Raw genomic sequence first — 576,716 nt, 5'->3', positions numbered from 1 at the left:
CAGGCGGTTCTCTGTTCTAAAGACACTTCATCAGCTATCGGAAGGCAATACATCAATACCTCGGATTGTTGCATCACACTGACTTGGAGGCAAAATCTTGACAGACCCATGCAATAGTATTTTTAAGAAATAATTTGCTACCTGAAACAGTTTCAAATAACATATTTGAGGGCTTTAAAAACAGACAAAAACGATACCATTTTCCCATATTTGACTACAGAACAGGCAATTATACTGATTATTAATTACGAGATGTGAAAGGAAAAATCAGTATACCTCCAGTGATCACCCTGTCCTTGCAATATCCATTTCAGATGAAAAATCTGGTCAGCTGCATTCAGTCTTGCCTGAAGGCAGAACAAATATTAACATAGCCAAAAATCAGCAATTTAAACAAATGTAGTTGTATTTGCCTCCTCATGCAGATGTGCTTACACTGGAATAGAATTTTTCACAAAAGTAAGTTTTCTAGTACCACTATGCTGGAATAACTTGTAAAACTTTCCTAATTCAAATAGACAATCTGTGCAAATCTGTTCAGTAAGAAGATAATTTTATACTGCACATCACTATTTCAGTGGGGGTAGAAAGCAAATGTAAGAGAACATCATCACATGCTTTAGACCACAGTTCTCCAATCTGCTTCAATTTCTTCTCCCTTATGATTTTTTTTTGAGAACTACAGTAAAAGGGTTATTTATCCGTTCGCTCTGCAATTTTGCAAGAGTTAAGTTTGAATTGCCATCTCCATGCGGACACTGCTGGTTATTAAGACGTGCATACCCTACAGGGGTGTAATTAAGGAAGCATTAAGATGTTTTCACCAAAGGACAGTTCATTTGTTGCAGCTGCACTCTTTTTTTCAGCAGGTTAACTACTTGGCAGCCCTTGCATGTCCTAGAGTCAATCTGCCTCTAAAGGATGTAGGTGAGTGGGCAGGACCACACAGTTCATCTTCTTGTCTCTCATTTATTACCACATCACTCAGCAGTGCTGCTGACCTTCCACACCTTGGAAGCAGAGACCACACTCTCCTGGAACCAGAGGGACAAGACCAAAACAAATTCCCTTCAAAATAATCTGCCTAATAAATGATAAAAACGTAAAGGGCACAAAGATACACAAATAGTCCAAATACATTAAAAGCAAGCTGTTATTTTATTTACTCCCCTGTTTGCTGCCTCCTCGCCTCCCACTAAATGGTTAAAGTAACAGTAATTGTGCAGGCAGCTGTGGTTATTGTGTACAAACCAAATTAGTAAGCTTTGTCTTCAGCTTGCAACAGCAGTCACTTCAGAAGGGAGTGCTGGCTCATAAATGAAAAATGTCACACTGTCCTGACACAGGGGCCATCACAATCCAAAATCCTTCTGCATGTCAATCTATAGCTTACAATGGCAATATAAGCATCACACACCATGTCACACTGTTTATATACCTGCCACATTCCTGAAGCAACAACAGGAGGTTGTTAGGAGGAAGCAACAATGAAGGGCAGTTTTCTGTGAAAAGAACGGACTGTAAGAAGTTCAAAGAAAAAAAAAAAAAAAAAAAGAAAGATGGTTTGATCTCCAGTCTCCTGCAATCAGCATATGCCCAGTGTAAGGGTGGTGTCTCCCCTCTTCACCCAGCCCCACTCCCCAACAGCTGGAACTGTGCTCAGCAGGGGAGCAGGAGGGAAGAAAGCCATCAGTAGCAGAAAACACTGTGGCTTATTTTCTCTGGGGACAGGAATCACTGCAGGACATGACTGCAACCATTAAGAAAGTAGAAACCCAGTTAGCTTCACCCACTGCAGAAGTTCCTAAGGGGATTTAAACCCTCTCACATACCTGGAGGGAGAGCATTGTTTCCATCACAGATGGTGGCTGTGCCTACTGCACATCACTGACCGCTGCTGAAACCCAAGGTGACAGCCCAGTCAGCATTAATAAAACTATCATTCACCACCAGCAGCCTCGTAAACTGAAGTGAAGGGGACCAGACAATGTCAAGTCAGGTATGAGGGAGAGCAGCAACAACTCATCTCCAACACTGTAATTCCTCAAGTCTTCTCATTTAGGTTTTGCGACATGGTACTAAAGCAGGATTTGTTTCTCTGCTATGTTTCTTCCTGCTTCCAGATGCACCCAAACTCCTCCTCCTCCATTTTTTTACCAAATAATTGCAATAGCCAACTACTCCCATTACTTTTGAGGGAAGTACAGACCTGTTTTCCTGGCCTCTTCCACACAGCCCAAGCCATCTACAGAGCTTTCTTTCAGAAACAGCTGCACAGTAGCCACAGGAGAGCTTAAAAGATTAATCATGCACAGGATGGAGCTCTATATACAATTTGGTATTTAAAGTGCTTCTGTATTAAGAATCAGATAAATCCTGAGCAGGAGAATGAACTTCTTGAGCAAGTTTAAACGTACTTAGATCTGTGATTGATAGATATAAGTGACTGCTTCCTACTCCAGGGTGACCCTATTCATGCTCTCTCCTCTGACAACAATTCCAGAATAAATTGCCCTGACTGACAAAGACATAATAAAAAACATTATTCTGGAAACCCACTCACTTAACCCATACCTCCATGACTGTGCTGTAGTTAAATTACCAGGCAAGTCAGTCTAGCAGTGATTAATTTTGGCAACTTAATCATTTTTATTTTAGGGAGGCAATGGTTGTGATGCATAATGATGAATCCGTTTTGATTTTGAGGTGTCTATCATCTGAAAAATGACTTTCAAAAGCATCTAAAAAGTAACCCTTCTTTCCTTGTCATTCAATGACTCCTGAAATACTTCCAGGAACACATCATAGATGAGTAGAGATTTTGTTAGGAGCAAACATCTGAGGACATTAAAGCAGGTAATGGCAGAAGGTGATTTTAAACAAAACAAAAAAAGCCATTTCTGAAGTCGCTACATAAGTTCTGGAAGTCAAATTCATTATTGCTTCTTTAGCATTTTTCTTCCCTATATTTCACTCAAATCTGAACCCCATGTGCGAATAAACATACCCCAAAACCAGTTTTATATAGGACAAGTCACAACAACCAAGTTAATACAAATTAAAGCATCAGATAGCAAGGGAACGGATTACAAGTTTGAAGTGTGAGCTGTTCTTTTCAACAAAGAACAGGTATTGTGAGTGAAATTTGCTTCTTCGCAGGAATAAAAGTTATCTTAGTGGAACATTGTTAGCAATTTGGCTGAGGTTTCAGAAAATCAAAAGAGACAGCCTAGTACATCTTTAGCTGTGCTGGCTTCAGAGTATCAAAATACTTTCTAAAGAGAGAGAAATTTGCTTTTATCCCTCAGGTAAGCAGCTATGACCCAATCAGTATTCAGTGAGGAAGCAACTGTACTGAGTATGAAGTCTATCGATATAGTGTTATTACCGTAATAGCACTTTAAAGGAATTGGGCAATCCGAATTTAATATGTAGTGAGGATTGCTTTTAGCACAGTTAGCTGAGGTAGCGATTACTCCTTGCTACTGTTCAAGAAGAAAGCCAAAGAGAGAGGAAGAAATGCAGTGCGCCAAGTAACCAAAAGAGGACTTGGGACTGCAATTGCCCCTGTTTCCCAGTACTTGGAACAACAGTTCCATGACTTTCTCTAAAAATGCCACAGCTGACCACTCTACTGGCTAGAATTAAGCAGCTGTGATTCAACATGTTTTAAGAAAATCATCAGGCATGTTAACCAGAGTAAAAGGTCTGTGAAAGAGTTAAATGCAGGATACACAGACAAACTGCCTGCTGACAAAGCAGTTTATTTCACTTATAAGCAAATGAAGTGGTAAAGCAGAAATCATGGCATTTTCATGTAAATTGAAGACAAGAAGCTAAGGGCTGAAATGCAGACAGTGGACACTGCAGTGTGAAGAAGCACAGCTGGAAATGCAGCTTACAGTACAGGCAGAGGCAGTTCTGCAGAGCTCTGACTAGAGGGTGAGCTCTCGCAGAAAGCCAGCATTAGCAAAGGGGCCTGGAGGAATCATAGAGTGGTTTGGACTGGGAGGGAGCTTTTTGAAGATCACCTAGTCCAATCCCCATGCAATGAGCAAGGACATCAACTAGATCGGATTGCTCAGATGTCCATCCAACCCAACCTTAAACATTTCCAGCAAGGGCAGAGGCAACCAGGGCCACCCCACAAGAAGGTGTCATCTCTGATTGTCTCTTCTGCTCACTTAAAATCTCAGAGCTAGGTAGGAAGGATGCCATACCATCTAGCTACAGTGTGTCAGCTTTTTAGTCCTTGCTTGTGAAATAGTTACAAAAATAGCTGCTAAACAGTAACATTTCTGAATACTTAAATGTATGTCTATTGAGATATTTCCATTACTACATTTCAGAGATAGTATCCAGTCGATTCTCATGCATAACATTCCCCAGATGTATCACCTATGCAGCTTCACTGGCTCTGAACTGTACAAGAAACAGGGTGTCTGGAGGGGGGAAGCATTTTGCCCATATTCAATGCACCAACAAGAAATCAGAAAAAGTGTATTTTCCCCACAGTCCAGTGTACCCACGTGACTACACAATACTATAGCACAGTCTGAAACAGCTGAAGAAGTTCTCACCTTTTGCTGAATTATCTTTAGACATCAGGTTGATATTACGAATAAATATTTACAAAGTTCTCAGTCTGTTATCAAACCATCTGGATAATATAACCATCAATAGGTAAGGAAAAGCTAATGATCATCTCCACCAGTTGTTACTCATTTTCTTCACTTCAAAGCTTTGTGTACGGTTTGCTCCAGCAGCATGAAAGCCTTAAATCAAATGTGCTAATAAGGAACAAGCTTCCCTGTATTTTCCTTAGATTGGTGCCCTAGAAGAGATCCTTACCTAGGTCTAAGCTTATGGCCCTGGCTCCTAGCAAACATCATTCATTTAAGGTATTAACTACACTTCAATCTCTTGGAGAGTGTCCACACTCAAGCTACCAGCTAACTAAATGACTTTCAACAAGAACCTAGTTAAACTGGCACATGTTCAGCATGCAAGGTAAATTGTACACATCACTACACAAGGCTGCAAGTCACTGCCTTTATTATTTACTTCCCTTTCCTTGGTAACCCCTTCTCACCCCTAGAAAAACCATGAACTGCAAGGCGTAAATGTAACTCAGGGCAGAACGACTCTTGCCAGGACTCATCCTGTGGGGTGCTGAGCTCCTGCAGATGTCACTGAAGCCGCTCATGGAAGAGAGACCCATCGAAGCTGTCTCCAGTTACATACTGTGGGCAAACTGGGATGCTGAGATGGGTACAGCATCAGTCCGAGGCTTCCTTCTCACAAACCAAGCTGGACATGCTTCTGGGGTACAGCCAACACTGTGAGAAAAAAGTTGTTTCTACAGTTCTCCTCTACGTACAGATACACTGATGTTTTGGCTTTTTTTTTCTGGCTGTATTACAAATGCTAAATGTGTATAATACAGACTATAAAGCTCAAAGCAGACCACACAAAGGCTGTTTGCCAAATGTTGCTTCTTACGGACAGGCCACATTAGTGCGGCAAGGAAGGAGAGGAGAGTGCTGGAGAGGCATGAATAATAAATGCTGCGTACTTAACTCTGTAATCACACTTAAACCGTTTGTTTTTCCTACTACCAATGGAAATAAGCAACATAAAATTGTAGGGTTTAGTAAGTTCATATTTTGTTTCACACGGAGGAATATGAAGTCACATGTACTATATTAACTAGTCTTGCATTTTCTAGGTGCTGCAAATTCAGGCATAAAAGGTTAACAGTTATCAGCATTGCTACTAAATTGCACTGACGTGAATAGTTCACAACTAGCCAGGCATTTCACCACACTGCGTGCATTTGGCATGTATGAAGAGCAAAGAAAACAGAATTTAAGTACACTCCTTTCTTTATTGGAAAGACTACTGCAGTGAGACACTATGAGAGTGAGAGGCCTTATGGTGCCTCTCATTCTTTCTTCTCTCAGCCTTGCAGCTGAGTGTCCCTTCTTTATCCATAGGGGGCAAGTTTAGCAACCTATGTACACCAAACACTCCTCTGTAACGGGCAACAAAATTTTTTAAAAGTCAACATCAATTTTAGAAACACAAAATTAATATTGCCGGCAAAACTAGTCCAGCCACCACGTGCATTGTGCAACCCTTGCGTGGGATAGATTGTCACTTCAGGAGAGCCAGGCAGGAGAGTCAAAGAGATCATCATCTGCCAAACCCCTGCTGCTTTTGCTGGGAGGACAGCAAGCTCCTCATAAAGGACCGAGAGAATTAAATGAAGAAAACACTGTTGCCTTGCCATGAGAAATGAGAATTGGAGCTTTCATCCTGGCGTTTCCTAGCTGCTCCTGTACCACCCTGACACTTGTGCCCTTTGCATCCAACACCGAGGCTTGTCTCCCCGTCCCCAACGCCTGCAGGGCAGGTAAAGTCTCATAATGGGGATGCCACCACACACTCTGGTAGCCAAGGGAGAGGCAACCCCCTTGATAAGCCTTTCCTCCACTCTCCTCCCCGAGCCTGTGCCAAGAACCCCCAAAAAGAGATTCCCATGGGCAGCTGCAGCACCTAGCCCAGACACACAGCCAGCAGCAGCAAAACCCACATACACAAGGGCAAACCCCCTGCAAAAAGCTTCATCAGATCTGCCCTGAAGGGCTGGGAGGTAAAAGAGGCCAGGTCCCTAAAGAAGAAAGGTCACCAAGATAATTTCCTTAAGAAAAAGCTTTTTTTCTACTTTTTTCCTTCTCCTCAAAAACAACAAACAAAAAAAACCCCTCACACCACTGACATTTCCTCTAAACAAATGGAAAAAAACACAAGAGCTGGAGGCAGTCACCCAGCGTGGAAAATGAGCTGAAATCCTGGAAAGTTATCAAACAGAACAGAAAATAGTCTTATAATGGGAAATGTCAGGCAACCCTAGTAAAATCTTCTAGTCCCACCTGTAATCACCACCACTGCACTCTTAATAGGTTATCTACAATTATACACAGATGGTGAGAGGTAGTGCAATTTTCTGCTGATGCTTGTGGTTATATATTTTGTTTAACAAAATGATCAGGTAAATTAAGGGCACTCCTGGAGATTTCTCCTTTACCTCTTAAAGATCACCTCACACATCAGAGATGAGACTTAGCAGCCATAACAAACAGTGTAGAGACAAACTCTTAAGACAGATAACTTCTGTTTTACGCTAGAATTTTATACTACCTATTGTTCTAGTGTATTCTGAAAGATTACATTAACATGTATTTTATAAAGTCTATTTCACGTAAGTCTCTTTTATTGCAAATGAAAAATAAATCGTTTAAGATCTCTGTTTGGGACAAAACACAAAGGAAAAACAAAATCATCTTATGCACAACCAGGGCATGATGAGATATCATTTGGAGATAAGTTCGGTATGAATATAATTTTATCTCTGAAAAACAAATTTAGTGAGACACTTAAGAAAAGCCCTTTTGTGTTTTTAAAATAGATTACATTGGGCTCAGAATACTTCAAGGAGGTGTTTGGGTTGAAATCCATACTTCAGAGTTGATATTCAAATATTAACTTAAAGTGACTCCATTTTTCAGAGGAAAGCCTTATTTAATTCCCCATAAGATTTGCACAAAAATAATTTCTTTTATAGTCATTCTAAAATATTTCCTTCTTCCAATATCAAAGCAATTACTTGTAGAAGTTATTACTTCTACATTGCTTTTTCTATTTAAACATGAAAACTTTCATTTGCTCCTTAGACATTTAAAGGTGGCTTAATTTCTTGAAGATAAATATTTTTCATCTAAAGAAAGGATTATATACAGCAGACTTGTTATATCAAAACTAGATAAACGCTTGTAGCTGCCTTTACAACAACTTCACAGGAAGTGGCAGCTAAGACTACAACTATGAAAACTAGTTACCTGAAAATACTCAGGCAGCCATTTCACTGATCATAGAAAGTATAAACTACCTGTTCAAATTATTCTGGAAAGAGCTGACATTATTTAGTTACCATTAAATCTTTCAAAACTTACGTTTTATCTAACTTAATTTTTTTTTTCTGTAAGACTATGAATCATTTGAAAAATGTGATCTTCTCTTAAGCCCTGGTGAAACTTCACAAGATAATACAGAACATAAAAAGGAGTTAAACTTTTGTGTTAGAAATGTTCTGATAACATCCTGTCATATGATAAAGTCACTATAATTATGGTGAATTTTGTTGTACACCTACTCACAGATCAACTATTCATGAGAAGAGACAGCTAACAAGGCAAATGCACAAAGACATTCAAGGAAGGAAAGATCAGAGGAGCACATTTTGAACACTTTCAAACCATAACAAAGGTATGGTTTCCTCCTTAGTTAAATATCCAAAAGGGAAAAAAAAAATACAAGTTTTTTCTAGATCGAGCAAGCAAGTGGACCCTTTGCATACCCCTCACCTTATCATCACTTTCTCTGGTCTTTCCACAAGCAAACCACAAATTATCACACTCAGAGAGAAGCAAGAACCACAAACCTGAGCTAAGAAGCAGCTGCTTTTGAATTAAGCACTGTTCTTTCATCATCGCTAGCAAAATGAAGTTAGCTTGATCAGAGACAAGTAATTATACTAATTATGGAAAATAATGAAAAAAAATTTAAAAAAACACATTTAATCAGATATTAAAACATCACCCTTGCAGTTTAAGATAATAACAGCTTCTCCTTCTAAACACCACAATGCTTACACTACATATTCCTGGAAATGAGAATAAACAAACATGAAAACCAGACAAACTTGAAGAAAATTTAAGATGTTTAGTATTAGTTTGTTTACTAGTCTTAAAACTGGCCTTAGAATCTAGTAACTTCCGTAAAGTAACCAACTCTGATTTCATATAACTTGGGTAAGATAAGTCCCATGCATCCACTGGAGTTATGCAATGTATGTAAGAGAATGCCTTTCACTCTCAAAACTATTTTGCCCATTTAGAAACAGTCTAGTTAAGCAGGGTAAGACAAGAAAGTTCACAATCAGTTGCAGACATATTTTGTCCCCTTCAATTGCAGATTCATACTCAAACCAGCCACCTTTGAAGTCCACATACCAGCCATTACTGGGTTTGGTTTTATGGTTTTCACTTAAATAGAAATGCTTGCTTTTCTTCTTCCTCAAGATACAGCAAGACATCCAGGCAACTGGTATCTTGTCTCTTAAGAGACATCATAGCAGCGACATTTGGCTGGTATTTTCTTATGTTTCTACAGACAATACAATTTTTATTATTTTTTTTTTTTATATGGCATTCAATAAATTTTAAACACCTCTTCGCGATCTTCATACCTCACAACCCAAACTTTACTGCAGTAATTACACCACCTAAAGACCAGGAGAGTCAAGTTTGAGGAGCAGTCACAAACAACACTGTGTACAGCCAGAGACAGTCTAATAGGCTGAATATCATGTCTGAGAACAGAGCAGCCACCCATCCACAGCCCTTGGAAAAGACAGGTTTGCAGAAAAGCGCTATCAGGCTCTTAACCTTAGAATAGTTGCTAAATCAAAAGCCTCACTCAGAGCCACAACAGCAGAAATCTGCATATGTTGAAGTTGTGGAAATTCCAGAAGAAAAAGAATGCAAGCAGAAAAACAGGTGCCTCCTCTCAGATCATCAGCTGTATAGTCACATTTCCTTAAAGTACTCAGTTTCCCAGAAAATAACACCTACCCCAAAAATAAGCCCTAGCATGATTTTTCAGGATTTTCAAGGACATTTAAAATATAAGCCCTACTCCAAAAATAAGCCCTAGTTACAGTTCATGAGTCAAATTAAATGGTGTCCAGGCAGTTATACATGTAAAAAAGTAATAAATTTCAGAGCAAGAATTAATATAAGACCCTGTCTTATTTTCAGGGAAACAGGGTAACATCTCAGATCTTTTTGTATCATTTCCATTAGTGGCTTATACCAATCTGTTTGCTGCAGCAAAAAACCTCTTCCTGACCAAAACTTTCTCCCATATCTAAAGGGAAATAGTTTGCTTCACTTAGCTTAAGTTTTAATTGTGTACCTTCTGGGACTTTTTGCGATCTGAAATGCAACGCCTTCTATGCAACCCCAAGTGCACATATACTAAATAGCCCTGTCAGGCAGGAACAGCAGTCAGCCTGAACCATAAGAGTAAACATTGTACAGAAATGTCTAGGCTCAGGCTGGAGAATAATCGACAGAAGAATAATCGACAATCTAAGTGCATAAAGGTGAGGGGAATGCTTGGGCTAATTAGCAAATGAGAGACCTGAATAGGCAGAAGGAAATAAAGGAGCCCTTTCTCCACTCTCCTGGGATTCATGCAGGCCAATGATCAGCCAGACACCAGCAATCTTCATGTCAAATTTCTTCAGATTATCATGCAGAATGGAAGGAACAAAGGAGAGTCAGACCCAAGTTTCAAGAAAAAGAAAAAAATCTGCAAAGATTGCATTGGTAATGCTATTTTGACGGTGGCTATTTGAGACCATTCACTCACTATAGGTCATTTTGATGGCTTAGGCTTAGTTAATCACACTTGTCAGAGAAGACTGAAATAAACAAAAAAGTCAGAAAAGCTTTTAATTCCTTAGTCATCTTTATTATGAAAACTTTGGCTCTAAATTTTGTCTTTGGGGAACTGGGGATCAGAACCATATGCAAGACTTCCTCTTCACTGTTACAAAAGTAGTATTTCTGGGTAAATAAATATGTAGAAAAAAAAAACAAAAAAAAAACCAAAACACACACAAAAAAAAACAACAAGCAAACAAACAAACCAGAGTGAAGTGGTTTTACCTCAGAAGGAAGTTGAAAACATTAAAATTAGAGGAAACCAGCATTATTTGTCCAGCCACGCATCAATTTTCTTTGCCTAGGCTTGTGATAGAACAAGCCTCGTCTTCCTTATGTTTTCATTTTGGGATTCTCCACAAACATTAAATATTACACATGGAAAAAACCCCGTCCTTTCTTTAGCAGTGAAGACAAGGCTCTTCATGGCTACTTTACAAGGATTTAAACAGGACAGCACAAGGTGAAGGAGAGAGTTGTGCAAAACTTGCTGACTGCATTTTGACCTAATTCTCCGAATTCTTCATTTTGAAGGGACTGCACCACTGTTTAAACTCCCAGAGGCACAGATATCAAACTTCAGAAAACAAACCTCATCAAACATTAAATACTTCAGACTGTACAAGATTAAGAAGTGGGATTTCAGTATAAACCCTTCTTATGTTCAGGATCACTAATGCCAGCAGAGGGTTTGCTCTTAGAATTAAGGTTAGATTACTAGGCAAATACAGCACAGCAAACTCATTTTTAATTATTAGTTAGCAACAGCAAGCTTCTAAAGAGCAGCCTTCCTTCTTGCCTACCAGCTCAGAGGAACAGATCTATTTGAGAAGTAGGAAAATAGAGCTGACACTACTTTTCACACACCTCATCAATGCCAAGACCTTTTGTACTTACACAAATTTATATATAGGACTTTTGTTTTTTATTTCTAAGCGTATCTAGCTCACTCATCAAGCTCAATGCATGAGAAGAAACCAAGTGTGTGTAAGAAGAAACAAAGTATGACCCCTTTCTTCCCTGGGCACCTGCTGAACTGAAGACCCTTTCCTCTCAGAGATCGTAGGCACTAGGGCAGCCAGAAAAAGAAGGACATAGCAAAACTATACTGAGTAAAAAGAAGTAAACTTTTCTCTATTTTTCTGGATTTTGTCAGTAGAGATTCCACCCATATGTCACCAGGAATACCCTCTCTAGTGGAGAACTGGTTGCTAGTCTACATTTTGAACTAAGGGTTTGAGCCTACGTCCCATTTAATGTTTGATTTATGGTCCTTTCCTGTAGCTGATTCTTCCAATACAGGAACTCTTCATTGTTACCTTCATTGGAGAAACCTACTTACAGGGCTTCATTTATTTCTCACAAGTCATGCTGAAGGTAAACAGAGCAATGGGCTACTCTAACATCAAGCGAGAAAACTCCTCTACAAGAACAAGCACATTTCCCCTTATTTACTACAATTCCTCCTATCTCATGTGCTACAGTAGCAAATTAGCACATTCCATTCAATGACCTCATAGAAAGACAAAGGGTAAATTAGTTGAATGTACTCTGAATAAAGGAAATAATACAAATAAAGAAAAGTGGACTTACACAGGTTTCATGCAAAATGCCCTAAAATAGATGGAGAGAGTCTCACAGACCTTTGGTCCAGGGCTTCGGCTCTAACTGACAGCATGGGAAAATGAGCTCTGTCATCACCAGTAATTATTTGAAGTTTCATTACAATCAGAAGATGCCTCAGTGATCACTCCCAAGGCAAGCAGCTTATTTCCTATCGCAGCACACATCCAGGGGGTCAGTGCAAAGGCAGCCATGGACAGAGAGGCCCAAAGGGTTTCATAGGCACACAAATCTTCCACAAGTGAGGAATAAAACTGAACCAAGGCTATTCTGAAGCCTCTTCTCCTTTTGGCTCTGGAAACTTCAGCTGTCACATAAGATTTCAAACAACGCTGCTCATGCTAGAGATGCAACTGAGACCCCGAGCACACAATATTTTTTTCCACACGCTGTTGACTGCATCAAACAAATGAGGCAACACTCCCAACCCCCTCAGCACAGCCACTGCAAGCCCGTTCAGACCTCTTCAGGATACAAACAAATCGCTCCCTGCAAAGGACAGTGTCTGCTGTTAGGGTGCATGGCAGAAAAACATTTATAGAGTAATTGCTGAACTTCAGCTTTGAACTCAAAGTGTAGTGGGGAGAAATAAAACAAACAAAAATTCTTCTTCTTACCAAACACCAACAACTATTTGAAGTGATAAGTGTAATCAGTGAATTGTGAAGTCCATAAATACTTCCCAGGGTTCTGGGACTATTGTAATAAACCACAAGAGCAAGATTCATGTGGGCTCTGATGTCACCAGTGCCATGAAATACACTGATGGTCCAGTTCACTGTGTTCTCATATTTACGTTTCTACAATACATGGTTGCAACCACAAATTTTAATGGAAAAACAGTTTCATTTAGCAGAGAGATATAACTTGAAAATCAAGGTCTCTCGCATGGCACTTACAAATTGTGTACCCTGACTTCCACGTTATCCAGAAAGGATTGGCAACAAACTGATACAAGGTGTATTTACACAAGGTCTTGCTGACAGCACGTGAAGCCCTTGATAGTCCTGAAGCACCAACGACAAGATGCCTAGGCCAACATGGTTGAGTTGGTCCTTGTTTGTTCTTCCTTTCTGCCCTAAATTTCCTGTTGAACCTTGCAGAGAGCAGAATCTATCCATACCCCTCAATGTATTCACAGTTTGCTGCAGCAGAACAGCACCTCCTTAACCCGTTTTGCCTCTTTCCAGTTGCTCGTAGTTCCCCAGACTCTTTGTTTTGCCCTTTTTCTTTATTGTGATTGTTGTTACAGTAGTTGATATTCTGGGTCACTGCATCCAGTTTTATTTCCATCACATTTGCAGCATCCCAGGTCACTAGCTATGGGCACTTTAAAACACAATGTTGGGAAACAAGAAAGCTACACTGAGTTTATTTAGGCAATAATTTAGGGGGACTCCCACTTTATAATGCAATACTCAGAGGCATGATCCTTAACAGTGGAGAGGATACAGCTATCACCTTGTACACAAGGAGCACCCTAAGGTCATTGTATTGAAGCATGCTTTGTTTCTACTGAATGTGCTCCATGTCACCTCCATGAGTATTTTTTGGTTTTAATAATCAGTATTTTTATAGCGCTCTCCTCTCTTCCTTTCCTACTCTCTCTGCAAGCAATACTTTCCTTTCTTTTATTAAACTGTTGTAAAAAAACCTGAACAAGGACAGCCAGAGATACTACTGCAAAGTGCTGCATGGAGGGCCCAAGAGCTCTGGCTGAAAGCAGAAATGAGTTAGTACAAATCCTGCTCCTGACTTGCATCTTGTTTCTGTGTTTCTCCCTCAGTCACAGATACTCAAGTCATCACCTTCCATTATTTAGCTGCCACTGCCACATTTGAGAGTCCAGTCTGTTCCTCCTACTGGATCATCGTATAAATACAGATTAAATGCATCAACCTTCCATGCCTCTAGTGAAAGGCAGTGTGAAGGATCAATCCATACCATAACATTAAAAAAGGAAGGTGACACAGAAAGGCAACAAGGAAAAGGTTTGACTCACAGTGGCACAGCTACTCTGTACAAACAAGGTTTTGGTGGGGTATGTGCACTGACAGAAGCATGCAAGCTGCCACAGAGCAGCACACAGGGGTTTTAGTGACAGCGGAGCTCTACCATGCCCTCAAGGTTGAAGGCTACAACAGGGCATATTCTCACCCACTTGATATCTTCTGCACATTGCTGTAACATCTGGTTACAGACATCAAAGGTGGTGTTTCACGGGCCCCTTCTCAACACTCCTGGCAACATTTTGTCACAGAGCCAAATTCTCCCCTGAAATAGCACCAGGACACCACTGACAATGAGAGCAGCAGGAGCTTAGCATCACCCTCGTCGACCTTTTCTCAGCTGGCTTTAAAGCCACAATAGCAGAAACAACTGTTCTTTGGCTACAGAACAGCATCTATGGGAAGCACAACACGACCAGGGTAAGAAAGGGGAGATTTTTTATGAAGGCCACAAAGATGGTCACCACTTACAAGAGCTGCCTCCTTCAACTAAGCCTGGTTCTGTCAGACATGCTTCTGAGGAGTGGTGAGTTTCAGCCACATGCTCAGAAAAATGAATTATATTCACAACTATTGCTTATTGTCTACAGATGTTTTTCCAGCTTCAGACAGACAGAAATTACACATCCCAGGAAACACTAACAAATCTGTTACCCCTTTGACATGTACATCAGCTGTTACCATTTATTCCTATTTTGTAGATCTTTAGTATACTGTTTATCAACAGCAATTGCTTCTACTTATGTTTTAAGGGCTACTCTATCATAATTATTTTTGCACAGTTGTTCCCCAGTAAGCTTTTGTCCAACCTTCTTACTTCCCTGCCATAGCCAATCTTGCATATTATCTAAAAACAGGGTATAACAATTAGATTACACTTAGTTTTCCTAATGACACACTATTGCAAACAAGAGAAGTGAAGATGCTGGTTTCCTCCCTCTCCTCTGTAACCTCAGAGCAGATCATCCCTGATTCATAATTCCTTGTCCTCACCTTTCTCCTCTTTAAACTCCATCTAAGTGTAGCCGATCTCAGCAGTAGAGAGCACTTTTGAGGAAATAAGCATTCTAAAATGGAGTACAGGTTCTTTACAGAGTAAAATTTCCAATTGCTAACAAAGCAATTTAAATTTTTATTTTCTCAGGTACATAATTTGAGGGACAAGTATGCTAGCTGACCCATGAGGTTTTTTGCTTGTTTTGTTTTTTATATCCCTGTGAGTCTAAGGCATTTATCAGCTGTGCAGCTCCCATGCCCAAAGATTGTCTCTTGCTATATACTGAAGATATTGTTTCCATGTTCTCCAGGGGGAGCTGTGTGGTTGGGATAACCATTTTCCATGGAGTACCCTCAGCTCCAGACCTTGGTCCCAAGCAACAGGAGCCAAAATCCTTCCACAAATCACAAAGCCAGGCCCATACAGACATCCAAATCTGTCTGTGATAACTTCTTTTTTTTTCCAACAGCCTGACATTTGATTCTACTATATTAATTTTGATTTGATTTGCATAGCTTGACACATTCTGTGAACATCTCCAGGGTGAAGCATGTTGAATAAAATGGAATGCATGTGTTTCTTTATCATTGTGTTGCAATGAATCCAATTATTCATACAAAAAAAGGCATGTTCACATTGCAAATGGAACTGAGGATATATATTGCAGTTAGAATGTTGCACCCACAAATTACAAGATTTTTATAGCATCATAACTGCAAATTAGTATTTTTTTCCTCTGCTTCTGATCCGTTAATTGAATGGGATATCTATGTATTATAGCAGCATATTATGACTATCATTTGTCTTAACAGCTTCAGTATCCTTGTCTAAAGCTCCATCACTGTAGAGCAGCTGGTCCAGACAGAAGCGTTCATTTAACAAACTGATCACAGAAGTTGCTAACTAGGAAACTGAGTCTTTCAGTGTGAGACCCAGTCCTGCTCTCCAACATTCTTTCTCAACATGCTCATCACTTTTTTTCCTCTCAGACTCTCATTTGTCCCCAAATTTTTCTGATATTCATTTTCCCTCACTTCAACTCATAATTTTACACAGTGACTCTCACTGACAGACTTCCACTGTGTCACAGAAAATTCCTGAAGTTATCATGCCTGTAATAAATACATCTGTAAACAAAAGACAGGCCTAAATTACAGCATCGGGTCTGCATGCTCTCTACTTTTACAGCCAAGTCCAAACGTGCCTGAACTTTACAAATGGTTCTTCTATTGATCAAAATTCCCATTCTACATGTTAAATCTGAAGTGCTCACCAGATGATTACTGAAGTTTACGTACAATCAAAGTTACCATGAATGGTTTTACCTCTGGTAACCAGGTCAGGTTCTGGAGGAAGTCTGGTCAGCAATGTGCTCATGGCTGCACTAAAGCATCCTTTCACCATACAGGAACAGGAAATGTGTTATCCTTAGAGGTGCTTCTCCTAAAAGAAATATGAAGGAGAAGATACAGATAGTTGCAATAAGTATAACCTCAGAACAATTTTCATGTTAATTTAGCCTGTTCAGACTCCACGGCTTCAAAAGTCTTTGTTCTGCTTTACTGGGCTCAATCATTGTTAAGCCCTTGACCTGAGCATCTTGTTCATGTTGCAAGACTCGTCAGGTTGTTTCTTAGCCTGTAAGGTGAAACTGTATGCACTCAAGTACTCTTTGCTGTAACTTCATTTATCTACAGAGACCATTGAAACAATCCCACAAAGAAGATGTCACAGACAAAGCTCTGAGGTGTATGAGACTGCAGTATGCAGATGCAGCTGAAGAGAACCAGTTCCTTCTTCACACTCCTGTCCTGAGTTTGGAACAACTCCCAGAGAAATCCCTCATATATTGTGGGTGAGGTTTTATAACCTCCCTGCTGCTGCAAAGCACAGTGTTATCCACCTGTTTCTTGAGTTGGCCCAATCAGCTTCTCATCAGAAAGTGGAACTTTACCCCTGGACCACCAGCTCTCAGCCTTGTCTGCTCACCCTCAGGCTACAGAGGCACACAGAAGCAGAAACCAGCAGAAGACAGGACCACCCACACACAGTCACGTTAGCTGACCTTTCCATTTATCTTTCTTTTTTCCCACTTTTCTTTAACCTGACCATCAACCTTCACCACCAGCATCCGAGGCACCCTTGCTCCCTGGCCCACTGCCAGGGCACAGCTTGCTGTTCTCCCCTGCTCTGACTGCACAGAGGGATGTCACATCAATTCCTCCACTCTCCTGGAGACAAAGGGGTTCAGGGCTCACATCACCTTCAGCAAAACCTATGACTGCCTGTTGATCAAAGACCCACTCGATGGATTACATCTCCAAATAACTTCATTATTTTATTCACACAGTAGTGCTGCTGTTAAGCAACTAGTGGTTCACCCTGGCAGGAATTGTTTTCTGATGATGGTTTCTGTGGCAGGGTGCTATACAAATAAACATCATTGTCATCTTAGGAAACTCTTCTCAGACAGTGGCAAACATGTTGCCATGGGACAGTCTTTAAAAACTATTTGGCAGACAACACCGATTGTAACCCAGGATACTGAAGGAGGGGAAGGACTTGCACAACCTCTGGCTGTTTTATTCTGTCACCGAAAGCTGAATTTAATCAGTATTATTTCCAGGATTTACCAAGATTTTGCTGCCTCAAGAGAGCTTAGCAATTGAAGGAAAACTTGACAACTTAGAAGAAAATATCCAGTGTATTATGTAAAACTATTCTGACTGCACACGTAATTTATAAGCAGTATAAAATCAGAGTGCATGTTTTAAAGTACTTCATAAGAAAAATGGTAATCAAATAGGAGGTTTCCACCCTGACAATCCAAAGACAGTAAGTTCACATTAAACTGTGCTTGTTCTCAATAGGAATCTGGTGTCCTAAGGGATCAAGGATAGGTCTAGATCTAGCATGCAAAACAAAACCAAAACAAAACAAAACAACAACAACAAAAATCACATAACACGGATATGCTCAGATTGTCATGACCAAGTGCTTTCACTCTTCCAGACAAAGGAGTTATTGCCACTAGGTCAGCAGCATGGTACACTCATCTCCAGGGTGCAGTCCATACTGTTGAAGTGGTGGGACAAATGGGTTAGCAGATGATGGTGCCCCTTCACAGCTTCAGTTGCCATACCTGGCTCAACATTGCAAGACTTTAAGAACAAAACTGAAGAAAAAATATCAGGGATGAACTACCAAGGCAAATGTTACCTTAAAAGTTTAGTACAGACTGACTTCCTTTCATTAACTCCTCCCTTCTTGAATTCTTCTAGTATAGATAGCTAGGTATCTTGTCCATCACAAGAGACTGATAGGTGAGCAGGCACCCATCTGAGAAGACTGCTCATCTGTTCTTATTCCAAAAACCTAAAGCTCTTGGCACCAGTTCATATATGAGGGCTATCAACACCACGTTCATGCTGCTGACAAATGCCTTCTCCTTTGTCCTCTTGGTCCCATATTAATAGGATATTTTTATCTTGAGAGCAGACTCATTTACTGTCATGAAGTCAACACAGCCAGTGGCAAATTGCACCATGTGTCTAGACAGCAAAAGGCAAGGCATCACACTTACTGGACCAGTTACGGAAGATGAATGGGGCACAAATGCCAGAACTAAAGGCAGAGAAGCTATCTGATTAAACAAACCATTAAGGATGAGCCATGGTTTAAAATGCCCCACATACGCACCTTTTTAACTTCTCACTGCAATTACAATTTCTATTTGGAAGCTGGGAAAAGACCAGGCTGTGGCCTGAGGTTGCCACAAGAGGTGTATATTATGGGCAGTATGCTTAGGGTGACAGTTATAAACACACTGTCTGCAGAAAAACACTTCATTTACAAAACAGATTTGACAGCTCAGTTTGTTTGCAATGCAGAGCACTCCTCCCAAACCCCCGCATGGCCCTGTTGAGCCTTGATTACTTCTTTGATGCCAGCTCTTCCATAGAGAACTCTGAAATGGAAGTGATGAATGAGGTCCTGTCAGGCTCCATTCCCTGGGTGGCCTTGAATCCATCCAGTTATCTGTTACACTGCCAGCCCTGACAGTGATGAACACAATGCAAGCAGCTGACAACACCCCTATTCATTACAAAATAAAAAAAAAAGAGATGGATGGAAAGAGGTGTGTTAGCCACCCTTCAATGCTTCACTCATCTACACTACCTTTGGAGGACCTGTCTGGGGAGGAGATGATGAAGCCTGTTTATACAGTTATGTGCAAAAGGAGATCCAGCATCCGTGAGCTCCATCCAGTAAGGCTGAGCATAAAGCAGCCCAAACACCAGCACTTTTTCTTTTATTTCTTCAATAAAGTTGTGTCTGGTCCACATTTATTGCAGACATGCATTCTGACAGGTCTGCCACATGCACGTTGTCTACAGAGCAGCTCCATGACACTCCTCTTGTGTCAGGGACATGGTATCCCTGTTAACCAAAGAAGTATCTAACAAAAGGACAAAGGCTGGAAAGAACTGCCAGCCTGGTGTGCTGCAGTTATGAGAGATTACAGAACAGCCTTGTTTTCACCATAATCCTAACATGGAAGAAAAGGTTCCTGCATGTGAACTTCTCTGAACTTCTCCTCCCATTTTGCCTCCAGCATGTTGTCTGAATCACTAAGTGTCCTGCCTGTTGGCCTGTCATCAGGACTGACCCCTACGACTTCACAAACAAGCTTTGTCATTGATGTAGGCTGACAAGGCAATGCATGTTGCCTTCTAGAGCCACCACACTCTTCTGTAGTTATAGACCAAGTGAGAGAGACTAACAAAATATTCAGATCTACAACACACACGGCTTGCCATCTCTCACCCAGGTGGCTGCTGCCTCACCTCACTCTTTCCTTGCACACTCCTTGAACCAAAAGTCAGTCACACATGCCTGAATTCATATTTTAAAACAAAATGCATGCCACGGCACTAGTATTGCAGAGACACAAGAGTCTCACCCATAAGACAGGATGAAATATTTCTGTCTAAACCACAATGAAAGAAAACTAGGGGTTTTGCTTTTAAACCAGAAGTCTTTCTCCACACCACCTTTTAGTTTTCAATCACCAAAACACATAAGAACCAAAACATAGGATTGTGTCAATTTTCCCTTGCTGCCACATATGCCACTTTAACGTCATATTAAAGAAAAAGAAAAAGAAACGCACATACAAAAAAAACCCACCACACCACACACACGCACCGCTTTATTTCTGCCCACACTATGACCCAGATTCCACAAGTTCTTACTCTCATAGTGTACCACTGAAAGGTTATGTTGCACTGAAAAAGGAGGCATTGCAAAATAATTCCAAAACAAAGGTCATTTCAAACCAATGCTTACACTTTGAATTTGCTCAGAGCTCACAATTCTCTCAGGAAGTTTAAATGAAATGGTTTTGTTTATTTTAGTTTTCCCAGAAGAGAGAACTTTCATAATGTTGGATTTATCCAACTGATACTAACCATTTAAATGTAGGCATTTACTTTTAATCAGCTACCTGAGCTCTGTCTACAGTCACTGGAAAGAAACACCTTCAAAAGCAAATTGCATCTTAGAAACCATTTTATCTTATGGACCAATCTCTTTGGGTGATTCTCTCTTGTCATTTACTATTGAGGGAGTGACAATATGTGTTATAGATAAGACACCTAAGTTTGGTTAATAGTAAGTGAGATATCAAAGTAACAAGTAACATTCTGCGGAGATCTTTGATTTCTCACATCTAGGCACTAAAATTAGGCCTGAATAAAACAAGTGATGCTTTATTTCAGGAAGCAATTGCTTCTTCATTCACAAAGATACTATAGCTCTTGAAAATTCTGTTTTAAAACAGGATATTTCTTACACAGAAAGAAACCACTCTGCTTCTCCTGTTGTTGTAGGACAGCCCTTCAGAGAAATGTAGTGGAAGAAACACAATACAGAAAGTACAGTTGGCAAGAGATTTTTGCAGAAAATGCAAGAGACCTAGTAGCAAGATAATTTGTACACTAGTAATTTTAATTGCATTTCTTTTGATTATTTTGCCAGTTTAAGACACCAACATATACTTTGGATCTGACCATATCACAAATAGGAAACTAACCCACAGAAAGCTGAGCCTATAAATCAGTGGTTACTTGTGTATTTCTTAACACCTTCCTCTGCCAAGCTTCCACAAACCACCCAGTAACACCTCATGACCTTGGTGAAACCTATTCAAACACAAAAAATAACTGCTATTCAAATAGGTTGATGTTGAAACACTTATGAAAAGACAAGTTTTCATAAATCCTGGGGACCTAGAGGTTCAGCCCCACATACCCACACAACTTGCAACACCCCGTTAAGGGTGGGCTATCTTTTCAGTAGGCAGCTCCCAAGCTGTACAAGCCTGGGATAGATTTGTCCTACAAATTGCGTGATCCACTACTGTTCCCACAGCAAGGACTACATTTTCTGCATAGATTTAAAATCCTCTCATCATTTAAGGTGTAGGCCACAGAAGAAAGCAGAAATTTGCAAGAGAACATAGCAGAGAATATGGTCTCCAGTGGGTTAACCTGTGGTAAACGCTGCTCCACTGAAGACACTGAGTAAGTCCTGGTTATGGCACTGGTAAACCTGGTGCTCGGACTATAACCATAAACAGTGGAAATATTAGAAAGACTGACTCTTATCTCAAATCAGAAGATGCAGGAGAAATGGCTTTGCCTGCTGATGAGATACTGTACGAAGCCCAAAGCAGGATTTAGAATGCCAAATTAATCCAGAGTAATTCTGTTCTCTCAGCCTTAAAGATGCAATCAATTGCTATTTACATCTGCATTACTTGAATGTATTACTGAAAAAAGATAATATTGTAAAAAGACTCATCTTTAAAATAACTAAATCTTTAGGTACTGCAGGAAGCATGCTACAAGGAGTTAGAGAGCTTGCCTGGCCAGCAAAAAAACAATAAGCAAACAGCAGAAATGCAGGAAAATGGGAGAACTAGCTAATACAGCTGTTCGGGTTTTTTTTAATACCAGAACAATAAATACATACTAGGTGCTAATGACCTCAAAAAATCATATCCAGTCCTGATGCTGGACATCCTAAAAATGAGTAATAGTTCTTTGGAGGTCTCCCTGTGGAACACACATCTCACAATCTCTTCTGCCCAAATCCTTAACAAAAACCTATCATTTAGCAGATGCTGATAAACATACAGATGGGGAGAGAGCTGCAATTGCATCAGGAGACACAAAATTACACGCCTCACAGACTGTTGGCACAGAGAAGCAGAGGAAGACATTAAAGCCTTTGCCCTGCCCACAAGCCTGCCCACCTTCCCCCATAAACTCATCTCCAATGGGTGGATGCTGTGGTAAGCCTGGACCTACACCAAAACCTGGTGCCATCAGATAAGCACAGAAAAAGAGAGCTGGAAAGGTAGCCAGTGGTGCAGGGCACCCAGTGCGCTCCCCTGACGCACAGCAAGCATTGTTCCTGTACTACTCATGACAGAGTTAACCAGTGAAAGTCGTCTACTGATCTCCCATGGTTTGTCACCCAAAATAATCTGTAAAATGCAGCAAGGAAATGTGTTTATTTTCTGTTCCAATATAAGCACAGCATATGGCACTGCCATTCAGGAGTTCCCAGAAATGCCTGCAGTTATTTTCCTCAGCTTATCACTTTTGAGCAAGAAATCACACTTATCTAATTGTTGATGCCTGGAATTGTACAAATAAACAAAAATATACACCACCTAAATGTTATTTTAAATTATCTTTTCATGAGAGAGCCTAGAGCATTGGATTCAGCTAAAGCTACTAAAACATAATACACATGCGCTACACCACACACTAAGATCAACCGACCTTTTTTGCAGGTAACAAAAATGAAGAACCCAGAATTAAGGCTCTCTTGTATTGGTCCCTTCCTCCTCATCCCACTTAATGCAGGAAATACATACTGTCAACACCCTGAGGCAGACAAGAAGGAACACAAATCAAGCCCCAGCACCTTTTCTCCTTTCTCCTGCTTCAACGAAGGAAGCCTGCACCAGGCTCACTGCTTTGGCACTGCAAGGGTTCCTGTTACTCATGGAGTCACAGGGCTTGAAGGGACCACCTACCCCCATTAATTCCAGCCTCCTGCCCAAAGGAAGGCTCTGCTGTAGCTGTGTTAGCACCCACAGATGTTTCTCAAACCTCTTCCTAAGAGGGCTCCAGCAAGAAAGTGTCTATGACATACTCAAACTATAATTTCCAGTGGTTTACCATCATTACCTTTGGAAAAACTATCCTAATATTTTATTCACATTTACCCCACTCAAGTCCAAAAGTGTCCTTAAATTGCCTCAAATACTTGGTTTCAATGAATTTTTGTCCTCTCTGCCTGTTTGGAAGCTGTTGTATTACACTGTGTGCCCTCAGCCTTCTCTTCCCCAGCTGAATAAGTGCAGTCAGCCCAATCTCAGCCCTTTCCCCTGCACTGTGGAAGGTCCAGGGATCCTCTTTCTTTCCTTGGTTGACCTTTTTCTGAGGGCATAGTGACAGCCTCAGTAACCGTGATGGTGCCAGTTCTGACTTTCAGTTTTGAAACAAAACAAGAATCAAACCTACTCATCTGCTCGTTTTCCTGTCAGATCTCTTATAAGCTTAAGATATTTTACATTGAAATACTGGCAGACTAAGCCTTTATACCTGGGTATTTTTATATTTTCACAACAGAATCTGCATGGTCTGAAGGACCACTAACAAGCAAAATGGAAGAAGCCAAATAAACAGTTTCTAACAAAAAAAATAAGGTACCCTGGGTTTTAGAAGATCTACAAAACCTGGCAACTTCTCCATAGATAACTTATTCTGGGCTCTATAGCAGATTTTTGTGCAACGCCAATCCACTGAGAGCTGCCTCTCCTGAACCAGCAGCTAATTCAATCCCTGGTGTAACTCCTGGAATTACACCAGAGATTAATTTTACTCTAGAAGTTGAAGATGGGTGTCTGGTTCCTTCAGCATCCAAAAAGAAAACACAAAAAAAACCCACACAGATTTCTCACTTCACAGTTCAGAACTGGTTGTTGAACTTCCTGCCTTTTGCTGAAAACAGCCACTGAAGTCTGACTAATCTGGGCCCATTTCCATTGCCTTTCTATCCACTAGTGACAAATAAACTTTTTCATTTGCAAGTTCTCTGTAAAGCATAGCGCTGATGGACAAAAATGAACTGTCAGTGTCACTACTGGAGCAAAAGAAGCCATCAATCCTGCTAAGACTCTTTTATTCGAGTTAATCAAAAGCATGGGAACATCTTAAACTCCAAGAGTCTGACTCAGAAGCTTCCAGAGCTTCCCAAAAATGATTCTGATCAATGGACCAGATTAATCAAAGAATGGAGAAGGATTCACAGCTTGCTGCTCAATTACAAGGGTGATTCACTTCTAAGGATACAAAGCCTTAAAATGGAAATAACCCAAGCAAAGGAAAGGAGTAAATCAAAGCTCTTCCAAGAGCCCTACTGGTGCAGAAGCAGGGTAAAGACAAGAGTTATTTTTACTCACTTCCAGCTCCCACCCCATAAAAATTTAATGAAACTCGCAGGAAGAAGCGTTTAAACGAACACCTAGGATTGTAGCACCTCCCGTCAGAACCAGAAGGTAACTCAAATTACAGCAGTGTCCTGCAGAACCAGCCACCCCACCAGCCCCCATGCCAGGGCACAGACATGCTCCCGCGCCATGCAGCAGAGCCCAGAGAGTACAGCCCATCTGCCTGAGCTGCCAGGAGCTCCTCACGCTTTTTTGGCTTTTTTAAGATTACACATGGGGTTTGAAGGCCTGTTTCACCAGCCAGGCAATGATCTGCCTTTGTTGAGCTCACTGGGCTTTCAAAGTTGAAGAATTCTTAAAAAAAAACTTCTAGAAAGGTAAGATTTGGAGACTGAAAGGAAACTCTAAGCTGATGTCCCGCTTTTCTCTCCTCTCCCATTCCCTGGGGCTCTTCTGGCGAAGACTGCATGTGTCTCCATTTGTCTTCAATCCTGTTTCTATGCTGCTTCTGATTGCCACTTATGCACACAGAGGTCTTTCTTAAGCTAACTAGTGGGGTCCTGCTGACTAAAATCTTTTACTTTAAAAAAGAGAAACAGAGTAAGAACAAAGCACTAGTTTAACTTGAAGCCCAAAGCGTCTTTCTTTTCTCATACTGTATATGCTATTGTTAACTTTTATCAGAGGAACAGATATTTCAGGAATCACTTCAGAGCTACCACCACAATGATTGATGACCGGTCAAAAGAAACATCCAGAAAGCAATAAGCTGTAAAAAGGTGGAATGCACTGAGCCTGGTTGAGGGTTGCCTAGCTGTGCCTTTCAAATTTCTTTCATCACATCTGTGACTCTAAGCACTACAGGGTGAAAACAGGCAAGGACTTTGTGGAATATTTGGAGGTGCTGATAGGTAATCCATATTGCCATTGCTACCAACCTGAGGATAAAAGATTTAAAGAAATAGAAACACAAGGACTTGTGGGGGCTGTGAAAGAAAAAAAAAAAAAAAAAAAAAGAGCAAGAACAGTGAGATTTACGTAAACCCATTGGGAGTTCACTGGAAATCTCTTTGATGAAAGATTGAAATTGCTTTGAAAGAGATGTTATTGAAGAAAAAAGCAAGTGGTGTGTACAGGGAGGGAGGGAGGTTAGCTGGGTCACTTATCAGTCTGTCCTGATTTTTCCTGTTCTTCTCCTGAAATTATGCATATGCTGCATGAGTGTCTCATATCCCAAATCTTGCTCTGAAGTGAAACATCACACATGGAGGAAACTTTCTGGAATTTTATTAACTTGTGCTGCTTCAGTGTCAAACCCAAAGGCAGTTTGTGTATGGCAGGATGTGGAAAAAGGGGAGACCACGGCACAGAAGAGACTGAGTTTACATGGAGGGTATGTACACAAACATGCCTTGCAACAAAAGCCTACCCTGTCAACAAGGTGCTGGCATTTAGCCAAGACTCAGCCCAAATCCAGCTAAGCAATTATGTGCTACCTACATATATATTCCTTCCATTATCTCAATACAGGCGGTTCAGGGTTTGTTTGTTTGTTTCTTCCTGGAGTTTGTCCTGTTCTGGGTACAGAAGGAACCTTTTTCATCCTGAACTAGAAGATACAGAAGTGAGTTCTAACTAGAAATGCCTGCCAGTGAGCAGGGCTGACCAGCTGCTATTTGCCATTAGGTTCCCATTATAGTCAACAGATAGCTGTAAACTAACCCAAGCAACCAGTATCTTTTGGAAGAAAGGACACTTATGCAAACATAAGCTCTCAGCATTACCTCTGTTAAGCTAGCCCACTTTGATTTTGCAGGAAAAGCCTATGAAAGTTTCCTCTAACATGGCCTGTTATGGCTTTAAGAATATGGGCCAAGCTGTTAAAACACCTTAAAAATTATTGAAGTATAGAAAAGCAGAGAAACATGTAACACCAGCTATGAAAGCAATAACAGAACTTTGATACTGTAAGCCAAACATGTCTGAATTTTGATATTTAACTTGTACATCCTCCAAGACTTTAATTCTTGTCTCTTTTTTTGGTTTATGTTTCAAGCAGAAACAGAAAGAACTTAGTGTTTCTTATATTTTCCACTGCAGATCAGTGGACTGTTCATGAGAGGCAGGTACACTTCTTTGCCCTGGTTTTCTCTTCCCTTTTTGCTAGTCATTGTTAGAGGTTTGTGTTGAAAGACAACCTGTGACACTGGCTTTCAGCAGTTTTAAGGGTGTTCTGTCACACACACACACCCCAACTGCCCAAGATTGCAAGCAAGTATCTCAAATCAAACAACATAGAATCTAGAAAAACTTACACTGCTATCAAAACTTAAAGCTGTCTGGCACTTGAAGGGAGTTTGAACCATTTGTTGCGCTACTAATCTTTACAAGGCTCATAAAAAAAAATAGTCAATTAAGTTTCCACCTTGCCTACTCCACTGAAACTCTTCATTAGATTTGTAGAGATGAATTTCAACCTAAATACACTGCAAAAGAGAGCATAAGTCAAAGTCATATCATCCTGTAAAAAGCATGGGAACCTGTTTCTACAAACAGGTTACATGCAGAAGTTTGTAGTGATTTCTGCAGATCCCACTGAGAAATCAGCAGTCTTTCAATCAAACACAATCATTATGCCAACAAAAGAGCAAGTACAGGGACTGATGCTTATGACAAAGCAAGAAGACCCGGCTTCCATAAGGATGGCTGTAGGGATGCAAACTTCACCTGGATTTAGGTTTTACTACTTTAATAGTCAGGCTTGTAGAGCATGCCAACAAAAAGTACAAATCCACTTGCACACAACTCAGCATGAGATAATTTTTTCCCTGTACCGCTAAGGATTTCTTGTCTTCCCCATTACTTGGCCTGTATGCAGTATGCAGTATGTTTATGTTTAAAAAGAAAGAAAACCTTTCTCACCAAGACTGGCAGAAAAGTGCTGATGGGAATTTTGTTTTAGCTTCTATGTATCTGGAAATATCTGTCTACTGACAAATCAGGACACCTCCCCTCTGTTGTTTGCTATTAGCATCCCCATCAATCCATACCTAAGAACTATAGTCTCAATGTAGCAGCAAACTATACAGCACAAAAGAAAACCTTCACAAAGTTCTTCCTTACTGTCAGACTTCTCATTAAGCACAGTAAATTTACATTTTCTTCTGACCCACTGCACTATTAAAATGGATGTGAGAGCCTTCCTGTTCTTAGCAATTTGCCTGATAAACCTGCAACAATGTCAAACATGACGCAACACCACCCTAAAGCAAGCGCCAATTCTGAACGTAATCCTGGGAACACTGAATTCAGTAGAAGCAAGTCTAGTCAAATACTTTCACAACAGCTTCTGTGGACTTGGTCTCTTGCTGCTATGAGGACAACCAGGTTCTGTGACAAGCGTGACCACCAGTACCCCATCCAGGACAGCAGAAGCCCATGGTACAGCAGAGGGAGTGCCAGGTGATGCAGCAAATGAGTCAACAGGATTTAGCCCACTTGTTAATGAGAATCGCTCTCTCTAGTACAAAGATGTTGCAGGTAAGTGCAGGCATCTCTGTGAGGTACCATACCGCACTTCTGAAGCATGCCAAAAGGGATTCATGGCAAAAGGTTGAGCCCATGTGGTAGCCTGATGAGTATCTCTGTAACAGCAAGGCCTGCATCAATTCGGCTGACTACCTTGCTGTCTTTTAACACATGCCTTCTGAGAGGCTTTTTGCCCAGTCTCGGGCAGACTGAGGAAGTTCAGGTATAGTTAAGAAACACATCGGCCATGCTGCTGCTCCTGCACATCTCTGCATAGATCAGCAGCACTGCTTGCCATTGCATGGAGAAGAGCCAGACCCTATCACCTGTTCTCTCAACAAAGAGAAAATAAAACAAACAAAAAAAACCAAACAAAAAACCCCACAATGTGCAAGCTGCAGTAGGGAAGGGACAACCCTCTCCATCCAATGGGTGCAAAGTAACCACCACTCCTGTATAGGAAAGCTGTGTCTTGCAGTGATCCTACCCAGATGAACAGCTGAAGAACAACAACTCTGCCCTCACAGTATTGTGCAAAGGGACACCAAAAGATAGTTTGACCACAGAAACTTATACGTAAAATTAAAATAGTGCCTTAGAGAGCCCCATTTTTGTTTGTAGGTCATAGTTATCTAACGCTACTCATTTTTCACAAGGATGCCTCTCTCTGCCTAACTTACTGGGAGGAGATGAGACTGATTAGCATCAGGATGAAACAGTCTCACTCAAAATCCCAACCACCCTTTGGTGGGGGCCTCTGAGGACTTCAGGCAGGGTTTGGAGATGAGAGTGAGAGAAGCTTAAAAGGACACTCTGAAGACACAGAACAGCATGTGATCAAAACCAAACTTTGTTTAGAAATTCCTCCTGATCCTCAAAAATCTCTCAGTCATCCAAAACAAGAGCTCACAACGCCAAATGATCTGCTTGATGCTCACCAGGATTTTCTAAAAGTTGCAGGCATATAAACAGTATGGTAACTAGCATTCACATCATGCATTTATGCTCCTCGAGTTTGAACGGCCTATTATAACTATGTTAAACTTGTACTCTGAGAGTACACTTCTGAAAACACACACAAAACCCAAGTAACTGGAATTTTAGGTTGTCACTTAAAGATTAGAGAAAAATATGCCTCTGCAAACAAAGGTCCAAGCATGGTAGTTGATTCTCAGCAGCACTGCTGTGCATCCACTTCCACTCTGTACAGCCACGCTCATATCTGCACCAGCTCATTTCAGGTCTTTTATCCAGCTCACACTTGCTTCTCCAAGACCATCCACATCCAGCAGAAGCCACCCCTCTTCACCAGACACATAATCTAGGGGCTTTTTCTGCAGAGCCACACAATTCCTTCACCCCATTCCCATCGTCCCAAACATATTATAAACAATAGAAAGGGCAAAACAGTCCTAGAGACAGTTTTAAAACCAAACAGCTTCAAAATTGTTTGAGCATTAGACCCAGTGTTGAAGATCACCTTTATATTACTTTTAATGCTTGCAAGACAAAAATTAAAAAAGGTTTCAGAGGTATCTAGTGCCTACAACTGTCTATGGTCTGTAATGTGTAACATTTGTGCTCTCTCTCTGAGACTAGAGATGAGCTACCATATATAAGTGAGGCAAGATAATAAATGCATTAGCAACACATCTGCCTTTGAGAGGGCATTGTTCCTTATATTTTCAGCTTGCATTAATACATCTTTCTTGCTCAGTTCACATAGTTCTTTCACTGAGAGATATCATTATCTTTTCAAGAGACAAAATAGAAGAGCATGTCTTTGAACATGGATCAATTCAGTGATATAAGGCATTATCCAGTAATAATCCAGGTTTTTATGGAACCTCAAGGGATTCAACAACTATTACATGCAACTGCTCAGCAGAGAATACTATACAACATTTGCACCTTAACAAATTATTACATCCATTTTCCATATTCTGCACGATTCTTCACTGAGCCACATTCTTTTTCAGAAAATCACAGCTTTCCAGTCATCAGCCAGCACCACTAAAGTAATACCTATAAAGGAAAACACAGACTAGCAGATGCACCTGTTACCAGAGGTCCTGAAGAACAATTCCATGTCATGCCCTGGATTCACACTACTGACTGCTGCCACTGAACTCAGCAACAAGAAAATACAATCCCCCGCTTTTGGATACAAACCACTAACATGCCCTCACCATAAGGGGCTGATGGGTCACCCAAGCAATGACTTAATAGGCACAAGCAAATTTAGGTCAGCTGGATGGGGTGCTTCAGGCTGCTATTACATTTGCTGCAGAGGATTAGCCACTGAAGAAAAAAACAAACCTCCTGGTGTATCTCACAGCAGGCAAATAGCCTTCAGCTGTGGGAGGCATTAACAGACCCCATCGAAGTCAATGGAGCCATGACAATTTACACAGCTCTGCCCACAGGCCTGGGACTTCTTGCAGGGTTATGTCTCAGACCTTTCTTTTTTTTTAAGGTCCGTTACTGCTTAGTAATGAAGAGCAAGGGTAAATGAGTTGCATTAATATAATAACAAAGTGATAACACGTGCCGATAATAAGTGCTGATTTGAATTATAATGCATATAGAAAATGAATTTGTTTTATATAGTGATCAGCACACTTAAAAAATACTGAAATGTGAAATATATTAAGTTTTAAAAGACACATCAGTGGCTGCAATTCCTCAGACCTTCCCCAGGTATGAAGTTTCTAGGTATTTACTTCAACGATCCTTTGTAAGATAAAAAACGAAAGTAGATATTTTGCTTTTCTGAAGTAAAAAGGATTGATCTTGCAGCTTGATTTCTGCTGAAGTAAGCCTGCAAGTTTCTTTAGTAATTTCACTGCCACCGATCAGGAAAAAGTACATTAAGGTTAACAAGTGTTATGCTCACCAATCTTAATCTAAACTAATAATCAACAAGACAGATTCACATATTCTCAGAAGGATTTAGTTGTAAATATGAGCTTCATCGCTAAAACAAATTAGACATTAGTTCAAATGCCTGCAGGATCTCCTTTCTTTACTATTAAGGCTAGAAAAACGCTCATAAAAGACATGAATTTGTACTCACTTTCTCAAAAAGTCCTCTTTTCTGCTTTACAGTCTATGTCCTGATAAAAACCTCCATAACTTGCTGGTTCACTAAAAAAAAAAATATAAATCTTTGACTCAGTTTATGCTATTCCTCCTTTTTCTGATACATTAATTCAAATCAGTGTAAGTTGGTGCTCCTTTTCAAAAAAAGGTATCCCATTAGACTCCAGAAATCTGCGGATAGAATGTACCATCACAAGAACTTAAATTAAAGCACCTCAAAGAAATTACTCTGCTTTCCCTAGAAGCTAAGAGTCTCAGCTGAAAGGCAGCAATTTATAACAGGCATGTTTCCAACATGATTGTAGACTGGAATCATGTTGAGATAAATACTATTTAAAAAAAATGCTGAGAATATCTACCTTTAGTCTTACATGTTTTGTCTCCTTTTTGCAATGAACTAGGAGCACACAAGGTCAGATACTGTTTCTCAGGAGTAAATGGTTTCCGAGCTTGACCTGATCATTTATGGTTGTGACCACACCTGGAAGCTGTTACCCAGATTGGGCTCTGTTCAACTTTTTTCTTCCTTGAAGCAAGTCTTTCTTCTATTTTTCTTTTTTTTTTTTTTTTTTCCCTTTTTTTAACTTATAATCTATATAAATCTTTGAAAAAAAAAAAAAATAAAGCTGTTGGTTTAAAGTACTAAGCTGCATTGATAATACAGAATTGTAGCTTACCTTGAACCACCTACATATTTGAAAATAAGAGTTCCTTGTATTCAAAGAACTTTATTTAAAAAAAAAGAAAGGAAAGTATGAACTTTATAATAGACTAAATTTCATGCTCATTTCTTAATGAAATGCGCTTATTCTGGACTAGAAATTGGTATTCATCTGATCAGATTTAAACATCTGTATCTGACTTGGTTGTCAAGGCTATTTTAATAACCAATGAAAATTAAAGTGGCACCTCTAGGGCACAATTAATCTCATACCAAAGCAGGCATCTAAAGAAAGTTAGGTGAAGAACACATTTCTCTCAGGAAAGCCAAGCTGGCTAACTCAAATGTAGACAATTGCCTTGTACATGCATAAAGCTAATAAAATAAATCCCACCCAGATAAGCATTGCTTATGAAGTGTAATTAAAAACCGCACAGAGTAGAAGAGCTGTTTTATGCTGTTTATCCACCATAGTTATTCAGGCTTATTCTAGATAGAAATGGGAGTCATTGTTTTGTACATTAAATCATCTGTTCTCCATATTCTGGGAAACTTAAAGCTCTTATTGTATTTTAGAAGAGGAGAGATGCCTGGGATGAATAATCCAAAGAGAAGACGACAGACATACAGTGAGACAGCTGACCTCAGGAACCTTGTTTCAAGAAAAACAGCACGTGGCTGGTGCCCAAGAGATGGTCATACTCAGGCACTAGGTGGCTCTTGGCATGCCCAGAACATTTCCCAAGCTTCCAAGAATAAACATAGAGGAAAATATTTTGGTGTGAGGGTGTGAAATTATTATCTCAATGAGGTTACCACCAGCCAGCAGCTGGATGGTATTTCCAAAGGGAACAATGCAGAAGATGAATCACGGGTGTGCTGCTCTATCTGCTGCTCAGAAAAGCTTTTCTCAGTTTGGCACTCCTTTTGTAGTGATAGAAAATATAGACTGAGACAACTATTTTATACTCTTTTTTTTATATGACTCTTATTTGGGAGAGGAAATTATGTGAGATGTGTGCCAAAGATCACACAGCTGCAACATAAAGCCTTGATGTTTGCAGACTCTAGACAGGACAATCCCAAGGGAAGAATTGTGGGACTGACAGCAAGTAGAATGCAGGATAAGAATTTTGGGGGAAATGTGCTTTAGCTGGAAAAATGTGCTGTACAGTTAGTATGGGCTTTAAGGATAAATTGTGGAGCTAAGTAATGTTAATACTGCGTTTGTTCATCTGCAGTATTTCAGACCTTCGTATAAACATGTGTTACTGTTTAGCTTTGGGCTAGCAGCTAAACAGTAGACAGTCACTCTCTCTCTTGCCTTCCCTTCTCCAGGAGGGAGGAAGGAAGGGAAAAGGAAGAAAGACTCATGGGTTAAAAGTGAAACAGATTTAATAGAATAATAATAATAATAAGAGTGAGCAAAAACGTGAACATCATTAAATACACAAATACTCAATTATCCAGAGCAATACTTAGCCACTGAAACATGTGCTCCCAGCAACAAACGCCAGAGGCTGGACACAGAGAGCACAGCGAGTCCAGGAAGACACAGATATCACAGCGGGTGTAGGGAAGTCACTGGGAATGAGGCATCTGGAGCAGGAGCAGAATCCCTCACAGGCGGTGGCCAGCAAACAAGAAGCCCAGCTCCTGGCAACTTCCCACTTACAGATGGAGCGTGACATCCATGCTGTGGAATACTTCATTGATCAACCTGGATGCCAATCTAGGTGCTGTCCCATTATGTCCCCTCCCAGCTGCTACCTTGCACCTATAGCTGGACAGGGTAAAGATTCCTTTGTCCCCCTGACAACAGACTAGATTTCAGTGAGTTTTTACATTCTTTTCATACTGAATTCCAAACACTAGAAAGATGCTGGAAAAAAACATTAAGTCTGTCCCAGGGTGCTATCTCATTAATTATTCTCACACTAAATCCAAAACAAAAGACCATGCTAGCTACTAAGACAATTTTCTAACTGCATGGAAAATTAACTCAATTTCAGCTAACTCAGCACATCACACTGCCACAGTACCCTAGAGAATAAAATTAGTGAGTGTCCTGCATTGCAATGTCTGTGCTTTTTGACAAATTTTTTTTTTTAAGATATTTTACATAGATCCCACTTTTTTCTTCTACTCCTAAAATTATAAGCTTATTCTGCATGTGGGCTCTTTTTGCACTTCCTTACAATGAGGAATATAAATACTAAGGTAGCAAAAATGGAAGCACTATCTTCACACCTTCTCAACAGAGAGAGATCTATTTTGACTGATATCCAAAAAGCTGTGCTACCACGCAACCCAGAATTGAGCCCAAATTACATCTGCATTGCTTCTGTAACGTTATATCTACACATCAATGTCATGTTCCTGCTATGGGGAAAGCGTTTGTTTTTTCCCCCATAATAACAGCAGCATTTTCTTCCTAATTCGTTCTGGATATTGGAGTATTACAGGAAGGGGATGCTGTTCACTGCAGCTGGCTGTGAGACACACAGAGACTCTCCACATAATGCTATGAGGACAAGGGTCACTTGCATTACTTACAGTGTCTGTAGCTTACACTTTTCAATTAGGAGGTAATCAGCATGCTATTATGACTAGAAATTGTTGGAATGACCTTTGGACTGTTTTTTATCTGGTGAATCCCCGGGGGCAGCTTGACTGAAGGAATGACAGGAGAATGAGCTGAGCTAGACTCATGATAAATAAGAACAATTATCACACTTATTATCTGATAAATAATGTATCGTGATTTGTCATTAATCCATCACAAAACACCTACTTCAGGAAAAAGCCTGCGGCCTGACTTGCTTTTATGCATCCCCACTTAGTGTCAGGTATTTGTGTTAAAGGAACATAAAAGGAGTGTTTACTCAGAAGCAGAAAGCCGCCTCTGCATCCTTGATCATTTCAATCAGGGAGGATGAATTATGGCCCTCATAGAAGCAACAAATTGATTCTTCTGACTCACTGCTGCCTGTTTAAGTATCAGAGATCCATCACAGGAAGAGGTACTAAACACTCTACCCTCTAGCTCGGAAAATACTTCAAAGCACTTCACACATTACACAGATTATTCTCCATTTTTTCATGGGTAAGTGCACTGAGAGAGAGGACAGGCAGGCCAATTTTCTCCAAACGCAGCGCCTGAATGGCAGAACCGGAGCCTGCGAGCAGGGCAGCCTGCCCCGGGGTTTCTCCAGGGACTCCCGTCTCCACATGTGTGCTGCTCCCCAGCTTCTGGTTCCTCACCCCAGCCACAGGGCTGGATCGGGACGTTGTATCACACACTAAAATACATTAAGGAAATCAACACTGATTTACATTTTCCACAGGGTACATTAGCTGCAGCCCCTCCATCAGCTGAGCTGTAATTGCTGCAGGGATCAGAGGGACTGGGCTTGAAATATCATCTCTGTTTCTGCCTAATTTTATTCTGTCTGCTTTTGTGAATGAAGATCTTTGCTTTCTAGCATTCTTGTTGGACCCCTACATAAAATGTTCAGTCCTATGAGTTAAGTATTGCCATTCATATTCGTATTAGATACCCAACTTTAATGGAAGTGGCTTGGCTAAAATCACATAAGGAATCTGTACTAAAGCCAGCACAAAATCAGATTGCACACTCCTCTTGTCCCTGTCACAGATACCTGGCACACAGAGGTCTCTCTGAATGAAGTCAGTGTCCAGAGTAAGAACTCACTAGATAAATAATACTGTCCTCTAGCAAAAAATACAATAATGCAGACTAATCATGAATTTACTAATCAGTACCTGGCAAATGCTGAAAATATAAAGAATCCATTAAATAAATTCTAAATGTAGGAGGGAAGGACAAAACACTTTTCTGCTATGGGCTTTCATTACAGCAACTCCAACAGGCAAAAATGCATTCTAGCCCCTGATATTCAGTAAACAACCTGGACTTTTTTGAAAATTCACTACCTTTTCCCAGGATATTTAATTTATTGATTCAATGCCATTTTTAAAGTATGTGGTTTTCTTTTTTTGTTACTATTAATATTTTTTTCCTTTCAACTTATTTCTGCTTTTTCATCCTTCAACCATGGTCCCAGTTATAGTTCTAGAATTGCAAGTTGATATTTAACAGCTGTGAATATTTGCTCAGGCATTTTAAAAGTCTTTCACACAGCTGTTCCTATTTTTTCAGTGTTTTCTTCATATATTTCATAGCGTTTGTCTTCCATCTTCACATTTCCTCTTGTGTGCAGCTGATCCTTCTAAAACTGTGCTTTACCTCCACACCATAAACGATGAAGCCCTAAGTGAATCACTAAGTACTCAAGCTAATGGGGGAAAAAAAAAGGGGGGGGGAATCATATAATATCACTAGTGGGGAGAAAAACTTTTTTCCATTCCAAAACACTGAACCATTTGGCTGCTTCAGCTACTGTATTTTCAAAGTCTAACCCAGAACTCAGCAATATCTCTTTAAAAAGTATTTGAACGTAGACCTTCAGGTAATATACAGTTTCAGGTAATTGACACAAAATCAGAGGCAGAAGGGGATGACAGAGAGAAAGGGAAGACTGAGGAAAAGGCAGCAGGTTACCAGAGGAAAAGACTGGAAAAAAGGAGGCTGCTGGCAGTGAGAGAGTCTTAGGAAATTTTACCTTAAATTTTACTCTTCCATGATCTAGACACAAAACCCCCTCACAGTAGTTAACCTGTAAAGTGGGGCTTTCTGATTAGACACACCCCTGAAAAGCCTCACTTTTATTTCTGAAAATGCAGTATTTAAAAAAAAAATACCAAATGTTTTACAATGACACTGTCACTTTTCATGCAGGCGTTCAGCTGTATCTTCTCAATGGTCAAGTCTAGAAGTCTTCATGGTCAAACATATATCATCTTAAGGATGAAAATTAATTGTTTAGACCTTTCACTCCTTTGTTGAGCTCCTACGAGGATTAGTTTGCTATTAAACATTTTTCACCAATAATCTGGCTCAGATGGAGTTTTTATTTAATGAACTGTATTAATCATCAATCACCAAGTTTCCTAAAGCTCCATTTTACTGGAAGAATGATATCTTTATAGAATATTCTTGTCACATTTTTCATAGACCCATTACGGTTACACCAAACGCGTAAATGCATTTTGGGGAAAAGAGATAATCTCAGCAATAAGTCCAAGATGGCCACTTAAAGGTAAGTACTTTTCCCATTTAAGTACTTTCTTTGCCATGTCTACTTTCATGCTTCTGTGATCAGCACTCTACAGTTTCAGATTATGGGGTTTTTTTCTGGGATTGCCTGTGCTCAAGTATGATATTTCTTGCTTTTAAATTTGAGAGAAGCTTATTCAGCCACTTGAGGAAAATACTTCCGTTATTCCTTTTACAACTGTATCATCAATGCTAAAGGTTGAAAAGAGTAATCTGGCAATAACTGGAAATCTTTGTGAAGAGACCTGAATCTGATCATCCTGTTCAGCAAATACCTTAAAAAACATGCAAAATTATGAGGGTCCCATTATTACATTCGGCTTCTGTTCCCATCAGCCTCCTCCATTTATTGTGTGTCAGCCCTTGCCCTTTGCAGGGAAGGCTCCAGAGAGCACAGCTGCACGGTGGAGGCATTTAACTACCAAACCATGACCAAGGCACTGGTGTATAACACTGTGGTGACAAACAAAGACAACACACCACCATGCATAAGACTGTTGGGAGAATTCTGTTTTCTGAAATTTCCTGGAATAGTCCCACAGTAAAACAGAAATCAAATTCATTTGGGGTCAGGCTGTGAACAATATCTTATATTTGAGTAGAAAGAACAGGTAGAAGTGAGGTAATTTTGTTCATGTATCGGCCCATGAAAGAAGATAATCAGGAATTTGAAGGCAGACAGCACTGCCAAAGCAGATGAGCACACCCTGGCTGAGAAAGTCATTTCTCCTGTTGCTCTTTGCTTGTAGTGCCATTATTCTCACATTAAAATCCAGCAGGGAAAAATACTCAAGCAGAATGAAGCAGACATTGCTAAAAGGCAAAGTGGGGGGAAAAGAAGATTTACTAAGAAAGCATAGTCTGGCAGAGCACTAAAAGCTGAGCAGCTCTTACTCAGGGCACCCTGTGTCTCCAGAGAAGTGCTGTGCATCGCAGGTCCAACTGGCATTTCTGGGGTTCAGCTGCAAAGGGCTCATGGGACCCAACAGTGTGCAACATCTCTCATGGCATTTCCAGCACCCAAATAGTCAAGCTGGAAAGTAAAGTAACAAAGAACACGTACGGCTAATGTTTTCAGTCCAGTCTTACACACACAAATAAGAAATGTGACAACACAGCAAATTAAAGGCTAAAGATGATTTAAATTTAAAAAAATAATGAACCAATAGGGTGCTTGGGAGGGAAAAAAAAAATGTATAAAATCAGGGAACAGGTGCTAGAAGGATTCCACAGTTTTTAAAGATCTAGTAGATGGAACTGATAGTGGCAATGACTTCTTAAAACTCTTTGAGACCTTGCCAAGTCTCAAAGGGTTGAACTGAAGGAAATAAGCTGCCCATCTTTAGGGAGGAAAACTCAACATTTTTAAAAGACCAGAAATTAGAAACCCACATTCTAGTCACTGACAGATGCACAAGAGCAGCAACTTTGAAGTACATTGGGAGAAAACAGACCTAACACCTTGGACAGCAAAAAATGTATAAAATGCTTCTCCAGCATCTGAACAGTTCTGCTGAGCTGTTAGCATCAGGGTCTGAGCCACTCTTGCTAGAGTACTCATACTCACAGGCCTAAGCTGGTAGACAAGGGATTAAACCTGAAGTGATCCTTCTGCTGGATGCTAATTTTCATCAGTTTGCATTTCATTAAATGTCACTCATTTACATTGTGCAGCACCGCACTACTATACTTATCCAGCCATTAATTGCAAAGCTGGTACATGACAGCAGGGCAGCTTGCTGTCCTCTTTGCCTGCCCAGAAAACCCCCGTACCCACACAGGCCAGCAGAGCTGTAACCAGAAACAGCAAAAGCCAGAAGCTGCAGAAGCCTCCAAGTAGCCAGAATCTTGGCACGCAGTGACTCTAAGTGGATTTTTGGATTTAGGAGCACTACAGGTGACAACTCTGCAACCCATTGCTCTTTTGGCCTCACTGCCTTTTTCTTCTCTAGTATTTTGACCTGCCTGTCAGCCAACTTACTCTGCTTTTAGCACAATACTTGAAACAGGAGTGGGTCAGCCCACAAAGTCTGAAAAGCAGCTGCCCAAGCACAACAGCTTTAAAGAAAAAAAAAAAAACACAACAAAAACAACAACAAAAAAAAAAAAAGAGAGAAGCAAAAATTGCAAACAATGTTCAATAACTCTACTATTTTAACCAATACGTAAGGCCAAACAGAATAGATGGCAAGTGTGAGACGCAGAGTACTTGTGGAGCGTTGTTTATAAACTCAGTCACTCTGAGCAGCTCCCGGTTTGCTGCTGTTGCAGCCTTGGGGTTACACGCTGCTGTTTTTCTGTGACAGCTTAACAGATCTGCAAAGCAGCTGAAAGGACAGGGCAGCTCCAGCTCTGCCCCGTGTCCCATCACAGCCCACCTTCGCTCTGCACAGCCTGACTGCACTGGAGGTCGCTGTGGCTGGAGATGAATAAGATGCTCCTCTGAGTATCATCTGTCATTCCTGTTGTCACTAGAGAATTAGGAAGATCAGCTCTGTCAAAGACCCTCTCTGACATCCTGGAAATAGCTCCATGTGCCCCAACAATTCTGCAAGAATCTTGTTTCAAACAAAATTCAAAGACTGAGGAGCACACACAGGTTAAGAAGAAGCCAGAAGCTTTCCACCAGCCAGCAGAGTCCACACACCACACCACCTCCCAGAAGCTAGAGGTAAAGAGATAAGCATGGGACCTGATGCAACTGAATGCACACACACTCCCTGCCAAGACCTGTTCTCATTTCAATATAAATAATTCCCATGCATCACAGCAAAACTCATCTCAGGTATGCAAAGACTGCACTGCTGTCTTCTGCATTGAAAAAGGAATACAGCTGTGCAGGGGCAGGAGGTACCAGGGGACCTTCTCTTCCCCCTGTACCTCACCTATCTGAAGTAAGGGAACGATGTAGACAAAAGCCTGTGATTAACAAGCAAAAAACTCTTGTACCAGCACACTTATGTTCCATTATTTGGCCTCAAGAGGTACATTTCAGGCCTATTTGGTCATCTGCTGAAAGCTATGTTGTATTTGCCCTAATTGCTACTTTTCATAAGCCTTTTACAGACTTTTACTGTTATGCCTGCACTATTACCTGCTTGCATCTCACTTAAAAGTATAGGCCAAATCCTACCATCGCTGGAAACATCAGAGTAAATACACTATTCTTTCCCCATTTTTAATAACACTCTCAACACTGTAAGGATCTATTGCCCTCCAGAAGTACATTAAATGGTGCAACAAACTCATCTCATTTTCACTCCAACTGGAAACTGATGCATGGGATTTTAATTATTGATTCACGGGTGGTTTGTTGGCTTTATTTTTAAAACACACTGCTCTGTGCACGCTTGTTATTGAAAACAAGCGCTGCCTACACAAAGCAGCTGCAGGATCACACACTGTGGGAAATCTCTGTTTGATGTACTGTACCATAAATCTCTTGCACCTTTTAGCACCTTTCTCTGGATTCATACACGTTCCTGTTGGTATTGTTGTGGTTTTTAGGAAATTCAGAAGTAAAACAAAGACTAAAACCTACTCAAAAGAATTTAGAGCAGAAAATTGTTTTGGTTTAGAACACACAGCAATCACAAAAGGAGCTTTAATTAAGAGGAAGTGAAGAAACAAAAGGGTTGATCTTTCAAGACCAGAGATGAGTGGTGAATTTCACGATCAGACATTTCAAAGACTTCAACCACTTTAAAGTCACGTGTCCCAAATTTATGTGACAAAGGCTTCATACCCCCATCACTGCAAACAGCTAGGGTTAGACCCCCAGCTGGTGTCAGCTGACCAATGCACACTGAATTCAGTGCAGACATACTGGTTTACACAAACTAATAGTCTCGTCCTTAGATTCGTATGCTTGTACAAGCTGTAATTCTTCATCCAGGTCAATAGGCTGTACAGTTTACTTCCATTAGGACTAGTTTTCACTTAAAGTTTCAAATGATGAGATGTACATGCTACATCCAAAAGAATGTGCATAGCTGCATGAACAACCTCAATTGTTCCCCTAGGTTTAGAGATAATTTTTGAGGATTTGACCGTATAAGAAAAATGGAAAAAATAAATTTATACCTACAAAATAAGAGAGAGGAAAGTGCTCATAACTCTCACGATAAGCAACAATTAATGATCTTCTAACCAGTCACCTCTGTCTTACTAACACACAGGGGAATTACAACAGTACCTGTCACAACCTCACACCAGAATGTGGAAGCCCAGCTAGCAAGCTGATTCAGCAGATGTAATCATCTACCTTGTCAAAAATTATTCAACCGAAACCCCCTCTAGTTACAGCAGCATGGAGCTCTGCAAGTAAATTAGTCAGCTCAGAGCTCCATATTGCTGCAGCTTAGCCTGTTTCCAGCATCTAAGCTACCCAAGTGTGATGTGTTTATATCACATGGAGGAGTAACCTTGCACTCAGGTGTGCCCTCATGCAGTTTCTCTTTGACTTCAACTTTGTACTAAGGGATAGTAGTTTATTGCTACCTCACACTACCTTCTGTGGCCAGTGTGGAAACAAGTCTTCACTCTCCTCTTTCCTCCGGTGTCCTCTCACATTCTCAACCATCTGCTCAGGAGAAGAAAGGCGCCTAGCATATTTGAATCAATCCCCCATAGCAACTGCTTCCTGCTACAGGTATGTGGTCTGAGGCACAATGTCATCCTTAAAGGTTATGTCCATCCTGTTCAATTTCTTTAAGAAAAAAATAAATTAAAAAAAAAAATGTTTTTCTCCTGAGAGGGAAAATGACCTTTCATTGCAGAAAAACATACTAGCTGCACCATTAATGCTGAAGAATCAAGCCCTCACTGCTTTGATTGAAGAGCTGTGTGAACAGCCGTCCTCCTCTCGCTGCTGTGAAACTGGAATGCAGCTTTCTGTTCTATTTACATCAGGTGCTGTCAGTTGCACTTAATGCAAATGGTACATGTGCCAGTTACTGTACATTGTAAGATTTCCTTTTATTTAATAGAAGGACCCTTTTCCAGCCAAAAGTCACAACATTTAATGTGCCACATCAAGGAACGCCAGACATGGTCTGCTACCAACGGTTTCAATATTACATATGTACCCATAGCTCTAGTAGGTGTATATCTTAGAGAAAACCTTTTAACAATATATGATATGCCATCATAAAAATACCTCATCACCTTGCTTATGACACTCAGTTTAACTGATATAGTTCATTATTACTTAAGTTGCTCTGTGCAGAGATGTTTCTTCCTACTTCAGATAAAAAAGATAAGCATTTGGCCAATTAAGCCATTTCAATAGATAAGTATCCTTGATCACTTTCATTCACATATCCGCAGATCTTCATTCCTAAAAAAAAAGCTCTGACTATATGTGGGTGAGGGGGAATACAGTATTTCTCAATTCTTTCCTTTTTGTGACAGAAAACACAAACTTTAGAATGAATAATCCTTTTTCTTGCAATGCCTAGTTGTAAAGAGAAACTGACGCTGGATTACTGTAGGGATGTGCAGACTGTGCCTCCATTTAGCTTTGGTTTAACTTATTAAACCTCTTGAATGTTACCAAAAGTATACTGACTGCTTTATAAACACTAATACCCAGGATGTTAATGGCAGGCATTAATCATACAACCTACCTGCTTTTTGAAAAGAAAATATGTATCTGGGTATCACAGACAATCCCTGGGGAAACTCAGGCACTCAAGGTGTATCTCAGAACCATAGGTTCCTGCAGACCGGTGTTGCACATTTGCTTCCAGCTTTGCACAGCTGTTGCACACTTGCTTCCAGCTCAGTAACAACAGGGATGAGTACTGCTCTGTACAGAGTAGCACAGACAGAGTAACACCTGTAAGTTATATTTCACGTGCATTACTACTAGCTGCTCTATATGAAGTTATACTCTTCAAAATTGCCAAGGTTATAAACGCCTCTTTGTCTAGTATTTCTTTGCCCTAGTACTATGTAACAGTGGATACTTTCCTCCTTAAAGGGCCTCAAATCCAGCATGTTATTACTTCCTCAAGTGGGGAGGGATTGTACTCAACGATCCTCGTGCGTCCCTTCCAACCCAAGACAAATTTCAAAGTCATTCAAAGTCAAGACTGATTTTTCTGTTGCTTGGTAAGCTCACAAGGTAAGTCTGGGCAAGGGTTGTCCCCCTGGATAATCTGCATCAATAAGCACAGCCTTTGGAACCAATCAGAAACTGAGCAATAAACCCAATGTGAAATGAAGGAACCAATCTTACAGAGAAATATTAAGAAAAAAAAAAAAAAATCAGCCTGAATAATTTCATCTTATTCAACTTTAATAACTTTTAGGATGCTTTTCAGTTAAAGATGGTCAAATGGATAGTTAAGTTGACACTGGAAATTCAGGAGGCAACTTGTGTTCCTCAGGTCTAATATTTGGATGTTTAAAATTATAAGTCAGCTGTGCTTAGTCTCTTATGGAGACGTAGCCCCTCCTGCCCCATTTATGAGACAAGCCAAGTATGGGTCCGTCTGCCTGCAATACTGAGCTGAGCACCCTGGCTCCCACTGCGGCCTCACCTGCTCAAGAATGGCTGTGGCTAGGAATGTTTTAGGGATATTTCAGCTAAAGCTAAAGCACTGGGTTGGGCAGACATGGGATCACAGAATCACTTTGGTTGGAAAAGACCTTTAAGATCATCAAATCCAACTGTTAACCTAACACTGGCAAGTCCACCTCTAAACCATGTCCCTAAGAACCTCATCTACACATCTTTTAAACACCTCCAGGGATGGTAACTCCACCATTTCCCTGAGCAGCCTTTTCCAATGCCCAAAAACCCTTTCCAGGAATAATTTTTTCCTAATATCCAATCTGAACCTCCCCTGGCTCAACTTGAGGCCATTTCTTCTCATCCTATTGCTTGTTACTTGGGAGAAGAGCCCAACACCCTCCATGCTACCACCTCCTTTCAGGTAGTTGTAGACAGCAGTAAGGTCTCCGCTCACTCTCCTTTTTTCCAGGCTAAACAGCCCCAGATCTCTCTGCTGCTCCCCACAAGACTTATTCTCCCCACACGGGGCAGGAGACAATCACGGCAGGTCAGGCCTGGACCAGGGTCATCTGCAAAACACTGCAGTATGGCTCTAACAATGCCAAGTGTGCAGCTGCAACAAATGGCACTTCACAGGCCTCCTGGCAGCTACCTACCCGGGCAGCCTGCTTTTTTAAGGAGCTGTCTGATGTGCTCTCACATGCCAGCCGGGAGTGAGTAGTTAAATTGGACAATTACTGAGTGAGGAGTGGATAATTAACAAACAGTCATCACATACATTTGGAAATCCGCGACCAAAGACAGAAAAGGTGCCTCAACCATTAAATAAATGTCTTGTCCAGCTCATTACCTGATCAGCAATGGTTTGGAGATTCTGGGGTGCCCTATCAGCATTATAGTCAGTGCCACTTACATTACATCTTCTGTAATTAGCATTGTTACAAATGCTAATTTATGCCTAGAAAGTAATAGCTTCATTTCTTACCTGGTGGAGAAGCAGCTGAATGAAAGCATACTTCTGCAGAGCAGAGGAGATTATCTGGGGCTCAATGACTGCTGGCTTTTGCATTTGCCAAAACACATCTCGCAACTCCACTAAGATGCTTTAGGAGAAAACAAGGACATTCAGATCCTAATACAAAGCAGACAAAACAGGCCTGGGAGGGAGAGGGAAGAAGAATCGTATTGAGTATGCAGATCAGCCATCACCACTCACCCTTACAGAGGCATAGGAGTACTGCTACCTAGTTCATCTCAAGCAAAAGGCATTTCAAAGGCAGGAAATAAAAAACAAAATAAACTCGGAGAAATCCCTGCACCCAGCCAGTGTGTGGGGCCTGCTGCCTGCAATTCAACATTCATCCCATGGCAGCCCATGGCGGGAGGAAAGAAAGAGCTGCAGATTCAAATGGACACAGGTCGCACAGGGGTCCTGTCCTGTTCAAAGGGGACCTTGGTCACTGCTGCCACCAGCACAGCTGCGGGGGTATTCAGGAGTTGAGGGGGGGGTGTCAAATCCTGCTCTAACTTTTTCCCCCTCACAGAGGTAGCAAGGGGTTTTGTTTGGGAATAGGGGAAAAGGGCTTCTACTCATCCCAGTGAGTGTTACCCTGATGCAACAGGTGACTATTTGGGGTGGTTACTTTTGTGACTGGTCAGCCATGCTTACCAGAGAGAAAAAAACCATGCATTTTAGGCTGTCAGCAGCAGAGGTTTCATTGGATTTTCTACCAAGAAGGGTCCTGACAGCCCGAGCACTGCTCCAGCTAATCAATGCATTTCTGAAAGCCTTAAATAAAAGGTCTTGCTGGAAATAGCATGGGGAACTCTTACTCCCCAAGTATGTATTTTTTGTAGCAGAATCCCGGTCCCCTGCTAGCAGTCCTGCTAATAAGAAGAAAAAAAAAAAACATGAATAAATTCTTAATTTGAAGCTAGTGACACTCAGAATCTGGTGAAGGGGGAATATTACCCAAATGGAAAACAGAAATGAGCCTTAAGTGGCCTGTATTCTTCCCACCAAGCCAGACAGTGATAGGGCCTGTAGCACAAGCTCCCTTTCCATCAGGAGGTGAGCAGATGCTGTTCTATCCAGACTTATTCAGCAAAAAGGCAAAACTTTTCTCTTTCTAGCTGGTTCTCACATCTCCCAAAGAAATAATAAATGAAGGAAAAAAGGAAAATGGCAGCTGTGATACAGTCCTATCTGTACCCAAGCACAAAACACACAAGAACATCTGGGGCAGAAGAACTTTACCTCACTTCCAGAAAAAAAGACAGTAGAAGACAGCAAAAGCAGGAAAAAGGAGAGCAGTTTTAATAGCAGGGATCAGCACTGGCATCTACTATCCCCACTGTGATAAAGGAGACAACCTTTCCCTGGGAAATTTAAAGTCTGGGCTGTAGACATTTTCATCTGCCACTTAAAAAAAATACTTTTATACTGCATGTCAGTATTTTTTGCTCTCTCCCTGCCATGTACAATTGCAGTGCCAATGGGAAGAGCCCCTGCCTCCATCTTGGATTAATACAAGTGACACTTTACCTCAACTCTTTTTGTATAGCTACTGTCAGTCATATCAACTTTAAAATCTCATTTTAGTCAGAACAGCCTTGAAAATCCTGTCTGACTTCCCTGGAAGTATCTGCAAGTATTTTTACTTATTCTTATTGTCATGATGATTTTATATATATATATATTTATATATATATTTATATATTTATAATTTTTATATATATATGTATGTGTGTGTATATATATATATATATATATGTATATATATATTTATTTATTTTTTTTTTACAATTTTCTCCATTCTGTAATCTGTCTGGTGATCCTATAAAGCAAACAAAGAGCAAAAAAGCAAGCCCGAGAAGCTAAAAAGTACGGAATAATATCTAAATATCTCAATTTTAACAGGTCTTTTCCTCTAAATGTCCTTCAAGCTTCCAATTTACCTTCTGGAGAGCTTGATCTATTTTTAGTTCACAAGGTCAGGAGACCTTTCTTTGCCAATTGCTAAATGGTCAACAGTTCAAAAGTTATTGACCAACTAGGAGAGCAATAGCACAAAACTGTTTTAGGTCTCATGACCCTGTCTCAGCCAAATGGATTGTTTTTGAGAAGCCCTGAGGATAATAAATTATATAGCCAAATAGACACATTAAAACACTGTGGCTGCAGAGAAGACCAGAAAGTGCCGTGGTGATGATATGCCACGTTTTAACTCTATAATGAGCATAGGTCAGATAGTGGCTTTTAATTTACTTGGAATGCAGTTGTCTGCCTGTTAAGACCTCAGTTCCTTCACCAAGCAAGGGAAGCTAAATATATTACTCTGAAATCTCTTCACAGATTAATCCTAATGAACTCCCCTCACACCACTTACCTCCTTTACCATTAATTTTGGGACAATGTCAGGCAAATAAACATGCAAACAAAAACAAAGCAGACCCCACTGCAGCTGTTCTGTGGCCACACAAACCTCTCTCAAAGAAAAAAAAAGGGAAGGGCTATTAAGGGATTAACAAAGTAAGCAACCATAATTTTTTAGAAAATTGCCTATAAATCTTCTATAAAGCCACAAGAAGGAAGCAAGGAGAAACTGATAACAGGGTGCACAATGCAGATTTTCTTGCAGTGTGAAACCAAGGCCTGGGCACCCTGCACAGGCACAGCGGGGTCTGTTATCTCTGGGGGGCCAGGGCATGTCCCCCCTGCTCCAAGGCAGGGGAGCAGGATGGCCGCTGAGGAAATGTACAGGGCAAAGCAGCTTCCCAGAGAGGGTGTAGGACGTGCCACACTGGCCTCGGATGTCAGTTTGCCAGGAAATGCTACAGAATCTCATTTCCTAATCCTTAAAGTAGCCTAATTAACTCTGGAAAGCTTTCTGGACAGGCAGAAGAAAGGCAGAATGCTTTAATGACCCATTAACACATCGATGTGCGTTTATATTTTATCAGAGCTTTAGGCATGTGGACTGAAACAGGGGAGAAGCTTTGTTGTTGGCCCAGTCCAGGCTTTGCCAGAAGAGGTCAGGTTCATTTTTCAGGCTTTGAAGTGTGTCCATTGAGAAGGTCTCAGATAGCATAAAAAGGAATAAAAGAGAAATTAAAAGAGAAGAAAACCCTTCAAGATTCTGATAAGAAAAAGCCGTGGCCTTTTTGGTTTCTCTGAAGTTACAAAGCATCCCTTAATGTTCTTCAGTCCCACTCTTTGTGCAGCTCTGGGTGGCTGTACCTGTGTCACCACTGTAGTGGGACACACCACCTACAACAGGCCACTACTTTTTCTATTTTTTAAAAAAATATTTCTTTCTTTGGACTGGCAGGAGCTCCCTTCAAGAAGCAGAGTCCTACGAACACTTTGAGTTTGCTGACACAAATTCACTCTGCATCTATAATGCCAGGCAGCCGCAATTGATCCTAAAATCCACTTAGTTCACACGTACAAAAAAAAAATTGTGGATTATTAGCTTAAATATAGCTTTCCAGGTAAGGCATATTAAATGCCAGCCTAAAGAGTTTTATATTGACAGTCACAGCAGGATTTTAGTCCCTAGGGCTGGGTGTAGGAGTTTGGCAGCTCAAGACAGTCAGACAGATGTCTTCCCCTTCCCTGCCTTTAGTCATACGCGTACCTCTGCTAGTTTGTTATTCTAGGCAGTTGTCTATTTTACTGGTATGACAAGGCTTGCGTAAGTCAAGCAACTTAGATGCATACTTTATCCATTTTCTCCAGGACTGGTTTTGTTCTAACACATACAAAGACAGGTTATTTTATCAAATCAGAAAAAAAAAATAATCCTAGACATCAGGGAAAATACACACAGGATACGTCCTACAGAACCTGTGCAGCAGAGAGCAAATACTACGTTTCAAGTTTGTATTTTGGTGCAGTGAAATGATAACCAGCAACTCTGAAGCTCAAGGGCACATTTGGATTCCAGCTTCAACATATGGACCTACATAAGGTCACTAAAGCGAGCATCTCAATAGAAAATTCCTCTCCTGCAGCTTTTCTGCATGCAGTTGACATATATTTTTTTGATAGGGTATGTTTTCTCTCATTATTATGAACAGTACCAGAACTATCTGTTACTTGTACAATAGCTGTAACTGAGGTGATTTCAATGGAGACAGAGCACATAAGCCATGGTAACAAGTCCAGAGACGCCTGTTACTTTTATCAACCCTATCCTCTCCATATAGACAGAAGTAGTAATGAATCTGTCATCAGTGTTTACTCATTCCCCCTCATCCTCATGCCTCAACACCTCATAATTTTTAATGCACTTGCCCTCACATTCTCTGAGCCAGTTTTGACGGTTTTGTCTCAGAGGCGAGAACTCGAGGAATGGGATGCACACAGGCTCAATCTCTCTCTCCTTACCCCAAGTTCCCCATTTGTAAGCTAGAGACAAAAATTGCTTCAGAAACCTGCAGCAGATCAGGGAACCAAGCCCACATCCCAGCCTGGGCCAGCAGCCAGGGGTGTCCCCCAGCTCCGCATGCAAACCCCATTGTAGGGGGGCAGCTTCTGCCCCAGCCCCTGGCCAGCATGACCCCCGAGCGTTCCTGTTGCTTGGAGGCCAGCGGGACTCGGGCATGGCAGCACATTTCACCACAGATCCATCTCAGGCAGTAATGTTATTAACTGTTAATTCTCTACAGCACACTTGATGCTGAGCAAAGGGGATGGCTGTTGAAAAGAAGCCAGCTTCACACAGCGAGTTGATCTGGTTTTCATCCCTTACCATCTCCCTCTCTTGCTTCTTTGTCTTTTCAGTCAATCAGAATTCTTTAAAGCTCCACATGAAAAGTAAACAACCAGCCCCAGCTCATTCCACCTCCTAATACAAGCTGTAAATAACATATTCCCTGTCATTCATATTCTGTGACTTGAACTTTATGCTGAAGGAGTTTATGTGTGTTAGCACTGGAAACGTGTCTCTAAAGCAGGCTGTGCTTAGTAGGTAATAGTTATGTGCTGCATACCTGGGCTGAGGAATCATTATACCCTCTGTGAGCAATTCAGTATTTATATATAATGATCTCATTACCTTGCAGCTATTCCAATTTTATCTAGACTTTAATATTTCCTGAAGCAAAAAAAAGCATACAAAGGGGGTTCAAAATGCCAACTCAATCAAACTCCATATTGATGGACAATTACTTAGCTGCAGGTCAGCATAGATAGAAAAAGAAAAAAGAAAGGAAAGATTATCCACCACCTAAACCAAGTTGTCTTACCTTGCTTCACTGTCTCAGTCTGTACCTAGGATTATCATGAGCTGCTGGTACCTAAGTGATTTGGTGAAGTATCCACAGAGCTGTGTAAATGCAGCACTGCTGCTTCAGAGGATGCTGCACAAAGATTCTCCTTCAGCTTCCATCTCTGTGGTTCTCATTTCCCTCTTCTTCTGTCCCCAGAGTTTCACCCTGAGTCCTTGTCTGGATAAACTTAAACTCTTGCCACTACTTCCACATCAGGCAATTGAGCTGGGTGGAGACAGGAGACAAGAGGAAAATATTCAGAGGACGTGTATTCCTCTCCTGTACCCAAAAGTTCCTTTTCAACACACGGAGATCCTGGGCTTTATTCTGCTCTTTGTTAAACAAATTGAATTATTTGGGATTTCCCTCAGATATGCAAAAATACTTGATATTCCCAGAGGATGCCCAGTCAGCCTCGACATGGCCTTCACATTCGCAATCTATCAGCCCAAACTTGTCTCTTACCATGCTAATTAAGTTCACGCTGTGTCACTTGTGTGCTCTACACAAACATCCCATGTGGGAGGAGGTCCTTTTTTTCATTACATTAATATGTCACTCATAAGGACTAGCTGATTCCTTGCAAAATTTGTCACTTTTGTCCTCCTTTAGCTCCCCTTGCTTGTTCTGGAGCCCAGGATTAAGACTGCAACAAGAGCACCTCGTGGTATGAAACAGATTCATTCTAGCACTGAAAATCGTGGTGAGAAGACGGCATGGAATTAATCCTGTCTCGTTATGACAATCTTGAGATTAGAGTCACACAGTCTTCCTCAGACCTGGGCACTGCAGCATCCATCATTCTCACCCCAGCAACACCTGTTGGGCCACAGAGCAAAAACACTTGTGCTGTGCTCCCAGTACATATGACAGTAAAAATAAAATACAACTGGCTGCTGGTTACAAATCCACAAATATTACTTTCTTACCTAAAATATTAAGCAAAACCCATTTATTTTTAAAACTATCTCAGGAAGAAAGAAGGCCCTACTGACCAAAATTTGTTACTGTCCAATCCTGTTACATGAACTGTGGGGCTTCAATTCGCTGAGCCCCAGACGTACACTCTTGCTGTAAGGAAACTCAGTAGATTTTCTTTCAAGTGGTACAATGTGAGTACACCTGAGTATATTTTTCTTAGCTTGTGGGTTCTTGGCTTGTTTATTTGCTTGAGTTTCTTTCAGAGGAAGTTTAATGAGGAAATAGTAAGTATCCCCAACAGATTTTGGTTTCCCCAATCTTCATTTTCTAATTTCTGCTGTGTTTTCAGCAATGCCTGTCTCCCATTTCCACAGCTGCACATAATGGCAATGTGCAACTGCCTCAGCCATGGCAGAGGGCTCTGCCTTCTCCTCGCCCATGCCCACTGCCAGAAGGTGGGTGTCTGCCCAGCACTGCCCATCCTCATGGGTACTGGTTGTGACCAGCCCTCATGAAAAGATTCTATACGTTTCGACTTCTCTTCCTCTTGCAGTCCTGGTAAGCCCTGGTGCCAGGCTTGGTCACAACCTGAACTGGGGGGAAACACTCACCAAGAGGAAGTGATGAAAACATTCATTGTGCATTTATGCATCTGAAAAAAGAAAAGCGGGGGAGGAAAGGTGTGTATATCAATTGGTCCTCATACAAAAACTGACAAACATTAAGGAAAAAAAATGGTAAAATGGCATCCAGGGAAAAACTACATAACCAGAAAACTTTAGCAACTGCAAATACATTCTTGTGTCCTCAGCTCAGAGAAGCAGGCTCTCTTGTCACAGCATCTCTCCTTACATTCAATAACCAAGTAACGTCCCAAATCAAAAGCATTATTCCAGTCCCTACCATTTTACCAGTTTCATTAGGACAGCCGGATCTTTCTGGCAGGGCTGAAAATTCTACATATGATTCAGGAAATCCCAGGAAACTTAATTACAAAATCTCCCCATTCTACCCAAATGTTGTAAAATATAATATATGGTGCCATTCTGAAAGGATGTGAGGAGCTGCCATTGTTCTTGAGACTCAGCAGGTGGTACAGGGCTGCCCCTCAGCTCCACATACTGTCAATGTCAGGGGAAAAAGCACCGTAACAGCATCAAAGGGGAGGCTCAGACCAAGGTCATCTGAAAGCTATTCCTAACTCATAAAGAAAATCCCACGTACAACCATCATCCTAATGGCTGATAAAGTATTCGTCATTAGACTGGAAGTGGTTAAAGTTTGTGTGCCCGTACTGAGCACACCAGGTTTGCATTTTTAGCTCCACTGTACAGTAGTATAATTGTGCTCTCTGACTGTTTGTGTTTTATTATTTGTTCCTATAACAATGGCTTAGTTATTTCCCTGGGAAATAGCGCTGGCCTGACAGACTATACGACCAGATTTCTGCTCATTTCTATTAGGTACTCGTGCACTACAAAAGCATGGTAATCATAGCCTCCCCCTGATGACCATTCTCCAGCATTACACAGAAGAGGGCTGGCCGACCACCAACAAATCTTACAAACTGCACTTACATTCACAGCAATCTCACATTCTGTAACAAGTAGTCATAAATATCAGAGTATTTATTGCAGCCGCAAAATCTTCTACACAAATTGGTGGCAGCTCAGCTATCTGTCTCGTCTTGTATGTTGTTAACCATTAGTTTTAACTCCTAATGACTAAAGTTCTACATTGCACGTCAGATGACTGTGATATATCGTGTGATGCATCAGGCAAAATACTAAATGCAACTTTCTGGCACCACCAGTAACATAAAAGGCATCTAGAATAATGTATTATAATAGTCTGTCCTGTTCACTATAACCCACAATTAATTTTATTCACTTGTGCATTGTTTTTCTTTCAGATATAGATTTATTTTCAGCTAAGTTCAAAGGGTGAAAGAAGAAAATTAAGTGTTTTCATCTTTCATTAGAGATACAGCAATGCAGTCTATAACTTTGCTTTCCTTCTATAGTTCATGCCAGCACAAAATACTGGTTTGATACAAGTAAAGCGATTGCCACAGGTATTGGCCGTCATTAGATAAGAATGCTAATGAAGATGCAGTGGCACCACCTAGCAACCAGAGCATGTGTACAAGGCTGCTGCAGGCCTTATCCTCCCGTTGCACACTGCATATTAAAGCCTGCTCCGCACAATTTCATTAGGGAGGTTATGGCTGGCAGAATTAAATCTACATTATACCTACCTGTACTGTAATCACACCTTGGCTTGCTGCATAAATGTACCTTTCAAATGTGCCTATTTAAAGGCAATAAATATGACTTTTGCAAGGCAATGTAGATTGCCTCCTCCTCCCCATCCTTGCTCGGCTTAAAGATGTCATGCAGCCCTTGCCTCCTTTTGAGAAAATATTTGAAATGTCACCCACTTCTTGCTTTCAGAACAAGAAAGCATTGCTAAGGGCAAAGGCCTTTGCTTTACAGCGTATGAATTTATCTTTTTCTTATTTCCTAATCCTATTATCTATATCTGCTTTATCTGTTAAACCCAAACTCAGCTGTATTCTAGTTCCATTAAAACCATCCAGCAGTGTATCTTCAGCAATCAGAAGCTCACTTCCTAATGCTGCTTTTTGGGTAATGCACTCCAAACTGCCCTTTATGTACTCTTTTCTACAGAAGCTTTTGCTAGTGCTCAGGATCCCTTTATGATATGAGCACTCTTCTTTGAATCTGTCACCTGAAAGCACTTTCTGAGTGCCCGCATTCATTAACTGAGGGAAATAAGTTGTGCTTGCAACGGTGGAGCCTTCTTAAGTGAATCCCTATTTTTCTGAAGGAACAGACTCCTTAAAAATATAAGATCTGGTGCAGAAAATTTATATCCACTAACAATTTATTTAACATTAGTTAAGGCAGGAGTCTGGTGACCCTAGTAAAAATGGGGTTGCACTGTAAATAATATGCATAATAGCACTACACATTAGAGCTGCAATTTCATTTTGCTCTGGGTATCAAACACATTATTAGTCTATGCAGCAGCATCAAGCAATAAGGAAAGCACATGTTACGTGGCAAAACTAGCTCTAAGGCAATCAGCTGCCTCCGTCAGTATTCAATTTCACTGTATTTCTGGAGCATTGCTCTAAAATTGATATTTGGACCTCCTCAGTATATGTATATCCATAGGAGCATACCATAGAATAGAATACTTTTCCCCCTTTTTGCCCTTTCTCACCCTTGGCTTCCCTACTTCACTCAAACCTGTTTACAGAGGATTTTATCCTACAGTCCTACCATTCCTGGGGGCTGTTCCAGCATTGAGTTCATGACAGTTTCACGTGTCCATCATGAAATACATGTTCAAGATGTGGGCAGCTTTAATTGGAATATTTGAAAATAACTTAAGTCAGGAGAATAGTTATGCTCTTTCTGACCTGACTATTCATTGCATCCGTTACAAGATCAAAGTGTGACTTTATGGGGCAGACAGTCGGTCTGTCTCAGGGTAGATTCTGTATCCTTAACTTAAGCCAAAAGCAGTCTTCTCATTATGTCTTGATAGCCCAAAGCCATGGGAAATAGAGAGCAGGCTGGGCATTTCAGTGCTTTGTTAAAGTGAAGGGACAATCAACATCAGGAACATTAGTGGTGGCAGAACACAAGATTGCTCAGCAGTGTATGAAAAGAAAACTAGTCATCTGAATTGAATTTTCAGCTGGGGCCTAAGAGGCCAAATTTAATCATCCACCTAAAATTACCACACAAGTCAATATTCCCCATATCCCTTTGCAAGGGAAAGAAACTGATTCTCTGTTTTTCAGTCAAGCAGGTGGCCTTGAAGCAGCTAACCAGCTGGCTGATAGCTGGATACCTTCGCCAAGACAAAAGCTAGTAGCATGATTGATTATCTTCCTATTGTACTGGAAGCAGACCCTCCTCATCGGTCAGACTCCTGAACTGCTGCCCTGCACACAGCAAAACTCTTCTGAGAGCTGACAGAGGTTTGGTCCCAAACACCAGCTTCTGCCCAGCCTCTGCCTTCGCTCCCTACTCGGTTCAGGTCAATTTACTGATGGAGCAGCAATAAAAATGCTCAAAATTTAACTTTCATTTTAGACGTGCCAAAGGTATAACAGTAATATCAACAGGGCAATGCATACCACACCTTACCCATGGTGGGTATGGCACAGTGATGCTTGGGGCTGGAAAAACATTGAGGGGACATACCTGCCCATGGCTGAACAGCCTCCTGCAGTGCTGCAGCATCACCAGGCTTAGCACAGCTGCTAAAAAAAAAAGAAAAATACAACCAAAAAACCTTCCGACAAGCTGGATAAACTCTTCAGCCACGCGAGCTGCGCTCTGCCATGGCTGCACAGCTAGCAGTGCTCAGGGTAGCGTTCAGTTTACAGACAGCCCAGAGTCTGTCTACACTACCTTGCAGTCACACTTTTGATTACTTCATTCCCTGCAGTGCCTGCTAAGATCAGCTGTAGTTTTACATGCTCCTGGGAGAACGAAAATTCATGAGTCCCATCACAGCTCCTTCTCCTCTTCAGATCACATCCTGACTTCCTTGTGTAAGAGCGAGCCCTCTGGCCAGTCTGCAGTCAGCCTGTCACCAGCTCACCTGACGCGAGGTTTTGCTGGGTGGCACAGCTGTGCTCACACTCACACAGGGAAACTGTGGGGTGGAACAGGACAGTCATGGGTAAAGCCTTGCACTTCCCTGCTGGTCCTTTCATCATTAAATAGGAACACAGCCTGCAAGCCCAATGTGACCTGCTGATCTTGGGGTAGTTATGGCAGTGTGGCACGCAGCCCTGGAGAAACAGAACCATACAGTGATGCTAAATCCTCCGTTTGGCTGCCGTTCTCTTCCACTTCTGGGGCCACAAACTTTGAGGAAAGGATGAGAGCCAGGTCTTGGGGTTCCTATGTCCAGCCCCTCACATAGAGAAGCTTCCTGGCCCCTTTATTCATGCCTCTGTTTTCAAGTGTGTGAAATGGCCATGGCAAAAAATAAGACATGACATAGACATTAAGAGAAGAAATCAAGTGTAAAATGAAGAACTCTAAGGTTGTAAGCTTGTTTTTCATTATCTCCATGTCAATCCCCTCTCCCCATCCCAGCTTGCTTTTAATCGCCCTGTCTACGGAGCCTCACCACTCTTCCCATCCCTTTCCCTCTACAGGCAGGGATGACAGTGCTGTCTGTGTATGAGGATACCATAAAATGTTTCTGAACACTTCTGGAGGCAGGAGAAGTTCTGCAAACTCCACTACAGCTGACACAGGCAAAGGGCATCCATAAATTACAGGAGCATTGTCTGGGCCTGAGGACACGTGGATCTGAGGCAAAACATAGAGAAACAGCCGGAAAGTAGAAAGGAAAAGGAATTACTCTTTCCATAAGAGATTTTCCAGCTGTACTTCAGATGACATTTTGACTGGGAGGCACATGAAGCAAAAATGTTTAAAAAATAGATTGCTTTGGATGTGAGGGAGTTTCCATCCTAGCCAATGCAAATCTTCAGGGGAAAAACACAGGGATTTGTTACAGTTCTGTGTTACAAATGTGCAAGTCCGGAGGTTTACCTCACTGTGTCAATTTATGAAGACTGACTGTTTGCTTGGGAGCTGGGGGAGAACAGGGAGAGACCTGATCCAGCAGCTGTAGATGCATGTCTGATTATGTGTATAATTTCTATTCCAAGCTCAATCATGAGCCTGTTCATGAGCTAATCCATCTCCCACATCACTGCTTGCAGCATCAGGCCCAGTAACAACATAAAAGCCGAAGAATGGACAGGAGTTGAATTGCAAAAACAGCTTCCACGGAGCACAAAATGCCTCAGGTTGATAGCTGAGAATGCACTGAGGTCTCTAGAGACAAATTCTCTCATATCAGCTCTCTTACTGTGTCACAGAAACATTGCTTGCTTGGTTTTAGAAAAATAAATACTTCAGTGAAACTGTGTGCCATTCATGGAAGGAGTTTGCTGTAACTGCCAGGTTATTTTTTGTATTACAAGGGAAACCAGCAAGGTATGTTGGGAATATTGGAAATAGCACAAAGGGAACCAAGCATTTACAGTGTAAATAATTACGTTGTTTCTTGTGCATATCTCTGCACCACAGATGTATGTTTTAGCTTTGCCTGAGGACACACCACAAGCCCGTACCCAGAGGTGCAAGGCTTGATTCTGCACAGTGCAAGGAGTTGTCATCATTGGGATTACTGAGATGTCAAGCAAATGCCTGCAAACTTTGCAGAACAGAGGACAGAAAATTGGATGGCCTGCAAGAGAGAGCCTCTAGTGAATAGGAAGTAGAAAAGTAGCCTACATCTGTCTGGACTCAGACATTCAGAAGTTGTAGACTTTAAACTAGCTGAAGTCTTCCAGTCCCTGTCTGCCCTTCTCTAGATTATACACCCAAGTGTGGCCCTTATATTGGGTGCAGTTCCATGACAAACCAGAGGTGGATATGGGTTCAGTTTAAAAATGGGGGGGGGGTAGGGAATACTGGATTTCAGCTTCCTGAATCCAGTTCACTGTGCAGCTGAAAAAGCAGCTTTGCCACTCAACAGAAGGGACAAAGCAGAAGCAGGGATTCCATATGCTGGTGCTGCCCCCAAAATGCAGACCGAGCAACCTTGGGGTGAATTTGCAGGACTCAGACTCCCAGAGGTGCACTACCCACTGGTAGCAGAAAACAAAATGCAAGCCTTATTTCAAGATAACTTCAGTATTTTCCTCCATTTTGCATAACCAAAGATTGAATAGCTGTCCATGGTAGGAACAAAATTATTCATTGCATCTGTGGTGAAAAATGAATTATTTCCTTCAGCCCCATTTTGACAGTTCAGTACAACTACTGAGAAAACTGAGCTTCTACCTACCCCACAAGGGTAGGTAGACAGATGTATACTGGTGATAACATTGCCATTCCTCAGTAGTTGAAAAGGCATTTAGTAAATACAGTCAGATTCACTAAATTTCACTAAACACTAACTAGGTTGAAATCCCTAAGTGGGTTTAAAGGTAACTGTAAATGTTGAAAGGTCAAAAAGGGTTGACAGGATTTGCCTCAGTTCTGAGCAGGGCTGTGGCAAATATTCACCAAGAAAAAAAATAAAGGCTAATATTCAAGGATTTGCATTTCATCAAAACAATTATTTTTTAGGTTGAAAAAGAACATCCCAAGATCACTTTCATTCACTTGGATTCCTCTTCTGAGCACAAATCCAATTAAATTTCAAATTGCAAAATACATTTCTAATCTCTCTCAGATATTTGACCTCTAACAAAAATCAGGATGTCTGTATGTTTGTGGTGAAACCTGCCATGAAATTCATATTTTCTATGTTTCTCAGTCTTCCTGGGTAGAAAAATAAACACCAAAGGTGTACAGTATTGTGAAAACTAAAATGCACCCCAGTCAAATGGAACCTCAAGGTTTGGTTTTGGTTTTTATTTTTTCTTGGCAGTCAGAGAGCTGTAAAGTGCTTTGTGCTCTCTGTGTGTACAGTTTAGTGAATAACAGCACTGGAATTGCATACCTAAGTACAAAATCAGTGAAACAGGGATCAAGAAAGACACCAACATGCAAGAACGATGCAGTTCTTGGGCAACTGATAATGCTCTATGGCATATACCTCGGGGAGCAGAAGCTACTCAGAGAAGCTATGCCCATCTCACTTTTGCTCGTGTGAAGAGCACCCTGAAACATTACCACCTGAATTTTTCATGATGTATCCCTCCCCAGCTGCCTTTTGCTAGAAGGTCAAACACCTGACCACGGGATTCTGAAAAGGAGCGTTCCCACTCTTCCTTGCTTCCCTCTCAGTTCCAGCACATGGAAAGATTTTCTAAGTGTCTAAAAAGAAGGGAAATTATTTTCCAGAACATCACAAATGGTTTGGGGAAAAACTACATGTCAAGCTCAAAAAGAAAAAGAAAATAATTGTGAAAACTTCTGTCAATCATAATGTCAGGTAGCAGAAAAATAACGTTATACAAGGCTTATTGGCCTGCAGGCAGAGTGGGTAGGTGTTACCTGCAGAGAATAGTACCTCCAATTACAGGAATGGGTAAAAGACACGCTAGGAAGAGAGGGAAAAGAAGGTGAAATCCAAAGGACTCTGAGGTTGACACATCACTTCAGGTTTCTGTCCTCACGTGAGGCTGCAGGAAAAGCTGAACCAGCCAGGCTCCAGTGTGAGACACCTCCAGCATCCCCTGCGCCCCAGCTCCAGCAGCGCCAGCATCCTCCTGCACCCCAGCTCCAGCCCAGCCACCCAAATAGCCAGCAGCTCTGGCCAGGCCAGGGGCTGAGCTTGGGTGACAAAAGAAACACTACAAAAACTCCTGTGAATAATTCTCCAAAGGGAACAGACCATTGGGTCAATATAGCAAAAAAGGTAGCCCCATGGACCTCCTTGGCCCTGCATCAGCATCACAGAAAAGCTAAAGAGGGGCAGAATGGGAGAAGAAAAAAGAAAAGAGGATATAAAGTTTAACTTCTCTCTCTTGCTATCTGTGAATATGACTGTACAAAGTCAAGGTTAAGACTGCCAAGATTATAATTCTAAAGGCAAATTAAGTTATCTCCACATATTTAAGATACAGCATTGTTTGAGAGCAACTGGGGGCAGAACTCGGTCCTACATTCTGCTCATATGCTGTTACAATACAAACACCCTAATAAGATGCACACAGAATTTCAAAACCAGGTAACTCAAACCTCTCCAGGCCATAAGACAGTTCCTACCCCAGAGCTTATCATTAGCCAAAGTCAGCTTAAAAAATAGCATTGGATCTCGAGAAAACATTCAGGAAAGGTGCATCAATAAAATAAGAATCACTCACACATAAATCTCCCTTGAACCTTTTCCTACTAATACTTAAGATGTCTGCATTTTGAGCAAGCCTTGGTAAATTCTCCGTAAAAAAAAAAAAAAAAAAAAAAAAAAGGAAGAGGAAGGGCTCTCTGCAGACATCTCTCATCCACAAAACTCTTCCACAGAAAAGAAACCACCAAGGGTTACAGAAACAAGGAGAAACTCAAAGTACATACACAATGGCAAGGTAGGGAAAATCTCAAGCAGAGAAAAGGGAATAAAACTTAAGCTTCAACATCTCAGCCTCAACATCCCTACTTATAAACTCCAGCCTTCAAAACACTCCAAAATCCTGACAATGCCATTAGACTTTCAACCTAGCTGAAATCAAGAGGTTTGGGTTAATTGAGAGTGGTCCAAATGAGGAGACAACTAGACACCCTCACAGAAAAAGAATGTGTCTCAGTAGTGAGGTTTTTAATTCAGTTTATTCATAGCTAACCGCCCTCCCCCCCAAAAAAAATGCAACTGACAATAACAAATGAGGTAAAAATTTTAATACTGTTGAAGTCACCTTCCAACTCCCAGTGGGGAAAGCACTGGCCCTGCTCCTGCCAAACGCGATGCTTGCACCAAGTGTGTGCCACCAGAAAGATAACTTGGGCCTTGGTCCATGGTCAAATGATCATCTTGCGGAACTGCATCTCAGGCCACTTGCAGCCCCATACCACATCAGGCCTGAGCCTGCCCATGAGGTCAGAGACAACCAAGAACGTCTTACCACAGCCTCTTAGAAGCTCATTGCAGGCAGAACCTGAATGACCACAAGAATAACATGTTAGAGGAACAACAGTCAATCCCGAAGGCTTCTGCAGACACCCAGCTTTCACGCAATGCCAAAAGACAGCAGGCCAGTGAGTCCCAAGGTATCTCCCAAGCTCACAGTGTAGGGGAAAAGAACGCTCCCATACCACAAATCCATTTTTCCCAATAACCCCCCCATCTTCCCTCCTTACCCAAACCCTAGAAGAAACATGTGTCTGGCTTGCATTGGTCAGGGCACAGCCACCCACAGACCCCACGACACCAGCCACTCAGCATCTCAGGGCTGGTTAAAAGCAGACGGCGCGAGGAATGCCATGGAACAGCCTGTTCTGGTGAGATCCCCATCTTTGTATTTCATATCTAAGGCAGCACAAGCTAAAAGCAAGGAATGTTCCTGGGTGGCTGTGCAAGCCAAAGCTTTTCTGGCTTTCTATCATTCCTATTTTCCATTAATACGATTCAAACAGTGACTGCAGGTGTTCCATCACCAACTTCTTCAACAGCATCTCACAAAATCAGCTTAAAGAACCAAAAAAATGCCTCCTGCACTGCAGCTCCCAAATCCCAAATTACAACCAATGCTTTTAGAAAGGCTGTTTTCAAGCAAAGCATGTATAGCATTGTCTTTAGCACCATTCCCCTGTAAAATGAAAGGAGGAAATATCATGAATGGCTTTTCACCTATTTTTCATTACTGTTGCTGAGAAGAACATGCTAAAAGTAATACCAGTAAGAAGAACAGTCTGAAGTGTGGGTGTGTGGCAGATAACTCTGCTTTTCTTCACCTTCATGAACGTCAGTAATTCTTTCCATGTCACATTATTATCCAGGGAAAATAAAATGTCTATGTGGCAGAAAAGAATTTCTGTTTCTCTTCCCATCCATTTCCTACATCCAAGTTCCTTCCTGATAGCTACTGAAGATGACAAAACAAGGCAAAATCAAGTTTCAAATTCCTCCTTAACTATTTTCCCACAACAAAGCAGACCTCTGCAAAAGGCTTTGCTGTGTCTGGCTACTCTGTCTCAAAGCATCAGCATGAATACCTTTTTGACAAGGGTAAGGCTCATTTTCAGGCAAGGAATAACCCTCTATATCCAGTCTGGCAAAACTGTGGTTTATCCCTTTTCACTCCCCTGTACTAGCAACCCTGTGTTTCCCTGCAACCATCACATCGATGTCTTGCTCAGTGAACATTAAAGGCTTAGTTTGCCTGTTTCTTTGAAAGAAAATTAAACAGTAGGAATATGCTAGATGTTAAAAATAAATAGAAAAGAGGAAAGAAAAGGGCCTTCTCTGTTGAAAATGAAACTTTACATCTCAGGGAACAATACAACGTGTACTCTGTAGGATGCATTATGAACCCCTTATTGCATGCGGGATTTATGATCAAGGTCTCCTACAAGGATCCCTAGGGGACAAACAATTTGAGTTAAAGAAATCCTCCCTTGCAAATGCCTTTACTGCCATCTCCTGGCACTTTTGAGAAAGCCAGCACAGCCCTGATGTAGAGCAGGGCTCTGGGACGTGCCACAGCCTCATCAGGCATTCACAGCACCTTTCTAGCACTCTGCCCGGGTGTCCTTCAGCAGCGGAGCCGGGGACACCACAGCTGCTGCAAGGCGATTAACTATCCTCATATTGCTCAGTAATATGCTATTTGCATTAATCCTGGCTTTGCAGCAGTTAAAAAAAAAAAAAGGCACTAACCATAGCTGTATTCATAAAAGGGCTTTGCCCTGAGAACAAACCTCCGTGAGCAGCACAGAGCTGTGCCTCACATGGAGCCCAGGGGAGGCACCCAGTGCCTGGAGCAGCACCTCCTCAGCAGGATGGGGCACCCACCCCTATGGTGACCAGAAGCAAGGCAGCTGATGGAGACAAAAGTGGCTGTGAAGCTGAACTGAACTATGAAGGAACATATGTCAGGACCATCTCCCATGAGCTTCACAGAGGAGGGCGAGAAGCAGGCTGGGGTGAGAGACACCACTCACCCTGGGCTACTTTTGTGCTTCACCCACCCAGAGAAGAGCCATCCAGGCTGAACCCAGCTCTAGACAATGACATCCCCTTCATTCCTCCTTGGCTGGCCCCACAACTCTGCAACCACCTTCTGTTTTGGATTTGTCTGGATAATCAGTCCTCTCTGCTTTTGTTGAACCCCGCACGGGTTAAGAGTAATTTCAGGGTGCCTATCCTGAAAAATTGGTATGGCAGAAAATCTTGAAGCAGGTATCTTCTAAATACAGGTTTCCAAGGTGGGGGGGCAGGGAATAGAATAAAAATAAACATCTATTTCTCCAGCAAGCTACATACAGGCTCAGCTCAAAATGCAAACAGTTATAGAGAAGCGTGCTTACCAAAAGCCATCAACTAGCTAGGAAAGATCTGCGATGCTGGCAAGATTGTGGGGAGCATGACTGCACCCAAGAGCCCTGAATAAGCACATAAATGCTTAAAAAAAAAAAAAAAATAAAATAAAAAGCGTATAGAACATGAAGCCTCGTTTTTGTTCACATCTGTTTTCCTTCCACTTTCAAGATCTGACATGAATAACCCAACCAAACCCAGGGAAAAAAAATGCCATCACTGCCTCCTTAGTATCATCTTGAAATGATCAGGTAGTGACAAATTCTTTTCTCAGGCAAAATCCCATCAATTTGGAGATTCACAGATACAAGGAAGGAAAGGATGTAGCTCAGAACAGTATAATCTTATGAAGGTATGAACATAAATAAGAAACAGGTGTGTTTAAACTATTTCACTTTGAAATTCAAAATCACTAATGGAAGGAGGGTGCTCGCAAATCAGCTCACAGCTGGTATCTGTTTCTGGGGCAGATATGAGTACAATACTTCCTCCTTCCCTTGTCTGTCTGCCACTGTGGTGTTAATTAGTATGTAATTTTGATGTTTCTGTAAAAGGCACATTCACAGCATCTCCTAAGGTATCTCAAAGCCTTTTTCAGGCCTTCTGATATTCTTGGACAGTGAACACCTTGACGTAGCACAGCAGAGAACCCAAATTTCCATTCATATTGCAACATTTAATGATGCTTTTTTCAGTCCAGGAGTTATCTGTGGCTTATATTATCACTCAATGTTTTGGCGAATTAAGATACTTTCTCTTTAATGTATTTATGCCTCTCTGACAAACCAGCCCTCACAAACGGTTTCGCAAGAGAAGCTGTGTTTTAACAAATTGTCATGGAAGTTTCATTTTGTGTTTATCACTGGAATATATTTTGTCTCCCAGTTAAAATACTTTTAGGGCAATTTGTGTTCAATAACCAGATGAAATCTTAGGGCCTATCAGATGAAAGTTGCAGCAGCTCTTGTTAGGATACCTTGTAATACTATATAGATTGCTAACAATACAGCCCAAAACTGCCGTATTTTTTCAGGCCAAATAATTAGAAAAGGAAGGCCTCAGGTAAGCTGCACAAATCAAAGTCATTTAGTTTAGATCACAAACTTACACACACATGTTTCCCAATGTTCTTCTGGGCACTTCCGTTACTGATGGCCACAGGCAGCTACAGAAAAAAGAAGTATATTACATCCTCTTTAAAGAAACAAAGTCAGAGCAAGGACAGAAAAATGAAGGCTTTGGACAAGGAAGGATATGGTACCTTTATGATAAGCTACATAGTATATCAAAACCCAAACCACATTGTTGATGTTGATGTAATTTTCCCAGTTTTCAATAAAGAGTTGCTCTATTTTTTTGAGGGAGCAGGTCAGCCTAACAAAAATGAGGTGTGCTCCTAGAACCACCTATAACAATTCAGTCATTTCTGGATGTACAAACACACACACATGCACGTACCCGCACACATCCTAAATTCTCAGCACAGGAGCTGAGATAAGCATAAATAAATGTGGGTCTAAACACTGGTTATGAACCTGTGGATGTGAAATCTGATGCCAGGATGGGGAATTGCCTTGAGTTGCCTCACTGATAAATGTACTGGAAAGACTAGCAAACCTTTCAAGGACAGCATGCTCTGTGATCAATTGGCTGGATTTTCTTGAAACCTTTAATATACCATGCAGTAAAGGGATAATAAAATAATCCCCCTGTATTTTCAGTACCTAGCAGGAATTTCAGCTGCACACGAATACATCCTGAGTGATCCAAGACAAATGTGCTGTAATGACAGAAGCATTGCTGAGCCTCGCCAGTACAAGCCCCCATAAAAAAGCATTTCCAGTCTGAAAAACAAAAGGCAGAAAAAGAGGAAGAGTTTAAGATTCTTGATCCCAGTTCTTTCAGTACCTAATCTCAGGCTCCAGCCTGTGCTTGCTCTCCTCCAAAAACTGCAGTACAAAATCTCCTTCAGCTCTACATATTTCCTATATTGTACCTATAGGGAAATATGCTCACTTAGCCATACATCTTTCTCAGCTGTTCATACAAGTATTATTTCAATATTCCTTCCCCTCTCAATTCACAGTATCAGCTACAAGGGTTGTCATATAGCGTTTTTCACTGTTATTAATGTTTGAGGAAATTGCTATAGGTACCCTTGAGCCAGCTAATCTTGCTGCTGTTGTTTTTTCAGGGATGCTGTGATTGCCGAGATCCTCCTAGATCTTCTCCACAATGTCCCAATGGACAGCAATGAAGTATTTTCAGATCTTGGACCCTCTCTTTAGAATAATCTACCTAGGCAGCAATAGCTGTATTCACTCTGAGCAAAAATGGATTTTTTTTTAGTAGGTCTTCTATTTAGTTATTGAGTCATAACATGTCTCTCGGCTGTATTTGAATTCAAAACAAGAGGCCTTTAATGTATTTAACAATACTGCTTTAAAATGGCCTAGGAAAATCTTTGCAGTGGAATTTGTTTCCTAAGAAGATAAGAGCAGGGAGAATAATTTCTGATTTTATGGCTGGAGCACCATATTAAGAGGTCTCCTCAGCTATTTTTTAGCAAATAACAATATTCAGCTACTCACCACTTTTTTCCTCCAGAGAATCTGAGAGTCTACCACACTAGTTGCAGCTGAGGAACACGCGAGGAATGTTAGAGACCATCATTTACATTACCCTGCCAATGCTAGGATCATCATTGATGCTGACTGAGGAAGTTCACCAGCCCACACCAGGGCAGGAGGACCACACACTGATTCCTGTCCCCTCTCATTCTGGCTATGGCTTGAAACATCCTCTGTTGCTGGGCAGCACAGGGATTGTTACGCCCTGATGTAATGCCATTTTCCTCTTTAAGTTTTCTAGAGAATAACTTGGTGCTTACAGTATCCCTTCTCCTTATTTGCTGCAACAGACAGCATCTAATTGCCACATGTCATCATCCTGCCTGGCTCCACATTCAAAATCCCAGGTCAAATCTGATTTTTTTATATTTTATCCCAAAGACAAACGTTTCTTTTCCCAGTGAATGCTACGCTTCAACAAGTAAATTCTTATCCCAGGAGAATAATGTGAATTGCAAGACAGAAAAAAAAGAAGCTTCATGAAAAGAAGCCTTATTCAAAAATTAATGCATGAGCTTATGTGGGGAGCTGAAGGAAGGGAAGGAGAGCAGAGAGAGATGCACACTAGCACTCCCTGGCCTGTCAAGTAGGATGCATGCTTCACTAAGTAGTCATATGGCACTTTTCACCTTTCTAAGCAAGGATGCTTTTAAAGCCTCCATATCTGTCAGCCCTTGCTAACTCACGCACCCAAAAGTGACACTGACTCCAGTATCTTCTGCCCATCTGCTGTACAGCGCTGGCCATAACTTCAGCAGCTGAGTGCCTCCTGGTAATAGCCTGCCCGTCGTTTTCCCAGGCAAAAGGATTCTGTTACTAGAAAACACTATAAACAAATTTCCTAGAGAAAAAGACTTCTGTAGAGTTTCTCCGCTCTGATTGCTTTACTTGAAGCTGAGGCTTGTTATTCTTGCTGTTCCTTCAAAGCTCACTGTATTTTGATAAAGGACATCAGTGGCTGCAAACCCTTTCATCAAAGAGGCATTGACTATTTAATTTTACAGTTGTGGCTCTTTTCCACAAGGAATACAGAGAATTCATTAGTAATCACACATCAGAGAGTGCATCCACCTACATGTTCCTCTCCTTTGGCAATTGTATAATTACACAATCATCTCTTATCAAAGAAACTTTTCTATTTAACTTCTACAAAATAATTGCCCGTGGCTTTGCTTCCCTTTATCTCCCATGAAGAGAGGGAAATGCTAAAAAACACTTGTGTCGAGGGTTGTTCTGGTTTCCTTTTAACAGCAAAATACAGGGCATGTGCAGAGAGAAATGTTAATCTACTCCTGAAACTGCAGAAAGTAAAACTCAACAAAAATCTTCCAGTCGGCAAGTGACAACCACGGGACTACGGGAGCAAAGAGGAGCAGGACCCTCAAACAGTCACTGTTCTGTCTCTCTATATCACTTCTCTCTCTTTTTTTAATTCTTCGTTGGCATTTTGTTATTAGTCCCCACACGGTAAACAACGGGTTGCAAATTCTGACAAAATGAACTGCTGAAAGGATTATTCATCCCTCTGCAAGATTGCTCTGTGAGCTGAGAGCTACACGTTCTGCATTCTGTGACTAAGATACAGTCCCATGTGTTTTCCCAGTTCAATCAAGCGTGCGAAGAACTGTCACAATAGTCGTTGACGCCAAGAAAATAAAATTTAGGGTAGAATGGGAAATCTGAGTTGCATTTTAATGGCATTTCGTTTGTACCTGTTTTCTCTACTCTTTGTTTATTTTATTCTTTTTTAATCTTTATTGACAATTCATTAAAGCCTTATCATCCCTCTCAACAGCAAAAGAAAAGGGAGTTGTTATTGTACCTGTCTGGATAATTGTTACTGAAGTGTTGTCAAATTCTTCGAAGTGGCTATATATCTTTCATGTCAGGCCACTGGGACTGATACAAAAACATTTCCAGGCTCCTGCAGGGTTTTGTGGGGTTTTTTTCTTGCCTTTAGAAGAAGACGTAAAAAGAGCAAATAAGTCAGAATGATAAATTATGACAGGAAAAAAAAAAAAATCAACATTTGAATTGCTTGATAATAGCGAGAGCATGGGGCTTGAGGGAAGATTAGAGTAGCGTCAGGCAAGAACAGAACTGAAGATTATTTAAAAGTGATAGAAACCCACTAGGATCTGCAATCCCACCATTGTTTCCCTTTGGAAAAGCAGTTTTCAGAAGCTCCAATTAACCTTAATTGAATTCTGCCTTAGCAATATCTTGAATTTTAATTGACTGGGAAGATGATCATAAATCTCTGTTCAAAATACAGCTTGGCCATTAGCAATTCCCAGAAAGGCATTGCAAAGCATCATAGCAAAGGACTTGCCTATGCTGCAGGTAAAGTCACCTCTAGACCATAAAAACAAACATTCAGAAGGGAAAATCCCAGTAGCCAAAGCCAGTCCATTTCTCCAGGGCTGATGGCTATGAATAAGTGACTCCTGCAACCAACATATCCAAATACCGTCCACACATTCTTAAAGATTACTTATTGCACCTCCTGCTAGCCTTCCTCTGCTCTTACATTTGGCTCTTAATGCTGAGAGCTTCACTTCCACTTTAAACATAATCATATCCTTGCTTCTCCTGTACTGGCCTCCATCACCTACATGCTTGTCTCTCCCATACTCTGCTGGTTTGCCTTTAGGTCGGGTTACTTTCAATCTGGCTGATGTTCAGCAGTTTCAGAGATCCAGTGTTTACAAATAAAACTCTGCAAGGTCGTTGCACTCATGCTCTTGAATTTAAATGGCTTTCAAGTGCCTGATTCCTTTTTAAAACCTGCTCTCAATCACCTCGCATTAGCCTAAACTTCTGGTCTTAGAGAGATCTCACAAACTTCTTATCCTTCAGCCATTAAAAGATGCCTACCAGCCCTGCTGAGCCACTATGACGCGTGTCAGGAGCTATTTGGGCACTGCTACCTACACACACATTGATCCTGAACTGACAGCCCAACCACAGAGAGACAAAAAAGGCAACTGTGCCCACACCACAGACATCTGACAGGACAGTGATTTGGTAAGGGGTGCAGAGGGGTTTGATCCTCGGTGGGTACAGATACAGGCAGTGCAAGGACTCTCATGTCTCTGTATTGGGTTTCCTAAATGAAAATACGACACATGTGGCTTTGTGCCATGTGAGTCTGCTACACGGGAAACGCATCGAACACAATGTATACGCTATTCAGTCAAACTCCGTATGCATAGTGGCCATCTGCAGATGCCTGGGAAAAGATGGAAAACACATTTGTTCCCCATGTGAACACACAGAGGGCACGAGTTATGCTAGGAAAAAATGCCTTGTGTACGTATGTTCGCGGATACACTAGCACGAGAGCATTTTTCCTGATATAAGTTATTTCTCTGTTGCAAGGAGGCAAAGAGCCTGTGTCCCACCACTATAAACTCAGCACGTGCTGAATGTCCCAGAATGGGGGCATGTACAGCCCCTCTCCCTGCACCTCCCCAAGCTCTCCCAGCGCCACACAGAGGCACAGCCAGAGCCCAGCCCAGGCAAGGTGGCTTTAAAGAGGGACAAGAGTTCAGTCTCATTTGAAGACCTACCAAGCAGGCAGGTCTCACGGTGCTCATGATCATCAAAGCACTTCGTAGCATGGCCATTAACCCTCACAACACCCCTGGCCAGCAGGCTATTACTGCTATCTCAATTTTGTAGACGAATGAGCTAATAGAGAAAGCGCCTGTGGAGAAAAAGAGCAAACACAGACACAAACACTTCAGATATTCACATCTCTGCAATAGGATGTGGCAGGTGCTTCTAGTTCCTAGTCAGGTCAGCAGGTGGGAGAAGTCCTCAGAACCTCTGAAAAGTTAAAGGTGCTTGGTTAGAACTGAGAACAGAAGCCTTAATGACCTCCTTAGTGTTACAGTAATCTGCAGGACGAGTAAAAGCTCCTGGGGTCTTTTTCTGCACTGCAGGATATAAATCCCATTTACTTTAATAGGAATTTATGTCATGCAGGAAAAAGATAGGACCTCAGCTTCTAGTTCTGCACACAGGCAGCATCTCCTCTCTCCCTCTCTTCCACCTCTTTTTCCTTTCCTAAAATAGAAGCAGCAAGAATAGTGACTTGATACTGTTTCTGTAGCCACAGATTTGACTTAGACAGGAATGACTGATTAAAAGTTGCAAATTAGGGTGATTTTGCTGACTCTATGAAATGGCTAGTAGAGGAGGCAGAGCAGCTGAGTGACAGAACTGGAGAACACAGAGCCAAGTTCAGCTTGCAAGCAGCTGAATTGAGCAAGGAGGCCAGCAAAGAAAAGGAACAAGATTGTGATCATATTAGGAAGTTTTAACAGACACAGAGAGAGCAAGACACAAAGGGGAAATCAGGCATCAGAACAAAAAATTGCTTCAAGATCGAAAGGGAGCAAGCAAGAGACAGAAGGGAGCTAAGTGAATCAAGTCACCTCACCCCAGCAAGAAGCTGCCCAGCCACCCAGTTCAGACTCAGGCAGGGCTCAGAGAGGTGGAAGCAAATGACAACCGCATGGGGAAAGACAGTTTACAAACCAAAGGACAAAACTTTGTAGGGATGAGCCCAAGGGTGAGCACATGGTCTATGTACAGTACAGGAGCATCAAGACTCAAAGCAAAGTTCATCTTGGGAAAAGCAGAATGGCTACACCTATTAGTGAGCAAGAAACAGGAATAATTTTCATATTCTGTGTTTTTACCTCAGCTTACAGAAGGTTTTTCGACTGGCTCTTGAAGAAGGGAGATTTTGTAAACTGCTGGTGACAGTAACCCTACACATCTCGCAAACGTTTTCCAAATAAAATTTCCAAATAAAATACAGCAGACACCTTCAAAGCATCATGGCTACACACAGAAAGAGGCCTCATTTGGAAATGGCATCATCATGTGCAAACGGACAGGATTCACAAGAGAAATCAGCTATGCAATACAACTTGGATCTTATCTTTAAATAGGAAGGTTAGGGCATGGTCCACCACAGCCAATTTGGAATTTATCACTTGCCTCAGCACAGGATACTTCTTCTACTGACTGCAAAAGAAGCCCAGTCAGTCAGTTTACATCAGACATCTAACTCAGTAAAGACAGCTCCAGAGAAAAGTTCATATATGCCCACATATGCAAATGAAAACCCATTATAAAAGCAGCAGTTCAGTTCAAAACCAAATGGACTTAGAATAAAAATAAGTAATGCTTGTCTCATAGAGTCTCATTATGGTACTGTCATAGTAGCAGACAGTGGAAACTACAGTATTTATCCCAGTTTCTAGGCAAGGAGTGATTTGTCCTGTGCCACCTCCCAGGTCAGTAACCAAGCTGAAATCCGACCCAAGCAATCTCAGTCAGCAGCATGTCAGCCAGGAGACACGCCACCCCCCAGATGCTAAGGGAGATGCTCTGCACTGGATATTTAACCTCACAATTCCACACAGAGCCTTAGCTTTCCCTTTCTGAAAAGACAAGGGAAGACTCAGGGTGGCCATAGAGTGGAAAGCTCCCTCTCTTCAAAAGATTAAATTTGAGAGAAAAGAATCTGGTGTGTGATAGCAAGGTCCTTATGTCAAGGCTGCGTGTAATGGAACCTGGTAGACTGTGGTTGGGAGCGAAGATTTAACAGTCGATACCCAAAGTGGCTGTATAAAACAGGCATTACAGTGAAAGTTGAATGTGCTCTGGAAACTATCAAATGTGTTACAGTCCATAGCTAGAGAATGCTCCAGACTGACAGTTTGGAAAGTGACTTTAATGGTGTCTGTAGAAGTGGAAGGTGACACGACGGGTAGTTTGATGTTACATTGAACACTTGGCCCCAGACCATCTGCAATTTCCCTACATATTGATTTTGTGGTGTTTTTCCACTCGTCTGAAGACCAAGTGCTTTGCAAAGGACTCTGTCTTCTCTCCAGGACTCATCAGTTGCCGGAGAAAAATGTGCCTTTGTCAAGACCACAGGATGGTGCTGCCAGCAGAGACCTGCCTGGGTTATCTGCCACTCTAGCCATCACCATCCCTCCTCGCCCTCAGGACGCCATCACTTGAGTTAGTCAGCCACAGGCAAAGGCAGCAGGCAACCTGCCTCTCCTGCAAGCAGGCTGCGTTGCTGCAGCACGCTGAGGAGCAGGCAAGCCCTTGCAGGGTCAAGTCTTCCCCGAGCTCTGTGCCACCACATCTGCACTGCCTAGTGTCCAAGCTGCTGAGCCTGGAAGGTTTATCAAAGTCCAAAGTGATGGGTGTCTACACCTAGAAGCAACCTGAGGACCAAGAAGTAGTCTGCAGCGGGAACTGTACGCATCAGATACCCACCTGCCTGTATTTCATCCCAAACCTAAGGAAGCTGCTCCTGAGGTCTGCCAGGCAGTTCCACAGCTGATGGCCACTGTCAGCCCACTCATCCCCACACCTGCTGGCTGCCAGCTCAGGTCCCAGTGGGAGCTCCTGCTTCTGAAGAATAACTGAGGCCTTTTCTCATGTTAGCTCAGAGACAGGTTCCCACAGGCAGGGAGAGGACAGTGGGAAAAGCAGGCCATCCCGGTGCCCACCTCCTCCACCGGCACCGGGAGCTGCCGCAGTGGGGACCGGGTGTCACGCAGGGGGCAGCGGGAGGGGGGCGGCAGTGAAACAGGGCAGCCTGGGAGACCTAAGCAGATTTTCTGATTTTAAGGCTCTGCAAAGATGGCCTAGGAAGAAAAAGCAGTTCTCCAGTTGTGTTTCTTTGTGCTGGGTAAAAAGGTGCCAGTGTGTTATCAAGCCTCTTTCAAACCTGCCAATTTCACCCCAGCTTTTCAAGTAATTTTCACCCACCACATTTTTCCTAGAAGGCTTTATGGAAAAGTGGCAGAGGGGAAGCATTATTATTTTATCTACTCTTCCTGAAAAGCAAGTGGTTATCACTAAGAACATTTAGCGTACATTGGGTGTTTTGTGTATTTTCCTCCCCACTTCCCTCACTCCCAGAGCCGAGGAGAAAAGCCGCCTCTGCACGTCCCTTGAGAGCTGAGATATTTCTGTTGCCTCCAGGGAAATCCAGCAAAGAGCAGATTTCATACCCCTGATATTTCTGATTTTACAAAGACAGAAGGACATTTGCAAGCTTTTCCCATGTATCACAAGGAAGCAGAAAGGATTAAAAACATGGACCTGTTTTGTCCTTTTGTTCCTTTTAAGAGTCTCTTAGCCTTTGGACATACTTACATGCAAGACAAGCCAAAAAGCACATGGGCAGCCCTACCTGCCACGCACAAGAGGACATCTTGGAAGTATCACCCTGTGGGATGAGCAATGGGGGAAAATGACCTGACAGTGACAGCCCAGGGGATGTCCTGGGCAAGCATGGGAGGGAAGGACATAAGACCAAAAGGATAACCAGCCGGTCCCACTTTCTCTCCCCATCCCATGGCCCTGCTGGCAGACAGAGCCCAGCCCTCCCCAGCCCCAGCAGCATCACCTTGTGAAACATCTAGATCCCAGCCGAGACAGCCTTCAAATATGACTACACAATGACATATTCTATGGTATGTTTCATAAACTAGATTATTATTTTTCTGGCAACTCACTCATGAGCTACAGAGCAATGGGCAGGTTTTCCTCTTTGAAAGTAACAGCCTTACATTTATGACACAGGCATATTGATTGCAACTCTGTAGCACCCAAATTCAGTTCTTTTAATAGAGGTTTTGTTGTTGTTTTCCCCAGCATACCAAGAACATCTCTTTTAAAATATATCTAGTTTGTTTGGTATCATGGATGGTCTATTTCTCCAGCAGTAAAATATCCACTCTGTCATCAGGTTCCGAGTTGAAATCAATCCAAAAATACAATGTTAGTCCAATAATGACCCACTTCAGCAGAATAAATCATTGCTTACCTCACCACAAGCGCAGCTCATGCTGCACCCAGTCACCTATTTGGAACCCATTACTCCCCACAATCAACAGCGTGGCTGTTCAGGGGGCTGCTCTCTTCCCTTTCTACACAGGTTAAATAAGCATGATCTCACCCTGCTCCCTTTTAAGCACCCGTGGATATTTGATGCTCAGCTACAAGGGTCGCATAATGGAGGCAATGCATCTTCAGTGAAGAAAAATGACAGTCAGAATAAGAAGACTAAACCAATTCATCACTTAATGCAAAGCGTTATTGTGCTGCAACCAGAGCATCACACCAGGATTGATTACAAACAAGATGACACCTCCCTATGGACTGTCTGCTATATTATTATAAATAAATACCCATTCATTTTTGGAGTCTGTATTGCTGCAGAGGATAGATTATACCTCAGGTACACAGTAAATATCCCATTGAGTACAATGTCCCTTCCTCGCCAACAAATGAGTTTTGTCTCGCATAATGCAGTTTCGTAAACAAGATAAGGGAACAGAGAAACACCAAGAGACGGAGAGATCCGCAAAAACCTCAGCTGATACCAGGGAGCTATTTCTGTGAAGGACATGCTAAAAATTCAGTGACTTGCTGTTAGAAGGTAGTCAAGGGAGGACATAGCTGCAGAAAGCTTAACCTTGTTCCTGAAAAGGAGCAAACCCTAAAAACCTTCCCAAGTCCTTCAGACATCACCAAAACAAAAGCAAACCTTTCTGGTTTCAAACACCTAGGGGTTCATGCTAACAAGCTCTAATCAGGCATGCCGCAGCATTTGGAAAAATAAAATCAGAGCAGTTTACAAGGCTGCATACTGAAAAGTGAGCAGCCTGGGAGAAATCTGGTTTCTCTTTATCTCTTTCCCCCCCTCTGCCTCCTGAGCCATCACCTCCGGGTGCCGCCGGAGTGGTCCCTGCCCAGCACAGCCCGGGTGTCTCCTGCTCTCTCCAGCCACTGCCCCGGCAAGATGCAGACGCTCAAGTATCTGTCAGCAGCTTGGCAAGCACAAGAAGAGCTGGTTAAAGGAATGCTGTGCCAAATAAGCATTATTGATTGACCACCTCTCTTATTTACCCTAAGTGTTTTAAGCACTGTGCATCCAGGGGATGGTATTTTAAGCCAAGAGCAAAAGCATCACCATCAGCTCTGCTCTCAGCACCTGTGCTTGGGTCAGAGCAATGCTTGTCCTGCAGTCCCACAGCTGGAGCAGTTCTCTGCTCACATACTTTGGCTGCAAAAAGAAGTACCTTCTTTCCCACTCTGCACCACTTGGTTGGCCTCCAGTGGTTTGTGAGGACAGACTTATTTGTGCAATGCTCTGCCAGCCTCACACAGATCATGACAGCCCCTGAAAGGGCACTCACAAGGGAAAATAAAATAATAATGGCTTTTAAGTCTTCCACACATCAGGGAACGAGTGACACCTATGCTGGGCCATCCTTACATACAGAAATAGGCTGGGGGGAAATGTCATCTCCAAAATTTGCAAGGCGATTGGTAAGATGGGAAGAAGTGCTGCAGGCAATTGCAGTGATTGCATCCCTTCACCTTCCAGGCAACCCAGTGCCAGGGAGATTGGTGTGCAAGGGGGAGCTCACTGCTCACACTTTGGCTACCGAAGCCCAGCTGAGCCTGTAGGTGGGCTTTAAGAATACAAAGGAAGGGACAAAAGGCCACAGAAGGAGCACGGGAGCAGGAGCATGGTGCCATCAGGGCCGCTCACCGCTGCTCAGCAGAGAGCAGCAGGCAGCCTTGTGTGGGTGCGTGGCGAGGGGACACCAACTGACGGATGCTCTCTGTCCATCTGTCCTACTCCACTCTTGTCCTGCTCACAGCCCATCATGCAACATCTACCAGCTCCTTCCAAAAGGCCTCAATAGGTGGGCACCAGAGATGGGGAAATGGTGCCACAAGAAAGAGGCAATAAATAAATAACAAATATATATTTCCACAAATGGTCAAGCTGTGGGGTTGGGGCTTTGGGGGGTTTTCCTCTCATTTTCCTTTTCATTGCCAGACAGATCTACAGAAGCCGACTGAGAAAATATCCTCACCCAGATGTAACATTTTGCACCTTTCCTGATGCTCACACCTTTCATCCCTCCTTCTCCAAGCTGAACAAGTGAAAACCTTTGAGATGCTTTTGAGTTTGGATATGTCAAAAAGAGAAAAATCCTCAACCTTCTCACATCCTCTATAAAACAAATAAGAATTATCTCATTCCACAGATAAGGAGGCTGAAAAAAACAACAAATAGATTGGAGCCAAATAGAACTGAAGAAGTTGCCTAAAAGCAAGGAAATCATCCAGATTTTCTGCTGCTGAAGCGGGTGCCTTGCTGTCATACCCCTGTCCCCAAGGAGGCCTCACACATGCAGGAGAACAGCTCTGAAAAGCAACAGTATTGTTCGCTAATGTCAGTAGTAGAATATAAAGCAGAAACAAAAGCAGTATTTTTCTTCCCATCTCTGTCCTCTCCTTTCTATATTTTCCTTCACTTCACCAGCAAAGAAACACTTCCCTATACAGACCTAGAAAAATATGAAGATAATCAGGCAATTTTCCATCTCCAATCAAAATGGCAAGTTTCTCTTTGATTATAAATTCCGAATAAAATTAATATTGTTCCGTTTCCTTTGAATGTTTTATGAAAAGCAATTGCCATCTTTCATTTGTGTTTGCTGGCTTCCTCCCTGCACATTATTTTCACTCCAGGCCTTTCCAAGCATGCTTTGTAAAAGCATTAACTGATATTCATCCGACACGGAGCTGCTCTTTCCATTTCTCTTTCAGTTTAACAGAACCCTACAGACCGCAGTGAGGACGATTTTGAGCCATCACACTGTTTCATACACCCTCAGTCTCTTTTTCTGTGCGAGAGAACCCTCTTATGGAAAGATGAGGCACAAAACCAGCTTCCCCTTCACAAAGGGCACATCCTTCCAGCCCACAGATGCGGCTCCGTTGTGCCCTTATCAAGATTAAAGAGGAGAAAAGAAGCGAGTTTGGAGCTTGCATGGCTCATGGCGCCACTGCGAAATATCCCCCTGCAGCTCTTTTGTGCTAATGAAGGCATAATAGGAAAATTTTGCTAAGTAGCTAATATGAGAACAGAGACAAATTGTAGTAAGACACAGTTTGAGCACTTTGTGTCCCTACGTTGCATCTCAGAAATACCCACAAAGTTTGCATTAGATAAAGGAACATTGCTTGCATCCTAGTAAATTTAAAAAGTATAATGGAGCCACTGCACTTGATTGCTAGGTCTACAGGTGTCGTACTGAGGGATTCAGTACCTGCCCCCACTCCACCACGAGGGAATAGAGCTGCTGAAGAAATCAGTGATATCAGACACGCAAGGGTAGACCTCTGAGTGTAATTCAAGCTCACGAGTCCCATCCAAGGTGTTTCTGAATAGATAGGACCACTTGTTAGATTTGCTTCCGGGTGGCAGTGTTAACTATTTCCCAATTTCACAGTGTGTGAGTGTCAGGATATCAAAGGGAGCTCAATAAGATCAGCTCACCCCTTTCCTATGGATGTTACCCAGCTCCAAAAACACAAGAAACTAATGAACAACAAACCACAAATGCCCTCTGTTCTGGCCTGCTCTGCACCCAGGGCTGATGTACAGCAAAGGGGGGAGACAGAAACAGCCCATAGCCAGGCAAGGAGAGATGTTGTGAGGGTGAGGATACCTGGGCTTTTGCATTCCATTTGCATGAGGACAGCAGTGCAATGCACAAGGGTGTGCATGTGCCATCCCCTATCAGGGAAAAAAGAAGGCCACATGGTAAAATAAAGGCAGATCCGACACAGCAGTGTGTTTTATGCTCCATTGCCTGCCAAAGTGAAAAGAAGCAATATTCCCAGTATAGTAAAGGCCAGCTCTCAATGTTCTCTTCCACATTAAAATCTTTAAGGAGGCAAATTCTATAATTTTGAAGACATTTGTGATGCTAAACCCATACCAGAATGTAAATAAAAAGTAGCAAAAGCCAGACTTGCCTTGTTATTAACTCTGCCAAAAGCACTGTTTATTAGTTGCATAACTAGCTTGCTGAAGCATCCTCAGAATTAACTAAAACCCTGGAAGAAAAGGAGCAAGAAGAATGGCAATGTGCCATGCAAGAGATGTTTATTCTTTCCAGATAAGACAACAAAAACAGGGATGCTAACGTAGCCAACAAACACTGCCCATCGCATGCGCTTCTATTTCTTTGTAGTCTGTTTATCCTGTCAGCTTAACTAAAGGGTTAATTAAAACTCTCCATAACCCAGAAGGAAATATTTTTGAAAAAGAAACTCAACAAAAATTGTTCCTTCATTGCAGTCAGTGGACTTTTTGTAACATACTATTATTTTCAATCTGTGCCCTGCGAGAAGGAAGATTAAAGCACGCTCAATCCTACCACCTGCACTTTGCAAGGAGGAGAGGTTGACTGGGCTGGGGAGATGTTTTGCAGTCCAGCCCCACACCTGCCAGTGGGGACAGACAAAGGCGAGATGGCCACCAGCCTCCCACACCTTGCTTGGAAAAGGCTCTCAGGGACCTCATTTTCCTGAGCAGCATTGGATGCCTCTTGTAAACTGTAGGAGGATAAAGAAGAGGAAAACATTCCTATTTTGGATGTAATTGAAAATACGTTTTTCAGTCACTTACACACCCTCTCCAAATAGCTTTTTTTTCCTCTCTAATTTAATCATCCTTTCCACTGGCTTCTGAAATTCTCTGTATAGACAGTGACATCTAGTGAAGGAAAACTGAACTCGTGCAAACACAGAGTCGCACCTGCGAGAATCGAGACAGGCGTTTGGAAATGCTGGAATAGAGATCACCAAGGGTCACTTGCAAACAAGGCTGAATTACAACCCAGCAGAAACTCATTTATTCACCTAGCAACAAAAATCGAGTGCTTGCGAGGCTCTGCATTTCACTTGCCTAGGGAGAAAAAAAAAAAAAAAAGAAAAAAATGAAAGCAAGGTTCAGTTCACAGGACATTTCTGATTGCCAAAGGGGCTGCCAGGTGCCAGCTGAACACACCAGCACACGGAAGGAGGCAGCGATGGTGGATTCCATCCTTATCAGGGTACCCGCAACAGCCACGTCTGCAGCGCCAAAACACCCGTGGCAATCCCAGCCTTCACACCTCAGGACACACAACAAAACCTCTGTCTCCGTCATTGCAATTAGTGGAGCTAATTTGGGGGGGAGGATGGCAGGAGCCTGGGAAAACTTGATCGGTTGTTGAGGAGTGATGAGAACCTGAGTGTTTCTCACTGCTGCTATTTAAAAGTCACATCCCTCTCCACTCCACAACCACACAAGGCATGTGGTCTTCCCAAGAGCCCTTGTTGAACCCCAGTGTGCAAACAGCTCTTAATGAGCCCCATGTCTTTTTCCACATTGGAAGAAGCATGTCTTTGACAGCAGAGGTGTTTACATTCAGGGCTAAGCAAAGCAGTCGAGTTGTGATATGGGTAACAAGCAGCAGGTCTCAAGAGGGGCTGTTTCATACACTCAGCACCACAATTAGGCTGAATGTTGAGAACAGCTCTACCTCCTCTGCAAGGATTTACCCCATGAGCCTGACAGGTTAGTGATGGACACGGGAAACAGATCCAACCTCTGCTGTAGGTGCCCCTCATGCTGTGGTAAAGGTCCAGGAGAAGAAATAGCAGGATCCCAAAGCTGGAGGGAAGGTTGGGGCACAGACAGCGTGTTGATTGCCTTCCTGAGAGCCCACTGCCTCCAAACCATGGCAAAGGTAGCTGACACCAAATGGAAAAAAGAAAAAGAAAACAAACACACAACCAACAACACCAAAACACACACCAGCTGGGAAATTCACTTGCAGTGGATTTTAGAATCATAGAATCATTTTGGTCAGAAGAGAGCCTTAAAATTATAGAGTCTAACCATAACCTAACTGTAGCACTAAACCATATCCTTAGGAAACTCATCTAGACATCTTTTAAACACCTCCAGGGATAGTGACTCCACCACTTCCCTAGGCAGCCTGTTCCAATGTCTTTCCATGAATACAATCTAAACCTCCCCTGGTGCAACCTGAGGTCATTTCCCCTCATCCTATCACTTGCTACTTGAGAGAAGAGACCAACACCCTCCATGCTATAACCTCCTTTCAGGTAGTTGCAGAGAGCAATAAGGTCTCCCCTCTACCATCTTTTCTGCAGGCTAAACAGCCCCAGTTCCCTCAGCCGCTCCTCATCAGACTTGTGCTCCAGGCCCCTCACCAGTTTAATTGCCCTTCTCTGCACTATCTACAGTACCTCAATGTCTCTCCTGTAATGAGGGGCCCAAAACTGCACACGGGATTCAAGGATGCCTGGTTTGTCACCAACACAAGGAGGTGCTCTTGCATACGAAGCCAGTGCCTGTCATCCTATAATCTCCTGGCACTCGGGGGAATGAAAGGGGATAATTTTGCAGCCATGGAAGAAAGACAGCAGGAATGGGGGGGTTATTGCAAGGTGAGAAACTCTAAAAAGAACGAGGAAAAAGAGTCAAAAGAGGAAGAAATGAGCTAAGGGACAGGAACAGCAGCACTTCTGAGGACAGGCATTGCTGCTTTTGTGGCAGTGCAAAATAAAGCAGAAGATACAACAGTGATCATGAGGGGATCGCTAAAATGTACCTTGCTGTTTCTAATCTCTGTGCAAACAGCATGGTGAACACCGCTGGAGGGATCACAGGTGCCGGCAGGTGCTGTTTTCCTGCTGGCACATCTCGCTCTGACTCAAGAAGCCCATCCAGTCTCCAGGGTGAGCTCAGGATCCCTGCGCTGGCCGAAGGCAGCCCCACACACACCCAGGAGATGACCTGGGAGCAGCATCGCATGAGTCTAAAAGTAACCTGCCTGTTGGGCAGTAATTGGAAAATGCATAAAATAGAAACTGCAGCAAACACCATTCGAAAAACAAATAGCCCTGGGGTCCCAGCACCCCCAACCTGCAGCTAAGACAAGACCACCTCTCCCTGCAAGCAAACATCAGCAGGGCATTGCAGATACTGAATAAATTATATTTCAAATAAAAAGTGCCATCACCCAAAATGATCATCATCTCATATTTGATTGTTATAAATATATAGCACTTTTTTAAAATTAAATATAAGCTGCTGTGGAGTTCACTGTCTCAGTGGAAGGCACTGAAGGACTCAGACAGAATTTTCTGGAAAATGCACAGTGCTTTTTAACCAAGCTGTTTTGGGAAAGGCCCTGCCCTGCCACAGGCCTACACATGCAGCTGTGCAATGGGCACAGCTGTGCTGAGCTCCCCCAGCACAAGCCAGCTCGGGCCAGACACCACACAATTAAATCAATGCAGGGCTCGCACACGCAAAAAGCATTCATGTTTTGAACCACATACAAAGCTCATCCCATGACCTGAAGCCAGACACATGAGCTTGTGGGGTTTTTTTTCTTTAAAACAGCCTCGGGCTATGTTTATTTCTCAGTCAAATCCCACTGTTTTCCAGGCAAGGAAATATGTGCAGAGCCTGCCTCAAGTTTTTGCAAGTAGAGACAGCTCTGCCCTTTGCCTAACACCTCACCTGGAGATGCAGCAGCATTTATCCTGCTCATCTCAGAAACTAGAAACAGAGCTGGCCTTCAGGTTCACTCTCAGTCATTTAAATTAAGATTATAATATAGGTGGGAAGGTTTTCTTCAATAGGAGAGAGGCCATTGAAACTTAGAGTGGTACAAGCACACTGTTTCATGAGTGCCATAGAACAGTGATTTCCTACATTTACCAGAAAAGTCAGTATTGCAAACTGCAGAAGGTTTGGCGATGATGGTTTGTTGGCTGTGCCCACCAGCAGCAGCTGGATGGGATTTCAGTGGGTGGTGGCAAGTGGGTGTTTCTTTCTGCATGTGTCCGCCCTACCCTGTACAAAGAATAAATGCTGACAGGAGTGCTAAACCCTGACGTCAGGTCAAGATGCTGCCCTTTGACACTGCCCTAAAACCCCCAAGCTGGAATAAAAATCAGACCTTTACTTTGCTAGACTTTGGATCTTGAATGACACTGCGCGGGGGATGCTCAGTTTGGGCACGGATGGCAAAACGGTGGCTCTTCCCCTCCAGGATATGTGTTCAAGCCTCACTGGAGTCACTAATGATCAACCATCCCAGCTTCCCTGTGCTCACAAGCATGTGTTCTGGTCCACAGGTTTGCTCTGCACCAGCCCACTGCAGGAGCAGGTCACCAAGCTGCCTTCAAGCCACCCTCCGGTCCCTCCCCCGCAAGCCTCCTCCCTGCCTGGGGCTTGCTGTCCATCTCACGGGGAATTTGCTGCTGTCCTGGACTCGGCTCAGTGGAGGGGAAACTGAGTCAAACTCAGGGTCCTATTTTCGTGAGGTGAAGGGGTTTTCACTCTGCTCCCATGCAAAGCACAAGTTGTTCAAAACTGCCCCTCATCTGTCCAACATACAGAAATCCTGAAATCACCCCAAAATTCTAGTCCTTTTCTTTTTTTGTGTTTGTTTTTAATACCACATTCTCAGTTCTGTTGCACAATTCTTTCACTGCCCTCGCCTTGTCAACCAGTGAGTGCATCACTACTTCACACTGAGATGCCAAAGCCAAAATGTCACATAAACACACACCTTCAGCAGGACCTCAGGGGCATCTCAGGCAACTCACCAATGTTTTCACCAAGTTGTCAAAAGATAATAAAACCAGTATCATTTACCTGGCTTCAGCCAGCTCCGTAAGTCACTGGCTGCCTGCTCTGTGTCTTACCACCACAAGTGGGAGATGGAGGTGGCATCAGCTCTGGAAGTGAGGTCTGAGCTGTGGTGACACACCAAAACCCAGTGTGGTGAAGCACCAAAACAAGCAGGCTGAAGTTGGGGAGATTCATGCATGGTAATGGAGGGATTCAGTATTCCCTCTAAAGCCAGCTTTGCCAGGCAGAGCGATGCTTTTATACTGCTGGAATCAGAATCCAACTGTGCCTTTCTCTGTAAATTGTCTTCTTGACTTAGAGCTAGGCAAAGTATATTACTGAGAGCCCACATCAATCCTCTAATATCCTTGAGATACAGAGGCAAAATTAGAATTTCCATCAAAGAAAGAAACTAGAATATAATGAATTCAGAAAGCCCAGCTGCTCTCTGTGAAAAACAAGAGCAGTTTCACCCAAACTCCCATGTTTACCTGGAGAGGGACAGTACTTTTCCACATCTCATAAACCTGACCTGGAAGGACAAAATCTATTCATAATTAAATCTATGTTCAATACATTGCAAGCAAGCAATTCAGAGAGAAATTGGCTATCAAATACATCGAACATTTTTGCAAGGTGCAAAATTCATTCTAGGTGGTATTTTCCATGACTTGTTTGCATTTTCTCGGCAGAGCAACCCCTCTGTCACATGGTGGTGAGAGGAGACAGCCCAGCCAAACACTTGGGAAGCTGCCGGTGACCAACCCTCATGTTCATGGCCAGGGATTAGCAAAACATAGGGCTTTGCCAGCTCACCTGTCCATTGACCACTCAGTTATGTGCAACACAGTGCCCAGGACAGCTTCAGAAAGAGCGCAAAGCCCAAAAGCCCCCTTGCCACCCAGCCCCACCAGATGCTCAAGGTGACACCTCTGATTTGGTGTGTCAAGCGGTGAGGTCACCTACCAGCAGAACCAAGTGCTTCCCAGCCCAAATTTGGGGTCCCCCACTCTGCTGAGGCCAGCTGGAGCAAAGCCTCTGTCTTGGGGATAGCCAGAATGTCTGGCAGGGCCAAGGGCAAAGCACCCCAGAGCCCTGCCAGATGGGTTACAAAAGCCATGGGGGGACACACCAGTGCAGGGACACGTGTGTGACCAGTGACCGGGGCAGAGACAGATCTGGGGCACAGACAGATCTTGGGCAGAGGGAGCTGCCTGCAGCCCTGCCTCTGGGCAGCCCAATCACCTCACCACAGCCGAGCACACCCCCGGGGGGAAAGTCCAAGCCTCTGGCTCAGCTGCCAGCTCCACCACTCCAGCCCCTCCTCAATTACAGATTTACTAGCTGGAAACTGCTGACTGGCAAGTTTAGTTACCAAGACACCAAGGTACTGTGAAAGCAGGGTAATAAAGCGTGAAGAACAGAAGTTGTATTTATTTCCTAAGATGAACATTAACACCATTTTACCTGAGGAGTACAGTACTCAGCCAAGGATCCTCAGCATCTCCACATCAAGGACAACAGTTCTCCGTCAGTACCCATCACTTTGCTTTTCAAGAGGAGCCTGGGCAGCAGCAACATAGCTTAGTACATAAATATCCCATCTGTTACTTGCAGAGCAGCTTCCAAAATACAGTTATTTGGATAGGAAAATTCTAGGACTCTGATTTACAACTGTTGAGATCAGAGTAATATTTAAGTATTGAACCCCTACCACCGGAAAAATAGCTAAGTCTGTTCAAACAGGACTTAAGACAGGACACTGGATTATCTCAAGGCCTTTGACAGTCAGGTGCCCAGGTAGACCCTATTACACTTCACCTTCCACATCTCAAGCCTCTTCTGCAGAAGCACCACACATGCCAAACCACTCAGTGCCTGTGTTTACTGCAAGCCACACTGCAGTCAGTAAGTAGATTCTCCACCCCAGACCACAGCTGGGTAGGACCACAGCAAGGTCCTTCACTAACCCTTAACCAATGCCAGAAGATATTTGATAACAACTCAAAGCCATACAAAAACCAAAACGTTAAAGCTCTTTGGCACAGTCCTTCTTCCTCTTCCCCTCTCCTCCTAGCTCACACGTATCATCCTGGCAAGCTGGAACTTCAACCCCTACTTGGAGGTTGTTTTCTTCACGCCAGATTCAAACACATCATTTCGCAATCTGCTAAAAGTGGGAGGAAGAGTGGATCCAAGCCAGACCTCCCTGAGACAGAGAACACAAGGAAAAGAGAGAGTCAAAAGTCCTCTGCACAGCCCATCCCCCAAAACTGTGCTTCCTCTGATGCAACAGAAGACACCAAACCAACCTGGGGTCACAATCCTACTCAGAGAAAACTATTTGTACCCTAAAGGAGAGAGAAGGAGGAAGGGAAGGAAAAAAATTATGCTCACACCAAGAAGAATCTCCTCATCATGGCTTAAGATATTCTCACCCCCAAAGCAGTCACTAGGATGGAGACTGAATCTTCTGTCCCTTGGAACACACTGAAAGAGCAGCATTTGCAGCCTCCAAACGGACAGCAGGGAAAACCCCAGCACCAGCTGCAATGAATGATGCTGATAGGCAGCCCCAGCCCCACTCCTGCCTCTAAATACCTGCAAGCTCCACAGGGTCAGCACCTCCCCCAATTTGGGCTCTGCAGGGAAAAACATTTATCAAAATTAATGCTGCACAAACCGTGGGCTTTTCAAAGTGCTTGCTCTACCTGCCTCGTGTTCCACTCCTACATCACCAATAATTGACACACACCACTGGGTAAGTGCTCCAGTACCCACCAGTGAGTCAGGGGGACATGACAACCCTACCATGCCACACAGAGCCTGACCTAGAGTCCTCCAAAAACCATGACACCATCTGATAGCTCTTTAGAAGCTACTACCAAAACACTAATAGTCACATTAACAACCTAAACAGACAATGTGCCCATTTCTGTGTTCTCTCAGAAGACAGACTAAGTGTTGAATGGAAATATTTTCCCCATGTGCTAAATGGAAATGAATTACCCTCCCCATCCCTCAGATGCTGGTGAGCATGGCAGCACAAGTGGTTGCAGTGGCTATAGGGAGAGCTATTCACACACCAATTCCCTTCAGCGTTGCTCGTATTAAAAAAAGGAAATTAGAATGGATTTGCCCCAATAAGCTAGATACCAGGTCTTTGGAGCATAAATATTTATTCCAATAATTACACTAAAAGTAGGTTCAGTGAGTTACTGAGCAAACCAAGCCAAAGGCTAGCTGCCACATATAGAAGTGTTTGAAATTTTGACCCAACAGGCAGACACCTACTTCCAAATATGAAGTATCACAGAATCACAGAATGTTAGGGATTAGAAGTGACCTCAAAAGATCATCTAGTCCAATCCCCCAGTACTCTATTTAATCATCTGCACTGCAGTGTACATTCATATCTGAGATGAAGTGACATGTGTGTTTATTTAACAAGATGTCAGAAACGTCACTGTCATTCCCTCTCTCCTCTTTAGGTATGTGGAAGACTTTACCATCTGCTGCCCAGACTTATTGCTACTCATTTCTCAGGGTGACAGATATTGGGTTAAAGCAGCAAAACTCCACTTTTCTGAGATGCTTTAGTCACTGAACCACTTGAGAAATCAGAGCTGAGTGCTTTGGAAAGCTATCTCACCCATTTATGGCAACACTGCCTGTTTTAAACATCCATCCTCTGCCCTGCTGCTACCTCAGATGAACCCGTTTAGGAGCAGCCTCCCTCCAACCCACTGACATCCCCACATCTGCCACCAAGTCCTGGCTTGCAGCTGCTGCCCAGGTGCCCAAGACCATGGTGAGGCACGGAGGGGAGAGCAGGCGAGCTTGGCCAGGTGTGCGCCGGCACTCCCAGGCTCACTGCTCAAGGAGGGGGATGCCCACAGCAGGGCATGGTGCGGAGGTGAAGGGCTCCTGGGGATGTGGCAGGGCAAACGGGCATCCCAGGGGTACAAGGGACCGCACAGGAAAGCAGCCAGCAGTGCTGGCAATGGCTTCGGTCACAGGAGAAACAAGAAGGTGCTGGGATGCGTGTGCACCATGAAGTCAGAAACCACTGCCCTCACAGACGCCCGCACTGCGCAGAGACAAACTGCCACAGGTTCTTTTGCTGTTAATCCACAGTTTGTCATATTTCAGTGATTACTGTCCATTCCCCACAGGATCATATGAACAAGAAGTGTTTCCTTTCAGATCATGCTTTTTCAAGATGAAAGCGCTGACAGTGTTAGGACAGCAGCACCAAGCACAGCACAATCTCCTTCCTGACATGCGGGAGGAGCTGCCTGACCAAGGTAGAAGGATCATTATCCTCAGCTCAGTACTAATCCTGAGGAAGTAGAGTTTGTGGAAATCACTGGTTTTACTACACGTTGGAAAAATGTTAGCCGTACATGTATTTTTAATAGATAGCATAGTTCCACTGGGCCCGGGATTTCCACAGCATTGGAAAAGGATTAACAGTCTGTCCACTAACCAGGATGTTTGAAACTTCAGCATCTCTGGGCTAAGAACAAGTCAAAAGGTTAAGAAAAAAAGCATCTCTTACAGTCTATGCAGGCTGTGGCCTGGATACCTTCTCTCCTCTTGCTCACTTTTGCCAGCTAGTGGAAACATCAGCCAGATGTGCATGTGACAGCTGGGGCAGAGAAAAGAGAGAAGTTTCTTTGGAAAGCTGAATCACATGTACCTAAAATTAATTGCACCTTTTGTGTATTTTCAGCAGGATTTTATTTTCCATGGCAGGCTATTAGGACTTTTGAATCATCCCTAGAGACGTCAGCCAAACACTGATTCATATTTTGGAGCTAAATCACCATTTTCCCAAATCCTGAGGACAATGCAGTAGGTGTGGAAAACAGCTTCATGCATCAACAGTAACTTTTATTTCTTTCAAAACCACCTTCATTATTGTCACACTGGCTCAGCCACACACAGCTTAGGAAAGACAACACCCAAACCAGCACAGAAAAGCACATTCAGTACAGCGGGGAGCAGGAAACCTTCTCTTCGTCCTCCTCCTCATTGATCACATGAGGTGGCTTGGCCTACACCCAGCTCCTTGAGTCATTATGGTAATAAACTGAATAATAAACATATCATACCTTCCAGTCATTAGTTACTTAATGACCGCTGAGCTCTCTGGACAGCGAACAGCCAGGAGGCTCTGTGAAACCTGCTGGGGCAGGAGGTGGGAGCAGCAGCAGGAAGGACAAGCAGTCACCTCTGGGGACAAAGGGGTTTCCCATAGGGCAGGAGAAGCAGAATGAAGAGCCACCAGGCTTGGAGGCACCCACATGTCAGTGGCCGCTCAAGAGGAGCTGAGGACACAGAGCTCAGAAGTGGGCCCAGCTGCCTCGCCTCCTGAGGAGGACTGGAAAGTCAGCCAAGCAGCTTCCCTGTCACCAAGTCCATCATTTTGGCATCTGTCAGTGGTATTGTGGCAGATAATGCAACAAAACCCAAGTTACCCCTATTCTTGCCAGATCACAGCAGAAACGGCAGGACTGGTAGGCTAGCTCATGGAGTACTTGGATCACCAACCAGTCTTTCCTTACAGAAGTGTCTGGCCTTCTAGAAAGGGGGAAAAAATAAGCTGGTTACAGAGCATCACGCACGACTGGCATGGAAATAAGCTCTCAGTCACAAGTTTGCCCTTCTGCCAAGGAAGCCCAGGCTCGAGAGTAGACAAGCCCAGTCAGGCAGAGTCTGGTTAGAAAGGAACCAGGGCTCACCGTTCTGTGCGGCAACCAAGCCCCTGTCTCTCCCATGCAGATTTAAAGCAGAGCAGACATGAATCAGAGTTGAGAGATCAGCAAGGGGTGGTCAGTGTGTCGGAAAGCAGAGGAAGCCAAGCTCCAGCCCTTCCCTCCACGGTTCTCCCCTGTGCTGGCAGGTCTCTGTCAAGGGCAGGCAGCATGACTGCTTCATTTCACAGAAAACAAAACTCAAGAAGTTAGCAGGGTACTAACTACTTACCTTAAAACATTGTTTAATTATCTTTCCCATTCTTTAGTTATCTTCATTTAAAATCATTTAATCATTAGAGTATCAAACATTTTGCTTAGGGAGGGGCAGATGAGCCTACACATGGCCGGGTGTAAATTTAAGCACCTAACTCTAGGACCCGCCTTTGAAATTAGCGGCTTTGTACATGTTCCAACATACTCTCTTTTTTTAACAGAAAAGCAGTGTAGAAAGAACAACAGTGTCAGCAGAGGGCCTGTGAGACTACCATCATCTATGCTTTGACAATCAAAAAGAAAATGACGAATGAAGACAAATAGGAAAGACAGACAGAGAGATAAAACTAAAGACAAGAACAACAGAGTAGCACAACCCTTTAGGGATGAAATCAGGGTGGCTCCTAACTGAAATCAATCAGAGCCAAGAGGGTTCAAAGCATCAAAATGGTAGAGGGCACCAAAAATAAGTTATAGAAGTGAGAGGGAGACACGGAAAAATCCAAAATAGGGAAGCAAAGCAAGGAAAGAGACCCCTCCCGAGTTTCACCCTGGGGGCACCCAGAGACCCATCTTGTGTCACCCGGGGTCACCACAAGACCCCCCCTGTTGTCACCGTGGGACCCTCCCACGATCACCCCGAGAACCGCCGAATGTCACCCTGGAGCACTGCAAGGATAACCTGGACACCCCCCGGTGCCACGCCCAGGCATGACATCTCTGAACCCCTGGCAAGCACCTTCCAAAATCCAGGCAAGAAGTGTGGTCCCAGGTGTCGGAAGAAAAATAACATGCCTGCCTTGAAAAGGTGAGGAAAGAGTTACCGTGGGAACCCTTGTGCTATGAAAATCAGAGCCGTTCCAGTAGGGATGCAACACGGAACGATCTAGTGAATACCAGGGTCTGTGACTGGAACAGTGACAGAGCACAGCTGCAAAAGGGACAAGGGCAAATTGGCGGTGGGCTGAGTCACCAGGAAGGCTGCATGCAGGATGCAGCAGAGAAGCACTGCACCGCTCCAGGCTCTGCCAATTCTGCGCCCATCACAGGCACCTCGATTCTGGGCTGGGGCAGGCAGGGAGAAGCTCAAGGAGAGAGCAATAGGAAAAAGAGATTTAGAAGACATGATCTGAAGGAAGTAAGTTTCTTTATTCTGGAGAAAAAAAGAAAAAAAAAAAAAAAGACCAAGAGGCCCATGACAGTCAGTGTTCAAGTAGATTAAAAAGCTGCTAGAACAAGGGCAACGATCAACTGCTCTTGACATCTCCCAGAACCAAGGCAAGACACAATCATCTTCCATTGCTGAGGAAAGCAGGGTAAGCTGTTATGCTTAGAACGGATAAGCATCAACGTTATCCTAGAAAGTCAGAGCTCTCATCACATTGGAGCACTGACCCAATGGAAAAGATTAGTCCTGTCTTTCTGATGACACACAGCATTCGCTCCAGAAGGCCAGTTTAGTCCCCAGAGATGTGATGACTTCCTTTCCCATGTAGCCCAGGTGTGCCTGCCTGTGTGCCCAACAAAAATCTTTCTGGGAGCCCTGAGGGGCTGTGAAATCTTCTTGCAGGCAGCTTAGAGAGGGGTTGCACATCACCCACAAAGGCAGCCTGCAGCTAATTCATCCTGATGGCACAAAGAAAAAAAGCAAGGTTCTGCTCCAAAACTTGACTTCTGCTTGGCAGTGGAGCCCAGCCGGTGTTTGTCCTGCGCTGAAAAACCTCCTCTCTCTTGCCTCTCGTCTCCACAGGCTGTAGCTGCCCTGTGCCGAGCAGGCAGCGAGCTGGAAAAAAACACCCTAGCAGTGGTGCTGAAACACCAAAATTTAGAGAGCAGCTGTTGGGCCTCGCTGCCAGTCCTCCTGGGCAGGGAAAGGCTGCAGACAAGAGGGCTGAGCACACGAGTTTCTAAGCAGACCCGGGTCTAACACCGTTCTGCCTGCCTGGCCTAGCTCCCAGAGCAGCATCTCTCACAGAACTCATCTGCCACCCATGAGCGACCTCTGTTTTGTCAAACGCATAAAATATGCAACGTTTCAGAAAACGTCATGTTTTCAGAAAGAGAGCCCACACCGAGCCTGTTCTGACCAGCTACGGTCCCTGCCTGAATTTACGCAGAGGAAACCCAGCTCCCCTCTGCCCCCCCGCCCCACAGGAGACCCCGGAGCCCCTCGGCTGGCGCAGGAGGAGGCAAGGAGCGGGGATCAGGCGAGGGATCCCCAGACCCCCGCTTCGGGGGCCAGATCTCCATTATAAAGAGTCACTCCCGCACCGCCCCCCACCCAGCGCTTCGCAGGCTCCCACGCAGAATGCTGCTACACGTAGGACAGCCACTCCGGAGGAACGCTCTTCCCTTGCGCGGCGACGGCCGACGTGGAGAGGGGTTCGGGGGCTCCACGCTGGAGGCGCGCAGCCCACGCCACTCCCGCCTTATACAGCGGCGCGCTGAGCGGCCGCCCCACGCGTGGGGGAACCCCACTCCGTGTCCCCCGTGGCTCACATGGCCACGGCTCAGCCACCCAGAACCACCCGGCGGGTGGGTGGCAGGGGGGAGACCACAGGCCCGCCGCCCCCATACTGTGACGTCCGTGGGAACAGAACTCTCCCCTCTCTGACGTCACAGCGGAAAACCTCCGTCGGGCGAGACCACTCCACAGCCGCGGGGGAGGAAGGAGGAGAATGAATTCGCGGTCCCCGGCGCAGCGCCCCCCGCCCACGGCAGCGCCAGGCGCGGAGAGACCGCGGGAGGCGACGCTCCGCCAGTGCCCGCGGCCCAGCTCGGTGCGGGCGGCAGCGGCCACCGTGTATCGTTCCCCCCCGGGTGCGGGTGGTAGGTGCCGGATGTACCGGCCGCGCGGGCCGCCGCCGCGTCTATAAGCGCCGCCGCGGCGCGGGCGTGGGAGCCGCGTATCGATCCGACACGTCCCGTCCTGCTCCGCCCGCCCCGCCGGGAGCATGTACCAGAGCCCCGCTCGCTGCCTGTGCTCGGCGCTGCCCGCCCTCTGCTGCGCCCCCACCTCGGCTTCTCTCCTGCCGCCGCGGTCCCGCGCCGCCCCGCCGCCCCTCGGCCCCGCCGCCCCGCGGGCAGCAGCAGCAGCAGCGGGCGGCCCGCCCGCCCCGGGGCCGCTGCCCCGCACAGGTGGGTACTGGGGGGACTGGGGCACGGGGGTGCTGGGCCGGGTCACAGCCTTGAGGCTCCGGGAGCGCTCGCTCCGGGCCGCAGTCAGGGCGGAAACATCTGGTTTCTCATCCACATCTCCCCGCAGTGCTGCGTGTACCGGGGCTTTTGCTCTCTAAGTGCGAGCAGGTGACATCCAGCGACAAAACGACCCGAAGTACTGGCACTTACGAGAGGCTCTGCCAGACACCCTGCCCATGCTGCCGCAGGGTTTCGGCGAGGGCAGCTTCCCTCCCCTCCCTGCCTGCCCTGGCTGGGCGACAGGGAACGCTCTGCACCCCGGTGCAGGCTGGCTGCTTGGAATAAAACCGCATACTCATGGGGTAACTCTCCAGATGTCTGAACGGGTCAGCGTGTTTTTCCCACTGTCAAAAGTGTAGTGCTGGCTACTTGAACCGTTCTCTTCCAGTATTGTGCTTTGTACAGGATGTACTGGGCACGCAGTGTTTGTTTGGTTTGGTTGGTTTGTTTGTTTGTTTTCTGCTAGAAACAGTGTATGGGAAAAGCCCAGCTTTACCCTCAGGCAGGCAAAGGTGATGATGCAAAACTATCAGGTTCCTCTTTGCCTGTATCGTTGGGTATCAGTGATTATGCCCCATTCTAATTTCCCAAAATGAGACTTGGAAAGCATTTGAGGTCCCACACGTCCTTGGATGCATGCTGTGCCTGGAGTCCATGTGAGGACAACGCCTTGGCACGCACCGCGCTCCCTCCCCTCTGCCCGCTGACCTGTGACGCACCAGCCGGGCCCCTGCAGTTCAGATGCAGCCTTAAGCCATGTCTGTCAACAAGCAGCTTGACTCTGACTGAAAAGGCATACCCAGAGGAGAGGCTCCTGGTCAAAGCTGGGCAGGCTGCTGCTGGTGGGATATATCTGGGGCTGTATTACTTACCTGGCGTGCAGGAAATCCTCCTTTTGGTCCTCAGCCGGGGTAAAGTGTTGGTGCTGCTACAGAAGGGGTCTATGGGTGAGGCTGTGTTAGGGTGCTTAGAACTTCTCCTATTCAAGGAAGGCCAAAATTATTAACTACAGGATTGACTGAAGCTTTATGGAGCTCCAGTGAAGAGGAGCATATGTGTCTGAGAGCCGTCTGCTGGCAGAGTCGAGCTCCTGGTTAGAGCGCTCGTGAGGAAAAGGGTTTCCAAAGCTTGTGTCAAGTATTGATTCTGTGTCTTATTCTGGGCAGGATTTGAGGCTCCCTCTTTCTGGTGTTGCCTGTTGACTAGGCAGCACCTCCTTTGCTGTGACGAGCTCTCTGAAATTTCCTATACGAGGTCCCGACTCCCCTGTGCATAAGGCTGGCCTAGATGCCGAAATCAGGACTCAAACTCTAAGCAGCAACAACTGCCGCTTTGAATGCGGGTGTCCCGGGGCTGTAATCCCGTTGCTGGCCCAAACAAGGCTGTACATGTAGTATGATATCCTGTAGCACAGAATTTGTCACGTGGGCGTGTTCTCTGCTAAGTTTCTCCTAGCACTGGTGTTGCAGGGAGGCCAGCCTCCTCGGCCATGGGGGCTGATGGAACTACAGACCGGGCTGCAGGTGTGGTGGAGCCATTCACCTGGCAGAGAAATCCCCGCGGTGAACAAGGTGCGGGCTTTCAGCCAAAAGCAGTGCTGGGAGGCAGGACATGAAAGGAAGGTGAACCAGAATGCTGTCTACCTTACCCAAAAGGTAAGGGCCATGGCCCTGATACCCCTCTGCAAGCCCCCTGGTCTGCCTGCATGCTGCAGCCCTCGTCTTTGACGCGAAGTCCTTAAAATAAAGTCTGTGACTGCTCGTTGACTGATACACTACAAGTTTGTCTCCTCTGTGCTATGGCTGGATGACAGAAGAAACCTTGAACTTTGCACTGTGTTCTCCTGAAGGTTAGAGAACAGTTTAAATTCCTCCCCTGCCCTTACTGTGCTGAGGCACCACCCTTGCTGAGAGGAAGGTTTTTTTATTTTAAGTACCTTGAATAGTAACTGGTGAGCTGGCGTTCCCTATTGCAACATCACACCAAGTGAATCATGTCCGTGTTCACCATCCGCTGCTGAAGTGCGTGCTCAGGAGACCGCTTGTTCTGCGTACATCAGCACCGCTGTGTCACAGCACTGGCAGCAGATGTTATCCCAGCAAGTCACAGGTCATTTAACTTGGACTGTAAGGATCCTGGAACGGTGACCTTGGACTCGGCTCACTGCCTTATCTTACTGCGCATGTTAAGCACTGCAAAAATACTGAACAGATTTTGTTTGGAGTTTCAATGTTCAGGTCGCTGGGCTGGCCCCTGTTCTACAAAATAATCCAGTCTGTGCTATGATGGTTTCAGCACTTTGGGGGGAAAAAAAATTGTGCAGTTCATCGGTCAACTTAAGCTGGAGTCTTCCTGCAGGAGTCTCCCTTCAGCCAAGGGCTCCCAAGCCACCTTCCACCAGCCTGAAAGCATTTGATTTGCAGCATAGGCTGTCTTTCACCCAGCTTTCCCTGGCTTCTCAAGAGACAGAAGCTCTTCTTCATTCCCGAGACATTTAATGAGTTTAAAAGCTGTCAGACCTGTGCTGCAGCTGAGTTGTAGTACATCCCTTGCAGGTTAGGCTATGCCTGTCTCCCCATAAAGAGCTGGATACCACATCACCCCAGGGGCGAGGAGATTTGGACAATGCTCTGGCTTTTTTTTGCAGCTTGGCAGGTGCATGGCTGAACTTAGACTTTGTCCTGCTGTAGCAGATGTAAGCTGCTCAGAGCTTTAGAGTAGGCTTTTGCTCCCGATGCATTGCACCCAGCTTCTCCCTGGTGCTACCTTGTCCCTTTTGATGCTCTCCCTGACTCAGGTCAAGCAATGAGCAACATAGGCTCTTGCCGGTGGTTTCTTGGAGCAGAATAACTCCCTGTTCATTCATTTGGAGGGCCCTGCATGAGCCATGTTCATTCATGGCATGGCAGGGTCTGTGCAGAAGGCATTGCCTCTGCATGGGCTTCCCACTGCCTGGCTCGTGCTGTGCCAGGAGGGAAAGCATGGGAGGGGGAGTGTATTTTTTTGGGGGCCAGAGCTGTGTAGGGCTTAGGGCTTGCAGCTGCTGACAGCACCCCTAAGGGAGCAGAAAGCACTGTGTACTTCTCCCCAGTTGCAGCACTTAACTGTGAGTTGTACCTACCCCAAAAATAGGTGAGGAGCTCCCTGTGGAGCTTTCATTAAAAGCTCTATTGATTTCTCTGAGTTTCTGCATGGCTGCCTGGCAGCTCTGGTAGTGTGTAACCTGGACCCGTCTGTAACCAGCACAGAGCGTGCTTTCGTTCCTGCTTCGCATACCCTCATGGCCATGTCAGTGTCCTGCTTAGGGACTTGATGTTTGTGCCCATTTCCCTCACTACTGAATGGCATTTCTTTTACTTCAGCTGCACTTGGCTTCTTGACTAAAATTGTAAACCAAGAAAGACTGCAGAAACTGAAACGCATGAAACACAGTTTGCTTAGGAAGACATTCGTGCTTGTGAGCCCAAGCTCACATCTCGGTTCAAGAAACTCCTGGTATTTTAACTAAAAGGATGGATATGGGGGTGGATTTGGGAAGAGATGTCCTATATCCAATTTACATTCCCAATTTGCGACTTAGAACTGTTCAGAGGCAGTATTCCACTGGCTTATGCATCTGAAACTTATGTTAAACCAACTGGTTTTTAGTGTCTTTAAAAGTACCTCTTTTCCTAAAGACAGTGACGTGAGATTCCTGCTGCAGGGTCTTTCTTTTCTCTTTTACTCCTTCTAGGTATGTTTATTGAACTTTTAGGGCATCTATCCTCCTCCGTCCCCTTTAGCCAGGTCTGTCACTATCCTAGGTCTGTCACCAGCTCTTATGATTGGTAATGCTACAGTTCAAGCTAGCAAAGGCTGAACACGCAAGAGTGTTGGGAAGCACCTCGCACCTTCTGCAAGATACGAGCACAAGATGACAAGTCTCTTCCGTTCTTAAGTAACTCAAAGATACAAATAAACTTACTTAAAAACCAGTATGAACCAATGCAATGCCACACGGAAGTTCTTTTGCTCAAGATTCCTTCCCTTCTACTCTGCCCTGGTGAGACCACATCTGCAATATTGTGTCCAGTTCTGGGCCCCTCAGTTCAAGAAGGACAGGGAACTGCTGGAGAGAGTCCAGCGTAGGGCAATGAAAATTATTAAGGGGGTGGAGCATCTCCCTTATGAGGAAAGGCTGAGGGAGCTGGATCTCTTTAGCTTGGAGGAGACTGAGGGGTGACCTCATTAATGTTTATAAATATAAAAAGGTGAGTGTCATGAGAATGGAGCCAGGCTCTTCTCAGTGACAACCAATGATAGGACAAGGGGCAATGGGTACAAACTGAACACAGGAGGTCCCACTTAAATTTGAGAAGAAACTTCTTCTCAGTGAGGGTGACAGAGCACTGGAACAGGCTGCCCAGGGAGGCTGTGGAGTCTCCTTCTCTGGAGACATTCAAAACCTGCCTGGACACCTTCCTGTGTAACCTCATCTGGGTGTTCCTGCTCCAGCAGGGGGATTGGACTGGATGATCTTTTGAGGTCCCTTCCAATCCCTAACATTCTGTGATTCTGTGAAGATTACCTTTGCAAAGTGCCGTAAATTGACACAACAATGAAACTCTTGCACAAGAGGCAGCACTGACAAGTTGCTGTGGTGCAAGCGCTGCTCTTCCTGCCCGTATTTGAAGGGAAGCCGAGCCTCCAGGTACGCTGCCCGGGCAGAGCGCTGGGCCTAGAGAAGTGCTAACACAGCCTCCCTTCAAGTCCTTGCCATGCGTTGTGGCACGGGTGGCACTTCAGAGCAAAACTTTCCCTCCAGAGGAAGTGTTAGTGGTGGTGGAAGAGATCTTGTGGCATGTACAGCCAGGCCAAGGACTTGCTGCAGAGATGTGTAGGAATATTACATGATGAGACTGTGGACAGGACTAACCCTGTCTCTGCATCCTTCTTCTTTTACCTCGGGTTCAGGAACAGGCTCCTGCATAAACCACAAATTGCTGGTGCTGTAGCAAGGTTGTCCATGAGGCACCCAAGCGGTGGGAAGAGTCACAGTGGACATCTCTAATGCCAGCTTTTCCTTTCCAGTGTGTTCCATGGGAAACAGTACCAGCCGGCTCTACAGCGCACTTGCCAAGACGCTGAGCAGCAGCACCGTGCCTCAGCACCAGGACTGCCTGGAGCAGCTGGACTCAGCCCGGCTGGATCCCATCGATCCCAAGGAGTTGCTGGAGGAATGTCAGATTGTTCTGCAGAAACGGCCACCCCGGTTTCAGAGGGACTTTGTGGACCTGAAGAAAAATGCTGCCAGTAACCACCGCCCCATTCGGGTCATGCAGTGGAACATCCTTGCCCAAGGTAGGAGTTGCCTTTAAGCCTGGGGTTTAACCTTGAGATCAAAGGCAGCAACAAAATCCTTCAAATGCAGAATTGTCTGTACAGATGTGTCTACGTAGTTAGGCGTGCCTGGGACTGGCAAAGGGAGGGAGGTGAATTACCTGAAGCACAACTGACTGAGCGCCAGGGAAGGGAGATTTTCAGCACTTGAAAATAAGAAATAGTGGCTTGCCTTCTGTTCTGCAGGAAGGAAGAAAAGGTCTCTCTTTGCAGCTGTGAAGCCAAAGGCAGCTCTGAATGCCTGTCTTACCTGAACACAGTGTAGTCACAAAGCCATGACCCATCAATTTTAGATAGTTGTTAACCTCCAGAAAAGACTCATCCTTCTGTACGTTTTTTCTTTGTAAAGGTTCTCTACAGTTTTCTCATTAGCCTATTGGTGAGCTGTTCAGGGATTCGCATCTGTTACGGGAATTTTTAATTCTTCAAAATAATTTTAACTGATTATTTTCTCATTCTTGAGGTCAAGGCTGGGGTTTGACTTATGCAACAGCCCAATCTTAAAATCTTTAGGGGTGGGAAATCCTCCCCAGAGGGACTGACTTAACACTGCAGTTAAGTCACTCCTATAGCACTGCATTTTTTTCTTAGCCTTAAGCTGTGGCAGCCACATGTGGAAACACCACAGTGTAGTGAGTTGCAGGAAGAGGAGGAAGATGTCTTTAATCTAGCTTGTGCCTGTAAGGGGAACTTAATTTTTTTTTTGAGAGACTTCAGTGTTTTGAGAAGGGGTTCTCAAACCCATTGACAAGCCTGGCACCTTTAAAGTCAGAAGCTACTCCTGCAAAACCCATCACCTGCATGTAAACTGGTGTGCACATGTTTTACAGAGGAAGCAAAGAGTCGCAAAAGCCTTGTCTCACGTTTCATTACAAGTTCTGTTGCTGTGAAAGGCTGCCTGCTCTCACACTGGCTCCCAAGAGCAGAGCCTTGCCTCTGGCCTCTGCAAAACCTGCAGGAAAACAGTCTGTTTTAGCTATTGGTAACTTTTTTTTTCCTCCCCCCTCCCTGCTAATTTCAGCTCTTGGAGAGGGTAAAGACAACTTTGTTCAGTGCCCCATGGAAGCTCTGAAATGGGAAGAGAGGAAGTGCCTCATCCTGGAGGAAATCCTGGCGTACAAGCCTGATATCTTATGCCTGCAAGAAGTTGACCACTACTTCGACACCTTTGAGCCCCTCCTCAGCCGACTGGGCTACCAGTGCACGTTCTTCCCGAAGCCGTGGTCCCCGTGCCTGGATGTGGAGCAGAACAACGGGCCAGATGGCTGCGCCTTGTTTTTCCTCAAGGACCGCTTTGAGCTCATCAACAGCGCCAACATCCGGCTGACCGCCATGAAGCTGAAGACCAACCAGGTGGCCATCGCTCAGACGCTGAAGTGCCATGAAACTGGAAGACTGTTCTGCATTGCTGTCACTCACCTGAAAGCTCGCACTGGCTGGGAGAGGTTTCGGTCCGCTCAAGGCTGTGATCTTCTCCAGAACCTGAAGAACATTACCCAAGGCGCCAAGATCCCTCTGATCATCTGCGGGGACTTCAACGCGGAGCCAACTGAGGAGGTCTACAGGGAATTTTCCAACTCCAGCCTCAACTTAAACAGTGCGTACAAGCTGCTGAGCCCTGACGGGCAGTCAGAGCCCCCGTACACCACCTGGAAGATACGGCCCTCGGGAGAGTGCCGGCACACGCTGGATTATATCTGGTATTCCCAGCACGCCTTGAATGTGAACTCAGCCCTAGGCTTGCTGACTGAGGAGCAAATTGGGCCCAACAGGCTCCCGTCGTTCAATTACCCTTCCGATCACCTCTCTCTGGTGTGTGACTTTAGTTTTAATCCAGACCCCGACAGACTGCTGTAGTGTGTTGGAATGCCACCTGGTATTGCAGTGTCTTAACTCACCACTATGTTGTTTTAGACAAAACTTTTGAAGCTGGAAGCTGTTGAAGGGTGAGGAAGTACTGTTGACTAAACATTATTGTGGGCACTTGTTCAGAATTACACTTGCCATTCAGTGCTTGTTAATCTGGAGCCTCCAAGGGAGGAAGAAAGGCGTCAGTGTTCTCCTCGGAGTGTTCTTGCCATGTCAGGGTTTGCAAACCAGAAGGCAAATGAGCTTTATCCTTTTACTAACTCCCATGTCTAAAGATTAAATCCTCCTATGAATGTGGAGGACTTAGTATTTAAATCAAAACACGTGTGTTTGTAAAACAACTTGCTCTGACAGCATGCTAATTTTATTCATTTCATGTTAAGCTTGTGCAAATACCAAAGGGAAATAGGCTTGACTCCTCAGTGAGATTATCTTAAATGTTTTTCTGTTGCAATACACAGGAAGCATAATGAGTTCAGACATGAACAAATCTAAGCTCATACTAGTGTTGTCTTCTCATTTTTTACAAGACTTGAGATGACAATTTCATTAAAAGTGAATGGATAATAGGACAGTGTGAGGAAGACCTGCTCCAGTAAGAGCAAGTGAGGAAACTGAGACAAACTACTTTACATAGTGTAGGAATATCCTCACTTTCCCAGATGAATGTGCATGTCTGTCACACACAGGACCTGCAGGTATGTACACACAGTGACTGTTAGCTTTGTCTCTTCCCTGCTTCCCTCCAGAGGACACACTGAACCAGGGAGTTTTTCCTCCTCTGCTTCAAGGATTACTTTTCTAAATGGTTTAAATTTGTAGTCTTGTCAATCTTGCTGTTTCAGTAAAGGGCCAGTCTTCATGTTGGAAAACTTTATTTTATTTATCTTCAGAATCTAAAGCTACACTGGAACCTGTTAGAAGATAAAATTTATTTATTGAGAGAAATTGGTGATCCTCCCTCCAACTTGAAATCACACAGCAACAGTGTTAAGGAGCCTTTTTCTGTGGCCCAGGGGAACTCTGGCTAAGCACCTAGGCTACAACAGAGCTGTGTTTGTGTGCATGGTGCTTATTGGTATGGCATAGGTATTGCATATATGGATTATAAATATGCCACTGTGCCAGAACATGAGGTACGGAGGGAGGGAAGGGGGACAACAGTTGGAGTTGGACTGACATTGACGTAGTTGGGAAAGATGAGGCAGAGCAAATAAAGCAGTACTTCCATGTAAAGTAAGGCCCATAGTAACTCTGAAATGTTCCAGGTGTTTATTAATAAAAGTCTTTGGAAAAAAAAGAAGTCTCTGCTGCCATCTTTTTCATCATTTCTCTGCTGCATCATTTTCATAAGTAGATGATCTGTCACAACTAGTGACTGTTCAAGCTTCAAGTTAGTGGTGATGCTACCCATTCCAGACTTCTTTCCTCCAGCCCCACAGTCCTAATCTTACAAATTGGAACAGCTGCTTTGCTTTCACAGCAAGTGCTCTTTCTTAAACTTGAAATGCCCTAATTCTGCAGCAAGTCTGTCGGGAGGTACCTCTAACAATGTTAAGCTGCTCTCCCCCCTAGGTAAAGAAGCAGCCTGGAGTCTACATTACTGTAAGTATTACTCTTCCCAACAGTTCTGTGGAGCTACAGTGCTGGCCAGTACAGTTTCTTGGAAAGCATCATTTGAAGAGCAAGAAATGTCACAGATGTGTGCTTTGCACAGCCCATAAATTATTGTACTTGTGTTGCTGGTAAGTGAAATACTGAGTCTGACAACTGGAAGTCCCAGATTCCCACTCAGCCATGCTCCCTTTCAGGCAGACAAAGGAAGTGCCATGTTGTGTAGCTGTAACATGCTCTGCTTGTGTTCCTGACCCTTGCAGGGTAAGAGTGATGATCTGCTTCCATGCAGAGCCTCTAACCAGCTTGGGATGCAGGACTCCTCTAGCAAATGCACACTGGAAATTCCCCAGGCAGAAAAGATTTTGCAGCCAAAGAGCCTGACTTCCTTGGGATATACTCTACCAAACAGATGGTGACATATCAAACACTACCAGCTGTGCTTTCAAAAAGAGCAAATCTGTGTTGTGTCCCTGGAAGCCAGAAGGGTGGCTGCTTTGGGGGAGGTTCTGGGCCGGAGATCCAGACGCTCCTAACAGCCCACAGAACAGCAGATTTCCCTGAGCATCCCTGCTGTAAGTGTTTCATACCAGTGAGACTGAGACAGCTGGCTTTTTGTGGTGCTGGCTGCAAGCAGTTGCTCTCTGAGGGGATGAGATGCAGTGCTTCTCCTTTAGGGTTGTCTTTTCTCAGGATCTTCCCTCAAATGGGTCTTTGCAAAGAGGAGAAATAATACAATTGTCTGTTAATGGAGGTATCTGGTCATCTGTAGCTAAACACTTCTAAAAGCAACACAACAATGTAGACCTATATGATACCTTTAGTAAGTCAACTCCTTGCTCATCTACCACAGAAAGTCACACCAAAAGCTGGAGTTTCCATTCAAACGCTTTTGGCAGTTTCTGAAAGAAACTACACTTGTGTTAGGATGATGTAACTTGAGAGCAAGGGCAATACTATACTCAGATATATTAAAAAAAACCCAAACCAAACCAAAGAACCACCAACATCAAAGGGCCCTCAACTTCCATTTTATTTTTGCATAAAGAACTCAGTTTTCCTAAGGATAGCTGAGGATGTTGACCCACATGGCACTGCTTCACCACTCCCAGAGCACAGGAGCCACAGCACTGACTATGATATGCTCTGTTTACCAGCAGGAGCCAAACTATAGTAGCTACAACACTCCGCTGTCGCTCTCACAGGGGATGATATTTGGTATCTGTATGATTCTTATGACATTTTACTCAGACCCTCGCTTTCAATGCTAACTCCTCTACAAAAGAAACCAAACTGTGGAGAAACAGCACAATGTATGCGATACTGCCGTCACTGCGGAGCTTTTCTGAATTGGAAAGGGCTGGGATTCTTATTTCACCACAGACATGTAGATGTTCACTGCTTCATGTCCTTAAAGGGCAATTTTGACGGCGAGAGGAGGGTGGGATAACTTTGGAAAGGCTGGAGACTCTCCCCGTTACACAGCAATACTTAATATTATCACACATCCCTGCTACAGCACAACAGCAAGCCCCTTCTGCTGTATTGTAATAAAAAGTAGACAAGACACAGAAATTTAACTGGTTACTTCCCAGTCAGCTTCAGCCTTTTATTTCAGTACTAGCTATAAATTTTGTAGCCAGGCTCTTTTGGAAAACTTAAGAGAAATATTGCTCTTGCTTTGTTTAACTCAGCAAGAGGCAGGCCTGCAGCACTGAAATGCTTTTGCCTGCTATAAATATCAGTACAATAAATATTTTTCACAGGAAGAAGGAAAGTTTTTTTCCTATGTAGCAGTGTGACTCTTACAATAAAAATGTCTTCAAAGCTCTTCTTGTGGCTGTCTGCCTTAAAAGCGCACCAAGGCTAAAGAAAGTCTCAACAGATAATTTGCTCTAATCTTAAATAAAAGCTTCATTAGCTTTAGTAGTGGCAGTTCTCCCTCACCCTCAAGGTAGGTGAAGGAAAAAATGGCCTGCTTATTTAATTTACTGAAAGAAGGAAGCTGCTGCAAGCTTATTAAAACACTCTCTCTCTTAAAGAACAATTAGGTCAGTAGATACTGTCACTTGGATTGTCTTCACTTAATAAGTTTAATACCTGCTATTTGAACTGCCTCTACAAGGCAGAAATTGAATTTAGCTTGTTCTGCCTGTGACGATCTTCACATGCAAAGATCCATGCTGCACCTGTCAGTGAGAACTGAGGCTACAGGCACACCTCCGCTTTCTCATCACCTCCTGACTGCCTCTGGCTCACTGATCCTTCATCAGCTCAGATGTAATTCTCCAAAGCCGATCAATTAGCAGAGGATCCCCAGAGCTCAGCCTTCCCCACAGCACGCTATACCCTGACCGCTTGAGTTGTGCCAAGCCACAGAAACCTTCACCTCAACGCTAAGCAAGATGGGCTTTCTCCAAGAGAGAGCAACAAAACCAGTGGTTTCCAGGATGGGATTTCTCCTTGCAGCTTTTCTTGTCATAACCCAGAAAATTTGAGGCTCAGAACTCTGTTCTGCGTTGCCATTCACAATCAGGTTTCCTCCTGTGGATTATACAGCATTACCCTGTCCCTCCTAAAGCTTAAAATAGTAGTTATTTGAAAAATAAAAGTGATATGTTTGTATTTATATGTGTAAAATCACTTGACACCATGGCTGTATGTGCCTCAATGCGTTCTGTATAAAAGTGTGCTCACTTCACACCAGTTCCATTCCACTCACACATCTAGAAAAGTTATTACTTGCCAAGGATGACATAAGCCTGAACTCTTCTACATAAGCCATAAGCTTCAGATGTAAAAATTAGTGCCACTTTCACACATGGACAAAATAACAGATTTTTCAACAGGATTGCATAAGTCTAGTATAGCTAGATACCACCTTCTTCAACGTTTTAGCGTCCCTTTCTCCATTTCAGATGTTACAAACCTGATCAAAGCTCTCATCCTGAGGTCACCTCCTCCAACACCACCAGTAAAAACATTTCTTTCTTGCCCACACAGTAATTAATTATGTCAGCATAAAGCAGCACGTTGAAGAGCAAGCTTGCACAGACCCAGAGAATTATGTGAATATTCAGTTACAGGTGGGAATCTTGCCACTCCGTGGCAATCTTGACACCTGGCTGTAGAGGGAGAGGCTGCCTCTTGTAAGAACCGTGGCTTATTACCTAGATTACACACCGCTTCTGAAGAACAATCGCACCTCAGAACAACTCAGAGGAACCCCGTGCACACAAAACAATGCTGAAGAGCTGTGCTTTGGCAGATTGGCTGAAATCACTCCCTGACTGTGACAAAAAGCCAGTCTGTATTTACAGCTAACACCTAAATTTTAAAAACCAAGTGAGAGGTACAAAGGCATACCTGGAAAGGTCAACAAAATGCGGCTTTGCTGTTTGAAGCCAGGTTAAGTACCGTTTCCATCTCAGTCACAGCGCATCCTCATGCACCTTCAGACTCTCGCGGCACGTAACTAACTTCTGAAACGTGTCCTCTGGCAGCAGGGACACGTGTCCCTCTTGCCGGGTAGCACGGGGAGAGAGCCAAAGGGCCATCGCCAGTTCGGTGGCAAGGCACAGCGCTGACGACAGCAGCGTCTTGGAGCACGGCTGTGGGCTGCAGAGATGCGCGCCTTCATTCCTTCCATTTTTGCCATTACACGATGAAGTCTTGGCTCTAACTTAAGAGAAGGAGGAGGACATCAGCTGAAGATCCTTTTCTATTTCCAGGAAGATAGTCTGTCCCCATTTGACTTCCAGTGTATCTAAATTAGGTGTCGGAAAGGTCTTAACTAGAAATACTCCGGTGATATACATTTCTGAGAAACAGCATCTCTCTTTCATATACAATCAAACAACAGCCATTTAGAAAAGGATTTCTTACAGAAAATACTTAAAAACATGGCTTTAAAAACACTATTACTTTTCTCTCTTCTTGACAATGTGGTCTCCATGGAAACAGGGTGAGCTACCCTCCACCTATTTTAAGCCAAACTCTTGCACATGGACTGCAGCTATGGAGTAACTGATGTACTGTCTAGTTCTCAGCTAAGCTTCACCCTGTATTAATGTATCATGACACCCGTAATTAAGTGCAATTATAAATGGGAAACCTATTTAGATACTTCATTCAGAAAAAAATGCGAACATCTACCTAAAGTCATGTATTTGTGGCTGAAGCCAAAATATTAACAGTTTGAAATGTCACTGGCAACAACATCAAAAGGACAAGCAGCGTAACTTGGTATTGCTTTTTTCACAGTTTCTACCTACCACTGCTTTCTACTTGCCTCTAGGAGACCGACAGAGAGATCAGCACACTTGAGTAGCCAGCTCTGCTCATTTCTACCTTTCCTTTGCAACGCAGCCCTAGGAAACAAAGGTGTAGGTGGAGGAATAGTCAGGTACTTCACAGAGCTCTAGAAGTTATTGATTCTCAGAATCACTTAAGCGAACCCTGTCTTCTTTGCATTAAAACAGCTGGGAGCGCACACAAAGTTATCACCTGCGGGCAGGAGGGCAGTAACTTCTGAAGCTACGGAGGTTATTCCACCAGCACTAGTGTGATTAGTCACAACACAAGAACACTGGGTACGCTCACCATCCTGAAAAAGCGCCTGAGAACTAGACCCCCGTCAGAAGTTACACCTCACCAACTACCGCAAGCTTCTCAGATACTTCAATGAAAAAAATCTTTCAGTGTACTGTGTGGGAGAGTTGCTCAGCCGCTCGGAGTGCCGGAGTAGTGAGGAGTTCCAAATTTCCACACTATATCAGCTATCTTAGGCTGAATGCCTGGAAGATTTCAAATAAGCAGAAAGAAAGGTTAATAGGTTGAAAGGAAAAAAAATAAAATAAAAAGCAGACCAAACGCCATTAAATTTAGTTTCTATATTTCAGTAAAACCTACTTGAATACACTTTGAAACAAGAGTACAACAAAATAGAATATACTTCAAATGTTGAATATACAAACTATTATAGTTCATTCTGAACACTGGTACTTCCCTCTTAACTTCCAACTAAAAAAAATTTACAGGTTTAGAACTACCTGACAAAAGCTCATGCTGGGTGTGACCTTTCAAGTGGCAGAGTAGAGCTGAAACTGAAATGTATGCACGGATGTCAAGGCTAAGTGAGAGACACAGGCATGGTATGGCAGAAGGCGGAAAGCCTGCTGCTGTTTTGTCCACAATTAAGAAATTTAGACAGACTTTTAACTACCATACAAAATATGTTACATGTAATTCTATAACAATACTGTGCTAGGTACAAGATTTTTAAAAAATTTGTTTTAATAAAAAAGCTTTACACAAACAAGCCATTAGCTTATTTCAAGAAAGATAACTGAAAATCAGTCTAAGGCTTTCATTTTGAATCTGCTTAAGCTGTATAATACAAAAATCCCTCTAGGTCTGTCTTCTTTTAGAAGCTCTTTAATCTTCTCCTTTATTTCACATTCTACAATACCTAGTAGCAGAGTTTTTCACATAGCACCAGTTGAGTACTGTGGGCACACAGTAGTAATTGCTGGTAGGCATACAAAATGCATCAAATTTGACATTTGTAACAATGAGACTTTCCTCTCCCCCTGAAACCTAAAAATCAAGGCAAACCTCTCACAGAACTCTCTTTTAGTGTTCCAGGTCTTAGTGTAAGTCGGTAACGTAGTGAACTGTTTGGTCCCTTTTCAGTCCCTCTGTCTTTCCTTCTCTATAAGTTCAGCTGTTTCCCAACTGGAAGAGGCAGTTTTTGTCAGCGTATCAATGTGGTTCAATTCCCACTGAAACACGGGAAAATAATCTTTTTTTCCAGTAAGTCTTCAACATATCCATGTTTATTAACATTTCAAAACTCTCCTTTTCGACTTGGTGATCGCGTCCACTTCCCTCCCCCAATGTCAGTATATTGAAAACCGTAACAGTCTAGAAGTCCATGCTGGAAGCAACCTATTCTTCATTTCTCACACGTTATGATTCCTTCTGTTTTCATTGTTACAGGAAGGGCAATAGCTGAAGGCGTGCTAACTACTACTACATGGGTCACAGTCTTGCTTCCGTCTGCTGGCTTCTCTTCTTTTACCAGCTGCAGCGTTTTCACCTCGCGTTCCTGTTTTAAAGCTGCTGTGTCTGATTTAACTTCTGGAGTTTTTATAACCGCACTAATCACCCTGGGAGAAGTCTGGCCTGACGCCTGCTGAGCAGGCACCGATAGTCTCATTACTGGTGTCCCATGAGCTATGGACACCGGGGTTAGCGCTCTCACAGCCAGCGGGGTTCCCACGATGTTAATACTTCCTGACCCAGTCAGGCCCGGTTTTGTTTGCAGCTGACACTGCGTGAGCTGCGTGGCAGGGATGGTAATGATTTTGGCAGGCTGCATTGTGATTTTGTCTCCGTTTTCAGCAGAGGTTGGCATCACAGTAGGGATTGTCTGGATTACTACCTTCGGAGTTGTTGCTGTTGTTGGGCTTGTGTTGGTTATTAACGGTGACCCTGCATTTACTGACTGCACTGCCACGGTTGAGATTTTTTGTCCCAGAGAGGTCATTACAACAGGCACTTGCATTGCCACACGTACAGTCCTGCAAAATGAAGACAGATGTGCATGTTTAAGCCAAAACACAGGGCACTGTTAGAGATGAAAAGAGGGATAGACAAACCTAGGTTTCACAGATTTCTAACCGGTTCTTAAAGCAAAACGCAAACAAAAAAAGCCCCACAACAACAACAACAAACCACCACACAAACCTTCTGTACATCTAGCAACAGGAACATGGAAATTCAGCAGTATTCTTTTATCTTTTTCCCCCCTCCCTCTCTCTACACAATTGTAAAATACGTTCGAGGGCGAGCACATTGACAGTTGGCTCTGAACTCACAAACTAGACTTCCATAGTATTCTATTGTTACACCGCTGCTTGCAAATCAGAAACTATTTCCAACATATAAAACATAAACCAAAAAACTAGAAGACAGCTTCCTAACCAAAAACTTCCTTGTCATTAGCAAACAACCAGCCCAAGCCACGTTACTACAAACCTGGGAGCTGTCGTTGCTGGGACAGTAGTAGTGGTAGTTGAGGGACGAGAAGACGACGTGTCATGCACTGGTGAGGCAATATTCACAACCCTGGTGACTGCTTTTTCTGTTCTGGTACAGCTTAACTGTGAGGAATTTTTTCCTCCGCGTGCAGAGGTTGCTGCTTTTAAAAGGTTTTCTGCAGATAAAGACACTCTTTCCAATGACTTTTCATCTGTAGGCATTGACAAATCTTCATTGCAGGACTCACTTTTGTCATCATCTATGACAACTATATTTTTTGGCATCTCCTTAAACTGATACACAAGCCTCTGTCCCTCAACTTTTGCAAGGATTCCTCTTTGATAGTAATATCTGCAAGAAAAGTACAATTAGGTAGTAACCAACACAGTAACAGATTTTAAATAAAACCCTATTCTAGGCTAACAAGAAAACCCCAAGTAACCACAGTAAAACCTACAATGTGAGAAGGTACAGAAAGAAGCTGGTGGAGCATACTGGAAATATATCTGAAGGATCTAGTTGAAAAAAAATCCAACCTTTTAAACAGGAACTAAATTGCAAATTAACTGGTAACATAAAAAGCAATAGCAACTGTAAGCCTCTGATGCTTTTTGAACAGAAAAGTCAGCAAGAGGGCAAAGCTTTTAAAATTTCAGAACTGTTATATTGCTATAGGTAAAATTAAGAATGAGATTTAAAATTATAGTATATAATTTAAGGATATAAGAGTTTTTACCTCAGAGCTCTTCCCATAGTCTCATAGTTCATGTCAGGTTTGTTTTTGTGCTTTCCCCATAGTTTGGAGACAGCTTTCGAGTCCACAAGTTTAAAGATTCCCTTCTCTCGCTGAGTCCATTTAATATATCGAGGACAAGTATTTTTGTCCTGGAGAAGGTCCAGAAGAAACTCCCATAAGTACGTTGTATTTCCTACAATCAGAAAGCAGTTAAATATTAGAAATCCACTTTTAAAGATAACAGAAAGTTCTCCATACATAGTTAACTCTGAATGACCTGCAAATGTTACGCAGCAGATGGTATGTAACCTGCACACATTCATTCATTCTGTTTAGTAAAGCTTCCATAAATGTTTACATTCTGAAAAGAACTAATCCAAGTGACCTGGCTCCATCACACAGGAGCCTCTTCAATCCAGTGCCCATTCTCAGTTCTTGGAAAAAAGTGTGGGAGGGCATTCCAAGTCACTACAACCAGCAGAGACACGATGAGAGCTCAGAATTTTTTTCTTATATTTGCTTAAACAGGGTATGGAAATGCCTGTGCATTTTATGATGCTGACAGACAGAAGGATAAAAATATGTAATTTTTAAATAACAAACCGTCTCAACTGTGTTAAGTTTGTAACATAATCTCCTGTCCAGGACCTGGAGCACTCACACAGATCAGTGACAGCCCCATGTTATGACCCTTCCCAAATATATGTTGCAGAGTGACCAATGTCCTTCTAGGTGTGAAGCCAGCCCAACTTCTTGCTACAAGTCTTCATGTGGCAGAAATCCTATGCACCCTTCTGTAATGAGGGGGATACAGAACAAAGTCAGCCTACAAGAGAAGATTTTAAGGTACTTCTCATCTACTCAAGAAGTGCTCTGTCTCCACTGGAGAAGCCTCAGGATGGGGTTTGTGATGGTGACTATCAGGATGGCATAATACATAACATGGGTGTTGTCTGCACTCCGACTGTACCCTGTGCATCTAGGGAAAGGGGAGGAGCAGTGTAAGATAAAAAACAGATCGCACTCCAATTTGTACAATTGAAGAAGACTGCTCATGTTATCTGAGAAGGAAGAACTAAGAGCTACAAGAATAACAACCTCAGAACATTAATCCTAATTCTTCACTTGATCATGCTTACAGGGGTGTCATGGGCCAAGTAAAAATGTAATAATTTGGGGGGGGGAAAGATAATTTAATTCCTGAGATTTAGTAGCCCAGCATAGTACTTGTTATGCCATGCTGACTGTTAAGACTCCAAGAACTTAGCTATCTTTTAAAAACCTCAAAGGGTAAAAAGAAATACAGTTTCATCTTCTGGAAGACCACTTCGTGGACAGAGAATAAATGTATTTTACCACATGCTCCAATAATTGACTCAAGACCTACCAAAATCCAGCTTCTGCTAGATTTCAGAGACATTTGAATAGGATCCATACAAGGAAAGAATCAACAAGAGAACTCAGGAATCCTGAAATGGTCTTAGATTTTAGGGAATTAATCCTTTTTTTTTTTCCTCTTAGCTCCTCAGAAATAGAATTTCTGGGTCCACCATCGAATGCTACAGGTTTGCAATGGATTATTTGAAAAAATAAGTATTAGGAAGTACACAGGAACTTCAAGAGAAAGCATTCCTGGAAGTGCCTCATTTTTCTGCAGGAACAGTGCTGCAGCCTCCGCATTTTTTTCTTTTCCCTAATACTCTATATTGACTTAAACAAGAACTCTTTTCCCACAGGAGGACTATGCAATACTTATACTACTCAGAAGCCATCTAGTGCCACTAATACCCGGTGATACTTCAGGTAAGCTGCTGTGTCAATAATAGCTGTTACACATTTAACACAAAAGGTTGTTTTAGAAATGTTTAATACCAGTTTGAACCATCTTGTAAACCCTTTGTCCTTAGAACCAGAATTTCCTAATAAAATTAATCCAAGCCTACAGAATCCTGAGGAAGAGGAAGAGAAAGACATGGTGGTAAAATATATGTGAACAGGTTTACATTCTTGCCACACCTAAGCATCCTGAAGTCCAGCCTAGGAGACAAATACATATCGCACCTTGCTCAGAAGACAGAAGCCTTATTTACTAGCAGACAGCTCTCACCTCCACCTCTGGAAGGTCTCACAGCAACTGAGCTACACATGATTATTACCAACCTTAACTTCAACGCAGAGGAGGCTTTGCGCAATGAAAGAAATTTTCATGGCTAGCTGATTATTCCAGCTGCCAGCTGCTTGAGAGCGTTAGCTGTCATCTCCAGCTAGCAGGACTAATGGCCACAAAGCATGTGAACTATACAAGGCATTGTGTCTATCAAGGAACTACTGCATTGGTACCAGCATCTATGTGGAGAGGCTCAAAGCCAGTTTTGCTCCCTACACTTTAAAAGGCTTATTTATGCAAATGAGTAACAAAACATGGAAAGGGAAACCATGCCTAAACTGCCAATCCACTATGTGAGGACAAAAAAACACTCTCTCACTTCAAGAAACAAACTCAAGAAGTCTCGCGTTCCTCCTGTATAATAAACTGAAGGGAACAATCACATCAGCCTTACAGCTGCTTCACTTTGCACCAGAAAGCATGAGGAATGCACAGAGGACTGAGTACCTACATGGCCAACAAGCGATCCCCTCTCCAAATGTGCACAACCAGCTGTCCTCCTCCTCCTCCGTGACTTATCTCTGCTGACAGTACTGAGCTCTAGGAATAATTCCTGGTTTTGCAAAAACATGCTGCATGTAAAATAGCCTATATTTGCAAACACTTCTTAAAAATAAATTTAAAAAATAAATATAGTAACAAAGTATTTTGCAGGACATCAAGTTAGCCTACATAAGAAAAAATAAATTTTAATGCCAGTTATAGTGTAAAATATGGAATAACATACCTTATGAGAACAAGAGATAAAAGGAGACAGGGCCCACAGAAATTAAAAAAAAAAACAAAAACAAAGCAGTACCAACTCCCACTTTATAAAACAAACAGCTATAGAGTTAAATCACCAGTACAGACAAAAACTAGAAGAGACAGAAAATACGGGCCTCCTTTCTCAAAGCTATTTGTGCAGCCAACTAGGAACTGGGACACTTTACAAGTACTGTTCAGGTAACGAAAAGCTGTGACAGTGAAATCAGAATTAGAAAGCAAGCTAAGTGGGCTTTAAGAACACACTAAAAAAAAAAAAAAAATCAAACAAGTGTACTTTTAATGCAAAGGTCTGATCTTCACTGAGGGCCACTGCTACACTCAAATCCGAAGATGTCAGTGGCCAATGCAGAGAAGTTTAATTACTGTTTGCTCTGGTCTTCATGGGCTAACATTTGAGTGACGTCAGCACCGTTCCTCCTGGGTCTACTGACAAATGTGACGACTCAGGAGCTGTACCCAGATAAGGAATTAAACAAAGAGCAGAGACCCTGCTTTCAAACAAATCCCAGAGTAACAGGGGAGCTGCCCCCTGCCCACCCCTCCAGCAGGAGTGCTGCTGCTGCAAGCCACCACACTTTGTTTCTGCCAGCCACAGCAACCTCTACAAACAACTTTTGGTGCAGTAACTGGGGAAGAGATCCACATTTTTCACCCGTAACCAGGGGAAGAGCTGACACACTGTACGCCAACTCCAAGGTAACCTGTGAGCAAACACCCTGGTCTGTCTCCCAGCTGGGTGAAGTGCAGGGCCTTGGAGACCAAGAAAGGACCCACTACTCAGCAGGAGAAACATCAGGAAATTATGACTCTCCCGCACAAAATCCCTCAGACAGGACAGAAATGCATCTTCATTTGTTTTTCCCCTAGGCCAAAGTAAATCTATTAGTCAAGCAACATATTCCCCCTGAAGTTTGTAAATCAATTAAGAAAACATATTTTCAACCACCACCGTTACAAATGCCCATAAGCTCCTTCTACTTGAGAACAAGCCTTTCAGCAGTAGCTTAACAAATTACGTGTCTAGCAATAACTTAACACACATGACAAAAGACAGCATGAGTCAATAAACACAAAGGAAATTAAAAATCAGAAAGCCTATTAACTGCAGAGCATATTACAGGACACTTCCAGAGCAGTTCCACACATCATTATGCTAGATCTTGTACAAATTCAAAGACATTGAATAAAATTAAAACTCTAATGAAGTCAGTACAAAGTAATCCACCACGCTTTTCAAGATCTGTATTTTTCCTGTGACAGACATAATACATACATATGGCGTAATTTTAATGACTCGATAAACGGAAAAATGTACCTTTGCCTTCTCTAGGTTTCTTCTTTATACCTAGGTCTGGAGACCCCTCAGATATAGATTGTTGGGACTTGGGTTTACGGCCAGCTGCACACAAAACACGGGAAAAAAAGCATTAATCCTATGGAGAACAGAAGTATTTTATAGTTTAGCTTTGCCAAAAGAAGCAGTTCATGCATTTTTTTTCTCTCCTGCCACTTCCTTGCTACAGGTATGGATATATTTAAATTCTTAAGAATACTACTACTGCACATCCACTTTAATTAATCCTTTGCTTGCTTATTTCATAGGCAGTTTTAACTCATCTTCAGACGAGTTAACGGCAGGTAAGGTAAGCACCATATTTGCATTCTTTTAGTACAGTGTCTTGTTTTACTCTGAAAACAGGGGGATTAGGAGGAGACTCCTCAGCAGGCAGACGGCTTAGAGCTGCCAGTTTCCCTCCCGTGCCAGGGAAATCCTCTCCCAGCAAGACCTGCGGCTTCTCTGTGCCTTTACACTTGGGTGACCTTTTTACTCAAGGTGAACAGGCCCAGGCAGGGCAGACGATCATACCCCAGGGCAGCGGGTTGTAAACAGTCCGTGCTTCTGCCTTCAGTGAAAGGCAAGCAGCAATGATTAACTCTCCTTCCTCGGGCACAAGAGCGTTAGTTTTGGCTTATGAACAATGTTCTTCATCAAAGGCTGAATTACAACAGGCATTAATTATGAAGATGAAAGTTAATGCTCTGTAACTACAGGTGAATGATCTTACACACTTAAGTGCAGGGATTTGGACTCTGTAGTAGGAAAGAAATATTTACAAAATAACTTTCACAAAATTTCAGAACTTCCTGAAGCACAGTTCTAGAACATAATCTACCCAGTAATGAGCATTCAAACAGACAGTGGAATACAAATAGTTTAAATCCCATGTATGGCTACAGCTGTAGAAAAGCTTTAATCACAGCTTGCTTTCTTATGTAATTTACAGTGGAGTTACAGTTATCTGTTTTGTGCACGTGTTTTTATTAAATCTAAACCTCACAGATTTCAGATTTGTATCACTTTATCACTACATCGCATTTTTTTCCCCTCTACATTATAAGTAAATATTCCACCTTAGCACGTCTGGAAGCTCTAATAAAACAATATTCCTATAGGGATGTGAATTGCATTGGTGCCTGTAAGAAAACTGCCAGACCAGAGAGAAACCTCACCAAGTGTCAACGTCACGTTTGGTAGCTGAATGCTTAGAACTCAAACACTGTTCTGAAGTTTCTTCTCCGAGACATGCCAACCAGACAAGACACTTCTCACAGAATCACAGAATGTCAGGGATTGGAAGGGACCTCAAAAGATCATCTAGTCCAATCCCCCTGTCGGAGCAGGAACACCCAGATGAGGTTACACAGGAACATGTCCAGGCGGGTTTTGAATGTCTCCAGTGTAGGAGACTCCACAATCCCCCTGGGCAGCCTGTTCCAGTGCTCTGTCACCCTCACTGTGAAGGAGTTTCTTCTCAAATTTAAGTGGAACCTCCTGTGTTCCAGTTTGTACCCATTACCCCTTGTCCTATCATTGGTTGTCACCGAGAAGAGCCTGGCTCCATCCTCGTGACACTCACCCTTTACATATTTGTAAACATTAATGAGGTCCCCCCTTAGTCTCCTCTTCTCCAAGCTAAAGAGACCCAGCTCCCTAGCCTTTCCTCATAAGGGAGATGCTCCACTCCCTTGATCATCTTTGTTGCCCTGCGCTGGACCCTCTCCAGCAGTTCCCTGTTCTTCTTGAACTGAGAGGCAAGAAAGATCTTACACTGATTTTGTAAACTGATTTATGGTTTTGTAAGCTAGTGTTTAACCTGCTGTTTCACTGGAAGATCCCTGTGTCTACCTGCTCTCCAAATGTATCTGTATTTCAGACACCAACGGTTACCCACGCAAGTCCTCTGAATCCTTCTCTACCCTTCCTCCACTCTGCAAACAATGCTTTAAAAACATGACAAAGACACGATTTTCCTTTATGGCTTGGAAAAGCCCATTCTCTTGCTATTTTTTTTCTTGTTGCGCATTCATTTTCTAAGAACTCACACTTCAGATTGCAATCAGTCTGATTATATGAGCAGAAAAATCAGACCATCTAACCTATCTCCCCTCACCATTGCAGCACTGCACATCACAAAGTCTGAGATTGCTGCTAAGAGCCATCCATACCTTTTTTCTTTTTCATTGGTTCATGGATGTCAGGGGAAGCTGGAATGGGAGAAGCATCCATTGGTTCAGATTCCTCTGTTGACACCTCCACCACAGTTTCTGTGATCACGTCAGGTCTCATGGCCGCGTGGATAAATTCTGAGGGAAGAAAAAAAAAAGAGTATCTGATTAAGTTTCTGCCTCATTATTGTAGTGTAACTTACATGAAATTATTTTAAAGCATACGCAATACTGTACCAAGATTCTCTTCCAACAGCCTGCCACCTAGAAAATCAGTCCAATCCCCAATAAACATGCACGCTTGTCAGTATTGTTAGGCATAAGACAATTATATCACATCCATATTCTTTAGGACTAAACTCAACTTTAAATGAAACAAATAAAGATCTTGATCTTTGATCCTTATTCCTATCTCCATTTCCTATTTTGTAGCTTTCGGGTTTCAGTTTGACCATTATTTCATCCAACATGCATTAAGTAACTTCAGAAGGAACATCAAGTACGCATCAAGTTTTGGGTTTATTTTTTTAACTGATAACACTTTGCAACACAGTGTATTCAGATATTCTTTCTAAAACAGAAACATAGGTAAAACTACTTTTCCCTTAAAATAACTCTCTTATTTTAGCCATTTAAAATGTCAAATTCACAGAACCACAGAATGGTTGAGAAATGACCTCTGGAGGTCACCTAGACCAAGCCCCTGCTTAAGTGGGGCCACCTAGAGCCAGCTGCCCAGCACCACGTCCAGGTGGCTTTTGAATATCTCCAAGGAAGGAAACTCCACAGCCTCTCTGGGCAACCTGTGCCTGTGCTCAGTCACCCCCCCAGTGAAAAAGTGTTTCCTGATGTTCAGCTGGAGAAGTCCATTTTAAATGTGTAGCTATTCGAGGACCTCTACCCAAAACCTCTCTCAGATAAATTATTTAACCTCTAAATATGCTTGTTACAGCATGGAGAAATCTGTAAAAAACTCCAACAGATCAGTAGTTTTGAAATAAACAAACATTTTAAACAGCATACAGCTCTCCACAGAAGCAGGTTTCCCAATTTGCTTGTTTAATTAGTGGAAGAAGAAACAGCTCACAGGGCAGAAAAGTGTAACTGACATACCAGGACTCCTCGCATCTCTCAGGCAGGTAGGAGACTCCATATGAAGCAAGGCCTCTGCAGCTTCAATTGTCTTATCCGTGCAGTGTACATTACTTCCATGAACCGATGCTTCCACTGTAGGACAAAAAGAAAAAATTAATGAGACGACATTACTTATAAAAGTCCACATTGTATCGCTGTACAACTGCACTACTCAACACAAAGATCCCAACATGGTCTTCACACCTTTTATACCTTCCTGTCAACAGAAACGTTAGGGGAAGACACAAGGCAAGCAGAACCAACACTGTTGCTTTTCAGATTAGCTTTCTGCTTCACAACCAAGGTCCTCATTTCTATGAGATGTTCAAGAGCTAACAGAAACAGACTTCTGGCATTTGTCTTCTGCCTGCAAGTCAAACAGACCAGACCAGACTGTAATGAGGATGGTTACAAACTAACACAGCAGAGGAGGGAAGTAGTACCATCTCCAACTATTATCCCATTAAAATCTAATAGTCATCTCTCTTCTGATTTTCAGTCTATTTGGATAAGTATGTATCTATATAGAAATACATTATTATTTTGCAAAACAGATACATGATTTCATTTTCTGAACATAAAAATACCTCTGAGTTGGGTTTAGCAGGCTTGGTTGTTAAAAAGCAGAACACAAAGCATAATAAACAGTATACAGGGGTTTTTTTTATAAGCAATAGTTAATGGAATAAGTTAACACTTTTTCAAGTTCTGAAAGTTTGTGAAAACTAAGTAATTAATCAAAAATAATTTAGAGTAACTTCAACAGAGCAAATCTAAATTTTGACACAGCGCAGATCACAGCAACTTGCACAGAGCAGTAACACTGAAAAAAGAAACAAAAAACAACAAAAAAAAGCCAAACAAACAAGCAAAAAAAAATTATTAATTGAAACCATAATCCTTATTCAAGGCCAACTGTATTCTCCTCAGCCCTGCGAAGGTTTCTGAAGCAGCGGCTGCAGCAGCACCTGTTGCCCCCATGCCCGCGGTCCCAGCGGAGGTGGGCCAGGGCTCTCCGGCTGCTCTTCCCATGTAAGGCCATCTGCTGGGGCCAAACCTCCCGCCCCACACAGCTATCTTTAGCGTCAGCGGGGTCACCTATCTCCAGCGCCAGAGAACTGAAGAGGATCCGGTAATCGTTCTCTATGAGAACTTCAAGGCGCCTATCCCTGTCACCAAAAATGGCTAAGAAACAACTTGACGTTTGTTTAGGGAAAAAACCTGCTAGTGCTGCTTCTGACTTCAGAGAGCACCAGATACAAACAGATTCATGCGGGCACACGTTGGGGGAGAAAACCTCCCAGCACACTGCACTTTAAACACAAGGAATAAAAACTTGAAAAGCCTACTAGCCAGTAAGCTAAACACATAAACCAGAAGCTGGAAGTGAACAAAATCTGGAAGACGCACAAATGCGAAATTCTAGGTGAAGCGTGAAACGTCTCGCTGAACCAGCCCAGCTGCCCACCACAGCCCTGTCCCGGGATGCTATTTAGGGGGCTTTATCTTTTGGAAGAGTACGCGGCCTGATAAAGCTGACATTCCACCACTGCTTCACCCCATGCTGGGAGCAATGAAAGCCTACCTAAGAGCACAGGAAAACCACGCTAAAGGAAAGGGTCTCTACCACACGTTCTCTCCCTCAGATAATCGATGGCAATCAGCAAGAGTTTTGCACCATGAGCCCTTTCCCAGACACAGGTTCCAGGTGCTCCCTGTGCCCGGGCAGATGCCGTTTCTTCCCCGAGCAGCAGTTTGGGGATGTCTCAAGTCAGAGGCTGAAACTGCACCGAAACTGAGTGGCCCTACTGGAAACCCTCTACATAAACATTATTTCTTTCTAAAGAGAAGCTTCAGTTGCACAGAAATTTATGATGAAGTTTCCCCTCATCTATCAGATAAAACTGTCCACTGTTCATCAAAATACAGGAACAACTATTCAGCTAGTCATTATTAATATATCAATTCTGTGCCAATAGTGAAATTAGAAAGTCCAAGTCAGCATTTAACATATTACTATTCTAAAGCATGAAACAGGATTTAAAGCAGGCCAGCAAAACTTTCCCATCAATCCCTTTGCCTCCCCCACAGCAAAAGCTGCACAATTTTCATTTCTGTTTCTGTTGGTTATCATTTTGGGGATAAACGGTTAGCTTGCTTCTGTGCGGATATCAAATTCAATATATAAAGGATTTCTATAAAGTAACTCAAACAACAGTTGCCAAATTTCAATTGGAAGACAGTACTGCATTAGCTTACTGAAGTCATCTACCCCCAAATGCAGTATTTTCCTACTTTTGTATCCAAAGTATTTCCTTCAGATAACAGTTTAGATGCTGCACCACAAGTAAAAGGTACTTAGCAGAGAACGGGAACAAGGCAAAAAAAGATAACTGAAAGCCATCTTTGTACTTTTTTCAGTATTACGGCATCCTGCTGAGGGGCTAGAGAACAGGGAAAGGAGACACAAACCGCAACATCAGGGATTAGGATGCAATACCATCACAACAGAGCCAAGGAACCACCCCACCTTTGCCCTAAGTAACCCTTCCATTACCAATACAAACAGCACTATCTACTTCTCAAAACCTTCTGATGTTCGAAAATACAAACTTCACAAACATTTTTCCAACATGAGTTACTCAGGACTCCACTAAAGTTGCCACCTAAAAAACATCAAGCAAAAAACCAGTACCATTTCTGGCTTTGGCTGGAACAAAACACATGCTGTCTGTCTACCATGACAGTTAACAAACTAAGCTAACATTGCCAAAGACATCTATGAAAGTAATTACTAAAACAAGTGCTACTGCCAAGCTTGAAGTCTTCTCAGCTAACTGCCTTCTCCTTTAGACAGTCCATGGTTTCTTGGAAAAGTGTGAATTTGTATCTCAATACAGATTTTACATAAAATGTCTTTTTGCCATGCTAGGAAATGTCTCATCAATAGAAGACAGCAAGTCAGAGTGCTCAGTCTGGAGGAATCATACTGATGAAAAAACACAACTAGAAAAGATATCCCAATGACAAACTCGGGCAGGGGGCGGGGGGGGGGAATTCTCTCAAAGAGGGGATGGGAGAAGGGAAAACCAGGCGGCTGTTCTTGCCAATGACTTGATCAAGTGTCATCAGCTAAACTACACTGGTATCGCAACACTTGGTAGCACTTCTCACAATAAAGACTGGAGGGGCAGGGCGAACAAACCAAAGGCGTAGGATTCCACAATAAAAACAAAGCCAGATTCAGCCAAAAGCCATCACCACAGAAAACCACTGGCCATTATTTACTATGCAGCACCTTTCAGGCTCATACAGCTTGTGCTATAGAAACATACGTCATCCCAGCAACCTTCATCTTCTCTCAGTACATCCAAGGCTGTGATGCACAAGTGCAGTATCACAGTGGGCAGAAAAATTTCTAAACAAAGAATAATGTAACCCATTTCTCTAAAAATGCCCGATTCACAAATTGTCTATTCTATTTACACTATGAACTATGGTACCACTGTGCACATATAAAAGACGCCGTAAGCTAAAACACACTGTATTTCTTGAGTAAACAACTTATGATGTAGGCCCATTACCTTATATACTCATTTCGGGAAGAATACCGCTTGCCCAAATCAAGCAAAGTAGTTTACATGGATGTAAGTAAATTTTCCAGACTTGGTAACTGAGTAACATGAGGACTGCCGTTTACAATCTAGAACATGTCAGAGCTAACACTCATCTTTCATTCTTTCAATCTGAATCTCATCTTGCTTTTTTTATTAAGAAATTTTACTCCTTCACACTTTTTAAAATATTTCATTTAAAAAGCCTCTGGTCCGTTGTCATAAAGAAAAAATCCTCTTAGAAAAGAAAACCATTTCAATTTTTAAAATGTAAATGGTTAACTAGGCTAGCTGATGTCTATCCTCACTGTTGACCTAATGTCTTCTAGCTCCACTTTCTAAACTAATAGCATGTACAGTAGATTATTCAAGGATGTCAACAGCTGTTACAAAACACCAAATTTGGTAATTAAGCCTGACAGGGCTGTACTTCGGTTTTACAGAAGAGAATACTGGCAACATATCCATTCTGTAACAAAACCCCCAGTTTTAACATCAAACAAGAGTAGCAAAAGGAACTAAAGCAAGTGATGAAAGGAAAAAATGAAATGACACTTTCAAAATGATACTTTTTGAAACTGTGGTATAGCTCCTCTCTCTTCATCTGAAGAGCTATCAACGTCTGCCTTACAAGGTCAACACTTAACTGTAGTACTTCATTTACAATAGCTTATCCTTTAATACTATCAAGCAACCAGAGCAATACTTTAATGAAGAATTCATGATTCCAAGCATGGAACTCAGTCAAGAGTGACTACATATGTGCTCACAGACCTCATTAAAGTTTACTGCTGTTCACATGCTTGTTTTATCTCAGTATTTAAAAGACCACAGTAAATAGCAATGGAAGGTAGTAACAGTGCTTAAGCCACATTTTAATTAAAAACACCTGAATTGTCCACACAGGTAATACCCAGAAATCTTTCTGTAGGCAACACTTGACTGGAAAAGAGGGCACTCTGAGTTTACTACTTGTTTCATGGCAGACAGTTGTTCAGAAACTGAGGAACAACTCCTTGGGTTTTTTTTGAGTACTTCCGTAAGCCTGGCTTTGTTAGTTCAAAAGACTTTCAGCTGCACACAATTTAAAGATGATACAACACCCACTGCATACTGGCACTCAGTAATGAAGACAAGAGAAATAATCTCAAAACATTTGTTTCCCCATCAGGTCTATGTTAGTAGCCCAATAATGAGAGAAATATGAATTACAAACCCAAAACATATCTTTGTAAAGTCATTTAGGAGTTGTTCTTACAACCAGCAATTATGATAACTTTAAGCAGTAACAATTTTTGTCCAGCTCTCCTCCTAGTCATCCAATGTTCTGCAGTTCTGTCAACACTTGAGGCCAGCTGACACAGGAAAAGGCAAGTTATAATTAACATAATCCCTTAGGATATGGGATTCCTCTCTTAAATTCATGTGATACTATCTACATACATAAATAAGTAAACAGCTATGGTATCCTGATAGTATGATGATGGGAATACTAGATGTGTGTAGGTATCTGTATCCCATACTGCAATGCAAATATAACAAAAAAAAAAAAAGGAGTTGGCTGAGCTAAGGGCATCAGAAAGAGTGATACAAAGGTCATTTGTTATTTATCTAAGGGTTTGCTCACAAGCAATCTAGTTACAGTGACTTAAGAAACTGTTGACACAACAATCCACTACTTAAAACACTCTCTATTCATCAACAATCAAAAGTAAAAAACAACTAACTGAAATCTCCTGTAGTTGTGAGCCCTGCAGAAACTGGAGAGTGTTCTACCAGCAAAGTGAAGCTATCTTCTCCATCGTACACATGAGAGTGTCTAAATGCTTATGACATGCTCTACTTTTTGTGTTCTGCAGCAAAACAGTTCTCTGTTGCAGGGCTTTTCAGTGTGTGTTTGGGGTTTGTACTTCCTCCCTTCAAAAAAACGGGGTGTTTTTCCACATTAAATAAACCATTACGGAAATCAAGTGACTTGCCCCTTTTTTCAAACTAGCATGTTAATACATTGGTAAATGACAGAGCATTTACCTTTGGCACACATTCGTGCTCACACAAACCTACTACCATGTCAACGTAAAACCAATATTAAGGTATACTTTCCATTTGTGAATGTCAAGGTGTTAACTGTACGATTACCTATAGCATCATACACTGTACGGCTGTGCATCGCCTCCAAAGACTACTTTAAATAGTTGAGCTACACATTGTAAAGACAAAAATAAAACCACAGTTGGTAAAGCTTCCATGGAGAACGGAAGGCTTGGCATGGTATTTGTGTTTTTGAGCAGTGTGACTTTGCTCATGTTTTCTTTGGGGATGCACCACACTTAAACACAGCCCATAACCACTGGAGCGCTCTGTTGTCAGAAGTGGCAGACTTAACAAAACCAAGAGGCCAAACCGTGTCCGGTTCTGAACGCGCCACCCACAAGGTGCCAGACTTCGGGTCAACGGCCCGCCCGGAGAGCTCCGATCCAGCGCCTTTCCCGCCTCCGCCGGCCGTGCGTGCCCGGCCGCTCCGCCCCTGCCGGGGTCGGGGCGGGGCGGGATGTCACTCCTGCCGCCCCGCCGGAGCGCCCGCAGGGAGGGGCGGCCACGTGCGGCCCGCCGGCGGCGCCCTCGCTTCCGTGTTTACACTCCGCTTCCCTCCAATTCCGTGCGCGGCCCGTCAGCGCCGCGGGAGCCGCCACTCCGGCGCCCGCCGCGCGCCCATTGGCGGCCGCCGCGCCCCGCCCCGCCCCACCGCCCCGCGACCGCCAACGGCGGTGGTCCCCATTGGCGCGCGGCGGCCGCCACGCCCCCTCCGCGCTCGGGGGACCCCGGGGAAACGCGCCGCTTCCGCTACGCAGCGCGCGTGGGGGAGGGGGCGCCGCCCCCCGCGCCGCACACGTGGGCCGCGGCCCCCGCCCGCGGGCGCCTCCTCCCGCCGCGCCGCCAACGCAGAGTTTAAAAGGGCACCGGGGAGGGGGGGCGAGGAGGGGGAGAAGCACACGGGTGCGCAGCGCCCAGGAAGGCCGGGTCGTGGCCCTGCGCCCGGTAGCGGCAATCGGCCGGCCCGCTCAGACAGCGTGGCGGCGGCAGGAGGAGGGGAGGGCCGGGGGAGGTGGGCGGACGGACGGACAACAATCTCGCACACTTCCTGGTTCTCGCCCCGACAGCGCAAACCCCGCAAAACTCCGCCGCCCGCCCCGCCACAACTTCCGCCGCGGCGGCGGCCGTAGCGGGTCCCCCGCGCCGGGGGCAGGTGCCGCGCACCGGCGGTCGCACGCCGTGCCGGCGGCTACCAAGGTGATCACTTCCTGATTGCCCTCCATTGCTTCCCCGCCCGCCAGAGCGCGGCGTGAGCCGCGGCTCCCCTCCGTCCCTTCCTCCCTGTTCCGGCGCTGCCGCCAGCCCGACACCCCGGACGGCGGCGCGGTGCGGGCGCGCGGGGCAGCTTACCGGCCCGGATGAGGAGGTCGAGCTGGTTCGTGGGCCCCTCATGCAGGGACGTCGCCATGTTTACGCCGCCGGAGCGGCTTCACATTGACCGGCGGGCGGGCGCGCGCCGAGCGCGCGCTCGCGGGAAGAGCGGCGGCGAGGGCGGCGGGGCGCGCTCCCGCGGCGCGAGGCAGCGGGCAGGGCGGGCGGCGCGGGCACCGCCACGGCACGGCGGCGGCGGCGGCGGGAGCGCTTCCTGCGGGGCGGCGCGGCGCACGCGATCCTTCCGCCGCCGGCCTCAGACAGGAAGTGCCGCGCCGGCACTCGCCGCCGCCGCAGCGCGGGGCCGCCCGCGGGCGGGGGAAGCCGCCGGGGCGCAGGTAGGTCGGGGCGCGGCGGCGCCTCCCAGCCCCGCGGTGCTGCCGGCGGCGGGCGGGCTCCTCGCAAGGACGCGCGCAGATCCGAACGCAGCCCCGAGCACGGACCGCTGCCTTTCCCTCGTCTCCCCGCGGCCGCTCGCAGTCGGGCAGCCTGTGTACCGATAAAGCCCTTTCTCAGTTCGGAGTTTCTCTCCGGATAAGCCCAACAGCCCGCACCACGAACACGCGAACGAGGTTTCTCCTTGGGAAATCCCTGCGCTCCCTGCAAAACACTGCCCGAAAACTCCAGCCTTCGGCAGCACCGTGCACCTGTCTCCCGGCAGTAGCGGAGCTGACTCCAAGGGAACCTTAGATGCCTTTTCCAGGTAGCCAGAGGCCACATCCTTCAGCAAGTCTAGCCTCTGAGCAAACCTCTGCGGGGGAAAACTGTTGCATCATTTTCTTAATTTAACAACAAACACAGAACCCACACAAACAAACCCCACTTTTCAGGGGTGCATTCTCTCCATTTGAAGAACAACCTGCTTTAGCAATGACTTTCCTGCCAGGCCTCCGCTGAGCTGCAGCTGGACAGAAGCGACACTCGTGCAAACACCCCTGAGCTTCCCGGCGCTGCGTGCGAAGAGCCGCTACGCCAACAAAAGCAAAGCATATCCCACAAGGAGCTGTGGCACAGGAACTCCTTCATTAACACCACATACCTGACCAGCCCTACACGGCTAAGCCGTTATTAAGAAACAACCACTCATTGCCCAAAGCAACTTGCCCGTGTGCAGCAGCTTCACAGCCCCGTTAGAAAAAGTGAAGGGCACCAGCTGCATCCATCTGACAACAAGGAATCTTTCTCTCCCTTTCCAGTTTTACTAGTCCTAGGATCTAGATTATGAGCACGAATTCAGAAGCATTTTTCCCCACCATGGAAACCACAAAATAATATCCAACATAAATCACCTCCATCTGGTAAATTCAATACCTCAGACTTTTGACAGATCAGGTTCCTACTACAACTCTCAAGGCTTTTTAGGAATACAATTTAATGACCATATTTACATACACACACAGAAAAACGCAGGCGTTTTGTAGACTTCACTCATCTATTCCTGGCTGCACGGCATTGAATTTGTCATCTCATCAGATAACGAACAAGGCCTGCAAGTGAGATGATTGGTTTCAACATTCAAGCCACGGTATCCAAAGGTAGGTCTGTGCTAAAGTTTTGCCAGCCGAGCTCTTTCCAGCCAGGAGCATGGACAAAAAAGGCACTCTAGCCAACCGTGGCAGCAACAAGCGCTCATGCTGACACGGCTCTGCCAACAGCAGAGTGCTCCTGCCAGCTCACATTATTCAGAGAAGTGGAACAGCCCTGTTAACAAGAATTCCTTTCCTCAGCGTATTTCCACTAGGGGACTCTGCTGCATTCTCCAGCAGACATTTTTCTAGCAGAGAGGGGCCCAAGGACAAGTAAAGGCCTTTTAAGTAGGCACACAGTTAAATGTGCAGTAAAACTTCATAGCCCTTCATTAAAAAAAACATCCTCAAACTGAAGCAGAAACCCCATGTGGTATAGCTTGGGGAGAACAGTGCTGTAGATTCAGCTTACATACTGAGTACTGAAGTAACTATGTACTCATGGCACTTTGTCCTGTGTACCTACTGTTGTTAAAAATAATAATTGACCCACATTTCTCTTGAAGCAGTTAGGTTCACAGCACTAAAATACAATTTAAAATATTTTGACAGTTTAGATCCAGATCAAAAGTGCCCCAAGACACTAAATGACTTTGAAAACCCAGTCCTGTGTCTATAAGAGTTCACACTTATATACTTAGGAAAAGATGCATTCATAGTTTGCTGCCTTACTATTTGGTATGCAATTCAGCAAGGATTATTTACTGACTGCACCTTCCAGTCACAAAGTGAAGTGTTTGACTTATATCCAAGTCGATCTCTCTACACCGTACGGGTAGAACGAAGTTTTGCCTAGGATATGTGGACCTGAATAGGCGCATTCAAGTAATCCGCATGTGTAATTTTGACAAACACCATGTGTCTGAAATGAATAGTTAAAAAAAAAAAAAAAGTAAAAAAGGCAAGCACTTGGTTTAATACCAGTTTTCTAAGTGACATTTATTTACTACTGCAAGCATAGACTTAGCACAGTGTTTGCCAATTCACATGAAATGGACTGGAACAGCTGCACACATTCTGATTCTTCACTCTCTCTGATCTCTTTGATAGGGAGAGTATCACTGGATGCCCAAGGGATTCCAGTCAGCTGGAAAACATCCAAGCCTGTGCACTTTCACGATTAAGATGCAAACAACTACAATAAATCTATAAAATTACCATTAAAACCTGTGCCAAACTTACTTATACAAGTATAGTATAAAAGCAAAACATTGTCTTCAAGGAGAAATATTATTTTCTCCAAAAGTTCTGCAGTTCTGTTGTTTAAGCTACCCAATTTCCAGTATTTTGTGCTCGACACTACTTGTCATGCTAATAAAATCTTACTATTTCATGACAAAAAAAGACAGTAAATATGGGAAAAACTTAAGCATGCACTTATCTTTTCAAGCTCTTCTAAAGCCTCCCTTCTAGGCAGAAGTCTAACAAAGAGGGCTACAAAATCTACTCAAAGAGTGGTGGGTGGCCCAATGAGGCAAGAAATATCTACCATAATGTAACAGGACCACATGAAATTCCAGATTAACTGGCATGAACAAAGTAGAAAAAAAATACATAGAAACAGATTCCTGAACAGCATCATTCTCTGTCAGACAGAAATACATTTATTAGCCTACTATTATTTTTTTAATTACTGTTAGAGTGTACAGAAACTAAGTTTTATTGTAATTTTTATTTTACCAGAAGCTCAGATGTCAGGGTGGCCAGGTAGACGTACATGCCCATCACATGTTAAATCTATCAACTCCCAAGAAAAAAAAAAAGTCAACATGTTCTAATATACAGGAAAGGTACTATTTGAAACTATACTTATGACACACACTGATGTACTAAGTGGTCTTAAGTAATTTGAGGACAGTAACAAATAAGTGCATTTTTAGCTCACAGCACCTCCATCCCTGTGCACTTCAGAGTCTCTGGCAGAGAACACAGTTGGGCAACAGAAACACCCAAGTGAATTGTACCTCCCTACTTGAACAAACACAGGAGTAAAATATCAATCCACTCATGCTTTCTTTCTTAAGGGATAGGAACAATGTTGTTTACATTCAAGGAAAAAAGCTTCACTTCTTCTTTGCAATATACACCAGATAAACTTTGTAGTGATTATTCTGAAAAAGTGAAAGACAACCCAAGAGAAAAAACTGGATGTGAATAATTGCATGCAAGACAGCTAATGTTTAAATTAAAAATATGAAAGACGGAAAGGTGTCAGCAGATTTGCAGAAGTGGATGGGAGTGGAATTATCAATTACCTTAAGCACTTCCTTGAACAGACCTCAATACAGCACGCAGTGGCTAGAGAGGAACTGTCAGTCTCCTCTCCCATAGTTGCCCATGCAAAGTTTCCTTTCCCACAATTCTGACAAATATGTTTAAAACATTCTCTGGTAATAGACTGCAGGTTCTCTTGGAACACTGTTTCACAAACTTTGTTACTTGAAATGCTAAATGTACAACGTTCCAATGGCACCTTTTTCTTCCACTGCCCATCACTGACAGCAAACTGTGAACCAGAAAGAAGAAAAAAGGGAAAACGCGTATTTAATTAGCTTTAGCCACATAGGATTCCAGTTGGATCCTAATGCAACAAAGCTACCCTGGGAAAAGGCACTTATCATAAAGCACTTATCATAAGCATCATCATTACCATCCACGGTGGATTCCAAAGTAGAAGACTACAAAAGTAACAGTAACATAACCACAAAGCATCCCTGGAGGAAGCAGGGAAATACTGAGGAAAGGCATCAGTGACCATGCTAACATTATCCTCTTGACTATGCCATATGAAGTCTAATAATACCAAAGCCATGAGTTTGTCACAATCTACACCTTTAAGCAGACTTAGGATCCTGGTGGCCATTACTATTCATATGGCAATTAATAATTCCACATAGAAAAGCAAAGTATTTGATACTACCTCTGACAAACAGAAAAGCAGTTATTCAGAATAACAAGTGTCTAAATTCTAGCATTATTATTTGTGAATGCAGAATGAGAAAAACTTGGCTGTCTTGAGGAGAAATACTGATATAAGCACTTCCCTGCCTTACAGTGAAATTCTTTTATTTCAAGGCAGCCTAGCAGATTATTAGAAATCAGGTATTTGCATAGCACATTACATGATTTTACACATGAACTATGCCACTGTTGAGCAATTTCTCTGTTCAACACCTAACATTTACAATTTCTTAAGACTTTTCTGCTAACAACAAATGTCTGTTCTATAAACTCAGAGAATCTTTGAGGAGAACATTTATAAACACATATGGCTTTATTGTGATGCTAGTATTTGTTGTCAACTACAACCTCCCTTAATATGCAGATCACCTTTACAGATTATTGCTTTCAAGTTTGTCACTATAATTTCGATCAACAAAGACCACTAACTCTTGTGTGCTCATACCATGATGTTTTGGGCAAGTCATATTGCATTCTAATTTCAAGACACAAACCACAAAAATTTTCAGCTTAATTAGTAAAATGCTGTGGCTGAGTCTTCATAGTAACATTCTACAGTTTTTCACTCCCAGTTGGAACTGGAGTTGGGAGTTCAGGGTGTGCATCTGTACATCTGAAGTCCAACCCATAATGCCCATACTAGCTGGCCATTCAACTAGTCTCACATCAACTTCAGAAAACAAAAATTATCCCTGAAAGGTGTAGTCACATTAGACTATTACAAAATACTTAGCCTTGCAGTGTTCTTTCAGTATGGAGCACTGAACGCAACGAGGCAGAAACCTGAAATCTAGAAAGAACTGGACACCACAACCAGGCTGTTGCTGTTATGTAAAAATATTATCAGCCATTGAGCAGCTGCACAGCTGTTTTCATTAATTTCTCAGAAAAGGAAACACCAGCAAAGATGACATACAATTTAAGTTGCGGCTGAATTTTGTTTCGGAATTAAGAATGTTACTGAGAACAGATGCATATGCCTTTGGCGCAACTGCTCCGAGTGCTATGCAACAGCACATGCAACCAGAGGGGGATCATTTTGTTTTGCTGTCATCAATATTTAACCAGCAAAAATGCAATGGATTTCTTGGCAGAGTGAGAACTCACACTGATAGAGCAGCAGCAGGGTGTCAAAAATAAAATTATCTCACATTCAAAGGATAAATTCTTAACCCATGAATGTGTTACAGACATCTAATTCTTCCACTAGAGCAAGTACTGCATGCAAGTTTTATCTTGCTTTTATCTAGCTCATGGCTCCACCTTAGCTCTTTGATGAAGATAGTACCAAGTTAAGCTGAGAGTTTCATCAAGTTTTTAGAATGCCCAAACTCTTGTTTGTAGTCAGCACAGTCTTCTAAAGCAAACTGCTCTCCACTTCAAAAATTCTCATCGAGCCACCAGCGTAAGGAAAAGAAGTTCAATGAACAGGACATGTCAGCACTACTAGAACATACACCAGATGTCCATGTTAACTCATTTAATGTAAGAGGCAGTTTAATCAGAGTGACAGAATGAATGTTAACGTTGTTCTGTTTATCCCTTACATACATTGCCATAATCAAAGGTAAGATTCTAACCAGATCTAATACTGAGTTCTTAGTATACGATAGTTAACAACTGATGAAAACTTATCTCAGATAAGCAAAAGAGTTCACAGGGCCGAGTTCACATAAAAGAAGTCAGAAGGAAGCAGTTTTAATCACAATGGGAGAAGAGAGAAAAAAGCAGAAAGAAGAAAAGATAATAACTAAAGACTTTACGTAGCTATACAAAGCTGGTTCCCACAGTGATAACAATATAAGTAATAACCTGAAATTTACTATGTAAAAGAAGATTCACCTAAAAATGCACATTTTATTCATGCATTTGTTTAAATTAGGGGAGGAGTTAAGTTAAACTCGTTTATTCAACCTCCTCCCTCCTTAAGGATGGCTATCAATTTATATGGCAGTTTCAACTGAACTTCCTGGTGGAAAAAAAAGAATTAAGAGATTATGGACAAACATACCATCATTGTTGTCTTTGTAGATCAACATTTTTCCATCAGATCATAATCCTGGAGGGGCTCATTTTCAGATCCCCATTTTTTCATGCCAATCTTCTACCCCCCTGTGGCAATAACATTTTTAGAATTAAAACAGGCTTTCAACTTGCACCACAGGGAGGATTTCTGATGGAACATCAAATAAAAAAATGTGATAGTTCACAAGTCAAATGGTATCTTAACTTCTCAAAAGCAGCAGTTTTGTTTCCTCTTTAATCTTACAGTTGTGAGGAAAAAAAATGCCAAACCTGTACTTGATGCTTTGATGATTAATAAAAAAATAAGGAAGGGGTGGGAAATACTGTTAATATGAGAAGTTAGATTGACTGAATCAATTAAATCAGGGTCTCCATTGGCAGAATGATTTTGGCGTACTTCTCATAGGGCTGAAGCTTTACTTTTGCAGCAACATTTGCTTAATAGCTGCCTACTGTTCAACAAGATTTGTAAACAACAAGTAACATTGGTTTTGCTAATTCATCATCAGTGAGGTAACACAGAAGAAAAGTAGTACCAGTGCAGGCATGAGGTGAGTATGGAGTTCAGAAAGTACTAACCAATTTTAATGACAACGTTGCAGATAACTTAGCATTTTTAAAGCTGCATTATCCTACTTAAATATTCATCTAATGACTCATTTGACTAGGAGACTAGGCTTCATCCATGTATAAGATGTGCAGATCATGACTGTGGTACCATCAGCACTGCACATATGGTAAATCCAAAAATTAGATTACCCCATTAATACACATACACATCTACTTTACGCATAGGTCCTATGTCATGACAGACAAACAGACCTGTAGTAACTGTTAATTTGAGACTGACTGTTGCTTTAAAAACAGCAGCTTCTACTGTTATGTAAACTATAATACAAAGGTTTTGCTGAATAAATCCTAAAATTGAAGGGCTAATTACTTTAAGGACAGATAAGGAAGCCAACAAAATGTGGATATTATAAAAAAAAAATGTTAAGAAGGATGTATTGTTTAGGATACACTTTCACTGCTGCAGTAACCAAAATTTTCAGACTGTAACTCAGTCCTCAATAGTCTAAAGTTACCGCTTCTAAGAACAATACCATACACATAGGAATAGAAATTGAAACACTATGTCAATCTAAAGCTCATACTTTCCTTCTCAGACATTTTAAAAGGCACTCAGTACTTCCACTGAGAATGTCATATGTCACCCGAAAAGATCAAAATGCTTACATGTTGGGTTTCCTAGAAAACTCCTTTATCAAGATTTTTTTCTATTCCAAGCAGACAGACAGATTTTTCCTGGCAGGGGACGAAAAACTCTAGCTTGAATCATTGAGTCTTTCTGGTTTGTTAAAAGACTCTTGGGTCTTACTTTTACAGTTAATGGATTAATTTTATGGTTAAAGAATTAATTGTAATTAATGATCCTTGATTAACGAATCAAGATAGATTAGCGGGAAACAGATCATAAGGAGTCGGACACGCAAAAAACCCAAATACCACTAGAATTGACTAAAAATTCATCAATATTTATAGATATAGTTATTTATAACGATTCTATGTCTTATGTCCTTCGAATAGTGGTTTCATAAATGTGAGAAGTTTAATACAAAACAACATTATGGGTCCTGATTCTGCCCTTGGATCAGCACTGACAGTCCTTGCAGACCACGCAGCCTCAAAACCAGTCACAGAATACCAAACCACAAATGGAACGACTCCATGCACAGCACAGACCATCTCTTTAGTGTCCTAATTAAATTTTACCACATCAGTTTCCCCACTACATTTATCACAAAGTATCCTTAATTCTGAAGGTTAAAATAATGCTACAGTTTACTAAATTATGCAACTTGAAATTAACTGCAAAGTAGCTTGGGGCTCTTGGAATATATATGTTGTAACACTGAAAAGCACGTAATTCAGCATCCACTGGAATTGCCAATGGACCATCACAAGAAAAAAAAAAAGAAATCAGGCCCACAGCCAACAGTAGAGATACTGACAACCGGGCATGGATTATATTATGTGGGTAGCTATCACTTCAAATACCACCAACGCTTCTTTAAGGTGGGTTTTTTGTATTTACCATGCTGTCTGTATAGTCTAGAACTACAAAAGGTAATAAGTCTACTCATTCTTGATGCAACTACTATACATTTATCAAATAATGTGAATTTTTTGGTAGCAATTCTGACATTTATGAAGTAGAATCAGATTCTAATTTAACAACAATTCATTTTTCTTCCAAGATGCACAGAACTCAAACTGTTGCACCTATTTAAATTAGGATCGTTAGCATAATATGTATGTGCTTAATAAAATCAGCATCTTAAAATGCTCTTTAAATAAACATTTTTATACATTCTTTACTTGTTTCTGCTTTAGTCTGCTTTCTCATTAGCACGGCACCTTTTATCACCTCTCCAATACCAAATTGCTCCCTACCCACAGCCCAGGATCTCTTCCCTTCCACTACAAAAATAAAATATAAAAAACGCACTCAGATTCATGCTCCTGCAACTCACCGCTAATAATGGCACATAACAGAAAGAATGTTTCTTGGGGCCTTCGTACTTTCTCTCCACCCATTTCACCTCCCTGCATAAGCAATGAATTTGGGAAGACTTGGCAGTGCCAAAACCTGTCAGTCAAAATACGTGCCCCACAGGACTGCCTCCCTCAGAACAGGCCAAGCCAAGCACTTCTTCCACCCACACTAGACACAAGTTCTGTGCAGAACTGTCACTTGCTGTCATGCACATTTCCGCCACAAAAACTGCACCGGATTAATGGCACGTACACTATAAAAATACTAATGACAAGTTGGAGTATGAGAAAGGCTGTGCAGAGGGAGATTACCTCTCTCCCCAAAGACCATTTGGAATCACAAACAATAACAATCATTAGTAGCTTTAAAAATTCTCATTAGATTTTTGTTTCTCCTGTATGCTACTGTAAATTGGCTTTTTAGCACACTTTAATTTTAATATCAAAACTATTAAAACAAGGTTTTAAATATTTGAACTGATTTTAATATTTTATTATGTTGTTGCACTACCTTTTTAAAGACATATTAAAGTGAAAGTCATTTTGAAATTAAAAAAACACATGCAAAAACCCCACCAAACTATCTGCAGACAAGACACGTATCTTAACTCACCAAAGCATTATGTAAATTGTCCTATAGATTTTAAGACTGTACTATCAGATATCAAGATTTGGAAGTTACTACATGATTGACTGTTTGAGCTGTAGCTTAAAAAAAAAATTCCACAGAAGAGCTACAAGTTTTAAATCGTAATTTCCACAAATTTATTGTGGTCATAGAATGATACTTAAAAACAGAGTTCATTTGCAGTAGCTCTTTATCCCAAAGGAACTGTTCTGTTAGCCATTGATCTACCAAAATCTTACAAGAAACAGCATACTTAATGTTTAAAAACCAACCAAAAGGCTTCAAAGTACAAGCTCTTAAAGGTTTTCAAACCAAGTTTAATTTACAAATCTCAGCTTCTTGGGAAGAACACCCTCACTTCTCACCTTAACAGTTTTATTACCATAGTCAGAAATTTAAAAGAAAAATACACATTCCATATATTTTATTTACCTGAATTTGCTGAACTTTTAACTAGCTTATTTAATTCTAAGCATATTTGAGTAAACTGCAATTGCAAGTATTCTCACAAAACCCGAACCATTTGTTCACATACATCTTACAAAGTTGATGCACGTGATTTTTGATGCAGTGCTACAGGAGATTAACATCCAGATTCAGAAACATGTATAAGCAATTGCATACACTGTTTAGGGATAAATCTGAACGTAAATCGACCTAATCTGATGGGAATGCAAGTGTATTTCCTGAGTCGAAAAGTTAAGAGAGAGGAGTCTGTCAGCTTCATTTTGCTTGCCTGACATAATGAACCCAAACTCAAACTCTAAATTAGGAAGCCCAAGGATGAAAACATAAGCTACCCATGCTCTAGTTGAGCGGCCTCACCAGTTCAGTATCCAGTGCCAAACACGACCCATCCTCCCTTGGGTTGCAGCTCCAGGTACTTCCCCACCCCAGCACTCATCAGGCCCTTGGCTGAGCCATGTCAGCACACTAATCCAGCAGAAAGTTAATCCAACAAAAATACAGAACAGCTGAGGGTTTCCCTGCTATTTTTTCTTGCAAAATTAGCATACTGAAATGGGAAAAAAAAGTTCAACAAGTATACGTAATAGCACAAGAAAGCAAGCAGGAGGCACAACAGCAACTACAGCACAGCAGCAGCCTGGCGGTCAGATGTCGTTCAGCTCCCATAGGAGCACACCTTTTGTTTCTTCCAACAGTTTAAAGAGACTTGGGCCCCTCTCACAAAGTTCAAAGCTCCTGATGGCATTCTTTGGAGAGGTGTACAGGAAGATACACACTTATGTCTGAATAGGTCAGCTGCTTTAACACCTAAGCTCTACTCCTTTCTTCATTCGTAACTTGTTATTTTACCATATAGCTATGTTAATTTCAATCTGTCAGACACTTCGCTCATAAAAGGACAATCCAACTCCATTCCCCCCAGACACACGCTCCTGCCACTAAACCAGCACTAAACCTGCCACTAAACTGCTCTTGGACCCAAAGGGCAGGATAGCAAGGGACAGAGCTCCCAGGAAGGGGGAAGATTTGGAAAACAGTAAAGAGAGAAACACACTCTATATTGCCTGCTGCCCTGCAGTTAGTTGGCTCAGACACATTGTAAAACTAAATTCTAACCAGCTGCCTGGCTTAGCTGATTTTTAAAAACTCCAAGTGCAGTTGTCTTGTCAACCCCCTGCAGAAGCAGATAACAAAGACGTTAATGAAGATCTGGCTACTCTTGAGAATACATGGCGTTACAGCACAGCACTCTAAACCTAAGGAGACATTTTTACCTGCCAAGCCTCAACTCTGTCAGGCCTCAACTCCCTCACCACTGAAGACTAAGTAAGACTAAGTTTAGAGAGAAGAGATGTGAACCCAGGTCAGGATCTCCATCCTGTGGGTAAATACAAAGTCACGTTCCTCACAGACTTCCAAAAGTAAGAAAATCTCATGGAAAAAAAAAACAAAAAATTAAATAAGTCTACCTGTTTCCACAGTTTCAGTCTCAATTTCTTGTTCCTCTGCTACATCTTGCATCAGGTAAGTCTCGTCATCATAAACCAGGACCTGAGCAGCGTAACCCTGTTCTAGTCTGGCACTAGGAACTGGCTCCACAATCACTGCGGGGAATTCAGACACTGGCTCATTTTCCTACAGAAAGAAAAAAAAAAAAAATCACTCTAAACAGTGCACTGTTGAACTCTACATCGATATTTTCCTCTTATGTTCTTACATATTTTATGGAATAATGATGATAATTTCAAAGACTTTCAAGGGAACTTTCTTCTAAAGCAAGAGATTAAAAACAATAAAAGGTAGCTTATCATCCACCTGAGTGACCTTCCTGAATCTCAAGGACATTTTCCTGATTTCAAGCACTTAAAATTTAAAGCATCAGACAGCTTTAAGATATTGGGAAAACAGCAAGATTTCTAATTATGACATTCAGCTGTGGGAGGTGTTTCTTCTCCCTCTGGTCCATGAAATGTAATCAAGGCTTCGTGTGTGTACTGCAACATACCTATATCTGACCTGTATCTTATGAAGACTCATGTTTTGGATTAAGATCTAAGTTATCACAAAAGAACTGGCTACTTCAAAGCCCATATGCCTATCTCTACTTATTTAAGGATCAAAATGTCTGTAAGAGATTAAATCTGTTAAGAAGTGGAACACTGCCAGTTTCAATTTACTACAAGCTACAAGATAGTAGAATGTTATTGCAAATACATTGCATTGGCTAACTTTGAAAACCATCCTTGTATTGTTCTGCTCATTTCATTCTACACCTCAAGACACACCGGAAATCTTTGCTTTAAAGAGATATTTAGTATAGAATTTAATTTTGTAAACGCAGCCTACAGTTGTACTGCAAACTTCAAAACTTACTGCTTCTACTTCTCTGTGATAGTAAAATCTTCTAATAAAAAATATTTGAAAAATGGGCTGCTCTCTTTCTTCTTACACAAAAATCTCTAGTCCATTTCAGTTGCTTTCACAGCAATTTCACAGTGAATTTTTCTTTCAAATGGTGATAAAAGGTGTAAAGTTTGTTAGTAAATAAACGCTATTTATTTTTCTAACCTCTTGATTTTTTATGCCATTGCTGTCAAACTCCAGGCCAGGGCCTCCAGTGTCAATCACTGCTGATGTCATGGTGCATCCCCTGAAGAGCTTTGAGAGCTGTTATCTATGCCGAAGACAGTAATGTTGATAGCCTGAGGTTATCAAAGGCTTAAATTCACAATCCACTTCAGTTAAACAGCTAGGCAGAGGTGGCTGAAACACAAAATAATTTGAAGTTATTCGCATAGTTTACATTCAAAAGTCTTCCAACACTTATGAAAGCTACTGCATGCTACACACCCCCACAGCAAAAGACAGCATCAGTGAACGCAACAGATGTGACAGAATATGCTGACCTTGGTAAAGTTAACACTGAATACTGCCATACAACACAAGTTTAACACTAATTTTTAATACTAAAATAAAACAATTTCAGTTTGGTTCTTTACAATTTGTTAATTTTCACACAATTTTAAAAACAAATAATATCCTTATATATTTTCTGTCATCCAAAATCATTAGTTTTTCACTGAGTCAAACATCAACTAACTTTCTGAGACATACATAGGTTTAAGTTAATACAGCTTTTCTAAAGTCACTGTTTTCTTATTAAATTAGAAGGGGTTTTTTAAATTACATTTTCTTCTTTGTTCTATTACTTTCATAGTAATTTCACAAAGCTACAGTTTTATACAATTTCATAACTAGTGTCATAAAGCTTTCAAAGACACTGCCTTTTTAAAGCAATGCGCATGTAATACACATCTCACAAATACACACCTGATTTCTAATCTACTGTCTTCTTTGAAACAAAAAGTATTGTAGCAGTTCCCTTTTTTTTTTTTTTCGCTAGAGAATAAATTCTTATGAGTCAAACAAATAGTAGTTCCACATCATAATGCCTTGAACTGCGTATGCCATGGACTCATTGAACTTCTAAAGATATATAACCTCCATCTTTGTGAATTTCTTTAAAACTAGATTAACAGCAGAGCTTTGTTTCTAAACAACTGCTATTTATTTATTCTGAATAAATATTATTACTCACATCCTGTCTTTGGAAGAGACAAATAATCTGTGTTCATAAACCTTGGGCTGTGAGGAGCAGTTTACTACTTCAAGATGCAAACTAAGAAGTTTGGCTTCTTAGTTGTACAACAGAAAGCACATATTCCACGTGAGACCTAAGAACCCAATCTGATATCAATTACCCTTGCGAGTAACTCCACTGAGATCAATCCTTTGTAACAGAACACAGAACTCAGCCCAACATTTTTAATAAAATCCATCAATTTAGTAAGCCAGCACAGAGGTCTGCAAGAAAACAGGATCTTCCAACACACACTGAAGAAAAAACTTTACAGTTACTACTCCAGTGGGTAAACTCCGTAAGCCTGCTTTTCAATAGCAAGCAGTCAGCTTAAACTAAATTAATACTGCGCATACAAGGAAGAGCTAAGTCAGATTCATGCAGAGCAACTGGGTCTCCTATAGACATGGAAATCTCTATATGCATAATAGCTTAGGTATACTAGTAAAAATTAAAATTACTGTTCTCCCTAACTGGATATCAACTAAGCAATAAAGTCAACAACAACAAAAAATGCTATGCAAAAGCTCTTTAAAAAGTATAATATATCAAGGTATTAAGGATCCTTCAGCATGCCATAAAAATATGCTCAGAAAGACATCATTTACGTTGCCATATCAACTTAGAATAAAAAGTCAGCAGCCAAACCCTGAATGGCAGATTACTACAAAAACACACCAAACAAAAATAAATAAATAAATAAATAATCAAATAAACCAACCTGACACAACAGAATAAGATATTCATATTTTTTACCCTTACACACAAAAAGTAGAATGAATTCCAACAGCAGCCTTCTAGGCAACTAATCCTCATGAAATAAAGCTGAAGAATATGAGATCATCTTAAATCACTGTCATAGTAGTGGCAGAATAAGCACAATATACATCCCAAAAGAAAGGAAAAAAAAAACGCAATTTAGAAAAAAAAAATTAACACTTGTTGCTTACACAGGCACTCGACATGAGAAGGCATGACACGTACCTAAAACCATTCCACTTGTAATAGCACAAAAAAAAAAGAATCCACAACGGAACACAGCAATACTTTATTTTCCACTGTTTCATTTGTAAAGCTGGCATCACTTTTTGATTACCAATATTTTCCTGGATAAATAAGAAAGCAAAGACCTCCACTGCTCACCAAACAAGATTCAAGCTGGAAAGCAGTTAACAAGCATCCTTGGAGCCATACACACCTGTCACCTTCTAGGCTTTTAGCACAAAAAGCCTACTCCTTATCTGCCTATCAACTACCATATTATTTCAAAAGTCTTTTTGAATTTAAAAATACATAACGTAGAAAAGCAGCAGTTTATGAATACAATAAACTAATCCATCAGAAAGGGGGTGGGGGGGAAGAAAAATCGCTTTTACTGGAAACAGACTTTTTCCTTTTCTACAGTTTTCCATCTATATCCTTGTTAGTTGGATACTGCTAAGCAACCATGACCCAAAAGAGAAGTCCAAATAATGCAAACTGTATCCAAGTTTGGAAGCACAGCCTCCAACCAATTTCAAAAATCAGCATTATTCCTGCAACTCAGACTTATATCTATGTAAGAACATACAGCGCTTCATGTAGTACCTTTGCATAGCTTAAGAACGTCACAAAGCTAATTTAGCTCTCATGCAGTATATTAATGCAAATAAACAATCATATACTAGACCAGGTGTACTCTATGTTCGTATTTTATGTACTACAACCCCACAGAGGTGGCAAAACAGCTGCCAAAATGTAGCAACTGAAAACACTTAATACTGTGTACTAGATCAGATTATGTCAAAAAAACTATTTCTTCATCTCCTAGGTTACAAGAAGCTCTGATGACTTTTGCGCTGATTTATCTCTATATGAATTACCAATTACCTACACAAGTGAAGACAGGGCAATGCTCGAACATAAATGATAATCCTCATTTTCCAGTTCCTGCAGTAATTCATAGTAAGAACTGTACAAGGGAAAACACACAGAAGAATGAGTAAGATGCTAAATCTTAGCATTCATCAAAAGGACACTATCTTTGAACTGATGTCATGGAACAGTCTAGGCAAGGAATATATGAAAGACTCAGAGTCTTTATATAACAGGATTTGAACTTCATACCAAGAGCCTTGATATTCAGCAACCTCTTCAAAAACCTGACAGAGTGGGGAAAAAAGGCAAACCCGCTGGCCAGCCAGTGGGAACTTAAAAAAGAGTTTCAGTTCATTCTGGTTTAGAAGTTTTAAGTTAAAACAAACACACAAACACACCCAAGCGTATATAAGACTCCAGCAGACGCACGCTTCTAAATGAAGCAGCCAAGTGTTTGCAGTCTTCCCATTCTCCAAGCAGCTTGTCCTCATGGAAGCCTTTTCACTCCTCCTCCTTCAAATTTCAGTAGAATACTGAATCAGTTCCCCACCCCCTCCCTAGCAAGTCACAACCAATCTGACTTCTGTAAAAGGAAGAGACTGCCCAGCCACGTGCAGAAATCAGTTCCAAAATTCACGTTTCCCAAGGCTGAGACAAAAAGGCCAAAAGACAATTCGATTCTTAAAGGAAGAGAGAATTCAGGTTTGTAAGAAACCAAGTTATCCTCAGTGATACAATTAGCCAGCTTAGAAGCAAGTTCAACATACGACCATTTTTGAATTACAGAACAACATGAAGACTTAAGAAAAAATAAAAGAAAGAAAAGCCCGCACGCACACACACAAAAACCCCACTACAAAATTAATTCCCCTCTGGACATGTGCATACAACAAAGCAAGATATGAAACTACATCAGAGCGGAAAAAAAAAACAACTAATATTTCCAAAAGAGATGACCGAGTAATTTTGTTACAGATCTGACATCCACTCCTGTTCTTCCTGCTCATGGAAAATGCAGAAAGTAGTTCTGAAACAGACGGAATATCCCTTATTATAGGGAAAACAGCTTTGCTGTGTCATCCATTAGTTTTATACCTATCTCATGAGAAAATAAAAGTAAGTCTACGTGCTCCCACCCTCAAAAAAAACAAAACTACAAGTCTGAATACTGAAGCCACATTCTTTGCCTCAACAGCAAGAAGTGTCTGTTTACCGCTACAAAAGACACAACAAAGATTCAAGTTTTTGATACAGTTTTCACTGGGCAAGAAGACCAATTACAGTATGTAGGTGTTCAGAGGCTACAGGGCTCTTGTCATAAAGGCTGCAGAATACCACACAGTTTATTAATGTATTTAATATTATCTTTATACGGCCTACATGTATACAAGTGTCTGCCTATAAGAAATCCAAACCGTCCTTTTACGTTTTCAGCAGCGACCGGAGAGGGTTTATCCAAACCCACTGCAAAGCAGAGCTGTGATGAATGCATAGTAGTCACACAAAAACCAGAATCTTAAATCTATCCCCTGTGTATAACTGCCTATTGAATTTATAGAGAAGCAAACATGCAGCTCAACAGAATTAAAAATAATTATTGAAGAAACAGTGTCAAAAAGATGGCAGAGCGTCACCTCTACTAGGCCAGACTCAAAGTGAAGTTACTTAGGACTGGCTTCAAAACAAAATACTAAACATAAATCTGTGGATGGTTTTAGTACACTTTTATTTAAATTATAAAACAAACAAACAAACAAAATCAATGCTTGGAAAAAAAAAAAATACGTAGACACTCATACCCCCACATGAAAACAAGACAAACATGCAGAAGATGGGGCAGCAGTGACAAGAGGCAGCTGCTCCCACAGCACTCAGAAGAAACCTAAGAGTACTCGGAACAATGTCCCTCTTTTATTCAGCTGGCATCCCAAATCCTGAGGAGAGATTTACGCGGATGCCTACACAGATGCAACCACAAGAGTGGGACTGCAGCCAGCAGCAGCATCACACACAACTTTTTTCAAAAAGGCCTTTCTTTGGTTTAATCAAAAAAAAAAAAAAAAAAAGCTACGGAAGTCAGCTTGAAAATTAAATTAGTTATACGTACAGAAATGCACAGATCAAGATCACCGAGGAATCCCAGTGACTCTAACAAGGCTTCCTAAGGGTAGAAAGGTGGTCTTGCATAGGCAGCACCTCAATCATACCAGTGAATGTCACTGTCACTCTGATACATGTAAACTGCTCATAGCACATCCTAGAAAATAAAAATTTTATGCCAACTGAAACTTCCTTTTAAAGACATCTTCCCAGCTACTTTTTACAGCGCTGGCTAACTGATTCACACTGGTATTTGCAGAAGAAATGGTGAATTAACTTTTTTATTTTTGAAACTCAGAATGAGTCTAAATCTGAAAAACCAAGTTACTGCAAAAGCTGACGGAAAATCAAAAAAACCTTGTAAATAGCTAAAGAATCGGGGGTACACTCAAGGTGATAGAGAGCAAACCTTTGCATCCACAACATCAGGGGAACAAAACAGAAAATCCGTGCAGTTTATAGTACCTTATAAATTACATGAATCCCTAAAAATTGTAGAAAAGGAAAACAAGATCAGGAATTGTCAAAATAATTATTCCTGGCCACATCATACTTCAGAAGTTTACATACAACAAGACAATAATTTTATTGCTGAATACACAGAAACTATCACACTGTATCCAATTAATGACGTACCAAATCCAGTATGAAACTAGTAACTCCTTCCATACATATTTAATTTTGTAATCTGACCATCCAGAGTTTGCTCTGAAACTCTGAAATAGCTAAAGCTGATGAGCCCAAAAACATAATAGTTTATAATAACTGAAAAACTATTAACGTTCTGCAAAAAGCTTTGTGGCTCCTGCAGGCTTCTCCTGGACATTCCCGTATTTCATCATATTAACAGGCTCTCTTCCCACTGCTCTCTATTTAAAGATCCCCTGAAGCCTTCTCTTTCCTCTGACAGAAGTCTCAAACCCGTACCCCTGCTTGCATCAGCACTCTTCTTTCCAGTGTGTCAATTGTTGGTCCTTAACATCCACTTCCACTCCCCCACAAGCCACAGTAGAGCGCAATTATTCATCGTTTTACATAATAAAAGAGTAAATACAGACTAAATAACATAGTGAGGGTGCACATTCAAAACAAAACACAAACGAAAGCTGTGTAATTCATTTTATAGGATATTCTTAGAGGTCAAAAGAGTAAGTTGTAATATTTAAGTTAGACAGCTTTATGGAGGAAAAGCCCCTGAATAGCTTACACAACTATTAAACACAAAGATGCAGCTACAGTCCACAGGACCTTCTGAACCAGATATTACTGAATCATGAGAGACAGAAAGAGGATGCCATACAAAGTAACTATGCTGTTCCCAGAAGCCTTCCAAAGCAACTGATCCTGTCCACTATCAGAGATTAAGTGAGGGGAAAGGGAGGAACTACTTTTGTGTCATTTCAAAGTTCTAGCACAAAACATGCAAACATGCTATTTCTAATTCTGGGGTTTTTTTTAGGCCACAGAAACATCTGAATTGCTTTCAAATTTTATCATTAGAGCATCGCTTTTACAAGTCTCGAGAATAATGCTTATACCCGGATATCCCTGGGGTCAACTTTATTTCACCGTGTTTGTCTTGACTAACTAGGAAGCTCTCCAAGTCTGATGCACACCCACTAATCAAAGTGCCAAAAAGCTTTACGATTAAATTGCAAAGGTAAACAATTATCAGCACACTCAGAAGGAAGGCAGCTTCAAAGCCTGACAAGAGACGAACTCAGCAGATGGGGAAATCTTATCACAGATGGACTGTTTTTATACTGTCAGTTGGTAAGCTTTAGCAGTCTTTGCTAAAGAAGTTAAATGGTTAAAAAAAGTCGCAAGGAACATGACAGCGACTAGCCGTAAACGGAGGGAACATGCAGAATGAAGAACTGAATTACTTAAGTGGGAAAAAGAAAATCCATGAGAGAACACATCCAAAAAGGCAACAACAGATAAACACAAACACCAGAGCTAACCCAGTACAACATTCTACAGGCACGGTGAAGTGCAATCAAAAATTTGCCAGACTTAAGCTGTTCAGCAAGGGTGCAGCCGGAGCAAGGCGCAGGGCGCTTTAGGGGCGGAGGGGAGGCTGCAGGCCGGCGGGGCTGCCCCACGCATGACAGCCGGTGACTGCCATGTTCTCCGACGCCCTGTGTAAACAAGGCGCTGCCCCCGCGGCGCTGCCCGGCCCGGGAGGGGCTGCGGGGCCCGGCCCGCCAGGCCGCGGCCGCCTCGGGGCCGTGTTTACCATGACAGCCGCCGGGAACCGCCCGCCGCCCCCAACGCCCGCTCGGCCGGCGGGCGGCAGCGCGGGGCGGGGAGCGGGGGCAGCGGGACGGCCCAACGGCCGCTCCGAGCCCCGCGCGAAACCGAAAGTGCAGCTGGGGAGGGGGGGCCGGGGGTGCCGCCAGAGCAACGCCCGGGCCAGCGCCCCGCGACCGTCACACACTCCCCGGCGGCCGCCTCCGGGCCGGGCGGGTCCCGCGCCCCCCTCGCAGCGCGGCCGCCCGCTCAGCCCCTCTCTCCCTCCCTCCCTCCCTCCCTCCCTCGCAGGGCCGCCTGTCAGCGCCCGTCCCGCCCGCCGCGGCGGCAGGAGCCGGCGCCGCGCCCTTACCGTGTCCGTGCGCCCCGGAGGCCGCGTCCGTCGCCCGCCCGGGCCGGCAGCAGGCGGCGGTGGGCGCCGCCCGGGCAGAGCCAGGGCCGCCCCGCGGCGGGAGGGGCGGGCGCAGCGGCGCAACCTGCCCGGCCCGGCCCCCCCCGCGCCGCCGCCGCCTCTGCACATGCTCGCGCCTCCCGGCGCGCGGGGGCGCTGCGGGCATGCGCGGCCAACCCGCGCCTGCGCACGGGCCCGGCGGAGGCTCCGCGGGAGCGGCGGTGGGAGCGGCCCGGCCGGCGGGGCTGCGCGGCTCCCGCTGCCGGGGGTGCGGGGCTCCGCGCCCAGCGCTGAAGCGAACCAGCCCCTGGCAGACGGGGCCTCGGCGGCGCTCAGCGTCAGGAAAGGGCGAACAGTTACCTCCTTCCAAAAAACCTCTCCCGCCGTTTGCGCGCAGCCCCAGGGAGGTGATTGTTTCCTGCAATTAATTTCGATACCGAAGAGAGTGAGCTGTCCCTGTGCCTGCGGAGCTGCGGAGCCACAGGCGGACAGAACTGGCTGAAACGTCACCTCAAAGTTTTATTCAGCCGCAGCCGCCTCCTGTAGAGGTTTTGAAATCGGCCAAATTCTTAATGCAGCGTTTGTTATCCCCTTGTCAATATGAGATATATCGTTGTCAGAGTCTGCTCACAAAAAAGGACGTATCGAGTACACTGAGAGGTTTAGGACAGAGCTAGTCTCTTCTACAAATACCGGGCTTTAACCACTACACCTGTCCTTTGAACGTCACAGTAATAGACAGAAGAGCTTTAGCTGGACAGGAGGCATTACATTTTCATTACAGACTAAAAAAAAACCGCATTGCAAAGTGGCCACTACTGAGGTGTAAACTTAAACTTAGCAGTCACTTTGTAATAAAGCAGACATCATAGCAAAATTGAGGTCTTACCACACACTAAGCTGCCAGACATTTAATAAGGCATACACTTGGATGTCATTAATTACAGAATTTTCTACTAGTTTACACTAACAATATCAAATTTCAGTTGTCTGCTCTTTAAAAGGTGAGAGTGATCACTTTTTGATCTTTCATATATCTTTAAAAGGAAGTACCAAACTACGTGGGAAAAAATACCATTTATTAACAATATAGCTGACATCCACATTGCTGCTAGAAATTATAGAATAGTGTTCAGTGTTTGCATATTAGAAAACGTAATTATTTTAATGTTTTAACATACAGGAATGCAAATTGTATAGGAAAGGTGTCAAGTTAAGATCTCACAGGCAGTGGATGATGTGAGTTCACATTTTACAGGCCTTGGACTTTGAGATAGCAGTTGACAATATAAAATAAATGAAGACTACCTATAACAAAGAAAAGAACAAATAAAGAAAAGGGTAGGATATTGGGAGGAAAAGATTAAAGGGTTCCTGGTAGAAATTGCCGTGGTTTAGACTGGAAATAAGCCTGGCTGGGTGGGAGTTTTACACCTTGATACCAGTTCCTTTGCAGCCTGACAGATGTAAGTGCTGTCAACTTCATATTTAATGCTTAATTAATCCTGCCTTGACCTGCTCACTCTTTCAGTTATTTTTTTCTTATTATTATTTCCATGGGCCCAAGTTAAAATTCAGAAAAAGAAGACAAATTCTTGCCATGATATTCTTCATGGAGAAGAAGAAGCCATATAAACCAAAGCTGCCTTGGACATCTTGGTAGCTCCTGCATGGAGCCACTGGACATGAGGTCACACAGCTACCACTTAGAGGTGCTCTGGAGAGAGACTTTAAGTAGTCCCTTCTGTAATGCTGACACTTGTTCTCCTGCCACCCGGCCTATGCAGTCCTCTGTTTATTCAGTTTTTCTCCACAATCTGTTTGGATGCCACAGGACAAAAGTTTCTGCCTCCCCTAATCCAGTTTGTTCATGCAGCTCCCACTTCTCGCTTCCAATAATCACAACGGCATCTTCATTTCTTCCTCTGCTGCTGCTGCTTTTCGTTTGTTTTTTGTTTTGTGGAAGTTGTGGTGTTTGTTTGTTTTTTAATGAAACTAGATTAATTCTTCCTATAGAAAACTGTATTTCTCTTAGGAACAGCTCTTTTTGATTTACCTTAAGCTAGTGGGAAAACTTCAAAATGACAAAAAAGCAAGGCCACCAAGGGATTTGGATCATTTCAGCTGAATTATTTTTTTAAAGTTATATAAGTGGTGCAGCTGTTAAAAAAATAAAAAAAAAAAAAAGAAAGAAAACAAAAATGAAAAAAGAAGAAAATGGAAAAAATAAAAAAGAAATAAGGAAAAAATAAATAAATAAATAAAAGAACGGAAGAATGGTGGCCCTTTTCAGCCACTCAAGAGGTAGACCTGCAGTCAATTCAAAACTGCTCTTGCTGGGATATTGCTGTGCAATAGCACGGGGTCAGCAGTTCAACAGATGCTTCTCTGCCCCTTTTGCATATAGAACGCTGCAGTCCACATTGCTTTTTAACGGTTGGCCCTCAAAAAGACTGTAGCCTATCTAATTCTATATGCTGAGCTTACTGCCTTTGGTGTTCACGTGAAAGGGGAAAATTACACTGATTCAGACCCAGAAGAAATGGCCAAGAAATGACCCAGAAGAAATAAGGGAGTTGGGGTCCCATGACCTTTCTGTCAGTCTGTCCATTCTGTAAATCATTATTAATGAAGTAGCAGGGACTCTACAGGTGTAAATAGTTTTTATTTTCCTTGCAGAACATATGGACTATTTGGTCAAAACTCTAGAGATAGAGTAATGATAAAAACTATTGTTAATTTCTAAAATAAAATGTCAATATTTTTGTTTTATTTGTGGGTTTATTTTCTCTTTTACATCAACTCTCAATAGAGTACATGTTGTGCTTATAAAGTCATTAAAAAAAAATCCCATTTTTGCTGTGCCCTATTCCAACAACACTAAATTAAGACACATTTTAGCCTGAGGAAACAAGCTTTATTGAGACATAGTTATCTGTGTGTCTATCCATTTCTCTGTCATTTCTTTCCCTTTGGCATTATTTGCCAATTTCAGCTCAATTTTATAAAAGGGAAGAGATCTCAAAGATAAGTTCCTACAAGTTTTGAGAATGCAAGTATCGGAGCAGGGGAGACCTACACCCATGTGTATCCCCACCAGAAAGCAGCTATTTTTTATGCTGACTCACAGCACACAGTCTATATATTGACATGCATATAGCTGTGTACCATATACAGCAATGCTATTTCTTAACTGTCTTGCTTTCTCCTCCTGAAAAAAAAAAAACAACAACAACCAAACAAACAAACAAAAAAACCCACCACATTTGAGGTGTTTGGAGATATAGTGGGAAACTGGTGGCACTATGGGACTAGAAGACATGAGGGAGGCCTGATGGCACAATAACAAAAGAAACACATGGGCCACAGAGGCTACAGCTGGGATTACAGAGATCAGGATGACAAGGGAACTTCCATATAGACCACAAATCCATCCTAAACCCAGCATTACAGTACAGCTTGCTTTGTATATAGCTATGGGAAATGTGAAGCTGTGGGACATCCATTAAAAGCACTTAACAAGGCATCCTCATGGAAGCCCTGCTTTGTGTCAGATACATACTGTGTTACCATTTAATTGTAAACCAATAAACCCATCATTTTCAAGGAAATTCTAAGCAGAAAGTTATCCAAACCAGAGATACGAAAGGTGTGGCACCCCTGCTCTCAACCCCTGCCACTGCAAGGTGCTGGTCAAATAACCAGTCGATCCTAGAAAGCAGGTGATTACTCAGGGGCAGGCAGCCCAGCTCCCACAGCCCTCCTGACCGCAGACAGGTGCTCAGGTTAACTCGGCACACACAGCCAACACTCACCAGCTTTTGGGGTAATTTTTGTGGGGATACGGGACCTAATTTGAGGTCTATAGATCTGATGCCCATATTTCTATTGCCAAGCATAAATACCAGATAAATAAAGGTTTCATCTGTGAAGAATTCCAGATCTGATAGCTTTAAGGCAAAGTTTCAGACTTCTTGTTGCCTCCAAAAGCAGGGTTTCTGTGCTAGGAAGACACACGACTAGTGTCAGTTTACCTCAAACTTACTTAAACTTCCTATCTACCCCTTGATTTTATTCGTGGTGTAGGCTGCTAAAGCACTTTATATTTTACAGTGAAGTCATTTAAATTGTATGTCTAATCCTTATCTTTTCCAAATTCATTCTATCTCCTTTATAATTTCCCTCTACTGACATACAAGTCAGAAGAAAATAAACAAAAACAAACAAACAAACAAAACCAATCACATGCTCTCCTTTTCTTAAAACTACAATGCTACTTTTCTTATTAAGTGGGTAACCACCAGAAGCTTCTGATCCTCAGCATTTCAGGGGCTGTGGCACCATTAATTGCACGGGAGCTCTGTGATTAGAGCAGGGGAGCGATGCAATGCTGAAACAAGCCTGTCAGGGGCAGGGTTTCACCCTTGAATACATTTGTATTGCTTTTAAGAAACAAGGAATTACACGGATATAAAGGGGGGAAATCCGTAGCAGTTTGTTGCTATATTAGATACATTTTAAAATATAGCAGGTGCAATATTTTAGAAAAAAAGTATCTTAGTTAGAATAAGCGTGAATGAGAGGACTTTATCTCATGTGCACTCAAAAAAACCCTTGGAATGTACACAGCATATTGATTTTCTCATTTTAGACATAAAAGCCAGAATGCTCACAAGGGACCCTCCTGATGCAGGAAAATCCTTTGGAAACTGGTGTTTTGTGAGAAGAAATTTCATAAGAAGACTATCTAGTTTGTTTTCAATGGGTTTGCTTTAGCGAAAAGTGGAAAAAAAAAAAAAAAAGGAATTGTCCTCAAAGGCAAATTTATATTCACAGCATATTATTTCATCATTGGAAATCACTTTTCATTTATGAACATCCAGTCTCTGCAATTAGTAAATGTCTTCATGTGGATGGTGTCTGAGTGAGGACATCTTAGAACTGGTATAGGAGACAAGATTCTGAGGCCAGACATGCTGAAAGCAAAGGGGACAGGTGGGGAAATCAAACCATTAAGGTTTTTCTCATAAAGTAATAACTTAAAACACTTCAAAGTCCTTCTGTCTTTGTTTATAGCCAGGATTCAATAATTAGTGCAGCCTCCTTCTACTGCTGATACGTGTCATAAGTGAAATGGGGCAAGACTGCAGTGATTTTGATTTTACTCAACTTCATTAATCATTTAAATGGAAACAAAGATTCACATCCAGCCTCATTGTGTTCCCACTGGCAAGAACTGTCAAGCCTTCAACAGTTACTCCAGGTTTGGCTCCTCTTGTATTGTAACAGCCTCAGCACCAAATATTTTGCATTGGAAATCAGTCACTTACTGCAACAGTGGAATGAAAAGGATCTGTATGATTTGGATTTTCTCCAAATCACAATTAAGCTTCAAAATAATCAAGCCCATTTTTCTCCAGTGAAGAAAAAAAAAAGCATACATTATTCATTTCTTCCTGTATTGTTCAAGTTTTGGGGATGGGGGATGCTTTCTCTGTTCTACGTTTTAGTAATAATACTGCTTTTGATTTAGTGCCCTCTTCTGCTTGATAATGTGAGTGCATGTTGCCCAATGGTTAATGACTCTCAATTAGCGCTAACTGGAGAATAACATTTTCCAGTGACTACTGAGAAAGGAGATAGCCTTATGCAGGAAGAAAGAAGCCAAAAGAAAATCACATTGTGGGGAGGTGATCTATGAATCTCCACAAACCTCAGTAATTTAATTTAATTATAGAGAGGAAAAGAGAAAGAGGAATGATGATCTTGATACATATTACTGTCTCTCCTTTCCCACTTACTCTCTATATTTTCTGCTATAATTTAATCGGTTTGCATACTGCAGTCAATGCTGAAGTGAGAAGACAAAGTACAAGCAGCCAAGGTTCCCGAGATAAAGCACAGAAATTACAGCAATGCATAATACTTTTCCCAGCGCACAAACAGAGCTCACATGGATATCTTTTGAAAGATCATTAAGTCATGAAGGTTTAAAATACTGAGAAGCATTTATCATTGAACAACCAAGATTTTTAGGTAATTAAGAAACATTGAATCTGCACAGGAAGCTGGTGCATGTAATTAACCAGCTGCATAAAGAAGAGTCTGAACTCCACAGAAGCTTCCTATTTGTTATACACGGGCTGTTCAGCATCAATCATGAACAACCTTTCAGAGCTTCCTAAAGGCATTTTTTGAGTTTGGTGAAACATCAAGAGGAAGACAGAGAACACCAGCTGAGAACTAAACCCCTAAGTAAATCATGCTGCTTCGTCAACCTGTTTAATTACCTGTAGTCCAAGCAAATGGCAGGGAGAACACTAGCACAGAAACCCCCAGTTTTAGCCCTTCTTCCCATCCCAATAAAGCTGGAGGAGGCACCATCTCCCACAGCATCTTGAACGAAGGAGTAAAGACTAGAATGCAGGAGAATCCAATTACCCACAATGATACCTGATGGCTGTCACTCTGGGATGGACTTAACATCATCCGCAACACCTTCCATTTTCTGCAGCAGGTGAGCAGGGCCAGAGCAAAGTGTACAACCGAGAAATACCTTTCCTAAGAGCAAAACCATTTGTGTGGCAATGGGGCCAGTGCTCTGGGGCAATGAGCTAATCCCCTTGCAGAAAATCAAGTAACACAAGCTCCCTCTGCCCATATATGCCTGTGCCCCTAAGCTCTCCTCCTGGGGCACAGCTGGCTCAGTCTTTCACCCGCCAACCACCAGCAGAGAGGAAACAGCATCTGCAGTAGCTGATCGTGGCCACCAAAGCACAACTCAGCTGCATCATCTTATGGGTGTTCTTTCATCTGCAAACACAACAAAATAAGCTACTGATCACCTCAAGTCATCACCCAGATGGTAGGAACTTTGTGTCCCTCCCACCTCTGTGGTAAAACAGAAGTTGGGGTTGGCTACTTGGTTCAAAATTCATGAGGAAGAGGAAAGGAGAGAGACATCAACGGATAGGAAAAAAGCACAGACTCAGTTCTTGGCTTGGTTTGGGACTGTTGGATTTTTATGGGTTGTTTGTTTGTTTGTTTTTTCCCCAGAAAACCAGATAAAAATTAGTACTTTATCACATGGTCAAAGCTTGCCACACAGGTGCAAGAAATCCTGGTTAAAGAATTTCACTCTCAGATTTTTCCAAATTTTGAGTACAAACTTGCAGTTTGAATTATCTTTTTAAGCAATTGCCTTAGGTTTTTAATAAGCAAATGAAAAAATAAAATTGAAATACTATACTGCAATCAGAAGGGGCAAAGAGTAAAACTGAAACTGTTAGATGAACTTCACCTGTCTCCAGCATTTCAGCAGCAGGCTGTCACCCGTCACCCATACCAGTGAAACACTTTGGTAGCTGCTTTCACAGGTACTTGCTGACTGCAGAGGAGCAATTTGCTGTTTGGACGAATGTAAGAATCATGAGTTTTACTCTGAGCTTTGAAGTGTATTGGCAAGAACAAACTTTTTCCCCCATCTCCTTTAGTCTTGCATTATGTTTGCTCTCTGCTGGGATCTTGTTCTCCTCAGTGAGCCACTACTCTTTCACCATTTTCTATGGTTCATCACAGCCTTTGTGCAGCAACTAAAAAATTTGCTTTTCTGGAAGTGAAAAAATATTCATCTATGTGGTAGTTAGACTCCATACTAATATAACTGACAAAAGTGATCAATGCTGGCCAGGGGCGGCCTAAATCAATAAGACAAAGAATTTCTGATTAAGCAGCAAGGCATTCTGCACGTGGTTATTGGCTATTTATCTTGAAGAGCAGCCCTCTAATACTTGCAAAATATCTGTTTTTAATCTAGAATAATCAAGTGTTGTATCAGACCATGCTGTGCTACATGTCATGACAGCTAGAGTTTATAATATATTCCTTCTTCCTTCAATAGTAGTGAAGTTTGTTTAGAAAAAGGAGGCTCTCTAACATGAAGTATATGTATAGGCTACCCCGGGACTATTATATCTTTTGAAATCAGAAAGAAGAAAAGCTTTGGAAAGTGTACCATAGGTTGTGCTTCAATTCTTCAGGCATCTGTTCCCAAGGGCTTATATATTTTGCCATGTACCGGAGCAGGTCCAGAAAAGAAGGGAGAATTGGCAAAGACTACAATTTCAGAAACCCTACTGCCAGCTACAGAAATTAGAAACAGTCTCTTTCACTAGGAATTAGTGAAAATGAGGAAATAGAACGTTTAAGAGTTTGTATCCATCATAGGACATTTAATCTACCAGATAAGTAAAGATAGACTCTGATCCAACAAAATAGCAGTCTAAGACTTTTATTCCAGTAGCTTTGTCAACAAAAATTGCTTTTAATCACAGTGGCTTTATCTTTTAAACAGAAGGCTGTGGTATGGCTTCTTGAAGCTTAGCTTGATTTTGCCTCTGCATTATTCCAGTTATTCCTAAGCAGGTACAGGGTCAATAAGCTGTATTTTTATTAGAACACTATTATGATTTGCTTTACGATAGGGGAAGGAGCATGTGTTGCTTTGTGCCATGGGTAGGAATGTCATAGTGCTGTGATTTCCCTTTCAACATTTTTCCAAAGTTCTGCTTGAAGAGGAAGCAGTCAGATATACCTTATAATTCACACTTTCGATATAAATTGTGTACAATATACCTTGTTTGGCCCTGGTTTAGAATTATCACCATTGTGTGATGGCTGTATTGCTTTTTTGCTGGTGGGGGTCTCAGTAAAAATGTTGCAGCAGATGCACACTCATGCACATAGCACAATGGAGGGTGAGGAGAACAGTGCCATGCAAACCCACCATTCATTATAGATTTTTTTCATTATTAAGGTGATATTAACAACACAAGATTATTTAGCTATTCTGTTCTTTATCAGTCTCTAAGAACCCTCATCCATTTGAACAGCTGTGGCATAGCCTTCCACAGGGATTTTGCTGGACATCTGCAAGCTCTCAGAGAGGAGCTTTGCTGTAGCATAAACTGCATGTGATTTGTACAAGAGCATTCTTGGAAACCTTTGTGTTGTCACATCGCCGCTGCGGGTCACTGCTAAGGCAGAACAACACAGAAAGACTACAAGAACCTGAATGAGGTTTGGTAGGAACAGGGTCCAGCACCCCCAAGTTAAGAGCCACCACGTCAATCAATGATGATAACTTCTGTCGGTGTTATTTTCATTTTCATGCTCTAAATTGCCTATTGCTTCCAGTCGCAAACAGTTTTTGTTCCCAAAGCAGGAGCCTTAAAAACGTTTACTCCTGGATATTATTGCACAAGGAAGGGCAGCATCTAAAATGCTTAACACAGGAGGAAAACTAGATCTTGTACAGCCAAATGTTCTATGCTTACAACAACAAATCCAAAACTAATGAGTAAACAAAGTTGTTATTTTCCCCATGACCGAATTTAAAAATACTAGCTGATAATTTTTATAAGATTTTAACTTCATTAAAACTTTTAACTTACATTTTAGCATGGAATGTTACAATGGTATAATTATGCACCATGGTTTGGACCAAAAGTAAGAAATCATTGTATGTAATGAGACAAAGACCTAAAATGAGTTCACCTGACATGGTTTCTGTTAAGTCTACTGCTTCTCTTAGCATGTGTATTTATTACATGCTGGGTGGTGCTTTGACATTTATTACTGGATGCTACTTTCTAAAGCAGAGATGTTAGTCACAGAAGCATCTCTCTAACCAGCTTAAATCGTATTAGGTTGTCTGTTGCAGCGATGAATACTGGTCCTAATGAGCAGGATGTGCTATGACAAACTGCACATGTCTCCAGGGAAGAGTATGAGGTTTCACACAGGAATCAGCTGGTTGATTGCCACAAATATTTCCAATTAAACTTTTTCAAAGGATTCAGCGCTGTTCACTGGGAAGAAGAAAAAAGAATCTGGTTTAGAGGGAGCAAGAATAAATGACGTTTATCAACAAACTTGATTCACCAGGTCTTCTTCTTTGCAAACATTCAAAGCACGCTGCAAATGTGACTGCAGATTATCAGTAAACTACAGCATATGAACACTACTGCTGTGTAAATCATACTTACCCAATGGCTTGTGAAAACTTGCTCTGCTAACAAGAACAAAGCCCGGTTTCAAGGAGTCTCTCCTCTTTAGCTGTGTTGCTCAGGTATAAATGAATTTCCCTGCATGCTGGACACATAATTCTTAATTCTACAAATAGTTACTTGCTTAACTTTAATCACAAAATAAACCAATAGTGTTTGTGGAGATTACTGATGCAAGTAGCCTCATAGCAGTGTGAATTTGTGGCCAACTGCCACACAAAGAATAATTGCTGTACTCTGAATACAAAGGGGAACAATAACATCTGTTCCCCTTCACACCATTATTCCCAGTAAAACATACAAACTTCGGTAGCAAAACATATCATCTCACACTATTATTTCATATATTATTTTATAATTTTGGGATTAGCTTTGTTTTGATTTTTCTTTTTCTTAATTTTGAATGCTAAAACAACATGGGAAAAGACCCTAGATATTTGGTTTATTTATTGATGCAGTTTAAAACAATATTTACATTTTACAACAAGAAGCAGCATTACCTTATTTTATATTGCAGTGTGTGAAGGAATAAGCAAAGATGCACTTGCGAAGGACTCATACAACCTTATAGTTACGTTCTAGGTGTATTTAGAACACATATTTTTAGGGTACAATGGAGAAAAACTTTCTTTGCTCCATTTAATTCTCCTCTTCTTTTGGTGCTCCAAGAATTAGTGTTTGCTGGGAGCAAAAATAATTTTGGGAATTCCTGACCCATGAGCTTTATTTGCTCAGCTTTCAGTTGTTAACTATAGCTAAATTATTTTCTACGAAGATTCATGTTCACAATTCAGCCAAAATTTTTATTCCCTCAGATTTCTATCACCATCTTACAGTCCACCTTGGAAATGGCAGTCACAGGCAATAGCAAAATAGTAAGAATATTTTGGATATTTTTTTGTTCTCTAATGTAATAAGGCCAATTGAACAAGACACCAGCAAAACAGTAAGAATAATGTATTCAATGTTTTTCTTTAGCACAAACTAGAAGTGCAGAGAGACTAATCTTAAAAATGTCTTAAAAGAAAAAAAACAGGCCAGAAGGTTACGGCTTCACTGTGTTTACACCTAAGATAATAAAAGAGGAGTTCACTTGTGTAAGACAATAATCCAGAAGTCAAATATCTATATAATTTTAAATCAATATACAAAGAACACTTTTTGCCCAGGAGAAAGTTACAACTCTTGGGTCTTAATCTAGTTTGCATGGGACTAAGATCAAGTAAACTGCATGACAATTGATAGAGAAAAGTTTTGCTCCCTAAGCTCTAGAAGCTGCCAGCAATGGTTCCCAAACAGTAATAAATACTTCAGCTAAGTTGTTTTTTGCGGAGTACTTGGTGGGAGCAGAAATACAAATTCACCATCAGAGTGCACGTGCAGACTTACCAGACGCTGCAATTGCCACTAACTAAGAAAAACAGCAAGGTGAGAGTGGGAAACCACATGCTGCAACTGTACCATGTACCTTTAGGGTTCCTTAGCCACTTCTTCAGGTGTCTTGTCCTCCACAGAAACTGAAAATGGAAACAAAACACCAGTAAGAAACATTGGAAACAACTCATTCGACAACAAATAGTTAAGTCAGTTGTTTCCTTTAGCCCAAAGGATCCATTGGACTGATGGGATACAATTTACAAAGTCACATTTGGTATGCAGATATATTTCCTTTTAGCTTTCTAATTCTAAGTGTTAAACAGTTCAGAGGCCAAACTTCTAAACTCCTTTAAAAATCTCTGCAGTGATGATTTTAACACATTTTTCTTTGCATCCAATCATATCATTCAACTTCAATGGCAATATAAGAAAAGGTCACTTACAGCTGCATTGAAACACTGTAAGGTTTACAAATATCACATGCTCTGTATTTTTCTTGACACCAATGTAATTTACAAAAATTCTGTCTTTTAAATTAAGCCACATGTTTTCACAGGGTGTTAAGTCACATGCAGCACAAGGCAGGATTTCTTGTTCTTAATGAACTTCTAGGCCTTCGCAGGGCACTGAGCTCAAAACGTTCCCATGGTCCAACTTAGTAATGCCTATTTCTACTGCACTGCAAATAATTTCAAAATTAAATTTTCTGCTAACACCACAAAGGCAAACACAGTCATCACGAGCAGACACTTTGCATCACTCAAGTTCTGTATGTTCTTGCAGCTCATCCAGGGCAAGCAGCCATTAGTGTTTTTCACACACAAAACATTTCAGACCCAGCTGGACTCCTGCACCTTCTGACGTTCGCCCCGACTCCTCAGCATCAATGTCCTGGTTCCCTGAGGGTGTGTCAGAAATCTCTTGAGCTGCTGAGGCTACTCCTTCCTCGACAGCATCTGAGTTTTCCTCTTGGGCAGAAGCAGCTGTAACATCCAAGACTTCACTCACAGTTTCTATGAATCAAATTAGAGAAATAATTGTCTTGTCTTTCCATTCACCTAGGTAAATGAAGGAGAGAAGTCAGGGCTCTCTCTCAGTGTGAAGTACCTGCCTAACACAGGTGTTTGAATTAACTGAAGGCAACAGAATCTATGAGATGTATAAATCTTATCATGCAAATAAAAGTTTGCAAGTGGAATTCCAGAGAAGTCATGACCAGTGTCTGACTCTCCCCAACCCTAGGGCTGAAAACTATAAGTAAGAGCTATTTTCATTTCTTTAGATAAAGGTACATATTCTCTAAAGTACGTATTATCTTACAGATGCCCTCATTTTGTTTTCTGTTTTCTGTCAAATTATTAATGATGTGCAAGATGGTAATTGTAAAGTTTCCTTGGAAATAATCCTAGTCTGATCAACACCACAGGACATTACACACACTCCCCATAACCTTGCAAAGATGTCATGAGTAGTTTTAATGTAGAAGTGTCCCAACACCAGGCTGAAGTGTCAGGCTGCAATTCCAGGGTAGCATGATTGCCAACCAGCCATTTTTCAATACTCCTTAGGAATAAAACAATCTATCTGTATACAAAGTCCATAATATGGAACATGTCTATATACTAACTGAATTTTGAAGCAGCAACAGGGAAAAAAACCAAACAAGACAGGAATTGCTACGTTTGTCTGTATAGGAAACAGCTACGCTATAAAAATAGTATTTTTAAAATTCATAAAATTAGATATTTTATAGCTAACATCACTTGATGTAATGCAGTATATTTGCTGTGGTAACAAGATGCTGGTTTTGAGTTTGCAACATCAAACATTCAGTTTGAACTTTCTCTCTCACTTATAGTGTTCGATCTTGCTAATTTTTGTTTATTTCTTGTGATGTTTCAGTGTTTAATTTCTTTCACATTAAGAAGAGGAGACCAGTAAGCAAGTAGAGGGAGCAACATGGACTTTCCTGCTTTTTAATAAAACCCCACTTCCTTTGAAAGGGAATTGTGTTTGTCACCTACCTGCTTGAAAACAAATGTTAACACTTATACCACTTGTACTGAATGATTTGTCTCTGGTCCAAAATATTCTTTATAGCTATCAGAAAGGCAAGCTACTACAACAAAATATGGATTCCTCACCATGTATCCATCCAGGTCTCTGCAGAGTAGTTGTCACTCCCTAAAATACAAAGGGCCTTGTTGCAACACGGATCATGTTTCTGAAAAACCTGCGTCTGTAGATATGAGTAGTTGTCCTTGGTTACCACATAAAACTCTAGATGGTAATTTTGCGTGGCTTGCACATCTGTTCCTTGAGGACAGGTGGCTGGAGTTTTGCAGGAGCCACCTTGCAGGTGCCACAGCTGAAGTGGTCTTTCCCAGAAGAGAAAGCTGGAAGTAGCTCGTGGTCTGGACACACAAGCGCAGAGCAACATGTGCTCACAGCAGCTTACACCAGTTCATTATGCATCCCTCAAGGCATCATCTCCAGCAAAGATTCAGACTGGCCCATGAAGATTATTTTGGCACCACTCCTTTACAAAGTGTCTCTTGATGCTTTGAGCACCATGAAGATAAATACCAGTCTATGACCATAAAAGCTACTCTGAGCATTAATCTGACATACCAAAAAAGACTCTGTATTTTCTGTTGGCTTGTATATGGCTTAGTCTTGGAACAAGCACTCAGCATCCCGCTCACAAGGTGAATGTGTTTTTCTCTGTTCTTGGGAGGAGCTGTGATCCCAGGAGAACACCAGATGGACGATTACCTGGCAAGCTGAGAAGGAATTCCCCACCTCTTTCAGAATCGGGACAACCATATCACCCCTTCTCTGCTGGAGCCCCTCACACCCTCTGCTGCTGACCAGCCAGTAGCACAAAGCATTACAAAGTTTAGGAACTTCTTTTTGTTTCTCTGAATGTTAAATTTAATCTCAGTGCTATGCTACTCCCTCTTTTTTTTTTTTTTTCCCTTTTTTTTTTAATCTGCAAGCATTTCATATTTTATCAGTCCAGCTTAATCTCCCACAGTTGTTTCATGTAAAATCCTGCAGTAACATCCTATTTCATACGAGATTTTAATCAATGGCTGGTACAATGATGACTCATTTTCTGTAATCTTTCAAAGAAGGATTTCACTTTACTAACTGTTCAGTTATTGCAAAGTTGTTAATCCTGTCATGAAACTCTACAGAAATCAATAGATGTAATTGAAATAAATTCTAACTTTTGTTAGTTCAAATACTAAAAAATTGAGCTTCCATCTTTTTTCAAGATAGACTTGTAGAGGAGTTACAGCATCTTAACCGGTTCTGTGTTATTTTCTGAATGCAGATCAATTTGAAATTCTGAAGTCCCAGTGTTTCCTTGTGCAGCGATGACTACGACCCATGTTCTCTATTTACACCAGCTTGCTTACAACTTCTACAGGCTTTGGCTGAACAAAATAATCTGCATTGTGCAACTGCTTTTGTGCAATGAAGACAGACAGTATTTAAGTGCTGTTTATATTATGTTTTCCACTGAATGCCCAGCTACTTCATTATAGATATTATACAATATTCCTTCAGCTCCTTAACATCTTTAGCACCCACCTGCAGTGCTCCGGTTAAATTGGTCAGTCAAATGATGATTCACTACAACCCATACAATTTTAAAACTACTAAAAATAGTAATGTTCTTGATTTTTTTTGTTTTTGCTTTTGGTTTCTTCTTATATTCTCAAAAGTGTTTTGTTTGTTCCCCCCCTCCTCCCCCACCCCGCTTCTCCTTAATCTGAGAGGGGCAGGAGGGAACCTCATATCATCCATCAATAGCATTATTTCACTGGGTGTTTTGTTCCATTGCCCCCAAATCTTGATAGAATATATTACTCTGCAGAAGTTATATGCTTCATAGTTTTATACAAACTATTATGTCCAGTAGCAAAATCTCAGCCTCTGCGTATAATCTTACCTATTTTTCCTGAAAGGGTGATATTTATTTTTCTTATGCCAACTTTAAGTTTCCCTCTGAGATAAGTAGCTAAGTCCTAGTATCAGTGGCTACAGTTTTCTTCAGTTTTGCCAGGTATTTGAATATACTATTGCATTGAATTAGGAGCTTAACCTTCTTGTGCATTCAACAAAAGATAACAGAAAAGGAGTTCGAACCTCAGAAAAATCATACTAATCACATTTACTAGCTGTAAACTAATCATGGTTACTAACTGTATGTCAGTGGTTAGGCTTTGCATACTGCATGAACAGCTGTTCTGAAGCATTCAAAGGGATTTTAACATACTGAGGATTTCGAGGACAAAAGTCCTCAGGCTGGTTAGACCCCCGACATATTTCCACGACACAACCATCAGTACTTAACTCAACATCTTTGCAATATCCATTGCTTACATGTAACACTTAACCCTAGTAAAAATATGACCTGTTTCTGCCCTGGACAGTTATATGCACTCTCAAGTGCTCTTTAGCTCCTCTACCTTACAAAATAACCATTTTGAGAAGAAACACATCCTTCCAAATTGCACATGAGGGAAGAGAACATGACGGGGCAGCACCAGGAGCACATTACACATGCACCAAACACAATACCAAACCATTTATGTTATGAAAACACATCTGGTTTGAGTTGAGTAAATACGGGAAAGGAAATTGATTTTACAGACAAAGGGAAATGAAGTTTTTGGGGTTTAATTTTTTTTTTCCAATAAGGCAGTGGCACTAGGAAGCTTCAGTAGCTTATTAGTATGACATCCAACATCTAGTTCCACCTAGAAACATAACTTTTAGGAAGCTATCCCTATCATTTCAGGAGAAAAATTTAAAAAGCTGCCTCGTGTATAGTTATTCCTGTAGTCTTTAAAGACACAATTTTTACTCTTAGAAGTGCTACAGCTGCAGCACTGGGAGCACAGGACTCTACATTTCTGTGCATTCACAGTAGAACAGAAAACATTCCAAATCCAGAGCACTTCTGCATCCTCATGATCTTCAATTGAATTGTCTGAATTTTGGTGAGCTCAGCATTCCCTCAGCAGACCAGAGAAGCATAAGCAGGGACTTGCATGACCTGTATGACTGACTGATCTTTGCTCCAGCTAATAATAAAAAATAACAAACCCCACATGCACAGATTGACTTTCTCCTGATAATAATAATAATTTTTTTAAAACCAAACAAAATAACAAACAGCACAAAACCAGCAAAAAACCCCATGCACCTGGATTGACTTTCAGAACCCAGATCCTACTGCTTGCATAGTCTCTTCCTGCAAAGCTTTCAAGCATTTAAAACAAGCTTTTCAACTTCCCAAGCAAGTTTTCATGCAGAATCAGCCTGGGTTTTTGTCTGGAACACAAAGCTTTAGCCTGAAATTAAACCAGCTCACACTGGCAGTCGTGTCCTGCCGCCTGGGAAACACTATGCTATAGGACAACCTTGAGCGGGCAGGTGTAAGGGAGATACGAAGCAAACTGAGCTGGCACTAATGATGGTAAGTGAAATCTGCCAAGAACTTGGTTCTTGCAAGAATTTTCGTAGAAAATAGTGTTTCTGATGGCATTTCTACAGGGCATATATGGCCAGGCTTTAGCAGTCAGCATTCATACATCTGGATTTTCCAAGTCACTTCATACATCATGTGTGAAAGCCAAGAAAGCAAATGACTCATTGTCCTATATATATGTATTGTTTCATATGTCAGCTTTCATTGACCGGGATTGCTGAAGAGAGCAATAGGATGAGATCAAGAAGAAGAAACAAACAGTTTACTACTTATTCTACTCATCTACAGTCATGTCAGCATTGCACAGAGGAATAAGCAGACAGGCTGAAATTGAGAAGTTCTGTCTAAGCAAGCCTGGACTACTCCTGGAGCAGGATACCTTCCTCTCTTACAACACCAAAGTTTCTTTAGTCCTCATTTAAACAATTGCTTTAAAGCTTAGGGTGGCCCTTAAAAAAAAAAAATCAACCATGTTCACGTGAGAGGTATTCACACTTCCACTGAAGTAACATCTAGTTGGCAACTAATTGTTAAGAAAACAAACAAATCTTATTTTACATGTAGAAAGAAACTATTCGAGAAAGGAAATAACTGCTTTCCTCCTTCCTCAGGCAGGTGAAACACTTTACATACTGAAAGAAATACATCTTTCTCTTAATGTGCAAAAACGAGAGGAAACTGCCTCTCACAGAGCAGCATTAGAAGTCCAAGTTTTTTCAAAAGTGAGGGGACACTCTTGGAATTTAGAATTTTACACCTACAGCAAAATTTTTACCACCTTTGGCCAGTCAACTCAGCACTGCTGCAATACTCTCCTTGTTCAGAGTGCTTTTGTGTTGAAACGTTTGATTACTTTTAGTATCTATTGATACCAACTCACAGAGGACTGATGCAATCAGCCAGTAGGCATAATTTAACAAAATTTTATATTAGACTTTTAAATCTATCCAGCCTTTAAGCTTTTACCTTGTATTTTTAAGTGGCTTCATAAGTATGTTTTTCTTATTTACAATAGATATAGAGAAGAAGAGCTGTTCCAGATTTTATAACGAAAGCTATATTCAGTTTTTTCCTTGCTTGGGAAGAGGTAGGGATTTTTTTTCCTCCCAGGTTGGAAGTTTCATGACAAGATCATGCAAGATAATCACAGCATTCTCAGGAGTACAGCTTATGTTTTTTTCCCCCGTTCTGTATTTCCCTGCTAATATATTTAAAACTATCACATTTTTATTCCAATCCTAATCCTTTGATTAATTTTCAAAGTGATATTTCCAGTTAGAAACAACAACAACAAAATCTGAACAGGCACTGGTTTCCTGCAATTGTAAAGATATTTTAAAATATACTTTTCTAAGTGAAGCATTTTACTTAAAGCAGTAGCCTTCATATCATTATTTTTTTTTAAAAAACAGTCAATAGGAGGCTGGTATCTCTAATGCAGAATGTCAGATTCAATTACTTTTAAAAATATAAATTTGCAGAAGAATTTGGCTTTATAAAGCTAAAATAATACAAGTCAGCCAGCCTAATACAAATGGAATCTGCCTGAAGCACACAAACCAAAGCTGGAGTACAAAAGAAGGCTTTGATATTTCAAGCTGCCTATAACATAACCAATGCCACAGTTATTCCAAAGAAAAAAAACAACAAAACAAAACAAAACACCCAAACACATCAGTTTTAATTGTGAAAACAAAAAATATTTCATTTTCTGTTTTTTTAGAGAACTAATCATACCAGAACCTGATGCTTTTCTTCACCTAATCTCCTCAGGCTGAAAAGCTTCTCTTCAGTAAGCTCCACATAGGATCTCAGGATGTCCCCTGAAATGTTAGGATCAATAGAGCAAAAAATTCCCTCTTCCTTTTCATAGTTTAAAGACACACTAATGGAAAACCGACAGTGGAGTAGAATTCACTTTTAAAAAGTCAAATTCTACCATGTTTAACAAGGAATTAAAGAACATCTTTGTGAGAGACTGCAAAATAGTGTACAAGAGGTGGGGTAACTCGCTCCCCCAGATCTAATCCAGAGGAGAGCACAATGGTAGCTGTAAGAAACTGTGATTCCCTTTAAGGCCAACTTAACACATTTTGGTTCCATCATACCTGCTTCAAGGGAAATGGAAATTAAGTTTGTTTAACAGTGGCTTTTGTTCTAACTCCTGAGATGGTGGTGACAGCAGATGTCCCCTTCTTTCCTCTCATCACAAGCCACCTGCCAGCCCAAGTACAGCTGGCTTGGGTTCAGCACCTCCTCCCTTTGCTCAAACCCCCATCGGCCACCTCAGGAACAGGAAGTGGGGGAAATAATCATCACCATGTCAGTTTGTGACAAAACATGCAAAACTGTGTATACAGCCCTGTGAGGTAAGCAGGTGCTTCAGGCTTCATTGGCCAAGAAGACAGGGGGAGCTCATTACACAAGGCTTGCTGATACCACAGTATCACAGTATGTTTGGGATTGGAAGGGACCTCCAAAGATCATCTAGTCCAATCCCCCTGCTGGAGCAGGAATGCCTAGATGAGGTCGCACAGGAACATGTCCAGGTGGGTTCACCAGGAATATCACAACCACCAGGAACGTCACTCAGGACTATTTGAAATGCTCTCGCTCTGCTCAGTGGCCTTTCATTCAGTGACCATTTGGCATTATAATAACCTAGAGTATGTTATCCATTTCTTTACAAACAAAAAACACCTAACACTTAAACATTGTTCTTTTCAAGCCAAATCTGTAGGATGATTAACCACAAAACCAATGCTGTGAATTCAGCACTTGAGTTTCAGGTGAGAAAAAATAAACCTCTCTGATCTACATGCTAAACTGAATCATGGAACTAACTATTATTTAGAAAAGCACTGGTTATTTTTCAGTCCCATCAGTTCCTCGAATGTGCAGGACAGGAACTAGTGGCTGTCAACTGCTGAAGCTCACATTGCTCTCAAGAAATCGTTTGTGCAACTGCACTGGCCCAGCCACACTCTTGTTTGGACAAAAAAAGAAGGCAGTCACAACTTCCCTACCTCGTAATGCCTCACCACAGCCCATGGGTGTCAGGAGCTTCCTCTCTTTGACATTGCAGCCATTCCATAAGCTAAAGCTGAACCAGAGGTTCAGAGCCCAAGGTCTTTGAGAAACTGACAAACAAAAGTACACAGGGATTCCTAATAATCCTGCCATTATAAAAATATGAGTTTTTTCTCTTTGCAAGTCAGCCATAAGTAATCCAAATAAAAATCCATGATGTTCAGATGAGTGCCTAAATCACGGCGTTACGATGCACGTTTTCAAGAAAATAAAATTTCTTCACTCCATACAGCAAGAAAAGAACAACTTCATTCAACCAAACACTTCACAGGCTGCTTATGCCTAATTTAGGTCACTAGGTCCTAAGAAAATCCTCATTAGTTCATATTAATGACTAAAGACTCACTTGAAGAGAGCTTATTCTGCAATAAATTATTAAAAAAGGATTCAGAGACACCTGCAGTGATCAGAATAAAAGCACAACACAGTGCATACCACATTAATCCAGAATACTTTATAATACTTCATACAATTTCAAATATATTGTTTTTCTATTCTGCAACAAGGATTTGTAGCAATTAGAAGTAATTTACATTGTGTTTGGTTGGTTTTCTTAAACAAACATGTAGCTGCTGATGGGAATGGATCACCAGGAAAGCCAGTGCAAATTAACATAAACAGCATATGTGAAAATGAGATAATAATTTGATTTATTAAATTCTTCAGAAGTTCTAAAAAAACCCTTTTCATTAAAGTTAGGCATTTTTTAACACTCCATAAAAAGTCATGCACCAAGTTTTACTCACATTGTTTTTCAAAAGTGCAAAGTTCAGCATGCTGTTTTTTGAAAAGGGTGTTTATCTCTTCAATGAAAAACACTAACCAAAAATTAATATAAAAATCCCATCATTACCACCATTGTGGTTTGAACTGCCACCACAGGAGTACGGAAAGGAGTCCTTGTTGCCACTAACAGTATTACTCTGCATGCTGTATTTACAGAAAATTTTCATATAACACAGGTACCACTGCTTAAGGTGAAGTAAATGCTAACAGGCTTTGTTGACCAACCTGAGTTCTTGCTTTCCAATTTAAATAAATAAAGTTATTGTTGGATTTTTTTTAATCTTGACAATGAGCTATAGATATTTTACTAGTAAGAATCAGTAAATCCATTTTCTCCTTAATAGTGACAATCATTTAGGCATTATTCACTTCAAGTCATTTTACTAGCCTCAGTATTTTTGAGAGGCTACTTGTCCCCTTGTTCCACAGCAGACAAATGGAAAGACATTTATTTTATGAAGTTCTCCCCCACTTATTTGTTTGCACTCTCAGCTGGGAAGTTCCAAGTTTGTTGCGTTTTTTTCATTTTACCGGAATCTTCCTCCCCAGCCCAGTTAATGCTGTAAAATTATCTTTTCAGCTAAGCTGATCAAAACTGTCTCTCCCTTTACCAGCTTGTGTCTTCAGATATTCATAACTTTTACAGAGGTATTTTCTATAATAAATACTGTTCACATTCTTCCTACAGAGATTTTTCCAGTTATGTTATGACAACTCATCTACAAGCTCAGTTTTATGGAAGAAAAACAGGAGGTAGAGATAAGAGAATAGTGGCCAGGGTATGGCAATCAGAGAGATGTAAGATAAATGCAGCAGCCCAAGGGACAGATAAAGAAAGCGGTAAATGCGAAGCAGAAATACCCCACAGAAGTTCCACAGATATGGATACTTCCACAGTAGCACAAAATTCACATAATTCAACTTTCTAGAGCCTAATCTAGATAGCTTAGTCTACCATAATCAATGAAGAGGAAAAAAAAAATCCTCTAAAAGGAGATTCAGAATAGAAAACCTTTATTACAGTTGGTAATAGAGCACAAATTTTATCAGATGGTATGAATATTTTCCCTGATTCTATTTGTCTTCCATTACAGCAATCTTCACCTAGAGACACATTTAATGCAATGAAGTTCTACACATGACAATAACAAATAATAGGCCTGTTATGAGATGCTTCTGTCCTATACAAGCAAGGTTGAGAAGAGATTAAAAAAAAAGTGTATTTATTTTCATGAGGTCCACCTGTGAACAAGTGGTATAATCATAAGGAGTAAGGTCTGCCGAGCCCTATCCACACTGCACCTCGCCCCAATACCTAAGCTTGTAAAGAGCTGCAGGTTGCACAGCTTTTCCTCCTTTCTCCATCTCACACAAAAAAAGCTGAGCAGGACGTGATTGTTCTACTGAGCAACATCATTCTGAAGAGCTCTGAATAAGCATGAGCCATTGCAAATTGCTGAAAAGTCCTTGAAGTAATCTCCAAAATACTCCCAGTGTCACAGAATAGATGGGAAAGCATTTGAATACACATCCAGAGTTTGGCAACCTACCAAGCAAAACCAACATACACTGATGGTGTCACATGTTTTTGTCTGCTTGGCATTACTGTGCGATTGGGTCAGCAAAAGTCCTGTCCAGAAAGCAGTAACTCCTGTCCAGTGCAGCCTGTATTTGTTTCTCTAGGCTGCAGACAAATGGCATTGTAATGCCCTTCGAAGCTTAATATGGAAATATGGGCACATTCACACACTAATCCCCCCAAAAACTAGTTAGTCAAATAGTGTTTGAAATAATAAACAGAGAATAGACCATATGCTACAATACTGACAAAATTAGAAAATAACCTATGCTGCAGAAGTCCAAGAAAGCACGTTTTCAGACTAATTGCTTTTGCAGTCGATAAGGCCAAATCCTCAAGCCTCAATACTAGAGTTGGAGAAAAGTTTATAGCACCAACCAAAAAACTAGAAGTCAGTAATGCAACAACACTGCCTCATCCAAATAGCACCTTGCCAATCTGTGCATTTTATAGCATTTGTGCTATCTGTAGACAAATTGGTCTTCATTTATAGTGTACACTAAAATGAGAACAGTAGGAATCTTACCAACATCAGGCAGTAACCCAGAGTGACAGTGTGACAGTCCAAGTAACAAAAAAGTACAGAAGATGAAAATGTAAAGGAAGCTAAATCTTGGGAACAGAGTTACATGGCATAATGCCGCCTTCTTTTTTAGCAACAGCATTTCCCAAAATTTCAGATACCAGTAGCAGGTTGAAAACTGCTTAAATTGAGGCAAGGAGATAATTCCAGCCAGATACAATTGTAATTAACCTTCTAAAAATGAAATTAGCCTAATTAAGTATTAAGTACCAACCTCCAAGATCAGGGTTTTTTTTTTGCTTTGTTTTGAGGGTTTTTGCACAGCCATGTATAGTAACACATTTACGTTATTTGTATACGTATGTACATATACATGCTGCAGATGAAAATCTATTGGCTGCATACCTTGCACTTCCAAACATACTACAGAAAGTCTTAGAGATTAAAAGAAACAATTGCATTTGAAAAAGCAGAGTTTCACTGGTAATGATAAAAATTCTTGCACCTTCATCTGCAGAAGTAACATCAAGCTACCAACAAAACTAATAAAAATTATTTAAATAAATATTATTTTTCAAAGAAAGTCTGCTTTTCCCTTGGAAGTTCTGAAAGAAGAATACTTCTCTTCCTCAGTAAAAAACATGGATACACTTTCTTTTTCCCTCTAAATGGAGAGAACACAAATGATGAAGATGGTTAAATGCAAAACTGGAAGGTATTTCCAGAAGGATTTTAATTATAAAATTATTAAAAAAAAAACAAACCCACAGCTGTTTTCTGCACAGAAACACTGAATGAAGTGGTACATACAGAGCGGAGGACTTTTGAATCAAAATACCACCTTATTCTATGTTAAACATCATGTCAGTGGAAATGAGCCTTTACATAGCTCAAAGGAAAGAGACACTCGTTTAAGCTTGCGTGTGCAAGACCATGTGCTGCTCGTTTAAACCTTCACGAGGTCCAGAGACACCCATCATCTCCTCAGAGAACGGAGGGAAGAACCACTTCAGCAGCCTTTCTGTTCTACTGCAGACAGGCTGAGATGAGAGTGAGGAGCAGAGGAACACTAATGTGACCTGGTGGCAGGAGAATCTGCAGACTTTGCAGCCTCCCAGGGCAGGATTCAGGTTACACAGAAGTCACAGAGCCTCACATGAACTGCTTATGAGATTCACAGGGTTCACCCTTCATTTAGGCACACCTGTTAAGAACAATTACTTACACCAGTCTTCACCAGGCACCAGTGGCATGAGAGAACTGTTCTCAGAAGCAAGTTTTAACAACTGAGTAATGCAAAGGAGAACAGGCAACACTACATCAGGGAGAATGCTCCCTTGCTTTAGAAACTAGTAATTACCAAGGTAAAGTACAATGTTTTAGCTAATACACAATATCCTGACTAGAGGGTGGAAGGAAGGTGGCTGAAACAACATGCAGAAGTTTCTCAACAATTTTATATCCCACTGGTTCATTTCCACCAGATTTACCACACAGCAAAGAATAAGCACTGCAGTAAGGTTTGACAGAGGACACCTGAAATGACCCTCAGAATCCCCTATAAATATCAGCATAACAGAACTGCCATTCTAGTGTCATTTTCTTCAGTAAGCATGTTGCCAGAAAAAACAAATCTAAGGAATCAGTAGTTTCTAAATAGCACATCCACTTCCAGTCAACACCAGCAATAATTAACAGTTACAAGACATACTGACTCTTACAAGTGACCACTAACTACGTGAAGTCACCACATCTACAATTAGATCCTCAGACTTAATCCACTTACGCACAATGTTTCTCAGGGAAGATTGTAGCTGCTTCCTCTTCAACAGAGCAACAGGAATATTTACCATATGGAAGATCCTACCCTACCCAACAGATAACAAATACCTCTAGATAAGCAATGTGAAAGGAATACTCAACCACTTCCAGATACAAGCAAGTGCTCACTCCTTAAAATGAAATTTTACAGTTGCTCGGTAAAGCAACAGAGGTAAACACTGCAAGACATGTTAAAACATTATCTCTTAACAGGCCTGATTCACCAACCTTAACATACACCATACTACTTCCTTTCTAAATGAAATGGTCTAAATATTCCACAGAAATGGAAATTTTTAAGGATTTAGGTATTTTAAATATTTTGTATATGTAAACAGTAATATACTTACTTGTACTTTTTATTGCTATATTACCTTCAGTAGGTTGGACCAACTGTTGTTTTAAAATGTCATTTGTAATGGATTGTTTTGCAGACAAGCACAGGAGCTATTCAGACATTAACTAAATCCCAGTCATACCTAGAGCTTTCATAAAAGTCAGACATCTGAAGTGCTGCACCATTTCTCAAGTTCACTTGTTGAAAATGCAATTAAGATGCATCCATTCCTCACTAGAGTCACCAAGGAAAAACGCAAAACCAGTTACAAAATCGGCTAATACTTTTCAAGGTGCTACGATAACCTCCCATGGACTAGTAGTCAAAATACTTTAAATCTCAGTTTGACTTGCATTTTACATATATTCTCTCAAGTAGATGTTTGTTTTCTAAAAGAAAGTGAAACATAGGTGTGCTGTAAAGATTCCATGTTTAAGTCGAGATGAAAACCCAGTGTATGCAATACTTGCTACTGTCACAGTGAAGTCTTCCCTTCCAAAGCAAGAACTGGACTGAAGTTTCCCTTTCATGATAGGCTCACAAGTTTTTGTTGTTGTTTGTGTTTTAACTGAAGACACAAGATGCAAACATTTGCTGCCTTTCCTATCTACTGACAAATTTCAATTTCTTTTTGTGTGTCCCTTCCAACTTTAGCTGAACAAATAAAGATGTAAAAGGATAATTCATTGCTCTATACTTACAAGTTAGCAGTTTAAAAAAAAAAAAAGTGAGCTTGCTAAAAAAAAAAAAAAAGTTAAATTATAACCCTGTGTTTTATGCAACTTATGGACAGGTTTGCATCTCTATTATTGTGATTTTTAAAAAGTATAGTAAACCAGAATATTTCAAAACCCCTGACAGTTCAAAACACTGGATATGTAGCCACTAAATCATGTAAGTGCTTAATACTAATTTGATGCTTTATCAAATTTTGAAACTTTTAGCCTAGTATACCCTTAACACTGAGTTCACAATAACATTTTGTTTGCTATGCAAGATTACATTGACATTACATGGGCAGAACTGCTATAATTTTATAGGGTGAGTATCTTAGGAACAGCCAGGGAAATAAGGTCAGTTTCGATGCCTTGACAAACCCTTAAGGACTAGAACACTGAAACAACTGTTGAACTGATCATATTACACGCTGACCTTCATGTAAGATCTTAAAGAAATAGAACGGGGTAGTAAAATAAACTTCTCATTCTACTAGCTTTAGACAGTAACTCTGGTGCCACAGGCAGCATGCTTTTAGGGACACTGATTTAAAACCTAATTACCTTATACTCATGATATGTCAAGGTGACACCTGAATTAGCTTTCACTGTAGAACAAACTCCATTAGGAATACCGTCATTTTTTCTTAACATTCTGTATCAAGAGGCAGAGTTTTAGAACCCACAACACAGACACGCAAAAACCACAATCGTAAGTTAACCTTGCACTGCAGCAGCTTCTGAATTAGCATCAACTTCCACATTAGCAGCAGGTTCCTGCTGTGCTTCCTCCACAGCAGGGGATGCCTCTGGAGCCGGTAAGTCAGTCTCCTCTCCAGTTTCTGGGGATACCCCAGAACTCTCATCCTGTGCTGCAGGTCCCACAGCAGCCACTGCGTCAGCCTCGTCCGTGGCTGTCTTCCCTTCAGTGACTTCAGCCATCTCTTCTTCGTCACCTTTTAAGGATTTATTTAATACAATAAAGAGAGTAAAGCACATGCATGCAACACAAATGCATCAACTATTTCTTAGCATCGTCATCATTTAAATTTAAAATGGGAAGCTAAGCTTTGGGACCAGAATTTACGAAGTCAATAAATCAATAATTAATCCCCCCATATTGCCTAATCTTGCATCAAAAAGATGTTTACAAGTAGAGGAAACCATATGCTTAATTACTGAGCTTCAAAACTGCTTTAGTGTAATAAGAAAATAAACTGTGGCTTAAAGCAAGTGACTGCAAGAGGTGGGAGTGCAGAGATTGATCAGAAAGGACCACACCAAAGTATTACTCCAAACCCACTCTGCTGAAAGGGCTGGTGATAACGCACTCACGGGCGTCACAGGGAGCAGGATTCTTGTTCACACCCCATAGTGGGGTTACCACACTGGGAATAAGACATTTGCAACCATGCCTAGAAGCTCTTATGAAGTTTATTACCAATCAGGCTCACAACTCGGAATCTCTGCAAGCCCCAGGTGTGCCTCCAGTTTGTGCAGGGCTATTTTCAAGGTGGGCTAGCTTGGCTGGCAATAACTACAATAACACAGAGCACAACAAGTGATTAGTTTTTAGATTTGTTTTACGCCATCTCTTAGCTCTATGATGGCACAAGTACTCTGCTATCCCTATTCACCCTGCTTTCTTTAAAGCTATATTGATTGCAGTGACATCACACTTGAGAGTGCATGAGCCATGGCACTCAAGTGAGAAAGATAAGGTCTGTTGGTGGAATAAATCAGTGGGCCCATATTGAAACTAGGCATAGAAGAAAGAAAACAACTTGCTAATTTTAAGTGGTCAGCATTTACCTTACTAGAGATAGGACCACTCATGACTGATCATTTACTTTTTGCAAGTCCCAGCTGTCTTTCAAAGACTTGTCTAGACTGCTGTGTGTCGCATCCTTTAGAATCTGAAAAACCCAGTGTTTCCCAAGCATGCGTTACTTCAAACTCAGCTGAGACCAGTAATGAATAACTAAGAGCACAAAACCACAAAGATGGACAAACACCATGCAAACATGCACTAAAAATCAAGTTAACAAAATAAAGTTGTATAGCAAGTGTTCATTGCAAGTTTACCACTAGAACCAGCTCACCATGTGAGAAAATAGAACTGGAAATAAAGTTTGCAATCCAGTGTATAATAAGTGAGAAGAGAAAGAAAAGAGCTTAAAGAAACACAGTCAGAATTTATTTTATTATTTTATATCTGTTTAAAAGCTAAACAGATGAATTTTAATTCTTTGTTTTCTTATGCTAGTGCAAGCCTATCTTTTTGTGTTCAGGTTTTAACACAAGTCTATCCATCGCTCAGTAAAAATCAAAGTTTTCTATTATGCAGTCTGACCATGTCCCTTTAAGAGAATGCTATATTTCAAAAAACTAAATTGATTACACAAAGAACAGACTAACAGCCAAGCTCAGCATTCAGTACACTTTATTGGACAGTCAAATATAGAGTGCATTCATTCAGAACAGCCAGCCATCATCTCAGAACTGCCTTCTACAAAGCAGATTCAGTAATAAAATCAATATGGTTTGGCCTTGCAATCATAGGTACTTCTTTTAAAGTCTCACAAGTATGGAGTTTTAGAATAGGAGGTATAAAGTCATCCCAAGGTAGGCTGCAAGGTACGCAATGGTGAACGACTGTCCTTTGTATTTAACTTCCTCAGGTTTGGAAAGAGATTTCCCTTGTATTTTAGTCTGGAAAGTGTAAAAGCAGAGCACAGATTAGAAAGATTGAATCAGCTTGCATCAAGTTAAAAAGAAAAGTCATTGCTAAAAAAAAGGAGGAAATCAGGAATAAGTTTAAAGGAGACATATGCAAATGGAAGACAAAACTCAGCATTCGCTAAATAAGCAAGAAGAATGTTCTGCAAGGAAAGCATCATTTTACAGTTCAAAAGATGTCGCAGATTTCCTGCTGCTACTTCGAGTCAGGCTTCTGCCAGGGGCCTTTTAAAATCCCTCCGTACATTTGAGAATAGCCTTCAGTTAAGAAGAGCTACAGAAAATTATTATTAGAACTTTTAAAAAAATATCTGATATCATTAATTAAAATACCATTAAATATCACTTCGACCCAATAACAAACAAACAAGCCTAGAATAGTATTTGATTGTTTTCCTTGCTTTGACAGCCATGTTTGCTACATGTAGTTCTTCATAATTAATATTTTGGGTTTGAGCACAAGGGGAGAATTTTCGTCAGGATTAGAAACCACTAAAATAATTCAGATCAGGAGACTCTCTCTCTGATCAGTGGCTCCCTAATATTAAATTATTCCAGCTAGAAAGTCCTACTCTTACTATTGACATGCAGCAAATATGCCATGAATGTGCTGTTTGGCATGCTGCTTTTCTATCCACAATTTCATTTTGTTCCTAGCACTGTTCTATAGCTTGATTTTATGTGAACCTAAAAAAATATTAAGAGCAATTAAAAATTATTTTCTTGAAGTAATCTTATCAGCAATGCTTACTGTGAAAAACTGTAAGGACCAACTGAATCTAAAGAATGCACAGGGAAAAAAGCTGCAGTGGCACTTCTGGGAAAAGCAATACTATGGTAACACTCTGTGACAAGATACACACAAAAATATGACTATGCAGGGAACAGGAAAAAGGGGGAGGAAGAGTGATGTTTATTCTTTTGAGAAAGCACACAGAGGATTCCATAGGAAAAGAATAGAAACCTCTTTTGGGAGAATACAGTTGGGAATGAGGAAGGATTTAGAAGAGCTGATTCAATAGTAGTTTTGTATTGTGAATTGGAATTACCTACTCAGAAGTTGAATTAAAAACTCTGGGTTGAGCATTTATTCAGGAGTCCAAAACTGAGAATAATAAAGGAAACAAGTTCCAGTCATGTTCACTGTATGGCCAGATAAATGTTTTGGACTTCTTACTATCAATAATAAAGGAGGTAGCAGTCATCTGCCAATCACAGTATGTTTAGGATTGGAAGGGACCTCAAAAGATCATCTAGTCCAATCCCCCTGCTGGAGCAGGAACGCCTAAGTGAGGTCGCACAGGAACATGTCCAGGCGGGTTTTGAATGTCTCCAGAGAAGGAGACTCCACAACCTTCCTGGGCAGCCTGTTCCAGTGCTCTGTCACCCTCACTGAGAAGTTTCTTCTCAAATTTAAGTGGAGTCTCTTGTGTTCCAGCTTGATCCCATTACCCCTTGTCCTATCATTGTTGGCCACCGAGAAGAGCCTGGCTCCATCCTCATGGCACTCACCCTTTATATATTTATAAACACTAGTAAGGTCACCCCTCAGTCTCCTCCTCTCCAAACTAAAGAGACCCAGCTCCCTCAGCCTTTCTTCATAAGGGAGGTGCTCCACTCTGCCAATGGTTGTGACTTTCATGTAAATCATAAAGCAGCACAAGGCTTCAGATTATGGGATGGCCAGAGAGTACCTTAAGTCAGAATTAAAAAAATTACAGAACACCGAGTACTCCTAACCCAGTCCCAGGCAACACAGGTACAACTTTCAGTGGGCAAACAGCACCCATGGCTATGCTGGTATCCCACACTAACATTTTGGTAGACAGGTTAAAACTCAGTACCTTGCAGAAGTGAACCTTAAGAGAAAAGGGAATATACTGACATCATTTTGAGTGCCCTAGAAGGTTTGCTTAATGCTTTCACACCTGCCATGTTCTTCTGACGACATTAGTCAGAATGTAATGAGTGCAATCCTCACTTGCTCCCTAAACAACAGGTGACTAGAAGGAAATATCTACTTTGGTGCTGTTTAGATTTTTCATTTTAGGGTCAGGGAACGATTGCATTCAAATTCAGGCCAAATTCTCAGCACCAAAAATCAAGTTTAAAAATTATTATTTCCAGCTGCTTAAGAGAAAGGAAATTAAGGTGTTTTGCCATTTTAAATGTTAAAATCTGTGACTTTAAAGTTCTAAAACTGAAGGTCACATTATGGAATTTCGAGAATAACAATTTCAAAATAAATAATTTTAGAGGCAGAGAATTCAAAGCATGTTCTCACATTGAAAACAAAATTTAAATTCAGCATACTATACTCAAATCTGTTCGTTGTGTGGATTCAAATATATTAAATCAATTCTCTAGATGTCAGCATTGGAAAAAATAAGCAGCTTCAAGTGCTATGGCTTCATTAATTTATTTTTTTAAATAACAACTAAATAAAAATATGAAGATCCTTTAAAAAGCCTTTTTTTTTTTAATATAATTGCTTTTCCTAGCAAGGCCATGCTTGCCAATGTTCTCTTTTATATTAGCGCTGCAGTAACACTAATTGATGGAGACAGTGACAACATTCCATTACAAGTATTTGAACTAACATGGTCTAATTATTTAAGCATGAAGAGCTAAGTAAGAATTTGCCATACATTTAGGTGATGTCTGCTTTCCATTTAATCCTAAATTAAAATGGACAAAAATCAAAGTTGTGGAACAAAAAGTGGGTTCTATGTACAATATTTTTTTTTAAAAAACAGTATTTTTCCTAGCTCAACATGGCAAGATTGAACTGGGTTCCCTGATAACATGTGGCCTGAAGCCAAATTGTTGACTGAGGAAAAGATATTATCACCTTACCCCCCAACAAACAAAAGAACAAAACTGTTTTTGACAGCATTATGCCTTTAGTCAAGTTTCATTAAGCTTCCAGTAAATCAAATGCAAATACCCAATATACAATTAATGGTTCACACATTAACTCTTTCTATCCAAATAGACTCCTGCACATTGCTCGCAGGTCAGATTCACTGCCTTAACATTAAGTCCATTCCCCAAATTTGTGCAGATGCTACTTTGTTACAGAACACTGCACAACCACGGTTGTCTTTACTCCCAGTCACAGAGCTCAGAGGAGGACTTGGACAGGGGTAAGGCCTGATTAGACTGTGTAGAAATCTGTTCCACATCCTCGTGTACCTGGGGAACAAGAGAGAAGACCTCAACTCACCCCTGCCTTTCCGTGACTGAGCTCTCTCCTGAAGAATATTCATATGTTCAATATAGTTGCTGCGGGATGAACTGACTACTCTGTAGGCCTGAAAGAAAAACAAAATTAAAAAAAAAAAAATAAATTGCTATATCCCTACAAAGTTACCAAAAAAAAAAAAAAAAAAGAGGGAAAGGGGGAGAAGGGTTTTTAAACCTTTTTTAAACAAGTACTACTGCTCATCTTAAAAGCCATATAAAATTATGCTAAGCAAGGTTAAAAAAAATAAAAATCTATTTCACTATAGTAACATATTTATACATATCATATTTCTCCATTGTTAGAAAGCAAATATAATATACCATGTAGCTTTCAAAGCCCTGCACTGTTTCAAGAATTGAACACAGTATTTTAAAATACAATTACAGTCAGATTACTTAAAAAACAAAACAAAAAAAAACAAACAAAACCCTATGGTAAAAAGGTAACAGCAAGAGAATGTATTATTCTTCCAGATATGCAATCACACAAATTTGACATTTTGACTAAGACGAACCTACTTACCATTCAAGAGGATTATTTTCTGGGAGAGAGAAACATGTACCTCTTTGGGATGTGCTAGTCACTATCTCACCATGCCAAATCTTGGAGGGGGTATAAGGAAGCTACAAAATGGGGGCTTTAGGGACATGAAGCGCAAAGTGTGATATATTTAGGTGTAGGGAAGAGAATGATTACCAAAAGGCTTGACAAAAGTAGATGTATACAAAACTCTAACATGCTTTTACTAAGTAATAAATTTTATTAGCTTTATTTGTGCCCCAATTAACAAGGTTTACATTTTCCCCTTGTGGCTTCAGACATCTTATTTTATATCTGTCTTGCCTGCTTCGACATATTCTTAACATTTGTGGTTGACACAGAGAGGCCATTCCATCTTTGGACGCATCCATTCCACGTAATTTTAAATATGTTTTCCACGACGAATGACAACAGCCCTACACATCAGAGTACGAGTAAAATAGACAAGCAATGGGCATTGAGTTTCACTAGTTTCCTTGAACTGATTTTAAAGTTTGGCTGTGTTTAACTATGTGCTACGACACCCGCATTCTGTTGATGCATCTTATACAAAGCCAACTCAGAAAGCACAAACAGGTCCATTCCCAAACACTTACATAAAATAAACCACCAAAAGCAGCAGCACCAGCAAGGAGATAGTAAATCATGGTCTCTCCAGAAGAGCCAGGAACACTCCCAGATGCCATCTGGCGAAGAGGTGCTACAAAAAACATGATTGAAATTGATGTAAAATACAATTACAAATCAGAATGATGGAATCTGAACTTTGTATGGGAAGGGATGATTTTAAAAGCTGTAACAAAACTGAGGTACAGCTCAGCAATGTTTAGTACAAGAGTAAAACGGGGCATGGTACCTAAGTGAATGAGGTACATAGCTCAGTTCTTCCTAAGAGGGAAAGATTTTCCATGAACTACGCTGTTTATCAGGTTCCAAGTACTGTATGTTATCTGTATAGACTAAGGAACGCAAAGATGTTCCTGCCTAAGGAATGTAAAAGGATTAATCAGTCTTGCTGCAGTCATTATCAGCAGAGAACAAATCGTCTTCACTTTATTAGCAGAGCCCTTCAAGAAAAAGCCTTTTCCTTTGAATTCACGGACTTCCAATCTCAAATTGACTGCTGACATTTAGATACATACCCATAAGCTCAAGTGCTGGCCAACAGGGCAAACAGGCAGGATTACACAATGTAATCACTGATCGAGTGATTACTCACCAAAACAGCAGCTTTACCCGTTTATTTTTGTTCACTGTTTCTATGGGTTTGACGCTTGCCATAGCTTTGGATTCTTCTGTACATCTCAAAAAGAGACTAACGAAAAATACACGTAGTTCTGTTTATCGACAAAGCTTTCAGCTGAATTTCACTACTTCATCCCAGATGAGCACAGATAAGAAATGATTCATTGAAAAGGGTGCTGTTAAACATAAAATGGCTCTGGGCGTTGCAATCAGTAGCTGCAAAAACAGCCTCAATCTCAAAATATTGCCATCGTGTGCCAGATTATGTTTAGCATCATCTGTCTCATGACACACTTTTCAGACTCCTTTTCAAGCGTCATGCATCCTAATGCATCATCTTTATATTTATATACACGTTCTATACTAGTTTTTCATTAATGCCTTCTTCTTAAAGGCTGCCTGTGACAGGTAGGAGAGCACTCACTGAGCCTACACTCATCCTACACGGCCAGAAGACTATTTTTTTTTTTTGCTACTGGTTACACAATCCCTGATGCGCCAAAAGCCATGGCTGACACGCACCGGGCTGATTCACGCTCCCTCCCGGGGCCGAAACAAACCACGGCGTTGAATATCCACCTGGCAAAAAGGGGTTTTCACCCCTTCTTGTTGTCTTTACGAGATGGAAGCGAAGCAAACGGCAGTCCCCCGGCTCCGGGAGGGGGTCACGCCTGACCGGCACCCCGACAGCTCCCACGAGCGTAGGTGCACACGGCCGCACTGCGGACGCTTCTCCCAAGGGCACGGCCCGGCTGCGCGGAGGCAGGCGCTGTCCGCCGGGGGCTCCGGGGCGGGCGGCCAGCCGGTTCCGAGCGGCGGCGGGGAGCGATGACCAAGCAGCCGCACCGGCTGCCGCCTGCCCGTGACGCGGCGGGGACCCGCCGCCGCGCGCTGTAACGGACCGCGCCAACGGCCGCAGCGCGCGCCGACCGCAGCTGCCCCGCGCGCTCCCCGCCGCAACCCCCGGCCCGCGACCTTCACGCGTCCCCCCGGGCGCGCAGAGGCGGAGGCGTCACCACCCGTCCCGCCCCGCCCCGCGCTATCCCCTTGACCTCTACCCGGGCCCCGGGTCGAGCTCCGAGGCGGCCCCCGCGTACCACGCTGCTTGAGGCGGCTCGCAGCAGAGGGGGCCCGGCTCAGGCGAGCAGCCAGCACCTGCGAGGCGGCCCTGCAGAGATACATGGTGGCAGCCACAGCGAGCGGAGACCTCGGGCTGCCGGACACCGCGAGCCTGCGACCGCGGCAGAAGACACCGGCTCCCCGCGCCCTCCTCCCATGCGCAAGGGCGGGACCGCCGAGGGGCGGGGCCATCCCAAGTCCCGCCCCCCAGCACATGCCGGTGCACCTGGGGGTCCCCGCGGCCCGTTCGGTGCGGGGGCGGTGGGGCCGGCGGTGCGGAACGGCGCTTTGCCCCGTGCCCGAGGCAAAGCCCCCGCTGCAGAGCTGGGAAGTGTCTCCCCGGGTCATGGCGCCGTGCACGGAACACGGGTGTAGCGCGTGCCGCCGCGGGAGCGTCTGCTCGGAAATTATACACAGCCGTCAGCACTCAGAACGCGACCGCAAGAACGACTCGAAAAACGCGGAGTCCTAGGAAAGATACAGAGGATTTCATCTACCAAGGAGGCGGGGAAAGAAACACATTGCTGTCTTACTGGAAGTTCTTTAAGAGCATTCCTTTACCAACAATTCCTGAAGAAATCAACTGCATTTACAGCAAATGGCACTGGGGTTCAACACGAAGACAAGAGAGTTTAATGCTGGTGGTGAAAGACCGGCGGAAATAAATCACCACTGTGGGATCACATTGGCTGTTATAGGCCTTTCAGGGTCAGAGCTGCACAGCCACCCTCCACACAGGTGGTTGTCTCCTGCTACTCCTCCTTTTTCTACACACAGCTTTGACCTTCCCACAATGCTTATTTAATGCCATATTCTGCCAATTGTCACAATCTCAGTTTTCTGTCCTTTGTCCTTGACTGACCTTGACATTTGAAGAGAAGGCCAAGGCATGTGCAGAAGGCAGCGCTCACATGAGGGACTGACAGCGCCTGTGCAGTCTCACCACTGAAGTTGTGGACACCTCTCAGACAGGGAGCAATGCCAAAAATGCAGACTGGGAAAGCCAGCCTCCCCTCCATGACACACACGAGCTCTGGGTAAGGGCACTGCACACACTCCCCCTCTACAGCCCTGGAGAAAAACCACTAAACCGTCACTATGCCTCAAGCTGCCGACTATTGCAATTTAAAGGAGCAGCTCCTTGGGGAACAGCGGGATACGGCTCCATGTGTGACAAGTCTCAAAGAGCTGCAAGACAGAAGAGAAGCTGTTCCCGAGAGAACCAATGTAATAGCCATTTATGAAGGGGCAGACTAACAAGCTGTCTCCAAGATTACAGATCGAACTTTCATCCTCACTTTCTGAAAATACAGAATATATTTCAACTTTGCATGGAGTAGTAAAAGCAAAGCAAACTTCTCAGCAAAGAAAAAAACCCACACAGAATTTAAAGGCTGGCCACCTCCAATTTTTGTTTTGGCTCTGAGAAAACTTCATTTCTGCTCTAGGAATTAAAAATAAATAAATAAATAAAAATCAATCAAGATGTCATTGTTTACTGCAGGGCAGCAATAAACCATGGCAGATGCTCTCTGTTAACCCCCCCACCCTCTCCACTAAGGAAAGGTAATAGGAGGAAAAAGGAGAGAGACTTTCATATTGGAAAAGTTTAAAATGTTTTACTAATGCTACTAATAAATAGAGAAAATAATACAAAATATATGAAACCATTCCCAAATTTCCCAGGGCAGCCCAGCGCTCCTGGAAGTCCTGGGCTGGATACTGCAGCAAACCGGAACTGGATTCAGGGATGCAGGGCCTGGAACAAGGCCTCAGACCACAGGGACGACAGGCAGAGTGCTCTTCAGATGCCGGCCATGATCGAAGAGAGCGAGACCTTCCTGATCTCCCACTTTTATAGGATGTATGATGTGTACGGGATGGAATACTCGGTCAATTTCAGTCACCTGTTCTGTCCACTCATCTTTCCACTCCAATTCTTTCCAACTCCAGTTCTTTCCCTGACTACCAGGAGGGCCAGTAATGGGCCACAGCTTGTGACATTCAATGTTGCACTTCAAGAAAGTGCAGTTACTTAGAATAACTTAGCTGGAAGGAAAATTCACTAAAAGAGAAACTGGTCTTGTTTTTAACAAAACTAGGACACCAGATCAAAAAACACTGAAGAACAATAAATCTAGACCAAGCTTGCAAACAGATGCCCAACTGAAATTATGGCAGCTCTTTAAGTCACTAGGTCAAGCTTTGAAAGTCTGTCTGGTCAAGACTGAGCTGAAAGCCTCCTCTTTGATGCTTAAAGTAGCAAATACATATTTTTGGCATTTACAGAGATTACAGTTTTATTAGGTTGCTGGTAAATTCCATTCTTATTTATTTTGTAAATTCAGCAATGAAAACGATGGCAGAACAAGAGTACACTTAACTTCTGGAATATTTGCTGAACTTACTCCGAAGTGATGTCTAATTTTGTAATATACCTTCCTGAGTAAGAATGAGTTTTGAAAGTAACACTGATAAGCGATGAAATAGAAGTGCTACCTTAAAACAATTTCAAGACTAGTTGAATGAAATATAAATGGCAAGAACAGTCTTCATAAGTTTCTCCCAGACTTTATAATTTATTTCATAATTCTGCACATGAAATGTATGAACATATAAGTATTTAGAGACTTTGTACTTCTGCTGTGCTCAATTATCTGCAGGACAACTGGTGATGACGTTGCTTCTTACTGAGCATACTGTCAACCTAAAGAAGGAGAAAAAAGAAACCTTAGCGACAAGGAAATCAGATACAATGAATATTGTTAGAAATATCTCATAACATACTGTATTTTTAGCTGGACAGGAATATTTGGGGGAAAAAAAAAAAACAAGACAACACAGTGCGACACGTTTCTCTATACCTAGTTTAAGAGATTCTTTAATGTGGCATATTAATTGCTCTGAGGCCATAATCTCCAATAGAATTTTTAGTTGGCAGAAACACAGTTATGTTTTTTGCACTGAAAAGGACAACGACTGTATATGGTTTCCACTATAATGCAAGTCTATGGCCATTGACTTTGTACCATTCTTATGTGTAATATACAAGTAAAACTAGAGAAAAATGTTTCCTACTGTAGACCTGTTAAAATAAAAAGAGAGGCAAAAAAAGCATGCTGTTTTTAGTGACCCTGATCTCCTTGCCACTAAAGCACTCATAAGGTATCCTCTTTGCAACCTAAACTTACTATAGACACTATAAGAGATGTGTTATTTTCCGAAAGTTTTCACCTTCAAGACAAAAATCTGGGAATGAAAATGCACACAAACAAATATATGAAAATACAAACCAGCCACCTTATTATTTTAAAACTGGGAATGTGTTAAAAAATAGCAAAAGCCAGGATGTAAAGTGTTAAGGAAAATAACAAGGGAAGAAAAGGAGTGAGTTCAATATCTTGATTGCTAACAGAAGTCAAAGATGTGCAGAGCTTGTGTTTAGCTAAGTCAAAAGCATCTATATGTGCATACTTACTATGAACATTCTGTACACTTATGTTGTCTCTCTTTTTTTCTTCTTTCATATTCCATTATGTCCTCATTATGCTGCTTGAAAAGCTATAAAATAGCAGTATACATTAAACGGCTATCCAAGGCACAGCTGGAATCAGGGAATAAAAAGACTTCTACAGAATATAGAATTACTATTATCAGAATGAAAACTAACATTTAATTGGGGCAATACAAAGTAAGTTATCTGTAAATTATCAATTGTCCACTGAGGCATTTTTTCCACATCTTTCTCCAATATTTTCAGCTGGCCAGCTGGGGGGGAAGGTTCCTACTGTTAACCAATCGACCATCGCCTCAAAAATGGGGAAAACCCCAAAACAAATCCACCCCACCCTGAAAAGTGTTGTCACCATCAGAGTGCTGCTTATCCTGCACATTTCTTAGTGAGAGCTACTACACCCTGCGTGCTTCATCAAGACTGTAAGTTCACTGAAACAAGGAATGTCTTACAATGCATTTTGCTAAGGAAAAAGTGGTCTTAATCAATCTACTACTGCTGAAAAATGAGAAGAGAATGCAGTAATAGTCTGATAAATACAACATTACTTAAGCACATCCCTAAGGTTTTGTTTGTATGTTTTAAGATCTATTGGGGAAAATAATGTTAAAGCCTTAAGCCAACAGGCCTGAAGAATTAATTCTTCTGTGGTGGCTAGTTTGAAGTTTGCAGCGAAGATTAATAAATTCTTCATTTCTATAAAGAAAAGCACAACATAGATTTGGGAAAGCATAACTAATCAACATATCATACTTCAATCTTGACACCTGCTATGACCATCCATTACCCCAATTAAATAAGTAGGTTGTTGTCATTACCTTCAGATTACTACAGTTTGGGAATAGCTAAGTTTAAAAAAAATAAAATGAAAACACTTACAAGAGCCCACAAGGCAGCACTGGTGCTAAAAGCCAAGCCAACTCCAAACCAGTTTGGTTGGGCATAGTTAGGTTTTCTTGCAACAAATGCTGAACGAGTAAAAGCTAAAAAGGCAGATTACAAACACGTTAACGTTTTCCAGGTTGAGACAACCAAGTAAGTCACTGACACCCATACAATCACGAGGAAAAAACAAACAACAACAACCACCACAAAGAAACCCAGTTATCATGCATGAACGGTCCCCATAACGGTGCTACAGCTCGCCCAGCTGTGGACACCCTGCAGCACGGGCTTCCTGACCCGAAGGAAAAGAGCAGGGATGGGGCAGTCCCAGCAGATCAAGGCAGCGCCTCTTCCCCTTTCCTCAGGCCACAAACCCCACAAGCCACTGTACTTTGCTTCCATCGCCTTTTCCCACCCCCTGCAGAAAGCTCCCACCCCCAGGCCTCCCACACCCGCCGCACCGAGGGCACCTGCGGAGGGCCGGCCCCACAGCCGCGGCCAGGAGAAGCGGGGCCTCCCCCAGCCTGGAAGCGGCAGCAGCTTAGTATGTTTGGATTAAAGAAAAACAAGAACAGGAACATCGGCACGGCAGCTTGTTTAAATTCCTCGCTCCTGCGAGGAGCGCTCCAGCTACCGTGGACGGCACCGGCCCACCCGCAAGCAGCAGAGCGGTCAGCGGCGGGGCCCCGGGGCGCTGCCGCGGTCCGCGAATGCACACGGAAGGACGACAACGTCCTGCTCGCCTAAAGCAAAATGAGCTCCACGCCGCCCCGAGTCATGGCGAGCCAGACCCCACTCTGCTTCCGCTCACCGAGGCTCGACGCTCCCGCCACCAACCGCAAGCCCTTCGCCGCCCTCAAGGCCGCCGCCGCCATCTTGCCGGCTCCGCCCCGCCCACAGGGGAGGTGAAGGGACGGGCCGCACTATCGGCCGCCCCCTGCCCCGCCTCCCTCCCGCCGCGCCCGGTCCCAGCGCGTCCCGTCCCGCCCCGCCCCGTCCCGTCCCCGGGGCGCCGCGCGGCCGCGCTGCCCTGCACGAAGCCTGGCGGGCCGGGCGCGTGCTGCGCAACTCCCCGCGCTCCCCGCCCTTAAACCGCCTTTGCTGACGGGGCGGTGCCGCCTCTCCGCCCGCGGAACCGGCTCTGCGAGGCCGGGCCGGCGCTGAGGCCGCGGGCAGAGCGACGCCCGCCCCTTCGGCGCCGCGCAGCGACTGCGCCTGAAGCACAAGCACTAGGGCAGGGGCCCGCGGGGTTTCCTTCCCGGGGCGGGGCGCCCATCCCATCCCATCCCGGCCCGGCACACCTGGCGGGGGGCGCGGGCGGGGCCGGCCGCAGCGGCGGCGCGGGGTCGCGGCGCATGCGCGCGCGCCGCCGTGACCCGGCTGGGGAAGCCCTCCGCGGTGGCCATTTTGGCGGCGCCTCTCTCCGGCCTGCTCATTTACCACGTGAGCCGCCGCCCGGGGCTCTGCGCGGCGCGGCGCGGGCAGCCCGGCGCGCAAACGGCGGCCGGGAGGAGCCGGGCCCGCGGCCGGCTAGAGCGCGACGGTTTGAGGGAGCGGCGAGGGGGTGGGAAGGCGAGGCGGCAGCGGCGGTAGCGGCCAGGTTCCGGCGGGGAGGCTCCCGGCAGCGGCGACCGAGTAGCGGGGACGGGACGCAACTCGCCCGCCCACCTCCTCCCCCCGAAGCCCCTCGGCGGCAGCGGAGCCAGCGGCGGGGAGGATGCCGTCGGTGAGCCTGCCGCCCAAGGAGAACGCGCTCTTCAAGCGCATCCTGGTGAGTGACGGGCCGGGAGGCCCGGGCTGGGCCGCGGGGGGGACGCGGCGGCCCCTGCCCCGGCTCGCTCCCCCGGGCTGTCGGGGAGCGGAGCCCCGGTGCCGCCCCGCGGGTCCGCCGCCTCCGCCCCGGCCCTTGCGGCGCCCCGGCCACCGGCCGCTTCCTGCCGGGGCGGGCGGGCCGAGGGGCGCCTGTCAGCGCGCCTGTCCCGCCCGGGCGCGGGGCCCGCGGGGCGGAGGAGCGCAGGGACAGCCGCGTGTCCCCGCGGCCTCCGCCGGGGCGGGGAGGGCCCTCGGGAGCTCGCCAGCGCTCCGCTGGCTCCGTGGAAACCCCGCCGTGGCCGCTTCATTCGTGGGTTTGCCGTCAGCAGTCGCTCTGCTGAGCCCTCCGCCTTTCCTTTTTTTTTTTTAATCTCAGATTTTTGCCTTAGACAATAACCAGATGTGCTGGTCGGTGGGGAAGATGGCTTTCAAAGGAGGAAGTGGAGAAGGGTGAAGGTTTTGAAGTCTTCCCAAAGTTTAACTTGCCGCTTGCTCTCGTGAAAGTTCAACAATTGATTTTTCTGGATGGCAACTGGCATAAGGGTAGAAAGAAACTGCAGTGGAGCTTAGGCAATAAGCTTGCTTTTTAGAGTGAGGCTAAGATAGCGTGCAGCCCAAATACCAGAATAGTGTGCATAGTTCAGTTAGGCTGAAGAAACTTGTTTCAGCCGGGATGCAGGAACCTTGTGTTTCTAAGGACCTGGGTTGAACTGAAAATGACAGAATTACATTAGCAGCTTCAGTGGATTTATGTAGAAGATTTTGTTATCTATGTCTAGCACCATACTGTTTTCTCATAAAGAAGTTAACTTTGTCTAGAAATCTCATTTCAGAGAGGCTTAGATTACTATTTTTGATCCTTTCAGAGATCAGAAGTAAGATGAGTCCTGTAAACTTCTAGCACTTATGTGGGGGGATGTGTGTAATCTTCTGTCACTTCTTTTTTCAAAATATTTTGTGAAAATGACATAAATCTGTAGAACTAGAGAGGTACAGGTATCTCGTTCTGAGATGCGCAGCTTCAGTTAGGGCTAAAAAGTAGTTAAAATGAACTCCAAAGCTTAATTCTACTTAGAAAGATTTAGTCCTGCTTGGAAGTTGGTATGGACTTGGTGTGTAATTTTTGATGTGTTATGAGCTAGGAAAGCAGTAGCCTTCTGGCTGGCTCACCTGTCTGTGCATTGAGGATGACTTGTGTGGTTACCAGACAGACTGAATCAAGGAGCCTGTCTGTGTTTAAACCTGACTGGTTTGGTGTTCTTTTTTCTGGGCTTGGTGCGTGGCTGTCTGAGTATTTGTGTGGAGGGCGGAAACAAGGGAAGAATAAGAGTTTCTTTGCTGAAAATGCTGGCTCAGCTCATATGAGTTAGATAAAGCTCTACAATTTGGTTCAGGTCAGAAAAGAGAAAGGAGTGCTCCAGCCCTAGCAGATTTCTATAGATTGAAGCAATTTTAATTCTGTTCTCTTTTTAACCGAAAAACTTTAATAAATATACAAGAGTTTCAGGTACTGGGTAAGCTAGAAGCTACTCCAGCATTTTGATATTTTCCTGTACCTTGCAGGGATGAGCCTGTGGCATGTAGCCTAGTATCAAGACTACCCTGTGATTACGTGTCCTTGTAACCCATGATGAATAGAAAAGGCTTGAAGTCAGTTTTCATCACACTCAGAATTTGGCTAATGAACTACTTGTCTGCCTTGTTATGGATAATGACCCTTCTCTCTGATGTTTTGATTACATGTTTGATGTGGATTAGTGAGACACCTTTTCGGAAGTCCCATTCATCAATGCAAGTCCAAAGAAACTTCACTTTCCTACTCTACTCTCTTGTGCCTTCACTCCATCTCACTCTCCCTACAGCCTCTCCTTGGTCTACACCTTCTTTTCAGTGGACTGTAACCCTCTGTTACCTTCTGCTGCCTCTTCCTCTGGCCCATGGGTGGCTGAAGGAGAGGAGGTGGAGTCTGCTGGGGCAGATGGCTCCTGGAGGGAACCTCCAAGCCCCTGCTGGGCTGGTGAGTTGTTCTCTTGAGCGTGCCTGAGTGAGAGCTGTTTTCAGCAGAAGCTTTGGGAAACAGCCCAAGTGGCATTGGAAGGATGTGTTACCCTTCAGATAAATAATTAGCGGTCCACGGACTGTTTACATAAATGTAAAATCATTCACGTTTTCATTTTCGAGGAGGTAGTAAAACAGGAGTTAAGTAGGTAACAGCCTTGTATTTTTGGAAGTGAAGGATAAAATAAAAAAAAAAAAGAACAAAAACCACAAACTGATTTTTTGTGTGTTTTAAGCTCCAGAGAGGCCTCATTGTTTTGCCATTTTTAAGAAGTATGCCTGTAGCACAAATGCTAAGTGTCACGTTCTTGCAAAAACTACACTATGTTGCCCAGCCGGAAGTGGAATTTACCTTTCCGTAGCAAAAGGCAATAATTAGCTTTCAGAGTTTGGTTTTTTGTTTGTTTTGTAGTAAACATCTTACATGATCAGTAAATTTAATTTGTGTACAGATTTGCTTGCAAACCAGCACTTCCACTTAACTAGCAAGTTCTGAGTTCAGGAGTGTGTGCACTTTGCCTTTGCGTGTCGCAACACACTGACTAGACCAGTCACTTTACAGGTATGTGGGGGTTTTAATAGAAACATTTTTCCATTTGAAATGCATTGCACAGTTTGGTGTTCCTGTAGTACGAAGGGAAAAAAACACCTACAGGATTATGGATCGCTGTTCCGCTTAAGCTTGCACTTCCATTAAAAAGGAAGTTTCTAGCTTATATCGTTCTTACAATTTTAACTGTTTACTGTAGGCCTGCAGGTAGATATTCCTCTTCTTCTGCTCAAAGGTTCTGAGAAATTTAGAATGTAAATCTCTACATTTTTCCCCTCTTCGTTTTTGATCCACTTGAGCATTTTAAACAAATTGAGCCTGTGTCATTCTTTTGAACACACACAATCTCTGAGCAGCCCAGAAATTACTCAAGAATTCAGGCAAAGACAGAATAGCAAACATGGGAGTCAAAGGAGGGAAGAAGTTGACTTTTTGGTACCCAGAAGGCAGATGTACTGTGAAATAATGGAAAAAGCATTTTACTTTCTTTCTTCTTTTTTTTCCCCCTTCCTCCTCTCTTACTAGCAAAGATAAAGGAGTATTTCTAGGAAGCAGGATTGACTGTCTTAATTTATTTAAATACACCTGATAAATGTTTCTGGCACTTTGCCAGATATTTCAGCCACTGTATCTGGTCAGATACAAGTCATCACACATGTTCAGTTTATTTCACGTATCCCAAAGACCATATCCAGTTAACTTTTGATTGGATGTAGAAGTTAAATATATTGAAAATGTATTGAAGAACTCTTAAAACAAAGCTATTAAAGATGCCATATGTTACATGGAAAACTCTTTGATCTCCTTTAAGCAGGAGAGGATACAGTTCTTTGAGTCACAATGTTTGGGCAGAGCAAGATGGTGAAAATGCTTCTGACCATAGCTAGGAGGCTTAGTCTCTAGTTGAATTCAGCTTGAGCAGGGAAAAAAAAGTCCAGTTATTTAAGAAGTGAAATGTTTTATTTTTTGTTGCAAACAAACAGCTCAAGTGAGGAACTAACTATGTTCAGGCCTGGTTTGAGTAGGTTTACTGATTTATGCCTCTAGTACGTGCTGTACACATAGCATACTGAAGAAACAAGATGCCATGCTGGTCTGGGCTTGTGTATACCACATTGTATGCAGATCAAGAGTTTCTCAGTTTGTTCAGGGCTGGTGATTGTATAAGGTGTTCATGATGTCTGGAGAGACATGCATCTTTCATCTGTGTATCAGTTACCTATGTGCTAGGCAGGCTTGATGAGGCATGGCCAGAACCTGTGTCCTCCACTGGGGCATTAAAATAACCACAGTGTTTGCTGCAAGAGAAGGGGGGCTTGAATTTCACCTTGAGTTGATAATTTCTATGGTAACACTGCTGTGCTTTGGGGTTGTTCATATTTGAGCTGGTCTTCTTTTCCATGTTGGCTTTGACAAGTTTTCTACTAGAAGACATAGGAACTTCCTAATGATAAAAAAAAGCCTGTTGAACAGCATCTCTTCATTGGCTCTGTTATAAATATGTCAAGTCCGTCCTGCTGGGCCATCTTTCTCTGTCATCATTCCAGAATCTGCTCCCTGTCCCTCCACTTTCAAACTAGACAGACCTGTGCTTCTCCTTCACTAATACTTTCACCAGCACCCATCCTTTAAAAAGAATGTTCTGTCTCATAGAAGTTCAGGTGCTGACTTTAAGGCTGCTGAGGTGGCAGACTTGGAAATCTCCTCTTAAGTCATCTTCATTCAAGATTAAAGACCAATTTCCAGAATTTCACTTTTATCAGTAACTAAATAAATTAGCACATTTTGTATGCAGTCGTCATTGCATTGGCATGACTGTATGGTGATCAATATGCTCACCACTGGAGTATTACCATATACTATCTCATCTGAAACATGGAATTGCTAGCAAGGCTTTTCCAATATCTTGGCTGTTGAGATATCAGTCACTTGAGTATCTCTTGACAAAGGAAAAACCACTTGGCCTTGTCAGAAGTAGTGGAAAACATTATGTCTTGATTGAAACATTGGAGCTGAAGAACAGACCTGCAGCTTTAAGCCAAGTCACTCTTCTTGTTTTTCAGAAATATTTCTCTAACTTGATAAATTAATTACTGTTTGAGACTCTAGGATACCATTAAGGGATCAGTTGAGTAATGCTGCTGTTGCTAAAGCCCATGTTCACCAAATTAGGCCCTTTGTTGTCATTGGGACTGTCAGAAATTGTAGAGGCGGGGTTCCTTGCTGTAAATTTCTGAAGAGCAGCGTAATTTTGTTCCTTACCTGTTTCAGATATGAAAATAAAATACTTATTAATAGAAACACATCCTGATTTCTTCATGGTTGTAGGATCATAGCCAGTCTTATATTGTTGTGGCTATAGATACTCTTAGCTGAACCCAAAGTGGTTTTTGTAATTACCTAAAACTAATCTTATTTGGGGCAATGGTCTTGATCCAGCTTATATGGTATTGCCCTTTATTTTGGTTAGAATTTGATCAAGTTGTGTTTATTCCTGTTTTTCACAGGGGGTTTTAATGAGTTTTTGCTGATTTTTTTTACCTTCTGGGCACCTCAAGTTTAAATCTCTTGTCCACAGCAGCACTGTGTCAATGCAGCAAGACTGGTGATAAGGAGTTACGTCTTTTCTGATTTTGCTGATAAGGGATTTAGCGAAAACAATTATTCATTGCCACCCTTAAGTCAGCAAAATTTGTTACAAGGATTTCTCTTTGCTTCTATGATACCACACGACTGAGTTAGCAAACCTTGCAATGTTGAAGAACAACCTTTCTTATCTTACTAACCACATTTAACTATTTTGCAATGGCTCAGTGCTACAAGACATCATCTTGCATACCTCAGAGCGAAGAGTGCTCTAACCATAATACATGGGTAGAAAATGTCAGTAGCCTTATCACATGTATTGGGCTATGTTGTGAGATACAGCTGAGCTGAAATGTCCATGTAAGTCCACAAGAACCTATTGTATGGGCTCCTTTAGCCCTTTCCATGCCAGGTCTTGGAATTTTAATTGATTTGCTTAGTTGTTTCAGGTTATCATTAAAAACCAAGTTGATTTTATCCATACTGGGAAGTACAGTCAGTTTCACGCTAAATGGTGAAGCCTGAACATAGGGGTTCTGGGGTAAGGGAGAGAAGTCAGCTGATCTTAGCTATTATATGGCCCAATTTCATGGTAATTCTCCCCAAGAAGGAGAGATTAAAGTGAGCAAGTAGTGGCCAGCAGAACTGATGTTGAATGATGGATTTTTCAGCAAGAATCTTGTTTCAGAGAGTGAGGATTCCTAGTTTTACTTCTACAAGAGCTGTAACTGTCAGCAGCTGTTTCCCGCTGGATTTTGTCAAATACAGGAATGAGACCAATTCAAAAGCATAGACATAGCATAGATGTGTTTTCTGCCTCAGTGTTAAATGAAAAGGTACACATATTTCTTCTTCCTAAGTAATTTCATGTTGAACTTGTTCTGTTTGTCTCATTATGTTCTACCAAGCAGTGCTAGTTATGAAGGTATCGATCACTTCCACAAAGAAAGGCAAGATGTGCAGGTAGAGGATTACTCAGTCCCTTAAATTAGGTTGTTGCTGAAGCTGTTTCTTATACAGAACAGTTCTGATCATTAACACTGCAGAGCAATGGAACAGGATGATTTGTTTTGATTTGACAGCAAAAAATATGTAAGTTTGCCCCAGCGTTTTTCAGTGTTAGCGTATCTGTAAGGTTCACGTGTCTTTTTTTTCAGTCCTTGGGTTTATACATCTTGTATTTGTCATGAAACTGAATCAGTGTGGTGGAAGCACTTGCCTAGGGCTGTTGAGCTGTTTGATATGGTTAGTGCTCGAAAGACCCACTAATTCATGGTGAGTAGTTGCTCCTAATGCTTCCAGCTTTCCGAATCGTCTTTACTACATTTAGCTTGACTTATTGCACCTTAGTGACTTGACCTGTTCTAGTCTAGCTATAGAGAGAGTAACTGTGCTGGAAAACAGCCTTGAGCTGCGCAGTGCCTGGACTTACTGTCTTTTAAGTCGCTGCATCTGAACTGTGCTGGAAGAAATAGATAGCATCTGAGTGGCAGACACGTATGTCATGCATTGTAAGTGCACACTTTAGCTAATACCAAGGCCAAGTATGCTATGACTTTCTGCTGCCAAAGGTCTCACGGCATTGCAGCTGCCAACATCGCTATGTGATGCACAAGTGTACGTGTTCTGGCAGAGCAGCGTGTTCTCCATCATACTTTCTTCTGGGGACTTTCAGATGCAATTAAAAATTTACCTGTACCGACGTGTAGATCAGTTGTCCTACTTGGTAACTCTTGTATATGACGGTGAATAGTCTGCAATATGACATTCACAGGCTGTTGTCTGAAGATAAGTTGAATACAGTGGACTAGTGATGAGGAGTTAAGCTTGCATTTCCCCTGTCTCTTGGGTCTGAATCCAATTTTGGTTCTTACTCAGTGAAGAAAATTGTGTTCTTTGGCTAGTCCATCATAACTGACTGAATTAGGATGTTTGCTTTAACGGAGTCACTGTCAGTGTGATTTCCTGTGGGGTTGTTGGTGGGGCTTTTTTGGTGCTTTTTTTTTTTTTTAATGCTCTAATTTGCAGTAGTTTTAATTCAATTAACTTGCAGATATTGGAATTTAAAAAATTGGATAAGTTGGAATTAAGTGTGACCTGGGAAGTCGTCTTAGAAAAGAGCTAAAAGTTCTTCAGACTATTTTTTGCAAAAATCTGTCCTTTTAATAGAAATTTCACACTATTGTTTTATTACTGTTCCAGTTCAAAGGGCATAATGATTGGGAATGTGATCCTATACCTGGGTCTGCTATATTTTTTTTACTCTCGCTGCACTCTTTCTTATAACCAGCTGTGCTGGTCCAAGTAAGAATAAAAATACAGCAGTCGATGACACCCTAGTGCTCCTGTTTGTGTGCTTGGGGAGCAAATGGTACCTTCTTTGCTTTGGTGCTTATTCTTGAGGAAAATCCTAATTTTGCACACTTCCAGGTAAGAACAGAAAAAGCAGCTTCTCTTTTATGTTGTTCTCCTATGCTTATCTCCAGCTTGCTCATGAGATGCTTCTGTGTCATCTTCTCACCTGTTTGATCAACTGCAAAATCCAGCCTAGGTGGACTGGTACAAGACTCTCTCTTTTTTTTTTCAACTATTGCAAAATGGTTTTAAAACACTCTTGAATCAGCTAGGCTGGACATACACATCTTCTTCTCTAGTGCCCCTGCTGGAAAGACGGTTTTCTGCTTTCTGTGTTTTGTTCTAGGTGATTCTTTGCTCAGGTTGAGTCATACCTGTTGACAGTGTAGATTCGCTGTGCTGTGAAGCTTCTAGCAAGACTTGTGGTAACTCCTGGCATTATGCTGAGTTAGTGCTGTTGTTAACTATTGATGTTACTGAACATACAAGACACTTCAATCTGCAGCATAGTGATTATAAAATGTCGTACAATTAGCAAATTTATGTTGGTATGGATATTATTTAGGTATTGAATGCTTGCAGGACATGAAGACTGCTTTGTGGTAGAGAGGATTTGCACTTGTGGAAGTGAATATGTGCAAAATATTTCACGTGTAATGGCAGGATCTGGTCTGCCATGTGCTGTGTATTTCATGCTGAGATACGTAGCTGCATGTCAAAATGCTATACTTGAGTATTATCCTTAGCTGGAAACATATGTGCTGAACCATTAAAGTGCCTATTTGAGAGGGAAGGAATATGTCAAAGGCAAAATGTGCTGCCTGCTTACAGGTAGCAAACAGGGAGCCTAGTTCTGTACATTTCAAACTTAAAGTTGTAAAATTTCTGAAAAGCGATTGCAAAAAAGTTCATACAGTGCATAAAGAAAACAATGTTGAATTAAGTTTGGATAAAAGTAATCTCTGTGCTGTTGTCAGCAGCCCTTAGGAGTGCAACTATAATCAGTAGCATGGCCCTTGTACCTAACCTTGTGGGTAACCGGAGTAGTTGCTTAAGAATCCAAGTCAGTCGTGTTCGCCAGTGCTAGGTTTGATAACAAGCTTTGGAAAGTAGATGCACTAGAGAGTAAAGATTCAAAACTGGAAAACTGGGGCAAGGGGGGAACAAACTCCGTTTAGGAGTTAGCTGTCTACGTGTAGGTAAGCTGTAAATAGCAAAGTCTTTTCACCTTTCTTCATGGCAGGCATCAAGGAAGAAATGCGAAGGAGTTCATTCGCACTTGGCCTGCTGAGCGTGTGTATGTGTAAGGCACCTGATGACCGAAGACAGATTGTGCACAGATGCCCTAATCCAGTTGGGGGATCCAAGCACCAGAGCACAAGCCCTCCTTCCGCCTCAGACTCAGATTCTAGAGAACATGGGCTAACTCTGCTGTTTATAATTTCACTGTCAGTCTGTGGTAGTTGCCATACATTCAAATCCACTGAACAAACACTTAGTGGTGAGAGAGAGGTGTGAATGCAAGTTCTCTCCTAGTTGCTGTGGTCTTGCATGATTTTGAAGGAATCATACTCTGCCTCATTTTATTAATTCTTTGTAGAATTGTATTGAAGCGGGTGGTACTTCCGTTCTATAAATATAGAAAATTAGTTAAAGGATATAAAAAGATTCTTGGTGTGGTTGGAGTAGGCTCTAATTCTGGCCACAGCATGTGTAGAAAAGCTTTTAGGTATTTTTAAACGTATGGTAACTTATTAAAGGAAAAGTTTTGAAGGGCAGCAAATGTGTAATAAGAAATTCAGTGCTGATGGAGAGTACAATTCTTTTCTTTTAAAGCATTAGCCTTAATGTTACTTTTTAGAAGTTTAGCTTTTATGTTTTCTCATTGCATGCTGTCACAAGCCACAGCGCCTGTCTGTCTGCACAAGCAGGCTGTGACTGCTGGCTTTGGAAGTGTGTATGTGCAGGAGTTCAGCTTAGAGGAGGCAACCATAGTCTTTGAGCGGTCTGTGTAACAGAAATATCTCACTGCTGGACAACAGCTGTCCCAAAGTAAGGGTCAGAGCCCTCGGCATGACTACTGCAAGCTATTCATCTGGGACAAAACAAATTACCCAAATGAAGACCATTTCTGCTTCCCACACGCCTGTATCATTATGTGTTAAGATCACTTGAGATGTTCTTGTTCCTGCTTCTGTGATTTTGTTTTTTATTATTATTTTTTAATTGTATTACTGGTTGTTTTTCCTTGTCTCACACATGAACTACTGACTCCCTTAAGGATTTTCTCTCCCAGGCTGTGTATTACTCATTCTTGTTTTCCCTTTTGTTATTCTTTTTGTTCATTATTTCCCTTTTTCAGTATTTACTGTCTCCTTTTTCCTAAAAGATTTTTCTTTCATGTTTCTGTTCCGTGAAGCCACAGGTTCACCAAGGTTTGTACCATCTATGGTGGCATATGCTGCATTCCTGACTTCCTTCTCTCTCATTCACACTTTTATTTAAGCTTGTTAGTTTGTAACCTCTTTGAAGAAGTAGGTAAGTACATGCATGGCTTCAAACAGTGGAATCTCAGAGTCATGCTGTTGGACCCAGTTTAATTAAACAATCTCCTCTTTTCCAAAGGACAAGACATGACCTTGATTTCATTTTTTTCCCTTCCTTTCACTGCTCAAAACATACAATGTGTACATATAATACATACATAGCATAGGAAACTCACAAAATGACACAATTTGAAATGTTTCCACTAACAGATTGAAATAGGCTCGAACTATTAATGTGAACATTTGGAGAAATTGTATATAGGAAATCGCTCAGCCTTGTCTTGATATAGAAACACCCGAAAATGGAGACCTATGATACTTCCCTGGGGTAAATATGCAGCTGTGGCTAGTTCTTCATTCAGTTTTTCAGGTGATAAAAGTACATGATCAGTTCTTGATAATTTATTTGCCCTACCCAGTGTTCTCTGTGTTGATGTGAACCTTTCTGTAGACTTATGTGGATATAAACTCCGAAGTTTTTCCTCCCTGCACCCTAAAGGGAGAATTTGTTACAACATTTCTTATACAGAACTAATGGTGCAGGATATTTTACTACTCAGAAAAATTGATCTGCAAATGTTTCTTGTCTCTAGCATTTATGCCATCTTGGCTGACTTTCCTTAAACTTCAAGGTGAAGGAGTGGTTGTTAGCATATGTAAAATGGAACTGTTTAGAGATAAGTTTTCATGTTCATAGCCAGCATCTGAGCAGCTGTACTTAAAGGCAAATTGCAAAACCCTGAAGTTCAGCTGGTGACAGTGTCTTAGTGCCTTAGTTATGCTGGAGACATGTTCTTAAGTTCCTGTGGCTGCACCACTTTTGTGACAGGTTTTGCTGCTTTCACACCTACCTAGGTGGGAGCAAATGGTGATTCTGCTGTCAGGGAGGAGACCAAGGCGGTAACTTTTATGACTGATGATTTCAATTGCGAAAAAAAAAAAAAAAAAGGCTTGATGCTATTGCGTTGTCATCTGTAAGCTCGCTGTCAGCTCTGACCAGTGGCTCATTAAAGTGATTCAGCCAGCCACTTGAAAGCAGGTCATGACTAAAAGGTGTAAATAATAACCATTTAAGTTTTTTTTTTTTTTTAAAAAAGAAATATACATATATGTATATATCCATACAGATTTCCTCTTACCTAACCCTTAATCTTCCTTTGCTAGGGCGTTCCCCTGCTAACCTTTCCTTGTCCTTGGGGATAGAGGATCTTTTAGAAGTGGAGGTCGGATAGGGCTTTGAGCAACGTGATGTAGTGAAAGATGTCCCTGCCCATGGCAGGGGCATTGGACTAGATGATCTTTGAAAGGTCCCTTCCAACCTAAACGATTTTATGATTCTTCTGTCGGTACATTCCTCTTTGAGCCCTTCTTGCTTTGGATGCTCTCTGAGCATCTTCCTTCTCCTCTTCCCTTCCCATGATTCCTTTTCTCCAAAGGGAGGTGACAGGATAAGGGGAGGAAGATCCTTGGTCTGTGATGCCTCTTGATCTTCAACCTTGATATTTCAGCCGTAAGACCTTGGTACCTAGAGAATAATACATCCACTTAGCGATATACCCATTTTTTACACCTTTGCTTGGAAGAGAAAACTGGACACTAAATAGCACCTTTCATGGTGCAAAAGCAATGTAAAGCTGAAAAATTGAGGTAGAAACAACATTTTTTTAAAAGTATCTCCATAACATTCATGTAACGTTTTAGAAGTTTTATTTTTAGAACTTTCTGCTTGATGTTAAAACCTCTTGGATCTGCCTCGCCTAACTCTTTTTTTGTGGGAGTGCCTAGAGGACAAATGGTGTAATACATGCTTATGAATGCTCTTGCTTAGGGTAATTAAGAGCAGTGTGAGGGAAGGTGGAATCATGAACAACAGCTTCTTTAGAAGTACTTGAAAACTGTTGGCTATTAGCCAGCTTTACACTCCTGTCAGCCATCCTGCCACCAGAACTGGTCTAGTAGAGTCAGTGAGATCTTTATATGAATTACTATTGAGTTTCTGTAGGATTTGGGTCTGCACTCAAGCAATGTGTGTTTCTTTGCTCTTATACTCAAGTCAGGGCATTGGTATTACAGTAAAATGAAATCGAAGACATTCTTAGCATTTGCTTAAGTGACTTAAAGTGTATGAATTGGTGTTTACAACATTACTTCTTCCTCCTGTGGCTTCTGTTTGAAGATTAGCATTGAGAGTGGATTGACAGAAGTAAAAGACTAAAACTGGTTTTAGAAGTTCATGCTGTATGCCACTTTGTGTTGCAGTCACCTTGCACAATGAAATGAGACTCATACACAAGCAAACTGTTAAGAGTTGGATTTAATAAAACCATAGAGGAATGTTTAATTTCCAGTATGGCAAGATAATGTTAATATCTACACATTTTGAAAGTGTGGATGTGTATGAGTTAGATGTGCTGCTCTAATTGATCAGAAGAGGTTGCTTTCGGAGATGGTTTAAGCCAAGTTCCAATGTTTTCCTTGTCTTTCCTGCCTGTATGGTTGTTGGAGATTGTTTCATGGTGTTTCTGTGAAGGGTAATTGTGAGCCAAAGTGAGTTGAACACTTACTAAAATACGTTGTGACATAAGGTTTGCTTTTATGTTAAAGGCAGGTTGAACCTCTGTAGGCATTTATGCTTCCTGTGGTGTCTTATCTGACACATTGCTATATGATAATGTGTCTTCAGTTATAAATGTAAGTTTGCGTTCTGACTAGCATACAGTATTTTTTCTGGTGATGGAGAGAATTTTTAATGACAGGAAGCTCATAAAACAGGGCTCATTAAAATACTAGTACATTCCCTAAAAGCCCTACTTGCACTGATGCTTAACTTCACTGGTGCAGAAATACTTTCTCTGAAGTTTTTGAATAAATGTACTCTGTTCTTCTTCAACAGAGGTGTTACGAACATAAACAGTATAGAAATGGGCTGAAGTTCTGTAAACAGATCCTTTCTAACCCAAAGTTTGCAGAACATGGAGGTAAGTTTTCAAATGGCATGTGTTCTCTTTTTTCCCTATACTTTAGGACGGAGTAGTAATTTGTAGCTTTTATAAACATTTATAGCACTTTATTGTTAAAACACTTACCCTTAAAGCTGATTTTCTTAACATAAAGTCACAAGAGCGTCCAGAAATCTGCACCGTGCTAAGCATTTCTTGTTGGTAAGATTTGTAATTTTAAAGACTGGTTTACCAGTAGTCATAGCTTGCCATTCTTTATGCTGCAATTCTAATATTCATTATAGCATGGTGCAAGTTTCTTAATACAAGTATGTATTCCTTAAATTACTTTTCAGGTGAAATTGTTAATTCACTCCTGTAGAAGTGCAAGTCAAAAAGGAAAAGATAAAATATTGTTCAGCATGATATGTCTGAAGGAATAATCTTATTGTAAAAGAAGAAAAAGCTCTTTATCCCTTGCTGTATTTTCAGGTCAGCTCTTACTACTGAGATGAGAGTAGTAAGAGAGAATTTTTTTCATTTCCAACTAGTTTGACATGAACTGATGTGTGGAAGTCTCAAAGTGTTGTGAATAAGTATTTGAGTGTTACAATGCTCTTTCACAGTAAAAAAAATCCCTCTCTAAAATATTTGTAGAGCAGACAGTTTTTAGTGCCTTTAAAATAAGACACAGTTTTGCTTTGTGGTGAAGGTTATGCATGAAGTTTATTGCCATGTATGATACGCTTAAGTATTTTTCTATGTGAAAAAAAAGAAAGCAAAATCTTGATGTTGATAACTGAGCCTAAATTTGCATTTATACTATATTTAGAGTTGCTATATTAAGCTTAAAAACTTAAGAAAATGAATAACACGTACTTCTTTATTTATTTATTTATTTTTAGAGACTTTGGCAATGAAAGGACTGACATTAAACTGTCTAGGAAAGAAAGAGGAAGCCTATGAACTTGTGCGTAGAGGCCTAAGGAATGACTTGAAGAGTCATGTCTGTATCCTTTTTGAAATAAGGCTTTTGCTTATGAATGGAAAAGGTTCATTTCTACAACTACTGGATTTGTAGAGTTGCAGCAAAAGCTAGTACCATTAGGCTTCAAACTGGAAGTTCAGAATTTTAACTTTTATTTCCAATACATATGAATATTGTAAGCTACCTGAAGGACGGATGCTTTGCAGCTATCCTTGCAGTCACAGCTCAAATATTATTCTGACTTGCATTGTATATGTTTGGTTTTTTTTAATCAATGAGCTACAACTTTTGGTGGGCTGAACTGAGCATTTCAGCATGTGATTTGCTTTGAAAACATTAGTAGTCACCATTACATTGATAAAAACTTGTCATACACTGGGAATGCAGGAAGTACAAGCATTTCAGTTGTCTAACAGATGTCCTACCTCAAAAATGTATTGAAGTAAGCCTGATAGTCTTTTGAGAGCTGCTATTACTTTATTTCCTCCCCCAGTATGCAAAAAGTATAGTTTACAGCACATTATATGCACCCTATACATGTAACTGTTAAACAGTTTTGGATGTTAGGCTTGCAAGCAGTATCTTTGTACTGCTAGGAAAAGAATTGTAATGTTTATAATAACATTATTGTCTGTTCATAAAACAGCTTAAGAGCTTTTTGCCAACTGTTCTGTTACTGCCATGTTGGATCTGTTTTCTCCCTGCTCAGATTCAGTAGAATCCTTAACAGGGTGTTCCAGGTTGGCATGTCTATGGCCTTCTTCAGAGGTCAGACAAGAAGTATGACGAAGCTATCAAATGCTACAGAAATGCACTGAAATGGGACAAAGACAATCTTCAAATCTTGAGAGATCTTTCTCTGCTACAGATTCAAATGAGGGATCTTGAAGGTTACAGGGTAAGTATGTGTACTGCATTTATTATCAGCTTCTAGGGAATTGCAGCAAAGGGGGCGAATTGTTTCATGACACTTCAGAAAAATACATATTTAGATCTAGAGTGTTAGAACCATGTACTGCTCAATGCTTTATGAAAGTAAAAGCAGATGTGCCACTGAGCAATTTCTGTAAGGTATACAGATTTGATAGCATATTAAATGATTCTTTTTCAGCTCGGTGCACAATTGTTTGCTCAGTTTTTTTTAATGGTGCATAATCCAGCTGTAGGCAATCCCCAGTCTTTTTGTTATTTTTTTGGAAGGATTCCCACAGGTAAAAGGCAATGTGGTCAGAAGACGACTTATTCAGGCAAAGGAGTTTGTTTTTTAATAACTTTTTACCATATATCCCTCCTCCTTTAAATCAACGGCCACCAGTTTTCTCTCAGCAGTGGCCAACAATACAAAGCAAGTAGTGTGCTGCATTAAACATCCCATTTGCTTCCCAGCCAGCCTGAGTATTAGTGACAGCTCCTTCTTCTGAGTCCAAATATTTCCTTACACTTCCTGTGAGCTATAAGGCTGTGGATCAGAACTCTTGAATATTCGTCCTCTTTCTTTTATTTAACACTCAAAATTTTAAGATTACTGTCTTTTCTTCTATTTCTTTTGTCGTAAAGCGGAATGCACCTTGGTGACTTAGATTCTGCCTGTTAGCACCCAGTTACTTGCTGCCTTGCATGAGTTGTCTGTATTTGCCATGTGAGATGTTTCGCGCTAACCAACCATTACAAGGTGGCAGTGTCCCGGCTATGATGCTCTGTAAAGAAGAATACGAACTTCATGTTGTCTTCTCTATAAATGCTACTCCCAATGTAGTTAGATTTTTTTCTTTTTTCTCTTGTATTCTTGAATTGTGAGCTGCTGTCTAGCTTGCCAATACCTTTATTTCTTGAAAAGTAGCAGGTTCTGTTCAGTGTGTGTAACCAAGAGTTGAGCGTGGTTCAGGCTAAGTTGTAGTTACTGCCCATGGTCTATGTACGGCTTACTTAGTATTAAACAGAACAATTACTATAGAAGGCTTGTTTGTTTTCTTACTGTGCCATCCAGGGAAAGATGACAATGGTCACCCCAAATGTTTCTAATTCAAACATGAATTAATTGGAAAAAACCCTTTATTTCCTCCTAAATTACATTGCCTGGTTTTCAGCTGATTCAGGCTGATGTAATAAGGTATTGTTTTTCTCTGGAAAAACAAACCAAACCATGAGATTTTTACCTGAGGGACTTTGGATAATATTTTATATCAGGTTTTCATCTTTCCAGGTTTTCCTTGTACCTCTAAAGTTGTGGTTGTTAAAACACATTAGTTGGTCTCTTTGTAGGTTACTTCCTTTTCAAATTAGGGTCATGTTAGCATGCCAAGGACAAGTTTTGTTCTCAGAACCATGTGGAACTATCAGCCACAGCAAACTTACGTCCAAGTTAGGACATTTCTTAATCAGAGGGTTTTTTTCTTAATAGTAATTTAGAAATTTGACTCCTCTCTTGCTGAGACAAGGTAACCAAAACTTAGCATAGATGTCAAAAAAATAATTTGCAAGTATGTTATTTTGGCCTCTAGATAAATGTGCATATAAATGCATAATTACTGAACATACAAGTGATGCATTAAGGATTAAATGTTAACATGCTTAGAAGCCAGTAATTCATTACTGGTCATATGCTAGTTTCTAAAGAATGTAATTTTACTTTCAGAACTGGGAATAAGATTGTGGGTGTTTTGGTGGTTTTTTTTTCCCTTTGCTTAACTTCAACCATCTCCTACTTTAAAGTATTTTGAGTGATCTTCACTCATTCTAATCAAATTGCTCTATGTTACTATTTTTAGTTTTCTGTTAACCCCTGCTTCTGACTGTGCTTTTTAGTAGGTAGTAAATTTTTTCCTTTATTTTAAATTACTTGAAGATGCCTTTCAGGAGTTTGTAACGAAACAAGTAATAACTTTTCCCTCTGATTAAAACAGCACGATACCAAGCAAATCTGTTCCGTCTTCCATCTCTAATTATCTTCTTGGCCAAAGAATAGGAATGCACTTGCATGACCTATTTTGTCTGACAACACTTGTAATGATTTAAAACACGTGTACTTCCAAAGTAAACATGAAACACCAGTATAGAGTAAATGTTCCTGCAGCTCAAACTAAAGTGTCCTGAGTTGCGTTCTGTTCGTTAGTGGTAAGACAGGAAAAGTGTATGCGTCATCCATCAACAAAGTTAAACCAGCTAATCAGTATTCAATTGGACATGATGTGTTAATTTGTGGGGATTGTTTGGTTTTGGTTTGTTTGTTGTTTTTGTTGTTTGTTTTTTAATTCCATCAAGGCCATTGTAGTGCTTTAAAGTTTATTCCTTTTGGCTCAAAAAAACCTCAAAACCCCCACATTTGCATAAAGAAAAATAAGTTTTGATGACATTCCTTAAATATTAGAATACTGAAGACATTCTGTTGTGTAATAGATTCTACAGAGAATCAGAATAAAGTCAGGAAAATTAGTAGCTACTTTTTTTCAGGAAACAAGGTACCAGTTGCTTCAGCTCCGACCTGCACAGAGAGCATCATGGATTGGTTATGCTATTGCTTACCATCTGCTGGAAGACTATGAAATGGCAGCAAAAATTTTAGAGGAATTTAGGAAGACACAGCAGGTAAGAGGAAGACTTGACATTTCTGTTTGGATTGCTGCCTAATGCAAAAATAACACACTGCTTGCTTTTGTGATGTGAAAAGTTTCTCCAGTTTCTTTAGTGAAATGAATTAAATCCCAAATGCATTCTAGAAGGCTGAAATTTCTTCTGTGTCTTGCCTCCCTGTGTAGACATCACCTGATAAAGTGGACTATGAGTACAGTGAACTGCTGCTGTATCAAAATCAAGTCCTCCGGGAGGCAGGACTGTATAAAGAGGCCTTGGAGCATCTTTGTACCTATGAAAAGCAAATCTGTGATAAACTGGCTGTCGAAGAAACTAAAGGTAATTTACTTTTTGAAGGTACATTTAAACGCATAGTATACAATGGAATGGCTGTAGTGTCAGCTTTTCCCATCTTTTGGAATGTCTGATTTGATTTTAGATTAATTTATTCAATTCTGCTGTGGTAAAGGACTGTGTGTCTTGCAGCTGTTCTGTGCCTGTTATCCTCTTCTCCTGGGTCAATAAGACATCAGTAGAGTACAGATGTGCTGTTCTGAAACTCATGAGCTGATGAGCGTTTCAGACCAATGATCCTGAATTAATGTCCTGAAATTCTGTTTGGGCAGTGCACCCAGACTTATGCTGTTGTAGCTCTGAGAGTGATCCTGACCAGGAGATCACTAGCTGGAAGGGCAGGATCATCTTTGGCAAAGTAGGAGTCTTCCAGTTACACTCAGTCACTCTTCCTGTGTGTGGAAAAAGACTCTTTAGCTGGGCAACCCAACGGAGACTTCTGTTATTCACTTATTATAGTTCTAGGTTAGAATACTATAACAGAGCAAAATAATAGTGTATCTTTTATTCCACTGCCGGAATCGCAGAGTGATAGAAATTCATTCTTACAGCTCTGTTAACAGATATACTTTTTCAAAGTGTGCTTTCTTCTTCTCCTCTCTGCTTGTACAGTCCTTCGGTCACCCTTTAAGTGAAACTTTCACTCCATCAGAGGTGCTGTTTGTTCCTGATCCACACTGGAATCTGTTTGAAGCAAAGAGAAGAAATCTTTCTACTTTCTAATACTATGCATGTTGATGGTGTAGTCAGCTCCCTATTCCTGCTGATGGTGATCTCGCTGTCTTTCAAAAAGAACCTAGGAATTGAGTAGTGACAATATTATGGAAGATGTGTGGTACTTCCTCAAAGGAAAATTACTGCAGGCCACTCTCTGCTGTTGCTGAATACATTATTTGCTTTGCATACAAATAGAAATGCATATAGTGATGACACTATTGCAGACCATTTTTCAGACATAGTAGGAGGAGTTTTGATTGTGGGGGTGGAGTTCTTCGATGACTTACCTTTTATCCAAAAGACCTTTTGACATACTGTGTGTTCTTAAGCTTTGGATGAAGGTCTGAGGCTGGTACTGAAATATGATTTTCAAATGGGTATTCACACAAAAAGAAAAATCCCACAAGTTACCAGAAAAAGGAAGGAAATGCTCTTTGCAGTCTGTGCACTTTCAACAGGGTACAACTGATTAATTTCTTTTGGCACAGATCCCCTTGTGTTCTTAGGTCTAGCTTAGCTGCTGTGCTTATTACAGAAAAGCCTGCTAAAAATTGAGTGTTATCTATTAATTTAAAGTGCATGTGCAGAAGCCATTGTGAATGAAATACAACTCAAAACCACTGAAAATAGTACTGGCATTTGCCACCATTAGATAAAAATCGTAACTTTCACCTCAGAGGAAGAAATTCCAGGTTCTGCCATTCTCAGTGAGTGACCAGGTGATGTTTTCCCTGACATGGGATACTGCATGCAGTCCCCAAGTTACCCTTTCTGTGGGAAGCAGCATCTCTCGACAAAATCACGTATTAGTTGTGTCGCATGGGGAAGAAGAGAGGTAACACCAACTTGCATTTTCCTCATGAAACTGGATGAGAAAAATCTTACCTTAATCTGGTATGCCACTGTATCACCTCTGGTGCGTACTGTTTTAGTGCCTAACATCTGCCAATAGCAAAGCATTGTAGAATATTGTTTCCCTTTGTGAAACGGGAAATTGAATTTTGTTCCAGCATCAGCAGAGATGCTCTATACAGTTGTTAAATCTAAACTTTACTTTTAACAGTTTTATCTTGTAATGAATTATCATTAAAAGGAAACTCGCTTGTAAAATATCAAGAATTCATTAATTGCATCAATGGCTTGATTTAAAACATTGAATTTAGTTTTATGACATTGAATTTAGTTTTATGAAATACCAGACTGAAGAACCGTTCTTTTATTTGCAGCTCTGCAATTCAGTTTGGTTTTCATGATGCCATATTCATGAAATACTGTGTACTGCTTTTAATTGCCTTCTGTAATACCAACTGCATTTAAAGTAACCAGTCACTGCAGGAAGTAAGGAAAAAATCACGTGCATCTTGCTTTTAATGTTAAATTTTCAAGTAAGTTTCAGAAGTTACTGGCTGGGTTGTAGAATCTTAATTGTAATTGCACCTAATATGAACGTAAAAGCATATTTGTGAGCTAGTTTGTGATGCCACTGTGATCATTCTTTCTAAGAAATCAGAATCTAAATGGAGTTAAGAATTATCTAACATTTTACTTCAGTGTCTCGTTACCTTAATTTAAAACTTCTTGGATTTCACACAGGAGACCTCCTGCTTCAGCTTGGCAGACTTGAAGAAGCAGTTGAAGTCTACAAAGGACTGCAGGAAAGAAATCCTGAAAACTGGGCCTACTACAAGGGCCTAGAAAAGGCACTTAAACCAGGTAATGATTTGATCTATTGTAGTAAATAAGCTGTTTCTGCACATTTGAAATTTATTTATGTATCAAAAACTTGTATTGCTTTCAATAATAAAACTTATTTAAAAAAATCCTCATTTCAGTTTGCTTTTTAGTCTTAATATCTACATATCGTCATACTGTGTGTGTGTGGTGGTGGTGTTTTCTTTTTTTTAGGGCTGAAAGTATTTTTTTTATTGTTGTTACCCTGTCTTATTTAAAACCAACATAACAAAAAATGCAGTAAACCTTTGTGCATGGTTGAAAGAAGATAATTATTTCTTAGAAGACAGTTTTAATTTACAATTTTTCTTTTACTGTCTCTGTTACTTTAATCTTATGTTGTAGGTAATACTGGTTTTGGGAAAACGGGCATGATTCTCCTGAATGGTTTTCTTTGTTCAATATTCCAGCACAGTGATAAGGCAAGAACTCTTTTTCAAATGAGAGATAAGCAGTTAGTCTTCCACTCTTGGAAGAGGAACTTACAGATACTGAATAATTGAAATCATTAAGTTAATGACAGTTTTAAAAGTAATAAAATGGAAGTTAATGTTCTTGAGGAAGTATATAGCCCATTAGTTGCTCTATATTTTGAGTATTTTTTAACCAGATATAAATCACACCCTTTCTCTTCCCACCAAGAAAGAAGGGAAAAAAATAAACTGTAAAATTCTATTCTAGCTAATATGATGGAGAGGCTAAAGATCTATGAAGAGGCCTGGAATAAATACCCAAGGGGACTAGTTCCGAGAAGATTACCATTAAACTTTTTGTCGGGTAAGTGCATTTTTGCTGAGCAGGTAGTGATCAACACTTGTGTTTCTTAGATGCTAAGGTTTTAACAGCATAAATAGTCTGTATTTGACAAGTAATGTGTGGTAAAACAAAATCAACAGGTCTTTTTCCTCTCAAGGTGAAAAGTTTAAGGAATGCCTGGACAAGTTTCTAAGGATGAATTTCAGCAAAGGTTGTCCACCAGTCTTCAATACCTTGAGGTCGTTATATAAAGACAAGGAGAAGGTAGGTTTTACCTGCAACTTTTTACATTATTTACCTCATGGCTGTGGTGCATTGAAGAGTTGAAGGAAACTTTCTCCAGTGCTTGCTCCATCAACACTGTTGTGTATTATGGTCTAGTATATCTAGGAAAAAAATGAAGTACAAGCATACACACCTTTCTGCCAAGATGTTAAATGTAGCAAACTAAGATTTACTTAGTTATAAGCTGCTTAAGTGTTAACTGGGAGATACTTGGTCTTAATTTGTTAAAGAGAGAGGTGAGATTGAGTGCATTCCTGTGTGTATTGTAATTCAGCATATTGCAAAATTCTCTCACAAAAAATAACGAGTTTGGGTAACACCAGATAGTTCAACTTGAAATAAAATACCGTCCTGCCCACAGATTATTTTTTTTTTTCTTGTCTTGCATCTGTAGGTGGCAATCATAGAAGAGCTCGTGATAGGTTATGAAACCTCTCTAAGAAGCTGCAGGTTATTTAACCCAAATGGTGAGTGTTAAAGCAATCATACTTCATGGAAATAGTGCCTGGTGTAAGAATTATGTGACCATTCAGAAGCAGAGAATCAGTGGGGACCTAAGAAATTGAGATGATGGGGGCTTTTCCCCCCCCTTTTTTTTTCCTTTCCTTTACACAGAACTGAACCGTAGCTATCCTTAGGATGCATTTAAGCTGTCATATATAAAATCTGTACTCACAATCTAGACACTTGTTCTAAAACTTCTGCTGGATCCATAAATTTCATAATCTTTTTGCAGTTCTGTGTTGAAGTATTCTGTTTTCAAGAGCTGGGTTTATCATTGTCTGGGAAATTGGAATTTGAAGGATATGTGAAATATTTAATTAGAGAAATGTCAAACAAAAAAGGATAATGATAGCACGGTCTCCAGAGGAAGGGGGTTATGGAGCTTTTGATGGGGGCTGGGTTTTGTGTTCTTTGGGGTTTTGTTTGAGAGTTGAACCAAAACAATCAACCAACCAACCAAACCACGTTTGATTGACAGCTGTCTTGTTGCGAGGCATTGTTCCACATGTACTGAATCCAGCCTTCATAGTTCCTTCTCTGGTAACTGTGTGCTGATCTTTTTTTTTTTTGATCATTTACCCAATGGCTTCATAACAGAAAATCACCAAGAAAAAACATTTCTGCATTCTGTATTAACAGAACACAGTCTTGAAATCTTGGTAGTTGGATTATAATGGTGAAATAATTAAGATAGCTGAATGACAAAACCCATTAAAACTTTACAGAATTATCCTAATTATTAAAGACATTTTTGCCTGTTATATTTTTCCCTTGAATATAATGCTATAGGCTACAATATAGCCACTCAGCACCTGCTTAAATGTGTTCAGGCCTTTCAAACACATTTATGCTTTTCTGGTTTAAGAAAATGATTTACTGTTAGTTCAGTTCAATTCAATATTTGCTTTGATATTAAATTTCATTCAAATGAACAATTTTATGTTGCCTTAAAATTATATGCATTTGTTAATTTTATAGTTAAGTTATATCATAAACTGACAACCAGAACCTTTTTTTTCTTTGAGACTAGATCCCTTGTCCCCCTTTTCTTCCCCTGCAATGTGCTGTGCTTCATAGTCAAAATTGAGTAATGAACATAACTTTAAAGACTTAAATAGTACTGTGGATTTCAGTGAGAGTTCTCTAACTTTCAGAACTGAATTGTGTATGGGAATATTGTCAAGGATACATTTAGGTGAACAGTGATGATAAATTTGTCAAAGGTAGAGGCAGAAAAGCTTTTTAAAGCTAAGGTTTCAAACAGATACCCTGTTTTGTTTAAAAATATTCAAGTCTGTGGTTTGAAAACGCATAAATGCTGAATGTACTGAAATCCTTTACATTGTAACCGTGAACACTTGTGTTTAGCAGGACTCTTCATAGCAGGACTCTTCATCTAAAAGTTTTAAATAAGAACTCTGCATCATGGACTGCAGTCTTGCACATCTGGCTGCCCAGGTTAAGGGACTAGTTGGAATAAAGTTGAACTCCCTCCTGACACAGTGACTGACTTTTCCTTTCCCTTAATAACCACAGTATGAGAAGAGAACAATTAATGGACTTACCTGGACCCAGGTGTTTGGAAGCACTCCCAGGTCTGCTGTGACAGCCTGACACAGAGGAAGAATTAACTTCTGTGGCTGTATTTATAGAACACCACTGCAGGCATGTTGTTTTTTAAACCAAAAAAAAGACAACCCTCCCTCCATTTGTCTCTTTCCAGATGATGGTAAAGAAGAACCTCCAACCACTTTACTCTGGGTCCAGTATTATTTGGCTCAACATTATGATAAAATTGGACAGCCATCCCTGGCTTTAGAGTATATAAATGCTGCTATAGAAAGTACTCCCACTTTGATAGAACTCTTCCTTGTGAAAGCAAAAATCTATAAGGTAAGTTTGGCTTATTCCTAGTGACCAGAGATTATTTGTTATGAGGGAAGACTTTTAGATACGCTTATACTTCCCTGTAGGGTTTTGATGTGAACACTGAATTGTTAATCTTGTATTATGCAACCTGCCTTGCCATGGTCTGCACGACGGGCTGCAGGGGAACCTGCTCCAGCACCTGGAGCACCTCCTGCCCTCCTTCCCTGGCCTTGGGGTCTGCAGGGCTGTTCATCTCACATATTCTCACTCTTCTCTCCAGCTGCTGTTGTTCAGTGGCTTTTCCCGTTCTTAAATATGTTGTCCCAGAGGTGCTGACAGCATTGGTGATGAGCTCAGCCTAGGCCACAGCTGGGTCACTCTTGGAGCTGGCTGGCACTTGATCTATTGGACATGGGGGCAGCTTCTAGCACCTTCTCACAGAAGCCACCCCGATAGTCCCCCTGCTACCAAAACCTTGCTACTCAAACCCAGTACACAAGTATAGTGCAAAATGTGAATTCCCAGTTTACAATTATGTTTTTGTATTAAAAATCACGCTAATAAATTTAGTTGATGTTTGAAGTATCTTGCACCTGTTCTTATCCCTCTTTTTTTTTTTTTTAACTACTTAAAAATAATTTCTCAACTACACTATGATATTGTATGAGAATGGGATTGTCCAAAGTGTCCTTTAAGCATTTTCAGGAAAAAAAATCTTTAGTACCAAAAGACCATAATGGGGTCAAGTAATTTTTTCTGCTTTTTTTTCTTTACAGATCTATTGCTTTCCTGAAGAAAGCTATTTATTAAAAAATGTCTTCAAATTAACTAAGTATATTAAAGAGTGAGTGGATAAAACATGCATATTTCATAATTGCTGAAGCTAATTTTGATTTCTGTCTCTTTAAGCATGCTGGAAATATTAAAGAAGCTGCAAGGTGGATGGATGAGGCTCAGGCTTTGGACACAGCAGACAGATTTATCAACTCCAAATGTGCAAAATATATGTTGAAAGCAAACTCCATTAAAGAAGCAGAAGAAATGTGTTCTAAGTTTACAAGGGTTTGTTGCATTTAACTGTAGCTTCTTTGAATACCGTGGGTCTTATCCTGTCTGGAATAGCTTTTGGTGTTAACTTTCCACTCACATTTACTATAATCTTCAAGTTCTGTTTTCAAAGCAACTGTGATTGCTTGCTTCACTAACGGTAGTTGGTATCAGGGTTTGAATTAAGCTTGGATAAGCATGATTCCATAGTATTAAGTGAAAACTGTAAAGCTTGAATTTGATCGTTTTTGTCAGGTAGGAAAGATACAGCATGCCCGTTTTAGAGATAACTACCTCGAAAAAATATTTTTCTGCTAAGTCTTTGGCTTTAATGTTGATTCTGTAGGATCCTTGAAAGATCTGATACAGTTGCCTATGTCTTTTTTCTTTTTCTAATGGTAGTAAGTTGGCAATTTTGGACTTCTCTTGGCTACTAGATGAGAGGCTTTCTGAGATGTCTTCCTTTCGTGAACAAACTTTCATCCCTAAGGCCACGTTTTAACAGTGATAAAAGGAATAGCTGCCTGTTGTATTGGGGGGGTTGTGTGTGTATTGTCTTGTTTTCTTTTGGTTTTGTTGGTTTTGATTGTTTTTTTTGTGGCCGCTTACCCATGACTAGTTAGCTGTGAGAAGCAGCTTGCATTGTGCAGATTTCTTCATTCCATATATCAGGTTTTGTCCCTGCAGTAACCTATTCTGATAATTTTGGTCTCACAGGTTAGTTACTTTTTTAATTGACTTCTGTTGCTGTTATTATTTCGTAAGTGAAAGTCAATACAGCTCCATATAGTCTTTCCAGAATATTTGGCAAATTATAGTTTTAGAATACTGGCAGTATCATTTATGAGTTGTCATTGGGAGGCAGGCAACAAGCTGTTGGGACCTACTTGCAGAAGTAAAGCCTTTTTTGTTTGTTGTCCTGTTTCTCTCTTCTCTCTTGAAGAGCTGGAGAAATCTGGAGTAAGGTGGGTTGAACTGAGGAGGAATTGATAAGGGGAAAGCCAAAGGATTTTGCAAAATGGGGGCTTCGTGCAGGCAAAACTGGAGAGAGGGGAAGTCCTGTTGGATATATGCTCAGTAGCTTTATGGGAGTTTTTGATGCCAAACTGCTGTGAATCTAGGTTGATTGACCCTCTCAGTATCTTAAGCAACTTTAAGATGATGTCAAAAAGTAAGCACACCAGTTGCTGAAAACTGAACTTAAAAAATGTAACTTGCTGATGTTGTACTCTCTAATCTTTTTTTGTCTGCTTTTGATTTTATGTCTAGTGCTTAAATACCAGCTTAATTAAAAAGCAATAATTTAAAAGGATCTAAATGAACCATGGTGGAAATGGAACTGACAAGTTTTCTACTTTTTAGCTGCCTTAATCAGACTGGTTTAAAGACTGCCTTTCTCATTTGAGGCATTCTCATTTCCCTTCCATTTGAATATTATCTGTCATGGGCCCAGCTTTGACTCTTGGCTGATTCTTGAATAGCCTTATTTTTGCTAGATCAGAATAAATTCAGAACAACTGTATCCACCCCAAGTAGCTGACTTTGACATTAAGCTTGAAAGTCATAAGTTCCACAGATCTGTGCAAGATACCAGATTTGAAAGACAATTTTAATCTCCTTTTCTGAATCAGGTGTCAAAGCTACCAATGTATTCCTTTTGCTTTGCCACTGCTCTAGTACTGACTGCATGAGAAATAACCTATTTCTGCTCTCAGTTGCTTGTACACTTAGCTTAATCAGCAGCCCCCTGGTAAATAGAGATGGAAGTTTCAGTTTTTTTCTAAATGCTACATACTAGAACTTTCCTGCCATTTTTCTTGCTGCTGTAATGTGTTACACTGGCACACAATGTCTCTCCTGTCCTAAAGGTGAGGAACTGTCACGGTTAAATGGTCACTACCCAGCTATTCATTGTGTGTTTCTGACTCCTCCAAAACCTGGAATTCAGAGGAATATATTTACACACGCATGCACACACACACACACAACTTTGGAGAGTTGCTTAATGAACTAGGCAATTTAATCTAAACTGTGGCATTTATGACTTTCAGGACTCTAGTTTTGAAATCTAGCATTCTTTTAAAACCCTTTTTATTTGTGCTTTTAATTATGGCAAGATAAATGACAACTAACAAATTAAATGAGGCAGGGGTATTTTATAATGCTGTTTTTGCTTTCAGGAAGGAACCTCGGCAGTAGAGAACTTGAATGAAATGCAGTGCATGTGGTTTCAGACAGAATGTGCGCAAGCTTACAAAACAATGAACAAATTTGGAGAAGCACTTAAGAAATGCCATGAAATTGAGAGAGTACGTATCCAGTTAAACTGCCTGGGTTGGAAGCCACTACCTTAAGCTTACTGTGCAAATATGTTTCCTTTCTGAGCAGTAAGAGTTTACCTCATGTAGCTTCAGGAGAGACTTCATTTTATGTTGGCTACTGGTGGGTTGATTAAATTAGATTTCCTCCTAACAATGCCATTGTAAACTGTGTATTATAAAGACTCATAACGTCATTTGGAGATCCAGGAAAGAACAGAAAACTCTCAGAAATAGTCTGATTTTTGTCAGGGTAAATATAAATAGGTATTGGGTACAAGCCAACAATATGTGTACTTTAAGTCCAAAAAGAATGTGGCTGAGCTCACAACCCTAACCTTAAAGTAAAGGAAAGGTGTTGCCACTGTATTTTAGAGGAAGAGAATAAATGTAAAAATCTAATAAATAATATCCTCTCCTTAAAAAAAAAAAAAAAGCTACAGTTTAAAAATTAAAAATGTAAAGCTTTTTGAAGTAGAAGTTGTATCCAAAAAGGAGGGTTACTTGCACATTAAATGCAGATCCATAGTTAGGGGCAACAACAACAACAAAAAATTATGCACAACTTGTGGAAAAAAGTGAAGGTTTTTTTGACAGGGCCTAGAAAAAAGAGCGGACATCTGAGGGTGTAAATGAAGCGCTCAAAGAGGAGGACTTGGTAGGAAGCTCTGCCTTTTTGCAAATAGAGAGGCTGAAGGAGATTTCAACACTGATGCTTTCTGTAGGGGAGACTAGTTCATGGAATAGTCTCACATTAAAACAAATCAACAAAATGATTTTCCAGGACCGTATTACTGCTAGTCTTGTAAATTGTCTTGGGTACCAGAAGAGAAGGTCAGCAAATGAAGAGCAGACTTAGGCCACCCTAAAAGACATTTCTAAGGAATTAAGTCACTGTTTGTTTATTGGATTAACTGATTGAAGGTGTAAGATCAGAAATAAGATAATTATGTTATATGCAGAAACCATCAGCAAAGCTTTTGTAAGAAAAGACAGTGCCTCTTAAATCTTCTAGAGGTGCCGGTTGTGCTTAAGGCAGTCTAGTTGATAAAATGTGTTCTGGATTTCAGAAACACTTTTGATGTCATCCTTCACATTGTAAAGGATCTAAACTGTCTCAGAAAAAGAAAGGAACTTGATCTTATGGAATTAGTAGCTCGTTCATGGCCAGTAAAACAGGGTAGGAGCAAGTAACGAGCTTTTACAATGAAAGAAGTTTTACCATGGAAATTACTAAGACATATCTCTAGGGTCTCCATTGCTTGATATATCAATAAATGATCACAGAAACTGAGCAAATAGCATGAGGGCAACACTTGCTGATGGTGTTAAGTGATTAAAACCTCATTGCAGGAACTTGCAGAGAAGGCTGTCTCAATAGTAAATGATAAAACGGCAGATTAAAAGTAATGCTCAACAGTGTAGGTGGTGGAGGGAGAAGAATTATTTGCCTGTGCTTAAGTAAGAGGTCTTAATGAGAATTATTGCTGCTCAGGAAGGAAATCCTGGAACCATTATAAACAGTGCTGCAAAAACTACTGTGTTGGTGTAGTGCCGCAATGGAAGGAACAGTGTTGGGAATTAAGTGACTAGAGAAGTAGTACTTTTCTTCCATTAGATAAATCTGATGTGCTGTTTACATCTGACTGTCACACGTCCTTGAGAATCTTCTAGTAAAATACATGCCTTAGAGTCACTTCCACGTTGAGAGAGTGCAATTAGTTTGTCGTGCTCACTGTTTTATCCTCAGTTTTGACAAGCAACAGCTGAGTTTAAGATGAATTTGTATGAGATGATAAGCAGGTGGAGGAGTTGAAGAGGGGAATGACTTTTCACTGCTGCTCAAACGAAAACAAGGGGACATCAGATGACAACGAGGAAGCAGATCTTGGGCAAATCGCACCACATGTGATTCAAGTGTGGAATTCATTGCCACAGTATTTAGTGGAAGTCAAAATTTTACTTTTAACTGAAAAGACTAAAGGAGTTAATAGAAGAAAAACTCTTCAAGTGCTCTTTAAATACAACAAATGCAGAACCTTTGTCCCTTAAACTGCAGATTGTCAGAAGGTAGTTGTTAAGAGATTGTGGAATGGGTCAATTTTGGTTCTGACCTAAGAAGCCTTCTTTTCCCCATGACTTTTATTTTTGGAGAGTTTTGTTAACTCAGGTTTCTGACAGTTACGGTGTGTTTGTCAAACAGCAGGCTTTTACTAAATTATTCCTTTGGGGAAAGTGTATTTGAAAAGTGAAGGTCAGTATCTGATTACTAATACTTACTAAATAATGTTATGTTGTGTTAGCATTTTGTAGAAATCACGGATGACCAGTTTGACTTTCACACTTACTGTATGAGGAAGATTACCCTTAGGTCTTACGTGGACTTGTTAAAATTAGAAGATATCCTTCGACAACACCCATTCTACTTCAAAGCAGCACGAATTGCCATAGAGATATATTTGAAACTTCATGATAATCCCTTAACAGATGAAAATAAAGAACACGAGGCTGATACAGGTATTCAACCTTCAGGATTTATTGAATATGCAGTTTCGCTAATTAGTCAATATTTTATGAATATCCAGCATTCTTATGTCAGCTGTAGTAGCCAAGAAGTAAGGGTTTTGTCACAACTCAAAGTAGGCAAATTGTAACTTGGTCTGCATGTAGAAGTAGATGTGTTACTGAAAGTTTGTTTGTTAAAAAACAATGTTTTTTTTTTTTTGCCATTGTAATTCTTAAGTAAAAATATGTTTGTTTTATGAAATTGCTGGGAAAACATGGAATTCTTAAGGTTGTTGGTTTATGTAAAGACATTGAAGCAGGTGTGCTGGGAGGTAGTGTTTTATCAGTATGCAAAAATTTGACTAGGTAGCAAATTAAATTTTCTTATCTCTTGCTTCTGCTGTAAAAATAATATTTAAATGTTGTAAAAATAATATTTAAATCTGTCAATTTATTTTTTTTTTCTCATTTGTGATTGGAGAACAACTTAAATGATTGTGGCTTGAGGCAACTCAAATGGTATAAATAGAGGCTGTTGAATCCTTCAATGGGAATGTCAAATTTTAAGGTTTCTTATCTCAGTTCATTTGTGTGGCTTCAGGTTTAAATTAAGACAAGTAGAATTGTAAAAGAATTTCATGTAGGCACTTTCTGTTGTGTTTTAAATGAATTTTCCATGCTTTAATTGGAGGGAGGAGAGAATCTGAATATGAATCGAATGCAAGTTGTCTGTCAGGCATTAAAAGCAAACCTGGAACTGGCAGTGCCAAAGTGTGACTATTTCACTTTATTTTTGTTAGACCACTTAATTACTACATTAAACATAACTTGTGTAATACCTAAGGAGGAAATCAGCGTGTATTGGTGTGCACTTTTACTCCTGGCACTGGATTTGTGAAGTCACGCAGCAATTACTTTGTCCTGCCTTCAGCATGTGATACTTTTGTTCTAATTAATATTGCCCTGATTTTACAGAGAAATTTTTTGAATAATGAAGCAGCAGCGTAGGCTGTAAAATAATCTGTCTATATTAAATTAGCTTTTACAAACGTAATGGCAGCATTATTAGTAGATACGGTTTAAAAAAAGATTATGGTATCTGGCAGCTGATTGAGGCTGTTAAAATTAGACATCAACACTGTCTGTTTTTGCCCTTTGTGTGTGTGCAGCAAATATGTCTGACAAGGAGCTAAAGAAGCTACGAAATAAGCAGAGAAGAGCGCAAAAGAAAGCACAGCTGGAGGAGGAGAAAAAGAATGCTGAGAAAGAGAAGCAACAGAGGAATCAGAAAAAGAAGAAAGATGATGATGATGAAGAAATTGGAGGACCGAAAGAAGAACTTATCCCTGAGAAACTGGCAAAGGTGCTTACAAATGTAATAATAAACTCATAGAAGTTTCTATGAAAGTTATAGTGAGCACACATATGACTTGAAAGCCACTCAGATAACTTGTTTATTTTTTGTATGGCTTCTCTTCACAGGTGGTATTATTAAAAGAATTATTTTCTAGGGATAGTTTGTTGGATATGCTGTCAGTAATGTGCTGAAATCACAGCTTTTGTGCCTGATTCTCAAAGGCAGTGGTTGAAGTCAGAGACATTTGCTACAGGTGGAATTATCTTCGTGTGTGTATTGCGCTAACTTGTTGATTATGCCCTAATTCTAGTTGATCGGATGGAAGTCTTTCTATTCTGTATGTAAGGTGATTATCGTTCACTCTTTATGTCCTGTAGTATTTCTTTTTGTTTACTCAGCATAGACAACCTTTGAAAGAGGAGGCATTGAATGCTTTAACAGCATTTGTTTGCATTTGTTTTGAATGGGGTGGGACAGGAAAGATAAAGAACCTGTTTGGAAATAGCAGTAGACTAGACTAAGATGGATTTTGAGATCTGGATTAAGAACTGTCGAGATATATCACTGGGAGGTGACCCAGCAGACTATTGTTGTGCTAAAAGTTGTACCTGTAAGGAGCAGGAAAACATTTTAAAAATGTGGGGAAATAAAATGAAAAATATATAGATTGGAAAAATTAATTTGTAGTAGTATAGTATCTAAGTACTGATAGATATGGTATTTGGTATTTTCACATTGCATGTATAATGAATAATATTGGCTGTTGATGGGATGATGTTTGAAAGCTGAGACTGAACTTCATTTTGTAGCCAGGAAGCAAGAGACTTTAAAAACTTGAGTAGTCATTTAAGAATATTGTTGGTATTCCCATTGTTTAGCTCACCCCTTGGAAGAAGCAGCACTCTAAATTGCAGTGCCAGTTAAGATTTAAATGGTCTCAATGGCATATGTTGAAATTGAGTTCTGGAGTAGAAGGACGTGATGGCGTATCCCAGGAAAATCCAGGCAGTCCCTAAGATTATAGCACATGGTTGTGGCTGTATAATGCATTCCTTTGGCAAATCTTCCCTAATTATATTTCAGATTTAATGTCAGAATCATGATGTAGACACTTCAAATTCAGTTGGCTCTCACTGCCAGAAGACCATTTCTGAAATAATTGGTCACTTGCAAATGCTTTTCCCCAGACGGTTGCCCCTAGACTTCTTTGGTAGATACGTAGCTTTGGCGTTAAAGGCTTAGCTTTCAAATCTGTTTCATTATAGGTTCCAAATAGTTTAAGTGGACAGTTATCACTGATGTATGCAAACTCACAACAGCATGTATAAATGATGCATTTTTTTATTTGAAACTGTTGTAGTATGTGCTTAGCAGGAACTTCCTAAGGTGTCCATTGTTGCCTTCAACTCGGTTATTTGCAATGAAGTGTATTGCTTCAAAATTACTAAGTTGTTATTGGCAGACAGGTTTTGTATCTCATTCTTAGTAGCTTATGTTCATAAACCCATTAGCATGAAGGACAACAGTTCTTGTTTGAGTTATCCCTAGCCTCCAGATGCAAGAGATCTGTCTGTAAAGAACTTTGGTACAGAATTAATTTGTGTTAAAGCTGTCCATTGACTGGATTACGCAGCTGAGACTCGGCCACTGCCATCAGTACCCAGTTACTTCAGGCTTGCTGTCAGTATCTTGGCTGGGAGCATTGCCATGACCCAGCAGCTCTCAGGAACCCGTCTGAACCTCTTGTGAACAGACTGTCATGGGCATAAAGTAGTTGTTGACCAACGTGTTGGGCCCGTGTGTGTAGATTGGCATGAAGAGCTCTGCAGCCCATACAGTGCAGGTTCAGCTACAGTTGTGTTTGCTGTTGACGTGTGGTAGAAGGCAAAAATATCTCTGTATCTAGGAAGATGTGATTTGTAACCATCACAGAGCAGTTTTTTGAGACTTAGCCGTCTGTGTTTAGACACTGAGTGAAAGATTCAAAGTTTGTCACATAAGAGGTACTAAGCATCTTATGCGCTGTCTTATGAGAGTAACTCTGTGACTCAGAAATAGTAAATTCTCTTGTTGTAGAGTTATTAGGTTTAAGCTTTGTGACTTAGTTGTGTGTTACTTCCTTGAATCTGTAGGTTGAAGCACCTTTGGAAGAAGCCATTAAATTTTTAACACCCCTGAAGAATTTAGTGAAGAACAAAATAGAGACACATCTTTTTGCCTTTGAGATTTATTTTCGAAAAGGTGAGCGAGAAAACTAATGAAGTAAAGCAATTTGCAGTTCATAAAGAGGTATATTAGAATTTAAGCAAAAATTATTTATGAGATATGCAGAGTCCATGTTGAGACACAACTTGTCATTGGACCAACACCCCAGCTGTGAGCAGTCTGTGAAGAACCAGAGTTTGACCATGTGGCAATTATCCACTTTCTTTGCTGTGGTTAAATCTATAAGCAGTGAGGCTGCAGTTAATTCTCCCAGCTTGCATTTGCCCTAGTTATTTGTGTCTATAGCTGGTAGAACTGCATGTTGTAAAGAAGCAGTGTGCAGTTGCTAATGAGAGCTAGTCTCTTGAAACACATGACTTTTGAATTCTTGTATCAGTTAAATGTTATACTTTAAGAATTTAAGAATGTGTGTTAGAAAAAACGACTGTTGCAGAACACTCAGCTTTCATTTCTTCTGATCATTTTAATTTCAAATACTAAATACTCCTGCAACTTAATGCAGTGAGTTCCAGCCACAGGTTTTTGACCATTTGCCAATGCTTTCTTTTCCAGAGAAGTTCCTTCTGATGCTTCAGTCTGTGAAGAGAGCCTTTGCTATTGATTCTAGCCATCCTTGGCTTCATGAGTGTATGATTCATCTCTTCAGCAGTGGTATGTATCTGTTTGATACGACATCATGCTTCCAGATGATGCCTAACCTGCATACAGTCACTGATTGCTAGCTTACAGACTGTTACTATAATTAATTACAAATATTTAATACATGTATTAGAAAGCTTTTAAACAACTGATTCATGCTAAAATTAAATATGTTTACTATGACTGCAGCTGGATTTCGTAGTTGTTCCAACAAGTATTAGTCAGTCTTTTTAAGACTGTGAGTCGTACGTTGAACCCCTGAAAGAGTCAAGAAATGAAAACTGCAGAGTGAAGAATCTGGCTTTTCTATTGGCAGTCTGTGTCAGTGTGTGTGAGGAGAAGGCTTAGAATTACGTCCTTTTTTTCAGAAGGTTGGAAGGATTCTCTCCTTTTCCTTGCCCCGAAGGTCACCCTTCCTGCTGGTGGCTACAGACTACATATGTTTAAGAACAGACTTCTCTGATCTGAATCTTTGAGCCTAATATATTTTAATTAGTAAGGGGGAGATTGTATTGGAATAGAGGCTTCAGCTTTTTCTAAGCATCAGAAAACCGCCACAGTTAAGCTTTTTCCAACCACATCCAGTTATTTACCTTTTTGAATTTCATGCATGTTTCTTCGAGGTTTTGGGTATGTTCTATTATATTAATAATGTAAATATGACAAACATTAAAATAAATGCATAAAATAGATTTTACTGTGATTACCTGTACTCACTTCTGTTAACTTCTTTTTTTTTTCCAATTCAATAGTATCTGAAAGTAAGGATTTGCCTGATGCGGTTAGAACAGTGTTAAACCAAGAAATGAATCGGCTTTTTGGAGCAACTAATCCAAAGAACTTCAATGAAGCTTTCCTTAAAAAGAACTATGACTCACTACCACATAGGTTATCAGGTATTTTGCCATTATGCTTTTTCTTCCATGCTTCTGTATTTTCTGTGCTTATCTAGCAGGGGCATCTCAGTATCAGCACCAGTGATGTTTACAAAATAAAAAAATCGTCACTCTTCCCATCAGGAATGCTTTTCTTTTCTCATTTTGTGGTGGTGTGACAGCATGACCACCAGGTTATCTGTGGTTTTCTATATTTTTTTCTGTGTGCTGCTAAAATACCCATTTTTGGACCTCTCAGCCCTGTTGTCATTTCTGATGCATGCTGTGTGCTTCCAAGGCCAGGCTGGACGGGGCACTGAGCAACCTGATCTAGTTGCAGATGTCCCTGCTCATTGCAGGGGAATTGTACTTAGATGAGCTTTCAAGGACCTTTCCAACCCAGACTATTCTGTGATTCTATTCTATGAATGTATCATAAGACTAACTGTATTTAATGCATCTGTGAAGCAGTTCATATAAGCTGTGTAGTATGTGAAGTAGTATTTCTGAGTTGCAAAGTGTTGGTTTTTTTTTGTGATGTGTATTTGAAGAGGCTGACTGCCAAGAGAAATGCGTGCTCAGCAAGCCAGGTAACACCCAGAGCTATTGGTACACCTAACAAGAGGAGCTTTGGTTCTGGTTACCTGTCACAAAAGCCTGTCTGTCACTAGTGACCATGTGTTGCAGTGGGCATCACAGCACCATGAGGGGAACGGGACGTAAAGCACCCCGGGGAGTGGCGTTCCTGCCGCGGCTCCGGCTGGGCTCACACCTGGCCACAAAAAGCAGCGTTTGTTCTCCACGTCTTTTCTGGCATCCAGCCCCTTCAGCTGCATTTGTGCTGTGGGACTTGGAGCTGTGCCCTGTCAGCATGTGACAACAAGAGCCCTGTGTGCACATCTCCTCTGTGTGGAGATGTGAGTGGTGGTGCTGGAGGGACCTGTGGTGTATCAGCAGGTCTGATTTGTTACCTTCACTGCATTTTGAACTACGACCTATAGAGTTCGGTATCCCCTCTTAGTCATATTATCTCTGTTTGATGTTTGTATAGAAGATGTTTTTAGTCATCCACTGGGTGATGAAGCTTATTTTTTCTTCTGTAGCTGCCAAAATGATGTACTATTTAGATCCTTCCAGTCAGAAAAGAGCAGTGGAGCTGGCAATGACCCTGGATGAATCCCTCATTAACAGAAATCTTCAGGTAACACACATTTACAAATTGTAACCAACAACTGCTGTATCTGTGGAAGCTTTATGAAAATTATGGAGTTAAAAGGAAGCTGAAATGATTGCTGTGCCTGGACTTAAGAGTGGCTCAGGTTATCCCAGGGCTTTCCATATCCATCCCCCTGCAATCTGTGTAACTTATCTTAGTTTTAATAAAAGGTGCAAATGCACCTTTTGGCCTTCGTATGTACTTAAATAACTAATGAATAAACATGGATAGTTCTTCCTGTGACTGCACACTGTCAGAACCTTACCTGGCAAAGTAGAGCAGAAATAAAGCATCCTTTTTTTTCTTTAGTCTATTTAGAACTATTTCTGTGTCCCAGTCAAACAGTTTCCTCTGGCATCACTGTAAGAGTGTCCAGCATGTTTAATTAAGTATTAGAGAGATTTCTTGGCAGACTGTGCAAGCTTCAGGACGTTTTGTTTCTCTTAGTTCCCCTGGCACTTTATTTCTTTATTGTTCTCTTTATGTCTGGGCATTCAAGGATTTTTTGGATCTATTGCAAGTAGAATTAGTGAACCTTTTGGTAAAATTATTTTTTTGTGGGCAAAAATGGGTATTTTCCGAAAAACACCCCTTTGGAAATATACTGAGTTCAACAGAACTTTAATTGGAAAGGATTTAAGTTCACAGTAGAATTTTTGGTCAAAACAGAGGTGGAAAAAGAGACAACAAAAGACAATTTACCATGATTTATGAACTTGCTTAGGATGTTAAATACTCAGATTGTTTCTCTAGCAGATCTGCTTATGGGACACAAAGTCATGTCTTTTATATATTTAGTATTTTTTATAAACTTTTTTACTGTTTGAACAGTCTCAAAGGGCTTAAGATAGGTTATCAATGGATTTAGAAAACAAAAATTAAATTGCCCTCAACAACATTCTTTTTACCTTGTTAGCTGCATTTTTTTGCTTGAGAGTGGGGGATTCTGGGCATTGGACTGGGGAAAGATTAAAATTTAACCAAAAATATGTAGTTGTTTTAGAGAAGTCTTGTCTTGGTAGGACTGCAAGAAGCGTTTGCTGACTCGGCAGTGTATAAAAATCACATATGAAGCATTGCGATAAAACTGAAAAAGTTCAATTTCAGCTTTCTCGGTGCCAATATAAAGTAAGAGTTGGAGTTCTGCTGAACTTTTAGGTGGGAAATTGAAAGTGCCCTAGAAAGATGAGAATCTGAAGGAGTCTGGGCATTTGTTGAAAGGCATTCTCATGTGCAAAGAGATGAAATTTATCATTACATTTTTAGTAGAGACCAGCTGCCTCAGGGCACATTGCAGGCATAAATCTACATATATTTGACCTTCTGTGGATGCCAGTGTCATAAAGAGCTAATGTGGGGGAAAAGGGTTGTTGAAGAGAACTTCATAACCCCATAGCAGGAGGACAGGGTAGTTAATCTCAATACACAGAATAAATAAAAGCCAAAGTAAATGTCAGAAGAGTGGAAAAAGGCTCGCTTACTGTGCCAATACTGGCATATCCAACGTGGAAGGCTGTTAAATGCTTCTGGCCTTTAGCGAAGCTTAGTGGGTGGATTTCTCATGTTTGGAGTGCAAGTTGAAAAACAAAAAAACCAGGAAATCTCCTTTTTCTCTTCTAAATCATGGGGGGGGGGGAAAAAAGGATATGAAACTGCAGATATACCCGAAGGATGTGATAATATCTGAGTAATTTGGTTCAATTCTCTACTTAGACACACCAGTAAGTCACATATCCTTAAATGTAAAAATGATACTTTTTTCCTACCAGAAATGTTATCACACCTAATTATGGTTATTCAGCTGATGCTATTTTTACATTTTAATTACATTCCGCAGTTCTTCCAATTCTATCTGAAAGCATGTTCACAAAAAACATTATTAAGAAATCATAGCATATATTCTGGATTCATTGTTTTTATTTGTGAACACTAATGTTCAAATGCATGTTATGTGCTGCTGAAATATTCAGTGTGTCCCAAGGCTGGGGGGACAAGGGATGATGAACCACAAACCCAAAAAACATATTTAGTTGCAAGTAAGCCTGATAATTTGTTTTTTTACGAAAATAAGAAACAAGTGGCAAATCAGTATTTGCATCTTCAGTCAAAACTTCTGACTGGTTTTTAACTCTCTTCAAACTGCATCGTTTCAAATCAGACTATGCTGGTATTTCATATTCTGTCTAGTAAGAAAAAAGTCATTTGATATTGATAGAAACCTGAAGACAATACTTGGAGTTTGTTTTCTTTGTAGTGTCGTATTTCTGGTTTGTGAGTGCTCAGATCAGTGTTTAAGAAGCCATAACACCTCTTTATTTTTCTCTTTAATTAGACTTGTATGGAGGTATTGGAAGCTTTATGTGACGGTAGCCTTGGAGACTGTAAAGAAGCATCTGAAACGTACAGAGCAAATTGTCATAAGCTTTTCCCTTATGCTTTGGCTTTCATGCCCCCTGGATATGAAGACGATATGAAGATCACAGTTAATGGAGATAGTTCTGCAGAACCTGAAGAACTGGCCAATGAAATATGAACAACTTTATTGGAAAAAAATGACATTGGACCGTATCTGGTGTATAATATTTTTGTCACGCACCTGCTGAATTGTTCTAACTTGCAGAGAACGGAAGGAAAAAAAAATGTTGCCTTCAAATAGTTTTACATTTTTTTTTTTATCCTGCTGACAAAATATATATATAAAATATCTAACATATTACTGAATATAGGTTGTTCGGTTTCTTAAAAATTAAAAGCTGCTAAAATTGAAGAAGAAAAAACCTTTCTCCTTACCTACCTACCCATGTTTTTAAACTAATTTATATAAAATCTGGAGGCGTATAGCCCTCAGAGCAGGTGTGTGGCAGAAATATTACTTTAAATTTGTCTTGTGAGATTACTGTTATCTCAGACAGCAAAAATGCTGTTTTAGCACTGGATTCTTTCACTGAGCACAAAGAGTTGATGGGGCTTTAGCATCTGACTGATTTTGATGCAGGGATGACTCTGTCCATAGGAAGTATGCAATGTGAATCAGAATATGCAGAGAAACCCGCAGCATACGCGTGATGTTGCGGATGCTGGGACATACGGATATCAAGCAGAATTAAGAAACATAGTGTGTTCAATAAGCTTGTTGTGTCTCTGAAACTCACTGTACACGATCAGTTTGGTGTTCTTGCACCACAGTTTTTAACGGAAGGAACCAGTTAGAACTCGCTCTCTCTTTGAATTAAACTTGGGGGGTGGGGTGGGGAGAATCAACGTTGCTGTTCTTGAGATAAACCTATCCGCGCAGGTTGGCCAAACTCTTTAAAACTGTAATGCAAGAACCAAATAAAATTATGCACTGTGATGTGGCACCAACTAATTAGAAAGATAGCATGCATTTTTCACGTAGAGTGAAAACAAAATGAGAACATACTATGACTTGAAGTTGCAAAGAGGAGAACTCCTGACTACCATTTTGACTGATCAAGAGACTAATAGTTTAAAACCTCAGCAGGCCTTGTTCACGTTATGCAGAAAATAAAAAGTGCTGCAGTTTAGATACCTCTGGAACTTTTCCACAGTGTCACAGGTTTGTAATACTTGAAGCCCTACATTTCTAAGAATATATTTCTTGCTCAGTTGTTTCAGGCAAGCCCAAGACTTTGTAACTTTTAAGGGGCCCAAGATTTTTTTTCAATAACAGACCAGCTTCTTATTCCTGCAGTTACAGATGTAATTTCCTTTGTCAAACATAAGGTACCAAATATAATGCAATAAAACGTTTTGAAAAACAATTGTGTGAATATTGAAACCAATCTCTGTTGTACTTTGAAAATGAATGGGTTCATTAGAGTACAGCTCAGGGTTGGCTTACTGTGTTGTCCGGTTGCGCTAATAATGTCACTGCTGATGGGTGGTGGTTGAGTATAAAGTGCAAATGCTTTGTATGTAAATACTGAATGTCTGGGAAGTCCTATAACACAGAATGCTTTACTACTTGGCTTTTCAGTTCCACCAATGTTATGTTGAACTTTATTTTCCAAGTCAAGCTTCAGTCTACAAGTCTACTGTGTTAATAATATAGATAAGTGCACAAATGTGTTTTTTTAATAGGCTCATCATATAAAACAGAGCAGAAAATAAACTACAGCTTATAAAGTGAGTGCCTTCTTTGCTGCAGGAGTTCAGTTCCAGAGTATCTGTCGTGTGGATACACAGCCTTCCTCTTCCACGTCATGGAATTCAGTGATTGACACATACAGTTAGGAAATCCAGGAAGAATTATCAGGGTTTGTAGTTTTCTAACTGTCAGATGAACAGGTTTTTGTTTCTCGTGTATTCAGCACCACTTTATTTTTCATGGTTGAGCTATCCTTGTGTATGTTTGCGGTGTAGTTCATGTCGGAAATGTAAGTTGTGTTGCTATATTTGTATATTTAATCTGCTGGGCTTTTAGGGACTAGAATACCTATAGAGCCTTTAATTGACTCTGGTATTTATGTCTAGATCTCAGTCTTTTCTGCAGCCTGAGATACTTGGACTGCATGTCTTCTGCAACCACTGAAGATGTTTCAACTTTGCCTACACGAGCTATGAGCTTTTGGCCTTGCCCCTGAGTATTGCTGCCGTTTCCTTGGCTTCTGATGCTTAGCTGGAGGCAGATGAGCGCTCACTCTTTTTAACAGATTGTGAATTGCGTCAAGCAATTTTTTTTCCCCCAAATTCTGGTTTTGGGTGCTTCCTGTAAATGGGATTATTTCCTTTTTCACTGCCTGTTTTTGTGTTGAAATAGATGAACAAAAAGCAAGAAGTCACTTGTTATCTTCCATTATGCAAGTGGGAAAGAATATTTCTGTGGGCCTTCCAGAAGCCTCTGTCTACACATCTGTTGTGATTTCCCCAAAGACACTTCATTGTAACTTTGCTGAAAGGCATCCACAGTGCTTCAGAGATGTTGCTTTTGGATTAAAGCAGTTCCTCATCCCCTTTCAGAAGACTTCAATCCCAGGAAATGAAATGAAAGTCAAGACTTTACCTGAAGAAGAAGGTTCTTCGATCAGCAAAGGAATTGTTATTCTTTCATCTTGGCACCTCTCCTGTTAGATGCAATGCTGACATCTGAGGAGGAGTTTTCAAGAGCTGGAAATGAAGTTCCAGTCCAATGCAATGGGTCTGGTGAAGCGGTGGCACGGAGCGCCGTGCTGCAGGGGAAACTCCTTTGCGTGCCGAGACCCCAAATTGCAATGGCTGGTGGTCGGCTGCCAAAGCAGGTGAGGAGGGATTGCAGTCATGGGCTGAGTGACCCAGAACATCAGCTTACTGGTGACATGATTTGGTGCAATTCTTCATGATTTTTCACCCGAGAAAGATGTTTTCACCATCGGTGGAGCCACTGGTGATGACATATGCCATGGATCTTTCCTGGGAAGAAATGTTCAACCAGTTTTTCCCTAGATAGTGTAGATGGTGCAAATGCACATTGCATAAAGCTAAAGCCAGAGTCAGAAGTGGACTTAAATTGCAAGTAACCAAACGTGGTGGGCTGGCCCAAGACGGTAGGTGAGGTACTCGCCTTTTCCATTTGGAAACCAGAGCATTCACACGTGTGAATAAACAGGTAAAATGGTCTCAGAATAATCTATTCAGTAACTCTCTTTATTTCTTTGCATCTTAAATGCCTTAAAAGCTTCTATATTCTTCTGCAGTTATTGTGTTGGGTTTTTTCCAGTAGAGGTCAATGCTTCCATGTTCATAGGGGAGGAATCGTGCCCTGATGCGTGGTGTGTCAGCCAGAACACAGATTGGAGTTTGTCACCAAGTTTTTCTCCTAGCGTAGGGAAAACATTCCAAGTTTCCCAGAGAGCTCTCTAGGGCCGGGTGAGGTGTGTTTAATTAGCCTGTTACAGCTTCCTTTAGTGTTTGCATTCGTTTGCTTTTCCAGGTCTGGAGGTGCTCCAGCTGTACAGTAGACCCTGGAAGTCAGTGTAACACCTTATTTTTCAGCTAAATAGATCTGTCTTTATAGAAAGAACAGACTGATGAGAGTAGGGTGAGATCAGGCTGAGAAACCAGAGGTGCAGATACCATCACATGAGCAAGTTCACATAAAAAACTCAAGATCTTTGTCCAATGCGATGCCTTTGAGGGCTTGGGCAGCAGTGCCATCGTTCCTGCAGTGCTAGCATCCCATACGCCACAGCTGTGCTTTGAACGTGTGCCACTAACATAACAAAAACACTTGACAGACTAATCCAGCTCAATATACCTGAATTAAAATAGTTTTATTTTTCCTTTTTTTATTTTCACGATTGCTTTAAATGTTTTTTAAGTGTTCTGTACTGGGTCGCTAGCTGGCTTTGAAATGTTTCCCCGTCTTTCCCCCTAATAAAGTTTGCTCTAAAAATGTGGTTCCTACCTAAGCGATAGTGTAAACCAACTCAAACTAAGTGGAAGTAAGAGTTATGCTTGTCTGGTAACATACTGCTCCGGGATTCTGCGGAGGAAAACAATGCAAATGTAGTATGATTAGTAATAGCAGTAAGGAACCGAGCAGTCTGTAAGTTCATTAATGAAAGCTGTTACAGATGGAGGAGAATGGTTGCTCTTGTCTCCAGGAGTGTTCAAGTAATGAACTGTTCTTGGATGTTGTAAGGAGCAAAGGGCGTACGCTTTGACAAAACTCATGGTCATGTCGTCATGATTATATTTTCTGGAAATTCAAGCTGCAGTCTACAAACACCAGTTTTAATGCTTGTCTTGGGCAGAGACTCTTCCCAAGAGCATAGAGCCAGCGGTGAGAATGGCAAGGAGCAATTGGTACAGCAGCTTGGCAAAAGGAGACTGAAGTGAGTTATAAGAAGGTGGCATAATAGAAATTCTGTTTTAGATTAAGTATAAAATAGCTTTTTTATTACTAGAAAGGTTACTGAAGCTGTAAATACTATAAATGCAGTCTTCCTGTGCCAAGGAAGCTGTAAATGTGTATTACTTTGATTGGTACAAGCAAATAGTAGTATGTTCACAAAGATTCTAGCTTTGTATGTTGGTCTTAAGTAAATCAGGGCAGAAAACTTGGAGGGCAAAGACTGTCCAGTTTACAAAGGACCATATCATAAGGGTTTGTAAGAATATTGCAAGAGAAATATTACTAGAAAATCCAAAGCATCTTAGAATAGCTTTCCTAAGGTGTTTGTTGTTTTAATTGAAAATGTCACATCTGCTAACTGTTCATAACAAAAGGCAAAAAGTACTTTAAAGACATTTTATTTCTGCCTGGCACTGCCCATTCAATATCTACCTCTACTAGTCCTAGTCTAGTTCAGCTACTGCATAATTTTAGCCATTTAGCATATAACATGAAAAAGTGTCACTTACCTGGTTGAAGAGCTATATGATGCTGGGTGATGTTTAGTTTTAAACTGTAATGCAATAAACCACAAACTTAGTGAAAGTCCTGTTGTTGGTTCAGTGCAGCGGCATATTTATTGCTTCATTGCGGATCCGTTCAAAAGTCTGAATTATTAACTCCACCAAGTTACTTGCAATTGTACTGGGATTTGCTTTCCCTTCCAGCCTTCCTAACTGGTTAACAATGTTGTACTGTGTTTTTACGCTCTTCTCTGGTGGTAGCAAATATCAAAACTGGCAGGAAGTCAATCCATGAATAAAAATGCTGAGTTCTGTTTGTAAATGAGTACTAGTGTTTCCTTGTAGGGTTCAGCGTCCTCCTCAGATGCCTAACAGCTTCGTAATAAACAATCCCTCGACTAGTTCACTCAATTCCTGATCATCTCCTTCCGCACCGATGGGCTGTAAATTGGGGTGGGGGTCTGGCAAAAGGGAGAACGATCAGTAGGGAAAAGCCGTGGCTCCCTTTGGAGTCAGGCTGGGAAGGAACCGTGTTGGCAGGGAGTTCTCTGTTCTACCCTTGCAAGCTAGTTGTACATACGTATAAAAAGGTCTTTTGCTCTTTCAGGCTACGAAGACCTGAGATGGGGATTTGGAAAACGCTCTTACTGATGGATTGAATAAAAACGGGGTTTGAGAGGCCAGCTGAATGAAGATTGTGTGTTCTCCTTGCCTCAAATCTGGTTTGAGGAGGAAAAAACCAAAATCTCAGTAGCCTTCCGTTCCCCACCCATGAAGCTTTCCTGACCAGGCCTCCCTGGGTGACTTGTGGTTCTAATTGCTCAGCAGACAAAATAATATGGTAACACAGACAAACTGGAGCAGAAGAACAAGCTAGCAGCTGGCACAGCACCTGCAGTGTGTTTGTGACCTTAGCAGTTAAGATTACCTGGAAAAAACTGTTTGTAACTACCGTGAGTAGTGAATATCAGTTCTGATTAACACTGTCTACAGCGAGCACAAAGGGCTCTGGCAATTTGCAGGTTCTGTACTTTGTTAAGGTACCTGGGGTGGGGTTGAGATACTGAAGTGATTGCAGCAATATCGTGAAATTCACCCCTTTAGACGTGAGACGGAAGCTTGTTGCTGTAAGGGTTGCTCTGCACAGATAGTACCCTACTAGAAAATAGCATCCCTTCTCCCCATTAATCTCATTTTTCTTTTGTGAGAGGGGAAGGGTGTTCGCACTGGGTCGCTGCCTGCCTTGAACTTCTTTCAAATTCAACCCTTCCTTTCCTGCGAAGAGCACCTCGGGATAGCCTACGAGAGGGCTTAAAGCACGAGAGGTTTATGAGGAGCCAAGGTAGCCTGGTAGTTCATACATCATTTTGTTTGCAGAAATCTGTCAGGACTGACTTTTCACCCGTACCTCTCCGTTCCATCAGGTATGAAGGATCTCCCCACCTTGTCGTTGCGCTTCTGGAAACCACTTGGAAGGTCTCACACACAGCAGCAGGAAGACAAAACCTCTCTGCAGCTAACGTAAGGGATGTGTAAATGCTCTTTACTTAGGGAAAAATAAAAGGAGAGCAAAGATGGGGCTGTTTGGTGGTTCACACAGCAAGACTGGCCCTTCCATGGTAAGTGCGTGCACACTGTGGGCCTGGGAGAGCTTTTCCAGGACCTTGCAGTGTCTGGCATTTTCTCTTGAACTTCTCAAAACCAAGAGCCATCGCTTCATTCTTCTAAGAGCTCCACAGAGGTATCGTACCAGTTCCAGGGAGCAGGAACAGCTGTTTCACTGGATAGACTTTGTATGATTTTACCATGAATATACAAAACTTAAAACCAAGCACTCCTCATAATATGTTAAACTGCTTTATTAATTATCTGCTAACTCTTCTTTCAGCGTTCTTTTTCATCTAGAAATATTTTTATAACGTTTTAAGAAAATGTTGGCTTCTGGCTGTTTACTTCATGTATTTCGAGTATTTTTCTTTTCTCGTAGGCGTCACCCACTGTTCATAATTCTGCATCTCGCTCCACTTGCAACATCAACAACTGTCTTAATGAAATACAATTGGATCTAGGATCATCTGGTCCAACCTTTCTTGGCCAAAGACCTCAATCAGAATGTAATTTCCCCCCCCCCCCCATTTTGTAGATTATACTGCATAACCTACAGAAGACATACTGGGATTTTAGCCCTTGATTCTTACGCTTGCCACAATTGACCCAATTAACATGTTTTTTTAAGGAAAAATAAGATAATCACCTGTGAAAGTATTTCTTAAAAACTCCCTTTTGCAGGTTCACTTGGTAGGAAAAACATGAAAGAATCACCTTCGGTAATTCAGTCCCTGCCAAGCATACTGTGACAACAAAATATTTTTCACGCAGTCTGGTTTTGCTTCGCCTTTTCCCCTGACTACCTGACCCCAAATCACTTTAAAACTGGGTAAACCCTCTGTGTATCCCTCTTTTTTTGTGTTTGTTTGTTTTCCAGCAGTAGTGCGTGACTGTGTTTCAAAAGCTGATGCCAGCGGGTTAGGTTAGCATGAGTCATAGGGGGAGAGCAGGGTTCTTCACTTCTCTGGTTACCAGTGTCTCTTCTAATAGTTTTATTCTGTCGTTCCCTCAGAGCCACAGAGCAGGAGGGAGATGGGAACACCGGGCAGACCTGTTGTAGCTTGTTGACAGGTACAGCATCACGTGTGTGCTATGTGAGCACCGTACGGTGGCCTCAGCTTACCCGAGTGGAGGAAAAGCCTTGTGCTGCAGGTAGGCTGGAGCCAGGGGAGCGAAGGATGTGAGTGTGGAGCCTGAGTCGTGTCTGGAGGCACGGGCTGCTGCTGGGTTTTGAGAAAGGGCAAAAGAATAACTGACACCACTGGAATAAATACAAGTAGGAGCTCTGAATACAGCAGGAAACTTAAAAATACATTAGCAGAAGGGACATCTTTGCAGACCACCAGGGAAATACAGCTTTTGCCTCATTCCTATGTCAACAACATTATCAGATGCGTGGGCTCCATCTGGGGTTTTTTTGTTCTTGTTTGGTTTGTTGTTTGTTTTTCTATGCACATTATAAATTATTCTTTACGGTGAGATCATAGTATTTTCAGTAGCGTAAATACATTACAGTATTTCCTTCTAATATCCTTTCATGTATAGTCCTCTTAACAAGCAGATTCGTGTGTCTGACACCTTGGAGACAGCTGTTCTTTCGGAGGAGGCGTCCTTGGAGCGGTACTTCAGTGCAGCTGTGCGACCGTGACGCTGGGAAAGAGCCGGGTTAGTCATTACAGCCCGTTGGGTCTTTCCAGTCTGTGCGTGGAAACAAATGACCGATGCTAGTTGCAATGTGCTGGGATTTTGGGGGGCAGGAGGAAGGATTTGCTGTTTATAAAGGTAATGCTAGTTTAACTGGAACCCCTAATCTTACTCTTGCTGAAAACAAAACTGATGTTGATACCAGCGTAAGCAGGATTTTGCCAAAAGGGACTGAAGTGGAGATGGTTCTGTTTTCTTGATAGGTAGGATTTTTTTTATTCAATGTTTTAATTAAAATTAGTGTAGTACTATGCCCTTGATAGCAAATGAGAGCCAGGGAAAAGGAGGAAATCTTATTCTTGCAGAAATAATTAACAAAACCACACTCTGATATCATATGATTTGAAGAAAAACCTGTTGCCAGAAAATAAAATGTATGCCGTATCCTCACATCAAAGCAAGTCCTGGGGATCAGGGTCTTCAACTGGGAGCTTACACATGCAGGCAGATTGTTGGCAGAGCACAGTACAACTGGATTTGTTTGCTGCCCAGGAATGATTTATATCAGAGGCCATGGTGCAGACAGGCAAATATAGAAGCTTCGTGACATTTGACAAACCTTTCTGCGCCGCTGCTGTGAGCCGCAGAAAGCCCTCGAGCACAGCACGTACAATTGCAGGGAGAGAGAACGCGAGGACACGGCTCTGGGTTTAACACAGCGTGGCAGGTCAAAACCCTTTGGAAGAGCTTTGCTGTCTGCTGGTGCCATCTGCACCCCTCTTGTCACGATGCACCTCGCTGCGTTTTCTGGCCTCCTGGGGGTGATCCAGCCCAACACGGCAGAGGGAATGCCCAGCGCCGCAGCGGGGACGCGTGGACAGGGTCTGTGCAGGTTTGGGGTGTGCTGAGAGCCCTGTCTCTGGGCAGCCTTTTGGCATGGAAGTGATTTGGTTATCGACTCAGCTATCTTGATAGGCCAAATGGCTTGTTGTTTCAGTCACTGCCCAAGAGCTGCACGACATTTCCGTCCAGACCCAAATGGCCAAGCAGTGTTTTGAGCACTGCAGACCCAGTCTCGCAGCAATTCCGGTTCCCATGAGTTGGGATGTCAAGTGGGTCCTCCTGTTAATCCACCGCTTGTAAAGCTGCAGGTGCTGCCTTTAGCACTAAAGATCCAGTTTTTCTCTGTCCATGTTTGGCAGATTCTCACGGCAGGGGACAGGCGGTCCCCATCAGACTAAGACGACGATGCTGTGCCCAGTGGATGAAGCCTGTTGTTATCCAGACAAACTAAAACATACACTGATCTGAACATTAAACCCCCAATCCCTCATCAGGCACGCAACGAGAATGAAATCCAAGCACAAGCCAGAAATGGATATACTTTTATTTGTTTAATTTTCATTAAGGCTTTTAGTTTTATAGTTTTGACAAGAACAAGGGGACAGAAGTGAATGAGAAAGTCACATTCCAGTAACTGGCAGCAAAAACAACCATGTCAAAACTTTATTTCAGTGCAAAGACAGATTAAACATTTGACTTTGTGATTTCAGCAGGGTACATCAATACTTGCTTTTTCAGTCTGCTTTAAGAACCCAATGTACAGGGTCCTAAACTGCTACCTTCTAAAAGCTCTCCTTTGTGGCTGCAACATTTCTGCCATTGGTGTTTTGGCATAAATTTAATCTAATGGGAGGTCAAACTCTTCTTAGACTTGCAGAGTCAAGTCTTGCAGTAGTAGAACTTTTCCTTGCAAAACTACAGGACTTTTCCCTGGAAAAAAAATGGAGTATATGAGGCCTCACACAAAAGGACAAAGGTCCCAGAGGAATTCAGAAGGCAGTAGTACAGTATATCTGTAGAAACATTAAAGAATTTTCCAACTGCCTGTCATTAAACTAGCAGGATCAAAGGGATGCACATGGAAAGTTTTCGATCCCTTCAGAGCACAAGCAGCTACATGAGACAGGCTTAGACTTACACTTTTTTTCCTGATTTGTTCCTTAACTTAAAACCCAGCAGACATAACTTTTAGATATTGAACTGTTTGCATTTTCATGGGACTGACAAGTTAAAATGTGTCTTCAAGGGAAGACGGAAATAACTATTCTTGAATTGCTGAGCAAGTTCGGAGACTTGCAACTATTTTCAGAATCCCCTTCCTTAGAGACTTCTACATCTGCTAAAAAAAGCTAACTGTGAACTTGAGCTCTTGCGCATTAATTCACTGAACACATCCAAATAGCATATTAAAAGAACTTGTCCTTGCAAAAGAATAAAAACAAAAGCTTTTTCAAATGCTTGTATAGCAAGAAGCATTTTTAATTTATAATGTTACTATAGATAAATTCAACTGGATTTGCTACTCTCCAATATTAGAAAGTCACATCCAGAAATAGTCCATGCTGGATGAAGTGTAATGATCTAATCAACATCTTTATCACTGCATATATATCAGAAGTGATGAAATTTCCAGTACTACACAGAAATTGCTCATGTAAAAGTGACTTAAGCCCAAAAGATTCTCCTGAGATCACCCTCAACAGGAGTTACTGCATTAGCCGTCATTTTTTAAGCCATATCTAATTAAGAAGATCTGGCCTTGTAGCCTACTGCTTCACTGCTGAGGAACTCCAAGGAATTGTATGATCCTCCTTCTCTTTATGTAGAATTTGCAAAGAGATTTGTGCCAAATCACTGGTTTCTTACTGATTTGTTAAGGCTGATGAGGAATTCTCACGACTAGAGTTAACAGGTGAGCTGGGCGAGGACAGTTAAAACCCACACACGTACTTTCAGCGGCTCAAGCTAAGACGCTGCTGCGAGAGGAGTGGGGCAAGCACCGAGTACCACCCCTTTAAGTGAATGAGGAGCTTTGTTAGCTGCACGTGGGATTTTGTCTTCTCCCCTGGAAGAACCGTGAATTCTTTTGAGTAAAGAGCCCTTGCACTCAGATCCCTGAGCAAAATCTTAGGTAGCCCCTCTGCAACAGGAGTGTCAGCAGACGGGGGCTCTCAGGAGGTGTTCCCTCCAAGTCCATCCTTCCAGGGGCCAGCTGTCTCCAAGTGCATTCCTGTGAAGACAGTTCTGCCCGTCTTAGGGCTAACAAAACAGAAACTGAGGCAGCTGCTGACAGTTTTTAGAGGCAAAGTCACAGGCAGGGTGTTGGGGTTGTCTGTGTAAAATGCAGAGTGTAAAAATCTAGGGACTAAGAACGCGTTTGGCCACTAGATGGTGCGTAGACTCTGCCATTTAAAGAGTCACACAGACTCACAGAATGTTTGGGACTGGAAGGGACCTCGAAAGATCATCCAGTCCAATCCCCCTGTCAGAGCAGGAACACCCAGATGAGGTTACACAGGAATGTGTCCAGCTGGGTTTTGAATGTCTCCAGAGTAGGAGACTCCACAACCTCCCTGGGCAGCCTGTTCCAGTGCTCTGTCACCCTTACTGAGAAGAAGTTTCTTTACATAGATAAGTGGAACCTCTTGTGTTCCACTTTGATCCCATTACCCCTTGCCCTACCATTGGTTGTCACCGAGAAGAGCCTGGCTCCATCCTCATGGCACTCACCCTTTACATATTTATAAACATTAATGAGGTCACCCCTCAGCCTCCTCCAAGCTAAAGCGACCCAGCTCCCTCAGCCTTTCCTCATAAGGGAGATGCTCCACTCCCTTAATCATCTTTGTTTCCCTGCGCTGGACTCTCTCCAGCAGTTCCCTGTCCTTCTTGAACTGAGGGGCCCAGAACTGGACACAATATTTCAGGTGTGGTCCCACCAGGGCAGAGTAGAGGGGCAGGAGAACCTCTCTTGACCTACTGACCACCCCCTTTCCTCATTGAAATAAAAGATATTCGGAGCTGCTGAAGAGCTCAGGTGTAATTATAACTCGCTTTGGCACTCTTGGTGTAACCCAGACCACACTGAGTTACGTGAGCTGCTGGCAGACCCTTCCCAACAGCGGTTTGAACCCTCATTCTAGCATGCTAGCCAGAGCCCAAATCAGAGCACCCCCCACTAGAATTAGGATTTCCCCACCTCTTTAACCATGAGATCTATATATAGAGACACGCTTGTGGTTCTTCTCCTCAGCAAAACACATTTACATGCTGGCTGCAAAAAGGAGCAGTTCTATAGGAGAGACAGCAGGAACCTTCTCGCCTTCCTGTGACCAGAAAAAAATTACTCCTTCTCTTTGACAGAATAATTTGACAGCGAAAATTAAGGCACCTTGTCTCAGGAGGAGGCTACAGGTGCAGACACTCTTCTACAGCCTTGAACAAGGTTGGTCCAAGGGAGGAGGAAAGGGGAATAACAATGGCTAAGACCTAAACACTCTCTGGAGTGTTGTATTGACTGTAGTAAGTGGTTCCTTTCTCGGGGCACAAGGTTTCGATACAGTCTGAATTGTTTCTTTTGCTTGTTTTTTTACATTACACTCTGAGATGGACACTAACTCCTCTGCCCAGGCTATAAGGAAAGTTTCTCTGCACTCAGGGTGATGTGGGTTTGTGTGTTTTTATTGTTGTTTTTCGGATCTAGCCTATTGTTTTTATATTTGAGCAATGAGAGGCTGCTCAAAGCACTATCCTTCAACCACTTGACAGTTGCTCTACAGGGAGCAATGATCCACAGATCATTTCTGATCGGATTTGCGCAGGCAGAAGTCCTAAGCAGCCAGAGGGGCTATGTCACAGGATAAAGAGGGCTCCCAATGGCTATTATTAGGTATCTGATCCAAACCGGAGGAATGCCGGCTCACCCATCAGTTTGCCAACCAGGGACCCACCACTAGGGTAACAGGTCTGTTCTTTACCGCAATTGACATTTGCTTTTTATTGTAGGGGTTAAATTATTTTCCATTTAACTGGCCCGTGCCACTGGCTGACTCACTGCGTTAGTGCAGGATTTCTTACCCGCAATTAAAAACAACCCCTTGTGACTGCAGTCTTCCTCTTCCTGTTTCGGGCGCTCCACTTGGGCCTCTTGTCTTTACCCATCCATGCAAATGCTTCACAAACACCGTCGCCCGGCACAGGTGCCCCTTGGGCACCCGAGGGAAGGACGGGCCATTCCGCTTCCCCCGCGGGGTCTGGCTGGGTGTGCGGGGACACCCCGCTTCCCCACCGCCATTGGTGCCAGAGTCACCGCTGGACAAGCAGGGACACGGTGCCTGTTCGCCCGCCCCGTCTGCAAGGACAGCCCCGGTGCCTCAGCCCTGACACCGGGGCTCTTCAGCCTTATGAGGATAGGCTGAGGGAGCTGGGTCTCTTTAGCTTGGAGGAGACTGAGAGGTGACCTCATTAATGTTTATAAATGTGTAAAGGGTGAGTGTCACGAGGACGGAGCCAGGCTCGTCTCGGTGACAAACAATGACAGGACAAGGGGCAATGGGTTCAAACTGGAACACAGGAGGTTCCACTTATATATGTAAAGAAACTTCTCAGTGAGGGTGACAGACACTGGAACAGGCTGTCCAGGGGGTTGTGGAGTCTCCTACTCTGGAGACATTCAAACCCGCCTGAACACCTTCCTGTGTAACCTCATCTGGGTGTTCCTGCTCCATGGGGGGATTGCACTGGATGACCCTTCGAGGTCCCTTCCAGTCCCTGACATTCTGTGATTGACACCGCGCCACCGGCCGCGCGCGTGTCAGCCGGCGCCCGGTGATTGGCGGAGGAACCGGCAGCGCCGCGCTCCCGCGAGATCTCCGCGTGCCGGCGCCGCCAGCCGGTGGGCGGGACCAAGCGTGACGTGACGTGGCGCGGCGCTGCCGGGAGCGCGCGCGGCGGGTGGCTGTTGGCTTCCGGGCCGCGGCGGTTAACGGGCCCCGGCGGAGGCGGAAGGGGGCGGGCGGTCCCTGCCCGGCCGCAGCCGCGTCCCCGTCCGCCCGGGCCCGCGGAACGATGATGGCCGCGGCGGCCGACCTGGAGTCCTCGCTGGAGCTGAGCCTGACGGGCAGCGGCGCGCTCCCCGGCGGGCTGCCCCCCGCCCGCTCCCGCATCTTCAAGATCATCGTCATCGGGGACTCCAACGTGGGCAAGACGTGCCTCACCTACCGGTTCTGCGCTGGCCGCTTCCCACAGCGCACCGAGGCCACCATCGGCGTGGACTTCCGCGAGCGCGCCGTCACCATCGACGGCGAGCGCATCAAGGTACCGCCGCACCCCGGCCTCGGCCCCGCCAGCCCCGGCCGAGACCGCCCGCTCGGGAGCGCGGCCGCCGCTGGCCTCCGGCCGACCCGCCCGCCGGGCCCCGGGGGCTGGCAGGAGGGAGCAGCCCCGGCCCGGCGCGGGGCTCCGGCACCCTGTAGGCAGCGGCAGCGAGAGGCGGGCGAGACGCGGGTGCGGGCGGGTGACGGGCCCCTGAACAGCGCACCAGCGGGCAGCGCCGCTGTCACAGAGGCACCCCAAAGTCAGCTTTAGGCGAACAACAAGTTCCAAACCCGACTTTATTCTGGCCAGAAAAGCGCAGTCAGTAAACCGACCAGAAACAGGGTGTATACAGCTCGTTAGCACTCAGACAACGTAAAATACAGGTTCGGGTATCAGTTGAGATTATTGGGGTACAGCAACGTAAGAATAATGAAGACCCATAGTGTGCATGCACACACTCACAAGAAACAAACCAAAGCCCTCTGACTCCAGGGTACCCACAAGAAATAATCATACACCTGGGTTGGGCAGAGGCTTATTCAAGGATATATCCAGTAGATTACCACTCACCCAAACGAGGAGGTGAGGTGCTCTCAATCCCGGGAAGTCTCCTTAGACGGTGTCCCAGTCTAAGAAAAGGGTTCCAGTTCACAGACCTGCTGCTCCAAGAAGACCACTCCAAAGGGGGTCTTCGGTGGAGACCCTGTTTTATAGCCTGGTCAGATCTGGCTGTGGGCATGACAACATGGTCCAAAAGCTTTGCAGTTACTCTGGGCACCTCTTCTGTTAACGACCCTGTCAGTTGACTTAGGGTCCCTTTAAGGACCCTGTCAATTGACTGAGGGTCCCACCCCTCCTGCCCCACCAGCTGGTGGAGGTGAAGTCACGCTACCCCGGGGTAGGGGAGGATGTGACTTTCGGCACCTTGGTGCCACCCTAGGTGTGTACTAAAGACAGGCACAATGAGGCACAAAAGGTGCTAAAAGAGCCATCAGCTGCCCCATTGAAGGCTCCACGTCTGGGGGATGTGCAGCTGCCATACCAGCGCATGGCTGGCTGGGGGACCGGACACCCCGGGCTCCCTTGCCGCTGTGCCACTCAGAAGTGTGGTGCTGCATGTTGGGGTGTCAGGCTCTCATGTCACACCTCCGGACCCTGGGAGTTCGGTGTGGTTGTGTCACACAGCCAGGAGCCTCGGCTGTGTCTGCTGTGCAACTTTGTTTAAAACTATTTTGCCTTGGTCCTACTGGAAATGTAATTACTAGGTAGGTTTCAATGATGGCAATGAAAAATTTCTGGCGTAGGCCAAATCTTTGTGCAGCTTTTGGCCCGTGTGAATCAATAATTTCTCATTTAAATGGACTTCTAGGTAGGTGTATTATTTTCAAGTATTTTAGTGTTGCCTGTGCCTGGCATCAGGAGCTTGTTGCCTCCCAGAAGTTCTGCTTCTGTGTTTATCACGGATCATACTTAGTTGGCTTAACCTTCAAATCCACAAAGCTGTGCAGATGCCACTGTTACAAGGCATTTTGCTTTAAAAATGTTAAAATAATTACTATCACAAAAATCTGAAATACTTTTAAAAATAAATTACGTTTGTCATGGAAAAATAAATCTGAAAGACAACTTCAGACAAGCGAAGGTGGAAGAAAAAGACTAAAATTATGTAGGGGATTAGAATCAGTTTCAAAAATCAGATATTTTCAAAGCTAAAGTTTAGAGTGAAGCTATTGAAAATAATGAATTATGTCCCATTGTTCAGGAGTGAATTGATGGCTATGTCTTACAAGTTATCTTTTTTAGGGTTCTCTTAAGATTTCTTCATGTTTAGGGCAATGTGATACAGAACTGGACAGTGACAGATTGGATACCTACTCACATTTGAACACTTTTTTAGTCTGATTATAGGTTTAGCTAAAGCTTAGTCCTCAAAATTAAATTTAGTGAAAAATTGAATGGGAGGAAAAAATGCTCTTTTCCTGTCTTTGCACTGTACAGCAAATTTTTAAAGTATGTAAAATATACCTGGTCTGCCTGGTAGTGCTGGTGAAGATCCTAATAGTCATTTGCAGTTTAGACCACTGGCTGCTTACAAATGCTGTTTGTTTACTAGGAGTAGCATGGTCTTAAGCAGAATCCCCTTCTGCTTCTGTGTTAGGGTTTGTTTCTATAAGCAAGTTTAATACTGTGTAGACAAGTGGAATAACAGTAGTCTTGGAATTGTAGTTTACAGCTTACAGTCATGTAGCTGAAAGCTATAGCTCTTTCTTGCTTACTCATTAAGGAAATTGCATAGGGTATGTAAGTCCATTCTCTTGTGGTTTTTTTTTCACCCCGTTTCCTTCTTTTTAACTAAAAAAGAAAAATGAGTAAGAGTCTCTGTTACTCTTTTCCTTTATAAAACCACTGAATATCTTCTTTGGCTGATAGCTGAGATTCTGCACTCCCTCATGTGTTGCTGTCCATGACTGAGGAGAAAACCTCCTGAGGGGACGTACCTTCTTGTCAGTACTTATCGACTGACATTTTCACCAGCTCTGGGTTATGCCTGGCTTTTGCTGGAGAAAAGTGAAGAAGAATGTAGTCTAATACATGGTTCTGAGATGCTTCACACAAATTATCGTGCCATTTTGTTATGTATGTTGCGGTAGGTTGTTTTGCTGAGAATATTACCTGTTGAATATACAGTTCTGGTTGAAGGAGGTGGAGAACCGAAGGAGGGTCTTCAGAGGCACGTTATTTTCCCAGAAGTTCTGTCTCAGCTTTAGAAGGAATAAACTTTATCATTATGACCAGGACAGTATCTCTTAGGAGGATGCTGTGCGTCATCAGTTTTTGGTTTTTGCCACCCCTCTCACACACCTTTACCTTTCTCGCTCATAGCAGTGAGCTCCAGCAATGCCTGTTGAACCAGGAAAAAGAGAAGCTCGGATGGACTGATTTACTGCTGTTCTTGCTGTGCTCTGAAGGGCTTGCTGAGCAGAGGAATTTTTCCTCTTGCCTTGAAGGAGATTACAAAGTAGTGTCTTCTCTCTTTTCCCTTCCCCCAGCCAGCTGGATGGTCATTATTGTGCTGCCACAGTACTGAGCGTTTCTCTTGCAGCTGGAAAAACGCTGTGTCATTGGCAGGAACACAAGCACAGTTCTTCTCGCCTGGGCTCTCCCAAACAGGAATTCTGCGGGATTCCAGGACATAGGGACACGGGTATTCCTTTGTACCTTGTACAGTGGGCTAACAGCTTCGTATGAAACATGCCTAGATGTGATGAATGTATTGAAATTTTCAACAAATTATTTTTTTTGCATTCTAAATCTTCCTTTTTCTAAATTGATGTAAGCATTGAAAATCAATGAAAACAATGATGTCACTGTTTACTGACCTACATTAAAAGAGCAAAGGATGCAAATGAAATTCAAAGAAGAAAATCCAAACATCATGTTCCAGACCTTGGAGCTCTTCAGGTTGTTTTTATCCCTCATCTTGTAAGGGGAGACGTAGTTTACGATTTTGTCTTTTTTAAAGGCCAGTTATGTTTTTATCAGTGTGTTATAAGCCATGCATGCTAAGGGAGTCCTTGTTTAGAAAACAGCTTTTCTGGATCCACAAAAAGGAGTCAGAAGGTAGGAGGTGATAGCTGAGTTGATATATTTAAGTACTGTTTGTCTTCCATAGGGCATGTGACAAAGTGATTCTGTCCACGGTTTTATTAGCTGGATTATACTGTTAAACCAGATTTTCAAATCACACATTTTAAAGGGCTATTATAAAACTGTGCTCCATTGAAGATGGATAGTATTGAAATAATAATGAAACAATAATCTTAATTTATCGCTGCACATCTGTTAACATGAACATTTTCAGAGCTGTTTTTCAGTAGGGCAAATATCAGGGGGGGGGCAGAAATGGAATGATCTCTTCAAGTTCACCTGGTAAGAGGAAAAAAAGAAACCTCTGGAGTGTGAAACTTTCAGTCTTGGGGAAGGATTTGCCTCTCAGTACAAATGATTCCATGGCAAGAATACAAACATTTTTAATTTGAGATAATACCATTCAAGCTTGAAAGGTGCATATAGATTAAAATTAGGAGGAACTACAGTTTAAGCTAAACTTGGAAGATACATAAATCTTTAATGTAGTTGCCCCTTCTCTACCCAGGGTTGGCAATACACGTGCGGATCTGTGCTTGACTGAAGCATGACTGATTTCTGCTCTCAGAATGAGGTGGGGAGAGAAGTACAAGCTCACATCTGCCTGTGATAATGAGCTTCCTCTTTAAATTAATTTCATATAGCATCTTCCAAGATTATATATAGTGATTCCTTAACATGTTGTTGAAACATAAGGATTACCTCAGGCTGTGCTTCTTTGTTTTCTCTTTAATTTGACAAATTCCAAATTAATGAAAATTTTCCATAAGTTTCCTGACTTTATAATATTTCATAAGTGCATGGATCTAGAAGTATCTATTACCTGGGCAGGTGGATGAATCTTGCTCACACTTAGGTGCCTGTATTTAATCTGATTGTCTAGACTCCCTTAACAGACCACGGAAATGCAGTCCATTGTGTTTGCAGTATAATACAGTTGGCAAAAAGTGAGTATTTGCTCTGAAATGAGGTGGATTGCAACTGCCTACCATTTCCTGCAATCAGGGACTAGGGTGACTTGCCTTGCTTTTCTTAATGATCTTAATAAAGCAGTACTTAATAATCTTTCAGAAGCAGGACGTGGATCTTTATAAGTCTGTTGGTCAGAAGCTGCAGGTAACTGGACTAGACTACAGGAACCAAGCTGTTCTGATGTTCTCATGTAAATTCTCAGTTCCCCTGATGAAACCAGTAACTGCCATTTCTGCCTGCTCCAGTCTGAATTTTTCTTGAGGATGGGTGATCACAGTTGAACATAATCTTGCAGAAAAAGTCACATCATCCTGAAATGTCATTTACCCCTTTTCCTTCTCTATCATGCTGGTGATTCATAATGTCCTATGATTGACTTGTGTATCTGGATCATCATCATCTGTTTTAAGAATTTCCAAGCTGATGAATCCTACAGTTGTAGGAGAAGTGTTTATTGTTAGTCACTGTTATCAAGACTTTGCATCTGCTTGTGTTGAGTTTCACCCTATTTTTACTCTTCCAGCTTTAAAAAAAAAAAAGGATGTGATACTGTAATCTTCCTCTCTATCAGTGATGCATCTTAGCTTCTTGCCATCAAGCAAAGTTCCCTGGCACTTGGGTTTCTTCCCCCACCCCCCCTGCCCAGAGTCACTGGTAAAATGGTAAACGAGGCAACTTTCAAGACACTCGCAATTTCTGAATAAGTTTTACAGAAACATTTGGATCAAAGGAATGCAGAACTATGGTAATGGAGAACAATTTAATCAAGGTATTGGCTGCACCTTTCATGGCAACAGACTGAATTTTAAATGAACCTTCATCATTTACAGAACATTTAATATTCTGTGAATTCTGAATCTGAAAAGAAACTCATTTCGTTCCCAGGGAGGAAACATTTCTTTCTGACGTTTCCTGCTCGAAAGTTAAAAGCTGAAGTATTAATCAAACTGCCTCAGCAGTCAGGGCTCAGCTGTGCAGGATTGGCAGGAAACTGGGACTCAGCTTTGACTCAAGGAATCAAATGTTGTCTTTCAGTGTTATAATAACACCATCGCTAAGGTGTGTGTGACAGAGCCACGCACCAGTGTATTTCCCTGTACAGGTAACCTGGTGTAAAGGTGCATTGGCTCTGACTTCTGTATAGTGCAGTCCCATGTCTTCTGGAGGGCAAGTTTGTGGAAATACCACCATGCCCAGTAAGTGCGCAATTCTGTAGCGTACTCTGCACATCTGAGGACTCCAAGCTTCCATTGTACCAGGATGATTCATGCATTTCAGACTTTTACTATTGTTTACATCTGCTTGTGATTCAAAGCTTGTTTTGTTTTAATCTAGACCTAAGAAGTTTGAAAGCTTTCAGTTCTTCTGAGTTTTTTTTTTATCCATTACGCTGACTAAGCTTCAAGCAAATATGTTCAGTCTCTTTGGGACAAAATGATGCATAGTTGGTAAAACGAGCATTATATTAAGCTAAAAGGAGGTTTATGCATGATTTTTTATGTATGCATTATTTTATTTATTTATTTTCACTTTTGTGCATGCTTTGACACTACAAACACACAGTATGGTCCTAGCTTAAGAGTTAAATAAGCTTAAGTTACAGGTTCGTCACAGGAGAGTTTAATTCCAAGAGATACACTGTGGAGAAAGATTTCTTTGTCCTGTTCTTGTTGATGTTATTGTTACATACGCATGATTTGATTTCTTCCTGTTATAGAGTAACACAATAGGCAGTAAACTTCGCGCTAAGAACAAAAGTTTGAGGAAGATGATGTTATTTTTGGCAATAAAAATCATGTCAGCCAGGAGTTGTGCTGTGGAATACATGTTCTTTCTTCAAATAAAAGGGGTATTGGCAAGACTTCAGTATTTGTGTAAAAAATCTTACAAAATGTGTGCTCCCATAAACTTTCATGAGGTCGTATTTGTGATCAAATTGCATCATAATTTCTTCCTAGCTTCAGTTATGAGCAGCTTAGAAAGCAAAAGTTGCTGATACCGCGTAAAGCAACAGTTTTCTTCAGCACAAACTTTTCAGTGGGATTAATTCAGAGGAGTGGACTTCTGTGATTGTGTGACTTCCTTAGCTACAGGTGATTTGTGTTATTTTCCAACATGAGCAATAACATTTTTTTTTCTCTCGCTGTCTTTCCTTTTTCAGATCCAGCTCTGGGATACAGCAGGCCAGGAGCGCTTCAGAAAGAGCATGGTACAGCACTATTACAGGAATGTACATGCTGTTGTGTTTGTATACGATATGACAAACATTGCCAGTTTTCACAGTCTGCCGTCATGGATAGAGGAGTGCAAACAACACCTTCTTGCCAATGATATACCACGGATTCTTGTTGGAAATAAGTGTGACCTGAGAAGTGCTATTCAGGTACCTACGGACTTGGCGCAGAAGTTTGCTGATACTCACAGTATGCCATTATTTGAAACCTCTGCCAAAAACCCCAATGACAATGACCATGTGGAGGCCATATTTATGACACTGGCTCATAAGCTTAAAAGTCACAAGCCCTTAATGCTTAGTCAACCCCCAGATCGTGATGAAATACATATAAAACCTGAACCAAAACCTGCCGTGACCTGCTGGTGTTAAATCATTCTTTTGTCAGCTGTCACCTTGTCTTGTTTGCAGATGCTTCAAAATTATGATCTTGGCAAAGTTCCAGGTTTTGGTAACAATTATAGCGAATCTCTTTGGCACTTTAATGTGTTTATTTTTTCTGGTGTAGATGTTCTCATCTCATGTTCTTGCACTTTGTAATTGTACTTTCAGAATTACTGAAATTTCACTATAAATATATGGGAAAGTAAACTTTCAAGTGAAGTTTTGACAAAGCAATTCTACATGAGCTCTTGCTGCCTCAGATAGTTCTCATCACTTGTGGTAAGGTTATAAATAGTAAGCCAGTTTACTAACATTTTTGGTTGCTACTTGCATTGGAATAACATAGGAAAAGATGTTTTGCGACAGCCAGATAGGTTGATTTTTGGGTCAGCGAATGGGGAAGTTGTTGATGTTTGAAGGACTATTTGGTGATTGGTAGGAAATTGCTAAGCAAGTACCTTTTTATTTCAATAAACAAACCCTAGGACTGTCAGATAAAGTTTGGGCTGTCAGTGTAGGTGCAAACTGCTTTTGGCCTGCCATTCCACTGTAAACTTTGTCTGGTTCTTCATGGCAACTTGTCCCTGCCTCTAGACAATTATTTGATACTTAAAACTTCATTAATTTTTCATAATTAGCATGTAAAACTAAACTATGCATTCCTTCTTACGGAAAGTACTGTAGCATAGGATTTGGGGTAAATTTGGGACTGTAACTGTCCATAACTTCTCTGACCTGACTAAAACTTCAGTATTCAATGAGGAATTACTTATAAAGATACTGTAATTGAGTTAAGTGTCCCAGGATAAGTAAAAACACCTCAGTAAGTAAAAGATGGAATGAAGCTGGCAAAAGCATACTGGTTTGCAAAGACGGGGATTTCAGAGGATTTTATTGATGATGAATGCTTTTCAAATATCTTGAAAAAGCTTTTTACAGCCAATTTAGTAACATTTTAGGGATTGAAATGCTCAGGACAAAATATTAGGAATATGAGAATTCCTTAAAATACTTCTGAGTACAAAATGAATTAGGTCTTGAAATGTGGAGAAGATCTGCCAAGTACATCATCTGCTACAGATTTTTGAACTAAAACCTGCCTGTGTAATGTCATTGGCTGTAGGTCGGGCATCCTTGGCATTACTGCTGTGCATTGGTAATGCGGTGGGTCAGACGAGGGCAGTTACTCCTCTGGAACCATTTCTGGCCATAATTGCAACCATGTTATTTCAGTTCTGTCTGAAGGTCAAGTTCTGTAATAAAAATGGTGCTAGGTTGCATGTAGTTACATAAAGAGAAATGTAAGCCATAGAATGCAATCTGTGACTTCATTCATATGCCGTGTCAAACAACGTTTTGTGACTTGGTTTTTGAAGGAGTTGAAGTAAGATGAAGACTTTTTTTATTTGCCATGTGTAGTGTGTGGTGCTGACTGGATACTAAATGGAAGGGCAGTTCAGAAGCTGCCATCCTAGTGATCATGTTAACAACAAATTATTGAAACAAGATAGCTAGTATTACTTAAACTACTGCAGTCAATAAGATGTAATTCTTTTGCAAGTTATACTGACAAAAGAAAGATGCATTGACTTTTTTCTAGCTTTAGAAAGAGCAATTTGGTCTAATATGATTAAGATGTTTAAAAATAATCTAAATGATATTTTTTTCCTGTACAAAGCTGCTACAACTGTGACAGTAATTTTATGAAACATTTGTAAAAGGGAGCTTTTGTATTCACTCTGAACCTTACATTACTAGAATTTGGTTTACAGTCCTTTCAGAAACAATCAGCTTTTTCACACTTAGTGTCCTTAATGTTTTTTTAAGAAATGGATTAATCTTAAAAGATTTTTTTCTTTTAAGAATCTCAAATTTATGTGTATACTTTTGTAAATAAATATGGTTTACAGTCCTCTTGGACGATTTGTTTTTCACTCATGTCCTTAATCCGTTTTCTCAAAAGGATCCCTCTTAATTATGTGTATGTCAGCAAATGTTCTATTGTTTTGGTTTGTGGTTAGTTTTGTTTTTTTTTAATAAAAAGAATGAAGAACTCTAAAGTCAGTCAGGTTGGGGGTTGAGGTAAGGACATTATGTAGCTACAATATTACTGTTAAATTTGATATCAAACATCTGAAAATCTGTTAAGGTTTGAGTTATTCGCAACCTGTAAATAAGGGCCCTCATGTCATTAAAATTGTGCAGAAACTATGTTTAAGTATGTAATTTTGTCTTCAGCACAAAGCATGTTGTAATGGTTCTGGCATAAAAGTGATGTGGTCATTAGTGCAGGATTCAGTATGCTTCCTGGCTTTCAGTCGTGATGTTCTGCCTACAAAACTGGTGTCAAAAGTACTGAATACTTTGTATATGTATTTTCACTTTACCAAATTGTCAAGTTGGGTTATTTTGTATGTGTTGGGGGGAGGGCAAGCCACAATCCCAGAAACCTAATAAACTGGCTTTGCCACAAATGGTTATCACTTGTTTTCAGTAGTTATATTAGGAATGATTATATGACTTCTGGTAAAATCTGTAAAAAAACTGTAAGGGAGGAAAAAGAGTTTATAGTTTCTGTATGTGTGGGTGCCAATTTTGTGACAGGCTGTCATAATACTTGGACTACTGTCAGTGCTTTCTTGAGTTGCTTTGAAGCATCTGAAGTGCCCACCTGATGCTTTAGGGCACGTTTGGGACTCATTTCAGATTCCAGAACAATGGGAAGTGATACAACAGTTCTAAACCGAGGAATTACTGACCTTTGAATGTATATAAAGACCCTAGAGGAGTCTTCTCCATTCCCCTTCTCCTAGTCTCACATCATGTTCAGAAAGAAAACCTTTTAACGTCACCTAAGGTGGGACTTCTTTGTTACATCAAAAGACAGCCTTGCAGGTTTGTGTGTGCTCAGGTGCATGTGTGCACACAAGGAGCAAGGATGCAGGTGCAATCAAGTTGGCTTCTTGGTAAATATCATAGCCCTTTCCCCACACAGGAACTCTCAGATAATTTGTGTTACATACTGTTTCACTACTGTCCTGTTTATGCTTCTCTTCTAGTTTTACACTTAATAATGTATTAAAAACAAAAAGGTAAAAACACCTTTTATTTAGACGTGTTTTGTGTCTTTAAATACAATTGCAGCCATCACTGCTTAAACAGGCTGTTGATTCTACAGGATGATTAAAAGAAAATGTTTACTGAATGTCTATACTTTTTGCTTTTGGACACTGGGAATGACCAGAAGAGACCTTGATAGACAACCAACAGTGTGATGCAGTTGTGAGCCCTTGTCCCAGACTGACACCATCTACTTCATTGAACTGCTTAGGAAGGAGGTGACTTCCAATTTAGGAAGGCAAGAGGCTGTCATATAATTTCTAGAAGTGTCTTAGTATTCGTGCAGATACTTGCTGCACATTAGGATTTTCTTGGTTTTGTTTTTTTTATGTCTTCATGATGCTATAGCTAAAAAGCATCAAAAAGACACCTTTCCAGATGTGGTAAGAATAGATGAGGACCACTAGTGAAACTAATGTCTTTCACTTTAATCTTATTTCATCTCTAAAATATGGCTTAATGATCTAAAAGTTAGTTAGGCTGTGACTTTGATGGAAGGGAGCAATGTGGGAGTCTACAAGAATTAAGATCCATTTTCATCTGTTGACACTGCATACCCAAAGCAGGCCTCTTGTTCATCAGGCCTAATGGAGACCTCAGTGGGGCCTGTGACATCGAGAGGGCACGAATGGTGTCCAGTGACCTCCTGGGACCAGCTGGGCCCTGTGCAGCCTCACAGCACGGACTGAAGCACTTACAGAAGGCAGCTCCCTGTCGTTTGGGAATACACTTCCAGAGCCCAAAGGAAGGTGTGTAAAAGCTGCTGGCCATCCAGGGACACTCAATGAGATGGGTAATCCTGCTCCAGGTAGGTGTTATCTAAATGTGTTATTTTTTGCCTTTGCTGAATCACCCCTGATTAATGAGAGTCTTGAATGATAGAGTACTTAGCCAATCATTTAATGAAAAGCAAATTTCCCAGCAATACCGATGACCATTTCAAGAAATTTGTAATCCTCTCCCCAGCTTGCTTTTCTCACCCCTGAAAAAAAAACAGGAATTGATGTAAGGTGACTGGGGCCTGGGGGTGGCGGCACAGTGGTGATCATGGAGCAGAGATGTGGGCTGTAGTTCCAACTAAGAGTTTGACAGCAAGACTGTCAGTCTCAAAGTAAGCGGGCTGAGTAGTCAGCACACCGTTAGACTGTGTCTTAGTGCCAGCAGATGCGGTCTGGACTCAGGCTGTGTTCACCTCAATTGAAAAGGCTGTAAGAAAAAAGGGAGTGGGACACACATTTTGGATTCCTGTCTCTTTGCATCTTATTTTGAAACCTGTTGGGTGCACTTGGGTCTCATGGTCTGTGTTTCCATTAAGTGATGGAGCTTGAAAATGGACTTTGCGCATTTAAAAACAATAACTCCTACCAGAATCTTCAGGTAGTTCCTTTCTTCCAGAGAATCAAGAAAAAGCAACTATATTTGACAACATTGAAGCTCTCAAGGGGCCTCTCTCTTCTTTTATCTGCCCATCGTACTGTATCGTTCTGCACAGTCTATACCTGTCAGGTCCTGGTTTAAAACAAGTAACTCTCCACAGCACTGCAAAGCGCTGACTGCACACTAACAGCAACAGCCCTGCCTCTGCTTGACTATAAAAGCTGTGCAGTAGATGATAGTCACATCTTCATTTTAGAAGATAATGATGGGTTATTTCTTTTTATTTAATACTAATATTTTTCAGTAGGAGGCATACAGAGTGTCATTTTTTTAAAAAAAAAAAAAGACATTGTCTTTTTAACACTTTGTAAGCTCATTTTTAAATTGACTTTCTGTTTCAGATGCCATCAAACACTGAAACCGAAAAACAGAGAAGTGTTGCATAGATATAGCCATCAGCGTGCAAAATTGGTGGTAAGTCACAATAACATGGAGCCTACAGAGTTTGTGTGATTACAGCCTATATCTTTATATACCCACATGTACATGCAGGCATATGCATGCATGTGTGCACAGAGGTGTTAAATAGAAGGGATGAGACAAATAGTGTAAATGTAAGTGTACGAAAAGAGTCATAAGATTGTGATCTTAGCTCAGCACTTCCTTTTTTTAAAAAAAGTAATTTTTTTACTGTTTACATTGCCCCTTTGAGAAGGTCACAGGCAGGAAAAAAGTTCCATGGTGAGGCAATTCAGTAAACTTCCACTTAATGAATATTTTCAGTTATTTACTTTAAGAAACATCATACTGTGCATCTAAATTGTGTCATAAAGCAGAGGCCATGTCTGAAGACCCTTTTTCCTCTCCCATGGCCAAGTGCCCTATCCGAGACATGGTTGTCACTTTTAGTGCAGACCCTTGGAGCTGGAGACACTTTCATTCAGCTCCTGTATTTTCCCCCTCCCTGTGTTGTTGGTGGCTGACATCGGGACGTTGGTGATGTGCAGGCTGCTAAATGCATTTTGAACCCTTCATCTTCAGCCTTTATGAAGGGAAAAAAATAACCACAAGTTAGTGCTGCTGAACAAAGCTGGCAGAAGACAAGTTCAAGTAAAATTGTGTTGTCTTCTACACACAAAGGTTAAACTGGAAGCCCTGGCCATGGGATGATGGGACTGCTAGGATTTTATGAAGGTGTAAGAAAAAAACTGTATACGTTAATTTAATGTGTCTTGTCCTTTGTAGTCCCCCGTTCCCCACTGCTTTGCTTATTCCAGAAAGGGCACGCAATGAGAAAAAGATTAAGCTGACTCTAAAATACATGCAACAGCTTTTCTATTTACTTCACGATATTTTTAGCCTGCTCTCAAATTAGAGGCAATGAAGGGCCCCTGGCTCCAGCAACCAAAGATTCAGCTGCAAATAAAAATTTTTTTGCTAATCAGAAGGAGTTTTCAAGTTCCTGTATGAGATTATTCATCCTCATGACTACCATGAAGTAGTGACTTCAGTGCTGATATCTGAGTCACTGTGATGCTGCTCTTGAAAAGCCCAGTGCTGGCAGCCCTTGTGGTTGGCTTCTAAGGCTTGGGATAATTTTGCTGTTCTCAAACTGCATCTGGAGCTAAATTTTTTCAAAAGTTTCAACTTTGATTAAATAGTTGTATTTCAGTTTTGCGCAAAGTAACAGGTGATGTGTGTGTGTGCATATATATAAAGATTTATATATTTAAAATGATGACCAGAAAATCTGTGTATTCACATCTATATTTTTGGACATGATAGGCATGCACACTTTGGCATTGTAATGCAACCCTTTGCTAGGGCTGGAGGTGTGTACGTGATTGCGATTTTTTGTTGTGGCAGCGAGGTGACTGTGTGGTACGAGACACCCGGGAGCCCAGTGCCAGCATCTGCTTTAAACTCCAGCCCTCGGGCTTTTTTGGTGAAGGGCTGTTCGATGTACAAAGTCTTGGTTCAGACAGGGTTGCCAGGCTGCCTGCACAAGGCAAAGTAAGAGACACAGACGTGACTCCTGCTGCCTTTTCTGCCACACTGCTGTGGGCAGGACACTCATCTTGCGTCTGCATTAATACTCACATTTTGGGTAGGGCTGTGATACAGAGGGCAAAGAACGTGGCAAATGAGAACACCAGCCGTAATCCTGAATCGGTCTCATATTTATTGGGTGGCGGACAAGGGCTTAACAACATTTGCATGTACTGGTTGAATATAAGCACTATATACATGCAGCAACTAATATTGATTTTTTAAAATGTGGTGGGTGTATTTAAAAAGATGAATTGAACAGAGGTCAGAAGATATAACATTAAAATGAAGCTTTGTGGGGATTTTTTGTGGTTTTGTTTGTTTGTTGGTTTGGTTTTTCTTTTGTTTTGTTTTAAATTAAGACCACACATGTTATTCTATGATTCTATGTCAATTAAAGAGAATACAGAATAATTCTGGCAATATTGAAGCTGTAACTACCAAAACCAGACATTACTGCAATAGCTCAGAATGGTATTTAAAAAACCTGCAAGTTTTGCAGTGTGTTTCAGTTAGCTTGGCCTGAAGAGGTGCGGGACAAAGCAGTTGTTCTTTACAGAGAGGCTGATAGGGAGGGCTGGGAAACGCTGCTTGCGTTTATGGGTTTTTCCTCCTCAAGTCCAAAGACTTTTCCTCATACTTCCACACTGTTGGTGCCAGAGAATCACAGAATATCTCAAGTTGGAAGGATCAAGAAATCATGCAGACTGACTGCAAGAAGTGTATGCTGTGCACTGGTTATATATGTATTTGCTACAGGCCAATACCACTTTCTGTTTTCAGCCTATATCCATACTTTGATTATTACTGCTATTCCCCACCTTTCTCAGCTCTTGAAAGGCTCTGTTTTGCATGTGCCACAGGTTGCTGGACTAAAAGAAAGCAGCCAGCTCTGGGATGTTTCAGCTCCAGCCCCTGCCACAGCATCTTTATTTTAGCTCCAGTCCCTGTCCCAGCACCTTGATTTCAGCTCCAGCCCTAAAATCTTGATTTCAGCTCCAGCCCCATGGGGTTTCTCTCAGCTCCACAGCCCCGGTCTTCATTTCAGCTCTGAGATGTTTCAGCTCCAGCTCTGGCATGTTATTTATTTCAGCCCCAGCCCTGCAGTGCTTCTTTCAGTCCCGGCCCATAGATTTTATTTCAGCTCTAGCCCCTGCCATAGAGTATTTCATTTCTAGCTCTGTGTCATGTCAGCTCCGGCCTTAAGGTATTTCAGCTCCAGCCCTACACCACTTCCCCTCCAGCCCCCCCGGCTGTATTTCAGCACTAGCCCTATGTACCTTATGATGATTTCAGCTCTGTGATACCTCAGCTTCAGCTCTAGAACCTCTGTTCTGCCTCGAGCTGCACCTCTTTCTTGCCGCAAGCTGCTCCTGTCTCTCAGTGCAGCGATGGGGGCTGCTGACGAGGTCGTGCATCAATCACTGTCATCGCTATCCCAGTAGTGCCTCTATTGGCTCGTTCTGAATAGCGCCTTGCCCCGCCTCCCCCTCGCAGCCAATCCCATGCGTTGTTAGGTCGCTTCCCGTCCCCAAGAGCAGCGCTAGAGCGGCGCCGCGCGAACAGCCCTGAGCGCGCCGCCTTAGCAGCTTTGCAGGCCCGCAGGCTCAGCCCCGTGGCTCCGCTCCCAAGCTACGAAAACGCAGCATTTAACCCCCAGATTAGGCGGAGTGATTGGAGAAGGGGGAGCGCACCCACCTGTGGCCCCGGGGCCCAGGTGTGGGGGGAGAAGGGGCAGTGCTTGGAAACGGGAGGGGCAGCACCTGTCCCCGTGGAAAACTTTATTTCGTTATTTTTCTACATTATACTTATAAAAAAAATAACAGTAGTTTTGTTCCTAGTTGTATTATTTAGGCCCTGCCCCCCCATCCGCGGCCCCGCGGGGAAGCACTGCCCGCATCTCCCCTCATCCCCCGCCCGCCCCAGCTCCCACTGCGCCTCACCGGCCCTGAGGGCCCCGGGACCCGCTCGGCCCCACACCGACCTCCGCTGCCCGATCCAAGCAGGTAGCAACCGGTGGGACGGGGCCCCGCTTCCCTGCCTCGGGACACTGGCCGTTCCAACTGAATCTCCGCCTCCCGTCCGGGCGGAGCGGCCGCACCACACCTTATCCCGCAGAGCGGCAGCAACCGCCCTACACCGACGCTTGGTGTTGCCAGCGCACGCCTTTTAATGCCTCCGCCCCGCCCATCCAGCCAATCCCGGCCCTAGACTCCTTCTGACCCCGCCAATCCCAGCTCCCCGCCCGTGTCCACTCCACCCAATCGCGGGCCCATTCAGCCCGCGCGCGCCCGTCTGCCGGCCCCTCCTCCCGCGCAGGTGAGGGCGGGTCGTTGCGTGCCCTTGTTTGAAAGTGTGGAAGGAAAGGTGACATAGACCGAGATACCTGCGTGGAAGCTGCATCAGGTTATTACAGGCCAGTGGCAAACAAGACTTTGTCACGAAAAGTTTGTGCCTTTTCATACAAGATAGAGGAGAAGCAACGTCCAGAAGACCCTTCAGATTTCCACTGTGGTAACATAGACCAGCTTGGCAAGAAGGTGAAAGGAAATAAAACCAAGTCCTGCAGCACTTAAGTAAAATTGCTTGCTTACCAGGAGTGTTAATTTTTGCTATTTAACTTCAATACCCAGACAAAAGGGTGAAATGACATGGGCTTTTGGCATCTAAGCCCTTTCCTATAGAACACCTACCCACCACTTTTGTGGCTAAAGCTTTTCAATCTGTTTTCCTCTAGGTATGTTTAGAATTTAACACTTCTAAACTTATTGTGCCAGCATCTCTCCTGGGTCTACATGAGCACATTGTCACACAGTTGTTCTTACTGCAATGAGCACTTGTTACCACTTACACTCCCCGCTTCAGCCATACGCAGACATCCCATCTGATGCCAAAAGGTGGAAAGGAAAGGGGGTCTGTCATTTAGAAATCACTTGCTGTCCACCTTCTACAGCCAGCTCTGCTGAGCACAGCAACAGGGCTGCCAGAAGGTTTGTTACACGGCTGAGCTGCTGTATGAGAATAATGGGAGGTTAGGCAAGGAGGAGAAGTGTAAATACGCTCAAGCAGCTGCAGCTGGGATGTAAAAAAACACACAAATCACAAGTAAAACCTCTGTGTTTAGGCTAACAGGCCTGTGAAAAAGTCATAAAGGCACCTTGTCACGCGTCCTTGAGATTCCTGCAGATCAGAGCAGTGTGGTAAACTGTGCCTCCGTGAATCCCCGTGTACAGGCCAAAATGAGTAGGCTCATTCATCTGCACCGAGCGCTGAATTCTGCAGTGCCCGTGTCTCCTCTTGTGTGACCTCTGCCCAGAGCTTCAGTCCTGCTTCAGAGACCCCCGGTTAAAGAGGTAACAAAAACAGGTTTGCTCTTCTCGTTGCATCTGTGGCCTCTGGTTGTTCCTGCGACCCGCCTGCATCAGCTTACACATTTGATGTGGTCGGCAGTCTCTAAAAACAGCCATGCCATGGTTTGCAAAAAAGTGGGATGGCCCACTTTGAAGTCCTGTGCCTCTGAGGTTGCTTTTCTGGCTTAACTGGCCTTGCTGGAGGGATTGCCTGAGACAGGTGAGTGGGTGGTGGTTACCCTCCAGGCAACTGAAACGGCTGTGTGCATGTTCCCTTGGAAAATGCTGGTGGATTCTTCTCACAAGTTATCAGGAAGATTGGGATGGTTGTTAGTTACTGGTCTTGGAGTGCTTGACTGTGAAGTTGTGGCATTACAGAGAGATTACATAAGAGAATTTGAAAAGGAGGTTGGGTTTTTACAGGATGCAAAGGTGATCATGCAAGGAGTATCACAGTATGTTTGGGATTGGAAGGGACCTCAAAAGATCATCCAGTCCAATCCCCCTGCTGGAGCAGGAACACCTACATGAGGTCACACAGGAACATGTCCAGGCGGGTTTTGAATGTCTCCAGAGAAGGAGACTCCACAACCTCCCTGGGCAGCCTGTTCCAGTGCTCTGTCACCATCACTGAGAAGAAGTTTTTTCTCAAATTTAAGTGGAACCTCTGGTGTTCCAGTTTGATCCCATTACCCCTTGTCCTATCATTGTTGGCCACCGAGAAGAGCCTGGCTCCGTCCTCATGGCACTCACCCTTTATATATTTATAAACATTAATAAGGTCCCCCCTTAGTCTCATCTTCTCCAAACTAAAGAGACCCAGCTCCCTCAGCCTTTCTTCACAAGGGAGATGCTCCACTCCCTTAATCATCTTTGTTGCCCTGCGCTGGACCCTCTCCAGCAGTTCCCTGTCCTTCTGGAACTGAGGGGCCCAGAACTGGACACAATATTCCAGGTGTGGTCTCACCAGGGCGGAGTAGAGGGGAAGGAGGACCTCTCTCGATCTACTAACCACAGTAGCTCCTGTTCAAGCAGAGCGATGCTATGAGCTGCAAGGTAACATAGAGCGGTTGGTAGCACGTGTCACTAATATTAAGAAACAAAGGGATAAATATGTAAAGATAAGTTTTTGAGTTCTCAGGTTCGTGCTCTCACCCCAAAGCAGTCTCGGAAGCCCAAGGAGTGGGATGGAAATCTTTGGAGTGACTCCTCAGACTACGATATTGAGTTTTAATTTGATTCTGACTTGAATAGTAGGGAGGTGGTGGGAGCACAGTCCCCCATACAAATCATGCAGCAGCAGGAGCAAGCAGATCACGGGGGCAGATTGTACGTGCTTATGCTCCGAGAGACTTAAGGGAATGTTTAGAGGTGTCTCAGCAGAAGAGTGGTGAGGGAATACTGCCATGGATTTTGTGAGCTCAGGATAGTGAAGCTGCATCTATCAATGCAAATGAAAATTATTTATTAAGCTCTATAGCCAATGATGATCAGATACAATGAGATATGCTCAGCTGCAAAATGTCAGAGGTCCTGACAGGCAAGATATTATTGAACCTGTGCTATATCAGTGGTTGTGTGCAGCAGTTTCAACAGCATATGCTGAACCTGTTGAATTGGTGTTGTCCCTTGGAAATTGGTGTACAATGGAGGAAACTATTAATTTAGTGCAGCAGATGTGGATGGCTCATGTGTTGATTATGGGATCTGGTCCAGATGGGGTAGCAGTGATGAGAAGTATTGAAATGCAGCTTTTGAGAGGGGCACCTGCCTCACTAAACCCTGTGACTATACCAGCAGTGACAGATGCTATGGGTAATGCAGGCACTCTAGCAAATATCTTGAGAGAAATTTGGGCTGCAATTTTGGAACCCTCTATTTGGATGGTGAATGAAGGAAAGCCATCAAAACGAAAAGGAGTCACAGCACGGGTAATGAGGAAACAAATGTGGAATGATTTTGTACAAGCTAGTATTCTGTGATTATAAATAGGTGGGATCACGCCATTGGAAGAGTTTTGCTGATTGAAAAAGTTAATACTTATGCAAAAAAGCTGACCAGCCCTAGCCCCACCGCCAACACTGCGCGGAACTCCCCATCCTGCCTGCCACCTCAATGCAAGACCAGTTTGCCTTTACCTGGCAACAGCAGCAATATATTAATGCTTTCCAAGCATTGCTTCAGGACTACAAACACAGTCCTTCCATTTGTCATTGAATGCTCTTAGCTAATATAGCACTATGGTTGGGTGCCATTACTGTTTGCCATTATATTGATGATCTATTGACTATGGCAGTGTCACAACAAGAAAATGAAGCAGCTGCCGAATTTTTGAAAGTGCATTAACAGGACCAAGGCCAGGCAAATTACCTGACTAAAACACAGGGCCCTAGTGCTACTGTACTAGTTCTAGAAATAGATTGACATGGACGGATTAAAGAAATGACAGATAAGGTACAGCAAACAACCCAGCAGATTTCTGTGCCAGTCTCAGTAAAACAATTATATGCCTTTTTGGGGATTTTTAGGCATTGGAGCACTTTTATCCCCACTTCTTCTGTGGAGGAGGCTTCCCCTTATGAAGGGTTAATAGAAGAGCACAATGAAGATGATTCACTTGAGTCACAAAGCAATAACAGATAATACGATCTCTGCTGAACTGCACGCTCAAGCTCTAACTGTGCCTGTAGCTTGTGGACACGGATCAGCGTATGCTGCGTGCGCATGGGACATTGCTCACAATCAAGCCCCATTGCTGTTATATACTTGTAAAACGTGCACATCATTGCGCTACTTGTACACAGTTACATTTCAGAGCATTATGCAGGCCATGGGGAAAGATAAAATGGGGCTGGTGGGCCTTGAATACCTGGCAGGTCGATTATATGGGCCCTCTGTCCCCACCTAGGGGGTGGCAATATGTATACACTGCTGTGGGTACAGTTTCAGGACTAACTACAGGGGAAATGGAATTATTCACCCTAATGGATTATGAAATGTGACTGTAGCCTATTGATCTAGATGTAAAAATTCATATAATAACTCCAGAGAATGCTTTGTGGCTCTGTACCCAGAATTCCCCTCTTATTTTACATCCTTTGTTAATCTCAAGTTCTTGAATTTCAGATATCTTCGATAAACACCTGTACCTTATCTAGAGGAGACAGCATTGGAACAGTGTTACTGGTGTCGAGAATGCAACATCATATTGAAGATCGATCTGAAAAAGTGCAAGCCGGAGCTCTCCAACTGTGTGGGTAATTACCTCCCATTGGGTTATCAGACCCAGAGTGATATCAGCTGCAGGAGCTGGAGCAACACGTTGGTATTACCGGCAGGAGACGACACCCCTGTTTTCCATCCCTATCATGGGCTGGCTCATCTCACTTTGCAATCTTGTACTACAAGCATCTGCCCAGGTTATGTTTCCACAAGTCCAGTATGTAAATACTTAGATTTGTTTAGCCTCTACTGTACCCAAATTATTTGCCTTTAATGTTTAGGAGAAATTAGCAGCTGCAGATCTCTCAGCAATGTGTTTCATTAGCATGACAACCCCGGTAGCTGTATTACAGAATTATTCCATGCTAAGATACTTTGACATTAATGTTTCTTGTTCTTTTTTCTTTTTTTTTTTCTTTTTTTTTCTTTTTTTTTTTCTTTTTTTCTTCTGAGTAGGTAGTGGCTGTAAACGCTGCTTTGATTTTGAAGGCGAGTGTTGCTTCAATGTAACTGATGAACTAGCCAGCATGGAAGACAACATTTAACATCTTTGGGACTAATGCAGCAAGTGTAACAATCAACTGATAATGCCTGGCTTTCTTTTACTTGATGTTTAATTCCTTGACAAGATGAATAGGACACCTGATTTAAAGCATTATTGTAGAGGTATGTTTATTTCTTTTTCTATACCTGTTTATTGTGTGACCCTGTAAATTGCTCTGTGATACACTTCACAAGCCCAAGTGAACAACTTCGTCTTTGCCGGCCCCAGCAGAAGCCACCTCTTGAGTGACAGGATGGAATATGTCAGAAAACTGTGGTAAACTGCGCCTGTGTGAACCCCTGTGTACAGTCCAAAAAGAGCAGGCTCATTGATCTTCACCAAGGGCTGAATTCTCTGCTTGTGTGACCTCTGCCCGGGAGCTTAAGTGCTGTTTCGCACATCCCCTGGTAGCAAGGTAACAAAAATAATTTGCTCTTTGCATTGCACCTGTGGCCTCTGGTTGTTCCTGCGACCTGCCTGTGTCGGCTTACACAGTTGTGTATTTCTTTCTTTAAATAACTGCCTATACAGCCTACTTACACTGCAGAATGAAGACATGCACTGGTAATAGTTATTTCCCTTTCTACACAGGGAGAGGTTTGCATACATTATATACACTCTAAACTACCATAAAGTTAGAACTTTCTCGGGTGGTCTTCAATAGTAGGACATAATCAGTGCTTTACATTCTTTATCTTTGGATGCAGTTCTGTATGACAAGCATTATGCAAGAAACTGGAACGCGATCCAAGTCTCGCTCAAGATGCCTGAGCAACAGGAAAATGTCTATCGGCGAGTGCAAAGGAACGTATGCACAATTTAACGATGGTGAAAACAAACAGTAGGGTAAAACAAAAATAATTAAGAGCTTGATAGTTTTAATGATGCTAAGAAAGACAGAATATTCAAAAGACAAGCACACTCAGTTTAAAAAGTCTCACCTAGAGCAATCGATCAAGCACAATCCTTTAATTCACATCAGCATTTACCAAGACCAACATCCTCTTTCACTTCACTGAAAACTGCCCCCAAATCCCTTCATTACCCCAAGAAGCCAACTGCATGGTCCATATCAAAATGGCATTTTTCGGCACAGTTCTGTGATTTTCAGGACTTTCCCAGGCTGGGGCCAGGGGTGACACAGTACCTGAAACTGTTTCCTGATCCTCACCAGGATCAACATCCCTCCTCTTCCCCTCCTCCCTCCCTCAGCAGTGGAGGAAACAGCCTCCGCAAATACTTTGCCCTTAGTTGAATGTTAACTCACAGAGCCAGCTTCTCTGATTAACCTGCTGATTACACCCTTTGATTAACTTTGGGCTGCTACTGATAGTGCATCGCCAAAGGAGAGGCTGGCAGCCTTTGCTTTTATAGCCCGGGGATTTTGTGCGTCATGTTCTGTGCATCAGGGAATAGGGTAACATTTTGCTAAGCTTACTCAAGATAGAAAAACCTTTTCGGATGTAATTTCTTGCCTTTGACTAACACAAATGACCCTAACAGAAGGTGAGCATGAAGCGTTTGATGTCTGCATAATTTTCTCATGCAGGACCACACAACCTGGTTCTGTACGCCACGTCAACAGCGAGGTGCTGCTGCCCTGCTTGCAGCCTCCTCAGGTGGGACACGCAGAGGACAATGTTTCTGATACGCCAAAAGAGCTGGAGGCACAGTTGCCTCCATTCCTCTTAAAAAAAATGCCAAATTATTTGTATTTCCTGGTGGTGTAAGCATAAAGTGCTTATGAATAAGGTGCAGCACCCACGTGTGCAGGGTGTTTGGATGCAGAACGAGTTCTGAGCCCGGGTGGAACTCGGAATTTTTGTTTTTTCCCCGGGCCTTGCTTGCACTCTTCTGCAGGCACTGTGCTGAGGTGTATCCACGGCTACACCCACAACACAAAATGCCACCTGTCATGTGTAGCTGTACTTCCCTCCAGCAGCCATGGGCCTTTCCCAGCACAAAGGGGAAACCCTGCAGTGCTGGGAAGGACCAGGGAAGTTGGCTCGGTTCTTTTTTGCCAGCGAGAAAAACGTCTGCGGGGAACAAATGACGAGGCCATTTCTTCTGGAGGTGACATGGATGTGTGTTTGCATAATAAATGAAAAAAAAAATTAAAAAAAATCCATCTGATTTCCATTAGCAAAAGCTGTGGGTGATGCAAACCATGAAAAGTCCCTGGAGATACTGGCAGGCTCTGGGAAGGCACCGTAACCAGCATGCAGAACAGGATACTAAATATAGCACTGGAAGCTGCAATCACAAATATATTTTCTGCAATGCTAACCAATTAGAGGCAGTGATGTTAAATTGGTATACAGTTTCCATCAATTTCCATATTTCAGCTTCTTTTCTGGTCATCAAGGGCTTTATAGCCGTTGCTGAATCAACTACGTGCATTTTTATTTAGAAGTAGGGCAGAGAATGCTTCTCTTTTCCACACTCATACTTCAATATATGCTGTTAAGGCTATTTGATAACCAAAGAAGTACCTGCCGCGCAGGCAGAGAAGTGCCTGGCACCAAGAGCTGCTGATCCAACCCTTTCCAAGCTGGCCAGGGTGAGTGGGCTGGGTACTTGGCTTATGCATCAGAGCTGTGCCAGCAGAGCCCGACCCGTGTCAGCGGCAGCTGCGTCAGCCCTGCACAGCCCAGCTGCTGGACTCAGACCCTCGGCAGTGCCCCTTGTTTCAGGAGTTGTCTTTCCAGGCCGATGGAAACTGTGCTGCATTCGAACAGGGGCTATGGGCTTTCACTCTGCATGCTCACAATAGAATCTAATTGCTCTCTTCAGCTAGCTGTTGAACACTGTCAAATTACGCTCAGTATATACCTTCCTATACCATAACAACTAGTTACAGAATAGTATTTCTAATGGGACTGTAATTTCCACCCAGAAATAACACAGTGGCTGAGCACTGCATTTTAGCAACAAACTACTTCCAGCAAGTTTCTGCTTTCAAAGGCAAAATCTGTTTTAGACTAAAAGAGAATCAAAGCCACACTACTTCTAGGTATTAGCAATCACAATAACCTCTGAGGGATTCTTACTTTCTTTTAATGTACAAGAAAAGCAGTTTATGTTAATTGGGGGAAAGAAAATCCCCTATGTTTCATCACATTGTTTGGAGTTATGCCAGAAGCATCTGAGGTTGGAGAAAGTGGTCATACTTGGTGCTTTGATGCTTGCTGACAGGCACTATACCAGAGAAAAAGGCACAGCATCACTTTCTGAATTACGATATTATAAATTACCATATTAAAGGCCAATGCTGTAAAAATATAGTCAGGTTTAAGTTGAAAGTGGATTTTGCAGTTAGTGGGTTTGGTGCCACCATTTGTTAATTTCTTAATTAAATATTTTTGCTCCAGCTCATACTGATGCAAGTAGGAAAACCTCAGGAATAGAGACTGAAAACTTCGGGTTGAACTTTAAGCCTACCTGAAAGTGAACCATAAGGTACATATGGGAGCTTTATGCACCTCAGCAGTTGCTGGAAGTTGACTGGAAGGTGTAGCTCCTTGGTCTAAAGGACAAAGAAGTCATCTAGAGAATCTCCAACGTGGGACTTCGGTCCTATGGGCCCCAAAATATGCTCTTTTTTTTGAACTTTCAGTCTCCAAAGTCAAAATAGAAAAACCTGAACTGAATTCAGAGTATCTAAATTACTCTGTAAGAGGAGCTTCTGCAACTCAGTTTCCTACCACACTCCAGGCTTACACTTTAGGACTAAAACTAATTGTACCTTCACACATCCCACAGAATCCACGTTTTGACAGAGGTACCTGGAAGGCATTGGTGAGGCTTCGTATCATAAATTTCACCTGTCCCCATCCCTGCCAAGAGGAAGAGGGGAAGCACTCTGAAGCTCAGTAATGAAGTGAGTCCTTCATTATCCTTCACCCACTATCGTATCGTCCAAATAATTCTGTGGGCGAGGGGGAGAAATCAAGACAGCATTGGAAGGGGGAAATATTCCACAACCAGTTTATTTTAAAAATTAATTGTATTTAATATTTGAATGCCTAAGGCTAGCACTGCTAGACAAATTGCATGGTGAATTCTGGTGGAATAAAACATGATTTAAGTAAAAAAGTTGGAGGAAAAAATGCCCACGCTTTCCAGAGGCAATGAGGTATTTCAACTATACAATGTCTAAATGCCCAAAAACATCAGCAGATCTTCCATTTTGCACTGTCATCTTCCTTGAACGCTGGGCATTCAATAGTTCTCTCTGTCTGTGTGTGCTTTTTTAAAAGGCCAAGGAAAAGTGCATAACCATCCTTAAAGCGGAAGAACTTCTTACATCTGTCTGGCCACATTTTTAGATGAGTAGCTTTAAAATGTTTGACCACTTTTTCAAGCCATTCTGATATATGGTGGAGGCTTGGATGCATCTTCCTCTGTGTCCAAGTCCTGAGCTGGAAACTCATCTGGGAAGTTAAAAATTCTGCCCCCACGACCTGTGTGGGGAGGGAAAGAAGAAACCCTTAAACTTGGTATAGACGCTTGCACAAAATCCTGACTTCCTTTTGGTTCCAAGTATATTGCTTATCAGGATTTTGGCCTGGGATGTAAAACTTATTCAGGATGTTCTTTCCACATCCCTGGAGAACATCCAAATGCACAGATGGAAAGAGTTACTCACTTTGCACAGCACAAACCATTTCCACAGCCTGATTTTGGTCCTCACTGGGTTGCAACCATTCCTATGAAAGAAACAACACCATTGAGAAACTAATGTGTGAGTTTTTTCAATAAGATATACCCAAACTCATTTTTAAAGTCTCTGTAGTCCACTCCTCCTAACAAGTTTTAGCTTTAAAGCAGCGTCACATTACATGTTTGGTATCTTTAGTCAAGAACAGCTGCCTTGTAACCCATACCCATTAATTCCTTATCAAATTAGATGGTCTGATGCATGTGCTTTAATACAGCATCAGAATTACTGTAGTAGAGAAGCAGCTGGTATTTACTGCGCTTTCTCAGCAGAGATGTGCAGAGCGTGCCCTGTAACCCGAGGTAGAGTCCTCATACATGAGCAGTAAAATGTGGCGTGTCTTCTCCCTGACACTGCACACACGGCACCGCGGATATTTTTATTATTGAACTTGTAGTTCTATGGATAAGGCATCTTGATGTGTAAGACTCAGTAAGTCTTTGTACCAGGAGCAATTGTTGATTTAAAGGTAAGAGAAAAAGGAGCAGTTTTTGAGGAGTGCAGGAATTAATGGGAAATGGGACCACAGTAGCTTCAGCACTATACATTTGGAAAATGAAGATGATAACTTATGCTAGGTCTTACACAGAACTGTAAATAAGAGGGAGACAGTAAAAGGAAAAATACAAAAAGTATAAAACCCTCCTAAGATCCACTTAATTTCTTAGAATTAGCCCTGGATGACTAAGGCTAGGTTTATAGAAGAAGAACACAACTTCTCCCCATCTTCTTCCCCTCCCACCCACATTCAGTACAAACACAGGGATGCCCCAACTCACCATCCCAGTTACGCTATCGTAGCACGAGCAGCGTGGAAGGCTGCGGCATCCCAAGTGAGCCATCACCAGCACAACACCAGCACTGCAGAGGGACGCAGCTAACATGGCTATATTAGCACCCTTGACTACTTCATTAAGTACAAACCTCTGCAAGCAGAAAAGGAAAGGTCAAAGCCACAACCAAAAAGTGAAGTTAGCCACCAAAAATATTCTAGTTACTGCAGGAATGCTGCAGTTGCATCGTAGCAGATTGGTTCACAGTCACTGTTATTAAAGGCTTTTCTTCCTGTGCTCCGAAGAGCAAGCCAAGTGCGAACCTCAAATTGGAAAAGAGCAGTATTTGGGGCTTCTGATTAAATGCAAGACAATACGCAGCAGCATGAGGTTCGGAATGAGCAGGAATCCAGAGAAGGTCTGCTCTTCTTCACACTGAATAAGAGAAACGTCTTCTTGCTGTACTGCACCGTAGCAGCCTGCCGTTTCGATTTGTCCTGCAATAAACTAGTAACAGCTTCACCTACCTGGATCTACCTTCAACCTCACAGGGAGCCATTGCTTGTACCAGGTTTGGGGTACCAAAGAGCTAACTCTTTCCTTCTTTTCAGCTTGACTGTGGAGGGGATACACTTGAAATAATATTTGGTTTTAATCAGCTGACCCGTAACTGCTGTAGCTTTATCATCTGATGCGCCCACTGGAAAAGATTCAAGCCCAGCAATTGCTGCCTCAAGCCAGCCCAGGGCTCAGGGCAATAACTCCTCCTTTCCATGGGCAGTACCATCATTTTTCCTGGTCCAAGCCAACCCTTTGGCACCCAGCGACAGCAGTTACCCTGCCTGCAGTGCACTGAGGCGCATTCCCGCTGTGCAGACCTCCAGGGACGAGCTGCTGCTCTCAAACAGCTGCTTCTCAGAGCTCGTCACAGCTCAGACAGAGGTCCAGGGAGGCTGGGCGGTAGTTCACACTGCCACCCATCCTAGCCATGCTGTGGCGGCAGCGAACGGCAGGAGCCAGCTGTAAAATCTCTGTCTAGTCCTGCGTAGGTTTTGTGATTTTCAGCACCTAACTTGATACTTAAGTGTAGACTCACTTATTTAAAAAAAAAAAACAAAAACAAGTGCACTGCTGCAGGCACCACTTCAAACTCTAATTTAGGCACACTGTAAGTCTGGTTCTATTTCCAGGTAATGCCTGGTAATGCGTGCAGAATAAGAAAGTCATGTTTCCCAGTAATAAGCATGATATTGATACTTACTGTATGGATAACATGGACTGGGGTAGAACTCAGCTCCTCCTCTTCACCATAGTTCAGTGTGAAGGAGCTATAAACTATCACGATGAGGATGGCAACACAAGAGATTATGGAAGCAACTATCAGCACGTTCACCTATACAGAGAAATTAAAGGACAAAAAGAAAGGAATTAAAACCGTCCTCTGACAAATCAACACAATTAATTAAAAAAATTGTACTAGCAAGAATTGTAGGTACCAGCCTTTGACCTCCCATAACTGAAAAGCACCCAGTAGCAACAGCCGCTTGGAAGCCAAACACAGACCAGTAAAGGTTTCCATGATACTGAATCACTGAGATATAATTTAGTCCCAAATCTTAACCTAGCTGGGCTGAAAGACTTTGTTCTTAGAGATCTCTTACTTATGAACAATATTCCCCCTTGAAGTTTATGTGGCTGGAGAGACCTGCCTAGGAAATGCAAGTCAATTACCTTGTTTTCCTATTTTAGTGTACACAATTCTTAATAATAAGAAGGGACACTGAAAGAAATGCATTCAAAAGCAAGCGTTGTTATAGCTTTTTGCTTGCTATTACAGCCACCGCTCGTGTGCTGCAGCAGAAAGCAAGGTAACACTGCACCCTCCCTTTTCTTAGGAATGTAGCAGCTTTTATGAAGATAACTCAAGGAAAAAAGCTCTCAATCCTGCAGAAGGACCAGCTAGCTCATTCCCTACCAAAACCACTTTCGATTGCCCTGACAACATTTTACCCCCAACCCGTACACACACAAACCCCCTGCCCAGCTTACGAGAACTGGATTCTTCCTCTGAGAGGAAAACAAAGCCAGGACGCCTGGGACTCCCATCACCTGCAGACCACAAAAGGAGTTCATAACAAGTATCGGATTCAGAAGATAAGCTAATACAGAGCAGATGAAAGGCCCTCATTTTCAAGGCTTGGATCAGAGTAACTGTTGGGTCAGAAATGAAAAGAGAAATGCTGATTTCTTCTGTTTTTCTCAGCAGCATCTCCTGTGGCAGGACACTGCCTGAAATGCATCTTGCCCACTTGCTGCCCTCATGGCAAGACTCTGACTGGCTTTATGGTTCTGGCCAAATAATAAAATTGATTAAATAAGTCTGATTAAAAGTGCTGAAAATGTGCACTGCTTTTCCAAGCCCTTACGCATCTTGCAGATGGAAGGAAGTTATAAAAGAGATGGGCAGCCTCTGGATGAAGGAGCGTGCTCCAGTAAAGCCCCCGTGCGGGTGCGGGCAGTAGCGTCAGGGTCATGAATGCCAGGAAGGGATGGTGCCGCTGCCAGCTGGGGGTAGCGCTGCTCCTCGCTGGGTACAGAGAATTAGTGGCTCTGTACTGGGGGACACTGATCACACCCAGCCCTTCATCTCTCTGATGTGAGGATGAAGTAGTTCTCAACGCCCTGAAGAAGTGTTCCCCTCCTCAACTTCACTAGCCCCTCTGTGGCCACTATGCTTCTGCAAAAGACCCTGTCAACTGCTACCATACCCCCTTTTTTCTATGCACCATTATCCAGTAGAAATATATTTTGTTTAGCACCTTGAGAGGGAAGTTGGCTTGCACTCTCCTGCCTCTACCACAATAAGGCAACTTATTATCTGGATTCAAAGCAGGAAACCAGGGAAGAGCTGGCAAGGAGTCCTGGCCTCCCTCCCACCCCCAATCTGAGTGCTAGTAGGTAGCAGTGGGGAAAAAAAAACAACAAACCACAAAACAAAGCATAAAGAATGTAGTGCAACTTTACCATCCCAGCCCAAATTGGAGCTCTGGTTTCGCCCAGCTGAGTCTCTGTTCTGAAAAAGGCATCAATGACCCCGCTGACAACGCACACTGTGCTGAAGGCTATCTGGAACAGACCCAGCACGACCATATTCCTCTGGTTAAAGATGAAATACCGATAGCGATCCATTCTGATTTGATCCACACATAAATCCCCACACAGGGAGGCTGGAAAGCAGCGCCGTGGCACTCCAGCGACGGGGAAAACAGCCTGTCCTGGGCAGGGAACAGAAGGGACAGGAGCATCAGCACTCAACAAGCACAGGCTGACATCAGCTGGTGTGGTATGACAGGACCACACGCTCACCGGGGAGCAGAGAGTTCATCTGCAGCAGCCAAAGCGAACAAAGGTGAGTGTCCTTGGAGAAACCCCTCATGCTGCTGCCAGGCAGGTGCCCAGGGCACCGTTTCTGACGTTTCCACATAGAGCCATGTGATCTTCACTTCAGACCCCACCGCTAACTGTTTTCCTTCAGGTCTTTTTTTCTACCCAGAAAGGTGCTGGAGTTTGCTTGGATTTTGTTCCTTTTAGGAGACAAACTCGTACCTCCCTAGGAAACACCTGCTCCCCTGTGCGGTCACCCAGGCAAACGGCTGGTACCTCCTGGGGCTGTCGGGGGTCTCGGTACCGAGACCCAGCTCTCCCCCTCGCTGCTGCCCTTCCCCGGGGGAGCTGCCGCAACCTCACAGGCCGAACCCCTCGGAGGCACCGAGGAGACCGGCCCGGGCCCCCGTCCCCGCCGCCGGCGGAACGCAGGAAGCGCCGCGGCAGAAACCCCCGCTGCCGCCGCCGGCTCCTCACCTGCGGCCGGGGCTCCTCTCCTCTCCTCTCCTCTCCTGTCCCGTCCTCTCCTGGCCTGCGGCGGGGGCCCGACCCGGCCGGCACTCACCGGCGCTGCTCCGCGGCGGCTCCGGCCGCGCCACCCGGCCCTGCGGAGGCAGTGCCGCCCGGCGGTGCGGAGCAGGTACGGGGAAAGCTGCGGAGCAGGTACGGGGGAAGCTGCGGAGCAGGTACGGGGGAAGCTGCGGAGCGGGTACGGGGGAAGCTGCGGAGCGGGTACGGGGGAAGCTGCGGAGCAGGTAGGGGGTAGCTGCGGAGCGGGTACGGGGGAAGCTGCGGAGCGGGTACGGGGGAAGCTGCGGAGCGGGTACGGGGGAAGCTGCGGCCCCGCCTCCGAGGGGAAAAGAAAAAGTTCCGCGTTGCTGCGAAAAAAAACCCCAACAAAACAAAACGGCAAAACCGAACCAAAACCTGAAACAAACAAAAAACCCCACAAACACCCCCCCCCCAAAAAAAAAAAACCAAACCAAAACAAACAAACAACAACAAAAAAAAACAACACTCACAAAGATTGGGAACTTTTGTCCTTTTTTTCTTCAGACTTAAGTGCTGCTTTGCACAACAGGTGTGGACAACACCTTACGTTGGGGAAACCCTCTCTGTCCGGACCATTAATGTCTTGTGTGATCAGTTTATTTAGATTGATTGGCAATGGCTCCTCTGGCACATAGGTGTCCTCTCTGCCTTGGAAAGAAAGCACAAGTACCCACAAATCTGGTCCTAACAAGCACTGTAAACTATTTTTTTTTTAAATCAGTTCATAAGTTCTCTATCTTTAAATAAACCCAAAGCTTCTCCATGGTGTGGGCAAAGGATCGCACCACCAGTCTAGGACTGGAACACAACCAGGCTGGGTGAAGCCAGCCCCCTGCAGCATCCACAAACCCAGTGTCACCCTCCACACAGCCTGATGTGGAGATATGGCCAACACACAGCAAGCACTCATGTTTGCAGCTTTAGGGCCATGGAGGTGCAACTGGCAACGCCAAGGCCAGGCGTAACAGGGAGCAAAAAAGTCCCTTCCGCGCCCTTGTGGAGGGAGAGAGCGCAGCCTTTGCCCACCCACCATGGCACAGGGCGCCCTGAGGCACCACAGCAATGGCAGCGATCACAGAGGGCAGGGAAGGCACCCAAGTGCTGCCCCTTTCCTCGCAGCTCACCCAGCAGGAGGGTACAGTGAATTAGGAGAGGAGAAGGTTACCTGCCTGGAAGACACTGCTGCTGCTTGCTGCCGTGCCTGCCTGCTCCCTGAGAGAAAAATACACCCGTGCACACTCATGTTTTAAAGTACAACTGTTAAAGACACTTTGGGACAAACATGCAGGATGTTCTTCCGTATCACAACACAACTAAAGCAAATGTTATAGGCACTGAGAAGAGAGAAGCGAATAGGAAAAGCGGCAAAGTTGCCAGGAAAAAAACAAGGCAGTAGTGTCAGGAGTGTTCTGTTGTTAGTTCACTATTGATACAGTGCGGCCTAAATGTGTGTTAACTGCGCACCAAATCCCACTCCCACACACCAGCAATAAATGGCTGCAAAGCACCCACAGAGTACACAAGCAAGGGGGAGAGATCAAAGGATGACCCACACCAAGACACACAAAAACAAGAACAGGCGATGGTTCTGTTGAATATTTTAATATCTGCATTGCCTTCATAGCGCAATTAAAGCAATCTTTAAAATTCACTTATTACAAATGTTTGTCAAGTCTATTTTTCCCCAGAAACATTTTTCTTACTTCCTTGCACATACACCCAAACACACTATAAAAACCTCATTCATAACATCAAAGGAAGGGCAATCATCATTCATGTAAACATCTTTCTTAGAGTTATCCATTTTTTAAAATTCATGAATAAACCTACAGATGTTCAGTAAGGCTCATAGTTCGAGTACAAATGTCATAAAACACCTATCAAGTACTGTATACAAGTTAAATACTCCGGGGTTAACTGTTAACACACGTGTAAGCTCACCCCAAGGATTATTCTTTAGCACTTAGTTCTTCAGAACAGACACCCAGTAATTATGGGCTAAAGAGTATTAAAACAGCAGAAGGCCCAGCAGAAACTGTTAAGTAATACACAATTTTAGTCTGGATCTGAGCTCAAGAGTTAAATTCAGTACAGTTACAGTAGGAAAAGTTTTCTAGGAGGAAATCTGCAGAAAGGAAGGATGGGTCCGTTTGTACAGTATCATGGAGGGACAAGTTGAGAGGTATGTCCTGAAGATGTGACCGGCCTTGCTACTGCAATTATTTATGACAGTCGTGTGTAATGCTGCATACATACTTTCCCAAATAGCAGAAATGACCATTTGTAATTGTAAAGATCATCTGTTGCATCCCCTCTTCAAAAATAAAATTGATCTACTTATTACATCTTACAAAAAGACATCCTTTCAAATTTGCTTTAGATCTTAGTGGAAGGTTTGTTGGTTTTTTTTTTTTTAATATTCATTCTACCATGAAAATATTTCATACAAACATCATTTTACGTACAAATATGTTAAAACTTGTGAAGAGGGTCTTTCCACACTCATGATTTTATGGCTTCAACATTTAATTGCTTAGAATTTTTGTGTATACATTTGTCCTGGAAAAAAAAAGTAGTTACAGTCAAACTGGTAGAGAAATAGGGCAGGAGCTTCAGTTGCCTGAAGACAGAAGAGCGCCAAGAGGAGGGTCCATTCAACAGATAGCGACCCTAGTGTTCAAAACCTTTGATCTGGGGCAAGTAAACATGCACTCAATCTTGCACCTTTTAAAAAGAAAGAAAAAATCCCTTATAAGACTGCTTAGAAATGCTTTGTCCAAAAAAATATATTTCTCATGTTTCCAGTATACAAAGCAAAAGGAAGAAGTTCTCCCCAGGGTGCAGATGAGCACGAAGCCCACTTACATCCATAGGTAAAGCTGCTCCCACGCCTGCGTTCCTCGCCCAAATGCTCTCAGTGTATGTCAGCGGGTGTAAGTGAGGAAGAGGTGTCCAATGCAGCACCTCAGCATATAAGGAGACACTTCAGCAACATTATTTTCAAAGCAACTGGTTTTTTTTGTTTGTTTTTTTGTTTTTTTTAAGTGCTTGGAGGTGAATTCCTCAGGCACCCACAGCTGCAGCGATTCTGCTGTGCCAGAGGAAAAGAAAGCAGCAGGTCACCAGCTCTGTACAAGTTCTCACCTCACCGCAATGTCAGCGCTTTCCAAAAGACTGTCAAATCGAGCAAAAGGATTAAAAAAAATAAATCGCAGAGGTCTCTGGGACAGAAGCGACACTGTACAGTTCCTGGCACAACCGAAGTGGTGAGCACCGGTTTTGACTGAAGGACAAGGGCACCCACAAACAGCAACAGGGACAGCTCACCCACAGCCGGGGCTCCCCCAGGGCTTGCTGCCGACTGGGAAGGAAACAGCAAAGTGACCATTTCCACCACCTCTCAGGTCCTTCCACCAGGAGACATATGCTGGCTACTCTTCTCCTCCAGTGCCTGGCAGAGAGCAAGAAACCCCTGGCAGCGCTCTGGCTTCCACACCAGCGATGTGCTACAACAGCCCCGGGGAAGAAACCACAGCCGCTGCCAACTGTGTGCAACACGGAAAGGCCGAATTAAGGAGAAGGCCACCTCGTCACCCCTGAAATACACAGCTGAGCAAGGCTGAGCAACAGGCCTCCCAAACACCTCGACACCTGTGCCAGTCACCCAGGAGCTGCATCGAGGAAAAAGCACAGGCCATCCTAGGGGGTACTGTTGCAACTGTGTTTATGTAGGTTAATTTTTTTAATTACTAAAAAAAAAAAAAAAAATCTTTTCCAGATTTGTAAAGGAAAATCAGGTAGATCCCAAAGAGTCAAATAATAGCACGAGACTCAACCTGAGATACTGCCCCCAGGCCTAACCCCTTTCCCTCTTATCCAGAGGAGTGACACAGCAGCAGGCAGCTCTCACCTGTAACTTCTCATGCTCCCTTGTCTCCAAGATTAACCACTTCTCCAGAAAACTAAGCTTCTGTATTCCTGGTGACAAAACACAGTGCTGCTGTAGCAGGAAGATCCATTTATCTTTTTTTTTTTTTTAAAAAAAAAGAGGCAGCAGCCTCTAACACAGGCTGACATAGGCTCTGTCTCATAAAAGAGCTCAGGTAACAAGCCTCTCATCACAGAGGAGCCTCATGCAGCACTGTAGACCAAAGGCAGATGCTGGGAACTGACCTGTACCTGAAAAAAGCAGCAATTCCACCTTCTCCTACACCATTCTTTAGTCACAACAGGCACTCTGAGAGCCAGCTGCTCCTCCAGGCTCATCTGATGGGCATCAGCTCTTCTTCCAGTTTCTGTGCCGACAGGACAGGTCTTTGCCCAGGCTCTAAGAAGCAGAGCTTCTTTACTTATTGCACATTCACCAATAATCAGCTGCATTCAACAAGCTCAAATGGATTGCTTTGCAAAATGACTACTTCACCTGCTCCAAAATGAAAACCATATTTTGATGTGGGTCTCCTGTTACTATTGATAAATAGTTTTGCTAAGCTGGTCTCGCTACCTAGTGAGCCCCAGAAGCTGAGCTGCAATATGTTGACCAAGTTAAGGCATTATTTGGAGTTCTGTAACTAACCTGTGTTTGAACCTGTGGTTGCCAACACACACCTCTCAAAAACCTCTGAAGAACACAAAAAGCCCTGAGCCCTTTCACTACCCAATGGTAAAAAACATCCCAACCATCCCCACTCTAATAGACCACAAAGAAAACAAAGAAGAATTAAAAGGCCTGGTCCTGAATCAAGCCAAAGCAGCTTTATAATCACAACTTCTATAGAAGGTTGGTCACTGAAGAAGGGATCTGTAGGAGGACCAATAGATTTTAACAGAGCAGAGAGAAAAAGGACAGCAGAGCTAACAGGGACAATAGCCACAGCTGTGGCGTACTACCAGGCTACAAGCATACACAGGAGTATCTGCTTGACTGCCACCAAATTAATGGCTTTTGAGAACACACAGAGAATACCTCAGTGCCTTTATTTTTTTCCCTAGAATTACCCGATGTTAGGATGCAACCATCTAACCTGAATACACAAAGAGCACCTATCTTGTATTTATCTCAAAAATCAGGAAATATGAACACTGACAATTCTATTAACACATAAGCAACTCCACATGAGGAGGAGATAGCAGAGGAATTGGAGACTGATTGGGAATGAAGCTGAAGGAGCTCTAGAGATCAGAACATTTGAAGCACAATTCACTAGCAGGCACAAAGAGGCAAGCAGTGCAAAGACTGTGGAAGGAGCTACCACCCATTCACAGCAAGGTTCAGCCACATATCTTCCCTCTCCTCTTCCCTGCACATAAACACAAGCCTCCGCTTCACAAACATCATGGTCCTGTCAGAGGAATCCACCAGAAGCACACAACAGCCTCCTGCCAGAGAGGCAGGTCTTCCTGCGAGGGCCTGAAACAGCCATGATCTCAGGGAAAGATGAGGACACGCATGTTTTTTTTTGAGGTCGATGTGCTGAAGCCGTGCTGCCAACTGGCCTTCGACACCTCCCTCACCCAGGAGGCTCAGTTGTGTCTCTGCAGGCCCAGCCGGGTCCCTGAGCTGTCCCTTCTGCCGGCCACCTGCCCTGGACGAGAAGCGGAGCGTGAGGAGATGGGTGGCGTCAAAGCCCACGTTCAGATCACTGCTGAAGGGCGTCAAAAAGCCCTGAGCCTACTGCCCCCCAGCACAACCATGAAGCTTTTGCGCCAGCTTAAACGGCGAGGTGCTGGGAAAAGCTTGTGATCAGCCAAAGGGACTAAACAGAGCCCCAGGTTAGAGAGGTTCTTATTTACCATTTCTAGCCCTGTGTGGGTAGCAAAGCGAGGATTCTGGGACTGCCCACCACAGCAACCTCACCCTTCTGTTTGTAGGTACCAACCCAACACACTCTCCGTGTCCAGCTCCACATACAGCCAGACACCTCCGGCCCTTCAAGCAACCAACCGAAGTGCGTTGCCACAGAAATGTAGGTTTGATTCCCAAATAATTTATGTTACATATATACAAACTTTTTAAAACTACAAACATCTAAAGAAAGTGTTGCAAATGCATCTGAGTTTTTCCTAGGCTGCTAAACCCAAAAGAGAACATTGGAGTCCCAAAAGGGCTCCAGTATCCAGACCAAGATGATACGCTATTTCTTTTTTATACAGCATTAGGCAAGACCAGTACAGTATCTGAAAAAATGCACAACTCCCCTACCCCTGAAAAAACCCCAGAACACAGTCCTGCAGGTGAATATTCACAAGCCTCCCACTGTTGACTGCAACAAAGCTATGGATTGACTGCTGTTTCTAAATATGAGCAGTGAGTGATGTTTGTACATTCATTGTTTGTCTTTCAAAAACAATCTTTTCACATATATATTTTTAAAATCTTATTTTGATACCTCGTACTATATTAATTTACTGTCTCTCAAACCAGTACTACTAAAAGACGGCTACAAGGCTATATTCTTTGTCAACTGAACACATACAAAAGATACAGCTCTCCTCAACCAAGTACTACAGCCTGCCCTCAAATACAGACACCTCCTGTAGAGAGAATTCATGCGAGATTCAAGCATCGCACTGCTACGATTTTTTGCCTCGAGAACCGGCTGCTTTGACACAAAACAACTCACGGACACCAATGCAAGTAACGTGCCCGCCTTCCAGACCACGCGCTTCTGAAAGCCCTTCAAAAAGTGAATCTGTTTCTCCTTCCAGGAAATCTTCATGCAAAGAACAGCATCATCTGCATGTCATAATTATAAATTAAATAAGCCAGCCATCAAGGCTAGATAAATATTAGGTTTGAACATGTTGCTATGCTATTTAGAGAGCCACAGAGACCAACACACAGCACTCTCACATACACATACAAGCCTTTCCACTAGTTAGAAAGGATTTTCTCCTGCAAAAGAGGATTTGTAGAAAGAACAACGTTCAGACAAGAGGAAAGGGGAATTAAAACCCAGCCTCCTATATGCTAATAAATTAACTGCTCTATTGCAAGATTCAGATCAAAGGTTTAAAAAGGCAAAATTATGCTACTATTAGAGAATATCAAAATATTACTGTTATCATCACAAGTGGCATATATGCAAAATGCAGTTGCACAATAATGCCTAGGCAGATAGAGAGCAACACTAAGTCTGCCGACTAAAAGTGAACGATATACCCATTTTAGTTTCCTGTCTAGTCTTTTGGCATCTTTGCATATGGTGCAAAAGCATAAGCTACCAAAGAATATCACGTCTCGTATAGAATATTAAATAATTTCTCAGATAAGTCTGGTGCAACTCTAGCTAATTTTAAATCTGCTATGAGTAACACAGTCAAACCTAGTTAGTATGCAAGAAACTTATCTCTTAACACAGAATGCAAAGTTATGATGCAACAGCATGAACAATCCCTGGTTGTCCAGTTTTCAGTATAAAGGTAGTGCATAGATCCAAGTTTCTATTTCAGTTTGCTGAACAGAGAAGCAGCTTCTGTTTCACTTTTGCTGGGCAGCCTGGAAAGCTTTCAGTTCCAGCTGGTACCACTCCGGTGCCTCCGGCCCGTTTTGCCCAACGGGGTTGTGATCGTATCCATAAGCCACCGTTAATTCTTCATCCTTCTCCACAGCCCTGATGGTACGGATACACTTGATAGGCCCAAAGCGAGGATGAACAAACCTAGACAAAGAATAAACACTTTTGCTAGGCTTAGCTGTCAATTCACAGACCCTGTTAGCCCCTTTTTATCGCTTTAGAAGTCACTCACAGCTCACAGTAGGATCATAGAATCTGATAGCAGATTGCTTTGAGTCAGCCTTATGAAGGCATAAATAGGCAAAAATATCAATGTATTAAAACAGCTTTGTGTAGCTCTGTTACTGGAAGTTTTTCAACAGTCCTGCAACATTGCTTGTTTGAAATACGTAAGTAAAACAAAGTTAATCACTGCCACATGCCTTGGGCTTGCGGTGGTAAACATCTGCGTGACAGAGAAACAGTATAGATTATGAGAGACTGGAGAGCGTGGAAAATCACTCATCTCAATTTCCTCTGTACAGGTTACCTACCAAACAATCACAACATACTTCTGCACATCTTTTTACCCCAGGGTCGCACAGTAAAGGAAACTGGTTTATTTAAAGAAGGAAAACTATTTTCTAAATATGTATCTCCACAGGTCTGTCTATTTATACATTGGTATGAAAATATTTATACCCTTGAGCGTATGTATACATCAAAAGTTTCCTAGTGCTCTGCACCAACTGAAGAGCAGCAAGATGTTTATTTTTTGAGTTTCAGGAATGACAGCACATTTGATGGTGCTGGTCAAGCATCTGTAGCCCAGCAAATACTGTGTGGTCCTAGCCAAGCTACTTACAAGCCCAGTTACAGCCCCTGAGCCCCCACTGCTGGGCTGCAGCTTCCCCTCCCAAACACGGGACCCTACTTACGGGTCATAGATGCAGTTGGGAGTGAAAGAATGGTTGGCCTTGTGCCCCAGCGAAGCGCAGTACTTGGCGGCGTGGTTGTAGGGCTCTGGCACGTCTATGACTGTTTCGTCATCCAGGGATATTGTATTTCCATTGAGGGACCAGTCTCTGCTGTCTACCTAGTTTGCAAGGCAAAAATCCAGTGTGTGCATGGAGGGGTCAACTTTGACAGCAGTTTGAAAGCAAAAGTTCAAATATATGCAACTAAACCTGTCTATAAGTCATTAAAAAACCCACCACTTTTTAATAGACACTTAGGTGAAAATGTACTTTCTTTCAATAAACTCATCATATTAAATCCTAAGGGTGGGTGTAAGATCCTACTATAAGAAGAGCATTTCAAAAGGAGCAGTGAAAATTCAGACTGACTTTTTGCTCTCCTTTACCTCCTGGTGTGTAATTCGCACTCCGTTGTAGAAGGACATCACTGTACTGGCTTCTGCTGCTATTTTTGAAAATAATCCTTCTCCAGCACTGGAAATGAGAGAGACATCAACATACACCCTACAAGGGGAAACAGACATGGAATTAGTGATTTGCTACAGTTTTCATTTTCAAGAAGTATTATCACCACACTACCGGCATAAAGACTAATACTTCAGCAGAATAATAAAATTAAACAATTCAAAACCTCCAAACACAATTCCTTCTCCTTCCTCTCCTCCATACGTTCTCTGGATTTTGGCAAAGTAGAGATATGGTGGGGATGACTTTATCTGTTAGTTTGGAAATTCATTTTTTCTAAGTGCCAATCACTCAGTGATGGGTTCAGCTCAATAACTCTCTCAATAACGTACCAGAATCCCAGATGTTCCCACTAAGCTGAAGCTGTTGGTGTACATGCACTGATTATTACTCTACCCAGCAAGAGTTCTCAAGGTGAAGACCCAGATCTTCAAATACTTGGTGCAAATTAATGCCAGCATTTCACTAATTGCTTATTTAGGTATTTCCGAGTATCAGAAAAGGGCTATAACTGAGATAGTTACAGCGCAAGGTGTCTTAAAATCTAGGTAAAAAGTGTAACTGTGGAATAGCCATGGAGGAAGTAGAAATGTATCACTGACTGACTACAACAGGACAATTGCTGAGGAACGTGTTTTGACATCTCAGGGTTATCACAAACAGTATCTCACTTTCCTTCAGTTCGATGACTTAGTTTTGCCACTTTGCTACACCTGTAGGGATGGGAGAAAACTCTGTACAAGGCATGACATCCAGTGAAACACACTGAATGCACCACACTGCAAACTGAAGCTAGTTACACTTCTAGAAAATAGGGAACAGCATACTTATTTGTTCAGAATGTTGCAGATGTGGCCTATTAGTGGTGTCCAGGACTTGACTGAACATGCCCTTGAAATGCTAAGAAATTATCCTCATTTAATCTTTTAAAAAGGATTGGTGTGTTCTAATCACTAGAGTGCCATTTTATCGTGCAAATCAGAAAGACATTTGATTAAGTCAAATGCTGACTGATGTGGAGTACGAGTTCTACTTCACAAACCCTTACACACTTCTTTTACATCTTAAATGAGGAAAGGTTTGCAAAATTAGGCCCTAAATATGTAACAGCAAAGAAACATGGACAATATTCAAAGAGAGAAGAAAAAAAAGCCTACCTCTCTGACTCGTAAGGATCAGGAAGAAGTGCGTTTGTAGAAATGCAGGATGAAGTAGATTTGTCAAAACTGTATACTGGGCCTAAATAAAAACCAGAATCAACAAAGCAAATAAACGAATTGGCAGTACTGAAAGCATGCAACCCATAATGTAATCAAGACATTCAATAATTAAATTTTAATGACTGCAAGAAATAAAAGTTATGCTTCCAAAAAAGGCATTAAATAGAACACACCTGTGAGAGGTTTTCAGTGAGATACCGTTTCTTGATCATTTTTTCCCTTTGACACACTAGAGTAGCATAGCAGACTATGGCAAAAAAGTGATTTATATGTTCTTCAAGCTACCAACTTTTAAAGGAGGACGGGACAGACTTTCAAAATGGACTCTCCCAGAATCTCTGATTCAAAAGTAAAGCGAAATTTAAAAGGATGTAGTCAACACCGCATTAATTACAAAAAATCTTGGACTATTTAAAATATGACATGTTTTCTATTTCAAATCCTGAAGAGACTTCGACCAGTAGATGATGTTCAGTAATCACAAAGTACACTTGCTACAGTAATTTATTTCCTGCCATTAATATGCAACTCAGTGGTACAGCTCTAATGATAACATTACACCCCTCTGCAATCAGCTGCCTGGACTGCCTGGGAGATGGGTTAAGATGCAGGGGGAAATAAGATGGAGGGAAAAAATAGACAACCCAACCCAAAACAAACAAAAAACCAAACCAAATAAATGCAAAACCCAAACCAGAACAACACCAAAACCGAACAAACAAAAACACCAAAAAAACCCAACCAAAACCAAAACCAAACCTCAACAAACAGAGTATTGCAAAGTTTGATAAGAGGCCATTGTCCCTGGTATCGAAGATCTGTTCTGGCTGAAGGCAGCTTCATCCAAAGTGCAAATGAATCCGATTTACAAAGCACAACTGTACCCTCTCAGAAGATACGTTTTAAGTTAAATTTTGATTTGCTATCACAACTGAGAGATTTAAAATAAAAAGTCTCATGCATTTGACTCTCAAGCCCTTTTCCACTGTTGCTGTTTCCCTTTAAGTGAGACAATCTCTGCTGGCTGAACAGTAAAGGTGTTAGTATAGTTCCTGTCAATTACTTAATGGCCCTGTCCACAGCTTAACCCATTCACCTCCAAAACATCACATACACCTCAGAGCAACAAAACCACTCCAGAAGCAACAGCCCTGGAGAAGGAGCATGGGCTACATGGGTCAAGGGCACCACCCTGACCCTAACCATTCCATAGCCACTTTATATCAACAGGTTTAGAGAGACTAAAGGGTGCTGGACAACCAGACTTACACAACAACTCAATCCAGTTCACTAATTCCAACCGCTGTGTCCTTTCAGCCCCATCATGCAGGTGCCAGAATATTCACTGTGCTAACACTCACTTGCACAAACCCAACTGACAGAGCCACAACCAAACCACAGCCTCCCTTTCCGCTTTTTGTTATTTTGCTAACAAAACAAAGCCTGTAGCTGTGCCAGCGTTACCACTGTTGAGCAGGTTTTCCTGCTGGCACGCATAGCAATGGCCATGGTGTGTGTGACAAGCAGGACTGTGCCCATGAGTGCAGGAGGGAAGGGTTACAGAACACGGTTCAGCAGCACCACCGCATGGGCCACTTCCCACTCATTCCCAGAGCAAAGGAATCACCCCACCTGCCTTTCTGTCCAACCCCATAATTTAGAAAAAGGGCTTCTCACTAACAGACTTATTATCACATCTCATCACAGCCAGCCCTTAGAGCCTCTAATGGGAAAAACTGTAGAAAGAGTTGTTTGTGGTAAAGAGCTGACAGCAAGAATACAGGTTTCTGTGTTAGCTGAACTTACTGCCTGGTACTACTTCAAACTGAGGTTTCCCATCCTCCACAGAGGTCAGAGTTGCCAGTTTTGCTTCTATCATTTCTCCATCTATGAACCTTCCAGAATACGCAGTCTTTCCATCAGGATACACATAGGCTATTTTCTCTCCAGTCATCTCCCCTTCTTCATTCACTTCTCCCACAAGGCTGCCTCCATCCTGAAAGCATGGGCAAGAAACAAAAGGCAGAGCATTTAGTTATACTTTACTGTCTTCAGTAAATTAAACAGATTTTTCCCGACTTTTTAAAAGAAGCAATCTAAGTTACAGTAAGGTCAGATGTGAGCTCATGAAAAGGAGTGAGAAACAGACACGTGAAGAAGCCGGGTGAAGTCATTCCAGTCAGGATAAAACTGATAAAAGAAATTAAGTGAGTTTTCTGTGTTGTTTGAAACAGGCAAAACCCAAGGTCATTTCTTCCAAGTGACACGAACACTGAGCTTCAGCTGCCAAAATTTTTAAGTGAACAATCTGTGAACCAAGGTCCAAAGCCGCACATGAACTTTGAGTTTTCTTAGCACGATACTGTGCGCTAGAGGAAAGAAAAAATTAAAATGCTGCTTTGCTCACTGCTAATTCATGGTACATCAGAAGACTTGAGCCCAATAAAAAAAACAGCAAAAACCCACAGTTGCTGGACAACTGGAGAGTTTCTCTGTCCTCAGCATCCCTCCACGATTTCAGGTGTTGCTAGACAAGAACAATTCTTTGCTGAAAGCCATCATCAGCAACACTTTTCCTCTCTAAGCTTTACACATTTCAGCCCTGGGCTTTGCCATATGTGATTTGCCTGCAACTTCTGTTAGGTCTGTTTGCAGAATGAGACGCACAGATTAGCACAGATCTAATGACTTTCTCATGTCTATTTCAAAAAGTACAAGGAAACATCTCCAAATAGTGCCCTAGAGCAAAACCAGCAGGTGGGATGTGGAAACAGACTGGTTTAGATCAAGATCCCTGTGCACGGACTCTGTTTCAGAGTGGGACCATTTTGTTCAACTCCAAGGATGAAAGAGCTTCAAAGACACCACAGTAAGGAAAGTGAATCTTAAGTCTGGGTAAAAATTTGTGCACATAGCATCATGCACAGAATCATGCATAAACATTTGCATGGCAAAGGTTTTTTTTGAACACCTTGCGTCCTTTAGTCCGGCAAGATAATGACAAACACCCTCCAAAGATCCACATTCCCAGAAGGTACAGCAACACTTTGTGAGCTGGAAGACGAAACAGGAGACATATGACCTGAAGGGTCAGCTGTGTGTATTTCATACACTAGTACTGAAAACCTGCTACTTGTATGGCAGCATGCACCACACATTTGTTGATTATAACACACAGGCTTAATACTAGTGAAAACCAGTAAATAAAATGAACAGACAATGGTGAGCATTTGAAATGAATCTGCAGTTAAAATATGTGCAATATGTAGCACAGGAGTAGATTGTTTTTTTGACCAGCATCTTAATTACATGTAGATGTTTTCCCCAACAACAACATAAAAAACTCTAAAAACCAGTAGAACCACTATTGCCATAACTAGCATAGCTGTAAAAGCACATCATAAATTTCTCCAGAGTTTTCCAGAAGAATATCCAAGTGTTTACTAAGAATCAGAAAGATCAAAATCTGGCTTGCTTAATGAGCAAAGCACTTGTCCACCCTCCAGTCAGAGGTACAGCTCTCACACCAGTTACGTGTGATTTGTTGGGCAAAGCCAGGCTTCACAATATGCCCTGCAGAAGTGCACAAAGTCTCCTCTCCTGGTTAAATAAGAGCAGCAGGCCGCAATAGCTTGCAGGGCTCCCATGCCTCTCTTCTGCAGACAGCACTACAAAGCAGTAATGGGATCAAACTGGAACACAGGAGGTTCCACTTAAATTTGAGAAGAAACTTCTTCTCAGTGAGGGTGACAGAGCACTGGAACAGGCTGCCCAAGGGGGTTGTGGAGTCTCCTACTCTGGAGACATTCAAAACCCACCTGGACATGTTCCTGTGTGACTTCATCTGGGTGTTCCTGCTCCAGCGGGGGGATTGAACTGGATGATCTTTTGAGGTCCTTCCAATCCCTAACGTTTTGTGATTCTGTGAAATCACTCTCCCAGCCTTCCCGAGGAGATACATGTAAGTGCACTTCCCAGGGACAGGGTTCCCTGGAAGATGAAAATGGTGGAGGTATCTCACAGCCTTGCTAAATTCTGTCTATTGTGCAAAAGTTCAACACTGAAAAAGGTTTAACTGTATGCTGGATTATCCAAAATAAGAAATGCACAAAACCTCCACCTGGATTTTTTTGTGTTGACTTTTGGCTAGCTGGATCATGGTATGTATTTGTTTCAGCTGGGGAGACAAGAAAGATAACATAATGGTGTGATTCTGCAATAAAGAGAGCAAGTGGTCAGGCTTACCGGGTAATAAATCCAACAAACTCCATGTCGAATGTTGTCTTTATACTGCCCTTTGAATATGAGCCGCCCGTCACTGTCATACTCCTGGGCTGGTCCATTCAGCTCTCCATCCACATATGTGCCATGAAGGACCACTCCATCCTCGTAGGTGTAGATTCCCTGGCCTTGCAGAGCATCATCAACATAGTATCCCTCCAGGGTGCTGGTAAAAAGGGAAAGAAAACAGCAGTGGAAGACTATTTGTCTCTCTAGGAAGTGAATCCAAAGTCTCAACGTGCAGCACAGCACAACCCTGTTCCTCTGCCCATCATTCTACATACTATCAGTACAGAGGGGCTGGGGGGAAATGTTCCAGAAAGCCAGGTCCTAGGAGGAGCTGAACTGTCAATACTGCTGCTGGGTACCTTACAGCCCTCCCCAAAACGTGCACCGCTGCTGCAACAATCGCCAGGCATCACTGTTCCCTTGTCTGAAACTCTAATGCATTTGCTAGTTTCGACCAAATTTGAGAGGAACAAGGGCAAGGGGAGTAGGAAGGTAAGCCTGATTTCTCTGGAAAGCTGTGAAGAAAAACAGAAACTTGTTTCTGGGGACCTCCAAAAGGCAGAAAGTGACTTACACTGTCCTTTCACCAGGGTGCACTGCATGGACACTGCATTCTTCACCTGAACTACATTGCTGAGCCTTTTTTATAGGCTGGGTGGCATATTAAAGCAGCAAATGGACTGACTGCTTGTGGTCAAAGAAGAAATTATTACTCAAGCTGGCTACTCTCACATTAGGATTTTCTATCTCCTCTGTTTGGATCTTTGCTAACATCTCTCTGGTGAGATAAAAGTGAACGGCCACACAGGTGGACCATAATGGAGCATGCTACCAGTTCAGTGTTAGCTCCCCAGTGACACACTTACCAGCAACCTGTAATGGATTCACTACAAGCACTGCCTTTTTTCATGTATTCCTATTAAAGTGGAACACAACCTGTCAAACAGAACTAGTGGTGCACTCGGATTTGAACAAACAGACATGATTTCAATTCAGTTTTGTCTTGCAAACCCTCTAGAAGCGATGCAATAATATCTCACAATCTGCTTCATTTCTTAATAAAGGCTGCTGAGAGAAACTAAAAGGAATGAGAACATAACTGTAAAAGAGAATCTGCTCAGTTATTTCTTTCTCAGGTTAGAATTATCATAAGGAAACGCACTGTTTAGCTTTTACCCCAGCACACTTGGTGAACAGCCGGCTGCAGTGCACGTACTTTCACTGCACGCTCCTTTTTTCTGATGCAGACGTGTACATCTACCACATAAGCCCAAGCAGGTCCGGGAGCACGTGGCTCTACGTGTTTTACAAAACGTATTTCCAAGAGCTGCAGGAGGCACGTTTTCTCAGAACTAACTTTCTGGCTTCTAAAGCTTCACTCTGTTTTCACATAACTTGGGCACGCTGGTTGAGGTCTCCAGGGGAAAATCCACTACAGTAAGAGAAGGTACATCACCCACGATGGACAGCGTGTTTACAAACATGACTTCAGCTTTGGTTTTCCACAGCTCCCTTCACAGCAATGCTGTTTTAACCATCCCCTTTCCTCACACTGCACGGTCCCACAGCAATGCTCACACAGCCTCAACGCAAGGCCGATGCAGAGCAGGAAAGCGGGCTTACTTTTCAGTCGGATGATGAATTTCTTGATCCAGGTTGCTGCAGGGCTGCACAGACAGCTACAGCAGCACAGCACATGAGGGACCCACCACAAATCTGTGCCCTGATTTGACTGTATTCCACCATTTGACAACACTTTTTCCTCCAGTTTATTACAGATCAACAGATTTTAAATTCATTGTAGCTGACAACACATACTGAGTCCATATGTAGGTTTACCGAAAAGAAGCAGCTACCCCCAGTTTATGTAATGGAAGAGAACAAAAAACCTTGTTGGCTTCAATGGTATTAGTTGAAGTTAACAAGCTGCTAAATTACGACAGTGCTTCAGCATCGGAAAGAAATATCTTTTACTGTAACTCAAATCTCTAGGTTTTCTTTAATTGTATTAAGCTCCAAATTGTTCATCTCTTTCTACTCTCATATCATCTAAGGAAATCAAAAGAAAGGTACTTAAAGTAAAAAAATCCATGTCTTTCAACCTTGCCTAAAAGGTCAGGTTCTCTCAAACTTCTATACTTCCCGCAGCTTTTTTGAGCTATTCCCCACCCCCCAACACTTCTCTCTCTCTCTCTTTTTCTAAGGTCTCAAAGTATGGTGTCTGCAGCCAAACACAATGCTTGCAACTACAACCAGCACAAGAAGGAATAAATAGCTTCTGTGTCTTGCATAAACAAAATCTCGTCAATACAAACCCTGAACTTGCCCATATTTCTCTGGTTTGCTTCTCAGATTGTTTGTGATAATGTAAAGTTTTACTAAAGTTAAGATTTATGAGATGTACTGTCTTCCCATTATCCACCAGGCTTAGAGGGGATCAAGGATATAAACCAGAGATGAGAGCTGGGGGGGGGAATACTTACTCCATTATGCTTCCAGGTATTAAGTGACATTGACAGACCCTGTTCTCTCACTCCCTGATCTCCCACCTTTCCCTCTAGATCGGAACATTCAGAACTTTTTCTTAAAAATAATACCATTCTCTACCATGATGTGGGAGATGTCAGTTTAGAAGAGTTTGTAGTTAAAGGAGAACAGCGGCTGTATCTCAGTGCCAAACACGACTCTCACACTCAGTCACTGCACAAAGTGTTCTGTGAGGCGCACTCCAGCAAACCTCAGCATCGATGAAAGCTCAAGTACAAGATCCAAAACAGGGAGTATGCCAGAGGTGAAACTCCTCTCTCTGAAAGAATACGTTGGGTTCTGTTATATTTTTGAAGGAGGAGGAAAAAACAAGTAATATTTCATTCCAGGTTTCCACTCTCTTAAATAACCAACAGGAAGTGGGCAGCTATTCCAGTAAAGGGAAAAGTTTTCGCAGAGGCAAACAAGGCAGCTAACCCTATTTCCCAACACTCAAAAAATGGGAACGCTTACATTGCTGCCAGTCCAGGGGCTGACAGGACTCAACTATTCCCAGCAGCCCAGCTGTCAGCCTCTACCAGCAGCCTGTAAGGAAAACAGATCCAGGAACGCTGAAACCAGGGAACTCACTGCACTGAAGCGCACAATGCTGTAAGGGGAGAGGTGTTTTGAGAATTCTTTGGCATTCATTTCTGTTCTTTATAAACACTCAGCCTTGCCCATGGCACGGTTAATGGAAACAGCACGTCCTGTTGCACGCTAAACGATTCTTCCTTCAACACGCCACGACACCTGAACCATCCACTTATTCTTGCTACCTGGGTGTAGGCAGGTAAATTGCAGCTTCTTTAGCAACTAGAGTCCCTGCTCGCTTAACTCTGCTTTAGCTAAATTTAAATGAGCTTAGAGCAGTTTATAAAAACATCCCATTTTCCAAAACCATATAACAGACTATTTTTGTATATTTTCATTTTGCTAGTTCCTGCAGTCATACAGTAGCCAACTGTTCCATTTTTAAGGGTTATGAAATTAAAAAAAAAAAAAGTTGGCAACACTGAAGCTGTACAGAAAAGACTCAGCACAGGCGGCAGCAGCCTGAGTTTTCCCACAGAGCACTGCCTGTACCCTGGATTACTTGGAGGAGCAGCTCTACAAACAAAATAGTGGGTCACTTTCTCTGCCTGTACAATCAGCAACTGCTCTGCTGAGATCATCAACAAGCACAGAAGCCTTACGTACATGTGTCCATAGAGATGCTGTCTGCTAACTTTAAAAAAAGGCCATTTTAGAGAGGTCAGCTGCTGAGCAGTACTGATTTTCAGTTACTCACACAAGATTTAATAAGCCCATTACCAACAACAGTGGGGATTTTTCTTCGTCTGAGTTTGGAGGCCTGATCAGTTCCTGCATAACTGAATAAATATATTATCTTTCTCATGAAAAAAAACACCACGATTCTCAGCACGAAGCAATTGCAAAGGCAAGAACAGACAAGGAGCTGACTCACTGAGAGCACAATACCTCCGCTCCTGCTCACAAGTTCTCTGAGCAGGAGGAGAGTAGACCCGGCACGACTGTCAGTTTAACGGCTGCTATTCATAGTGCCACCAACAGCTGCAAAACCATGAAGAATCGTGTCATTTTATACATCTGCTGCTCTTTTGGAGGAAGTTCTGAGCAACTGCAGAGAGAAATGCTGTAGTTGGGGGAAGATGCACAAGGTGCTCACAACAAACACCTGAGAAGAAAACACATGCACAGCTACAGATAAGCCCGATTTCACTGTCACAATTCCCAGTGAAGAGAAGGGCTTTTCTGAAGATAAATCAGGCCACAAGCAACTTGAAGAGGATTAGGCAGAGCTGGAAACAAAACCATATTTAACTCGGTCCTTTAACCTCTAAACAATTTCCGAGACCGAGCACAGGGTAAGCCTCTCTCCCAGGGTCCCACGTCTGTGCGTGGGGTCTGGCACAGGGAGCTCCCAGTCCACCTGCAGTCTCTATATACAGGGCTGTAAGGAAAACAAAGAATTCTACTTGCAGTTATGGACTCAAACTGCAGTCCAAGTCGTCGTCCGCACGGTTTCCACTAGCTGTGACCATCTCCCAGTTCTTATGGTTTCTAATTAGTTCATGACTTTACAGGGCTAAAAGTGCTCACGCTGCTGCATCCTCCCACCAGGGAACAACTCCGGGCATTGCGTTACACACAAAGCTCCCAAGCCCCCAAAGGTACCCTGTCAGCACTATGCCTACAGTAGCAATACAGGAAACTTTCCAGCTAGTTTTTAATGACAAAACTTATCCAGAAACTCAGCAACATACAATCAATGCAAGCAGGAGGCAGAACACAGAAGATAAATTGAAGAGTCAGTGTCTACCTTCCATCGAAAAAGAAGAACTTGCCACGGCCATTCTTTTCTCCATGCACGAAGTTTCCCTCAAATCTGTCAGTCGATGAATAGGTGACTGTACAGAATCCATGTGGCAACCCATCATCATCTAGATGCCCTGAAATAAAGTCCAGACAAAGAGCAAAGGAACATATTAAGCATTATATAAATTTGCAAACCTGTTCTGATTATACAGGTACTTGAAATGCAGTAGCTCCCTAGTGCAAAACAGTAAGACACTTCTGTTAGGAACAGTGATCAGAGATTCAGTTCAACTAAAGTTTGTACTGGGGTAACACACTTTGCTTAAAAGAAAAAATAAAAAGGGTCAGGATAAAAGAAGAAGTATGAGAGACAGGAGAGAGAAGGGAAGAATAAGCAAAAAGACATGTTTCTAGAAGAAACACAGTTCACACTATTCTAACTTGTGTTTATATATGTCTTAAAAAAACCACCAATAATTATTTATCTAAAATACGTATTTCCTGGTGAGAAGATAATAGATTCAGACTTAAACCACTGAGTAAGAAAGGGTTTGTTCGTGTTTTTTTTTTTTCTTTTGATAGGTATGTCTTACAACAATGCGGGTGTGCCACCTTGTAGCTATACACACAGGAATTTAAAGAAATAAAAGCAGGTAATATCTGTAGTACTATGCACTTTCAATATGCCAGTCAAGTTGCTATTTCATATTTTAAATGCCGCTCTCCAGTGCCTTTCTGACGTGTTCACATTACATCCCCCAGGCCATTCCCTCTCCCAGCCATGTCAGTTTTCCCCATTTCAGCTGTTGCACGTGGAGAAAGCAGAGGGGCGACACACTTGGATCCCCACCTGCACAGGTCTGTATTTTATGGAATACAACCGGTCAACTCTGATTAATTTAAAGCATGATAAAGCTCATATTGTATCTCCATCTGCCTCTTCAAAGCCAAAGGAAAATGAAAGAAGCGTGGTTTAAATAACTGTTATAGTCTAGTTTACCTGCGTGAAGTTGGAGTCCTTAGCGCTGCACTAGGAGAACATCGCTCCGGCTGCAGAACCAAGATGCTCGAGCTCAGCAGGGCTGCTTCCAGCACAGCCATACACCAGGTGCGGGAGTAACACGCTCCCATTGTCACATCTTAGCAGGTATAAATTTTGCATGAAAACTGATGAATAAATAAAAGCTAGCGTATATTTCCGTTCTTCCACATTTGTAAATAGAAACTGACCACCGATCCCCTGAGTGTCTTGGTGAGGCACACAAAGCCTACTAGAGATGAGAGACAGCACACGCATCTACTTCTGTAGGCTTCAGGTCATGCTCTTCTCTGACCAAATTTGCCCTAAACTGAAAAGGTTCAACACACACCTGGAAAGGCAGAAACTCCAGTGTGATGGGGAGTGACGACAGCCCAGGCTGATGGAGGCAACAAGTGGCACTCCAAACCTTGAGTCCTATGCCCAGAGAGAAAAGAAGCTGTGCGGACAGCAGCGGGAAATGCCATCCACCCATGTGGCTTCAGAAAGCCAACTATTCATGCCCTGATTGCAACAGGTCCACAGGGTTCTGTGGGCACAAGGGTACCCAGAGGAGAGATGCATGTTCATGTGTTCTTCTCACATCACCATAAGCTGCTGCTTCCTTGGGATGCTTCACAGACCCTCAGGGACATCACAGACATGGCATGATAAGGATGTGGGGCAACATCTGGTCAAGAAGTCCTCTCCTATGAGGTGCAGAACCTGCCCTAGCCTTTTCATGCCAGAATCATTGACAGAAGAATGGTGCGCAGCACAGGATACTTTGTCAGGATATATTTCCAAACTTTTGTCTACCTTGAAGTAAAATTTCATTTAAAAAAAGAAGAGAGCAAGACAAAGATAGAGAAAGGGAAAAAAGAGCTAAGCAAATGTTCCTCAGAGTAAGCAAGTAACGCTGTGCACTTTCACTATCCATCTCCTGTACTTTTTACATTAAGTATGGAAATGCACCCAGAAAGAAGGCAGACAGGAGAAAATAATGGTGAAATATTTACACTCATCCAAGATTCCCTCCTTCCCATGTGTGCTCCCCAAAGTTTGTCCCGCACCTGCTCTGGCACTTGCCTAGTGCCCTGTGCAAGTCATTGCAAATCGCTAAGCTGGCAGAAAATTCCTCCCTTCCTTGCTGTCTGGGGGAGCTGAGCCCACACCCCACAGCCACGCAGAGCTGGGTGGCTGGGAGCCCAGCTGTCCCTCGGGACTAGCAACCCACCTCGCTTCCAGTTCAGCCACCTCACAAACATCACCGAGCTCTTCAATGAAGTTCCCTACACTGAAAAAAGTTAAAAGCTTGAAAAGCTAATAAAAATAATTTGACATTTCTTACTGTCCAAGCTGCGAGAAGTAACAGAGTAAAACGAGAAAGCAAAAGTAGGGGGCTGGGGAAAAAGCTGCATCACTAAAGGGCTTTTAATAACTTTAAAGATAAACCCTTTAGAACAGAAAGGGCAGTGTACTGCTGTCTCCAAAAAGAAGAAAGGCTTTTTTTCCTCCCATTCAGTCAGAAGATCCCTTTTTGTAGAAGAGAAAAGTTTTAGGAGTTATGTCAATTTAACTAAAAGCTCATTGAAATTTCCGATGTAGACACCCCTTTTAGAACAAAACTGACCATGTCAGCATTTATGGTTTTAATTAAAGGCTTCAGTTTTAACCATATGGGAAGGGTATAGTGGTGTAAGTTCACAAACCCTAATCAGCACAGTACCAATTTTCCCCTCACTACAGGAGAAAAACTTCTATAAAAAATTTGGATTTTAAAAAATATACTGGTACATTACACTATTAAAACAAACAAACAAACAAACAATCTTGCAACTTTGTTGTCTGTGACTATTCAGTTTTGTCAAGATTTTGCTGGAATGCAAAGCCCAACACAAAAGCTGCCATGCTTGTACACAGTATGCATGTCAGGACTTTTGCACGGTACAATGCAGACTATCCCAGAGATTTAAACGGTCAGCTGTGATCCATTAGCCTCTATACAGGGTCTGAATCTCAGCCATAGTACAAAGAACCCAATTCTTCTAATATGCTAGAGATTTTCCCCTATTGGATAAAACAAAATACCCCCCCGCCTGCTTCCAACAAGAGACATTCAGTCTGTCTTAGTCAATAGAGAAAAAAAGTAATTTCAAGTTTAACTACATAGATGCAACTTTTCCTACGCGGCTGAGGCCTTAGGCTCTAATTCTGTTCCAGATGAACTCAATGGAAAAAATACTCATTATTTCTGTGGGAGCAAAGCAGAGTGTTACACTTCCCTTTCTCACCTCTCTCCTCTCACAAATGGAAAACAAACCCGAAGCGTGTAATCATATTTTTCAATTACTGTAAATCCTCACTTTCATTACTTTTTAAAGCATCTCTCAATATCTCCGACTGTGAACTTTTCAAGAAAAGGAATTACACTGACAGGGGGTAGTTCACAATGCAGCGTGATGAGGCTTACCAGTAACACTGAGCTACACAAACCAAAGATAAATGCTCTTTATTGTCAGTACTGCTATTACTTAACAGAAGACATACAGTGTGCATCATCAATAAAAGATTCTGGCCACAAAGATGCCAGATGGATGCCTTAGGAGCAACAACGATAAACAACCCCTCCCCTCACAATACCTATAAAAAATACACCTGTTGATTTCTGCCACATTTCTGACTCCCTTTGGGTAAATGCAAAAACACCCAGCCAGCCTACTCACCCCCCAGAGCAGCACCCTGCTTCTGCGTCACTCAGAAATACACTTTCAGATACACTGCTGAATAACATGTACTTTAAAAACTTGTTTCCTTAGCCCACAGAAACACTAAGCAAATCCAAAATAGAGTAGAACACTTTACCTGGGATATAAGGATCAAAACTATGACTCCTTGCCCAAGACACAATTGTAAGCCATAGATTTGAGGAGCAAGGAGGAAAGAAAGTGGAAAAGACATCTGTTAGCACGCAGGGCATACCCCATCCATAGCACCCTGCGTTTGAAGAATCTCACTCCCCTCACAATCATGTTTTATACAACAAAGCTTTCATTTGGCTCTGTTACCACACGCCTGTTCCATAAATCCAGATCCTAGCAGCAGCTGCTTAGCTCACATCTATTGCTAAATTATGCTGCCGTGCTCGATGTCTTCTACGGAAAAACGCGCTTTGAGGCCTAATCCTCCTGCCACAAGATACAAACAGCCCACCACCGAACGATGAGAATTACCGGCATCTTGTCATAAGCAGCTCCTTACTTTGTGTGCTTAATCCCAACAGCTGAAAATCCAGGGCTGCTCCTTCTGGCAGGACTGTGCCCTGCGAGGAGCCCGGGGGAGCAGGCGCTTTCACATACTGCTGGGCGCTCTGTTCAAGAGCCGCAAGAGGCAAAGCCGAACCACGCTCCTGGGTGCTTCGGGATGACGGCACGTTGCTGATTTACATCGCTGCGCGCCAAGGTTTCCATCAGGGATGCCTTCCAGAGGCGTGTGCCTCAGTTTCAAAACTCTTGAAGGGTTAGTCCTCCACTCATAAAAGGCTAGCACGAAAGGAGGTGTATATTGCCCAGGAGATGGGCCTTCCTGCTCCAGTTCGGATGACTCCACTCCAGCTCTGCTGCCCACATACACAACTACTGTCACTTCTTCCTCCTGCTGTTTTCCCTTTTCAGCATGCAGTAACATAACCGCAGCCCTAGAGAATGACTGCCTCTCGCTTCCAGAGTATTTATCAAGGCCAGGTATACCTTGATACTAGTTAACCACTTCAGGAGGAGCCACCACGGCCAGCAGCCCGCACGGTGGCTCAGGTGCTAGTATTCAGCACGGAATCACAGAATCATTTTGGTTGGAAAAGGCCCTTAAGATCACCGAGTCCCGGCTCTAGCAGTACAGCATGTCCTGAAGGGGAAGGGACGCGCAGCCCCGGTACTGTGCCACAGCAGAGGCAGCAGGCACCGCAAGCACAGAGCAGAGCAGCGGCCCGTCGTGCAAACCCCGGGGCACAGACTGCGGGCGGAGGGGCCACCGCCTGCACGGGAGCCACACCAGCAACGGCACAACGCGACCGTTTCTTGTTTGCTTGGTTTTGCACATTCGGAGCACAGTAAACGTCACCAGCGGGTTCAGGGGCTGGAGCTTTCCACTCGGGCTGGCACGCAGCGGGCGGCAGCCGAGCTCCGACACCGGCCCCGGCCCGGGGCTGCTGCGGGCTGCCCCCGCCCGGCCCCACCGCGCCGCGCTGCCCAGGCAGCAGCGCCCCCGCCGCCGGTCACACTCCGCCACGTGCAGCGCGGCCGTTGCATAAGCCCGCTGATGTCATGCGCTGCCGCCGGCCCCGGCCGCCCCTCTAGGGCCGCCACCTGCCCGGGCCCCCGCGCACCGGGCACCGCCTGGCGCCCACGGGGCCGACTCCCCCGCTCTCGCACGCCCGCCGGTGCCGGCGACACCCCCCCACAGCAGGTACCTTCCACGGTCTCCTCCAGCGTCTCCTCGTCGCTGTCCATGGCGGCGGCGGCAGCGGCGGGCGGGGCGCAGCCGCGGGAACCCGGGCGGGGGCGCGCGCGCTGCCCCGCCTCTCACCGCCCCGTCGGGGAGGGGCCAACTCCTGTCCCCGCCCACCTGTGCCGGGAGGGGCGGGGCCAGGGCGCGCGGTGCCCGCCCGGCGGCCGCAGGGCAGCGGGTTCGAGGCGGAGCCGCCCCCGCCCCGCCGCAAGATGGCGGCTGGCGGAGGGAGGGGCGGTGGCAGCGGGGGGTTCGGCGCGTGTCAGCCGCCCCAAGTCGCCTCCAGGGGAAGCGATGGGGCGCGGGTGCCCCGCGAACGCGTGTGAGACTCACACGGGCAGCGGTGCACACGGTGCACAGGAGAAAAGCGTTTATTTCTCCTGAAGAATGTCGGTGACACGGAACAGAGCAGCACGGGCGGCTGGAAAACCCCCAGCCCAGGTTTGCACCAGGCTAGCACAGCACCCTCGCAATGCTGCTCCAGATTTGTCCTTACACGGAGGCGACCTCCTTGCGGAACCCTCACAATCACCCAGAAACCGCTTCTGCGTCCACCACACCCAGAAACACTCTTACCTGATGCTCTTGGCATCGGGGGATTTAACTGCCATGACACACGGGCTCTTGGATTTCAGTTTGGCGGGAAGGGTGAGAACCCCAAGCAGGGACTGCACCTGGTGAGCTCTTACCAGGGGCCGTGGGGACGGTGCCCTGCCACCGAGTGCCTCAGTGTACCTGCAAGGGATCTCACGCTCCCCCGCAGCTTGACAAGAGGCAGGAATCACCTTAAAGGAAAGTCGAAGTGTTTCTAGGTCTTCATCTGGCGGGCTGGGGCGCACAGGAGGTAGATCCTTCGTCCTACCGGAGGTGACCCAGACAGTCGGGGGCTGGAGCACACGCTCTGCGAAGTGGGGCTGGGGTAACGGCTCTTGTTCAGCCTGGAGAGGAGGTGGCTTCAGGGACACCCAGCAGCAGCCCACCACTTAGAGCAGCTCTACCGAGAAAACAGGCTTCTCACAGTGCTGGGAGGGCCAGAGGCAACAGGCGTTACTGAAAACAACAGGGGTTCAGTGACCCTCTCCGTGAGGACAGCTGAGCAGAGGAGTGGGCTGCCGAGAGAGCCTGTGCGTCTCCATCCTTGGGGGGCTTTAAAGACCAACCCTTATAAAGCTCTGAGCAGCCTGATCTGACCCCGCTGCGAGCAGTGGGTTGGAGTAGGGACCTCCTGGGGTCCCTTCCTACCTGAAAGGCTGAGTGAGTCTACCCCGGGTCAGCCATGTGGTGCGGCCAGCGCTGCTGAAGTCAGGCACAGCATCACACCAGCAGAACCAGACAGCTGCAGCTTAGCGAAGCCGAATAACTAGGTATGTCTGCAGAAAGAAAATTTGGAAACGAGAGTAATGAGGTTAGCATTTGACCTAATTGACATGAGAACTTATAAAATATTAATCTCGAGAGCTTTGGGAAGAATTTGAGACATACAGAAAGCTTGAGCAGACCAGAAGGGCTTGCTTCTGTATCATTGATGGTTAATTTAACTAAGGAACAGTCAGTTTTGCTGTTTAGGAGAGAGGATTTGTGGTTTAAAGCTGATATACTTAAAACAATTCTGGTCTCAACCCACCTAAGAAGAAACTGCAGCATTAGAACAAGCCATAGTCATTGTTTCCCTTAGATCTGCAGGTTTACTGTACTCAAGCACAGTAATATTGTGCTTAAGCACAAAAGAAACTCCTGTGCAATGTATCTGTTTTGTTCCACTGTGAGTCTCAAGAGATTGATATACATAGTATTGGAGTTATCAAAGGAGATGTACTTAACCTGCTAACATATCTGGTCAGCAAACAGGACATGAGTCTCTGGGGCAGGAGCTGGAACACGCAGTGGATACCCTTTTCCCTTTGCAATAACAAGTGCTCAGGAGGTACAACAGAAAGCAAGGAAAAAGGCACTGCTGTGACCTACACATGCAAATAGGAACGTGCAGATCAACAGGGCCTTTAAACGTGGTAGTGTCGTGGGTGCTCACCTACAGAAGCTCATTGGGATGTGGGGTGGCAGCATTCATACTACAAGCAGACCCTCTTCCCTTACCTTTTGGCCAAAAATCGTAGTAAAAATGCTAAGGTTACAGGTTCTCCAAATGTAAGAAATAACCGTCTGACTGCCACATACCCTGCTCTTTGTACAAGCTATTCTCCTGCCTTTGATTGCATAACCACATATTCCTTTTCCAGAGGGCCTGTGCCCTGCTGTACAATTACAGTGCTGCCTTTTACCCATTCATTCTGCATACAGCCTCAGGCTTTGCTTATTCTATTTACTGTCTAACACCTCCACTGCATTCAAGGGTAACACTTATGAGATTCTGCTCTTCCTCCTCCACAGCATCCAGCTTCCTCAAACATTAATTAATTTATTTTTGCAGCATAGCGATGGCCCTGCGCATGTTATCACTTCTACAGCAGGAGAAAGAAGAGACTCTGGCTGAAACTATTGAAGTGTCTGGCAAATATCAAGTACTGGATTGTTGTCAAGAGTTCTTGGCATTACACATGTTCAGAGCATAATTTCCATTAACTTCAAATACAGCTGTAAGAACAGCATAGCAACACTGAATGAAAATGGTGGTAAACACACTGTTCTAGCATTTCATGGTGGATATTAAGTTGGAAAAAAAAAATTAACATCAAACTAGGAAAAACTCGCCTCACACCCCTTACCCACAGCCAGGCTGCTCCATGAGAGCTCAGCCGTGTGCTGAGCTATTCCCAAGTGTCTCTTGTAGAGCAGAAGACAAGTGGCAATCAGCTGCCAACAGCCCGGTTCAGCCAACTTGCCTGCCACAGGAGCGATCCCAAGTGAAGGCTCAGTAGGCTGCAGTGTTTAAGGGTCTCATCAGTTTAGACGTTGTCACTTGTTTTGGCAGACTGCAGGGGCACTTCTAGGCTGGTGTTCAGCTTTCTTAACTATCTAAACAGACAAGCAGACATGTTGGGACTCACAGTATGTCTTCACACCATTAAGCATTGTTCAAGCTTTTTCCAGCTGCTAGGGACTGGTTGCCTCTGTTATTTTCTTCTAAAACCTGATGCTGCCTTGCCCTCCATAAACGTTAATGCTGCATCCAACAGTCTAATCTTATAATTGTTCCTGCAATCCCTTACTTATTATTTAACGTCAGCTTCTGGGAGGAAAAAAAAAAAAAAAGCCTAAATCTTCCTGCACTACTCCAGCTGTGGAAAGGATCCTTTGGAAACAAGCATGTGATCATGTAGTGAAAGAAAGCAGCAAAACACAGAATAACATGGTGAGGTTGGACAAATAATGTCCATCCTTTACTTCTTTTGCATTTCAGTTTGGAAGGGCAGTAACATTCTCTTTTAACGTAAGTTCATAAGACTCCTAATTAAAGCAACAAAGTATCACAGTGTCTCTTCGCTCTGCTCCTCAGGTCACAGAATTAATGTAGGAGCTGGCAGTGCCAGGACGTTGTCACCCACGGGGAGGAGGTGATGGTGTGGGGAGTGACTGTTTTGCCAGGGGACCTTGGAGCCGCTTGCTGAGAACACCAAGAGGAATCCAGAGGTTTGGTCAGTCTAGGGAGATTTTAGAAGGGAGCATCTTTGTTGATTTAAAATCTCTGCTCGTCCCTTACAGTTTGCCCAGCTTTCCCCGTCTGTCCTCTGGTCCTTTTCCCTTCCCTCGGTACAGAGCCCTGCCAGCTCTCCCCAGCCTGCCTGGGTGCCCAGCTCAGCTGCTCTTTCTGCCTCCTGCAACCTCGGCAGAGCTCAGGTACAGCCTGCCACCTCCTAACAAATGGGGTTTGTCATCTCTAAGTAGGACAAGCTTTATTAAGAAAGAAAAGGGAATGGTTGTTTCCTAAAACTACTTGAGATGCTAAAATAAGAAATAACTTTTTCAGTACTCCAGGCTGTTGCTTATTTCAGCTACAATGCTGCGTGTTTACAAGATAACTGTTTTTCGAAGGACAGTACTTGAAGGCTTAAATTGAGGCACCGTGGTTTGTTCTTTGGTGATTCCTGAACTGAGGAAAATATTTGTTCAGACATGTATAACGCAGAAATGGCTCTTCTAACAAATTAAAACTTTTGCATCTCTATTACAAAGAAGCAATGTAATCTCTTAATCCTATTTACATTCAAAACACTCCAATTTTATTCTTACTGCTGAAGTTGGTTATCAAGAGAAAGCAGCTATGGTTGACATTTCTGGTCAGGGCTGTAACAGCTTGGGTATCTGCTGAGGGGCTCTGGCATTATGAATCTGCTAAAACATGTAATGTCAGCAGATGTGGAGGCAGCCATTTGTGTCCAATTTTTGTAGGAGGCTCCCAAATTTCTGGCTACTGTGGATAGTCAGGCCCTCAGGGCTGTCTGGGTATGAACACCCTGGGACGACAGGTTTTACGAGATGGCTGGACAAAAGTTTTCTCCAGTCTTTCTGCAGCGGAAGGGTAAGAGCTACCCCAACTAAGGCTGCAGAAACTGGGCTTTTAGAACCCCAGAGCCTGGATATGTCTGGAAGTATCTTACTAACCCGAGGGAGACCCAGGCCTCCCACTGGGATGAAAGTCCACCTGAGTTTGTGCCTAGCTCAAGCCAGGCCTTGCTGATGACTGTATAGTTCAAACTGCAAGCCGTGGACTCTGCCCACAGGATACTGACTGTGAAGCTGGGCAGCAAAAAGCATGGTTTTGTGATAAATCACAGGGACTTGCAAGTGGATTTATTTCAATTTCTACTCCCAAGACTGCACTTTCACATTCAAGGGAGGGAAAAAAAAATCACTGAGTCTAAGGCAAGGTAGGAGATCAGCTCTGCAGCCTAGCAATATTGAGACACACTCAAATATGGAAGAGACAAGTTTGTGTTCAACTTGTTTATCCTTAATGAATATTGAGTTATTTCCTTGGGAATGCTTCACTAGATAGGAGAGACTGACAGAGCATCATCCTGAATGCCCTATTTTCAAGACATTTTTTTACATCTGGTTCAATGGAGATTGGGCTGTTTATTCATGCAACCTGAGAATCTCTTGCCTCCTCCATACCTCACTGGCTACTTGAGGTAGTTTACCAGATTCAGTGAAAGCCATTTGCAGGTGTGAATTTTATGCGCAGCCTGAGCTCACTAAGTTGAAGAATTTATGTGGGTGATTTCCTGCAGTAGGTTGTACTGCTTCCCATTGATGGAGAAATACAGAGAATGGATACCAGGGGAAGAAATAAATACACATTCTCAAATTCTTTCATCATAATATCATAGCACGCACAAATGATGCTTGAGGCTTGGAGTATACAGATGAATATCCTGCAGGGTAGAGACTCTGTGCCTCATACTGCTTATAGAGCCAAATGCCCTTCTCCTTAGCTGCTCATCAGTATGGACAGTCATCCCTCTGCAATTGAGTGCTCTACAAAAGATTACTGTGTTTAAGTGACACTCCTGAGTCGATAGCCTATAGATCCTAGTACCATCAATATACATCTTTTCTCTATGGTTTTCTGCTGCATGCATCATATACTAAATTAATCTGAGATGGTTACTGAGGTGTCAGAATTTTATCTTCTGTATTTCAGTTCTCTCCTTAGAGATAATGGGGGAATAAGGCAGATAAATTTCACATTACTACAGAGTTGCTCTTGAGATTCTTCCCGAGTTTCTTTCCAACAAAAAGTGCCTGCATCTTGCTATCTCCCAGTCATTTTCCTGGTTGTAACAAAACATCTGAATTCAGTATTGGAAGCACAGAGAAGCATTCACATTAAGTAATGGAGTAAACAGCGAGGACAGTTTCCAGTACAAAGCTAAGTTTGAACTTTTAGTCCATAAATTCTCATTATGGCTCATCAGTAGTAGAAGTTTTGTGTAACAGATAAGGTTTCTTTGGTGCGTGCCTTTCTTACTGTCCCCTTCCCTAACATTTGAAATCACCTCTTGTGCCAAAGATTGGCGAAGCTTATCATATTTCCCAGCCCTTCAAATATATTCATTATCTAGAAGCTGTTCTGTTTTCTAAATCAAATTGCACCCTAACCTAGTGCTGAAGGAGCTCTGCATCCACCAGATGATGTCCACAAACTGCAGCATGTTGTCAGTAATGACATTCAAGCTATCCTCTGTTCTCTTGCTTAGCCTCAGGAACTTGTAGTACTCTTTCACAGGCTACAAAAGTTTAGATAGATAGGAGTAAACCAAGGATTAATGAAGATGGAAGCGCAGGAAGAAGCTACACACAGAGACGGGGGAAACCTGTTGGAGAGTTCTCTCCCAAAGACAGGGATAGGATATGACTCTCTGTCTCTACAGTGTCACTTTACTAAGTTGACCAATGGGTTTATGCATGTGATTTACATTGCAGCAAATTGTCCCATATCTAGACTTTTGAGAGAGGTAAAGCAAAAGGGGAGCACACGCACCCAGAATTTTATTAATAAGCTTGTTTGAATCCAGTTTCCTCATCAGCCAAATAATTAGTGGCTGGCTCCACATAGTGGTTTCTCATGTAATTCCACTGAGTAGGGGCTTGGTATTTGGTATTTTCTCTCTCAAAATAGCATTTCATTAGTTTTCCAGTGAGATGCCATTTGCAAGCCTGAACAGTCTCATAGCATTTGCGAGCCCCTCAGCAGCAGAACAGTGAGAGCTGCCTGGAGTCCTTCTGGCCACTGCCAGTCCCACTGGTGGCTGGAGGGACCAGAAAGATGGTTGTGCCCTTGTGTGCATCACTGAGTGTGGCATCGGGTGTCTGCAGAGACAGGGATAGTGTACCAGTGGGTGAGTTGGCCCTCTATAACCTTAAGGGTGTACTGGAATTTCTTAAAATGAAAATAACAGAAAGCTAAAAGCATGGAAATACTAATATTATACCAATCCAAGTCAGTGTCTGGCACTCCCAAACTAACCATGCATGCGCTACGACCTTGGCTTAGACGTCTTATGGCAGACAAGTTTTTGACACATGGTTATGGAAAACTACTCTGCCAGAACTCTTACTTCATTCCCCACCCTGGAGTCTCCTTCTTGGTAGAGAATATTCTCATAAAAATTTAAAAACCTCTTTTCTGCTGAAGATGTCTTATTTTCCTCAACTCACAGCTATTTAGCAGTGATCTGAGACATATGAACTTATCACTCATGCTCCTTCAGTCTCACAAGCATGACTAATTATATCAAGCATTTCTCTGTGCGTCAGAGAGCCATTTACCTGGCCTTTTAGGGTGCTACAATGCCAAAGATACCCTTGAGAAACATCTTTCAGAAGCCAACCTACCTATCTCCTCATTCAAGTAATCTTTCAAAAATGGGCCATTTTTAAAGCAGAGGACTGAAAGAAGAAGAAAAAGGCACGTGCCTATTTTTATTCCCAGCTTCCAGCTTTACGGGTGACCCTTTTTCTGCACAGCACCTGCCTGTTGCTAAGCCAAAGCCTGAGTTACTGACAGTGCAGCAACACTGCTCCATATACAGTTCACTAGAGCTGAATCCTGGAGCTTTACAAGAACTCTCTGCAAGGGAAAAAGGCCAAAGGGAGACTCAGATCTTGCTGTTTGTTGGTTTGTTTCTACAAACCCCTTGCCAATATTTATGTGCCCATCAGAAAGCAAGGATTAATTTTCACCACTGAGTGAGGATTGTTAAAGCTATGACAAATCTGCTAAAAGTATCTGATTTCAGAAGGAGTTGTGGCGAGCAAGATGTTGTACTGTAAAGACCTTGTTAGTGTGTGTGATGTGCACAGCTGTGTCATTTTGTGTCCCTTTGTTGAGCTATGACACCCAGTACTACTCAGAGGCTCTGATTTCAGGTGCGTAAGCATCTCTGGCAGCCTGAGAGGAAGCCAAGCTGATTCAAGCAAATAAGGCTGGACTTGTGTACTATAAAAAGCATGGCTAAACTCTAATCAGAAACTTTCTGACATTCACAAACAATGAGATGGGTTCCTGTCTGCTTCCAGTTTTGAAATCTGCTCTGTGGGATGTGTGGGGTTAATGTGCAGCTTTCCATTAAAACACTGTCCAATAACTAGTACCAGTCATAATTTCTGGGAACTGTATATGCTTCTGGGACCAGCCAGTGAGAATGGGGACTCTGATGCTCCTTTGAGGGTGCAAGCACATGAGACTCCATCTGCTGGGTCTTCAGCTTACAGCACAAACTCTCTTCTTGCACTGAATGTCCTGCTGCTTCTGGAAAGCTCTGTCTCACAGTGCAGTGACCAGGAGTCTGTAGGTGCAGTGAGCAGGCTCTTCCTTGGCCTTTCTCTGCATGGGCCGGTTGCAAAAGTAAACAAGGCACTACACAGATGTTTAAAAGGACAGTGTGGGAAAGGAGAGAAGAGAGAGAGAAAAAGATTCATCCCTCCTGAGCATGTATAATGTATAAAAGTAAACTCAGTACACCCTGAAAAGATCTGCTGGGGTTGGACAAAATCTTGTCTTAGAACCATTCACCAAATAGCATGTGTCCTCTTGAGACCCAGCTGACAGTTTAGGTCACACAGCAAGACTGTGGTATGCAAACAACTCTGTGTATGCCCATGAAATGGGACCTCAGACTTCGACATGTAAGGAGTCACAACTGCCAACAGGTAACACAGCAAGCAACAGAATGGTGACCTGACATCACACAGGATGAATAACATGAGATGGTTAATCTGCACGTGTGCATATGGATACTAGTCTTTTAACTTCTGTTTCTACCACAGTGATTTTTGATCATCTTTTCTGCCTCAGTTGAAAAACAGATGGGGATGCTTAGCACTTGCATTTTCTGTTGATAGAAGTAACATGCCGTAAGTGTGTGCATGAAACATCCCAAACATCCATCCCTACAAAAAATCAGATTTTTATCACCCCATCTTTTTAAAGACAGCTGATGATGAAACTTGTATACTCGAGGTGAAGTTCAGCATAGTACAACACTCACTCTCTAGTCACATCCTTTCAATTCTTTGAAACAGAAGCTATGCAGACCTCAGCCAAACAAAAATAATTTCTTCCAGATATTTTTAGAGGCATAGCTAGTGTTTAGAATGGTGCTGTCAGAAGAAAATAAGAACCTGTATGTTTTTATTTAATCTTTGGCCTACAAATCTCTGTTAAAATGCACAAGAAAGTCTCATGTATACATCTAGTACTATGATAGGTTGGCCAGCAAAATGCAGCAGTGAATCTGCAGTCCTCAGGGGCAGCTCTGTGTGCAGAGTCCACGTGAAAAGCTGTTTTTTTTTCTCACCACCAGCAGTCCAGCCGTGTAGGAGGCCACTCTATGTCAACCTAAACTCTCCATGCTGTTATTGAAAACACACCTCAACGACACACAACTTACTTGGCATCTTGTGTCAGTGTGGGTTAGTAGTGCCCTGCTATCGCCCATGCTCTGAGGTAGGCAAGGTCTTTGAGCCAACTGATCTTGGGTAGAGTTTTTCCTGGCAGCTTTTTCCTTCAACATTCACAACATTCCTTCAACATTGTCAGGGCTGCTCTGACATTGTGCAAACTCACAGTTAATATTAGATCAGCCGTGCCCTGCAATGGCAGAAAAGTAAAGCCACTGCTCTGGAATAGCTGTGCACACTGCTTGCTTTCAAACATTGCTGGGAGCACTTGCTGCTTTTTTTTTTTCTTTTTTAATAGTGATGCTTTCAAATGTATGCTGCTAATGTAGCAGTGAATGTTTTACACACCCATCTAGTGCACACAGAAGGGCTGAATTCTGATCCGTTTGCACAGGGAGGCATGGAAGTCTGTCAGTAAAACCACCAAAATAAGCCCTGTGCTCAGAGTGCCCATCTCTTGTTAGCAAGAACATCCACACATCCACCTGCACAGAGACGGTGCTCCAAATAACTCAAAATTTGGGTTAACTCTCAATAAAAAATGTAGACGTTGAATCTCTTTCTTCCTCTGAAATGCCAGGTTGGCAATATCACTGGACCTGGGGGCAGGCAAAATGCTGCTTTGATGATGGATCTATTCTTGGCTGTGTGACAGACCCCCCAGGGAGCCTGCTACAAGTCATTTCAGGCAGCACTTTCCATAACATTTTGCCCTGGCTCAGGCCTGCTTACTATCCTTGACTTCTGCTTGTGCAGGAGTAAATAATTTCTAGGTGCTTCTGAAAAGCCTATGTGTAACCTTCCTGCAAGCCTGACTGAAGCCTGGAGCTTGATGTGCTTCTCACTGACCGTGAAGCTACTCTCTCCCTTCCCGTATCTCAGTGTATCCACAACACACATGCTGTAGATGTGAGATCCCATCCACATACCTGTTTTGAAGCTAAATTAATGTTTGCAAAGCATTAAGATCCTCAGTTATAGAAATCTGAAATATTGCTGGTAGCTCAGAGCTTCTTTGGCTGCAGACCTGTCAGAAGAGTCCAGAAAGGTGGGGTGGGCAGATGCGCATCCATGGAAATGCATACCTTGGCTGAGCTTTCACCTGCTGCCTCTTTTATCTTGGTCAGTCCCGTTCCATCAGTTACCCACTGCGGCAAGCAAAGCCAAGTGCTGCACTGATATATCCCTTACCATTCAGAAAGCTTAGGGCCAGCCTTGGCAATTCTGCTGGCCAATGCTTCAGGGAAAACTGGCAATATAACTCCTCAAATTATCTGAGTCATTCTCCGTGTATTCCTAGAAGGATTATGACTGATGGTAATTGCTTGTAATGAACAGGCACCCATCTTTTCCAAAAGATTAACTTCCACTGCGCATGGGTGAGGTAATCTGCACAGGTTTATATCATATTCCCTGCTTATGCCCAGCTCGATTTTAAGATGGATCTCCTTCCTTGAAAAAGCTCATAAAACCGCTAGCTTTTGTCTATTTCTAAAGCCCCAGTGGTTTTGTTAGACAGATGCATGGCTACAGGAAAACGTTATTTAATGTATAAAATGAAAAGCAACTGGCTCAATAGCCCTCAGAGCAGGGAGAGGACTCTGCTGGCAAGGAAAGAAGCTGTTCTGGGGAGTGGAGGTAAGAGACCTGTGTACCATTAGAAAGGCCGCAGCACAAATATGAGAGAATTACAAACCCTGACTGTGTAGGAGGGATAAAGTAATGTACACCCCAGCCCGTTCTGGCCATCCTTCCTCTGGAGCACTGCCCTGATATACATAAGAACAAATGTTCTTTGGTGCACCTGTCATGGGGGTGGACCTTTAGTTAACATAAAACAGGAATGCTGGCATAACTCCTGAAGCTCCTCATCTCCTTATGAGGGTGCTGAAAGCCAGCAGCTACTGCACATTCACATACTCGCTACCATCCCTTCTGCAGCGTCCCACAGAGCAGAGAGTGGAACTCAACCCTTGGCGTGCTTTTCAATCCCATGTGGCGTTCACAGCTGCAGGGAAAAGGACAGGAGTGAGAAGCAACCGGTGTGGCTACAGGCACAGAGAGGCTGTAGATACAGCGCACGGGTGCTCAGTGCTGCTGGAGGCAGCTACCGACAGCTGCAGATCTGCATGCCCAAGCAGCTTATCAAATTATACCTGGGCCTGCATCCCCCCAGTAATCAAGGCTCTGCTGGCAGTTCCGATTACAAACTCTCTTTATCACGGGTTAATAACTAAGCTGTAAGCACTCAGACTATGATAACACACTTGGGAGCAAAGTCTTGAAGCATTTTGTTCTTAAAGCATGTGTTATTTCTGTGTTGATTTTTTTAAGAACAGAGACTGCAAACAGTAAGAGAAACAATCAAAACCCCACCAACAATACACTTGGAAGCTCACTAGGCTCATAAAATGGAAATCTGACCTGCTTTATGAAAGTTATTTCAGTATTTTTGCATTTGAATTTAAAAATGTCCTTTATCATTCACTGAGTGCTTCATATTACCTGTTATTACTTTCTTCTCTATTATCACGATGGTCCGACTTAAGTCAGATTAAAAACAAAATAGTTAATGGAGAAGCGATCACAATTTGCCATTTTGAAAAGTGTCTACACATTTATTAGGCAGACTGACTTTCACATGGCAAGCAAGGTGACCGACCTTGCCCCCTGGCCTCCCTCTTGCTTCCTGGCTGTTTTGTCCCTTCACTGACAGGAGCCCTGGCAGGCGGAGGACAGAAGCTGTGCACCAGCATATGCAAGTGGTTATGATTATTTCCACAATTTCAGTTTTGCTAACAGTCATTTGAGGCCACCACTTTTCCATCCGTAGAGGTTAAGTGTGGAAGGTGACACAAGGCGTTTCTGCAGTTGTGCAGACACACACACACGTGCACAAGTGTACTTCTTTACAGTAAGGACCGAGACTAAAGTATTTAAAGGATCAACCTAATAAGCTTTGGAGATTCTCTATGTTATGGTGGCTCTAGAACATGCTTATTTTTCCACTCCTACAAAGTGCTGTAGCAATTACCAAGAGAGGTGTATATTCAAACTAGTTAATACAGACTTCAGTTTGTGCTAAACCTCATTATTTGCCTGAAATATTTAATAGGAATAAAATAACAGTAGTGTTTTGCAACTGGATTCAGTAATAGCAGTGGCATCTAATTAGTTCCTGTCACCAGAGGGCATTGGAGGACAAGCTGATTTTTAGAAAACACAGGGACTATCCCTTCAGTTAAACCAGTGAAGATTAATGAAGCCAGTGGGACGGAGACTGCCCTCTTGTTGATACAAAATGAGCAACTCTGGCACAAGCAAACAGGGAACTGGGCCCTGGCTTTGCCCCATGCAGAGCTGCAGACTAAGGGGCATCTCTTTGATTGTCCCCCTGCATCTGTGCACACATCTGAGGATGAGCTTGAACACAAATCAGGAATGTGACTAAGTGGTGCTTCAGAGATTGCTGGGCAGCCAGGTCACAATTACGTTGGGATGACTCTTGAGGTGCCAACTGCTCGTCAAGAAAAATAATGGTAATACTTGGCAATCCGCATCTTGGGTCCCCTGGTGCAACACAGTGGGTTAATTCAGAAAGCAGAGTGCAAGAGAGGCAAAAAAGCACTTGGTGACCTTCCTTCTGGAAGGAGCTGAGCAAGGGGTTGTGGGGTGAATCTGAACTGTCAGTCCCTGGCTCTCCAGCCCATACCAGCTCTCTGGGAGCACTCCTACAGTGTACATGGAGACTACAAGGCTCTTTTGGGCTTCAGCAGTTTCCTTCTAATTCCTAGTCTGATTCATTAAATTCATTTCTATGTTAAATACAGGCTTACAGCAGGATTTTCCTAGACTGCCTCACTCGACTGAAGGTACCTCTTCAGATTAGCAAAGGCATAAAATCAATCTGAGCCTGGAAACAGTGTGAAAAGTACTCGCTTTTTCCAGTGCCAAAACGGCAAATACATTTCAGTTAGCAGAAAGAGATACTGTCCATTAGAATCAAACGACAAGGCTTTCTATGCATTATGAACACTTTGCTTTTAAATGGGAGGGCACAGGCCAAGTGGCCCTGGTCTATTATCACTGTAAGATATGCTCATTTACAAACTACGACTGTGGCAAATGCATGCCCCACGTCAAATCCACAAGGCTATGAGACCATTGACTTTAACGAGAGAGGGAATAGTGCTGTGTAACAGTCAAAGGCATCTAAGTCTAAGGCAGGGGTTCTTGTGGGTCAGCTCAACACCCTGATAATAATGTTCCAGGTTATATCAGGCGATAGTTTAATTTGAATTATAGTCTACTTCCTTGTTTTTCCTTTAGACATGCATTTTAAAAATTCCAGTTCTTGCTTCACTTCATTATTACATTATTCTAGGCAACTGTAACAGTCAAGTGAAAGAGGGAAAACAATGTGGTGTATTCATTTATTTGCTATTTTAGATGTAAAGCCTTGTGAACTACTCTGCAAAATACAATAATCAATGTATGGACCTTTCCAGCACATCACATATGCAAAAGACAGCAGGTATACATTGCCAAAAATGCTAACTTGTTCATTTTTCTTGAGAAGCCAGCTGGTGTCCAAAAGATGAGTACTGGAAATTGTCACATTGACATTGTTTTGGATCACGGGAAAGAAAAGAATCTGTCTTAAAGCTCTTATAGAGAATGCGCCCAAGTTGTCCATGAAATTTAAAATAAAGATGATCTGACGTGAATTTATGACTTGTGTTGATACAGGGACATGCTTCAAAACAAAATGTGTCCCCTTCTCTATCCTGTGTAAGTTGCCTTATTCTTCTTAAAGCTTTTAATCTGGAAAAACAATTTCTCATGGGTACTACACCCTTACATTTTTAATATCATCGGTAGAACAGACTCAAAATTACAAAAAAGCAGAGAATAAACAAAGCAATGCATAAGGTGGAATACCTGTTTTTTGCATGGATCTGAACACTTTCACTTGTGTGCTCTTAGCAGGAAAATTCTTTCAAGAAAGGCCAAATTTTACTTTATTTTGAAACTTAATTTTTGCATCTTAAACAAAGTCGAAATAAATTTCTTCTCCAAGTAGTAGTGTTTTAATTGCAAAATAGAAGAATGCTTGGAATATTCATCTTTTTTGGCCATTTAAGAGTTGACCACCTTCTGCTCCCCTTTGCAGAAGTGCAGGATGTAAAGTGACAGGTAAAACCAGAACCAGAATCTTAACATAATACTAAGTTAGCAAGTGCCAAAAAATGAAATTTTTTTTAAGAAATAAAACCACAATAATGCCCATAGGAAATTTAAAAGGGATATGTTTCCAAAATGACATGAAAACCTCCTGTTTACTTTTGAACAAACATAAATCATGAATGACAGTGAAACAGTACAACTTGCAATATATTCTCTGCTCATTGTCATGCTATGCTGTTTCAGGCTATGAGTATTTTATAAGAGAACATTTCTTATACAATCTTGTCCACGGATGGTAATGAACACATAGCTTTAACCATCAGGGAAACTATGCACAATTTATATGTTGATGCACTTGAAGGTTAAGATAATGGAAATGCTACTTTCCTACTTACAACTCCAAATTTTGACAGGTGCGCATTCCCCTACCATTTTATTTATCGTACTATTTATTTTCTCCAGTCATTTTTCTTTTAGATTACTTGAGCAAGACTTCCTAAAGGCACGGTACCAGTCACAGAAAACAGACCAAAACTTGCCTTTTGGTCCTCCTCGAGGGCAGTGCTGCCCACTTCTCTCAACTCCGCAGCATTTATGAAACATATCTGCACCAACTCCCGTGTGCTGAAGCTTTCCCACAGCTTCAGCAAAGGGCAGCAAGGACAGGAGCAGCTTGCACGTGCTATTGATTAGCCAAAGAACCAGGCCACTGAAACCCAAGGAAGTGCGCAACTCTGCTAAGGTACAGGCAGAAATGGGACATGTATTTTATATCGATAACACATAACGAGCAGTTTCCCACAAGCATCCCTGTGTTCCTCAGGAAAATAACTAATGGATTTTAAGAGCTGAGGGGGCTTTTTTCTGTTGGAAGGGTGCGAGAGTGCTGTGGAATGGAAGGAAATACAATTGCCATGTGGAGCAGGATGAAGTGCTACACACTCATGTCAGAGGCCCCAGATCTCAATGGAAGATATTTATAACTCTGCTTCTGACGAAGATGAAAGTAGTTCTTACACTGAGAAAAGGAACAAAAAGCGTTACCTAAAAATAAATGTCCCGAGTCAATGCCACCTATTTCTACATTCCCCTTTTCAGAGCTGGTTAAATGAACTATATCGAGAAACATTTGGGTTGTTCAAAGAGTAATAAGGCCATTCTGGAATTTGAATGGCTTTTACTCCCAAGCTCTACTAATTTATCAGCAGTTTTCCGTACTCTGCAATAAAATCTCTCACTGAGTTGAGAAGGGCAATTCAGTCAAGGACAAGGATGTTAGCTGATCCAGACAACGACCAGGGTAAGGTGACTGATAGAAGTACACATTAATTACACTCCCACATTACTTCTTTTAACTCTTGCTAGCCTCTGTATGAGCATTACCAGGTTACGATTTGAGCTGTCACTCCTTCCTCGCTTCTGTTTCCACCAGAAAACCCAGAGGAGTTTGCAAGCTGAAGATGACTGAAAACTGCCCACGACTGCATTATGCTCATTCAAAAATTTCAAAGCACTCTTCAAATGACTTTGCCGAGTTTCACAAACCCCCTGTTTTGGAAGCTTTTGTGCCCGCCTGGGGTGCAGAGCCACTGCTGAGTAGGTGGAGCTGGGAAACTCTCTTGGATCTCTCAGTCTGACCATGGAGCAGTCTGTGCTTAGAAGGGGTGCAAATTAAACAAACAACAACACATTCTCCCACCAAACAGCACCCCCCACCTCCCCATACAATATACCTTTTCTCCTAGTCACTGCAGATTCAGAAAAGCAATGGCTGACAATGGGTCATTACTGCAGGTCACTTCTGTCCTGGTGTGATTTCAGAGAACTTCCTCCTAAGCAAACAGCCCATCTAGGCTAAGTGAGCTTGATTTGGAACTCGTTTTCTTTCTCTGAGAAACAGCTGGGCCACAGTGTCCTCTCCCTTTTCTACTGGTGCAATCCCATAGAATTCCAAGCTGCCCCCCTTCTTGCAGGTATGCCTCTCTTTTCCAGCACCTTGCCACTGGGCCTTCATTTCTATAAAGGTCTTCATTCCAAGGCCTTTTGAAGGTCTTCATTCTACATATAAAGCTCTCTTAAAAAGTCTGTCCTTAATAACCCCAGCTGTGGGAAAACTGGATTTTAAAGTGGATTCAGAGTCTCCACCTAGGAGCTTTTAGACTGAGATTTTAATTTTGAATCTCATTCATCACAGTGCGATCCCAGCGGCCGGGCAGGGGTGAGCGAGCGGCATGTGTTTTGAGTTGCTGGCTGGGGGTTGGAGCTGGGGCTAAACTACAAGTGCAAAAGCAGCAATGTCAGCCCAGCCAGCTGCTGCCCATGCTTCAACTACCTCTAGCAATCCCAAACTTCTCGCTGGAGTCCAGCAGTAAGGAGAGCGGGTCATTTTATCTTTATGCCTTTCCAACCCTGGGACTTCAGGCAAGGCTGCAGAAGGGTTCTGCCAGCAGCAGCAATAGCCATCACAACATCTTTGTGTGTTAGGAGCGAGCAGGCAAGTGATGCAGCAGATTTCAACCTTGCCAGCAAGACTCAGCTGTGTCTTCTTCAGCTTTTGGGTTAGCATGCTGTTGGCAACTGCAGGTGCAAGAACTTGAGTGTAATTTAGAATTGCTGGGGCCTTTCTGAGCTGCATGGACACAACTGCCCTGGCTGAAGTGCTTCTGGGTGCGAAAGGGGGTACCAAAGGCAATTGGGCAAGTGTTGGACAAGACTCTTGGCAAGGCTGGCAAGAGCCCTGGGAGCAGAAGCATGGCAAGCAGTTGTTGTGAAGGACAGTGGCAAGTAGGAGCTTGCCCTCTGTCTGGTTTCCAATTTTGCCTCCAGAGAAAAGACTGGCCACAGAGGCAGCACAAGTCAGCATGCTAGAAATTTGGGAGATCTGCCCTTGGTGGGATGATACGATCCCCATCCTATGGGCCTTCAACTGAAAAAAGCCACAGATAAGGAAAAAAAAAAACACACAAGGAAAAACAAACAAAATAAAACCCAAACCAAAACACAGCAATGAAAATAATGAACAACCCCAGGGAGAATGCTATCATCAGCAAGTACCACAAATCCTTATGAGATACCAAAACAGAAGCCCCTGAAGTAAATTCTAGGACCTCCCCACCAACCCAGACCCCAAGTCCACTCCAGCATATCCATGTGATGACCCAAACACACTCTAGAACCAACAAGTAATCTAGAACAAGTAAGCTAAAAGCCCCTCTGGAGCAGAGAAGTGAGCTAAAACCCACTCTAGAAAAAAGACAGGAAAAAAGGCGACTAGAACCCAATCTAGAACTGCGAGTAAAGAAACTGCTAGAACAGAAATCAAACCTCTACTCAGCAAGAAGTGAGCAGATGTGGATCAGGCAACATGCCTTAAAGCTGCAGGCAGAAACCATCACTGCATTCCATTCAAACAGGTAAGAAATACACAAACAATAACCAAATATACAACCTAAAGAGCGCAGTGGCAAACTAGCATACCAACCCTGTATGTACGTATCCGCCGTGAAGTCAGCACAGTCAGTCAGTTAGTAGAAGAGCTGAATGAGGCAAAAATTTACAACTTCACGTTTTTAACTCTGCTGTACATCAGAGGTGGCTTTTATGCTCCTCCACAGTCTGTGCCCTCGTGAGGTGGACATTCCTGTTCTGGGTTAGCTCCTGTGCTGACGCTGCTTGACAATCACATGCTGAACAAGACCACCAACTTGTTTGCCAGCTAGATACATGCAGGCAGCCTTAGTTCACAAAGAGCTAATTTCTTGAAGCTTCTACCCAGGAAATGAAAAGGATTCCTCCATCCGAGCTAGCAGAGGGCACACACCAGTCGTTCTGGTGTACCCCAGCAGAGGGCAATGGCACATGTACATATGCATGTGTCACTGCACAGCACTGCTACGATACACTACAAAGCTCTCTCCTGCCCCTCAGATCTTGTCACAAGTTAGGGAATCAGTCTGTGTGAACACATGGGATATAACCTGTCTGGAGCTGAATCAAGGCCCAGCAGAAGATCTGTCAGCACATAACTAGCCAGCAGCATGAGCAAAGCTTTCCAGATCTGTCCTGAGTGAAAAAGCCTGTCAGGTAAGGAAAGGCCTCGGCAGGATTTTCATTGTAAGATCAGAAAACGCATGTGGTCTGGCTTTCCTGCTGTACTCTTTCAGAGAAAACAGAGAACTGAAGTTACATTTCTTTCTTGGCACATCCACAGATGTGAAGCAGAAGGACTAGGCTGGAATGGTTAGTGTGGAGGATGAAAGGGCAAGCAGATATGGTAGAGACTCAGACATCAGGAAAAAACCCTCATTGCTTTATATTGTTAATGGAAACTTTTTCATTTTGAAATCCTAATTTTAGCCTTAATGTCCTTTTGAAAGGGACAGAAGCAGAATTTGTTAAATGTGCGCATACCTAAAACCGAGACCCACAATTTGAGGCAGTTAATCCAGACACTGTTACACCGGATCTTTGTACTTCTGAGTACAAACCTGTGGATATCTCAATTTGGGGCTGAAAAATAGAGGTGTCCAAAACTAGCAACCGCTTTAGAAAACACGAGGAAAAGTTTACGAATCCTCTCATAGCAATAATCATAAATAACAAGAAAACAACGACAGGCGCAACTGCTGCTGCAATATTGCTCTCATTTGCCGTGCTTGCATCAGCAGGCAATGCAAGGGGACGTGACCGTCAGAGGAGAGAGAAATATGTTGCCAAGCAACATGATACCCTGGCTGAGGACCCCCTCCCCTGTCTGGGAGCAGACAAAGCTTCCCGGGCCTCCCGCCTTTGCCGTACAACCCCTCTGGACGCTGTGAGAGGCCAGAGCCTGCGGCCACCCGGGAAGAGCAGAGGGAGCAGCCCTGGACATGGGCAGAGAGGGCATGAGAGCAGAGCCTCTAATGGGTGAGGAGAAGCTGGACCTGTCTGGGGCTGGGAAGAGAGATGGAGGAGCATGGAAGAAGAAGACACTCTTCGCTTTTTTTGTCTTTTCAAAACATGCCTGTGCAAATATGGCACTCACAAACTCAGCTGCTTTGTTTTTTACTGGTGCCGTGGTCTCTGCATGCTCTGCTACCTGCCACGTGGGAGGACGGTGCAGAGGCTGGAGTTTAAAGTTCAAGGATGGCAGCCAGGTACCCGCTCCAGTTCCTGCCTCAGCCATTAACCTCCTCTGTTAGCACGGCTGAGTCACACAAGATTTTCAAGTAAATATCCAGGAATCGGGCATACCACCTGATAGAAATCTGGGAGCAGCCAGATGTGTAACTACAGCAGGCACCTTGGAAAACTGTCGGTTTTTCAGTTATGACGATGACTGGGGCTGCTACATTCCTCTGGTAGCTGAGGGCAAGCGAGCATCGTTCTGACACAGAGAGCCAATATGTACCAACAGCATCTCTGAGAAGTTGAAGATGTGGTCAATAAACAAAAACCACAGAGTTGTGCATGTCTGTAACACAAGCTGCTCTGGAGAGCTGGCCAGGCTGGGGTCCTCACTCACCAGCTACATGAGCAAATTCTAGGATCTTCCTTATCTCCAGAAGGCATCAGATAAGGCTGAGCATGAGCACAATTTACCTCCCACTTCCTAAGCATAGCTGATTTCCACAAAGATGAAATTAAACATCCTTCTGTAGGTTGGAAAGACTCCCTGGAGTTGAACTGGTTCACTAATTAAAATAGCTCTTTGTCATTGGTTAGCAAGTTAAAAAATAGCAAGTGCTACGTTGTCACAAACATAGTAAATGTTGTGAAGGGAGAGAAGAGATGCATGACCAACACATCTTCAAATCTCTTGCTAAATCTCTATTAATCCTCTGCATTCCAGATATCAGAGCACTCACGCTGGCCTGGGGATCTGCTTCCAGTTGGTCAATAGCAGCAGGAAAATCTTTAAACCTCCTTTGATCCAGACATAAGTCATGCAGGATCTGCATCTCGCAGACCAGCCCTTGGTTCTCCCAAGACCACCTGCTGCAAACCGGAGATACCATTCCCAGAACCAGCAGGACTGTGTGACACGGGAGGCATTCTAACGTCTGGAAGCACTGGCTCCCAGTTCCACTACTAATTGATAAGTTGTTACTTATTGCTGAAATGCTGCTAATTTGTACTATACAGGCAGTCAGGCGTGATGAAGGTATCGGTCCACAGCAGCTTTAGGCTGTGAATGAGGCACAGCACATAAGCCACACTATATTTCTATAGGGTGAGGAATCTAGGAGAGTTACTTCTAATCTTCAGACACAATAATGTGTACTGACAAAAGAAAAGTGACTCTCCTCAAACACTGTGTGCTGCAAGGCCCACCACACCCCATCCAGGCTGGTACCGTTCTCAGCACACGTTAAATCTCTCACAGGGAAAGTCAAATGGAAAAATGGGAAATAGCTTTGTATACTACGTTTCCTCCTCTTCTGCTGAATGGGAGAGGCAGGGTTTGCAGAATTCCCTTCTTGTGTTGAGCTGTACCTCTTCTCTAGAGATTTACTGCTTGTTCCAGAAACACTCAGGTTAGGAGGAAGAAGAGGTCTGAGACATGGGAGGTGGGGAATATTTGGCCCCTACTCATCTGTATGCCCCAGGTATTTTCTGATTACCATATACACACAGGTTTTTTACACTGCAGTGCAGATATGCTTGTGTGTGCACCATTTTCCTGCGTGGGTTCTGAGAATCTCTCCCAAGCCGTTGCACTTCTGAGCTCCCCAGAGCTGAGAACAGGTGAAGACATTATAAGAAAAAACCAACCAACCAACCAAAAAAACCAACAAACTCAAAACCAAAAAAACCAAAACAAAACCACAGGTTTTTTAACAGAAAAACACTATTTTAACAAACAAAAACTCCACACCGTGATTACACGAAGGTAGTTCTTATAAAAATCTAGAGTCCTCTTTTTGCTGCTACTTCGAAAGCCTGCTATGATTACAATGGGATACAATGCAAGATTGGTACAGTTTATGTTTTATAAACATGTGTAAAAATATATTATGCTCTATTGCAATCCAGAATTGCATCCTGGATATGTTCTTGCAATGTCCAAAGTAAAAAATGTAATGATATCCCAAGAACATAAGGAAATCCAAGAGGCCTGTAGCCATGTGGGGATTCATGTGCATGTAGCAACTCACATTAACACTGACAGGAGTTAAAGCACATCAATCAGTTGTACATCCGGATGAGAACACCAGGAACCAATTCTTTCCTGACTTACATCCAATATTGATGGAGGTGACATAAGGCTGCAGAAGATGCAGATCAGGGAAGAATCCAAACCTCTGGCTACTGCTGTGTTTGATCCTTTCAATTCTGCTCTGCCACCACCATCTAAAATAGCCAGATCTCATTCCACCGCTGCCCAGAGGATGGGATGGAAAACAAGGATCCGTTTTATCATTTGGTAACGCTGCCACAAAGCAGGGGATTCTGCACAGCCAGACCTTAAAATGAACTGGATGAAACGGACTGTTCATCCATTCTCTAATGCACCAGGCAAAGTATATATGAAACAACAACAGACATGGGTTACAGCTAGTATTTAGGAGATAGAAATAGGAACAGTTGAAGGAATAGAGCTATTTTCTTCCTCTTTCACCTGTTTCATGGTTCTGATAAATTTAAGGCCTGAGTATGACCCAGTGCCACACAGGCCCATGTTCTTTGTAATATATTGTAGAGAAGCAGAGTAAATTAATAAAACACAGAGCTCACTCCTGTACCGCTGTAGCTAAACTGCTTTTGATACATGAGCTAGCCTCAGACATTGTAACAGTCCTGATTTACCCTATAAACACTTCCAGTGAAAGATACACCAGATATATTTTCCCTTGCAGCCAGAGAAGCCTCTTGCTCTTCAGAGCCTGTCTCTGAGAGGTGTTTAAAAATAAAAGATGCTGCACTGCCATTTGTGACTGGCCTTGAAGAATCTGCACCCCAGCACAGACTGAGTGCCGCCCTTTGCAGAGCCTTTTTTCAGCTCTTCCAGAGACAAAAAGTGAGCAGCTTGGATAGCGCAACTCCATTAAAAGAGCTTATCTGATGTCTAGTTTCATGCTTAAAATGCTTTTGGTCTCACTACCTCAAGCCTCTGCTCTCTTGTGACAGCGGTTCTGCCACCCTGCTGGGATTTGCCTGTGCTGTTGGTCAACAGGAGCTTCTCTGCAGAGAGAGGAGCCAGCCTCTTAGGGAAGGTCCACCTGAGACCCATAGGTCAGCCAGATGTGGGACCACTAATTTGCCTTAAATCCTGGGGCTATGCAGACTCCCAGCTCTGATATGCAGCTGCTACATGAAACTTCCAAGTCCCGTCCCTACCCCATGCAGCAGTTTCTGCTGCTGTAAAATACATTGGGAGAAACTTGTTTTACCATACACAGCATGGTGCGGGATAAAATACCACTGTTTCCAAATGGGAAAGGCCTGAGTCTGCTAAGATACCGCTGCTGTCTCGGACTTAACATTACATTTCACAGCTCAGAACCTCTATTCTTGCTTTGAACAGCTGCAGAAAATACATCCATTTACAACAACAGAGATAAGCAAAGCGTATATGAAATACATGCAAGTGGAAAAAGTGCAAATATCAAATTACATTCCTCTGGAGCAAGCTGAGGAATGAGCCACAGACAAGCTGTCAATATGTCCTGACATAACTGGAGAAACCTTTAGCTGATCCGGGCATCTATTTATATATTCAGGCTTATACACATCATAAAAGCTCTGGGCATCTGAGATACTACTGTATTTCCACAATCATAAATAAAGCCAACCTTGTTTTGTGTGTGATCAGACTTTCTATTCTGGGTTACATAGGGAGGATACATAACACTAGATCAAGTCGCCTGTGGACTACATATGACCAAAAGCAATATAAATCTGTAGGCAACTACAAACTCTATACTACAAGTGGAAAGCGAACAGTCTTAAGCAGACTCTAGCTCAGCCATAACGGCCATGTAACATGACATTTCTGTGGATTTAACCCCCTGCTCTAGATTGTATTCCTACCCACTTTTAAGTCAATCTTTCTTGGATTTTGCATGTCCATTGCCATTTTGAAATTCACATCTTTTGAATAAAGTCAGAAAAAAACTCCAGTAAGTCAGTTTTACCTGGTCTTAACATGTTTAGCTCTTGTGGTTTTAACTTTTCAAACTCATTTTGCAAATGTTTCAGTGACTGGCTCTGTCAGACTTCTCCTTCACTTGACTGATGAGCAGGGGGACAATGCTTTGAACACCTCTGAGCCAGCCCCTAAAAACATAGAGAAACTGTGTGGTCAGAAACCCAACCCCATACCATGGCAAGAACCACAATTAAAGCTCATAAATCAACAATTAAACAGCTACTAAGCAGAAACATCCAACTACTGTTATTACAATATATCTACTCTTCCAGTCTTTAGAAAGAACTACATACTGACTTAATACCCAAGAAATAACCTTTAAAATTTGTCAGGGTAAAATAACTGATGTAAAGTCCTTTTCATGTTAGACTTTAAAATTAGCAAATTTTGCTGAAGTCAATGAAATACCTCACTTTAATGTCAGTTGGAGACAAAGTGGATAGATAATCCTGGAGTCACGACAAACACTACACTGGCTTAGTTCCAGCAGTCTTATGGGATCTTAAAGCCTAATGACATTAAGCTTCCTCTTAGTTAGGTCTAGCTGATGAAAAAGTGTCCCTTGAGAGAATTTCTCCCAGTTTTAGGACTAGGCATAAGCTATAGGAAGTATACTCCAGGCAGTAAAATGGACGTATTTCTTTCTTTCTTTCTCAGTTGTTTCACCCTTTGAACTATCCTGAACAATTCTTTTTTGCATGCTGACTACTTGTAAATCGCTGTTGTGCCGTCTGTAAGAGCCTAAGTTGTACATGTTCAGCAAAACCAGTAAATCAAGTGTAGGGACAGTACAAAGCTCTGCTCCCCCCTCTCATCTCCTGCACCTGCTGCTTTAGAATGGTGCTGCTAGAGATGGATACAAACCTCGCCGTGCTGGACCCCATACAAACGCAGAACAAAAAGTCTTCGCCCCCAAAGAGGTTGCAACTGAAATCTAAGACATAAAAGAACAGCTGAATCCACAGAGGCAGGAAAGGCTGGTTTTGTTCTCCCTCTGTTTTCACACAGGCGAGAGGCAGGCAGAGCCGGCTGACTCTATTTGAACTTTTTCAGGAATGAAAAACGGCCATAATTTTGCACTCTTGTTTTAAAAAGCGAGGCTGTTTTATTTCCAAGGCGGACCTTTGTGGCAACGCTGAAAAGCACTATAATTCTCCCAACTGTTGTGTTTCCTTATTGCTCCCTCAAGCTGTCTGTGCTGCACTCACATCCTGCTCGCACGCGGAAGCTGCTGGGAACATGGCTGGTGATCTCATTTTCCTTGCGGCCGTCTCTCTGCTTTCCGCCTTCCAGCAAAGTAAGAGCCGCAGGGCGGCGGGGCTGGGGCTTGGGGAGGCTTCCACCGCTTCTGGAGCACTGGAAATTATTTGATGGCAAACTGGCTGCTCCGTGGCTTTAATTTCTGAGAACTTCTAAGTTAGATTTTTCTCACCGAAGCATTGTTTACCGTATCCGTCGTCTAAGAGGGCGCTGGCTCAGTGGGGCAGAGTACTTTTCCCTGTGGGAGAAACCAATTTGTTTTCAATTCTATTTTGTTTGCTGACTTTTTGGAATTGTGCTATTGTGACAGCTTGTAACTAGCTGTAAAGTTACCCCAAAGCCACATTGTGTCTTGGTTTTCACTCTTATTTAGGCACCTATACAACTGAAAACCTCAAAAGTGGGAGTGAATTTGTGAAATTAAATACACCAGCGCTGGAATGAAAGTGCTTTAAAAACTGTTTCCTGAATTAGAGATATATACTAAATATCTGAAATGAAAGTTACCACAGGTAGCAAAAATATCGTATTTTCCATATCATGTTCTCATAATTTCCTCTTACATTTCTTTAAGATTGAAATGGATGTATTTTATCCCATGCCGAGAGAAAGGAGAAAGGGAAAAAGGTGGGCAAGTGTGAGCTGCTCTTTTTGTTGTATATCAGTCTAAAACTGCAGTGGCATTTTTAATGCTCATCATTATTTTCTTTGAAATATGTTGATTCATGAAGTTGTATTTACACCAGGAAACAAGATATATTTTTAATGCATTTGTGCTATATGAGGATGAGATTAAGAGCAAGTTAAAAATAATTACTTTGCCTTTTTCCAAATATCTATAACACTGCCAACTCATCTAGCAACCTATCTATGCGGAACGAGTGTTTATTTTTTCTCAAAGCCTCAGCTACTGAAATAACATTTGTACCCAGAAAAAAAAAGGAAAAAGCTTGAGAATGTGACCCTTCCAAGTTAAAAGAAGCCCAACACAACAGAAGGCAAATTAAAAGCACCTAAAACTCACATTTTCTGTCATCAGATCAGCTACAACGTACCCTTGTGATCTTCACAGAACATTTCTGTCTGGTGGCAAATTTTACCACCAACTTCTATGCAGGTTCAACTTGCCCGCCTTGATTTTTAATGTAAAAGTGTAAAGGATTGAAAACCAACCAAACATACATACATACATTATCTGGAAAAGTACTGCAGTTTGAAAACTGAAGGAATTGTACAGATACTGAAACTGGAAAGGGGAGGAGAAAACACAACCATTCTTGTGATGGTTAATCCATATTAGTCGATCTTAGTTAAAATCACAGAAAATACAAGATAACCTGGGTTTTAATGCACACTGGCAGTCTGACATCAAGCCCGAAGAGAAATCTGTGTAAGAATCTGATCTGCTGATCTGATTTAAATGACGGTTTGCCTTGCTTTCAGCACACTTGGTAGCACAGGCAAACTAACAGAGATTGATTTATGGGAGTTCACTGGCACTGGAAGCGTTTGTTATAACCAGTTCACGCAGGGGGAGCAGCCCAGCGTGAACCAATTGCTGTGAACAAAATACACACAGTATGCTGTTTGCTCTTCTGTTTATTCTGCTGAGCCTCCTGTCCCAAGTCAGGGAGGTGCTAACGGGCAGTACCACCTCCCTGAAGCAATGCTGGAAGTCAGGTTTCGCTTTACAGTCACCAGAGGTACAAGATTTAGTGTCTCAAAGCCATGAGTTGTTCGAAGAATCAGGTCAGTCAAAGATTAAGATGTGCAAGAAATGCTGCGGGATAGAAAGAACCAACAGAAACAATGCAGGAAGGGGTTTTCAGTCACGAATCCTGCTTTAAGCAGCTCTGATTGGCTTGAGAGATTAGTGTTTTGTAGACTGATAGGAAAACAAGGGAATCCAATGAAGAGACAGAGTGAATCCCAGGCATTGATATAGGAGAGAACAGGGAGGACGGGGGTCCAACTACATAGTCTATTTTGAAGGATCTCTCTGAACTAGCACCTTTTAAAGATCATTCTTAATAATCCCGTGATCCAGCAAGGCATTATTGAGAAGTATTTGTTTTTTTCTTAAGGTTGTTAGGCCAGGCTGCCCAAATTAGCACACACTATCATACACTGCAATACAGATATCAGCTTCTCTACGGACTTTTTAACACAAAGAAAATGTTTGAGAGTAATGTTCCTTGAAAGCCTGCTTTGTCCTATATTTTCAGAGTAAAGATATTAACTCAGTAACCATAAATGCCACCTGAAGATGGAAGCAAAAAAAGCAAAAAAGGCAAACAAAGGCAAGTCAAGCCTCAGTCATGTAATTTAGCCTGCTAGAACAGTACGACTTGATACAAGGGGAAGAAAAGGCAATGGAAATCTTTACTTACTCCTGCTGCAGTGCCTTCTGGAGCCCTCACGACTGCACCTCCAGTAGGTGGGGCAGAAGAGCTCTCCCATTGCTTTATTATTTACTTTAGCCCTCGTAACACAAAAGTTAAATTTGGAGTTACATTGCTACTTTCCATTCATCGGCAAGGAATTGAAAGGCAAGTTCTATACAGTTAACAAAAAATACAGTAATTATTGCGCTCCTGAGCTCTTTCCAAGTCCCTGGTTGGCACCTGTCTTGTTCTGCACACCGGGCTCACATTTTCTTTTAAGGTGACAGACATGACTTGAATTGTCCCCATATACAGTGCCACAGCTTGTTTTTCATTGGCATGTAAAAGCCCACTTGTCCCTGATTGAAGCAAAGTTCCCATTGACCACAGTGGAAGCCACTTAAGAAGCGGATTTTATGATGGTTGGCCATACTATCACAACCTGATTGCTGGTTTTGCGTATGGTTAACTGGAGTCTCCCATGTACAAATCTCTGCCCCTCAAACTACAGCCTTGCTGACCAAGCAGTACCGAGGGTGAACAGCATTACAGCTGAGGCCAGGGTTGTACCATGGCCTTGATGATTTGGTTTGCACTATAATAAATAAAAAGGAATGATTTGGGCCCTACGTTGCCTTAACCTTTGTATTTCCCGTGGTAAGTTTATTTTGTTCACATCTGTTCAAGGCTTCTCTCTTTTTTTTTTTTCCTAAAAGAAGCTAATTCAGGTGCAGTGACCTGCCTTGGCTTGCCTTAATTTCTCAGTAGAAAACAAAATGGTCCCAGATTTTGAGGGTGACAGAAGCCAAAAAGCAACTTTTCAGTTAAGTTTTCCAGGAAAATATTTCTCAAAAATAACTCTTGTGCTTCCATGAGCTCCAGTCTCCCTGAGGCACGTTCCCTGAACCCTCCCTGCTACCATTTGGCCCTTCTGAAAGGGCTGCAAGGTGGCAAATAAACAGATGAATCACCAGGCATAACAAGACGTGTGGGTGGGAGTGGAGGAGGTCTTGCTGGATGCAAATACAATGAAAAGTCCTGTAAACCTACCTTACAGAGAGATATCTGAGATGCTTTGACTGCTTTCCGGAGGGAAAGGTTAAGAGGTCACTTGAAAACAGCACATAATTACTTACATGGGGAGAAGACAGATGGGGAAATGCCTTTTTGGGAAAAGGCTTTGGCCACAAGGCTGAGACATATGAGGTGCAGAGGGCAGCACGACTAATATCTCTATTTGTATTTTGATGGAACTGCTCCCAGAAGGGAGGACAGAAGGTGTGCTCTAGGCTTGCCCATTAGCAAGCCTAGTTTCTTTAGTGAACTCAGGGGGGTGCCTGGCTTCTGGATCCAGATAAACTTTAAGTAAAGGGTAGATAGCGAGCTGCCCATCACAGGGTGGATATGACGTGGCCAGAAAAATAACTCCAGGTACCCCGGGAGTTTTAAAGTCAAACAGGTGGCTGGCCAATAGCTCTGCTGCGTACAGGAAAGTGCTGTCTGTATGTCACCTTTCGTCCTTGTGAGACTCTTAAACTTTTAAAGGTAGACTTCTGCAATGAGTATGTCGGTAAAATGAGGTATGCATACATACATCAGAAGTGACCTTAGAAATTCAGGTCAGAAATGCAGAGATAGTGTTTGGTAAGTTTGGGGTTTTATGGTAAGTACCTGACACTTTGTCACTCTACAGTATATAATCTAGCTTTTAGGTGGCACTGCATCCGTCATAAAGCAATGCTTTTTGCAAGACAGGGAAGCACCAGCAGCTCCAGTCGGCACAGCTGCTCCAACAGGCAGCTCTCCGAGCTCTGCAGCAGATGAGGTGGGGAGCAGCGAACAGTTGCAGCTCTCTGCTCTTTCCAACAGGCAGAATTTTGAGAGTCCCAGACAATAACAACAGATGGAAAAGCATGTGCTATAAGACATGGCTAAATGACTTTTAAAAGGTGGCTACCAGATTTTTGTTTCCAATGATTGCAGCGCTGCCCCATACTCTAAAGCATTACAGGTCTTAACGTCACTAAGACAAAATAACCACATGCTATTCAAACAAGCCGGGAAGCAGCCTCTGTCAGGGCAGTTTGGTTACCGAGATAGCACAAAGGCAGCGCTCGGCCATTGCAGTGTGACTGGACTGCTCCTAGGCTCTGCGGTTCTACAATTCCGATGAGATGGAAGGATGTTTAAGTCATAGCTAGCTTAGAAAATGCGAAAAGAGAAAGAATATATTTCTGAAATAGCAGTTTTTCCCCTTCCTCATAAGTCACTCCTGAAGATTAGATCTAAACTTTTGTAAGGAAAAACTACTTTATCTGATACTGGTGTCTTTCCATTAAAGAAAATTGAAAGGGCTGAAGAACAATGATCTCTGTTTAAAAAAATCACTGACATGTAAAGCTGAGCTGAGGAGTGGTGTAAGTTGTGAGCCCTTATTTTTGCTTACAGGTTATTTTGCTTGGCTGGTGGGGAAATCAAGAATGAAGCACAAGATCATGCCTCCAGCTGTCACTGGAGCTCCAGAATTTGAGAGGACATTTCGTGCACAGTAAGTTCAGAGATCACTAAGACAGTGGCAATGAATAACAATTGAGTCCAGAAGATAAGCAAAAATATTGTCTTAAGACATTACCTTTTTCTTTCCATCCTTTTCTCAAACAAAAGAAAAATAACGAGCAAAACACTTTTCAGATGGTTCAGCTATTATTTTCATGATAATGGGACAAGTTCGGCTCATTTAAAACAGTCACTGCTCAAATTCTGATCAAACTAGGCATGCAGATTACCCAAACCTAAGTAGGGGCTGAGAGCTGTAACTGTAACTTAGAGAATTCAGGTGTTCTGGATTTAGCGAGCTGTGCTGCCGGCTCTTGGACTGCAGGTAACACTGAACACATGGAAGACAAGAGCAAACATCTCTCTTCTCAGAGGATAACTGCAGGGTAGCCTGTCTAAGAAGACAGTGTTTTCCTAACGGGCTGAAGTTTGTGATTAGCTGACGACCCTATGCAGAAGTATTTATATTTGTTTCAAACAATCCCATCTGCTGTAACTGTAATTGTTGCGGATAACAATAACGAGACTAGAATATATTAAGCAATATATTAAATAACAGAATATGTTAGATATAGAAGGTTGCCTAATTCATGAAAAAGAAATTAATTCAGAACAACCCAGAAAAGATATCCCAACAAAACACGGGTGGGAAAACTCATGATGTCCACAAATAAAGGTGTTACAGCCCTCACCATAAGAAGTATCGAGTGCTGTCTGTGGCTTCAGCAGAGCGATCCACGCTGCCTGCGCAAGGCTCTGCGCTTCCCCTTGCAGTCCTGGGAATGCTGACCCACAAAACTTGCAGAGTTACGGAGTATGGAGATGAGTGATTAACATCACGTCCATGTGCTGGGATTCCTGCCTCCTTCTGCTGCACTTGATTTAAGATTATTTGTCCCATTTATTTCCATGCAGTTGGGATCCAGATCCTTGTCTAAGTTTAAATACCAGGAAAATATTTGAAATAGTTTGTATTTGAGATTACAAAGAGAGAGTTTTTAAGAGTGCCTAAATCTGGCTTGACTGTGCTCCCACTGGATTCGGTAGCATCAACTTCAGTGGAAACAAAATGAGGCCAAAGCTGATTCTCCTTTAAAATCCACCCCATAGCTCTTTTCCTTTCCAGACTGACGTTCTTACAAATTTATTCTGCAGACAAAACTGTGTGGAGTTTTACCCAATATTCCTTACTGTCCTCTGGACTGCAGGATGGTTTTTTAATCAAGGTAAACACTTTTCGTTTTTATCTTGGGCTGAGAAGTTTTACATAAGTTTTTAAAATGCTTTGTTTTTTCAGGAGGCAGATCACAGTAGGCATCTTTTCCCCTTCTTTTAATTACATTACCTTAGCATAGCCTTCCTAGAGGAATGCTCAGTGACACTGAGATCCCTACTTAGTCATGGCATTTCACATAGCCCTTCCAGCTTTTGCTTCTCTCTGTCAACCAAGGAGCCACTACATGGCACATTTATTATTTTTTGGAGTGAATCATTCAGGAAAGCAGCTCCTGGATGCTTCCCACTAACAATTATTTGCACATCGTGGGATGATTCTGACAGGACACCAAGCACAGCTGTCATCCCTGGGGAGCAGGCAGCCTGAAAAGGCTCAAATAGAGCACTCATTCCTGTGGCTGGACCCCCAGCCGAGGGAGATGGAGCTCAAGCCATCAAACCTTCAGGTTTTTACATCTCAGACAAGTGACACCACCACTGGGCTACGACTCAGTTGTTTGTTTGGGAACATAGCACTGAAACGCAGTCTTAACATGGGTATCTCCAGTCATAGGTATTGTACTTCAGGTGGGCAGTGAGGACTTGTGAAAACCTGTTACGCTTTCTCAGGCATCTGGCAGGGGGTCAGTTTTTGGCCAAATGTTCTGAACTCAGATGCCACAGAGCTTTCATACCTGTCACTCTGTTGGGCTTTCCAAGACGGGTCTGTGATGTCTGCTAACAGCAATGGGGTGAACACTCGTAGGACTAGAACTCGTGACAGAGCCTAACTCTTGCATTCTGCTTTCCTAACCCTTCCCCAGCTGTAATTTTAGAAACTGGGGGCTTCTGAGGGCTGGAGAGCAGATAACTAGGTCATGCCTGCTATACTTCTCCTTCCTGAGTGACTAGCTTTCTTCTACATGTTCTATAATAGGTTTGCTCCAAAACAGTAACTTTGGTTTGGGGGTCTCTTACAGCCAGACTTCCACCTCCATTATAAATCCAGTGTAGGTCCAAAGTAGCACCACGTGAGTCAACAATTGGGGTATAAGATAGTACATGTGCTTGTAGACAGACACTTGAATTGAGGAAAACCACAGTTACTAACAAGCACCACGGACACCTGCTGTCACATGTATGAAAAAAAGGATTATGTTAACCTCCCCTTTAAGTCATTTTTTCAGCTGAGCATCTCCCATAGGTATGTTACAGGAGTTAATCCAGAACACAGTAAAAGCTGTCCTCTGTAATCCTCCCTCACACAGTTTGAAAGAACACAAAATTAACTAGCACTGCTTAGTCCTGGATAATATGACTGACCTACGCATCCTGCTCCATCTATCAAATGGAGATAACTTTATACTCTTCCCACAGGGAGGTCAGAAAGCTAACTTCACTACAGGTTTCTCTCCTGTCTTTTGATAAAAGCTGCTATATAAATGCAAAACAGGTTATTAACAACATAAATAAGGTTCTCCTTCTGAAACAAACACTCTCTTTTAACACAAACTGCCATAACAGTTCACAAGCCACAATGCTCCATCCCACTGTCCTGTGGGGAGGGGGTACAGATTCCTGTCAGTTCTTGGGATCTCCTTTTCAGGGAATGCTTTTAAGGTCTTTTTGGATAGTCCTATGTCCACCCCTACCTGTAAACCCATATCAAGAGCATCCCGTAGTGAATGTTCATGAATACATCCATCTCCTTTGAATGATTCTTTCCCAGGATAACTTCCCAGGATATGGGTAGGTATGAAAATCCCCAGAGCCATATAACTAGAGGACATAACTAACATGGTTAACTGTCTGCGGTCCTAATTTTTTAGTTTTTTGGTTTTGACTGCCATTAATCTTTTCTTTCTTAGGATTAGCTTCCTTCCTGGGTGTGCTGTACATGTTTGCCCGCTACAAGTACTTCCACGGTTATGTACAGTCTGTGAAAGGAAGGTAAGGAGTTACCAGCTGGGGGCAGGTGAAAAGCTCCAGGCTGTGGTCTGGAGCCGGGCTGAGAGCCAAGGACTGGCAGTGGGAAGTGACTATAATTGAATCCAACATGTGTAAAGTGTCAGCAAGAGGTAGGAAGCAGAAACCCTCAGGGAAGAGAGCTGGCTGTGACAGCAGGAGCCTGGGTTGAGATGTGCACATGCTACAGGTCACGACAGAGAAAAGGTTTGATGCTCACCTTGTGGGTGCCCGCTTTGTTCTGGGCACGTTGGCAACCAGAGCTGGAGAGGTCTGAAAGCAGCAGCACAGTTTTGCCGCTCAGGTCTGCTGTGGGATGGGGGACCGCTCGGGCACGGCTTGCGCAGTGCCTGCCTGTCTGCTGTTTTCATTTCTCCTCAGTTTGTCACATTAAGACCTTTACTCTAGCCATATGAAATGCACTAAAGGAAGCAAGCAAACCCAGCCTTGTAGGCTGATGAACTTTCACCCAACAGATAAGAGAACACAGCTTCAGACAAGCATACATTAACGAACATTAAGTGCACAGCATCTCGTAATGTAAATTCTGCTTCAACAAACATGCATACTGGTGAAACGCCCCTCCACTATACACACTTAAACACACAGTTTATTTCTTGTTTCACTGAAGTCACTGCACTGTTTTCTGTGTCCTGACCTAAGGCTCCTCTTCCCGCAAACTTATCAGTCTCGGAAAAAAAATAGCATGATATATGCTTGTCATAAAATTAAAAGACTTGAAATGTGTATTTCTAGAGGAAGATACAAAACAATCAGACCATTTTTGCGGTGAATAATCCTGCAGCAACAAAAGAGCATACTATTTTCCATAGCTTGTGTACTGTTATTATCATTCTCCTTCATTGCAGTCTCCACCAATCCGTTGCGCTCTTTGGAAGAGTTGTTGCTTAAGAGAAGGGAGAAGCTATGTTTTTTTCCAGAGCAAATATATGGAAATAATATTATATGTCCCAGTAAGAGATGCAGTAATTCAAATGATGCAGTGAACACCAACCAGAAGACTAGCAATTATTAAGGAAGCAAACCAGTCTAAGTAAATGAACAAGCATAGCATAATTGACTTTTATTTAATCAACAAACTAAAAAGTCCTTTGTCTCAGAAATCTTTCCCATGCTTTACTTCAGCACTCTTAGACCAACGGGTTCAGCCTCTCAAGGCAGCCTAAGAACAGTGGCTGGCTTCACTGCCAGACAGAGCTTTACACTCTGGGGAAACTCTGATTTCTTTGCCTTGAAGAGGGTGCTGAGACAGCCTGGCAGCCCTAGGCAATGGCTTTGCTGGGGAGACCTGCCCCTGCAGGCCTGGCTGGTGCTGACCTCCCTCCAGCTCAGCGCAAGCTGGGCATGCAGAACCCAGCGCCAAAACATACAGTACATCCCCAGCTGCCCGAGTAGCAAGGAGGCAATTAGTCTTCACACTGATTCCCAGCTGTCATCACCGATTACATCTGTGCTAGTTATATAGACAAACCTGGTCTGCGTGCTCAGAGAGCTGGTTACAACATACTAGTGCACTTGACTACATGAATTGCAGTTCAGATTTGCTAAGGCTAGATTTTTTAAGAACACAACAGGAACATGTGCCTTCTACTTGGTTTCTGTGCTGGAGAGGTCTTTGTAAGTGAGCTGTATCCTTTAGCTGCCTCCTCCACCTGGCTGTGACTGATACCTAGAAGGGCTAAGCTCAAGGCTTCTCCTGCTCTTCTGAAATGGAGGAAATCTCATACTTCACCATTTTCAAATCCACACCTAGATGGGCATGCACAGAAAGGCTACTTTGATAATTCTTAAGCACCAGCGTGATTCTCGTGCTCTCCACGCCCCCAGAGGTGCCTAAGCAAGGTACCACTTGAGCTGACAAGCTCCCCTCCAACACCAGCGTGATGGGATTCTCCAAAGAGACCTTTCATTGCTTGCTTTGTTGGCAGAGGCCAACCCAGCAGCAACTCCCTATCAGACCAGAATCTGCACCAAGGCAACTGAGAACAGCCCCAGGAGAGCGTGCATGGGTGGGCAGCTCCCTGCTCACACTGCCCAAACAGCGAGTCTGTGTTCCCAAGCTGAAGGGCTCTCCCAGCCTCTTCTGTCGGAGCTTTCCATTTTGTATAATTAAAATAACCTGATCCTCTCCCATCCCCAGCAAGTGCCCTAATCACTGATTTTTAGGATCGACACTCTTTCTTCCCAGTCCAAAAATCCATCTCCAAGCCAAAGTGATAAGCAGAAGCAGATCTCCCAGCTCGGCGGAGAGTACCTGACCAAGAGGTGTGGATGTGGGACACACACCTCTCCCCCAGTCCCGAGGGCTTCTCTCCCACACTCTTACACCTGAAGTTGCAGTGAGGTGCTCAAGCTTGTCTGTGGCGTTACCTACAGGTCTTCATGTCATGGGATGAGGTAGCTCATCCTGGAGGAAGTTCCCAACTTCCACATCAATATTTAGAAACGTTGGGGGAGTTTTCCCACAGAGAGGATATTAGAAATCTCTCTTCTCCCTAGCAAAAGTCACATGTGGGGATGGTTTATTACCAAAAAACCCCAAGGCAGCATCACAGAAGTGATCCTTCCTGATTCTATGCACCTCTTCTTAACTGGTGTGGACAAGCCGTTTCACTGTAAACACACCACGTCCAGCTTGTAACAGTATTTTTCTGCTCTTCACTTTTAGGTTAATAGGTTTTTATTTGAATTTGCTGATTCTGATTTGCTTGACAACCCTGGGTGCAGCTGGCATTGTTAACAGCTTTCTGGATGAGTACCTGGACTTCAGCATTACGAAGAGATTACGCAAATTATTCTGAAGGCTGTTTTGTTTGGGGTTTTTTTAATAAAATAAAATAACATGGATGCTTTCCCTGAACAACAGAAGATGCTTGTGAATAAAGCAACAGAGCTCTTTACTAACAGCCCATTGCAAAGTAAAATGCATGCTCCTCCTGAGCTGTTTACACTTTCTCATTTCCCTGCTTGAAAAAGAGTCGGTAAGACAGAATGTCATGTCACCTGAGTTTGCAATTAAATATTCTCTTTTCAGTACAGTATTGTAAATCCTAAACAAATTACATAAAACTAAACCCATTAATTCACTGATGTAGTTGCAACTTGCACTGCAAGTAACAGCCCATCTCACCCAATGTCCTTCAGCTTTGCCAATGCCTCTGTAGTCTTCCTTCACTCCCCTTCATTTCCCCCAGCAACATTGTTCATTCTGCACCAATGTAAAAAAAAGCTTCTATGCAATACGCTGTTGCGGGGTCCCAATTTTCCAGGAATATCTAATCCCGCTGCATGAGGCTGCTTAAGCATATCTGGAAACAATGCTTTCTTCAGGAAAACATTTAAAGCTGCTCTTGACCCTACGTTTCTGTGAAGGCCTCTTGATTTTATACACATGTTTACAATTCGACACATGCTCAAACACTCTTCTCGTAGAAGTGGGACCCTCCTGTAGGCAGATCCCAGTCCTTACACAAATCCTCTTGAAAACAGGCTGTCCCCACAACGCAGCACTTGCGAGAGGGAGAGTCAGCCTAGACAAAGAGAAGGCACAGATGCTCGTCTAACAATTGGGTCTACTGCATTGTGTCCCGGCAAGGCACAGATGGCTGGAGTGAGTGTGGGAGAGACGAAACAAACATGTCAGCATGGCCACAGCTCTGGGAATCACAGAAAGACAATGAAAAGCAAACTGACTATGAAAACAGTTTTCTGCTAAAATGGGGGGAAACCAATGGATTAGCACCATGAGCTCCAAGCGTGCTGGTGGTCAGTTTAAACTGTGTAGAGCAGAGAAGCAAGGCCATGCCTATTTTGATGACTCCTGATTATTCAAATTATTTAGGCAATGCTAAATATACTCATGCTGGAGCCAGCAGGCAGAAGTTTTCTTTCTCATGCCTCTGCAGACACGATCTGGCCAAAAGTACTGCACATTTACAGTGGTGTTTAGTCACATCCATATAATGAACAAGTTTATGGTCTAAAGGTGCACTAAGGTTGATAACCTGAGCACAGAATAATTGAGTGCTGGCTCAGGTTCATAATAACCTTTCATATGAAAAAAGGTAGACACATGTGCATAAGTTAGCTTGTGATTAAACGACATAACTTACCGCCTGCAAGCAGCAAAAGCTGAAATGTCATTTGAACAAAAACCGAAACAAGTGCAACAGTGCAAGTCTTGGGTCTGCTAATGGCTGCCAAAGGGAGAAGGACAGATCCTGACGGCAAACAGGCTGGAGCTGACACAGCTGCAGGAAGGGCAATTCTGGCACTTGCCTCCAGGGAGAAAGTACAACAGGGCCAGATTTAACAACCACGGGAATCACCGGGAATCCTTCCACCAACTTTCCTTTTGTGGGCTGAAAGACAGAAAATGCACCTACCCACCTGCCAGTGATGCCTCGAGACAGCCATGGGCAGCGGGAAGTGCTGCCGCCAGAAGGAAACCAGAGACAAAGGGCTAAGTACTTGAAACACACAAAGGAGAAGGCCGAAAGGTCACTAGCTGTGTTCAACTAGGTATTCATGTCTGAAATTATTCCATTCCAAGCTTACCTGTTGTCATCGTCTGGTGTGTTTTATAGACAGCTTCCCATATCTCATCTTTTCCACAGAAAGGGATAAAGTGCTTTTGCACAGGGACAGTCTCACATGCTGAAAAATGCAGCTGTGAGGCTGCAAAACATCATCTAGCAGATAAACATAAACCCAAACTTTTAGGAGGTGCACCAGTTAATAAGAGGCCTAGAGCTGAGGATGCCATCTGTCTTCTGAGTCACTGCTTTTTCCCCAGTAAGCCAGGACAGAATGCCTATGATCGAAAAGTGTTAATGCCTGACTCTTCCATAATTAAAACCAAAATATACCTATAACAGATGTACACTGTCAGTAGGAGTATTTAGTTTAGTGAGAACCACACAATTTCCTGCCTGCTGATCGAGGAGTTAGTACCAGGCTGCATGTTCAGCATACGCAGTGAATCGATGCGAATGTTCATCTGCCAGTCACAATCAGAAATGACGATGGCCCCTGCTGCAGCACCAAAGCCAGTTGGTATCTAGGAGCCTGTTGCTGAAAGCACCTTTTCTCAGCAAGCTCACATCCAGCACATGCTGAGGAGTAACTTTGGCAGGCTGCTCTGATCTGGCCCCGTCTCCTTCTTTATGCCCTATTATCCACATTTAAAACGATAAAGGACTAACATTAAGGAGAGAAGGGGAACCTCACCTTAAAGGTGGTATGTGGAGCTGAGCCACATGACACCCTGAACAGCAAGCAGTGCAAACAGATGTCCCATGTCTGATTCCACACAACTCCCCAGTAGGCTGTAGATATGGAGACATCACTGTCGAGCTTTGAAGGCTACATGGCATGTTTATCTTGAACAGGTCATACCAATTCAACAAATCTACATGCACTTTCCCAAAGGCTTCTGACAAGACAATTCTCACACTGTAGTAATAGCAGGTGACAGTAATAGGCTGGGGAACTTCTCTAAATATTTATCTTCATGCTTCCCCCATTTCCTCAACTTTTCTTTGTAACTTCTATGTCCAACCCCACATCTCCCTTCTTCCACCCCAGATCTTAGCCACAGGACTCCTTCCTACATCCCAGACTCTCCATCTTCTCTGCTCCCCTAAAGGCACCTCCCTACTCCCTGCTCAGCACACACGGAGCAAACACTCAAGTTTGGGGCTGCCACCTCTAATGGGTCCAGTTGCAGACCAAGTCCCCTTAGCAACTGCCTGAGCGCAGACCTTCCCACAGCACACAGGCAGGTTTGATAACTCACCTTGCTCCACAAAACGGGCGAAATGACCCCAAAGGCAGGCAGACACCTGAGTAAGTCCCTCCCACCCAGCAGCTCATCACAGCGGGATGCAGGGGCAGCTACTCAGTTGTGCAAGAGCCTGGTTCCGGCTACACCCTGCCCGTAACGCCCCAGCTCCAAGAGGTGATCCTATAAACATGAGAGGTGATCCTATAAACCAGAGAGGTGATCCTATAAACCAGCCCGGTATATGACTCAGATAACCATCTTTTATTTGGGTTTTTGTTTGTTTGTTTGTTTGTTTGCTTTTGTTTGTCTTTAAAAGTGGTATGTTAACATCAGGACTTTTTCTACATTTTCAGAGCTCTGTACAGGTCTTAAAAGGAAATAAGCAATGCTTAATGTACAAAGTAAAACCAGAAAACTAGAAAAATCTGAATAAAATGGAGCAAGTCGCTGTCAGGGATACAGTACAAATTAGTAATCAGATGTCATCTGAAGTGCAATACCACTGCAGTAAGGATGAGTTAAGGAATGAAATAAAAATACTCTATTTTAAACAAACAGTATATATATATATATTTTTATATGTATATTTTTTACAGATAGTAGACCCAGTGATATCTGTAGAATCGTAAAAACATATTTACAAATAACTTTTTTTTTAACATTACATATACATCAGCACCATAGTAAGAAAGAAAGAAAACAAAAACAAAAACACACAAAAAAAACCCCAACCCCAAAACTATTAAAATCTACCTCTCTAGTACTTGGTCCCAGTATGGAGTATTTGGAGGAAGCTTTACAAAGACAAGAGAGACTCAGTCTTCGTCACCATTTATCCACATGGACTTGCACTTGGTGGCTGCGCGGTGATTCCCAGCTGTGCGCTGGCGGGCGATGCCCGGTCCCTGGCACCCGAGGCAGGGTGGCTGCACCACTGTCCCCCAGCCCCGTGTGGCTCTGCGGAGTGGGGCAGGACAGGTACGTGATGCACCAGCTCGTTGCTGCCTGGCCCACTGGTGCTCTCAGACACGCTCACACAGACACGCATACGCACGACACCCTCGTCCCTTCGGGGTACCATTTGTCCCACTGTTTGCCTATCCCTTCTGTTCAGGCTGGTCCGGCCAAGAACCACTTACACACAAGACGGACCGAAAACTTTGGCTGGTGCTCCCTGCCACTGAATTAGGGCCCAACCTGGCTCCTGCTGAAGCAGCGAGCAGGCAACCCCTTATTGTCTTCAGTAGGAATGGGAATAGGTCCTTGCACTGTATTTTAAAAAGGGATTGGCTAAAAGAGGTGTAACTAAAGCATTTAAAAAAAATACATAATTCAGGAGTCAGGGTGAACTGGATTGATAGCTCACCTTGAGCAGCTATTGCAGGTTAAAAATGCACCTTGTCCTGCCTACATGATAGCATTTCAAACAGGTACTTCCCCTGGTCTAGGTAAGTCCTGCAAGGGCTTAACTGCACAAAAGGGAACCATAATCGGGTACTGACACGATCCCAGGCCCATTTTGCTCCCACTCCTTAATGCGGTGCATATCTGTGCTCCGTAGGGAAAGGCAGGCCTTGAAAATGCAAGGTGCCAAGCCCCTCAGCTCCCGTGGGTTTCAGCAGCTCAGCACCCCACACCACAGGGCCCAAGGAAAGCAGTGCACAAGGAGGTAATCTGTACTTGGGTAGCTAGTACTTGTACACTAGAGATACTTTCACTACAGAGCACTTCTTATGGCTCACAGAGGCTAGCATTAGGCCAGAGGCTCCCAAACATTTTGGACTGTGAATCATGTTAACATTTTTTAATGCACCACTGTATACCCTGATAAGCAGCTCTCAGCTGAAAACACTAGAAAGGTGATAGTTTTCAGAGAACACCTTACCTCGGCCTCAGATTGCAGCTTGGGAACCGCTGCTTTAGACATTCAGAATGGCTGGCATCTCAATGTTGTGCAAGATGTATCATAACTTCATTACAGTGCTGCTCAGCACTGGTCCACACAGTGGAGATACTGATATGTCGCTATTACCTAAAAGCTTATTTGGGCAGACCCCAGGTTTGTAATAAGTACATCAATTATTTTACCCATTCATGAATGATCTTTACAGTAGTCCTTCACTGCTTCCTGTGCTTCAGATACTGCAGTGAATTTTGTCCCAGCAAACCAGAGAGATTAGACCAAACATCTGTTTAAAACTGAGGATCAGGTTGCATATAATGTCACACAGAGAGCCCAGACGCTCCAGGGTAACACTAGCTGCCAACCCCGCACTTTTCAGGAGGAGAGAAGAAACGCATTCTGCATGCCAAACCCTCCCTGTATGTTTTCTCATGCATGTTTTCTCCTCTCCTGCCTGCCCCTTTGTGGCAGTTGTTGCTCAGCTGAAACAAAGCCCAGCGAGCTTGCCTTGCTTTACACTGAAGGATAGGAGGGGAAGGCAGTGAACTGGAAACATACCGAGGAGTAAGGTGATAGAGGGACCTGCTTAGGACCTACGCTGATGTCTCTTGGTACCTCTCAGCTTTTTAACACCACTTGTAGCTGTTGTTCTGCACCCCAGGCAGCAGATACACACCAAACTGCTCTGACAGGGAAGTGCTACTGCAAGTCCCAAAGGGACTAAAATAGCTCATTAAGATATCCCTCCCACCTAAGCCGTCTCCAGCAGTAGTCCCATAGTCAAACTGTCCCCACCACACAGCCATATTTATATTCTCCTACACTTTTATTAGATTTTTATCCCTCTGCAGTGAAAATAGTGACCTCCCTGTGACTGTTTAGGTTTGTCAGGTGTGTGCTACACATTCCCTTGTGACAGCCTAGAGCCAGCCCTGTGGCCTTGCTGTGGCTCACTGAGACCTGCTTAATCCCAGGGTTAAACCCATTTCCCACCAGGGCCTGTGCAATCACCCAGGGACATCTTTAGACTTTGCTCCCAGCTGTTTTCATCTGCTCCCCTGAAAGCTGCAGTGTTTACAGTTGCATGAGGCAGGAGGTATCAGGATCACCCCACACCACTGTGCAATGAAGCCTTGTTTCAGTGGGGAAAGGCCAAATTTTCCCGACCCGAGGCATCAGCTGGCTTTTACAGTTTCCCCCTCCAGCCCCCGCCTCACAGCAGGTGCTGCCATGCAATGGAGATTGCTCGGTGGAAGTCTTGGGATGCCGATGTTTTCATCGTCACCTGAGTCTTCCAAAGTTGGCTACAAATCAGATCAGTTTGCACGATTGAAAACAAAAGAAAACAATAACCCCAAACCAATTCAAACAAAAAACCCAGCAATCCAAGCATGGGGAGAACATCCAGCTCTCTCTTTTCTTTTTTCAAATGTAACAACCAAAGCTCCAGACTATACAAGCCCATTCACTGGGGGTTTCCAAACAACTCATCAAGTTCTTGTATCCACTCATCCCCTGGTCCACTCTTAATGATGGAGTCCACAAGGTCTGCACCCTCTGCTAAACTCGAGAACGACCCGCCTGCTCCTTCATTACTGTAGTTGTAAGATATGTCCTGAGTGGGATTCCTCTCGTAAGCCTGGCCTTGGCTGCTCTGAGCAAAGTTACCGCCTGGCATTTGCTGTGTCGGAGGCTGACTAAAGCCAGCCATTGCGGGGACCCCTTGGTTTATTGCAGGCATTACAATCGGCCTGGCCTGGCTGGCTCCTTGTTGCCCGGGTAGTGGTTGCAGCAACTGTCTCCCCATCGCTGGGTTCAGGGCTCTTACTGTTCCACTTGTATCCACAACTGTCTGATTAAGCCCCTGTGGGAAGTGTTGCTTGGACAGTCGTGGCTGCCCAGATTGCAATGGGTACGTTGTGCCATTATTGAAGGGCGCCATTTCACTGCTAGTCCTTCCAGGTATACCTTGTAAGCCTCGCTGCTGCCAGTTTTGTGTTCCTTGAGGGACAGTCCCCATGAGGTTTTGAAGGCGTGGTGCCTGTGGCCTAGGTAACACCTGGCCCACAGGTCCTTTCATCTGCTGCTGATGCTGGGGAAGAGCAGAGTTTACCAGCATGTTCTGACCAAAATTGCTGACCATTCCCACCGCTTGTCCCGAGGCAGGCTGCCTTGTTCCCTGGCCTGCGTTATGTGCCATGTTCATGCCGCTTTGGTTTGGGTGCTGCAACATTTGGCTCATCCCTGTGCTCATACTGTACATTCCCGGCTGGCTGGAAGAGGCGTTGCTGTAAGGAGCCATGCCCATGTCTGACTGGCCTGCGGTCGTGGGCAGCGTGCTCGGGTTCTGGGAGGGACCCATTGCCATCATGCTCGCGTTCTGGGCCATCATTCGGGACGTCCTCATGCTCTGAAGTGCTGCTTGGTTTCTCACAGCTGCTATATCCTGGGGAGAACCTACACCAAAAAGGGAAGGAGGAAGGTTAAGAAAAAACCACAACGCTGTAAATCTTAATTAACACATCTTTGCATAAGATAGAATCTGTAGGAGAATCCTGCATCACAGTAGGATTCCATATTCCTGTTTTTTCTGAGCTAATAAATTATTGTTTCACGTGAAGATGAGCAGAGAGCTAGAAGGTTATCCTTCCTTGGGCGATGTACTTGCAGCCTAATGTAAGTTGCGTTTCAGAGACTATGTGTTCCCTACATCACTCTGGCTGCAGCCTCCGTCCTGGCCTGCCAAGCTCCCTCTTCTTGAAGGTGAGAGTCAAGGCAGCTCTAGTGCTACCCTAAACAGGAATCTCTGACTGTGTTATAGATTCGATTTGTAAAGCGGGACACTGTTCATCAGAGAATACCATCGATACAGATGAGCAGCCCAATTTCCCTTATGGCCTAAAATGAGGCTGGCAAAGTTAAAAGGCTGATGATTTACTCACTAAGTAATTCTCAATTACGACAATTTTGGGATATGTACCCAAAGGGACTCATGGCTTCGGATTTTTGAAGAGTCGAGGCAACACAATTTCATGCATGATGCGTGATTACAGCGATGGTTGCCTCCCTGATAATAACCTACTCAGGTACCTAAGCCACACAGCCATGGGAGCTGCAGGGCTAAAACAGCCCTGCCTTTCTGTTACTTTACTGGGAACAAACATTACATTTTTAAGAAGTGACATAGGAGTCTAAGTCCTCTTTTAAAAGTAAATGCAAGCCTTTGTTTGTATTTTTTCCCCGGGACCAGTGACAATGTGTACCCTTCTCCAAGAAAAATATTAGTTCCTAAGACTTCAAAGTTGCATACAGTCTGTGATTTAGTAGCACTTTTCTTGAGAAAGGCCTAATTCAGCTTCTAGCAAGCAAATTGGCCTTCTTCAATGGCAGCAAAGCAGCTGAACTTCAGTTAACCATCTGAAGCTCTCTTCTAAATATCTCCATTGTCTTCCAAAAGTAAGCCTTGAAAATGGAAATGTCAGGCTCAGAAGGCAAATCAATTTTTTAATAGCTCATGAGGCATAAATGAATGGATTTTCTGTATCATTGTTACTGATTAAGTCTATGGAAAGAAGAAAAATTGTTTTTTGTGGGTGTTTAAAGTAGGGAGAGTGTACTAGTGAATCGATATTATAAGCACATTTTACTCTACCTTAGGCCAGTGATGGGAAATCAGAAAATCCTAATCTTGTTAAATTCCACACCGTGGTAGATAACTGAGCCATGCTTGTGTCTTCCTTTCAGGGGTGGGGGAAGCTATCGATTTCTGGGAAGTCAATGTGCTTCTGTATTTACTATCTTTATTTAAAAACAATTACCAGAGCTCTGATTATGCCACGCGTTCACTGTGGTTTTGAGTCGCTACCATACCAAACTAAATGAAAGACTCTGCAGGTGAAGCTGTGAGAGTATGGGGGATGCCATTACTCCTGGCTCAAACATCATTAAATGCAAGATGCAAATATAAAAATTTGCTTTAAGAGTCAGGAACTGTGCAACAAAATCTGAATGTTCTTAAATCAGCCCCTACCTGTTGTCCCTCAGACAAGGTACCTGAGCATCTGTATAGAATAAAGAATACTGAGCCATGCCATTTGTGTTGGCTTGGTTTCCATGAGAAATGGGTGTGAATAAAGAAAGTGTCATTTCAACAGTTTTGTACACATGACACAGAGGATGGCTATGTCTCCTTTTTGCTGCAGCAGGATAAGGTTTTGGAAGATGCTTTCAGCTCCAACATACAAATCAATGAAACATTTTGTAGCATGAAGAGAGACCATCTGGATCTCACTTGCACAGGGCAAATGTAATGGCAGCTTTTACTTTATCTATGCTACCAATTAAACCATTTTCTTAATGATTGTCACTGGAGTCCCCTTGATTTTTCTTAATTTAGATGACCTCTTCCTTCCATGATTAGAAGTAGTCTCCTTTTGCAATTACTCCAGCAAGTGCTCAAGATACAGACGTTTAAAACTTACTTAATGCATCTTCAGCTATTTTTTAGTCACAACCAGCAGCCGAAAACCTCCAAAGGAGTCACTACGAGCAAGTGGTTCACATATTACTTTCGTGAACTACTGTGCTTGGCATAAGAGACAGGAGTTCAGACACAAAGTAGTTAAAAGACACATGCAACAGATTTTAAGACTTTGGGCCACCTTCTGGTCTCACACACACATAACCTACTGCACTGGATTACATTCTTGTGACTAAGTAGGAAAAAGGGTGAAATGCTGATATTTAAATTAGCTCATTTATGAAAAATAAGTCCTTGCTCTGTCTGATTAGCCTAAACTCTCTTCTACGTTCCTTTTAAATAATACATATGAAGGCGTCTCAAGTAGTGCATGGCTGTGCACACATACATTTTCATTTTGCAAATGAACTATTGGGGGAAACAATAATTTCCTATAGAACTTACACTGCCAAAGACAAGAACAAGGTGATTAAAAGGATCCACCCTGATATAAACCAGCAGAAGATTTCTCTGCCTGTTCACTTCCTGGGTACGAGAAGTGCAACACACTTGCCTCCCTTGTTTTCTATTGCAGTTACACAACACTGTCATGAATTTACAGCACATTTATAGTTAGTGAAGACACTCGGCTGATGCTTTACACCTAAGACGCTCAGAATAAACTTTTTTCCTAAGCCAAAATGTTTGTATCTACATTCTTCAGTTATCTGCAAGGACATTGAAATAATACTTGCTTTTTTGAGATCATTAAAAAAAACTCCATTTACATCTCAGATATTTCACTGTTTCCCACACCTGACATTCATCAGACACTTCTCCAGATAAAGATGATCTCTGAAATTCCCTGCTCAACAAATTAGATAAGGTGGGGAATGAAGAAGAGTAAAACCAAGATATAGTGAGAGACACTAGCTGAAAAAAAATGCATAGTGGGAGTAGAGGCAAACAAGTAAATTCATAGATTACAGATGTCAAAGAGGCAAAACAAATGTCAAATAAAAAATGCAGCTTTTGCTGAGGAAAGCAGAAACAAAATTAGAAACTTAACTAAACATACAAACCTGGGCATTCCCTTTTGGTGAAATATGCAGTCTGTGCAAGTGTGCAACAGCCTGACTTCCTATTCTGGCATACTGCTTAAACCCTGGGTTTCACAAAATGCACCAGCTTTCATATGCCCACTACATGGGCATACACTGACTCCAATACAGGAAAAAGAATTTGACTTTTACCTTGGAACTGATTGACCTGTTGCACTGGATATGGGCTCCGCTGTTGCTGCAGGTGCTGCCGAGGCAAATGTGACTGCTGCTGCAACTGCTGAAAATGAATGAGGGAAAGAAAGCAGAAAAGAAAAAGATGACTAATTAATTAGTGAGCTGAGAAAGGGACTGGTGGCAAAAGCACTGCAGCAGAACTGCAGTGTTTCTTGTCTAGCAAGCCGTTCCGGAGAGACAAGCAGAGTCATTTGAAGAGCCCTCCTGAGAGCACTTGAGCTACTCAGCACACAGACTCCTTTTGGTTCAAAAAAGGAATAAGCACTGAGGCTAACATCATCTCTCCTTACTTATAACCACTTCATCTCGACCTCTACAGTGCAAACTTAACTGTCTTCAGGCTGAAAGGAGGGGGAGGGATATGAAATGCCCACCTAGGTCACAGGACAACTGTAGGCACACACCATTTCCTTCCCTCAGCCCTACCAAGGTCCAGAGTTCCGTGTTCCTGGCACCAGACTTCACCTCTGCACCCAAAACACTCAGCTGCCAGGACCATCCATGGCTACTAAAGCACATTTCCTCTTGTGCTTCAGTGAATGGTATTTGGGGAGCAGGTGAATGCAAAATGCCTCCCTCCATTGAATCAGCCCGTGCTACTACTCCGTGGTTATTTTCTATGAATACTCACACATCTAAAATAGAATCAAGGGCTGATTATAAAAAGAGAGAGTGTGTTTACCAGAGCTTTCAAAGCCTAGGGTATACTCGACTAAGCAGTTACTAAAAGGACATATATCTTGGTGCTTCATCTGCAGCTGCAAAAATGCTGTGTCCTAAAACAAGGATGTGTATGATAACATAGGTAAGAAAATAGCAAAGGTGGGAAAGAAGCAAGTATTAATCCCTGTGTTTGTAAATACATGTTACAAATGATCAAAAAGATAAATGGAACCTTGTTAGGCATAAAACACCCAAAAGCTAGGAGCCTGAGGACTGTGACTTCATCACTTTTCATCTATGCCACCAACTTGACAACCACAGTCTTGTGGTTTTTCACCACTTTTAGATTTGCCTTCAGCAGCCAAGTCAGTGACTGGCTTTTGGGTTTATGCACTTGAATTGGCCTAATCCACACTGGGGGAACATTACTGCATCCTCGCTCTTTTGGACTTGTTCACCTCTGAATAAAATCAAGCATCTTTTTCCTGAATTTTTCATGGAACATCCTTCCTGTTCATTAGGGTGAATTTTTCTGTTTCTCAGGAGGATCATGAGAAGAGAAGGCAGCTATCAGTGTTTATGTGGTCATACCACGCACACAAGTTCTAATGCAAATTAAAGCAGACCCCAGGTCTTAAACTCTGTTTCCACAGCAAGAGAGATGAAACTGAGCTTAAAGGAACTAGCAACCTATAAGAACATTATCTTGGTAATGTTAGGGGACTGCAAGTTTAAACTTAGGTATGAGCTTACAGGAACGGAACAGTGTGACTTTCCACTGGCTTTCTCCTGGGCTGCTTTTAAACTACAGCTCAGTTAAACGTGCACAAGACATTCCCATTCAGACTAGGTATTTTAACATCTGTATTGCAAAGCTAGGTGACAGGCTCCCATGCAGCAGTTCCACACTGCCACTGTGAGAGGTGGTTTTACTGTTCTCCCACTTCAGCCTCTGGTTCCCCCCTTGAAGCTGCCTCTCCCATGTGCTAACATAATTGCTCAAGCTGTTGTGCAATAAACCAGATTAAGGAATTATCTATGTAAATACTAAATTTTGACTTTTGCTAGGTTACTTTTAACCTACGTCAACGCTTTGTCTAGATCCCTGCACAGCTGTACAGAGATTTTGCCAGTGCGAGACCATAGTCAGAGGTAGGGGAGAGCACCAGCAACTGTCGCTGTAGAAGAGTCTGCTTCTGCTAGAGTAAACTCACCATAAGATAGCAGGTTAAGAGCTAATTTTTCCAGTGTCTAAAATCCCACACAGCTGTTAGGCCCACTGATGGGAACATGAGCAATATTTGCCAAGCTAAGAGTAAGACTGAGGTAGATGCTTCTTTGATAACCATTGCTGAAATACCACAATATAAGCCACACAGAGAGAATTACCAAATATAAAAGGAAGGGCTGGTGTTGCTAAGGGCTGTTGTTGTTAAGGACAAATGTAGTGTCTTATATCTGGGCAAGAACAACCCCCAGGTTCCAGTATAAGTCGGGGAACGACCTATTAGAGAGCAGTGTAGGGGAAAGGGACCTCGGGGTCCTGGTGGACAGCAGGATGACCATGAGCCAGCACTGTGCCCTTGTGGCCAGGAAGGCCAATGGCATCCTGGGGTGTATGAGAAGTAGGGTGGTCAGTAAGTCGAGAGAGGTTCTCCTGCCCCTCTACTCTGCCCTTGTGAGACTGCACCTGGAATATTGTGTCCAGTTCTGGGCCCTTCCATTCAAGAAGGACAGGGAACTGCTGGAGAGAGTGCAGCACAGAGCAACGAAGATGATTAAGGGAGTGAAGCATCTCCCTTATGAGGAAAGGCTGAGGGAGCTGGGTCTCTTTAGCTCGGAGAAGAGGAGACTGAGGGGTGACCTCATTAATGTTTATAAGTATGTAAAGGGTGAGTGTCACAAGGATGGAGCCAGGCTCTTCTCGGTGACAACCACTGGCAGGACAAGGGGTAATGGGTGCAAACTGGAATGCAAGAGGTTCCACTTAAATATGTAAAGAAACTTCTTCTCAGTGAGGGTGACAGAGCACTGGAACAGGCTGCCCAGGGGGATTGTGGAGTCTCCTACTCTGCAGACATTCAAAACCCACCTGGACACCTTCCTGTGTAACCTCGTGTAGGTGTTCCTGCTCCAGCAGGGGGATTGGACTGGATGATCTTTTGAGGTCACTTCCAGTCCCTGACATTCTGTGATTCTGTTGTGCTGCCTCTGGCGCTCCTGCTCTCACACCAGCAGGCACTGCAGTGCCCGAGACAGACGGATACTGTACCTGCTCTGCTAGGATCTGCTGCTGCTGCTGCCTTTGCTCTCTTAGAAACTGTTGTTTCTGCTGCTCTATCACATGGAGCTGGGCTCTCTGCTCAATTAGCATCTGCTTCATGATGGCCGCTTGCGGTTGGTTTCCCAGGAAGGGACCCCCAGAGCTTGTGCCGGTGACCACGCTGCTGGAGCCTGGTGGGACAGAAGGCTGCATAGGTCCTGTGGTCCGAGACATTCCCACTTGATGCTGCTCCTGTGCAAAGAGAGAAAGAAGGCCTTGTTACTCAGGGTGCTCCATAAGCAAAGGAAATGATTCCTCATTAACGTGAAATGTTGAGTCTGTGGGTGAGGATGGGAACTTGAAGAAAGAAAGAGTCCTTGGAAAGCTGCTCGTGGCTTGTGACCAGACCATGGCCTGTTTCCCACAGGGAGCAGGTGGCTGGTTCCTTTTCTCTCCCGGAGTTCAAAGCCTCCTCAAATAAAGCAAGAGCACGTCACAATTCATTAATAATAAAACAATGAAGTTGTGTGCTAGGTTTGTTTTCATCTGGGATACATAACTTCAGAGTGGTGTTTTTCCAAACTTTTCCTCCCTTATCATGGAAACAAGAAAAGTATTTTCTCTCCCTCTCCATTTCCCTTTCTCCATACCAGCAGTTTTACACAGTCCTCTGGATACAGGAGACAAAGTTTTAGTTGCACACGATAAACAGCGGCACCTAGCAGCATTAATCCCTCCAATATTGCACTTGAATTTCATCATTTAACCACATAATATCTTTATTTAAGACTTCCATCCTGCAGCTGTGGACCAAAACCCCGCAGCCGAAAGGAAGCAGCGCACACAGCGCCACAAACACCTTCTCCCAAAACGACCCTGCTTTCTCTTGATATTTCTAATGCAATTTGCTGCCTTTCAGCGCTAGGAGAACGAAGCGGTAGAAGGCCGAGGGCACACCGCTCTTCAGGGGGCGCCACCCGGGAGCCCTCGCACCGCTCTCCCCGCGGAGCCCCGTGTCCCACCCCGGTCCCGGCGCTGCCGCCACGCCCGCCAGCGCCGCCGGCAGGTGTCGCTGCCGCCCGCGGCCCGGTGGAGCGGGACCGGCCTCTCCCGGGGGAAGCGCAGGGACCCAACCCCACGGGGTCTGCAGCAGTCACCGGAGCTTGCGGGTTAAAAACTGCCCCCTCCCGCAAGCCCGACCCGGCCGGGTCCCGCTGCTCCTCCCGGCGGGGTCAGCAAGGCTGTGACATGAGGCTCCCTGCTACCGGGGAAAAATGAAGTTTACAACGACCCGGTGCCTCCCTTTGGCATATAAGGAGGGAGCTTTCCTGAAAAGAAGATGGCCAGCTAGGGTCATATGTAAAAGACGACGATTTGGAGGGTTGATTACAAGGCGGCAGGTGTAGTGTTGTTTCCTCAGTGCTTGTTCTGCATTCTCCTGGGTGTGATTTTCTGTCCTGTCTCATCTACTTTCCACGTGACAGTACCGAGCACCTCACAGTCCCCCACATGTGTTACCCCTGTGACAGAGCAGCACTGGGTGATGCTCACAGCCTGTGTTCAGCCTGCATGGGGGCTCTGGAGCCAGCACCCCTCGCCACGGGGCTGGCTCCGTGTGCTCTGACTCACCTGGGCACCGCTTCACAGAATCACAGAATGTTAGGGATTGGAAGGGACCTCAAAAGATCATCCAGTCCAATCCCCCTGATGGAGCAGAAACACCCAGATGAGGTTACACAGGAATGTGTCCAGGTAGGTTTTGAATGTCTCCAGAGAAGGAGACTCCACAACCTCCCTGGGCAGCCTGTTCCAGTGCTCTGTCACCCTCACTGAGAAGAAGTTTCTTCTCACATTCAACTGGAACCTCTTGTGTTCCAGTTTGAACCCATTACCCCTTTTTTTACCAGTGGTTGTCACCGAGAAGAGCCTGGCTCCATCCTCGTGACACCCTTTATAAACACTTACCCCCACACCACCAGGAACCCTATTGTCACCCATCCTGCACCAAGCACCTCACCAGCACCCAGCTCTGCATCGTGACTGCTCAGTGGTGAGGGAGAGATGAGTAATGTTGAGGTTAGCTCAGGCTGGCTTCCAGTAAGACAAAAAAATAACCCAAATCAAACCTGTGCAAGAGTCGCTCCACAAGGCAGGACCCCCTTTTACAAGTATTTGGAAACCCATTAGCACATACCAGCTTGTGGTGATACCAGCGCTCTTCACCTCTCCTGGGTGAAGTAAGGCAGAGTAAGCACCCAGAGAGCTGCTTGCTTGGCAGGACCAGCTTTAACATTTGCTCGTTAGAACCTCTTTAATTGTTTTATAGAGATGGGTACTCATTTAAAAACACTAACTTGATGGAAAGGTCCTATATCACTTCAGGAACCTTTGTGCAAAACATTCCAGAGTGAGTTTAGATTCATCTGCTGCACGGACAGTTTGAGTTACAGCAACAACTGAGTGTTTGGAAACATAGAGAAAAGTAACCTTGTGACACCCTCCCAAGCCAGTCAAGGAAAGGGTTAAAAATCAATGCTTGAGTGTAGCTTGGGAAATTAGGATCAGCCTTTCTGCATGAAGGTCAGGTTTTCAAGGACCCTTCTGAGGAAATCACCAGAAAATACAATTTGTCCTCATCTCTGCTTCACACAGATATTCCTCTCCTGCTGAAAGGCAGCACTCTGATACTTAGTTTCTCTTTTTAACATCTGCCCTGGTGTGAACATTCCCCCTCTGATACTCTTTCTACTTCTCCTCCGATCCCATCTTATGCTGTTCTTCACAGCCTGGTCAAGTGTGGTCCCTGCAGCACAGTGAGGGCGAGGGCCGTGTCTCTGGCCTGGGGAAGGTGGCAGCTGCTGTGGCTTCCCCAAGTCGGGGACAGGGAAACACACTCGCTAACCAGCCCTCAGCTGATCGTGCATTGAGTTCTTTCACCCATCCCTGTGGATGAGCCCCTGCTTTCTCTTCTTGGGGGACACACGCACACATCGTCTCCAGCAAAGCTGATGGTAAAGGCTTTTTCCTACCACCCCCTGGCCCTCCCCCGACTTCTGATGAAGTCATCAAGCTACAGATTGCATAACTGATGCACAGGACTATGTTGTGTTATACTGGGAGATGCGCCAACTGCTTCCATTTATAGACAAAAGCAATGCCACAGTGCCAAATAATGGAGCTTTTTCTGCAGCCACTACGAGGAAAAAGAAAGGGGGGTGGGGGGGCCGGAGAGCGATGAAACAGGAGCCAGAGAGCATGCTGTGAAGAGACATCACCCGGAGCTTCCTCCACCCAGCCTCAGCACACAGCTGCCTCTGGGGCTGCAGCCCAAGTCCTTGCCGAATCACCTAAAAATAAATCTTATTACAGAACTACTGTCCTGGCTCTTACGCGTGCACACGTATGGCAGAGGGACAGGCTCAACCCATGGTAATGCTGCAGAAGGCACTCCATTCTGTATCATATTATGTTTCAAGTTAATTCCAGATTTTTTTTAAAAAAAGAAAGCTTTGAAAGGAGCCCTGCTAGCTGACATGAGCCCCAAGCACTGTGCAGCAGCTGGAGGAAATACAAAGATTAGCACAAAGGTGTTAACTTCCAGTCTTGTGTCATTAGTCATTTCAAGGCACAAGAGTTTACCTACTCATAGTAAAAACTTCCTGTTTCCAGTTTTAATAACAGGTTTAAAGCCAGGCCTTCTTCATCAAGACAGAACACCACCTTCCCACCCAGAATATTTTTTCTTTCCATTTTTTTTGGCCAAGGCTCTTCCCAGCCAATGATGAAAGGCCCTACTGACGTCACTGGGAGCAGCCCTGGGTTGTATGTCCTGAAAACAGGAGCATAGCCCAAGCATAAAGTCTCTGCAGGCAGAAAAATGCTCCCCAGCACCTCTGCAGCTCAGCACTGCTGCTGCTAACCTCTGAAGGGGAGTTCTAAGGCCATACACAGTCCTAGCAGCAGCATGGGCCCACACAGGCTTCTGGGTCACCCCAGCTACCCGGCCACAGGGGTGCACACCCACCCTGCCTCCACTGTTCCCTCTGGAGGTCTGGCACAGAGGAGAAACCTGGAAGTGGGCTGCGGGGTGCATGCATGTATCTGGAAACCGGTGATGAAAGAGGCAAGGCTGAGCTCTGTGTGGCTGCATCTTACAAACCATGCGTGCACCAGGCCCAGATGCAGGAGCTGAGCACCCAGGAAAGAAATTCAGGCGACATGCAGCACTTACAGTTATAAAGCTCCAAACGCAAACTAATCCAATCTTCCTCAACAACTCTCTTTGCTCCAGTGCTGCCTCCAAGCTCCCTCATCCTCCTGCTGCACCCTTAGCCTTCCTGCTTCTCCTCCTCTTTCCTTGCCTTTTCTCCTTCTTACACCCTCTGCCCTGCCTCTGTACTTTTCCCCTTTCTCCACAACTGGCACAGCTGCCTCTTCGCTCTCCAGACACGCTCATCATCGCCCTAGTGAACGAGCTGCACATCACTATGCCAGCTGACAGCGGGGGTACCCAGCAGCCCATGCCCACAGCCTGACTCACCCTGTGACTCAGGCTGCCGCCGTTTGGAGGGATCCCCGGGGATCCACAGCAGCAAGGATCCACCCAGCTCGTTCCCCCAGGGCCCTGTGCTCGTGTGGGCACGGGCACAGAGCCGTGCCCTGTCTGGGTGTAGGCACGGTATCCCTGAAAAGAGAGACAAGATATCCTGGAATGGAAAATGCATCCTGTATTCTCAGCCTGTCTCTCATCAGTCCTTTATATCTGGGGAGATGGTATAGCGTGACTTCTCATTTTCGCTCTGGCTATTTTCAACAACACCCAATGCCACTCGGTACTACTCTCAGGCTGCAAACGGCTCTCTCCTGATAACAGCGGCTTGTGCAGAATTACACATGCTCAAGCTAGGAACAGTGAAGCTGCAGCTTCACTGTGAGGTCCTCACCAAGGGGCAGGAGAAGCCAAGAAGCCAGGGGGATGGTTTCAAAGCCTCTTCCCACGACCCAGCCATGCCACAGAGCAAGTTTGAATGTACACATTGGGCCTGGCTAAGTCTCCCAGGTATATTGCTGGCCCCCACCCCCCGTCTCCGCAGCCTCAGGCACCCACTTCTACAGCAGCCCAGGGTTAGAATGAAGTGCTCGACCCCTGGGAGCAAAACTAGATACTGAAAGAGCCAAGCTGCTGTTCTCAAAGCCAAAAAAGAATGACAGTTTCCAAATGGTCAGCATAACATGTCTGGACTGGTTTGTATAGCTACAGAGCACCCAGTAAGATGGACTATTATAGGGACCTGGCTGCTTAGTTAATATCTACACAGGAGTTGCCCTCTGTTGACAATCTGATCCTTAGTTAAGCAAAAGGAGCATAACTCCTGCACCATCCCAGCATATTTCCAGGGATCTCCTGGAGTGAGGAGAACCTCCGCAGGAGTTCAGAGGTGATTTGTCCACATATATGTATAGTTATACACATTAAACATAAGTCACTTTAAAAAGAGAACAAAGGGGAGTAGAAGACGTATTTCCCTCTTTGTCTCAAATCTTATATGCTTCTTCCTTATCACGCAGTGATTCATTCCATCTCTATGTCATTCAATCTCCCAACTACAGCTAAAAGCAATCACACAGTTTTCTTTCAGAACAAGCGGAATGACCACCAGCGGATGCCCTGAGAGCCGGGCAGCGGGGTGCAGGTAAGTGCAGGCAGGGACCAGCCGAGCCTGCTCATCGTCCCTCCGTGCACCATCTGACAGCCAGAGCCCTCGCACATGGCAAGCCGGCTCTGCTCCGGCTGAAGGGCAGGGAGGCAGAGCGGGATGCTGGGCAGAAGGGGGCTGTTCCATACAACTGCTGGCAGGAATCCGTGGAGGTCGGGTATTTCACATCTGGAAACAAAGCATTTCCCAAAAAGCTGAGGAAAGGAGAGGCTTCGAAGTAGAATATTAATGTGCAAAATGGGCAATCAGGCATGAGCTCGCTGTGCCTTTCTGTGGCACGTGAACTAATGCAATCCTTGAATGTACAAAGAGTGGAAGAGCAAACAGAAGCCAGGAGGTGGCTTGTACTGCACACTGCATTAGAAGGATGATACTAGAAAAACACATAAAAGCAGATGTATATATTTTAGAGTCAGACCAGAAAAAGAAGATACACAAATGACTTGAGGCATAAAGTGTCTGCCAGCAAGTGTCTTAAAGAGCTCAATCCATTTAGCTTACCACAAAGAAAACTGAGAGATGCCTTGACCATGGCATATAAAAATACCTTCATGAGGGAAAAAATCCTGTAAAGAGTTATTTTATCCAGTGAAGAAGGCAAAACCAGATACAAGCTGAAGACAGATTCAAATCAGAAAGCAGAAACAAATTTTTACCCCACGGTTTCATTACCCATCAGAAATGGCAGATCTCCACAATTTGATGTCTTCAAAGATGATGGCCTTTCTGGATAAACGCAACTTAGTGGTGTGATCGGATGTCCTGCAATGTATGAGCTGGAGCAGCGCTGTCTGCCCTCACCTCTGCCCAGCTCTGAGCTGCTGCTGCTCCCTGTTCCTGCATCACGTGCTGCCAGGCGCGCTGCCCCTGCTCCTTCATCCTGGGGCTCCCAGCTGCTGTGTGCGTATGTTAAAAAAGGGACTCTTCAAGGTAATATTGGGATCAAAAGTATGGCTCTATTTTCATATACTGTGTCACAGTAAAACACCATCTATACCCAGTGTTTTCAGAGCAGCCTGAAAGCACGTTCCTATATTCCCTCAGAAATATTTCTATTAAATTCCTTGTAATGTTGTTACTTATTGTGTCTGGCAGGGATCTTAATCCCTCTCTCTTAGGCTGCCCAAAGCAAAGCCACCTTTCGCAGAATGGTACCATCTGACAGACAAAGGGAATTACAAATCCACTAATTTCAGACTTTGTGTGTGTGTGTGTGTGTGTGTGTGTGTGTGTGTGTGTGTGTGTCCTGAAAGAGCCAGCGCACAAGACGAAAGGAGAGACTGTGCTGGTTTGCAGCTGGGAGCCTGGCAGCCGGCTCTGCAGAGCCCATCGCTTCATCTGTTTCCTCTGCCATCCCTCCTCCGGGAGGGGTTACAAACCTCTCGTCTCTCCCGGCCCGGTTGCCATGGTCTTTCATACAGTATCTGAGCGAAGACCATTCCTCTGACGTTTGACACCAGACTGCTGCACGCAGCCAATTTGTTTTCCTTTCACCTCCCTTCGCCTCCATCTCTCCTCCCCGTGTTTTCAATACAGTTTATTCTTTCCACAGAACAAACAGGATCTGTCAGACTATTATTTCTGTGTATTTTTGCTCGTTCATCGGAGGGACTAATTTCTTCATTTCTGGTCTCAAGTATACAACAAAGGGTTCTAAAATGAGCAACTGTTTTTCTAATGCCATTTAAACACTAAAGACCATCAGAAGTTCATCTCAAAGACTGTAAGGCCAAAGGGCCCGTTATTTTTCTGGTTGGCACCAGAAGCCCTGCCTCCCCATGCTGTTGTTTTTAGCACCCACTTCTGCCTCAGCACAGGGGGCTGACTCCCCGAATCCTGAGCAGTGTTGGTGGGATTCAGAAATGCAGCATTTCCACAGAAGGCTGCTGAACTTCCACCAGCATAATTAGAACAGGCTCATTTCCTCTTTTACAAATAACAACTCTGGTGTTTTCTCCCCTCCCCCTTTGGAAACTTTGCAGGGGAAATCACTCCTGCTTTTGAGTTTTGTTTATCCTCAGTTTCACCAGTGAGTTCCAAGGTATGGTGCGTAACGATATAATGGTTTGGTTTGTGTGCTGAGGAAGAAGTGTTCATTTATCTCGAATAACTAGTTTCCTTGTAATTGCAATTTTTGTGGTCGTATTATTTCTAGGAGAAAAAAAAAGGATCAGCCCAAATTAAACACAAAAATAGTCTCTTTCCATACATCTCTTAAAAAAAAAAGGGGGGGGAGAAATAAATATACAAATATAAAAATATTTGTGGAGTGTAAAATTAAGTCAAGCTCTTCTTCTTTGCTTTAATGAGTTACAAGCCTGGCTCAAGCAGAGCCTCTGGAAGGGCTGTGGTTATCAACCAGTACCTGTTCAGTCACCTGTGGGACATGAACCTTGTGGTGGTCCTGGGCGAGTCGCCACGGATATGCCCCATACACACTGTGTATGGCAGGGGCTAGTAACTGAGCTACCAGCTTGCCAGAAGGAGCCAAGAACTGAGCAGGTACCGAGCCCTTGCAACTCTGGCACGTCTGTGAGGTGTCCAGGGCAGCTTCTGATGCTGCCACCCAGCCCCTGCCACAAGAGTGCTCTACAATCTCACCTGCTCTTGAGCTGTTTGCACCCGCGCTCATGCTCCGTGAAATGGTATTTTACATAACTTTCTTGCAGGAGTGAACTAATGGGGCTAATCAAGCTATTAATTTGACCCACAGAGGGAACGGCTGCACAGACAAGTTCCTGTGAGGCAATCCCGGGTGTGGTTTTACAGCGCATCACTTACTCAGAGGTTACTCCCACGTACAGCTCCGGCTCCACAGGAGTACGGAGCAGCCCTCCTTTCCCTGAAGAGCAGCCACCTGGCATTTCTGTCTTGGGCAAGAGGTTGGAAGGGGCTGTGATGTGCCACAAAGCCAGACCTTAACTGGCCTCTTGGCACCACCTCTGCAGCCCTGCTCTCCAACCCGCAGCGCTGATTGCTGAGCTCTGGCCCCTGAGCAGGGCTGGCGGCAGGGAGGGGAAGAAGGGTAAGGATTTGAAGAAACACTGGAGTGCCCAACCTTATATTTTGTACATATTACGAAGGCTGTAATTACTTCCCTCAAAGACTGCTGCGTGAAGCTGTGCCATCATGACATTTCACAGCGTGCCCCACCACTGAAAGCAAGCAGCCGCCTTCGGGGTGCAAGCAGCAGGAAGAGAGAACTGAAAAACTAGCCCACACTGTGGCTTTTCCACACCCTGTCCCCACTGCCTTCCACCACAGGCATAGCTGAGGCCTTTCAAAGGGACAAATCAGGCCACTCCAGAGGAGCTGCAATTTCCCTCTCAGTGCCAGCTTGATCCTGCCTTGTCAAATTCCTCTGGGGCTTTGGAAACTGGTCCAGGAGCAAAGCAGAGCAAGAGCTGAGCTCAGGGAGGCTGCTGGACCCTGAAGCCTGTTAGAAATTCTCCTGCTAAAGGTGTTTGCTTTAATCAACGCCCTCCTCAAGTCCATCTTGGAGCAGGAGGGGGGAAAACTCATGTAAAGGATAATCACAGCTAGCGAGCCCCCAGGAAAGGGGAGAGAAGAAAAATGGAAGGTGAAAGGAGGCAAGTAGCTTAAACAAACAGTCACACAGGGCCAATGAAAAAGGGGAACAGAGGGAAAATGACACAGTAAAAATAAATGCTGTAAGAAAAATAAAATCTTCTAGCACACACAGGGAAAAATGTGGGCCTGGAAAAGCAAAAGTATGAGGCAAAGATGCTCTAATGGAGTTCTCTAGCAGCAAGCACTAACCCATTACCAGCAGCCCCTCTCCTTCTAATAGCTGGAGCCTGTACCACATTATCACCTTGTACCCCATGGAGTTTGCTGGTTGTTGAGGTATTTCACGGAGCCTGGCTCTAGCTCATGCCTGGCAGAGGCTGCCTGAAATCTCCTGTGAACACTTGCAGAGATTTTTTTTGTTTTTACTCTAGGTGAAATTTTTTTAAATTTCCTCTTGGTTGTTTTGTTCGAGCATAAACAAAAGGTATTTTTCACACTTAAGGGCATTTTTCAGATCTTTTTCTCTGTGCTATGATAAATGAAATCTCTTTCATTTTCAGAAATTCAAACTTGGCACTCGGGTTGCTCCTCAGCAAGCAGCATGTAATTTGCCAAGCCTGAAAGGATCCTGGCTGAGAAATAAACACAGTGGGCCATATGCTCCCTTTCCTATATGCAGAAGGCACCTTACCTCAAAAACTGGGAAGAGGCTTCAATTGCCCCATGTCATTGCTTCTGTCAAGGCAAAAAAATTCCATGAGAAAAAAAGTAGCGTAAATGTTTGGGGTTCTCACAAATCTCTCTGCATGCCTCCAGGGACCTCCCCCTGCATTGTCACTGACACTGTCGCTGGCTTTTGGCCCGGCAGCAATGCAGCAAGGGGTCAAGGAGCGCATGTGCCACATCCCTGGTGCTCACAGCAAAGTTGCGTTATCTTTATCAGTATTTCCTGGCACAAGTTGCTTTGCAAGTGAACGATCCGCACAGCACGACTGTTCTGAATACTACTCTTTTCCAGCTTGTTCACATCGTGCCCTCACGGGAGGAAGATCACACACCAGAAGGACTTGGGTGAAGTGAGGACTTCTTTCTCCCCGCTTTGCCTCACCAAATAACTACGGGAATTGCTGTGCCCATAAGAAACACAGAGGGAACGTGCAGTACTTCAGTTTTCTGGTGGGCTCTGGCAGATGATGAGTGTCACTGATAAAAGCACCAAAGCAGACACATTGGTGTTTATGATGAATGGTCATCTGTACAAATTCAAGCATACATTCCATGATCTTGCCCTGTCTGACACTGACTTCAAAGAATATGAATGACTCCCTTGTCTTTGGTTAAAGGCACTTGTCCGTGCAGCCTCTCTGCAGGTGCTATTTCAGTCTGAAATCGAGAGCCAAATGGTAGCCAGCAAGACCAAGGGAAGTGGTCTTCTGCTGCAGCTGCCCAGCAAAGCCACACTGTGGTTTCAAATAACTGATAAACTGGCTGGGCTGGCACACCAGGTCTATGATTTCATGAGCTAGTTCTTCTGACATCCTTGAATCCAGGCTACCCAGATCACCTAGAGTACTTGGAACTCTTTTGATTTTTCCGTCACCTTGGACATAGTTTTTGTGTTTCTATTAGCCAGCTGGCCTTTGTTTTGACATTAAATCTTACTAGCCCTAGTGAAAACTAAGACAAGGTGTTCTGATTTGAGCTATGCCTAGGCTGTCTTTAACCTTGACATGCTTTTCACTGTATGGTTCCTCCCTTCTCTCTGAGGTCTCCTTTATTTGTGTGGCTAAGGAAAACTCCACTATTGATTTAATTTCTCTTGCAAGGCCTAACTCAGCTCAGCTTTTGGCAATAAGACTTTATCTCTAGACTTCAGGTCTCATCCTTCGGTGATCAAGTCCTTCTGAGGCTTTCTGGATATCCTTTATACCTCTTCTGAGACAATTACTAATCTCTTAAGCTTTAAACTTTCTTCTTTTTTTTTTTTTTTTGTCACTTTTTACTTCCTCCACACCACAAATGCTTTTTTGCCTCCTTCTATTCTGCCATCTTCCTAATGCATACTCGTGTTCACCAGCTTAACTAGCCCTCACAGCTGCAATCCCAGCTGTCTTTTTGCAGCCTTTGGCTCGCTCCTCAAGGCCTGCCTTCACTGAAGAGACAGGTCTCTTGATGTCTGCACAGGACTGTTAATGTCTCCCATGAACAAAGCAAGCTGTGATGTCCCCCTCCCCTTTGTCTCGGGCCGGCTCTCCCCACCTGGCCGCAGAAGCGGTGGCCTCATCACTCGTCCCCAGCCCTTCTGCTTGTCCTGGCAACTTCGCTGCGTCCTGTCTTCTCATCCCCTTGCCTCCATCTGCCTCCTTCTTTTTATCTTGCTCTCCCTTTGCAGCACAAGCATGTTCTAACTTCATGCTTTAAAAAAAAAATATCCAAGCAGCCCTTGACTCCAAATGACTCTCCAGCTCCCATCCTCTTCTTACTGTCATCTCTAAGGTTATTGAGTGTGCTGCCTATGATTTAAATGATTTAGGCTGAATTTAGCCTCCATCTCAAACATAAAATTATTTTCCAAACAGGCTTTCACTCCTCGTCTGTCACAGAAACCGGTGTAACAGCATCTCTGATGTCCTCGGTCTGGCTGCAGCTCTGTCCTATGGCGCCAGGCTCGCTGCTGTAGCCTGTCAGCTCCTTCTGGTGCCACTGACCACACTCTGCTAGCAAAGTCTGTTCCTCCTTTCCCAGTACTCCTGCTTGACTCCAACACCTTCACTTGCTTCCTCATTGTTTCTTGGACCAGTTGGTCACTACCCACCCTCCCACCCGCTGCTGTTCTGTGGGTCTGCGCCCTCATCCCTCACCTCCTTTCCCTCTCCCTGTGCCTCTGAGCAAGCTCACCCTCCATAACATGCTCAAGGACTTTCTCTACGGCAGCGGCTTGCAGGCTTACCTCTCTGTCCCAGGCCAGTTCCTGTCTGTTCCAACTAAATTCATGCCATCTCCGAGATCATCTTGTGGATATCTGTCAGCTCAAGCTCAAAGACCTACTCCCTAGGTCTCCTCTCCTTCCTGTTTCTTCAGTCCCCATGGACAACACCATCGCCTGCCTGTCACTCAGCCCATAACCTGGTTGTCATCCTTGCCTCAAACCTCCCTGCAGAGTCCCACAGCCAGGCTCCCATCACCTCGCACCCTGACGGCTGCAGTCTGAATGCTGCTTGCAGACAGCCAGCGTGCTGCTGCCCAGGTCCTTTTCTTTGCATGTCATCTTGATTGTGCCAGTCTCCCTCTTTGCAGCCCCTCTTGGCTTCCCCTGCCTTTGGATTTCAGCTCCCTCGCTCTCAAATCCAGCTGCAGCATATGCCACCTCACGCACCATCTTTCATTCACTGCTGAGACTTTTCCATCACCCTATCATGACCCACTCCTTTCTACATGGTACATTTTAGCTAGAAGCGCCTTCACGCTTTCCTCTCTGCTGAACTTCATTTTTGGGAGGAGATTCTCAAAATCATACAAATTTCACCCTGAACTCTGCCCCTAGTATAGTTACATTTGTAGAAGTTTGTAAAAATTCCTGTCTCCATGATGTCCAGCAGTCTCTTCTGTTTCCTTGTACTCTCTGGTGTGTTTGTCTCCCTGTGTTATCTCTTATCTTACACTTAGGTTGGAAGTATTTGGGGGGAAGGAAATATATTTACATCCTGCATCTGCAGGGAGCCAAGCACAATGGGGCTCTGACACTGGGACTACAACTCCGAGGTGCCACCCACTGTAGTGCAAGCAGTTACAAATATTACTTAAATCTGTGTACAGCTAAATATGCTATTTCATATTCTGTGGATGTGAGAACAGCAACATTTCAATGTGCCCTTGCTCCACTTCTTTCTCTTTTAAAGGACGCAGTATTATGATGAGATACCGTATGCTGAAAAAGTCAGGAAATGCTAAGTTACGGTTCCCACGGCAATTGTAACTCAGCCTCACATGGTAAGGCACAAAGGTTATCACCATATACAATAACAGAGGATGCTGAACACATGCAAAGTGACCAAATTACTGTTGGGGCAGACACCAGGTCTTTGAACTTCCATGCAGGTAAAATCTGAGATATTTACTGGGCTTTTATCATTTAATTTTAGAAATGTGAAGTCCAACACCCTATAAATAAAAGTCAAAATTATGTTGCATAGCAAGTAACCAGTCCCAGCAGTAGCTTGTAGCCCTCTTTGCAGAAACACAGCTAATGGCAACAAGAAATATTTCCACTGCTTTATGAGCTCTGGTAACTGTCAACTGAGAGAGGGATCTGCCGATCAGAGAAATCTGGGAAGACATCAGTGTGTCAGAACAAGTGAAAAGACTTGACACAGAGGGCACATTTTTGTTGAGCAATTTGCATTAGCACTTCTGGACAAATTCTACATTTCACATGCAATTCACAAACCAACAGCAGCACTGCTAATTGGTGCAGTTGCCACTCAACTGCAGTGCCTTGTTTGAGCTATCACTAAAGTGAATGAAGACTACAGATTTTACTTTAAAAAATGCAGTAATTATTTTGCAGGCTTTGAGATGGGTTCTCCCTGCCCCCACTTTCATCCTTATAATTTCATTATCTCAATACCTTAAAAAGGACCTGGAATAGAAAAATACAAACCTCAGAAAACTCTCATTGAAGTTATTAAGAAACAAAAAATCACAAACAAAAAAACCCTCAACTGTTTGCAAAGAATGACGCTCTTCATTAAAATAACCATTAGTCCTACCGTCACCATGAATTTGACTGCATCCCAGAGTGCCAACCTGAAAAAATAACAGTAAGTGGCAAAGTACTGGTGACTCTGAAAATCCCAGCCACCTAGCTAAGGCTGTGCTCTGCACATACCTAAAAGGCTGATGGGATGACAGAGTCTCTCTGCTTCCTCTTAGGTGGTATTAGAAGTTATTTAACTGAAAACAGGGCAGATCTCTCATCCATCATTCTTTATCTTCTGTAAAATCGAGTCCTCTGAGAAAAGGAAAGAGCTTCCATGCTGCAGCTTTCTATCACCGCTGCTCAAATGCTCAGGCAGCTGCAGCTCAGCTGAAGGAAGGTTTCGCTGAACTCTTTTTCATAAAGTTGGACAGCTATTTTTAGGCCGTATTTCCTTTAGGCCCCTACAGTGCAAAATCCAAAGGAGCTAATGGGATTGGCAGGTGCATAGATTATTGGTGACCTCCTCTGGCCCAGCGTTCATGTTTCCTTACTACATTTTTTTCATAATGCACAGCGAAAAAGGGAAAGCCTAAAATTAAAGATTGTCCTAGCCAGCCTCAATACCTTTCATATTCAAATGCTCAAGGAGGCACCAATGTGCAATAGCTAAAAATGAAACAGTACAAGGAAAAAAAAACCAAACAAAAACGAACCCAACAAAAAACTCACACTACACAGATACACCTAAATCTAAGTAAATCTAAATCTGAAGAACTTGATTTTTAATAGAGTATTTCAGTTGCATCTCTACAGACAAACAGGCATCTGTAATGTTCTTTCATTCTGTCCCTGATCTTTCTGCAGCTACAAAAATCCCATCCCCTTTCTTGCTTCCCTTGAATTCTCCTTGGCCCCATCCTACTAAGGGCCCAGCCTCACTGTTGTGGAAGTCACTAGCGAAGCCACATCTTATCCATGGCTCCCCACAGTGCTCTCCTCAGAAAGAAAAGAACCAAACCAAACAACAACCCAAGAGAAGCTACAGTTAAGCTAGTGTAATTCCCAATCCTGATCATGAATGGGTCTGAATCCTGGATATGGACGTGATTTCATTTTCTGCAGTGAAGCAAACACCAGACTGTTGGGCAAACTCCTGTAATAACATCTTTGTGGTATAAATAATTCAGTTTGGGCTTCCTTCTGCCACACCCTAGGTTATAGGCACAGCAGTCATATTTCAGTGACTAAATCCTGATTTGCAGGACCAATTATTTTGAGTACGACTGCACAGTCTTCTCCTTGTTTGGAAATTGGTGCTCTGTACACCTGAGGCTTCCCAGGCTGATCCCATGGTTTTCAGGGAAATAGAGGCTGTTAGCTCGGTGTGTGCCCTGTCCCGAACATGGGGGGTTCTGCAGGGCTGCTCCAGAGGGCACTCCAGCCCAGCAGGGCTCTCCTCTCTTGGCCTCCCTCCAAGCATCCCTTCAGTGAAGCGCTGGGCTGAGCTCAGGCTCTGGCCCCAAATTCCTCTCCAGGGGAGCCTCTCTCTTTCCTCAGCAGGCAGCTGAGGGAGAGCAGCTTGTGAAAGCTCTCCCACTGCTTCCCATCTGTCCGTACTTGTGCAGCGAGGTGGGACAGGCTGTAAAGTGGGAAAGGCGGGGGTTTTTTGAAAGCTTCCCTTTGTTTGAACAGCAGCTCTCACAACAAGAGTCTGGATCATCACTGCAACCTCTAGGCATCTCAAGAATATACATGGAGCAAACAGTAAGACGTTTAAAAACCACGCAGGTAAACAGTCTTGGAAACCTCCAAGCTTTTATCTGGTAAACAATATCTCCCCAGTTTCAAAATTTGCAGGTTCTTCCAGACCTGAACCTGGGTGAGGGGCCTCCAGGTACTGAAAATGAGTTTTGGGTCGTCATTACCGTGCTCACCAATATGCAGCAGTAAAATGGAGAGCCTCTGAAATGCCCAGGGATATGGGTTGCCTCCTTCCTCCCAGCTACTTTATCCTCTGCTTCTATTCAGAAGACAAAGAGCTGATACCTCAAACCCTACACAAAGAAAAGCAAACGGTGCCTCTGAAACCACAGGCTGTACTTCCTAAGGGTAGGAGAGCAGGGCTCCAATTTACCAGCACATGGTGTGGCTGTCAGCTGTGATTCTACAAAAAGAGCAGAAGACACCTTTGGACCTCTTAATATCTTATTTCTGACATATGGAAGGACTGGGGAGTTTGCAGTTTCCCACCTGCTTAAATATAATTCACTACAAAACATCAAACAGATGCATTCAGCGCTTTGTAGACATATCATTACCTTATGTGTTCATGTAATGCGCATCTGTAGCACATTGGCAGTACACCTAGTTAATGTGTGGGAGACTCCTAGGTTCAAAGCCTCCAGTGTTTCTTTTGTTCTCTAATGAATCCTTCTTTTGTTTAGCTCCCCCTCCCCTTAGGTTGTAGCTGTAACACTGTCATTAGCATCTTAAAAATCTTTTCCTCCAAAACTACCTACAACACTGCAATAAGCTGGGAACATACTAGGAAGCATCTAAATGAATCAAGATTCTTACTTAAGACAGGTTTAACAGGTCTGGGTTGCTATTTTCAGCAGCACTGTTGCTTAGTTGGCAAACCTGGTAATCAAATATTCCCCTAAAACCCAGGTGAGGTGACATTCCTGTGCCATATTCCAGCTGTTAAGCTAGGTTCCTAATGTTTCAAATAAAAGATGCGTTCATTCCTGCTAGGAGCCCTCGGAGTGTCACAATTTCTGTGAGTCTCTGCAGATTCCTGTCTGCTTCTCAGTGTCCAAAAATCAACATTCAGGCCCTTCCATGGCAGCCCACTGAAAACGCTGAGCTATATATTTTGTGTGGAAATTTTCACTGGACTTCAACCTAACGACCTCAAACCTGATTTCATAGATATTGTGCATGAAAACACATGCAACATCCACAACACAGACTGGCAACTGTGGTGTCCACTAGATTCACTGTCCTTCCCAGTGCTGGCATCTTCCTGGACTTCACCAAAAGGTACCGGTTACCAACTAAGTTCTGGGAAACAGGTAGCAGAAGATGCTAGTAAGCAAATGTTATCACAGATAGGCATGAAGACAGAAAGACTTTACTCCTGTCCCAACACCCATTAGTCTGTGAATGAAATGCAGTGGGGGGGGTCATTTAGAAAAACGCAAAGCTAATGTTCACAGAGTTACTGTGCATTCAGTGGGCTGACTCCACTTCTTCCCAAAGTTGTCAGACCTCTTCTCCAAGACAGCTTGGGGGCTGCTAGAGATGGCCAACAGCGCCAGGGCAGGAAGGCCACACCACGGGCAGAAGCATCAGGACTCTGAGTGCTCGGCTGCTTACACCTCACGGGCATCTCTGGCAACGTAACTGCGGTGCTCACGCTTCCGTGTGCTGTATCTGAACAACTGTACACCCTAATGAGGCAGTTCAGCTTTATAAAAGAGGTTTGTGATTCTTAGCCAGCAGAGTGATATATGCCTAACTCTGTCAGACAGCTCCAAATTGTAAGAGAATCAGCAGATTTCAGCATTCAGTTTGTCAGTGCAAAAAAAAAATCAGCTCGTTAACAAGCACAACACATTAGCAATGTGCATTGTTGCCCTATATTCACTCATCAATTAGCTTTACTATCTTTATTTAACTCTAAGTGGCGTGTTTTCTTTGCTGGCTTCCGTCCAAAATCATCTGTTACTCTGAGCTGAGGCAGTAGTATGTGTTCTCACTGCTTATGATGAGACATTTCTCTTTCGAAAAGCATAAACACACCACCACCTGAAGAATGATGTTGTGACGATGCTCAGGAAAAACAGACAACCGTAAATAAAACCCATTCTTCCTCTCTGTGGCTTTTCAGAAACAATTGCACAGCAAACTCCAGCTTCCTTGGCTAGGCACTAAAACCAGCAAAGAGATGAGCTGAGGCAGAGCCCCAAGCCTTCAAAAGCTGCTGGGGGAAGGAACAGAGAGCTCCTTGAGTGCCCCTGCCTGCTGTTGTTCCTCATCTCAGCAGAGTGGGAACCTCTGTCCCGCAGCTCTTGGCAGCCACTGTAAGTGCAGAGACAGCTTCAGGTACAGCTCAGCCGGTACCAGCCTCCCTCCTGAAAACCAAACAGCACCAAGCTCATGCAAATCAACAGCTAGATGAGCAAGGCCTGCAGCATCTTCAGCAGGTGCTGGGCATAGACATGTCTGCTTTCAAGAGGAAATGACCTAAGATTTACAATTACAAAAGCAAGGTATACAAATAGAAAGACTAATTAGCTTTTCCTCTCCGTCCAAAACGTTTTCTTATGGCCTAAAAATACATCCTATATCTTACATGAAATGAAGAAACGTGCATTGACTGTAAATAGCCACATCATAATAAAATCACCTCTGAAAATGCAGGAAGCAAAGACGTCCCATTCCCAAGCTTTTACTCAGAAGAATCACTAAGCTCCTCTGAGTGCATGGCACCAGTTTGGCACCAGTGCTAGGCAGAGAAACAAGGTAGTGTTGTGTGTTTTTACTGTTATTCCACTCACTGATCTTAGACTGCTTCAAAACTAATAATCTGTTCTTTCTTAAAAGGCTGTGGCCATGCCGACTAGTACACGTGAAAAGCTACAACATTTTTCTGAAGCCAAAGTCATTGCCTACGAGATGAAAACCTTCAGCCACAACTGACTTGGTAGACGAAGCTGAATGCAGAGTGCAGTGCTGCAATGGAGGTTGCATGGTCTGGTTCTACCAGAATACAAACAAGATAAGTGCAGAAAGAGGTCCAAAGATTATTTAAATGCCAAAACAAACATAATTGCCTAACTAATCGAACGATGCCCTACCTCCTTCAGAATAACTCAGCCAGTTCAGCACTGGAAAAAAACTCATGTTGACACTGCCCTTGTTTATTTGGCTGTGTGTCAGCCCAAAAGGGTATATTTAGCTTTAGCGCGCTTGCAGGATTGCATCTTGCAGCTCAACAGGAAATCTCTGGAGTCAAAGCTAAAGATATCGTTGCACGCTTGGAAATTTACGGCCAGCTGTAAAAGTGGAGCTGTGGTGGTCAGAGTGCTCAACAGCCGCCTTTTAAATGAGCAAGGAGGCTGAATTAAACACTTCACTGTACTGAGTTCGTGGCAGGCAGGGTGCACCCGTCAAGCTAAAAATAGCAATAGAGGAGGCTCTTCTCTTGCTGAGATAATACTGAATTGATACATCCCGTTCCCATTCCCAAGCTCGTGCTCACGAGTAGTAGGTGGGAGGGGGAGAAATCTGAGGGGTGAATGTTGGGCACCACACACACATGAAGGGTTGCTGGAGGGGCACAGAGATCTCCTCTGAAGCCTTTAGAAGTTTTAACAGTTGTCAGACAGATATGAAAAGAGATAAACCATAAAAAAGAACATGCATTCCACACAGGTTTTCCTTTCTATTAAAAAAATCTAGAGACAGGCTGTGGCAACAATTCCAGGGCAAGTGAACGGAGGGAGAATCCATTATATTTTGGTCTTGCCTGTCCTCGATGTTTCTAAGCACCATTTTGCCTGATGCTCCAGTGGCTCCTAAGCACATCTCTCCAGCACTGGGCAAGCACAGAGCACTTCAGCCGTAGCCTCACCTAGTGACTCAGTCTCAGAGAAATACAGCCAATTAAATCACAGAATAATTTTGGTTGCAAAAGACCTTTAAGATCACTGAGTCCAACCATTAACCTAGCACTGCCAAGTCCACCTCTAAACCATGTCCCTAAGAACCTCATCTACGTGTCTTTTAAACACTTCCAGCAATGGTGACTCCACCGGTTCCCTGAGCAGCCTGTTCCAATGCCTGACAAGCCTTTCCATTAAGAATTTTTTCCTAATATCCAATCTGAACTTTCCATGGTGCAACTTGAGGCCATTTCCGCTTGTCCTATCGCTTGTTACCTGGGCGAAGAGACATTACTCAAGGGAAGAATCTACTGAGATGACTCTTGTGCTAAAAGTTGAAATGGTTCAAACAGTAACCTGAAACTCACATCTCTAAGGTCTCTCTCATTAAGTCAGTGATGTTATCCTGGTGGATGTCCCACAGCACCCAAAGAGGCCTGTGGTACCGTGAGATGATGTCAGCCATGTGCCTGAGCACGTCATGCCACAGTTATAGAAAAGCATGAATGTGACCCACAACCATTCTCTCCTGAGATAATGAAAAGCAGGATGTAAAAACAGCTCTTGTTTTCTGTTAACAAGTGCTTTCTTTCTCTATCTTATCATTTTTTCCCAAGTGATGGTTAGCTGACTGTTTGCATTTCATCTCAGCTTTGGGAATGCTTTGTACAGTCCAAGTAATCCAAGTAAACCAGAGCACACCTCTTTCTGCTCAGTGACAGGACAGATATGTATGTTTATGAAGCAAAATCAAAAAGCAGTAAATGTAAACAAGCAGACCCTTTTTGAAGAGCTCTTTGGGATACGAAGTGTTCTGTCAATAGCTGTTTAAGGAAGTACTGTGGCCTTTGAGTCTTGTATGATACCAAAAAAGCAACTCTGTTAATCTAAATAAGATTAACCTGTTTTCTTGCAAGCTAAAAGCTGCTGGTGCCACCCTGCCTACAGCTGACTGGCCTCGTGAGAACAGACTAATTTCTCCAAAAAAGCCCAGAATTGCATTCCTTGTCTGTATGCAGCCAAACAAACCAACCAGCAAAAATCTTACTCAGAACAGAACAAGGGAAAAAAGAAATTTCTCTATTCTATTTAACTCCTGCTTCCTTTGAGCAATGTGCTAAAAAGCACAGGTTAAGGAGCAGGCAGGAGAATGAGAGCAGGATGCTTGGCTAAAACCGAGGGATTTGCTGTGGCCCAGACAGTGCCAGCTTTTCTGGATCCCAAGACAAGCCTCCTCTTATTTCCAGAGCTGGGTGAGACAGAGCGGCAGAGACCCGTGAACCTGTCACGGCTGTCGGGTGCTGACAGCTGCGCATTCCCCCTTCAGCAAGCTGTTTCCTCCTTGTCAGGTGTAATTTTAGTGCTACACACCACCGGGCACACATTCAGCCCATCGTTACAGGCGCCTTTGCCGTGCCAGAGCAAGACTTGGAGGCTGCTGGGGGATTTAAGGGAGGATGCTGAGGCAGGGGCCAAGGCTGGCCATGCCCAGCTGCTTTTGGCTGCTCCCACCGCAGCTCTGATTGTTGGAGGAGACGTTTTGCCTCTCAGGGGCTGTACCAGCATGTTGTGCCACCAGCACTAGCTTATTGCTGGGTCCCCAAAAGGAAGGAAACTTTAGCAGTAAACAGGAGACCCCCCAGCAGGGAGAAACCCCGCAGATTTTCCACAAGTGGAAACTCGAGAAGGTGTGGAGCTTCTCTGCACCGGGGTGCAGCCACCTGGGTGCACACCGGAGTGGTGGAAGGCTGCCCAGCAGCTTGCTCTCCTGGGGCAGCTCTTCAGGATGGTGACAGCTCTGCAGAGAAAGGCGCTGCGATCCCAAAAACTTGCTGTGCCAAGTCACGACCTGATTGGCAGATGATGGGAGTCAAGTCACAGTCTCCTGTGTATGCACCAGATGCTTAGACTGCAAAACTGCTGCTTTGGTTAAGCTGTCTACGCTTTCTATTATGTGATGTACTTTGAGCTAAAAAGGCTCTCCTTGGATAATCCTGGTGTTTTAGAGCATTACCGCCAGGAGTGGTCTCTAAGGACACTGTTTAGAGAAGTGTCGTGTCTGAACGACAGAATCACAGAAGGCAGAGATGGAGAAGATTACCTAACCCATCTTCTCAGCTTATATGGGGTTGCTCCCAGGAGGACTTTTTAGTCCAACACACAGGAATTACCGTAATGAGAGAATCTCACAGCACATCAATGCTCCTTAAACAATGAAAAGCCTGGGAAGAGGAGGTGATCAAGAACTTTGTGATATATGCCCGTTAGCAGACAGGTCCTTCTAGAGATGGCCTGGAGAGTGTTCTTGTTAAAAGCCAATTGGATGACTGACATTTTAAAGAAAAAAAGATACGTGTGTCACTTTACACCAGCTTCCCCCTGGCTCAGTTCAGACAATTACAGCTTAACTACCAGGGTTAAGTTGAAGCCTTCCACAATGCCAGAATATGAGATATAGAGGGACACTGTCAACTTCTATGAGTACGGAAACTGTAGTTATGAGAAGGGGAAGCATTCTCTGTCACATTTTTCACATCTGAAAGAAGTAAGCCAAAGTAGTTACAAAGGGAAAACATGGTGGGTGTTTTTCACAGCAGGCTTTACCTGCAGTCTTTCATTCACCTGGCTGCTGTGAGAAGAGCCCGCTCAGAAACTCTGGGGTAGAGCTGTTTTGCCATTTGATGAAGGGAGAACGGTGCCTTTCCCACAAGCCTCCTCCTGATGAGATCCCTCAGAAGTTTCCCAAGCAAGGTTCCAGCAGAGCCACTGTCACACCATCCGCAAGCCTGCCAGCTCTGTGCCCAAGGCAGTTTCACCACCCTAGAAACCACATCCCTGCATGTGCAGCCACGTGCTGCTGCTGCTTTACCCTCCTTCCTTGATGCACTCCTTGAAACTCACACTGGGCACAAAGAGGGGGGAACCGGGAACCAACCTTTAACCAAAAGTGCCCGTTCACACGCACAAGATTCCTCTGAGTTTTGTTCAACTCTAAAGCACCACCGAGACATGGCAAATATCTCTCAATGGCAAGGTGAAAGACAGGTAAGAAAGAGGTCTGAAAGCTTTTGGGAGTGAAATGCCATTCTCGCACTATTAAAAAAGGAGAGAAAATAGTCAGGCTTCTAATAACTTGTAATGTACCAAACAACACCAAGCTATAGGTGCCACTGGAAAAGATATGGCGTTGTGGAGATTACTGCTTCTGCAAGAATATCTTGAAAGGACAGGATGCTCCTCGTATCTGAAGTGCTCCAAATCTCAGTGCTGTAGCCCTCTCATGTTTCAAAATCGGGACCTGGTCCCTCCTTCCTCCATCAGACATTTAAGAATACAAAATAATACACCTGCAGCTGGTTCTGCTTCAGACTTAAAACCTTACATCCAAGGAGTACAGAAACTTGCTTAAAAAACACAAGAGCTGAGGTGAGACATTCAATCACCTTACTCCAGGAATGAAAGTCTTGGAAGAAAAACCAATGGATAAAATCCCCAAATATGACAACATTACTGCTCTACTTACACATGGCCAGGTTCAGAAAAGGTAAACAGAAGAGACACCGTTTTCTGTGAAGAAGCCTGAGAAGGCAGAAACTTAAAAGCAAATGATGTAGGAAAGCTATTAAATTTATTTCTAGTGTTGCCAGCATAACTAAATGTTATGATGGAATTTAGCTATGTTTAGAAACAGAAGATAGGTTTTGCTGTTTATTTAATAACATTTCTTAAGACCTTTTCCCCCAAATGTTTAAGTAGTTATCTGCAGCACTAGAAGTCAAAAAATCCAAGATGCAGCCCTCTGCTGGCACAGAATCCACTATCAGATCCCAAGCATATCTATCCAGTGGGGATGACATTTCCAGTGCGTTGAGACATGAGACACGTGTGCAAAGTCCTATTGCTTCTTCCACATGCATTTCATCTGAGGGCAAAGTCTGTCCTTGGACGCTTGCACAAAGACCATGCCAAAAGCAATGGACATGCACGTACACTTTCAAAAAACAAGCTTTGGCTTCCTGAAGGGAAAGTTTTTGTTGTTGTTTGGTTTGCAGCAAGGGCCTCTTTCCAAGGGCACAGGGAACCACCCTTCTGCAAAACAACAAATTACTCGTGTTTCCCTCAGCCACACATGCACTCTGTGGAAACTTAAGAGTATTCATCTGGGAAAGCAGGGAAGGACTGCACCAGACTCTGGGAGGAAGGTTCTATTTCTTTTTCTCATTGTTAAATAATCTGCCTCACCGCCAGACCACAATACATGTGGCACAGCTTTAGCTTTAATTGCTGTCCAGACGCATCTCTGCTTGTGAGGTTCACGTGGCTACCTCACCCCACATAGCAAACCCCAGGCTTCTCAGGCCATATGGGACCCCAGGGGATGTGCAGTCAGCAGTAACCCTCCAAGAAGAAATGGTGCTTGTGAGGGATTTTACTGCTGTTCCCACTTCCCATGCAAAGAAAGTACAGGGGCAGCCAGCTGAAGGAGAGGAGAAGAACAAATTTATACTTTCTGGGGCAGCAAAGTCACAGTAACCTTCTGTTCACATCTTCTACAAGAAAGCTGCTTCTTTATGCTGACTACTTTCCACCCACTCTCAGCAGCTCCTTGTTTTAATGCATGGCCCATCCTTGCCCTCTTCTACTTTTCGATATTAGCTTGCAGCAGCTCATAAAGTGCTCCAGGTTTCTCAGCTGCAACACGGATCCTTTTGCAACAGAAACATCTGGTTTTGGGGACTCAGCATGCAGACACGCATGTGGCCCTGGCCCTCACGCTAGCGCTGCAATGGCATCTTGTCTGCTGACCCTAATGAAATTTGTACTGTACAAATCAGTCCAGACAAAAGCCAACAATGTTAGACACTGGAGATCTCAACTAGAATGAAGACGACAGACGACCCAATAACACACAACTATTGCTGTCACCAAATAGTCTTGACTGTCCTCAAAAAGACCTCAGAAAATCTCAACTCATGTCATTTTGATACACTGTGAAAATTGCTTAAGTAGGTTTCTGATGCTCAGCATTTCTAAATCTTCTATACCAGTGACTAACACCTTTTTCTCTAGAAAATGCAGTTTTCCAGAAAAAAACATTTCAGAACGTGGGGTGGCAGGAGGGACGGACAGTTCAGAGTCCTGTCGCAGTACTGGGGTCATCTCTGACCCACCCATTTTGAAATAAAAGTCTCACTCATTATTCAAGTTTGCGCACATGCTTAGTCACTGGGTACAGTATTAAGGCCTTTAAAAAAGTGCACATGTCAGAAGACAGACCTGGACAGCAGTGTGGTCAGGCTGAGGTTACTCAAAGGTTCAGCAGACAGTGGTTATGAAAAACAAACACCAGCATTTATTTACAGATCCACATACCCACCGGTTGGATTTTATTTTCAGCCTCAGTGGGATCTTCCATGTATGTAGCCTTTGAAATATGAATTTATAACTTTATTTTGGGGGACAGTCTTCAAAATCATTTGTTACCAAATGCCATGCTCTTGAGTTTACTTCACCTACTGCTCCTTCACTGTGCTAAAATAATGAATAATAAATAATAAATAATGGTAGCAGCAGCAATAGCAGCAGCTGCAGAGAGACATCTAAACCAAATCCACACTACAAAAGGAAACGAGTAATATCTGTTTCTCTCTTTCGGTTTAATTAATTTTCCCATTTTTTACGATGGGCTCTGCTGTTGTTATTGTCCACTCTGCCTTTTGTTTCCCCTGCTTCTTTCTACAAAGGAACGTAGAGGTCTCTGAGAGGTCAGAAGACTTCACAACATCTGCTTATATTACATACTGTTACTGGAATACACAACTAAATATTAATAAGTGGGTAAATCTAATAGAAGCTGCCCCAACAACCTTTGCTCTTGCTTTTCTCTAGATCTTATATCTTTGTGGCCCATCCTGGATAGAGATGATGTGTGTCTATTCAGACAAATGTTAGTCAGCATACCTATACCACTGGACACTCATTTAGTTTGTTATTCTTCCCTCCATCACCTCAGACGCTGTTGAACCAGAAAGCACAAGTAAAACAGGGCCCAAAGGATGAACACACACGGTGCCATCTGATTCTCTTCCCAGGAGCACTGGGTCTGTTCCCCAATGTGCTCGGTCTGCTGACAAGTCGCTTTTCCTTGGCTCGTCACATGGGAAACCACCAAGGTTGCATTGTGGTCTCTTCTGGCTGACTCATCCCTCACACCATGACAGGACCGAATGGCTCCTACCAAGCTAATAAAAAACCCCATGTACGTGCGTGTTAGAGCTCTCAGAGAGAATTACAGCCTGTGGAGGCAAGACAAAATACTTAATAGGTCTGAAAACGCTGGTGCAAGAGCAAAAGAAAGCGTAAGAAAGATGTATCCCTCTGTGATCAGAACCTGCTCCAGCTCTGAAAAACAGCCATCTGTCTGCTTGCCCCCTCTCCAAATTTGACTTAAAAAGTGCGTTTCAAGAGAACAAGCTCAGCAGGGGCTTTTAGCCACTGAAATACTAAATCTGTGACTTCCACACAAGATGCAGGAACAGTCCTGTGTGATCTGTACACCAGGCTGATTACCAGATCTTTGTTCCATAAAGCAGCCCCAGTGAGGAACACTACAAAGGCTGCGAGCTCACATCTCAGAGGAAAATGGGTGATTCACTCTCACCACTAAATGGACACCACTAAAAAGGCAATGCACAATCTTGTTGGCTGGGAAAACAGTGACATTATTTCTAAACTGTGGCCTCACAAAGTGCTTTCACAGATGGGCAGAACAGGAATGCAGAGATTTACTTAAATACTGGGACTGGGTAAAAAGTTTCTTTTGAGACTTCTTTTCCCTGGAAAATTATCATTGCAACTGCATAACAGTCATCACAACAGGTTCCTGTTTTCAAGGGAAAAAATAATAAGTTTTGCCAAATACTGAGGAAAAAAGTGCTTAGAAAACAGAACACTTCAGACAAATCTTCCAATTTTCAGCAAAACACTTCCACATTTTTTCAAGAGTTTCAATAGTCTCTACAGCAGAAAAACTGATATTCTATCCAGCAGTACTCAATGGCAATTTTTGTCCAGTGACACTCCTCTAAAGGCAACCTTCTAACCACAGTCAGATGAATGGCTTTGATGACGGCTCAGCATTTAACTTGATACATCACTGTATACAAAAACAAACAAACAAAAATACCCCAGCACAAATTAAAGAGCATGTGGAGACCATTTCTAGAAGGTAAATTTCAACACTTCTTTGCAAAAGTTGATTCATTTTGTGACAGAAGTGGATCTGTTCTGTAAAAATGAATGGATAGTATAACTTGACCTGCTTATTGTAATGCTTACTATATAGTTGTACTCATTTAATTTCATTAAAGGCTACCAAAAAAAGCAACCGGGAAGAAAACAAGTAGTCCCAGCAAGGCATGCATTAGTAATCACAAGTCTGCTGAGAGATGAAACTTGCATTATTGGCGCTGAAGATCCTACCTCCTGCCTTTAGCCAGCTAACAAATTATTTGGAAAGGACTCCACACTAATTGGTTGTGAACAAGAACAAAAACTGATGAAGTTCAGAAAGGGACTCTATGAAAGTGAAAAGGACTTGCTAGGGAAGAAGACTGGGAAGGACATCTGCTGGGGGTGTCCTGAAAAGTCTACCTAAGATAACATCTGCTGGTCACGTAGATGAGCATGTGCACCACTGATTTAAAATGTTTTATCCACAGGATCTGTTCCTACTGTTAAAATAAAGAAAACTTTGTTTGCCACTGGCCATGTGCTCCTACAAGGAAGAACCAAATTTGTCAAAACTCAGTCAAGTCCAGCTGACCACAAGATGGTCCCAGGGTGAGAGTGGGAGGGTTTCAGACATGAGTTATGGGAAAGATAAAAGTTTGATGCTCAAGCCTTGCAAGACAGACTTGGATAGCCCAGGAAGGGAGCAGAGCAGTTACTAGCTCTGTTGCTGTGTCATGCCTCACTGGACAGTTGGAAGCTTCAAAAAGTTGAATTTCATGACAGTATTCCACTTAATAAATGTACAGAATTAATCTGAAGAACCGGGAGGAAGGGAGACATCAGCTGCCTTCCGGGGCACATCAGGAGACCAGAGTCCTGTCTTTGCCCTCACATGCGGCATTCTTTGCATACTAAGAAGGCTCATAGAGGTGGTTCCTTTTCTAGATACAGAACTATTTTTTACAAAGACAGTAGTCCGGAATCAAGCTAGGGTACTGATAATTTACCATTTGAAGACAACCAATACAGACGATGCAAACACATGTTACACTGACCTTTGCCCTCCCACAAGCGCTCTTCTCTATAGAGAAACAGAGATAGATAGATAGATAGATAGATAGATAGATAGATAGATAGATAGATAGATAGATAGATAGAAAATAAAGCAACAAAAATGCTCTTAAACTTGAATATTTTTAACCATCATGCTAGGTGAATCGTCCAAGGGCACTCTGTTTATCATATCTAGATTCCTGACAGAAAAATGCTATAGCTGTTTCATTTTTATTAAAAAAAAAACAAACAACAACAACGTAACATGCCTGTGCAGTAGAAATTATAGACAGTCCTTCAGAACAGACAGTGAGAGATCTGGCAGCTCTCTCTGGCTGTGTAGCTCAGTGTGACTAACACAACCAAATGTCAACAGAGGCTCCCTAAACCCTTGCCCAAACTAATCTAGTAGTAGCTGTTCCTGGTGACAGTGAGTTTCTTAAATCGAAGTTCCAAGCAGCAACTTGATGGATGCTCTGCTCCAAGCGGTGTGGAGCACGGCCACGCTGGGTGAGCTGATAAACAGCCACGCTGTGCCGATTAGATCTACCCGCTCCTCTGCCTCTCAGGACGCGGTGCCACATTCAAGGTTCACAGCCCAGGAACGTGCTGCACAGCCTAAGCCTGTCCTGGCACCGACTGAAGCCAAGGGCAGTAAAAACCACTTTGGCTCCTCGTTTGCAGTCAGGCTCTGCTTTTACATGGCTAAACACCTACATCCCACCCTCCCGGCTTTCTGCAACGGGACATGCAAAATTGACAGGCATCTCTACAAGCGGCATGAAGGGGAGCAGCTCTCAGCTGCCACTCATCAGGGTGGCTGGTGGCAGACCTCTATATAAACTCAAAGTGAATAGGGCTTCTCTGCGCCTTTCAGACTATTGTGTACAACTGAAGTGCAGGACAACAAGAATGGAAACATTTTGCCTGTTGTTGGCATCTAACTGCCTCCTGGAGGATACAGTCTCCACCAGACAGATGGCTAATTTCTTTACCCTCACCTCCTCCTCCAGCTCTCCAGTGTTAGTATGATGTTCTGCCCCTGGAGTGAAGCCCTAATTGCTGTCAAACGTTCAGAGACAAAAGTGGTGCCTACATATCATTCATGCAACTGTTGTTACCAAGGCATGAATTAAACAGCAGAAGCCACTTGTCAATTGACTCCAATGCGAGCCGTTTTGCTTAAACGCTGGGTTGCATTTTAAGGGACCAAGGTTGACAATTTTTATTTCAGCGCAGGCAGGGACAGCATGCACCATAAGATGCAGCATCTTTCACTGAAGGACACTCAGCCTCTCTGCCTCCATTAGGCTTACAAAAGATGCAGGGTGCTCTTTACCCTGATCACTCAGAAATCCTCCCACTGAAGAAAAATGTTCATTTTCCTTTGTCCTCACTAGCTAAAGCCAAGTGGCTGTTCAGCGTGAAACGGGTGCTGAGCACAAAGCCAAGACAGAGTTCCTCATTTGCCTTGTTCACGCATAAAACATATTTTGGGACAGACTAACTTCTTGCTTCCTGGAGATGCTGCTGCTACTGAGCAGGCAGGTTATACTAATGGCCAGACGGTGACAGTCAGCTATTGGTAGGCTGATTGGATGCACATTCATCTTCAAATTATGTTGTGTGACAGCACAGGCTGCTGAACACCATTTTAACATGCAGAGTAACTCCTCAGGAGGCTCTTCATTATGCATTCAGTGGGCTATTTTCAGACTAAACAGCATGTCAGTGGCTGTGTTTATCCCTTTCCACCTGGGCAGAGGAAACAGTTCAATGTCCCTCTGGGGAATTCATATATATTACAACCCACACGTCGATTCTCCTCAACAGACAGAAATGGCCAGACATATTACACGTTTCCAGAAGATATTGAAGTCCCGACAATGAGGGATTGCTGGGGGAAAAATGCGTTCAAGTAGAGATCCTCAGTTAAAAGGAAGCCAAATTCCCCAGGATCAGCACGAAACGCTCCCTGCTCTCCCTCTGCACGGCGGTGTGCACGCACCAACATGCACAGAGACACGCGCCGTCTCTGGCACAACCGCTTCTGACAGCACATTGTGAGGAGCATGTTTTTCCTGTGTCTAAAATGGTGTTATGAGCACGGCACATGGATCCCCCACAGCCTCGTGAGCTGCCCCGGTGAGCTGAACCGCAGCAGTGTCCGCCCAAGATGCTGCGGGTCGCTCCCGGGCTGAGCAGGCAGCATCTGCAATGAGGCTCAGGGGGCCCTTCCCTCTCTCTCTGTCTCCTTCCCGGTGTGATTTACTTCCACTTGCTGCAAATACTTCATCTCATGCCCTTTAACAAATTCTGCTGGTGGCTTCCTGGGAATGGATTCATGCCCATGCCTGTAACTCCACAGCAGTGACTGAAGAATGTAAAATTTAGTATTCTTCCTCTTCTTTTTCTTCCCTTAATCCACACAGCTTTGACAAAACATGGCACTTGCAAGAAGCTGCTCTCCCTAAGCCTCATGTGACACCTTGGACTTTTCCTGGACCTTGCAAGACTAACAAAGCAATAAAAATGTTACAGGTTATCTTGCTAACAGAGCATGAATGGGGGACCTGGCTGGAGATGGTGAGGGACACTGGTGCCAGAGAAGGCAGAGAGCAGGGTAGGAGGTGGGTGGTGAGGCCACGAGGCAGGAGAGCAATGCGGGAACCAGGTCTCCTCCTTTGAGAGCTCACAGCTGGCACAGACCTGGCAGATGCGGAGAGGGACCTGAGCCCCAGAGGCCAGAACCCAGGTCTCAGCCCACCTTGGTCCCACCATGCCAGGCTCCTAGCAGAGATCTGAGTTGCCGACTCTGCCCTTTATTCCCAGGCTTCAAGAGGTTGCACTAAAGTACTGAGCCTGCTCAAGTTTGGCACAGTCTGGGTTCAGAGCAGAGCGTAATCCAAGTGGAGCCACTGCTAATTTAACACATCTAATTAAACACAGAGACATGACCAGTGGTTCTTGAAGACCCTGAGCCGTGGAGTGCTGAAACCTCAGAGATTCTCTTGGGGAAAACCTCCACAGCCCTCTCCTGCCCTTATGCTCCTCCCGGGCTTCAGCTCACACCCACCGTTCAGTCCATGGACTCAGGCTGGTCACCATGGTCCTTCATGTCCTGTCCCACCCCCCGTTTCCAGCAGTGTGTACGGGAGGGTGGTGAGGGAAGAAGTTACATGTGTTCAGTGAACAGCCCTGACACAGGAGATCACAAGGTCAGCAGCTCCCCTCACCACCAGTAAAATCTAAACCCAATTTGAAATGAAAGACTGTTTATTAAAATTGACATTTCTATGGTGCCTGCCCAGCTGATTAGAAGTAACAGCTGTGAAGCCAGCAGTGAAGAGGCCCGATATCCCAGAAGCTGCAAAAGCACTTTATATCCTGCTTCATTACTGATTTAGCAGCCACAAGAAAAGATTTAGAGCCAAGTTTGTGCAGCCTGCGAGGGCGGTGTTGCTCTGCGAAACCACCTGCAGTGCCAGCTGCCCAGCCAAGGGGAGCCGTGTCCCCGGTGGCCCAGGCTGGGGCAGACACAGGGGACACTGGTGTGACCACCTGTGTGCATGGGGTGGAGACAATCCCTGGCTGCCCTGGGCCAGGCAGCAGAGGATGGAAGTGCTGCTCGAAGGCAGGGCCGGCTGCTCCTCCCAGCAGTGATGGTAAAGCTCATCCGGGATGGCTTTCTGTGGCAGAGGAATATTGAATTCATTATATGGCGGGGGAAAACTGAGAGGTTAAAATAAAATGGCAGCAGGTGCATCTAATAAGATTACAAGGTCCCCCTGGGATGTACTGGGAGAGCAGTTTCACTGTGTATTCGAAACCAGACTATACTGTTGAAAGCAACAGGATTTTAGTTGCAAAAGGCAAGCTAATTGGGAATTCAACTCACGATTATTCAGGTATAAGGCATAACACAGCCAAAGATGTGCTTAAATAAAATCTGCTTGATCTAAGCTGGAAAGAACAAAGTGGATGTGCCTCATGAGTACAAATGTACAAAACTTGCGTACGGAGATGCAGGTGGAAGTACACCTTACAGAGATTTCTGTACTGTCATTGAAGAGACATTCCTGTGAATTAAATATATTGTGCTAAGATACCATTTAGATTCTGAGGCTTTCTGCTTTAATACCTTGTATAGCCTTCTACAGGAAGGGCTATAAGTGCCAGTATATCACCCTGAACTAACCAAGCCCTTCTCTGATCTGTAGCTTACAGACGACCTCATATAATGAATTCAAACAAACCTTAAACTTTAATATATCTGTAAAAAAAAATAATCAGAGATAAACTGTAATTCTGCCCTCTTGTATCCAAACAGCACCTGTAAAGCACCTTTCAGAGGTGCTCATACGGCAGAACTGACAGCCTGAACTGAGGAGATGCTCCGAAGAACCTACATGATGCTCCAAAAAAATCTCTGCATTCCTATTTGAACCAATCAATCCAGCTCTCCAAGTGTCAGCTGGTAACACACACATCTGTCAGCATCCAAGTGCTGCAGTCACAGAGAAAGCTGTATTCACAGCTGGAAACTTAGCTTAGCAATTGCTTACATTTAAGTAAAAGATAACCCTGGATTATGCATTTCACAGAGCAGAGGTTAAAAGCGAGACTGGGGTTTGGGTTAATGCCAGTATGATGTTTCTGCCTGACCCTGAGCACACATAATGTTGCCTTTAGTAGTGTTTCCTCTCAGTCCCACCTTCTGTGCTATCCAGGAAAAAGAAGGGAGGGCCCCCAGTGCAACTGGGACTCACCTGCACAGCTTGTAGATCCAAAAGAAGTCAGCTTTCACACTCAAAAATCCTGTCCTACTCTCTGTGGGTAGATTCCAGCTTCTGCCTGGGCATGTGTTCTTGCTCGCTTTTATATCATTTCGACAACTGCCACTGCAACTGATACACAGGTATCTAAGCACCCTACGAGGTCCTACCAGCCCTTGTGAATCTTTACCTCTAGGGCTCAGGAATTGAAAACATATGTTTCACCTAAAAAGACAGCAGTTGGGTAGACATTTTGAATAGCTGAGTAAAAACAGATGTGTTTCTCAAACAAACTCTACCTGGGCCATCTCAAACGCCCTGCAACATCAACAGCTGACAGGTAACAGACCACTTAATGGGTAATGGATAAGGAAGGCTATTCTCAATGTACTGAAGCCCCAACTTCCCAGGGGACTTAAAGAGCTGTGCCCTTTTCTGATCTGGCCCTAGAAATGTGTCAGCGAGCTACCAAAATGCAACTGGAACTGGTGCAGATTTTGCTCACTTTGGAGCATGGGACACACATCCTTGCCCTCTCTGCCAGCAAGCAGGCACCTTCCCCCATACCCAGCTGCTCTGACTGAAAAGCTCCCTCTCCCAACACCGTCCCCACGCTGTTTTCCATTGTCTTCTACTGAGAAGTGACAACCCACTCAAATAATCTTGTGCAGAAACTTGCATGAGTGCTTTCTACTTCACTGCAGTCCAAATGAAAAGGGTTAAAGAGTACAAACAGCAAGTCTTTCCTAACCTGCTCCTTATAGCTGAAGCAGGTCAGGGAATACTCATAAGAGCAGCAATGTTGGCTCACTTGAGGAGAGCAGCAATGAGCTCTTAGCGTAGCTTCAGCACAGCATTAGCAGACTGAGCTCCTACCTTCATCCTTGCCCAAAGCAGCAGGATTCAGCTGGACTGCACCACCTGAACCTTCATTTCTAGTTACAATGTGTAAGAAAGAATTAATTTTAAATTTTGGGTAGAAAAAGTGGAGTTGAAATGAGAAAAATTGCGTACTTCTAATGATCTGGAGTATCTTTGACAGAGAAGTCAAGCCACCAAGGCCTTCTTTTCTTCTTTCCCAAGTTATTTCTCAGGCAAGAGCAGTACTTGAAAACCTGTGAGATGAGCCCTTGACTACACAGGTTTATTAATCCATGTTTCTCCTCCCCAAAAGGAACAAAAGGAGAAGGGGAATTATTTCTGGTGCCTCAGCAATGTCACTGCTCACACAAGACTATCCATTATATGTGACATATGTGCAGCATTGTATTAACCCCTTCAGTGCCACACATCTATCACACCTACAATGCTGCCTTTATCTGTTAATATTTCATTGAAAGCCCTCTACCCATATATTTCCTAGTGCATCCCTCACAGAAGTGTTTATGTGCAAACTAGAACCCCAGTAAATTACATAGGAAGATTAGTTTAAAATCAAGCAATTAATGAAACAACTTTACCATGATTCAGAAGCGCTTTAAGGGGCCACAATCAAACAGTTAACAGAAAGATGTCCACACATTTGCCTGCAAAAAAAATGCAGATTCTTTGATACTTTCAGCCAAGGTTTCCCAGAGCTGCACGCACAAAGGACTACTCATTTAGCTCTCTGGGAGGTACCAGGAATGCTGACTTGAGCAACCAAGGTCTGAAGTGGGAATCTGGTCCGACCTTCTGGACAGCCATCCTAGGAAGCAGCATCCCTGTATTCAGCAGATGTAACACATGAAAAAAGAAACTCTTGGCAGATGGCCCCAGGGTTGTATGCTGCGTGGGTCGTGTGCTGGAATGCCCAGGAGGAAGAGTGAGGCCCTTTCTCCAGGCTGTCTTCCTTTCCCCTCTGCCTGGGGACTCCCATAGTCCCTCACCCTCCAAACTTTCTCTCCAGTGCAAACAGAACCACTCCCAAGCCATCAGTCAGAGCCGGTGAGGGATGCCAAGGATAAATGGCGCAATATGGCATTCGATGAGGCTATCTAAGGAGTTGCCTCTGACGCCTGCAGGTCTACACAGCATCCATTGTGGTGAAGGCTTTCAACACCGGAGCTGTGTCAGTGAGGGGGACAGCTCACCTTCCTCCTGCTCGTGGGGCTGCTGGCCTCTGCCAGCCCGCCAGGTCGATGAACCGCTTTGCAGCGTGAGAGTGCAGCTTTCGAGGTGACAGTCCTTGCTCTGCCACGCAAAGGCTTCATCGCCTCTTCTGCCAAGTGCTTCAGTGCAGGAAATCATCCCTCCCCTATCACTCTGCACGGGAACTGCCATTTTTTCCACCAAGTCAGCACCTTCCTTAGAACGGAGACTCACCATGAAATAGGGTGCAGATGCAGATATTTTAATTCCATTTTATGATTCTTAACATCTTCACCTCAAAGGCAAGGTGCTTTTTAACTCTGGTTCATTTTTAAACAGCAGGAAATGTAGTTTAATATGTTTTTTCAAAAGTGGTAAGAACAGAAAGGGGAAAATATAGGCAATTGGTAGAATAAATGGAATGGGAAACTGAACATGTATCTTCAAAGCAGCATGTACTTTTCATGCAGAGCTGATTAGCATGAACCAAAGGGTTTCAGAAAGCAAGAAGCTCAGTACCATAGAGAGCAGGAGGCCATTGCTTACACAAAGGTCTTTATCCCTAGCACTTCACACCCCTTCTTCCTGACCCTTGGCCTTTTACCTCTTTGTCTTTTGCTTTTCCTAAAAGGAAAATCACAACTGCTTCCTTCCTAATAATTAGGAGGGCAACCCCCCATCAGTAACTTGCAGTGTCAGCACAGTTATGGCTGACTGCAGTGGGGGATCAGGGCCAGGAGGGCTCCTCAAGCTCGGCTCTGCTGTGTAGGAGGCACGCCAAAATCCTTGTGCCTCCCTGCAGCATGCAAACTCACTCATCTTCAGTTTGACACTGAGCTCTCAGGCGCTGACGGATGAAGCTGGGGCTGTGTCCATCCCACAGTGGGCTACCTGTGTGGTTTCTCTGCTGGAAAAGCCTCTCTTGTGTGGCCGCAGTCTATTAAGGCAAACTGCAACCTGTGCCAGTTCACCTTAACACGCTGGGCTGCGAGCTATGGCAGCTCAGGACCTGATTCAAAAATGATTAATCCACTCTCACTGCAAGGGCAGCTACTCTGGGACCAAAGGCAGATGACAAGCAGGCACAGCGACCTCCTCAACTGCTATGCCTAAACTCCCAGGTATCTGTGGGCTATGCCTTGAGAAGGAAAGAGGGTCACAGGGACTCTGTGGGTCACAGTCTGTTTTAATACAGACCCCATCAGGTACATACATGTGTGTGGCACATGTGTATGGCCATGTGCCATCTCTCTGGGGGCTTTGTTGACATACACCTTACCCTGTTCCCACCCACGTCCAGGGCTCATAGCCCATAATGTGTTCTTTTTCTTGCTGTTGCAAATGCTTGTGTGTTGACTGCAATTTTTTAGAGAGAGGCAAGAGTGCCTGTGTACTGTGGCAAGGGCAAACCAGAGAGGGAAGGATGCTGCTGGTTCCCCGTGCCATGCCCAGGGCCTGGCATATCAGCACCCAGGAGCCAGCAGCAGGAGAGTGCACACGTGTATCCCCTCTTCTCAGCCCAGAAACTGCTGGAAATGGTGAAAGCAACTTGTCTGGGAGACTCCAGCTGCCAGTTGGCCACGCTGGCTGCACTCCTTTGTTTCTAAGTCTTTCTCTTAGGGCGGTGCACAGAGGGAGGCTGACGCGTGTGCTCAGCAGCTGGGCTCCATGCCCACAAAGAAAGAAGGGAAGGAGATGTCTGAAATAGTGGTAGAGCAGCTTGTTTGCAGCGAGGAAAAGAGGCAATGTCAGCTCTGGTGCTGCATTGGAAATGGAAGTGGACTTCCCCTGCGGAGACCAGCTAAATAAGTGGGTGCTGCAGAACCAAGTAGTGCGGGTTGTATTTCAAAACTAATAAAAGAAATCACTACTGAAGAGCCCTTAACAGCACTACATGACTCACCAGCAAGGCAGCAGGCACAGGCTCACACAGAGCGCCAGCAGCACCCTGTGAGGTGCTGTGAGCCACCACTCAGCTCTGCTGCCCAGCTCACGTAACCCCTCGTGCGTAACCTGGGTTCTAGAGGCTGCTCCAGAGGAAACGGGGCTCGGGAGAGAAAAGCCTGGCTCCTCGTGGCCCTGTGGCAAGCAAGAACACGAGACGGACCTCCAGGTTCCTAATCTAGCACTCTGGTTGTCCATCCCTCTTGCCTTTACACCCCTTGTTCTTATGTACTGATTTTCCTTTATATATAATTCACATATTTATTCTTAGTTGTGGCTATGCCCCCAAAACTATTCGGGCCACTGGGGTTCAACAAACAGCTAAGAAAATGTCATTTTGATAGCAGCAGCTACAGATATATGCTAAATACAATAAGAACTACACCCCACTGTTTTTACCATGAAAGAGAAGGGGTGAATTAGGAAGCGCTTTCTTCATTTTTTTTTGCGGCTGGTGGCTGCTCCTGTAGTGCTGCTTTGGAGCCCTGTTATTTTTTTATCACCATCTTTATGACTGCCCAGGGAAAGAGCAATTGCAGCTTTGCGGCTTCCCAGAGCAGCTGTCCTCCTGCACTGCTGCAGCCGGCAAGCTGACACCAGACCCGGCGCTGTGCTTTTTATGGCCATTCCACTTCTAATCGGAGCGACAAGGAGCATGCAGAGTCATGCACCGACCCAAGGAGATATTAGCTAATTGAAATTGTGCCGCCAGCGCACTAAATGCTAGTCACTTAAATCAATCTCTCGCTTCTTCCTCTCACCTCCATCTCATTCTCTTCATCTTCTCCATGCCTCCATCCTTCCCTTCCCCCTCTCCTCCTTCTCAGCCCTCCCTTTCCCAAAATCCCCCGTCTGACTCCTAATCCCTCCAGGGCGATTAAAGCAGGACCAACAACAAAGGGAAGGCGACAGGAAGCCCTGTGATTTATCTTCTGCAGCACATTCTCCCTTGGGGCTTGCAGCACCCACCCCTGCTGCAGGTAGCTGCCCCCCAGGCGCGGGGGCGATGGTCCCCACCAGCTGTGGTACCTGGGGTGGGGGTGCGCAGCTGCAGCGGATGCCTTCCCCCCTCCCTGCACCTAAGAGGCACTCGTCTTTTCTCAGAGCAATTACCACGAATGATTTATGTGGCCAGTCAAGAGGGCCTGCCAGGGTTCTTATTTCACCTCTGAAAAAAGGGACTCTGCTGGAATTTTATCAGGGAGCTTGGATTAAATTGACAGCTGCCTTTTGTTTTGTTTTTAAAGACCTTCCCTTTGGAGTGAGGCATTCTGCCTGAATCTGGGGAGGAAATCCAACACCATGCAAAGGCTACAAACCCCTCCTGTAAGAGAAAAATCCATTTTCTGCTCTTCATATACATTTAAGTGAGGCTGTTTTTAAGGAGCTGACATCTGAGAATGATCCCAACTCCCACCGACTTGAAACAGCATTTTATTTCACTTCACTGAAGCCACCAAGGCAACAGCTTCTCCTCCCCGGTACAAGTGTCTGTTAAGCCATGAGAGGGAAACCATGCAGCCTCCATCTCCACGAGAGCACAATCGTGAAATTCAGCGTGCAGCGCTGCCAGCCCCACGGCACACAAAGCCTCCTGCATACCATCCTGCGGCCGGGCGTGCAAACACATGGAGGCACACGGACGTGTGGGGAGGGTGCGTGCGGACAGACAGGCAGACGCGGTGGGAGATGCAGATGCTGAAAGTCAGGGCTGCGCAGGGGGGCAGATGCCGGCGTGTCGGCTGACTCAGAAAGCTCTGTGCAGCCAGCACGGCGCAGGCAGACATGCTGGGACACACCGGAGCAGAGTCCCTATGGAGCGCGCCGGCAAACACCAGCTGAACCGAGGCATGGGAGAGAGACACACCAACAGGCAAAAATCAGACAGCCCAAAATCATGCCGGCAAAGGCAAATGCAGAAGGCAGAGACAGACACACACACACACACACAGAGCTGTTTAAAACTTCAGGCTCTGCCAATAGCGAGAGGTATTATAATAACAAGTATTTAACAAAGTCAGCTACCTTCTTGCCTTCCTTCTCTTAGTGGCTAGTTCTTGTACCCACTTTGAACATATTTGAAAGCATTTGTTCTCTAGATAACACAATTTGGGCTTTGTACATATACATATTAGTGAGTCAAAGTCTAAAACGAGGACATAAAATTATTGAAGATGCCAGCGGAGATTACAGCATCAGTGCTAAAGGTCTAGATCTGCATGCAGTGCCTTAAAAACAATTCTGGTTTTGACACAAAGAAGCGGTCTTTCTCTGTACCGCAGAGTGGGTGGGGGCAGAAGAATATGTTAATTTTGTATTAAAAAAAAGTGAAAAGGATTACGAAATAGAGATGAGCAGTCCAATAACAACACTAAAAAGGTGACAGAAAACGGATGCAGGGCAGTAGAGTTTGCACAAAGGAGAGGCGTGTCTCACTGCAAAGGACTCTGTCAACCTGAAATATGGGCATTGCCAGACACAAGTTTAAAGTATTTCCAACAAATTCACCTATCCAGATGCCTGCTCTAGCTTCTGTTTTGGTTTGTTTTTTTTTTCTACCGACATTTTCATATTTTCAGATTATTGTCTGCCTGCCGTCACTTCACGGAAGGGCTAAACATGCATTTGGGGGAGAAAACTAACTACACAGAAACAATGTGGACACCAACTATTACACATGCACATGCTGCTAGAAGACAAAGAAAAAGCACTGTTCTCCCTCATACTTTCTCTTCTCTACACCTTAGGCATTTTCATCAACAACAGCGACTCTATTCGATGTCAGAAATAAAGGCACCTAAAAGCCAGGTGGCATCCCTTTAAGATCCATTTGTTTCCTGCTACTCAGCCCACAATCACCGCTCCGACCCTCCAGGCACAGGCTCCACAAGCAAGGCCCAGCTAGACAGGGCCAGACTGGTCCAAGATCATGTTTCCTTTCAGAGATCTTTTGCTCTTCAGCTTCTACCAGAGATCATCAGACTGCTACAACCACCCACTTCAATGCAAACTGTCTTGGTTGGGCCTACTTGCTTGGGCACCTGCCTATTTAGGGACGCTCAGGAGCATCCAGAAAAAACTAATATTGTATTTTAATGGTCATAGAGCAAAGCATGTTAAAAACCTGCTAATGCACCTCCTTGACAAGAAAGTGGCCATGGATCAGAAATTCTCCACAGTGGACCCAGGATGAATCACAACACTTAACACCGAAGCCAAAAGAGCTGCACTTGATGTTGCTGCTTCACATACTACAAAATGGTCACATATTCTTACTTACTCCTTCCTGCCTCACATCACCACTTTTCCCCTAAGTGGGCACGTTCACGAAAACTTAAGATCTTCCAGCTCCCATGCCGTGGCTTCACCCTCCTAGGTACAGGCTTCCTGTCCCTGGGCAAACCTGGCTCTGGAGAAACGCTATGGAAAAAGGACTGAGAAAGCAAGAGAAAGCACAGCCTCGCTGTGAAGTGGCAATGTGCCTTCGACAAGTCCCTGACTCAGCTGTGCTGGCTTCTCTAGCTTCCCGATGATATGGAAACGAACGGTGTAGCTCCAGCTGTATGTGATGCTGGATGACGTGCAGATGCATCTTCTTTGGATGTTGCTGGGGGAAAATAAAGGCTGACACAGGCAGGATGTTCTTTGCACTTCGAGAGAGAAGAGAAGAAGAGGAGAGAAGAGGAGAGGGAGAGGGAGAGAAGAATAAAATCGATGTAAGAAGCCAGTGGAAGTTGATGGCTGCAGATCTGTCCCTTATCGCACTCTCAGTAAACATGTTTGGTGCACCAGGCCCTTTGGTCGGCCATGTGAGATGCTGGGAGCACTGTTCTCGTGGTCAAAGCAGCGCCCTCAGCAGCAGTGCCCAAATCCTCACCCTGCTCACAAAGCCAACACAAGAGCAGTCACATCTCGGAGCCTGTAATTAAGCACCCAAGGAAAAGCAGGGGATTTTTCCAAGCTGTTAACATCTCTGACTGATAAAGGTACTGCTGCTCCCAGGACTTGCATGCCTGACAAATCAGGTTACTTACAGACAGCTATCTAACACTGGAGACCTGTGAGTATCTGTCATCTGCGGCGGAGCAATTGCCACCTAAGCACGGGGATGGCAGGGGCACTGTGCTCCCCTCCTGAAGTCAGGGGTGAATACTTTGTCATTCAAAGACCAAACTAGTATCTTCACCACCCACCTCTTAGAGATCTCACCAGGGCCAGTCACTCCTCCTTCTCCCTGGTCACATCACTTAAATACAGGAGGAGAACTGGATACTCTCTGTTAAACAAATAAGGTTATGTTAATTTTATGCTAATTAGGTACATCCACACTGCCCTACTGTAGAATTACTTCCCTGTGCCCAAGCCTTCTCCACGCCACAGGAAGGATGACACGGAGAGGTGACAAGGGGAGCACAGCAAGGATGCTGAGTGTAATGTGAGGAATCCAGCATCATCGAAAGAACAAATCCCTGTCACCTTTGGTGGACTTTCCTCTGTTTGTGGCTCATTCCCTTCCCAGTGCAACCCTCTGCAAGGCTGCCAAGCTCTCAGTCCCAGAAATAGCATGTCAGGCAGCAGAAAAAACAGAGGGGAGGGGGAGTTGCAGATAAAAATAGAGAGAAATGTTGATTGCATTGTTACTGCTTCAATTAAACTCAGACACTTCAGCCTGATGAGTCAACAGCAATGACAAGAGGGCACAGAAAACAAGAGCAACTGCAATGCAAAACCAGTTTACTAGACCCATTAATGTGGAAGGCACTAAACTCTCAAACCAGTCACTTTGATAGCAAAAGGAGGAACAGCTCTGGCATTGGTGGCTCCGCACAAGTCTGACAACAGCAGCAGAAACAACAAAAAGGCACAGAGTTAATAATGACCGAGCAGTGAGAGCCGATGGCTCTGTAAAAGAGCGGCCCTCAACAGCCCAGCATGCAGCAGAGGGGCAGTAAAAGCAGGGCATGAAGGGCCAGCTCGGCTTGTTCAAATGAAGCCATTGTATTCTCCAGAGGCTTAAATCACACTTGTGATGCTTTGTGTGTTTCTTCGGTGGCTGAGGAGACAGAAAAGTAACAGATGGGTATAATTACAGGGACCAAGGCACAGTCCTCTCTCTGCCACTCTGTGCAATGCACGTTTTCTCTACAGGAATAGACTGCCTTGTGCCCCCCATGACCAGGACAGATCTTACCCCCCTCCCCACACCATCCCCACTGCTGGGAGCTGACAGAGCAGGGGTTCTGATCAACACAGAGGCACAAAAGTAACGTGTGCTGAGCGAGAAGGACCAGCAGCACTGATGGAAGAGCCGTTTCTGTGGCAGGGCACTGTGGGTGGCTGGCAGCAGCCACCAGCTGCCCCCATCCGTCCCTTTCTCTGGCTCTGAGTGGCAGAGGACAGGCACCGGGCTGAGGCGGGAGGCAGTGGGGTGGAAGGTGGGCAAAAGCTCTCAGATCACCTTCGGACTAAGAAATTACTGGTGGAGTTTTCTGTGTCACTACGTAAAGTCATCTCCGAAAAGAAAGGAAGAGAAGCAGTTGGTTACAACTTCAAACAGTCTGTCTCTCAGCCTTGCCACGTCATAACCTGGAAAACATTCACCTCTGTCTGTGAAGTGGTTTACAATGCACGTAACATCAGCATTTATTGCACTGTCTGTCAGCACTCCTCCTTTGACCATTCCCATCAAAAGGATGCTGAGGAAGTCACATACAGGGCTGCTTAGGACCAGCAGCAGTTCCATAAAGCTCTGGTCCACAGCCTGGGCTGCCCAGGTTATCACACCATGTCCCAACACAGGTGTTCAGCCCACCCCTGTCCTGTCAGTGTAACATAAAGGTCTTACACACACAGGTTTTCCCAGCCCGGTATCCAGTATCACAGTATGTTTAGGATTGGAAGGGACCTCAAAAGATCATCTAGTCCAATCCCCCTGCTGGAGCAGGAACGCCTACGTGAGGTCGCACAGGAACATGTCCAGGCAGGTTTTGAATGTCTCTAGAGAAGGAGACTCCACAACCTCCCTGGGCAGCCTGTTCCAGTGCTCTGTCACCCTCACTGAGAAGAAGTTTTTTCTCAAATTTAAGCGGAACTTCTTGTGTTCCAGCTTGATCCCATTACCCCTTGTCCTATCATTGTTTGCCACCGAGAAGAGCCTGGCTCCGTCCTCGTGGCACTCACCCTTTATATATTTATAAACATTAATGAGGTCCCCCCTTAGTCTCCTCTTCTCCAAACTAAAGAGACCCAGCTCCCTCAGCCTTTCTTCATAAGGGAGGTGCTCCACTCCCTTAATCATCTTCATTGCCCTACGCTGGACCCTCTCCAGCAGTTCCCTGTCCTTCTGGAACTGAGGGTCCCAGAACTGGACACAATATTCCAGATGTGGCCTCACCAGGGCGGAGTAGAGGGGAAGGAGAACTTCTCTCGACCTACTAAGCACCCCCCTTCTAATACACCCCAGGATGCCATTGGCCTTCCTGGCCACAAGGGCACAGTGCTGGCTCATGGTCATCCTGCTGTCCACCAGGACCCCCAGGTCCCTTTCCCCTACACTGCTCTCTAATATGTAATTTCCCAACCTATACTGGAACCTGGGGTTGTTCCTGCCCAGATGCAGGACTCTACACTTTCCCTTGTTAAATTTCATTAGGTTATTCCCCACCCAACTCTCCAGCCTGTCCAGGTCCCGCTGGATGGCAGCACAGCCTTCTGGCGTGTCAGCCACCCCTCCCAGCTTAGTGTCATCAGCAAACTTGCTGATAGTACACTCTATTCCCTCGTCCAAATCGTTAATGAATATATTGAATAATATTGGCCCCAGCACTGACCCCTGAGGCACTCCACTAGATACTGGCCTCCAACTAGACTCCGCACCATTGACTACCACTCTCTGGCTTCTCTCCTTGAGCCAGTTTGCAACCCACCTCACTGCTCTATTGTCTAGACCACACCTCCTCAACTTAGCTGTGAGGATGCTGTGGGAGACTGTGTCAAAGGCTTTACTGAAGTCAACGTAGACCACATCCACCGCTCTGCCATCATCCATCCACTTTGCCATCATCCATCCACATCTCTCGAATCAGTCAGCCGTGAATGCTTAGGGAAAGTGTAAAAGGAACAATGATGAATATGCAGTGAGATTTTCCCTGGGAACCCTCCCAGCAGAGGATTAGGAGCATCTTGTGCTGGAGACTGTGTTGATCTAGCACACTCTCATACTCAACTGCAAACCTCTCCTTCATGCATTTATCTAAGTTTTTTTATGTGCAGCCTTCACAAGAGTCTGCAGTAAGGAATTCTGGATGTGAACTAGGTGCTGTGCCAAAAACCAAACCAAACCAACCTTTTGCTTTAAACCTGCTCCCTACACCTGTGTTGCTGGAGTGCTCCAGAAACACTACAAATTTTGTGCTCTTTCTCCTTGATGGTGGGGAGACCTCACATTTGGGGCAATTCCCTGAGTATCTGGTTGCCTCCTGAAGTTCCACCTGTGTCTCCTTTTCTGAAAAGCTTTTCAAGGGATTCCCTCCTGTCTGTAGGTGGCTAGCTAGTCATTAATTGTGGCACAGATATACAATTTGAAGATGATGTTACGCTTAGGTTACAAAGGTCCCTTTTGAGCCTAGAGGTCCGTTAATTTGCATGGTTTGGGCTTGCTGTACCTGGTGATATTTGAGAAAGCAAAGCACCAAGCAGCACATCCAGCTGCTGTTGGCTCCTTTCCCCAGGGGAGGAGGTGTCCAGCCGAATTTGGGGTTGATGGGGTACCGAGCTAGATGTGAGGTTGATTGGGGTGGCATTTGGCAAGAGTGTGGAAAGGGGCTCCCAGGCCCAGCGTGGCACAGCCTGCCTATCACCAACCACCCCCACCCCAAAACACGCGCAGAGCCTGCCAGGCTTCTTGAGCTGGAACACAGTTTAACACCAGTCTTAGCTGAGGCGGACTAGATGATGGTGCAAGAAAAAGGAAATGCCAGTCTACTGTGAGCTGGAGCATTCCACAAGTGCACCTGGGAACTGCACTTTACCTTCTTAACAGGAGCAGCATCTGAGTGAGAGGGAGCTGCTCAAAGGAAAGTTAGTACACCTGGAAACACACGGTAGCATCTAGGGTGAGAAACTGCGTACCCTGCTGCATGGTGGGGACACAGTCATCCACTTCTGAGACATGAACCTGCCAGAGAGGAAAAGGGCTGGCACGGGATTAGAGCAAGTGAAGTCTGAAAGTCCTTAGATCCTGTATTTGCACATGCACAGGGCCAGCTCCAAGGTTCACAGTTTTTCTGGTAGCTATTAATCAAAACATTTGCATTGCCAATTGGGACATTCGTTAAAATCTATGTTTAGTTTGCAAGGCTCACGCCAGACTGTCCAAATAAATGACCCACCAAATTAATCTCTTTTCCTAATGTTATCTCCTGATATTTAGGATGACTTCATGCCAGAGACCCTGCTAAAACATGCGAGTTAGGCTAGGAGAGGAGCAGAGAGAGGCTGCTCAAGGGAAGAGCCCAGCCAACATTCATTCCCTCTCACTCCCCTGTGAGTCCCTTTCCATCACACTACAGAGCACAACACAATTAGTGAAAAGGGCCCATTTTTCCTCCAGGAGCCAGGGTCCCAAAAAGGTACAGCTTCAACATCATTAGCAGTTCATCTGCTTAAACCTCCGGGCAGCCCCTAGGCAGATCCCCTCATGCAAACCCCCACACTCCTCCCCCTTTTTGGTGTCTGCTTATCAAACTAATGAAGCACATCTAGACTGAAAGGTCTTGGAGTAGAAGACAGCAGCTTAACCGTGATTCAGTACATGTCCTTTCCCCTCCTCCTCTTTATCAAATAAAGCAAGCAGAATTTCCTACACTTAAATGGAAGGGAGGAGGAAAGAAGGAGGGTAAGGGGAGGGAGACGTTTGTCTAGTAATTCCCTACAGAAGGAGATGTCTGTTTACTTTCTTGCACTGAGCACTTGCACATTAAGAAGGCTGGGCTCCTTAGCGGGCAGGATTTATCAGTGCCATGTTTTCTATTCGATAGGGCAGAGACAGAGATGCCTGCTCCAGGTAGCCAGAGAATTAAACAACTTCCTGCAACCGTCCCCGCGCCCTTCTCTGAGCCCGATGCAGAGGGACCTGAAAGGCAAGAACCATGCAGTGGGGAAGGATGCTTTGCGTGCTATAGTCCTAAAACAAGAACACCCCTGCAAAAGCAATGAAAGCACAACAAGGCTCCATTAGCTTTTTTCCGTTCAGTGATATCCGGAAAGGCAATTTCCAGCTTTAGGTAAAAACACATAAACATCTTTCATCATGTCACTGTCCTAAATATAGATGATTACTTCAAGGCAAGTGGAAAAAAAAAATAGGAGGAAAAAAGAGCCCTATTGTTATACCTTCAAAAGCTATGAAGCCCTACAAGCAGACTGCAGTAAGAGGAGCAATAGATAACCAGTCAAATGTGAAGAGAGAGAGAGAAATGCATGTTCTCAAATGACTGTTCTGATGGACCATTATCCTGCGCCCAGTATCCATCTGTCCATCCGACACAGGCTTCCCTGTGCTCCTGGGCTGCCTCCTCCTGGCACTGGCACCCTCACCCTTCTCCCTGCCAGCACATGGCAGCATGAAGGACCTTTGCTTTGGCATGGAGCCTCCAGAGTTCAGATTAACATTAACCCCACCTTAGACAGGCCACTCTGCTGCCCTCACATATCAGGCCACATTTTTCAAAGGGTCATAAAGCTGCCCTCAAACATAGAGGCACACTTTTAAATGTGTCAAAGCTACACAGGAGCCCGAGTTGTGCTGGCCTTCAGCAGCACTTGAGCACCAGTGTAACTAAGAGCACTTTGCTCCTGGGTCACGCTCACAACCGAGTAAGGTTGCACTCCTCTTGTCGAGGGTGTTTTTGCTCACAGTACCAATGCCAGCTCGTGGCAGCTGTCCCCGACACCACAGTGCCAGGGACCCTACCACTAACAAGCCAGAGGGTCCCTGTATATAAACACAGATACATGGGGATATAAAGGCAAGCCCTTCCCAATAACACAACCCAAATATTAAGTATCAGTGACAAGTCATGGTCCCCCACATTTGGCACACATCCTACCCTTCAAAACCATGGAACCACACTTTGTGTCCCTCACTGGTATGTGCTGGGGACAGAATTAGGTCCTTAATTGCCCCCTGCCTCAGTTTACCCCCGTACATAAATGGTACATAAGTAGTGTATACAGAAATATTACCATCTTGGGACGGTGTGTGAAATAAGTCATAGGAGTTTGCAAAGACACCCGTGCATATTGGTGATAACCTACCGTTAATTTAAAATCAAGTAACATACGCTTAAATACTATGAGCTATGAGTCATAGCTGTTGTCACAGTTTCAACTCAGTCTTCATTCTGCTGGATCAGCAGGAGCTTTGCCTGAGAAAGGACTTTGGGAGCAAGAAGCTATTGTTTACACAGTAGAAAATTCTTCTTGTCAAATAAACTGGATATACTTTAAAAAAGCTTTTACTAGGGATACTTCAGTGTTGTAAGCTTTTGTTGCTGTACAGCATCTTCCCAAGTGTTGTGCAATTGCCTGCTGCTCAGGGATGGACAAGTTACTTTGAGTTTAGGCTGCCAGAAACCGCCTTCATTTAGACCCAAACCCCTCATGCTCCCAAATGAGACACCATCCGTCATTTGCAGCACTACGCCTGATTCTTCTGAGACAAGGCACAAGAAAAGCTCAGTCTATTGGACCTGCTTTGAAATCTTTCTTTTGAAAGCTGTATCAGAAATAGTTAAAAACGCCAAAGTTTTTTCTCTTGAAAGGTGGGGACCAGATGAAACCAGACAAAAATACCATGCACGTGTCAACCTCATCACAGGCCAACCATGCAGACTACAATGTTGATTAAAATCCAAGGCTGAAAAATCATGACAAATGACAAATTTCTCTCTCCCATTAACATAGGTTAAGAGGCATTTCCATCAGTTCAGGTGAGATCAACATGTGGATTTGGGTGTCAAAAGAGGAAAACAAACAAACCCCCCAAAAAGAAGCTGGCAGAAGAAGCGGATGGCTTGGGAAAGTCCTCCCTAGCAGACAAGAGGTTTGCTGGGAACCAGCCCTGACATCACTTAATGGAAGTCTGTCTGCAGGCATCAGCGTTTCCACCAGAGACTGATGCTCAAGCCCGTTTGCAGATCTCCAGGTCAGTCGGTTTAGTGAGGTCACAGGCTGGGCTGCACTCGCGTGCCTCTCACTCCTGACTGTCCATTTGCTATGCAGGAATAAGCAGCGACCAAAAATAGCAGCACAACAAAACCAATGTGGCATCAGACAGCAAGTCACCTGTGGTAACTGCACAAATCTCTCTCCTCAGGACATCAGTGTGAATGTGAGTTGTGCCACAGTTGAAATTGAAGCCAATGTTTTATTCTGGTCTTGTTTTGTCCAAAAGGGCCCAGAAGCAGTCTCAGCTGGGACTGGCATCCTTCCCAGGGCACCTGGCCAAAAGGAGATGAAGGTGTCTCCTGCTGCACCTCCCAGGTTTGCTGGGTCCCCAGAGCTAGAGAGAAGGCAACCAAGTGGTTCCTTGCAGTTTAGCTGCCCAGAGCCATTCTTGTCCCCCAGTTTCCCAAGTGCTGCATACAAGAATGGAAACATATTAAATGGTTTTGTGGAACTTTACAACATCACTACAGAATATCGAATACTCTGTATTGTAAGTGTGGGAAGTCCTGGGAAGCACCAGGCCTCTTCTGTGGAGGACACACGCTTAGTGAAGAGTCTCTCAACTACCATTTCTCTTTCTGATGCCACCTTCAACCACCATTTCAAATAAGAGGTGAAGGCTACACAGAGTGCTGAAACCCCATATTCCTTCTCCAAAACACCTACTGCTTAAAACCATCAGAAGAAACAAAAAGCCACTCTCTCAACTACTTGACAAAATTTGCTTTATTTATTTTTTCTTGGGATAGATATTCTTGCAGTTCAAGCTACTTCTCATGCCTCAAAAAGTGGTCTTTGACACAGAGGAATTCATGCAGTAACCTTATTTGTAAAATTCACTGCCAGTCTGATACACCTCAGAAACTTCTGCAATACTGTCAATCCTGTGCACATACCCAGCTGACCGGAATGTAAAGGCAGCTAAAAAAGCTGAGGTGCCCTTCATGACGGGCACTTGCAGGGATGGTAGATTCTGTGCTTCCTGACTTTCAAGCCAGCACGGGAGATGCTCAGTGCATGTGTCCACACAGATGGAAAGAGTTTCACGAGCATGTGGCGGGGTAGAGGAAGGCACCACATGAGGGATTGGTTTCTGAGGGTGGCACCAGCTGGACTGCTTGCTATTTCTCTCTCATGTTTCACTATGGCTCATCTTTCTAAGACGTATATGCAAAGCTCCAGACCAACTCCATGTGCCCCTGTCCTTTGAAATCTCTAATCAACCACTCCATTGGTTGAAGAGCTGAAGACGACACCAGGCCAATGTCTTGTACATAGTATTAACATTGCAGAGGATTATTCTGAGTTACGATACTATTCTCTGAGTTTTGAAACATCCAGCATATTTACACTCTGCTCTCCATTATCATGCTGCTTCGCTTCTTTATCATTTTAGCTCAAGGTAAAAACTTACTCCTCCCTACACAAAAGACCTACTTTTTACCATCATTATTGAATGTATCTCACCGCTGTTAAGACTCAGAAGATGTGCAATCTGAAGTTAAGCTTGCTAGGTCAAAACCAGGGGAGCTAATGGGAACCTAGTCATCAAAACTGCCCTGGGGAAACAATGCAGATCTTCGGGAAATTTGTGTGAAAATAAACCATAAATGCAGACAAGCATTCAAACACACACACACACACACACACACACACACACACAGAGGGAGTACATACACTATTTGACTATGAGTGCCATGACACACAGACTTGTTTGTATGATGAAAACACCCAGAGGCACCAGTACCACAAGCATTCTTTAAATGTGGCCTGTCTGTGCCACCATTAGGTTTCTGCCACTAGTAGCTGGTGCCTGGTTGTGGTGTTTTGCTCCTCCGTGGCCTGGCTGAGCTGTGAGTGAAGCTGAATTCAGCGCTGAAGGCCAAGAGCCAGCCTGCCCCAGCAGAACTCTTTTCTCCCACCTGTGGTGCAAGGAACTGGCAGGAAACCCTCAGCAGAAGCAGCTAAAGCAGCACAGCTGGAGAGCTGTGAGGGATGAAGTGCAGAGGGTTCAGGAGCTGCACGGACACAGTGAACTGAAGGAATGGAAAAACCTGCATAAATATAGCCTGAAAACACATCTCAAGAATATTAAGGGGGGAAAATTCTGAGAATTAGAGAGTTATCCAGTTTCTGTACCTAACAGATACACGCCTGCTCTACAAAATGAGAATATGGAAGTCAGGTGTCATTTTTGCCCCTTTTAAGTTTGGACTGGTGTTTGGATTGCAGCTCCTAGCTGAGTCAGATGGACATCTTTCTGAGAGTGCCTGGTTTGCTGTTAGCTTGTGCGCATTATCACATTGTAATCAGTCCAATAGCCCATCTCTTATCTAAAACGTAAATACTAATTTAAGGGCTCATGGAGAACACAGCTATTCCATTTTCAGTTAAAAAAAAAAAAAGAGAGAGAGGAGGAGGCCTGGCATCATAACAGTAATTTATGATTTTACTAGTGTATTATCATCGGGTAATAAGAGCAACTCGAAACTGCCAATTATCTCATAAGAGGGGTATCACCTTTTCTATTTTGAATGACTCCATCGATAAATGCAGGTTCTGCTTGCTAACACTCTGTCATATAATCAGTGGCCTTACAGCAGGAGAGAGGAGCACAGGAGAAAGAGAGGAAAAACAAACCAGCAAACACACAAACACTTGATGTGAGCTAAGTCCTTGGCTCAGCAACAGAGAGCGGGGAGGGGGCCGAGGGGGCTGGGAGGAATCGCCCGGAGCAGTCGGCAGGTCACACACACAGAGTGTGCAACAGCAAACTCAGTTTACAAAGAGACATCTGTTCCATTACTTCGATGCATTGTGGCTAATTACATCCTGGCCCGTCTGTGAAATGACAGCCACTTATTCTCCAGTGAACCGTAAAATCTGTACATGTTCGATGTGGGCAGTGGGGAGTAAGAGGAGTGCAGGGGAGTAGGGAGGATGGAGGGGGAAGGATGGGAGAACAGCACAGGCGAAGCACTGGGAAAAACGTACCGCATCTCTCCTACTGGTTTGGTATCAGGGTGGGGAAAGGGCAAGAGAAAACCAGCCGCTCTGGAAGAAAGGCCCTAACAAAGCACTGCCATTTTGATGCTGGGCTGCAATGCCTGTTCTAACCCTAAGCTCCTCACTCCTCATCTTTACCTTCAGGGAGGGACTGAGATGGTGCCAGCAGCAGAAATTACACCAGATCTGCATCCCTGTGCTTTACTTGCAGATTTCCACAGCATTTCTGCCACTGCTGTTTATATCTTCTTTACCCAACAGTCTTGCAGCTTTGTTAGACGTTATTTTGCTATACACCAATTTAATTTTAGACCTAGAGGAATTAAAACAAGGACTTTGCATCTTCTACCACCCCTCATGGATTTTTAGAAATCTGAAGGAAACTTCAAGAAAATGAATCTTGCCTCAACTTTCCTACATAACAAAATGGGCCTTGTGTTCAAGCGTGATTGCAAGCCACCGAGTCAGACAGTACAAGGCAAATCTTATTTCCAGACCTAAAGTATATAAGCCAAGGTATGGCATTCAGCAGCATACCAGCTAACAAGGGTTAAATCCTCATGCTAGTACATCTGTCAAGAAAACTGCAAACCTTTCAGTAAAACTGGGTTAAACATTAAATGAGCCAAAGGCTGCAAAGGTTTGACAGTAACTTTTGTGGGGGGAATAGCGGCTGTCTTGGTGCTAGTGCAGAGCTCTCAGGACAGTGGCTCCACCAGCAGCCATCAGCTGGTGACTTCAGATGCCGTGTCCAACCACAATCCCTGCTGCACAAAAATAATCAGCAAAACTTCACATTTTGATGGCTCTGGTGAACAGAGCACTGAGGTGATGTTAGGTAGCTGGTCAAATCATTAAGATGGCAATTAAAAAAAACATAGCTATGTGGTTAAGAGCAGGGGGCAGACTAGAAACAAAGACTGGCTGCTCAATGACAAATGACCAGCTCTGTAACCAGGGCACTGCTTTTGTTCCAGGATTTCTGGTTGAAAGCATCCCTTTTCCACTAATGCAGCCACGGCTCGTGGATTTGGGCAGAATTTGCTCAGTGTGATAAACAACTTGCTCATGAAATATAAGCAAAACCAAGTGCACAAGGAAGGAGGGTAAGGAGGATTGCTCATATCATCTAGCCAAACCTGTAGAAATCTGACAAGGTCTAAAAACACTATTGCAACAGCCAAACTAAAGAAAGCTAGGATGTTTTGGGATGGGGTTTCTCCTTGCTGTGGGGTTAAAGGGACATATTAATCCATCTGAATCCCTGACTTCACTGCATCTTGGAGGTGTTATGGCCATTCAAGATGGTCACATCCAGAGGGGAATTAAAACACAATTAATCTGTGTTCACTTACATGATACACAAACATGCAGAAAAATGGAAGTAATGTAGATGGCTGGTTTGTGTTCACAGCTTAAAGCAAAACCACCTGAGGCTGAAGCATCAGGAAAAATAGTGTGTGTGTGATAGTTTTGCTCCAAATTTAAAAATGGCCTCTGTAGCTGTTGGCAAACCAATATAACTGGGAAAAAAGAATTGGGACCTTGTGTTCCTGCCAGGTTAGAAGTAAAAGTAACTGGAAAATTTAAGTAGATTATTTTCATTAAAATGCTCACCACTTCCTTCAACTTTTGGTCTGCATTCTGTAGTTTCTGTTTTAATTTTTCTTTCCTGACAAAGGCTCCAAAGACTTCTTAAGGCCAGAATGAATTATTGACAGTCAACTCACATGTGAAACGCAGGTCACAGACTCGCCGGCAGTAGCCTGCGTGTGAAGCTTGTGGTCAAGCAGAGATTCCCTGGCGCAGCCCTGCAGAGAGCCCTGTGCTCTGCCTGGGGCAGCTCCAGCTGCCGGGAGGTGAAGATGCTGCAAGAGCAGTGTCCCCAGGCCAACCTCCTCCTGTGTGAAGGCAGCAGCACCTTAGCTCTGTGTGGAGTGCAGAGGTGTCTTGGTAACAGACAGGGTGACTGGCTGAAGTTTTGAAGGGTTTCTCCATGGGCAGATGAAGAAACCCCTACACCTTTAAGCTCTGCTATTGGGTTGGCATATTACCAGAGTCTGTGAAGCTCAGCTAAAGCACAGCTCTTCCAAAGCACCTGCTTTGACTGGCAGATTTAAAGCACGGGGCCCAATATCACTGTACTTGACAAAACCCAAAAAGCTATTGCAAAAGCACTTGGGCAACTGAACGGTGTCAGTCTAACTCAGGACGGATGATACACCCATCTTGCCCATTTCACTGCACAGCAGGCAATCGGAGAAGGCAAACCAAGGGGAAGGAGAGGGCTGAGTTAGCTGAATTCAATCTTGCGGTGGGTTCCTCTGCTGGAACAGCTGGCGCTTAGTCTATGGATAAATACAGGATTTCATTTTCCATGGACATCAGGCTGCCTTTCCTCACCAGCCCTAAACCTAGTCTCACAAAAGAAAAGATTAGCAGAAAAAGAAGCTCGCAGTATGTAACTCTACAAAGAGCTTACAGGAAGGATTTGTAGTAAATTAATATCATCAGCAACCATATAGTTCACAGAATCTCACAGCCTTTCAGTGTAAACTGTGATTTAGTTGGCTAACACATTAGGCGTAAGATCTAGCAACCTCAATTATGCTCTCATCCCCTGGCTGTGTAGAGGGAACCTCCTCCCCACGCTGCCTTAATGATGAACCCAAGTTACAGCCACATTTTTGTTGTACATATTGACCCATCACTTCTGATCACCTGCACAGCGCCTTAGCCTGCTCTTGTGTCTGAAACCTAAATGTTCTACAGTAGGTTATCACAAGTTCACCTTAATGAGAATTGAGAAAGCATATCAGGTACAGATCCAGGGCTGATCCTGAGTTCATTGTGACCTGAAAAGATTAAAAGATATATTCCCCCTCCTCTATTTTTCACTTGGCTTTCACATTGTATATGGACACCCAAGGTGAGTTTTTCCTCTCTTCTCCAGCAAAAGCTCTGACAAGCAAATGCATGACATCACAAGAGTCAAAAGCGAAAAATGAAGCAAGGGAGAAGCCAGGCTTTCTAATAATTCCATTTAAAATGCTGCTTCCCCCTGAGTTTGTATGGTGTGGATTCTTGTTCGTATCTATTTCAATAAGGAATGAAGAATTTGTAACAAAGGATATCTGTTCTGTAACTGCAAAGCTTCCAGCTCTTCAATAAAGATTAAAAAAATATCTTTGAGACTTTCAGGAGTTTCTCTGTCAGAAAGCAGAGCTATCCTTGAGGCCAATAAGGCAAAGAGAAATCTATCTGCTCTCTTTCAGAATCTGTCCCTTCTCCGCCTACTGTTGCCTGATGTGAAAGCCTTTTCAAGGCATTTTCCCCAACTGTAAACCAAAGTTGGCCAGCACAGGGTTTCAAAGCTTGGGCTCTATGCCTCCTCTTAGGTAAATTCTTCAAAGGCAAGGGAGGCATGACTTTGCAAAAGCTAAAAGCATTCCCAGCCAGCAGCTGGAAAGAGCAAAGTGCTAAATTCCTCCCCTGAGAGCCTTCCCTGTTCACAGAGAGATGCCACTGTTAGGAGCCTTCCTGCTTATACCCCCTTGGGTTTCCTGAGCTGATGACGCTGATCCCTAAAGTAGGGCAGATGCATGCACTGATTTTTCTTATGGGAGAAGCCAGTAAGCCAGCTGCTACTTGTCCCTCTATTACCTGGTTACAGAGCTGCTATCAAGGTGATTAGACAGCAGTACATTAGAAAAACAGATGAAAAGAAGGAAACAATCACTTTGCCTTAAAGGAAAAGACTGGAGGGGGACATTTGTCTCTAAATTTGGAGGCTGACACAAGCAACATTTGAAGTAGCTTTAAAATATTAGTCTCTCGCCTATCAGAGTTACATCAGTAGAAAAGTGGTTAGCTTCGGCCTTTGAAAGTTAAGTATAAAAGGGATAGAGAAGGAAATAAAACTTTGGAAATATCTGTTAATTAACAAGCCACTAGGGTAAGAGGTTTAGGTAAATGAATGCCATGCTAACTATGAAAAACAAAAACCTGGAAGAGGCATTAAGAACATGTGTGCACGTACACAAAACATACAGCACTGCTACATGCATAACTGCTTGGATCTCTGCAATTAAATGCCAAGTCTTCTGTGCACAAATGCTACCTGTAAGTAAATCTTAATAGGAGCTGCTTTTGAAAATGTAGAGCAAGGCGAATTACACGTACTTTGCAAAATCTACAAGTTCCGGATGCTTCAGAAAAGCCATCCCAGGAAACAAATGAAACACAGACACAAGCCATAGCAGAAACACCACTTTACATGTGAACCTGCATGTCCTGAGCAGGAGGAAAGGGGAGGAGGGGAGTTGAGGGACTCTATTTTGACAGAGTTCAGGCTCAGCCATCCTTTTCATAGGTATCCATCAAACCAAACTGCAAATATAACACATGGCATGCAGATCTGATTTGTGCCTGCGAATGCATGGCACGAAGCAATGCCTTGTACTTAGATTTATTTGGCCAGCATCAGGGCAAAGCAGAGGTCCTACATGGTCTAACAGGAAGAGCTTACTACATGGGGAAGATCAATTCTTAGCGTATTTCAAGGACTCCAGAGTGTTTGGTGTTATCCAAATAAACCTAGTGTCACTGTGGCAGCTTGGAGGAAAGGGCTGCATTTCTTTCTGATCTGCACCCTGGGAAGTGGTGGCACAGCTGGGATGTCTGAAGAAGCTCGGGGAGGAAGAGATGGGAGCTCTGCTGCCCAGTCCTTGGCTGCTGACCTTGGCATTCAGGCTTCCAGAGCATAGAACTCAATTACTGAGATGGTTGCTGGCAGCATAAAAATCATGAGTTTAAGTCCCTCCATGAGGCTGGTTTACAGTAGCTGCAAGTGCCACTTTCTGGAGATGGAGCAAATATGCACCTGGACCATGAGTGTGCTGGGCTTGATCAGCGCCTCATTTGGCGTGTACAAGGGTCCCAGTGCACCGGCCTTCCCGGTCCATCACAATTAGCGGTGCTTACTAGCAAGAGACCCCAGTCATTAGCTGGCACAGAAAGTTAATCACCTGTCCACCATTACAAAAGGGATGGTCCCTTCAGGAGAAAGGTCGGTGGCTGGGACCACTCAGGGGACAATGTCTGTTCTCTAAATGGTGCCCTATGAATAAATCAATGTCCAAATCCCAGGGCTTCTAAACCTCTACAAACAAAAACACTCGGAAAGTATATACATTAAAAAATTATTCAGAATAAAAATGTCTCCCCCTGAGCCCTGGCTTTTGAATGCCATCTCTCCGGTTAACCCCTCCCTGCCCAAGCTATCCTCTCTGCCTTGCAAAGTGTGTTTTGTTGTTCCCATAGTACATTATTTGTTGAAATAAATATGGAAATAAGGCTGAGCAAGACAGCCAAGACAGCCAGACTGAAATAAATTCATCACTCACGGGCTCTCAAGGGAAGAAAACTGCGCATTTTTTCTAAATGATTATTTCTGAAGCACTGAAGGAATGGCTATATCACTAATGAGGCCAGTGCTCCATGACTGCTGATTATAAATGACCTAAAAAGAGACAAGGGGATGGTGTATGTGTGGATAGGGGGATGGGGAAAGAGATGAATTGTTCTTCCTTAGGATCTGGAATCACCTCCCTAGGCTCCTCAAAAGTCTGAGAGCATTTGTGGTTCACCACAAATACAAGCCTGGTATATTTACAGCCAGGCGAGGAAGTTCGGGCTACAGTGTTGGGCTGTTCTAACAAGTAGGCACATAGTTCCTCTCCTCCCTTGATAGGTCGCCATTTATTCACTGCAATAATAATTAAAAAGGAAAACGATCTCTCTCAGTTGCCCCTGGGTCTAAATTATAGGTCCTGCAGGTTGATGCGGACAGACTTGAGGCAAGAGGACGCTGAAGCCAGGAATAAGATTCACTTATGTCTTCTCTCACTTGCTAATTCCCATGGAAACAAGCAACTCACAACAAATGACTCAAACATGCTTGCAAAAATCTTACTCATATGTTTTGCTGGCTACCTTCCCCCACACCTTCAGGTTGAATGATTACAGATGCATTACACATGCAGCAATCCTCAAGCACAGCTGATTCTGGAACAGGACAGGATGGCCGCACGTAAAGACGGGCAGGATGCGAGCCACACATCACAAAATCAGCAGCATGAATTTGGAGAGTAATACAGCAATTTGGCCATAAAAAGCTGCAGCTTTCAGACTCCTAGCAGTATTATTTGTATAACGTGATAACATAGAAGTGACAGCATCCAGAAGTATAAAAAGATCTAAGGGGCAGCCCCTAATACAGATTGTGGCCTGTTATCCAAATCTGAGGGTACTGAGGGGATGGGATTTACTTAGTTATCTAATGAGGTTTTGGTTTGGTTTATACATAGAAATTACCCAGGACACCTTGAAGAACAGAGATCTGAAAATGAGCTTCTGCAGAAGCTCAGACAAAGGAGCCCTGACAGATATTAGATGGATTATAGTCACACACCACTGCCAGAGGTTCCCTAACACTTTCTGAAGACTGTCCCTTTTAGCAGGCAGAAGCATCCTCTTGGAAGAGCTGACAGGGCTTAGGAGATGCAGCTTTGCTTCCATCAAAACTACTCTCACTTGTGTGTAGACTTAGAGTAGCAAATTCACACATTCTCAGGACAGCGCCTCAGGCCAGGGCTCCTACTATGACCAGTAGTCTGTATTTCGGCTGACTGGGGTGCCTCATCGCTAAGAGTTACTGCAGTCTCAGTGGGGAACTCCAGAAGATTTTCTCCCCCTCACGGGAGAGACCCTTTCCTTGGAGCCTGGGATCACCCACTGATCTCACAGGCACCCATCTTTACAATGGGAGCACATCTAGACTTAGCACAGCTGCTAAATCTAGGGCTGGGGGTGGGGAAGAAAAGTTTAACTAAGTTTCCCTCCCTCTCCCAGGTCATTTGTCACAACCCGTTATAGCTAATAACCATTCTGTAAAATTTATAAGCCAAGTTAGAGAACTACAGAATAGGGGAATAATTCACTAATAGCCTATGAGGTTTAGAAATCTTGTAGGAAAGAACCCAAATATATTAAATGCCACATGTTTCAGAAGTAACTGCTGTAGGTGCCATTCTTTTTAACACTATCGAGTTCAGCAGGCCTAGATCTGTGCAAGATCTATTTGAGCATAGCCACCTCTAGAGTGCTTCTCTCGGAAACATTCCTGTGGAGAGCTGGAGCCAGCAGCCAGCTGCACACAACCCATGCTGGAGCCAGTTTCCACCTCCTTCCTCAAGGACTGCAGACGGGGTTTCCTTTCCTCTCCTCATGTAAGCACCCCTACAGACAAATCAAGTACTCTGTTCGCTTCTCCAAAAGCCTTGTACTGCTTCACCACAGAAAGTAAATCTGGCAAGCAAGTGAAGACCGTCCACTGGGTCACACTGACTCTCTCCCCCTTGCTCGAAGAAGGGAGCATAAAGAAATCAGGCCAGATGCTGTACTGGTGTAATTTCTGAAGTACTCTTAACGAAGCTGACCCCAGGCTGAAGCTTTAAAAAGAGTGTAGTGGCTTGTCAATGCAAACAGCTAAAACTAGTGTCATGTCAAGTGGTAACAAGGCCACTGCTGTTTTTACAAGCACCGTGCACTTAGCAGATAAAAATGAGCATCCTATCAAAGCCTGCTGCAAGTCGCGCTTATCGCCAGCCATAAGAAACAATGCCCCGCACGATGGCTGCTATCCGTGCCACTGACAGCAAGTCCCGTTCCTTACAAGCTGTCCATTAGTATGATGAACAGACTAATAACCACCACATACGGGTTTTTATCTTTTCTTTTTCTCGTTGTTGGTCTACTGGCAACTGCTAATAGCTTTCCAGGGCTCCTTTAAATAAATAGAACTAATTACTCCGCACAATGACACCGTGGCTTACAGACAACTAATTATGTCATGGAGGGGTTTCTTAACATGCACGTTTATTTGCAGAGGGTCACAACTAACATGAAGTAAATTTATTCGGTCTTTGTGCTATCAGCTGGTACCAAAATAACACTGAATCCATAGCAGATCCAGACTGCAGTACTTCAGCAGGCAGGCTCTCCCAGGAGGCTGAAAAACAACACATGGAGTATGCATATTACAGAACATGTGTAGCTGTGTTGCTGAGAGCCTCCTGTGCATTTAATGTAGTGCCATGGCACAGACTGAAACTGTTGTGTAAATAAAGCTCTGCTTTTCTTTGCTTGCATTTGCTATACATTGAACAGGCAACCACCACTTGCTATGCCTTATGCCCGACTACATGCCTTGCTGGAGGAATAATGGAAATTCTTGTCCAAAAAAGCACAAAACTGAACAGATGGGCAACATAAAAGACAAGATACACTGAGAAACTGTTCTACCAGTAAGAGCAGAAGAAAGAGAGAAGTGATTCACTGTATGTCATGCAGCCAGCTGTGTTAGAGGCTGGAAACAAACTTAGGGTTTCCTGACACCCCCTCCCTTTTTAGAGAGGAGACGGTGTCAAATCAAAAGTAATTTTTTAAAAATAGACTGTGCAGACAAGTATATAACTGACAAGTTCATACCAAATTATTCCAAGTAAATGTGATTGAATGCCTTTTTGAGCTCCTGTAAATCTAAAAGGACTTTGTTCTTTAAAGCGAGATGCTGGGCGAGAGAGTTTTTTAAGGTGTGCAGCCCTCCCTCCCACCCTGCTTAAAAAGCAAATGAAAGCATTTGATTTGCAAGCATTTCTGGACAGCCATGTCGTACGAACAGTTACTCCCTCTCCTTAGAGACGATATCCTGAAAGGATGTAGCAAGGACACCTCTCCACACATACTCATAACGATCCTTAACATTAACAAGAGCTATATGCATAAAAAGCAGCATATATCTTGCTAAGCATGTCTGAGTGGCAGATGCACTGATATAAGAGGGCAGAGTATCTTATTTGGAGCTATTAGCTGACTGTTGGGTCAAAATACCTGCGCAGAAATGTATGCCCCATTATATATATATTCAACTCTCATTCAAGACCACCTACACCTCTACAAAGAACATGGTCCTTAACTTGCCGTTTAAAGCACTCAAGTCAACAGGTTTCATACAAAAATCATCGCCTTTACAAAGGGGCTTCAGAAATCTCATTTAAGATGTGGGTTGCTGTTTTCTACAATTCTCTAAGGCTCCACCTTCCCCCTCTAAAGAAGAGGGTGTTTTCTACAGAACGCAAACTGAACTACAGATTGCAAGTTCACTGTAAAACGGCAGTAGAAACAGGAGATAGGTAGTTTTCTCAGGGACCAGGCTGACCTTGATGAACAATATCAAGAAAAAAGCTATAGTGCTTGGTCTTCCACTATGATTTTGCAGAGGTGTGTCACTTCAGTCACATCCCTTGCTGTAGAAACAAACAGCTCCAGCAGAGATGAGATCCTTTCAGAGGGCTCCCCCCTTTACAAAAGGAACCATTAGCAGATGATAAGATGCGCACAGAAGACTCCAGTGTGGAAGTTGAGAAAAAAAAGGCATGAACGAGACAAAGAACAAGGGTGCATCACGTCCTCTGTCCCTCAGTGTGGCTGCGTGGCCCTGCAGAGCAGTGCCATGGAGAGGGGACCTCCTGCTATGGCTTGCGTAAGCAACACAAAAGCCTTTGGAGAGAGGTCTTGGATTTATTAACTAGAGAGAAGGTGACCAAACAAACACATTGAGAATTATATAATGTTAGGCATAAGGAGGTTGTGTAAGGTCCTCATTAAGGGTATCGTTGCCTACCTTGATGTTGTACTGCCCAACATTGGGTCAATGCCAAATGACAACAAAAAAAGGAACAGAATCAGCACAAATGGTTCATTTCTCTCAAGACTGGACAAACAACTTGATAAAAGCAAGGAAAAAATGTACCGATCCTGAAAAAGAGCTTCTGCTCAGAACCATCTCCTCTTCCTTTATGCCTCAGATTTTCAGATCAGTTTAAAGAAAACTATACGTACCTGCACAGCAAGCATACCCATGACCTAGTTATCATTTCCCATGAGAAATCCCAAAGTCTCTTATAGCGTTTTTCTTACTCCTATGCTAGGGAGACTGCAAGATGATTACAGAGCAGCCAACCCTGAATGCTTGAAAATCAAGAAGAGAACCCCTAAAATCATGGCAGTGGCCTTCATATTGCTGCTTAGTACCATTAAGTCTTGTGGTTTTGGCCATTTGCCTGCTCTTGCAGGTACCAGGTCCAAGCTTTCCTTTGCTAGATGAGGCTTTTTTCAAAACACAAAAACTAAGACTCTCACATAAACTGGGCCCCTAGGATCTAAGGGCTTCCAAAGAAGACACCAGATAACTCCATGCTAACACGTGAGCTGGAAAACGTGGATTGTCCTTTGCAGCTCAAAGCAATCTTCTGAACCTCAGAATAGGCAGAAGCCATGTGGGTGTTTTGCACTGAGGTATCTTCAAATGAAACCACATTTCCTGAGTTGCCAAAGCCAATTGCCACACATGGAAAAAACAGAAGGGAATTAGCAGTTTCATAGAGTCTGGTATTATGTTCCTGTTCTTAGTTTTATTCTGTTGGTAGCAAGAAGATATACATCTCTTCAGGCCTTTCCTGTTAATGTCATTGGGGTAGCAATTCACGTAACATGTTCACTTTTAGTCAGCTTAAGTGAATATAGGATTTATATGTGCATTTTTCCTTTTGAGAATGTAGATGTAGAATGCACAGCAAGACTCATTTTCTTCTGTCAAAATGGTCTGTAACAAAAATGAAAAACCTTTGCTTTACAGGCTGAAGGATGTTGTGGGCTGAAAGGAGGACAGACTCTTGGTGCCTCCGCACACACTGGTGCCCATGAGTGGGAGCACAGATCCATACTCTGATCACAAGGCAGCACTGAATGATGTCAGAACTGCCAAAGAATCCCAGGTCTGCCCGTAAGCAGTGATGTGCCTCTGCCTTTGAGACTTGTATCTTCAAATTTACCGCCCAAGTAAGAGTCCAAAGATGAGCAGCACACTAACATCTCCCTCCGAGATGAGGAGAGCAATTGTTCCAATAGCCTGACTGTGTGCGAAACACGGGTTGTCTCCTGTGTGCAGCTGCAGCAGGGAAAACAAATTCCCCATAGAATGCAGTCCACGTGGGTGATTGGCATATGTGCTGACCATTGACAGGAAGCAACAAACTTCGGGAGTTGTTCCACATTTAACTTCCTCAGACTTCAGTTCTGTAGGATTCAGATCTCAGAAGCTGTGAGTTCTGGGGACAGCGTACAACTTACAGTGGGGCTCTGCACCTTTCTTCTCTCGCACCCCTTGTCTTCTGGTTATTTATACAGGAATTTTTTTTTTTTTTTTCCAGACTGCTTGCAATTGATATCAGAGAAAGTAGAGGTCACAGGAAGAGTAAAGACACATAATCTAATTTTCATTTTGTCCATTAATCATGCATGACTTCAGCCAGCCATTTAACAAGGTGGAATTCTAAAGCGATCTCTCCACTGATGGGGGAAAATTCACTCTAATTCCTGTTGCTGCTCCACTCTCCTGTCTGTGCTGCACAGAGCAGCCTCTCTTCCTTACACAGAAAAATGGAGTACATGAGTCCAGGAAAACATACACTCTCCTGGAAGTTTTCACAAAAGCTTTATTGCTAAATTTAAAAGCGTTCAGCTAAGTTGTTGGTGCTTTGTTTGGGGGTGGCTGTTTATTGGGGGTGTGTGGAGACCAATGCAAGCCCAATAGGAAGCTCTGTATTTTAATATATTTTGATAGGGAGTTGTCAGGAATGCTATGCATTATCCTTGCTCACAAATAATAAAGCTCAGAAGAAGTTCCCTGTCTCTGTACCCCTTATATGCTCTCTGCTATTTGCCAGTCTCACAGTTAGTGAGAACCAAAACTTGTCTTTCTTAAAGTGAGGCAGTTCTGGAAATGAAAAAGATGTGCAGTCATCATAAGTAAGGTCAAGAAGATTGGAGGCATCAGGCCTTGAACATCCATAGATGAGGCAAGAAATGGGTTTGATGAGGACTGCAGTATTCACCACCTTGTAAGATGATGATGTCTGATACTCAGCTCATTTACCTATCTCATCTTTGCTTAATTCCTTGCAAAAATGACCTAGTGTGTGGAGGGGAAGGAAGATCTCTATGGTTTAACAAAGGTCCAAAGCAGCTGTATGGGCAGTGAGGGCTGAGCATCCCAAGAGGGACTGTGGCAAGGCAGACTTCTGCTTAGCATTAATCTACCTGCTCAACAAGAGGGAAAGTGACTCAGTATTGGTGTGAGAACTGTGGAGAAGCCAGTAACTCCATATTCAAGGAAGCTTAGCTATTTCGCGGAGTTTCTTTGTCAGCTGTGCATACCTCAGCCTCCCCTCCATTCCCCATGCTTTTGTCAGACAGAGGGACAGAGCAAAGGCTGAGAGGCAAGAGGCCCAAGGACATTTATACCTCCCTGACCAATCCATCAGGGAACAAAAGAGCCTTCCAAACTGAGAGGGTAATATGACTGAGAAATGCTCTGTGTGTGTGTCTCTTTCTCAAGATGCTCACAGGCATCATTCAGCAGAAAGTAATATTTAACAGCAGATTCCTTCACCCTTTCAAAGTTTCAAAGAAACAGAGGGATGTCGAAAGGAGAAGTGTATTTGCACAGAAGCAGGATAAGATTTGAGTATGTCAAAGACTGAGTTGCTGACAAAACACTTGACCTGTTTCAGAAGGATCCTCAGCAGTTCTACCATGACAGACAATGCATTTGCCAAGACATCACTGCCACTCAGGAGCCTTCTTTCTCTGCCCTGATGACCAATAAATTCTTATCTGTTCTAGGGAAAGAACGGTGCTCTCCAACTGCAACTCTCTGCTAGCTGCCCATCTTCCTCTAAGAAGTTGCATTCTCATTTCTGAGAGTATCTAGGTTTCTCTAGTAAGACCACTAATTTAAGCCAAAGTGCTAAAATTCCTAGGCCCCATCTTTAGGTCCTCAGAACTACAGGGATTTCCCAATATGCCAGTGCTACGTCAAGTCCTGACGCAAGCTATGGAGAGGTGGCATGGGGAATAAAAGCCCCTTTGGCACAACTCTGATAGAATCATACAAGGAAACAAACAGGTGAAATTTTCTCTTCCTATTCTATATTTGGGTCTGATAATCTTAGGGGCTAACAGCCAATGTCTATGAAACCAGGAATATGGGAAGGGTAGCAGGAATTATATATATCTGTCAGTGTTTCTGATGAGATTGACAAACTCTGGGAAGATGTGTGGGCATTCTTATCTAGTCAGAGAAAAATAATAAAGATGCAGGGAGAAATTTTTAAAATAAGAAATGAGGATTAGAGACCCAACCTGCACTCACTTTCCAGGGGATTTGGGGGCATCAACTGCCCTTCTGAAAACTTGCCTTTGCATGTGAAGAACACCATAGTGTGCATCAAGACACCATACCTACAGCAAAAAACAGACATACTGACTTGATTCTTACAACTTTATTGAATTCATTTTCAGTACTCCCAGCAGAAATACTGTGAAGTTCAGGAAAGACCTTTGACATGAACATGGATAAACAACTATGTAAAATAATTGAGTTTTCACAATGCCATTAGTGAGCAAGCTGTTTGTATTACAAACAACTTTATCAGTTGCCCAACCAAAACATATTTCACAAGGCAAAAACCTGATCAGAGACCATAGTGGCAGGGCAAATATGATGCAGTTTTTTTCTGTTCATGTACTTGATGCAAAAGCAGCAGCACAGAGCTAAAATCTTGGCTTTTGGGTCTGATTTTTGCTACATGCATGTGTTCAGCAACTAATCACATATTGCAAGCAACCCTTGGGTATGCAATCCCATCTCTGCTAATAGACTTTCATATTCTGACAGGGATGCTCAACAGCATGAAGTAATCCTCTGCAAATTTACAAATAAAGCTCCCAATCTCTGAGTTTTAAACTATCAGTGATCCATCACTTGCAACAAAACCAATGCAGCTACTCTGTTAACAGACTGGATTTTAGACACTGTCTGTGGCTGTTTGCCTGTGTGTGCAGAAATTACTAACCCAGCTCTCCAGCTTCCAAAGATGCCATCAAAAAGAAGACAGGACTGTATAAGTAGTTTCCTGGTTAAGTATTTTAATGAGTTTCATCTTTTTCCCCTATCACACGTTATCCTAGGGAAGAGTATGTAATTGTACTTGCAGGGGAGAAAAATCAGCAGATGATGCAACAGAAAAACAGAGACAGATATGCACAGAGGACAATTTAAAATATACGTATTTTTAAGAACACCACCATTTGGATGCCAAATGCAAAGAGAAACAACAATAAATACTTTATAAAAGAAGGAATAAGCACCAAATTACTTCAAAATACTCATAGTAAAAGATCTGATATGTGCCTTTTAAACAGATAAAGCAGTTCAACTTTGGAGTGACTCGGATACTTCAAATTTGTCATAACATTAATTTGATATTTGGATCCAGATACTGTGGTGACAAGCTCACTAGAAATCATTTGATATGAAATAGGACAGACCCCCATTCCTGACCAATAATCATCCAATACAAAGCGTGTACACACGCTTTTAAGATCAACAACAACAAATTCTTCAAATCCTTGTCTAACTTCTGCAACTGAGTCAGGAGATCTCCTTCCAAAATATGCCTGAAAACACTTTAAGAAAAAAATCATATGCTGCTTTTAGACTGAGATTTATGCTCCTCTCCTGTACCCAAATTCTTCCTTTGTGAGAAAATAAGAGTAAATATAAAGAGAAATGTTATGAGTATGCTCAAAACATTTCAGAGGTGATCACCTCTTTTGTTGATAATGGTTATAACAGGGATCATTTTGCCATTTATTAAAACCAAACCTAACCAAATGTCACCAAGACATTCAAAACTGCACCAAAAAATGGTGGTCCTACCCTACTAACTTCTGTTTCTGTTTTCCATTAATTGCCATTGATATTGTGTATTGGAAGACACAGTCTACTTTCTTTCAGAAAATAACCATAAGAAAGATCTCATTGCTAAAGATATTTAAAAACTAGAAGAATGAGAGGGAAATCACAAGCAGTAGGGCAGAGAGAGGTGGGCTCAGGTGAGATTGAGGCAGTTTTTTAGAGCATGTAAAAATTTTTGGTTTTCATTACTGTTTGACCATAACTGGGTGGGGGGGGAAGAGGGAAGGAGAGGGGAGGGTGGTGATGATGTTTTTGCTGGTTTGGTTTTGATTTGGGTTTTTTGGTTTTTGTTGGGTTTTTTGTTTGTTTTTTGTTTGTTTGTTTGTGGGGTTTTGTTGTTATTTTGTTTGTTTTCTGTTTGTTTTGTTGTTGTTGTTGGGGTTCGTGTGTTTGTTTATTGGTTTTGTTTGTTTCTTTTACAAGGGCACAGCATTTATGTAACAAGGGGTTCACTCAACTGATGCCAAGCCATGCCCCTGTACTACTGGAAAGTGAAATGATGACACCACATGTACTTCCCTTTCTCTCGCAGCACCCACAGCTCCAGTAACAAGCCTTGGGATTCAGATGCACCATTAAAGGACGTTAAACTCCCATGTGTGGAGGTGCCTCTTGTACAAGCCTGAGGCTTAGTTAGCTGCAGTTTACTTCCTGGGGTCTCCATGTGAAGAAACCCTGAAAACATCCCTTGGATATCAGCTGCTGCAACCAGTCTGTCCCAGTTCATTGTATTTATTGTACTCTGCTCTGAATATTAGCCCTTATTCCCCAAGTTCACACAGCTTTTAAGCAGCAGATGACCAAACAGGTTATGACCTGTTTTGGCCAGAACAGACATTAACTTCTCTGAACTAATTATCAGAAACAGTATACACCTTCTCCCCAAATCCATCTAGACACTGAGGCTCTACTAAATATACTCCATTCACTGGTCACCCTACATGGATCTGATTTCCCTGCACAGGATAAGGCAAGATCTTGCTGCTACCCAGTCTGCAAGCCCCATATGCAAGATGACTAAAATCTGAACTGCCCTGTTTCCCGAGCTAAGACAAGCTCCACATGCTAATTCTCTGCTAAGCCAAAGCATGGGGCTTTGATTTCCTAACCTCGGGATGTTATCTGGCTCCAGTATAGGATTACCATTAGCTCTGTAGGTCTGTCCTTACAGCAGGGTCACTGTCATGCCATATGCCACTTGGACAACCTTTATTCTTCCTAGATTTTTTTTTTTTTAAATCACAGTGTTCATCTGGAAGAGCCTGGATTCCCTTGGCTTTCAAAATCTGCTTTGCATTGCTAATGCATGGGGCTGTAGGCAAAGTTGCATTAGAGAGACATAGAAAGACACAGAGAGAGAGATACTAAAAACCTGTTAAGATACAAAATGTCTTCAGGGTGCTCTGCTCTTAAATATTAACAAAAAAAAAACCAGAGAAGGTTTACTCAATTTCAATTTACCAAACAAAAGACCCAGTTCTTTTCTAAAATGGCTTCTGCATAACTTCAGTAACTTCGATGAATATTCCTGACTTGCACCAGCGTCACTAGAGAGAGTCTGACCTAGAAAGAGCATGTCAGGCTTTGCGTGGAAGTCATAGCAGGGTGGGGAGTCAGAGCATCAGTACACACAGGGTGTCCTGATCATTTGATACAGCAGGAGAAACCTTCAGACAATTAATTCTCTCTCTCCCCACTCCGGTACTGTGGTAAGAGAAAGGGTCATCAGTCTCCAAATTGTCACTCTCTCAGTAGAACAACAAAAGAAAGAAATCAGAGAATAGAAATGGCTGTTCCAAGATCAATGACCAGCCTTCTGGGACATTGACAGGATTTAATACTCATATAGTACCTTTCATCCCAAAGGAACTCAAACACCTTTCTAAATGATATACTGGTCTTGCATGAAGACTACATCTGTTGAAAGGAAGCCGAGAAAACCACATCCACACACACGACAGTGTGCCAGTAAGGGGCAGGCACAGTGCTGTGAGGGGCACAGAAGGGCACCTACAGGAGATTTGTGTCCATGCCCCGGGGTTTAAGAAACCAGTACCCTGACTGTGTAACTACAGCCTTGTGCATCCCAGAAGAGCAATGTGATGGTTTCTCTGTCACAGGGGGCTGCTGAAGCAGACATTGAGGGCTCATAGTGTTGCCTGGACAAGCAATCCAACGCGAGGAGCTGATCGGAGGCTGCTCGACCCCCACACCAAGGGCACAGCACTAGAGTCTGAGGCAGAAGAGCATCTCCAGTGCTCTGTAACACCCTCCATGTATTCCCTTTTCTCCTCTCAGTGGACATAATGCTGAGAGAGCCTAGTGTACTTTACAGGGAGAGGTGAATCAAGAGAAAGGTCTCTTTTGTTGATACAAAGGAAGAAAGGAAAAAAGTGTGAAGGCAAGAGTGAAAGGAGATTAGTCAATGTCTGCAAAGGGGTGCAGACAGGAGATGACCAAAACCTAGACAGGCCACCAGAAAAAAGACATTCATGAGCTGCTTCTTCAGGGCAGAACATCAAGTTAAACCACATACAAATATGGAAACACTCCATAGAGGTTCAGAAACATAAGCAAGAACAGCAGTATCATATTGAAGCTGCAAGGGAGATTCAGGGCAAATTCCCATTGTAGCAGAAGACAACAGGAAAATTTCTAGCAACTTAAGAACAAGCAAGTCACAGCAGAGTTTGGACTCAAGAAGAAGTCACCAAAACAATGAGTCTTTCATTGAAAACCACCATGGTTCCCTGCCTGACTTCCACACCTCACCTTCCACTGCTTTGCTAATGAAAAAGTTCAGCATGGACTGTAGATAACAGAGCAGCACCAGCTGCATCCCCATCGGGTATCCAAGGGAATACCTGGTGCTCCCACAGCCCTGAGTCAGACTGGTCAGCTCAAAAATATATTAGGAAAGCTCCTGCAAGCACAGTTTTCAAGAAAATTGGGTCACACTCAGGGGCAAAGATACAGCAAGTATAATCTGTTGTTGTTCCACGTAGGGTAAATGTCCACCTAGGGTAAATCTTCACCTAAGCATCAGATGCTTAAACCAAATCCTAACATTTCATCCTCCTATTTCTTCTGTATTTCCCCATCTCCTTTCTGTCTGGCACATCTGGGTACGGTCATGATCTTGTCCATGCTGGGATGGTAAGATACAAATGACAGAGGAAGAAACTACAGGTTGACCTCATTGCCAGACAAAATCCATTATGCATGATTAAAACTTAACAAAATGCAATCACATTAAAAATGACTCTCATGAAGTGCACCATGATTTACTGACTAAATGAATGAGAAATTTATCTGAATAAAATAGTCCTAGCCCTACTGCATTGGCAATCTATGATAAATTGCTGATTGTGAGAAGATCATTGCTTGCTGTTGGATGACATACATACATTGATTTTTCCTAACAACATTAATTAGCATAATGGCATCTCCACATACATTACATAAAGTTTCCTCTTAGCAAGCAAAAATTATTTCAAGCTTCCAGGTCCCAAACTGCAAAGAATAAAGGATTTACAAACTGCCTCCTTGTCCTTTGTTAGGCAGATCAAAGGTCCAACCCACTGGATCTTACTTAACCTTGAAGAGATGGGAACAACACTAAAGAAACTGCAGGCAGTGTACAATTAAGCTGTGATCACAGTGGGTTGTTTTTTCACATAGTGGTCATCTAATTTTGTGAGGCCAAAGAAAGCCTTTGAGAAAGAAGAATCTAATCCTAAAAAACTGGGGAGAGAGAAAAAACAAAAAACAAAACTAAAAAACCTACACCAAAACCGAAACGTTTCTCCAATTTCATTAAGATGCACAGGGGCACACTGTGCAATCCTTACATAAGTGCTCCCATTGACTAGGGCTGGGGAGGTGAGAAGGCACAAAGTTGAAAAGGCAAAGCACAGTCCAGTAATAGGAAAATAAAAATGGTGGAATAGGTAAGAAAGTGGAGGAGAAGGAGACCATAAGATTATCAATTAATTGAAAATCAATCACAACAACCTGCACTTTTAGCTTCGAAAAATTTGAGAGGTGATAAAAGACCACCTTAAAAACAAAACAGTGCCTTGATGCTCAGTGCCTTCAACAGTAAATGGATTTCAAACTTCCATAGGAGGATTTTGCAAATATGCATTTTGTTTTTCCAGAGGAACGTGCTTCTCAGGAGCACAAACAAAACCATTCATTTACCTGTATTAATGTTTTGGGTTTTTTTCACACCGCACACTATACCTAGAGCAGAGGACCTAAGTAGAAGCAGAGGAAAGTGGACCCCTGAGCTGTCCCTGGTGACAGCAGCAGTGCTGGAGTACACCCAGTCCATGCTGAGCACGCCAGAGCTGCTGTTCGCTCTAGTGGTGGCAATGCTGGGAGCTCTGCTGAGGTGACAGCCCCAACGCTTTCACTCCACTCTGACCTAAAACACACAGGCCAAAGGCTGGAAACACTGACATGAGGCTTTGCGGGGCAGCTGGGAGGCAGAGTGGGTAAGCAGGATGCTCCAGACAGGGGAGTGGACAATGGGCCATAAGAGATTTGAGTTCTGCTGGCCTTGATTCAACTTCCCCCGCCCAGCAGCAGTGGGGAACATCCTGCTCAGAGCAAGGCGCACACGGGCGTGCATGGCCACAGACAGACAGTGATGGGCACAGAGGAGTCTGGGGTGCGAGCAGCACACCTTGTCACTCGAAGGTACTAGAATCATTTTGGTTGGAAAAGACCTCTAAGATCATCGAGTCCAACTGTTAACCTAACACTGCCACGTCCACCTCTAAAGCAGGTCCGAAGAACCTCATCTACACGTCTTTTAAACACAGCAGAGCTCAGAGGCCCTGCTCTTTCCGCAAGCTTCTCTCTCCTGAAGTGTTGCACCGGCACTCTTGTGCTGGGTGGCAGGTTTTACCCCCCTCCCTGATGCCCAGTCACTGCCACCTCTGTACTGTGACTAACCGGAGCCTTTTCCCCTGCTTCATTAGCGTTAAAATAATGTGCTGGCAGTGCACCTGGCAAGCCGGCCATCCCTGGCCAAAACAGCCTCCCTCAAGCTGTGAGCGCGTCTGCAGGTGACACCTGTGTCCCTTTCAGCAGGGCCCTTGGAAAACAGCCTGCCTTTTATGTAACCCGAGTTGAGGATTATTTTTTTTGGTAGTGGTTTTCACTCTTATCTGTGGCCTGGGAAGTACCGAGGATGTAATCCCTGCACCGTCTTCAAACCAGGTGCAGGAACTGGGCAAGCACAAACAGAAACTTCTGCCGCCATACAGCCCATGGCTTTTCTTGTGTCATGGTGCGAAATCGCTGACATCTCCAACTGAAACTCAGAGCTTCATCTGCTTCAGCCATGCAAGCTTTCTGGTCCAGTCCCGTACATTTCCCCCACCATGCTCTCTTACCGCATACTCAAGTTAGTGGACTTGAGCAGGCACTTGGTGAAGCCATTGGTACCACCCAGAAACACAGAAATATTTCTTCTTGATCCTGGACTAGCAACCCCCATGTGATAAGATGAATGATGTACATGCTGCCTCTGAGCAACCGTGTACATTAAATTTTACTATACGTCCATATGCATTGTGTGGTTTGTGATGTATATAGTAACTATCTAAAAATGTCTTTAAAGGTTTTAAATATTTTTGTTCTTTGCATCTCTCTGTGGGAACAGTGAAGCTGTCTTCAAATGATGAGATCGGTTTCACAGAACATGAAAGGCAAGAGAAGGTATCATCAATACAGCTTAAAAATCACCTAAAAATAACTTAAAATTGCTTTTCCATCTCTAAGAATGCAAGAGCTTGTAAAACTAATTTACTGCCTCATGCTGCTAGAGAAAAATCCTTATGTTGTGGGAAACTACATGTCACTGGCAATTTAACCAAAGAAAACTCCTATTCTTTCTTTTTTAGTTGTTGGTTTTTGGTTTGTGGTTTTGTTGGTTGGTTTTGTTTGTTTTAGCCACCTGTGATAAGGGTACACTACAAACAGTCTTGATCCAGTGAAGCTGCTCCATAGATTGGAACACTAAAGTCCTGGTTGAGATGGATTAGTGGGCTGACTGAAGGTGGAGTGGCCAAATTTATCACATGGACAGTGCCACAACGTTAGTGAGATTATAGCTAAGATCTCCTAGTCCTTCATCTGTCTCATGACTAGTTAAAAAAACATTGAATATGACAACAAATATTTCATACTATTTCCATCTGCTGGAGGTACAGAGACCGCAGAAAGCTGTGGTGTCTACATTGATTTCCTGCACGCTGTGACAATACCAAAAACCGGTCCTGTGCTATTAAATGGGCAAGAAGCAGAGGTTGAGAAATAAAAGCTGGGAAACAGAGGGTAAACTTGCACAGGGAGCTTAGACAGAGGGAAAGAAAAATGGCTCATGGAGTAGCAGGGGAGAGAAAAGGAACCAACAAATAGTAAGGACAGATTTTTAAAAAATTTTAAAATGTGACCTTCTGGACTCAGAAGCAAAGAAGTACATGCTGGAAAAACAGTTCCCTGGAAAGTGTCTACTGGGCAGTCTCTGGCATTTTGCTTTCTCTAGGCATTACTATGTACAAAAGTAATTTACAATGCAGATTGTTTTGAAGATGTTAACTCTCAAGGCTGTAAGGGACATCGTATCAGAAAAGGAGACATCTTCTCAGGGCAGACAAACTCTTTCTAGGCCGACCCTTTCAAACTATTTTTCTTTTTGTTTTTTTAAAGGCAATGTCTTTCCCTCAGTTTCTCCAAAGAGCATAAGGAAATAAAAGACAGCTTACAGGTATATCTCTGTTTTTCAAAAATGGATATTTCTAGCTAGCAGCAAGGAACCTGGCAGAACAGATTTTACAGAAGGATGGCAGCATGAGCAGCCAAAGACTGAGCTTCTGGAGTGAGCAATAGACTTTAATATGGCACAAGTGTGAAACAGAAGTGAAAAAGAGACAGACAAAATGTAAAAACATGATCTCGTGACAGTGCTGCTGGACTTAGGCTTGTTTTCTTACGAGGTACTTGACCCTGTCTAGACAGCTCCCACTCTGACTGTAGAGCAAGAACTGCTAACAAGCTCCCACTGGGTGTAAATGAGGAAGCCTCCTGTTGGGAAGATGTGTTGACACAGAATGGGTGGTTTCCTCATCATGTGTAAGATATGCTTGCAGGCTAATGCATGCAAAACATTCCTCACACACACAAAAAGGGGCTAAATAAAGGTGAGAGGACTCAAGAATACAAGGATGCATGCACCACATGAGAATGAAGAACGGAGGGACCGAGAGACTGGCTTCTCTCCTTTGTAACCAAGTTGGCTGTCTCAGGCTTAATACTGGAGTTGCTGAACAATAACATTAAAAGGGCAGGTTTCCCACTGCCCATGAGGAATGAAATCTTTGCTGAGAGAGCAGAAGCCACATTCTTTAGCAAATTAGATGCATCAGCTGGGATTTGGCAGAACCTCTTGAATGCAGGACTCCAAATCTGCACTTAACCACTTACTGGGACAGTCTTACCAGAGGTATTAAGCGTTCCCACTATGGGCACATACACATCCCAGACATCAGGAAATCTTTCTGGAGGGAACACACATGCTGATAGTATAGCACTTCTAGGTACCACTACGCTTGAACATCCAGAAATGCTGTTGAAAGCATCAGAATAAAGAGTCACATAGGTAAAATAAAAGACAAAATAGGAATTCAGAAGTGCGAGGTACAGCTCACCCTTGAGCTGGAACATCACAGACAGCTGGGTAGCCTTGTTTGTTCATCAAAGAGCACTCCTTCACACAGACACCGATTAGGCAGAGACACAGAGAGCAGGAGTGGAGCTCCAGGCTTTGATTGCACATCCAACCCAGCCCCAGCACTGCAGCGCTGGGCTGCCCTGGGATCTGGTGACCAAGCCCTTCGCTGATGGCTCAGGAGCAGGCTGTTAGTCCCACTGCCTTAGAGAACGCATGGAAAAGCTCCTGGTAATATATATGTCCAAAAAGGTATGTTAGGCACAAAGGAGTATGTGCACCCAAATCTAAGAAGAGCTGTTGGGCTCCACGTGTAACTCCACAAAACACAGTGACATAATCTGCTCACACTCCTAAGCTACAAGTCATGAACTACAGTAAACAAAGATGAGAGAAAATGAGACACTAAAGATGGGATTATTACTTTTACTTTTCCCCTGAAAAATATGAGAGTCTCGTTTGGCTCCAAGTTCCTAGTTAGAACATGAAGCAGTACTTATGGATGTTCTCCTCAAGCAAAATAGCTGAGATGTATTCGTGCTCTTAGGATAAACACGCAGCCTCTTTGCTTTTGAAACACTACTGAGCTGGGGGAGATGTTTAAGGAACACCAGGATCATGACAGGGCAGGGGATTTTCTCTTTCTGGCAGCACTTGACCTCCCATAAGATACCTGTATGCTTTAGCTTTTCGCCGTGTGTCCTCCTTCTGCCATATCTTGCACCTTGCGGAGTAGCCCAGATACTTGTAGACAACTTCAGTTGTGGCATTTATTTTTTGAGCTCTTCACGGTGCTACCCAAAATGAAGCTGTTACCGTGTGTAACCTTTAATTAGCTGCAAGATCTCTGAGGCAGCCACTATCTCTTCTGGCACGTAGCTGCTACACGTCACACAAAGGCCCAAGACTGAGAACCATCACTGCAGAAGTACTAAGATTTTCTTTCTTCACAATGTTTGCTCGATCACATGGACCTGAGAGTAACCTGACTTTCCATAATTCACCCTATTGGTGCCTCTTTTTCTGTTTACCTGAGTACAGAGCTATTGGCAGAGGAGCCACCTACAAGTCACAGGGAAAAAAAAGGAAGACTGAGAGGAAATTAAAAAAAAAGGAGGAGAGAGAGAGAACAAGATTGAGCTTGCTTTTAAAGTAACCACAATCTATTAATAGTTCAAAATAGGCTTTTTAATTGCAGGATACCCTATAACCTTTAGCCTTGACTGATTATCTGATAGCAGTTTTGCTTGCTGTAAGCTCCATAACAGATAGAAATCAAAGCAGAGTGAGAATGCAGGAAAGGAAAGGAGGTCCTTGACAGAGCAGGCTGGGTGATGACCATAGCCTGTGGTGGGAGCAGAAACTCCTCACTCCATCCCCCCAGGGTAAAGAGAGCACAGGGGGAGGGGCCTGCCTATTCAGAAATAACTATTGTTGCAAGAATATTTCTATAAATAAAATAAAACTTTTCTTAAAATACTAACAAAAAATTTACAAGTTTGCTTGGTATCAAAGCACAGTTTGTATAAGCACCCCTACTATAGAAGAGAAATGGAAAAAGAGATGGGGTGGGGAGAGGAAAAGGAGAGGTTTTCTAATCCAGTCTCCAGTTTTCTTTACAAAGGTTGAGAAAGACAATGAGAATATGCTTAAATTGGCAAATAAACTCCCAGACTACCTGGAAGAGGCTTTCCTAGCAAAGGAATTTTCAGCTTCTTCCCTCCAGAACAGAATAGTTAAAAGGCAGTTTTTAATCTAAAGTCAGCAGAGATACATGGAATGACACTCAGGCTTAGAAGCACTGCTAAGGGTAGAAATGCAGCCTGAAAGGATGCAGCCTGGTTCGTCTCTTACAATCAGTACAGCAAGCAGTAAGGGTCCTGTTCCCATTAATCTAAAGTACATTGTTATATGCCTGATGAAGAATAATCATTTATTTATAAAAGGATCTTTAAAAAATTATAGGAAAAAAAGACACTGTAAGTGGTTCTTCTGTGGAAACATGGTAGGTGTGAGTATCTTCAGATCTAAAACACAGCAGAAGGCCACTGTGAAACAGCCCCCACCACCTTACTGACTTGGAAGTTGTCCCCTGCAGAACTGCCCACAGTCTGGGAAACAGGTGGGCAGCTGTAAAGCCTTCCTTGACCCTTCCAGCAAAGCCTCTTCTCTTCCAAAATTAGTTACAAGGCTTGCTTCACTCTCTGTAATGGGCAGGGAAAGGTGACCACAGACCTTGGCGTGGGTTAGCATGAGACCTGGAAGGTCAGGTGGAGAAGGAAGAAGAGATCTTCCTTGTGCCTCTGGAACAGACACGCCTCAGACAGGCCTCCTTAGATCTGTACTGCTAAATCTGGTCAGGACCTGCTGGTGACTTCCTTACTGCTGTTAGCTGCAAGGTCTAGTAAATCCACACAGCAAATGCGCACCCAGTCTACCTCTTGGTGGCAGATGAATCAGTTTAGGTACACACTGACCAATGAGTTCAGCCCTGTCCTCAGTACAGACATTTGTTTCTGTGAGGTGTCTGTTCTAAAAGGACCATGTGGCATGTTAGAAATACAAATGCAAGAGAAGCTTCCAAGAAAGGTTTGGAGCTGGGGATCATGGAATAGGACAAAAAGAGTGGGGGAGGTGAAAAAGGGGTAAAAATGTGCAGGCAGGTTAAATTGAGTGAAAGCAAGAAATGGACACCGTAACCTCAGTCATGCAGCCAGGTAGCATGACAACAGGTGACACTGAAAGGGGGGTAATGAAAATCACCAGTATTACATTATCCTGCAATGCTACTGTAAGATTTATAATTTGACATGCTTTTCTTTCAGTTTGATTTTCTCAAGTCAAGGTGGTAAGGGAGAATCAAAGCTTTAATTAAAGTATACTTCTGTCCCAGATGGATAAAGAAGAACTGCAAAACAAGAAGACTAGTGGTTCAGAAAACAGGAAGACAACTACCACCACTATCCCAAATATATATTATTTATATGAGCTCATTATTTTAATGCAATTTTAGAATTTCAGAGTGTTTAAGACCAGCTTTGTTACAGGGCACAACAATTGACTGTTGTGAATATGTTATCACATGGATGTATACATTAATGAAATTAACATAATAATATAGATTCATCTAAAATCAAGGTTTCTGAGATGTTAAGAAGTGAACTAGCAAACTTGGGAATTATGGAAGAGAAAATTAAAATACAGGGGCAAGAAGTACTCTAAATGTCGAGCCTCCAGAAAAATGTAAAGTTAAGGATGGCCATGGTCTTAGAGAAATGACACAAGGACAAACTTAAAACTCAAAAAACTTATCTAACTGAAAGCTGTGATCAAATCTACATCCTGCTTGGGCCATGCAAGATCACAGATTGGAGAGAAAGAGATCAGACCAGGTCACACAGAACGCTGGGACAAGTGCTCTGTAGCTCCGGCTGTCAACTGTGAGGCACTGCAACAGCACATAGGTGCTGCCAAGGATGGGAACCTTATTCCGAGTCTCTAGATTAAGTCTTCTCTCAAAATAAAACTGCAAAATAATAGAATCCAACTAATGAGGCTGAACCCACTGTCTACATCAAAACACAACAGGTACCATTTTGCAATGAACGCTTTTCTGGACCCACAAAAAGTCAAGGCGTCGAAGGATGAGCAGGGTAACCCCTGTGGCTGTGCCACAGAGAACGCGCTGGCTCTTGGAGGTGACTGCCCAGGTGGAGGAAGCAGGACAGGAGGGCTTTTGATTTTCCAGAGAACGCTAGAATACTGTTATGTGAAGAAAAGGCTACGTGGATCTTTCAGCCACCATCGAGCATTGAAAGCATCGGCCTTTTCCTGCTAAATTAGTTATGTTGCTGCTCAGAGGGCAGCATACTAGCCTGCAAAAGAGCACAGCATTGGGGAGAGCATGGTATGAACATCCCAGTATGTTCAGCAGTGCTGTGTTGTTAGCTTATGACAGATCCAACCATAAAAGCAGGTGGAAAGAACACAGTTTTACACCATCTATATATTAACATTAAGAGCATGTACAATAAACAAGAAGAGTTAGAGAGGCTCATGAACAATAAGAAATGGATTATGGCTGGTATTGCTGAAAGCGGGTGGAATGGGTCATGAGACTGAAAAATAAAAATCGATGATGATAACTTGCACTTTAAGGAGAAAATTGGGGAAAAAAAAAAGAGAGGAAAAGGTGGCACTTCATGTAAAAATATTCTGCTTCTGGCTATAGACATTTCAAAATCACAGTGCTTCACGATTACAGCTGTAACTAATAAAACTAAAGGAGACTTGGTTGGCATATGTTATATCATCAGACTAACAGGCCTCACTAAATAACAGGACAAACTGCTCTTTGCACAGCAAACTAGATTGTGTAGGAAGAAAAAGTATCCTATCATGGTGACTTCAAAATAAGGGACATTTAATATACACTTCAAGCACCCAGTAATACAAATTTTCTGCTTCTGAGAGTAACATAAGACAATTTCTTTATAGATGAGAATAACTCACGGTCAAGAGTTTTCAAGAAACTAGACCAGAAACAAACCGCACAACAATGTATTTAAACAAATCTTGTAAAAGTGGAGAAGTTTCTACGAGTCAGAGAGTTACCACTACAACTCTGGTATTTAAAAAGAGGAAAAGACCAGTTATTCTGACATGCTCTCCAGCAAAACAATGGAACAATTCGTTTCGGTTCTCTACCAGTGATGAGTCAGAGGATAAAACAGGGATACCAGTCAGCATGGTTTAGGAAAAAAGGTTTCACCAAAGAGATCCATGGTTTTCTTACGATACAATGAGTGGTTGGGGCATGGAAGCAGCACAGTTACACTTCCATTTTCCAAGGCTTAGACTAGGAAAAAAACTTAGCATTGCAGAAAAAAACATTTACTTTATAGAATTAACAAAATACGGATTGGGTTAAAAAGTATACGCTCGCAGATGACAGAATAAGGAAATACCAACAAGACAAAATTTGTTTTTTAGGATTATGCCACGGAGATCTCATCTTAGTTATCCAACATTTATTTCTAGTGATTTATGTTAACATGACCTCCTTCTCAAACAAACAGGCAGATGACAGCAGGAGCGGTAAGAAGGCTGGGCTACTGTTTACAAATTGTCCGTTGAGACGGTCAGAATGTATCTGAGCACATATCATTTACCCTTCTGTCAGTCTATGGGAGACTGACTTCTGGGGAGCACATTTTGGCATTTGTAAAAGGCAGGTACTGCATCTGACCTCCAGGGCAAACCTTTCATGGGAAACAGTGGTCACAATTCAAACATAGGATAAATGGGCATTCACTGCATCTCTACAGGTTGTTCAGCAAGAGATCCTCACAGTCTTGGTCATCATTTCCATTCCAGCTTGTCTCCACAAAAAATCTGGTAAGACATTTGTGTTTCTGCCACACTTTCATGCAATGAATTGAGATCTATAAACTTACTTCTTTACTTTCAGGTAGAAAAAAGCCAAAAAAAAAGCCAAATCCCACAACATCAACAATCTCTTCTTCTGACTGTCCCAAAGATAACCTTCAAAAAAGTATACAGTCGCTTTTACAATTTCAGTAAGAAATACACGGTTTCACTTAAAAAGGGCAAAGACAATTACATTTTGGAAACATTCTCAGGACAGAGATCTCCCTTTATCCTTCACATGCAAAGCCAGACTGAGCAGATGATGCATCTTGAATTTATAAGATTAAAACAAAGGACAGAAAAGAGAAATTGAAGATATTCTTTCAGTACAGTGTCAGTTCTTCTCTTCGTTCACATCACTCCAGTTTCAATGTAACTAGTGGTTTTGATAGGAACTATAATTGCAGCATCCTCACAGTCCCATGCAGGCAAAGAGCTGCAGTCTACTTTTATTTTTCTTGAACCCACAGAGAATTTTGTTTTGTTTCAACCTCTCATTATTCTCCCTCACTCACTTGGCTCCAAACATCAAATTATGTCTCAACCATTCAACTTCTGTTCCATTGGGCTGCTTTTTTATCTTACACTTATGCATACATATTGAACAGCTGGAACCAACAAAAGGCACAATTAATGATTCTGAAGTTTTCCATAGAAAATGTTTTTGCTTTTCCCCAATTTAAAATTACTTTAAAAAAAAAAAAAAAAAAGAGACAAGGCACTGCCCACAAAACCTTACACGCACCTTCAAAAACTAAATGAAACATTTTAGGTTAAACAAAGGCTTGCTTGCTTTTGTTTTTTAAATCACATAAGAAGTCTAAAGAAAGCCCCTGTTGCATCTGGATGTGAAACCAATTTTATTTTATTATCACATGGCAACCAGAATAACAGAGGATTTCTAGTCCTCAAACACCTAACAAGGAATCAGCCCCAGTGAAAAATGGAACATGCTGGTTTAGCCTATATCCACAGATAAGCAAGACTGAAAGAACCACCCAGGAAAAGCAAGAGGCTGAAGGGCAACACCTGCCACATACTCACAAACAAACAATAGGTTTTAGGGCAGATCAGGGTACATGGGGCAAAGCTGAGAGCAGGGATTTCTAATTACAAGCTTGACCAAGTGAAGAGAAGTCAGGCATGAGGGGACACCAGTAGGAGAACAGAGCCTTGCTGAATATAGATGGATCAGGATTCAACCACAGATTTTGCTGAATGTAGATGGGTAACAATCCAGCCACGGCTGCAACAGTTAATTCCGCAGAATGTGTCTGAATTACCTTCAGGCTAACCCGGCAAAAATCCCCGACTCAGAAATCAAAATCAGTATCTGTTTCTTGGAAAAACAAAAATACCCCACCCAGTGCTCCTCCGAAGAGAACAAGCTATAGCATAAAATAGAGGACATCGTGCTTCAGGTTGTACGGGTCGTTCAGCAATAGTGCATCAGGGGTTCCAGCCACTGTGCCGGTACCAGTCCTGGATCTGCACAGCAAAGCCAAGGACTAAAGCATCTGACAAAAGAAGTTTCAACACCAACAGCATAGAAAGCCTTTACAGAAATCCTGCCTTAGGTGGATACTAGTTTTGCTAGCTAGCCTACTAATTTAGCACTCTGCCTGTCCAGACACAGAGATATGGAGCTGCACGGCTTCCTCTAGCGCTGCTCACCTCTCTTTACAGGAGTTTGTAGCACAGCAAGCCCAAGACACCAGCCCAGAGCACTAGCCAGTCACTGACACATTGATAGGACAGTCACTGTGACCTCCACAGAGCCCTTGCAAGGTCTCAGATGAACTGAAAAACTGGTGTCTCTCTAAAGTATGCTCAGTGACTGAAGTAATGAGTATATGCAAAACTTGTGCTTATTAACAACATTAATACCTTAGGCCCAAATGGACATAGGTTTAATTAGTGTAGATGGTGCATGTATATGTATATACACATGCACACAACTAGCCATGATTGAATTTTACAGTAGTACACAGAATATCAGACCAGGAGGTTTTGTACATGCCTGATGTTCCATAAATAATATTTTGGTTCTCAAATGTGCCCTTGTAGAATCATAGAATCATTTCAGTTGGAAGAGACCCTCAGGATCATCGAGTCCAACCATAACCTAACTCTAGCCTCCAGGGATGGTGATTCCACCACTTCCCTGGGCAGCCTGTTCCAATGCCTGACAACCCTTTTGTTTTCCTAATATCCAATCTAAATATCCCCTGGCACAACTTGAGGCCATTTCCTCCTGTCCTATCACTTGCTACTTGGGAGAAGAGACCAACACCCTCCATGCTACAACCTCCTTTCAGATAGCTGTAGACAGCGACAAGGTCTCCCCTCAGCCTCCTGTTCTCCAGGATAAACAGTCCCAGTTCCCTCAGCCGTTCCCCATCAGACTTGTGCTCCAGGCTCCTCGCCAGCTTCGTCACCTGCTCTGCTTCTCTCTAGCATCTCAATGTCCTTCTTATGATGAGAGGCCCAAAACTGAACACAGGATTCAAGGTGGGGCCTCACCAGTGCCGAGTACAGTGGCACAATCACTTCTCTAGTCCTGCTGGCCACACTATTTCTGATACAAGGCAGGATGCTATTGGCCATTTTGGCCACCTGGTCACACTGCTGGCTTGTGTTCAGCCGGCTGTCAATCAACACTCTCAGATCTCTTTGTGGCAGGCAGCTTTCCATCTGGCTAGTGAGCCTACCAGGGAAGAAGCCCCACTGGATCTGTTGTTTGTAAATAGAAAAGGGCTCATGGGCAATGTGTCAGTTGAAGGTCACCTTGGGCAAAGTGATCATGAAATGACTGAGTTTACTGTCCTTGGAGAAGTTAGAGAGGTGGTCAGCAGAACTGCTACCTTGGACTTCTGAAGGGCAGACTTTGACCTGTTCAGAGGGCTGGTTGGCAGAGTCCCTTGGGAGGCAGTCCTGAAGGACAAAGGAGTCCAAGAAGGGGAGGCTACTCAAGAGGAATATGAGAATTCTCTGAGGTTATGCAGGGAGAAAATTAGAACAGCCAAAGCCCACCTAGAGCTGTGCCTGGCCACTGCTGTGAAAGGCAACAATAAATGTTTCTATAAATACATTACCAACAAGAGGAGGGCCTAGTAGCCACCTGACAAAAATGTATGGTCAGTACTAAACATGGAATGCAATAGTTAGAATTTTATTTTCCCTTAAATGCCATTTGTTAAATTCTCATTATTATTTAGCACACGCCTATACTTTTACAATTCTGTATCGAAGACCAAAACTACAATGGAATTGAAACTACAAACTGACTGAAAAATATATTCGCTTTACTTTCAGAAATGTGTTTCAAACTGAAGAATGCCATCTCCTTATTTTCCATATACGATCTGGCAAGTCTGACCATCTACATCCTGCAGAAAGAAGCAGAATCAGATCATCTGCATCAGTCAGGATTTAACTCAACAATATCAACATATCATTTTTACCACCTTTGCAAAAACAATCTGTTTCTACCAACCACATCTCACAATAATAAGCTTTCCAGTTTTCCACAGAATAATGCTTTTCAGGGAAGCAGGAAGGGGAGAAATGGAGAAATACATTACACTTACAAGTCCATTATTTCAACCTTCCTCACCAAACAAAATCCCTTTGCTGTAGGTAAGTGGGCTTCACAAGTACTGAAGAGACCTTTCTATGTCTACACACAAGCAAGAGAGGTGCCTCATCCCGACTGGGTCATTAAATGTGAATTGCACATATTATGTCACAAAGTATGGCTTTGCCTTAAGTTTCTTCTTTCTAAGATATAGAAATTACTTAATATCTGAACTTGGTTTTGGAAGAATGTCTAGTTGTATCCAAATATCTAGTTTTTCCTACAGAAAAAAAAAAAGGAACTGAGATCAGATATATGGAATCTTGGCTTCCTGTTCACACTAGAGAACCACAGTGAGATATTAACGTGAATTTCTCAACTTGTGAAATGGAGGGGATGACGTTAACTCTTTCAGATAAGCAGTTTGTCCTATCAACTGTTTGATGGGTCTTCAAGTTCAGCCGATTTAACAAAAACAAAGAAATGATAAAGCATCAGACAGCTTGACCAAACATCCTCTGCCTCTCAGTTACAATCTGACAAGTTCTGTAGCTCAGGTTAATCTGAGTTTTATGTCATTATCACACTATTTCTCTAGCTAAGTCTTCACAAAAAAGAGAGGCTTTAGACCAGTTATTTCAAATGCAATATGTGCGCAGAACTACAATAGAGATACGTCCTGAACCAAACACAGGAGGCAGATGAATATTTCTTTTTGTTTTGCAATTAGTTTTAAATAACATGATGGGCTCTGACCTGGTAAAGCTTCTACTCCTCCTATTGGTAGATCCTCAGACTCCACAGGCTGCAGAAATGACAAGTTTTGCTGCATTTCTATATGCATTACAGTGTGAGTCACAGTTAAACCATACTCGGAAATACTCCTTGTAGGTGGTGTGGAAACAGCAAATTTGGTGAAAAACTGTTACGCTATAACTATAAAATTCTATTAGTGTACTATTATATCAGAACTCCTGACATGTTTTGCTGGCACATAACTCCTATGAAGGCACCACCCACTTCGTGAGCTAATTATTAACTTTAATTGTTTTAAAACCCTTAAAACAACATTCAGAAAATTTATTCTTGCGCTTTTCTATGACACTTATGCGCAGATCTTTACACAAGCTGCACAACCAAAACCACCCAGTTGACATAGGAGACGATGGGGTTGCTCAGCATTGCTATAACCATTATTCAAAACAGTTATTAATTTATTCCAAAGCATTCCCCAAGCCTGGCAGCCATCATTCCAGAGGTTAGCATGGAAAATACATGAGACAGCAATGCAGAGTCACTCAAGCCCACGTGGCTTTAGCCTCTTGCTGAATGTAAGCTAGAAGACTCTACAGATTCACAATAATAAAATACTTGAGGTTCCTAAAGACTGCTTGAAAGTCCTGGAATAAACTATCTCATTTCATGCATGGTTCAAGCACCACAAAAATTCAATTGTGTTTACTTCTTCCAGTGGAAATCAAAAGCACTCAACACCCAAAATGTCCTTCCTTCTTTCCTCCTGAGCCAATATGCGAAACATGCTGGTTAAAGCTGCCTGGATCCCTGCCCCAAGAAGAGGGGGACAACCACTCCGTCTTTTTGTTATAATGCTAATTACACTGTGGAAACTAAGCCATGCAGTGGTTTGGGATCCAAAAGCATCAAGTCTTACACAATGAAGAAAAAAGGAAATGAACCCTCAAAGGAGAAGTAACTCCTATCCAAAACTTCCCAGAGTAGCCCTAGAGCACTCATCAGCACAAGCACCGGGAAAGAGCGCTAGTTCAGAAAAAGAGCCATTTAACAACATTTCTAAAGCACAATACAATGTCATTTCAGTCATTTCATAAAAAGATCAAGCTCCAATGCCTCATGAAAAGTCCAAGAAACATCTGCAATGACATTCCCTACTTTCCAGGAGAAAAGGGAGACCATACAGAGAGTTACTAAGCCTTTGTATTAGCCTCTTTTTGGTTGCCAGCGTATTGTGCACTTGCACTTACCTGACCAAGGGAAGAAAGCGCTGCATATGCCATGGGCTGGTTCATCATGCCTTTCTGCTTCATGATGAGCATGCGCTTCTGTTCCTCGCTCAGGTGCGCCATCTGAGCTTGCATCTGCGGCTGCGGGGACTGCTGCTGCTGAAGGTACGGCATCATGGGGTTCTTGCCGGGGTTTGCCATTGGTGGGGTCATCCTCTGACTCAGCTCAGCATTAAAGTGGGTTAGAGGTTTGGTGTTGCCGTAAGAAAGCATGTTGGGCTGTTTGCTTAAGGAGTTTGTGCCCAGGTTATTTGGCTGTTGGCTGATCATATTCATGTGATTTTGAGGGAGGTAGTTATTAATTGTGGTCTTCTGTGGATTGTTTGCCATTGGAGGCACTATTGGGTTTTGGTTGTTAAAGGCTTGGGGATACATCATGGGGCTATTTGGTTTGTCTGCACTGAAGGGTCCTCCATATGGACTAGATGGAGGGCCCACAGGTGACCAGCTTGAGGCTTGATTTGGATGCTGTTGCTGCTGCTGCTGCTTCTGCTGCATGAGCTTAGCTCTTTGCTGCTGCTGTGCCGCCATTTGCTTGAGCTGCTCGGCTGGAGACAAGTCAGCACTGGGTATGTTCACTGGCCCAGGCCCTGATCCTGGCACAGTTGCTGCTGCTGGATTAATGAGATAGCCATTTCCAGACCGGTTCTGTGTCTGGCCAGGAGTATGGGCCTGGCTGGGCGTTTGTGGGGACTGAACAACACAGTTGGCTGGTGAGCCGGCAGGGACTGGAGCTGGCGGGGCGCTGGACGCAGAAGCTATGCTAGAAGCTGTGGAAACATTTGAAAATGGAGGACCTGAAGAAGAAGGTCTCACCTGAGGAGACCCTAGCGGGACATGAGCAAATGGAGAATGAGATGGATCGCTTTTCACACTTGCATTCTCTTGCGTGTCTGTTGCAGGCCTGGGAAATTCCGGCTCCTTCTTCTCTTCAAAGTCCTCATTGAACAAATCTTGTATATCATCTTCTGGAACAGTGTTTGCTAGTTCATCTATTAGCTCCTGCCACTCCTGGTCATTCAGGTTAATGTCTGAGAAGAGCTTGTTCTGATTTGAAAGAGATGTTTCAGAAGTGTCTATGCAGCTGGGGTCATCCAAAGGCTCTTGCTTTAGCTCCTTGTTCTGCAGGATGTTAAAACTGTCATCTAACTCATTGCAACCATTAACAGGGAGCTTTATCTCAGCAAGCCCACCATTTTTACCCAAGTCATCTAGACCACTACCATGAGTTCCACTGTTCTGCAGGGGCAGGGGAGCTTTCATGTCAAGCTGTTGAAGAGGAGAAACAGCGGGCAAAGGCAAATTATTGGGCAAGCTGTTGATTGCCTCAATGCCTGGTACGTCCTTCCGTATCCGCTTGCTGGTTGGAGAAAAGCTCCCATCGCAAACTCCATTCTGCTGCTCTCCATTGAGAGGTGAACGTGCTCCTTCCAATTTCCTTTTGACCGTCTCTTGAAGCTGAAAGCAAAACAAGAGGGAAAAAAAATAATATTAACCAGTTGCAGAGACAAAGTGCCAATGAGCCTTGTGACAGACACTAAGCCTCCTAGTGACAAGAAGTTTTAAAAACTCTGATGAGGAATTTTCTTTGATTTTGTTCTTATGCCTTGATCAATTTGAGAAGACAGGGTAAACCAACCAAACAAAAAACCCAAACCTGCCACTAAATAGGACAGCAGAGGTTCACAGTTGCAGAACTGTAAAATATGCCTGTGCTGTCCAAGCTACCTCAATTTTATGGCACAAGTAGAGTAATTTAACTTTTTGGTGCCTAACACAGTGTTTAGACTTTTGTTTTCAGAAAACACTCAGCAATGTCTACTGAAAGTTCAACTCTTTAAGGAGTCTGAAATCAGGGAGGGGGGGAAGAGAAATCAGTAAGATTTATTATTTACTTTGAAAATCTCTTTGTCTGAAGTTCCTACAAGTTTATTTTAAAAATGCCTGCAATATAATTGATTGACTACTTGTATTGAAATGTGTTGTTGACACTAACATTTTTTTGAGAAAATTCATTAACGTGGTTTCATTTGATTAGCCCTCTGTTCCTGGCTGCAAAACACACTAAGAATCAGTTTTAAATGAGGAAAAAAATATATTTACCCTAAAAAAATAGAAGGCTCTTTGCTTGATGTTAACTCAATCAAATCACAGAAAAAAGGAAATAACCTGTGTGCCAGGAGGTATTGTAAGAAATGACAGCCAGACCAGTCTCCAGGAAAACAACTAAATTAGCTGTAAAAATGTTATAAAGAAATGTATTAATGTAAGCTTTAATTCAAGTTAAAAGTAGTATAGCAAGCACTGTAACAACATACAGTCCTCTCCTACCACACCTCCGCTTATGTACCAGGCTAAAAAAAGCATCCCTCTGGCTACAGCAAAAAACAATAGTGGGGAGGGGAGGAAGCAAAGAGGTCACAACTCTAGCGAACGCCTTCAGGACACACTTGGATCCTTGATACTAGAACAATAGAAGACAAAATACTGAAAGATTTTATCAATTTTTAAAGTATTTTTACTGGTATGAAAATCCCAGACACCCAGCTCCCACCCCTTCCCTAACTTAGAGGTCCTCAACCTTCTTTCTTCACACAATCCAGGTCCCATTTATTTCTCCCATCCCAGAGGGCCAGCTACCCTTTCATCCCATGTGTAAGACAGACAAGCAAATCCGTATCTCATCCCCATTTTAGAGGGAGCGGTTCCCAGGAGGCTGTGTCCTTCTCTTGCCCTCAGGCCTGGGTGGCCTCTTGGGCATGCAAGGCAGGAGGACACGGCCAGTGCGTGCGTTTGTTGCGGTCCCAGCTGAACATGTGTGGGACACTAAGCCACATGCTGGTCCTCTGCAGAGCTGTGACCTTCATAACAAAGCAGAAAGGCAAAGTCAATAAGTCCTCAAGACGACCACCAACTCCTTGATTTGTACTGGAGCAGAAGAGCTTTTTCATGGGGGAAAATGATTAGCACACGGCTAACAGTCACCAGTGGGTCCCTGCTGGCATGTGTGCCTGAGCTGGCTGTTCCCCCTGCACAACGCCAGTGTGTTCCAAGCCTCCCAGAGACTGAAATTCCTTCTCCTCTCAGCTTCTGTGGTGCAGCACAGAGAAGGGCTGCTCTGTGACCGCAGCCTCTGCCATGTGGACCACTGCTTGTCCAGGCTCCTCCTCTGGTGTGAGATACCTGTGCAGCTCCACAGAGGAGCAGCTGGTGGCTGCACAGAGTTGCCCCTGCCCTGCGTCCTTCCCCACCCCTGGCTCCTGGGAGTCTGGGAACAGCAATGCCACCAAGATATTCCTCCCCCTGTGCCACAGGTTGTGATGGGGAACCCACCAAAGGCAAGGCAATGGCCAAGAAGGCTATGAGGCTTGGTGTGGGGCATGTTTTGGGCCTCCCCATTCCACGTGCAGGGTCCCCATCACTGGGCTCCTGCTCCTCTTCCCTCACTCAACTGCAGATGCCTGGGGATGGGGTCCTGCACGTGGTGGCAGCTGCAGGCAAGAGCACACACCATTCTGGCACCCTCTCAATTCAAGCCACGAACAGTCATGTTCATCAGCCACGGTCTGCAGGAGCACACCTGACTGCAGAAGCATCAACTTTTCATCTCCCTGGGCCGTGGCAGCAGCAAGGTCTAGCAAGAGGTGCTTGCCCAGGGCTGGTAATTGCCTCATCTGTGCCAGTTAACAGTGATGAGGAAGGTAAGTCAACACCTAGGTCTAGTGTGAAGGAGAAAAATCAGATGCCCCAAGGAGGCTTATGATATGGCTCTCACCTCCGCTGCTTCCCTCCCCTAAAAACCTATGTTAAACTGAACACCATCGCAGGGCATTACAGTTACCTGCTGCTTTTCAACCAGTGTAACTGGTGTGTGGCAGAAGACTGCTGCTGAGCCACTAAGCTTGTTTTACTGATCTTAATATATACCTTGGTTTAGATCCTGGAGATGAGGAAAGGATGATGTGGTAATGGCACCAGTTCACAAGTACAGGAGCACAGTCACTTCCACATTTCCTTTCTTCAGAGCAAGAAAAGAAAGAGTACAATCTGGCCTCAAGTGCAAGCAGTCAATAACACAGTTGATATTATGGCTTAAAATAGCATATTTAAATGTTGTTCCTGATGGGCCACTCAGACAACTTACAATATTGCTTTATCCCCATTTCAGCTCCTCAGCCACCTCACTACAAAGTCACTATCCTTCTTTGCCTTCCACATCAGAAAAACAGTCACCGAACAGCAAGTGACTCAAGACTAAGTTCAATGAGCACAAACAGAAAAACAGGGTTCAAAGAATTGTCTAAAATTTGCAATGGCCATTTGTCCTGAGGCTGTATTTGCTAAAATGCGGAATTAAAATAAGAAGAGTCATACCAAAGGACCTGGTGAAAGGACTCTAGTCGTAAAGAAAAGTTCATATAAAGAAGAGACAGGGAAAAAAATAACCTTAATTTGTGTTAATAACAAGTCAGTGATGAGTGAGAGTGATTATTTCCTAAGAAATACAAAAGAACTGACTCCACACATTTCACAACGGTATGAAGCCATCCCTTACAGAATATCAGTAAGAGCAATACACTTTCATATTTCACATCATTTACTAATTTGTCCTGAATCCATCACCTTATTTGTACATGAATGTCTGCCAAAAGAATGAAAACTATCTAGTAGCAAATAACCAGCTCGTAAAGATTTCATCATGTGCTGAAACTTGGATGTCCCATGTACAAGTATACAGTGACCACAATGAAAGTAAAAGTAGGCTCAGTATATAAAGAATCATGTTTATCATGCATCACAACAAAAAAGTAGCTTTAACACAGAAGCTATTTTGCAAATAGCGAATGTACAGAAATCATGTCTTGTTGCAAATTAAAATAAAATGAAGCCCACTCTACAATTTGTGGCTCCACATTATTCTCTTTCAGAGGCTTTAGGAGTTGGGGGATTAATAGGCACCAGAAAAAAACTAATCTTTATTTTCTTTCTTTGCTCTGAACAACTGTAGGTAGACAGACAACATGAAAGGTTTATTTGAAGGGAACATGCTGGATACAACCATTGCAGGTGAGGAAGAACCTTAGTTCTGGCATTTTGGAGGGCTTGGGAGCCATAACAATAGATGGATCTCTTCTTCTGGGGGTACAACACAGAAACATTTTTATCAAATTATTTCAATGCAAACATTCATTTTCAAATCTTGATTTCATTCCAAATCACCATGTCAACTATTAGATGGCTTGAATATCATACACTGACCATATGCTGGCAAACAGTTTACTACCAGCAGGCCTCCCTAGACTAAAATCTCAGCACTTGCCCTTCCCTCTGTAAAAACAATGCCTGAAGTAAAATATTCTACCGTAAAGTGTCTTTTATCTCATCTAAGTAGTAGTACATAGCTTGTGTATGCGATTTACAGTATGCATCATGAAGACATTAGCAGCAGCTTAGAGATTTATGTCTAGGAACAGAAAACTCTTGATGCATAAAATAAAAAAATAAAACAAACAAAAATCCTTGCCAGGTTCATAGGCCTTTAGCTTTATTCATACAAAGTATTTGGCTCATGGACCTGCATTTCACAGCAGGTTTCTACCCCAAGGCAGAAGACAGAGTGAAGCAGGACTTGCTATTATTTATGTGCCTTTAGAGAAACTCTAGTTGCAGAGCAAGAAAAGGTCAAACTTTAGTGGGTTGACTTTATAAGTAACTCTTAATTAGGGGAGGTGGGGGGGCGGGGGTCAGAAGCTGCACATACAAACACGCAGACGCACGTGGATCTGAATGGTCTAATCCAACCCATTCTGAAATTTTCGGCAGAGCTGCTGGGATATGCCACGACAGACCCGAGACATAAACAAGAGAGCACTGAAGCTGTCGGCAGCACTTTCCTCTGCAGAGAGAAGCTGTTCTGCTTTATCCCACCAGCCGCAATTCATTTTTCAAAATAAATGAGACCAAGGTGCTGTTGTTATAGCAACAGCCGAGCCACTCGCCAGCCCATCCTCCACCGTCGCACTGCCTTCGGTGGGTGGCTGTTCCAGTCATCCACAGGGAATGACCGGGGCTGCGGCGGGGGCTTAGTCTTCTCATTGCTCTTTCGAAAAAACGAAAAACCTGGGCAGGAAGCTAAGAGACTAAATTCTTTTTCTGCCTGCAGAGGCTGAGCATGATTTGCAGTGTCTAACACAAGTCCACTTCCACTTGGTGGCCAGATGATCTGTGAGCCCACCGACAAGGAGGCTGGGGTTGCTTTTACAGATGCTTTCATCTGTCAGGTACATAGTGGACACATTGCTGCTGGCTTTCCTCCAGCCACTTAAGTACAAGGCAAGGGCAACAACTGCAAGACTCTGACATGCTTGTTCCACAGCTGTGCTGGGACATGTCTCACTCCAGAGCTGTCTTTGCTCCCCAGGGGAAAGCAGAGAAACCAGCCAAAGCCCAATATCCATCGTCCTCAGCGAAGATGCACATTTACACAAAACAAGGATCACCATATTCTCCACATTGCTCTTCTGTGAGTCTGTTAAAAATAAAAATTCATCTTTTCTGTTCCTCACATTGAAACATGGTCTGACCCACCAGCTGTCTGCGTTCAAATGGGTCTCAGTTCTCTTCCACAGGAATGACTCAATTTTGGCCCTTCCTGCAGGTCATCTTCTCTCCCTCTCAGTCTGATTTAGCACCTCTTCTTCCCCATGTTCCTGAGCTTGCCCCACCTTTCTTCTCCCTTCCTCTCCTTGAACTTCTCCAGACAGATCTTGATCCCCCCCACCTCTGACACGGAGTGCTCACCATGAGCTCTGCCAAATGCCACCCCAACTCAGCCATCTCCAGCCTGAAAGCTGAAGACTGAGTCACATTCACTCCTGAACTTCTTGGGCTGTACTCAAATCCTACCAGCAACTTAGCAAGCACCCCAAGGGTTGCTGTGAAGTGACGCGAAGCAATTTGATTTGATGTGACACCTCTCCTAAGCAAAGACATAAATGGCCATAACCAGCTCGACCTGAGATCAATATGGAATAACTACTATTGCCATTTGAGTTGCAGCAATGCAGCTTCAACATTTGAAAAGATTCCCCACTTCTTGCACATCCTTTTCCTTGTTGTACCACTTCTAAGACTGCCATTAGAAGTCAACAGCGACAAAGGGCATCACTGCCTGAGGTACAACCACATCTTGTGACCAGTGTCTAAAGTCCATAGGCTCCACAGTGGCCTCTTAATGACACGTGCTGCAGTTCTCATGCAGAGACAGTGGGGAGAGCAAGACAGCCCTTCAAAAGCCAAGTCGGAGCTGAACTCAGACACGTAGCCAAGCGAAGAGGAGGTGAGTTACATGCGACTGCTTCCAACAAATGAAAGTATTTCATGCATCAAACCACTCCCCTACTACTCCGATTTTCTCACACTGCTGAAAGCACTGCACCAACGCCTGCTAACTCACAGGATGAAGCCTGACATAGCAAATTGATTTTGGATCGCAATTGCTCACTTAAAGCGCATGCTGTGCTCTTCCATGCTGCGCCTGCCTGCCCAGTTCTTCTTGGCCAGGGCAGTGTTTCAAATACACAGGAAATTCACATTGTGAAATCCGTTTGAAGTTGGTAAAATCTTGATCTGCCAATCTAGCCGGTAACCCATTCAACTCTGCAGGCTCACAGAGGAACCTCTGCCTCATGAAGGAGGTCAAACCTTTGCCTCTTACCCATGCTGCTAAGGGCGGCTGGGGAGTCTGTCATCACCCTTGTTTTTGCGAACAGTCATCAGAAGAACAAATGATTCCTGTTAAGGATAAGAAGTACAAGCTGCTCAGGGCATCAGTTAAACCTGAAGGAGCTAACAGTGAGGAAAACGATCAGCTTGCTCGCATTTTAGCCAGGCTGGCCAAACAGAAAGAGTTACTCTTGCTGCCTGGATGAAAAGCAGGCAGCCATGGCCCTGGCCAGAGCGGCCTGCCCTGGCCAGCTGTCAGGCTCCCAGCCACCAGCGGGAATGGCATCACACTGGGAGGTGAAGTGGAGGACAGGGAAGAAGGGTAACAAAAAAGGCAGTGGATTAGAGTAAAACAGTAACAGCGCTGGTGAAGTCAAAGCAGGCAAATAGCATGACCCTACCTGCCCTCAATCAGCCAGGTAATGACACTGATGTGGGCTAAAGAACCTAGAGAAAAATCAAGAACCGGTATGAGCTTTCATCAGAGCTCTGAGAGAAGGATGAGCAGATGAGAGAAGGAGACATTGCTGATGAAAGAGAGAGGTCACATCATCTGTGGCTTCTCCCATGTCTCAACTCTGCCCGACCACAGTGGAGATGGATTTCCATCACAGACCGAAGTTTTGTACTTCCATTGCTCCAGCTGTGTGATAAAAGAGGACTGCTGGCTCCGTGTGTATTAATTCCGTCAAAATAAAGAAGATAACCATGTATATCTTTACTGGTGTTTATTGCAGTCTTTTACACCACCCCATTGCATTGCTGCAAGAAAGACACTTTTTGCTGTTGAAATGCACACTTTGGAGAACACCTAGCTAGTGAGGGATGCAGAAGTGAAGAAATCTATACAAAAAGTAGTGGAAAAATATATTAAAAAACCAACTATGCTGCTTAAACTGTGTGTGTCTAGAACAGACTGGGGAAAAGAAGTGATCCTTCTGAAGCACATGTGCATATATCTTACAGATCAATTCCAGCTTGCCTTTAAAATGTTTTTCTTACATGATTTCTGTCTCTCCCTCTACACAACCCAAACTTAAATATGAATGAAAAGACACTAAATGGCACACTTCTGAGGAGATCTGGCATGCAGGGTCCCTGGGGAAGCTGTTGAGTAAAACACAGGCAAAGGATGCAATTAATTTTCTCAATACAAAATTATTGGCAAGTTTAACTGGACTTCACAGCACAAATTATTTCAGGGATGAAATCACTGTCAGCCAACCTTCCTGTCCAAGTGTATGATCTACATGGCTTCCTCTTCTCCAGGTCCATTGAATTTAATCCCACTTCAGCCCAACAAACACTGGCAAAGCAGTAACGCTGCTCATCACGTACAGAGTGCCAGCATTCCTCTGCTTGTGTAAAAGCCTTAACGAAGGTGCTAAGAGCCCTAGAGCTAAACTACTTAGCTGGCAATGCCTACTCCTGTCTCTGACATGGAAAAGCTGAACTACGCTCTCCCTGCAATGGTCCTCGCAGACAGCAGGAGCTACATTTTCAAAGCGTGTTATGAGGATTTAGTCAGGCAGCCTCTAATTGACTTGTCTGGGAGCTGTGCTGATAAATCTTCACCCTCTGAAAACATTCCCAATCTGGTTTGTATCTGGGCAGGCGAGAAACTAATGATAAAAAGCAGACACTGCAGATTATTAAAGCTGTATCTCCTGAATAAGTCAAATCAGGGTAGAAAAGAAATGCAGGAACCTCTTGTGTTTTAAACTAAGCAGCAAAGCGACATTTCCCAGTGTCGTTACACATGCACCGTAACTACTCATTCACTACTTACTAGTTCCTTAAACTGCATATGTGACACTAGAAATGGTCTCCTGGGGAAAATCTTGACCTGATTCATCTTTGGACGAGCACAAGTCATAGCAAGCCAGTGAAGCACACTGATGCCACCCTGCCTGCCTACTGAAGTGGCATTTGGGACAGGAAAGCGTTCTTGTACTCTGCAAAGGAGCAATCTCTGATGCAGCCTCTGCTTTCCTTCAGCATTAAGGCACCGGTAGGATATGAGCTCTGCTTATGACTTCAGAACTGACAGACTAAAAATCTTGTCTAGCTGCTGCAAGGGAAGAGCTCTTCCTATGCTTAGAGCAAGCAATTTACCTTCCAGTTGCAGGCAAAGTACTGCCATGGCGCAAATCACATACTTAAATAATGTAGTACTCAAGAATATACTCAGAGAAAATTTGAAGAAGGAACCCAAAGAGACAAGGGATGGCGGAGGCATGCTGGCACTCCTGCAATCACAGTGTTGGTTTCCATGGACTATGAGCTTCTATTCAACATCTTTTATTACCAAAGCCTGTCTAGCATACGATCTCTCCAAGACTGATGGCAAGCTCTCAGAAACGGTATGGTCATCTCCCATTCATGTCACAGGTGTAATCTTCCAACAAACACCACCTTACATCAACGTAGTGACTTATTCCACAGTTGAATGAAATAGCACCTTCCGGTTCTTCAAAACAACGTGGTAAGTAATTTCAGATATTCTCCCACATGACTACATTAAAGTTGCTGCTTTTCAAAGCAAAGTGTTTGGTGCAATCAGAAAAGGAAAGAAATAAGAGACAGCCTATACACACTGTATCAATTTGAGCCCACACATTTTAGTCACCCTCTTGGGGTAACATCACCATAAATGACATTTCCCTTTGAAAATAGCTTAAGATCAGAATTAACAGATTTCCACTACTAATACATAAAAGAAGAAAAATCTAGTGAATCAACAACAGGACAAGTTGTACTGTGCTACAAACAAAATGGTGAATTTATCCCAGAGCTTGCCTCTGTAAGCCTGCCTCCTTGTCCCCAGATGTCCCCTGTGCCCAACTGTGCAGCTTCTCTGAAGATGTAGGTGACCCAATGATTTCTTTGCAAGGACACATACTTTTAAAGGAGTGTAGGTTATCTAAGTACAGGTTAAACAGTGCAGTAGGCACTGCAAAGGAGACACAAGCATGGGAGGTAAAGAAGAGGCAAATACATCTTTTGCATGCTAATGAGTTAATACTCGTATTTTTTCAAGTCCTAATTCTCACTATGCTCACGAGCCATTTTAGTGAAAGGAAATAAAAAAAATAAGCAGGGGACATATGAGTTTAGAAGTAGAATTGTGTTAGGCTATAGACCTTTAAAAACCCCAAACAACTAACTGAAAACTCTAAAAGAGAGAAGATATCAGAAACATCCAAATTTGATCTGGCTTTTTCCTTCATCCAAACAGTTCCCTGATCAGCACAATCACCTTGATCCATGTCTAGGAAAGAAGAGCAATGCAAGAACTGCTTGTTTGCCTTGCCTTTGCATGTCTATTTAAAAGAATGCATGCAGCAGCAGTTTTGTAAAACTGCTGTACAAAACCCACAGCCCAAGCATGAGCGGTGCTGAAGCCTTCAGTTCCTGTTAAGTTCACTGGGAATTAGGGATCCATTGATAAGACTACTTCTGCACCAAAATTTCTTCAGAGATGGGCACCAAATCAGATGGAACAACTCTTCTTTACATTCCTTTTTTGCTTTCAGTACAAGTTATAGCCAGCACTGTAAAAAATATTGCAGGATTCTTGAAGATCTGTGAAGAACAAAAGAGTCAAAGAATCATACAGGATGCCCCAGACATGTTCTGAATTATTCCGAGCACAGTTGGAGAGTTATTTGCTGTGGGGTAAAGGCCAGACAGTACTGAATAGCGGTTTTGCCCTATATATGGGCAAGCAAACCATATAAACTTTACTTCTTCGTTGCCTCAGTACCTTCACCTCAAGCAGCCCTTGGGTCCCACAAAGGCATGCAACAGCTAATGGAAAAGTACTTGTCTGGTCTCACATATCCCAGTAATGATCAGAGTCACAGAGTCCCAAGGCTGGGCTTGGTATGTGGGGTGAACTGCAAATGTACTATTTAAGTCTACTGGTTAAGTATAAAGAAGAAGAAAAGAGATTTTAAAGCAAGTCAAGGTCCTGATTCAGCACAATATTTAAGCACAGTACCCTAAGCAACCTAAAATACAAATAATGGTTTATGCACCGAACAACAACATCAGACCAAGACCTTCACTCAGGTCTTTTCTTCCTTATTTCACCCATAGCAGCTGTCTCCAAACTAGAATAAATCTCTTCCTCTCTCCCATCACTAATCTGAATATACACACACAGTGTCGTTGATTTGGACACATGCACTGACTTCATGCTCCCCCAAAGGATGTACTGTGTTGTGATCTGGTGAATCTTTTCACTCCCTGAACATACCTGGAGCACCTGGGAAAGACAGCAGCCGTGGGAAACCTGCCCAAGCAACACAAGCTCTTTGCTCCTGGCTTTCAGGCCCTTCCAGTGGACAGCGTGGACCATTTCTCCCAGTGTCCCCTTATCTTCCTCCACAGAGTGAGCGCACAATAGCAGTGCCCAGCATGGGCACAGGTGTGTATGTGTCCAGTGTTGGGAACGGGCTGTGAGACACCTGGGAAAGATGGCTGCCAGGAGCAAATGTCAGTAGTAACAGTAAAACTATCTGCCCTAGAGCCTTCCTGCTGTTGATATCTGAGTGACATCAAGGAAAAAAGAGGTGCCTGTGCTCAGTCTACAGGAACTGCACTGACAGGTGTAGAAGGGCCCACCTCAGCAGTAACCAGAGTCTTGTGAACAGACGTTCCACATCAGCCTGCTCTGCCCTCCTTCTCAAGCTGTTACATGAAGTTTGCAGTTACCTTATCACCAGAGGATCTTATCAGTGAATGCTTTTAGAAAAGTGTTAGCTACTGTTAGGGGGAAACCACATCTCTGCCTTCTTAAGCTATCTAATAAAGGTGCTTAGTTCTACTCAGAGCTTGTCTAAAGCAACACGGTGTCCCTGAGTACAGCAGCAAATCTTGTCTGCAGGCAATTTCCCCAAGTTGCCAGCTGCTGCAGGATTGAACTCATTGTAGCAACGGCAGGAGAAGTTTGCTGAAATCCCAAAGGTGTGAAGGCTTCACAGTGTCCCCACACAAACCAAAAAGATGACCAGCAGAAAGGTGGTCTGCACTCTGCTAAAGAGGTTAAACTCCCAGTTAGTCATGGCCATGCATCAGAATATTATCAGGCACTTTTATCTTCTTGCGTATTTTGCAAACAGCCCTTCAAAGGAAGGCTAGAGCTCATAATGCTATATACCTCTGTGCATGCCCATTGTACACAAAGTTTCTTTACCTTTTCCTTTTTCTGGCAATAAAAAATGGTCTGCATTTTTCACACTTGCACATATGCATGCATAGTTGCTGCCCATGATACTCACATGGGTTTTCATTGCAAGCAACCTATGCATACTAAGCATATATTAGCAGCTAATCCAAATTAAATTTAGACTTCAAGTCCCATTCACTACTGAGAGTTTGTGCCTTTAACAGTGTCAAATAAACACAAGAAGACAAAAGAACATTTGCTATTGTTGGATAGTATAGGTACAACTGAGAACACTACAGTCTTTCCTAAACCCTTGGAGACACAAAGCACAAGATGCTATAGTTTACAGTTAGATAAACCATAGAAATGCACTATAAGCCAGCTGTGAATTCATATAACGGGCTTCCACTGATCTTATTTTCCTGCTTAAAGGCTTCTCATTCCCACCTTTTGCTCTTGTACTATGAGTGATGAGCCACCTCGTACTGAGGCACTTTTAATTTGTTATTCTGCAGATAAAGTACTCTTGGGCTACTACCAGAATTATGTGGATTTTGATCTTGGAGAAAACCAGAGCTGGGCTGGATCTAAAACGAAAAAAACAAAACAAAACAACAAAAAAAACACAAAAAAACCACACCTACTTGTGCTTCAAAAAAAAATACAAACCACCACATATCACTTAAATGGTGTTTGTAATTCAGATGCAAACATATATTAAACCTCCGCATTTCACTTAAGAAAACAGAGCAGGAAGCTTGCCTAAAGCTGTATATGAAGTCAGTGTCAAGGTTAGAATTGGACTCAAATCTCCCAAATCCTGTGCCCAGCCAATGGGAATATAAAATACCTTATAGCTTCTCAGATCAATAAGCGCTTTTGCTTCTCTTTCTTTTCTTATTTGGAAAATAAAAAACAAAACAAAACATTTTTTTTTCCTTTAAAAAAGAGCAAAGCAAAAACCCCGAGCAAGACAGAAAGAACCTGGGAACTCCTGTAGGCACCATAAGAAAGTTGCAGGCAAGAACAAGTCAATTCATTCCAGTCTTAAAGATGCAATTTGTATCCCCTATACCAGGCTGAGATAGGAATGACATAAAACACACTACAGAAGTGTCTTTTTCTTTTCACTGACCTTAAAGCGGGCCTCGGTAACCAGCTCAAAGGGAGGTATCCACAGTCAGATGTCTGCATCTGGACCCTCCCCAAGCCACCAACGTTATTTGCCCAGTCACAATTAGGGCACTAATTACATGCTACTGCTTTTGACATCTGTGTTTAATAAAGATTTCTGTCTGCATGGGTCAGGTCCTCCCCTCAGTTTCATTTCCAGAGGCTTCAGTTTTGTCCCACTAAACTCTAAGGAAAAAAAGCTTGAAATTTTCATCGTTTGGCCTATAATTATGATATTACATTTGCTCTTGGAAAGCGTCTTACTTTCTTGTAGCGCCAAGAGAAGGAAAGTTGTGCCGCTCCAAGTTTTTGCTTAGTTCCTACATGCTTAATCACTTCTGGATTATTTAGAAGAGGCAAGAGAGGTAGTAGGAGGTGCTATGAGTTTAAATTCCAGATAAATAGCAATGTTACAACCCTGATGGGTCAAGGCACTGTCTAAGCAAAGTCTGTAGAGAGAAAATAAAAGTACTTTTAATTAGATGCACAGATAACAGGGAAATATAGACGAGCTTTGGGGTAAGCAAGCGCTTCTTCCTTATTAAACAACAGTTGTAGTAACCTTAGTAACAACTTTAACAATGAGCAAGCATGCTTAAGAAACTATGGAAATTGTGTAGATATCGGGCATATAAGATTGTGTGCAAATCTGCTGTGTGATAAAGCTTCCCATAGTATGAAAGCTTGTTTTAAAAAGAAATTACATGGCCAGCGGGTTGAGGTTTTTCCTACAGCTATTTACAATACTCTTTTATTTTTCCTCCTTTCTTCTAAGCTTTTCAAAACTGTCAAATGAAAACAAAAGCCTGTCAATTAGCATATTTGAGAATTACATTAAGGCCCGGCTTTAAAATGCACAGCTGCCTGAGACTGACTTTTTTCAATGCCAGGTGGAAGACAAGAGGCCAAGAACCAACCTTGAATATTCTGGGTCCTGGTGGCTGTAGGAAGGATTTGCAGGAGACGGTGGTCTGGGGACCTAGCCACTACTGTTTTGGGGGGGGTTTTGGCCAGAAGCGAAGCTGTCTGATATTGGCAAACTCCAAACTCAGACCTGCAATAATCATATTAGAAGCATTCGACACTGCAAACATAGAGGATTTTCCTGACTCATTAGTCAAGTAGGGACAGCCTTCTCCTCTCCCTGCTAACAAGAAAGGACTGCAATGCCTGTGCCTCTGTACAGCAGCATGAACTACCCAAGGATGTTCTCTCCGTACAGGGCCTGGAAACATCACCACACAGCAAAATAACTAAATGAGCACTGGGTGAAAGGCCCCCTAAGGAGCTGCAGGGGGAAGACAGCGGGACATAGTGCTTGGAAATTCTTGGGAATGTCGTCTCTCCAAGCAGCCACTCTCTAGCCAAGGTTCAAACCACAAGCATTCAGACTAAACCACAGAACCATATGGATTTGCTTCTTGGTCCTAAGCAAAGGAGAGTTACCGGACAGCTTGTGCCCTCTGACATTCCCGGCTTCTATTCCAATGTCTCTTAGTAAAGGTAGGCAGGGCTCCCTGGGGACAAAGCTGCCATGGTGCTGCTGCTTCATGAGCAGCCAAGAATGACAACTGGTCCCCGCATCCTCCCCTTTCCCATAGCTCTGCCTGACCCCTGAAGCTCCCATTGGGGTGGCAGCAGCCAGCAGAGGAAGCTATGACAAACAAGGGGTGAGCTAGCAGATCAAGGGGTGGAAGCAGCTCCACGTGGTCATGGGAGGCTTCGGGGAGCTAGTTGCGAAATGTGCATCAGGCAGGTGGGAAACATTTGCTTTCCCCTTGCACAGTTCCATCTTTTTCCCTTCTCCTGTCACCATTGCCCATACTTTCACAGTTCAGATCTCACAGCCTCACACATGAGTTATGTGGCTGCAGAAGGCAAAGTGGCTCTAGAGCAGTAGCCTTCCTTCTGATATTTACAAGGCCTCTTCTTATTCCCACCCTCAGTGCATATTCATATTCTACCATCAGACTCTTCCCATCTATCTGACTGCTTTCTTCCCAGCTCTGCTGGTGCTTACAGGTCTTGGAAAAAGCCATGAGAAAAGCTGACCTTATTAGCAGTTTCTTCAAAAAGGCTGTTGGAGCTGGGCATCCAACTTCTCCAGCAATTCCCAAACTCATAAAAACCACGAAAGAAAATGATGCCTGGGGTTGCTCCAGGAAGTCCAGCTACCGGTTAATGACAGCAATTTGCAAAACTTACTCCCATCTGCAGTGCAAGCAAGAAGTTTCTGCTGCAACTCGCTTTCTTGGCTTTCCTTATTTCCACCCCACTCTACAAGAAGTCCTCATATGTGCAGAGGGCTGCAAAAGCAAACTGCTTACAGGTGGGCCCAGAAAGTGGTTCTTACACCTGTGATGGCTGGGAGATGGGAAAATGCACCCAGGAAGGCTGACTCTGTGCCCGCTCCATTTCTTAGCCCAGTGTCCTGTCAGCAACATAAGCCAGTAAACAGAATCTAAATGCACCTTTGAGATGACCCAGTACAATTGCCCCTATACTCACAGTGCCTACAGAAGAAAAGCTACTTAGAAGCTTTTTACTAGAATGAAACAAGCAGAAACCCCCCCTGCAAGTTTTTGAATGTTCTAGTTCTGAAGCATTTTGATGATAACACATGATTTTATAAAGCTGCAGCTATATAATGCAATGTAGTACAAACTGATTTCCACTGACCCATAAATAAAGAGGAGTCAGTGCAGAAATAACAACCTTAAGCACTCACTTAACTACTTTTTGACCATGGACTGAATGCCGGACTATGATCATCCTATTAAACAATAAGCAAATGACCATACGTTCTCCTCTTTCTCCATCAACCTATAATTCCTCCAAAAACACCTAGCTCCAACATAACCATGACCTACCTGTCTGATTTTGTGTTCCTAAAGACCATTCTTGAAGTTTGGTATCTAAAAAGAAGAACTGTGGTAACTGAGGAGGCATAAGTAAGCAATTTTAGCTGTCAGTTTTTCTAGGAAATCTCAACATTCTTTACAAAGAGAAGTCATAAAATAATTCTCTTACTAACATCCAGGGCATACAGTATCAATAAAAGATATTATTTCATACACAAGTGGGTATCACGGTGGAAAGGCCATAGAAAGCGAAAGACACCAGTGGGAGCAGCAGACAAGGGAGCCTTGAAGCCAAAATCTTCAGCTTGCCGAGGCCCCTGATATGAATGACAATATCGTGTACAAAAAACGGGCCTTGCTAGAGAACAGACCAGCTGCACCATGGATAAAAAGTCACAGTATTGACAGTCACTTCAGGAAACCTGAATTGTCATGATATTCCAAATATATTTTCTCCGCTTCATATGCATAAAGGGATCCTCTCAGAAAATGTAATCTAATTGAATTTATTTAAACATTCAACTAATTAAATTATTGAAAATATATAAGAATAAATACATGGTGATCCTTGATATGCTTTCCTTTCTTTTCACATATGATGCTGCGACTCAAATAAACTCTACATAAATTCTGAATATAAAAAGCTCGCAAAATTAATTTTTAATAGAGAAAGAAAAAACCACCCTCCTTGGCAGAACTCGAACTCCATTCCTCAGAATGATTAGTTTGGCCACTGGAGGGCTCCAATATTGCTCCATAAAAGTAAAAGAAAGTTTACTACGAAGGATGAACACATAACAAATAGCCTGGGTGATAAAGTTCAAACATAATAAGCAATCTGAACCAAGATCTATGCGCTTGCAAGCATTTCGTAAGAGTCAGAGCTAATTTAACCATTGTTTTGCTCTTGTAGCACAAAAGGAGTTGAAGGAGAATGATTTTCTTACAGTTTGGCTATAAATGTCTCCTCAAATAGAGCATCCATTAAAAGTATTTTTGTATGCCATAGTAGAATGGCCAAGTGTCTGCAGAAAAGCAAAGGTTTCATTGGTACATGCCAGTGAAGCACTTCTGCATGAAAGCCCAGGGCTGTGGAGTACAACAGCAGCACGTCCTCTGTCCCTCTCGTGACTCCAGTCTTCTCAGTGAAAGTTTCCCTGAGATAAATCATGCAACTCAGCAACCAGGAGCACTGGGAGGAGAGCCTGATACAGAAAGTCCTTGATTGTTCTTTTTTGGATAAGCCATTGTTGGGAGGTGCCTTTTATTTTCTAAGAGGATTTATATATTCAGGTATAGGAAGGCAAGGAATAACCAGCCCTAAAACTAATGAGTATTTTCCCAGTAACACGGCAGCCAAGATTTTATCAAAAAATGTACGTGGCCCTGCAGAAGCCAGTAAGGGCACTGATGTCAGCTGATAAACTAATGACTGCAGCTTATCAGCTGATAAGCTAACGACTGCAATGCTCCAGTAAGGGATAAAACAAAAGCTATTTCAGTGTAGGAGCATGAGAAAAAGTATTTCAGACATCATTCTACCTACAAACTTACAAAAGGGAGCAAAATGTCGAAGCACCCCCTGTCCAGCTGGGGATGGGGGGGATTCATCCTGAGCTGAGATCCTGAATATTCGAAGTTTCACACTCAGCCAAATTTTACAGCTGAGTTAAGCACTCCTGAAAATAAAGGAGGTTTATTAGACATACTGAAAGATAGTAGTGGGTACTATGATAAGCCTAACTGAGCCCTGTTCTTGTTTGATTAAGTGTACTGTATTGGGTTGATGCACAAAACATCATGGTTTGCTGGAACCTTGCCCTCGCATGCTATTTTTTCCGCTTCTTCAATGTAAAGGAAAAAAGAAAAACAAAATAGCTTGCTTAAAATATCCCTGCTGCTCTCCTGTAGCCCCTTCCTCTAGCACATCACGTGTTAATGCCAATCTGCTGGGAGACTGCAATTCGAACATAATGAGATATTAATGAGCTTTGCACATGTCCCCCGTCGCAACAGTCCCCGCTCCCACCCCCCAGCTCATTTCTCACAAACCTACAGAGATGCTTTGCTTGTTTTCCTGACACTGCGTTTGTGTCTCCCCCACCGTGCCCCCCCAGCCCAGCAAGCCCTGCTGCACCATTCCCCTTCAGCTGCCAGCACTAAAGAGCACCAAATGGGCTGGCACTGTCTTGTTTCCTGGCCTAATGGATGCTTGTTTAAACACCGGAGCTGTTTGCATTGCTGCGGCTCACTGCATGTTAAACACAGTCCTCTGAAACCCTACGCCAATCCAATAAAGGTATCAGCAGTTCAGCGTGGGGAGGCAATTACGATAAAGTCCCAAGTGTGCCTTCTAAGCTCAAGGAAGGAAAATTTGATCGAACAACTAAAAGCAAAATCTGATTCGGTTCAGCATCACGTGGAGGACAGAAGGTTTAGCTGCAGCCGGGCCTGCGGAGGGCAGGAGGAAATCAATGGACGAGCTGGAGAGAGCAACTGCGCCTTGTCAGGAGGGCTTTAACTTGGCCTGTTAGCAATGCTCTGCTGCTGCCTTCAGAGCTGCCTCCCTCCCCAGCTTCTCCATGCCAAGGTGTGCAAGACAAGGCTGTCTTTTTTTTTTTTCTTCTTTCTTTTTTAAATGATATGCTACCCATTTCTTTTCACCCTTCATCAATTCTTGAAACAATTCCTCTTCTGGTAAAGGTCCTTCTTCTGTACAAAGTCATTGTCATATCAAAGGAGAAGCATTACACGAGAACATCTATGACAGGGGGTTTATGGTAACCAAAAAAAGATCTGTGTGCTTCATCGAGAGATAAAAATCCAAATCTCAGACTAATGATAGTCAATATTTCAACAGACCAGCTCTTTACCTGGCCAAGGGCAAAAAAATCAAGGGAGAAAGAAGCTGTATTTCAATTCATTTAATCCATAGAAACAAAGCTGCTTTAAAATGTTCTACTTCCTTTACTTTTAAGTGAGAGACAGGGAGATGGGGGAGTGAGGGGCTGTTTTCATTTTATGCTTTTTTTTTCTAAATTTTAGCAGATTCTACAAGATGACCTCACCCCGAGGGAAGCTTTGCTAATAACGTGGAAAGTTCTCTGAACACTTGCCATGGCCACAGCTACCACCAGGAACCCAGGAGAAGGGGATGTTCTGCACCAGATCTGGCCATCACCGTGCCCCCAGCCCTGTCCCACACCTCTGGCTGTGGCGGGGGCTAAAACCCCGCTCCCTCTTCCTCTGTGCAGGATTGCGGGTACAGCTGGGAATTAGAGGAGATATCTTTGAAGGGGAACCTGCCCTCCTCAGAGCCCAGTCCCCAGTCCCACGGAAGGCTGCAGACACCAGTGCACACCTGGCAGCTGCCCATGCCCAGAGCCACCCGTCATCGCCCCAGCCAGGGCTGGCATCTGGCTAATGGGCTTAAGGATCAAGCTGTCCCTCCACAGCACAGTTATCACAGGTCAGAAATCCAGTGTGATCCTAAGAAGTGCAGGCTGAAAGGTAGAGGGCTGTGCCAATTAACTGATTACTGAAGGATAAATGTCACCGGGCTGCCATCACTCCTGTCTGGAGACGCTGCCATTTGCAACTACACAGAGGGCAGGGAGAGGAAGCACAGTACCACTGTCTGATTTTTTTTACAATTTAAGAGAACAACATGTGGGAGAGGATGGAGTTAATCCCAAGATCTCGCCTTCTGCATGCTGGAGTTATTCTTCAAGCTGCAAAACCCCTGTGGACTCAAAACTTGGTGCAGGCAACAGGATGCTACTGGTGGGCGGAATACAGCTAGTTAAGGAGTGACCACTGACGGGTGTTTTGACAGAAATAGGGGCTTTCAACCAACAGGGAAAAATTGTTGTGAAACATCTGTTTTGTCAAAAAGAAAAAAAGGCACAGTAACTTTCCTATTTTCAGTTTTAGAAAAATGCAAACAAACAAACAGCACTTGTTTTTGCTGGCATTCCTTGCCAGGGCTGGGGGGCAGGGGAAGGATGAGCTGGAGACATAATGTCTAGGTAAAGGGGGAATCCTTCCACGCACACACACACTGCCCTTCAGTCAGGGCTTTGAATCTGGAGATTTAATTTCCACAGAAAGCACCTCACAACAAGGATCACTACTAAGAAGACGGGGCAAAGAGCATCATCCTCATGGGTGGAGCAACGCAGCAGCCGGAGCTAACCAATACCAAACCAAACAAAAACTGGGCTGTCTTGAAAGCATCAAACCTAGAGATCCCCAAAAGCCTCTCATCACTTTATAACTCCTTCCCTCTCTTGAAGCTGAGAATACGGCTTCTGTGAGGCCTCAAGAAACCCACTCACCTACTCACCAGCGGTAAGTGGAATGATTTCCCAATGAGACTGGGGAAGGATGTGGCTCTCAAAATCATCAGCTTCTGCAGAACCTAGCCTTTAATTTGAAGGAGGAAAAAAAAATATCCAAGCCCTTGTGATTGCACAGATAACTTTCCAAATACGACCCACTGCCGTGCTGTGTTTCTGAGTCTGCAGACAGGCTTCTCCTGTTGTTCCCAAGAAGCAGCACAGTGAAATCAATAAGACTCATTAATGATAATCAGTACCCTATGGGTAGCAGCAAAACTGACAAGAATCCTGCCAATTTTGTCCCTCTGCTGTTACTTGGGGAAGCTCTGATTGACAAGAAAGGTAGATTTCCCACTTCCATTCAGTAGCGAGAGGAAGTTGCAGAGAGACTCCCGTAGGAAGGTCCAGCCACAGCATCCCACAAGGAGTATCAGCATTTGCTCCAGCCAGAGAAGGGCTTCGTGCTCTTCCAATCACTTATAGGTGGAACAAGGCTCTTTTGTTTCTTCTTTTACACCCTAGCATATATTGTTCATCCCTGAACACCATAACAGACTTTCCTTTCTCCTGATCCCACCAGGCTGGTGAGCTGACAGCCTTCAAGTCCTGACACAACCCATACACTCAGCTTTGAGATGCACAGAGAGCTATACCATAAAAGACAGACTAGGCTTTTAAACAGTGGGAGATGGCTCAGATATTATATTCATTCTTGACTCCAGCACAGTGAATAGAGGATCTGCCACCCATTGTCTTCCCACCTGTTGGTGGTGAATGGCTAAGCTGATATTTTAGGACTCAGGGAAGGGACCCAATGGTTCCTTCAGCTTCTTCAAGGTCTACCTCCCCCCAGCTCTCTATTGAGTTCAGGGACTTCCAGTTCTTCCTTGTTCCCTTCAGACCAGAATCAACTTGGGCACCAAGCCACCCCTGGACCCTGCCATGGGCCAACACAAGAAACAAATCAGATGTGTAGACAGGGCCCCTGAAGATTTACTCATACTGAAATTTTCATTTCAGGATGAAATAATTACCTAATTTTTAATATTCAGTTACTTGAAGAAATATATTACACACCTTCTACTTTTTTAAAACATATTTAACTCTTTGATTTAAAATGGTACCTCAGAAGGGACCAATTTATTTCTGTCTTTGAGATCTGACTAAAGGAGATACGCAAAAACCACAGTAAGGTTTTAAGCAGCAAGATTTTCCTCCTTCCTGTCCTCTTTGAATAAAATGCACCATGATAGGATAGTTATGCATGTACAGTTTGAGTGGATCATTCCTGAGATTAAAACAGCCTTTTGCAGAACCTAGGTCTACACAATGGAGATAGTTTCCTATTAATCAATATTGTGGAAGAAAAGCGTAATAAATTGATGTCTGTACATCCAATGTCTGTAATCTTCTTAGATTAAAAAACCCCTGAACATTCTTATAATTCATACTTTCAAGAGAAATAAATGGAAGGATTGACAGAGCATACATATGTCAGGAGAAAAACTTAGGGTGGAGAAAAAGAAAAGGCAAACAACACACAAACATCCCAACAAACCTTGTTTCTCAAGCATAGTATCATCGCATCAGCTGATGCACAGGGTGACGCTGAGGTAAAGGACATGGAGAAAATGCCATTTCCTGCTTCATTTCCTCTAGGGAGAATCTGAAGCAAGGTTCCATCAGATTAGAAATCCCAACAACTAAATGTAGACTAAATGTTTTGTTTGCAGTTCCGGGCCTCCAAGGGCAGTACCCTGCTACCAGCAGCAGTGGGTTGGCTCTGCCTCTCTGAAGCAGCAGCAGAAAGTGGAAGAGGAGCAAGAGGAACTGGTGACATGAAGAGTGAGGACTGGTGGCTCTCACCACTGGGGATAGAATTTCAGGTTGTCAGTCACAGAAACAGGAGAGAGGAAACCAAGAAAATCAACCCAAACAAATAAAAAACCCCAAACAAACAGAAGACCCACCATCTTTTCATTTCCAAAAGAGTACAAATACCAAGGGTGCCTCAATTGCACATATAAAGGAGACAGATTTTGAAAAATGCCAAGTATTGGATCTCTAAGTATCAGGCCCTTGGCACATACAGGTACCCCCAAACTGAAAGACATAATATTTTCTGTTCTATCAGTTCACGTAAACAGTCATTGCCTTGAAATCTGCAGTCTCAGACTGGCATTTACTATCACTAACCACACAAATCTACCACAAAACAGTGCACAAAAATGGCAGAACAGTCATCAGGTGAACTTTATTTCAAGGAAGGTACGTAATGGTAATATTGTTATATGCCCAAACATTAATAAACTTACACCAGAAGCTGCTGACTACATTTGTTTTCAGTTGGGCTCTTTAGGAAGCCTGAACAACAGGGGCAAATTGGATGCTGTTTGTAGCAGAAAGCACTTTGCAGAACACCCTGATAGTGACCCAGAGGGCAGAATTTGGAAAGCACACAAGGGACTGAGGGGCTTCGGCGCACTGACACACAAGGGACGTTAGTTAGGTTTCAGAGCTGAAAACATCCCACTTTTGGTCATTTGCTGTGTCCCACACTGGAACCTTTGTGCTGCGCCTCAACCACCTCCTAAGATCCCCACAATTCACGGTACAGTGTTTAACCAAAAACTGTGCTAGGTTTACCTTAAAGTGGCTCTCTGGAAGTAGCTGAGGGCCTGACTGACAAGGCTGTCAGGTGCCTCTGTGACAGCTCTGTCAGCCATTTCAAAAACAAGAGACCTTTGCTTCTCTAGCACAGTCCTCAGCCTCATTTCCAAAATGGATTCTGGTGCTTCCCCAAATGAAGTGTGGGTGACAGAGCCAAAATGTTTCACTCGCAGTGACTCTAAGGACTGGGGATGGCCAGTTCATGGCACAAGGACTGGATGTGTCCCGCAAGGTGTTTTCCTTGATGCCCTCGTCAGCAGGACTAACAAATTACTAGGTGTGTGGTATTTTTAGCATATTCCTGGTATCTGGAGAACTGATAGTTGATTGATAGGACTAGCAGTTATGAAAAGGATTGTGGCTGATCAGGGCACCAGGCATTTTTCTACCTACTGAATGGAACAACTGTCCTGCTTGACCTGAGACACCAGGCTTTATCAATCCTACACTGTAGATTTAAGGTCATCTAGAAGCACATACTTTCTCCTTTCTCTACTTCATGTGTAGACGATCAGAGAAATGTTATCAACATTGAACACTATATCAATAGTACTGAACAGCTCAGAGTAATGCAATTTCATGAACTGGCAATGGTAACTTCTTTGGGATCAAAATTCAGATACCAGCCTGAAACTCAGATCCCAAAATCATTATTTGAAGGCTGTGCTATTCTCAGACAACTAACAGTGATGCTCTCGGCAACCCTATCTCAGCTTTCATACAGGTATCCAACTCCCTTCCAGTCACTCAGGCCCCACAGTGGCTGAGAGAACTCCAACTTAAGCTTCCCAGCAAACTCTGCCGGGATGCTCTTTTTATATAGGAAACACCATCACAAATATCTTCACTCCTAACAGTCTCGTCCCTCTCAGTGCAGAGTGAAGTATATGGAAGTGTGAGAAAGCTCACAACACATTTCAGATCTCTGCTAGTTACCTGATTCGCATCTGTTCAGCTGTATATTTGCTTTGCATCTGTTCTGTGCAAGGAGATAAGGTAGAAAGATTCAAGAAAAAAAAAAAATCCAGACAAAAATAATGTTTCTCTTGGCACTTATATATTAGCAGTCAGGTTGATAGTTCTGCCTATGGAAGTGACAAGTTTTGCATTGTATGTAGGTGTTGTGTTGCCTGCCGTTCTCCTTTGGAAGCAAGCACACAGATTCTAGCAGCAGCACTGTTGTACAGATTGAAAGAAACAGTATAAATCTGTTCAAGGCCTTCCCTGGAAGTCCTTCCAATGAAAGCTGAAGGATTATTTTTCTGCAATTTGAACGAGTGATCGCTCTGAACCAGAACTCCCAGAATTGAAATATTCCTGTGCTGAATATAATTCTAGATTCTGATCTGCACATCACATGTATCCCCTACCTGGGTAACAGCTGCAAATCAAAAACAAGACAGGCATAATAGGTAAGCCAAGGAGGCAGCTTTTGGGCTGCCTGATTTTGGCAACCAATTCCTAGGGCAGCCCCTGCCTATGCACTCCTTGCCGGTCAGAATGACCTCAGGAAGTTGGCAGATTTTGCAAGTCACACGCAGTGGTGAAAACTCAGATCCACCAGGAACCAGTTGTCTTGTGTCAGCCGTGACCACAACCCAGCTGCGAATGCCACAAAATTAGAGAAAACTTGAGTTGTACTTTGTGGGTAGCACCGCCCTCCCCCATCCCTTGCCTCATTTTGATTACTTGGTCTTCCGGGACTTTATCTTCATTCTGGCTTACAAAGCATCCCCTGCTGTTGGGCTGACACAAAGAGAGCCAGTAGCAAAGGAGGCTGCTATTGTTTTAGTCAGAAAAAGTCTCCTCAAAAGAATAACTGACAGGAGGGAAGAGGAAACCCCATGGAGCAAAAGCACACAAAGACTGTGCCGGTGCTAGCTCTGCTTCTCTAGCCCCTACTGATGTTTATTTCTGAAACATGTCAGAAGTAACAGAAACATCACCCAGTGTTGATTTTAAGGCAGCACAGAAATGGGAATGTCCTTGTCTTCTCTCCCCCATGTAGTTCACGAGGCCAGGGACCTCCCCACCCTGGCTGCCCCTCGCCCGCTGGGGCTGTGACAAGGAGGCAGTACCCAGGTCAGAGGAGTGAATGCCCTGCACTGCTGCACTTGCATTTGCTGGGCCTTTGGCCAGCTATAGGTGGTTTACCCTGTCATATATCATATACTCCTGGATGTTTACAGGCCAGGCACCCTATGGCTGGTAAACATTTGCTTGATTTAATTTGCCCAATCAGACTTTGGGTCTGATAAATGTATTATTGGAACGGGTGGCTCTTGACCTTTCACACCTCTCTGCTTCCCGTGGTCCATCCTGCGTGTGCGGTGAAACCAAAGCCTTGCTGTCCCTTCATTAGGGTCTGAGGAGAGAAGGCTACAGAAGTGACTTTTGACTTTAGATTTTGGTCTCTGATGGGAAGACTTATGCCTTAAACAGCCTGAAGCTTCCAGCACTATCGCTTACAGCAGGAAGGAGGCAGAGGGACCATCGTTGTCTCCAGTGCTTCCCTGCTCTTCCTCTCCACACACCTATGCTTCTCCAGGGAGCCAGAGGACAGAAAGTCTCAAGGTGCCTCTTTTGCACTTGGCCATTCCTGCTCTGAGGTGCCAGCAGTAACCTTGCAATGAAGGAGCAATACATTAAAGAGACAATGAGTAGCATTAATACAACTCTACTTGAAGCACCATGCACTGATACTGGGACTAGGAGTAAGGAAATTTTATTTCTTTCAGACTTAAAACTATCTCTTATGCAGAGATGCTACAGAAGCCTTTAAATAGTGGAGAAGGGATGGAAAGAGACCAACAGTATGTTAAAATGTTGTGCTATGAAATGCTCTGCCCAGTCTGTATACGTAAGTCAATATTTCTCAGCATCAACCAGCTCAGTTCATAGAAGAAGGACCTTCATGCAAATAGAACAATGTTTAAGTAAATGGCAAAGCAGATAATTTTCTTGCTAATGTTCTGAGCAAGGTATTAGTCAAAACACTTCTTCTATGAAGGTATCTTAAATCATCCATCTCAGTTCCTTCTCTTCCAAACGCTTTGGTCCTCCGTGGAAGAGCTTTACTCTACACAGCCCACAGAAAGACAAGACTCTCAGTCTCTCTTTTTTCCTAGCCAAATACTCTATCAATCCTTACTAGTTTATTATTTTGACTCATAACAATCAGATTATTATGCAATCCTTAATTGCAGTAAGAATTGCCTAGAGACTAATGCTTAGTTCTCAGTGACAAAGGGGCTTTTTTAAATGTCTTGGATTACGTTTAAAGAAACAGATAAACATACCTAAGTTGTTGTAGGCAAAGTATTCTTTTGTTGTTGTTGTTGTTCTGGCACATTGTCAATAAAGTAAAACCAGAATTACAAAGGTCTTGACTCTGTTTTTACATTGTGTTAGAATAGGCAAGTTCAGAATCGGAGCACAGATATTAGGCCCACAATTAATAAATTCAGCTCAACAAATTCTTTCTTCACAGTGGTAAGTATGGTTTGAGCCAACAGTCCAAAATCCCAGGGAGAGCAGGGACAAGTGAGGTTTATTTGCTCAGCTCTCAGATAGCAGTGCTACTCCAGCAAGTTTCTGTAAACAGAATGACCTGCAGTGTTTCAGAAAGTCAGGGAGCTTTTCATCCTTTACATTGGAAACGGGCACCCCTCTCAGGGCAGGGCTGCCACAATACTGTTAAAACAAAGCCAAGAAACACTGCACATGGGCAAAATACCACCTTATGTTCTAGAATTATTTTATCCACCCCCAGCCATCAGGTTGTTTATTATTGTAGCAGTAATTTCCTAGTAAGATGCTGGAATGTCTTTGAGCATGGTCCTGTCTAAATTAAAAATGTTTTCAATTATTATTATTTCCAATGAGAGCTTCTCTCTGCTGGGATTTTGCAAATGCCACTTGTGTAAATTTCTGCTCATCAGGTGAGCAGTCTCAGTAGAATCCTTGCACTGCGCTAATAGGAGAAATTCGCATGAGTCCCATGGGGTAGGAAGGCAGTTTACTTTAGATACATGAATTTATATTGTTACATTAGAAAAGCTTTGCAGAAAGAAGAATTTCTACCAGGTGTCAAGCTTCTGTACTGTGTAATCTATCATCAAATCTCAAAGACATCTGGCCAATTATTTTATTTTCCTTTTAAAAAACAAGGTAGGGAAATAAAAGCAAATTTAACAATTACATTACTGTTTGCGAAAGTGGAAGTAACGTTTCTTCCCGCAAGTTATGTCATATTTACTTTCTAGTGTAATGTGCTGACAAATTAAATATTTTACAGAAAACTTCTCCACTACTATTAAAAAAAATGTGGTGTTGGGTTTTTTCCCACTTTATGACAGCTCCAATCAATCTTTTTAAAAAAAAAAAAAAGCAGATGCTGCTTACTTTGAATTACTTTGATTCTTTAAGGAATTTTTCGCATCTCTGTAGGTGCTCTATGGTTGAGGACTTCACAGAGAGCTAACTACTCAGAGGTAACAAGGGCTCAGGTCTTCAGGACTTAGTGAGAAGCATCCAACATCTGGCCAGTGCAAAGCACCAAAAAGCTCTCCTGGAGCAGAATGTTTACAGCAATGCAGTTTTCTCAGAGTAACTTTAATGGGAACTCAGTCCTGCAGCGCACGTGAGAACTTTCTGAAAGGTGCCAGCTGCCCTTCGCAGCAACAGAGGTATTTCAGAGTGTAATCAACAACGTTCAGGATATGCGAGTTGTGCCACCTGAATAAGAAACGTATATCCCTCCAACTAACACGGTCTGGGGACAGGTCAAGGTTTTTTAAGCTGCCTAAATTAAAATTCTTTCCCTACACGTGATTCACACCACATGAGTTACCTTCTATGCACACAAAGTGCAAGGGAACAGAAAACCACTCCACTGAATGAGGGAAACAGGCCTTAAGAAAACACACATGCACCACCAGCCCCCAGATATTTGAAGTTTTCTGATTTCTAAACATTTTCCTTTGCAGCCTTTAGACCCTTTGCTGTTCAGGTACGACACAGCCACACCACAAGCTCTCTGCCACCACACCTCTGCTGTTCTCTGGAGCAGAGCGTGCCAGCCTCTGCAAACCACATCCTGATCCCATGATAAAGGTGAGAGTCTCCTTACAGCTTGGCAAGTCCTGTAAGGAGATAGCAGTAAAGAAAGAAAGAAAGACAGAGAAAAAAACCAACAGCACCCAGCTCTGCCTGTCTCCTGACACTGATTCATTTCAGCTGGTGAGAAGTTATAAGCTGGGAACTGCAAAACTACTATCACTGGTTTTGTCAGAGAATCCTTCTCAGGTTTCACCGAACCCATTTCAACTCCTGCCACTGTTACAAAAGCATCATAAAAATAGCAGCAAAACTCTGCTTTTTGAAGCAAGCAGTGCAGAAAAATATCCTTCACAAAAGCAAAGTTTGCAGCATGCTGTAATTAAGCTCACATCCTGACAGCAGGAGCATGAAGTTTTATTCTAAATATAGCAGAAATCTCTCCAATGTACAACCCCCTTTTTAATGCAAGTTTTACAAAATTAGTCATTATGTGCCAGCACCCTCCTAGGAATTCTTTAAAAATATTTTGGGTTTTAATGCACGGAGCTTTACAGCAGGGATTCGGTGAAATCTCTGGTGTCAAGAAACAAATAATTTTGGTTTGTTTACTTATTGCCTACACGGCGCTTGGAGCAGGGCAGGCCCTGCACACTGGCAGGAAGACGCAGCCTCTGCCAGGCCCCACGGCTTGAGCAGGCAGCAGCACACACTCAACACAAAGGGTAGACAAATCCCTTGACTTTTACCCCAACATCCACCTCTTTCCCAGCTTTCAGCAGCTGTTTCTTGTGGCATTTTACCTTGAGCTGCCAAAGCAGTAAAGACTCCCATCAGCTTTGGGTTGTCTTTGTTTAATTCGGTCTAAAGCGGAGATTTAAGCCAGCTCATGCTAGCTCATACTAAAATGCAGCCTGGCTGGCATGAATGACACCACACCAAGTTTAAACAGAGTTTTGAAACCGTCTTCTTAAATAGACATTCTTAAAATACATCAGTTCCAAGTTATGATCTTAGCCACATTAGTTGAAGGCAGAATAATTAATAATTTCCACAAAGAAATTGTCCTGTTACTCCAGAGCAAGGAGTTTCTGGCCTGTGCTTTTTATCTTTGTGTTTGTGCTCCACCTCTGCAGCGGAAAGGGCAGAGGAAGGAAGCTCCTGGGCCACCCTCCATTGCGGGGCTCACGGTGCAGCAGCTTCTTTTGGGCGAGAGCAGCTGGAGAGGTGTACTTGGCTCCGAGGTAGCACACCACTGGGCAGGACGAGCGTTTCCAGCAAGGTGTGCACTACAACTGCTTCAGACGGCTGTGACAGCTCCCAAGCAGCTGGGTAAACTATAAAAATAGCAACAGGCTCCCAGGAAAATCCAGCCCCAGATGACCCCAACACTGTACTTTTCTCTGCCCTCTTTTAATCTGTGTAAAATGCAAGCCTGCTGCAGTACACAGTACTTACTGATCAGCACACTGCACAGTTTCTACAGCGTTTGCCTTCCTAAAGGAGGACATGGCAACGATGACACATAACGTGGGACCTGTGAGTCCCCTCTTTGATCCTCACACTGTTTCAGCGACAGCTGAGTTACCTGACTCATACCCCAGGATCCTGCACGCCTATGGCTGCTGCTGTGCTTGGAAGTCTTAATATTTCTCTGTTCTTTACAGTATGATGCACAACAAACCTCTCTCCTACTGCACATACCAAAACTCACATGGAAAAGTGAGTAACTTCATAGCCTGTATCAATTCCCTTTAAAAACAAAATTTCAAACCCTGTATTTTGTAAGAGGCTGTGCCAGGAAGCTGTGAACATGTAACAGTGAGCAAATCCACCATTTACCCAGGGCTGTTTTCCTTGTGGTTTTTTTTCAGTAGCATGCATGCATGCCTTCGGTGTTTACTGTCAGCAATTTTCGATGTGCTGACACGGCTAAAAGTGACCACAAAGCCAATGCAAGCAGGCAATGAGAAGAAACAGACATAGAAACATCAGGAGGTGCAGACTCAAACTTTGCATTTCTGCAGCAACAACTACCAAGGTAACCCGGCTATCATGGGAAAGAACGTGATTAGCACAACTTGGAGCAGCCTCACCTTTTTCCTCCTTTTTCATTAACCAATAGAGCTTTGTTCCCGATGTTGCTATTTTTGTGGCTGACGCATGCGAGGAGCGAAGGAGAGCGCCTTTTACACGACAAGTATGAGATTTCTTTCCCTGCTATTGGCTCATTCGGGGTGGCTGGGCTGTTCTTCCAGCAGCTTTGTGGACTTCTCCGCAGTTTAACTCCAAGAGTAATTTTTGGTTTGTATTTGTTTATTTCTGAGCAGCAATTTAAAGCTAGATGAACAATGCAGTGCCTGAAAATATCCTGGAAATTATTAATAGAACTAGAAACACCACCACAAAGTTCAGGTCCCCAGCTTGTCAGGCCTTTGAGGGACCAGAATGTAAACTAATACATGCAGATTTCAAATGTCTACACCTGATTCTTAAAACACTCTGTGCAAAAGCAAAAATATTAATGAACCAGGACAGGCATAAAAAGGACCTCTTTAACTGAGATTATGTAATAACAACTTGCTTTCAGTTTTACAAGCAGAACTTGTCCAGCCCTCATCTCCAAGTTGCCTTTCTGTCTAGAATAAGCAGCTGAAACAGACAGAACAAAGCCATATGAGTTGTTGTTTCCTCCAACTCCCAAGCTTATGCTGAACCATTTTTTAGAAAACTGAAAGAACCAAATGAAGATTTTCTTACCACTCCACCAGAAAAAGCCCATCTCTCTGGAAAAGCTTTTCTACAGTAACTTGTGACAATGCAAGTGAAAAGTTGCCCATGTAGCAGAAGTTTCCATTTCTCCTCAGGTTGTATTTTTCCATTTTTATATTTGAGTTATAATACCAGTGATGGATGCTAAGTACCACAAATTCAAAGAAAACCTACAAAACAAGCTGTTGATTATACTTTGAAACCTTGCCTGGAATTAAATAAACTTCCCTGATTTTCCTTATTTGGGTAGTATTTCCAATGCTAGTAGGCATACATATATTAGAACAAAAAGTCCTGGGGTCACTTTATCTAAGATTGATGTAGGCACTACACAGCATCCAAATAACGAACACTGAAAAAGCACTGGCACCTGAATGTGTCTCTAAAGAGCTGCAACCAATTACAGATTTAATCTACAAATAATGGCAAAGAACGCTTAAGTGTCAGCATTTTTGCAAGAGAGATCCAGCGCCTTGCAGAAGAGCAGAGCGCAAGGAAGAAGAGGAGGGAAGCGCATTCCTCCGTACCCAGGTGCTTTCACAGACAGGACTCGGCCTCTCGGGCATTCACTGACCGGATTCTCCTCATGCAAAGTTCACCCCTGTGTGTGCCTCCCCATGCAGGGAGCTGAATAACACATCCAGCTATGATGAAGCATTTGATGTCATGGAGCTGCTGGATGCCTGTGTCGTGATGGTCATAACGTGTGCGAGTGAGAAAAGAGCACAACAGTACAGATCACACCTCCTCCCTGTCCTGCCAGGCCGTTTGCGTAGAATCGATAGCTTCCCCGGCCAGGGTCCGACATCCCAGCCTACAGGATCAATCCAGAGGCATGATTTGATAGCTGTGCTGCTGTGAGCTCCTTGCAAATCCCAGCGGTGATTTAAAAGCTGTGCTAAGAGCAGGGCCGTGAGCTCTCCTGACTGGAGGCAAGATCTGAGTTTCCTGCAGTGACATTCAGACCCAGCCTTGTCCCACACTGTGCACATCCACCACCATCTGCTTACAAATGCCAGACCCGGAGTGGAACAAGGCAAGCACGGCCACCACACGTAGCCTGGGCTTGAGCAGCCGAGCACTCCCCCCGTTCCCTCCAGTTTGGGGCTGCTGCTCGGCAGGGCTGGTGTGCCCCACTGGCACATCCACTGTAGTGCCCATACCGCTCCTTCCGACACCTCTGGCCCTGACAGACCCCCATGGGGAACCCCTATCGCACCCCGAAACCCCTGGCCCATGCAGCACTCTGATAGAAGTGCTGGAGGATTAGAAACAAGCTTCCATTAGTTAATTTGTTAAAATACAAGGCCAGTAATTGTATCAAATTGGTCAAGTTTAGATTGTTGGTTTTTTTTTCCTCCTTGCAGCTGCTTTCAGTCCAAGATATCAGAAAAATAACCATAAAAACAACCAATCCTATCCATTTTCCTTTGTCCTAATCCCAAGAATTGCAAATTTGGACCAGCTTCAATGCAAGTACACATCACAGCTGAAAATCATAATTCTGTAATTATGAAAGGTAGAATTATTTATGTAACAAAACATACCCACAAAACCTAATAAAATACAAAGTGAATCTTTCACTTTGCCATGGATGTAAATATTTTTTAATGATAAAGAAAGATGAGAAATTATGGCTTCGCAGTGAGCACCATCACCACTTAACCAAGGCATTGGTGCAGCAAGGTATAGTGAATATGGCTCCCTGTATAGTGGACAGGGATAAGTAAGCTGTCCAGAAAGGTACTGGTACCCTTTAACTTGGTTCCCACTTCAAATCTGCCTCTTCTCTTTGACACCTCAGCTACAGTGTAAACATCCACCTTTCTTTACAGAACCTGAAATTTGCCTCTGACCGACATGTTTATGCCGGTCTTCTTCATGGGGACTCAGTTTACCCATCATGAAGATAATAAGCTTGTAAAGCTCTAGCACAGCAACAGGGGCAACCTGGCACTTGCTTGACAGACCTCCCAGCACCCTGCAATCAGGTGGACATTTTTGTGTAGCCTGTGGAAGTGGCTCCTAATTCTACACCTGGGGTCCTTTCACTGGAGATCTAGGGCAAACAAGGTGTTTTGCTTTGTATGCCTACCAGTGGCATGTGTAAAAACAACCAGGTTCGACCCATTTTTGACTGATCAGCATAGCTAGAATGCAGTTATGTTCTTAACTGATGCTGTTCCATTTCAACTTATAAAACTAAAAACATGATCAAAATGCTGCCTCAGCTACAGTGGTGAGACAGTAACTCACTGTGGGTTGTTTTGTTGCTCAGTCTCTTTCATATCCCTTCCTAAGCTGCAGTAAAAACATTCCCCCAAACTGAAACCAGACAGGGCAGTGCAATGATGGTAAGTCACAAAATATAATCATTTGCATATCCGTGACTGACACAGAAGATCATTAATTACGCATTCTGAGTATAAGTATATATGTATAAATTAGCATCTATTCATCATTTGAACTGTAATAGTTTGGGGTTTTTTGGTTTTGTTTTCTATCTGAATATTAAGTACATAGGAAAATTACTAAGTTTTCCATGGAAGGGCATCCAACAAGAAATTTTATCAGCAAAAATAAATCAAGAATTACAAAAATAATCAAAACACTACAGTGAACAGTGCAAAGTCTGACCTCAATAGTACCTGTCACTGCTTTGTTCAACATCACTTGTTGCAAGCTCTCTGCTACCTCTCTCACCATCTCTCTCAAGACTGATGCGCACACACATCCCCAACAATTCTTGGTGGTAGCAGTATTTCAGGAGTACGAGCTTTGACTGAATTTAAAAGGCAATGTAAAAACCTTCAGGATTTCACACATCTGCTATCCAAGTAATCCTTACACCTCATTAATATTAAAGAAGACAGACTGAGAGCGGAACTTTTAACTGCACCTCTGCCTAGCAGAGGTTCAGAAGATAAACACCTTGCATTAATTCTTCCTGGGGAAAACAGTTAGAAGGAAACAGGGGTTCTGAGATCTTAAAAAAGCTGGATGTAGCCTCCTTGCCAGGAAGTACAAGACACTTCAAACACTGTACTTTCACAAATGAAAGAAATATGGTGATTTTGGAAGTGTGAGATGACAACTTGGAAAATTACCAAAGCTCACAGCTCTTGAGCAGAAGTAAACAAGATGGGAATGCTGGAAAAATGTTAGGCAAGACGGAAACTAATGAGGATATAATTGCCAATAACAATATTAGCAAAGTTTGCTTGGAGCTACAAAATGCACAAAGGATAATTAAAATTAAAAAAAGGGGGGGGGGGGGAGGAGGGTCCTCAGGTAGCATAAGTGGAAGCAGCTGCTTTGTTATGCTGATTTACCCTTTCCAAGCATCTGGCCTGTACTTTTAAGAACACCCATGCCTACAGCCAACCAGTGAAATGGAGAACAAACAGATACAGCATCCTCCAAAGTGTGCATATTTATCTAGTAGAGAATGGAGATGAACAACATAATATGGAAGTTTTATTGGGCTACCTACATGTGACAGAATCAGTAAAACAAAATTAAAAGCACACTAGTGAAAGAACAAAGTGCAAAACCTCTGCTTTCTTCAGTTATTTTTCCTTTAAGAAACAGGGTACACACACTGTTTCCTGTCCATCAAAGTGGTGGCTTTTACATGTAATGGTTTAGCAGCTGTTCTCCCAGTATCTTCTGCATTCGTAGAGTTGGAAAGTCCATAACCACAATATATAATGTAGTTCTATGTGATATCATTGAGAGTAAAATACAACTGTGTGACTGATAGCTAAATTATTTCAATTGGACGATAAAATCCAGCAGCTGGGGGTGGGGGGGGAGAAAGACAAGGAAAAAAGAAAAAGGAAAATCTGATTTAAAAAAAAAAAAGGTGCAGGTTCCTTTGTGATTCAAGTTTCCTGAAATTAGCTAAATTTAGATTCAAGGGTAGCAAGCATGAAGGATGCATTTTCACAAGCCCTCCTCATTCCTCCCACTCTTTGGCATCATCAATATGAAAGCCCACTGACCTTGCCCAGCATCTCTGCCTTACCCTACTATTACAATATCAGCTTATCCATATCTTTAAAATATCCATATATAGAACCCATTAAAAGAATGAAAACTCATTGAGACATGCACACACACACATCCAAAAGAAGCAAACCACCAGTGTTTAGTGGTCTAGGCTTCTCCTCTACAACTTGAAAAAACAAAAAGGTGGGGGGAGGAAGAAAACTCTGGCTTAATTTTCTGCCTTGCTGCAAATGTAGATCTGTCTCTCATACATCATCTCTGCATTTTGGGGTTGTTTTTAGCTCTCAGATTCCAGGTCTCATCTAGAGAGTTGCAGAGCGCTGACAGCTCCCACTAAACACACGCACAAATGACTCCAGCTTTGCCAGAACTAAGCAGGGGGCGGGTACAATTTTCTAAAGGTCCTTCAGAACAAACAGAGAGAACTTGCGATTTTCTGCATGCCAGCTTTCGAGCTCATGCCTGCTGAGCAAGATCTGTAAAATTACAGGGCCCATGAGGGCAGGGAGAAGCTATGTCTCAGGGTCAAACAAAGCTGCACTGAGCAGTATGTGGATGAAGTTAAAAGAGGATCACAGGTAAGATAATAATACAACGACAAGCACAGGTCACTTCTCCAGATGTCAAGGCAAGAATTACAACCATCAAAGCTGCAAGAATCAATTTAAAGTGAGGTAGAGTCCTTTGTGCCAAGAACATCCATCCACCAATCCAGACCAAACCGTAGGAACCACAGAAACAAACCAGAAAATTCAGAGGTTAGCTAAATGAAAACTGATGAGGTAAATAGGCACAACTTGGTACAGGTGGGTCTTTTCAGATGTCATGATTAAATATGGACAGGGAAGGGTAGTCTACATGATCCAGTGCTCAAAGCAACCTCAGGGAAGTGCAAGGTTCCTATTTCAGCTGTTAATGAAAGGGCAAAGGCAAGTCCAGGTCATGGTCTTGCAGATTTTATCACAAGGACCTGTTCTTCTGTGCCTAAGAAGCTGCTAATGATCTGGTTGAATGGGCGTGGATCCCTGAAGGAAGCATCCTTCAAAGATAGAACAAAAATCTTTGATTGAAGCTTTGATGTAAATAAAGTGGCTTCAGATAGCTTGGGACAAATTCAGCTCTCAAAGCTGAACATAATTCAAGCTTTCACCCCAATCCTCTTCTCTTCTCTTCTCTTGTAACATTCACTGGCTATAGAAAGGGACTGATTTCTTGAAAAAGACTGTTCTGGCAAGAGAATGAGGGACAAAATGAGAAAAAGCTCTATTGTTTACATTGCAGAAAACAACAACCTTTGGTGTGCTAGGCCACAGCTTTTCTGCGAGGACAATTAGACCGCCTTGTGCTCCATGCTGCCACAGCCAGTCTCCATCTCCAGCTTGGGACAGATGTTCCCCTGGGACAAAGCATTTGTCTCTGTAACCCAGGCCTCCCTCACACCTTCTCTCTGGGGTGGACCAGGGGAAAGGGTTCTCAGTAGAAAGCCTACAGTGCATGGACTCTGCTGGAGGACAAATTCCTGAGAAAGAAACCAGACTGAAAGAAAATAAAAGGAAACCACGTATAAAGGTTCCAGTAGCATCAGAGGAGGAGAAGGTGACTCAAATTCTGAAATGAAAAAAAAAGTCAAACCAGCTGTCAGTTTGCTTGCTGGCTCTTGCCGATGGGTACCCTTTGGTGAGCCTCAAAAATCTGAATTTACCAGAATTCTGTCCTAGCTAGAGCAACACTAGTTATACAACTTGATCTTAATTGAAATATTTGGTTCCTGCTGATATGTTCAAACAAATTCACCAGATCTTGATTATGCGCTGGCAATTAAAGCCATTAAGTCAGTAGACAGACAGCGGGTTATTTCATTGCTATTTGACAAAGCCAGCCGTCGTTCTTTCCCCCTGTCTATGTGACAGCACTGTAATTAGCAGTAATCAAATACTATTTGTGCTAGGTGTTGTGAGTTTGCTTCCTTAGCTAGCGAGATACCTCTGCCAGTTGCAGAATACAAACCTACCTCTGGTCAGATGATACACAAGATACAAAGAGGAGAAGAAAACAAACATGAGGAACAAAGACTGATGGCTTATTTCAGGCTAAAGGAGTTTGTCCTTGAAAGCAAGATTCGAAGTTAAGAACATTTTTTAATTTCTGCAAGTTATAGATTAAAAAAAAAAAATCAAGCTAAATTACAAAAGCCTGATCAAGTAGTTTTGTGAAATACAGTAAGAACTACAATTATATTAAGCATTTATGTATTCCCTGCTTGAGAAATGCATGCAATGTCCATTAGCATTAATGGGGGTTCTACTCATGCATCAAGCAGAGACTAGAGCCTAATAGTGCATTACAACTTCAAAGTACTGTACAAGCATTAACTAATTAATCCTCATAACCACCCTGCGTGGTAGGTAAGTGATACATGAAATGTATATCTGAGCAAGCCCAAGAACAAGATAGCACCACTCTGTGCCCTTGAACACAGACCAGAAATTCATCACATTTATACTGCTACCAAATTCAGGTCTGTTTTACAAGAGCAAGTGAGGGACCCACAGTGAGCCCAGCTCATTGAAGCCAGCAAGAAAAGAAGTAAATGACACCTCCCTCTCTCCTCCCTGGGCTCTGGTGTGCTGCTTGCATCTTGATGAGCAGGAAGTATTAATACCCACTGCTTCCCCTTTGCATTTCTACGGGGGGAGAGAGCTCTCAAATTCTGGGAAAGAGAAAGGAAAAGGCCCACGCAAGCCTCATCGCTGCAGACTTCTGCATCAGTACCATCCCCTTTGATATCTTGATCTTCCCTCCACTTTCTGCTGCTATTCTTCCTGGCAGGCTTGCTGCCTTCAAAACCTTTTGACAAAGTCTGTGTATCAAAGTTGCAGCAGGACTCCAGGAGGAGGAACTCAGCCTACAAATTGGGTAACCCAATTATGGCACCTCAGTGATTTCTCCTTAAATAGTAATCTAGCTAAACATGTTTTATCTTTCCCTGATGAAAAGGTACAGCATTTTGAACACCTGTTTTTCAACAGGCCATAGGAAGGAATTTTGATGGTATAAATATAATTTTATAAGCAGCAAACTATTTTAATACCATGCAGAGAGGTCCCTGGACATATATGCTCAGAGAACATTTTAGAAACATAACAAGACAACACAGTAGTACATCATAAGAGAAAGGGTGCTCTTAGAGAAGAAAGGGGGGAAGGGGAGAAAAAGCTGAAGTATTAAATTAGAAAGGAATACAGTACTTAAAACAGGTATGTCATGAAAAAGCATTACATTGCAACATTTCCATCACTGCTCCGCTTTCTAAAACTCACTCAGCCTGGTATATGCCACAGTGACAAGGTGAGGTAGAAGGTGCTCTGGCAAATAAACACAAAAATATTAAAAGTGTTTAAGTTTCCCCCAAGACCCTGGAAACTTGGTGTCAGAGTCAAGGCCACAGCTGAAATCCGTGGGTCTCAGACAAGCTGGTCTCCTCCGCAGAGAAAGGCCAAGCTCAGCCTTCCTCTGCACGCAGAGTCCTGATCTCACCAGCAGCCATGGGCACTTTTCCATGGTTGCTACTTGCCCGCAAAGTGACATTTGCCATTTACAAGCCCCAAAGCAGAAGGGTGCACTGGAAGAAGTGCGAGTATGAACAAAACTGCACACTCAAAAGAGAAAGATGCTTTTAAAAGTGTGTTTTATTACCTTCTGTTGTCATATCAAACACAAAGGCTGGTGTGAAATGAGAGAACCTTTCTTTGAATAATGCTTAACGTTTTGCTTAAAAGTAACCCACACAGCATAAATTGCACTTCATACGCCAAATCTTCAGCTAAAAGTGGTGCTCAAAGCTGGTTCAACCCCAACTACTTTAACATCCAGAGTTCAGGGCTTAGATGACAATGGGAGCTGTAGATGACTCAGCTGGTGTGTTTGGTCTTCAAAGACAGAAACACATTTGAAACATTCTGTAAGTTTACAGACACATACCCTAAACACATATGTCCTTATTATATAAATCCTCAATATCAATCAAGTTTCAACAAGGCTATGTATAAATTTTCTTAGAAAATGAACTTCCACGTGCCATGGGAGTTTCCTGGTCAATATTTCAACAAAATGTACCATGGTATAGAGAGGGAACACTAGTGACAACTGTGAAGCTCCTGATGCTTGGAAAGGAAAAGATATCTGGATTTTGGCTAGAATAATTAAACTTTCTGGGTAGTGCTTTTCACTGAAATCAGGTGAAGACTTTCAAAACTGAGTGTTCACAATCAGAGGCAACCAAACCCAATGGGTGTTACAGTTCCTCCTCTCTTCTTAATGTGATTCAAGAAGTCCAAAGTGGTAGCAAAAGCAGCCTTTGCTCTGGATGAGTGCCCCTGCACTGATCATTTTTATATCGAATTATAGAGCAGTGCCTCTCCTAATATAAGGCAAGCACATTTCTGCAGAAGTGAATATATTTTTTTCTGCATTAGAATTGAGAACTACTTTTACTTGAAGGAAGAACAGAGTTTCCAAAACCCTTGTCTTGGTGAGAAATCAGTCCATAAGCACGAGGAACGCGAGGCAGGCTCCTCATTCAGGAGAAGCTGTCCCGGGCGCTGCTGTGAGCTCTGCACAAGTCTCTGCCACTGGCTCCCTCCACCTTCCCCACCCCAGCCCTGACCAGGTGCCTGGACCCACCTTTCCTTCCCTGAGCCCTGAAAACCATCCCACACACAGCTCCTGCAACACCAACTTCACATGCTGCCCTGTCTTCCCAGATAGAGAGAACTACAGGAAATTTCTTTCATACCTTCCCTAATCCTGTCGCTTGATATGGAGAGAGAGAGAGAACAGCACAGAGAAATGAGATTGTGAGAAACTGGTCTCATTTCAAAGGAGCCCTCCCCTGCCACTAGTAAATATTCAGCAAATGTTGTGACCATTTAATTTCCATTCTCTCTCTCCCCCTCAGTCAATGACTATATAATTTCCAAAGACGTTGAGGAAATATTCCCTGATCAGCTGAATTTTAGTGTAGACAAATGCAAGGTAATGCAAATAAAAAGCAGCAGTGGATATTATCTTAACTCCAACTGCTCTGGAAAATTCTCCAGCACTGTAGGCAGTTGAGTGAAAACACCTGCTCTGTACAGAAGGATGAAGAAGTGTCAAGAAACAAAACAACAGGGTGGGAGAAAGTGTTAATACAGAAAAAGAAAAAAATGTAAAGCCACATGTGAAAACCTTCATGCACTCTCAAGCTAAAGTACTCAGTACCATGTTGCAAAAAGGACACAGGAGAACAAAACTTATTACAGCCATAGAGAACTTCCCAACCAAGGAAGGATTTAAAATACTGTAACTATTAAGTTTAGACAAAACTCTGGTCAGGACTGACATGATTAAGAGTATGTCTAATACTACATGGTTTAAGGAAGATCTCTGAAACGTGTCTATCTGCCTTTTTCTTTTTTTCCCTTTTTTTTCTTAAACGGAAGAAAATGATGACCCAGTCATTTAACGAGAAATATATTTAAAGTGCAGTATGTTTAAAAATAATGCTCAATGCCTTGTTGAGACAAAGGTCTTGGAGATACTTAAAAAAAAAAAAAAAATCATGTTCACAGCTAAAGAGGTTTATAGTTTTGCTATGAGTTTGTATGGGTTATCAGCCCTTCTGCTTCAGCCAAAAGATAAATGTGATAATGAGGTATGGGAGAAAATTCCTCCTTGGAGAGCTCACTATGTCATCTTTCAGGACTCCCGAAGCACCTATGCAAGCTGAGCACCTGCCTGCTCCTGAAATCCATGGGACTTAGGTGTCTGGTTAGGATCCCAGAGTGCTGCTGATCACCCCTTCATCCCCCCAAAGGACACAAACCTGCATCTTCAAACCTCTAAAGCTATGCCTACGTGAGGCAACAGGCAAGCGACACCTGGGCTCCAGACTATCTCTGGAAACAGGAGAGCCCAGCTCAGTGTGGTGGCAGGGCAGGGGGACAGGACTCTGCCCCGAGCCACTGGATCACCTCAACAAATTCTGTGCCATGGTTCTGTGGGCTACCAAAGGCCCAGGTCCAATGCTGGGGACTGTCCCCTCCTCCGGTATGTCTTACAGCTTCTATTTGAGATGAGTCTGGAACATTCAAATCTCCAGGTTCACAAGCAATGTAACAGGCTTCCAATTCAAAGCCGAGATTGAGTTGCATCAGATATGATTCTGGCTTGATTTTCAAACATGCCTAATTCTGCTCTCACTTTGACTTTTTCACTAATGCAAATGAATTAACAACAGCTATATGCTAATGCCGCTAAGAATACAATTCAGAAATTACAGAAGGCTATTTTGGGGATTTTCTTTTATTTCATGAAAGACCCTTAACTCCCCTAGTCTTTCAAAGTAAGCCAAAGCATTCAGATGTTGCTGGTACAAACTGCATCATGCAAGACACAGAAATAAAAAGTAAAACAAGTGCTATAATTTAACATTCAGGCAGGCACTGCGAAGCCCCTACACACTGTTGCAAAGGAACAAAAAGTTTAGAATTGACTCCTCTTTCCAGAGAAATAAAGGAACCCCCTGCTGGCTTTTTGTTTTGTTTTTGTTTTTTAAATTACAGTCTCGTGGTTTGTGCAATTACAAGAAGAATGTATAAATGGAGCTGCTTGGCCTAAGGAATTTCTCATAACACAAAGCAATCCAAAACACTATGATACTTGCTTGTTTGTTTGCTTTTAATGTTACCAATCGCTTCCCACCACAAATCTTTTATATCCTTTGCCCAATTACTCATTGCCATCATTTACCAGTTCCCCTCTGCCTGACTTCAGCATTTTCAGGCCTGAGTTGACCACAATAACGCAGGAGGGTCTCATCCTGCAAAGTGCCCAGCACAGCCAGAATCTGGGGCTCACACGAGCTGTTCTCCAGCAGTCAGGGCTGCTCCATCCCGCCGAGCACACTGCAGGCCTGCCCTCCTACCTTGCATTTTGCAGTCAACCAACACCCCCTCGTCATTTCATAAAGGATTCCAGAAAGATGGCAGTCAAAATGCAAATCCCTGTGGAAAGAAGCCAACTTATCCTCCCTGTGGGCAGAAAGGCAACTAGCTCTGTAAGAAAGAAAATGGACTTGGCTCTCTGCTTTCAGTGCCTAAGCATGTACAAGGAAGGAAAATCCATCTCGCATCAGTCCTTTTATGTGATATTTGCCTCATCGTGGGCACCCAAGCTGCCCAGAGTGCAGCTCTCCCCTTGCACACTGAGGGTGTTCCAGAAGCATGCAGGAGCAATGTTACCACTTTAGTCCAAAGGGCTGAAGTCTGAAAGGATTTGTGCGGGTACTCTGCAGAGAAGGAGGTGCAATGCTGCTGAACAGCACATCCCAAATTCTCTTTGAAACCAAAGACCACACTTTGGGGACAGGAGCTTCTGTTACTCTGGGCACAGGTGGTGGCAAGAAGCAGAAGCTTCGCTCTTCCAGCTTGACAATATTCAGCCCCGTGTGACTGCGATCACTGTATTCTTCTCCCCTTTGTGCTGGCAGTGAAAGCAGACCATAGTGCTTCATTGTACTCAGGGATTTACATGCTGGAAAGTCATGTGTGCCCTCTCTTTCCCTCCCTCCATCTCTCTCTCTCACTTGCCTGTGCACACACAGAGCAGCCGTCCTCTCCTCCTTTGCGTTTATCCTGGGCAGTTGCAGCGGGCTCTGGGAGCACATCTGCACCGCCAGCCACACCTGCTCCTCGCACCACAGTCCCCTGTGATGCACAGCAAGGAAGGATGCAGTTCAAGGGGTGGGAGCTGAAGAGACGTGTGAAAAATACCTGGCAAAGTAATGGGAATAACGTGGGCAATGCTGTGTAAATCATGATATTGCGGGTGTCTTTTTGCTACTCACACCAGCTAAAAGCAATAAACCAACCCATAAACAAGACACCTCCCCCAGCACAAGTTACACTAAGACAGGAACTGACTGATGCTGGGGCTGTGTCAGGAATCGCATTACTTTAATGCAGAGTTGCAAAATTTTACTCATCCACTCCAGGCAAGTCATATTTTGACGGGCAAATGAAATAAATAGATTTTTCATTATAAGTGTCCTACCAAAAGGCTGACAAATAAATCTTCCTGCAGTGGTATTATCTTCCATAGTAGTTTTGGTGCATTTAATGCCAGGAACATGTAACAGGTATTTAAATACATTTGTTTATACTCATATAGAATTGCCTTTTTGCATAACAATGAATGTCCAAGCTTTGTCTCAGCTATACAGGTATAAATCCCAACTAAATCTAATGATGTTTCCTATTTCAGAAGAGCAAGCTTATTCCAAGTACATGTAATGGGATAGTATCAGTTGTTCCACTAACATTTTTTAGTACACCCTGGTTTTATCTGCTCTTCTGCTGGAAATAAAATGGAAAAAAAAAAAAAAAAGGTAAAAAGGAACCACTATCAAAGAAAAACAAGAGGCTATGGTATCACTTCTCCATTTTCTAGGTGCATTTGGAATTCATGGGGATCACTGCAGTTCAATAGGAACTTTAAAAGGTGAGCTCACAATTTACATTACTGGATTTGTCATTTCCAGCAAAATCTGTCCTAACGATGGAATTTATTTCCTGGTCATGCTGTAGAACAAAAATATTTCTGAAAGGTTCCTCAGCTTTCTGTGCCTTCCTGTTTATAGACAGATAAAACTCTTTCAGAACTGAAGCACAGTAAATTACTGCTTCAGAGACCCATGACTTTCCTCTGCCCCCAGTTATGCACATTAATATCAACTGTAACCCAGGTGTAGTCAAATTCCAAAGGCCTACATGCTTTTAGAATCTGAAATGCAGTTTTTCATTTCAAAAAGAAAATCCACCTGTTCAATTTAGGGATTTCTACACTCCCGTCATCCTAATTCCTATCCTGCTACCTAACTAGAATTAGACAAAATAAAAAAACTGTTTCAGTGGTTAACTACCACCAAAAGATTGTTTTATCCACCTTCTTCACAGAATAAAGACTATAAAGAGGATTTGAACACAAAACAAGCATAGCCTCTCTGTGACTAGTGGCACAGAGAAGAGAATGCAGACAAAGCTACCGCCTAAATCTGGTGTGTAATAGAGTCCCTATAAGCAGACCTGCACACTCACACAAAGGCATCTGCCAGCAGAGCCAGCGCAGGCACCCGCCGAGGACTATTTTAGAAGTGCAGCTCATGGACCATTTCCTTAAACCAAGATGCAAACTCCAGAAAAGGACTTCCTGGCTGGCACAACTACAAGTACGCTCTGGCTTTCTGTTGGTTTAACAGCGCATCCCAGAGCAGCTCCCCAGGCGGAGGCGACATGCCGCACGGGCAGGAAAGCGGCCCGTGTCTCCCCAGGGATGTCCTTTCAGCTGGCCACCCTGCAGGTGCCCCCGCCAGGGACCGCACTGCCACCTCCCACCCCAGCACCGATCTGCAGGGACGGCCCCAGCCGCAGGGAAGCCCTCCCCACCCCGGCTCCGTTTGCAGCCAGTTCACTTGGGCAGCCCACACAGCAAAATTTAACCTACTTTCATTGCGTGCTCAGAAAAGGAGCAAAAATAAGACAGGATTGTGCTGCTTCCATTTCGAGAGCATAGTGTCAGACACTGAACTTCAGAAAAACTCCCCTGGGACTGTGCAGACTACAGAAAAATTGCCGTTTGCAGTGAACTACCTTAACTCGATTGATTATCCCACTTTAGTGCCAATATAGATGCATTTTAGCCCCTCTCACACAATACTAGCAGGCCAAGTAAATGTTACAGAATGACACACCATTGCCAACATGGCTTTACTATGCGGGCCTTGAATAAGCCTGAGATAAAAGGAGCTCTACTTTGTTACTAAACTGAAGCCAAAAGCTATTTGTAGGCACATAAACTGCCTTTAATGTCACCATTTATTGCTCATTTACATATATCGTACAAACATCCAGACTCTTACGTGGGTGCTAAGATACACATTTCAATGCTGAAGTGCAGGAGTGTTAAAAACATGTTTAAAATGTCCTTCTTCCTGCCCCATCTTCTCTTGGTTTAAAAGAAAGTGGTGATTGTGAGGATTCAAACACATGCCAATAGACCATATTAATTTGAGTTACATGCCAAGACATTCCATGCAAAACTCTGCCATCGCTTGAATTTCCAACAGTTTTAACTGTAACTGTTTTGGACAAAATCAACTAATATCTTCTCTACCTTTATTAAACTGTTTCTTCTTGGAAGACCCCTGATTTATGTGATGGACCCAGACAACAGACAACTTCATAAAAATGTCAACAGTCATAAACCCAAACTGAACAGGCATTACTTCTGGGAAGGAAAACACACATAAAACACAAACATAAAAATTGTGGGCTTCTACAAAACTGCTTCTGACTTAAGAATATCCTGCATCTCTATTATACATTGACTGATAATATATGTATGCTTGTGTGTGTGAAATGTTTCGCAGAGACTTTACAGAAAGTTGCTTAGTATTGTTTGTTCAACAAAAGGCTCAACTTTCTGCAGAGAACAGAAACTATTCATAAAAACACTTCTGAGGTGGAAAACTTGATTGCTGGTAGAAAACTTTCTATGATGACTGCTCTGTCCTTCTTAAGCATAAACCTGTGCACACATTGACACAGTAGACCTATTTCTCAGGTGAGGGTTACCTGGCCGCTTTACTGCACTCTCCTCTTCCCATGCCAGCAGTTCTGCTCATGGAGTCACACAACAGGCCGCACCAGAGTGCTCTCCATTTCAAACCTGGGCTCCTCCAACACAGCAAAGTCTTCAGCTGAACCGTTCCTCAGCCAGCTCTCATCAGCCCCACTGACAGCACACCACAGACACTGGGAACACGAGATGTAGGGCTGTCTGTCTCATTTTGCCAAAGACTCATGCCGGACATAAGTGATTGGAATAACCTTGGCCTTAGGGTACTCTTTGCCCCAGTACTTGAAGTATTAAACACAACTAATTTCCACTGTTAGCTTTATTTAGAAACCACACTGCTCACTGCCGAAAGAGGAACCTCATCATCATGCCCACACTGTGTTGTGCTCTGTGGTATTATTTAAAGACAAAATGTACAAACTGGCAGCTCAGCTCTATGTCAAATGACAAAACTGGGTTCCTGAAATATTTTCATAAGCAATAGGCATCCACAGAGCATCCCTGGGTGCACTGAAATGTATACAAGCACCTCACCTGCCAGGGCCAGTTTCTTTTCTTGCCTTCCTTCCACAAGCAGTCTCACTGGTGTCAGTGAGCACATTTTGATAGCAGGGAGCACATTTTGATAGCAAATGTGTCCCCCAGTGTAGAAAAAAACAAAAAAAACCCAAACCAACCAAGCAAAAACCACCACACAAACCTGAAACGCATGACCTGAAGGGCTCGTAGGAAATACTCTCTCTCCTTAAAATGCTCTGGCACAGGGCAGAAATGCAGAGAGTTGACCTGAAGATGTCTGTCTCTGATTTGAGTGGCATTTTCCAAGCCTAACGCTACCCTGACTCCCATGTGGAACAGGATTGTTCCTCACCTAGGTTCCAGTCCAGGAGCATCTGATATGTTTTAGGTTCTTTCCTATTTAGGATGGCAACTGACCACACATTGAAACACACAAGGGCACAGAGACAGAGCTGGATGTAGCAAAAGAGTTACTACATCCTCTCATTTTTAAGAAATGACCTTGATCAAGGTCAAAAATATTGGAAACATGAAGAAAAATACACTGCCAATGTCCCTGTGGTGCCAGTTCTGTGAAAGGATGCCAGTGTTCACTGCTGTCATTTTTGTAACTGTTTTGAATGCAGAAAAACCCAACTTATAAATAAAAAGCCCAAAGATGTCATAACAAGCCTCAAGTCTCCAAACAGTTCCAACAATTAAACACTACCCTAACTTTAAACGCTGTAAGTGACGCCTGGATTTTTAAAATTAAGTTTTAAGCACTGCTTTAACAAAAGTGGCTTTTCCTGTGAAAATCAAGACCTGCATCCGAGTCAAACACTTGTTAAGAGATCTTGCCACCCTCCACTGCAGTGCTGAAAAAATACATTAGCAGAGATATAGGCTGGCTTCCTCCCCCTTTTCTGCTCATTACCATCAGTTTTGAGAACTGATTAGCTGTGGTTGTTATTCATTAGTCACATCTCTAAAATCTGAATTATAAACACCTCTGTGAGGTCTTATTCTAATCAACCTATTTCAAGTCTTGCAATTAATACTAACACCAGAAAAATAATTGAACAGTGTACATTTAAAGACCACCCCCGCTTCTCACAAAAATCCAGACTTAGATTTGCATGAAAAGGAAGACTAAAAGCAGACCTACAAACTCTGCCATCCCTGCTATACATTCTTTTCTCATTTACACTGCAGCCAGTTCAGGTGGTTAATGCAGGCAACATAATGGGTACATGGTAAATACCAAGCAGCCATCAATGATTTTCCTGATGGGGTCAGATGCTACACAGCTGATAGATCTCAGGAGGACAAGAACATGCAGGCATGACAGATTAAGTGACTGCCATTGGCTACGTGCTTGCTCAGAATACTCAGCTATAGACAATAATCAATTACTTGGGGCTGCTAATGATACCAATCAAATGCACTTAGCACTCGGCAGCTTGAGGGCCACCATCCTGACACCTAGAAAATACACAAGCCACCCATGGGCAAGATCAAATAGGAGGCTGGTACCAGCAAAATCCTCAAAGTCAGCAAGAAAAACAGCTTCTTTGCTCACTCTGCCTGAAATTATAAAAATAATATTTGCTTAGCAGAAGACAGTACAACTGAGAGGTGCTATGGCTGTCTGTGAAAGGTTGAGGCCAGAAGTTCGCATGGAGAGACCCCAGCACTGCTTGAAGAATGACACTTTTTGTTTCCTGTAGCGAGTATTACCACCAGATGTACTGGCTTCCAGAGATCTGTATAACAGGCCGCCTAGCTCCTGAAATTACTTCCCAGGCTTGACCTGCGATCCAGGGTTATTTGTGTTCCTCATCATTATCATTTGCTCAAGATGTTGATCTCTTTCCAGCTTTCACAATGAGGGAAAGTAAAAATGGTTTCAGAGAATGCAGAATCAGTAAACATTTCCTAGTTTGTCTCAGGCATCCTAAACCACAACCCACTCTTTTAACAGTTGGGACTGGGGTGGTGGTTTGAGTTTTTGGGTTTTGTATTTTATTTTTTATTTTTTTAATAACTGAGGCTTTGTTCATGCACAAAAAAATAAACCCGCATACTGCTTTAACTGTACTGGTTGTTTATTCTCTATTCCAATATATGAAAACTATTAATTGTACAGCGATATAAGGCAGTGTTATAAGGGGTTAAAAATGTATTATTCTGAGTGACAGAGGAAATAACTTCTCTAATTGGTAAGAAAAACAGTAAGTTAGACCAGACCTAATGTCCAGAGTGGTTCTTTGCTCTCAGCAGACAGAACTGGGATTCTGGACCTCTGAAACCAGCTTTTCATCCCTTGGCAATCACCCTTCCCTTCTGCTGTACAGCAGACAGTCCCACAGCAACACTTTGACTGACCACAGGGATCAGTTGGCAAGATGGAACATACTTCAAAATGTCTTTACAAGAACACTGCACTTAATCGCCAAAAGAAAAATAAATTTTGAAGAAATTACCAAACAGAACTGCCTGTGGAAAGTTAGTTAACAGTTAGTCCTGCAGATTAATATATGTTCCCTGGAAGTCTTTTCTCCAAATGCAGGAAATTAGCTGCAGAAAATGTCTTACTTTTGAAATAATAATAAACTGGCAAATGAACATACTGCAGATCCGTACCACCAAGTTGTTTTTGCAAACCGTGTGCCAAGTTTATTGCTCATTTGTTCTGGAGTTACTTCATCAGCAAGCATCAGCCTAGGACATGAGGCAATGTATGCCATACCTGCTGGAACAGCAGGGGGGAGTTCGACAAGCAGAATGCAGTAACTATTTGGATTTTCAGCTAAAATTTGCTCATTGTGTAGAATGAAAAGAAGAATCCTCACCACAATGCACAGTGAGGATTCATTAAACTGTTAAAAAAGAAGCTTGTATAATACTAAGAGCCCTGCTTAGTTAGTAATTATTTGTTACTGAAAGAGCTAGCTCTAAGTATGCCCGCAATGATGGCTAATCCCTTCTTTCCCTCCCTTGCTCCTGCAGAAAGTGCCACAAGAATCCTTCAGAACTGCTGGTTTTCAAAATCTCCATGCCAGGGCTCAAGATAACCCAGGAGGACAACAGCTGCTCATATCTCCAGATGTACCAGCCTTCCAGTAAGTGCTGACTGAGGCTGACAATTTCATGACACAAAGCAAAGGTGCTGGGGGTGAATACAACTTGATCTGCACAAAATGACCTTAGTGCAGCATCAGGTTCAACACAGGTGCCTACAACTCACACCATTACATCCTCCATCCCTACAGTAATGACAGAGAACTGGGTCCATTAAGTCCTAAAATCGGCAAGTGAAGGGAAGGTTTTCTGGCTGTCTTCAACTAAGGGGAGGGTGCAGCCAGTCTCTTACTGGACTGTACAGTGATAGATAGAAGGGCAACATGTGAACTTCAACACAGGAAGCTGCAATTACATACCAGGAAGAAGATTTTCCATGTGAGTGGAGTCAAACACTGGAGCAGGCTGCCCAGAGAAACTATGGGTTCTCCATCCTTGAAGATATTCAAAGCCTGACTGAACATGGTCATCAGCCGCCTGAGGCAGCCGACACTGCTCTGAGCAGGGGCTGGGCTGGATGACCTCCAGAGCATCAGCTACACTATTGCACAATGCCAGTTTTAGAAGGACCTGCATAACTCTGGGGATTTCTTCTTCCCTCCTGCTGTTTAGCCCTCCAATACAGTGGAATAGAAGAGCACTGGAAGCTGAGAATGGAAAAACAGTCTGATTGATAATCAGTTATTTCAGCTGTGAATACTGAAGGCACAAGGGTATCTTTCTTCCTGCTATATCTGTGCTGCCCAGGTGTGGATACCTTCAGCCTCTACAGCAGATCCTGGTAGGTGGCTGGGGCTTACAGGTACTCCCACAACAAGCACTAGCTTGTTGCCAGCTTGGAGGATGTTAGTCTGGTGCTTTTTGCTAGCATGGAATGCACTTCAACATACGCTGTCAAACACACACATTCAAGAAAACACCCTCTGCTCAACTAAAGTACATCAAAAGGCAGAAGACAGGGAAGTGAATCCTGTCCTCCTTCTGAACAGATGCTCATCAATGAGGCTTGTGTTCTGCAATCCGGAATGATTCCCCAGTTTGTTGGCCACAAACTTCTGAGAACACACCACAGAGGCTGCTACTTTAATGCAACTTCCTAATGCCATGTATTAAATTATTCTTGTTCTTACAGTTCTTACATGTAAGGGCTGCTTTGAGGCAATTAGTAGTAACTTGTTATACATTATACAATTCAACTTTCAAAAAAATGCAATAAACTAATTACTTCCTGTAACACACTGTTTATTAATTCTCCTGGCTACTCCACATACCCAGCTAAAATACAATATCAGAAACATCAGCGTTTTCTCCACAGTATTAGGCATCAGATACCAAGATGCATACATAAGTGCTCGAAATGCCACAAAGAGATTATCCTTGATAAATTGGTATTTTGAGCAAACATTTCAGAAATAAAATAATTCCTATCATTTAAGTCCTCCAGATTATTTAATTCACCGTGTCATTCCAATTCTCCCTTCCCTCATTCATCTGAATGCTCAAATGCTGCTCTTATACACGTGCATCTTTTACCTTTCTCTGGGAATGGAAAACTAGTTTTGCATCTTGAATCATTATTTATTTCCATGGATTTCTCTGGGTTCCTTTGACAGCTTTATCTTACTGATGAGGATAAATGTTCTTTCAAAAGCTACTGCCAGGCTGCCCTCACTCTCACATATCAAACAACGCAGTTGGCAGAATCTGTCAAAAGTAACCCACGTGGTCTGAGGGATCTGAAAATTACAATTGATAGTTTTGAAAATACAATTGATACATAGTAGCTTCAGGTAGGTCCACTTCACTGCTAGCACCCAATCCCTTCTTGCCTTTTCATTTTTCCTGGTCGCCATGGGAATTATTCATTTGAAAAACAAACTAGTAAGAAGCAGCGATATAACTTCAGTATTCCTGAAAACGAGATTGCTTTTCCTCTTAAGATTCTGCAGGTACTCGCATCTAGAAACTTTCTGAAGCATAAAAGAAACAAACTAAAGGAAGTTAATTTAAACATAAACCAGAATCCTGTGCTGGTTTGTGGCCTCTCTAGTGATTGCTTTTGACAGCATCCAAATCTAACTCTGGAAGGTGGTGTTAATTTTTCAAACCTAAAGGCAGGACGTACTAGCCAAGCAGGATTAGCGGAGGTAACTAGATTGACACCACAAGTGCCGACAGGTACCTGTGTGCCCCCATAGCCAGTGAGGGCAGAAGAAGCAGCAGGTCAGCTCTTCCCCCCTTCCCTCCACCCACCCCATACCCAAACCAACCCGCTCCTCCCCGCTGGCAGTGGTGCCAGTGAATTCACACGTGCCCGTGCAGAAGAAGGGTGTCAGGAAGCTTTCAGAGCAGCACCTTCGCTTCAGATTCACTTTCTCCAGGCTCCTGATAGGACACAAGGGAGCGGGGGGGCCTAACTGTTTCCAGACAATTATGGCAGCATCCTGTTTTAACTTCAAAAGGGCTCTTATGGAAAGGAAGATGGTTCTCAACCCAGGCTGCTACAAGTACCTGAGAGAAACAGCACAGCTTGATAGTGAGCTTCCTAGAAAGCAGTTCGTTCCCTGATGCTCCAGACCTCAAGCATATTGACCTTCATGGTTTAGTGTCAGGTTTTTGACTGGGGGGCACAAGGTGACAGCAGTCAAGGAACGCGATGGCAGTTGGTGTACTCTGCTTGGGTGTGCTGCCTCCATGAACACTGTCCGGTAAAAATGCAACCCAATTCATTTAAAGCTTTTACATCCATAAAAGGAGGATGGCACTCTGGGTCAGAGTTTAGACAGACCAGTACAAGCTGTTTAGCTTTTACCAGCCACCAAACCCTGTGTGTATGCACAGACATGCACACATACAATGCAGGGAGGCTAAGCTTTGCCACAACATTTTATCTTCACAAGTGAGACGATCAAGTGGCTACAGCACTTGAGAATTATCTGGTGCCTCCTTTCCAGTCAAGATAAATACAATGCTCATATCAAACCTGAGCCGTTGTGAACTGCATACTGACTGACAGCAGTACATTTAGCCTGTGTGTTCTCCCAATACACTGTCTCACCAGTCTTTTTTTAAAGGAATTTATTAAAATTATTCAGAATACCTTTTGTTAGGCTTTTTACAAGAACTGCACCGCCTCTGCTGGATCACAGATCCACTTAGCTTGGCATCCTTTCATTGGCAGTGCCCAGCAATGGGTGCTTAAAGACTACACGAAGCAAGGCAAAAAAGAGGATGCCTGCCCCTTATACACCCCGCCCAGCTTCCCACAAACACCCAGTGGCTCAGACACCCTTGGGCTTGAAAAAGGCCTCCAGACCATCATGGCTTGTCATGACCCTTCCTTTCCAAGAATTTTCCCAGCTCCTCTTTGGATCCAATTTAGACTTTCACCCACTATTGCAGCCTATGGAGAAGTTTCACAGCTTCATTACCTGCCCGGTTCCTCTCGTTTGCACTGCCTGGCATTCCTGCAGTTCCTATGTTCGCCTTTTGCACGCATTTGTAATTTTTAACACAGCTCATGCATCACTTCAGCTTATTCTTACCCAGGTTAAACAGGGCTCAGCTATTAGCAGTGTTCCATCAGTGGAAATCTTGAGGCAGCAACATTTGGTCCTCCAAGGACTGTGATTCTACTGTGTATTTATACAAAGAGTAAAACTGTTCATGCAAACACTTATGAGCTGTTGCTTGCAATGTGCCTGCTGTTTTGGCATGACTGGGTGGCACTTCTGAAGATGAACACTACCTACATTTAAAAGGTACAGCCTTTGCTGAGATTTGTCTCAAATGGAGTAGTATGCTACCTGCAGTGATGCATACCCTGCCAGAACACACGGCCTTCTCTCATTCTCAACAAGCAGAAACACCAAAGCAATTAAAAAAACTGAATTAAGAAGCTGTTTCTCTTTTTGCATGGCCAGAAGTGCTTTGAAGCATGTTTTAGATAAGGCCAGCAATCCTGAACCACACATTGTCCTGCTCAGCCAGGTCCATAGCTGCTCCAAGGCCAGGAGCCCCGCAGTAGCTAAGGCACCGCACTAGGGCAGTCCTGTGCTGCCCCAGTCTGTGCAGGTGCACAAAACGGCCAGTTCATCAAGCAATGTCTGCAAGCATCATTACTAAGAGGGGATCGACCAAGATCCATGCCAGTTCCAGGCTTGGTTCTTCTGAAGTATTGCCCAAATCGCAGGTCTGGGTGCTCAGTCCACCTGAGTGCAGTATGTGTAGCTAAGAGAATGCAGACAGCACACACACACCTGTCTGTTTCCCAAGGAATCTGTTAGAGAGATACTAAGCTGTCCTTGCAAACGAGCAGTTACTGTTTGCTACCAGTGATACCTTGAGACCTTTATCTGCAGCAGGTTATTTGGCGGGGCTGCCACTTAAGAGGTATTTTTCAAGAGGCCATTCTGGGATGCAGCCAGACCTTTACAAGGTCCTGCAATTTCAATAATTAAATTAAAACCAGAATTGAGCGCTTGTGGGACTGAAGAAAATGAAATATGTGGCTAAGTAGTGCCTGCTCACATTTTTTTCTTTATGACATCTCTCAATCTGCTACATAAAAATCACACAATTCTTCACTATCAAGAATGCAAATCATAAAACCAGCTTCTTGATAAGGCAACAGACGTAAGGCTGAGAGGCTTACAGGGATACGGCTAAAAAGAAAATATTCCCTGTTCTAGAAAAATGATCTGAATAGGCTGTTGTCGTCCTTGGATGTAGTTTCTGCTGTGCTTAGTGGATCTGGACTGGTGTATTTAAATAAACTAAAATCCATGGCATTTTTTTTTTTTAATGGTAAAAATTAAGAAGCCGCTGAAATACTAAACAGGGAAAACATTTTGGTCCCAGACAGGACTAGGAACCTTTTGGGAGATCTGGGAATACACACTGGTTAGGACCTCACTTTCACAAAAAAAAAAACCAAAACAAAACAGAGGGAAGAAAACCCCTCTTGCTTTATGTACTTCCGAAAAATCTTCCCTTAAACCACATATGAATACATTAAATGGAGGCCACATCTTTAAGACAGCTTTTCGTGCCTGGGGTTTATACGGAGTGCAGATACTATATACGCCAATTTAGTTGTATGTACAGCCAAAGTCCTGAAAACCAAGGCTGATGGGAAATCAGAACACACCTGGCCCCAGTTCAGGTTTGCCATCAACCATAGTCCAAATGTTAATGCAGAGAGTCAAATTTACTCCTTAATCCCTAAATTCCAACTAATACAAATTTTACCTACCAATTTATAAACCCTTGTGTGCCTCCAATGAAAAGAAGTGGGGAATGAAAACCAAATCTGCATCAGACCCTTATGTAGGAAAAAAAATCTGGAAATGGCTTCTGTACAAACACAAATTATATTACTAATATGATCTGGCAGTTTTACTTGAGTCCCATAGCTGCAGCTTAATCACATCTTTGACACAGCTAAATTGCTAGGATACAATGGGACCTGCAGCTAATAACATCGCTTCAAAAATAAACAAACTCCTGTTTTTCTAAAGTGATTATGAGGAACTCCCATGTATTTTAGATGAACTGCATCTGCTTAGCCATCCTGTTCCAAGGCACCATCACAAGTAACTGGCCTGTTTTGTGTCATTATGGTGGGAAGGGATCAGGCAGTATTTTGTGGTAGGCATTCTCACTCCCGCTCTCAAACGGTCTCTCTTGGTTTACACTGACATTTAACACAGCAGTGACACTGGAGAGTGGGAAGATTTTGTTCTTATTTCTAACAAAAGAAAACAAGATAGTGCAGATAGCAAATCACAGTTGAGAGTGAGGACACGGCAGGAAAAACAAAAACAAAAAACCCAAACAAACAAACAAAGTAGCAGGTTTAAGCACTATACCTAACTTCCAAACCGATGTGATGCCACAGAAACTCTCAACCTCAGACTCTCAGACTTTACCTCTTAGTCCTGGAAAATGCTGCATCCAAGCACAACCAAGCTCAGCAATGTACAGCTGGCTGGCATCCCCACTGGCACCACCAGATCCACAGACTGCCTCTTGTCTGAGGGCTCCCTGACCTTTTCCAGTTAAAACCACTTAGTGCTTAGTAAATACCAAACACTTGGTTAACTGAAGCCAGCTGATTTTGACTGAAGCGGATAAAGGAGCACTCACATGAGCAGTGCCAACCTCTTTATAAGGCACTACAATCCTCTGAAGAACCTAGCCCTACCTTGAGCTTCCATATGCTTGCTCTTGAATATGGCTCAGAATTTCTTGCATTTGCAAAGGCAGGAGGGAGAAGTTATTCTACTATTGCATGGATTGGAAAACGTTTGGGAACGGGATGTTTTGGATAAAGAAAGATGTGAACCATAACCAACCCTCCGTCTCTACCATCCCCAAATTTACACTAAAGACATCCAGAACTGTATGTATGAAGATAATATAAAAACAGTCTGCTTGGTCCATCTCAGTACACCACAAACCCACAACACAAGAGCGTTCTGAGTATTTGTCTGTCTCTTCTGGAAATTTAAACAATTCCTTTTCAGGCCTTTGCCGATACTTTGCTCTTACTATAACCTTGCCCCCACCACTAAGGCTCTGTACTGTACCTGAAATTGCAAGTGTTATTTTAACCATTTTCTAGGTGGATAAAGTGACACTTCATCTTATTTACTTCTGGGTAGCACACAGATAAAAGACCTTTTCTAACTACCCGCCCTGCAAAATCATGCCAGACACTGAGGACAGCCCCTGGCACTACTGAAATCAAACCAGTCTCACAACTACTTAGGTGGGATCAGGGTTTTGACTGAGTTTGATCAGTTTCTTCCTTTCTTAAATTACAACCTGTACTTAAAGACTTATGTCAAACTGGTATTTCAGTTGCATCTATTATAGCAGCAATTCTTCTCAGTTTCACATGATACTTTTTTTCTGTTTGTGCATTTTTAATTAAAAATACTTTATTAAACAGAGTCAATCTGATCCAATAAGGTCAGTATAAGCCTAGAACCTCCTTTCCATTTTAAGTGCCTATTCAGACAGGCAGCAGACTTCACATGTGTGTCAAAAAGAGCTCATTTCAATGCATTTCAGACAACACAGGTACTTCACAATGGGTTTATGGTTGTGTTCTTTTCTTTATTAACCATAGCACGTAAAGTAAAAGCACAAAGGCAGTTCTCAAAGACAGAAATCCCAGAATGCTTTGGGAAAAATATCTAAACAACTATTCTGCTGTTCTCTAACGTGTTACTAAAGACACCATCATCCCTCATCCCTCCAGAAGTGTTCTTAATTAAATAAGAATCTATTAAAAAAATACAGTGCCCCTCAGCGTAAACTCCCACCCCCATCCTTCTCTTTCAATTTTAAAAGTGATCTATCTTGCCTTCTTCCTGCCTAGGAGCTCATTAGAAACAGCCCCTTCTGCACATATGCATCACCTAACACAGATTTGTGTTAGGGAGACAGACAGAAGAAAGAGAGAGAAAGAAATTAGAAAGTGAATGAAAATAGTAGGCCTGCGAGACAAGAAAGCAACAGCAGACAAAGAACACCCGGTACTCATGGGGGAACAATGAAGGCTGAGACACAAATGCTGCTACCATGGGATTAAAACAGAAGCTATTGCTTAACTTTGCAGCAGAGATGCAGTGTTGCTCTAACTAAATTCAATTATCAACAACAATCAAGGCAAATCACACAGATCTGCTTTCTCTGAGTGGCAAAAGGTTGCCATTAAACATGCCTTAAACTCCAAATGGAAGCGCAAAGCACGGGCAGTGTCCCTGCCCTTGCACAGCCACTACCTGCTGATTGCTACCTAAAGCCCAAAGGGTCATTCCCTGCCACTCGCTGTCCTCAGCACCCACTCCCAAACATTGCCCAGCTCCCATGTCATCTGAAAAGTCCAAACCAGTCAAACCAAGAAGAACAATGACCACGTCCCTCTCTGAGAGCTACAGAGGTGACAAAACCTGCAAATTTTTCCATCCATTTTCTGTAACAGAGCTTTACTTGAGGAATCAACTCCTAACAGTTCATCTTAAAATGGTTTTTCCATCCTGTAAGGACTTTTGCTACCTTGAGCCAGACAGCCCAAGGAGCAGTATGGCATTTGTTGACCGGCAAGCAACTCCAAACAAGAAATTTCCTTTGAGCTTTAATCTATGGCAGGATAAATGATAAAGTAATGAATGTTTCCTCCTTACACCAGAAAGGGTGAGGAAAAATGCATTACAGGAGTCCTGGGATGGAGACAAATTCAAAATGAAGTAAATCTGCCTGCCTTAATGCTAGGAGGGGCTGAATTCACATCATTCAGCCGTTGTTTAAAAGAGCTGCAAAGAACACAATGTGAACTCCAGGCTTAACCAGGGCTTTTAACCTAACTCCCCAGATCCGTCTGCCTAAAAGGTGGCTTTGCCCTCAAGATGGTCTCTGCTTGTCCTGCACCGACCTCTGAACATAAACCTGCACCTCCAAATACTTGTGCTCTAAAATTACAGGAGCCACATGCCTTTATTGTATTTTTTTAAATACTGGTTGGTTTTTTGTTCTGCGATGCATTTTTAGTAACTTCCTACAGCTGCCTGGTAGTCCCTTCAGCAGGGCGGTGGGAAGATCCTTCTGTCTCTGTCCCTTGGAAAGCTGTGATAGAAGGGACAAGGAGAGGGGACCCAAAATGAGGCCCCCAACTAAGCGTGACTTGGGGGTTATTTGTTTTGGAATGTTTAGCTAGGTTTCCTCCTCCACACATGATGGATCTGTCCTTCACCTAAACTACAATGGAATTTGCTTCAGCCCCAATTTTAATTTAATAAATACCAGGGATCCCTCTGCAAGACCAGTGCTTTTAGAAGATAATGCAGTGTTTTATTCAGGGAGATTCCTAGGAATTTCTTTGCTTGTGTAGGCAGAAACAGGGGCATGCAGCCTGACAAAATGTCTTACTGATTTGAAAAAAAAAAGAGTATCCAGAAAGATTCTGTCTTCCTCCCAGAATAAATTAAGATTGGTTCACCTTGTCCTTTTTTCTGAAGTTGCAGAGTCTATCCTTGCTGAAACTTCAAGGCATTTTCATCTGATGGCTTTTTTCCAGTGTGCTCTCCTGTGAGAGCTTTGTTCTTGACGATTGCTAAGCTCACACTCGTGAGAAAGGACATATACCAAAAGCTGTAAACCAGACTGAAGTAACCACAGTCACACCGAGGGTCAAGCTTGAAGAGATTTTTAATAATGCCACCATATTAAGCAGAACAAGAAGATGACTCCAAGAAGCCAAGGAGGTAGCTACAGTTTTAATAAATCCTTTGCTGATCTGGGAAGTGCCAGAGTGAGAGAGCACTGATCTCAGCATTTAAAACTGAAGCAATAGCTTATAAATTAGACCTTGTATGTTACTGGACTACTGCTGGGAAACCACATAGAAAGACTTAGCTTCGTATTGTAAAACTTAAGTACTCAGCTCTTGGTTTCCAAGGTCTTATCCAGAAAAGTACTTCAAAAAGTAATAACAATTGGGGTTTTTTTAAGTCTCAGATAATTTTAGGAAGTAACAAAAAAAAAAAAGAAAAGGCCTTCAAATACAAGTTTTACCTTTTAACATGCAGACTGCTACTGTATTAATGGAATTTTGAGCTGAACAACACTTGGACAGAAATTGCATCAGGACCTTCAGGTCTCAATGGATGCTCCGAGTACCAGAGTCTGAGATGTTGTTCACACTGTCTTTCATGCATATAAACCTTGCCTTTCGTATGAAGAAAGGCATGTAACAGTTATTTGAGTAATTGCAATCCAATTACTGCCCCAGAATAGACCTGCTCCTTCTCAGGAATACATCTGGGTATTTGCATATATTTCATAATGAAGATAACAGAAAGCATCTTGTCCAGACACAGAACAATGTGCTTCTAACCTATTGGGTTGGTTAATGAACATAAGCGGTGACACCATTCCCAGATATGCAAGGGGTGCACTCTTGTTACTGCTTGGAGTTGCAGGAATGGAAAACACAATTACATTGCGGGGCTACATGTATCAGCCTCCCACCCAACGCAAAGGAAAAACACTTAGGCACTGTCTTGGCATGCACTAAGTTGAATATTAATGTGTATGATAGTTACTGCAATCTTTTCTGTTTAAATTACTTGTTTTTATGTTGTAGTGAAGGCCAACTGACAGAAATAAAACATTGCTTCTCTTGGTACTCTCTACTTAAATTGCAACTGTAAATATTTTTAAGAGTAGTGTTGTCTAATCTCAAGTATAGGTTCATCCCTCCAGATTGTACATCATGCTAGCTTGTTATCTACCACGTCACTATGAGCTTCCATAAATAAACTGGGAGCTACCTCTCTCCTGGGCTGGCTATTTCCAGAATTTGTTTCAGTAAAAATTCCTGTCCTTCTAATCTTCCCCCACAAGAAACAACTTCTTTATTTCTGCTGAAAGCAAACTAACTTCATATACCTGCCCTTCCTGCCTGTGAGGATCTGTTCAGTAGCTATAGAGATCCAGCTTTCTTGCATTTCACAACTTTAAACAAAAAGTAAAGATTGCTTGCTTCTCACATAGTTAGAGAAACACAAATCTTTCATAACACACATTTCAAATAAACTCCTATGGCCTTTCTCCAAAAGAAAAATAAAAGTAATGATAGACTGAAAATACAAATTCCTAATTTCTCAATCAAAAGATAATGAAACCAAACTGATTCCCACCAAGACTGAGAAAGGATGAAAAAGCAATAACTGAAAACCACACTTTTGCCTGATGTGCTAAGGCTGTGATTACCTCAAGACTATTTCCCTTTCAAAACTCTCAATTCCTGTGAGTCACAAATGTCTTTGATGGTGGTTTGCTGACACTCTCATATGCTGGTTGTCTCAAAAATGCACACAGCTTGTCCAGTGAAGTGCTAAACCTCAGCATTTTGCAACCCCCAAGTTTATCTAGCAATTACATTTGTTACAAAAAAAGCTGCTGTTTGCTGAAACACATTTATAATCATTTCAGCTATTTCTGAGAGAGTATACAAGAACAGAATGCCCTGGCATACCCAGTAACTAAAAGCGAGGGACAGTTCTGTTTTGTGATTGTTACATGTGATGCTGACACAAGAGATGCTGTTTGGTAACTAAATATACAAAAGATTGATATTGGCCTTTATTTCTGTTTCCTGATTTAACTTTTGTTTAAGAACATTACAGCTTTGGCTTACAAATTTTATCTTCCAGTAAATCACAGCATGGACTTACAAACACAGATGGAGTCTCCAGCTTTCCCAGGCACTCAAATGGTGATTAGAAAATTGTCCTATATCATAAACTGCAGGTCTGAACCTGATGAGTGACACACAAGCTATAGAAAGAAGGCAGCTGAGGGTGAGAAAGGGAACTGTTGCAGGGAGTGCAGACAGATTTACTGTCTACTTAATTACTTTTTGTGGTTTGCACTGGCAGAAGAGGCTTTAACTGAAATTATTATAGGTTTTGAGCATGCAGGACTCCATAAACATGCTAATGTCCAAGTAGTGACATAAACTCAAATCTCATCGCAGGGCCTGACTAGTTTGTGAAGTTTTCCATTAGATGTTGCCTGCTCATGGCACAAGGGTACAGAACTGCACAGATGCTAACTTGGCAGCACTGCAGAACAGTTCAGTCCTGTATACCTCTGCTTCAGCGACAGAGGACAAAAATAGACGCAACTTTTACAACTTGTAATCCCAGCTCCTCATTCTTTTCCTCCAAACTTCTTTCTGCACCTTTAGATCTTTCTAAGACAGCTACCCATCTCGCCCATCCCCAAGACCTTGCCTGCAGCACAGCAGTATATGAATTTGCCTGGCAACCTGACATAAATATCCAACCAACCAGCAAATAAAGCCTGGCACGCTCTTAGCTACAACATTTCTGTGCACAGCCTTACAACAACTCAGAGCTGTCCACCAGGCAAGGAATTAACTCAGTGTCTTTAGCTCAATTTATCATCTAAAGTTTGAGAGGAGAGGTGGACATTTGCTTTCCTTTATTTCACTTTGCTGTATGCAATGTTCAGAGCTGTGTTATAGGGATCTCTCAATTTTTGTTCAGTTTCTACTGAGTTTTAAACTGGTTAGGTTAATAACTCTACCAGGATGGGGTGAGACAAAGTGCAAGGAAAGGCAAGGCATGAATGAGCAGAGGTGCACTGGCAAACATGCAGAAATGTCTTGACTTTGACATGCTGGGATCCTGCAGGTGACCAGCACCGCTGGCTCTCTTCACCGAAACCCACCGCAAGACCCCAGCTGTGCCCAGTGCCGAGGGCACCCCCAAGGAATGGGGCAGAGCTCTGGCACTGAATGGGATCATTTCAGAAGCAGCAAATCACAAAAGAGTTTGGTGTGGAGCAGGACTCTGTGCAAAACATCACAGACAACCTTCTGCAAGATTTCAGCTACCACCAGTCTTCATGGAGACCTGAGCTGCCCTGGGGAAGGACAGAACTATGTCCTCCGAGGGGTTCCTGGCATCCCAGCGAGCAGCAGTGGCCTTTTACAGCCATGCCAGCAGATATCGGGAACTACACCCCGTGCAGAGAGCAGTGCTGCATCCATGTACTGACAGCTTTGTCCACCCTTCTCTGGGGACGGGCGATACACAATGAGCATTTCAGAGGTCAGCATGCCCTCTGGACTTCAAGCCAGTAAACTCAAGATAAGTACATAGCAAGAAATTCCCATTCTCAAATAAATGAGACCTGTATCCTATATCCCTGTCTCAAATAAATGAGACCTATATCCTGTATCCCTGTCTCAAATAGATGAGACCTGTATCCTATACCGACTATGAGCAGAGTTGAAAGGAAGATAAGACAATGTAACATTAATAGTTTCACTGTAACTTAACTGTTACATTCCATCCTGCCCCACAGATTACTTGAGGCTAGAAAACAAAATGCAGGACCAAGTCAAGCCAGAAACAAGGTTTAACTCCCTCCTTATTTGCCACTGCAACTGCACCCACTTACACGAAGGTCTGAGTCACTGCTGGGCACACAGTGTCCATCCTGCTGCTGCTGCCTTTTTACATGTGATAAAGAGCCCAAGAGATCCCCTGTAGAAGAAGCAGACAAGGAAGGCTGACATGAAGTGTCACACTTTGACACATCATTAAAGTATTTTTTTTTAACCTTTGTTTAAGATAAAGCATTCCTAATGCAAATAATTTTCAATAATAATGCAGTGCAATAATACCAGGACCTGGTATGTGTGGGATGGAGGTAAATTTAAATGACATGCCTTGTAAAAAAGAACACATGGAGATTAGTACCCAGCAGGCTGTTTCGCATGTACTGCACTGCACAGTGGCATGGCTGGAGTGAGAAATGAATGGAAAAAGCCTCCACCCCTAACGTGCTGTTGTTTCCCCAGTCTGCTTGCCAACGAAATGGCTAGCAAGAGTGCACATCAAGAAACTAAAGTCAAGAGAGAGTAAGACAACTCAGAAGTAAAAATATTTCTTACAGCTGAGACCAGTACAGATACTGTAGGCTTGGAAACCCAAAGGACAAAGGTAGCTTTGCCTTTCCCTCACTACTTGGCTTTGACTTGTATGCTCAGCCCCTTCCATTTGTGGCTGGTACCACACAGCACTTTTGTCTGTCTGGCTGAACCTCCTAATTTCTGCGGCATATACTGCAGCAGGTTTAACACACACAAACCCGTCCAGCCCGTGGGGTTTGCCTACACACCCAGCTGCCACCTCCACTGCCACTCTTCCCCTTTCAGAGTCCCTGGATTACCAGACATGGCTTGCTGGCTTATGCAGAGGACAAGAGGCAGAACTAGGTCCACCAAGATATCACCAATATCACCTCCATCTTCCCCAGAGCAGAGGGCAATGGGAAGCAAAGGTTTTCTTCTCTTGGGTTTCCACCTAGCTAAAAGCTCAGTCTGTTATATGCACAGAGCATCACTTCCTTACTTGATTTTTTTCAATTTATTTTTCCCAGAGCAAAGTTGTCTCAATTCTGATTACTTCTTAAACTAACTGACAGCACACCCCTTTGGTAAGTCTCTCAGCTACTCAACATTGCCTATCTGAAAAATTAAGTGTAAGCTTGTTGGCCACATCAAACACCATGCTTTGTCTTTCCCCACAGGAAACTATGGGAGCAGACTCAGGCTTCAGAAGACTTGGTGAAGCTTTAACAAAGTAGAGGTAAGTCAAAGCAGAGACTCATTCACCAGCCCCATTTCTAGAGGCGGATGAACATAATCAGACAACAGCTTTTATGGTAAGCCATCTTCCTCTGTCCTCAAAAGTGTCATTTGATAGACTATGGCGTTACATACAACACAAATCCTACTGCTTGTGAAGGCATATGCTGAGTTATTTGCGAAAATCAGTCAGTCTACCAACTGACATTTGGATTCTTATTTTCATAGCCAAAGGAATATAACATTTCTTTCTTGTTCTTATTTTACTTTCCAAAACAAAAGCTTATGTTGAGAGAGATCTTGAAACACTTGGGAAAGGCACAGAGCAGTTCCCGGGTACAAAAATGGGGTAGCTTTATTTATTCTTCTAAGAAAAAGTGAGGAAAAGCTAATCTAAATGATATACATTCTGCCTTGCTGGTCAGGTACAGAGAAATCACATGCCAAGCACCCGAATTATATGGCATGCCTTCTGAAATCTGAAACACAAGCTAGTTTGTCTGAACATGCTCATTTTACAGCCTCACTGGATAAACTAAAGAAATCGATGCTTCAGGCAGTTACTCAACAATGATAATTGCCAAGACCCCCATAATTGAAATTATGTTGTGAAACTGGGTGAAAGCAAGCCCTACTTTGATCAGAGCCCACATAGAAGTGATGTTCACAAGCAGCCAACAGAGTCATGCACTATGCCCAGGCTCAGGGGGGTTTTTTCAGCACTGCCTGTTCCTCTGAACCAAGACTCAACTACACCATCCTGAGCACGGGCACCCTAACACAAAGCATATGCGACATCTCAGCTGAAGATCTGAATAGGAACACAAGACACAGATAAAATGAGTGAAACCACCAAGTTTTAACGCAGACCTCTACACCGCTATTTCAAAATGTGCTTTAAAATATTCAAATAAAATTAAAATGTTCATTAACACCATGACAAAGCAAAGCTCATGAATTTCATTCTGCTAGTTGCAGTAACCCTCTCACCCTACAGCCAGTTTCTTATTCCAAATACTCCATGAACACATCGTTCAAGCTACTGACAGTTTGTATTATGGCAGGTACCACTCGGTATTATCTCAGTGACTACCGTAAGCATATAAATATCTATATTTTTATGTACACGCCTGATCTATTCTCCCAGAGATAAACGGAAGAAGTGGCACATTTAAAGCATATGTGTGAAACACAACATTTTTGAAGTGGCAACAGTGACAGTAGCAGCAACACTGGCAGCAGGTTAGCATTTGGCTAATTGAGCCATTCAGGTTAATGAGCCCCACAATTGTGACGATCCACTGGAAAAAAAAAATCATTTATTTAACATCTTATGCATTGAGAGCTTGTTCATCCAGGTTTCCAGAAGAATCCTATTGGTATCGAAGAGGAATGAGAAGGACACAAATCAGAGACTGAAAAGAGACACTCCCACACCCCCTTCACCCCCCTCCCCATAAGGCAGAACTCTCCCAGACACCACCTATTTGAGATGCCAAACTGGAACACTGAAACAAGACCCTTACTGATAGGAAATCATGCAGACTCTTCAGCTCCTTCCTTCCAGTGGAATAATTAACAATGCTGGCAAGTACATTATCATAAACTTCAGCGTTAACACCCCCACTGCAAAGAACAAAGGCGATTCACATCCTTCCCTGAGCTCCTGCTGCAGACTGGGTGCCGATTCTGACAAGTTGCTCTGTGCCAATTTAGATTCCGTTCACATTTGGAAGATGATGTTCATAACCATGAGCTAGAGAACACTCTTAAAATGATGCTAGAAAATATAGAAAATGGCTCTGTAAACCTGCAAACCAGCCCAAGATCACCTCTTGATTACGCTGTTGATTTAGCTGTATTTATGCAGAAGTCAAACAAATTGTTTATAATAATCATGCATAGCACCCTTTATCTCAAAGGACCCTGAAGTGCTGCTGGGCTGGGGCTGGATCCTGCACACACTTATTAGCAGGCACCCTCTCAAAGCCAGATGCCTGCAAAAGGACTTACATGAAGAATTCCTTTCTGCCTCTGATACACAGTCAGCAATTAACAACACAAACCAACATTTTGGCACAGGGCAAAACTGAAGTCCTGGTGCAAGTAAGGCGGCTGCTACCAGCCTGCACTAGACAGAGGTGGTTATGGGGACTTGTTATGTGCAGCCTTTGTTAGCTGACCAGCTGGAGCCTGCTCATCACTTTATCTGTTAGTTAAGTCTACAGCCTGAAAACCTAGTGAGGATCCGAGTTGTGTTGGAGGATTATTTCAACACATAAGCAACAGAGCAGTTTCCTACTCATGTATGGTGGCTATCCAGCTTTCATGTGGATACAACTTCATCAATACAATCCATCTCCTGGCCATTTTCAGATTAATGAAACACAGTGGACAAGATGTATCCTACACTACTTTCAAGACTGCAAATGCTGTGAGGTGTTGCAGGTCAGAAAGGATACGCAAGTGGAGTCTCTGGTATTTCTGATCTGTGGTCCTGAGAGCAGACCTCAGGTTACTGCACTGTTTTTAATTTGTAAACTCCAACTGGTCCAAGAGCCACCCTAACACGAGCATCATGCACGTGTTGTACATCTGCTCGGTGAAGGTGAAGATTTACAACACAGGAACAGTTTCTGTAAGGGGCTTTGGGGATGGGACTCTGTTTTTCTCTCGCTGGTCTGCCCCAGGACAAAGTTTCTGGTTGTGGGGTTGGTGCTTTGTTTCTTTTGGGATACTTAGACATGAAGAAGGGAATAGCTGCCTTGTATGTTTAATGGATTTCTAATGGAAAGCCAAGATACATACAGCATCAGAGAGGTATGTTTTTCAATGTGCTGAAACAAATAATAAAAACAATCCAAAGTACTTCAGTACCAATTGCTTAAGTTCCTGTGGCTGTTAATTTATTCTGCAAAGTTCTCTTTCAAACTACCGCACAAACTCTGCAAGTGTGGCAACAAAGAGCTGACATTTCTAGGAGACAAGTGATGTCAAAGTGCAGCAACCTTATCCAAGAGGTAACAAAACAAAGGAGAAGATTATCATGCACTGGGAAAATAGCCCATAAAGAAGCGTCTGCACTGTAAAAATAAACAAAACAAGATTCCAGCCAGATCAGACCAGGTCATCCCCTTACCTCTTCTGTTCCTTCCAAATATCTCTGGTTGCCAGTCTCCAGAATGAGCCATGGCACCAGGGTTTCTCAGTTTAACCAGTAATTAGTAGAGATAGTATGCTCGGCTTAGACAAAGCCAACCCTCAAGAGTTTGGGAATCTGGTGTTTCTGTGTCTCTTACACAGGGAGGAAGAAAGCGGGGGGGAGGGGGAAGCAGACCTGTTTTTCACCTGACCTTTGTCATCTACAGATGCTGGACTACATTTGGATGTAAGTAATAACAATGGATATGACCTGCCTTGTTTACTCAATGTTAAGTATTAACAAGGCCTGTGCTATCTCAGCCCTGGCTATATTTCACTAGGCAAGATCTGCCTGTGCAAGTGGCTTTATGCAAACACCGGCCCAGCCTCTGGGAAGGATAATGCATCCTAGAAACAGAGAACAGAGGCCAATGGTATTTTAATGCTGCTTAGAAGAACAGAGTGGTAAAATAAAGGCTGGGGGAGGGAATCAGTGTTTGTAGAAAACTCAGCTGTTTGTCAGTCACAGAATGCTTATTTCCATCTTCAAGAAATACAGAAGGTTTTGCCTTTGGAGGTGACTTCTGGATTTCTCTCACAAATAAATAATAACTGCTTCTCAGAAGACAAAGAAACAATGGTCCTCAGACTTTAGTCTGTAGGGATTCATCTTTTCAGTTTCTTATACACACTGGAAATGTAAATTTTGTTATCTGCTGCTGTGGAGAGGGAAAGCCAGTGAAAGTTTATTGCAGCACATTCTCAGGATTCTAAACATATTGTATCACATCCACACTGTAATGAGTTCTATTTTAACTGCTTTTGGAGATTGCTTTAGTGGACACTGAAACTGAATAACCAGCTCTGCTCTCAGAATGAAAGAAACTATAACATATACATAAAAGGTCTGTCATTATGTTACTGAGGGCTTTGGCCACGCAGGACAGGTGAGGTGAGGTGGAAAGCTGTTCTCTGTGGGTGTTTAAAAACAAACAAACCAATCCCAAAACCAAACCAACAAAACCCCAAAACACATACACCACAGAGCCATCATTTTCATGCATAGGTCCTTCATCAGGGGTATATAAAGGTGCCATGGTTACAAGCTGCCCAGTCACGCAGCAGCACTAAGGTAGTTCCCCCCTCCAACACTACAATATCCTTATGGACAGACATCTGCCCCTGGAATTTATATTTTCAGTTTCCTTCCATTTTAAATGCTTTATTTTACCCTCCATTCCCACCTATAACCTCTCATTGATAATTTTGGTCTGGGGAATTGATGCATTAGGAAAACTATTCAGCTTACTCTGAAGCCAAAAAGAAGGGGATATTCTTCACAGCTTGAGGAAAGTAACTCATACTTTCCACACTTAGTGCTCATGATAACTTGGATCTCAAATGCTGACCTGTCTCCCAACTTTATTTGTTCCACCCCACATAAATGAGCTATCTACTCATTAAGAAAATCTATAGTGACCTCTCTTTCCACCACCTCCATTTGCCACTGCTTTCAAAAGGCTATTGAGGTTAAATCACACTTTCAGTGATGCCAATGGGCATTTTCTTCGCCATTTACTTCAGTGAGAGCAGAAAATGGTTGCACCGAAGGCCTGATCCTGGCTTGTCTACATATAGACTTACTAAGCAATAAGCCTGTAGGTGAAACCAATCAAAAAAACCACCCCACATCACAGAAAACAACACAAATCCTACTGACTGCAAGTTTTTCTTAGCAATTTTGTAATTAAGAATTAATATTTTAGAACTCCTTTTTTTTCCCCTCATAAGACCTACTACACATGAAACACTACTTTTACTGACTGCCCTGAGGCTGCCTTGTTCTCAGTGTTAGTAGTTCATGTTCAATATTTCAATGACACATGCACTAACAGACCTCTGTGCTAGTGCTTGACATTGGCAGGTCCAAGAGTTTACTAATTTTGCAGTTCAAAACAAAGCTCTTAAGACCCTGCCAATATTTGAAAACATTCCCCACCAGTGACCAAGAAGAGCAAAAGTGACATTAACAAATGCTTTCAGCATCAAAATGAGAGCGCTGTGCTGCTATGTTGCTTGTACTTTGTCCCTGCTTCTGAAGATTTTTCATCCTCCTTACAGACATAATGGGGGAAGCCATTGCTACGAAGAGCACAGTGTCACACACAGATTCCATCTGCAACAATTTCACCACTAAAAGATGAAGACAAGTGTTATTGTAAGCTTGTGCCCTTTGTTTAGACATGGTTTACATTTGTTCAGTTAAAAATCACATAACAACTACTTGGATTTAACCTGCCTATGCACAGGAAAACAAAATAAAATATGCTAGGGGGGAAAAGTGTTTATAAGATAAAAGGCTACTAAATGGCAACACACTCCTCCATCAGAATTTTATGAGAACAAATAAACATTTCTTTTGACAGGAGTCCCTAGAAATTCTTCGGGAATGTTTATGCAGTATTGATCCTACAGGTTACATCTGACTATTGGTCATTGCTTGACAGATGAAGTAGCAGGAGGTTAGAGGGAAGAGCTTCCTTGACAGATCTTAAAGCATATTTAAAAAAACAAAACCAAAAGCAAAACCAACATCAGCTGCCCCTAAACCACCAGGAAAGCACTAACGAAGTCTTCAGATGTTACAGGCCCAGAGAGCCCTTTAGGCAATGCTGTGGACAGTCTACACTACAAAACAGTCTTTTCCAGCGGCTGCACACCCCCCCGCCATGCATCCTTCCTTCAGCTGATTTCAACACCCTCTTTTGGTACACAGATATACACAGAGCTGGCAAGCCTGTCTTCATCTACCCTCACTTGGCAACTGCAAAAACTACTGAATTTGGATTTTTCTAATGTCTAGGGAGATCTAAATGGCAGGCAGGCAGCGCACGTCCACGCACGTCCTCCCCAGCCTCTCACAACTCCGCATTGTTTTGGCACATCTGCTCCATTCAGCCTCTACGTGCTTGTGACACCCACCCAGCAGCAAGGGACCACACTCCCAGGGCATGAAACCCTAGAAGTGTGGTAGAACATGCCCTGGGAATGTTCTTGGTCAGCAGCAGGGAAGAGCAAATGAGAGAAACTAAATGCTTCAGAAGTAAAAAACATGTAGGAAAGGGAAAAACTAGAGAAAGAGGGAATGAGAGAACTGCTCATTATTACATTAGCAAACCTGAACTATTTATAAGCACTACATCTATCTATCACTTCAATTACATGTTTCTAAATGAGGCTGAAGCAAGATATCCATAATTATTACTGAAATGCCATTTTTACATTAGCCCAACAGTTGTGTGCATTCTTCACAAAATGCAATAAGCAAACCACCAATTTATTATATTCTGTAAATTACAGATAAATCAATCTAAATACCTCTTTTGCAACAGATTTGATTTTTAACCCAGAATTCCTATTTCCTTTTGAACAGCAAGAGCTGCAGGAAGCATCCATTTCCCTTCTATCTTGTCTTTTAGGGAGCTTTTCCTCTCCCATTCTGTTTAGTCTAGGGATGCTCAGAGGGAGAAGTGACATTAACAGGCTTGCTTAATTTGCTTGATAAGACTGTTACTCTTTACTCCTCTTCTAAACGTCCTTTTGTGAAGCTCTGTCACACAGCCCTTTAATGCTACCTGCTCCACTCTCTCCTCTTTTCTGTCACGTTGCCCTTTGGCTCTTGCTTCCTTAGCCATGAGAAACAATGGAGGTGATTTTTTCAGCCCAGGGATGACCCAAACCTGGGCATGTCCCACATTTGCAGGCTCACCCTGAGTCGTTGTGTACCACAGTCTGTGGCCCACCCATACTATACTTTAAAGGCTTAAGCTACATGCAAAGTATAATCTGTTCTAGGACAAATTTCTTTTTTCTCTCCAAATTAAACTGTTTCATCAAGAGAAGTTGTTTGACATGGTTGTGCAGAAGTCCCCCACAGACACTCCCTGCTCTCAAACACTTCTTTTCCATTACTCTCTGCAAAAAGAGCTGCAACAAATCCCTATATCAGATGATGACTTTTTACCAAAAACTGTATTAAAATTAATTATAAAAGTTCATGATGTTTTAATCAACCAAAATAAAGACTAAAATATGTATCTGAGCTGCGACAGCACCGTAATTCATTTATCGTTTAACACACAGCACTGGCTTAAGTCACAGAGAACTGTGGAAAAAGCGTAACTACCCCATGGTAAGGCTACTGCAAGGTTTCACCACTGCCCACAATCTACTGTTATAGTAACCCAGCAACCTACACATCATTGCCAACCTGTCACCTTAGCCCTTATGCTGGAAGCGTACTGTCTGGAGGCAAGAAAGCAAAGATCAGGCTCTGAGTTGCCTCGTCTCTCACAGCTCACCACAACCCTGTTCAGAGCCACAAGAGCAGAGCAGCAAGCCCCAGACACTTCAATAAGCTCAGAGGAGATGTACCATGCCCCTCACAACTGCTTCTCTTGCCTTCAGAACAATGGGGAGCCCCAGCCCTTTGCAATGTGCTTGACCTTACAAAGCACCGGCAAGCTGCATCTCAACCACCAGCTGAAGTTTTTGTTCTGCTGCAGTGGACCTGGTATGGCAAAGAACAGAGGCAAGGAGAGAGGAGTCCCACACACATGGCACCTTCCTGCTCAGGTAGACAGGCTTCTGGCAGGAGCCTCCTGCTCAAATCCCTCTCTGGGGGAGGATGGGAGATTTGAGCTCCCATTTAGCAATCATCAGATAATGCTTCATTCTCAACACCAGTCTTAAACAGAGAAGCAGCCAGTCTCTGATCCTGGGATTCCCCTAGAAGGGTACTCTGGTAACCAAACACAGGGAACATTCAAGAGAGAGTAGCTAGGTATTGAAAACTAAACACAAAAGTGTGAAATCTTCCACATCTGCCAACAGCAGAAGTTTAATCCGCCAACTGATAAATGCTCTATCTTCCCGCCCCACAAAGTTGTATATTTGGTTACAGCTAAAGTTCTGCCTTCCTTTACACCTCCATCCCTTCTACTTCAAAAACAGTTCTGAAGATCTGCCTGCACTATTTGTCTTATTACCAAGACTGTGCTCAAATCCTTCTCAACCTGACCTGACCTTTAAGACCTTGTCTGGATTCTAAGGTTTGTTCCACTGTAACCACAAGCACTTAAAACGCCCCCCCTTGCATCTACTTTGAGCTGTAAATGTTGCTTTAACTCCACTGAGCTATCAGGCTGCATTGCTAGAGGGCTGCCTGTCCTACAACTCTGTCCTCATTTTGTATTTACCTACTGTCATTTCTGACTGTTTAATAAAATATCCTTCTTCAACTCATGACAGAACAACATTTCACTTGGTGTCTTATGACTGTTTGTCAAGTCTTTGCAAGCTAAGATACCTGATCACCCTTTCCGTACCTTTGAAACCATGCTAATACTCTAATACATGCTTTCTTGATTAGTCTTCCACAACTATCTATTATCATCTCTTGCCTACAAGGAAATATATATTACAACTCAAAACAAGCCATTATTAGAATTTAAGAGAAAGCAAAATAATAATGAATGTCCCGTGTTTACCCAAGTGTAATATATGTATTAGCATGGCTTTCGACTATTATCCAGTCACCCACCCTTTTTGACCTATGTTGTAATTCAGATTGCCAGCTTTCTGGGGAAGGGAACTTGCCATCTGGGGTTTAGTTTGAGAATGTGATCCCAATCCTTGAATTACTACCAAGTTTTCAAAAGCAGAGACTGCAACCCAGATACAGATCTATGTTTTCCCAGCACACAGGTGCCATTATGCAACCACTTTAACCCATCATAAGACCATGACATTACAAATATGGCAAGAGTCTACATTTTGTTTCTATCAGTTAATTTTCTGTTGGATCAGCCTTACCAGCCAGCTTACTCTATGCTATAGGAAATTTGGTGTTGGCATGAGAAGACAGCAGGAACAAGTGTCCCAAAGTGGGACCTCCACTATTGGCAGCAGTGCAGATCTGTACCAGATGAACGCAAAACACTAACTGCAGCCAAAATCCCAGGGTACTTGCCTTATAGTTAAGGACACTGCTGTAAATTTGTACTGAAGAAGAGGACAGCAGTCTGACTGCAACTGTGAAGGGAGTATAATTCTTACATAAATATTTTGAATAAGAAAATTATTTTAAAGTCATTTCCAGTGGTAGCATGTTCTAGCTCTCTGCATGCCCACTTCTGCTTTTTTTTCACCTGACTTGACTAACCAAGGACAATATTTCTTTATTCTGAGATTACTGAAAACATGAGCTATATATCCCAAGGACAAGCATTTTCATGTTCTTCCAGGAACATTCGGTACATGGAACAGGTACTAAGAGCACAGAACTCCATCCTACGGCACTGGCAGGTCCTATAGACATCCAGTTTATGTAAATATCTGAAATATCAAGCCATCGACAAACTTATTTTCAATTCAAAACTTGATCCGTTACAAGCTAGACACAGTGAAATAAATGGCAGAGAGTTGATAGGTCAGAATCAGAACCCAAACATCTCAAAAAGGACATAATTATCTGTTCCACTAATTATAACTTTTAATTATTTGTGACAGAAAGCACACATAATTAAGAATTACAAGCCACACACAAACAAAATGAAACCTATTACATTCCCGTTAGGGCAAGCAGAGAGGACGTAGCACAAGGTAACTCATCCTCAGCAATACCTCTCTCCATTCCCCCTTGGCAGCTGTCAGGCAGCAGGTCTGTCCGTGCCCGGCAGGTCAGACACTTGCTGGGACGCTGCAGCAGCAAACTGGGGTCCAGCCCTGCCCTGGGGCTGCCCAGCCACACCCCTTTGTCCAAAGGGAGCATCACACTGACCTTTGGGTAGTTGGCACCTGGAGATCTCCCAGAAGATTTAATGTCATGAAACTGAAAAATTCTTCACAGGCAGCATAAGCCTATCTAAAATGAAGGGCTAGATGTGCTAGAATCAAGGCTGGACAGAAACCTATGATGAAACTTTTAAAATAAAATCCCAGATAAAGAAAAAAGTTGGGCTGGCTCACACAGAACAATGAGAAGCAGATGTTCACACTGAATAAAGCCCCACTTTGGCTGGCTATGGCTAGCAAGTGGAAAATCGCACATTATTAGCAGGTGAAAGAAGCAAACATATATTTCTTTGTTGACGATAATTTCAGCCGTGGCCCAAACGGTCCTTTCCCCTACCCAGGAGTGCAATTATTGCATCTTGGGTTGCATCTCTTAATAAAATACAGCTTTTAAGAAACAGCTTATTTATCTACCTTTAGGGAATGCCTGGAAAGTCTCTTCATTAAAATGCTAATAGAACAATAAAGTTTAACACCAAATTTCCCCCATTTGAGTTTCAAAGCAAATTCTTTGGTCTAATTCTGATCAGAACGCTGTCTTTTTATTAAAGTTTTAGTCTGATGTATTTGTTATTGAGGAGCCTATGAGGAGCTGCATTATACTCAAGAATGAACTGAAATGAACTTTGAAGCAAGAAAACAAAGCCTGACTATGCACGGGAGCAAACTGCATAAGGAATTAAGGGATGAGGCTTACTGCATTTCTAAGTGGCTTGTCACTGTAATATAGCAGTATTTTGTTGTTCTTGGGGCTACTAACCACACACTTACCCCTTTGGTCCACTTTATTTGGTGTATTCATTAAACAACAAAGCATTGAGACTTAGCATGCACATTCATGATGTTTCCTAGACTGGCTCTCGATTAATCTACATACTAATGCAAGAGGACACATTCTGCAATACAAACAAGCCCTGTGTCACGTTGAGTTACATGTTCTCTGGCTTTTCCCAGTGTATGGGAGGGTGCAGGCTCTACAAAGCTACTGCTACCCAAAAAACAGGACAAGAATGCTTCCAGCTTCCATTGTCCTTGTCAGTCAATAACAACTGAGGATGAAAGAAGTGCTTAGCTTAAAACTTGTCTTTCTCAAAACAGCTGTAGATCAGCAGTGCCAGTGCTGCTTTTACTTCACTATTGCAATAGCCCAAAGATATAATTTGTGGGCCAGCCATGCAGAGCCAAAGTACATGACAAGATTTAAAGAAGACTCAACGCTGCAACACTTTTTCCCTTAGCTCCACTCAGCCCTCTTGGAGCACTCTTTAAGAGCATCGGGTTATATGCTCTTGATAACTAAACATTCGAAGAAACCACAACCCATGCACCTGCATGCACACAGCCAAGTGATTTTTCTCATAGTAACCTTCTTGGTTTTTTCCCTCTGCCCTTTCTCCCATTTCCATTTTCTCCCATCCATTCTGATTACAAACTCCATGGAACAGAGCCCAAATTCTCTACCTGAAATCCTCCGTGGTCCTCCCGATGAAGGAGCAAGAATATATAGTAAAGTTAAGAGCAAAAGGGGAATACAGCATCCACTTTGTATATGAAAAGAAATCTACATCCTCCTGTGTCACCTGCCCTTATCTGAGAAATTTCTATTCTTCTGGTTCTCATTATAGTTTTAACGAAGCAAGGAAAGTGTATTTAAAACCATTCTGCTACAAATGAGCTGCTTTAAAAAAAAAAAAAAGAAAGGTAATGCATTACTAGAGATGAAGTTCCTAGCCAGCTCTCTAAAGCATGTTTGTAGAGAGTCCAGGGGGAGCACAGTCCCGTGGAGGCAGATCTCTGCTGCCAGGAGACACCTGGCCGTGCTGAGGGCCTGCCGGGGCTGCCACACTCCTGCTGCAGGGCTGGCAAGCAGTGCTGGGACACCAAGAGAGGAGCCCACATGGCTGCTCCTCCCAAAACTGCACGAGCAACCCCACGCAGAGGCACACGTCCTCCTGGCATCTCCTGTCCTGGCCACTGATTCACACTGGCCCTCATGTTCTCTTCAGCCTCCTTAATCAAAATTCCTACAGAAGCGGCCAAAATTCAAGTGTGTGATGAATCCCTCCTTTCTCTTATCACTTGAGGACTTTGTCACTAACCCACGGATTGCCAGAGAAGGAGCTGTGCTGCTCGTGGCATGGCTCTAGGAGAAGCAGGGCTGTGCTACGTGGGGCAGCAGCAGCGGAGGGGCTGTGCCCCAGGCTCCGGGTGCTGAGGAGCACGGGCTGGCCAAGGAGCAGAGCCACCACGCTCCAGCGCCCACGCTGCCTTCCCGGGCAGAGACAGAGGGAATTTTAGCTTTGCTGCTGATGCTGGAAAAACAAGTCAACGTTCCTAAAGCGCTGGAAACTAAGCCTGGAAGAGAACTGTACAGCATGTTCTCCCTTTCTCCAGAAAACTGCCTTTTCATTTCAAGCAAAGGTTTCATAAATTAAAGTGGTAACTACAAAGAAAAAAAAAAGAAAAGGCACAAACCTTTCCATCTCAATTACTGCACAAACATTCCTTCGAAACTGTTAGAGCTACATGAAAGGAAAATAAGCACAAAAAGAATTTGAATAATGCCTGTGTCTAAGGGTTACTATCTAAATAGCACATACCCCAGCACTTATGAATCACAAGGCTCATTCAGGTATACATCTCTCCAGAATACTGTCTGTTAACCCCTCATGATGCCTCCATTTGGTTTTAACCCTCCACATCCACTTAAAGTCACTTAATGTCAAAGTGCTAACACCACAACCCAAAATTAGTACAGGGGCTGCCTTACTTACAGAAGTTTAAAGGTATTCTGAATTGTGCTTTTACAAAAAAAAAAAACAAACCCACACCACACAACCTAAACCAAACCATAACCATTTAATAGTTAAACAAAATCTCAGCTGGCACTGACTAGACATAATCTTATAAAGGTCTTTTGTCTCTGCCTGCTGAACTCTTTGGGTATATAGCACTCTTTGCTGTGATAATTGGTTTGGCTGTCCATTCCACCCATCAGGTGATAGAAAACTATCAATCAGACTAAATGCAATGTGAGAGAAGTCTCTTTAGCCAATTAGTTGGTAATGAGAACATTAGCCACAGTATCTTCTGCAGAGGGCACCTTAGCAATTCCAGCAGAGCCCACAAAGATGACAGTTCTATCTGTATGATTAATAGACAGCGTATGACACTATAGGAATTCTACACAGTTGTGTAAAATCAGGGAGGAATGATCCACTTTATACTGTTTAATATTTTAAGAGCCACAGATGATTTTATATTACGGTCTAATACATACAATTATTTTGTGTCTTGAAATTAACTCTCCTGCACCAAGAATAGCTTTTAAAGCATTTGGAGTTCTCTGGACAAGAGGAATTGTGTAAATTCAAGTAATCAGGAGTGGCAGTTACAGCATGATAGATTCCTCTTTATACAGTGTGGGTTTGAACACAAGGAGAGCACAACAAAGTCAGGCTGTTTCTCCACTTTCACCTTAAGTATATTATTTTGACTCTATAGGAAGCGGCTTAACTTCCCGTCTGGCAGGTCAGAAAACAGCCACCTGTGTAACGTGCAAGGCAAGGGAAAATCAATATTTGTTTTTCCCAGAAAGATTTTGGGGACAGGGAGTACTTTCCGTGTGAACACACGTGCAAAGGTATATTCAAACGTGCTCCCATCTCAATGGGATCGTACCCCGAAGTCCTTCACACCAATCATAAAGCAAGTGGAACTGCATAACCTCAGATCAACTGGACTGTGGCACCAGCGAGGAGGGAATTCGAGGACCATCACCCCCAGATCTGTACCACCAGCCACAGGCGCCACTAACCTGTCAGGTGCCTTTAAAACTCTGTGAGGGCCGCTGCCAAATGGCAGCACTCTGAGCTGAGGGACCAAATGGTCTGGTGCTAAATTTCAAGCCCCACATCCCTGTACTGCTGGATTGTGCAACAGTTTATCTGTGTTACAAAAAGAAAAAAACACTCCCGGTGTCTGAATTTATTTAGCTACACCAGTGAAAAATCTTTAAATTGCCACACTGCAAGGCTATATTCCAGATTAGCCTAATTGGAGTTAATTGCCAAACCAACTTAAACAATTTGAGCTTCCTGTTGTGCCAGAATGGTGCTTGTAAGAGAAGTCTACAATGGGGCAGCTATTGATACATCAATTTATTTACACTGCAGACTTGCCTAATGCAAACAAAGCCTGAGCAAGCTGTGTTGGGGCAGAAAAAGAGGGGAAAGGCAGAAGAGATTAGTGAACAGTGTGGTTATGGGAAGTGACAGGGCAATCAATAAACTCCATGTTCAGAGGGTAAATTGAACTGACAAAAGCAGGCTTTACTTTGCATACCAAAATTTCATTTGTATAAATCCTATGTGGAAAAGAAAGAGGGGAGTAATGTAACCACTAGGATGAGGTGAACCTATTTTTCTTCTCTAACTACTATTCCAAACTTACTTCTTCCATAGTCCTTCCTCTTATTGAAGCTTTGTTAAGCTTGAAATACACAGCAAATTTCAGATGGAATGTATTAAAAATGCTTAGATACCATGGTGAAAGGCACATTGGGAACACCACAAAATACAACAGCTGAGACAGACAAGGGGGTTTGAACGCAGTGAATTTTGTACAAGAGAATTAAAATAAATCTGCAATAAGGGAAAACAAACAAACAAAACCAACAACAACACACAAACAAAAAGACGCCCACAAACAGTCTTGACCCAGCTCACCCAGCACCGGCCCTGCAGAGGTGACGAGCAAAGGGCAGGAGCAGCAGGAGGATGGATGCTGCTGCAGGTAGCCCAGCCCCAGAAGAGCTCAGTGCTGGTGGCCTTGTTGCCAAGGTGCTTGAGGGAAAGAGACCCCTCTCCATGAAACAAGACTCCCCCAGTCTTGGCAACAGGCTCAGGTGCCTGTGACACCCTTCGCAATTTGCTGAGGCTTTGCAGAAGAGAAGAAAGATGCTTCTGAGAGTAGAGATACAAAAGGGAACGTACCTGAAGTTGTTTTGTTTGTTTTCTTGAAATATATGCATCATAACTATCATACACTTCCACGCTTTTACGTGAAGTATTTTTTAATATAAGGGCAGTTAATCTGGTAATATTGCAAAGGGAGTTGTTCAAAATTGGAAATTAAAATTGGATTGACAATTGCAGATTGACAACATGTCATCTGTTAATTAAAGGTGACAGCTGTAACATTATATTTCATTGTACAATGCAAAATTGACTCTTCAAAGTTTTATCACTCCTTCACAGTAGTCAACAAGGTTAAAGAGGCAAGCATGGTATTAGCTCTGCAAAGCACTAAACAAATTTGCCAGATACTTACTAACAGACAGTTTCTGTTGGCTTGAAAGGACCAGTGTCATACGCCTGCTCAGTGGCACAGCAGCGTCTGTGACATGTCAAGGCAAGAGACATGAGTGATTCACACGGTACCTGATTGTAATCAGGGCAGCCCTTGGTTTAAAGGAATGCCCAGTGAAGCACTGCTGACCCCATGTTAAACTATTGCATCACATGGATTCATTCAAATTTCAGGCTTTTCTTCCCTAGCAGACAGGAGAACAGTCTTGCCCCTAAATCCTTGCCTTGACAGTGACATCGTCACCAAACGCTGCCCTGCCTTCAGCTTCCCACTGCAGGCAAAGATGTTGCTGAAGCGGCTTTGCTTCAGCAAAGCTCAGCTCTCCTTTGGTCCAATCTACATGTCTCATTACATTACCTACCACCTGTCAGTTACATGATGCACTGTGATACATGGTAGACTTCACTGTTTGCTCATCATCTTCTGTTGATAGCTGAAGAAAACAGAGATCTACGCTGATCCTTTTAGATTATCAGGAAACCCTTCACTGCTACTGCTCAGAGCCATCAATACACTGTCTGTTAATGATCATGATGCAGCTTAAGTGGATCAATTGTTATTTACGGGTACAATCTCCGTAAAAAATCTCATTTCTTTAATGGTATATTTGAGTTTCACAGGATTACTCTACTCATCAGTTCTAACCACCAGTTCTGAGGGGAAATTCACCCCAACCAAACATTGTCCCTCCTCAGGTATCACTTATCTACCAACCATTTGTCCAGAGATTTGCAGCTGGGGAAACTTTGTGTCTGTGGCACCCAAACAATAATTGCTGAGCACGCTCTCCTCTCATTTAAGCTTAAAAAGAAAGTTATGTCTTTTCCTTCCAGATCCAGAACTGCAATCATCCACATTGCTGCTTAGGGCCAAGGCAAGTGCTATATTCCCCACATACAACAGCAGACTCAAGCGAGCCGTAGAGCAAACACAAGTACTTTACACTAGTACTTTGTCACTGCCACTGACGGTTTACAGATAAAATTCACTCACTTCTTTGCTGTGCCTAGAGAACTTTGATCAACATGCAAACATATTTAAACAGGGAGAACTTCGAATACAAGAAAAATAACCTACAAGAAGACTTCCCAGTAGGTTAACTCTGAACATTAAGCTACCAAGCACATGCTTTAGCTTAGCACTTGAATCACAAAAATCCTGTGCTCTATTTGAGAACAAGTGAGCCATAACCTATTTCTTTTTACAAAATACAACTACAAGATGGCCAATTCCTATAGCTACTGACCCTGTGGCTGTTTACTCGTTGGAACCGCAGCAATCACACAAATGCCTGCAGGGTGCAGAGCAAGCCGCCCCTCCCCAGCTACTCACCAAGGAAAGCAGGGAAACAATAGTTGCAAGGGGATAAACGTGTCATAACTAGCAAGGGGAAGGCTGAAGCCCCGCTCGGTGTTCCTCTGGTTGAGGGAAAGATGAGCTTCACAATATATGCCAGTATCACTGATTAGTAGAAGATTAACAGCTATGAAAGATCACAGCAAAATAACTTCACAGTGTTAACTCATTTCCTAATCACAGCTTGGCGCTCAGAGAACAAGGAAAAACGTTTTTGCCTCTGTGTGTGTATAAATACAAAGGAGCGTCACATTCTCTTTCTTTCCCCAGGTATTAGTGTGTTTATCTCCAGAACATGAATGGCTATTATGAATTATCTCCACCATCCTATGTTCTCCCTCTCCCCTCCCCACTTCCCCGTGAAAGGGGGGTGGGAGGAGAGCAAAGAAAAGACAGCACTGTTGGATTCCCTTTCTTCAGCTTTTACCAGCCTTCGGAGGTCAGGCTGCTATTGGCTCTGCTCTGCGTGTGAGCCAGAGCTGTTCACTTAGCAACAGAAAGCAGAAGCGGCAGACAGCAAAACTATCTAGCGATGTGTGTGTGCGCCTGTGTGAGAGAGGAGAAAGGGGAAAAGATGGTTTAGGCAATGTACCTTGCTGTGGCGTGCGGAGGGTCCCGGCTACAGAAGTGCTTCGCACCTCCAGGGATGGCAGCCGCAGGTGCTCTGCGTCCCACCAACTCTCACCTACAGACAGCAGCTTGAGTGCTCAGCATATTGCATTTTTTAATATAGTAGCTTAATTACAGCCTACTAACAACAGACAACTCAATAAAGCCTGTATTTAACGCAAGTCGTAAAGCATATCTTCTGTGCCTGAAACAACAGGGATATAAAATGTGATGTGTTAGAATAAAAAAATATGAGAAAGGAATGCAGCCAGAGCTAAGGTTATGCAGAAAGGACAAATGAGTTGTTTAATTCCATCTATGTTTTCTCCTATTTTCAGGAGGGGGGGCAGGAGGGAAACAACCAAACAACAAAAAACTTTAGTGAGACACTGTCTGTAGTGTTATTTAACCTCCAAAAGGATGAGCTTGTATCCCAGCTGCTTCCAAACAACAGTTTCTCATTAAGAAGGGAAAGAAATAGCAGGGGAAGGTATAGCCAGAAGAAATATGTATTTCACAGATCTTAGCTCCTTTATGAAATACAAGAGACTTGTGTTGAGGGATTACCGAGTAGAGAGATTATTTTATGCTGCCATTCAGACTGACGTAAGAGATTTCATGCAGATCATCCCACAGGGAACATACAGCCTGCAACCCTTCCATGCAACTGGCATCAGATATTTTCCTTTCTGTCACTGCTGTGGAAGAGCTCTGAGCACACACCAGGGAAAACTTCATTTACTTACATGTAAGGCATGTTTCCCTCTTCCCTACCCCATCCCCAAATAAATTAATTGTGGAGGCAATGTAAACAGCCCTATTCTTTTTCCCAACTGCTGTAAGTTTCTGTTCAACTTTAACTTTAAAACTAAATATAAATTCCTCTACGTGTGTGTGTCAGTGCTAGGCATTCCAACTTTGAACACCTAACCCCTCAAACCAAGCCCACTTTGCAAACTGCCAAAGCCCACAAAAATACAGTAGCTAAACAGCTACTTCAGTTCTTCACAGCTCTCAACAGATGGGGTAAAAAAAAAAACAACCAGGACCCTCTTGCTATTTAGAATGGAGGGCTTAAGATCAACCAAGTGTGTTGTTTTATCCTTTTCACCTCTTTTGTGTGACAATTCTGTTATGTTTTCCTTATATTCAACTATACAATGGATATGTAAAAAAGGAAAGGAAATAGTACTTCCTTAGATTCAACATAACCAAAATGTATATGTAATTGTTACAGAGGAACCTATATTTTTCAATGAACAGAACTACAACACGGGTTGCAGGCCTAGTTCTATTATTTCTTCCAAAGAAGGACTTTGCCTTGCCAACAAAACCTACAGCTTACAGGTGCTGGGCAGAGGTGGAACAAGTTGGTTATCAAGAGTAGCCCATTGGTACCATGAGCAGCAGTCTGGTGTAAATTAATAAGAAAAAAAAAAAGGAAACAAACAAACCAACTAACCTGAGAGGTCTACCTGCCTGAGCAGGACCAAAAAGCACTGTAAAAAGCCAACCACTCGAAGATGAAGACAAATTCAAACAACAGGTAGGAATCACAGCTACACAATGGAGTGCCAAAACTGAAGTTTGCTGTCACATAGTTTCAAGAAATGGAAAAAACACATTAAAAAAGTATTAGAGCTGGTCTCCAACAAAGATGAGCATCTACAAATATGACCTGAAAGGTATTGCCCCAAATCTCCACCTATGTTATGAGTAAGCGTGGGGCACACGTGGTACCTGCCAGGGGCGAGCGGCAGCACCGGGGAGCACTGTGTCCCAGGGCGCACCTGAGGAGAGCCCTCCAAGCAGGACACGGCTGCCGCTCCCCATGCACCTGCTTGCCTTTCGGTGCCTCCTGTAAATGCCAGTGAGCAGCAAAATGTCTGCTTTTTGGGATGCCTTGGCTAAAAAAAGGGAGAAGTCATCCCTGAGGTGGAGCCAAGGCGATGGCTCAGTACCCAGCAGGGATGGAGACCTTCGCATCCCTCTCCTCGCCTCCGTGTCAGTGTGAGTTACGAAACAAAGCTGTGTGGGAGGAAGCTGCCTACCTTGCTGCATAACTCGTTCCTGCACAGAGCAACCTCTGCAACCACAATTCACAGTTTCGTTCCTGTCAGTCTGGCAGAAAAGCCAAGCTAAGGGCTGACGCCAGGCAGCAGGGCTCTGCCAGGCTTGGCGCTGCCTGCACCGGCACTACCGGGGTGGGCAGGGACCTGGCCAAATTGCAGGGTCACCTGGGCTCTCACCCGGTTACCTCCTCAGACTTTAAAGCATTTCCAATTGGATTCACCAGCTGCTTGGGTTTTTGTTTTGTTTTTCTTTTAGAATCTCTTCACTACTTCTTTCAATTCAGATATATTTTTACTTACTACTTCTGCTTTATATTAGGGTTTTCTTCATTCCTGCCATTCTTTTGCTTTTTCACCGCATCTTACTCTTGTTTTAATGATGGGTTTTAACCTTTATTAGTTTTTGAATCATTGCTAATATATGTCTATATTAAATGCACTATAGGAAGAGGTATGAACATTTGTCCTGAAGATGCAAACATCAGTGATCCTCTCTCTTCACTTCCTGTTGTTCCTAAATTTACACATTTACTTACATTAGATCAATCCTTCTTTTCACAGCTCTTTAAGACTGAAAGCATAACAGAAGTAAGTCCCTGGTGTGGCCACCTTTCCTGTACCTCAGTCAAACTCTTACCAAAGCCAGTGGGAGTGTGAATGCTCCATTACTGAAAATTGCTTAATTGTTCAGATTTCATAATTTGAAGAAAATAAATACTGATCACCTTCAACGGCAATATGAAAGGCATAATGTAGAAGTAAGTCACATTGATGTTAACCCTGGACACAGATGAAATACGGAAAAATACACAACACATTGCAAGTAGTTTGGATGTTAACCAAAAGGTGTTCTGTGCATCTAAAATTTGTGTTCTGTTGGTCTGCCATGACATGAATGTGGTGACCTGCATTCAAGGGACACCAAGTGGCATATCCTGTTTCCTCAGACTCTCCTGGGGGCTCAGTTCTGCAACAACACCTACGACTAGGACTGCAGCCTGCCACCATCTCACTTAACCACAGTGGTAACTGGTGATTTCCCCAGAGGTTTTTCTGGCTTGCCCTCTGCAGAACCGCTCTGGGAATACACAGATGTGTGGCATCAAGGGCGAAGCCACCAAGCTCCAGGTAAAAGAGCAGGGATTTAAGGACTGCAAAACGTCTATCTGGGAGTTAGATGGACTTTTTAGAAGGTGCTTTTTGACACTTTTTGGCAGGGACGTAACTTGAGGCATTTGAATTTGCAGTCGTCTTCTACTAGCACCTGAAGAACTGACTGAAAATGTAAACTTGGGCATTAGATGGCTTTGAAGATTCCTAATGGTACCTTCAAAGGAAGGTGCAGAGATATTGAGCAGTACCCCATGGTGCCTGCACAGACTTAGGGTTGCCCTAAGACTTCCACATTACACAGACACAAAACTCACACTTTAAGGATGGAGTTGCCTGCCCAGCTCTGATTTGGCATGACCTGAGGAAGAGCTACATCTGCTAACAGCCCGCCTTTTAATTTATACTTTAAGTTACTGGAATAAGCAAGGGGGAAGGGAGTCATTAAGTGATTTTTTTTTTTAAGACCAACACAAACATCACATTTCCTATATGCTTCAGCGATTTCACTGTAGAAGACAAATCAATACTCTTCTCTTTGGAGCTAAAGATTCTCATTTGGTAAGGGAAAGTAGGGGATTTGCCTTAACAAAAACAATATATACTTCTTTAGAAGAAAAAAAAAATTAAAACTCCTTTCTTTTGTCTAGTTTCTGTTTTGTTGATAAAGGCTGAGCACATTAGAGAGAAGGTATTTTCTCTACAGACAAGATTTTCATAAACAAACTTGCTCTTTTCAACACATTGAAGAAGAAGCAGAAATGTGTGCTGAGAAGAAGAAAAATACCTACGGGACAAAAGCATTTCAGAAATGGCCTGGATTTCTCACTCAAAACCCAGTTGTCTTCTGTCCTTCCAGAACAGCCATGGAGGAACAGCTCAGGCCAACAGGATACCACAATAAAGCAACAACCAATGTTCACGTCCTCACTCTTTTTGTATGTGATTCAGTTTTGGTTGTGTTTTGGGTTTTTTAGAGGGTGGGGGTATCACTCTTCACCCAGTCCCTAGTCCTGTTCATGCCCATACCATGTTGCCAATACAATCTTTCTGTCTGTGATGAACACAACTGTCAGTTCTAAGCTCCCACCTTTCCGTGCCACTCATTTTAGCATGACTGTTTTTGTAAACTGAACTGAAAGGTTTACATAAAGGTTTTCTTAGTGTAAATAATCTAGAATTCCTAGCAGCCAAAGGAATTCCCCACTGCTTCTAAAACTGAGGTTTACTTATATTTTATGTAGATTCTCTTTCAGCAACACCATGCTTTTAAAATGTCCATGCTGGTTTTGATAACAGAAATTAAGCCAATACGCAGAATGATGGCGTTTTGCTGACAGACAGACCGCTGGTGAGCAAAACATCACGATGTGAGCTTGCTGACTGGCACAGCCTATACACCATCACTGGGTTCTCAGCAAACATGGCACTAAACCACTGCTTCTGGGTTTTTGCTTTTGTAACAGACTTTGTTTCTTCATGGGGGGCCTTTCCTCTGTCTCCTTTAATCAGAACAACTAGATATTTCAGTGGTCTCCCATCCTCCTTTCACAGAGTGGATCACCAGATCCTGTGAAGTCCAAAGCATCTTACTGTGTGACAATTCCCACAGCACATTTACGGCACACCTAGGGCAGCAAATCTAGAGGGTATTCCCTTTTCTCCGGAAGATAAGAACTGAGGCAGCTGACATAGCTCTGCTATATCTGACAATGTGTAAACAGCAGCATGACAATGAAAAGCTTGACTAGTCAACTCCTGGCCTTAAACTAATTCTGATTACACCATTAATTACCACTTAAAAAAATCTTGCAAAATTATCATAAAAATACATTTACAAGCAATTGTGAGCCATTTTGCAAAACTGCTGCTTTATGTCACTCGCATCAGTGGTAACAGAACGCCAGCTGAGAATCTCACTGCTGGTGTCAAGTGGTTCCACCAAAAACCTGACTTTCATTTCTTTTTCAAAGCTGCAGTGGAATGATGGTTCTTATCATGGAACGAGAATTTCACAAGGCAGAAGAATAACAGCAAAATGCTCTGTGACTGGCAGAGTGAAATCCAGTCCCACAGACAGTCAGGAAGGCAGCGACAGTAGGTGGTTATCAAGACAGTTTCATCAGACAGTCGAAGGCCATGCAAAGCTTTATAAATCAGCATGAAGAGTTTACAACTGACACGCCATTGAACAGAGAACACTAAAGCCTTCCCCTGTTCTGAAAAGCTGGTTTTTGGCATCAGCCTTCCTGCAGCTTTTAGGTTTTGCTTACAAGAGTTAAAGAGTAGAAGCAGATAGAATGAAATAACCCAGTCTCAAACTCAAGAAAGCATGAATTAAAATCTGTCTCCGTGACTGAGGGAAATTATCTGTTGCTGATAATATTCCTCAGATAATAGAAGTCAGGATGTGAAACAGCCTTAGCACTGCAGGGGAACCAAAACAATAAATCAGGGCACTAGACAAGTGTGACATCCTCTATCACCTGAGAGACAGTTTTGCCCACCTGAGGTTGGACCTCACTACCAGGGTCCTATCCCCCAGTAAGAAACCAGCTTTGCCCCTGAAATCAACTCCAAATAGAGTAAAACAGCACCTGCCGATGGCAAACATCTGCTAAAAAAAATATTAAAAAAAAAATATAAAAATAAAAATTTAAAAAAATCTTATAAGGAGAAAAACATGGTATCTTGCTACAAGCCCAAAATGTGATTCTAGTGACAATCCCAACAACTCAACAGTGAACCTTTTAAGTTTGGAAAGGCAAGAATTTACAAGGGCACCCCAAGAGCATTTACAATTACACATTTCACTAATCCAAGTCTAGCATTACTGAGCAGCAATTGAAACTGCAAAGCCTAAAAACAACTGATAGATGGCAAAATATACAGAAACAGCCATATTCTATGCTACAAAAAAAAATGAACTGAGCTTTAATCACCCTGCCACCCACTACTTCCTCTCCATCATTTATTATCAAATGGAGATAACAGAGCAACAAACAAGAAATCCACATGGACCAGGGACATAGGAACTAGTGATGGGCTCAAAGACCTTGCTGAAAACTATCCCAGCTATGAAGAAGGGAGAACTTCACTTTAAAGCAGAAATACAATGAAGCAAGAGAACAACCATTCAGGTAACACTCTCATATACCCATTTTAGTTATACAGCTAAAAACTTCTCTTAATATACCCCAAAGAGAAAGTCACACAATATTTCTTTTTACCTATAATTCAAAAACCATTCCTCTACTTCAAACAATATACCAGATTTTTCATGCCCTGTGCATTCTGTTATTTTTTTCCCTAGGGAAAAAAAAAAAATGAGAAAGAGAGAGAGAGAGAGAAAGAGGAGAGACAGACAGTTCTCATTTTAATAACCCAATTCTTGGAAAGACTGACCCTCCAGAGAAGATAATTAGCAACCAGGCCAGCAATTCTCTTCAGCCACACAAGCACAGGTGTTAACCCTTTCTCTAAAACAGGGATAAAACACTGAGATAAAAGATAAGTACAACCACAGTGTGGATCTTGTGTGTGACACTCCGACAGTCCAACATTTTCTTATCAAGCTTGACTGGTCCTGAGAACCTTCTGCATCAAGCAGATGATGTGATGTAAGAGTTTAACATGTCATCTACATGCAAGGACGTCCAAATGAAAATAATGCAGTAATTAAGGAAAAATGCCCGTAAAATCAATAGAAGAAAGCTTGTATAATGTTTGAAAGAAAAAATATAAAAAGTTTACCTGTATAACAACCCTTAGGACAGTTTGGAAGTGAATCACAACGGATGTTCACGTTAATGTGCTAATCACATGCCACCAAGAAACAGACACATCACAGTAGCAAATCTATGATAAAACCATGAGAAATCTGAAAGAAAACCTGAAATGGGAGTGAGAGGGCAATAAATGGCCAAAATTAAAAGAGGATTTATGGTGTCACAAGAAACAGTAATGTGTTCCAGAGAATTATTGTGAACTGAGTGCCAAATGGAACAATTTAAAGAACAGAGAGACATAACAGAAGTATTACTATTGTATCTAAGAAGCAGAGATTTATGGGCAGCACAGACATCAGTGGGAACGTGTTTTGGCTATTATAAATCACTACCTCTTCACCATTTGAAAAGCATTTCTGGATTTCACGATGATCTGAAACACTTTTAGGGCCAGAGGGAGCTACACTGATTTACATCTCTGTATGATGCTGATGAAGGTAGAGCAGTTTATACCAGCAAAGGGCACAGTCCAGTGACTTTGGAGGAGTTCTGTGAAATCAAGGCCACCTGAGTGACAACTCCTCCTCTCCACCCTCCCCAGTTGGTTTGCAGGTTTTGACCCCGGGACTTCCTGAGGACTAAGCAGCTCAGTGTCCAACGGGAGGCCATACAAACAGACTTTACTGGCAGAAGAAAATCAACAAATTCTTTTTTTCTCTACTCAGACTGCCTTTGTGGGTCCCCCATCAGGGTCCAAATTTTGTCCAGTGAAATAAACACAGGCTTCCAGCAAGAAAAATAATTCCCATTAGACTTGGAAGAAATGACTTGTAAAACACATCAACAAACATAGTAGTAGCACAATGGCTTACGCTCTTACTCAGTTTAACCAAAAGAACGGATGGCACATACTCCACAATGCACAGGGTATCCCCCCACAGCATATCCCTTCATATCCAAGCTGAGACCTTCAACCACAAACAGACATACTGACCCATCATAAATTATTCAGGCACTAGCAACATTTTGGTCCTACTTTTACTAACATAAGTTTCTGTATTCTACAGCACCTCTCATTAAAGACTGGATGGGGGAACCATTTGTTATTAAGTGGCTACTTTATACCCTGGTGCTTGGTTAAACTTCAGTGACAATCATCTAAACTCATTCCACACAGGGAGTTTTGTGGTTCATTAACAAACCTCTTTATTTCAACCCCTTTGAGAGCTAAATGTCTCTTCTTGCACTATTTTGCTAGCAAAGAGCATCTCTTCTAAACTGCTGGATCAAATCCAGAAAAAATGCATAGTAACTGAAAAGCCACTACCATCTGGTGACTGTTCAACATCCTATGTGGACGCTAGCCTGCGTCCAGCATTGGGTGAACAGGTGTCCACATAATACCAGCCATCACAGTTGTCACTGGTTTGTAATCCTATTTGCAGCCTTGACACTCAGGCAGAATACTGAAAGCCCGTCATCCTTCAGCTGATCCCCCTGGCATGCTTGTGAGGAAACCTCCTTACTGCTCCTCTGCCTCACGCTATCAAGTGGCTGCTGGCGCGGGATTTTATTCTCTAATACTTCCATTCTTGTTCATTTGAAAAGAACAAGCAAACAGCACTAACAAAAAGAAACACCTTTGGAAATTCAGTGTTGTGCAAATACACAGGGACTAAGACCTCTCTCTTCACCATTTGGACTCCAGAAACACCAATACTCCCCACAAAATGGGACTCCTTTATGTAAACAGTAATGAAACCAGTTACTATCTATGCCCAGTAGAAAAAGCATTTGCTACCTATAACTTTAGAGAAAGGAGAAATAACAGACTCATTCCCTGGCTGCAGGGAGTATCTAAGAAAAATAATAATTTTATTTGAAAGTGACTGACCCAATTGTAAATTCTTCTTACTAACCTAAAAATCATATACATTTGATTAACAGACAGATGTCAAATCAGTTAAAATTAAAAATAAATACACAGAATAAGGCAGGCTGGATTTCACTGGTGTCTGTGAGCTCACTGAAATAGTCAAGTTTAGAAGCATAACAAATTACCGGGACTCAGATGAGCCACAGTGAGTGATTGTTTGTGAATGCATAGATTGAAGCAACTATGAAGTAAAGGCTCATTAACTTACAACTTTCCCACTGAGGTATAAACTAACACATTGTACCTGGTATTTTCTAGGATCTTGCACATCGTCATTTATCTGTTTGGCTGGGGATGGGCAGCTTGTGAAGCCATGAATTTCCCTTTCAGTCTTATACTGGAATTATTCCCTATACATCATGAAAGTTAGTTACACTAATGCCCAACTACATAAATGAAGTAGAGAATCTGGATGGGTTTTTTTAATCCTATGCTTATCTACATATGTTAATCTATGTCTGTATGCACACACACCCATGACACACATGAACGTACACATTACACTGAGAAAAAAACACGAACAGAGCAGTGAGGATTTTGTCATCTTTGATACAGTCCTGTTACAGAGAAACTTGCAGCTTAAATATAAGCTTAAACCTGAATATCTCACACGCATAAAGATATATACTTATTTATAGCTACAGCAATAAGGAGGCTGCTGAGAAAAGTAGAACATCTTTGGAAAAAGTAGGTGGTGATAATGCAAAACAGAATCCACTTTTCAACTTCACTGGCATCTCTGGTCTCTGAAAACCATGAACTTGAATCCCCTTTTTCTGCCCTGTGGAATTCTTTGAATCACCTAACATAACCCTATCGTCAGGATTTCTTATCTGCCCTGTACCCTCAATTACACTTCAGGAGTTTGGCTGTCAGAAAACTGTAGAAGAAGGAATGCAATGGACTCCTTCACACTTTGTGTTCTCATACATGCCAAAGAACAACAGAAAGCAGGCAGTGCTGGACATGAAGAGAAGTTGAGTTCAAAGTTACCTTGCCCCACACTGAGTGAAGATCCCTGAGCTCTAGTACGACTGTTGGAAATACTGGGATGACATCTGGAAGCTGAGGGTGCCTTGCAAAACACAGAACACGGTTTAATATCCGTGGCAAAAAAAGATTTGCTCTCATTTCATAATTCAGGGTAGGGCACAAGTTCACTATTGGGAAAGTCACTCAAAAGACTAGAGACTCAGCATTTATCACTCACTGAAAGGGAAGTATGTGCTTGAGAACAGGTTATGTGCTGCTGGGCTGTACCCAGAAGCACTGTGTCATATGTACTAGCACAACAGTACCAGAAAGAGCACAGGACATGGTCTGTCTGCAATAAAGGTACACTTGACTGGAACTATGTAAAGCTTGATGGCAAGCACATTGAGGTTTGTACCTTATCCAGCTCCACCTTCATCCCAATTTTTTTTTTCTCTAGCCTTTCATCTGTAAGAGTCTTCAGGGAAAATTTGTGTGTTCTGACTTATAAGTTTTAGCAAAGAGTAATTCAGTATGTTCATTATACGCAGTTATATAGTTTCTAATAGATAATAACCCATCATAGGTTGTGGTTTAATGTGTAAATCATGTATCTGTAACATCTATTTTGCCTGTATTTGCATGGTATTTTTACATGTAACCACACAGACTATTTAGAAGCTCTTTTCACGTAGCCTCAGCCCCCTGTTGTTGAGCCCCCAGCTCACAGAAACCACAATAAAAATAAAGCTGCATCTATCTCCCCACAATGAAAGTTTTGGGAAATGCGTGACAATGGAAGGTCCAGGCTTTGCTCTCAACTTGCTAAACATCACAGATGAAATTACATTTCACTGCAGTCACCACAAGGCTGACCACTTTCTTCAGTAGCACCAGAATGTCACCGATGCACATGTTGCCTTGGCTTTATCCAGGCATTTACATCATACCAGCCATACTACAGCTTTAAAACACTGCAAGCTAATTGCAATATTTAACACTACATTAGCAAGGCTCACTGAATGTTACGAACATGAAACAGGCCTCCTGTGCCTGTTCTCTGTAGGCAGAGACTTTGTAAAGGCAGCTTATACTTGAGCAGGCTGTGCAAACTGTTCAGCTGTTAAGAAATTTTGCTGACCTCTTGTTTAAGTTAACTGCAGAAATACGGGGGGATTTGTAAAACATCACTACTTCTAATATGTTCAGTTTATAATCGAATAACTTGTTCATGGCTCACCCAAATCGGTCAAGCATGAAATGTTTTCTGTGGATAAGGCAGATAAAATAGTTGTATTCACTCCCATTCCCTGACCTTAGTTGGGCTGTTGGGATTTTGCATGTTGAGTCAGGCAGAGAGAGCACTTGAAGAATGGGGTTAAAACTAAGTCAGCCTTTCCGTTCTCTCTCAATGATTTTCGATCGATTCCAACCTCTACTATTGTCAGCTCAGCACAGATCCACTGCGAAGTTTGCTTTTCTCTTCCTCTTACGTTACAGCCACTACCAAGGACTTTGCAGTGCTAGAACCATCAGATAACTTTGTGCAGACAAAAGAGACTCAGCATTGCTGCTCCACCAATGTAGCAATGCTAATAGCAGTAAAATCTTGGTTATGACATTGAAATGAATAGTTACGACTGGCTGGATGTTCTAGGAAAAGATCTGCTGAAACAGAGGGAATTGTATAGATAGTTTCACCTTGGTAGCAGCTGTACTCCAGTTTGGAAGCCTTGTGCATTGTACTGATGCGCTCATCTGTGGGGCCTTGCACACACAGAGGAGAAGAGGAGCCTTAAACAGAGATGGCTTTCAACATGGCAAATACAGGCAGAGGTTTTCCCATGTCCTCTGGATGAAGTGGGAGGCCACAAAGAAGCATGTCGTGGGTCTAGTCCAACACACAGAAGACCAGCTCAAATGTTTCAACTACAGTGACAGACTAGCAGCGGGACATATCATGTTGTTGTGACTACAGCGATAAAAAGATATCTGAGGTATATGAGTTTTGTCCTACTGTCTGAAATCTCTGCAGGCCCAGTAACTAAGCAACCTCTAAACTTTTGCATTTCTCATTGGAGTAATGCAAGCCTATTAACTTTGCTTGGACCGATAAGGGGCAGAATTTAACTCGGTATTTCCAAGCTGGCTTTCTCTTTCCAGCGCTGCCAAAAGTCACACATGATTATCCCACAGGGTACCAACACCCAAGTGAACACCCAGAGGAAACCAGTATTAAAACAGACATAGCTTTTCATGCCTTCCATCTATATGGGAACTAATGTGATCTTTACTTTGTATATATAAAAGAAGCCAGGAAACACTGATTTTCATTCATACCTCTGCCATTCCCCTGTAGAATGGCCCTGGGTAAGTCACCTGTGTCACCCTTTCACTTCCTCTCTCTTCCCTATGCCATGTTTACACACCTCTCTTCAACCCCGTCCAACCCACTAAACACTAAAAATGGGATCTACTAAAGCAAAGCGAAGATGGAGTGAAATGGAAGCAGCAAAATACTTGTCAGGTGTCACGAGGTGTTTCACTAATACACTCCATACCTTGCCTTCAATTTTTCTATTTCAGCCCCATTCAACAGAGCATCCTTATTAGGATACAATCCAAACAAGTACTTAAATGCCTTCTTAAATGCTGTCATTAATACAGATGGTTTAAATACTTTTCTGAATGAAACCCTTTAACTGTAAGCTCCTCAGGATAGAAAGAATGATTTAGTTTTGGCTTACATCAAACTGAAAAATCAGACAGAAGAATGCTCTTCATGGCTGCATCCCTGGCTTGCTGACAGCACACACAAAAAAAGTATCTTATTGCTTTCTCTAAACTTTGTGTTTTGGATGTTAAAGAAGGAGCATACAAGAGAAAACACTTAAAAATCTAATCAGACAGACTACTAAGCATATGCTCAGAGAAAATCCACAGAGCTGCCATTTCTGGAACAGAATTACAATCATTCAATGTCAGAGTCTTCCCTTGTACAACGGGAAAAGTGCTGCTCAATCCATCCCAAAGACATTAATATGATTTGTTGCTTGCCCAGTGCTTTGAGATAAAGAGTCCTCTTTATGCCAATACTAAAATTACTAGAACCTTTTTTTTGCCTGAGTCCCCAAGTGTTGTTCCTGGCCTCCTACTGTGGGTGGACTACCTCCTCCTGACAACAGCTGAGTGCACCTTCCACCCATGCCTGCGAGCAGCACTCCTACAGAAGGTAGAGGGGTCACCAGAAAGCAACCACAAATGATACAGAGGGGCTGCACGGACCCTGCAGCACTCCCAAGCCTTGCTGCCCTTAAAAAGGAGTGTATTCAAGTCAGCGCTTTTTGAGTTAGGAATCGTGTTTTCCCTCCCTTTCCTTTCAATCATTTAATTAAATCTTTGGTAAAACAATAACAAACACAAAACACTCCAACCCTCCCATCTTCCATTTCCATGGCAGAAAGCACAGCACACGTTTTGATTAAGCAGCCTCCCTCCCAGCTGTGAATTGACTGAACAGAAATTCATGAATGCGGCAAGGCCATGAAGAATATGTGCATGTTGCACAGTCTTAAGCACACACAGGACTCTGATTGTGCTGGCATGTTTTGTGTCATTTTAATGACGCACAGCCCTGCTAGCTTCCCCTCCCCCAAAGCTTTATGTAGGAGGCATAATTATGTAATAAAATTCCCGTTTCTGCAGCATTCACCCCATACCAACACAGAAATGCAGGCTTTATTATTCTTCCCAGCTGGTAGGCACTGAATTACTAGTGTTTTAACCCTCTTTTCACTAAACCCTCAGTTTAATTTCTGACTCGCAACAGCAGGAAAAACAGCCACTGATCATTTCTATTCTTTCCACTTGTGAGGCTGATTCTGGGCCTTTGAGATCATTTTTATCAGCTCATAAAACACCTGCTTGTTAAAGATCCAAGCTATTTCCTGGAGAAACTTTCAGTCATTGTGGTTGCAGTTGTTTCCAGGACTGGTATGCCACAGCCTCAGGACAGAACTACCTGACCTGGTTTTACACTGTGACTGCCCTGAGAAGGACGGCACGCACGCTGCAAAAAGGGCAAACGTACAACTGAGCAGCACGTCATGCTGCTCTGCTGACTATGAGGCCTCCATAAAGGTGAGGCCCCAGGTATGTGATTGATACTGAAAGGGTAACTTCCTTTGACATCTTGGTTTCATTCCTTGAAAGAGCAGGGGCCACATGATCACACACACATCTGCCCTTGCTGCAGAGGAGCCTGGTTGCTAGGCAGTCTTTGTTTCTACAGAGCAGGGCATGGTTTTGCTTTTCCGTACCCTGCTTGTTGTTACTCAGGGGTGCAGTCATTTTGGAAGAGCTGTTAAGCAAAACCTGGACTGAAATCTCACTGAGATAGAAGCCAGTGGACAACACACCTTATTGGAGTCTTTTTGTCAAAACAGGGTGTCCTGTATATTTGTAGAGGGGGCATCCACACCCAGACAACAAGATGGTGATGACCCAGAAAGAGAAGGCTTCTTACACCCCCAGATTTACACTCTTTCAGCCAAAATATTAAAGACACTTTGTTATGACAAAGGTTTCTGAGCCAGATGCTGCCAAGCTTATGTTTGAATGGACAAAAGTTTACAGTTAATTACCACATAACCTCTTGTGTTCCTGGAACTTCCACAGAACTTCCACATTTGGAAAGGGATCTGGTACCTGGGAACGTGCACACTACTGGAGCAGCCTCAAGCAAGATCATGTCTTGACGTCTCCCTCTAGTGCCTGGCACCAGGGACCAAAGCGCTCCCCAGGACAGCGGGGTGAGGAGGTACAGGGGTGCTCACACAGCCCCTTCTCCCTGTGCCACAGAGCAGAGCCTGTTCCAGACCCAGTTATGCTGTGCTGGAGCCTAGCCCTTCCACGCCTGGGAAAGTGAACTGCCCGCTGAGTCACATTGCCTCTGATCCACGTACTTCCAACCTTCCTCCCGCTCAGTGCAGTGACTCCCAGATCCTTCCCTCCACCTTTCCTCATTCCTGTGATTCTGACAGGTCAAGAGGGGACAGGATTTGGTCCCTCAGTGAGGTACTTGTTACAGAGAAAACTACCCACCAGCAGGAACACACCCAGGAGTACAACCTGAATTTTGCAGGATTCAGAGCAGAATTATGCCCCAGCATTGTGCATTTGTATATAATTTCCACAATTGCAATTCACAGCAGCTTTCTTACTAGAGAACATGGCTGTCACCACTTTAACAACATTCGTTCATCAACCCCTACTGACCTTCATTTGCAATGTCCCTGAGCAAGTATTTACTGCTACCTGTCTGGGGCTGACTCCAAACACCCAGCAGACTATACTGCTGGGATACAGATACCCCTCTCAGAGTTTTTTCACACAGAGTTGTGAACACAGTGCATAATCTTCCCAATAATCTGCACTAAGTAAGGCCTGCTGAGTCACTATCTCAGTTTTTCTGTAGGCATAAATTTTCCCAACCCACCACGAGCACAGTGTAAGCAGTTGTACAGCAGCACAGACCAAAAGAATAACCTTAACACGAAGGAAAGAGGGTGCTTTATCATCAGGGCCTGAATGCCTAAAAACAACGAGGTGCTGAGGACAAGACCATTTTCCCTCACACCCTCCCTGCACGCTAGCTAATCCGGTCAGCCTTACTGCTCCCACCAGCTCTGATGGGGAAGATGGTCAACACCTTGTTGGTTACTGGTACCCTGGGCCATTTGTGCTGCTAGTTAATGGAACCATCATCTCCATATCCTGGATCAGGTGCTATAAATACTTGCACTTTCATCTGCAACTTCAGTTAACAAAGTTCCTCGCAGTGTGAAACTTCAAAGAAATTCTTTATTCTTAAAGTTATAGACAGAGTTGTAAAATCTTCAGCTCACTTCTTTCACTCCTGTGACCATTTGGTTTTGTTATGTAAAAAAGCTTCATTGGGAGAGAGGAGAGAGGAAAGAATACATTTTTAAAAATTAGGAAGATTAATTCTGCCCTTCCTTATTCCACAGCTTTCCCTATAAGAACACAACAGGTTCACACACTTATATAAAAGGCACTTTTTCTTCCTAGGCCATGTCACAAGAGATAGTGTGAGATTGGGGAACAGGCAGCAGAAGCAAAGCTGATCTGACCTTTGCCTATAAACATCTTGGGAGGGGTGGAGGGGGAGCTCAATAAGGTTTTTCCTCCTGTGAAGCTTCAGGCAGCCACAGGAATGTATCTCTAGGAACGGGCTGGCTGGGTAAACTGGATAGAACAAGTTGAGAGCAGTGTTGCAGCTTGCTCTGACGCCATTTCGGAGAGGGAGAGGGAGGGAGGGAGAGTTTCGGCTACAGAGGCAAGCACAGCTGCTGCGGGGCTGCCCCTCGCACCCTCAGCCACTGCAAGGCACGGGGCAAATTCTGGTGGAGTCCGCAGCAGAAAGCAGGGACAGCTACAGAGAGCAGAATGATGGCTTTCTGTTTCTGTAGCTGCGGCACCTCGAATCTGTGCACCGGAGCTGCCTTTGTTGCCAAGGCTTGGCTGCGGTCATGAAGACTGGGCAGGGCTGGGATCAGGCTGAGACTTGAAGCTGTGTCCCTCAATAAGCAGGGCTGGGATAGCAACGTTTCCACTTTCTAATGATAAGTCTTACGAACTTTGTTTAACAGGAAGATCAGCGTGTGGGTGTATTTATGTTGAAATTAACTAAGTTTAATCACATACAGCAAATAGTTGCTTTTTAACAGAGTCTGTTTCCTCCAACGAAAGGACTTGCCTGAACTTGAACATTAATTCAGATTAAGGTAGGATGCCAAACTAAAGCACAACTGTTGATCCTGAAGAACTGCAACTGTGAGTATTCCCCTGTGGAACAAGAATATCTTGATCCAGTTTGGTTTAGCTTAGCTAAACTGGATGACAGTGTCACAGTTCTGAGAGGTCCCCGAAACCATCAGTTCCTTGCATGGCTGAATTCTTATTAACAGAGTTAATTTCTGTGACATATAGTAACTGAAGCAGATTTCTTTTTTTCTTTTGAAGTGGTAAAGAAAAAGGAGATTTTACTACTCTAACATTTTATTGTAGAAGGCCAGATTTACTTTGTTGGAGGTTTGTGTGTGTGTGTGTGGTAGGGTTTTTTTTTTTACTAAAGAACTGCCCACATTGGCGAGTACAGTTGACCTGCTAAGAGAATGCAGTTGTTGCTGAGTTTGGCCAGGCTGGGATGACTGTGCCAGGACAGCAGCTGACATCCACAGCTGTGTTCTGGGATGTTTAACCTCAGCACTTGTTGGCCAGGCGCAAGTGAACATACATACTGCCGATAAGCAGTGTTTTATGGCATGGAGCTCCTTATATAACACTCATTTTATACTGCCATTACTTGACTAACTTCCACAGAAGTATGTTGTAAAACAGAGAAAGTGCAAGGTGAATCAAGTCCAGCAGTTCTGAGAAAGACCCCTGCAACATGTTTTTTCCTCTCAGTCACACTAGAGTAACCCTGGAACACCCCTGTACAACTGGCCCCTGCAGATATGGACTTAAACTGGTACTAATGACTTTCAAGTTGGTCCAGATGTTTAACACACCCTCCAGGAAGATAAATTTATATTCATTCTACAGATCCCATTGATGATACAACCTGATGCACCAAGAATCTAAATGACATGCCGAAACCCATAAAAGCCAGTAGAGAAAAGGTCAGAAATACTGAGTCTCTTATGGAAGACACGAGAACTTATGTGAACTCTATACCGTCAGTTCCATGCACGTGGTGTGCAATTTCAGATAAAGATTTTTCCATGCTTCCCTTCCAGGTTAGATTGTGATTTCTCTCTCAGTAAGTTTAGAAATCCTGGGCCAAACTCTTCCTTGGTGTAATTCCACTTGGACTGATCATATCAGGATGAATTTAGCCCAGCACTTCAAATTATGCTTCATTTATTTCTCAGGTAAATCTGAATATAAATTATGAAATTGAAGAATGAGATAGACCAGAGCTAAGTAACTTGAAGAACAATGTATCTCATCTTTCTAGCTTTAATCAGGCAAAACTTGAACATGAGTTGCACTTAATTAGAAGTTTTTCTTTCCTTTTTAAGACCCACGTTACTCTTTTGTTTGTTTGTTTGTTTGTTTCATGCTTGCTATTCTTACAATTAACATTTATAAGCACTATACTGGAAATACATTAGAGATGAAAAAAATCTTTTTCAGAATGCCTTTTCAGTTGTTTGTGAATTGCCAGCTTCATTGTGATACTACAGTCAACTTCTACTATTAACTTCAGATTCACTACCATAAACAACCAGTTATAACACAGTGATGTGGTGGTTGCAGAACACTGACAGGCAAGTTTGGGCAAGTGCTGTCTCAAAAAAAAAAACACACCAACTTTTACTACTTATTATTACTCTTTGTTTTTCAAAATATAGTTCACAATACTCCATGTTGACTATGTCCCCTTAAATACCATGTTTGTCAGTGTTTTCACCTTCTCTTTTTGTCTTATTTATTCTACATGCTCTGGCTTCACTTTTTCTGTAATGACCACATGCAAAGCTGGGGTTTACTATGTTATCAGAACTGCAAAAATTTAAAGAGGCTTTAAGTATTAGAACTGAATTTTCTTTGCAGTTGTGCAGATATCCTACTGAAAAACACACCAAACTCAAAACAAGCAAACAAAAGCAAAACCCAAAAAACATTCATTAAAAATATTTAGGGACTCCAAAAGAACTGTTCAATTGAGAACCAAAAGGTGCCCTACCACCACTTTTAACTTTTTTTGTTGTTGTTATAATATACACACAGATAACGAACAAATTTGAAATACCCAAGATAGGTATTAAGTTTTTAAGGAATGATGGTGAAAAAACAACTTCTGAAAACTTTTATCCAAGCCATTGAAGTTTCTTTTTGGTGCTATGTAATATTTTTCCCAACCAGTATGACAAAATATACACATGTACAAACTCTCACGTGAAAAAGTGATCTCTGTGGCAATAAAGACGAAAACTGAGACTGCAGGAGGTGAGGCAGTAAACGGGGACAGCAGAACAGAGAAGTGTACTGGGCTAAACATCACTCTCTCCTACAATACAACCCAACAGGTGGCTCCTCAGTCTGAGGCCACATTTGGTTATTTGGGCTGAAGTGGATAAAGCCACATGTGTACACAAACCTCTTCTGGTGCCGTTCCACAGGCAGCCATGGCAGGGACGAACCAGCTCCACTCCAGTGCTCATCCTCTGGGATGGGAAAATGCAGGGCAGAGAGCAGGAAAAGGATTGAGTCAATAACGCTTCTGCTTGGTAGAAGTACACACTACATTCTGGTAGATCAGATTTCATCGCTGCTCTAGTCAACAGAGCCTATTTTCTGCCGTTTCACCTAGACAGAAACCGAAAATGCAGAAACTATATTCCATAGACCCAGAGACAGGCAGCGTGTGCCCTTCCCAGCTCAATAAACAGGGCGCATCATCAAAGGCCCTCTGGAATGGGGCTGAAGTGGTTTAAGCTATTGCTCTTTCTATCAGATTTACATTTCCCACACTAGCTTTCACCTAGTTTATTGCCAGGTGCCTTTCAGCAAAAACGGGAAGTTTTGCTTTGAAGGCCCACTCTAAGAAATCTAGAGGGGCAGTAAAGTTAAAGCAGAAGCCATGGCAACAAAGGGATAAACTGAAGTGACTGCTCCCACAGGAGAAAAAAAATAGCCTGAGAGTAGCTGTCCAATGAGGTTTGCTGCAGGAGCATAAGGAACAGCCTGGGAAGCTGCAGAATATAAAGAATTCCTGCTGTGTTTCCCCCGATGTGTCTCCTTTATATTCAGCAGTGTTCACTAAAACAGTTTCTGAATGCATTAGCTTTTCACATCTGGAGCCACGAGTTCAATCGTTCCTTAGCCTGCAAGTCTCAATTTCTTCCCAAAAGTATATCCATGGACAAGCAGGTATCCAGAGGAACCCCACAGTCAGGGAAAAGAATGCTCCCTAACTTCTAGACAGATGTAATCTTTCTACAAGTTTTCAGCATCTCTCATTTTTTCTTATGAACTGCACCTAAACTGTAAAAATCTTCTAGTTTTTGGAACAACTCTCTTGAGTGCAAGAATGTACAACCACCGAGAAACGTGGATGAATATTTAAGAGATTTGAAGTCACATGTAGGGCACGAAACCTGTTACCAGCTCACCACTATTGAAAAGAGAAGCTCCCACATTCTCTTGCCATCTCCTGGTCCCTCACTTGTCCCAGCTGTAGCTCATAAAGCTTCCTCTGTGTTGCATTGATTCTTGTGGTATCTATTAACAAACCATTTTAATTTCTTAAAAGGGTAGAAAGCAGAGAGGGGGGAAAGAGAAGAAGAGGAAAAAAAAAAAAGGTACCCCTATTTCCAGTGGTTAGGCAGTTTAAAAGAAAAAAAAAAAAGGCACTCCTGAGATGGCCTAATAATTGACTAAAAAAGTGAAAAGGCAGAGACTGGGAAAAGCTAGAAATGGTGGGGAGAGAAACTCACACAAAGAAAAGAAAACAAAACAAACAACAGTTCTTGCCAGATTTTTCAGCCACCCATCCTCGAGCCTTTCAGAGAAGGCTTGAAACCAACAGAAAAGGCTACTTGCTGTGCACCTTCACACCACCGTGGAAACCTGGGCAATTGTGGGTGCAGACCAAAACTGGGAATGGGCTCCAGCGGAGATTAAAGCAAGTTAACAGAGTGTAAATCCATCAATTGTTTCTAAACAAGAAGGTCTTTGGTTGAGGAAATCCCCTGATCACTGATTATCAGAAACTGGAAGGATACAAGCCAGGTATAAGGAGTATCACTCTCTGCTCCCTTAGGATTGACTACTGGCCTCTACCAAAATGAGAAGGCTGGTCTAAATGCAACTTGGCACAAAAGCACACCGGAAGACACTGGTTTTAATTAGTCTCATCCCACCCAGAAAGGCCAACAGACCTGCATTAGATAGCCAAAGCTGTTCCCAGAACACAGGTGTTTTCCAAGCATGGATCAGAGCTAGACAGAACCACTGCTGAGTTTTCATGCAAAAGTGACTATTTCACCATTGAGCCTCTTGAAAAGGCTTTCACATGACTACGCCACAAATACTTGAATGTGTTGTCAATCATTTATTATATGCCTGGTTTTGCTTTTTATGTTTGGGCATCACCACCAAAGTCCTTAAACTTCAGTGGATGTTTCCTCACACTGAGGGTTCAGCAGGACCAAGCACTTTGGAACCTCCTCGTGGAAGGTTTCCCAGTTCTTCTACACAGGCTTGACTGACAAAACCAACGTTGTATCTCTTTTAAGGGCTGGTAATTAGGCTGCTTAGCCCCTCTTCCAGGTCATCTGTACTGTTATCATTCAGTACAGCAATACAACCTCCAAAGTCCTCTGCTAGTAACATTCTCCTGGGATAACAAACCTGCCTCTTCCCCTGGTAAGAATTCACATTTTCTTCGCTTCCTAGCTAAAATATTTTTTAAACCAGTAGTATGACTTTCAAGACTCATCCATGATTACCAGCTTTGCCTAATAGCCTCTTCTGAAGAACTTTAACAAAAACCATTAGGAGTGGAAATAAGTTACAGTATAGCTAACATTTCTCTCATTATTCACTATTTTAACTTTTTCAAAGAATTCTATTATATTAGACAAAGTGTACAGTTACAGAAAGCTGTGCTGGTTTGCGCCTCAGGTACTTTATAATGACATCTGTAATGACTTTCTCAACAATTTTCTTAGGTACTTAAATGAGGGCCATGAGTTTGTAATTCCCTGGATCACCCTTATAATCTTTCCCACCTCAATAAGAGCACTGGCAATCTTCCAGACTCTTCTTTTTGTAGCTGTAATGATAAATTAAACCACACTTTTTTTCATCTGTGTGGTGTGGTGTGTTTTTTGTTTGTCTGTTTACTTCCTGAGACATAATTCAGCTAATAATAAAGAAATAAACTACTGAATTAATAGATTAATGTAGTTCAAATGTTAAAAATATTAGTATTCTCTAAATTCACATACAACTATCGGTCAATCTCAAACTGCTTTAAAAACAAAGCCAATATCTTTATCTCCATTTTGAAGACAAGGAAAATTAAGCATAGACCAGGGCATTATGGGGCAAAGTTACAGAGTCCACATCTCATATTTGTATCATTTTCTGCTAAATCATGTGATTCAATGAGGTCTTCTTAAGAATAGAAGTATCTCTATTCCTGCCAACTCTTTACCAAAAGTAATGCTAAGCTTAAGAGGTATCCTTTGTATGGAAGACCAGTGTAAAAAGTATTTTACCTTCTAATTTTCTCTTCTTAATTGTCTCTTGAGCTTCCTGAGCTATTCAGGCTCATCAGCTCTCTAGTGGTTTTCCTAATATAATTCTGGTAAAAATTACTTTTTTTTCTTTTTATCTTTTCTCTCTCTGTTTTTGATATATATGTCCTTTTAACTTCCTTTCATTCATCTTGGTCTCTACCTTTTCTACAAAAGCATATTCTTCAGTCTAACCTGTATGACTTGTGCCGAGTCTATTTCCCCCTCACCAAGCTATTTATCTAGCCTGCACAAATATGTGCACCTTCTCATTAAGAGTATTTTTAAAATTTTCTCTCCTTCTGCTCCTTATTTCCCATTTCACTAAAAGTGTCTTTCTGTGTGATGCTTTTATTCATATAAATATCTAATCACATTCAGTAGTACCAAGCTGATAGATACAGAGATACCCCACAGCCATCAGTTCCACAGAGTAAGCAATTAGTTGGTGAGGGTTTTTCTTTTTTTGGGGGGAGTAGGTTTTGGGGTTTTTTGTTGTTGTTGTTGGGGGGGGTGTTGTTCTTGTTTTGGTTGGGATTTTTTAGGTGGTGTGTTGGTTTGGGCTTTTTGTGCGTTTGTGTTTTTTTTGGTTGGTTGGTTGGTTTGGTTTTGTCTTTGTTTTTGTTTGGGGATGCGGGGAATGGGTGTTGGTTTGTTTGTTTTCTCCCTGGGCCAGATCCTCAAAATGGGCTAAAACATAGCTGCTCGGTGCAGCCAAAGACTAAGAGAGAAGCTGGTTGTCCTTGTATTAAGTCAACAGATTACTCCATCTTAACATCTTGTTTCAGGCTCTTTTCAATTACTTTCCTTATTCTTCTATGCTAGTAATTGCAAACTGATATTCTTTCATTTCTTTTTACTGAAAAAACCCTTCTTGATACTAGGCATCACATTAACATTTATAACTTCATAGCATCTTGTATCTAGAAAGATACAAGCTTCAGAAACGCTGCCCAGTTTCATTCACTGAAGTGACTCATCCACAAACAGAAGGAGGATATACACCAGCTATTTATCAGCACATGGAAACATGGTGCACAATAGGATGGGAGTTGCAAATTCACATTGGCATGAGCAGTTTAGATAAACGAAATGTAATCATTGCACCTGGAATTGGGTTGGACATTATTATTAACACCCTTTTTTCTAGGAAAAGTGTCACGGGATAGCTACTACATATAACATTTTTCCAATTCTTGAGTAACCATTGCATCCAAAATACACAAAGTGGAATTTCAGCTCTTGCTCTGTACTTATGTACCAGGAGAAAAGAGAAGGGAGGCTTTTCTGCATGAAAGCTCCCATGACATGGCAACAGTAAAAGCCAGCTCTACAGCTCATTTCACAGTCCTCCTTGGAGGAGCTTTGAAGCTGCGATATAAAACAAGCATCCCAAGAAATGCATTTCAGTGGAGCCCTACCATACAGGATTGTCAACCTTCTAGTAGCACTGTGGCCAACGCAAAGGATCCCACGTTATGCACTCACCCATGAGCACCTGGTGGCTTACTTGGGACAGCTGATCAAGTTACGCAGCCATCCTTGTAGCAAGTATCTTGTAGCCAGTTCTGACTTGCAATAATAACCCCATATTTAGGTGGGTAGACACCAGGTTCAGTATACCTAAAACGTAAAGCTGTAAACCACCAATTCAGAAGCTACTGCAAACCGTTCTGCCACTCGTACAGAAGTGCGGCAAACAGCCCAGGGTGATATCCTGCCCAATTATGGTAATGTAGGTGATCTCTGCTTGTGTGTCAGACCACCACGCTGCGTAAATAACACTGAAGTTGCTTCACGCTGCAGATCAGCCCAAGATCAGGAGCATGCAAGAGCAGTTTTATTCTGCTCCATCCCATACCTTCTTAAAAACAGTCATCTCGTGTAAGCTATCCTTTTTTTTTGTTCTTCATCATGAGGTTAACACCACAACACTGGAACAGGCTCCCCAGGGAGGTGTCATGGCCCCAAGCCTGACAGTGTTAAAGACGACAGTGTACAACACCCTCAGACCCATGGTGTGAACTGTGGGGTTGTCATATGCAGGGGCAGGAGTTGGACTTGATGATCCTTGTGGGTCCCTTCCAACTCAGGACATTCTATGATTCTCTAACACCTGAACATAGACTGGAGACATTTAAGATGTACGTACCTGACTGTTATGCTTTGTAAGAGTGCCATTTTTTCAGTAAAATTACCACTTCTCCCTCTCCCCTACAATTAGTCATATTAGTGTCTCCCACCTGCCCAGCCTAAAAATTGATAGATGAAACAGCATTTCCCAGCACAGTGCAACCACATGCCTTTCTGAGGATAGCTACTGGAAGACAAACGGACCATAGAAATGGGTCAACCATACTTCTAGAATTAAATCTCCTGTTAAAACTCAAGACAGCCTCTCTTGAATACTTCAGAAAACAAAGAATAACCCCAATCCAAAATGTTATTGTTTGGGGTCTTGACAGACTCCTTACCCACTCCTATAATCTATGTCCTGTATCATTTACAACCTGTTTACATTAGTAGGCAGATGGAGCCATTATTGCCCTTTGACTGATTTTGCCAGCTCTTTAAACTCTTTTTGAGATGCTGCACTTGCTATCACTGCTTTGATCCTGGGACTGACAGCACACTACTTACTGCTGCAGCTTTATTGTCTGTCCTGGAATTTTTATCTCTGCTGTTTCTCTACTTTATAGTCCTTCACATTGAAACACTCCTGCAAGGGAGCTCCTGGAATATTTTATCTGATGCATTACTTTTCCACAGGTAAAACCAACCTGTGTTTTCTACAGAGTTTGTTATGTGCCAGTATTACACACTCTCAGACATGCCAGTCCAGTCTGTCCTGCAACAGCATTAGAGCCTCTTGCTCCCAGTCTCTCTTTTATTCAGTCTTTAAAATCTAATAAAGAAGCAAGTTTTGGTTGTCGCTTATGAACATTAGTGAACAAACAGTTTTCACTAGTTTATACTGCAAGTCAGGATGGAAACACACTGAGGAAAACCAGTCAGTCTTGAATACTAAGACTAGTGCTAGTGCTATATAAATGTATTGAATCTCAAGCCAGAAAAAATAATTTCCAAAATAAGGATAAACTATATATCTACACTAAAAAATAAACTACTCCAGTAAAATAAACATATATATATATATATATATATATATATCTTCTATCCATTTCAGTTATTGCTGCCAGATTTTCTGATTAGATGTAAAAGCAATAGATTATCCCCTAAACTGGTCAGTGTGAAGTGTGTATTTTTAATTTGTAAGCATAAAGATGGAATCTTTATCCCCAGGAATACTAAAACCTATTTCTAACTTGCAGCTAGTATTGTATCTACCTTGTATTATTTCTCTCCTAACAGTTCCTGCCTTTAAAACAAAAAAAAAAAAAAGGCACCTAGTCAATCTTCGCAGAAGACATGACAAATGACACACCTTTCAATAGGATTTAACAATAAACAGCCACCTCAACAAAGAGAAGCCTTCCCCCACCTCCCCACTAAAGCAGAATCAGACAAGAAACTAAGTGAGACATGTTCACAGAGAAGCACTCCAATTAACGTGTTACAGCTCCTTTAAAGCAGAGACCAAAGGGGGCTGCTGCTCAGGATGCTGGAGGATGCAGAGCAGTAATTGTCACTTAGGCACTTAACTCCCCGCCGCCCGGCTCCCTCGCAGCCTGGTTTATCTCTCGCCAATTACTGCTGTCATTTGCATTTCAATGTTTGCCATCGAGACCAGGGCAGAGGCACCAGCCGCAGGAAGCACAGCAAAGCCAGCCGTGTCTTGGGGCAGGCTGACGCCCCGCCATGCAATTCGGGACGAGGTGCTGCGGTACGTGGACCCGCTGGCAGCTCGTTTACTCGCAGGCGGGTCCAGCGAGCTGGCAGAGTGGCTGCTGTCACACCTGTGCCCACTCCGGCTGCCGGCGTGGCCGCAGATTGGCAAGGCACACAAATAAAAAGCGAGAGCCCGCAGGAGTCCAGGGAGGAAGTTTTCAAAAGGAGTTTGTGCTCAAAAGATGCGTGTTGGGTACAAACTGCACAAGACTCGGTTCTGATGCATCTTCTCATTACAGCTTTTGAATTTTCTACTCAAAATTCATTTGCACTGTAAGCTACATGACAGGCTGGACTTGTGTACTTCACTGCCATTATTCTTCAGTACTTGTACCCCCATAGCACCCACAAGCACTGGCTGTGCATTAAAGGCCAACAATGATAGGTGCTTATAGAGGTAGAACAGAAGCAGCCTGTGTCACACACCCTCCACGTAGGAATGGCACAGGAGGTATATGGGTAAGGGTCAGAAAGTGCTCTCCAAAAAGCAGAGCAACAGGTTGGCTTTGCTACTGTGAGAGAGATCTGCCTCAGAGGATGGCAACAAAAGGTCCTTTATTGAAAATATAACAAGTGAGAAATGGAGCCTGCAAGATGGGTCCAGTAGGTATAGGAGACAATCTTTAAGGGAGCACCCAGTGAGGGTATTCAAACAACTTGGACCATGTTCAAAGAAACAGGATGAAAAGAGGATGAAAGATATCCCTGCTGCTGCATTCTGCATAGGAACAGGCAAAGGCAAAGAAAAGCATGTCACAATAATTTAGATGTGACATTATGAGAACCTCGACATGAGCTTGTTGAGATGTCCAGAAACAAGATCTAGTATCTTCAGCAAGATGAAAATGTATCAGCTCAGTTGTCTTACAGGTGGAACTACATGCTGTTGCTAAGCCATTTCCATGAAAGATTCTAGAGTTAAAGGCCAGCATTTTATCTCAAACGAAAAGGAGGCAGTGTATCACAAAGGAGTAGACATGGAAGTCATGTGCTATGGACAGTGGCTCATATTTTTTTCCTGCACATGTGATTGACCTGATATAAGGTACAAAAGGGATACCTGCACAAAAAGCTTGAGTGGAATGAAGAGATTTCTCTGAAGCACAAATTCAGAAAAGTAGTCACAGAGAGAGGAAGAACAAGGAGCAGACAGAGTCATGGGAGACAAAGGAATCCCTACCAGGGAATGGAAAGCATTGGAGGGCAGGCTGAAGGTACTCCATTGGCCAAGGAGGAACAAGGACAGAACAAGAGTTCTCAACTTCTTGGCTAGGGAACAGTCTTGATACGCATTGGTGGTGTGCTATTACTTGACTGCACAGAGCTGGCAGCAGATTCAGGAGCATCTAGAATGAGACTGGTGAAGCTGGAAATCCAGAGGGCAACTGCTGACTGCAGTACTTAGTGAAGGAGAGATGAAAACACAGCACTTGGAGCTATTCATACCTGTTGCTTTGCTTCCCAGACAGTGCAGCTTAAGACAACATCATGTAAGTTCAACAATACTTAATGGATTCCCTTCCCTAAAGGTTTAAGGCTGCCTATTTGCAAAGTATCACAAATTTACCACCCAGTTTTAGAGGGGTTTCAGCTCTTTAAACAATTTGTGTACTTACTAGTATTTGGAGCTTGAGGATCAGTCTTCCTAGCTGACAGAGAATTCAGTGCTGCCTCCATTTGCCAGCCTGCTCTGTGACATCTCATCACCACAAGAGGTGCAGCAGATATCCCCGAGGAGAGGAAAGAACCACTCTGGCTAGATCTAACTCAACACAGCCTCTGTAACTGCAACAGGATTTCTTCTGATTTCTGCAGCCAAAAAGAATCAGGTGTACAAAACCATTGGTTTTATTTGCTGACAAGATGCATTTCCATGGGTTTTCCCAGGAGTGAAAGAATTAAAAAAAATATTATGTGGGCAACTCAGACTGTCCACCCACTGCACAAATGGAGTGGGATACAAATAGCCAGCAAGTGCAGAACAAATGCTACCTCCTACCTTCCTGTGTTAAGGAAAGGTTGTTTGTCACTGATGAGCTGCAATCATAAGGCTATAAACTATCCATAGCATATCTGAGAAATATTTTGCTCTATGCTTACCAAAGAAAATCAGAAATAAAAATCAAACCAAACCAAAAATACACTGTATGTCTCTCATGTAGCCACCAGAAAAGCAATGGAAGACTGAGATTTGCTGTGACACCTAAATTGCTACACTCAATTAAGAAAAACACGTGCACGTAAAGCTTGCACATGCAGAGCTTATTTTCCCCTGCCATCAAGACCTCTCTCCTTGGAGAAAAAGGAAAGGATATTTAAATAAGTAAGCTAAAACAGCAGCTAAAAAGTAAGTAGCGGGAATCTGAACTACGGTTAATTGAAGGCCAACACAAAAGTAATTCACCCTGTCTTTTGTTTCTTTTCATGTGTTTTTAAATGCTTCTTTTGGCTGACTATATTATTTGAAACCCTCCGTATTAATAAGCTGATCAGTTACTGGCTCCCTATCTGCTAAAGTGAGCCAACAAACTGCTCTTTTCTCTTTTGTCTCCAAGCCAAAAGAAACTTTTATGGGGAATAAGTTCTCTCCCTCCCCCTGCACTGAGTCACAACACAATGGTGATGTGGAAACCTTCCATTTATCACCAGGAACAAAAATGCTAAGCCCAACAGCAAATAAGGGTTTGAAGCAGGGTCTCTGGAACAAAAACTCCCACCACCGCAGTCCACACAACTCCTGACTCAGGCATTCCACCTCTGAACACCACCACTGCACAGATAGGGCTGTCCTTCAGTTTCAGTTCATATGGGCTTGGCTGACCTTGTATTCTCCCAAAATTCTACATTACTAAAGTATGGTTTACTCCAGTATAAAATATAATGTGGCCTTTTGTTTCCTGATTTACCAATATGGTTCTGCAAAAGTAAAAATCTGTATTTGCAAAGTACACATTTTCTCTGCACTTTCAAAAGTAGAACAGTGGTCTCATCCAGGCATCAAATCTGTTAGGTGGAGAAGTTCCACAGAGGGAATTTCTTAAGACAGGTTGAATGACAGCTGTGGAAAAGTCAGATGGAATCATCTGGGGTGAATTCACTGACTGCCACTGCTTCTCAAAGTGACAGAGCAAGACAGTCTGGACAGTAGCTTAAGACTAAGGCTGGGTCCAGATGACTCTGCCCAAATGTCCCACTCCAGGCTCATCCTGTTAACTCTGCCTTTAGCAACTGGTCCAGCCATCTCTCAGCCAAAAGATCTTGGCCATGGAGACCTCAGCTTCTCATCAGCAGAGCAGCTGAACTAGTGCACATTTGTGGTAGCCTCTGTTACCCTTTTAATTAAACCTGTCGCTGTTCTGCGTTTTGGTGTCCTTACCAAACAGAGGGACATACGTGCTCCCATCCCACCCCAAGATGACTGCTCCCTTAAGAACACACAGTATCTACCCTCCATGTACCAGCAGGTATGAAACATTCTCCACGTGTAGTTTTCTAGAAGAACGTTAGATCTTCTCTAAATCAGCCTAATTCATTGTTTTAGTATCCATCACCACCATCTTCACATACACAATATGTGTAATCACATACTATATTCTCAGACAACACGAACACAGACAAAGCGTTAGGTTATGAGGGCTGTACTGGTTACTCCCAGCTGAGATAGACCATGGCCTTGGCTGAGTGGCAGTAATTAACTGAATGTTAAACTATGAAAAGCAACACAAATTCCACTGAAGTCCTGGACCACTTTGAAGTAGGATGTACAATACAGCCTTTCTGCCTGCCCCACATTCCCAAACAAATACAAGTCAGGTAGCATGAAAAATCCAGCTCTCAGTTTAGTATTGGATGTAGTGTTCTAGAAGTCCATAATTAGAAAAGCACAGGCAGAGTGGCAACAAATAGCTACACATTTTAACCCACGCAGGACAAAACAGTGCTTTTTTAGGACTGTGATTTAGTGTTGCATCAGAGGCAGAGTTCCTTCTTGTGCATGCACATATCTGAAACAGTTGAGAAGGTATACATTTCAGTTTCCCTCCTACTGGTCAGTCAATTTAGTTAACAGCAATCATTAATTGCTACAGCAGGAAGAAGTAACCTGCCTATAATTTACATCCTAACAGTAAGCAATCAGCCAGATTTCTAGGGGCAGACAGCACTCGCCAATCTTGGAATTTAATTGAAGTTTGGGTGCTTGGCACCTACTGGGTTGTATTTCAATTTCAGACTTGGCCTATTTTCCAGGATTCAACCCCCCCTCCCGCCATCAGCCTCTTATTTTGTGGGTCATCAGCTTCTCCTTTTGCTTCAAGTTCAACCCCTTCCCTCTCGCCATTTTCTGCTCTTCTATATCTACAGTTCATTTTCCCCTTCCTCCAACTACTGCTGAAACCCTTATAGCTTATCTTCATTGTAGTGTGCCTTAGGATACAACTAATATAGCTTGATTATATACGATTGAGCTTGAGCTAAGCGTTATCTTTAGCCAAACTATCTGGGCCAAAATCACAAGCTAAAGCACGTTTGTTAAAAACACTGAACACACAATGAAGATCCAGCTATTTACTGCTACTACTCTAAACACTTCAACTGATGAACACTACTTTACAACATAGCACTGACAAGAGCTAGGCTACCCTTGGAAGAGTTAGCAGCTCCCAATGCAGGTATCATGACCTCCACGGCAGTGAAGACACAGTCTGAATACCAGTCTCCACAATTAAGCCTTTCTTTCACACATTATTCCAGTTCTGCAGAAATAGGATTAGATGGAGGTGGAAGATGATGGTGGTTATGGAGCATACAGAGGGTGTGGAGGCAAAAGAGGCACTAAATGCAAGTATCTGCTATGTGCTTCAACTCCCTCACTGCCAACGTGTTCAGTTCAAGCAATACTTATTACGCATAGTAGACGAAACATTTATTCAATCCCAATAGTTAATGTGTACTTGTAAGTGAAGAGGTACCTTAATAACTCCAAATCCCACAAGCAAATCAGCACTACACTGTGCACTGTAAACTCTATTAAAAGAAAATTAAGGATGTGAAGTCAAATCCTGGGAAAGGCTCAATGTAATTTTTCACCTTCACATACAATGCTTAGATACTGAACCTGTGAAGTAGCAAGTACATCTTTTGAAAGCTTCTCTTTGTTTTGTTTCCCTGAAATGTACAGTTCAGCAGAGACAATCCTCCTGCTTTTCATCTAGTTCCCTGTCTCAAGGGAACTCAGGAAATTTATTTTTTCCTAGCAAACAGAAGTACGCAGGAATTTCCAAATCAACTGTATATGGTACACCAACTTACTTCTATTACAGAAGAACAATTCCAGCAGCAATATTCTATTAAAAAAATACTTCATTCAATAATTTTCAAATCTGGATGCCTGAAGTTAGGCTTCCATAAGTTCCCAGAAGTATACTTAGGCACTTAACAAAAATATTTGCCTTGAAGAGTGTCCTCCACTTTTGGAGCAGGGAGAGGTAATGAAACACACCATTTCTTTTCTCATGCCTTGACAAGCAGTCCAGCCTCACTATACTCATCTGAAATGCACTGCACATCACAGTGTTGGGGTTTGGTTTGGTTTGTTTTTTGCTATGTCATAGATCATGTTCACTCTCCTCAACCACTCCCTTCTCCAGGAAGCTACTTCCTTCACATCCAAGACTCTTCATAGCTTCTCTTTTCCTCCCAAATCACATTTAGACTTTCACCTCTGAGCAGCTCATGGCAGATAGTGACTCCTTTCCACTTATTCTACTGTCAAGCAAACTCTTCAAGTTCTTCAGTGTTCTCTCCTTCATGCCTGTCAGAGTGTCTCCATAAAATCTCATAACTTCTCAAATTCCTCCAACACTGGGACAGAGAATGTATCAACAGCATTGCTATCATGTTGTTCAATATCCTGTCACTGCCACTTTCTGCCTGGGGTCCATCTGTTGTCTCCATTTATACCTGGGACACAACTGTCTTTTTGTACAGCACCTAACATAAGAGAGTCTTGGGCTTTGGCTAAGCTCTCGATATTCTGGTAATACAGGAAAGTTAAGAGCAGCAGTAACAGGGAGGCTGCAGAAAGGTTTAGTAGATTTGACCACTTACAACACTAACACTAACCTGTGGGAGCACATACTAGCCCCACTGCTTGTGCTGGCCTTTGTCAAAAATAATTGCAGAAAAGCTTCAGAAGTCATCGCTATCATCATCAGCTCCTCTACCGCTTGGGCAGTGGCCTTTTTACCTTTCTTCCATTACTGCCAGAAGGAATGGAAAAAGCTCTGCTACCCGAGTTCTTTACCCTGGTCCCCGAGGACAGGTGTATTTTCTTCTTTAGCACATTTATTATTTCCTCTACTGTGCAAGGGTATTTCCAAACAGACTGAAAGGAAGAGTTGTTCTCTGTAGCAGATTATAATCCAAAGGCATGTAGAGGACCCATCAAACTAGCACGACAGTGATGGCCTCCTGAAGCCCAAGCTTTGGTATGTGCTTTTGAAGAGAACAGAAACTCTGAGACACACAGAATGTATGTCAGCCCTGGGAACAGACTACGTAACAACTGTATCTTCATTGTCATTTTTATCAATGGTAGCTGTATTAAAGCCAGCATAAATCACACTAGCCTATACCACAACTACAGCTTATTGTTAACATCTGAATAATTTTGACTTTCCTCTGGCTGGTCCAGTGCGTGTGTTGACCAGTAGGATCATGGACACGTAAAAAGCACATGCTCTGATCCCCTTTGTTTTGTGGCACAGCCGCACTCAAACTGACAGCATGTCAATGTTGGCATCAGTGGCAGAACAAAGGAGACAAAGGCTGAAACAAGAGAGGGTGACTTTATTGGGCTCCTGAAGATGCAATGTGTTTTGTTTGTTTGTTGTTTCATTAAAAAGAAAAAAAAAAAATGCAAACCTTAGGAAAGGATTCACCTGGTCCAGGAGTAATTTTTAAAGGAGGAGGTTCTGCTCATCTGGTGCCTGTGAAACTGAGGGCTCACCATTCGTAAAATCCAGTCTTTCCTTACAGTTTTGTTTAAGAGCATATGGATATGGTGAATGGAGACAGACCCAGTGGTTCATTTCTTATGCCACTACAGCCATAGCAATGCACGTATTGCCTTATCTCTTTGTAAACAAGCTAAACCAGGCTGGGTTAAGTGCACAGGAAAGGACACTAACCATGAGTGGATTTAAGGCTCTTGGCACTACACACAGTCACTTGGTTTAAGTGGCACATGTCTTCGTATTAAGGCTCACTCTAAGCAGTTGCAAATGGATGTGGCAGGCACACTACACACAGCACTGTTTAATGCAGGAAACTCCATACGCTCCAATTCAGCAATGCACTAAATGATCTCAGAGGCTGAAAATGGATATTGTGGAATTAAATCTCTAATTTTGCCCCTCCTCACCCCCCAGGAGTGCCCAGAATGGCCTTTGTATAGGTTCATATTCAAACATACCTTGATCTGCACTTATTTCCAGCACTTTATAACATGCAAGGGGCATTTCCAGGGAGACAAAAGGCTGTATCTCTATTCCAAGCAGCTCACAAACTAAGGATATGCAGAGAGGACTGATGTGCCACTTCAGCCTCTCCATTTGCACAGCAGAAGCAAAACTTGCTTCTACCCACCCAATTAAGAGAGGCATATTGCTGCATTTGTGTGTTAGTACAGCAAGAGACATCTTCATCAGCTGCACTGAAACTGTGCAAAAGACTTTTGCAAATGCCATTGTTCTTAGACATAGGATTTCATTACATAAAGCCTGCCCACTGAGAAATATGCTGGAGGTGGGGGTGGCAGGAAGGAGGGGGAAGGAGGAAAGGGGAGGGAGGCTTTAAACAGAAAGGGGAAAAGAAACCCTCAGAGATCCAAAATAAATGATTCTTGATTCACAGGGAGGCAGGAAACACAGCTCACACCCAAACAGAGACACTCCTCCATGGCAGACAAGCATCCTGATGATTGTTGGCTTTGTTGTTACAACAGGAAACTCCCCCACCCCACTCCGCAGCGCTGAATTGTCGGAGGCAGCCACCCGTATTTTGCTTTTCTGCCTCCCTCTCAGGACCTATCGGGCAGTAGTTGCTGGAACATGCCGCACAGTAGTCGAAATGAGAAACATCTCTGAGATGCAGCATCTTTCAACTCACCAGACAAATACTTACTTTAATTTAAAGGACTGTGAACTAGATATTACCTAAAATATTTCTTGTAGGTTAAGACAGCAAACAGCGTAGCACAAAACTTACGATACGCCACCATATGGCTTCTGCTTTTCTACTAATAATGTAAAACAACATGTACTATTATAACTGCAACAACCACAATACTAGTACAGCTTGTTTGTGCTCGGATTAATGTCAAAGTGGTTTCTTATTAATTATGTAGGTCTAGCATTGTATCCAAAAACCTGGGGATGGAATGATAGTATTTTTATTTCGTTCTTTTTGACCTAGAATATGATTAGACTGTTTTCAAGAGCCAGAAGTAAAATTTTTCAGAAAAACTGTGATGTGCAAACACTGCTTACTTCTGAAACAGAGACCACTACATTGGCAGCCTAACAAAATACCTTTCAAAAGACGTGGGTTTATACCAAACAATATCTGCAGTCACTGTTCTCAGCTTAAAAGATGAGACAGAGCCAGAGAGATCTATCCTGCTGCAATGAGCTTTAAACTTGATCAGGATCCATATCATTTTGAAATATGTAATCTGTATTGTCCATTTCCCTCCTCCTCTCTGCGTGCGCACAGATGGTCAAAACCTTACGGCTAACCCTGAGCAATGGATAATGAGGTAATAACTCTGCCCAGCCTACAGCCTCTGTGGTTACTTCAAAATTAACATCCAGACTGCATTATCAAATTCACAACACCAGAAACAAGAGTCTAGTTCACCAGCCAGACCATCTTGTTAGTCAGGAAATGGTTATATAGCAGCTACACTTCTGCACTTAATCTTGCTCTTTAAAGTTCTGTACAGCTACTGTAAACATACACATCAAACCATCTCTATGTTCCAGCTTCAAGAGCAAAAGAACAACAACTGAAAACTGGAAAAAAAAAAAACAAACCCAAACCAACCCCTTCCTACTCAGACTTTTCCTGAATACTAATGCTAAAACTATTACAAATGCTAATTTGGTACCAACAACCTATGATTAAAAAAACAATGAAGCACCTCAAGCACATGAATTAAGGCATCATCTTAAAATACACTCTTTTCTTCTTAAGCTAGAAAACCCTTATATATACATCTGGGCCTTTTTTTTGCTCTTGATGATCTCAAAGCTATATTAAAGATGCAAGTCTTTATGCAAGATAATCTAATGCATTTTCAGTCTGAATGAAAGCTGAAGACACCACAGCACTTTTGAAGAGAGTCACAGATGAAGCCAAAATCTCAGTTAATTTTTTTTTTTCTGTCAGTAAACACAGGCTGAAGGCAATCTCATGGATTACTGGGATGCCTATTGAGTTGCTCAAGTACCATTACCTAACATTCAGCACTTGGTAAAGAACATCACTACTTTACATATGCTTTCAGTCCTTAAGCAGTGTCAAGGATGCCCTTTCACAACACTTCTGAGGCAAGGATCTCACAGTTTTAGTAACATGAATTCAGCTTCACAAGTCTTGTTTTGTCTCTTCTTTAAAGTATGGGAAACCAAAGCTGGAAGGGCTGATTTCATTCTCCGTGTTGCACTGCTCACCAATGGCAAAGCTTGAAAGAGAAACCTTAGCACTCAGTTCTCTTTCATGTGCTCAAACCATCGGACACTACTCCTTCAACACTATATCAAAATTCTCTGTTCTGATCTTGTATTTGTGCATAACGTTTAATCTACCTAACGCCTTCCATCAACAGAGTGAAAAAGTCGGCAAACAGACCAGAATTCTGACAAGCATACTGGCCATTAGAGATAGGGAAGAACAAATTGCTTTGCCCAGAGCCCTGTGTTAAACTGCAGGACCTCCTTTTCCCACCCTATCCTTCACTTCTGTCTAAAACATTTAGAACAGAAGTGAACAAGAAACCTTGATCAAGTAACACGTGTGACAAAAAGTCAGTTATCAAAAAGAGTGAAAAACCCAGAAGATCCTCCACTCTCACCCACATCAGAACTTTCTTTTATACAATGCATCTTTGCCAGATCTTGTTTTTATTTTTGCTAATTCATTGTAAGTATTAAATAACTCACTACATCAATAGTATCCTTGATAGATTTGCAAGTTGGTATTTCATTCTCGTTAAACCTTTCATAAGGACACATTTGGTGAAAAATAAAAGCTCCTCCTCCTATCAATAAAAACATTTGTATCATATAAACACACAATGATACATCAAACCAAAACATGTAATGCTGGGTTCTGGAGCATGGAGAAGCCAAATAATGGATCAGAAAGCCCTAAGCCAGGAAGTTAAAACTTATCTTCCTTTATTTGCTTCCTCCCCCACCCCCTTCCCATTTGAAAATTGTAGCCTCATTAGACTGATCGACTGATAAAACATTTACAGTGCTTGGCGAATGTTTTTCAATTCACAATTCTATGCAATTAACAATTTCAAGTAACTGTAGCCTCACTGTTGACCACTAGGCTTTCACTAAAAACTCTTCTTCTTGATTACATTACATTTTTAGTGCTTTTCTGTTTATGATCTTGTAAAAGGTGATGTGATTCCAAAGGTGATGATACTTTTAAAAACAAACAAACAAAACCACCAAAAACACAATGCCTGGCCAAGTGCAATATTAGAAGCATTCCTTCAAATGCCTGCCTTACTTTCATCTCCACTTTTTCTAGCAGTTTTAGTCTTTAATACTCAGAGAAGCAGAGAGGTGTGACTTTTTTTTTTCCCCTCATAAATGCTTCCCATGCCTCACTTTGCATTTGATACAGTGAGCTGGTCTCTGTGGGGGCAGGATGAGTAGATGCGAATGGGGCTTCTCAAATGTTGGCTACCCCTGTGAGATGAGGTCACTTGCCCGCTCGCAGTGCTACCAGTTGCTTACTGGTCTAACAGAGCAAATGAAATGTGGGATAGAAAGTTGGAAACCAAACTATTCTTTGTGCACTCTGAAGCAATGTTGATTTTTCTATGTACAGTTTAGCCAAAAGAGCATGGAGAACATGAATTTATGCTTTGGACAGACCACCAATGGTACATGTGAACTAATAAATAGCATATTTCAACAAAGAATGGAAAGAGGCAGGTAAGTCTTTCACAGGGTCTCCCATAATTAGACAAACTAGTACTTCAGATCAAACTACCAAGACAACCCCAAAGCCATCCAACTAAATTCCCATGGACAAAGTATGCAGGAAACAAATACTTAATATTTTACTATAATAAAGCTTTATTTTTTTACCATCATTTTCATTATTCTATTTGCAAAGGGTTTGTCTCCATTAGAGAATGAAGGTAGGTCAACAGAAGCAACACTTAGCAAAATTACAGAGTAACTAATCTCAGCGTCAGAAACTACCATAAATCTCAGCACTTTGAAAGGTGCTGTCAGCTGGAAAGGGAAGTGGACAAGAGTCAGAATCTATTTGGAACTTCATGGAATACAGACTACAAACCCATTAGAAAGATCACTGCTCTGAAAAATAAATTACTTTGTAGCAAGTCTAATGGACATTTTCTATCAGACATCTTGACTTTAAGGTGCTGTTTCACAGTTCAAGTTTTGATATTCCTTTAGCATCTCTACAACTGGTCAACTTTCTACTTCTATTAGCAATTCCATCCTGAGATATAGTAGTGAATACATCATATTTTCCTCGGCTAGTACTGAGGTTCTAGGGTCTACTCCAGCTGTCAGCTAGAAGTATTTGCCTTTCTTCCCATTTCTTTTCTCGCCTAATACCATCATCTTGGCTTTGAGAAAGTGGCAAAGGCATAATAAAGTCATATATTTGTATATATTTTCCCCTTTAAAACTGTTTTTGCTCATATTAAGGCATAAACACTTAAAGAACCGTCCCTGAGCCATCGACAGCTTTCACAAAGAGCTGCTTTTAAAGCTGCCTAGCTGTCTTCCACCTGATCCTATAAACACTGCTGGCAATTTTTCCCCCATGCCTCTAACATATTTTCACTTAGCACCAGTTTGATGTATAAGATCTGACAGCCAGGCAGTTATAGGCCACCTGCATCACTGTCGCCATGACAACAGTGAAAGACAATCCATGATCCCATGCCCTGGTCACACGTTTCAATACAGCTTATCTGTCCAAAGCCACTGAGTCTAATGGAAGAGAGTAATTACAATCTTCCACTCATTGTCAAAATTCTCACCATATAATGCTCTTCAAAATTATTTTATTCCTCTCACATGGCTGCTTTGCAAAGAAAAAAAAAATAAAATAAAAAAAAATAAAAAAAAATTGAAAAAGAAAGCTTAAGTGGGTTTGGGAGGGAATGAGAGGAGAGAAAAGCAGGGCTGTGACTGATATAAAAAATGTATCAGTGTGAGCAAACACTCTCTTGCAGTGTTAAAGGACTAATCAGAAACAGAGGAATGTACCAACCACTAAGAGGGATAAATGAATATTTCTTTTCATAGAACATCACTTAAGATCCTTTTGGCTTTGCACTGAAGGTGAAGAGAGGGTATCAGCTGCCCTCTTTTCTCCTCCCCTTCCTGGAAAACTCCTTCCTATCAAAATGAACAAGCACCATAGTGCACTGTGCGGCAGCAACAGCTTCACTGAGCAGCATGGCTCTTCAGACTGTAATGTCACTGCAAAGAGAGAGGGAACCCTGTGCCTGAGACAGCTGAGTAGCAGCTCCTCCTCTCCATTTCGTTTTCTTTAACAAAGTTCAAGGCTATCCTTTCATTTTTCATCTTTAAAGTGCAAGGAATATTTTCAGAATTGTATCCTTTCTGATCACCGTCCATGCCAAGATGTTATTCCTTTGTCTTTGTCCACATCCATAATTAGGATGGACTGACAGAGCACTTTGCATCAGCATGGTAGGCTAGAGGAAAATTAGATTCAGTTTGCACCCATAAAATGGGGACACTGCTTCCCTGCCTGACAAGGAGCCTAGGGGATTGTCACGCTAAAGACCAGAATACAACAGTGGCAAAGACCAGCAGCACCTATTTTGAACTGTGGCAAATGTTGGAGAGCAAGTGCCCCAGACTGAGGCAATAGATATGAATAAAATATCTTCTGGCACAGAATTTATTCCTGGAGGATCAGGTCATAACCATCATGAATGACAGGAGGCTTGCTTTCTGCTTCATACTCCCTGTCCCAACCCTTCCTTCTCCTCCAAGCACCTTAACACAAATTGCTCAGAGTGTCAAAGCCTCAATTCATTAGGCATGTAATACCTCTTGAATTAGTAAAATCCTATAAATCAGAAACAAATAGACAAAAAGATCCAGTAATTTATTTGAATGTTTCATCTACCCGTGTCCAAACCAAACTAGTAAATAAAAATGTCAGATGACTGCCCATTTTAGAGACATATTTTTAGTTGGATGCTTTAGGCCACAGTGTCAGCACCGGGAACTGAATGCTTCATTCACAGCACATTACTTGCATTTGCCATACACTGTTACCATGGATCAGCTGACAGACAGTAACTCGACTGTACACTCGGGGCCCAGAGTCCTAACTCTCAACTCCCAAACCACAAGGTAAATAAAAAACCAGTCTTTTTTGGTCTGTACTTACAAGAACACAAATAGGTCTGAGGACCCTCAGCCCTAGTGTAGTTCAAGCATGCATCTGAATACTTGTGCTGTCTCCAGCATTCATGGAAAAATTACTTTGAAGAGAAGCGATGCTGTGATTTAATGAGCATCTTTTAAACATATTAGCCAAGCAAAGCGTCGTAACTAATGGATTTAATAGTATCTTTAAGCTTCTGCAGAGCTGCGCCTCTCCCCCAAAGCACGATACAAACTTAGTTGCTGCAGACAGGACCCTGTGCACCACAGCCCCGCAGCCATCCCTGTGGCTGAGCACCACAGCTGGCCAAGGCTGCCCAGCACAGCTCTAGGGATGCTGCCAGAGGGGCAGCATGCACAGCCTGGCACATCCCACACAGGATGAGCCAGGGAACCCCTACGGATGACACATAGTCAAAGCTCCCGCTGTCACCTGGCGTTTTTAAGACCGAAGGACAGATTGCTAGGCTGGTGCAGACAGGTCCCCTGGGCAGGGCCGTGGGGACACCCCGGCGGAGCAGTCAGCCTGGGGCGGTGGTGGCAGCGCCCTGCCCTGCCCGCTGGCAGGGGTTCAGCCCATCGCAAAGGGAAGGGTGCCACCTACAGCACTGCGAATGACTCCTCCGCCGCACCATGGCTTGGTTTGGGCCTCTCCCACTGAAGGATGAATCGAGTCCAGCCACCTGAAATGGAAGCTTGGAGATTCTTCCATGATAGAGGCAGACAACGTCCTCAAGCTGTTTTTTACTTTACGAATGCAGAGGTACAGTCTCTCAGGCAGATTCCTTGCCTTTATTTCCTTGGTGTCTTACTGTTGCGGTGTGAGCATTTCCTCTTCTACTATACTTGCATGTCAGTACTATCAAAACCACTGCACTAGCTTAAATAAAACAAAGAAGTTATTTGAGAGTGTCAAACATGCTTTACTTCAGAAGTTCTTCAAAGATTTGGTCTTGGCCCCTCACACTCACACCCTTAATTCCTTTTTCTCTCCCTTGTGTGGGGAAAATCAATTCAAATAACATTTCCACTCTTGCATGATCCACATCTTTTGGAGTTCCTGTGTGTGCAACATCTGACCTCTGAAAAGGTATTAGAAATGAGGCACCTTTTCCTGTTTTTAATCTTACTAAACCACTATTTATTCTTACAGGAGATGCATGACCAATAGGTAGCGTCTGAAAACCAATTCTCACTCTCGCGGAAGCATGCCGGCTCTATCTGCCAATGCTAATCTGAGATAAATATCCCCATGCAGAATACATGACATGCACACTGTTCAGAAGGAAGACGAAGTCGAATTAGTCTGACAGAACCCACCTGCCACTGTTGATGAAATGGTCAGTAAATGAATAGGTATCCGTAGCCACTGCAAAAGCTTAAGGCATAATCCAGTAAACCAGACTAACAGTCTAGCTGAATATGAGGATTAAGTTTCTTTTCCTCAAACTCCAGTTTTTATAATGCAAGAATTTTTCCCATTATTACAAATTTGCAATGAAAAGCAAGCTCTGGTCATGGTGTTAAGACCCCACAAAGTCAGAAAACAGGAAAAATCAGAATCAATGACTCTTTAATAGCTTTAAAGCATAGCCTGTTTCATTCATAACTACCTGAGTGTTCTCCCTGCTTGGGGTGACTTTAGGAATGACCCCTGTGAGCCAAGGACCACAATAGCATGCTTCACTGAAGCTTGATGTGGCCAGAAAACATCTTGTCTAGCAAATTCTGCATACTGCGAGGTAGAACCCACTGCTGATGCACCAGGCAGTACATCTCCATGCCTAGAGGCCTGTGCTTGGGGACACACTAGGAAGGAGCCACAGAGGGATAGATAGCTACGTACCACACACAGGATCTTTGCCAGCACTGTATAGAGTTAGTCTGGAGGGGAGGAGAGGAGGGTGGAAATCACACTGGAAACAGGCCAGGAAAAGGTCACAAGTCTACCTTCACACTAATCCAGCTATCAGCTACTGTGAGGTACAGCAGCTGCGAAGCTCCTTTGCCAGCTTCCCCGTCTTCCACATACCCACTGTCCAAACACTGGGCACTGCACGGTGATGTGTGACTGCACTGCATGGTGACGTGTATTTTGCTTCCTAACCTCCCTCACATCTACAGTCTCTGGAAGGACCTAACTGTGTATCAAGTGTGGCACAGGGGCAGGGAGGACAGCAGGACACACTGCTTTTGCTGGGATCTTGCACATGCACAGGATCTCTGAAGATTTGACACTGTGGTTTACTGGCAGCAAGCCAGCTGGAAAGGACCAGATGGAGAAGCAAGTCTGGTAGCCTGACAGCAGCAACCCAGTGCAAAAAACATGAGGGCAGAGACACAAATGCCTGATAACAGAACTCTGCTGTTCTGCTCCTCTCATGCTGTTCTGGGGCATTCGGCCTGTAATTCCTCGTACTCCTGTGGCTAAGAGCTATCAGACATGGAAACCACTATGACTCAATGAGTCTTTAGCCTTCAGAAGAGAAAAATCCTACCACTGAAAGTAACATGGGTCAGAAAACTTTAGATAAGACCTCATTGATCTGGATTTAGATCTATTTATATTTATAGCTATTTATATATGGATAGAGACTACTGGAAGCCAAAATGTGACAGGCACAGCAGGCAGAAGAAAAAAAAAAAACACCACCACCACCCAACAGAAATGCGAATCACACTCAAAAATGAGGGAAAGCATCAGAGAAACACCAAAAACAGTGATCAAAGAGACCCAAGTACCTATGTATCTTCTGCATCTATCATGCACCTTCTCCATACGTGCAGGTGCCTTCAGCAGGCAGCTCAAAGCAGCTAAGGCTGCAGGCCAGTGCTGGAGATGGCAACATGCTAAAGAGGAGAGATGCAATATGCGACACCTCCTTTGCCAAACAAGGTGTTTTCAGACAAACATACCAGATATGGATGTATCTGCACATCTCGTACTTGAATACAATGACTGCTTCTATACTATGAGCCACCATGTTCACAAACAGCAAATCATATGTTCAACTGGACATTCATGTTCAACTGGACATGTCAGTTAGACATCTCCACCTTCATTGTCACTGAATGTGTTAATAAGTATCTAACTGCATTTTTGTTCTGGTATTTATTTATCCTCTCAGGCTTAATTTATTCAAAATTTGTTTTCATACAGATGCAAGATCCTGTGCTCATAAGAACACTTGTCTGCTAGGCTTTACATCAACTCAAAGACATGCTAACTTGTGTTGTCTAAGATCGATTGCTAAAAAACAAAACAAAACCAAAAAACCCACCACACACTAAAACACACCACAAAAAGCCTCACAAGCTTAAATTCTTATCCTGCAGATTCCTGTGCATTTCAAAAATCTCATCTGAAGTCCAAGGGCAGTGTGGGCTTGCCAGTTATATGCAATATGTAGAAGAGAAGATTTACAGCAGCTGGGACTAATCCCACTAATACATTCCTAGTTTATTTCACAACAAGTATGCGCTTTTCACAGCACTGACTTTCTAAAATCAAGAAACTTAGCTACTTCAATGAGAACTGTTCTGACACACCTTTATTTGCAGTTGACTAGTAGATACAGACTTACAGGAGTGAAATCCCCTTTCATTGCTTCTTTCTTAAATGTGTAAGAAGGATGGTTTTGCTAATAGTAAGAGGAAAAAAGTGTATTCATTAAACCACTGCTTTGGAGATCTAGTACCTGTACAGAGTCTGATGAGCATCCAGTGTTTCATCTTTTCTCAGAAATAGACACAAGAAATCCCCTAACAGACCTCACCTTCCTGAAAGGCAAGCCACAGCATTCCTTCCCTAGCATTATTTCCCTATCTCCCTACAGCAGACATCAGACTAATCCTAAAGAATATATGCAGCAGAGGATTAATGAAAACATTTACTTTCATAAGGTACAACAATGAAAAGATTTGCCAAATGAAACCAGAAACTATTTGCCAGATGAAACCAGAAACTATGGCATGATCAAAAATTCTCAGCGGTGACCATTCCTGTATGTCAACAAGTAAACTAATATTAGTTGTAAAGAAAACCACAAATCATAATCAACCGTGTCTTCTGAAGTGAAGCCTGACTAAAGGGAAACACCTACAACATGAACCTGGATGCCTTAGCTAATGAGTAATGAGAGGTATTAAATTACAGACACCTCCCCTGAAAAAGCCCAGGTTTTACAGAAGGCAAAGACTTGTGCAACATGCTGCAACTATGGAGAAACCAACAAAACCCTCTCTACCACTAAGTAATACCCCAAACTCATCTAGAAATATATGCTGTATTTTTATTCTTACTTAGTGAGCCACAATTTGTAAAGCTATGACCATAAATTTTCATAAATAAATCTGTTTAATTTCTCTTTCCACCCTGGCTTAATGAACAGTTAGGCACTATTAACATCGGAGCCATTACCACCTTCTTCCCTTCTCATAATAGATTGCCCTCTTAGTGAATTTTCATATTTCTCATTAACATTTATTATATTAAACCCTAAATCCGCCTACAAGTGTGGGAGTACTGAATCTAATCTCTGTCTAGAATGCACTGTAGATATCTGTACAGTCTGTTCCAGGCCCTTGCTGGATCACATCCTCAGACCAGATGAGCTGGGAGTTAACCTGCCTGCCAGTATCTAGAGAAAATGTTCAGTATGTTTAAAGGAAGTCTCAAACTGCAGGAAAAGTGTTTTCTAGCAAATATTGCAATAATTTCTCACCAAGGGATGGGGGGGAGGGAACGAGGGCTTCTTTCCAGTATTGTTTCGCAAGTTGCAGTAACTGAGGGGCAAGGGGGTGGGCAGGGGTCGAGGGGTGGAATCTGGGCTGAGTTTCCTAGAAAGGAAAGATCTTTGAACCATTTGTGAACACCAGTTGGATTTGGGCCGAGCATTCCAGGTATCATTAAATACAGAAATGAACTCTCCAGGGTTTATTAACAACTGTGATGCATGGCAGACCATTTCTACTCTTGTGCTTCTCCATTAGGTATCCACTTTTATTCCTACAAAGTAAGCGATGATGACTCATTTTTCAAGACTTCATTATATACAGAAGTTCTGTGCCATGCAAGTCTGTAAAGAAGTGCCCCAAATGTATCTGTCTACATTCTATAATAACACAAATGTAACTGGGAAAAGGAGACCAAGCCACATCAATGTTTCTACATTAATCTGCTGCATGACATCGTTTTGCCATTTTTCCCACAGTCCAATTTTAGAAATTCCATATTTAGTCTATCAGAATTTGATCTCTTCTATGGTCAGAAAGGAAAGGTTTGTCACAGCTGAGACTTGCTAATGTTTTCCTAATCACAGAATCTGGGAGAAAAAAAATGTAGGCTAATATATTTTATTGCTTTGCATTCAATATCTAACTCCAAAGAACAAAAGAGAAAAGTGTTCTCTCTTACATACATATCTACAAATTAAAAATTATCATGGTTTTCAAACAATTTCCAGCTAAGCACTTTCCAATATGGTCCACCAGGTTTCAGTTAGCAAACTACACTTCAATTATTCCCAAGGTACAAATGTTGTCTTTTTCTACAGACAGTAGCATTTAATACATTTGCTAGAAGATCTCTGTGGAGTGCTGAATCGGCGACAGTATCAATTATATTTTCATTAGGTAAACATAGAGTTACATTGGTATTTTTGGCAAAACTGCATGTTATGCTCTATATTACTACATAATCTTTAAACTAACTGTTCATTTCAGTCACTTCTAATAAACACAACCTCAAATTTTGTTTCTTGTCTCTGTGCATCTCCATGCATTGCAATGAAGCAAACGTATTAACTAAAACCACAAGAAACGATGCTTCTTATTCACTCTGGTCAACATTGAATTCCAGGTGTGCAAGGTACTTCCCAAACATAGTCACAGACTCTTTGTTCTAGGAATTACTTGGAAGGGTTAAAACCTTGTACGTTCCCCTTTTATTTCTAATGCAGCAAGATCTATATAATCAGAAAAGTAAAACATCTGTCAAACATTTTTTTCTTTTAATCCCCACCTATACCCACTTCCTCAAAGAATTTTGCTATCAAGCATTCTCATATTTCCCACCTGTATCCTTCTAAGGATCCACAGCTATCAGAATCAAGTCTCCAGCACAATCAACATAGACTTAAAATCCACTGGTGATGGAAACATCTCAATCTGTACTGATTTTTTTATAATTTGTACAATTAAATAATGATGATGAAGAGAGTACAAAGAAAGATGCATTCCAACAAAACAGGCTACCAGATACTGAACAGCAGCTGGATAACACAACTTGGAAAGTTGAACTCACCTCTACTAGTACTTTATACTTTCTTGATTACATGTTATTTTTTTCCCCTTTAAGAACACGAAAACTGGCCATTTAACAGTCCAGGCTCTGAAACTAGGACTCCAGAGATTATATCAACATTTCACAACCCTCAAGCCCATCTGCTAACAAACTCTAAACATCATTCTTGAATCCAAACACAAATATTTTGTTTGTCACAATGTCTGCACACCAGTTATTCAATGGAGGGGGGAATAAAAAATAAAAAAGAAAATGTTTTTCAGAATCCTCCAAAGCAACTTTGCATTTCTAACACCTACTAGAACACCACCACCAGCTTACAATTCTATTTCTACAAAAACAACTTCTATGTTTTACTTGATCATTTTGTCTTTCTTCATTGTTTTTAACACCTCAAAGGACAAATTATTCTGAAATTGTAGTTGGCAAGTAAGAAAACTTCCCATTATCATATCTCATAAAACACAGTTAACTTAGGTAAATAAAACTAATCAATTTACCCTAGTTAGCAGAACAGCGCATTCATTAAGTCTGTTTGCTCTAAAAAGCACACCTTCACCACCTGGCATCTGAGCATGGACAAAGCCCATCTGATCCAGAGGCTGCAGTGGAAAAAGCACCATTTTCTCCTATGATTTCAAGCTAAAGGAAAAGGGACAAGGAGGGACAGAGCTTGATGGTCTTAGTTGAAAAAAATCTCATCAAGGTCTCACTGAATTTTAGCCCAGTTAAATGAAAAGAACAGAACTGTAAAGGGTTAAAACAAACAAACAAACACACCAAACACAAAAACCCCACCACCACTGTATATAAACAAGTTTCATCATGATACAAAATATTTACTGATCATGGACATCTGTGGAAATTACACAGTTGTGCTGCATTATCATCTAAATCATACTCTTAAACTACTCAACCCCTTCCATATTCTGATATAAGATTCATGTGTAAAAAAAAAAAAAAAGAACATGTTTTAACTGATGAGCACAGCAAAGGAAGTGCAGATATCAGATAGATTGTGTAAAGGATTTAAAATATGAGGATGGAATAAGTGTAGTGCTAAATGGTAGAGGTCTAAAACTCATTCTGTTCCCACTTAGTTTGAAGGCAGAATGGCTGATATAAATCAAAGTGATTTAAATTGCTGATTTTAATCAGGACTGAAATTATCAGGCAGGAAACCCTGATATGAATAAATCAGTTCAGGGGCATTTTTATTTTTATAATTGTTTTTCTAGAGATGGGTCAATTCTTACTGGTTGGTAAGTATTAAAACATGTAACTTGGCAACTTCATATGCCCTTTACATTAAATCTGATAGTTTTCTTGAGACAAGGAAGTACTATACCATTATACAAAGGCTATATTTCTTGCAAGACAATTTCTTTCTCTTTTAAACAGTTTGTGATTCCTACAAAGCCACATTTAGATGCAAACCAAAATTCTACTAAAGCACAGCAAAATACTATTTTTATAAATTAATTTTTAAACAGACCTTCACTGTACCTGTTATGTAAGAATACAAGTTTATCAAACTGGGGTTTCTCTGTATTTAAAAATACTTAAAAATTAGTAGAAACGTTGTGTTTTGCCCTATGGGAAGCAGAAATCTGCTCTCAGTAATCAGCTTTCAATGCACTAATTGAACTGAGTAAACCAATGAAGACACCATGTCAGTATCAGCACAGAAGGCTCCTATTATCTTGGTTAGAATTTTAGAGCCCCCTTGTTTCAGTTTTTTTCCTAAATGTTGACCTTTGGTAGTTTGATTTCCTTTAAAACTTCAGTGTAAATATGGTGCACAGTCGCTTTTTTATGGTTGGATGATTTTTGCAGGTGACGGTAAGTTTAGGCAGAAGATATGTTATTTTCACATCTAAATTGTGTTTAAAAATTAACTAAAAATTATTAATTGAGCTCACAAATCTGAATTATCAAGAACAAGGTGTTTTTCAGATTAGTGATTTTCATACAACCTCTTTTGGGGAGGACAGGAGGGAAGCTAAACAAGACAAACCCCACACACCACACATGCCAAATAAGAGCCTGAATGAAAATGAACCCCTGTGACAAACAACTCATGAAAGAGTAACTGCAGTTGACATGTGAAACAAAACCCCTCATCCATCAGTTTATTCTGGTCAGTTTTGAATTATCCTTTTGGAATGCAGACTGCAAGTAAACAGGGGGACAACAGCGTAACCTCAAATACCAGGGAAGGAAGAATGCTTTACCGACCGGTGGAAAAGGAGCATTAGGAGCAGATATTCTAAATCTCAAGATTTTGTTTCATAATTTATTGTCTTGATATTCTAATTCTTTCTAAGTAGGTGGGTTATATGAAAATCCAGAAAGAAAGTGCAGGTGAGGGGTAGTGACGCTGCTATCAGGGTTTCTTTGCTGTGACAGGGACTATGCTACTGGAAATGTGAAAGAAACCCTCCAGACAATTCTCAGTGCTCAACAGATACGGCTTAATTGTAGTCTCTCTGTATCCTTCTTCAGCTTGCAAGGAACAGGATCACTCTTGTCTACAGGAAAAAAAAGGTGGCAGATTTGTCCTTTTTCTGGTTTCATCTGTTTTACTAAGTATGGCAAGCATTTCTTCAGGAAAAAAAGACACAGAGTAATTGCTACTATTACTAGTATAATCCACCTTGTGTTTTTCTCTTCTTAGTGAATTCTTCACTCACTGCCTCTGTGCATCTACTTTCTGGGGCAGAAGCTGAGCGAACAGGGCATAGTACAGGGTGGTCAGCAATATATGCATATAAAAGTGATCAAAGGCTAAAGTACACTGTGAATCTCTAAGCCTTTGTCACATATCAGGCCATGCCAAAACAGGAGAAACAAATGCAGAAATATTGTGTTTATTTTAAAGCTGTTTTCAAATTTCTCTCCCACTGTACAAAGCAAGTGAGACTGTGCAAAGTGCATTGAAAGAAACCACCACAGAAAATTATTAAATGAAAAAATAAAATCAGAATATGCCAGGTGGAATATGAAAGGGACACACATTTTGTACAATATCTTTTTAAAAGCATTTGCTCCTCTATGAAGCAGTTCACTGAACGGTTGAATTTTAGCCCCAGAAGGAAACACTAGAATTTTGGCCATTCCTTTGATTTAATAAATTACACTTTAACACCTGGAGCAGATCTCAGTTGGATGACCACCAAAAGCATGTATTATTTTATTAAATAATATTTTAAAAAGGAGAAATTTCAAATGCCAACCCCAAGTTTAAAAAGTTATGCATTACCAACCATCTAATTCTATAGAAACACACAAAGTAAGGCAATTTGAAATACAATCATCATGCTGTCAGGGTGCAGGTGAAGTTGGAGGCTGGGTCACGCCTGATGTGGGAGCCAGCAGCAGCTCTGCCCCCCACAGCGCCCTGGGCTCCCCTTGCACCACTGCATGAGTGGCAGCGACCAGGCACCAAGGGATAAAGTGAAATAGATCTGCCTGGCGGCCATCAGAACGCATGCTGGCACAACTGTGCACACTTGGGAAGCTTCACAGGAGTCCCACCAGTGGGAAGGGAGCCGGAATGACCTCTCTGCTACCCTTCATTTCCTTCAGCTTTCAGAGAAGTTTGTACTCTTTCTCTCATCTGACTCCATTTCCAGCAGTGGGTAAAGATTAAATAAATATCCAAGCTAAAGAACAAAAATAGGTAATATAAAACCTTCCTTCAAAGTAAAATTACTTCCCTTTGCATAAACTCCATCATCTCTTTCCTGTGAGCAGGTGACCAAGCACATCAAGCAATGAATAACCAAGAGAGCACACGTCGCCTCCCACCTCCTGAGCCTCCTCACAGCCCACCACAGTCAGGACTGCTGCCTGGTTTTATGTCCAGGATGGTGTGTGGCCTCAGGGCTGATTACCAAGGCTTCCCCCTGCACACAGTAGGCCTCCCAGTAATATATATATATATACACATAAATATGTATATATATATTTGGAATCCATGCCCACCATAAAAATATTACCCAACTATAACATCCTGCACTTTGTGAGAGATTCAATTCCAGAGCAGAGTAACTTATTTACTTCTCTTAACTTGTATTTTAAGAATGTACTTAATTTCAGCATGTATAATTGTTTTTGTTTAATTCTTTAAACTACCTAAGGTACTTGCTGATACAAATGTATTCTACTAGTAAGTGTTTTTAATATCACATATGGAAGAAAACAGCATTTTTGTCACTCGTATTTGTCCTCCAGAAAAAAATCAAAACCCTGAAATCACAGAAGTGAGTGGATCAATCTAGAGCTCAGCACATGCTAATAGAGGACCGGTGGTATTCTGCCTGTGTTATCATTTTCCAGTTTGACCAGCAAACTGGAGTGCTTGGGTGGATCCAACAGGAAAACACGGAACAAGCAGCCAACAGCAGCACCTTCTCACTCCTTTTTTGCTGGTAGCATGAAGGAGCAGATTAACTTGCTTTTCCCAGTGCTTCCTCATTTGCTAGACTAACACAGACAGGTGTTATTGCTCAAGAAATACAGAGCTGGTGTCACCTTCAGAAGAGACAGTCAAACGAAAAAGCCTGCTGGTTTTGCCCATCGGGGTCTCCACTTCATGACAGTCTGTGCAGAATTGGGCCTTCCAAGTCAGTGCCGATTTGCTACAAAAATTCAAGATGTATATTTTTTTGCTCATCTCGGAGAAAACCTGCAGTCTGCGCAGGTCAGAATATATTTTTCCTGACATCACAGCAAATGAAAATAGCTTCACATATCACTGCTGGAAAGAGATTGCTGCTTCTCCATTCTCACACATTCTGCTCAATGAGATGACTAGATTACAATCCAGTATTCACAAAATCAGTGTTCTTCCTCACAGAAATTCCAGCCACGAAGAATAAAGCCAACACTAAACAAATTTTAAATATAGCCTAGTTCTGAAACTTCATCTCCCATATGTGATTGGACCATTATTGAGATAAATCCATATGCCAGTAATAGGGGATACTGAATTGAAGCAGTCAGTAAAACTCTGTTCCAGAAACAGAGAGAGTTGTGTTGTGGTTTCCCCCCCACACACACTTCCTTTGGAGGAATTAACTAACTTAGCAGTGCCAGGATGAAAGCCTTTGCAGAAAAATGATTTTGGAGGAAATGAAGACTTTTTCCAATCACATAATTTTCTTCAAGTGTCAGAGCCATACAATTCTTCAAACTTCCACCTTACAAACGGAAATTAAAAGTATGGTCCCAGTTGTCAAAACACACATTTACCATAAATAAATCCATTAGCCACTTCAAGGTTCTCTCTGTATGAATTATACTGTCTTATGAGCAATTTTGGTGTGAGGATACTGAACTGTAAAGCCTAGCTGTACATGTCTTCCCTGATACTTAAAAAATGAATGCAACATCCTCTGCTGCAGAGGATGATAGCCTTAGAGCAATGTGACCTATTTATTATTACAAAGCACTTGTGAAAGTATGTGTTCTTAATAAAAACTGCATCATCATTGGGCATCATCTATGCTGAATTAAACCAATCATATAGTGACTGCATCTACATATGCAGACATACATGAAATGTATGCACAGATTTCCTGTGAAGAGTTAGCAATACAGTATTTGTGTGCTTTTACATCAGCTATAGCACGCAGACAAATACCATTCACACACAAACACTGAGAATTCTGAAGATTTGGGTCTCTTCCCTTTGAAGGACAGACACAGGCCCCTGTCACCAGAAGTAAAAGAAATGGTCTGGTTTGCACACATAAATCCTTCATCCTCTTTTCGGCAGAGCCCAGCCCACACACCTCAAGAATCATTTGAATCTAATCTCTCCTAAACTTGCAATAATATCTTGCATTTGACATGTGGCTTTTAATGCCTGTATTCGTTTTTAATAGCTTACAAGTTGTGGATCCTTAGCTTTCAGGGAGGGAGTGCGGGTTTCCCAGCAGAGATGCAGATAACTTCCAGAAATTTCCCATACACAAATTGCTTTCCTTAACTGCCATTCACAGAGCACTGCATGATCCCACAAGTGTGCAGACTACCTGTGAAAAATGACAGCTCTATCTTCCTAAATTCTAGAATTTAGAAATAAAAACTATACATAGGAAATACTGGAGAAAAGAGTCAAGAGGTATTGACATCTAACATGAAAAAAAAAAATGAGAAAATAATCTTTATAAATAGCTCAAATATAAGCAGTGATTCTTTTTTTTTTAATGCAGTTTGCCAAAACTCAGTCCATTACAAGAATTAGCATAGTTCTTTGTGCAACTATTGGATTCTGCCTGCCAGTAGTAACTTTCCAAGATATCTCCCCAAATTTTTCTAAAAATTAGCACAAATCTTCCCATTCTGTCTCCAGGGATATCTTTTACTTGGTTTCTGTTCTTACATATTGTGTCTCAAAGATGAGCTAAAGGAAGTTAAATGACCCCTTTAACACCTCATTATACAAACAATCCCTTCACGACATAACAAACAACGAGAGATTGATTTATGTTGATTTTACAGACCAAGAAAAGGAACAGAAGCAATACATAAAAATACAGACATCAATAACAAGAGAGGAAAACATACACACTATTACTTAATATTACCAAAATACATGAGACCTTCAATGCAGTTTTAGCGTTTGAGGAGAAAGAAAAGCGCCTCTCCTATGGTCTGGAGCATTCTGCATCCTAGGTGTGAATCTTGATGCATTTTCCTGCGCTCTTGCAACACTAAGTGTCCACATCGTTCTTTGTCTTTACCTCAAAGTTCTTGTGATGAATGCAAGTCAAATTACCTAAACTGAGTACAGATACTTAGACAGGTAAAACACTGTGCTGAAAGTCAGTCGCCATCTACATACATCCTTCTGCTACCCCTTCAGATGAAAGTGGACATAAGTTCCCTTAATATAAGTTCCCTTGCTGAAACTTCCGTATTATGAATGTTTACTAACTGAGGAATGTTATAATCTCAGTATTATGACTGAAGCATGAAATACTGCAGATAAAACTTAGTTCTGTCAACTACGCAAACGTTCTCTCCAAGTCTGCAAAAAGCACGCCTGTGCATTATACAAATCCTTTACAAAGCACTCTCATGCATTTTTAAAACCTTCTTACAGAAAAACTCAGTTCCTCTGCCCGAAACAGTAATGACCCAAGTTGTGCAGGTTCAAGTACGTCTGATGTAACATGGCATTAATTTTCAAGCCCACCTGTTTAACAGTATGCAACTAAATCAACCAGCCCAATGATGTGAAGTGCTAACTACCCACTTCACACACTATGGTACGGACAGGTCTGCTCAGCCAGCAAGAGGACATGATTAGAACTATAGCTTATTGCATTATCAGGTCTGTAAATCTTCCTGAAATCCTGGCTGTTTGGTGGTGTAGTTTGACCTCGGGGACAGAATCTCACTCCCTTCCAAAAATATGAGTTACTACCACCCAAGGGAAAGAAAGCCTCTCATAACTGTTTAGTAATACTAGGCCTGGGGTGCACTCCTCAGCATTTCTCTCTACATCCATCAAAAAACAGGAATACAATCAGCCACTAAACCACTGTACCTAAAATACCTGAAATGCTTTCCACTTGTTCTACTGGTCTGAGAAATACACATTGCCTCCCACCTGGCACAGAAATCAAGTTTGTAAATTAGTTTATATTAGCAGTGAATGTATACACAAAGGGGGAAAAAAGGAGTATTGAACTGTAGTTTGTTTTAGCAAAACAAAGCTAATCCATCAGGAGAAAAACCCACACCCCTTACTTAACCAACTTCAGAAATGTGTAAATAGGATTTGCACATAAAGGACTTAAAATACACACATCTGTCTGTTACTAATGTGTAAGAGGTCACTTGAGCAATGTTTTTCACGTGAACTGCTGCAGGCTGTTGGCGACTTCCAAGGAATATGCAACAGGTAGCTAAGAAAAGCAAGCCTGCTGGCTGCAGGCTTACATTCCAAGTGATTGTCCTATGAATTCATGATCCATGCCACTGGAAAGCATTTAGAATTCCTCAAATCTGAACAAAGCCGACAACAACAACAAAAAAAAAAATATTACCACCTAATTTAACATCAGTGCAGAAAATCAGAGATCATAACACACTGCAATGCTTTAATGGGCTCAAGATCTGGAAAAGCAGGAAAACCTAACCCCAAAACAACTGATTTGCCTGATGTTTGCAGCCAATCACAAGTATGGCTCTGTTAAAAGCCCCAGCATCAAGTTCTGGCTACTCAAGCTAGCAAAAGCTGAGTTAATTACAAGCACCTGTGTTTTCATTGATGAGCTGTGGCCAGAGTTTGGTGAAGCACAAGCACATGGGTGGAAGTGAACTTCTACTCTGCAGACTGGTTGAACAAGTCTAATGGCCTCTTATCTATGCCTGTCCTCCTACTACAGCCAATGTCTGCTTTGGTCCACTCCATCTACCCCAGTCTGGGTTCTGCCCATCTCCTGACCACATTTCGTTCCTGTCTTCCCATCCACTTCCTCAGCTGTCTGCATTTCTGATGCAGTGCCTCTTTGTTTCTCCTTTCAAACTGGAAGGATTTGATAGCACAGAGCAGGCAAACTTTCTTACCTTCCACCTCTAAGACGAACGGGACATCAGTCTGTGAAAGCTGCGAGGAAAAATGGGGGGAAAGAACCACCAAGTTCCTGCTAGTGTAGGCAGGAATATACTCTGACATGCCTCAGGCCCACATGGGCACCTCCCAGTTGGTCTATCAAGGCTACAAGGAGACAGACTGTTGTTGATGCAGACAAAATCTTCAGCACATTTTAGCAAGTGAATACTAAGCATGTGGAAAGTACATATTTTCCCCCCCACAGGTAATGAAGTAGCTAATCTCCCTCTCCTCTCTGTTCCCACTGTTGCTAGAGGGACCACAAATGGCAGATGAGAATGTGTAAGTCAGAGGTGCTACAGTTTCTCATCGAAATGTTTTCAATAACTTCCTAAAAGAGCAGGGAAAACAGTCTATTTTCCCCCAACCCAATTTTCAGATTAAAAAAGTAAACTACTTCAGGCAAATTTCTCTTCAAGTTTGCAACTAAGAAAAAATGGCTTTGAAAATATAAGCAACTGAAAATGGGATTTTTTTTTTTTTAAGAAGTACTATATGGCCTTTACGGAAGGCAGCCTTATCAGGATCTACATGCAAGTGCAACTGCTGCAACACACAACTTCTGAAGGGCAGTACCCTGTAATAAACTGCAATAATATATACATTTGACTTTCTCATCTGTACTCAGAATACTAATCCATCTCCACTAGGAGAACTGTAAAGACAACTATACTTAGAATTCTGCCTTTTAACGCAGAAACAGGCAAAACCAATCAAACAAAAACCCAACAACAACAAAATCCACACCCCACAAAACCCCCAACCAATTAAACCAAAGGCAAAAGGAAGAAAAAAATCCTACCCAGAGTGAATTCTTGCAAAAATTCTGCCCATGTGCATTATAAAATTAATAGTATATGGATCTTGTCAGTAAAAAAAAATTATGTTTGATATTACACCGACAGAAGTTTTATACAACTGTAGGCATTTAGTTTCCTTTCTTCACAACTGGAAAGACTCTCAGCTTAAAGATTTTCAGCTTAAATATGGAATCTTAAACCACATAAGAACTGTATATTTATTTTTAAAATGCATCACTGAAATAATATGAAGTATTCTACGAGTTTGTTTATGAGTTTGTTTATTCCTCTACAAAGCCCTAGGTATACAACCATAATTGTTTTTCACTTATTTGCCTCAGTTATCTTCCTGCGTTTACAAAGATCTAAGCTATATGTGAGCTCCAAAAAACTTCTCTTACCTATTAAAAAAAAAGGCACATTCTGAAAGTGAAAAAAAAAAAAAATGAAATGCATTACTTTGGTAAAAATTTTTACATATTCTACTGTTATCTGAGATGACCATCACAATTTGCTCCTGCCATTAGCTTTACAGGCATGCTAGCAAGTCCAAATCTGTTCTGATAAACTCTTTATGTGACTTTACAACATATGTTCACCATGTGTTCACTATCCACAACAGATAAGTCACAGACTTGGGAAATAAATAATTTTGAAACCAGAAAGAAGGTGTTCTCAAGTAACCACTAGTGAAACTTTACATATGGAACACGCTGTGTTAGAAACACCAATATTGCTAATACTGTTGTTTACCTGTTGTGCTAGCAGGTTGGATTCTAACCAGTGAGGTAACTCTGAAATAAAATACCTGAGAAAGGAGGAAAACCAAACTAAAAGGCCCAAACAAAAAACTCTCCACTGAATCCCTTATCATTAACTTACCACACAATTACTTAAATCACCTACACTAATCAGCATTCAAACTACAAATTCATGAAAAATCCATTCAGAGAATTATGATTTACATGATCTTTACTAATTCTCTTATTACAAAGCAAATCTGGCATAAGTTGCTCCATCTGTGATATTTTTTCCTGGACTACTTGAATAAAATTTATCGTCATATTGCCCAGAGGTGGGTTCGGATAGAAGGAAGATAAAACTGTGTGCAAGTGTCTTCAGCTTGGACACAGCAGCTCACTTGAGTATTGCCCTATGTTCCATATGTAAGTCAAAGTATCACATTCCAAGAATGGTGACACTTTTTATGTGGGCCTTTCATAGTTATTCTACCTAGTTTATTATTCTACATGGAATTAAAACAAGTATGAACACATCTGAGTAGCCTGGGAAAAAAATGCAATTACTGTACTATAAAGGTTAAGCAAAATCATACTTTTCCTCGTTTTATCAGAGAGGCAAAAACAAAGTTTAAAAGTTTTCAGAAGTAAATTAGGAAATAAAAGAACTATGACCACAAGCACTTTTTCTTCCCCTCTCACATGAAGGAGAGAGGTCACCTACCTGCTACAAGTCTACACCATGGCCAGCATGAAGTCTTCTTTGGACTAGATTGAGGTAAAAAGATATTCTCCTCAGTCGTCTTTACACTTTGGATCACCACCTCATCCTTACAAGTAACCATATTGATATCCCCAATGACGCTTCCAATAATGTTCTATCTAGTGCTCCATAACCTGCTCCCAAATTAACTACAGCAATGTACCACAAGTGCCAGGCTTTCAGCTGGGGGCTGACCAGGGAACTGGCAGAGGATGAGGGCACAGTCATGTGAGACAGACAGAGCTTTGCTGACATATGACCTTCTGCTTCCCCTGTCCTCTGTTTCCTCTGCCCCAGTACCACACTGTGCAGTTTCACCTCTCACTAAAAAACAAACACCGTTTTTCTCCTAAGCAGGTAATTTTCCACCTAGCTGAGTACTGCAGACTGGCTCACCAGGCCAGCACGAGTGTAGGTATAAGACTGCAAAAGGGGGAGAAGAGGAGATATCTTTCAGAAAACTACTTAAAAGATAGTTAAACTTAACATATTCTCACCACTGGCTCTATGTAGCATGGAATTTTACAGTAAAAAGAGAAGAAGAGACAAGTTTGTAATTCCTGAGGAATCACTTCCTCAAGATACTTGGTGTTGACATAAAAAAAACCAAACCAAACACCACACCACAAACAACACATGTTTCTTGTATTCAAATATCCACAGTAACTATAAAGAAAGACGGTGTATGCCAACTTTCCAGAACTGCTCTCTGGCTGTCAGACACTGCCATACGCTTTAGCACAGTAATAGGTGAGGGAGAGGTAAAGCTTTTAATGCCACTAGTCAAAATCAGTTTTGATTTTGCTACTCTACATTCACAAATCTCCATAATCCCCACCCACTGCTGGCATTTCCCACAACAAAAATGCTACTGAGAAGGGCAATAAACTCTAGTGTGAATATAAAGCTTTTTGTTTTGTTGTAAATGAAATTGAGGAGAAAAATGGATTTTTTTTGTTGTTTTGTGTGATGTGGAATACATAGTACAATGCGTTAGAGAAAACAAGCCAACTGCTTGTCAACTTTTCACCCCAGTCAACTGCCCTGGGGTGAAAAAATGTAAAGCCAAATTCTCTCAGGTGAACTTTCAAAACTGCAGCAATCCAGCCTTTAAATAATCTTTCAGCCTATAAACTAGTTAGCACAAATAATTTGTCATCAAATTGGGGAAAAAAAAAGAAAGAAAAAAAAAGAAAAAGATAACACTGCAACCTCACCATGGTATCTACTTTTACTAGAATGCAAAAACTGCAAGCTCAGCCCAGAAATGTGCTGTAATAGAAGGACCTACAGATTATTTTGAACCATTACTTCATATCCAGTCACGGATTACATGCCAGAACGCTTCAGCCAATTTAGAGCTCAAACCATGTGGCCTCCTTTCAATGAAAGAAGTCTACAGTCTTCTGTATGACTCCACTAATGTCTTCAAAGCTACATTACCTGCTTCAACGACAACTAAAAAGATGTATAATGAACAGATACTACTTGCCAAAAACATCATTAAAATTTGGTTATTAAACGTCAGTAGCAGCTTTCCGTATTCTGCCTCAGTTAAGCACTGGAATGTACTCCAGAGAAATCAGAACAGCCACCAGCTTTGGAGACAAAAATGAACAGCAGCAGAAATCACAGCTGAACTGTAACAATCTTTTTAGCAGTGTAAAGACAACCACTGCCAGCTGAGGTAGTCATATTTAAGAATAACTTTCTCAAATACTAGACAGTGTTTAACCACAATATTCTGCATAAACAGAAGCAGTAGGAAATGCTACAGTTTCTCTTTTGGCTAAATGTTGGTTTGTCCTCCTTAATGTAACGAAATAGTTTGAACTATGAAAAAATTTCAATACTTCCCAGAACTCTTTCAGCATCTCATCTGCCATAACCACCCCCCTTCCTCCTTTAGATTAAACACAACAAAGAAGTGCCAAAACATCACAGTGGAATAGATATGAGCTAAAGGAAAGAGAGGCTGAAAATCTAGAAAATGGGTGCATATCAGCAGTTCTTAAACTTATCAGACTAGTACACCCCCTTTCACCATCAAAACTGATCACTGACCATAAATCCTTGCATCATAAATCCTTTCAGTGCAGTTTAAAAACCAGTGTATATGTTATGGTTTATAGAAGCGCACATACATAGACACATTGGCTTCTTGTGATAACAGCCAGGGCCACAGTAAGATAAAGGACCAATTCTCTGCTCATTACCTAGGTACACAATATCCAGGGACCTTCTGAACAGGCCCAAGATTTTCACAAACAATGTAAAAAGAACTACAGCAGAAAAGCTACACTTTCAGTGTGGTGCTTAAGAAGCTCTCTCTCCAAATCCAGAGATTAGAGGAAAATGAAGTGGAAGTGTTTTATTAAACCAGAAATGTTCCTGTGTGTCACGTAGCTCAAGCAATGTAGGGAGGAGACCGAAGTGTGAAGAAGAGGGGAGGGGAAGAGGCACAGCCCAACAGCCCCACCTCCAATCAGTTAAAAAGCAACTCTACCACCCTTCAATTGTTCAGAGATGAGAACATTATAGAACACTACAGAGCCCTATATGAAAACCTTACAGAAAGTGGCCTTGATAAAGAACAAATACAGGAAAGAAAATCCTTGAAATGGTGGTCTGTTTATTAACTTAGTTATTCTGAATGTCATAAATACAAACCTCTTTTCTACTTAATGTATGCTGGGTTGTGAAGTGACAGCAAGTAAAGAGCAGTTGACTATCTACCCTACCAACAGCACTGCAGCATCAGCCTTAGCAGTTACAGAAAAACAGAGAAAATGCAGAGTGCCTATGGGTGGACACATGGCTCTCTTAGGTCAACTAAACATTAACATATTCTTATCTTCTTGCCAATTTTAACTGTATGTGGTGGAAAACAAAATGAAGACAAAAGAGAGAAGTCTTGAAAGAAGGCAGCTCAACCCCTTCTTGTAAGCACAAAATTTCAGCAGCTGCTGTCTTTTTAACTACTACAAGTTTTAAATTATATTTTCTCTTAACCATTATGAAACTGAGTTTCAAGTATTCAAAAAAACAAACAGAAGCAGACTATGATTACTTCTGAGCTACAAACATTGTGAAACTCAAGTGTGTGAGGGGGAAGCAAAAGAGTAATCAAAGTTATATGATTTTGTGACTCACCGTCTTAAACAAACTAGGAAAATAAATGCTTCAAATCACTAAGACTCCCAGATTCCCACTGAACATGTGAGTACATTGCTTATCTGAACAGCCTGTGAGATCCCAGACTGGAAAACTCATTACAGCCTCATAACTTCAGTCCGAGATTGCACCTCACATTTCAATTCACGAAACAATACACTTGAAGGATTCCAGTCAGCAGTTCCCGGCTGTCAGACCTGTCCTTAAACCTCTGCTAATCCAAGCACATCCCTCACATGAATTATACATATTGGAGTAATATGCAACAAAATATCATATACACGCAAGCATTTAAGTAAAAATGAACCCGGACTCCTTTGCCACTTACAATCTTTCCTGGTTCAGTGTCTGTATTCAGGAACATGGCACTGACACCAGGTGTTACTTAGCTTAAGTAAAATGTATGTTACCAGGTGGTCATCTTTTAACTGATATGTTCCAGGTGTTTAACCTGAGATAAGGGTGAAGTTTCACAAGAGGGTTAAGGTATTGAAAGATTTTGCTGCCCATAAGAGGGACAAACAAACAATGGATCTGATGCCACTGAAAACTCACCCAGAAGAAGAGGAATAAATGTGCCTGTCCTCTCCACCTGCTCAGTGAACCATCTGACAGTGGAGGTATACGAACAAGGGGCAGCATTAGCAAAGGGAGGCAGCAAGAAAGTATGGCCACTGAGAAGAGCATGCAAGATGAGACTTCCCCAGTGGTGGCAGCTTAGGTTTACACCAGCTTAAGCCACTTGTGAAGCCTTAAGCTTTATGTCAATTTAGTGTAAATTTAGGTTAACTTAAATGCAACCAATTGTCTTAACATGATTACATGTTAATATTTCTGGCTTTGCGTTAGCAGAATGAGTTTTGGACATGCTTCAGGAAAAGCTGTTTTTTCTGAACTTGACAACACCCAGAACTTCACTGCAGGACTTTTAAATTGTGGCATTTGGTCAAGCTGCAGCTTAGTTTTCACTGTGACTGGCTGTTCAGCGTATGTCAAAATACAATTTGCCATTCTCCAGCTATGGCTCATAATAACCTAACCCACTATCTTTTAAAGGGACACTCTATAAGAGCATGTAAAGGTCATTAGAGGCTTGTCCTTGAAGCTTCTCTTGGTTCCTTTCAGTTTGCAAAGCTGAAACGTATTGTGCTGACTATGTGCAAAAGGAGGTCAACATAAAAACTCCTTGTCCTAAAGGACAGTAATCACACAGGAGCATCAAGCATAAGTTGGTATGAAAAGCACAAGAAAAATGGGAGAGGTTGTGGAATAAGAAAGACACAGAGATCCACCCTTACAGGGAGGGCAAAATGAAAAGGGTTACAGGATGACTCCTTCTATGATGCATAGGAAAGAGAAGGAGCATTGTTGGCCTGGGATTAAATTCTGGTATCATCCCAGTTTTGCATTTACTACTGACTTTACCCCAGTGTGAGCAAGATCAGACATAGCTTATTAACTGAAGAGATGCTTAATCCTGCTTAGTCATCAGGCACAAGTAAGGGCTGCAGTACTTGACCTCTTGTGCAAAATAAAAAGAAACATCTGAAAAATCATCCTTCTTTTTCACCTCTGCAATGCTAGACAAATAGATGTTTCCTGTAGTGTAACTGATGAACTCTTGAGCACCTGTGAAGTAAGTTAAATGGCAGTATTACATGAGAAAGAACACAAGAAATGTGTCAGGTTTATGAACATACACACAAGTACACATTAAATACAGCAGGTGTAAGCTTTAAAAGACTACTCATAAGACTGACAGCATTCTTCAGCACCCTGTTTCATTAATGAAATTACCCATGAATCATTAAGACAGATTAAGAAGTTAACTTTTCACTCAGGATACCTTTTTCAACAAAAAGGAGAAATTGGGGGGGGGGGGGGGGCGGGACACATACAACTAGTTTTCTGTGGTAAAATATGTGTAAAAAGTAAAACAGATAACCAGATTTCTCCAGTTTTGAACATGTCATTCTGTCCCTGTACAAAGCAAGCTGAAAGGATTGGCCTGCCCATCTCCCTTCCTTCAAGTAGAAGGGCAATGTGACCATTAAATTCCATGAGGCACTGCAGCAGCCCAGAATGGATAAAAAGCAGTATTGGAAAATGCTGTATTTGCCAGCCATGTTTTCTCTAACTTTAAACTAATTCTGAATTGGCATAGTATGCTTCAGCAAGGGAACAGAAAAGATGATCCAATAGGTCATTTGACTTACGTCACTAATTTCTGTGATCTAAATAACATTTAATGTTTATGGTGTTCAAAACTCAATTTCCTAAGGACTGGTTTTAGGGTTAGAAATGGTCAGTGTGACAGTAACTATCAAGCCCACAATGATGCTGAATAAGAAAAGTATTGAAAATTGAGAAAAGTAGCTCCAGCCCTTTTACTTTCCTCTGTAGAGCTCAGATGCAAACAAACATGAATTAGAAGGTTAATATGGTAATTACAGATGTAGTGTTTCATTGGACAAAAAAATGACAAAAGATACACAATGAGAAGAGCGGTGTCAGGGATAAGAAACAGAGGTAATATAACTTGCAATATCAATTATATGTTTGGATATTTATTATATCATAAATAAGCATTATTTGTTCTTTATTTTATATATAATGTATGTGTATACACACACACAATATCTCTGAACCACACACAATAACATGGATGCAGAGCCAGAAGACTCTTGCACTCAAAGGAGGAAACAAGGCGGCAGATTAGCTCACAAAGAACCAAAGAACTGAAATAATGTGTTGATATTTCCTGGAAGTAATCCAAAGATGAGCAGCAGAGTTTCGGATGGGCTGCAAATGTTCCCAATACTTCCTTTGAAAACCAAGCTGGTACAGCATTCTAAGAATCCAACTCAATGGCAAGGAAAACAACTTTGGCTTTACCAGGTTGAACTGGGAGGAACAAAAAAAGGGGGAAAAAGAAAAGGTCCTCCCAGACATTCATAAACAATTTTATTTTAAATGTTGTGCATGTTCCAATCAATGCCTGTGGAGTGGCAAATGTGTTATGAAACCCACTGTTCTCAAGTAGAAGAGGCTGAAAGAGTTATAAATCCAAGTATTCAAAAATTCAGCAAGTGAAAACGTGGTCTACAACAAGACACAGATTCAATGTAGATCAGCAACTCATGAAATACAGCCAAGCCTATGCTCCTACAGTCCTTTTTGAAAAAAGGCTCCCATTGATATCTACTTGTTAGTTGACATAGACTCCTAAACAGTGGAAACTGCATAATCCCTTTCACGAACTCAGGGAGTGGGGGTGTAAACTGTGGGGGAGGCAACAAGGAGCACTGTACAGGCTGGAGAATTTGTACTCCATCAACTGAAGAAAATCAGAATGCATGTCTTTAAATTATAATCGTCTTCTAAAGCTGTTTTTTTACCCAGTGTGTTGAAGGCCATCTCAGCACATGTGTCAGCACCACCTTCTGGGAGGGTTTGCTGGGTGGCTGCTGCCCTGACCCAGCACACATCTCCCTTCCCTTCTCAGCCTCTCTCACTTTGGAGAGGAATACACGCGCAGACTCATAACATTTTCCTTTCATTTGACTTGATTAAAAAAAATAATAATAATCAGAAACAGTATTTCTTGCTAGCCTCCTTGTATTTGTTGACATTTAATCCTGACTGCTTCACTTCCAAATTGTGCAGTTTAGTAATCTGAGGGAAGAATTTAATAATGATTTTGTGTGAAGAGTAAAGCAGTAACAGATTCATACAATTGTTCCACTGTAAAACTCACAGCTGGAGTTTACCAGAGAATAAAAAAAGGAGAAAAATCCCAAAATGTAGTTAACTGTTTTCTCATGTCGAAAGTAAATACTGAATAGAGTTGAACTGTTTTGGTAAATACAAAGCATGATGTAAGTAAACTGTGGAATATACCAAACTGATATGACTGGCAGAAATTAAGAACTTACTTTTCATACTTTAAAAATGAAAATACTTTTCAACTGCTTTAAAACGAGCAGTTTCTCAGGTTTTCAGTATAACTTTCATGTACCCATTAATGTCTCCAGACAGTAGACAGAAATCATAATTAACACTCTACAAGTGAAACAAAGCAAATAATGTTTCTAATTTTTTGCAACATTTGTGTACTTAAACCACTTGGTTGATGGAAATGGTTAGTTTTTTTATAAAGTATTAGAATTTAAGATGAAAAGCATAGTGCATGTCAAGTACATTTAAACAGCATGAAGACCGTAGCACAAAAATTCAGTTACGACTAATTTCATAGCAAACTATCCCTTCATTAGGCTACTCTTAGCTCTTGGAGTGTCCCAACCTGAAACAAGCTAGTAACAGTGCACAGTTACAGAGCTTTAACCGCAGTTCCTCCTTTTGTTACTTTGTTTCCATAACTTTCACATTATAGCATGGCTTTGTATATCCATCCTAGATCTTCAAATGAAGGCCAACAAACCAACTACTTAACTAAAAATTCTGACGGTTAAGGCTTTAGCATGGGCTTTGGAAAGAAGGTGAAAGGACAACCCACGACTAGCGAAGGCCTAGAAGCACAGGAGCTGTTCTGGAGCTGGATATGTGCAGAGTGCACCATGATGCTTCCCCAGAGCCTGAGCAACCAGTCCCTTTTCTGTATCTTGTGAAAATGACATGGTGTTTGAGGACAGTTTGGCTGACGAAAGATAGCCCCTGCTCATGGAGTGCGATTAGAGACTCAGTTACTGCACTAGGAGTAGATCTAAGTCAAGGCAAAGTATTGTGGTGTGGGAGCACCATATCAAGTGTGTATTTAAAAGCCTCAGTCCTGCGGAACGGTGAGAGAAGGAAGAGAAATATGGTTGTGCCTTCCTGGTAACATCAGGAAAGCAACAAGATGTCAGTGAGGTTTTTTTGCTTCCTGTTTGCGAAGCACGGCCCCCCCTTCCCCCCCGCCGCTTTGTGTGGCTCCTGCTGGCGCTCCCTCCCTGCGCGATTCCTGCGCTCCGGCCCCGCTCCCTCCTCTGCCCGCTGCCGCGGGTCCTGCGCGCCTCCCCGCCGCCAAGGAAGGAGTCCCGCTCTCCCGTCCCCCGTCTGGCCTCGCCGGGAGGTGTGCCCGGCTGCCGGGCGGTGGGGACTGCTCTCCGGACGGGAGGACGCAGGGAGGCGGCAGCCGCGCTCTGCTCCTTATCGGCGGGGCGGGAGGTGGGCGCTGCACTCATCACTGAGCTTTTGTTTGCTAGTGGCGAAGCGATCGCCACTGCCTCGCCCTCCGTGACGGAGCGGGGCTGCGGGGCAGACAAAGCGCCCGGTAGGACAGCGAGGGGCAGAGGGAAAGGGTGCTGCCCGCGAGGCTGTGCGGCATCGCGCAGAGGAGGAGCCGGCAGCACGACCAGGGGAGGACAGGCTCGGCGCGGCCCAAAATAAACAAATTGCTCCCCGCTTTCAGATGCGGGGGGCGGGGGGAAGAGCCACTGCCGGGACGGCCTCCTCCCCGCCGCTTTGTCACGGAGACCCCCCCATGCGGGGCCGTCGGCAGCTGCCGCCCTGTTGGACCCTCCCGCACCGCCGCGCCTCCTCGCGCAGCAGGGGAGGGAGAGAGGGAGGGACGTGCAAGGCTTGTAAACCACACGCTGCCATCGCACCTCCCCTCCCTCTCTCCTCCCCGCCGGTCTCCGCCGCCTATTGTGCGCCCGGCAGACGGCGAAGACCCAGCTGCCCCGTGCCCGCCCCCGAGAGCCAGGCACCCCCGCCCCGGCACGGGGCGGGGGGACACGTCAGGACACACACGCGTTCCCCCCGAGGCGAAGTCGCCCGCTTGCTCCCGCCGGCCCAGGCGAATAGCCCGAGCCGGCGGCGGCACCCACCAGAACGAGTGGCGGCCGCGACCTGCTATAAATAAGGCTCAGACGGAGAGCGGGGCCCGGCTCCCCCCGCACCGCCTTTTATTATTCATCATCGGTGCAGCCTGGGAGTGGGAAACTCCGCTTCCTACTTGCCGCTACGTTCCTACCGGCTCAGCCCCCGCCCCTTTTCCCCCCTCCGCTCCCCGCTAAGCTCCTTAAAACCCAAGGAAACTTTAGGAAGCGATTCAGCTCGAGATGCTGCTCGCGTGGGCAGCCTGGCTCCTGCACGCCGGGGCAGCCGAGGCGAGAAACCTGCCCAACTTTTCCTCCTGCCGTCACCCCAGCTTGCGGAGCTAACTTCCACCTTCCTCCGCGGCGGGATTTAAAAAGGCAGCCAGCAAAGGCGCACGGCTGCCTAGCCGCACGCCTCCCGCGCGGAAAGCCGTCGCAAAACACGCACGCACACAAAACCCTTCTCTGGCTTTCGGCAGCCCGCCCGGCACCGCTCCTTCCCTCTTCCTCCCCCCACGGGCGGCTCTTCCCTTCTGAAAGAGACCGGGAAAAAAGTTTGTCCGCTGCCCCCGCCCCTGCCCTGGAGAAGTTGCAGAAGCCACCCGGCAGCCCCCCGCTCGCCAACCTTGCTCGCGGCCCTGCCACCTCCAAAGTTGAGCCGAGCCCCGTCCCCGGCGGAAAACAACGGTGGCGACCCCCAGCTCATCCCGGCGAGAGACTCGGAGCGGACAGCGACTCCCCCGGCCCGCATCCCCTTACCATGATCAGAGTGTGGTTCCTCTGCTCCGCCGCGGCAGGCTCGGCATCTTGCTGCTGTTTGCTCTGATGCTGCTGCTTGCTACCGCCGGTGCCGGTGCCCGTTTTCTTGGCCCTCTGCTCCAGGGTCCGCTGGTAAAGGCTCACCGTGTCCCTGCGCTCCAGCTCCAGCTGCTCCGCCTGGGCTTGCTGGTACCTGCTCTCGCAGTTGACATGGTGCCGCCGGCAGCCCTCGATGCGCTGCCTCAGCCGCTCCACCACCGTGCTGTGCTTGGGAATGCCGCCGCCGCTGTTAGCATTATTGTTACCGGGAGCAGCGGCAGGAGGACCGTGGGGAGTGCTGTTAACCCCGATACCGGCACCGCCAGCCCCGCTGAGGCTGCTGTTCAGGTTATTGTTGATGCAGATACTGCTGCCATTCGCGGCGGCAGCGGGGGCTGCAAAATCCCCCATCCTCTTCCCCGTGCACACTATTTTGGAAGAACTTTTTATCCTACCCTTCACGCACACACAGTCTCCTCCGGGGTCCTGATGAGATACTTTTTAGAGAACCGGGGGGGGTGGGGGGGGAGGGGGCACCACCATGGATCAGGGAAACAGCGATCCCAAGCAAATGTTTCTCTTTCCCCACAGCCAATCCCTCTCGAGGAGCTCCAAAACATTAAAAAGAATGGGGGGGGGGAGGGAGGGAGGGAAATAAAGAAAGTGCTAAAAGGTTATCACCAGCAACACAACCAACAAACACACACACAAAAAGCACAACAAACTAAGCAGCAGCAATTCGGGTAGCAAACTCCAGGAGATATTCAGACCAGTTCCTTTCCTCCTTTTTCTTTTTTATAATCCATCATTTCAAAATAGGTTCCATGAGATTTCCGGAGATTTTGCCAAAAGTCTTCTCTCCCCATGTATAAAGAGAAACACACGCGCTCCTCCACAAGCACACACATATACATACACACACGTTCACACACACACATCCAAGCACAAGCACACGCTGGGCACACACGGCACACTCACTCGCACTCCCCGGCATCAAAAGACAGGCAAAGCCGCTTTCTTATTGTATTTTCCTTCTAGAAAAAAGTTTTGGTGTTTATGCCGCACCGCGTTCGCAAAGTACTTTGGCTGCTCAGTTGCATTTCGACAGGAACCTAAATAGCAAATCCTCGGGCTGGGGGAAGTAAACACATGAACAATCCGGGCCGAGCTGGAAAAAAAGTAGAGCTCTGAAGTCTTTGCAAAACGCCGAGCTGATACAGCCTAACGCTTTGCTCTGCTTTGCTTGCTGCTGCTCCTCCTGCCACCATCACAATGATCAAATGCTCTCCTCCTCCACCTCCACCTCCTCCTCCTCCATGCCAGCGGAGTGATATCAGGACAGGAGCGCTCAGTAAACACCGCAGCAGCAGCAGCAGCAGCTCCTCCAGGCCGTGAGGCAGACCCGGGGACAAGGTGCAAAACCCGGCACGGACGTCGCCCAGCAGGAGCGGACATGGCGCTTCCCCCGCGGCGACCGCCGCTGCGCTCACGGCCGCCAGCGGCGCGGGGTGTCCGCAGGCGCGGGGCAGCGGCGGGCACGGCTACGCGGAGCGGGGACAGCCACCTGCCGCCCCCGGGACGCCCCGCGCTGGCCTTCGCGGCCCTCCGCTGCGCGCTGGGGCTCCCCGTGCTGCGCCGCCCTCTGCGCGGGGGCAGGCGGCCGCCTTACCCGGCCGGGCGACGGGGCGGCCGCGGTGCGCTGGGCCGGAGCTGGGTGCTGCGGCGTAGCGCGGCGGGCACCTGGGGGCGGGGGGCAGCGCCTGTCCTGAGCCCCGGCTCTCGGGAAGCGCTGAGGCCGGTGCCGCCGGCCGCGGAGGGCCCGGAGCCCGCAGGCGAGCAGCCTGGGGCAGCGCTGCGCGCAGAGCGGAGGGGTCTCGCACCCGGCGGCAGGCTGCACCCCGCGCTGGAGCGGCGTGTGCCGCCGTTTCCATTCTGTGTAAACTGTTGCATAATGAATGCAAACAGAGCGGGGAGCCCTGTGCCTCCCAGACACGGGGCTGAACTTTCTATTTTAAACAACAGCAGAAACATGACACGTTGGGCAGGAACGTTTTTCCAAGCGAACGGTGGCTGCCTCCAGATAGAGCGCGGGTGATTAATGGATCAAGAATAACATCCCAGGAACCTCGCTTTACACCATTTTGCAGACAAACCTATTGCTCACACACTTTTAATTGATTGTTATTTTCTAACTAGTAATATCAACTATTCACTTCCTTTTTTAAAATATACCTACATAAAACAATTTTCTCAGAGACATGCCCTTATTCTCTAACATGCAGCTGGAAATAAAGAAAATTGGGAACTCATACATTAGTCATGAGATCTGATTTAAACCATCATCATTTCTGCCATTGCAGATTAGCATAGGATACTATTTCTAAGCTGACA

The 576,716-nt window shown here is 43.0% G+C and overlaps 10 protein-coding genes and 4 long non-coding RNA genes across 29 annotated transcripts; 5 read left to right on the top strand and 9 right to left on the bottom strand.

Moving 5' to 3' along the window:
• Positions 1 to 59,499: 59,499 nt before the first annotated feature.
• Positions 59,500 to 86,328, bottom strand: LOC110356973 (uncharacterized). The gene is made up of 5 exons (XR_010472386.1): positions 84,598 to 86,328; positions 83,668 to 83,764; positions 67,444 to 67,575; positions 64,716 to 64,835; positions 59,500 to 64,156 (listed from the first exon to the last, which is right to left on the bottom strand). It is a non-coding gene; the product is annotated as an uncharacterized LOC110356973 (long non-coding RNA).
• Positions 86,329 to 90,819: 4,491 nt separating this feature from the next.
• NOCT (nocturnin) lies at positions 90,820 to 102,213 on the top strand. 2 transcript variants are annotated; one of them, XM_065062033.1, is made up of 3 exons: positions 90,820 to 91,313; positions 96,444 to 96,713; positions 97,774 to 102,213. In XM_065062033.1, exons 1-3 carry the CDS (start codon positions 91,130 to 91,132, stop codon positions 98,607 to 98,609), a joined length of 1,290 nt encoding a protein of 429 aa, XP_064918105.1. In that variant the 5' UTR covers positions 90,820 to 91,129; the 3' UTR covers positions 98,610 to 102,213. The 2 variants fall into 2 exon arrangements, with proteins under 2 accessions (XP_064918105.1, XP_064918107.1); XM_065062035.1 differs by lacking the exon at positions 90,820 to 91,313 and adding an exon at positions 91,389 to 93,028.
• Positions 102,214 to 105,112: 2,899 nt separating this feature from the next.
• On the bottom strand, positions 105,113 to 143,192 carry ELF2 (E74 like ETS transcription factor 2). Of its 5 annotated transcripts, XM_065062027.1 has the most exons (9): positions 143,037 to 143,179; positions 135,403 to 135,597; positions 134,304 to 134,469; positions 115,571 to 115,684; positions 114,458 to 114,595; positions 112,266 to 112,349; positions 108,016 to 108,208; positions 107,277 to 107,630; positions 105,113 to 106,819 (listed from the first exon to the last, which is right to left on the bottom strand). In XM_065062027.1, exons 2-9 carry the CDS (start codon positions 135,472 to 135,474, stop codon positions 106,192 to 106,194), a joined length of 1,749 nt encoding a protein of 582 aa, XP_064918099.1. In that variant the 5' UTR covers positions 135,475 to 135,597; positions 143,037 to 143,179; the 3' UTR covers positions 105,113 to 106,191. The 5 variants fall into 5 exon arrangements, with proteins under 5 accessions (XP_064918099.1, XP_064918104.1, XP_064918101.1 ...); XM_065062032.1 differs by lacking the exon at positions 134,304 to 134,469 and having other exon boundaries at positions 143,037 to 143,096; XM_065062029.1 differs by lacking the exons at positions 134,304 to 134,469; positions 135,403 to 135,597 and having other exon boundaries at positions 143,037 to 143,192.
• Positions 109,608 to 113,897, top strand: LOC135579388 (uncharacterized). Its single transcript, XR_010472385.1, has 3 exons — positions 109,608 to 109,818; positions 112,553 to 112,593; positions 113,405 to 113,897. It is a non-coding gene; the product is annotated as an uncharacterized LOC135579388 (long non-coding RNA).
• An 8,157-nt stretch (positions 143,193 to 151,349) lies between the features above and the next one.
• MGARP (mitochondria localized glutamic acid rich protein) lies at positions 151,350 to 177,972 on the bottom strand. 4 transcript variants are annotated; one of them, XR_010472383.1, is made up of 7 exons: positions 177,707 to 177,972; positions 176,000 to 176,103; positions 174,843 to 174,930; positions 169,600 to 169,833; positions 155,374 to 155,532; positions 154,532 to 154,659; positions 151,350 to 152,944 (listed from the first exon to the last, which is right to left on the bottom strand). XR_010472383.1 is itself a non-coding variant. In XM_065062036.1 (7 exons), the coding sequence occupies exons 1-6, from the start codon at positions 177,957 to 177,959 to the stop codon at positions 154,613 to 154,615; spliced, it is 885 nt and encodes a 294-aa protein (XP_064918108.1). In that variant the 5' UTR covers positions 177,960 to 177,966; the 3' UTR covers positions 151,350 to 152,944; positions 154,611 to 154,612. The 4 variants fall into 4 exon arrangements, 3 of the variants coding, with proteins under 3 accessions (XP_064918108.1, XP_064918109.1, XP_064918110.1); XM_065062036.1 differs by having other exon boundaries at positions 154,611 to 154,659; positions 177,707 to 177,966; XM_065062037.1 differs by having other exon boundaries at positions 154,611 to 154,659; positions 177,746 to 177,957.
• Positions 177,973 to 181,244: 3,272 nt separating this feature from the next.
• On the bottom strand, positions 181,245 to 183,157 carry NDUFC1 (NADH:ubiquinone oxidoreductase subunit C1). The gene is made up of 3 exons (XM_065062040.1): positions 182,978 to 183,157; positions 182,161 to 182,264; positions 181,245 to 181,328 (listed from the first exon to the last, which is right to left on the bottom strand). The coding sequence occupies exons 1-3, from the start codon at positions 183,039 to 183,041 to the stop codon at positions 181,245 to 181,247; spliced, it is 252 nt and encodes an 83-aa protein (XP_064918112.1). The 5' UTR covers positions 183,042 to 183,157.
• A 366-nt stretch (positions 183,158 to 183,523) lies between these two features.
• On the top strand, positions 183,524 to 223,751 carry NAA15 (N-alpha-acetyltransferase 15, NatA auxiliary subunit). 2 transcript variants are annotated; one of them, XM_065062025.1, is made up of 20 exons: positions 183,524 to 183,937; positions 196,967 to 197,051; positions 197,918 to 198,022; positions 198,741 to 198,898; positions 201,451 to 201,585; positions 201,756 to 201,909; positions 204,235 to 204,354; positions 205,054 to 205,149; positions 205,286 to 205,392; positions 205,808 to 205,880; positions 207,641 to 207,810; positions 208,696 to 208,848; positions 211,014 to 211,142; positions 213,455 to 213,668; positions 214,826 to 215,031; positions 217,146 to 217,254; positions 217,792 to 217,890; positions 218,631 to 218,774; positions 219,857 to 219,954; positions 222,302 to 223,751. In XM_065062025.1, exons 1-20 carry the CDS (start codon positions 183,884 to 183,886, stop codon positions 222,500 to 222,502), a joined length of 2,610 nt encoding a protein of 869 aa, XP_064918097.1. In that variant the 5' UTR covers positions 183,524 to 183,883; the 3' UTR covers positions 222,503 to 223,751. The 2 variants fall into 2 exon arrangements, with proteins under 2 accessions (XP_064918097.1, XP_064918098.1); XM_065062026.1 differs by having other exon boundaries at positions 183,526 to 183,937; positions 214,826 to 215,019.
• A 12,567-nt stretch (positions 223,752 to 236,318) lies between these two features.
• Positions 236,319 to 246,447, top strand: RAB33B (RAB33B, member RAS oncogene family). The gene is made up of 2 exons (XM_065062039.1): positions 236,319 to 236,736; positions 243,518 to 246,447. Exons 1-2 carry the CDS (start codon positions 236,488 to 236,490, stop codon positions 243,959 to 243,961), a joined length of 693 nt encoding a protein of 230 aa, XP_064918111.1. The 5' UTR covers positions 236,319 to 236,487; the 3' UTR covers positions 243,962 to 246,447.
• On the bottom strand, positions 245,784 to 252,659 carry LOC135579387 (uncharacterized). Its single transcript, XR_010472384.1, has 2 exons — positions 251,800 to 252,659; positions 245,784 to 249,512 (listed from the first exon to the last, which is right to left on the bottom strand). It is a non-coding gene; the product is annotated as an uncharacterized LOC135579387 (long non-coding RNA).
• An 8,946-nt stretch (positions 252,660 to 261,605) lies between these two features.
• Positions 261,606 to 267,325, bottom strand: LOC102088045 (uncharacterized). 4 transcript variants are annotated; one of them, XM_065062021.1, is made up of 7 exons: positions 266,990 to 267,325; positions 266,153 to 266,403; positions 265,178 to 265,237; positions 264,390 to 264,521; positions 263,135 to 263,281; positions 262,284 to 262,344; positions 261,606 to 262,098 (listed from the first exon to the last, which is right to left on the bottom strand). In XM_065062021.1, the coding sequence occupies exons 2-7, from the start codon at positions 266,315 to 266,317 to the stop codon at positions 261,995 to 261,997; spliced, it is 669 nt and encodes a 222-aa protein (XP_064918093.1). In that variant the 5' UTR covers positions 266,318 to 266,403; positions 266,990 to 267,325; the 3' UTR covers positions 261,606 to 261,994. The 4 variants fall into 4 exon arrangements, with proteins under 4 accessions (XP_064918093.1, XP_064918092.1, XP_064918096.1 ...); XM_065062020.1 differs by having other exon boundaries at positions 261,769 to 262,098; positions 266,153 to 266,398; positions 266,990 to 267,132; XM_065062024.1 differs by lacking the exon at positions 263,135 to 263,281 and having other exon boundaries at positions 261,769 to 262,098; positions 266,990 to 267,147.
• A 2,278-nt stretch (positions 267,326 to 269,603) lies between these two features.
• Positions 269,604 to 292,021, bottom strand: SETD7 (SET domain containing 7, histone lysine methyltransferase). 2 transcript variants are annotated; one of them, XM_065062019.1, is made up of 8 exons: positions 291,865 to 292,021; positions 286,383 to 286,512; positions 281,468 to 281,669; positions 279,029 to 279,218; positions 277,160 to 277,241; positions 275,924 to 276,041; positions 275,499 to 275,656; positions 269,604 to 274,725 (listed from the first exon to the last, which is right to left on the bottom strand). In XM_065062019.1, the coding sequence occupies exons 1-8, from the start codon at positions 291,902 to 291,904 to the stop codon at positions 274,545 to 274,547; spliced, it is 1,101 nt and encodes a 366-aa protein (XP_064918091.1). In that variant the 5' UTR covers positions 291,905 to 292,021; the 3' UTR covers positions 269,604 to 274,544. The 2 variants fall into 2 exon arrangements, with proteins under 2 accessions (XP_064918091.1, XP_064918090.1); XM_065062018.1 differs by having other exon boundaries at positions 272,040 to 274,743.
• A 21,292-nt stretch (positions 292,022 to 313,313) lies between these two features.
• Positions 313,314 to 316,586, bottom strand: LOC135579386 (uncharacterized). Its single transcript, XR_010472382.1, has 2 exons — positions 316,447 to 316,586; positions 313,314 to 315,710 (listed from the first exon to the last, which is right to left on the bottom strand). It is a non-coding gene; the product is annotated as an uncharacterized LOC135579386 (long non-coding RNA).
• MGST2 (microsomal glutathione S-transferase 2) lies at positions 316,552 to 331,323 on the top strand. 2 transcript variants are annotated; one of them, XM_005499883.3, is made up of 5 exons: positions 316,552 to 316,879; positions 321,675 to 321,774; positions 322,938 to 323,008; positions 324,866 to 324,947; positions 327,652 to 331,323. In XM_005499883.3, exons 1-5 carry the CDS (start codon positions 316,822 to 316,824, stop codon positions 327,782 to 327,784), a joined length of 444 nt encoding a protein of 147 aa, XP_005499940.2. In that variant the 5' UTR covers positions 316,552 to 316,821; the 3' UTR covers positions 327,785 to 331,323. The 2 variants fall into 2 exon arrangements, with proteins under 2 accessions (XP_005499940.2, XP_064918089.1); XM_065062017.1 differs by lacking the exon at positions 316,552 to 316,879 and adding an exon at positions 317,412 to 317,469.
• On the bottom strand, positions 331,009 to 575,699 carry MAML3 (mastermind like transcriptional coactivator 3). 2 transcript variants are annotated; one of them, XM_065062014.1, is made up of 5 exons: positions 574,287 to 575,699; positions 425,976 to 427,472; positions 341,364 to 341,606; positions 338,384 to 338,471; positions 331,009 to 335,128 (listed from the first exon to the last, which is right to left on the bottom strand). In XM_065062014.1, exons 1-5 carry the CDS (start codon positions 574,734 to 574,736, stop codon positions 334,137 to 334,139), a joined length of 3,270 nt encoding a protein of 1,089 aa, XP_064918086.1. In that variant the 5' UTR covers positions 574,737 to 575,699; the 3' UTR covers positions 331,009 to 334,136. The 2 variants fall into 2 exon arrangements, with proteins under 2 accessions (XP_064918086.1, XP_064918087.1); XM_065062015.1 differs by having other exon boundaries at positions 332,218 to 335,128; positions 338,384 to 338,468; positions 574,287 to 575,290.
• Positions 575,700 to 576,716: the final 1,017 nt, after the last annotated feature.

Source organism: Columba livia, chromosome 4 (genome assembly GCF_036013475.1).
Source record: "Columba livia isolate bColLiv1 breed racing homer chromosome 4, bColLiv1.pat.W.v2, whole genome shotgun sequence".
In the NCBI taxonomy this organism is placed as follows: Eukaryota; Metazoa; Chordata; class Aves; order Columbiformes; family Columbidae; genus Columba; species Columba livia.
Note: the sequence above shows the minus strand (reverse complement) of the source record. Positions and strands in the feature narration are given on the sequence as shown.

What these genes read in the sequence shown, in the direction of transcription:
- NOCT (XM_065062033.1), top strand. Translation starts at nt 91,130, where the DNA reads ATGTACCAGAGCCCCGCTCGCTGCCTGTGCTCGGCGCTGCCCGCCCTC. An exon ending in GGGGCCGCTGCCCCGCACAG is followed by an intron (nt 91,314 to 96,443) that starts GTGGGTACTGGG and finishes TTTCCTTTCCAG; the next exon opens with TGTGTTCCATGGGAAACAGT. An exon ending in GTGGAACATCCTTGCCCAAG is followed by an intron (nt 96,714 to 97,773) that starts GTAGGAGTTGCC and finishes TGCTAATTTCAG; the next exon opens with CTCTTGGAGAGGGTAAAGAC.
- ELF2 (XM_065062027.1), bottom strand. Translation starts at nt 135,474, where the DNA reads ATGACATCAGCAGTGATTGACACTGGAGGCCCTGGCCTGGAGTTTGAC. An exon ending in GACTGAAACTGTGGAAACAG is followed by an intron (nt 115,685 to 134,303) that starts GTAGACTTATTT and finishes TTTGTCCTACAG; the next exon opens with TGGAAGCATCGGTTCATGGA. An exon ending in ACCAATGAAAAAGAAAAAAG is followed by an intron (nt 112,350 to 114,457) that starts GTATGGATGGCT and finishes TTTTGTGTGCAG; the next exon opens with CTGGCCGTAAACCCAAGTCC.
- MGARP (XM_065062036.1), bottom strand. Translation starts at nt 177,959, where the DNA reads ATGGCCCCGCCCCTCGGCGGTCCCGCCCTTGCGCATGGGAGGAGGGCG. An exon ending in CTTTTGGTGGTTTATTTTAT is followed by an intron (nt 174,931 to 175,999) that starts GTAAGTGTTTGG and finishes TTTTTCTTTCAG; the next exon opens with GCCTACAGAGTAGTCAGTTC. An exon ending in TCAGTCACGGAAAGGCAGGG is followed by an intron (nt 169,834 to 174,842) that starts GTGAGTTGAGGT and finishes AATCCTTAAAAG; the next exon opens with GTGACGAAGAAGAGATGGCT.
- NDUFC1 (XM_065062040.1), bottom strand. Translation starts at nt 183,041, where the DNA reads ATGGCGGCGGCGGCCTTGAGGGCGGCGAAGGGCTTGCGGTTGGTGGCG. An exon ending in GGCGGGAGCGTCGAGCCTCG is followed by an intron (nt 182,265 to 182,977) that starts GTGAGCGGAAGC and finishes CTGCCTTTTTAG; the next exon opens with CTTTTACTCGTTCAGCATTT. An exon ending in GTGCTGCCTTGTGGGCTCTT is followed by an intron (nt 181,329 to 182,160) that starts GTAAGTGTTTTC and finishes GCTATTTTATAG; the next exon opens with CTTTTCAAGCAGCATAATGA.
- NAA15 (XM_065062025.1), top strand. Translation starts at nt 183,884, where the DNA reads ATGCCGTCGGTGAGCCTGCCGCCCAAGGAGAACGCGCTCTTCAAGCGC. An exon ending in ACCATTAAACTTTTTGTCGG is followed by an intron (nt 205,150 to 205,285) that starts GTAAGTGCATTT and finishes TTTCCTCTCAAG; the next exon opens with GTGAAAAGTTTAAGGAATGC. An exon ending in TGTGTTCTAAGTTTACAAGG is followed by an intron (nt 208,849 to 211,013) that starts GTTTGTTGCATT and finishes TTTTGCTTTCAG; the next exon opens with GAAGGAACCTCGGCAGTAGA.
- RAB33B (XM_065062039.1), top strand. Translation starts at nt 236,488, where the DNA reads ATGATGGCCGCGGCGGCCGACCTGGAGTCCTCGCTGGAGCTGAGCCTG. An exon ending in TCGACGGCGAGCGCATCAAG is followed by an intron (nt 236,737 to 243,517) that starts GTACCGCCGCAC and finishes TTCCTTTTTCAG; the next exon opens with ATCCAGCTCTGGGATACAGC.
- LOC102088045 (XM_065062021.1), bottom strand. Translation starts at nt 266,317, where the DNA reads ATGGATCGCTATCGGTATTTCATCTTTAACCAGAGGAATATGGTCGTG. An exon ending in ACGATAGCGTAACTGGGATG is followed by an intron (nt 262,345 to 263,134) that starts GTGAGTTGGGGC and finishes TTTCTTTCATAG; the next exon opens with GAATGGTTGCAACCCAGTGA. An exon ending in AATGGTTTGTGCTGTGCAAA is followed by an intron (nt 262,099 to 262,283) that starts GTGAGTAACTCT and finishes CTCCCCACACAG; the next exon opens with GTCGTGGGGGCAGAATTTTT.
- SETD7 (XM_065062018.1), bottom strand. Translation starts at nt 291,904, where the DNA reads ATGGACAGCGACGAGGAGACGCTGGAGGAGACCGTGGAAG. An exon ending in GCTGGAGGAGACCGTGGAAG is followed by an intron (nt 286,513 to 291,864) that starts GTACCTGCTGTG and finishes ACTTTATTTCAG; the next exon opens with GGCATCTAGATGATGATGGG. An exon ending in GTTTGAAGTAGTACCAGGCA is followed by an intron (nt 277,242 to 279,028) that starts GTAAGTTCAGCT and finishes GTTTTTATTTAG; the next exon opens with GCCCAGTATACAGTTTTGAC.
- MGST2 (XM_005499883.3), top strand. Translation starts at nt 316,822, where the DNA reads ATGGCTGGTGATCTCATTTTCCTTGCGGCCGTCTCTCTGCTTTCCGCC. An exon ending in GAGAGGACATTTCGTGCACA is followed by an intron (nt 321,775 to 322,937) that starts GTAAGTTCAGAG and finishes TTTATTCTGCAG; the next exon opens with ACAAAACTGTGTGGAGTTTT. An exon ending in GTACAGTCTGTGAAAGGAAG is followed by an intron (nt 324,948 to 327,651) that starts GTAAGGAGTTAC and finishes CTTCACTTTTAG; the next exon opens with GTTAATAGGTTTTTATTTGA.
- MAML3 (XM_065062014.1), bottom strand. Translation starts at nt 574,736, where the DNA reads ATGGGGGATTTTGCAGCCCCCGCTGCCGCCGCGAATGGCAGCAGTATC. An exon ending in CGCTTTCTTCCCTTGGTCAG is followed by an intron (nt 341,607 to 425,975) that starts GTAAGTGCAAGT and finishes CTCTTTGCACAG; the next exon opens with GAGCAGCATCAAGTGGGAAT. An exon ending in ACAGGTCAATCAGTTCCAAG is followed by an intron (nt 335,129 to 338,383) that starts GTAAAAGTCAAA and finishes TTTTTGGTGTAG; the next exon opens with GTTCTCCCCAGGATATAGCA.